This window comes from Rhinopithecus roxellana, chromosome 21 (assembly GCF_007565055.1).
Source record: "Rhinopithecus roxellana isolate Shanxi Qingling chromosome 21, ASM756505v1, whole genome shotgun sequence".
NCBI lineage: Eukaryota > Metazoa > Chordata > Mammalia > Primates > Cercopithecidae > Rhinopithecus > Rhinopithecus roxellana.
The window spans coordinates 59,136,911-59,713,626 of NC_044569.1; the positions used below are offsets into that span (position 1 = coordinate 59,136,911).

The window sequence follows — 576,716 nt, forward strand, 5'->3', positions numbered from 1 at the left end:
ACAGTATCCCTCACAAGTAACACCCCCACAGGTCACATAACGAACCCAGTCACAAGTCATGAATTTTGACTTTCTGATACAAACCTGGTGGTAACAATTTCATTTCTAGCCATTTACTTAAAACCCTGAAAAGGGCTCCAATCATCACAGCACTGGACCATGTATTTTTCTGAAAAAGGGTTCCCTCCCCAAGTCTGTGCACTGTCACACATTGGCACTCTGCTTTCTTGATGGCCTTTCTTTCTCAAAATACGGGTGAAGAATGTGCCAGAGGCTGCAACACTGGGGAGTTTCACATCCTCTGTAAAATGATCGAGAGTAAGCAAATGGAGAGCTTGAATTGGGGCTTCCTTAGCTATCCAGGCAGGCTTGCCTCTTGTGCTCCTTTCTCACCCCTTCTGTGGGGAGCCCCACTCCCTCTATCATCCTGTGAAGCCGTCAAATGTGGACCAGATGCAGAAAAGCATCCTTACCGACCTCCTAGCTTTACCTGAAAAATTACACCCACATATGATTCTCCTTCGCTCCAGCCCTGCTTCAGTCATCTTGCAAGTCATGAAGTGATGGTTTAGGCCAGAGCCTGATGTCTTCCATCACTTCATTTCCTGACTTCTTCAAAGCCTTGCACCTGTGTTCTGTCCACACAGGAGGTTTAAATTAATAGCAGCCTCACAGAGGACGGGTTGGCCTCCCGGGTTTTTTAAAATGAATTTTTAAATTGTAAGACTTTAAATTGTAACATACTGTCCGCGAAATGGTCTGTTCCCCAGCACATCTGAAAATATGCTAAATGGAAAACAACAGTTTTATCTGTGTTCCGTTTTTAAAGAAAACAAAGGATGTGACTTATAGGCTTGAGTATTTGGAGTTGGACATTCGAGAAAAAGAGGTTTATTTCCTAGGAATTCTTAAAGAGAGTGGCTTATTTCTAAATGGCTCAAACCTAGACAGATTTCATGGATGTGTCAGAGAAACAAAACACCCAAGTATGTAACAAACATTTATAATAATATGGCACTGTAACAACAGTTTTACTTTTATAAAAATCACTGTTACAGGTAAAAGTCTGGAAATGAAAAAACCATGGAAAAAGTTGTGTTTTGTGGACCACCCAGTTCAATATACTACATTCTTGTGGGCTTTATTTTTTCCCTTCTTCAATAGACATTTAATGGGCATCTTTATGTGCTAGGTGTGGGGATTCAAAGATCAATCAGAAACAGTCTCTGCTTTTATGGTATGTACAGTAAGGGTTACAGTTTCTTCTTGTAACAGGAAAGCTGCAAAAGCCTCAGGAATCTCCTCTGAACCCTGCATGTTACAGATGGGGAGATCAAGACTGAGAAAATGTAAGACACAGATAAGCACACACAGGTCCAAATTTTCAATCTCCTACATTCTGATTTGGATATTTCTAGACAGCCCAGTTGTGCTCACCAAAGACATGGGTGGGTAAAGTGGAAAAAGTACAGAGAGGAATGAGGGGCCCCAGTGTTCACCCACTTCAGCCATGAAGCTGGTGCATGCAAGGAACCCAGTCAGTCTTTCCTCCCCAGTGATACAGATTCCCTACAGGGTTTTTGGAGACGCTCAGCTAGACCTTTCCCCTGGAAATGCTGACTTAGTAGGTCTGGATTGAAGCCTAGACTTCCAGTGAGGCTTATCTTTAAGGAGCTTGCAGAAACACTGAACCAGATAAGCTCTAATCTTCTAGCTATAAAAGTATTTCAAAATAAAGCAAAATCAAAGAAGATGTGGCAAGACAAATATTTGTGTATAGCAAGGTTCTTGCTTCTAAAGCATGAAAGCTTCTACCAAGCTCTGATTCTATGATCAATATTCTTTGCCTGTTGTTGTGCTCAGCTTCCTCTGGTCTTCTGAGGAAAACCATTCACAACTACCTACATGAAGGACTCCTAAAATGCAAAGAAACTTCCAGCTACTGGCAGGCCACAGCCTATTATAGAATGATGTTACTCCATGTAAACACATGTCTATATGGGCATGTGGAAGAAACATATTTATACCTTTGTGTCTCAGTAGAGAGACAGATATATTCCACCAAATTCTGGAAATTTTACCTGGCATACTAAATAGGCTTTTAGGAATTTTGTTGTCATTGCCATTGAACCTGAAATAAAAAAGTAAAAATTGTACTCACATCTTCTACTTACTTTCTAAGGTGAATGGTTAGTGTTTGTATACATTATTTTGAAATGTCTAATGTGCCTAACAAAAATGGGTAGAAGCCATCAGTTAAAAGACATTGGATTGAAATTAGAAATGTCAACACAGGGACAAATTTGTGAGCACATCTAGTTCACAGACTTTGGACTAACTAATTATTTTGCATTTTGCCAATGTAGAAATCACAGGTTGAGGGTTTTGCTCTGTGCTCTGGTCCCAGCACTCCCTCCATGAGAAAGTCAGAGACACGTACACACCAGATGGGGAACATTTGATCATCATGCTAGAAAAATTTATAAGCAATTAAAATACTTTTGTTCTGTTTTATATTCTCTACCATTTCTTTGAGTTGCAGAATTAAAGACACCGATTTCAGGTATGAAAGAAGAACTGACTGATGATGTTATTCTGGAAATGTTCGGGCCTGAAATATCTGACAAAGCCAGGTGATGGGCTAGACAGGACAACCAGAGAGAGAAAAGAGACTCGAATAATTCAAGCAAAATCAGATTGTTAATGCCTAAGAATGTGTGTGTGTGTATACGTCATTCTTCTTAATTTTTCATCTAGTTTATATGGATCTAATTGTTTATTCTCCTAACAGATAATCATTGACCTCATCCTCTATGCTAAGGCACAGTGCCAGACAGTGTTGGAATCCTGAGAAGATGGAATAAAAAGGTAGTCCCTGCTCATAAAGAGGTAGCATCCTATTCTTTACTTACATTTTATCATCTGTAAAATGGGCATGGGGGTGAAAGAGAGGTGGAACGAGCAAGAATCAGGAACCAGTTCTATTCCCAGTGTGGCCACTCTCTAATTGTGTAAATCCGCCCTCGATTTTCATCCTTAAAATAGATAAAGTTTCTCTTTCAATACCAAGAGTCGATGATCTCATGCAATACAGAGGATGTTGTGAAGAACAGTTTAAGGATCTCAAAGATATAGGAAAATATGGTCAATACCGTTACTTTCTTGGGACAACTTTACACTGTCATTTTGCCTGGGCAGAATGGGATACTTGTGTTGTTAGAGATGGGCTTTTTTTTCCCTTTGCTTTGCTTCTCTTTCTTTCCTTCCTTCCTTCCTTCCTTCCTTCCTTCCTTCCTTTCTTCCTTCCTTCCTTCCTTCCTTCCTTCCTTCCTTCCTTCCTTCCTTCCTTCCTTCTTCCTTCCTTCCTTCCTTCCTTCTTTCCTTCCTTCCTCCCTCCCTCCCTCCCTCCCTTCCTTCCTTCCTTCTTTCCTTCCTTCCTCCCTTCCTTCCTTCCTTCCTTCTTTCCTTCCTCCCTCCCTCCCTTCCTTCCTTCCTCCTCCCTCCCTCCCTTCCTCCCTTCCTCCCTTTCTTCCTTCCTTCCTTCCTTCCTCCCTTCCTTCCTTCCTCCCTTCCTTCCTTCCTTCTTTCCTTCCCTCTTTCCTTCCTTCTTCTTCCTTTGTTTCTTCTCCTTCTTTCTATTTTTTCTTCCCTTCCTTTTTTCTTTCACTCTTTTTTTTTTTTTTTAAAGGAAATAGAAGAAAATTAATCCTTGTCTCATCTCTGTGATTGTTTTGGAAGAAGTTCTCTGGCCCCTTGTTCTGGTGATTACGGTTGTTACATTGCAAGTCCCCTATCAGTCTCCCAACAGGTAACAGAGCTGAGGGAAGACCAGCCTCCAGAAGCCAATTTTACAATTTAAACCCCAAGCAGAAGTGGTAGATTTAAAATTCTGAGCCCAGCACAAACCTCTTCATTTTCAAGTTCATTTACCCTTGGCAACATGCAACCTCCTGTTACTAGGAGGGGAAAAAAAGCTTTAAAAGGCTCATTTAAAAGGCTGAGGAGCCTTTTGGGATCTCCACAAGCTCTTTAAAAACATATTTTGATGATACAAGTGTAAACAAATCAAAAGCATATGGATTGAATTTCCCTTAAATTACACAGGATTTTAAAAATGATGGGAGGGTGGAAATGTGTTTGGAAAAAATATGTTTTTGGTTTTACTGACTCAGAAACATGCGAATGAGCTGAAACTTTGACAGACCCAAAATGACGGCAGGTTTGTCCATCATCTGTCTTTGGGGTTCTTTAGTTTTTCACAAGGCTTCTCTGGTTTTATACCCAAGGAATACAGATTTCTGTTACTGCAGCCACACACACACACACACACACACACACACACACACACACACACACAGGGAGAGAGAGGAGAGAGGAATGAGTAGGAGAGGAGAGAGGAATGAGGAGAGAGGAGAGAGGAGAGAGGGGAGAGGGGAAAGAGGAGACAGGAGAGAGAGACCAAACCACGCATGGTGAATTCTACTTTTCCCTTGAGCTAAAGAGCCCTATTTCACAGGATTAGGCAATGTGGGCTCTTCTTGTACCAGTCAAAAGGATTAGTGTTCATTTTATAAAACATAAGTCTCTACAGGGCTGTACAACCTGGACCCAGGCTGTACAACCTGGACCCAGGTGCTAATGTCAGCATCCAGGCTGACTTTCTGCAGCCTGCAAGCTGGTGTCACCCCAAAGGCTTTGCCTGAGGTTCCTCAAAGTCCTCTGGAGAGTCATGTTGTCATCATTACACTCCCTTTATCTTTCAACCACAACCCACGTCTAGCCAGAATGATGAGTGTCAATAACCTGGGCCACTGCCTCTGAAGACTTGCTAATGCCAGCATTTCGGAATGAGGGGACAAGGGCCAAAAATAAGAAGACAGAGAGAAGGGTGGTGGTGTTATTATGAACACCAAAGATTCATCCACAAAGCAAAATGTTGGGACCTGTGATTTAGATGCATCTGTCCAGTCCTGAAGGAAAATATGTTAAAATTCTAGACCCTTGTGTTTTCTTTGTTTGCATATATATCATCCAAGAGTTGCAGCAATCCCAGAGAACTGCCAGAAGATTCCTGAAGATGCAAGGTGGGCTTGGAGGACCAGGATCCTCTGAAGATGCTTTCAGCCATCCCGTTCAAGGTCAAGTGAGCCATCAGAATTACTTAGAGACAAAAAGAGCTCTGTGTTTCCGTCTTCACAGAACTAGCTAGGAAGAATAGATCAGGCTGCTCTGAAGAACCTTCGGTTTGGAAAGTTTAGTTGCAAATGTGTGATCCCATGAGAGCTCAACTTACCTAAGGTAAAAAGAAACTTCGCATCATTTTTCTTTTTGAGAAAAAAATCTACAAATGTGTCTCTCTTTTGATACACGTTCAGCTAGAGGAGTTCACGTCAACCACACTCTTCTTTACTTTTTACTTCAGAGGAGTGATGTGAGAATTTAGTTTGGAAAAATAAAAGGCTCTTCAGTAAAAATAGCTGCTACCCCATTTGTGTGGGTAGCTCTAGTCCTACAGACTCTGCCCCATTGCTATGATGGTGAATGTCTAACCGGAGCATAATTTTAACAGCACAATTTGCATCGCCTCGGCAGCTGTCTGCCACACCAACTCTATGAAATCCACCCACGGCATTTGACTCAATTACCTCCTGCAGCTGTGAATTCCACAGGTCGACCACACTCTACATGGGAAAGTATTTCTTTGTATTCAGTCCAAATTTATTATCCATTTGAACCATTCCTTTGAGTGACTTGTATATTTTTAAGTGTTCATATAACACCATTTTAGGCCCCAGTCCCATTGGCCTGTATTTCATATGCAGCTCAGAATATTAGAGTATGGTCTTCAAAGGATCTATATAAAAGCAGACCTGGTGTGCTGACCCCTGCTTTGTTTAAAGGTCTCTAGTCATAGACTTCCTGCCAGTCTCCCAGCCCCACAAATCCACGATCACAAGCATACACCAGAAAAGTATTTGAAGGACCTAGAATGGAACAGTTCAAAACTTCTTCCATGTTAGAAACATGAGTTGGGGGCATACCTGATACAAAAGGACATCTCTACAGGAGAGGAGAATATTCTTTTACAGATAAAGAAATTGAGTGGAAGAGAAGTGAGGTCACATCCCATAAGTCACAGAGGTAGTATACAACAGGCACCCAATCTACAAACTAGGGATCCTGAGGACAAGGCCAAGGTTCTTGCCTAAATTACAGAAGGCTCTATGTAAGAAGGTAAGAGCAAGATTCATGGATAAAGAAGTTGATGTTCGCATGGGCCAGCTGGAATGGATACTCAGGTTTCCCTGCAGTTAGGCTCCCTGGTCACCATGTGACTTGCTTCTCTCCCTGACAGGTGCCTGAGAATGCTCTATAGAGAATCCTAGGAGTTCCCCTCTACTAGACTAGGAACAGGCTTCAGAACAAATCCACAAACATGGAGTTCCAGCATTTTCACTTGTTTGAAAAGTGACATTTCTCAGCCACTTCAAAGTTTTTTGCCTCCCCATCATCAGCCTCCAGGTGAGACTGCGTGGATGTCTCACCCTCACCCCCGACCTCAGGTAATCTCGTGTTGGGTAGTTCCTTAACTTCCGTCACTACAGTTTCTCTTGTAAACTGAATGGGTGCATAGGATAGGCTGCAAGCTTTCACATGCAGTGGAGAGTACTCCAGCTTTGTAGTCAGAGCTTTGCAATTCCACCTTTCCTGCTTCCCAACTGTGACTACAGGCAAGTTCCTGAACCTCTCAGAGCTGCACTTCCTCTGTTCCAGCACGGTGGAGAAGATGCCTAACTTGCTTTGCGCTTCCATCAGTGATAGTGTAGCCAGCATGCTCAGCCTTGTGGTCCACCCATGACAGATAGATAAACAGATGATGGATGGATAGATAGATAGATAGATAGATAGATAGATAGATAGATAGATAATTGATAGATACCTTTCACAACTTTATGTTATAGTTTAATAAATGGTGCTAGAGGATGCTAAAGGTACAACATGCTGTCACATCCTACTGCTTCAAAGGAGTGGTCCAGCTTATTTAACAGCCCCATCGTAAAAGCACATGTAGCAGAGACAACACCCTGAACTTAGGTCTATAGCTTAAACCTTTATTCACAATTAATGCATGACCCAACTTTAACTGTTCATAGCATATACAAAAACAGGGTTGTTTGATTAACAGAAAGAAAAGCTTTGTGCCAAGACACCACCCTCCCACAAAAAGAGAAGAAGATGCCACTTGGAAGTGAATTTAAAAACGATATGTTAAGTTGGGCACATCTGCTTCCATTCCATGTCAAGAAATTACAGTCCGCACTTGCATTCAGCAATTTATTCTTTTCCTAAAAGTTTCTTTGCTGTCATGTACAGACTATGTTTAGGGTTTAGTGTTTCAAGATGGTTTTACTATATAGGAAATGAAAACAACTATGGGATATAGAGAATCTATTAATCTTTTGCATTTCTAGGACTGGAATTTCCTTTGCTCTTTTTGAATAATACAATTGTTTTAACCACTTTTTTCACAAATTCTGAATCAGGGTATTGTTTTCTGAGCTAAGTTAAAAACCTGTTGTCAGCACTTCAGAAAATATTTGAAACATCCCCCAGTAACGTGGTGTCAAAGCACTATACCTTAAAAAGGTCTTTGGCCTTTTTTTCCAACAGCAGCTCAGTGCCCCAGTTGGCTTTGGGCAAGACACTGAACCACATTCTGCCTTAGATTGATTGTCTACCACAAGAGAAACTTGGGGCTCCATCCATGCTATCTAGCCTAGTGTTGACATTCTACTCTCTATAGTATGTGATTCATAAAGGAGCCAAAGTTTTGCAACTTCTTTTTTTCTGACCATTAAAAAATCTAATCATTTTACTTAGTTTGGCTCTGTGTCCCCACCCAAATCTCACCTTGAATTTTAGTTCCCAAATCCCCACGTGTCATGGGAGGGACCTGGTGGGAGGAAATTTAATCATGGGGACCATTACCCTCATGCTGTTCTTGTGATAATGAGTTAGTTCTCACAAGATCTGATGGTTTTATAAGGGACTTTTCCCCCTTTTGCTCAGCCTTTTCCTTCCTGACACCATGTGAAGGACATGTTTTCTCCCCCTTAGGCCATAATTGTAACTTTGCTGAGCCCTCCATAGCCCTACATAACTGTGAGTCAATTAAATAATTTTCCTTTATAAATTACCCAATCTCAGACAGTTCTTTGTAGCAGTGTGAGAATGGACTAATACATAATTTAATATATTTTGTCAAAGCATTCTTAACCTAGGTTTATAGCTGTTTACCACTATGGAATTGAGTTTATGACATTCTACTAGAAACAATAGAAACAAGTCTATGTAGTTGTAGATTTGAATTTAAATTTGAATACCAACTTTGGCCAAGTATGCATTGAAAGTAGGCCAAAGGAAAATGCCTACCCAATCTGTCTCAAAAATGATGCAATTTGAGTCAGACCTGAATTTTTTTTTTTTTTTTTTTTTTTTTTTTTTTTTTTTTTTTTTTTGAGCATCTATGTGCTCAGCTTTGAACAAGCCTCGACCCCTTCACTAGTTGCATCAGCTTGAACAAGCTTCTTAGGCTTTCTGCAAATCCATTTTTTTTCTGAAAAAGAAAAAGAGAAAACAAAAAAAAAGTTATTAAGATATAATTAGTATAACACACAATTCATCCACTTAAGTGTTAAGTCAATGTTTTTTAGAATATTCACAGGATTATGCAAACATTACCACAATCAATTTTAAAACATTTTTATCCCCTCTGAAAGAAATCCTGTACACATGAGCTACTTGCATTTCCGCAAATCCTCCTCCCTAGGCCCCAGAAACCACTAATCTACTTTCTGTCTCTATAGATTTATCTATCCTGAGAATTTCATATAAGTGGAATCATACGATATATGGCATTTTATAAGTGGCTTATTTCACTTAACGTAACGTTTTTAAGGTGCATCTATGTCCTAGCATGCATCAGTACTTCATTCCATTTTATGGCTGAATTGATGGACATTTGAGTTGTTTCCACTTTTTGACTTTTACGAATAGTGCTGCTATGAACATTCGTGAACAAATCGGCACATCCATTTCTGCAACTACAAAATTGTTTTTCTCACATGGCTATTTTGATTATTGGTTGATTTATGTAAAAACACCAGACGAATTATTTGTAAGACAAATTCATCACTCCATTTGTCACTCCACACCCCAATCTCCCATATCATCACTTGCTTTTCTGTACTTCCTTGATGATTCCACCTTTGCTCTAGAATCTCAGGAATTTTCCATCTTTGAATTGTCCCTTCATTTTGCACTCTACACTCAATCGGTTTCTGATTTCTTTTAATATCTGGTACATATCTTGAAGCCATGCTTTCTTTTCTTTCTTCATGGTTGTCTCTTAAATTCAAAGCCTCATTTCTGGCCAGATGTGGTGGCATGCATCTATAATCCCAGTACTTTGGAAGGCTGAGGCAGGAGGATCACTTAAGACTAGGAGTTCAAGACCAGCCTGGGCAACATAGCAAGACCCTGTCACTACAAAATTAGATTTTAAAAACTAGCCAGACATGGTGGCACATGCCTATAGTCCTAGCTACTCAGGGAGCTGAGGCCAGAGGACCATTAGAGCCCAGGTGTTCGAGGCTGTAGTGAGATATGATTCCACCACTATACTCCAACCTGGGAGACACAGTGAGATCCTGTATCTAGATAAATAAATAAACAAAACATCATTTTTTCTCACTGAATATTGAGTCACTCCACTCCCCAAGCTCCCTTTCTTTTTTTTTGTTTTTTTGTTTTTTTTTTGTTTGTTTGTTTGTTTTACCGCAAATCTTTAGTCCTGCTTATCAAGTATGTTAAATCTTAGTGACTCCTTTGCCCAAACTAAAAGGTTCACTCTACTAAATCTTTTGCCAAGTGCAAAATTTGCAAGCCACAAACTTAGGTATATAAAACCTATAAATTTGATGATTTTTCTATTAATGAGCTTAAATTATCTTTTAAGCCACCATTTAGTCTACTGACAAAATCTAGCTATACCCAGGTACATTCAGACACCATGGTAATGTCTCAGTCCTTTCGGCTTTGAAGTCAATGTCTTGAGGTTTGGCCTCTCCTCACCTTTCCTCTTGGCTGGCAGAGACTTACATGGCATTCAGTGAGGACGGGACCATATCCAGTCCACAGGCAATCTCTATGTCTACAGCCCTACTAAGATGTCTCCTGTACCATATGCTCTCAGCCACTTCCACACCCATCTTTTAGCCCTTTCTGCTTAGAACTGGTGGCTGTCAGTCCTCTAAGCCCACAACCCATATTGTCGTGAAAGGCTTCTCTAAAAGGCCTGTTGCCCTTTCAAGTCTCAAGGCAGTGAGTCACCTGACCATTTGTCTGAGATTTCTATTGTCCAGACCCCACCTCCTCCTCAGGTTAGTGGGAAGTGCACGCTAGGACATAGATGCACCTTAAAAACATTACGTTAAGTGAAATAAGCCACTTATAAAATGCCATATATCGTATGATTCCACTTATATGAAATTCTCAGGATAGATAAATCTATATTTAGTGGGAACCCTTTCACAGGGAAGAGGCCACATTTTAGCTGCCTTTGCTGTCTCCTTAGCTCCTCCTCTACCAGCTCTGTCAACCTTTGTTGGGTCTATGCAGACAGGCCATTGAACCTTTTACCAATTTTCCTTTCTCTAAGTTTGTCTTCTATCATCAATTGAAGGCTCCTATTCTTTCAGGTGTTTTGTTTTGAAAAACACCAAGCTCTTGAGAATTCAGAGCTGTGGATCTTGAGGCTTTTCTATGAGTCTCAATAGCCCTCTTTGGACTCCCATCCAAGTACTAACCAGGCCCCAACCTGCTTACCTTCCGAAATTGGGTACATTCAGGCTGGTAGGTCGGTAGACACCAGGAGCCCTTTTGGAATGGCTAGTTCTCAGGCCCACTTCATTCCAAAGCCTGTGCTCCTAACCATTATGGTAAGCTATCTCCTGCGTTCTGGAGGGTGTCAAGAGCTGAAACCCAACAGCCAACACTGTAGGACTCTCCAGAACCTGTTGGGGTGCAGGAGAAGCAGGAGGGAACTCCTGGTCAAAGTAGCTCCTCCAGTTACATAAAAGTCACTATCTTATTATATTTAGAGCCATTGGTACTCTGACCCTGCCTTGACAGGGTGTCTGATTCGAAGAGCCTTTACTGATCTCTGATTTGGCTTTTTCTCTGCGGTAAACCCTTTGGAAGGTTAGCAAGGACTCCAAAGAGGACTGTCATATCTTAGAACACTCCAGCCCTAGGTCAGCCTCTCCTGGTGCCTCTAAGAGCTGAGCAAGTGTCTTGGAGACCAGATCCCTGATGGTTAACCCAGGAAAGTGAAAGCACGGGGTGTGTAGTCCATTCTCAGGAAAGACATGTAGCAAAAACTCATTGTAAATATTGAAATTTGAAGATAAAAAGAAGTTATCACAAGAAGACCCCCATTGTTTTCACTGAGACAAAAGTAAACAAAAGTTGAATCCAAGTTCGCTATCTGTCCTCTGAAGAGAGAGCTAAATAAGTAGAAAGCAAAAGGACATGGTAGTCAATTCCATAAAGAGGAAATAAGAAAGCCATGTAAGATTTTTGTTTTTGTTTTTTTTTTTTAACTGGCTACTTTATGCTATTAATGGAAAAAAATAAAGGCTATAATTGCCTATAATCATCATTGTGAATTCAGAAACTCAAGCTTCTGGTGAAGTTGGGTTTCTGAATATTCAAGTTCTTGCTGCTGTCTTAAAATGGGAAGGATCTGAACTGATTGGAGCAAGCACAGAAAAAATTTGAAAATGTTTTTTTTCCCCTCTGTGTGTCCTTCTAACTTCTAACATAATTAAAAGGATGAATTTATTTGGCAAGAAGTGCTGCTCAAATTTAGCTTTGGTTCTCTCAAAGAAAGAGACCAAAATTGATTTTTTTCCCCAGAGTTAGAGAAAAATGAAGCACAAAGATGATATATTTTGCATATTTATTTGCAAAAGATACAATATTCTTATGCATATATATATATTTTTGTCTTGAATATGGGTCGTTGTAAAAGGAAAGTCATCTTGCAGGATTACTTTATTTGGTTGTATCCCTTTAAAGACTTAAGAGCAACTTTTTATCCATATTATCTTGTGATAAATCCCCTGAAATTCCCTGCTAAAACAAGCCCCACTAGTAGCAGATCAACAGGCTCAGTCTTCTTAAGTTTTATTTCGATTAATCTCTAATTCATTTTAATGACAGAGTCCTTTATTCCTTCTGATGCTGGAATTTCTTATCATCTTAATATGCTTACATCTTAATCCGCCCATTTCTTCCTTGGTTGCACGGTTTCTGGAAGCTTCTTTTATTCTCCATCAGCTCACTACCTGCTCAACATACCCTTGGAGAATTTGCTTTGGCTTAATATTATGGGCACTGAGCTTCAATGTCTGTGGTTTCTAGTTTGAAGAAATCTCTTTATTGGGCTTTTTTTTTAATTTTAGTTTTTAGTTATTTTAAACATTTTATATGCTCATTCCTGCATTTGTGTTTAATTGTCCTTTTCCTAAGGGACCATGTTTCTACCCAGTAAATGTCTAATGGCCTATTTTCAGGGGCATCTGCACCACAGAGGCAGCAGATGATTTAGACTACACCAGAATTTTCTCAGCAGGAACTTCCATTGACCTAAGCATCCCTTTCACAACACTGTCCCAACACAGCTACAAGCCAGTGTCCATCCGGGCCTTCAGCCTCCTTGCTTTAATGAGCTGCTACTTATAATTATTTTAAACATAATTTTAATTGCTTGAAGCCATTAAAACATACACTCAGCATTTGTGCATTTTGAAAGAATTGCCAGAGTCTCCTCAGACCAACATTTCCACTGACACAATATGACTTAGAGGGAACATCAAAGGCTTGTAAACAAGACCACTGAAAAAGCATTCTTGTTTCTCCACCCATCAGGGTTCGACATTGTCTACAAACAATGTGATGTCCAGAAATTGCTGGCTAACTGCAGATCTTGCGAACTTTGGCAAAGTTGGCTAGTGCAAAGTCTGAGGAATTGGGGGCTTGCTACTTTTAGGGAAGAAAACCATGGGGCCCCTTTGCTGAGATGTTGGCCTCATATTACATTAACAAAAGAGGCAATAGAGTTGTGATCCAAAATCTATACTTAAAGCATTGGGTTCAGTCTCTAAGGCTTTGAAGGAATTTAAATGTGTCTCTAAGAGAAATGCATGAAATTCTAGTATGACTAGCTTGGAGCTGATTTTGAATTTGGAAAATAGGATACAATATGCAAGTACACCTTCTGGAAGGTTCCAAATCTTCACAGAAATTTCAGCTTGACATAGCTAATTGTGGGAAGAAGGATTATGAAGGAACCATTTTGTATGCCTAGCATGTAACTCAATACTCGGCAATAAGTAGTAGTTAAATGGGTAAACGAATAAATGATTGAGCTAAAGTGTGCAGTATCTTAGTGCAAACTGAAAATCAAACTAGTTGTGAATTTATCAACATGCCTATGTTTTCTTGCTTTCCTCCCTTATTTGGAGTAGTAGTAGACCTCTCCCTACCCACAATTTAGCCCTCTACCAATAACCTGGACCCTATCCACCCCTACTAGATCAAAGCCTTACTCTAAGAATGAATCTTTTCCCCCTGCATCTTCAATAGCTCCCTCTCTCATGTTCACATTCTATGAAGTCTACTCCCTTAATTTCTCTCACTGCTACTGCCTTCTTTGGGGCTTCCTCATCTGTCCATTTCAACTATTTCAATGTCTCCTAAATAAGCAGCAGCCCTGAGACTGTAACCAGGATCTGGTTTCTTTCTCTGTCCTTGTCAGCTCTGCCTCTTTGGTGTTGGTTTCATTCTTCACAGGCTCTTCCCTTAGAGTCGCAAGTGGCTGCCAGCAGATGTCCAGGCACTTCGGTCCTTATCCCATCTAGAAGGAAAAAGAAAGCATTCTCCCCAGTATCTCCAGGAAAATATGGACAGGTTTTTCTTTCACAGATGTTACATCAAATACTTTCCCTTGTCTCTATCTCTTTTCTGCTCATTCTTTAATACCTTAACAATTAAACTTATTGGTTTGAGTCAATCAGGCCTTAAAAGTAGAGCTAGGGACAACAGTGAGCAAACTCACACAGAGAAGAGGGGACAGGCAAATTCTCCAACAGGAAAAAAGGTTTTGTGGGTGGGAGAAGAAGGAGGGATGCTTGGGATGCGAACAAAATTATCTAGCGCAGGCATTGGCAGGATAGGATCAATGGTAGGGTTTAAGACCAGAAATTTGTTTAGACAGAAATGGCAGGAAAGAAGCCACAGCCAGAAGAGTTAGTAAAGGTAGAAACAGCAGTGAGAGTCTATTAGCCAGAGCATGAAATAAGTCAAGTTGCTGTGTGGATAATGGGTTAACCTGAAATGGTGAGTGGAGCCATGCAGGGATCCTTGGCTGGAACAGTTGGCCAAGGAGGAAAAGTATTGGTCCAGTTGGCTGTACCTCCTGCCCTCTGATGGGAATGTGAGAAGCAGTCAGGCACTTGATTTCCTCTCCAATGGGAAAACAAGAGCAGCAAGTTATCGAGCAACTTTCAAATGATCATGCACAGTGGGCTGGCAGCTAAGGCAAGTCCAGCATGACTGCTTCTTATCTCCCAGGTAAATGGACTTAACTTCTTTGTCTGAAGGAAGTGAATTCAGAGCTTTTCAAAAAACATGCAATGTGATCCGTTATTTTTCAAACATGTTCATGTTTTAGATTTCATATATATCTAAACTGTGTTATATAATAATTATTTAATAACTGATCTGTATGTAAACTTTCACTAAGGAACTAAAACATTTAATAAGATAATTTGTCACTTATTTCCTCTTCTGCTAAATAGGGCCCTATTTATATTTATATTTATATTTATATTTATATTAAAAAATGAAAATGCTGAAAATACTCAGAGGTGGAAGAAAGATCTGGATTGGTACTCTCTTCATCAACACTAGTAACTGAAATCAGTCCAATATGTATTTACTTCCTATCAACTTTAACGATCCTTCTAGCCCTAATAAAAGGCAAAGGAAAGATTCAGGAACCTGAAGTCTTGGAGGAGACTTGGCTGTTTGAAATGAACAAGAGGAATGAAAATGGTAAAAAATAGACTAGAACGACCTAATTCTTTCCTACCCACCGCAACCTACAGCATTAGTCTAGGTGGGGTGAGGTGGGAGCCTGCGAAATAACACAGCTCCTACTTCGGGTCTCAGCATGTGCTCCCAGTCCAAAATCCTCCAAAAAGAATCTGATTCCATGCTGATGGGTGAAAGATGAGAAACACGGTAGCTTTCTGGTGGATTTTCTTATGTGTCTGTTCCCAAGCCAATTGTTTGAAGATTTTTCTTTTTCCTTTAATGTTCAGTACGTCTTCTTTAGGCTTCTTGCCTTCCATGGAGAGGAATACACCCAAAGATGGTCCAAGTGGCTGGGCACTTAACTTTTCATTCTACCGAGTCCTTTGTTTCATTTTAGCCAAAGATCAGCATTGATCTAGGTTGTTCCCAGCTGTGCAACAGCTGTGCAATTCAAGAAAACCACACTGGGCTCAGAAGGCTGAGCAACTTTATTAAATTAGGGGGAGAAGGGGGGCAGGTTGGGGTTTCCTGTCTCCCTTTCAACATTTCCCAAATAATTCTGCCCATTATTGATTACATCATATAGGTAGAACTCAGGTTTCACACCTCTGCAGGATTTAATGAAAGAGTTTCATTTCTATTAAGATAAAGAAGCTATATAGATGAAAACTTGCTCACGCTGTTTTAGAAATGGGGTGGGGATGGGAAAAAAGTTTTCATCTGTTCCAGCATGCAGGCAAACTCTCAGCAGACAATCTCTTTTCTCCCCAAAGTCAGAGACTAGATGGGCCTCTTTAAAGAAGTGAATTTAGGGATTGAAAGAGTGCCCTTCAACTTGCTAAGACTTCATGGTAGTCAGACTACCTTAGTGCCCTAGTAAAATGCTCCTTTCTGGGTCCAAAATACATGGGAAAGTTTTAGAAAGGGCCTTTCTAATGTACTTGATTAATAAACCCACTAGGGCCCAGGAGTGGTAGCTAACATCTGTAATCCCAGCACTTTGGGACACCAAGTCAGGCAGATCACTTGAGGCCAGGAGTTCAAGACCTGCCTAGGCAAAATGGAGAAACTCCACCTCTACAAAAAATACAAAAAACAGCTGGTTGTGGTGGTGCATGCTTTTAGTCCCAACTACTTGGGAGGCTAAAGTAGGAGAATCGAGCCCAGGGAGGTCGAGGCTGCAGTGAGCCATGATCACACCACTGCACTCCAGTCTGGGTGACAGAGTGAGACTCTGTCTCAAACAAAATAAAAAATAAAAATAAACACACTAGGAGATGTCTAAAGTGGATTTATGCTTTATTTGCAATCGGCTATATATAAGGTTGACACATGAAGGATATATTTGTACCCATTTCTATTAACCTAAAATGAAATAAAATATCTAACCTATAAATTTATTACAAAGTAGTCATTCCTCAAAATGTAGATACTCAGCTGAATTTTTGACTTTGATAATGCTATTATAGCCAGTATAATAAACAAGATTTTTCACACTTGAACTTCACCTGAAGTGAGAAGTACAGAGCAGACATGGTTCACAGCCTTCAAGCTATGTTGCCATCTCTGAGACCTTGGCCTACGTTTTCACATTAGCATTGGCACGTTAAAATTGTTTCTTACTTGGCAATGTCAAACACGAACACTTGAAAATCACATGGAATATGAAATGCAATATTTTCTCGGCAAAATCTCCCTTCCAATAAACTTTTGAATGAGATCATTGGAAGCTTAGGGGGTTAAGTAGAATTACTGATTATTTTCTAGGAAACAAAAATGCCATCTTTTCCATGTGAAGGCACCATCAGGGGTAGGATGCAACCTATGAGATATTTAACTAGAAGAGAGGATGGATTTGGTTCTCAAACCAACTGAAATTTGACTGGTGCTATGTGCATTGCAAGGTGGACAGCTGGATTGGGGGTGCAGCCTGTGGCTGTGGAGGAAAGGTTTTGACTGGCCCTTATAGGAAATAAGCTTGTTGCTTGGGACTAATTAATACTCATTTGTTAATCAGTCTATGCATCTATTCTTTTTTAAAGGAAACAGCCATCTTGCTTTGAGAATCCATGACTATTTTATAAGAGAGATGTGTATAGGGTGAATCACAGCTCCTAGTTCATTTTACATTTACCACAATGATAAAGTCATATCTCTTTCTTGTTTTGACAAGTGAAATTTCTGGTGGACAGAGGGAAAATGGTAGTGAATATCTATGTTTTCAGCCCGACTTGCAGGCTGGAGGCCATTTCAAACTTACTCTAATGTATGCATCTCTCTTTCCAAGAGTTTTCTAAAAGAGAATCCTTCAGCAATTCTTAACATTAAAAATGCTTTCCTTAAGTTCCCCAGTCAACACTTATCTTTTTATTGAATGTTACTTTATTTAATTGCCAAAAAATGTATTACTTAATGTAATGATATGCAGTCAACAGAGACTGGGTTCAACTGTATGATGATCCCAGCTTCTGCCATAAATGACCAGTCACATACACTTTAATCATGGTTTCAGAGTGATTATTGCTTGGTCCTTTGGGTGGTCTATGGATACGTAATGAACATGTGGGCCAGTCTTAAAATCCAGATGGAAGTTGCCTCTGAACTCTCACCCACATCTTGTACACCACTTCTGAACGACTCCTACACACCTTACGATTTTTGACAGCTGTGTTTTCCAGGCCTACAGATGTTCGGCATTCCTGATTCATTCATCTGAGTAAAATAAAATAAGTCAGGATCTCACCTACTATACTTGACCCTGCTCTTTGTTTCTTGTAGCAAGTATATTGCATCTGTGGATTCAAGGTGCCCCGATGTTTCTTGAGGGTAAACTAAGGGCCAGACTGAGTGAGCTGACAATCAAGGGAAAAGCTACAGGGTGGTATTCTGGACAAAACTAGAAGAGAAAGTCTAGACTCAGTGATTTTCCAGTCGCTAGGCAATTAGGGGGAAAAAAAAAAAACATGCTCAGGTAAGAAAGAAATCTAGAAGGAAGGGCTCTTGGAAAGGAACTAATTGTCTTGTTTAATAGGGCTTTCTGGTTTAAGGTCTGGTTGGGTCAAGCTGATGTCCAAGAAACTAACCAGAACTGATGAAAAAAAATCTGATTTGGTAATAACTGTCCCATGAAGGAAACACATAGGAGTGGCTCAGAGACAAAAAAGAAAAAAACCCACAAACAGAGCAGTCCACTATGTTTTGCTTATTTAAGAGGCCATGAGCCAACTTCAGTGGCTCTTCGCATTAGGGTTTCCTGATCCAGGGCTCCAGAGCCCCTAAATAAAGGTGGATATAAGCACCCCAGCATCAGGGAGGACAGAAACAACATTGTCAATGCATCTGGATTAAACAACCTTTGTGACCAGAGCTAGAATTCTACCTTACAAAGAGACTTGCTGATGGTCCCATTCTGCTACACTGGAGCCAGGTGTGTTTGCTAGGTTTACAGGAGAAGGCAAGGGTTCGGGATGAGGATAAGAGATGTCCTGGCCTTCCTAAGGTTGGAAAGGCTTATTACCTCGTCTAGCAGAGAGTTTACTTGTTTTTTCAAGTGATGAGCGATAGGAGGAAGTTGATTTTTATTTGTTTATAGTTGGTAAAATACTTTGTCAGCTGATCTAGTTATTACCTGTACATTTCCTTCTTCCCACCACAATACAAGCAAGGCATGGAATGATTACTGCTCAGTGCTTTGGGTAGTCTGTGGCTAGGTAATGAGCATGTAGATCAATGCAAAACCCCTGATGGACATTGCCAATGAACTCCCATGAGGAGTGAGCCACTCAAAGACTTACAAAGCAGAAGACTTCATTGTCTTCTTTGGAAGTTCCCCTATAAGCTTAGCTCAGTAAAGCTTAGCTTAGTCTTCTTTAGAAAACTCTCCTATGAATTAGTCTGGTCCTGGACTTTTTTCGGTTGGTAGGCTATTAATTATTGCCACAATTTCAGAGCCCGTAACTGATCTATTCAGGGATTCGACTTCTTCCTGGTTTAGTCTTGGGAGGGTGTATGTGTCCAGGAATTTATCCATTTTTTTCCAAGATTTTCTAGTTTATTTGCGTAGAGGTGTTTATAGTATTCTCTGATGGTAGTTTGTATTTCTGTGGGATCGGTGGTGATATCCCCGTTATCATTTTTTATTGGATCTATTGATTCTTCTCTCTTTTCTTCTTTATTAGTCTTGCTAGTGGTCCATCAATTTTGTTGATCTTTTCAAAAAACCAGCTCCTGGATTCATTGATTTTTTGAAGGGTTTTTTGTGTCTCTATCTCCTTCAGTTCTGCTCTGATCTTAATTATTTCTTGCCTTCTGCTAGTTTTTGAATGTGTTTGGGCTTGCCTCTCTAGTTCTTTTAATTGTGATGTTAGGGTGTCAATTTTAGATCTTTCCTGCTTTCTCTTGTGGGCATTTAGTGCTATAAATTTCCCTCTACACACTGCTTTAAATGTGTCCCAGAGATTCTGCCAGAGGCACAAAGAGGAGCTGTTACCATTCCTTCTGAAACTATTCCAATCAATAGAGAAAGAGGGAATCCTCCCTAACTCATTTTATGAGGCCAGCATCATCCTGATACCAAAGCCTGGCAGAGACACAACAGAAAAAGATAATTTTAGACCAATATCCCTGATGAACAGCAGTGCAAAAATTCTCAATAAAATACTAGCAAACCGAATCCAGCAGCACATCAAAAAGTTTATCCAGCACGATCAAGTTGGCTGCATCCCTGGGATGCAAGGCTGGTTCAACATATGCAAATCAATAAACGTAATCCACCACATAAACAGAACCAAAGACAAAAACCATATGATTATCTCAATAGATGCAGAAAAGGCCTTGGACAAAATTCAACAGCCCTTCATGCTTAAAACTCTCAATAAACTAGGTATTGATGGGATGTATCTCAAAATAATAACAGCTATTTATGACAAACCCACAGTCAATATCATCCTGAATGGGCAAAAACTGGAAGCATTCCCTTTGAAAACTGGCACAAGACAGGGATGCCCTCTCTCACCACTCCTATTAAACATAGAGTTGGAAGTTCTGGCCAGGGCAATCAGGCAGGAGAAAGAAATACAGGGTATTGAATTAGGAAAAGAGGAAGTCAAGTTATCCCTGTTTGCAGATGACATGATTGTATATTTAGATAACCCCATTGTCTCAGCCCAAAATCTCCTTAAGCTGGTAAGCAACTTCAGCAAAGTCTCAGGATACAAAATCAATGTGCAAAAATCACAAGCATTCCTCTGCACCAATAATAGACAAACAGAGAGCCAAATCATGAGTGAACTCCCATTCACAATTGCTTCAAAGAGAACAAAATGCCTAGGAATCCAACTTAAAAGGGATGTGAAGGACCTCTTCAAGGAGAACTACAAACCACTGCTCAATGAAATAAAAGAGGACACAAACAAATGGGAGAACATTCCATGCTCATGGATAGCAAGAATCAGTATTGTGAAAATGGACATACTGCCCAATGTTATTTATAGATTCAATGCCATCCCCATCAAGCTACCAATGACTTTCTTCACAGAATTGGAAAAAAACTACTTTAAAGTTCCTGTGGGACCAAAATGAGCCCACACTGCCAAGACAATCCTAAGCTGAAAGAACAAAGCTGCAGGCATTATACCACCTGACTTCAAACTATACTACAAGTCTACAATAACCAAAACAGCATGGTACTGGTACCAAAACAGAGATATAGACCAATGGAATAGAACAGAGCCCACAGAAATAATACCACACATCTACAACCATCTGATCTTTGACAAACCTGACAAAAACAATAAATGGGGAAAGGATTCCCTATTTAATAAATGGTGCTGGGAAAACTGGCTAGCCATATGTAGAAAGCTGAAACTGGATCCCTTCCTTACATCTTATACAAAAATTAATTCAAGATGGATTAAAGACTTAAATGTTAGACCTAAAACCATAAAAACTCTAGAAGAAAACCTAGGTAGTACCATTCAGGACATAGGCATGGGCAAGGACTTCATGTCTAAAACACCAAAAAGCAATGGCAACAAAAGCCAAAATTGACAAATGGGATCTAATTAAACTAAAGAGCTTCTGCACAGCAAAAGAAACTACCATCAGAGTGAACAGGTAACCTACAGAATGGGAGAAAATTTTTACAATCTACCCATCTGACAAAGGGCCAATATCCAGAATCTACAAAGAACTTAAACATGTTTACAAGAAAAAATCAAACAACCCCATCAAAAAGTAGGCAAAGTATATGAACAGATAATTCTCAAAAGAAGACATTTATGTAGCCCACAGACACATGAAAAAATGCTCATCGTCACTGGCCATCAGAGAAATGCAAATCAAAACCACAATGAGATACCATCTCACACCAGTTAGAATGGCAATCATTAAAAAGTCAGGAAACAACAGGTGCTGGAGAAGATGTGGAGAAATAGGAACCCTTTTACACTGTTGGTGGGACTGTAAACTAGTTCAACCATTGTGGAAGACAGTGTGGCAGCTGCTCAAGAATCTAGAACTAGAAATACCATTTGACCCAGCCATCCCATTACTGGGTATATACCCAAAGGATTATAAATCATGCTGCTATAAAGACACATGCACAGATATGTTTATTGTGGCACTATTCACAATAGCAAAGACTTGGAACCAACCCAAATGTCCATCAATGATAGACTGGATTAAGAAAATGTGTCACATATACACCATCGAATACTATGTAGCCATAAAAAAGGAGGAGTTCATGTCCTTTGTAGGGACATGGATGAAGCTGGAAACCATCATTCTGAGCCCACTATCGCAAGGACACAAAACCAAACACATGCATGTTCTCACTCACAGGTGGGAATTGAACAATGAGAACACTTGGACACAGGGTGGGGAATATCACATACTGGGGCCTGTTGTGGGGTAGGGGGAGAGGGGAGGGATAGCATTAGGAGATATACCTAATGTAAATGATGAGTTAATGGGTGCAGCACACCAACATGACACATGTATACATATGTAACAAATCTGCACCTTGTGCACATGTACTCTACAACTTAAAGTATAATAAAAAAAAATTTTAAAAAGAAAGCAAACCCCCTCTTCTCCTCTGAAGCTTCTTCTCTTGCCCTATTATTTAGTGTGTGTGTGTGTGTGTGTGTGTGTGTGTGAGAGAGAGAGAGAGAGAGAGAGAGAGAGAGAGAGAGAGAGAGAGAGAGGGGCTGGGGTAATAAATATGTGGTCAATGATATCAATTCAGACCATCTTCTCTATTTGCCTAATCTCCACCTTACCTGAGTCATTTCCCAAAATGATTTGAATCAAGGAAAATTAAACTCATGCAACCCACACATACAGGCAGGCGTATCTCTTCCTCCCTCAGCCTCCACCAGTGCTCTTGAACACCTCAGTGCTTTGCAAGGACATGATGCCTGCAGACGCAACAACTCTCGATGTGGTCTAATCTATTCCTTGTGCGAAAACTATGGGGGATACAGATAGTCCTAGACTTCTAAAGGTTCAGGGGCTGCCATGCTGTCCTTGACTTTCCTATAATCTGCATTTTGAACATTTGACCATTAAACACAGACATACTTGAGCTTTCTCCAGCCAAATGCAATCTTTCAGTGTCAGTGGACATAGGGGGATTGTAGCTCACGGCCACACTGCTCCTCAGAGCCCTGATTGCTGTGGGAGTGGGGAGTCCAAGAGGGAGGCTGAGAACCTCACTTTCCACCTTCCAAACCCCCTTCCCCCTAAACCACACACAGTCTCTCAGCCCTCAGCTGCCTCAGGCAGAATTTCACTCACTCCACAGTCCTGCCCAGTGAACCTTCACTAAAGCTCTGGACTGGCTAAATGTGAAGTCTATTATATCAGGTCACAGTTAGGACAGGGTCCTCTTTTAGCCAGGGTGCCCCTTCCCAAAGCAGTGCCTGAGACTGGGGCTTGTCAGACGGTTCATTTGGGACGTGTCCTCAGGGAGCAACCATGAGCAGTGGAAGAGGGAAAGACAGAAGGATAGAAAGACACAGCAAGCTTGCCCTGGGGGGTGGGCCCACTGCAGACCTCATCACTCCATGTGGGGCTCCTGAAAAGCCCCGTGAAGTGAGTCTCAGAACCAGCCACTTAACTGATACAAAAGAGAAGCATTTGTCTGGAAGCTTCTGTCTCCCATTGGCAAAGGGTTGCTTCGTGGGGTTTCAACTCCTGTCACTTTGATTATTCTTGTATGAGAGCTAAACCCACAGGTACCTCATGCACCCTGGTGTCACAGGAGCTCCGGGATCATCAGACAGGCATGGGGCAGGCTTGACATGAGGTGCTGAGAGCTCAGAGTAGGTTGGAGCCTACAGGGAACTGATGCCACAGAGGGAACCAGGGAAGATGCCAAGAGGATGGGAGGCGGTGCACAACAGTCTTGGAAGAGACAGCCCGCCCCCCATCTCACCCCTCTGCCCTCCTCTCACCTTGTGCCTTTCACCCCTCACCATGATTCTGAGGCCTTCCCAGCCATGTGGAACTGTAAGTCCAATTAAACCTTTTTTTGTTTCCAGTTTCAAGTATGTCTTTATCAGCCAGCATGAAAACGAACTAATACAATAAATTGGTACCAGCAGAGTGGGCCATTGCTAAAATAATACCAAAAAATGTGGAAGCAACTTTGAAACTGGGTAACAGGCAGAGGCTGGAACAGTTTGGAGGGCTCAGAAGGCAGGAAAATGTGGGAAAGTTTGGAACGTCCTACAGACTTGTTGAATGGCTTTGACAAAAATGCTATAGTGATATGAACAATAAGGTCCAGGCTGAGGTGGTCTCAGATGGAGATGAGGAACTTGCTGGGAACTGGAGCAAAGGTGACCCTTGTTATGTTTCAGCAAAGAGACTAGTGGCATTTTGCCCCTGCCCTAGAGATTTGTGGAATTTTGAACTTGAGAGAGATGATTTAGGGTATCTGGCGGAAGAAATTTCTAAGCAGCAAAGCATTTGAAATGTGACTTGGGTTCTGTTAAAAGCATTCCATTTTAAAAGGGAAACAGAGCATAAAAGTTCAGAAAATTTGCCGCCTGACGATGCAGTAGAAAAGAAAAACCCATTTTTTGAGGAGAAATTCAAGCCAGCTGCAGAAATTTGCATAAGTAGCATGGAGCCTAATGTTAATCCCCAAGACCATGGGGAAAATGTCTCCAGGCCATGTCAGCACAGGCTCTGAGGCCCAGGAGGAAAGAGTGGTTTCGTGCAGCCTAGGGACTTGGTGCCCTGTGTCCCAGCCACCCCAGCCATGGATGAAAGGGGCCAACATAGAGCTCGGGCTCTGGCTTCAGAGGGTGGAAGCCTCAAGCCTTAGCAGCTTCCACCTGGTGTTGAGCATGCAGGTGCACAGAAGTCAAGAACTGAGGTTTGGAAACCTCTGCCTAGATTTCAGAAGATGTGTGGAAACGCCTGGATACCCAGGCAAAAGTTTGTTGCAGGGGCAAGGGCCTCATGAAGAACCTCTGCTAGGGTAGTGTAGAAGGGAAATGTGGGGTCAGAGCCCTCATACAGAGTCCCTACTAGAGCACTGCCTATTGGAGCTGTGAGAAGACGGCCACCATGTTCCAGATCCCAGAACGGTAAATCCACCGACAGCTTGCAATGTATACCTGGGAAAGCTGCAGACACTCAATGCCAGCCAGTGAAATCAGCCAGGAGGGAGGCTGTACCCTGCAAAGCCACAGGGATGGAGCTGCCCAAGACCATGAGAACCCACATCACTGTGACCTGGATGTGAGACCTGGAGTCAAAGAAGATCATTTTGGAGCTTTAAAATATGACTGCCCTGCTGGATTTCAGACTTGCTTGGGCCCTGTAGCCCCTTTGTTTTGGCCAATTTCTTCTATTTAGTATGGCTGAATTTACTCAAAACCTATACCCGCATTGTATCTAGGAAGTAACTAGCTTGCTTTTGATTTTACAGGCTCGTAGGCAGAAGGGACTTGCCTTGTCTCAGATAAGATTTTGAACTGTGCACCTTTGGGTTAATGCTGAAATAAGACTTTGGGGGACTGTCGGGAAGGCATGATTGGTTTTGAAATGTGAAGGCATGAGATTTGGAGGGGCCAGTGGCAGAATGATATGGTTTGGCTATGTCCCCACCCAAATCTCAACTTGAATTGTATCTCCCAGAATTCCCACGTGTTGTGAGAGGGGTCCAGGGGGAGGTAATTGAATCATGGCGGCTGGTCTTTCCCATCCTATTCTCATGACAGTGAATAAGTCTCACGAGATCTGATGGGTTTATCAGGGGTTTCTGCTTTTGTTTCTTCATTTTTGTCCTGCCACTGCTGTACAGCAAGTGCCTTTCTCCTCCCACCATGATTTTGAGGCCTCCCCAACCACGTGGAACTGTAAGCCCAATTAAACTTTGTTTTGTTGAAAATGAACTAATACACCCTGTCTCAAAAAAAAAAAAAAAAACAAGTGTTCAAGTTGCTTGAATAGAAAAGTATAGTAATCCACTAATATTAAATAAATATAATTTGGGATGCTCCACTAAAATATTGACATGATAGTCAATTCAGGACCCCAAAGCAATGTTTTACTAAGCAGGTTTCAGTAGCTGGGAAGTAGCTGAGGCTGGAGAAGAACTCCATATTACCATGCCATGTGGAGTGTTGGCACATTGCAAATGAAAGATCTGGCTTGACAAGGACTTAGGAAGCCTGCCCTCTCATCCTAACACTGTCCTTGACAAATTGTGCCTTTCAGGAAGTTATTTAGTGTTTCTGGCCTTATCTACTCATCTAGAAGATAAAGAGTTTGGACTACTTTATCTCTAAGTCCCTTTGACCGCCCATATCCCACAATCCACAATCCTCTCTGTTCACACAACATAGGGACATGACAGGGATATTAATCAATTATAGTTACTGGCCATACAAGAAACCTCAAAACAGGTTTGAAGAAAGGCAATGTTAACCAATGTTCCGAGTGTGTTCATGATAAAGGAATACACTCAGACTATCAGCTACCCTGACACATTGGCTTAAGAGATGTGTTATATCTGGGATTTGCTAACTTAAGTCAGCAAAGACTTTCTATTTCCTGGAAAAGACTTCCTGCAGTCATTTTTCACAAAGTTCCAACTTTCTAAGATGTTCCGCCATAAATGCTTTAGCTGTCAGGAGGCATGGAGCCTGCCAAGGTTGGCCTCCCTAGGACATTCCACTGGTTCTCCCCCACTCCCGGGAAGTTGAGCACCAAGTATGTTCCCACCCTTTGGGAAATACAAGCCATTCTCTCTCCTGCTTTGTTCATACACTATGAGTATCATGATCGGTCCCAGTGCTCTCGAGCAGTGCTTGGCAGGGCTAGGCACACTCTCCACATAATCTTGTCTGGAGACACAGGAAGTTGCTAAACCAACAACCCTGACGATTGTTGAAAAATCAATATCCATGAAATAGAAAACAGATCTGTTATGATGAACAACAGAAGAGGGGGAGAAGTGCAGAGTAATGACAGATGTCATTATTGGAGACGTTGCAATCACAGAGCATATGAAAAGCAAGCCTTCATCAGGTGCCCCAAAATGTTTTGACCGTTTACTCGTTCATATACACCCTTTCATGTGCTGTATTTTTCAGCATCATTACATTTTAAAGCCCCTGTTTTAAAGACAAATTTGTTAAACCAGTCAGAGTGAGAAATAATCAGCTGGTCCAAAAGATGAGAAAAGCCCAAACACATATTATTGATGGAACATGGGAAAGGACGGGGAAAATTGAACTTTACATGGCTGTAGAAAACAATTGAACAAAAGACCCATTTGGCTTCTAGATTGGAGAGATTATCATATATATTTCCTAGGGATTGATTACCAAGGCTAGCTTTGTTTCAATGCTGAGGATCTTGGTAAACAAAAACAAACATGCTGAAATTACTCTGCATCCCACTTGGTCTGAGGTGGAACATATTTGCTTATCTTTTATTTTGTAATAGTAAATAAATAAATGGGAGACTGAGGCTAATTCTGTCTGTGTCCCCAGTGCTAAGTGCAATATCTGTTAATGACCATAGAGTAAATGAATGAATGAAAGAATGAATCGGGTACAAAAATTAGTCCTCTGTCAGTTGCAGGGACTCACGCCTGTAATCCCAACACTTTGGGAGGCCAAGGTGGGAGGGCTGGTTGAGCTCAGGAGTTCAACACCAGCTGGAGCAACATAGCAAGACCTTGTCTCTACTATAAAAATAAAAAGATAGCCAGGTGTGATGGTGCATACCTGTAGTCCTAGCTTCTTGGGAGGCTGAGGTGGGAGGATTGTTTGAGCCTGGGAGATCGAGGCTGCAGTGAGCTTGATCGTGCCACTGCACTCCAGCCTGGGTGACAAGGAAGACCCTGTCTCAAAATAAAATAAAAAATAAGACTTCTAGCCCCATCATTCTTTACACTCCAGCACAATATTTCCCCTCATGTTTTCATTTCTGACCTGCTGTTATAAGCAGATAATCACGTTGGATGAAGTAATACTAATGGTGAATTCCTATGTGCAGAGGGCTCATGGCTCCATCTCTCTTACCATACATTTGTTAGGCATCTTCCACGCATCTTTAGTTCTATCTGCCTTTGAAGCCAATAACTTGCGTGTGGAACATGGCTGCTGCCTGTAAACTACAGCCTCAGTATCACTATGCTTGCCCTAATTGGGCTAAGCCCTTGACATCTAATCACTCACAACATCTTGTGATTTACCCAAGCAAATGTCTCTGCTATGCAACACCTTGGTGTTTTCTCTAGTGCCGTTGTTATCAGAAACCACCAGACAAGATTATACACTCTTATCTCTTAGACAGTCAGCCATAGCTGTAGCTCTATCTGGCACTTACGTTTGCATGATGGTTAGTGGACAATGCATCCATTTTACATACCAAATCTAAGTTTTCTGCAGAAAGGGATAACTCCTCTTCACATCTTTCAATTATCCCCTGGCCCCAGCAGCAAACCATAGCACAGCATCTTTGTCAAATAGACACTCAATAAACACCTACTGAGTTGAAGAACGAGACAATGTTGCTAAACCCACGCATTGTCCCTTCAAAATGCAGTTTGAGCACTGACTTTGCCTGGCCTTAAGCCTGTTCCTTGGTGCTCTGCAGGTCTGCAGAGCTATGTTTCAGAGAAGGTGCCATCTGCTACTGTGAATTTACAGTCTCTTTCAGCAAATAGGGAAAGCAGGAACAAAATTTCTCCAACTGAAAAACTGACACAGCACAAATGTTCTCCAAAGAAATATTTTCCAATGATGTGCCCAGTCTTAGGTGGAATAATTCCAGGTACACCTTGTTTCACTCTGATGTCTACCTTCTGAAAGAAATCCATGTGAAAATATAGCTTTTCAACTGACCTCTGGTTTCCTGGAGTCATTCTACATTCCTTGATCATTCCGCTGAGTGAAATGGAGGAAATTCAGTTTGAGTCTTAGCCACTCATTCCATGGGTCCATGGAGAAACTGCTAAGGTTCCCGTGCATAAATTTATTACATTATTAGCTAGTCTATGGACTGCTTAGGGAATATCAAGGATGCTTGTACACACATAAAGTACCTATAAAGTACATTTTGAAAATAACGCCATGTTCTGAGAATGAATCTCTCTCAATTAACTTGTCCCAACCACAGCTTCCTGGTGGCTTCAAGTCAGTATTAGGTCAATAATGTCAAATATTGAATCTAAGATTTAAAAATTGACTAAGACTATCCTTCTCTCTGGGAATATATATTTGTGAATTCTCTACAGTGTCCAAGGGCATGTTCTCTGGAGTCAGGCCCATTGAATTCAAATACTTTTTCAACAACTTAATCCTAGTGACTTCTTGGTGAAGGTACTTGAGTTCAAGCTTCCATGTCACGATCTGTGAAATGTTGTTATTAATAGTCCCAACCTCACTGAATTTTTGAGAAGTTTGCACTGAGCAATTGCATGTAAAGGACTTAGCATATACTCAGTATAGTTAAGTCTGTACTTTTAAACAATTATTCTTATTAATAAAAGCACGCAATTTTAAGTATCTACATATGATTTTTATGATTTTTAGTAAAGCCTCCTATCCTAAATAATGGTTGTCTTAATCTAGCATCCTGTGACTTAGAGACATACCACTGTTTCTTAGATTTGCAAAGTACTCAGAGGCCACAGGAAAGTGCTTTCTATGTTTATCATTTATCTGTGCATTTTGGAGCTAATATTGGGTCTCCTAGATCTCCACAACACTCAACTATGTGTGAAGAAACCCAGATGGAAAAAATATTCCTGACCTATTGAAAGGTATGGTTCATTTGAACTTGGCCAGCAAATGATAGAGCTATCTGACCTACGACATCTGCCGAATTTCTGTCTCATCTCATGTAATTCCTCTCATTCAGAAATAACAGGCAACTTCAAGCACAGGTGCAAAAAATCATGTCAGTCTCAAAAACCTAAACTGACATGTTTGCATCTGCTTTCTTCCAGAGGCATCTTCTAGATAGTGGGAGCAGATGTCACTTGGGAACCTTTTGAAGATTATCTCAGACTCATTTTCCTTTTGAATATCTTGTTATCACCACAAAGAACCTCACAGTGTAAATGATTTCCAACAGCCTTTGTAGAAAATGACACAGGCTATCCTGAGAGCTGTTCATGGAATTACTGTACCTTGTGAGTACGGGTTGAGTTTGGTTGATACTTAAAAGCAGCAGAGGCTCAGGGTTCTCAGATTTGTACATTTGGTTCCTCGGAAGGTAGTAAGAGATTTTTCTCACTTTTCCTTTTGCTTTTTTGGCTTCTCTTTTTTTGCCCTTTTTCCCAATTTCTTTTTTAAACAATCAAGAACACAAGTAATTGTCACCTTGGTATTTAAATTCAGAGATCTAGAAGGCTCTTTATTCTGGGAAACACGTAGGCTGAGCATTCCTGAAATGGAATCAACAAAACCTGTGCACTCCCAGGTGTGAAGAGGTAATTGCAGGTGCAAATCGGCAATGGCCTGAACAACAGGCAAGTGAATGTAATAAGCAAGCTGCATCCAGACGCCTTGATGCTGCTTTTTGGAACTCGTCTTTTTACTTGAATTCATTTGCATGACTTCAGCATAAGATGCACATAAAGAAACACTCTTTATATATTCCACCAGGCTCGTCAGTCTATGACAGAAATTTTGCCTTCAGCTAGTCCACGTAACTCATAGGTGTGTGTGTGTGTGTGTGTGTGTGTGTGTGTGTGTATGTGTGCGCACCCGTGCCTTGAACAGCAAAGATGAGAGGTGGAACATATGGTATCAATGCTCTGGCTTGGATCTTTTAACATAAGAACTACTTGTTTGAAAACTCAGTCAAAATGCAAAAGTCTGAATGATTTCCAGAACTCTCGGGCCACACATGGATTTTAAAAGTGAAAGTCAGGAGGGTGTAGGGGAGGTGGAGTGAGACTGACCCTGACGCCTCGCCTGGGCTGATAAGCATGGCACTGCTCTCCACAGCATTTCCTCTGTCTTGCTTTTCTCCCACGCACCACGCTTCCTTCTCCTGCTTTTCTCACTTTCTGTTTTCTCAAAGAAAATTAGAAGGGATTAGTCCAGTTTATAAAGACACAGACGACAAAAAGGAATTGAGAAATTATCCAATGTCCATTTTGTCTCCAGCTCAAAGTCTGAGCAAAGTAAAATACTTCCTATGATGTTAACGATAAAAACAATGGGGCTCTGTCCTGTAATTCCAGCACTTTGGGAACCTGAGGTGGAAGGATCTCTTAAAGCCATGAGTTCAAGACCAGCCTGGGCAACATAGCGAAACCCTGTCTCTATGAAAAAACAAAAAAATTAACTGGGCATGGTGATGCATACCTGTAGTACCAACTACTTGGGAAGCTGAGACAGGAGGATCACTTGAGCCCAGGAGGTAAAGGCTGCAGTGAGCTGTGATTGCACCACTGCACTCCAGCCTGAGTGACAGAGAAGACTCTGTTTCTTTAAATAAATAAATAAATAAATAAATAAATAAATAAATAAATAAATAAATAAATGAAAATGACAGGACACTGTCCTTTCAACTCCTTCTCAGAAGAATCGATCATAACCCCATGGACTTGCCTCCACTGTGACATAGCCTGCTAGAGGTTGGGGATACCAAAACAAGCCCAGCAGCTTTTTCTCACCAGAATTGGAAAGTACATCTTATGTCCAGTAGATAACAGAAAATAATTGCACCGGAACCCCATGTAAAGATATTCTAAAAGGATATGTTAGTTTCCTTTTGCTGCTGTAACAAATTACCACCAATTTGATGACAAAACACACAGATGTATTACTGTTCAGATCTGGAAGTCAGAAGCCCAGCAGGGGTCTCACTGGATGAAATCAAGGTGTTGGCAGGGTTGTGTGCCTTCTGGAGGCTCTGGGGAAGAGCCTGTTTCCTTGCCTTTTCCATCTTCTGGAGGTCACCTGCATCCTTGTGCACATAGCCACTTCCTTCATCTCCAAATATTTCTGACTCTGATCCTCTTCTGCCTCCCTCTTCTAGTTTAAAGGATGCTTGTGACTATATTGTGCCCACCCAGATAATCCACAATAAGCCCCCCCCCAACTTAAGATCAGCTGATAAGCAAACAGTTCTACATATGAACTTAATACCCCTTTTCCTTGTATCCACAGCTTTTGAGAATTAGGACATGAACATCCACATATCCAACATATCCACAGTTTCTGAGAACTAAGACATCATGAACATCTTTGGGGGCCTCTTTATTCTGATTACCACAAACTATAGAATAACTCAGAACTGCAAACTTACAGAAAATTGAGACATGCCAAAAAATATGGCCATGAAGCAGAGATAAGTCACAACCTAGTATTTCAACACAAGCTAACGGACATTAAGAAAACAATAGAAGGAATGAAAGAGAAACATAAATTAGAATTAGAAAAATATTAGAAATGATATGACTAAGTGACAGTGAGACACTTTTTAAAAATGCTAGCAGAGCTCAAGAACAAATGAGAAAGAAAACAAAATGCAAAGGAATGAAAAGGAAGTTTCAGAAATTAAAAGGCCTCCCTAGCCAGTGTTGCTAGAAAGAAAAGTTTAGCTTTGCCAGGGGATGCTAAGACATGGGAAGCTGAAATCAGCCCATCATACGCACTCTGCCTAATTAGTACACTTCTCCACCTGCTCCTTCATTACATTTCTCCATCAAGATCTCATCACAACCTCTTTGTCCGTGATGTGGTTTGACTGTGTCCTCACCCGAATCTCATCTTGAATTGTAGTTCCCATAATCTTCACATGTCATGGGAGGGAACTGGTGGAGAGTAATTGAATCATGGGGTCATGATACCTCCATGCTGTTCTCATGATATGACTGAGTTCTTATGAAATCTGATAGTTTTATAAGAGCCTTCCCCATCCTTCTCTCTGCACTTCTCCTTTCTGCCATCATGGGAAGAAGGACATGTTTGCTTCCCCTTCTGCTATGATTGTAAGTTTCCCGAGGCCTCCCCACCATGCTGAACTGTGAGTCAATTAAAATTCTTCCTTTTATAAATTACCCAGTCTCAATTATGTCTTTATTAGCAGCATGAGAACAGTCTAATACAGAAAATTGGTACTTCAGAGAGTGGAGTGCTGCTGTAAAGATACCTGAAAATGTGGAAATGACTTTGGAACTGGATAATAGGCAGAGGTTGGGACAGTTTGGAGGGCTCAGAAGAAAATAGGAAAAGGTGGGAAACTTTGAAACTTCCTAGAGACTTGTTGAATGGCTTTGAGCAAAATGCTGATAGTGATATGGACAATAAAGTCCAGGCTGAGGTGGTCTCAGATGGCGATGAGGAACTTTTGGAAACTGGAGTAAAGATCACTCTTGCTATGCAAAGAGACTGGCAGCATTTTGTCCCTGCTTTAGAGATCTGTGGAACTTTGAACTTAAGAGAAATGATTTAGGGTATCTGGCGGAAGAAATTTCTAAGTGGCGATAATGTTCAAGAGCAAGCAGAGCATAAAAGTCTGGGAAATTTGCAGCCTGCCAATACAATAGAAAAGAAAAAACCATTTTCTGGGGAGAAGTTCAAGCCAGTTGTAGAAATTTGCATAAGTAGTGAGGAGCTGAATGTTAATCACCAGGACAGTGGGGAAAATGTCTCCAGGGCATGTCAGGTACCTTCATGATAGTCCCTCTCATCACAGGCCCTGTGGCCTAGGATGGAAAAGTGGTTTCCTGGGCCAGGTCCTGGGGCCTCTTGCTATGTGCAGCCTTGGAACTTTGTGCCCTGCATCCCAGCCACTCCAGCTGGGGCTAAAAGGGGCCAATGTATAGCTCAGGCTATTTCTTCAGAGGGTGCAAGCCCGAAACCTTGGTAGCTTCCACGTGGTGTTGGGCCTGTGGGTGCGTGGAAGTCAATAATTGAGGTTTGGGGACCTCTGCCTAGATTTAATAGCATAAATGGAAACAGCCTGTGTCCAGGTAGAAGTTTGCTGCAGTGGTGGAGCCTTCATGGAGGACCTCTGCTAGGGCAGTGCAGCAGGGAAATGTGGGGTCGGAGCCCCCACACAGAGTCCCCACTGGGGCACTGCCTAGTAGAGCTGTGAGAAGAGGGCCACCACCCTCCAGACCCCAGAGTGGTAGATCCACTGACAGCTTGCACTGTGTGCCTGGAAAAGCTGCAGATACTCAATGCCAACTTGTGAAAGCAGCCAGGAGGTGTGTCGTACCCTGCAAAGCCACAGAGGTGGAGCTGTCCAAGGTCATGGGTGCCCACTGCTTGCATCTATGGTACCTGGATGTGAGACACAGAGTCAAGAAAGATCATTTTGGAACGTTAATGTTTAATGACATCCCTATAGGGTTTTGGACTTGCATGGGATCTGTGGTCCCTTTGTTTTGACCAATTTCTCCCATTTGAAATGGATGTATTTACCAAATGCCTGTACTCTCATTGTATGTAAGAAGTAACTAACTTGCTTTTGACTTTACAGGCTCATAGACAGAGGGGACTTGTCTTGTCTCAGATGAGACTTTGGACTTGGACTTTTGAGTTAATGCTGGAATCAGTTAAGACTTTGGGGGGACTGTTGGAAGGGCATGATTATGTTTTAAAATGTGAGGACATGCGATTTGGGAGAGGTCAGGGGCAGAATTTTATGGTTTGGCTCTGTGTCCTCACCCAAATCTCATCTTGAATTGTATTTCCCATAATCCCCATGTCTCATGGGAGAGACTCAGTGAGAGATAATTGAATCATGGGGGCAGTTATCTCCATGCTGTACTCCTGATAATAAGTGAATATTCACAGTATCTGATGGTTTTATAAGGGCTTTCCGCCCCACTTCACTCTGCACTTTTCCTTCCTGCCATCACGTGAAGAAGGACATGTTTACTTCCCCTTCTGCCATGGTTGTAAGTTTCCTGAGGCCTCCTCAGCCATGCTGAACTGTGAGTCAATTAAACCTCTTTCCTTTATAAATTACCCAATCTCAGATATGTCTTTACTCGCAGCATAAGAACAGACTAATACAGTGAGTAGTTAAGAAACTTGGGGAGGCAGGAGAAAGGAGTATGAATATTGTGTTCATTGCTCTCCTGGGATAGCCCTGCTCTGTGCTGCCAGGGATGTCTGGTTAGTGGTTTCTCCCCCATGCACCTGTATGACTTTTAGCTTTGGTTTTCACAATCTGACATAGTATTTTACTCACTCTTCTGCTATACCTTTGAGGAAAGAAGTATTTTCAGCCAAATGAGAAGAGAGACTTTGCCTCACTCATCAGTGTGACTTCAGGAGCTATTAGAATGCACTGTACACATTATGTTGCATGCACTGCACACACAACTACAATGCGGTTTCATTAAACAAGTATTTTAATGAAAGGGCATTATCAGCATGTAAACTAGACTGGAAATCCAACAACTCAACAATAAACTGCCTTTTAGGTAGCCTGAGATCTGGCTTCTGAGAACAGCAGTGACCACCTTGGTGCTGGCACTTCCTGGAATGCATTGCTGCATTACACATTAAAGGTGTATGCTCAGGGAGTAAAGGAATCAGAGCTTAATGAAAAATACCTCTATCAAGGCCAAGCCAAGAGATAGGTCAGGTCTATATCCATACAGCTAGTCTAAGGATGAATCTCAGTTTCTCAGTATACAGTCATCAACCAGTAGGATCAGGCTGCACTCCAAAGTGGCCCTAGGCTCTCAGCTTCCTGCCTCACTTTTCCACTCTCCTTGGACAGTATATGCCTGCCTAAAAGATTCTAAAAGAGGTTAATAATTGAAGCAGGGTACAGAGGTCACTTCTCAGGCTGCCTAGATTTTACCTCATAAGTAGCTGCCTTCAACCATCCACTAAGGTTTAGACTAAGGCATTACATTGTAAACTAAGAGGGAAAGCTCATCAGTCAAGCATTCACTGAGCACCTACTGTGTACAAATTCCTGTTCTAGGCCACAAGGGCAAGCAAAAAATAAATCCTTAAATAGCAAGGTAAGATTGAGGTGAGGAGGGCAAGGTAAGGCAGACATTCTTCCTTAGTACTGTTTAGGCCAGGTCAACATTTTCTGGACAAAGAAATTGGCAAGTGCATTAGAAGATTTTTCCAATTGTAAAATTTGGATGTAATGATTTCAATTTTAGGACTGTGTCCCACTGAAATAAATTGACAGATGAAGGTTTGTAAATAAAGATGGTCATTGCAGCATCATTTTACAATATTGAAAAATAGAGATTACCTAATCAAGTAGCACATTAAGAATAGGCAAAATTCTGGAAAATTCATATATAAAATATCTGTAGACTTTAAACCATATTTTTTAAAAAAGCAAAATGGTATAGTAAAATAAATCAAATGAAGAAAGCAAAAAACTTTTAAACACATTATAATCTAAGTTTTAGTTTTAAATATATTTTGTAGAAAAAGCTGCAATATGTTGAAATTATAATACTCATTATCTCAAAAGTATGGAATTATAGATAATATTTTCTTTGTTTCTCTCTCTCTCTCTCTTCTTTTTATCTGTTTTATATATTTTCCTTTATGGGCATGAGTTGATTTTATAACCAAGGGGGAAAATGAAGGGATAATTTCCATGTTAAGATGATGACTAGAACATTCTTTCGCTCCTTTAATAGCTAAAGACATAAATAAAATTATTTTAAAAAACAACAAAAATCTGACAACTGCAACCAAGCAAGGAGTAACATAATATGTTGAACTTTAAAACTGATGGCCTAAGAAAGAAACAGTGTATTTGAGAGTAGGGATTCAGGAAGTTTGTCCTAATGTCACCCCACTTCCCACCCCCAAAGTCATATTATTTCCCTGATTTAAAAAAATCATAGAGAAAGATATTGAATCATAGCCTAATCTTTCCCCGCTTCTGACTAGTGGAAGGGGGAGAAGGGAACTAAAGAACTAAAGAAAAGGAAAAAGTGGGGCTGTCTCTCCGTGTGAGAAGTGAAATTCTCTAGGACTCACGTTGAACTGAGAAAGAACTTAAAACCTGAGAATATTCCCTTGTGTGAGCAGGATGAGCAACAAATTTAGGTAGAATAAACTTCTGTATGATACTTTAAGACTATCTCAGAGAAGAAAGGAAATTCAGATTTTTTTTTAAATGCCTGCCTCGACACTGCCATGTGCCCAAGCTACACAAATGTGAAAAGTGAGACATACCCAACTCTCAGCTTGTGTCTTAGAATGAAGAAGGAGAGAGAAGAGAGAGGGGAAATAGAGTTAAGAAGTGAGTCACACAGTAATGGAATTAATCGAAGATCAGGAGAGAGCTGCCCAAGCATGAGAAATATAGAGAAAAACAGCAAGTTATACAGAGAAAAACAGCATAAAAACTACAAAAAGAATACATGATGCAAAGTGTGCATAAAGATCACAACCTAGAAGAAGAGGCAAGTCAAAAATAATTAAATATACTTAAAATTGCTTAGTAACAACTAAGACAATTTAATATCAACACAAAATTGACAAAACAAGAGCTCGAAGACAAGATGTTAAACAGAAGAATGAGAAGAAAAGACAGACTTTAGAGCTAAGGAAATCAACTGAAGATTAAAAGAATACCATAACAGATATGGGAAATAAGAAACAGCAAGAAACTGAATATTACAGAAAAATCTATCAATAACATTAAAAAATGTTAAGATTAGAGATATTGGATTATAAAATTATAGATGAACATACATTAAAAATAACTAGTATCTCTAAAGGATGAAAGCCAAAAACTAGAAGGCAAGATACATTAATAAACACAATATAAGAAAATTACCTTAACAAAGAGCACATATCATGTTATCAGAAAATCTGATAAGTAACATCCAGCACTGCAATCTATCCTAGTTAAGCTATTGAAAATCAAGAATAAAGAATGATTGCTTCAGGTATTCAGATAGAAAAAGAAAATAACTGATAAGGGAAAAGTATCAGACTTATTTGAAGCTTCTGCAACAAATGCCAGGAGACAATGGCATAAAGTTCTAGGCCAAGACTGACCCAAGAATATTGAAACTAGATTATAGATCATCTAATTTTACTGGAAACCAGAAAAGCTTTCAAAAATGAAACAAACCACAAGCCTTTCTCAAAAATAAATTTTATCTTCAGTATATTTACATTTTATAAAATTCAATTAAAATTAATTTCAATATTTTAAATAACTATGACTTCTGTATCATTCATTTTAAATGTGTTTTATATTTCTACCTATATGTATTTATCAAAAAAGATTGAAATCAGGTTTATTGATAAATATATAGCTGGAAGGATCAAAAATAGGGAAAGAAAGAGAAGACACAAATTACCACTATCAGAAATGAAAAAGGGAGTCATCACCACAGACCCTACAGATATTACAAAACTAATAAGAGAATATTATAAAAACCTACATGCCATTAAGTTAAACAACTTAGATGAAATAAGCAAATTCCTTAAAAAACAAAAACTACCAAATCTGATATAAAAAGAAATTTAGTAATCAAATAGCCCTATATATATTAAGTAAATTCATTTAATTATCTTAAAAATTCCTACTAAGAAAATTCCATGACCAGATGGCTTCTCTGGTGAAATCAATCTGATAATTAAGGAAGTAATAATACCAATCCTACCTAATATTTGTCAGAAAATAGAGAAGGAACACTTCTCATCACATTTTATAAATTAACACTACCTTGATATGAAAACCAGATATTACAGGTGAGCTTCAGAACAATATCCCTCACAAACACACATATGTAAATTATTAACATTAGCAATTTTAAATCCAGTAATGGATAACAAGGATAATGCATTGTGATATTGATCCCAAGAATGCAAAGTTGTTTTAACGTTCAAAAAATCAATGTAATTCAGTACATTAACATGTTAGAGAAATAATATGATCACTTCAATAGATCCAAGGAAATCATGTGACAAATTTAATATTCATTTATAGTAAAAATGCTCAACAGACTACGAAGAAGAGAAAATATCCCAAATCTCATAAAGAGCATCTATAAGAAACGTAGAGCTAACAGCATACTTAATAATGAAAGACTCACTGTTTCTTCCCTAAGATTGAGAAAGGCAAAAAAATTGGTATTGACCCCTTCTATTATTATTGCTTTGGAAGTCCTAGCTGGTTCAATAAGGCAAGGAAATGAGATAAAAGGCATACAGATTGGAGAAGAGCAAGTAAAATGTTTTTTATTTGCTGAAGATAATAAGGTGTATATAGAAAATCCTTTCAAATCCATTTTTAAAGTGACTAGCAAGCACTAATAAATGTATTTGGCAAGTTTGCAGGACACAACATCAATATACATGAATTAATTGCATTTTATATTTCTACTTAATACTAACAATAATCAATTGGGAAATAAAATTCTTAAAAGCTACTACTTAAAATATATCCCCAAAACAAAATGTTCAGGGTTACATTTAATAAAAAAAATGTAAAACTATACTAAAAACTATAAAATATGGCACTGAAAAAAATTTCTAAGACCTAAATAAATAGAGAGATATACCATGTGTATTAATCCACTTTCACACTGCTATAAAAAACTACATGAGACTCGATAATTTATGAAGAAAAGAAGTTCAATTGACTCACAGTTCCATAGGCTTAACAGAAAGTATGACTGGGAGGCCTCAGGAAACTTACAGTCATGGCAGAAGGTGAAGGGGAAGCAAGGACCTTCTTCACATGGTGACAGGAGAGAGAGCGTGGAGGGGGAAGTGCCACACCTTTTTCAACCATCAGATCTTACGAGAACTTACTATCCCTATGACAGCAAGGGGGAAATTCACCCCCATGATTTAATCACCCCTCACCAGGCCCCTCTTCCAATTTAACATGAGATTTGGATGTGGACACATGTTAATGGATCAGAAGACATCATTTTAAAAAACTTTTTAGTTTTAAAATAACTTTAGATTTGCAGAAAAGTGGCAAGATTTGTAGAAAGAATTATCATATGTGCTTCACCTAGCTTCTCCTAATGTGAATATCTTACATGACTAAAACACATGTATCAAAACTAAATGAATCAATATAGATACAATAGTAATTGTATCCATGTTGTAGTACAACACTATTAACTACAATAGTACTACAATACTATTAACTAAAGTGTAGGCTTCACTTGGATTTCACCAATATTTCCACTAATGTCCTTTTTCTGTTCCAGAATCCAATCAAGGATACCACATTGCATTTAGTAGTCAAGTCTCCTTTGTCATCTCCAATCCATGAAAGTTTCTACATTTTTGTTTTTCATGATGTTTTAAGTAATAATTTTCAGGTGCTTGGCATAATATCCTTTAATTTGATTTTTCTAATGTTTTCTCTTAAGTAGACAGAGCTATGGATTTCAGAGAAGAATGTCACAAAGATGATGGGCCATTTTTATCACTTCGTATCAGTAATACCTAATGCCAACATGATTTACTACTGGTGGTGTTAAACTAGATTATATGGTAAAATGATGTCTAGAACAATTGGATTTTCATATGTATATATTAGAAGAACTTTAAACATTACCTCATATCATGCACACAATTTAACTCAAAATGGATTATAAACCTAATAAAACTATAAAACTTTTAGATAAACACATAGAAGAAAATTTTCCAAACTAAAGTAGGCAAAAAAAATTTCTTAGGACACACACACTCAAGAGTAAGAGAGAGAGAGAAAATAACTAGAAGAAAAAAATTGATGGTAGACTTCTTCAAAAAACTTCTACTCATCAAAATTCACCTGTAAGATAATAAAAGGGCAAACCAAAGATGGAAAAAATACTTGCCCTACATATATTTAACAAATGACTTCTAGAATAGAAAGGAAAAGAAACACCTTTTACCACTCAGTAAAAAGATTTTTAAAAACGTTTTAACAGACAAAAGATTTCAACAATCATTGCCAAAAGAAAATCTTTAAATGGCCAATAAGTACAGAACAGATGCTCAACATCATTAGTCATCACAAATTAAAAATGCAACTAGCTCCTACTACATACTCAACAAAATAGCTAAATTTCAGAAGACTGACAATACTACATGTTGGCAAGGATGAGAATTACCAGGAAGTTTCATGCATTTCAGGTGAAAATGTAAAACAGTTTGGCAGCTTCTTAAAAAGTTAAACATATGCTTATTTTACAACTTATCAATTCACACTTAGGTATTTACCCAAGAGAAATGAAAACACATATCATAGTAAGACTTGTTATAGCAGTTTTATTTATAATTGCCCCAAACTAGAAACAGCCCAAATCCATCAAAAGTTGGATAGACACAAACTACTAAGATGTAGCTACATAATAGAATTCTACTCAAAATAAATAGGAACAAACTCAAAAACTTGTTACTGAGTGAAAGAAGTCAGACAAAAAGAACACATGCTATGTGATTCCAATGATATAAAATTCTAAAAATAACACATCTAATCTATAGTGACAGAAAGCAGAGCAGTGGACACCTAGAGCCTGGGTGAGAGAGTGGGGTTGACTACAAGAAGCATAAAGAACATTTTATAGTTATGGAAATGCAATATATATAAATCAAGATGAAGGTTACATGGGTTTGCATACTTGTCAAAACCCATCATATTCGCACTTGAAATGACTGCAAATAAAGTTGAGTTTTAAAAATGCTATTTGTTCCATAATATACATTTTATGAAACAAGAATTGGGTTTTTTTCAACAATACATCTCATATAATCACTTAATATTATTGGAATGTTGGAAACCAGCCATATAAGCCAAGGCCTTGTATATCTTGTGCATCAATAAGAGCAGATAGCACATCTCTGGCACATCTTTTACATCATGTCTAAGCCTTACTCTATAATTGTGTTTTCTGACCCATTTGTTCTCAGAATAGTCAACTCTACCAGCCATACCCCTGGATTGATTGTACACACCCTACTGTCAGAAAGTGACCTTGAAGCTGAGAAATGTGTTTCAATGTGATTTGGGTTGAAGCTACAACATAGAGAAAAATCCCCCTTTTTTCCCCACTATACTTTCTATTATTAAAGTTATTTTTATGACAGACAAAACCAGGAAATAACTCTTTTTTTTTAACTGTCATGGAAGATTAAATCTGAAAAACCAGAATGGTACTATGAAGAAAGAAATCTCAACCTATGAATAAACTCTGGAACAATTGTGAACTATGGAACAACCATGAATAAACTATGGAACAACCATGAAATTCTCTGCATTATTAAAATTAATGAGGAAGGACTGGGTGCATTGGCTCATGCCTGTAATCCCAATACTTTGGGAGGCCAAGGGCGACAGATCACCTGAGGTCAGTAGTTCGAGTGACATAGTGAAAACCCATCTCCACCAAAAATACAAAAAAAAAAAAAAATTGCTGGGCATGGTGGCATGCGCCTGTAGTCTCAGATACTTGGGAGGTTGAGGCACAAGAATCACTTGAAACCAGGAGGCAGAAGTTGCAGTGAGCCAAGATCATGCCACTGCACTCCAGCCTGGGCGAGGGAGCAGATTCTGTCTCCAAAAATAATCATAATAATAATATTAATGAAGAAGATCTCCATTAACTGATTTGGAACTATTTCTAGAATATATTGATAGGTGGAAAAGTAAGTTACAAAGGACTGCGTGGTGTGTTTTTGTGTAAGAAAGGAGGAGAAATTATACATGTATACATTAAAGTTTGCAAAAAGAGACACAAGAAAAACAAAGTGCAAACTAATCAAAATAGTTAACAAGAAAGTGGTTAGAAATGGGGTGGAAGTTTTGGGTATACAAGTGAAGCCACTGACTATAATTTTTAATATAGAGTTCATACACTTGAACCCTTTAACCCTGTACATATTTAATAGACTCAAAATAAATTTAAAATTTCAAAGATGTGAAAAGCCATCTCTACAATTGCACACAAGCAGAAACAGATATACTTAACTGTACATCAAATTGGTGTAAACAATGGTAATCAGAAACCAAGATCTGAGTTTAGGCTTCTCACTACTACTGTGTGCTATGTGTACAAGCACACAGGAAAAGATAAATTAATTCCTATACTTTTGAACATAGTAACTTGATCATAAACCTTAGTGGAATGCATGCTAGTGACAAGAAGATTTTCAAAGAAATATAAAAATACTGAACCTTATTTAATAATTTGGTTGTTGGTAATGATATCAAAAGAAGATTTCAAAACTGTGTTCTGTGTATTCTAAGTAGAATAGATAAGCATACATACTGACATGTTTGGGAACAGAGCTTCTGCCTCTGGGAGAAGGGAGAGATAATATAAAATAAATAAAAATAATTTTTAAACCCTGTGGAATTTTTTTTATATTGGAGGTAATTTAAATACACACACTCACAGACACACACACACACACACACACACACACACACAAGTTCTGCTTACCAAAATTACCTGCAGGCAATGGACTTCAGTAGCAGTGAGACACTTAAAATTCAGATCTTGGTTTCTAATTACCATTCTTTATTAAAAGGATAATGTATCAGTGAGAAAATGGCAGATAATAGGTCAGGGGTAGAAAAAGTACAAGGTCACCCCAGAAATCTGATATTATAAATCAAAGACTGTCTCAAAATCGGATAGGACAGGTCAAAAATGGTCAAGATCCAGCTTGAAGAAGCTCTCATTGACTAAATGTGGAAAAAACTGAGCATAAAAAGGTAATTGTGGTAAAAAGTTATAGTATCTTGAATAAAGAAAGGAGTTACAGATTTACAATGATGCTATAAAAGGGATTGAAATAGCAGCTAAAAACGCAATGTAGTCAATGGAATAATTAAGTCTGCCAGGGATCATTGGTGGATAAAGACATCAGATGAAAAGCTGTAGGAGAATGGGTTATACAAATAATTTCAAAATATCACCCCAGAGTTGAATTATTGTTTCTAAAGAGGAAGAAGTGCCTTTTAAATGGAAAAATCAGGTAAATACCATCATAATCAAGTATTCAAATTTAGTATAACTGATAAGGGACAAACTGAGATGAGGTGCCTCCTTAAGGGAGGCAGTGGGAGTTACACAACAACCCTCATGTAGTTCACCTGCCCAAGTTGCTTGACCTGTATCTAATCATAAATGCTGGGAGATATCCTACCAAAAAGAAGGGGGTCCTGGAATCTTCAAATGTCTTGATTTCATGAAGATTAAAGGAGTTTAAAGAACCATGACAACTAAATGTAATGTGTGATTCTAGATTGGATCAAAAATAAAACCATATTAAAAATCATTACCAAAAATGAATGTTTCACTGTGAACTATACTAAATGCTGTTATTACATCAATATTCCAATTCTTGGTTTGATAATGACATTTTTGTTTTATAAGAAAACGCTGAAGCATTTACAAGTAGACAATCAGGATTTCAGCGAAAGTTTCTTGGTGTAGGTATGACCCTTGGGTTAGTAAATCAGATAGAAGAAGCTATCCTGGAAAATGTAGAAAATGTATTTCATGAATGCTGCACCACTGAGTGTCTAATTATCTGGAGAGATACCAATGAAATAAAGAAGGCTTCTGCTCTTGATAAACTAACCAAAAAGGAAATGACAAACAAACTAATGTTTAAGAGCATAAAGGGAAACACAAACATCATCAATGAGCAGTTATTACACCCTTCTTTCACCCATTACTGTGATAAATTCTTAAAAGAATAAAGCATGGAGAGTGACTGTGAAGAGTTTAAAAGTCCAGTTGGCAAGACATAACTTGCATGTACACATGAAACAATTTAAAAGCAATGCAAGACACCATGTTCTCAAATGCCAAATTCTGTGGTTTCAACTAAAAATGTAATAGGAATTCGTGGAAGGAAGATATCAATGTCAGATGAAGTTGCTGGCAATCGGGGCTTGTGACACATTAAAGCAAGTGCAGAACTTGATTTTAGTGCAAGAGCCACTCACATGTGTGCTGAGGAAATTCACTAATGGAGAGTGTGTGATTAAATCCAGATTTTATTCATCAGAAGATCTTCTACAGAAGGAGAATTTTAAGCAAAATTTGAAGGAGAGATGGATATTATAGGAATCGCTAAATATATGTTAGAGACGAAGTAACCTCAGGGATCACCTTTTCAGTTTTATATTTTTATGACAAAAAAACCTCAGGCCCAGAGGAAGTCTATAGTTTGTAAGAGAGAAAGGGGAGATTGGGTCAATGTCAGGAGATCAGATGGGGAATACAGAGACCTGTTAAACTTTGGCAAAACATTCAGCATTTCTAAACCTTTTGGTATGTGGCATTTTGCCAACACAACAACACAACTTTGGCAAAACATTCAGCAACCCTTTATCTTTGGGCTGTCTTCCATAAGGATAAAGTGTCTAATCCCCTTCCTTTGAATCGGGGCTCCCTTACTGACTTGCTTGATCCACTGAATGCAGTAGAAATGACATTGTTGAACTTCTGAAGCTGGATCATTGAAAGACTCATCCTTGGAACCCTGAGCTTTCATGTAAAAAGTCTAACTGCTCAGAGGCCACCTTGCTGCGAGAAGCTCAAACTCCACTGAGGGGTCTTGGAGGATAAGAAGCATTACAGGAAGAAAGAGAAAAGTCAAGGGTCCCCAAGGCACCAGACACATGATTGAGGAAGCCGTTTTGGAAGTGGCTTCTTTAGGCACTACCACAACTGTTGTTATGTGGATTGGAGTTGAACCATCGATCCAAATCTATCCTGAATCTGTGGCCTACATCTCTGAATAAAATAAAATGGTTCCTTTGAACGACTAAGCTTTGGGAAAGTTGACTATAAAGCAACAGATAATCAAAAAACTCGTTTCTAGTATTCCTTACAACTCTACATTTCTTTGCTTTTATACATTTCCACAAGAAAAAAAAAGGTTTGCAAATGTTTGGTTAAATGTGTAAGCAAATAGAGAGTAACAAGTTGGTTGGGCAGGGTAGTAGTTTGTAGCAGAAATAATGGGAAGTGTGTGGGAAATAAGGAGATGCCAAAACTTCTATAGCACTTTTGAAGGATATGGAACCTTATTTCTCATCAGCAAAAATACCCTTACTTCCCTTCCATCCGTGTAATTGACAGTCCTTCCTTTCTGGGTCTAATTTTCCTTTTACAGAATAACTGAAAAATGACATTTGTTCTCCCCACCTCAAAGAGTAGTTGTGATAGCATAATATACCTATCATCAATGCTCAATAATTTCTAGCTTTCTACTTTCCAGGCATATGGTGAGTTTGCACCACCTGTCCGTTTATGATGAGTAGGGTCATGTGATTAGTTGTAACCAAGGAGTTGTGAGCAGAACTAACAGGGGCCACATCCAAACCAGAGCATTGAATTGTCAGTTCTAGACCTCCCAGAGCTCTCTTTCCCTCTGGCACATTATTCAACAATCAAGATAGTGCTGGCTCCATCATCCTGGATTCCTGAGTAAATCTGATGATCGCAGAGCTCTGCCAAGTTATAATGGACATGTAACAGGAATGAAAAATGGACATTTGTTAATTTCAGTCATAAAGATTTTTGAGATTGCCTGTTACTGCAACATAATACAGGCTTTTCTGACTGATGCACCAAAGGAGATTGAAAATGCTCAGGGAAATAGCAAGCAATACAAAGTGTGAGATACTGTTGTTACAAAGGACAGCCTTTAGCAGGGAAGCAACCCAAGTGATCCATGCGGCTATCTGTTACAAGTTTTTGTAACTCCACCATATTTAACAAGTCATCCAGTTTTTCTGAGTCTAACTTCTCTGTGTAGATGATGATGATGATGATGATGATGATGATAAAGATGATAATGATGACGACAATAGCAAAAGTATCCACCATTGGTTGAATGCCTCTTGTGTGACTAGAAATCATTGTATTTATGATTTCTAGCAGAGCATATCTGCAGAATGGGTATAACCATCCCTGTCTTTACAGATGTAGAAACTGAGGCTAAAGAGAGTCAATATGATGTTCTTTTTATTTCCTTCCAATTTTTAAAATCCCTAGCTAGAAAAGGAAGTCTAGTGCTGTGGTAAAGAAAAGTGAGGGTCTTCTCTGTTAAATTCATATAGAATGTGACAAAAGTTCTGAACAATTATATGCTTGCTTTCACTGGGGTTTTAAAGGGAAGCTAAAACCAGCCAAGACAGCTCTGTGTCCAAGTCATCTGGTGCCCATGTGTATCGATGTGCGTGATTCCCTGTGTCCTCCGAGGATGGCACAAATATTAGTTGCTTAATATGAAAGAGGCAGGAGCTGGGAATAATAATTCTCAGTTCCAAGCTAACTTGACTTCACCTTCATGGGCCCCAGCCCAGTGCCACCCAGGGCCTCTTGGAGCTTTAAAATCACCAACAGAGGCTTTGGCCTCACTCAGGAAATATGGGGGATGGCATCGAGGCCACAACACCAACCTGATTAAGTACATATGGTAAACTTGAACAAAGAAGACATTCAAAATACCTCTGGCCCCACCCCAAATCTGGGTGGCCCCAAACACCAAACCCAGCCTGGAACTTGAATTTGTATGCACAGGTCTTAAGTTAGGGTATGTCAAATTCATTTCAGAGTGTTTCAGGCTGGTCTAGGACATGAAGACATTTGAAAAAGTTCGGGGAGAGGACAAGAGAGGCTCATACTGATGGTTCCTGATGGAATGGCATGGATCTAAGCCAAACTTTGCTGACTTATTCTTTCGCCTTCTCCCTGAGACCCCAGCACAAGCATTCCTTCTTCCTTGATAATCAACTCCCTACTCCCGCATCTTCTGTCAAGTCTCACCCTAAGTTTCAAATGTCTTCCTCTCCTTCGTCCTTTCTCCTATGCCTCTGAAATCCCTTGTTCTACTCTAAGACATCTCAAGGAAATAAAGTCTCCCTCTCCATATGTCTGATCTGAGTTCAGAACTTCTGTATTTCCACTTCAGGTCTTCCTTCCCATAGTCATTCTCCAGAGGTATGTGTATTACATCCCATAACTTACTTTGGCTTCCTGAACACAAACAGACATATTGCTCATTTACTCATTTAATTAACATTAAATGATGGCCAGTGATGGTCACCTAATGTGCAAGGCACTGAACTTGGCATTGGCATAGCCATGAATTATGGAGATACCATCCTTGTATTTATGGAGCTTGCATTATAGCAATGCCTTATTTTCCTCATCCTCTCCAAACCCTCCCACTCTCCATTCCCCAAGTAATCCTCCCTTTAGTTAGGTGTCAGCCTCTCCTGGGGGAAATCCTATAAACCTCCATCAGTTTCTTTCAGCTCATATCTTCTCTTTTAAAAAGGAACTACATCCATTGAGTGTGTTATATACATAGTATAAAATACACAGGCAAAAAGTTCACAGGCAATGCAGAAGGGAAAGAGAGAATTTGACTCCAAGCAAGGAGTCCAAACTTCTAATCAGTCAGAATCAATATCTCTCTCTCTTTCTCTCCCTCTCTCTCTCTCACTGCCTGGCACTATTGTAAGTGCTAAGGATACAAACAAGAAGATAAGGCACTTGTTCTCAAAGAGCTTAAGTCCTCATAAGGGGTCTGTTTGATTGTGGCTTCAATTTTTTACATTACTTTCACCTGTGCCCTTTGGTAGTGCTCTTCCACACTGACTCAGAGTTTGGTCTTGGGATTTGTCTTAGCTATTAGGCTGTGGCGGAGGTAGTAGTGACAGTAGGACAGTTCTGAGTCTAACCTTCAAAAGGCCTTACACACTTCTATGCCATCTCTCAGATTCTGTCACTGTCATTTTAAAAAGCCCATGGCAGGCGGGGCGCGGTGGCTCAAGCCTGTAATCCCAGCACTTTGGGAGGCCGAGACGGGCGGATCACGAGGTCAGGAGATCGTAGACCATCCTGGCTAACACGGTGAAACCCCGTCTCTACTAAAAAAAAAAAATACAAAAACTAGCCGGGCGAGGTGGCGGGCGCCTGTAGTCCCAGCTCCTCGGAGGCTGAGGCAGGAGAATGGCGTAAACCCGGGAGGTGGAGCTTGCAGTGAGCTGAGATCCGGCCACTGCACTCCAGTCCGGGCGACAGAGTGAGACTCCGCCTCAAAAAAAAAAAAAAAAAAAAAAAAAAAAAAAAAGCCCATGGCAGCCTACTGGAGGATGACAGAAGACACAGGGGAGAGGCAAAGTACCCCAGAGGAGAGCCAGAAAACCTTCTGAAGCTGACAGATGAGTGAGCTCAGCCACAACCAGAAGAAATACTCTGATAAACCGTAGACTTATGAATAAGAAGCAATATATTATAAGAAATGTATACTGTTGTAAGCCATTGAGCACTGGGGTAACTTGTTATATAGCAATAGCTAGCTGATACAAGGAGGAAACATACAAAACATGTAAACAAGTTAACAAATCATATATATTCCAGCATAAGATAAAAATGAAGGCAAATTTTTTAAAAATTGCATAAATGGCCAGGCATGGTGGCTCATGTGTATAATCCCAGCCAGCACTTTGGAAGGCTATAATGGGAGGATTGCTTGTGGCCAGGAGTTTAAGACCAGCCTGTGAAACATAGTGAGACCCCATCTCTACAAATAATAAAAATTTTAAAAATTATCTGGGCATAGTGGCTCACACTTATAGTCCCAGCTACTTGGGAGGCTGAGGTGGGAGGATGACTTTAGCCCAGGAGTTCGAGGCTGCAGTGAGCTATGATTGTGCCACTGTACTCAAGCCTGGACAACAGACTGAGACTGTACCTCAAAAATATATATATAGTATTTTATATATATAGTATTATATATATAGTATATATATAGTATAACAGTAAAGTATATATAGTATATTGTGTGTGTATATATATGTGTGTATATGATGAAGTAATGGAGAATGATTGCCAGGGGCTATGAAGGAGTAATAACTTAATTAGAATGGTCAGAGAAAGCCTTATTGAGGAAATGGCATTTATGTTGAGATTTAACTGATAAGAAGGAGACAATCATGCCTCTGTTTGAAGGGAATTTATTCCAAACAGAAGGGACAGTGAAATGGGTAGATATCCTACTTGAGATGTTGAATAGGCATCTGAAGCTCAGGGGAGAGAACCAGGCTGGAGACATAAATGTGGAGTCATAGGACAACCTGGGACCACCTGGAAATAAATTGCTGATAGTGAGGAAAAAAGTCTGAAGACAATGCCCTGGAGGCACTCCAGCATTTGGAGGCTTGGGGGAAGACGAGGAGCTGGCAAAGTGATTGAGAGTAACAAGCCCATGAAATATAGAAGAAAACTTTAAGTGCAAGTTGCCAAAAAAAAAAAAAAAAAGCTTCAGGAAGGAAACAGTGGCCATTCGTGTCAATTGCCATCGAGAATTCAGATAGTATGAGGATGGAGAGTTGGCTTTGCAAGATGTAGGTGACCTAAATAAGTGACAGCAATTGCTGGGGATTGTTAGAGACAAAAAGCCTTATTAAATTAGTTGATGAAAGAAAGAGAGGTAAGGAAGTAGGGCAGAAGTTCTGGGAGGATTGTAGAAGGATTTGGAAGATAGTCAAATAGTCAGATTTATTGGGTTATTTAAAAAGGGGATCATCAGATACTTAATCATATGGTGATGAATAATAAAGTTGATTAAGGAGTCTGAAGATATGAGGTATATTGAGACTGTTGCTGGACAACTGAAAACTGAAAGAACAGGAAAGTGAAGCTTTAGAGCATTTAGCTTTGCCTGCACCTGGAGATGTGATATGGTTTGGCTGTGTCCCACCCAAATCTCATTTTGAGTTGTAGCTTCCATAATCCCCACATGTCTTGGGAGGGACCAGATGGGAAGTGATTGAATCAAGGGGGCAGGGTTTTCCCATGCTGTTCTTATGATGGTGAATAAGTCTCACAAGGTCTGATGGTTTTATAAAGGGCAGTTCCCCTGCACACACTCTCCTGCCTGCTGCCAAGTAAGATGTGCCTTTGCTCTTCCTTTGCCTTCCACCATAATTGTGAGGCATCCCCAGCCATGTGGAACTGTGAGTCCATTAAACCTCTTTTTCTTTAGAAATTGCCTAGTCTCAGGTATTTCTTCATAGCAGTATAAAAATGGATTAATATAAGACGTTATGGCAGCAGGTAGCTTGCTGAGATTAAAGGCCCTAGTATAGCCCGTCACACCCCTGAGGGAAAGGGCTGACTCACGGGCACGAGTCGGTGCTGCAGATGAAGACTTTGAGGTGGTTGGCGGCATCACTGCTGAACTATCTCATTACCCAGCCATGTGGCTTTCAATAAATCCTTAAATTTTCTCCCTCTGTAAAATTAATACTTTTTCTCCAATGGCTAGTATTCTTTAAGCTGCATGGGAAGAAAACATCTCTAATTTGTTTAGGTAAGGAGAAAATTTATTGGCTCAAGTAAAGTTCAGGGGTTGCTCTGATTTATAAGGGGATCTCAAAAGATATGACAAGTCTCTCTCTCTCTCTCTCTCTCTCTCTCTCTCTCTCTCTCTCTCTTTCTTTGTCTTAACTTCTCTCTTTTTCTGATACAGAAAAATTATTATATACAGAAGAATTATATATTATTATATGTGTATACATATATAATCTTACACATTTAGTAACTTTATTCTTGAAATAATTTTCTCTATTGGGGTTCAGAGAAGCTCTAACATAAGTTATCCTTACAGTTAGTATTGTCAGAGGTAAAAGAGATTTTCTTTCCCTATGATGCAAATTCAACTTCTGGGGTTGGATATTATTGGTTGGTTTGGATCGTGTCTAACCTTGATTTATAGACAACATTTAGGAGGATAGAATATACTGATTGGCTAGACCTAAGTCCTGTGTTCACGTTTTACTGTTTGTTTGTTTGTTTTTTAATTGTAGAATTGTTTATAAGCATGGTCGGATTGACCCCAGGGTCTGGATTTCAAAATCAGTTGGCCTTGGAGTGTTCTTTCTCTGTCCAGACTGAAGGCTGATTGAAAACCTGTGTTTCACACATTCAATAAATTATAGCAGAAAGAATTCTGTGTTATTTGCCAAATGTTTTCATGAGAGTTTTATCTAATTAACTCAATATCATAAAACTGTTAAGTAATTTATGTGTGTTTTAATTTTACAGCCTGAATAACATATCTGTGGAAGGGAGAACATAACAGATCAATGGCTTGCAGATTCGTGCAAAGAAGATGTGAGGAAAAAAATATTTGCTTAAAAGACTATGGATTAGCCCCTCTCTTAAGCTTTTCCTTCTATTTATCCTGCCCTAGATAGAAAAATTATCAGTCCTACTGTCAAATTCATAGATATCTTTTAGAAGCCAGGAAGAGGACCAACCACTAAAGCTATTTGGAACATGTCTACCACAGTGCCCCAACCCCAAAAGGTCAACCCAGCTTACTGACAATGACTGGCTGGTTGATGGAAAATAACAAGAACAGAGTCATTCTGACCTATTTCATCTGACCGAATCCTTTGGCCTTCTCTGAACTTCAGGCTTGGGCTAATTTACAGTGTGATAAGAAGAATCAGAAGACATGCCTGGGAATGGGTGACAGTGGGTCCAAACAGGACAGAAGGGACCAGAACTGGAAATCCCAATGCTGAGTCTATGTGGGAGTGCTTCAGACAGAGGGTAGGAGAAAAGGAAGGAAGGGATACAATCACTGGAGCAATCACTGTATGCTGGGTACTGTGTGAGGTGCTAAGAATTGCCTGATTCCTGCCTTCAAGAAGCTGAGAAGGGATGGATAAGAATGATGTGGCAAGGAGACCAAAGGCAAATCAGAAAGCATGCTTAGATGTCCAAGGCAGCACTTAGAAGAGTACCTAATCAGATCAGAAAGCTATATGGAGGGAGAAATGTGCTTCAAGGCTGTGCTGAGATCAAAAGCGGTGGGGAGAGATGCCAGGCAGATGGCACAGCCTGAAGGGAAGCATGGTGCCATGAAACAGCTAAATGCACTCAGACAACAGTCATTAATTAGAATGGCTTAAGAACTTTCTTCATTCATCCTCAGTGTTCCCAAACCTACTAAGAATCCCCTAAAACAGGGCCAATGCTTGTATAGCTTTAAAAGTTGTGATAGATAACTGTCATGCAAACTCCTTACTAAGAACATTTGCTTAAGTAAGCTGCAGTGTTGACTGGAGCAGGAAAGTGGTTGCAGATGTGGTCTGAGATGAGAGTCGAGAAATCTCGGCAATGACTTTGTGTGCTCCCCTAAATGATTTGAAGTTTTTCCTAAAAGCAATGAAGAAGCATGAATGGATTTTAATTAAAACATCCTGGGATCAGATACACATTTCCCGAAGATTGCTCTGGCAGACTGGGGAAGAATGAGTGTGATGGTGAGAATTGAAAAGGAACAAAGAAAAGGCGTCACAGAGTTCTGGAAGGTTATTTCAGTGAAGCAGGCAGGAGGTTGTGAGGAGAGCCAGAAAGAAGTGGCATCAATGGGACTTAGCCCTTCCTTGGATGTAAATGGAGAAAGAGAATCTGGAATGACTTCGATAAGGTTGCAATTGAGAAGAAACAATTTAGGTGGAAATAAGACTTCCCCTTGTTGCTGGTGACAAGTTGCCATATACTTACTGGCTACTACCATCAACAACACAAATGTTATTCATGTTCTTGAGGTCAGGAGTACAAAATGGATCATTTCAGAGGCAAAGAGAAGAACAGACATTCTGCAAAGGGCACTGACAAGAAATAGCCAAACTTAGGAAGAAACCCAAAAACTGAGGGAAGGAAGAGGGGTAACTATCAGGAGGAAAGGAAAAGGGAATGACATCAGTATCAAACATCAGATAGGCCAAGTGAGACAGTAGCAGAAATGCACCCATGGGCTAACAGCAACTCAGAAGCCACAGGCGACCTGAAGAGAATTAGGAGAGGAAACCAGATTGCATGAGGGTAGCAGATAAAAGAGCCGTGAGCAAGGAACCTAGAGACAGAAATAAACATAGCAGATTCCTCCATAAAATTTTCCATGAAATATTTTAAACATAAGAAAAGTATAGAAAAGAACTTAAGAAGTACCTATTTACCGGCTTTTTCAAAGCTTGACATTTTGCTAGATTTGTTTCAGATGTATTAAAGACAACCAAACACTACAGATGCAGCTGAAACTTGCTACATGCCCTTGTTTTATCCCATTCTCCTTTCTCCTTACTCCCGTGCAGCCACCATCTTGAGAGTTTGATACTGATCGTTTTGTGCATGATTATGAAACTACATATGTGCATAATAATATATGTAATATTGTTTTGAATATTTTCAAATTTTATATAAGTGGTGTCCTAATGTGTATATCATTGGTCAATTTGTTATTAATTCAGTATCACATTTTTGAAATGTAATTATTGAGATATATGTCACTAGTGCTCTCATTTTAATTGCTATGTAGTATTCTAGTATCGCTATAATACAGTCAGGAGTTCAAGACCAGTTTGGCCAACATAAGTAGACCCTGTCTCTACAGAAACTTTTTAGAAATTAGCCAGTCATGGTGGCATGTGCCTGTAGTCCCAGCTACTCAGGAAACTGAGGCAGGAGGCTTGCTTGAGCCTTGGAGTTCGAGGCCGCAGAGAGCAGTGTTCGTGCCATTGTACTCCAGACTAGGTGACAGAAGGAGACTCTGCTAAAAAAAACGAAATTTTTTTAATCCAAACAGTTTCTGTAGGTTGATCTTGTAACATAGAAACTTGCAGAACCCTCTCAACAGTTGAACTCTCTTAACAGTTGAATGGCATATAAAATCTATTAGATTTTATATGTAGAATATTGTATCATCTGGAACAAAATAAAATCTTTGTTCTATTCAAATCTTCACTACCAAATGCTATGCTTATTTCTTTGGTTTGTTTTGTTTCTTTCATTGCTTTGTCTAAGACCTTTGTCACATTATTAAGCTGAAGAAGTGGCAATGCTTATGCCTGCCCTGTCCTTGACATTTATGGGTGTGCCTCTGAAGTTTCACCATAAGAGCCACTTATCCAGTTATTGTTTTGATAGATACAACTTATTCTGGAAGTACTGAGAATTTTTCTCAAATCAAGCAATCTATGCTAAATACATTTTAATTTTTTTTGCATCTGAGATTATAATTGTCCCTTCAATCTCCAAATTATGTGCATTACATTAATACTTTTTTTTTTTTTCTTTGAGAAGAAGCCTCGCTCTGTCATCCAGGCTGGAGTGCAGTGGTGCAATCTTGGCTCACTGCAACCTCTGCCTCCCGGGTTCACGCCATTCTCCTGCCTCAGCCTCCCAAGTAGCTGGGACTACAGGCGCACACCACCACACCCAGATAATTTTTTGTATTTTTAGTAGAGACAGGGTTTCACTGTGTTAGCCAGGATTGTCTCGATCTCCTGACCTCGTGATCTGCCGGCCTCAGCCTCCCAAAGTGCTGAGATTACAAGCGTGAGCCACCGTGCCCGGCTTACATTTTTTAACATATACAAACATCCTTGCATTTCAGAGATAACTCTACTTGGTTGTGATGTATTTTTTAAAATACTTTCAAATTTATTTTGTATCACTCTTTTTAAGATATTGTTACCCCTGCCTCCCCACAAAAAAACGGGATTCATTTGCCTGCCAAGTAACAAACAACTCTCCATGAGAATGCAGGTTTTGATCGAGGCATTTTATTGCAGTATTCTCTAAAGCAAGTGTCCCCTCCAGGGAGAGTGACAGGAGGGTTTTATGGGATGATGGAGAGGGGAGAGTGTGTATCTTCACATGTAGAGGAGGAATCCCAATGGTGCAGAAGCAGTGAGTCTTAATAGCAGCCCAAAGGTGGTGTGTTATGGTAATGAGAATATAGCTCCTCCCAGGGTGGAGATTTCAGCATGATAATTAGGAAAAGTTCACTGGGGTTCATCTGTAAGTTGCTGGCATCTCTCAGGAGCTGGTTCCATCACACTAGGTGGCTGCATTCCACACAGGGTTTAGGAAAAACCATGTGCACAGCAGGAGGCTGTAAAACAGGCTGATTGCTTGAGTTGATTAAATTCCTATAGTCCCTGCAAACCCTCCCTGTCTGCTTACAACAGTTTATTCTAATTTTTTAATGAGTGTCCTATAATGGTCTTTTCCATTTTGGTGATAAGGTCATATTAGCCTCATAAAATGAATAGGGTTGTTGTGTCCTCCTTTTCTCCAATTGAGTAGTTGCCTCTTAAACTATGTATAATCTGCAGTTTAATTTCTTTTGTTGAGGTGTTCTTTAACAATTTCATTTTCTATGTTTTTCACTTCCAGTATCTCATGCTCTTTTTGTATCCACCTATTTTTGTTTCATTTTCACTTGTTTTAGTTTCATAATTTCTATTTTTGTTTTAATAGATGTTATGCTTTTGTATTTTGTGTGTGTGTGTGTGTGTGTGTGTGTGTGAGAGAGAGAGAGAGAGAGAGAGAAGAGAGAGAGAGAGAGAGAGAGAAAGAGAGAGAGAGAGACAGGGTCTTTCTCCAGTTGCCCAGGCTGGAGTGCAGTGGCACAATCACAGTTCACTGCAGCCTCAACTTCCCAGGCTTAGGTGATTTGCCTCCCTTATAGCTGGGTCCACAGGCACATGCCCCCATGCCCAGCTAATTTTTGTATTTTTTTGTAGAGATAAGGTTTCTCCATGTTGCCCAGACTGGTCTCAAACTCTTAAGCTCAAACCATCTGCCTGTCTTGGCCTCCAAAGTGCTGGGATTATAGGCATGAGCCACCATGTCTGGCCTGTATCTTTTTATTTTAATTTCATCTGACTTGAATTCTGGATCAACTTGATTTTAGTTCTTTATTGTTTTATAGTTTTGGTCTGCAGAATCATTCTGAGTGAGAGGTGTGTTTATGATTCTCTCTTATGTTGCCTCTTTGTCTTTCTATGTTGCTACCACCTAGACCCCAGGTTCAGAGTCAGACTTAGACACTGTAATGACATTTCGTGAGGTGTCTCCTACCTTGCTTCAAGCAGCAAGACTGACACTGCCCTGCATCAAGCCCCTTGCACCCCCACTATCCCTCTCAGAAGTCAAACTCCCTACTGTTGCTACCTGCTTCTAGAACCCAGAACAGAACAGAACTGTGGCTTCAGTTCAGCCCTGCTCTCACCGCTTAATGTTTCTGTTCTTTCTGATACATGGAGAATTTTATTCTGTTCTGAACCCTAGTAATAGTTTTAACTTTACATTTAATATTTTATTTATCATTATGTTTTGAGCTGAGAGACTACATCAAATTATGAACTTCCTGCGTTGCTTTGAGTGGAAGTCAACAATCACTTTTCAAGAATCACAAAGGGAAGAGAATTGAGATGCCAGTAAATAGAAAGGGATGAGAGGGTGGGCTTTTATATGTTTTTTTGTTTTTGTTTGCTTTTTTGTTTTTCGGTTTTTTTAGTGGGGAAAACTTTGGTAGCACATATATTAAAATGGTAGAGAATTGAACACGCTGTAAACTGAGCAGCTTCTTAGACTTTAATGCATATGCATCACCTGAAAGTTCTTGGTAAAATGTAGACTCTGATTTAGAAGGTCAGGGATAGGGCTTGAGATTAGATTTTTTTTTTTTCTTTTTTCTTTCTTTTTCTTTTTTAAGAGTTGGAGTCTAGTTCTGTCGCCCAGACTGGAGCCCAGTGATGCAATCACAGCTCACTGGCCTCAAGCGACTCTCCCCCCTCAGCCTCCCAAGTCACTGGGATTGCAGGCATGAGCCAGCCATCACACTCGGCAGATTAGACACTTCCTTTATTTATTTGTTTATTTATTTATTTATTTATTTATTTATTTATTTATTGAGACAGAGTCTCGCTTGTAGCCCAGGCTACTGTGCAGTGGCAGGATCTCGGCTCACTGCAACCTCCGCCTCCTGGGTTCAAGTCATTCTCCTCCCTCAGCCTCTCAAGTAGCTGGGACCACAGGGGCCCGCCACCATGTCAGGCTAATTTTCGTATTTTTAGGAGAGATGGGGTTTCACCATGTTGGCCAGGCTGGTCTCAAGCTCCTGACCTCAAATGATCCACCCACCTTAGCCTCCCACAGTGCTGGGATTACAGGTGTGAGCCACCACGCCAGGCCAGATTAAACATTTTCAGCAAGCTCTCAAGTGACACTGATGACACTGCTCCCTGCACCTCACTTTGGATAACAAGGGCTTAGAGCAAAGATTAAGTAGAGAGAGAAAGGCTGGAGATACAGGGAAGCTAGGGAAAGGTTAATAAAGCAGAATCACCGATGAGACAAATAGGTGAAGCTGAATGTGAAGTATTTGCAGCCAGTCAGAGGATCAGAGTGTGCCGCTTTAGGAGGGCTGAACACAGAACCTGTGTGCCACTCTTGCTTGGTGCTGCCTCTTGGCTGTTGACTAGAGGGATCACAATGTTAACTAAAGCCTGAAGGAGATTAAAGTGACTGAGGGAGAATTTTGCAGAGATAGTGGAGCTGTATCTCCACAAATGCATTCAAATCCTGGTGTTTCAAGCTGGCTGTTTGTTTCAAGAGGTCTTACTGATCTTGACCTGGTGAGAACTGTGGAAGGAGAAGCAGTGCTTGCCAAGGTCCTAAAACCTCCCCTTTCAAGTGATCAGTAGTTCAGCAGGAAAAAGGTCAACATGAGTTACACCATTTAGGGGAGTTCAGATGTGGCCTTTAAAAAAAGGAAAGCGATTTTTATCTCCTCCTTTTTTTTTTAAAAGCAGCTGGGAGAAGCCAGAATTTATAATAAGGGATCAGGATATTTTAGGCAATTTGTATTCATGATTGTAAATGTTTTGAGATTCAATAAATTACACTGTTTTCTTCCCATCACAAATTTGAAACCAACAGAGAAGTAGAAGTAAGACAGATAAAGATAAAACTTCCCTTTTATCAATATTAAAAACTAGGATGGAGAAATGAAATTTTATGCTCACGCAAAAACTTGCAAAGGAGCAATCACAGCAGCTTCATTCAAAATAGTAAAAACTTGGAAATAACTCATATATCCCTCAATAGGTAAACGTTTAAACAAACTGTAGCCCATACACGTCATAGCATACTACTCAGCAAGGAGAAGGAGCAAACTATTGACACACGCAGAAACTTGGATGGACCTTGAAGAAATTGTGCTAAGAAGAAAAAAAAAGAGCTAATCTCAAAAGATTGCATGCTATATGATTCCATTAAATAACATTCTTGAGATGACAAAATTATAGAGGTAGAAAACAAATTAGTAGTTGCCAGGGGATAGTGGGTATTGCTAAAGGGGGTAGAAAGAGGGCCTCTTGTGGTGATGAAGCAGTTCTGGATATGGATTTTGGTGACGTTTACATATTCTATGTGATCAAATTGCATAGAATTATACATGCACAAACAGGAGTGCATGGAATACGGTAAAATCCAAGCTCTGTGGACACTGTACCAATGTCAGTTTCTTGGTTTTGCTATGGAACAATAGTTGTTCAAGATGTTACCACTGGGGAGGCTGGTAAAGGGCACACAGGGCTTCCCTGTACATATATATATATAGGTATAAATATATACATATATGTATTCAATATAAATATTTAATTTCACATGAGTCTACAATTTTTTCAAAATAAGTTAAGCTTAAACTTTACATTAAAAATTGCACACGTAACCAAAAGGAAAACAACCAAATAGGAAAATATTTGTAATAAATACAGTCAAAAATCTTTTAATATAAAAAGAGCTCCTACAAATCATTTAGAATACCCCAATCCCTCTACCCACCTACTGTGGAAATATGAGTTAAATATGTAACTAGGGAATTCACAAAACAAAATAATAACAATAAATTACCTAGAGACCTTCAAAAATCTTTAATTTTACAAATAACTTAAAGAACCATCAAGGAAAAGATCAACGTATCACTTGTAACCTACAAAATAAGATACCATTTTTTAATGTTTATTAAAAAGCAACAAATTCTTTGTTTCCACTTTTATTAATATTTAGGTACAGTGTTAGCATCAAAATGTGCATATGCTCATAATAGCGATGTAAATGGGTACAAACTTTCAAGAAAGCATCTTGGAAGATACTCAAAAGATGCTTCAAATTTTCCTTTTTTTTAAAAAAGAGGCTGAGTGTGGTGACTCACGCCTATAATCCCAGCACTTTGGGAGGCCAAGGCGGGCAGATCACAAGGTCAGGAGATTGAGACCATCCTGGCTAACACGCTGAAACCCCGTCTCTACTGAAAATACAAAATATTAGCCATCTGTGGTGGCGGGCACCTGTCGTCCCAGCTACTCGGGAGGCTGAGGCAGGAGAATGGCGCGAACCCGGGAGGTGGAGCTTGCAGTGAGCCAAGATCGCGCCACTGCACTCCAGCCTGGGCGACAAAAAAATAAAATAAAATAAATAATAAAGTAGCTAGGATGGATGGCATTGCTTAGAGCAATGGTTTTCAAAGTATGGGGTCCCTGGATCAGCAACTCAGCATCATCTGAATACTTGTTAAAATCCAGACTCTTGGTCCACATTCCATAGCAACTGAATCAGGCTGTCTGAGATTGGGTTTCGTAATCTATCATTTAACAAATCCTCCAGGTGATTCCATGTATGCTCAAATTGGTGAGTCACTGGCATAAAGTAAGAAGTACAACAATAGGACTGAATGCTCTAGAGTAAATCCTTCAGTGTAGATAAAGGAGGATGAGAGATAAGTGTTGTCTCCAACAGTGACCTCTGAGAAGTTTCTTAATGCAGAACAAATCCCCAGTTATGAATCTATCATTGCACCAGTGCACCAGTGCAACATAAATGTAGTGTTACGGGGAAACCTAGCTCACTCTTTCACTTTTTTTTTTTTTTTTTTTTTTTTTTTTTAAGAGAGAGTCTCCCTCTGTCATCCAGGCTGGAGTGCAATGGCACGATCTTAGTTCACTGCAGCCTCTGCCTCCCGGGTTCCAGCAATTCTCCTGCCTCAGACTCCCGGGTAGCTGGGATTCCAGGCATGCGGCACCTCGCCCAGCTAATTATTTTGTACTTTTAGTAGAGATGGGGTTTCATCATGTTGGCCAGGCTGGTCTCAAACTCCTGACCTCAGGTCATCTGTCAGCCTTGACCCCCCAAAGTGCTGGGATTATAGGCGTGAGCCACTGCACCTGGCCCCAGCTCACTCTTTAATCCCATCTTGAACTTCTGGAGAAGCCTCTTCTAATTCCCCCAGGGAACTGTTTATGTCCTTTCTCTTTAAGTTAAAATCTTTGTTTCCACCTCTATTATCAATTGCCTCGTATTTGTTTATTTACATATCTGTTTCTTCATTAGACAATAAATGCCTACCTTTATTTTTGAATCCTATTTACAGCTGTGCTTGAAAAAATCGCAGATAAATATTTGTTGAATTAATGAATACATGTGAAAAGTAGCAATTACTTCTGACTGCAAAAAATAAGGGGAGGCTTCCGAGAGCATTATACTTTGAGATGATCTTAATAATTTTTGTTATTACAAAACTTACAAATCCCAGCATTTTGGCCATCCAAGATAAGAGCATCACATTAGCCCAGGAGTTTGAGACCTACCTGGGCACATAATGAGACCCCATCTCTACAAAAAAAATATTAAAAATAAAAATTATCTGGGCATGATGGTGCACAGATCTGTAGTACTAGCTACTCAGGAGGCTAAGGTGGGATGATCGATCACTTAAGTCTAGGAGTTCAAGACCACAGGATCGTGATACTGCACTCCAGCCTGGGCAATAAGTGAGACCCTGTCTCAAGAAAAAAAAAAAAAATACAGTCTTTTGGGGGAAATAATAATTGTACATGTGAAACAATAAACATAAAAACTGATGTATGTGTTTAGGGGAGCTTAATTTGAAATGCATCAAAACTGTGATAGATGAGAGATATGTAGAGGAATGGATGAATATATGATAAAAACAAGTATGGTAAAATTAGTAACATTAATGGTACAGTCTAGGTTGCAGGTCAGGACATGCTTGTTTTATAAATAAAGTTTTATTAGAACACACCCATATGCCAACTCATTTATATACGGTCTATGGTGCATTTGCGCTATACTGCTGCGTAGCTGCAACAGAGACCGTATGTCGAGCAAAGCCTAAAAGATTTACTATTCAACCCTTTACAGAAAAAGTTTTCTCATATCTGTCCTAAGCAATGGGTATAAGCTGTATAATTCTTTTCACCTTTCTGTATGTCTGAAAATTTTAATAATAAAATGTTAGGGGGAACATTTTTAGAACAATTTAAGGCAGAACATTATTGAAAAGCAAATTGAACATAAGTAAATGCCAAAGGGCATTTGGACAAGATTAGTAGATACTGAAGTTAATATTGATCATCTTATGAAAGAGGTGACATGGGAAGGATTGAGTATTAGTAGAATTAGAGAGAAGTGGGAGGTTTTCCAAGAGCAATGAATAATATAAGTATCACAGGATACACTGGGTGGATACTTGCTAGTGTTGACTCCACCCAACCCCAACCCCCATTCATTCTACCCATGCTCTCATCTAGACAGCACCATGCAACACAAACACACCCCATCAGTGTGTCAGTAGATTTCCAGTCATCTACATAGGAGATGTGGTTTTTGTGAGAGGTGAGAAAAGTTCTAGAGAGGAAAGAAACTAAGAAGGGGAGAAAAGTAGTTTGGGCCTGATATTGTCTGTACCCCTTATTTCCTTGGGCGGGTTTTGAGCCCCCCAGGAAGATGGAGTTTGAGAAGCATAAGTTGCTTTACTGGGTGTGGTGACAGAGTGTTGTACAATTTAGGGAGGAAGCCTGCCTGTATCATCCATTCTGGGAAAATGAGCATTTGAAGCTTTTTGGAGCATCTTAATCCAGCACATAGAATCAATATTGAGGTTCTCAGGAAGAAAGTGGCTGTAGTGAAGATTTTCCAAGTGTGTGGTGGGCAGAAGTGATAGACAAATCAGTGCTCATGAGAAACAAAACTATCTGTCATGGACAGCCTAGACACAGAAGAGAAACCATCTCTTACTGTGTACAATAATGTGACTTTCTCTCTCTCCGTCTTCATTACTGTGGCTTTATTTTTCCAGGGGTCTCCTGCCTGGGCAAATAGTTTGATTGTTCATTAAGAACTTCCTAAAGGGGTCCTGAAAGACCCTTCAACTCTTCAATGAAAAGTATCATCAGACCACTTACATCCTAAGATTCTTTGAATCCTATGCCTCAAACTCTTCAGCCTGCTGTTCCCATCAGAGCCCAGTCGGTTGTATCTTGATCTTTCCCCATTGCTAATTAAGAGCAATGTGAAAGACCCACCTGAAACCAAACTTCTAATTCCCAAGAAAATTCCAACCTTCCCTTTCGCCTTTGAATATGCTACCAAAGCTTTATAAGGCAGAGTTCTCCCTTTCCATGGTAAGCAATCAACTCAGCTTTGTCTTATCAGCAGGTTATGTTAGTATATTTGGGAAACCAGCTTTCAACTCCAGAGAGAGAATATGAGCAATACAGAGGAGATACCATTGCTGTAGCTAATGAGTTTATGGGTATTCACAACTTGGTAATTCCCAGGAATGATGGGAGTCAATTTGGGGATGGGGATAAGACCCCTACTCACAGTTTATGCAGCTATGAAGTTTAGAACTCTCAGTGTAATTTGTGGTCCTCTTACATGAGGATCTTCATTGCCATTAGTATAAATTTCCAACTCTTTAGCATGTTTTACTACTCCTACAAAACGTGGCCCTGCTCTCCTCTCAGCTATAATGCTTACATGGCCTTCTCCCAGTTTTAACACGTAAAGTCTCATGTGCCAGAAAATCCCTATATCCAGGCAAACTAGGACAGTTGGTCAGCTTATTTCTTGTAATCTTGCCATGATTATACACCAAAAGGGAGCTCTAGATTCTGACAGCTCATGTTTGGGATCCTCCACCTGCCAACAGGGTGACTTTGGGTATGTCACTGTACTCATCCTTCCAGTGCTTTAGTTTACTAATTTGTAAAGTGACACTAGGAAAAGCAACTGTTTCGTGTGGCTGTTGTGAGAATGAAATGAGATACTACAGGTGAAGAGCTTTGAATGCTTGGCACATAGCAAATACTTGATAAATATTAGTTCAAAGAATACTTGGCTAATAATACTTAGAACAATTGTGTCTTGTTCATAACTTTGTTTTCTGGCCTAGCACCAGGCCAGGCACAGAATAAACTTTAAAATATACCTTTAAATAAATGAATAGGCTGGGTGCAGTAGCTTACACCTATAATCCCAGCACTTTTGGAGGCCAAGGCAGGTGGCTCATTTAAGGTCGGGAGTTTGAGACCAGCCTGGTCAGCATGGTGAAACTCCACCTCTACTTAAAATACAAAAACTAGCCAGGCATGGTGGCGGGTGCCTGTAATCTCAGCTGCTCGGGAGGCTAAGTCAGGAGAATTGCTTGAACCCAGGAAGTGGAGGTTGCAGTGAGCCTAGATCGCACCACTGCACTCCAGCCTGGGTGACAGAGCAAGACTTCATCTAATTAACTAAATAAATAAATGGCAAAATAAAATAAATGAATAATGATTATTATCTTTTTTACTTTAGTTCCTCAAACATGCACTCTGTCACCTGAGAGCCTGCGCATTCTGCAGTGTAGTCTCCTCAGTCTGGAGCACCCTCCCCTATTCAATGCCCAACCTTCTTTCCCTGCACTTGACTTTTGGCCTATCTGCCTGGCTAATGCTTGCTAAAGTTACAGGTTTCAAATTGAGCATCACTTCTTCTAGGAAGCTTTCCTTGAGAATCACCTATGCCCAGACTGAGCGAGGTGATGCTACGGCCACCTGCCCCCTTCATTTCTCATGGCAGCATAAACCACCCTTTATGGAGTGTTTAATATTAGGTCACCCCATAGATATTAAACTGCAAGAGGGCAGCAACCAAATGGGTCCTTTCACAATTTCTTTCCCAGTGCCTTGCACATTTTGGCACTCAAATACATATACTTCACGAAAAGGAAAGGAGGAAATGCATTCAGTGAATTATATTTAATTACATTCTCCCAGCTTTGTTGGACAGTTTAACAAGTTACTACACTACCTGCCTCTCACTGCAAAACAAGGCTAGCTCTCATCTCAGGGAATTCATTTTCCAGTTCTCAGACAAAACATGGGAAGCAGGAGAGCAGAGACTTGCAATAATTTCTCTATTTTATTTAAAGTAAGTTTATTTTAAAAGGCATCTAATTTGTAGAATGATTTTTCATTTTTGGAATTTGGTTCTAAACCTTTCTAGTCTAGCATTATACATATCGATTTTTCCTGGCGACATCACACTGAAATCTGATTAGCACCAGATTACAGTATGGCCCAGTTTTTTTAAGAGCCTTGCAAACCAAATCCTAGGCAATGGTTCAACTGATCTAAGTGGGCCTCTTCAAGGAAGCCAGTGAGCAGGGACGCTGGAGTGGCAAGCAGAGGAGTTAACTTGTGATAATACTTGCCCAAGCCTTGAAAGTTGAGCATCTGCTTCTTGGCCTCAAAAGTGAAACAATCCAATAATTACAGTCCTTGGTGCTTTTTTTTTTTTTTTTTTTCCTACCTCAGGAAACATTTTGCAACTAACTAGCAATTTCCAAAAATACGGCTCAAGCAACACATCTCCTTATCTCCTCGTGTAGGAGAGGGTGTGAGCTGTGACGAGACAGGGGCTTGTTATCTTAGGGGGCTCTGGCAAGGTGCTCTGGAGGACAGCTTTTAATTGGGTAAGCGTGTGATATCTAGGTCTGGGGCTTTGAAACTGTCTTGCAGGATAGATAGCCAAAGCCCCATTTCTAAGTCTTCTAGTTAGTACAAATTGCAATGGCAAGCCAGGTGGGCAGGGAGAAGGATGAGTGGGGAAGGAAGGCTAGTAAATAGCTTGGCATTTTCATACCCCTCTCTGGGGGCTGAGAGTTTGCTTTCAGTTTTTCAGAGATCCCAGGTTTTTGGAACCTGTTCAGGAAGGAAGACAAGAATTCCAGGTGATCAGCCCACTCGTCACTATAAGTAGCAGGTGGCCAGGTGTAGGGACTATAAATGCTGCCACCAGTCATGGCACCCAGTGATTGCACGATGGTGGGACACTACCAACAAGGCAGGCATCCTCTCTACTTAAACCAAAGAGAAATAAACATTGCAATTGAATTGGATTAACTTCTGCCTTGGTGTCAGTCCCGAAATGACTTACAAGTACCCACTTTCAAAGCCACATGAAATATGGATCCTTCTATAGTGACAGCCGACCTGCCTTCTGTTTTGATTTCAAGACCTTGTATCCATAGCAGTAATTCTCACATTTCAGTGAGCATAAAAATCACCCATGAGCTTTTGAAAACTTAGATTTCCAGATTCAGCTTTGCAGTTGCCTCTTTCAGGCAGTCTTCCCTGATTTCTGAGGCTTCTCTTTTGGGCTCTCATAATACGCCAGGAAAATCAAAAACAAGGAAACTTGTCTATCTTCTCATATTTGTCTTTAGAGCACTGCCTCTGGCAAATATTAGCCAGCAGACACATTTGTCCCAAGATTTGTTAGACATACTCCACAAATTTACTAAGGTACATAAAAACTTTCCAGGGGGCATGCATGCAGGGATAGTTAAAGGAGGTGATTTCCAAATCCTTAACTTTCCTGGGTGCCCAGGTCCATTTCTCCCAAGTCACAAAGGAAAATGAAATGAACCATTTGCCCATGCCAAATCTCACTGTGGTGTGTAACCCCAGAGTGTAAAAATCTGCAGGGCATGAAACAAAGAGGGGACAAGTGGAGAATGCAGGCCCCCGAGATGGAGTGTTTTATGAGGGCAAACAAGGGGAGTGTCGGAAATAAATATTGAAGGCTCATAGCAAGACTTTGTGACTTGTCTTTCTTTTGAGAATTAAAATTCACGAGAAAGACGGTTGTTTGGGGAATACTTATGTGAACTGATAAGTGAAATCAAATTTTTTCTGAAAGTGGATTTGATTTGGCTGATGAGATTTTGCAATAAATGTGGGCTTTATTAGCTTACATGGTGGATATTCTCTGTTGTTTTTTGAGCTATATCTGAAGCCTTGGTGAAAAGATACTTGAAGCACTTTAAAAATAAGAGCATTTTTTAATCAACAAGATTGTATTGGCTTAGGTGTATTGAAATTAACAGTATTTCAATTTTCTCAACTTGTTCTGAAAGATGCCTAAGTGACAGAATATCAGGTGTAATTACTAAGAGTTGTTCGATCAGACTTGGTAAAACCTTTTTGGTATATTTCCCAGAAACTAGAAAAATAAATGATTCTAATGACTAGGTAAGGAACTCTTTTACAAGTCAGGTGGTTTCCAATTCTATGCTTTCATCACCACTGAAGAAGATTTAATCGAATTGTCAGCTGAGAGATCATTAGATGTAATTTTTGATGATAGATCCCTACACAATTTCAAAGGAATTCAGAGAATTGAGGGATGCTACTGTAGCAAAACTCTTCCCATTCCCACCTACCTATTTATGTGAGCAAGTTTTCTCAGTGCATATGATATAAAAAGAAGAGTAGGAATTGGTTATGAATACTCAATTATTAAAGCAATAGGCAATATCCATCCATGGACATGAGAAAATTGGGAAAAAAGAGAAACTTCTGCATATCTTGTTAGACATGTTTTCCCCGTGGATTTGGTTTTTACCATTTACATATTAAAATTATTAATATTTATACTGTATATATATATTTTGTTCAGTTGTATACTAGTAACAATTCCAATAATAGCTCAATCCAGCATAATTTCATTAAGCTATTAGGGCCTATTTGTGACAATGAAATAAAAATAAACTTCAATTTTCTACACATTTTTGATGTGCATGTGTTTGATGAGTAAAGACTTTTAAATATGAAAATATTTAAAAATAGAGAAAAATATCTATCAGAATTTGAGGGGAAATAAGAATTTAAGGAGAAAAGGTAGGATGTAGAACTACTTTTGGTTCAATAAGAGTTTTTTGACTGTGTTTTAAAGGAATAGTGGTGGATATTAAAATGCTGTCATGTTTAAATTCCATTTGATATGTTTAAAAGAATGAATAAATTGCTTTACTTGAAAATATCTGTATTTCTAATAAGTCAGAAATGTCAATGTCTTGAACTATTTTAAATTTATAATGCAAAATTATAAATGTCACCTTAAAAGTGTGCAAGAAAACTGTCTCAGTTATTATTTCCTGCATAACAAACCTTCCCAAATCTTTGTGGCTTAAAACAACAATCATTTTGTTTGTTCCTTACTCTGTGGATCAGGACTCTAGGCTGGGTTCAGCTGGCAGGTTGTTCTGCTGGTCTTATTGGGGATCACACATGCAGTGCAATTATCTAGCTGTGATACAGTCTAAGATGGCCTCACATCATCAACCTCTGAAAGTTGATGATGGTTTTTGGCCACTCCAAGTGGCCCGTCATTGTCCAGTATTTCAGATTGTACATCTTTATCTGGCCTTTTTATCCAGGAGGCCACAGACCTCCTGAAATCTGGCTCAGTCTTCCACATTTTTACTTCTTTTCATTCTAATTGTTAAATCAAGTCAAAAACCAGATGAGAGTCAATGGATGAGGAAATAAACTGTAGCTTATGAGAGGAGATACTGAAATCACATGGCAGAGGAGTGGTAGCACAGGGATGAGAGGAGTTACTTGGCCATCTTTGCAAAACGTCTACACTAGGGACATTATCTTCCAAACTTCTTTTAGGGGCTCTATAAACAAAAATGTTTGAAGGCCACAAGCCAGATTCATTAGTGATAAAAAAGTGAGAAGTTGTCTTTCCAAAACCCAATAGAGTTTTCAGGGACTGTGTCTATGACCTAATAACTGTGATCTTGGAATTTAGTTTCCTCATCTACCATGTGAGGCTAACATTAAGACCTATCTAATTGGGTTGATGTAGAAATTAAATTAATGAATAAAAGAAAATTGCTTAGAACCATGGTATATGTTAAAAGCTCAAGAAATCTTAGCTGCTAATATCATTAATATCACCATCATGATTGCCATCATCATCGTTTATTTTGTTCAACCTATTTCTAGGCAAACTCAAAAATTCATATGCTAGGGAATGAATGCTTTCTTTGTGATTTATATTTTAATTTCTGGCTGAATAGAAGGCTTGGGTAAATTATATTCCTGACCCCAGGATAGAATAGTAGAATGTTTGAAATCAGGGTAGTTTCAAAAAAGCTGAACTTAACCCAATAAAGACATTTACTGCTCACCTGCTTAACAGTTTAATATTGGAGTTCAGTGAGAGCTTTTTTCCACATGTGGATTTGAGGCCTCAAGCTCCTTCCATCTGTGGGTCTGCCATGCCAGCCAGCAGAAGGGGAAGGAGAGAGTGAGGAAACGTCAATGCTTTGGCTCAGGATTGATGCCAATTACATTTGCTCACATTACATAGGCAAAACTCATCAAATAGCCACAACTGGATGCAAGGAGCATTTGGAAAATGTAGTCCCTGAATGGGAGCTCATTTGAAACAGTAAGTGTACGTTATTAAAGGAGAAGCATGAATTTTGGTAACAAGCTAGGAATCTCTGCCCCAAATATACTGCTCCACACTCTTGGCCATTTTCAATAAATTACTGTCTTGAAATGTAAAGTGTCATCTCTATGAAAAGCAGTGGCAGGCATGGACCCATATCCACATGACCTTTGCTCCAAGTTGTCAGTTTCAGAGATAGGGACGTTCTTGGGTCATTCCGCCTCCTCACTCTTTCCTTGGATGAGTGTGTTCCGTCTGCCATAACAAAGCACTGCAGACTAGGTGCATGGCTTAAACAATAGGTATTTACTTCCTGCCATTCTGGAGCCTGGAAGTCCAAGATCAGGGTGTTGGCAAAGTCAGTTTCTGGTAGGGACCCTCTTTTTGGTTTGCAGATGGCCACCTCCACTATGTGCTCACATAACCTTTTCTTTATGCAAGCAGAGAGAGAGAGAGAGTTCTATGGTGTCTTTTTTTTTTTTTTTTTTTTTTTTTTTTTTTTTTTGAGATGGAGTCTCGCTCTGTCGCCCAGGCTGGAGTGCAGTGGCCAGATCTCAGCTCACTGCAAGCTCTGCCTCACGGGTTCACGCCATTCTCCTGCCTCAGCCTCCTGAGCAGCTGGGACTACAGGTGCCCTCCACCTCGCCCAGCTAGTTTTTTGTATTTTTTAGTAGAGATGGGGTTTCAGCGTGTTAGCCAGGCTGGTCTCAATCTCCTGACCTCGTGATCCGCCCGTCTCGGCCTCTCAAAGTGCTGGGATTACAGGCTTGAGCCACCATGCACAGCCCTGGTGTCTCGTTTTATAAAGACACTAACCTATTGGATCAGTCTCCTAACCTTATGACTTTATTTAACCTTAATTACTTCCTTAGAGGTCCCGTCTTCAAATATAGCCACACTTGGGGGTTAGGTCTTCAACATACAAATTTTGGGAGGACTCAAATTTTCAGTCTGTAACATCCCTGATATCACTTGTGAAAGAGATCACCATTTGGGGGCAAGAGCTGACTGGAGCCACAAGACTTCAAGGGACCCATCTAACTAACAAGCCTTGTGACCTTGGGCAAAGCATCAACTTACTCTTTTATGAAATGCACCAGACCAGCAGTTGGCTAACTTTTTCTGTAGACAAGCAGATAGCAAATATTTATGGCTTTGGGAGCCATGCAGTCTCTGTCACAACTTCTGTTGTAGTGCACTGTCACTGTAGCTTGAAAGCAGCTGTAAACAATACAGTCAGTCCTCCATATCTGCAGGTTTGTGGGTACTGAATTAGTCTGTTTTCATACTGCTACAAATATATACCTGAGATTGGATAATTTATAAAAGAAAGAAGTTTAATTGACTCACAGTTCCACATGGCTGGGGAGGCCTCAGGAAACTTACAATCACAACGGAAGTCAACAAAGAAGTAAGAACATCCTTCTTAAGGCAGCAGGAAAGAGAACCTATGAAGGAGGAACTGTCAAACTCTTATAAAACCATCAGATGTCATGAGAACTCACTCACTATCATGAGAACGGCATGGGGGAAACTGCCTTTGTGAGCCAATCACATCCTTCCCCATAACACATGGAGATTATATGGCTCTCCCTTTATACATAAGGATTACAATTTGAGATGAGATTTGGGTGGGGACACAGAGCCAAACATATCAGTGATGAATGACTTTTGAAATGAAGGCTAATTTTCCTAGCCTTGAAGCACTGTATGGCCATTTGACTAAGTTTTGGCCAATTCTATATAAACAGAAGGGTTATGTGGATGCTTCTAGGATCCTTTAAGAGAGCCAGTGCCAACCCTTGGCTTCTTGCTCCAGTCACTCCTCTTTTCTGCTGGCCAGAATGTAGACTTGCTGGGCTGAGCCCCAGAAGTCATGTGATGACCTGGAGGTAGACAGCAGGTACAATGGGACATCAAAGTAGAATACTTAGGATCCCCTACATGGAGGCTCAATCCTACTAACCCAGCATTTCCCATTCTGGACTCCATGAATGTAAGAGAGAAGGAAATTTTCATTTTTTCCAAGCTACTATTATTTTGTGACTCATGCTGCTGTCTCAGAACTCCCTGCCCTCTTTGAAGAGAGCAATTCTCTATTGATGAGTTCTTGGAGGCTGCTTAGTTAAGCATTGCCCTTCACCTCTCCCCATCATCAGGTTGTGAATGTGGTTATTAGCTACTCGGAGACCTAGATTTCCTTCTGTTCATCCATCTGACTTCCTGCTTAGTCTGGCATCAGTACCTTCCCTGTTTCCTTCCACCTGGTTGTAGTGCTGGTCAGCACAAAAAAGGTCTGTGGGTGCTGCATGACTTATAATAGCAGCTATCAACCCTGACTACAGATTAGAATCAACCCAGGGATTCCTTTTTTTTTTTTTTTTTTTTTTTTTTTTTTTTTTTTTTTTTTTGAGAGAGGGTCTCACTTTGTGGACCAGGCTAGAGTGTGCAGTGCCGTGATCTTGGCTCACTGCAATCTCATCTTCCCAGGTTCAAGCGTTTATCATGCCTCAGCCTCCAGAGTAGCTGGGACTACAGACGTGTGCCACCACACTTGGCTAATTTTTTTTGTAATTTTAGTAGAGACAGAGTTTTGCCATATTGGCAAGGCTAGTCTAGAACTTCTGGCCTCAAATGATCTGCCTGCCTCGACCTCCCAAAGTGCTGGGATTACAGGCGTGAGTCACCGCACCTGGCTCAACACAGGGACTTTTAACACATACTTGCCCCAGCCCCATCCAAGACAAATGAAATCAGAAGGAAGTGGGGAAAAGGAGCAAGAGCACTATTTTTTTTTTCTTTTTTACTTTTTCTTTTTTTTAGTCTTTCCAAGTGGTTATAACGTGAAGCCCAGCATAAGGCCATTGTCTTAAAGGGAAGACAAGGTCAACTTGTGTCACTCAACACATTTCCAGAAGAGACTCACAATGGCACAGAATAGGTACCTATTTACTAATCACCTGCTTTTGAGAAAGGCCTCATGTGAAGAATATCTTGGCATCATAACACACCCTCCTGTTAGACTTGTATTAGCGTTCTGGGCTTCCATACCAATAACCACAAACTTGGTGGCTTCATACAGAGAAATACGTTCTTGCACTGTTCCAGTGGCCAGAATTCTGCAATCAAGGTGTTAGCAGGGCCACACGCCCTCTGAAGGCCGTAGGGGAGAACACTTCTGAAAGAATTAGTTTTATGTGACAACTTGTCTAGGCTACACTACCAAATTATTTAACCAAACATGCATTTAGGTGTGGCTTTGAAGTTATCTTGGAGATATGGTTGATATCTTCCACTGGTTGTCTTTAAGTAAAAGAGATTACCCTTGTTAATACGGACAGGCCTCATTCAATCAGTTCCAACAGTCCTAAGAGCAAACACTGAGGTTCCCTGGAGAAGAGATTCTTAATTCAGCTTGCAGCATCAACTTCTTGCCTGAATTCATAGCCTGCTGCCTTGCCCTATAGATTTTCAATTTGCTAGGCCCCACAATCACATGAGCCAGTTTCTTAGATCTCTCTCTCTCTTTCTGTCTCTCTCTGTGTGGTGTGTGTGTGTGTGTGTGTGTGTGTGTGTGTGTGTGTGTATGTGTGTGTGTGTGTATCTTATGGGTTATGATTATCTGGAACATAACCCATAAGATCCAGAATGATATCATATCTAGATCCTTAATTACATCCACAAAGACCCCTTTCCCAAACTGTTTTCATTTACAGGTTCTGAGGATTAGGACTTAGACATATTGTCTCAGGGGTAACCATTCAACACACTCCAACCCTTTTGTAAAACCTTTATTTAAAATCTGATTTTCCTTTTCTCTTGTCCCACTCCAATTCCCCAGCTGTGGATGTTCTTCCAAGATTAGTTTCCAGGCTACTGAAGATGACTCATATAGAGTATATGAGGAAGATAATGATCTCAACTTTAGTAGACACTGGGAAGAAAAGAAGCAAGGCAGGTTTGTGGCGGTCCTATTTTAGTGGCCCTGGCATGATCTTTGGGCAATAGATGGAAAGGGCAGCAGCTGGAAAGAGGGAATTCAGCTGCAAGTCAGAGGACAGCTCTGATGGAGTCATCTTCAAGATGACTCCTAGACCCAGTGTGGCCTTCACAAAAAGACACTCAAAGGATTCTCATGAATAAATGGAGACAGCTAGCTAGCTAGATTAAAAGAAAACTCTAACTGCATATATTGTTAGTTACCTATCCAAAAATTAGCCCTGACACCCACTTTTTTATCCTACAAGTAGATAGTGAAAGCCTCTAAGAGACGCCCAGCTTCATCTCTACTTTCTAGAAATAAATTTTGGCTGGCCTAGTAATTCTATTCCCTATGCCAGTGATTGGTTCAAAAATGTGCATATGAGAGCATTCCACCCAACGAAATGTAAGGGAAAGTCTTCTGTGGTAAGGCTGTTTTTTGTTTTGTTTTTGTTGTTTTTCAGTTTTCACAAATGTCAAAAAAAAAAAAAAAAAAAAAAAAAAAGATGTCCTCTTGGTACATTTACTGTTCAAAAATAAATAATAATTCAAACACTCAGGCAACCATCAACCAAGTGAAAAAATGGCATTAAACAAGTACTCCAAGAGTCACCTGTGTCCTGTCCCAGTCTCTTTCCCTTCCTCCCAGAGAACACCACTCTATTATTCCATTTTCATGCTGCTGATAAAGACGTCCCTGAGACTGGGTAATTTATACAGGAAAAAGGGTTTAATGGACTTACAGTTCAACATGGCTGGGGAGGCCTCACAATCATGGCAGAAGGCAAGGAGGAACAAGTCACGTCTTACATGGATGGCAGCAGAGGGAGGTAGCTTGTGCAGGGAAACTCCCCTTTTTAAAACCGTCAGACCTTCTGAGACTTATTCACTATCATGAGAACAGCACAGGAAAGACTTGCCCCCATGATTCAATTACCTCCCACCAGGTCCCTCCCACAACAGGTGGGAATTCAGGATAAGATCTGGGTGGGGACCCCGCCAAACCATATCAACCACTGTTCTGTTTCTTGTGATAATCTTCCCTACATGTTTCCATTAGTGTGCCATTTTCTGAATGCATTCCCAAACACTGTGGTTTAGTTTTGTTTGGTCTTTGAATCACATATGGATAGCTTCATACTTATGTGTTTGTTTACATGTGTTTTGCTTAACATTTTTGTGAGATTCATCCATTTTGCTGTATAGGATTCCGTTGTATCAGAATTGGGCAAAGTAACGCTCATGCCCCCCCCCTTTTTTTAAATAAAGTTTTATTATAACATAGCCACACTCAGGTGTTTACAGATCATCTATGGCTGCCTCCAAGCTACAGTGGAAGAGACCAGAAATGGTAGTTACAACAGAGACTGTGTGATCTCAAAGCCTAAACTGTTTACTGTCTGGCCTTTGATAGAAAAAGTATGCCTAGTCCTCCATTTCTGACCATTCCACAACTTATTTATGTATATTACTGTTAATGGACATTCAGAATATTTCAATGTTAGGCTCTTTGGTACTACAGCTGTGGTCAGTTTTGTATAAGTCTCCCAATGTACATCACCAAGAGTTTCTGTGGCACATACTTAGGGATTGAATTACTGGTTAATACACTGACTTAGAAGAATACATTCAACTTTACTGGGTAACATCAAATTGTTTTCCAGAGTGTGGTATCAGTTTATACCACGTATCAACAATGTACTAGAATTTCTGTTACTCCTGTTCTAACCAATGTGTTCTATCATTGTACTTTTCAGTTATGTTCATCTGGTGAGTGTGCAGTGATTTCTCATTGTAATACCACCTTCACGTAGCATTTTGGTCTGTGAGTTGCTTCCTTTCTTTTCCACTCATCCGTGCATTTAAGAAGGGTATTTTTTTTTAAGCCACTTATCCAAGATTTTTAGTTGCTTAAGGAAGAACATAAATTTAGATATCCAACCTAACATATCAACAGATATAGAAAATTATTGTTCTTAACTTGTTTGGTATTTTGTAACCTGTGGCCAGAGTCATCTCAATTGATATACTCAGCCAGTCTATACATCCCCCTGAGAACACAACAAAAGCCTGGTTCATGCCAAAAGTCTGAATTGGAGTCTATGGGTCAATCATCTAGAAAGGATTCAAACACTGACTGTCACAAATCCTCAAAGTTTTAGGCATTTCCGGGATCTGCTGGTGATGGTGGTCAAGCCTGTTGTCCCCCCCCCCCCCCACCGCGAGGTGGGGACCAATAGCCGCCCCCTCTCCCCCCCTCGGCTATTGGGAGCCACCTGGCAGGGGGGTGCCCTCACCCCCCGTGAGGTGGGGACCAATAGCCACCCCCTCTCCCCCCCTCGGCTATTGGGAGTTACAGAGAGTTACAGAAAAGTAAACACTGAAAGTGAATGTATTAATCTGTTCTCACACTGCTAATAAAGATATACCTGAGACTGGGTACTATAAAGGAAAAGAGGTTTAATGGACTCACACAGTTCCACATGGCGGGGGAGGCCTCACAGTTATGGCAGAAGGCAAAAGAGGAGCAAAGGCACATCTTACATGGCAGCAGGCAAGAGAGAGAGGAGAATCAAGTGAAAGGGGTTTCCCCTTATAAAACCATCAGATGTTGTGAGACTTGTTCACTACCATGAGAACAATATGGGGAAACTGCCCCCATGATTCAATTATCTCCCACCAGGTCCCTCCCACAACATATGGGAATTATGGGAGCTTGAATTTTCAAGATGAGATTTGGGTGGGGACACAGCCAAACCACATCAGTGAGTACAAAGGTTCCACCAGCAGAGCAGTCACCATCTGTCCCCTTTGTGGCACCTCATGGTGGTGAAATTGTCCTTGGTGAAGCAAGCAATGACATGCACCTCATGCCCAAAGGTCACTCACTTGTCTTGACACTGCTGCTATTTATTCTCAGCACTTGACAATGTTGAGGACTCTTTCCACAAAATGATCTTATCTCCTGGTTTTATGACGCCTTTTTCTAGTTCTTTTTAGTCTTAGGGTGTTTCTTGTTATTTGCTATATTTTTATTTAAATGTTGAAAAGCAAGTGACCAGAAATGACTGACTTATACTTCCCACTTCACTGTCCACTACTATCAGCCACTTGTCTTCTATTTTATTATTTTTTCTTTTTTCTCCATTTCTCCTCTCCACCATTCCCCACCCAGCTCCCAGACTAAAGTATTTATACTATTCCCATAAATACATGTGCATTTTTGAAAGTCATTTAACTTGTCATTTTTTATACTATTCCACGTGCTTAAACTATTTTAAAAGAGATGCAAAGGATGAGAATAATAACAAATAATTAATAATGTACTATAAATAGCAGGGTGCAATAGACATCTCAAACTTTCTTCTGCCTCATTCTTCCTTCTGTTCCACATCACTTTACCTAGTTAATATGTTTTAAGAGCTTGTTAGGTCCTAGACAATGGGCTGAGCACTGGTCAACAAGATGAATGGGCCCTGTTCTCACAGAGCTAACAGTTTGATGAGGAAGATAATCATTTAATAACTGACTACACAAATAGCAAAAGAATTAGAGTTGTGATAAGTGCTGTATGAAGGTTTAAATATGAAACAGAAGACACCAACACAGGTGGCTAGGCAAGCGTTGCCTATGGCAGGGGTAACGGTCTCTAAGCTGCAATTTTAAAAGGGAAAAAATGCTGTCTTAGAGGAAGACAGAATTCCAGGGTAGAGCATCAGGGGTGACTGTTGAGGAATGAAATGCATATGTTGAAGTCCTAACCCCCAATGTAACTATATTTGGAGATGATGCCTTAAGGGAGATAATAAAGATTAAGTGAGGCCATATGATGGGACCTTAATCAGGCAGGTCTGGTGTCCTTATAAGAAGAGGAAGAAGGCTGGGCGCGGTGGCTCATGCCTGTAATCCCAGCACTTTGCGAGGCTGAGGCAGGCGGATCACAAGGTCAGGAGTTCAAGACCACCCTGGCCAATATGGTGAAACCCCATCTCTACTGAAAATTAAAAAATTAGCTGGGCGCAGTGGCTCATGCCTGTAGGCCCAGCTACTTGGGAGGCTGAGGCAGAAGAATCACTTGAACCTGGGAGGCAGAGGTTTCAGTGAGTTGAGATCATGCCACTGCACTCCAGCCTGGGCAACAGAGTGAGACTCTGTCTCAAAAAAATAAAAATAAAAAATAAAAAAAGAAGAAGAAGAAGCAGCAGCAGCACCGGAGGCAATCTCTCTGTTCATGCATACAGAGCATACAGAGGAGAGGCCGTGTGAGCACACAGTGAGACAGCAGTCATCTGCAAGCCAGGAAGAGAGCCCTCACCAGAAACCAACCCTCATGCCACCTTGATCTTGGACTTTCAGCCTTCAGAACTGAAAGAAAATAAATTTCTGCTGTTTAAGCTACCAGTCTGTGGTGTTTTGTTATGGCAACCTGAGAAGACTAATGCAAAAACGTACTTAGAATCTGAAAGAAACTAGACCTTTTAAAGTGAAGCATTAGCTGCAGCCTGCCCTTGGTCTTTGCTTATTTTATGTACTTACCAAGTGCAGCTGACCTAGTACTACAGCAGCAGTCCTCATATTTTTGGCAGAATTCCTTTACCCTGTTAAATGTACTGAGGACCCCGAAGAGCTTTCATTTATGTGGATTATAACCTTTAATATTTACCATATTAGAAATTAAAACAGAAAAAAATTTAAATCTTTATATATTAATTTAAAAAATAATAATAAACCCATTATATTTTTTAAATGAGCCAATTTTTAAATGAAAAATAACATTTTGCAAAACAATAACATAGGAAGAATGGCATTATTTTACAGCTTTATAAATCTCTTTAATATTTTACTTAATAGAAGACAACTGGATTTTCACGTCTGCTTCTTATTTCAATCTGTTGCAGTATGTTGCTTTGATTAAAAATTTGAAGGAAATCCAGTCTCACACAGATACATAGCTGAAAAGGGAGAAATATTTCATAGCATTTTCAGATCATTGTGGGTGTCCTATTTTGATACTACACCAAAACTTGACAAGTGATAGTTTCTTAAAAGTTAGTTGCAATATAGATTCTGAAACTATATCAATGAACTTTATACTCCGTTATATTTAAATCCATTGGTCTATCTTGAATATCCAATAAATCTTTTAACCATACATGAATAGGTAGCATCATACATTAGTCCATTTGAGAAACTGCATTGCTGAGCTATGCTGAACTTCCAAATATTGACACATTTTATTTTACCACTCACAAAAATCACATTTGTTAATATCAACACTGAATTCATCAGCAAAGTTTTTAAGTATTGGGAAGCCGTCAAGCTCACAGCAATAGATACAAGTTTTCCAACATTTCAAGTGTTATTTCACAGTATTATTTTGGGTTTCCAGGAATTAGTACCAGGTCAGAGCCAGTGTCCAGTAATCCCAGAAAAGTGTGATTATTTCTCCTTCCTCAGTGCCTGGTCACCCTGGTAAATGGACACGAATCCTTTTGGGGATGTCTGAGAGGAAGATTAATAGTATAAATTAAATTTTGGCAGTGTGGCAAGGTCTTTCCTCTGGCCTTCTCTTCACTCAGAGAACTCTGGGTCATTATACGGTATCAAATCTGGGAACTGAGTGGCTGTGACTGTTTTAATGATTCAAGTCAGACTTCAGTTCTCTGGACTTGGAACATTTCCATTTACACAGATTAGGTAAGAATCTAGCAGATTTCCCATTGATTTCTCCTCTAGGGACACCATCAGTCATGGTGTTCAGCCAACTAGACAACACCATGGGTCTCTGTAAATCAGACTGTTCTGATGACTGCTTTGACTCCCCTATCCATTATGGTAACATCGCCCTCCTTGCCTTTGGCAATTAAGTGTTGCCTTCTGCCTCTTGTCACCTTTGGATTCTGTCCTCCCCATGTTGGCGATGCTGGGACTTCTCTCAGGAATTTATTTCTCAAAACTGTGGTGAAGGTTGTCACATCCTCTGGACCCTCCGCAAGTGGATGAACAGATTTTACATGACAAATCCACTCTAGCATTTCAATTTCCTTAAGCCTATGAATACTTTCCTCTGTAGGATACCAAGGAAGTTCTGGCATTTCCACTTCATTTAGTGCAGACCAACTTTGAGTCCATGTTTTGGTCAAACAACCAAGCAAATAATTAGAACCATTCCTAGCCACTGGAGCTACAAAACATTCTATTTGTATTGTCTGCTTAGTGAGTCCATATCCATTTATTCGGCCGGATCCAATTCCATATTTCTTCCTCCTGGATTCCACATCCTTAAAATTGTTCCCATGCATATTCCCCAGATTTCCTTCAATATAATTTGGCAAAATCATCTAATTATTTTGGTGTACATTGCATCTCCTCACCCTTTGGAATCTACTGGGGCTTGAGCTTGCTTGTAATAACTCTAAAAGCAAAAAAGGATGGTGGGGGCAGGTTCTGAGATCAGCAGTGCCTTGCTTGCAAGACAACTTTCTTAAGTAGGCCATTGTAAGGTCTTCAAGCAAGAAAACACTAACCTCCCGAGGCAGGAGTGGAAGCACTGCTTCTACTGCCAAGGAAGCTTGTTGGGGACATTTGAGGGAGTTCAGGAGCTCCATGCATCTAGCTCCATCAGAATGTCCCCATCCCAATTTTCAAAATGCCATTTTTTCCCAATCATGCATGCCCTGACTTTTTAAAAAAAGACTCCCTGCCTAGAGGCTGGAAATTTGATTTGCTTTGCAGTTCAGCTACCTGTAGGATTAGGCTTTCTTCTGGTTGTCAAATGAAGTGCTGCAGGGGAAAAGGTTTCTTTCAGGGAGGCAGAGGAGCTTTCAGATCCCTTATACAGACATTGAACTGTGAATTTAAAGCCCTGAGTTCATCCTTTTCTTTTCTCCAACTTCTCTAGCACAGTTAGAAACAGTCAACCAACCCCATTATATTTCTTATTTTGATTAAAATGTTTTATGCCATGAAATATTAATACTTAGTCCACCAGAATCTTGACTTTCATCAGCACTTAGTTACCAGGTATCTACACGGAATAATTTGTGTAATTGTTTCGCCATTACATGCCATCAGATATGATCCACTGGAAACAGGATCATTAATGCCTTTGCATCTAATGAGGTCAGATAATTGATTCCAGAAAACTCAGAACCAATTGAGAAAATTCCTTATTAATATTCAGCTTCTCCAGAGTACTCTCAGGACAGCCGGTTAAGCCATTCTCCGTAAGGCTTACTGTCTTTGAACCTGAAGCCTCCAGTCCACAGCTCAGAGCAAGGGCAGCTGGAATCCACAATCATAAGCTACAGAGCAGAATAGGCTGAACCAGGTCAGCTCTTGTCTCTGGCCTTGATGGTGTGGGTGCCCTGCCATCAGCCTCCCCACTGAGCACAGCTCACCTGCGGGGAGAGGGAGCTTCTTAAATGCAAATCGCATTAGATCACTTCTCTGCTTAAACTCTTCAGCAGCTCCCAGTGCCCACAGGACAATCCAGACTCCTTACTGGTATCAGGATCCCTCCTCCTCCCATTTCTCCTTCCATTGACACCAGGCTCCCTACTGTTATGAAATATAAGTTGTGAAAAATAAGTTGCTTATTAATTCTAGTATGCATTTCATGCAGCAAAAATTTGGGTCCATTGACTGATTTTAGGTTCAGGAGTCAGATGGCTTAGACTCCACTCTTATCCGTCCCTGCCATTTACCTAACAATTCCTCTAAGCCTCAACTTTTTCATAGGTGGTATGGGAATAAAAATAATATCTAGCCAATAAAATTATGTGGTTTAAATAAAACAATACACCAACTGAGTTTAGAAGAGGAAAAATGTTATCTTTTATTACTGTTCTTTTTTAGAGATGGGGGGGTCTCACTATGTTGACCAGGCTGGATTTGAACTTCTGGGCTTAAGCGATCCTCCCACCTCAGCAGGTGTCCCCACCTAGCTGGGACTACAAGCATGCACCACCATACCTGGCTTATTTTCATGATTTAGTTCATTGAGATGGACATTTTTAAATGCATGTTACAATAAAAAAATAAGCATTCAGAGATTCCAGTGGTTCCTCTTTTCATTAAGCTGTTTGCCTGTTTTATAGCTGCAAGAGATTTAAGTTTCTTTTGGTAACAAGTTTGCTTTCTTCCCAGTACCCACTACAGTGGTTTTGATCCATCATCTAAGGTTCCCAGATGTTATTGCACTGGTTTCTTGTTTTGTTTCTCTGAGTTGATGGGACTATCATAGGCAGAATCCAGATGATGGAAAAGATGTGTTTGAATTAAAGAGAAAGAGGAAAACCCTGGTATGTGTGAAGGTTCTGGGAGAGACAGGCTATGGGGTGCTGGATAATCTGATCAGAAAGAAGCCTACAGAAGTTGCGTTGCAGAGAAAGAACAGCATCAGGGAGGGAGGTGGCAGGCCTGCAGTCCCACAAGCGGAGCCATATTCTGGATGAGAAAGGGCATTAGACATATTTTAATCTAAGCCAATGAATCCACCCTCTAAACTCCAGACAACTCCAGCAGATTTGGGATCATGAAATGTCTACTGGCTTTAACATCGACAGACCTGAATTTGCCTCTGGATCACTTTGCCCTGGTCACCTGCACTGACCACAGCCCTCAGAGACTCGCTTGCTCTCTTTCTAAGGTGTGGAGGAAAACACTGATTGCTTAGATTTGCAGCGAGGCTTGACGGAATCATGTTTGTGGAAGTGCCATCATTGTGGAAACAGAGCTTTCATGAGGTTGAGATTGCTTGAACATGTTCTCTTATAAGAGAGCTCCTTCTGTTTTCAGATTTTTCTAACACTAGGTAGGTGTGAGTTTCATTAAATGCAGGAGAAAACGGGAAATCACAGTAGAATCTGGGAAGATGCACAGCTCGATCCAGATGACTTCCCGCCTTTGAGGACAGAATTGGGAGTTGGGGTGGGGGCCAGGGAAGATGTTGCAAATAGAGGTCATTGCTGCAGTCCCATGATTAGGGCATGCATGTGTAAATATTCACACATCATACAGTCTCTATGTGGTGCACTGACACTTTCTCTGTGTCAACATGGATGGAACACAAGACATGCCTTATAATATGTACTCAGAGATGTAGGTGCTATTATCCACATTTCACAGCTGAAGGTAATGGGTCTGTGGAGTAGCTTGTTCAAAAGCATATATCTTGTATGGTATTAGATGGTCTCAAGGCCCTGTGTGAATGTAAGTTTATACCTGTGATATGAAAAATACAGGAAAGTGTCTACTGCTGTTAATAATTATCAGTGTGATTTTAAGTGTCTTTTGGAACAAAGCTTGGTAAAAATTAAGTAAATGGCATTGCCTCCTCCCACTGGATGTTTTTCTTCAGGCATCCTTTCCTTACTAAACTCTGCAGATCCACTTTTCACACCTGCCTAACTCAGAGGCCTATGCCTGTCTTATCTAAGTGCCCTCCACATTTCACCACTTCTTTCTTTTGTCTTTCTTTTTGAGATGGAGTCTCACTCTGTCACCCAGGCTGGAGTGCAGTGGCATGATCTCGGCTCACCACAACCTCTGCCTCCTGGGTTCAAGTGATCCTCCCGCTTCAGCCTCCTGAGTAGCTGGGATTAGGGACACAGCCACCATGCCTGACTAATTTTTGCATTTTTTGTAGAGATGGGGTTTCGCCATGTTAACCAGGCTGGTCTAAAACTCCTGACCTCAGGTGATCCACCCACCTTGCCCTCCCAAAGTGCTGGGATTACAGGCATGAGCCTCTGCGCCTGGCCTCCCACCACCTCTTATCCATAACCACCAGCTTCTCCCCTCCTTCATGGAAATTTCCATACTGAAACCTCTCCCTCGTCCTGGCTACCATGCTCTGTAGGATACCCCAGCAATCTTCCTAGTATCAATTACTCCCTGCCCAGTTCTTCACTGTTCCCCTATAGCCCCCATCACTTCCATTTGCTATTTTAGTTGCTTACACATACTCTTGGGTTGTAGACATCTGGAGGGCTAAAGTATCACTTTATTGACATAATGGTATGTTGCAAACGGTTCGTGGATAGGGGATCAGGCAACCAGAGTTCCTTTTAGGGCTTGGGCATGAACTTGAGGGAACTGTGCAGATCCAGCTAAGTTCTCAAGGCCTCACTTGCCTTCCCTTTGAAATGGCCTAGATTTTCCTACACATCCTCAGAATAATCAATAATACAATGTGGATATTTCTTTTCTTTCCTTTTTTAAAATTTTTGAAACAAGGTCTCACTCTGCTGCCCAGGCTGGAGTGCAGTGGCGTGATCATGGCTCATTGCTGCCTCAACCTCCTGGGCTCAAGCTATCTTCCTGCCTTAGCCTTCTGAGTAGCTGGGACCACAAGCACAGGCCAATACACCTGGCTATTTTTTTTTTTTTAATTTTAAATTTTATTTTTAGAGACAGGGGTCTCACTTTGCTGCCCAGGCTGTTCTTGAACTCCTGGGCCTCAAGTGATCTCCCACCTTGGCTTCCCAAAGTGCTGGGATTACAGGTGTGAGCGAGTGTGCTCAGCTAGGATGCAGATTCTGTACACGCAAGCCTTGAATAACTCTGTAAACCCCGAAGGTCAGCCAAGGGTTTCCAGTTATTATTGCTTGGGTGGCAGGAAGGTGATGAAAATGAGAAAAAAATGTATAGTCATCATTTAAGCTATCATAATTGTCTTCCTACAAGTCTACTTCTTTACAGTGCAGAAACACTTGCCATTGTTTTAGATCCATTATCTTTTCTGCCTGCCAAAATACTTCTCACAGCTGAAGGTCACTTTTACAAATATCCCATCTTTTCTGGAAGCAGCCGCAGTGTCTCTTTCCACCACTCCCCAGCAGTTTGTTCCTGCCTTCAGGTAATTATTGTGTTGGTCATATAGATGCATCTATTGCCTTCCAACTGGACAGGTAGGGATTGTTGCCTTTTAACTCCCCCAGTGCTTTTGACTTGATCCGCACTCAATAATAAGTCAATTGATAAATGGATGATGTGATTATTTAAATTTTTCAGGTTATGGGTGCTGTTGGGTCTCCTCTTGCTCCTTTTCCATTCCATCTTCTCCTTACTGCTGCAATACCTTTTATGAAAGAGGAATGGATTTTTGAGAGATGGTAATAAATAGGAGGATCTGTAAAAGGGAAGTCAATTGATTTTCTACTATAGTTCCTTTGGGTGGTGTGTGGATGTGATTTGATAAGACCCTGAGATCACGGGATACTGTGCAGACTTGAATTGTGCTGCCCATGGTAGCAATGAAAATCTAAGTGGGCCAGACTAATGGCAGTGTGGGCTCCTGGATTGGAGTTCAGAACAGAAAAAAAGGATTATTAGTGGAGAAACTGGTGAAATTCGAATAAAGGACCATTGCTAATGTCTTAGTTTTGACAAATGTACCATGGTTATACGATGTTTTACCTTCAGGGGAAACTGGGTGAAGGGTACATGGAAATGTTATGTATTATTTTTGCAACTATTCTATAAATCTAAAATTATTCCAAAGGACAAAGTTTATTTTTAAAAAAGTGGGTGGGACAGAGTGAAAATTTTGAGTTTGGCTAGCAGACTCTTGCTGCGTGAATATTCTCACATCTAGTTATATCCCAACAATTTGTAGAACAGGTTAAAAAAGAGAACTGCAGGGAAGTTTAAAAAGTCTCCTGTAAAAGATTCACGAAAAGGCATCAGAAAAAAATAAAAGCAAAACAAACAAAAAGTGAGACTGTGGGCAGCTGGTTGGGGAGGCCTAATATTAAAGGTGGGAAGCCAAGTGGCTGTTCAAGAGGTGGGTCAATGCAGTGACCCTGGGCTCACCATAAGGATACTGGCTACTTATTTTAGCCCCAAGCACTTGAGTACATCACTTTGCCTACATTTGCCCATCTTTGAAATGATCTCACTGAGACTCACAAATAAAGATGTGTAAAATAAAATAATTCCTTACAAAAATCAAGTTTTCCTATTCTCCAAAATTTTGTCCTTTTTTGCTCAAGAACAAAAGAGTTCCTCACTTGTGGGCTAGTTATGGTCAAAAACCTCAAAACAGCAAGTCTCATTCTGCATGAGCATTTTCACTTTGCACTTGGCAAGTTTCAGCTTCCTCTTAGAAGAATGTTCATGCCAATGCTAAAGCCATTTGACTTCTAAATATAGTGTAACAGATGTTAATAGGAACTGTATTATTTTCTGTTACACAAAGGGTCTTTCTGTACAAGCCAGACACCAGTCCAGTTCTGGTTAGGCTCAACCATTTCAATCAAGGTAAATAGGATTTTTTCCCCCCCTTTCTCAAGTATTGAAGATTTTGGTATCTTACACCAGATTTTCTTAACTTGCCCCATGAACAAGTATCCATGCCTAGATACTAGAGAGATTTGTCAAGGCCAGGCACAGTGGCTCATGCCTACAATCCCAGCACTGTGGGAGGCCAAGTTGGGAGGGTCCCTGGAGTTCAGTTCAAGACTAGCTCAGGCAAAATGGCAGGACTCTGTCTGTAGGAAAAATTTTAAAAAAATTGCTGAGCATGGTGGCACACGCTTGTTGTCTCAGCTACTCAGGAAGCTGAGGCAGGAGGATCATTGAGCCCAGGACGCTGAAGCTGCATTGATATGATTGTAGCCACTGCACTTCAGCTTGGTTGGCAGATGGAGAACCTATCTCTTAAAAAAAAAAAGTTGAATGTGACGTTTCATACATATATCCCTTTTCTCCCCTCTATCGAGTGGTTTCATTCACCTTCCGAGGGTCCAAAACTCAAAAAATGGCAAGAAACACTTTTACATACACACCACTCCATCGCAAAAAGCCTAAACTATACTTGTTATATTTAGGTTCGGATTCAGTAATCTTAAGGTCTAACATTGCAAATACCCAGATACTGGCTGCCTGGTTGATTTCACTTTTTGACCCCACAGCACCCAGCAACTCTGTAGGGCTGCACCTCAATGCACATTGGCTTGTAACTATTGCTTTCTAGTAGCTGTGGCATTGTCTTCGTTTCCTGAAAACGTGGATTTTCACTTGAGGCACCTTTGTTCATCAAACCTTACCAATTTAAATGATCTCTCAAGAATACCAAAGTGACTCTGGCTCTTCTTGCCCTTCTAGTCCTTTAAAGACTGGCCATGTTTCTTTATAACACAGGCTGTGACCAGTGAGAATGTGGACTTGTAACCCATTTGAATGAGAATGCCTTATGGAACAAGTGATCTTCTGGCTGGCGGAGCATGAAGCGTCCCAAATGCAATTTAAATGTGCGATCCTGGTGTGATTTCAATGTCTCCCTTAAAGAGGCTTAAGCATGAAATTTCTTGGGCTGTTCCTCAAGAGAAAGGTGCTCTACAAATGAAGCCGAGAATATAAATTTCACTTGGTTTCAGATGAATGGACCAAATTATGAGGCTAAAAATGATTCCCTATTTCAACCCCTTTGGATACTCCTCCCTTCTTCATTTCTAAAATTACTGTGATCTTAACTTCTGGATAATACTTTAGGTTCTCCAGCAATTTAACTTCCCCTTGAAAATGCACCAAAATCTAAGATTAATGTACCCTTTAATGTGGTTCTCTAACAAAGAACAATGTTAATAGACACTACACAAGAGATATGTAGGGGCGCCCAGGCACATTCCCCCCTCCCTTTTTCAGTAGTAGTTATATGATCAAATATAATACTAAAAGACTAAATGCTTGCGGCTCTTTTATATATATTTAAAACACACAGTAAGAACATAAGAACATCTCAAGTCATTTAGAAGGTAAAAGGGAGTTATCAACCAAAATCTTTGGAAATTTCATAAAATTTAAATATCTGCACAGTCCAACCAAAAACCAAAAAAAAAAAAACAAACAAACAAACAAACAAAAAAAACCCCAACATTTGGCTATGGAGGGCACTTCACATGTGAACCAAATGGCATTATAACATTTTCCTTCAACTAGTCACTAAACCCAATTAGTAAGAATACAAGAGCAATATTGGAGACATCCCCAAATACCACGTACTTGATTAGAACATTCTGTTATGAAGTGCTCAGCTACCGCAGGCTTTCCTTTACATTGCATACATTACTTTACATTTCTACAGTGCAATGTTGAAATAGCCTCCAAATTTTGCAAAGTAGTTTGATGTTCATTCTACAAAAATATTAACTTACAGTACATAACACTGAATAATTTTAATCTGTACATTTTTTTCCTTCCATAATAGTTGACACACGTCAGTTTGTACAAGTTAGAAAAAACATCTGGTTGTTTACATCTGGATTAATAGTCAACAGAGGCAACCAGAAGTGGTGGGGCGGGTGTAGTTTGAGAAAGTATAAATACAGTGTTAATATTAACTGTGGTTAACAATATTCAGCTTTTAACAAAGCGATACAAAATAAATCATCTTAGATTTTTGACTGAAAAGATCTAGCTGAGACTGTTCTGCCAAACAGCCGACCAACTGATGCAAAAGGTTAAGGCTGACTTGACTTAGCAACCTGCAGCACAACCGAAAACACTGGTGCAGTTCAGAGCTCTTCAAATGCATAGCTTCAGTGTTACACACACATTAATTATATTCCTTCAATTAGTTAATCCTCTAGACAGTTTTCTTTTTGTTTTGCATGCATCCCGTTCCATTTTCATTAAGGGCATCTCTTCCTTGATCAATCATGTGCTTTGCTTTTCAATTTGTTTTGTGATTTTTTTTGTATGTTTTGTTTGTTAAGCTGTCAATACCTCCAACACTTGGAAAATGAAATATAGATGCGTTTTACTCACAGAAGAGAATCATAGCTATATGGACAATGCAAAATGAAATGAAACAAGTGTCAGAAACAGTTTATAAAAATGGCACATTTATTGCTACAGAACGGTCATGTACATGACTTCATCGAATAACTACAGATGGGAAACAGGTAATGGCCTTGACCAAGCTGGGTTTGTTTTTGTCTTGAAGGAACTCCAGCACACAACCTGTTTGGACACTTCTACAAATCAGAAATACACCAAAAACATGAAAAAATCGAGGCACTCAGCCACACATTGAAAACAAGGTGTAACTGTTCATCTTTTTTTTTGAAATGTTTTCCCTTTTTTTCTTTTTTTTTAACAATTTTTTTTAAGTTTTTAATGCTGCAGCTATGTGTACAGTCGCAAAAAATTTCCCCGCTGCGACCTACAACTAAAAAAACAAAAACAAAAACAAAACAAAAAACAAACAAAAAAGCTACCCATACAATTTCATCTTGGTAACACATGGTAAAATAACATCTTTTAAATAGTAAAATAAAGTAACAAACTTTTACTCATAATGATTCCAAAAATCTACAAAGAAGAAATATTCAGAATCTGACAATTTTTTTTTTTGTAATATTCATGGTATAAAAGGATTGCTCCTGCGAAAAATAAGCCAAATATATTTTTTATTTTTAAATTTAGTTTTTTTTTTTCCTACTAGGGTGTACTACAGTCTATTTTATAGCAAAAGAGCACTAGACAAACAAAGCTTTATAACAAAAAGCCAGGCACTGATACATGGTAAATCTCTGCTTTTTTTTTTTTTTTTTTCTTATCTTCACTTAATTGCATCACAAGTAACAAGAATGAAAAAGGCCACAGTTCATATATTTTCACCATTACATATGTCTATAATACTTGAAATGAGTATGGCAAAACCAGCACTGCACAAAGATGAGTCCACTTCAAGTCCCATGAGAAAGAGCATGTCTCTAAAGAAAAACAAACAAAACCAAAGCAAAATAAAAAGAGAGGCCTAAAGGCCTTGGTGCCCCATTGTGTTGGAATTCATCATATTCCATCTTGACTTTTTTGCTTCCAGTCAGCCAGCAGACTAAATTTTTGTGCTTGTTTATGCTGAAATTGATTCATTCCTGACTCAAGTTCACTTTTGGACACAGATCATATTCTGCCTGTTGGATGCAAAAGATGAAAATCCTCTTAACTCCAAGTCTTGGTTCGACTCCCTCCCCACTCCCCAACCCCTCATCAAAATCAAGATCACAAAAACAAACAAAACAAAACAAAACAAAACAAAAACAAAAACAAAAAACCTCAGAAATAGGAAAAAGTGAAAAACAAAAAGGAATCGGAAGACTGAATCAGAACCAGTTGCACCACTGGGTGGACTGACAGTTGTATAAACATTAGTGTTCCTTGCAGTTACACAGAAGACAAATGGTAAAAATTTCTAGATGAACAGATCCCTATTCTGCATATTCATAAATTACTTGAATGTGGAGGTGGATCAACTGTTCCAAGTTGCTTTTAAAGTCCGAGTTTCTGAAAGAGATCCCCAGCCTAAGTGTTGTCATATAGAGAGTGTAGTATGGACCCTTCTGAAATGTTTGTATAGTACTTTAATCTTAACTGTCTTCCGCTGAATTTCATTTGAAAATCCAGTGCAGGATACCAATATCTTACCTGGGTTTGATAATTACAAAACAACAACAATAAAAAACACACTAAAAAGGCCACATTCCCTTTTTTCTTTTTCAATGGGGATATAACCCAATTAATATGGGTAGGTGCAGATTATGTTTCTCCAACAAGCAAAACCTAGCGAGCAGCTTCTGGTGGCCATTAGAATTTTCACTTATTTCCAAAGGGAATTCAACAATAGAGGTATTGCATTACTGAGTAATGAATACATCAAAGCTGGTGAACAATAAATTGCAGCTTTTACTCTGAGTGAGAACAAAATATAAAGCACCAATTTAAAAAATAATCAAATGACTACAATTTACTTTTTTGCTTTGTTTACAGATTTGAAAAACTTTAATTCCGCTCTATTAAGCACCTTTATGATAACATGTATCAAAAGTGCCATTCTTAAAATGTACATCAATGCAGGGAGTGTTTCCAGTTCCCTAAAGAGTAAACACCATATTTTCTTCTGTACACGTATCCTGAATGTGATCAGAGTATACCTGCTTCCTATATAATATTGTTCCTAGGGATACCCGCCTTGGTAGACTATACAGAATGAGTGCAGAATGTACCACTAAAAGGAAATCTTTAACATAACAGAGGGAACAAGTACACATGGTTTTCATTATTCAGGGAGGAGGGGAGAGTATACATTATTGTCTTCCATGCCCTTCTCTGAGCCTCTTTGTTCATACATTTCACAGGAAAGTCCCAAAATAACTTTTCATGAAGTTTGATTTCTGCTATTCTCCTAAGGTTTTAATCCACCTCCACATTTTAGGAACTTATCAACAAATCAAAGTTATTTTAGTTTTATCGCTACTGAACATATTTACAGTTTTTCAACACACACACAGCTAATCAAAATGTTTATGGGTTTGTAAAAGATGACCACGTGGTAACTATCTTATTTGTTCTTACATTTTCAGAAATGAACATAAAATTCTGATTCTTGTAGCTCACTATTTCATTTAAATGAGACTTTTTAAACCACACAGTTAAAAAAAAACAAAAACTGATACAATGTATTAAAACACATAATAACAAGAGTCTACATGTAAAAATATAACTTTTACATACACAATTTCAAAATAATGATACGTTTGCCATTTGTTGCATAAAATTTACAAATGTATTTCATTACTATATAACTGGCAAAACAGGAGAACAGATGGAACATTTAGACCATTTCAATGGATTTATGGCATTTACTCAGTGCTGATAAGTGGAAAAACTACTTGAACAGGGATTTTTTTTTTCTTAATACATGCCAAGAATTGTGTGGCTGTAAAAATAGAAACGAGTTAGAGACAAAAGGATGCTGACAAATACTTAACTAGGAGCACTATTTGTTTACTGCACTATACACCAAAGTCAATCATTATAAAGATTCACGATGGAAGTTGGTTCAATTGTGCCCAGACGTCAAAGCTAGCTATCTGATGAGTCGCTGTGCCATAGCTTGATCTATGTTTCTATCAAATATGGTAAGTATAAACTTCATTCGTACTGGCCAGAGAAATACTGCACTACCCCTCCTCAAAAAAGTGCAACTTAATGCTTTAGGACTTATAAGGCTTGTTATAATGCTGCATGATGATTGAATATTGGCATTTTTCAGATGAAGGAGGAGGCAGTTAAGTCATCTACATTTTAGTAAACCCATTTTGAAAAAAAAAATCAAGAAAGCAACAAAATCAATCAGCTCTGTCACACTACTTGCAATTTTCTCATTTGACGGTTTTTGAACTTTACTTGTTTTTTTTGTTTTTGTTTTTTTCCAAAAATCTGACCATGTATTCAGAAACGCCTCACTGCACACTACTTCGGCTACACAGGTAGGTAACACTTTAATCATTTTGTTAAATCACAGCCACTTTGATTATGTTATGTTTCCGATGATATAAACATTGGAAGGCACAGTGGTAACATTGTAGCATTCTAACCTTGTACCTCTGAAAATCCCAGAATAGGGTCACAAATGCAACATTACAATTCAGACAAACTCTTTTTGCCATGTCTTGGTAATGCTGCTTGTAATATCTACACATGATGTGACTTTTAAGTCCTGTGTTCCCAAAAGACTGGAGAAACAACTTTCTACTTATTTATGAATGAGAAGCAACATCAGGGTCAGCATTTCATCCTGCACTACCCCTCTGGAAGCAGAGTTGGCACTACAGGTTACTATAACAAACCAGGGAAAGGGACAGAAATAAGACAAAAAAAATCCATATTTACAGTAAAATCTTTCTTTTAAAAAAGTTAATCAGTACTATTTTTTTACAGGAGAAAAAAGTCTGAAACAAATGAACAAAAGCTTACCATAGTCACTAAATTTTTAATATATATTTATATATATATTTATATATATATTTGTCATAGGTCTATAAGATCCATCTGTTCCTCCTACCCTAAGGAATGGCTAATGTCATCACTTCGTTGTCATCAGGACGTTTGCTGGTTTTGTTACTAGGGCAGCCGAGCTTCCCCTAATTCAATATCCAGTAATTATAAACACTAGCTGACTTGAATACCAACAAAAACGTTCATGTAGTTTTCTTCAGAAGTACACTTTTTCATTATTGCAAGTTTACAATTTTTTTTTAAATTAAATATTTTTTTTTCAGACTTACAAATTAATTATATTTTTTTTTTTTCCAAAAGAAGTTTAGGCACAAATGCATTGTTCCACAGTGTGGAAAGATTGCCGTTCAGTCTCTGGGCTGTGTCTCAGCCTGTACATACTGCTTTGCACATTCTGAATGATATGTTAAAGAAAGTCGTCCCTCAAGTTGCACTTTTTTCTTTCTTTTTTTTGTTTTTCTGTTTTTTGATAATTGGGAATGCTGAAACCTCTTGCGTCTGCGATTCATAACTACTCAGACTTGTCTTATATTACAAAAAAGGGGGTTAAGGAGAAGTGTTTATGTGGGTTTAAGATAATACAGCTGTTAAGGAAGTGGTCTCTTGTTTTAATGAAGCAATGTGGCAACTTGGACCTGAGAAAGGAAAAAAGAGAAAAAAAATTCATTAATATATTTGTAACAGAGGAAGTGTGCTTCTTCTTCTTCTTTTTTTTTTTTTTTTTTTTTTTTTAATTCTTTTTCCATGAAAGAAAGTATCTGTCAATTTGGGTAAAATTCACTTTTATAGCTGATACACTGGTGACAGTTACGAATGATCGATTTCAGAAATGTTGAAAACAAACTTGCCCTTTTACATCTGTCCCATGTGATTCGATGCGTCTCCCATTCCAGGGTGCGGGCCGGCCAAGGAGAGTGGGGGAGGCTCTGAGGACACCTTCTCTTCCTCCCTTCTTTTCAGACACGCAGCTTTCGGATTCAGATTCCTTTCTGTGGAGGATTAAAGCACAGGATCTTTGTTTAATGCTGAGGCTTCTGGCAGAGGGCAGCAATGCACTCTTCTTGCGTGTCTGGACCTTTTTCTCAGTGTTTATATTATAGAACAAAAGGAACAGTTACTACGTACTGTGGTGATCCATTTGGTCAGTCACTAGTAAAAGCTGAACTGCATGTGAGTGTGTACAGCCACTTTACAGTAAGCAAAGGTTGGTAAAGCAAATAAACTAAGCTCCAATTACTGAAAGGATATAGGGAAAGTTGCAATATAATCTTAGTTATAAGAGAATCCTACAACTTAATTACAGGAGAAAGGGATGCTGCCTTACTTAAGGATTTAGAGACAGTCTGCAATGGAAACAATTCTTTGGAAGGATGCTTGAAAGTCTACTGTGTGCCACTGCTCAAGGCTGGCATGCCCATCTCAGCTTGTGCCTGCCACAAGCTCCTCACGAGTTCTGCAAGGAGGCCGGCCGGCACTGACCTCGGACTTGCTGCTCCAGACTGAGGATGACCGCCACCGCCTGGTGGAGGATCAGGAGCTTGGTCTGGGGCTTGTCACTCTTGAGGTGGAGCTGCACCATGCGGCCGAGCTCTTTGAAAGCCTCGTTGATGTCACGGACCCGCAGGCGCTCTCGGGCATTGTTAGCCATTCTCCGCTCCTTCTCACGCTCCGCCTTCTGCTCCGGTGTCAGGTCCTCATCGTCATTATTGCTGTGGGACAAAAGGGATGCAACATTTTCTAATGGTGTGGGGATAAAGAAGGTGTCTACATTGTTTTCTTCCAGAGTTTTCAGGGAACTTTTCCATCTTATGCCATGTCTTTGGCAGAATTTTTATATCCACTGAACCTTGCGACTTGGCTGTGACAGTTTACAATATACAAGATACTTGGTTTTCTCGCAGACATTAAACCCAAACCAAACAGGTGAGAGTGACGTAGATTAAAGTTAGAGTGCGAAGTGTGCCCATACTGTTAAGGGGGGCAGAAAGGAGAAACGAAGCTTTTTTTATTCAGTGGGGTTACACTCTACAAAGCAGCCGTTCACCAACTTACGCTTAGCACATGCTGCATAACCATGCTTCAAAAAGACTTTATGTTTATACTTCATTTTTCTAATACAGAGAAAACCTTTCATACCATGACATCTGAAACCTAGGGGAAACAAGTAATTGAAAAATGATTTTGATAGGTCAAAAAAATACAAGACAGCTTAACAGGAGTAAGAAGAAAGGCCTATATGTAAGACACCAGAGCAGTGGGAGTGAAGACAGGGAGGCTTTTATCCAGGTATCCCCATTACCTTGCTTTGAAGGCCTGGTCAACCCACTATGTAAGTCTCATTTTCTCTATGTATGAAATAAAAGATTAGGAAAACATGACTTCCATGGTCTTTAATCTTATAGATGTTTATGATCCCCAGAACAAGTTTGGGAAACCTGAATTGGTATCAGCCATGCAAAACGATTAAAAAAACAAACACCTACAGCTTATGAATGATGATGACCTCATTGTGAGTCAAAAATGAAGCCAGAAAGCTGGGTGCAGTGGCTCATGCCTATAACCCCAGCCTGGACAATATAGTGAGACCTCATCTCTATAAAAAATAAAAAAAATTAGCTGGGCACAGCGATGCACACCTGTAGTCTCAGCTACTCAGGAGGCTGAGGTGGGAGGCTCACTTGAATCTAGTAGGTGGAGGCTGCAGTGAGCTGTGATAAGGCCACTGCACTCCAGCCTGGGCAACAGAGCCAGACTCTGTCTCTTACAAAAAAAAAAAAAAAAAAAAAAAAAAGCCAAAAGCTAATTTCCGACTGTGAAAACGAAAATATTCCATGATTCATAACAAAGACATGGCTGGGCCCAGAATAGTCTGAAAAGATAAGATTGGTTCTGTCCATTTCTGGGTGTCACAGTGACAAATTGGAAACTTCTGAATGGAAGGCAAAGAGGATGATGAGCCACCTGGAAAGCATATCATATGAAGAAACCTTCATGGCAGCAGGGCTCAAATATTCCAAGAGCTACCATGTAAAAAAGAGAGATGTGCACGATGTCTTGTCTCAAGAAGGCAGAACGGCATGTGCTACAAAGCTCTGAATGACTATTATGAATAAACATAAGTGAGGATTTTCGGGGGGCTTATGAGAGATACAAAAAATGAAACAAACTTCACTGAACATCAGTAGACTTCCCATCACAAGAAACTCCATGGAAGTGACTAACAACCTACAGGGTAATTTCACACATCAGAAATGTTCACAGAATAAAGATGATTAATCACAACATTTTGGAGTTGGAAGATGTGGGAAATTATCTAGTCAACTCAATGTATACTTAATGAATGCTGGTTTAAAATTTATGACTCTGGTCTTCCATTCTGGAGAATCTCTGGGTAACTTCCAAGTGGCAATAAGGACCAAGTACACTTGAGAAGCTCCAATCAATCAAAAGTGGGAGTGGTATTCTTGGGTTGCAAGTACACATTACACATAAAGATGATGCACACTGAGTCAAGAACACTTGGGTGAAGGAGAAAAGTTAGGGGCAAGGAGGATGACACCACAGAAGGATGCTGTAAGACCAGGCTCGTCTCTCTCCACAGCATAAGTGCCTTTCCAGAAGGCACTGTCTGCCTCAGGTGTGTATGGTAAACAGGCAACTCAACTGAGTCCACTGGAAAAGGCCCTCTTTCTCTGCCTTCTACCGATCCCTCCTCTGCCCTCATCCCTGACTGCTGCCAGTGCCAAGGAAATCAAGTAACAATTAATTCACTCTTATATTCTACTATGCAAATAGGCTGTAAAAAGCAAAAGAAAACAGTCTCTGCCAGGCCTGTCCGGAAGCTAAGCATTTGGGTGATATTTTTATACATCCAACATGTGCCACACCTTACACAAAGGAGACTGGAAAATGGGAACTTTTCTTCCAAATGTTTTCAGGTCAATAACCAATTAGAATTGGTTATTCACTTATAAATAAACTGGTTATGCAAATAAAACTGCCTAGATTTGAAAGGCACTGCCTTGTAATACAGTTTTGGAGGCATACAGAAGTAAATGTCATAAGAGTGACCTTTTTAAATAAGAAGGTTCTCAACAGCGAGTGAAAATGTTGTTCTGAAACATCAAAGAATCCATTAACATGCATAAGTTTGGCCACAGTAAGTTAAATTATCAAGAACTGACTGGTCTAACACAGAAGTTATTAAAGGTATGAAATTCCCTCCTTGGGATTTCTTGCCAAAGTGGCCAAGAATCAGAAAACGACGAGGAAGGAAAGGGGTTATCTAGAAGCATTTGGCATTTTTAAACTTCTGGCAGAACATGGAATTTATCTCAATAATTACGAGGCTAACGTGAAGAGGCAGCACGTTCTTAATTCACAAAAGATTCCAAATAGAACCTTGAGAACCACAGCCTTTAGATGGAAAGTTGTAGTCTTAGGACAATTGGTTGAATTTGTGAATAAAAACAACCCAAGGGAATTGAGGTAAAGTACATGGGTGCTGGTATTCAAAAACCATCTGATTACCAGATTCAAGTTCAAGGAGATACAGATTCGAATTTAAAGATAGCAGATATTTAAGAAAACCAGACAGAAGCTATTTTCCTGCAGTTGTGTTTTCTGCAGAAAAGAGTGTCCAGGAGGAAAAACCATTAGCAATTTAGGTATTACTCATATACATCTGCATGTTTAGGATAAATCTAGGAAATCAGTATTTTCTCACTTTAGAGGTAAGAAAAGAGCTATAGTTGGCACATACATCAATTGAGTTTTTAACACGGCTACAATCTCTTTTTAGAAATATTATAGACACAACATTTCTGACCAAATTTGTAGAATAAGTATAGTTTTAAAAACAAACTGTACTTGAATCAGATACAAATTGTTTTCACTGTGTGTCATTAGCACTGGGTCCAGATTCATAAATGCCAAAACATTTTAGGCTCCACTAGAGTACAGGTATCTTAAACGATACTTTTAGTACTTCTAGAGTAGGCCTTTAATTTTCTTTTCAGCTGTAAATTTACCTGCCAGGAAAAAACTGAATAGTTTCTTCCCATTCTGTTCACTTCATCAAAGTCCAATAAAGGAATTAAATGAAGCGACAGTATTATATACTGTTACCTAGATCTTGACCTAGTAATTGATTTGATATCCTTCTTGTCGTCATCTAATTTCTTGTCCTCCGAGGATTTCGTGTCTTGCAGGTTCTCATCGCCCTCGTCGTCGGATTTGATCTCAGAGCTGCCAGAGGACACACTCTGCCCCTGTAGTCCTGGTGGCATGCCTACAGAAAAAGAGAAATCAGGTGATATGTACACCAAAATCTCACTGCCTGCACACCAGATTGCAAGGCTGCCAGCAGACAATTCATACTGCTGAACTGTGATCCTTCTGTCACTTTTTTTTTTCCTGCTATCTGTTGAAGTTTCAAAAAATGCACCTGCAGAAACAAGTTTTCCCTGCATTGGCTCTAAGGTTAAATTCTATTTTGCAATCTTTTGGAGTAGATGGTAATTTCACTGTCTACAAAACATCAACTTAATTGCAATGAAAATCATAATCATGAAAATCACACAGCCAATGTTCTGATTAAGAACCCAAGTAAATATCAGCTATTATATTGAGTTTCTTCCATATGCATTGATTTAATAGGAAAATGTCCTTAAAATATAATTCCCAGGGAGTATGCTAAATATGTGCAGTCAAGACTTCAATAGGTACCCTAATGATATTCTGAAATTAAGCTTCTCTTATTCTCAAGGAGTAATCAGCATTTTAAAATGGTACATATGGAAGGCAGTTTTCTACTCATTTTAGAAATTTCTAGCTTTATCATTGCTCAACTTTCCAAGTCACACTGCATTTTAAAACACGATCCTAATGTAATAATTTTTTTAAAGGCAGAACTGTATCTGTCAAGTATTCCCCCTTATTTATAATCTGTGTATTCTAGAACCTTGCCACTCAAACTTTGGTCCATGCGGCCTCATCACCTGTGAGCCCATTAGAAATGGACAATCCCAGACCTACTGACGCAGAATCTGCATTTTAACAAGATCCTCAGGTCGTACTTATGTGCAGTCTGAGAAGTACAGATTTTGGACAAAGAGGACAAAACCCAAAGGCTCTTGGTAAGAAAGGTCCTGGCCAGGTGCAGTGGCTCACGCCTGTAATCCCAGCACTTCGGGAGGCTGAGGCACGTATATCACTTGAGGTCAGGAGTTCAAGACCAGCCTGGCCAACATGGTGAAACACTGTCTCTACTAAAAATATGAAAAATAGCCAGGCATGGTGATGCATGTCTGTAATCCAAGCTACCTGGGAAGCTGAGGCAGAACTGCTTGAACCTGGGAGGTGGAGGTTGCAGTGAGCTGAGATCGCACCACTGTACTCCTGCCTGGGCAACAGAGTGAGGCTCTGTCTCAAAAAAAAAAAAAAAAAAAAAAAAAAAAAAAAGTCCATAAAATCATTACTATTTATATAAAAATGGGCAGACATACCCATACGTAAAATTGACACTCAGATCTGTACAATGTTGAACAGTTGAAAAAATGCCCACATGTATTCCTGTGGCAATGTTATCATTTTTATATTAAACGTGAAAGAACTAGAAGATGTTATCTAAGTGACTCCTAGTCAGCTGGCCAATAATAGCCCAACTTCCTGGGGTCATGAAAAGCTGCTCGCAGTCACTGCTATGAGGCAATCATTAGAGGGCTAGATGACTCAAGAGCGAAAATCATGCAACTGCAACCAAGCTCCATTTTTTAAATGCACCTATATTTCCTTCCATCTGAAACAACAACAACAACAATTTCCTTCCTTCCTATTCATTTGGAAATATCATTTTCAGGCCACAACTAACCACATTAGAGGACCTGAATGAGAAAAATGTGGAAATAGCTAAAATAAAATTTCCTCTCATCAGTCTGTGGCCTCATTCCTGGATGATATAGGACCAGGATTTCAGAGGATGTTTGAGGAAAACAGTCCTTGGAGAAACACGATTAGCAGGCGAAGTTCTAAATACTTTCCCATTTCCTTACCATTTTTGTGCCCAATTTGATTCTTGGGTTTCTGCCAGTGCTTCTTGAGGGATGAACACCAAGAGGCTGGGTATCAATACTGGGCCTATTGTGAAAGTGAGGTCAGAAGTGCCCTGGTGAGGGCAACCTACCTCTGTAAGGGTCCTGGGGTGGGTTCAGGTCAGGGGAAGTCGCAGACTGGACAGGAAGCTGTGGGACCGGAACCTGGTTTGGCAGAAGAGAGTGGCTGCCTCTCAGGGCCACACCATCTTCACGATGGGTCCCCACCTGAAAGGGGCAAGAGGAACCAGACAGGTGAGCAGGAACCAGAGGTGTGACTGCTATTTCCAGAGGCCACAAGGACCTGATGAAGGCAGGCTGGCTTTTCAAAAACCATACTCCCAAACGCATTTCACTAGAGGGCGCTGAAGGACCGCACATGTACCTATAGTTCCCGGCGAAAACACTTAACACTCAGTAAGACGCCGTGCTGTACATTCAGTGACAAATATGGCAGAGTAGCTCAGGCAGGTAAAACGTCAAATTGTCTCCCAGGGTGCTGCAGTGGAGCGCACTGATTCGTACCCATCTGTCTTCTATCATGTCCGCCAACAGATCTGACAATTATCTTAATGCCCATATGCTTAATTGTGGGCTTCTCAATTCCCCCATTGCTATCGGAAATCCTACAGGAATTTCAATTTGGCATTCGACTTTCATTTCAGGGGATAAGATTCTCAGGCCTGCCATTTTTTTTTTTTTTTCCATAATGCCAGCTAAGCCTCTGACAGCGGAAGCTACAGCAGTATGGGACACAGCCTCTGCTTGGTACAAATATAATAAAATGTCACCTGGCTTTCCAAAACTGGCAGCCCATTCCAAATTAATGTTTACTGTATTTCATCAGCTGCTGAGTTTCAAATCCAAAGGGGGATGGTTTCTGCCAACGCCACCACACCGGAAAATGTACCAATAAAGGTTTTATTAAACACACCAGTAATGCCATCATTGCCATGCAAGGATGTTTGGACATTTTTCCATTTTTTCCCTCACTATTCTGATCCTAGAAAGACACCATATTGTAAATACTCTCGATGCTTCCAAAAATAAAATTATAGAGTACAGCATGATTATTTGATTAAAAAAACACTGCTGAGCTTTTTTATTAACTACTACTATCTACTCTAGGGTCCAGAGACACTGAACTTGTGGCACTGAGACAGCAACTGCCTACTTTATAGCATATGCCTTCAAGCAAAAACATTAAGCATTTATAAACTAAGAGGACAATGAGTAGTTCACATTTTCTATTTCCAAGTACTTTCTTAGCCTATGGTTAAGTAAGCATTCACACAGGACGGTGGGTCTAAAACACAAAAAATTAACCATACATTTATACTGCTATGAATCAGGTTTATTTTTTTCCAGTCAAAAACATGAAACCAGAAAGGAGAATCTTCACTCTTTTGTTACCAAAATATGTTAAAAGGGTATTTCCAAAGAATGCATCAATAATAAGAATCTGAACCAACAACAATCAAATTCACAGGACCTAATAAGCACATGCTATTTAAAGGCAGGTATGTATTGTAAGTATCGCCTACAATATTTTGCTTTTTACTGAAAATATATTTAAGTAATTGATCCTGAAATATGCCATTTTTATATTCATGTGTGCGTGCGTGTGGTGTGTGTGTGTGTATGCACTCCAAAATATTTTTTTAAATTTTGGGTGGAGAGGATCATATAAATCATAAATCATATTGTTTGGATTCAAAATACAGCAAGAATAGGAAAAGACTTGAGGCTTATGAGCATCAGGAAGTATCAGTAAGTGTTTCAGCAGAGAGAGGTGGGAAGTCCAGCACTGCTGCCCGGTGCCTGTGTCGCAATACAGAACTTTCTGAATGGTGGTTATGTGGCCTCTATGGGGTGCTTCAAGTGTACTGAGACTGGTATCTCCCAAAGCAGCCCATTCCATTTTTACCACAAATTGGCCTCTTTGTAGATTTCACTCACTGATCCTAGAGCTCTATGGCATTAAGTACAGACCTTTTTTTTAAAAAAAAAATTCAACCCTGTTGCCTGTCACACCACTCCTTTTCTCTGTGACTGAAGTCCGCTCTTTTATAGGCAGACCACGCCCACCTGCTCCTGCAACCATTTGTAACTGACTCTCCTATATATTTTAATTTTTATTCAGAAGAGTGATAGCTATTTTCCATTGAGGTTTTGATTTGCTGTTTTTATATTCATGCATTAGAAAATGGATTCAATCAATGATTATCCTTTCAATCTAAGATGTCAACTTGTAAGCATGAATTTTTACAGGCCTTGATCAAATGGTGGCTCTTTATGTCTGTCAATCAATATAAAACCAAATAATTCTTTGTGCTGATTCATATTTATTTGTGTTCTCAATGGATGTAATTTCTTGAATTTCCACAAAGGATGACTGTAAGTCAAAAATCACTGAAGGTAACCACAGATTTGAGCATAGAGGAGAAGTATACTCCTATTTCAGAATCATTAACACTCTCAAGACTTATTTGCAAGCATCTGCGACATATCTTAAGGTTAATGTTTTGCTTTTTACTTAAAATATATTCAGTTATTGATCTTGAAATTGTTTTCCTCTAGATCACATTGAGGTAAGTTCTTAAAAGAGGAAAAGAGAACCCACACAATCATACATGACAACTGGTATATAACAGGTACATAATAACTGCAGACAGAATCGTGTGTTTTGACTGAAAATACCTGCATGTTATATAGAAAGAATAGCCCGTGTAGTTCAAGAACCCTCAAAACTCAGGCTATCTTCACTTACGGTGATCTTTGTCTCTGTTTTGTTAAAATCTATTTAATTTTAAATCTTTCTCCTATACAATGACTGTAAACTCTTAAATATTATAAATATATTTGAGGATATAGTTGTTCCAACTACCTTTTTGTTTGGATTTTAGGCCCATATGTTACCTAACTCCATCTATTTTCTATAGATCATGTTAGATCATCTCAAATAATATCAATCATTTTCCACAAAGAATGATAAGAGACAAAGTTGTTCTGATGCTTTTGTTTTTTAAAATTAAATTTTTTTTTTTTTTTTTTTTTTTTTTTTTTTTTTTTTTTTTGAGACAGTCTCGCTCTGTCATCCAGGCTGGAGCCTCTGCCTCCCAGGTTCAAGTGATTCTCCTGCCTTAGCCTCCCAAATAACTGGAATTACAGGTGCCCACCACCACACCCGGCTAATTTGTCGTGATGTTTTAAGAATTCCCTTGTAACTGTGTCTATTCCAGGTCATGTGAATGACCTCGGATAGGTCCAGAGCCATGTAATAATGAGCTTGATTCTCCAGGATAGGATCAATTCCATTGCCCGTGGCTGTGGAATAGTATTCCAATTTGAAGAATTGGCTTGGCTTTGCTTGTTTCCTTGGCCACAGATGGCATGTTCTAACCCTATTTACTTCTCTTTCAGAAACATTATTTCTGGTCACATGAGAGACAAAGGAAGAAACACGGTGGATGGTCAGCACAAATCCATCACTAGAATAACACATAAATAGATGGAGAAACCCACACTGTTCTCTGTACATACAAGGGTCAGGGATTTGTCCACTGGCATTAAGGTGGTCCATTCATAGGATAACCCATGTCTGCTTCAAATTGAGCTGGGCCATCCAATGATCTTGGCATTCTGAACTTAAATACGTCACAATGTGACTAGGAAAAAGGAGAGTCCTGCAAATCAATTCTAAGAATGACATTTGGTCCCTATTTTTAGAAAATCCGTACTTCGTTAAAGCCCTATTTTGATAACCTTTTCATAGAGATAACAGTAGTCTAAAGTTAAAAGCCAGCTTATGAAAAGTTAATTAATACTCATTGTAAATGTGAATCTTCCCATAGTCACATATAATGCAGTTTTAGTGATAGCTATGCTAAAAGTAAAAGAAGTGAAATTTAAAAATTATTCAATGATTATTCATTGATTGATCAGAGCATGCATTTACTAATTCAACAAACATTTTCTAATCTAGCCCATGCCTGGCACTTTGTGAGATACTGGGGACAGAATGAGAAATAACTCAGATGTGGTCCTGGTTTTTGTGGAACTCATAATGATTCTTGGGCGGATTTTTGTACACTGATCAATTTAGTGGGGCAGTTTTAATAGTAAGGAAGAGAAACCTATTTGAGATTGTTCAAATGAAAGGAGATTTATCATAAAGAGTTTTCTGTAGCTTAGGTTCGGGACTCAGAGAGCTCTTGGGAACCGAATGCCACTCCTTGCCTCTGCTGGGCTATTCAGCCTCTCTCCTCTCTCTGGGGGCACCACTGCTTCTCTTTGGCTTCTGCTCTCTCATGAGGACATACTGGACTCATTCTTCATGATACCTCTTGGTGCATTCCTTCTGGCTCTGTACCTGCTGCTAATTTCCTCTTTGTCTTCGTATTTCTAAGCTTATAATGCCAAGATCATTGGATGGCCCAGCTCACTCTGAAGCAGACACAGGTCATCCTATGAATGGGCCACCTTAATGACAGGCATTTTCCTGGTCCAGAGAGCTACAAAGGAGGAAGGGGAGACAAGATCATGTAGTCCAAACACAGCCAGCTTGGCCTGTCCCGTCCACATTTTCATGTAGGTGTAAATATCTGAGCTACATTGTATATTAGGTCAAATTATACTCAAATTCCAACACATCTATTTAAATTCTCCTGTTTGAATTTGTCATTGGATATAATTAAATGTCATTAGATATACAATAATTATTTTGAATCACATAAGCACCATATAATTTTAAATAACCTTAGTTTCCAAGAAAGGGCTTGATAAACTGATAGAAGCACTTTTAAATCATAGAACTTAGACATCAAGGGCTTAGAGGACCTTCGTTATATATCATTTAGGTCAGACTCTTCATTTTACAAAGAAAGCTAAGGTCAAGAATGGTGAAGTGACTTAAGATCTAACTTTAGATGTTTAGTTAGAGATCTAAAACAGATTTTGAACTCAGAAAACTTATAACACTGAACAATTATATAGGAGAGGGGAGCAGAGTTAGGGGGCAAGAGGGGTTTATTTCCCAGAGTTTTTGTTTTAAAACAGCGTGTGTGTGTGTGTGTGTGTGTGTGTGTGTGTGTGTGTATGTCCATACATGCACATACACACCTAGGTACAAGCATATGACATACATATATATACATACATATGTAGATATAGGAAAATCATTTCCATTTTCTTTATTGTAGGGGGGAAATCATAGTTCATTAACTCAGGCCAAGGCCAAGATGTCTAACTAAATTATAAAATTTAATATTTGCCACGATCCCTCCAACATAAACAGATTTAAAAGACATGCAGATTCAAATTAGGTGGTTGTTGGCAAGGCTGTTTTTATATGGAGATGCATTCAGCATTGTGGTAAATATCCTTGTCCTTATCCTCTAGCTAACAACAAACACCACAAACAAAAAAGACATTCAATATTTTTGCTCTCTTTGTTTCCAGGCAGTATTGTGAAAGTAATTATTCTGTTGTATTTAAGAGGCCTATTTCATGGATGGGAAAATGTATTAAATTTCATTTGGCAGTTATTCAATCCTAGTTAATGTTATCTCCAGAGATAACTGCTTCAAAACAGGCTTTCAGACCTCAGTCACTTCTATTCTACCATAATCCTTCTAAAAGAGTATAGAATGGGAACTTTAGGAAACTTGTCACAGTTTCTAGACCAAGTGATAATGACACAAAACTGGATATACTATTATAAACATTTTGGTACATCAAAATTAAAGTTTGCTGTTAATGGCATCTGGTTTCCAATCTTGGACATACGTTTTTTTGTTTGTTTGTTTTTAGAAAGAAGAACAACAAAATGGGACAAAGACAGAAGTCCTGGTAACTGTGACTTACTGTTACTTTTCACTCTTGTTTTTCCATTAACACAAAAGAAAAGCTGATGTGTTTTCACTGTAATTAGAAACCCATTGATACAGAAAACAGTTTTGGTGTCTGAACTGTAATCTCCCCATGAAATATCAATTATACATGACAGTTGTAGAGTACTAGATTTCAGTTTCAATTATCTTGCCAGACCTCTGTCATATTTGAGGAAAGCAAACTTACTTTCTCAAAAGTGCAAAACACCATTTAGTACAAAAGTGTATCTTTTAAAGAGGTGGGAGGCGGCCATGCAAACTTCTTTAATGGCTCACAGATGGGAACCTGGAAGTTCATGGAATGGCAGCAGTAGACAGATACTGTGAGGAACAACACTAGAGGCACAGAGGCTCTGCAGGAAACAAGACCTACCTCTAATAACCACCTGTTGTGGGAGAAAGAGCTCACATCTGGGACACTCCAACCACAAACATAATTTCCATATTTCTCAGCTTAAAAAATTATCAGATTATTTTTCTTTAGTACACGTGATTAAACCTTTAAGAGACTTTTCATTAACATCAGATCTGGATTCAATTCTTTTGTTTGGATTTTTATTTGATTCTTAACATGTTTGTTGGGAGAAGATTTCATAACTGTCTTGAGAACACCTACATTGTTTTCCAGAAACATCACAGCTTCACTTATGTTCTGTATGAAATATAAGGTAATTCCTTATTGTGTAATTCTTGGAGATTTATTTAGTATTTATTCTCCAGATAATAAAATAATTTTCAAGAGGATTTAAACATGATCTAAATGCAGTGCTTGCCTATCATGCGATCAGCTGGGCTGAAACTCCCCTGGATGTTCACCAAAATGGTTAAATGAATGATTCTGTGATATAGTCCAAGAAATGCAAATGGATGTGAGCCGACCTCAGTTCATCTTTCTTGTAGTAACTCATACGTTCCATCTATTAAAACTGTTTCATTTATCTTTTCTGTATCTCCACCCCACACCCTCAATTCTCAACATCATTTTCCTATAGTGGAAACCATAACTGGATGGAGCTCACCTAGGGGGACAGTGGCAGGAGATTAACAGAGCCCATTCCTCTATCTCTTCCTTGCTCCACGTAGCAGGCTAGTAAGTAGGTGGTATGGAACTAAAGTTCATCCATCCTAGTGAACCAAACATATCTAGCACAGAGAGTATGGTGAAGTCTAGCAATTATGTGTAAACAGCTTCTGTTTAAAGGAAAAGACAACTGGACACTTGATTTACACTTGGAATTCTGAATGCCTGAAGTGCACGCGTACCTGTGAGAGTGCACAGTCATGCTGCTCACCTCCACACACTTTTTAGCCAGTCCAGGTGACCCATACCTAAGGATCCCTAGGGATTTACCATTACCAACTGGCCTTTATTTTTTAAATGCTTTTCTTGTTATTAAAGTAACACATGCTTATTGTAATATATTTGGAAAGAGAGCAGAAGTGTAAAGAAGTTCACCTAACTAATGAACCATTTCTTCCCCATCACTTTCTAAATACTCATCTTTTAAATGCAATATTCTCTCTCCATCTGTTGATCCCTTGCAATATTAAGGCTTCAGCCTGGCTCTTGCCTGCTGCATGGATTCAGTCTAAGAGGTCCACCTTGTGCCAATGCATCCTTCACCTAGACTCCCAGGACCAATGCAGTTCCCTCCTATTTTTAAATTCCTCACTATCAATGTTCAATTACCTACACATGGCCTCTCATCTGCCAGGTTGATGCCCATATCACTAAGGCTTGAGCAAAGCCCTCCCTGCTCTGTCTGCTGGGCTGGTTTTTTTCCCAACTCACCAACTGCTTCTCTTTTATTAAAGCTCCACAGATCCCCCTACTCTCTGACCCTTCAGTGCTGAGTGGTTCTCCAGAAATCTCTACTTTCTTGTCACCTCACTGAGCTCCCTATGCATTACAGACACCACCCTTAAAACACATTCAAGGTCATTGTTGAATGGTGCAGGGCATAAACTTCAATACGTTTGTTTTGCTGCCATTCGTGAAGCCTCTACTTGTCTCCACTTGTGAGCATCCCATCTTAAGGACAGGAACTGCACAGGTCACTGCACAGGAGTGTAATAGTACAATGTGCAATTAGATGCTTAGTAAATGATGACACAAATTTTATGGATCTGTGAGACTATGCCTGAAATCTAAGGCCTTTGATATTGTCAAATATACATTTAGCATGTTTCTATCAAATAATAAACATTTCACTTAATTTGACAAGCACCTTATGAAAGTGCTTGCCATGCAAGACACTACATGGGCATTTGCAGGGAAAAATAATAAAAGACAGACACGTCTATGACTTTGCAGGCACTGATTTTTTTTTTTTTTTCTTTTTTAAGATGGAGTCTTGCTCTGTCGCCCAGAAAGGAGTGCAGTGGCATGATCTTGGCTCACTGCAACCTCCGCCTCCTGGGTTCAAGAGATTCTCCTGCCTCAGCCTCCCCAGTAGCTGGGATTCCAGGCATGCACCATCACGCCCAGCTAATTTTTGTATTTTTAGTAGAGACAGGGTTTCACCATGTTGGCCAGGCTGGTCTCAAACTCCTGAACTTGTGATCCTCCTACCTCGGCCTCCCAAAGTGCTGGGATTATAGGCGTGAACCACTGCGCCTGGCCCAGACACTGAAATTTTAATGGTGGGATAATATAATTACCATACAAGGCAAAATATAATGAATGTCATAAAAGAGTACAAGGTCATGCAGGGTTTTAAAAAATGAAGTCATATCCATTTGGGAAGCCAGGGACTACTTAAAGAAGAACATGGTATTTTATTTTAGGCAGGTTTTGAGTAGATGGGTAGAATTTTGATACAGATTATCCAAATACATTTTTTAAGAGCTGATGCTTAACACAATTAAATAACATCCCAACCTTAAGTGAAAATTTCATTTTACATCAGTAAGTGGCATGATTTAGATACTAGGTATGTGTGAAGAAGCAAGCAGCTATGGACTGTGTGTTGACATGTGTTTTCATATTGTCAGACCACATATTTCTGACAAAAAGCAGATTTTTGTAAAGCCCTTTGTAAAGCTCAATGGCTTTGCTACAAAGTGAACAACACAGGGCATTTTGGACACAAATGATACCTCACTGTATGTGTGTATTATTGGCCCAAATGATTCACTCTTATTTAATTGCCGTGAAGTCTTTCATCTCGCAGCTATACAATAATAGTCTCCATATGACTAGTGGCTCTGCTATAAATAAGATCAAAAGCAGAAGAAAGGATTTAATAAAAGAAAATGACACTAAGAGCAGCATTAAATCAGGGGAAATACCAATATTCAACTTTTTTTTTTTTCTTTTGGGAATAAAGCACCCAGAGTACTAAGCAGCTTCCCCAATATCTCATGAAAGGTCTTTTTACAAGCAGCAGGTATATGCAGAGCCCATCGTGTGCACGTTAGAGTGGCAATGATTAAGTTGTGAGGGTGTGTGAGAGGCAGAAGGCAGAGTGTCCCATTCAGAGTCAGGTTGGAGAACAGGTAATAGACCAAACGGCTAATTTCACACGGTAAAGAATACAACTGCAATGTGTCAATGGCAAACGTCCACCCATTTCTCTGTCCTTTTCTGTTCTATTTGATGGAGAAAGACTTTTTGGTAATCCAGAGTTTCTCAGAGAATCATAACATTGCTCAATGCCTGTACATGAGTTCTGAGAAAGGAAGTTTTTTTTGGCAAGGCACAGTGACTTGATATGAAAAGCCAACTTCCCAAACAAATTTTCTTCTAGTTCTTAAAAAAAAATACAATGTTAATCTCTATTCCCGACTGGATACACAGCTGCTAATAACCTCCGGCTCCCAGGGGAGGAGGCTTATTTCCTTTCATCTTCAGACTGGTGGATACCTGACGTGCACTGGCCTTTAGTGGTTCCACATGCTTTTTGCTTTGCTTTTTTTCCAAACTGCTTCGGTATGGGTCTTGCCAAGTCGGGTCTCTTTTCCCCCTTTCCCTTCGATTGCATCCAAAACCTCGGAAGATATAGTCAGTTATGGTACTGCTTATTTGAAATAGTAGTTCTTTTACTGTTGGTGTGTTTAAAGAGGAAATTCAAACACTTATAATCTCCCAAGGAGACTAGAGCCTTGGGCTCTTGTATCTTGAAGCCCTGTGAGAAAAATGACCATTTTAGTTCCTTTCATACTGAGCTAATTATTCATTTGAGGGCTGGCTATGTTCAAAACTACTCAATTTCTAGTAGTATTGCTTGTGCACTTACTTATAATACTTATAGCTGTGTCCTAAATAAAGGAGCAAACTTCAACACTTTTTCTTCTAATAGGAAGTGCCCTGCAGAAGATTCCAGAGCCAGCCGGCCCCTGGAGTCTTTCTCACTTGCTCTTAAGCACCTGCTTTAATGGTGACCTCAGTTCTATATCTCAAGATTTAGACATTTTGCAAAACAGCTTTTTAAACAAAAACCAGCTGTTTCCCATCTAGACTACAGGGGGAAACTTTTGGGCAGCTTACAGAAACATTACCCAGAGACTACCATTCTCCAATAACTTTCACACACTTCCAGCTCCAAAAGAGACCTGTCCGTGTGCAGAAGCCAGAGAGAAGGCAAATGTGAAATTAAAATGTGGAAACTCAATACCGTGGTTTTTGACAATGTGTCCAATTAACTGCTTTAAAATGAATGTGGCTATTGTATCAGGACAATGTTCCCCCAAAGATGTCATTTAACTAATATTGGACAGATCTTTTGGTTAAACTCAACTTTATAGTTCTAAGATGATTTATGGATATAGAGGAAGCTATAATTATGCACAACTGTGAATGTCAACCAATTAGGTAGAACCCTCACATTACAGAACATGTAATGCTACAGCTTTTTTTCAGTTCTCACTCCTAAAGCTGCTTTGCCTAAACCCTCTTCTTACTATGAACCCATTTTCAACTTCTGTTTTCTAAGCAATTAAGATACTTTTGATTTGAAAAATTTACAGCCACAATAAAAGTTAAAATAACACAACGGCCATGGAATGTGAAAAAATATAAAATGGCCAAGGCCTAATCTTGGCTTTTAAACGGTGCCAAGTTGCTCCAGTATTTTCTGTTTTGGTATGAATGACATAACTGAATTACTTCATGAGTTGCTACTTTAATTCCTAAGGGTGGAAAATTCCATGAGTTAACTTAATTTGGATGTAAAAAATATACATGAAAGCTCGCTCTTCCTGTGGACTCTCATGTGAAATATTCGAGCCAATTGCTGGAGCTGCCGTGCTGTGGAGGGGCTTTTCCCCCAGTGCAGCCCTGGCTGGCAAGCTGCAAGGGCTGGTATTATCAGGCAATTTTCTTATCTCCATTTGGGTGCATGGGCCTTTATTTTCTGTTTTTGTTTTTAAATCATGTTTATTATATGGCTCTGCGACGCCTTTTCTATCCTGTCTCTAAGTGTTGAAATTCTATGTGGACTTGAATATGAGCTCAATGGCATCTTCTCCGGGAAGCATTTCCTAGCCGTCTGAATCACTTCTTAGGTCATTTCATAATTATACCTTGCATTATAGTTAGACCCATATTTGTATTATCACCCTACCAGGATAAAAGGCCTGTAAGATCAGATACTTTCTTTTACATGTTTAGGAATCCCCAAAAGCATCTGAGGCACAGCAGATGCAGAAGGGCTGAATGAACATATGTGTATTTTCTAATATTTTCTAATATATACAATATATACTTTTCCCTCCAGAAAATCTGCTTTCTTGAGAAAATAAGGGTAATATTACATTTTTTTTAAATGCACAGTTGTGCCTATTCCAAATTATGGATAGTTTAAGATTATGTCCTTGTAACAGTTCATTTAAAAAATGATGATTACTGTGCTATTAAAAGTGTCTGCCTGCTTTTTCCTCCAAAATTTAAGAAGAAAACCATGTAAGGATTTAAGAATATCATGAGGTTATAGGGTCAATTTTAAATATACGTGTGTGTGTGTCCTTTATATTATAAAACTGGGAAAGACAATAAGGTTTCTGTTTTTGATTTATTTAAAATTCATGGCTCCAAGATGCAAAACACTAGAGAATTAGGATTTGTTTGTCCTAGGTGCAGAGAAAGCAGGGTTTTGAGGTAAACATTCAATGCCAGACTGTCTGTTTCAACATCATAGGGTCTGAATTTGAGTAAAATATGTATTGATGTGGAAAGAAGGGGAAATACCTAAGGTGACCAGCTGCATTTCACATATGGGCATGCACAGTGTCCTAATCACTTTTCTTAGGGCTTGCTGAATAGAGCTTAAAGGATCTCACCTCTATTGCTGTATTCAGAATCTTTTGACTTTTCTTTAAATTAATATAGAAATATCAAATGGTGAGCTCAAGGATTCTGCAGCTGTTATCACTAATCCATGGTTAAAAGAATTTCTTCAAGTTCTTTTCCCCTTCTGTCCTTTTTCCCTTTTCAGTTTTTTTAAAATAAAGTATGATATTGATAAAGATCAAAACTTTCAGTTTAGCTTGCTAATCTGCTCTCCGAAATACTTGACAGTTGTGGAGATTAGGAGAGATGATAGAACACCAGAGAAGGCAAATATCCTAATTTAAAGAAAAACAAGATAGTAGCTATTGAAAGATGATGTTGACCACCAATAGCTTGGGTATAGCTTGGGTGAAATTCTGTAACAGGCTATTTAGAAAATAGTTTTGAAAGCGCTCTGAAAGAGAGGAATGGCCTCTCAAACTCAGTCTGTTTCCACCAGAGCAAGGCCTTCTGGACAAGACTCATTTCCTGCTTCACAGTGAGTGCTGCACGCCTGGCTTCTGGGACAACGCTACAGACACAATGAGAAAAGGTGGGCCACACAGTGTATAAGGAGGGAGACAGGACCAGCTGAGATTAAACTAAGGATAGAAGACAGCATACGTGTAGAAAGAATGTCTGTAACACTGAGCCTCATGACCTTCTGGTCAATTCCCTCCCCTGAAAATATTTTTATTGGTGGCTTTGACGTGGGCATTAGTCAAACCCATTACATCTGCCAGCAACAGAGATGGCAGAGTATGTGACTGAATGAGGACTTCAGGGAAACCATTAAACAGGAATCAGACTGAGGCTACAATATAACATTCAATGAGGTTCCATGAAGTTTTGTACGAACACAACAAAAAGTACACAATGAGACTGGGGAGATATGTGGCTTATGGACTTCAGCTGATTACAAATTGAACGTATGTCAGCAGGGCAATGAAAGCATCAAACACAGCAAAACAGAATTTTGTTAGGTGGCCTTAATGAAGATACAAGGTACTGAATGGGGGAGGAGACAGATCCATCCTAGTCCACTTCATCCTTCCTTAAGCACTGTGTTCAGTTTGCGATTCCACACACTTTAAAAGGTTCTTGTGGAGAAACAGGCATCCTTGCTAAACTAGGGAGAATGCACTGGGAAGTGATGGAGTTCACGACAGGGAGTCTGAACTTTTTTTCAGGTTAAACATTTAAAGATACCGATGTTTCGTCTAGAGGAAAAAAAACACTGAGTAGATTGTCTTCAAATAACTGAGCTTCTCAAGCGCTTGTTGGACTTGACTTGCAGGCAATTCTATTGGGCAGAAACATAAGGACTGCAGAAAAAAGCAAATTTGGGCTGGACCTAGGAAGAACTTTCAAACATTTGACGAAAATGGACTTTGGGGGCATTTGGAGCACCCTTGAAGGAAGGAGGTTGATGAAGGCTTGTTGACTGCTGGGCAGGGAATCTGTAGGAGGATTTCAGTAGAGATAATCTCTTAAATTCCCTGAGAGTCCATGGGAATAACTGCTTAGAAATGAAGTATGCACTCAAATAGACACAGAACTTTATGGAATCAAAACCTGTGAAAGGCCAAAAGGAGCAAGACTGAAGATGCTGATGCCTCTGTTGATCATCTCTTTGTTGAAGAGGTCCACATAGAAACAATTTTCTGAATCCTGCTGCTCCCATGACTATATCCCAGTAAATGCCACATCACATCAATGCCCACTACCCTCTCTTTTTGCCAAAGAGCAACTCGTTGCAGGCAGCCTAGGGCCAACTAAAGAGTTTTCCTGGATTTCATTAGTTAAGTCAGAGTAACAGAATGGTTTCCCATATCTACCACTCACAGTTGTGAAATGGTTATGATATTAGGGTAAAGAGGAAGTCGGTTGAGCAGTGTAGGATATAGCACAAGGAGTGCTGGTCTGCTTGCTGTTTTGTCTGGTTTCTTTTTGTGTGTACGGCCAGGTCTCACTCTGTTGTCCAGGCTGGAGTGCAGTGGCACAATCTTGGTTCACTGCAACCTCTGCCTCCAGGGTTCAAGCAGTTCTCCTGCCTCAGCCTCCTGAGCAGCAGGGATTACAGGTGTGCACCACCATGCCTGGCTAATTTTTATATTTTTGGTAGAGACGGGTTTTTGCATGTTGGCCAGGCTGGTCTCGAACTCCTGACCTCAAGTGATCCACCTCCCTCGGCCTCCTAAAGTGCTGGGATTATAGGCGTGAGCCACGTGTCCAGCCTCTTTTGTCTGGTTTCTAATCCTACTAGTGAGTACCCATGGTTTGGTCACTTCCCCTTCCTAGGCCTCAGTCTTCAAAAGAAGGGCAATGGGTTAAGTGATTTCCAGGGCACTTTTAGAATCTAAAATTCAGTGGTCTGAGCTCTTAACTGTACAAGGAAAACTACTTGAAGTTGTTTGTCCTATGAAGCCCTGAGAGGTAAAAGCTCTCATGTATTTAATGTCAGTTAAATAAAAAGATACTACCTTGCCTAAGGAATGCTCTTTTGAGAGGCTGCATTTAATCCAAAGTAAAACGAAAATTGTTACTGAAAAGAGGAAAACTGGGCTAAGATCTACTTTTATTGATGGTTTCTGAAATGGGTTCCATACCCTCCACCTGCAGGACTCTGGAGGATGCTGTGGAGGACAGGTGTGTGGGGTGAGTTGCACATGACTCCCCCATCCCTAAGTCAACTGGAAGAGTTTCTCATAGGAGATGACCACTCTTCTACCAAACAACCATGTGATCTTTCACTACTGGATAGGAGTCGGGCCCCTGGTCTTTTAGAGGGCATAGCAGACAGGCAGGGAGCACTCTGCTTAAACACACATCTTTTCCTACTCGTCTGTGAATTCCTTGACAGCACAGAGCCTACACTTGGTAACCATGGATAAATGTTATTGGAATGAATAAACAGACTTTAAACAAAAAGGACCTGAGAGCTACACTAATGCAATATATGAATAGTAGAGGGGATTTTTAGCTCAATGATCCCATCATTGGTGACTCTATCAACAAATAAACAGGAACACACAGAGTCACATAAAGACAAGTTTGATGTGGGTTTCGTTCTTATTCAGTTAAAAAAGAGGTTAGGTCATTTGAAAGGCTTCTTTTCAGGTTTCATCTGTGGATCTGAATACTGAATGAATAACAGAGAGAATTACATCTGGAAAATTGCCCTTTCCATAATTTATAAGAAATCTAATCATTTAATATCAGGATTAATCATGCAGGTCTCTGAGGCAGAGAGGGAATCATACTTGGTAAGAGTTTCTAACTAGGGTATTGAAGACCTGGCTAGTTCCTTATTCTCCCACATTCAGAGTTTCTGCTTTAATTTTGGAAGAAAAGTGGGCAGTTATAGTAAGAAAAATAATTTGATAACTTAAAATTTGCTACCTCAAGGACCCTGGTAGGGAGAGTTCACACCTCTGAGGCACTCAGCACAAACATGTTGGTTTAAGAATAAGTGGAGAGACAATGTGAGTTTTAATCCAAGCATGCCACCACATTGGAGGGAAAGTTCTCTGTCTATACATTTGGGAAGAAAGCTGCTCTGGGAACCCAGCCATGGAATACCTGGAAACTTCTTTTGCCAACCAACACTTATCAAGGTTTGAAAATCACAAGCTCTTAGCATTTAAAATAAGTTCTGAAAAGGTGTTCTTATAGATAATCTCTGGAGACTATGCCTGGTAGTAAAAAAGAGCATTGAATTTGGAGTTGATGTGTTTGAGTTTAACTCCAGCTGCATGACTTGAGACTAACTGCTCAAACTTCTAAGGCTCACTTTACCAACACCTGAAATGGCCACTATTATCACCCTGACTGGGCTGTTGTGAAGACTGCCTAAGACAACGCATGCAGAGCGCCTAGCAGAGGGGCTGCCAACTCACACTCAGAAAATGTTAGTTTCCTAGTTTCTTTTCTCCAGTTTCTATGGATGATCTATTTACGGGGGTCGGGGGGAGAGAGACAAAATATAATATGTGGGACTCGAGGAATTTACAACAGTTGGTAAGGCAGAGTCATATCTATAAAAGATGCACAGCTATGTGGAGCTGGGTAGGATAAATATCTAGAAATGGTATGATTCATAGGGCTGTAAGAATAGAGAAAAAAATGGCTAGCATGGGTGGGGGAGCAAGGGAAGGCTTCCTGGAAGAAGAATGATTTGAGTCAGTGCTTTGAGAATGGGTGGGTATTAGGTGTACAGAGATAAGCAGTTAGGGCTGGACAAGACAGACAGATACAAAAGTACGAAAGGAGAACATACGGGGTGAATTCTGGTAATATGCCCAGCCTGGTCTTGCTGGAAGACTTGTTGCAGATTGGAAGAGCTCAACATAAGGCTTTCGGTAAATGGTAATGGGCTTCAAACACTGAGCTAAGGAATTGGTCTTTATCTTGTAGATAATGGAAACGCAGCGAAGGTTTTTGAGCAGGAAAGAAGCATAGCTCAATAATATCATCCAGAAAGCTTGCAAGTATACAAACATTCACTTTCGTGTTATAAGCCATGCCGCTGTGAAAAAAAAAAAATCCCTTTCATTATACTAATACTTGGTAAATCACCGAAGACCTACTTCAGAACTCCAAGGAAAACATTTTATGAATCAAAAGCTAAGGACAATATGTTAGCAATTAAATGAGATAACATAACAGCCGAGGCAGAACCACAGTTTTCCCCACCACGATTTCAAGCTGCTGCAGAAAGAAATGCTTATATCACCTTCCAAGTTATCAAGCCATTTTGTTTTGATTTTTGGAAGGCGGGGGAGAGAGGAAACGAGAAGCGTACAGAGGTCGAGAGGATTCAAAGCTGTCTATTCTTTAATCAGAAGGAATTACTAAGGAGAATTAGAAAGGTGATGTGCTCAAAATAAAACCGGGACTGGGATGAGTATCAAGTTACTGCAACTCGCTTCCGCCCAGAACAACAAACGAAGGTGTGTAGTTGGGAATGAGACTCTCACCAGTGCTCTCTGCTGAAGTTTCCGGTGCATACCTCCCACGGCTACTTTATTTACTGCAGCTGGCCAAAGTTTTATAGCCTGTTTCATGTATTAAAATTCAAATGTGGAAAACATTACCAGTATCCTCCTTGAATTTTTTTGTTGTTGGGGGTAAGGGGGGTGAGGTGTTTTTTTTTTTCCTTCCCCTTAAACTTCCTTTTTATTGTGGAATGTATCAAATGGTCAAAGGCTAACTTCAGACTGATTAAATTCAAAACTATTTCCTTTGTTCTATGTTTTTGTTTTAAAATTCATACCAGTTTGCACCGGAAAGATAGGCCAAACCAATCCTTTTCACACACATTAGTGTTTCAGGCTGAGGAGCTCAGATTGTGGGGACACACTTAATGGTTTTCAAGAAGAAAGGAGAGAGACTGTAAAACCCCATTTGGTTCAAAGGGCAGCAGGGTGATGACATGCCATATCTTTGGAGTTACACTATGATCTGGTTGGCTCTGTGGCTGTCCTTGATTGAATATTAAATGTCTTCAGAGGAGAAAACAGGAACTTTTCCTTATCAGCAAAACTGGCAGCTTTATTGCTTGTGTGTGTGTGTGTGTGTGTATGTCAAGATCAAATTAAAGGGGTGTCTATGTAATACTGGCTAATTATTTCCTTTTTTCTACCGTTCTATTCCATCTTCTCACTTTCCCTTCTACTGAGGTCAGTCCAACTTCCTATCTCCAAAAATAATTCTATTCTTTTCCTCCCATCCCACCTCTGAATCTGACTCAAAAAGGAGGCAATTCAAAGGTCAAATAGTCCCAAAAAGCATTTATGTATAGTTTAATATTTAAAAGAACCACTTAACCTACATCTGGTATTTAAGAAAAACTTTACATATTTATGGAAAAGACTGACTCTCTGAAGCAATGCCCTGGTGCATGTTACATCCGTTTAACATATGCAAAAGGAACACAGCTACAGAAATTAAACTATTTTTCTCTTGATTGAGAGCAGATATACAGAAATGGTTGTAAGTCACAGATCTGGCTTTTAATAAAGCCAGATTTCTTAATTAAAAGCAGTATTGTTTAAACATTGTAGTTACAAAAAAAGAGCTGTACAAACGAAAATCTCATATTATATGCATCCCAAGTGTATTTAACACATTACCTGAGGCCAAGCTAAATTAAAATCTAGACTTTTCTTTTGTAAACTCTAAGCAACTGCCATGAACATATAAACAATTTTTACTCAATGATGAATTTTTAGGGCAGAGGTCAAGGAAAAGAAACAAAGATTTCTCTTTGGCATTCAAAAATATCTTTCCACATTTTAGATGTGAGTTCATTGCTTCTATTTATAAGCCAGTATTTTTGGTTTCAAATTGGTTGCAGATTTCAGTACTACACTGTTCAGAATGGTACTCTTAATCTTAGCCTTTTATTAAGAGAAACTGAAAGATGGACAGGAGAATACTACTGAGTAAGAACTTAAAAGAACCTCATAATAATTAGTACGTATTTTGCATTTCCTTTTGGGACCATGCTTAAATGAGAAATGCTACAGTGATAATGGAAAATATACCTTCATCCAAGCAACTTTTAGCGAGCCTGTAACGGACAAAACAGGATACTAAGGTGCTCAGAGACCAGGTAGAGCTTGTGAGGAGCAGAACTACAGGGAATCACTGGTCCAGTTACATTCTCCACCACTCTGGTCACCTTATTAATTGCCATCACTTAATATTCTATTAAGAAGAGTCTCTGAATCTTCATAATCATCCCCAAAAGAATTATCTCCAAAATCCTTTCAAAAGTAATGAGGAAAAAAAAAATCACAATTGTAATATGGACAAATCTGCCTAAATATAATTCAAATAAAGACTTATTCTAAATAGGTAGTGATAAATCTACTCCATTAAATTACAGAGCCACACACAATGTATTTATACAAACAAACATACCATATATTTCTATCTCCCAGACTCAGAACTGACAGACACTATTTTGGCTTCTTAAATTAAAAAAAAAAAAAAAAAAACACTAATATTTGAATGACTAGCAATGTCATATTATAATATGAACTCAAATTGTACACTCTGGCCAGGGTCACCAAAATGAATAATTTCAAACACCAACAATGACCCAGTAATTCACTCTAAAAGGGAAACATGTGTCTGCACAAAAACTTAAACATGACTATTTACAGAAGCATTATTCATCATAGCCAAGGAATTGGAACAACCCAAATGTGTAATGTGGTATGTCCATACAGTGAAATACTACTTGACAATAAAAATGAATGAAGCTCTAATATGCAGCAAACTATGGAAAAACTGCAACAGTCATACTAAGTAAAAGAAGCCAAGTCAAAAAAGACCACCACATGTTGTATGATTCCATATACTCAAAATATCCAGAATAGGTAAATCTATAGACACAGAAAGTAGATGAGTGGTTGCCAAGGGCTGGAAGTGGAGGGATGGGGAATGACTGCTTAATGGGCACCAGGGGTTCTTTTCTTTTTGCAGGGGGCAAAAATATTCAAACCCTAGACTATGGTGATGGTTGCACAATCTTGTGAATACACTAAAACACTTGAAATGTACACCTGAAATGGGCTCATTGTATGTTAAGTGAAATATATAATTCAAATAAATTATATATTGAGATATATCTATATCTCAATAAAGCTGATTTTAAAAAAAAAAAAACAGCAACAATAGTATCTATACCTGACATTCTAACTCTATATAACTATAGAGTCTATAAATTTCATCACTTACCATGAGTGAATGTCTGTTGGCTGAAAGAAGGCCGGTTCCATACCCTGAGCCCAGACCACCCATGGCTCCATTATGAGAAGGTCCAATGATTCCATGCATGTCCCCATGACCACCAGGCATAGCTGTGGATGGGCCCACTGCATGGTTCCGGAGAACATGAATAGCATCATCCAGTCTTTCTAAACGATCTTCAATTCGGCTTTGCTGTTGGTCAACAAATAATGTAAAATTAGATTTAGTTCAAAAGGGTGCCTAAATTACGTAAGTAAAACTTCAGTTGACAAAAAACACACTGCGGGTTTTTCCTTAAAACAATGTTAATACAAACAGTGTTGTTTCCAGAAAACTGGTAGAACATGTTAATGTTAAAATTATAGAGTTATTTTTTCATGAACAAACTATATTCAATAATTATTCCAGGACATTATAACGTTCATGTGCTACATACGGTACTGCCTTTTGAAAGACAATTTAGATTTGTAAGAGAAAAATGTTCACTGAATTTAAGGAACTTTCTGGCAGGTATTAAGTTAAAGAGTTTTAAACAATTATCACTGGAAAGACGACCTATTTATAGTTTCTTAATTAAATTATTCTCCTGAAGGTATATTTCTTTGGTCTTCCCTATGGTATAAGACACAGTGCTAAGTACCCAAATCAGAGACAGGGAAAAGCAAATGGATGGTAATTTCTTGTTGAGTTTTTACAGGGTGTTTCTGGCTTCCTATCTGTCATCAAAACCAGTGGGTGTGTGGTGGTATGTGTGTAAGGGCTTCAAAATGGTTACAGAAAAAAATTATATAAATTCTGTCAACTGAAGTAGTATAAGATTTTAAGACTGAAGAATCACAAACACTTGAATCAATTGTTCACTGGGGGCATCTAACTGAGTTCAAAGCCCCAATCACAGTATAGAATTCACGACTTTAAACCATTAAAAACCAACCAACCTTTGTTCATCCTTGCCATTACGATACTAGTTTTAGACACGACTAGACAATACCTATAGTTTTTAGTGAAGAAAAAGTGTGTATTCATTTTAAAAATATGTATTCATTTTAAAAACTGTGATCAATAATGGTATCAAATACCACTGTCCAGTGTACACTATTTAAAATATACCATCTCACTGATCCTCATTTCACGTGTGTACGGGCAGGCAGGGAAGACATTATGATCCCTTCCATACAGACATGAAAATGAGGCTCAAAGACATGAAGTGAATTAATTCCATAGCGTCACACTGCTAGGAAATGGTAAAGTCTGAGTTTGAATCTACGGCTTTTTATTTTAAATCTAGTGACTCTTTGTACTAGATTATGCTACAATTGACTTTGATTTGAATGGGCTGTGCAAACACGTGTACCAGCTCTACGGCATGAGAAAAAACATTTCTAATTATTCTATACTGACAGGAAGAATGTGTGTCTAATATAGTAGTCTATGGTACAGAACATTTTGATTTGGTGGGTTTGGGAGTTAAACTACCTTCCCTAGACTGCTAGCTTTGCTACGTACTTGGCCTTGGAAAAGTTACTAAACCTCTTAGCGTGTATGCTTTTTAATTTATAAATATGGGAATGATAATACACACTTACTTCTGAGTGTAAATATATGCAGGAAAAGAAATCATACATGTGTCTATCACAGTTTCTGGCTCACAGCTTCCTGGTAGGGAGAGCAGTTTCTGCTTGTGAATCTCTTCTTCAGTGTTCAGAATTCAAACAGAATGGAAGCTGTGGTCCATAACTATACACCTCATCTTTACAGTTCTATAGTTGGATGAAGCCTGGTTTTGATGAATAGGACCCAGAGAATAACTGATGAAGGAAAACACTAAAATGACTAATTATTTGGATGTGGTCCACAGATTAATTGGACTGGGTAGTGCATATATGTTTCACTGTCCGGTTTCCTTTATTGGTTAAAATGCATAGCTGAATGGTTCATACACTATAGCAAGGAAGAACACAACAAAGGAGGGAAATCCACCTTTGCTTTGCTTTTCAGATTTTCCTTAAGATTAAGCTGAAAGGGAAGTATATAAGACAACACTAAGGCAGACAGATAAATCTATGTCTTCTTCCATGTGTCATCTCAGGATATGAGGGAGAAAAGAAAATCTCAACCCCGAGGAACTAAAAGGCTCCTCTCCCTCACTGCTATTCCTTCCCACTAGATTCATGTACTGCCTAAATGCTGCACAACCAGCATTGTTTCATGCATATTTCTGGCCCCCACCATCATGAGGAAAGAAAGACTGAAGTGTCAGACACTGAATCATCATGTGAGTATTTACAATAATTAATTTCATCCATGGAAATTTTCAGCAATTCCCTCCTGGAAGAGTAGGCATTTCTCTACCACGAAGGATACCAGTGGGTTTCTATGAGAAGGAAATCTCCTGTAAACTTGTTATTCTGGAAAGTAAAGCCGAGGTAGATGAAATCAAACGTTCCAGGTATAGGACATAGCTGGAGTTCCAGCACTCTGATAGCAGAAAAGTGATTTAATCATCAACAGGGATCTTTCTTAGAGATGGGGAGGAGACCATTGCCCTTCCAGGATTTTATCTGGTACTTAGATATTTACAGCCCTGGGGCTTCCATTACAGTAGTATCTGGGGTCCCATTTCCAAACAGGAACAAGCATAGCCTAATGACTCTGGCTCCAGCAAACTTGTGCACTTAACACTGACTTAAAGTTACTAACAGGGAAAATCAGAATCTTGGAGAGTGAAGGAGACTGAACAAGAAAGAACATGACCTGGAAATGGGTGGAACAGAGACTGGCAAGTGAGACATACCAAAGAGTGTAAGGGTCCTTCATAATTAGGAGACGATGAGGCCTGTCCTCCATTTCTAGACCAAACAGCTGTGCCTGCTGATATTAAAATGGGAATTTCAATCAGATCTAGACACACGTACAAAGATGCTTGCCAATATTTTAAACAGTCCTTTTGGAGACGGCAATGACGATTTTCATTTAAACAATAAGGTAAATGCATGTAAACTTCCCATATGAGAATTTTGGGACAAGAAAAACATTTTAAATGTAAAATACGTAGACTTTACATAGACTCACAATTCCCCCAGGCTGGCTGTCTCCTAAAAGAGAACATTTAATTGATTCTGAATTTTGGTTAGAAGGGTTCCTGTGGAAGAAAAACTATCACTATGGAGTCAAGGTACTTTTAAGGGTACAAAAATGGGATTTTGTTAGACCTTCATGCAAGGCCAGTTTATGTTAAACCAAAATTCTTGCACCAATGGAAAACAGCTTTGCTACTTGTTTTTAAAACAATCTTTAGAAAAAGATAAATCTTGAAAAACTTTTTAAGGGAATAAGATTAGTTATCAGTGATCCACTAAGCCAGAAATTTGAAGTCAATATACAGCAACAACTATAAGTTTCTTCTGAAGAAAGTAATTTTTTTTATGATTCACTAAACTTGAAGGCCAAAAAAAGACTGCTGTTAGAATACATATTACATGTCTAACCTACAAAATAAAAAACACTTTAAATTTAAAATAATACACATTCACTGTAGAAAACTTGGAAAATACATAATTCAAAAAAGGAAAAAATAATAGCTATGATCTCACTGAAATCTCATGCCCCGACACTGTTAGCACTTTTAAAATCCACTCTTCCTGTCTTTTCTGGGTGTGCATGTATATTTTTATGCTAAATAAAAATAGAATATTTTGTTCAATTACTTTTCTTGACAGAATTTGGACAGAGCCGTCGGTGTGAAAATAGCAATCTGTCCCCATATTTGCATCTTCATAAAAGTTCTTTCTTCCTAACATGTGGTCTTCCATGATGCATTACCAAGACTCAAAAAGTGGCATCTCTAGCCTTGTTTCTGTGCCTTTCACTGAGAGCATGCTACTCAGGTCGAGGGAATTCGTGATGTTTTCCGGACTGTCTGTGCATCCCAATTTTTCTTTCCCACCGTTAATCTAGAAATGGACGGCAGAACTGTGAGCACCAGATTTTTGTCCAAGCTCTGCTATTACTACTGGTATAAACTAAACAACTCAACTCCCTTTCTGGGACTCAGTATTCTCATCTGTAAAATCAGGGTATCAGACTACATTAGTTGTTCTCAAACATTATGATACCACAGAACATTTTCTTTTTTCTAAATTAGAAAATGAATAAAATGAAAGCTACTTTGTTTGAAATGTGGAAACTGGAGTTCCACCTGCTCAGATTTCTCTATTTCTTGTTGTCTCGAAAGGGGGATACTGACACTTGAAATCATTTTTCAGAGTGTAAGAATCTGGTACAGAACCCGAGCAGGACAACAATACTGAACTCTACTTCCTATTTCCACCAGGGGGAATGTTTCATTACCCTCTTAAAATCACCTCAATTGCATCTCAGTTTCAACGTGGTCTCTCTGGATATACAGACTTCAAAATCCAACTGCTCTCTCTGTTCTGTGATCTTCCCATACCACGGAGGCTTGGAAGAGGCTGACATTAAATCCCAGCTAAGCCATGGCCATCATTTCTGAAAGTTTTGTGGCAACGTGAAACCTCCTGTCCTCAGCCAAGGAGCCGAGTTTACACTGGGCCATGGGAGCTGCATGCAGGAAATATATAGGCAAGTGACTCCACTATAAATTACAGTAAGCTAAGGTTTCCATCAGGTACGGATGTGATTTAGGTTTCGTTGTTGTTGTTGTTGTTGTGTTTTTTTAATAAACCACCTGGGGAAGGCTTTCTGGAAGCATTTTATATTGGAAAGACAATGAGTCTCTTAAACAGAACTCTGGTAAGTGAAATCATTTACTGACATAATTCTACAAATTACAGTTATTCAATTTGAAGCCACAGGTCATATGCATGTGCTATACTTTGAAGTCAAACATCCCTTCTACTCCACACAATTACTTCACAATGTATTTACAAAATTATAGTTTCCTCCAAACATCCCAATGGCATGAACTTTAAAGAGGGAATTTGGAAAGCCTAAAATTTCTGCAGGAAATGATCCATTTAAATAGTCTATATTTGATGACTCTATAGTCTATATTCATATTCATGACTATATTAACTGAGTTTTTTTCATCTGAGACGTTTTACTGGAATACATTATTCTGCTGTTGGGTGTCTTCTGTGGAGCTAAGAAAAGTGTAAGAAATACATTTTCCATATGCCTGTATATTTTAAAAAGATAATCTAATGTTTAAGAAAAGGTTTGGATGTAAATGACGAAACTGTTACCTGGCAATTTGTCTCTCCCACCCTTTGTATTTGTCTGTTATAGGAATGTCAAGCTTTGGGATTTGGGGGGAAGTGAGTTTCTACCTATAAAATCAGGAAGTATAAGGGGGGAATCATTCTTATAAACTGTTGTATGATGAAATGGGATTTGAAACACACTACCTGAGAGAGACGGAGGAGAGCCAACAGGAGTTGAAGGGTTTGATGAAAAGCTGTTGTTAGTGTGATCTGGAGAATAGATCTTAAAACATAGGGAGAAAAAAAAAAACACCCTCATTCATTAAAATAATTCACATTTTTCTAAACTACAAAGTTGTCAATGCAATTCATTTAAAACTTACCAGTTACAAAATACATGTAACAATCAACTACATTACCAATATTGTCAAATGAAGAACTTAATAATTATTTTAATTTTTCAAAACAAGAATTACTGATGTGGTATGGGTTGGTGGGAAAAGAGCCAGGCTGGGGTCAGCAGACTTCAATTCAACTCTTCGTTCCTACTGGCTGTGTGGCTATGGGCAAGCCAGGGAGATACTCTGAACTTTCCTTTCCTCATTTACAAAATGAGGATCATTTCTAAGATATTTTGTCACTCGTTTGCCAGATTTAGGCATTTGATTCCATAGCATCAGAAGGCCCAGATGAAACAAAAACTTTTACTTAGGGCACAATGCTAATATAGTGTGAACTTTTTTAATGCTCCCAATGGTAAAAGCCAACTGAAGAGACAAAATCTTAGAGAAACAAATCTTCACTTACATTTATTTATTTATGAGATGGAGTCTTGCTCTGTCACCCAGGTTGGAGGGCAGTGGCATGATCTCAGCTCACTGCAACCTCTACCTCTCAGGTTCAAGAAATTCCCCTGCCTCAGCCTCCAGAGTAGCTGGGATTACAGGCATGCGCCACCCATGCCCAGCTAATATTTGTGTTTTTAGTAGTGATGGGGTTTCATCGTGCTGGTCAGGCTAGTCCTGAACTCCTGACCTCAAGTGATCCTCCCACCTTGGCCTCCCAAAGTGCTAGGATTACAGGTGTGAGCCACCATGCCCGGCCCTCCACTTACATTTCTAAATGACCATGTTTAGCTTTTGACTAAAATACCAGATATACTCTCTGAGACAATGAAGGTATGCCATTTTCTCATCAGGGAACATGCAAGAAATGTTCAATTTTAGCTTTCTGGCAGTAGCTGGGCAAAGCAGAGAATCTGAGTCTCCCAGGTGCCAATTATGTGACAATTCTTCATGGACCTCAGTTATTGTCATTTTTTTTTTTTTTTCAAATGCCTCTTTCAAAGTCCAAAATAGTTTTTTAGAACTATTCCTTGCTAAGACAGTCTTAGTTGGTCAATGTGCAACATTACTACATTAGAGTAAAATACGACATCAGTATAAAAAACCGATAAACCAAAGGCCAGGAGAATATTCCCAAATCCATAATTGAGTGAGGCTCAGTACCATTGCGAGGATGAGAGAAAGAGACTATCTATATACTGGAAGCTTCAGAGCCTTCTCAAATTTTCCAGTGACTGTTATGCACGAAAGCTAGCATTTTCCAAAAATCAAAGCTATTTGCCATTCATTTTCTAAAATTCCAAATGTCCACTTCTGATTAAAGTTCACTCTTTACAATGGTACGTATGGAGTCCAAAGTCAATATTTCCTCACCGAAGCAAGTGCTTTCCCCAGAGCATCTCCAGTCTGGGAGCTGCCGGCTGCCCCACTTCCTCTATTTGCTGCAAAAACAAAAGGCAGAATATGAAAACCAGGCAGTGAGACGTCTAACAATTTTCTATTCCTGGTCCATTTACTCACAATTTAATTGCATTTTTAATGCTAATTACAACACATTAATCTTTAATTAGTATTAATTTGTTTGCTGAGGTAGATGTCAAATATATTCATGTTATTTTTTTTACAGATAAAATATAAACCTGACACCTTGGTTTAAAGATAAAGTGGTTTCCTTGCTATGACTTTCCCCCCTTGCTGTTGATGAGCTGGCGAATGTAGCAAGCTATGTGATGGTCATTGCTGACAAGTATATAGTACTTTCAGGTCCCTGGAGTCCTCAGAGTCTGGCTTTTCTTTATATTATTTTATAGTAAATGGAATTATCTTCACAAATAACTTCCACCTGTTTTCAAATAAATAGAAATTTGATACATAGCAAAATGGCGTATTCGTCTCATAGTTCCACAGTACACCAAACAAACAACAAAAATTTCCACAACAGGTCTGGCTAACAAGGAGAGAAAATATGTTTAATGTTTTAAATAACATATATTCTCCACATATTTAAAAGTCTGTATTCACACTAAAAAAAGTGAACTGGTATGCTACTAAAAGTCAATATGGTCTCAAATTCCAGAGATGAAGTAAGTCTACATATTCATGAAGCTTATCTCTACTGCCTTAAACACTGGTATTTTTATCTATAGAAGAGAAGAACAAAGAGTATTGTGAATAATAAAAGACATATATTCCAGTATATAACTCAAAGCCAGCTTTCTTTAACATGTATCGTTTGAAGGTATCTTGCCTTTAGAACTAAGTGATAAAATGGGATTTCCAGGATTCCTGTGAAATCTTCAGTATTAACAGAATGCCTAGAACTTGGGGTATGTTGTATTTATTAAAGCCTCAACATTAGCAAATAGACATAGTATCTAAATAAAACCTATTAACGCTCTGGAGGAAAGTTTTTTTTTCACTATTTTGTGAAATAAGAAAAGAAAAGCTTAAATCACCCAATGAATCCAAGCAAAATTTCATTAAACAGGTATATAATTTAAAAGACTTGCCAGCTCCATTCTTGAACTAAGAGAGCCTTCTCAAATGTGTTGTCATCACCTTCCACACCTTTAAAATGCAGTAGTGGGGTCAGATCTTCAATGGTCCAATTCTATGGCTTTTCCAGGTCATAATTTAATTCTCCTGACCTCTGCTTAGCATAGCTAATTTATGCTTGTTATTTTCATATATTTATATTTTCGGTGTCTCAGTTAGATAATTTTTTTTTTTTTTTTTTTTTTTTTTTTTTTTTTTTTTTGAGACGGAGTCTTGTTCTGTTGCCCAGGCTGGAGTGCAGTGGCACAATCTCGGCTCACAGCAACCTCCACCTTCCGAGTTCAAGCGATTCCCCTGCCTCAGCCTCCTGAGTATCAGCTGCGATTACAGGCGCATGCCACCACGCTGGCTAATTTTTGTATTTTTAGTAGAGACAGGGTTTCACCATGTTGGTCAAGCTGGTCTCGAACTCCTGACCTCGTGATCCACCCGCCTTGGCCTCCCAAAGTGCTGGGATTACAGGAGTGAGCCAAGGCACCCACCCGATAATGTTTTGATATATGCTTTATTTGGTTTACAAAACCCACTCCCATATTTATTTGTTAATTGCTAAAATGCTGAAAGAAAACTGGCACATGATAAAAAGAACACAACTAGCTTGTGATAAAACAAACTTCTTTTCCATATCACAAAGTTATGATATTAAAATACATGAGTCATTAGCACTCATGATAGGTATTGTATAAGCAAGTTCTTAGAAATGAGGGTCTGACATCATACAATTGGACCAGTGAGAGCAACTCAGATATCAATAGTACTAAAAATATTTAATATAAGATAAAATACAACAAATTATATCTAGTGTGAAAACGAGAAGAATTTCTGTATTAAGGAGTCCTTTAAAAACTAAAAACAGGGATTGCAGGCATGCACCACTATGCCTGGCTAACGCAGGAGAATCGCTTGAACCCGGGAGATTGAGATCGTGCCATTGCACTCCAGCCTGGGCAACAGGAGCAAAACTCTGCCTCAAACAACAAGAACAAACAAACCTAGAAACCATTATAAAGAGAAAATAATAATGATGTGAAATATAGGTGACACTAACCTTTTTTCAGTATGCATTACCATGGTATTTGGGGGTACTTATCTTTTTTTTTTTCCTAGGAGCAATATTTCTTATCATTATTATATACCTAAAAATTAGATCTACCAGCCAAAATAATTTGTGATATTTGCTTGATCTGAATATAGATTTTCACACAAAGTCCAGAGCTACATTGGAAAAATCACATTATCTAACAAAGAACCTAAGCCAAAAAAGAACAAGATATTGCTTCATTACAGATAATATCTGCTACAGTAGTGGCTTTCAAAAGATTAATTCTTCCTTTAAACAACTTTAAAATGAAGATTATAAATAATATACATATATTTATGAAACTAAACAAAATATTGAACACCAATAAAAATGTTTTAGGAGCATTTAAAAACTAAATATGTATGTCCCCAAAATCACACATTAGAAGAGGCAAGATATTATGATCATTCTGATTTCTTTAGAACTAAGCCTTTCTAACTAAACTTTCTATCAGTGCCTGTTTTATGCAGGGAGATACTATGACTCAGGAAATAGAATTAAAAATAGAATCAACTGCTTACCTCATCGTGTCATGAAAATATTTCAGAAAACTACAAAGGTTACTCATGGAAATCACTGATAAGAACAGACTATTTTTTAACTTGAAGCCATTTTACCTTGCAACAGCTGGAGTGCCAAACCCAAGGGCTTAAATTTCAAAGCAGTTTACTGGGGCCAGTTTGCCCTTTCACTTGGAATGCCTTTTGCTCTGGGCCAGGAAACACTGGAGAAGCTACATTTTCTAGATTCCCTGAACATGTTAAGCTACTTGGGTCTTTCTCTTACAGATTTCTCTTTTTATTTGTGTGACTGATATAACAAAGGGTATAACTGGAAAGTAAATATATTTTAATTCTCAAGTGGCAGAATTTTTTTTTTTTTTTTTTTGCATTGAAAAGTGGGCCATGTTTAGCAAGATACATCAAACCCGCATTTTCAGCTGTAATGTAACAGGACTTGATTACTCTTTGAGGCCCAAGATTTTTGTCAATTCATATTAGAGATGATCAAAATGTTCATGTAACAGAAATAAAGATGAAAACCAATGCATTTGCTTGGTAAAGACTTTATCGATTTCTACTTTTGGCTCTAATCAATTTATCTTGCCCAAGAGAAATATAATCAGTCCCTAAGTAGAGCTGTAACATACAAATGTGAATGGAAGATGAGCAGTTATTAAGAGGAACTGTAATTTTTGTAGGAGGCTTCGACACTGCCTGCCACCCAAGTATTGTTCAGATGGCTTGAACACAGGTGGTGCTGCTGGCTAGAAGATGAAGCAGAAAGAAGGGTTTTGTATCTTGGGCTACATGCTAGACCACCCTCTGTCTCAGTCTCAGCTTTGGGGAAATGTTCATTCCCATTAGAACACACCCTCAACAAAACACTGGGATGAGTGGTGCCTTGGGATCAACTACTACAAATCAGAATTTGGAAAATGTGTTGCCCCTTTAACGCACACCCATCATCTAAGGCTGGGAACATCATGAAGGCATCAAAGGAATAAGAAGCACAATTCACACTGTGTTTGCTTGAGAGACGGCTGCTTTCAAAGTAGGGTTTTCTAAACAGTGTCCGAGTGACCCTCATGTTATGAAACCATTAGAAACAGCATAACAATACCATGTGCTTATCCATAAAGATGACAAAAAGAGGGAGCATTTCCAGCACTCCTACTACAACCATTTCAAAATAAAAACTCAAGTATGTAGACTACAATGTACTAATTTTTAACAAGAGGGATTCCTAGGAATTCAGGGGGAAGTTGGGCTTCCTAATTGTGCACAGGAAATAGAGGAGATTTAAATCAAACTAGTTTATTGTTCTCTGTTAGTGATCTTGGTAACTAAGATGCCTTGACATTGCTGGATAAAATTCATATTACTCTTATGCTCTGTGCTTGTTCATCACCCGACTATTTCAAGGCTCAATATTCTTGTAAAATATAAAGTGAACATTATGCGACTACTCTAATAATAAAATTACTGTGAAACCAAGTCCTCAAGGGGAAAAGGACATAATGTTTCTACTAGACAAGCCACATACTAACATGTCATTCAAACATGTCATTAGAAATGAAAGTTCCAAGCCAGATTAATTCACGAACCAAATAGATATTCCAGGGTAATCTTTAGCATATGGTGTATTAAATCAATCTTGGTAGTCTCTTCCTTCAACACTGTTTGGTTTGAGGTTTAAAAACATGGAAAAGACCATGTATTAGAAAGCAGGCCAGTTAAAGACTAATAAAACAATAATAGTTATTATAACCATTATGTTAGTTATATGACCAGTTCTCTCTGAGGGCAAGGGAGTGTGTGTAGCCTCAAACCACAAAGGGTCACACCCTGTGAATGTACAAAGATGGTATGTCCCAATGGGGAGATGAAGCATTCTCATCCTTGAGCAGTCTCAGTGGTCTGTGCTATGGTAGGAGGTCCTCTTACTTCTTTCCATCAGGAAGGGCTACTGGATATTATTGCAAATAGGAAGGAAATATGTCGCTAACCAAATATGTATGGTTACTATCCTGTAGACATCCCTATTCGCTATAGCTGGTATCTAATAACGTACTACACTTCCTCCTCCGTATGTATGCTCAGATGCAGAGGCACTGAACTGCACTGCTTCTGAGAATGCCCAGTGGCATAACATTGAAAGAGTCTGAAGAACTGAGTAGAAGGTGCTGATGCTGGTAACTCCCAAAGACCCCTGACAGCTTCTCTCCTTAACTGGGTGTGCCGCCAGCTGAACTACTGTGAATCCATACTTGTGTCCCATACATTATATTCCTCTAACTGTAGGGCTAATTAGATGACCCTTTCAATTCAGAAAGGTCTAATATGATCTCCAGAGTGTGCCAGTGAGGCTTGAGAAAAGTAGTGGACTGTATGCGATGAATAAAATACCTTGTTCTACAATTCTCTTGAAAATGCATGGATGAATGTGTCATAAAACACACACACACACACACACACACACACACACACACACACACACACCTCATTAATGTAATCCAAGTAAGCTTTATCATTCTTAAGGATTTCTCAAAAAAATGATATTGGGTATTACAGGGCAAAAGAAAACAAAGCAAGAAACACGCGGTCATTCCCCCAAGCCAAACAAATAGTAAACCTCAGTGGATATCTTCCATCTTTGAGATGCAGAGGACAGAAGAAGAAGAATAAGAAGAAAGGGAATGTGGTTACAGAGAGGTTCCTTTCTGAGAGTTCTAGAGCTTGTATCTCACCCCACATGCACTGCGTTGTTCTCGTGTCAGTTCAGGACGACTGCTGACCACCAGAAAGACATAACATGACACTGAGATGAAGGGCAGCAGCCCTCTTCTAAACTGAAAAAGCAGCTTCCTAAGATATCAACACCCTGTATGAAAAGACTGCACTGTCTTGCAACTTTTTACCAAGAAAACGTGAAAAATGTGATGTCCATGTGTTAGTGCTTGAACCCCATTCTTAAGGCATTAGTATTGCTTACAGTCATTTTCTACAGAATCGTGTGTAATCTCAAACATGTGTCAGGCTATGTGTTCCCTATTTGCCAATTATTTAATTAGCTCTGTTTGTTCTTTGAGATACAGGCAACGTAATATTTCTTTACTTCCTGCATTTCAGAATGACTGAGTATATGCCAAATATTTTCAAAAGTCTGCAGATGTATCCTATTAATCCATACTGTTTGTTAGGGAAGTATCACTAACATCGGAAGAGAAAGCTTCTCTTCTTGTTATACAGACACACGGCCATCACTGACTTCTACCACACTCGAAAAATCAAATCAAAGCCTAAGAGAACTTAAATGTGAAAACAAACTAATGACAATGACCAGCTAAAACCAAGCAAAACTCATTCCCACTGAGAGTTGTGGCTAAGCTGTCTACAGCTCATGGAGATAACCACCCCATTTCCTGATATGTCCTTTCCAAGTCATAGTGCCTCTCTCTCAAGAGGACTGTTTTGCAAATCAATCAGAAAAACTTTTTTTCAAATAGCGCCTAAATATGTTTTCCTCAACTCAAGGTTCTTCTCCACCTTCATACCTTCCTAAAAAAGAAAATTACTCAAACCACAAGTAGACAGGAAATCTGTCATGTAAAAGGATGAATGACCGGTCATCCTTCTTCATAACCAGACCTCATGACTGCAGAAAGGGGCTTTCCATTTGTCAAACCACACTGAAGTGAAATATGCTTTTCTCACTCTTTCAGTTCTGCACTGCTTTCTTTCTTCTTGTTTTTCAAATCTGCCAAAACTGCATTGATAGCTAACAAACTTCCCCATGTGACCTCTGTCTGTAGCTCTCCAAGGTCAAACTGATGCAACATATTTGTAGAAGCTTGGTTAGGAAAAGTTAAAAAAAATGGAAACTCTCTCCTCAACTTGCTTCTTAGACACGATAGTGGAGTGGAGAGGTTTCGAGATGGCTCATCTCAAGTGTGAAATATATTATTGAATAAGCAGGGAGGGCATTATTGAGGCAGAAATTATATTTCCAACGTTTCAAAACACATCTCTCCTCCTTCATGAAAAACGTTCCTACATAAATGATTCACGGCACTTCCCCAAATTCTACACACTCTCTAAAGAAAACAAGTACAAAGAGCTAAGAGGACTCAACAGCAGCATTATTCTGTTGCGCAATCTTCTCTCAAAGGCATACACTGAGTATTCTCCCCATTGACCCTCTAAGAGTGACAGTCAGGCCAAGAAAGGAGTTAGTTTGAGCTACAACCACAGAAAGTGACCACCTGAGAAGTCTGAGGTTTTAATAAGACCCTGGTGCACTAAGCTTGCTGCTCATCTGAACAACAAGGTGTCAAAGCTGGTTCAGAAGCAGGCAGCTATCTCCCCACCAACTCCACCTCTACCCTCCAGGGGCAGCTGGACATCCAGTCCAGTTCATTCCTCGAAGTGGGAATGCTGATCGGGGAACCACCTGTCCTGTGGAAAAGACCACAGTGAACATCACGATAAATGAGAGTATGATGGCTCACTTCATGGGGGCAGCATTCTTCTTGAATCTTAACTTATTGGTAAATGTCCTTGGTAAAAATAAATAAATTAATTCATTAAAAGCAGCAACAAATAATTTCTGGCCAACTGATACCCAGGCATCTCCTCTCTCATAAGTGAACAAATACTTCTTCCCCTCTGAGGGACTCCACAGTGTCACATTCTCCAGAAGATTAACCTCATGGAGTTATTATCAGTCACCTGAGAATTTCACATTAACCAGTCCTAGGAAGACATGGCACACCATGGATAAAAGCCTAGCACAATGACTGGATTTTTGGGAAGTGGTTGATAACTACCATTAAGAGTTATTCTGCTTTGTAGCTCCTAGTCTCACTAGGCTCGTCTTACGACTTTGTTCACTCTTTTTGAATGTGAAGAACAAGATAGTTTTGGTCTGTTTGAATCCTTGTTCAATCTAATGACTTGCGACGGAGAACGTAGTTAAATTTCAGTGTCTTGTGACCAAAAATATGGTTATGCTCAAGCCAGTGATTTTACTTCTGATTGGTTCATTTGTGTGTTCATTCTGTTATGTGACTGATATTTATTGCCTAATTGCTATTCAGTTATGAAAGGGAAAAAGAGGTCCTTGATGATTAAACCCTGACTCCGATTGTCGGTATCAGAATTGGCATTTCTGTGACTCACCCATTATACTGTCTGTCCCGTTGGCAGGAGGCGTACAGGAAGAGGTGCTGTAATGGTTTGTGCCACTACGATGGAAAGTGGACATCGGAGGAAGACTGGAATTGATGTCTGCTGAGGAGTGTGATGGATAGCTCTATAGCAAGAAGCAGAAAAAGGTGGCCATATTTAATCATAAGGTATTCAGTGAGTCATTTTCAAATACTTTTCTCACAATTCTCTATTTTACAATGGAGACAGCTTTTAGAATTTCAAAATAGCCAAGAATATATCCTGCTTAGATCTGACAGCTTTCATTTTTCAAATAAGAAGTTATACAGAAACATAGTTAGCTTGGGTTTGCATCAACTGTGGAGGAATATAATGGCAATGAGGGGCACTGAGAAATGATCACTATCTTGAAATCTGCAGATTACTGTTTAAAATCATCTCCAGGGTTTCAGCGGCATAAAAGACCACTCTACTATTAATTTTTTTATGTGGCCTGCTGATCAAGTGGTAAAGATTCCACTATATAATGAATAAAACAACATTATGATCCACAGGGCTTATATTACATTTCATCCTGACCTTCTTGAAACTAAATGTCAAAGACTAACCAGTTTCCAATCTTCTTCTTCCCAAATTAAATTATTTTTTTTTGAATCCCAGCAACAATAAAATTTAGTAAATAAAAAATTTAAAAAGCACTAATGGTTAAATATCTCTCTTACTCATCAATATGTAATCATTGACTATACTGAATTAAATTAGGACCACATGACTGATTTTGGTTTGAGTCCTTTCTTTACATGCCCCACCTACAAGCAATCCTCATATAGCTGGCAATGAAAGAACAACATCTTTACAGAATCATTTGGTTTAAGACTCTGCTTTGAGTTAATTATTACATTAGTTTTCCAAATAAGCTGCCTTTCCTGGGTATGCCACAGTGCCTGTAAGGTGGCAAATTAGTTGCAATCCACCCATCTGCTTGGGAATGAACAGATCACTAAAATGGACACAGTAATTTACAAAAACGTGCTGAGCTATTTTGATAAAAAGCAGCTTCAAAAGTTATTCTCATAGGTATCTGAATATGTTATGTAAAGTATTAAAGCTAAAATATACTTTTTCTTCATATGCAATATATTAATGGACTATGAGTCTTTATTGTATCATTATTGGAAATGCTCTTAAAATTGTTTATTTCAAAATTAGAGATTGAATATGATGCTGATAGTCACGAGTATTTAAAACCCAAGCATTTGCTCACGAGGAATGAAATGATAGTCTCTTGAGTGTTGTCCTATTTACTCTGTGAGATCCATCTTGAATTCTACCTCTTTCTTGAAGAGTCCCTAACTACCTCCAACTCTTCCACCACCATCTCTTCTCTCTGGGTCCCTAATGCACTTACATTCTGCACTATGCTCTTTAACACTTAATTATATTTTACTTTTCATTTCTTGCTCTTTCTAATGTATTTTCACCTATATTGTTAACTATTTAAAGGCACAGAGCTTATAGTTCTGCATCCCACAACCTGCGGCTAACTACTGAACACATAATTATACCATATGCTCAATGAACAATTGGTTAACAGTTAGAATGTAATAAACAGTGGATTGAAGTATAACTTATTTGAGAGCCAACTAGTCTAAGGAAATGAATCTATGTATTAGAGGTAGGATTTTCAATGATGCATGAATGTTTTTGAAAATATTACCTCTGGAAAACAAAAACAGCCCAACTTAAAGGACGTCAGTAAAAAAGTTGAGATGATGCCTTTACATCTTTCCAAGTTCCTGAGAATGCCTTTCAAATTTTTAAATTCCACGGACCTCTTTCTTTCCTTGACCCCAAAATTCCTTAGGCTACCTGTTAAACTCATTTCTACTTGCCATTTAATGAATGCCCAAGGTAGTCCATGGAATTTTCTCCAATGAAAAATATAGTGGGCCCATTCCATAGTACAGCTAATCTGAAAGCTTAGCAGGGATAGAGCTATTTCTGCTATAGAGGTAAACACTATAAAAAAAATGGAGGAAAAGAAACAGAATGTGGAAAAAAGAACAAAAAAACAGATGACGGGCCGGGCGCGGTGGCTCACGCCTGTAATCTCAGCAATTTGGGAGGCCGAGGCAGGCAGATCACGAGGTCAGGAGATCAAGACCACGGTGAAACCCCGTCTCTACCAAAAATACAAAAAATTAGCTAGGCTCAGTGGCGGGCGCCTATAGTCCTAACTACTTGGGAGGCTGAGGCAGGAGAACGGTGTGAACCTGGAAGGTGGAGTTTGCAGTGAGCCGAGATTACGCCACTGCACTCCAGCCTGGGCGACAGAGCAAGACTCCATCTCAAACAACAACAACAACAACAACAACAACAACAACAACAAAGAGATGACTAAGTTTAACTTCACTTCTACACAGTCCTATTCCATGTGGAATTTCTGAAGAACAGATGAACTACAAATCAGTCCGAAATGTACAAAAATCAAAAAAAGAGGAAAAGAATTATAAATATTTAACTAACTATAATAATCAGAAGATGAAACAAAACAAAACAGATAATCACATTGGTGAGAATCTTTGGGCCCTTTTAACTTTATGTAAAATGGGCAGTAATTTGGGATTTGATGAAGGGTTAATGCTGAGTTCACAGAATAAAAGGAAAAATTAATCCCCATAGATTATAAAGATGGAAACCGATGGAATCCATGTAAATCAGTTATATTTAGAGATTCATAGAAAATTAGATGCTGAAATAAACTAATGAGATTTATAACTAGATTATTTTACACTAAAAACTATCTAAAGAAAACTACTGTCATTCAGAGATGTAATAAATACACCAGAGAATAATGTCTCTTTTAGAGGATTTGGGGATCAACTATAAGAGGTCCTCTTAGTCTCTCAATCCAGCTATTACTGTCCTTCCTGCTTGCTACAAAGGACATGAGGACTGTGACAAAGTGTGAGGCTTTACATGCCTACTATTCGTTCATTTTAACGTGTGATGCCCAAGAGTAGTGTATTTTGTGTCTATTAACAAAGTAACTGTTGGAAATGTTTCCATTAGTGATATACTGGTTGATAATTCAAAGATTAGAAAAATATAATAACTGGTACATATAAATAAGAATAAAATCATGCTTTGGGTTTGGGCAGGATTTCGCAACCTTGGCACTACTGATCTTTTGTGCCAGGTAATTCTTTGCTGTGGAAGCTCTCCCGTATATGATGTCATGTTTACCAGCACCCCTAGCCTCTACGCACTGGATTCCAGTAGCATCTAGTCCCTAGTTGTAACAGTGAAAATGTCCCCAGACATTGCCAAACGTTCCCCAAAGGGAAAAACTGCCATCAGTTGAGAATTACTGAAGTAAGGGTTTATGTTACAAAAAAATAGAAGACAACAGAACTTCCTTTAAAGGAATGTTCCAGATTCCTAGGACTGTTTCGCCCTGTAGTGCAAAGACCATGCCTAAATCATGCCAGACAGTGAGGACTCTATCCTGTTCTTAAAAAGAACCCTGCCAAGTCATTCCAAACGTAAAATCATCTACAACAACCCATTCCAAAGCTTAACCGCAAACTCCATTCATCTGAGTGATTTTGTGTGGGTATCTGTAACACAGTAATGATTAGCTGTGGGATTCTGTTGGACAGGCTAAAACTGTAAAGGGGATTTAAAGATTAAACATCAGTAACTCGACAGTTGCTACTGAAGTATGTGGATCTGAAGCTTTATAATTACACATTCTGTTATAACATGGCCTAAAGTGATGAAGGCAATGATGTTTTTAAAATGTTTTATCTTTAGAGAGAGTATCAACTTGGCCAAATTATCCCCCAAATAATCCAGGAACAGCACTTAGCTTTTTCTTAAACTATCCCTTTGTTTAGTATGGGGCTAGCCAGATGCTAAGAATAAAATTATAAGGAACTACCATTATTTTCAACTGAAAGGACACCAACTGCTACTGTATATTCAAAGTGTCAGATTCTTCCAAGCCACTTCAGTAAAAGATTTTCAGAGGGTTAAATACTGCAAGTACAATGATAGCTAGATACAATAATTCAATAGTTTCACTAACAGTGGGAAAATTCATTAGTATACATTACAAGATAGCTTATTCATGTCCCCTTTAAAACAAAAATTCTATTCTCTGAAATCTGTTAACTGATCAGATGAAAAATGAAAATCCTGTGTTTTGTGATAGGTAAATGGCATTGCAAATATAGCTTCTGATATAGCCTATTGGGTTACTACTTCAAAATGCTATTTTCTCTCTGGTTGATAATATTGTTTTGGTTCTGTTAGACTTTTTCTAAAAGGAATATAGTTGGTTTCCATTTTGAAATTACACTCTTTGTGCATGGAAGCACATTTTAAAGCCGCTTCCCAAGCAGCGAACTGGACTAGGATAAAATCAAATCGCCTAACTCAAGACTCTCGAGCATGACAGGAAAAGAAAGAAACACAGAAGGGAAGAAAAATTAACGTCAAATGGGCAACTCTCAAAAGAACTGAAATTCCAACATGCTGGTATAGTGCCTAAAACTTTTATTTGTAATCAAAACTTTCCTTGCTCATAGGACACATATAGTTTTGACGATGAGTTCCCAGAGAAGTGGAAAATGATGGTGGAGAAATGAAAATTTTAGCCAAAACGAATTCTAGCATAATAATAGTTGATACAGTTGCTATTTCTCTAAGCTTTCACTCTAATATCTCCAAATAGGAGGTGGGTGAAGAGAAAATTTGAAAACAAGTCATCTGCTATTTACTGGAAATGTGCTGAAATGTGAGATAGTTTGTGATTTACACATTCGGTCTTGGGAGATGATACAAAAAGGCCCATTCCATTTCCATTGTTTGCCTCTCAGGAATGTACGGGCTAATTGACTACTAAGGCATCTCCACCACTAGGAACAACTAAATATGGATTTTCAAGGATATCAGAAATCTTAACTTCTGGAATTTTTTTGATTATTGGAGTAAGATATCAGATCCTATTTCTTATATGTACTGGTTAAGCAAAAGAGAGCAAAGACCACGTGAATCCAGAATGACTTCCTTTATCAGAAGAGAGAAAGAAAACTACGTGTGGATATGAGAAGAAGAAAAAGGGACAAATGCAAGATGAAGAGTAGTGGTGTAAGTATCACCTAGGATCACTGGATTTCCCATATGTTTTCGCATTTGTAGGATTTGAGGTTCACATATTAAGCTATGTTCTTGCACAAGGGATTCAAATTTCATCTTATCTGCATCCCAAATCTCACTCAAGATCTAGGCTCTTTCCTCCCTTTAACGACAGACTTAAGTTCAACAGTGGATTCTGGGCTGTGGTGATATTTAAGGCTAGAAGAAAGTCAGTTGAGTTGTTTTCTTCAGGATAAAGAGACATACTATAATAGATGAATGTAGGTGATAGACAGAGTGCAAACGTTTAGTAATGAAAGACTTAACATTCTAGAGCCCAGCAGTTTTCACCTGGAGTGAGGCAAAACACAGTATGAGTGGCAGGCTAGGATGGGAATTAAAATACTGAAAAATGGGAATCTGGTCTATGTAGAAACCTCATGGTTTCTCTTACTGATGGAAGTCTACAGAAAATATAAACTCCTTCTTTTGGATACATCACAACAGGCCAAAGCTGACATAAGCCAGTCAAGGGGAAATTAAATGCTCCTGGGTGATGCATATAACCTACTGACCATCACTCTGCCCTCTGCAGTACATCCTTTGAAACCACAGATAGCAAAAAAATGACCAGGAACCACCATGTTAAGATTCTGCAACTTAAATAAGTATCTATTTATGTACTCAAGGAAGCTGACATTGTGATAAAGAAGGCACAGAGCAAAACACAATAAACAAAAGAACAATGCCAGAGAGAATCTGGAAAGATTTACAAAGGTGATCTGATCCTGTTATGTCTCTGATCACAGAAAGGATACAACTTAAGAACAATGGGTGTGTGCCATTTTTGCACTTATTTGCAGAGTCCTTGTGTACATGCACGGAAAGACAGAGGATGAGGTATAATAAACTAGCTGTGATATTCCCATTATCGTGTATGTCTGCCTTACCAAACGTTCATGTGGATGCAGGCTACAGTAGCTGCTGGACTGTGGAATATGAGAAGAGTTGCCCAACATTCCTGCATAGCCAGGCTGATTCATCCCACTGGAGGAGCTCCAAGGGTCACTGCTGTGATGGCCATCTGTAAAGGACAAAGAGAACCATGACTTTCTGAGGCATTCAGCCTTGCCTTATAGAATAGGGTTTTTTCATATACTTGAAAATGACTGCCTGTTGTGTTATTCATCTTTGTGTTTGTTAGCTGATTACATCAGAAGACAGTCATCATTTCTTCCCAAGTGGCTCTATATTGTCAAACAAATATAAACACTTAACAAAGTCAAAGTGTTCTTGGTAAAAATTCAACTGTAAATGAACAACAGAGCATACTTCTACCACGAATTATGTCAAGTCAGCAAAGTAATTACTGCTGCTAAAGGAAACATTTCTTAGAAGTCTTCTAACCCTTTTTTCTTTGAAAACCAACTAAAAAGTTAAATTGTTCCTAAACTTTGGGGTGAAAAGTATTTGAGAAATTACAAAGTTGACAAGTTTTAAAAGCACATAAAGAAGTATTAATTTTAAAAAATCTTAGGTTGAAAATGTTTAATTTCATTTTTAACATACGCAATAGAATTAAAGTTGGAATTTTAATTATATTATGGCATATAGAGAAGATGAATCTCAAATATATAGTTCTTAGGATATTTTATTTGTATTTTTTGGTGTACAGGTATATAGCTATCTTAAACCTTCAGTAGCAATCCAAAGGGTACACACATGCACTAGGTGGCTATTATAATACAGATAACTCAAAGAGAGTTTCTGGATTTTATAAAATGATTTATGAATTATAGAGGTTTAAAATTATATAAAGTATGTTTCAATATGAGGTTAACCTTTTGTTAACACCATTATTAAAAACATCCCTACAGATTTTTTCATTCTCTGGGCCTGTTGGCCTACAGGTTATTATTAATAATTGCTATTGTTTAGGTTTGGTTTCCCAAGCTTAAGGGAAAAGAAGATCTCTATTACTGCTAAATTCATTCATTTTTTTCTTTTTTTCAATACTTTAACAAAAAGCATTGAGTACTAGGTATATACCAGGCCATCAGCTGGCTGTTAAATGTATAGCAGATATTGCTTCCTTGAAAATAAGATTATTTTTACCATAACATTTTATTTAATAAAGGTCTATTAAAAAGTTAGGAAATAGAAAAGTTAAATCTGACACTGTATTTCATGAAGCTCTTTTTCACTGAGTTCTTAAATCCAGAAGTTAGAATTTTGGAACTGGACTCATTTCAGATTGGGGGGTACAGTTTGTAGATTCCTCTCTTTAAGAACCATGCAAGCAAAATCATGTCTGTGATTTTGACAACTTCAGAGTTTTAACTAGAAGATGGAAATAGAAGTTAAAAATAAGAGGCCACAGTAGTGAGTTTACAATATGCCCCAGACAGTTTCTGAATATCTTTCACCTTAATTGCATATTCCTTCAAATATTGAATTCTCAGGGCACCAAGTATCCCTCTACTGAAGGGAAGCTGATATGGGACAGGACCGTGATGCAACTGCTTCTGTGGCCACGATGTGAAAACACAGGATTTTTAAAAAGTTATCATTCATGTACTTGAGCTTTTGTCCTTAGATTACGAAGGTTTAAATATCACCTTAAATTCAAATATGAAGTTCAAGACCACTAACATTCTAAATAGATGGCACATATGACAAATAAATTGAAAACATATATCACTGAACAAAAGTCTCCTGACAATGTGATACACTGGGTGGCAATGCATTTAGGACTGTTAACACAGAATACTCTGCTTGATGCAGACTTATAGAAATACATATTTTACATAAATTATGCTTTTCACAGTAAATTAATATTTATCACATCCCATGATCTTGCTATAATGTTGTTTTGAAAGAATAGAATTAGACGTGTGCAAATTAATTGTGCTCATCATAAATGTCAACTCAATTTTTTTTTTTTTTTTTTGCTTTTCGGGTGTGCATATGCAGAGAAACAAATTTGTTCCCCATATTTTGGGTGGTCTGCTAGGGAAAGGAGCCTACCGATTTAATCTACCTGGCCTACCCAGCAATGTGCACCCTTTGAGAAAGTCACTTTCCTGGGCAGATAGAAGAAACGTATCCTTCCACCAATTTTTTCAATTGAAATCTGTTTTGTATAATGGATCCTTGAGCTGCCAATCTCTGTAAACACCTGTAGGACAATATCTCCCACTGCTCACAAAAGAGGGGACTGAAGCTGAGGTAGCTACTGTTTACAGCTGAAGATGATAAGCTTTTCGTCATGGCACAAAACGCACCCAGGTGACATAGCCTGCTGTGTCCCTTTGAGAGTTACACCTAGGATGGGTCACAAAGATAAAGGACTTCTGACACATGAGCTCTATTATGTGTGGAACAAATTCTCTCTATTCCTAAGAGAGCCATTCCACCCAATTTTATAAATTTCCGTGGAATTTCACATGTGAACTAACAAACTAAAAGAGCTAACACACTGAAGGGAAGGAAGATTAGTATCTTTTAATGAGAATGACTTTGAGTGTGTCCACTATAATCAGGCTGCTTCCCTGGTACTCTCTGCCCCAAATGTGCTCCCCTTCCTGTGACATGGCCCTTCCTAGAGGTGCATAAAGAAAGAAAACCCATGGCCCGTAGACAAGGCTTAAACAAATAAGGTTTTCATACCTGGGCAAAAAGAGTTAAATTTTTGCACACAGGGGTTCTGGGTAAATTCCTCATCTAAATTCAGGGCATTAACTTGGTAACAAGATAATTACATTAGAAATAAGTGCCACACACATATCAGGATGGAGTCCTTAGGAGCATCCTCCAAGTGGTTCATTCTTGAAGTAGCTGCTGTCATTTCAAACATCTTGGTCTTTTAAAAAATTTATTTATTTATTTATTTATTTATTTATTTATTTATTTATTTTTTGAGACGGAATCTCGCTCTGTTGCCCAGGCTGGAGTACAGTGGTGCAATCTCGGCTCACTGCAAGCTCTGCCTCCCAGGTTCACGCCATTCTCCTGCCTCAGCCTCCTGAGTAGCTGGGACTACAGGCGCACACCACTACACCCAGATAATTTTTTGTATTTTTAGTAGAGACAGGGTTTCACCATATTGGCTAGGATAGTCTCAATATCCCGACCTTGTGATCTACCCGCCTTGGCCTCCCAAAGTGTTGGGATTACAGGCATGAGCCACTGCACTCGGTCACATCTTGGTCTTTTTTGAGCAGCAGAAAGGTATACGCTATCCGTGGCAAGACTAAAAGCTCAGGGTAGGGACACACATCCATGTATTTAAACATACTGGACAATTCCGTATTTTCTATATTTGTCTTCTCCCCCAAAAGTTGGGTCTTTTATCCTAAACCAGTTACTATGTTGGGACAGAACTTTCACCATGTAATATTCCAGTCTGTGGTAGGTTACTTCATCTTGGAGCCTTGTTCTTACCTACGAATTAGTAAGTGGATGAAAATTTTACATAAGGTTATACATTAGGCCAACTTGCTCCCAGCTGGCTAAATCCAGGATGTTCTAAACATACATGGAGATGAACCACTTCTAAACTAACAGCTACATCGTCTTGGGGATGGTAAATATGCTGAAATGGTTGGTCATGTGCGGAAGACCAGCAAGAGCATCGGCTCTAAGTGAAGCAGATCAGTCTAATCTTAACCCATTACTGCTCAAAGGGGTTTAATTGAAAAGAAAGGCCTAGTACAGTTTTAATTAATAATCCATTTTTAAGGAATTAAATTCCTAAGAAGAGTATGACTTCAAAAATTCTACATGTGTCTACTATTCCACTTCTTTTGCCCTATCTGTGACATTAAGTGACCCAGGAAAATGCTACCCTGTGGCCTTTCCCTCAGAAGCAGCAGCATCTTACCTTGCATGAAGAAGGAGCTAGGGAAAGTGCTGGTTGCTGGTTTGGAGGAAGGATAGCCTGGTGAGTCCCTATTGTAGTCGGCAGTGCTTGCTGATGGAGCATAGACCTGAGGAGAAAGAACCAACTGAGTTTTGCTTTTTGCATTGACCAAAGCATCTCAAGCTTCACTCTTTTATAAAAAGTAGGCAGAAAGTGCTACCTTTCTACCCTTTCCAGTTTAAATCTGAACAAACCCTAGAAAAAGTGCCCTTTCTGAACACGCTAAAATAAAAACAAAGCAAAACAAAACAAAACAAAACAAAAGCTCAGTGTATTTGTGTGAATAGAAAATAACCAGGTGTGTTATATTCCAGTCCATGTAAACCATGTCTAGCTGTAAATACGCTGTATAATGCCCATAGGGTAATTCTGTGAGTCTAAGCACTTCTTTCTTTTTCTTCTAAACACAGATGGCCCATAAGCATGTAAAAAAGGTAAAAACAGAAAGCCATGCATCAAACCTCTTCAAATGGTAGAGTAAAAACTCTACCTTTCAATTAAAATTTTTACTTTTACAGAGAGGAGGTAGGCAGGGGAGCGGGGAGCAGACAGAAAGAGAGAGAGAGAGAGAGAGAGAGAGAGAGAGAGAGAGAGAGAGACAGAGGGAAAGACAGAGAACACAAATGAACTATTCAAACCACGGAAAATGATAAATATATCTTAGAATATTAAATTCCCACAGTGTCAGCTTTTTGCAGAGATGCATGAAAAAGGCCATTAAAAGCCTGGATCTACATAAGACCACCAACAATCAGTGTGTGCAAAGGAAGCGGGAGGAAGGAGCCCTCCTTTTTTGTGCTTATTATATTTGTGTGTACAATAAACTTAAAAAGTGTGCCAAAAACCTAATTTACTTACATTCATTTACTAATACTCATGAGACTTGGGAAACCAATTCTTTATAAAAATAGCCTGTGTATTTTCTTGTTTATGTTTTCTTTAAACAGGACAGCATATTAGAAAAGCACAAATTCATAAGGTATAGTTTAACTTCAATTGGTTTTCCCCTTTGCCTTTTCTGCTAAATACAATTTTTTTTAATCCCCATTTTCTTTTGCTCTCAAAGTTCCTCTCTCCAGATGGTCAGAAAGACTGGAACACTGTCATCCTCTTGATGAAAATGGATACCTTCCTGCCTCCATTTTGAAGCAGGCAGCAGCTCACAAAATTGGCAGTGAGCCTACAGTGATATTCACAGGTCACAGTAAAAGGAAAAGAAATTCATCAATAAAAAGGCAAGTGCAGGGTTACCAAAAAATAACTCTCATTTTTTTTTACAGTGCACATCGAATAAACACCCCAAGAAAAATTATATAATTGCTCTCAGAACACCATGAATCATCAACTAAGCATTAATACAAGGTTTAGGATTTCACAAAGCATAGGTCCACAGAGACAGATGTTGGAAAATATGCATCTACATCCATACATCAAATAAACGCTACACATGCCCCAAAGTGCCCTTGAAAATTGGGAGGTCCTGGAGCTTTAAAAAAAACAAAAACAAACCAGAAAAGCCCACTCACACTTTAGAAAACAGGGATTTTTCTTAAGGCACTAATGGATATAAGCCCTATATTTCATTGGACTTTATTTTGTGATTTTCATCACATTTTAAATGTATAAATGGTGATTTGCTTCTATTTCCAGAGGACTTACAGTAAGGAAAAAAACTTTTTTTGAGTATTTTTAAGAAACAAAGAATACAACTTTGGCTAGGAATCCAAAAACAAACAAACAATCTAAGTTCTGTCAACCAAATCTCAGAATTTTCTTGAGAACTATTAACTAACAAACAGTTTGTGAATTACTACTAAAGGTATTTAGAGAAGGTCTTGAGAGTAAGCTAACAAGATGAAAGAAACATCATGGGAAAGGGGGAAATTGAAAACTGACAGAATGATTGTAGTGTGACTATAATATATCTACATGCTATTAGGCTGACAGCAATCTGGCCTCAGTATTAACATAAGCATAAGCTAAGTGTACTATGGAATATCCCCAAATTTCAGAAATCAATATATTTATTATTAAACTAAAAAGAATCTGTGACCCACATTATTAAATCGCCTTATGTTTTAAAACAATTAAAATCAATTTTTTTCACATATACTGTACTTTTAATTGCATATTCTATTACATTATCCTTAAACATATATATCATTATGTCAACACCATTTGATGACACCTAATTTTTTTTTTTTTTTCCAATTTGGATAGAATCACTTGGCATTGCTTTTGGAAGATAAGGAAAAATCTTTGGTTAATTTTGGTTATTTACAAGGAGGCCACCTTGACTATGAATTATAATCAAGCTCAAATATCTAAGAGTAGGTCACTTACTCCAAGTTCATAAATATTGGCTGCATGGAGAAGAGCATCTATGGGCTTGAAATGTTTTTAGGTTATATTATACTATGCAATTTCTATTTTTCTGCTATTGTAGCCAATTCAAGACTTTTTAGATAAGATGAAACTCTTGGTTAATAGGCAACGGACCACTGTTTATAGTTTTTTGTATAGACAATTTCTACATATTTTATACATTTTCTTTATATAATAATTTACAAATCAGGTACAATTTTATTCATCTTCCATTTAGATACTTTATCATTCTTATCTCAAAAGTTATTTTCAAGGGAAGAGCTCTATATTTTTATTTATATAAATACATAAATATCACATATAACTATAACTTTTTAGAGAAGGGAACCAACGAATTTTAGTTCAACCTCCCACATTTCAAATATAAGAAAACTCAATAATGAAATGGTCAAAGAAACATTACTCTTATTTTTCACCGTTTGACAGGGTACTTTTATTTAGAATGGTGGCAGAGACATAGATGGTATTTATGAAAACACCGTGATCATAATGTTCACAGTTCAGTTTATCTCTAATGGTTTAATCTTTCATAACCTGGATGACCAGTGAACTGCTTCATTATTTGTACTTCAGTTAACTCTTTTACCAATTTCTCAATCAAGCTTTCAAAGTATGGGTTTCAATAAGGTATTTGATATTGACATTAAATTCAATAAGAAAAGCTCATATCCATTCAGTTTTTGGTATTATTATTCTAAGTATATAGAAAGTTTAACAACACAATTGTTAAATGAAATAGCTTCATTTAATCAACAGAATAACAACAAACATCCCAGATCTCTTCAAGGAGTTGAAATTATTTTTGATGACTAACACCAGAAAATGAGTCCAATCTAACATGAAATAAAAATTCCAAATTCTAGTACCATGTATTGGAGTGACCCCAATGATGAAATATGAGGAAAATCTAATGAGAAACAAATACCTATCCTTGAATTTTTCTCCAATAATATGCTTAGATCAAGGTGATCGCTGGCATTCTGATTTCTCCCACAAGAGTAACTAAAGAAGTGTGAAACTTTTGTTGTCAAAACTGGAAATGGAAAGACTTGGTGAAACTCACAGGTCACAGCCCTTTTAGTAAATTATTTGCTGAGTAAAAGCTTCATGAAAAACTAGTAACATAATATATTTAATATGCAAAGTTAGCACCATTATCTCTTCTCTTCTAATCCTGAATTTAGCAGACAATCATACATATAGAAATCCTGAGTTTAACAAAACTCTCTAGATAACACAACTTTGAACTGACAAAAGTAAAAAAATGTTTTCATTTTACAGATTTAATTTTTTTTTTTTTTTGGTAATCTGAGAAGTATTACAATGGTACATTAGCTGTTCCATTCAATGTTTCCAACTATTCTTTCTGCACTCATCAAAGAAATAATAATTTAATTTTTTCTAAATGAAACCTGTGCCTAACAGAAAAGAACAACAAGCAAGCACAGAAACCAACAAACAAAATGAAACAAAGGTATGCCTCCTACTCTTTTCCTTATGAGGCTCTCATTTTTACTGGTCTAGGCATATCAGTTTCACTTATGGACATTTTAAAGTAATAATGATTACTCATTTGTTTAGGGCCTCTTGTGGAACAACTTTGGTGGCAGGAGTTCCACACACATTATATCTAACCTTCAAAATGATCACACAAGGCAGATATTATTAATAGTATCTTTCCTATTTCACAAGGCTGACGTATCATAAGAAGGTCAAGTGTACTGCCCCAAACCAGCTTGGGTCTGACTGCGAGTTCCACCATTTATTAACTAGGCAATTTTGGACCAGTTACTTTTAACTCTGGTCTTCAGGTTCCTTCCTGTAAAGTAGAAATGACAATGCCTGCTATGCAAAGTTCTTGTGAGAATGACATGGTATAATGTGTGTAAAGAAACTGGAATGGAACCTGGCACAGATTAATCATACAAAAAACATCAGACATTACACATTAGTACTGAAGTCTTGTTGCCATTGTTTTTATTTGGACAAATGTGACTTAGGAATGTTAAGCTATCTTTCCAGGTTACACATTTTTCCAGGGGTAAAGCAAGGATGTGAACTGATCATCAAAGTCTCTGTTCTTTCCATTAAAAAATAATTCCTCGCTTTTAAAGGGCAAAAAAGGTAAAGAAAATCTATTTTAAGCTACTAACATGAGGCTATACTTGGGTCATAGTTTATAGAAATAGTCTTGTGGGGTCTGATAATGACCTTTTAAGAAAACAAAATGTCAGCCAGGTGTGGTGGCTTACGTGTGTAATCCCAGCATTTTGGGAGGTTGAGGTGGGCGGATCATGAGGTCAGGAGTTCGAGACCAGCCTGGCCAACATGGTGAAACCCCATCTCTACTAAAGATACAAAAAAATATTAGCCAGGTGTGGTGGCGGGCACCTCTAATCCCAGCTATTCGGGAGACTGAGGCAGGAGAACTGCTTGAACCTGGGAGACGGAGGTGCAGTGAGCTGAGATCGTGCCATTGCACTCCAGCCTGGGCAAAAGGGCGAGATTCCGTCTCAAAAAAAAAAAGAAAAAAAGAAAAAAGAAAATAAAATGTCATAATGCATGTTATGGTGAAATCAAGTACATGTTAAGTAACCTGCTGCTTCCTAAAGGGGAAACCTTAACTCCGAGGGAATAAAGAAAAGCGGCTTCATATCACATCACCGTATGTGGTTGGGTGGTAGCCAACTGATTGTCCAGTAGACCTTTACTACTTCTCCACGTTACTACCCCTTCGTGACTCTGCCAGTACCATCTGAATATATAATTTCCAAAGAAAAATCAGTTCAGAATCACTTAAACATTGTAATTGAGGCTTTCAGACCCTTCAAGAGAGCTACTGTATGTTCCATGGAAAGCAGGAAACAGCAAAGCAGAATTGTGCCACAGACGCCAAAGTACTAGCTAGGCTCAATCAGTAACTCAGGCCTTGGGAGAGTTCACAAATATTCCCAACTGCGACAGTTAAACACTCAAATGCCAAGAGTTTACTGTGTGCCACTGATGTCCACAGAACTACCCATATGCTTTGATGCTTCTCTCAGCATCTACTGGGAAAATATACTTGTAGTGATTAGCTTACTATTCAAGAAACTGGGTTGGACCCTCAACTCTTAATATTTTTTGAAGGACATAGGTCTCAGTAAGAAAAATGAATGGGTCCAGTGCAGTGACATGTCCATATTCAGAAGAGTTAAGATGGACCCTGTAATTGTCCTATGTGACCAAGATAAAGACATTGCTAGCTAACCCATAAACAAGGAGAAGATGTACTCAGAAGAGACAGCCTCCAGACAGTACATATACAGATTTGGCAGGAAACTAGAAATCACCCAGCTCTGGAGTCTGACCGATTAGGTTCAAATTCCAGCTCTCACAATTCCTTGCAAGGACATAACAAAGCAATTTATCTCTCAGAACCTCAGTTATCTTATTTGTCAAATGAACCATTGTTGTGAGGATTAGGGATAATATATGTCAAGCATAATTCCTAATCTGTCATGGGCACTCAATAAATAGGATTATTAATTCTATCTCGTAAGAGGTACTCGTTGCTTATAATTATTTTTAACAATGGGTCTAGAAAGCTGCTGTCCAATTGGCAGTCATTAGTAATATGTAGTTATTTGAATTAAACTCAACCAAAGTTAAGTAAAATTAAATGTTTTGTTCCTCAGTCACAGTAGCCATATTTCAAGTTCTCAACAGCACATGCAGTCACTGGTTACCATACTGAACATCACCAACATAGGACTTTCCCATCACCACAAAAAGGTGTACTGGGGAGTCCCAGTGTAGAGTCATGTTCATCCAAGAGGAAGGCACTGGGCCATGTTTGCCACTCGCTGTCAGGACAGCTATCACAGTAAGCCTAACTCATGTAAGACTTGCTGTTCTTTTAGGCTGGGAAAGCAGGAACTCTTCTGGAGTGCTAGTGGGAGAGGCAAGTTCTAGGTATCCCTGCTAGGCATGTAACTGCTGTTCAATAAATGTTGACTATAATGAATGGCAGGATACTGAGATCTTAGCTTTATTTATTATATTTAGAGTCCTTCATACTATTGCATATTTCTTAAAGTCTTTTTTTCTAACTATCTGCCAAAATACTTGCAAGTTGTGCCAAACAACACACCATGGAAGAGTATCTATGACCCCAGGTTTCTGGATATGCAAGAAGTAAAAGGAAGAAACTCTTAATCTGCAATTTAGACCTAGCCTCTACTGTTTTTGACAAAGGAATTACAGTTAGACATGGTGTGATCACTTTTTATGGATAATAAAAGCTGAATATATTTTTAGCTTTTTTTTTGCTGTAGTGTTTACAATACTGATAATTGTAATTATCAGTATAATTGGGTCTCTTTATTCCATATTCTTTCTTTGTTTTTAGTACTATTAGTCAAAATCTTTTTCTAGCTTTTTTTTTCTCAGATGTTCCTTTCTCTTTCATGTTACTTTCACATCTGCTGCCCTCTGTCTTGCCTCTTGGCATCATCTTTTTAAAGCTCAAATGAGTTCAACTTCGTTTTGTAAAGGAGTCAAAGGAAGAGGTGAAAGGACTTACCCCAGGGCCTGGACAGAGCCCAGGTTCCTGACTTCTCTGCCAGTTTTCCTGGCATTCTCCTTCCTAAAATCTTTCCTAAGTCGCTAACTTAAAGACTCCAATGGGCAGTCAAACGATATGAAAGATTAGTCAAGAAATGCAAGAAGTAGAGTTGTGTAATGGCAGTTAATCATACTCAAAGGCACAGGACAGTGCAGGTGAACAGTCCAATACTGCAAACAACCAAAAACCAAACCAAACCACAGGATTTAAGCTTATTCACCTCCCATATGTTCAGTATTATCAAGTCAAGGAATATTTACTAACGGAGGAAGAAGAATCCTCCTTCACGCCCAAGTGATGGTTAAAGGGCGATTTCTATTATCAAATAAACAGGAAATGTGCTTAGAAACAACACATACATGTCTTAAGTATGTTGACAAATAGGAGGGTATTTCTTATAAATGGAAACATTTCACCAGTACAAGCAGTTAAAATTGTGACACTTTTACTCCATCTAAATCAGTTGGAGTATTTAAAAGAATTAACCAAGTAGTTCTAAGTGCCCCAAAATAATTCATGGTAAGAAGAGTTTTACTCCTCAAATTCTCTTTATTGGTAGTCTGAAAAAAAGAGTATTTCACAACTATCAAAAAGTGTAAAATGTACCATTTATATGTATGATTTTCATATTTTATTTTTACTGAGCAATGACCCATCTCCCCTCTACCAGGACGCACCACAAAAACCTACGAAAAAGAATATATATATTTCCCCAAAAAGAAATTCCCTGAGCATCTTACTATATTTACAACACAAATCACTTCAAATATACATCCATATCTATACACCCCATCACAAAAATCATATAATTTTCTCAGCTTCTAAATATCAGCTGAGTCATTATTCATTCATGAGTACATTAAACCTGAGGCTAAATCCTGTAAGTGAATTTCAGCCAGGAGGTGTTTTTCCCTTCTCATCCACCAAATTTCCTTTCCCGTTTTAGGAAGTCACAAAACGGTAAGAATTTCAAGCCCCTTCCTTGTTTGTAACTATCAATCAAATTACAGAACGGAAAAATATCAAGAGGATCCAGGAGACGGCACCAGGAAGCAGCAGGGACCTGGGCGATCCACAAAGGAGCAGGAAAGGCCTGAGCAGGCAGGGATGGCCAGAACACAGCCCTGCATTTCTCTACCAGTGCACTCAGCCTGCAGCAAGCTCAGCAAAGGCACAGTAAAAAAAAGAGTGAGCTGTGCCGATTTAAGTATGTGCCTTCTGTGTGCAAAGCACGAAACCCTGGTGTTCTTCGTGGCTAGGCAGCTCTGCCTCGTAATTTCTTCTCTCCCATCAAAAGTCAACAATATTCTCTCATGTTTTTCATATAGCTGGCTGCAGTATATTTTTCAAATTGAATTTCAAACTCTAAATAAAAATGAGCCGGTAGCCTTTGACATGTATAGAAATTTACAAGGGGGAAAAAAACACTGCTTCAATTAAAACAAAAGAATTTAAGACAGAACCACTAATAATTAGAAAGAATAATATTACAAATTAAATCTGCAGAGTGGCTCATTATTTTGGAAGTATTTTCAGTGAGTTATTATTCTAACTCTGAGGCAGCAAAACTGCCAGGAGAGATGTGAGTGGGCTCACTCTGCTATGACGTCATAGTGATGTTATAGCTATAGAACATTTGAGATTTAAGCTATTTTCCCCATTATCCTACTGAATTCCTGCAGCCATCCCAGTGACATATGCAGGGATCACCAACGAGAAAAACAGAAAATAAGTCATTTTCAGAAAAGAAGTCATTATTTATATCTGTTTACACCCATCAGCTCTATTGCAGCCAAACTGTACATACACTCATTTTGCTTACATACAGACCCTTTTGTTTCATTATCATCCCAATTTTATGGCTAAGGGATCTGAGGCACAGAGAGCTTAAGCAACTTGCTTAAAGTCAGGCAGCTAATAAACTGGCAAAACTGAGATTCAAAACCATGTAGTCTTGTTTTGGAGTCTGAGTTTTTAACTACTACAACAGTATTTCCTGGTAACTAAGAATTCTCTCCATGGTGCTCACGGACTCCTACCACAACCCAGCTTTGTAGAGTCCTAGGTCCCCTACACTGCCTGGCCATTTAGCAGCCTAGAAATGTTTTGCCCATAGAGAAGAACACAAGGTCATCTCAGTCAGGGCAGCACAAAGGAGGTTCTTGTGTGTTACTGCAAGAAGCAGGACCATTCATCTGTCTTCCAGACATGAAGTTGAGCTCAGATGCAGCAGGTATTAAAACACTTGTTGAATACTACTAGAGATGGAGAGAGGTGAAGTAATTGGCTAAGAGTTACACTAGGGTTTAGTGGTGAAACCAAACCCACGACTAGATACCAGCACACTAAACTCAACTGATTAAAAACCACCAGATTGTTATCTGAAGTATTAAAGTGAAGTATGAATACAGTCTTGTCTATGTGTACTAGCCTCTGGCTCCAAACACTTCTTTTTATTTTTACACCTGCATTTCTCTTGCTCTTGGCAATAACTGAGCAGACATTCTGTGTTTCCTATTACTTTCAACATGGTGTATCAGAGGAATGCCCACTGCCAACATTATGAGTACCTTGGCCCTAGCTGAGAGTGCCTTAAACTGATTAAGTTACACCTGGCTAAAGATCGCTTGAAACACTTAATTGCTTAAAATTTGGTCCAGGTGAAACCCTGACTTCTTCCTGGTTACACTTCTTATGTTACTTATTCATGTGGGAGTTGGCTTCATTACCAGGCTCAGGGTTGGCACAGATAAAAGACTGTGGATGCTGAGCACATCACAACTCTAATATGTTCTAAACACCTAACCAAGTTGTTTCCAAACTTTTATTTACCAAATGCACTGATGTGCATGTGAAGAAATTCAAGGTAATGTTAAGGAGAACCTGATAGATTATTTCAATTAACCATTATTGCTTCTGGTTATCTGAAATCTTAAACAGATGTGACTAAATTATTTTTATCTCTGTTTACACCTATCATATCAAATTCATGATTGTCAATTATGTCTAATAGAGCATCTCCCAACTCAACACTTTCTCCTCCTTTAGCAACCAATTGCTTTTTGTTTTAGATGACGACTACTGCTTCATTAGGAGGTGTTGGAACATCAAAATAGGTTTGGTTATATCTGCCAAAAAATAGCTTTGTGACCTCTGAAAGCACTGTTTTATCCATTAAATGAGGGCAGCACATCTTCCAGATGAAAACAAATTCTATGACTTTACAATAAAGACAGAAATTAATTTTAGGTTTACACCAATGTTGATTGTTATTTCTTCTATACCCTATTGTACACTAAGAAGGCCTGCTAAGGATAGCCAGTCGCAGAAACAATAAGGTAAAAACAGCATTACCAAAAAAAAAAAACAACGTGCAGGTGTGCTTGGGCAAATGTGTATGTGCATGTCATGCCTGGCACAGAATAGGTTCAAAACTTTACTAAGTGCATGCATGCATGAATGAATAAACACACCACACACGAGATACACGTCAAACTAAGAATAACATCATAACACAGAGAAAGATAAACATTCATTGGTTCTGCCAAAATAGACTTTAGTGCATTCCACTTCTCTAACATGTTTAGGGCTGAGCTTTCTTTAGAAAATGGAATTACCTATAATGGTCCTAAAGATTTTAAGAGCACCATTCCCCAACCTTTCTCTTTGAACTCTAGTCCACAGATTGATGCCTGAAGCCTAAAGCTGACATGCTTAAGAAAGGACTTAAGCTCAAATAAATTTAGATGCGATTGGAGTGAACAAGTTAATTTCATTGCTGCAGACTTTTGTCAAGGTATATTACCAAGAGGGGTAAAAGCCTACATCCCTGGAAGAGTTTCTACAGTCACAAATCCACTTTTCATCACATCTCCAATCACTCCCTGTCTTTGGGAAATGCTGTCACAGTTTGTTAGCAGTAATTACACTTCAGTTCAATGAAGTCTCAGATCTTTTCCCAATAATCAATTTTTAGAAAGCATTTTTGGAAAGCAGAGAAGGTATGAGGGTACTGAGAGGGTGTTAAAAGAAGGGAAAGCAGTACAAAGAAAAATGCTAACTACATTATAGTTTGACCTTTTGCACACAACCCTAAAGGCGCTCTTCTTATTTCTGCAGTTCCAAATGTCTTTAGTGCTGTGTTTGTACCTAATAAGCATAGACAGCTAAAAAGCCATCATTTCTGAGTACTTACTCCTTCCCAGGAAGCAAGAGCAGTCAGGAAGAAAGTTGCATCAGACACAAGCAGAAAGTCACACTTTGAAGAGTCGACATTCAAGCAATGAAAAGACAGTGAGGCCAAGATTTTAACAGACATAAAATGATAATAATAATATTCAAAGAAACATTTCACAAAAGAAAATACATAGGTACTTCTCTAGATATAGTCCTTGATCTTGAATTTAATTACGTAAAGGAAATTTGACAAAATTCTACCATTAGTCATTATTAAAAGTTCCTATCTTCATAGTATTTTAAATCAAAACAACTTTTCTCATCCATTATCTTCTTTAATCCTCATTTTGAGATGGATTATCTATCCAAGTCGTCAACCACGCTACCCATCTTATACATTCAGGAACATAAGCTTGGAGTGGATTAAGTGCTTTCCTTTTGCCATGAGTCACATGACAGAGTAAGGGCAGGAATGGGGTTATAACCTAGGTCTTTTCACTCGAAATCCTCAGTCAGAAGTTAGCACTTGATCAGAATATCCTTCCAAATCACCTGCCGTCTAAGGAATCTGGTGGACAACTTCTCATATTTGTTAAAGATATCTCATAGTGCTAGGCAGAGTTATAAATGAATGCTGCTGTGCTTTGAAGCATCAAACTTAACTCTGGGTGCTTTAAACAGATGCCTTCATCTTCTGCTTACCAAGAGAATTGTTAAGAACAGTGAGTTTCCAATCTGGTAAAGTTTTGAATAGGAATCACTGCCATGGTACACTGTAAAATTGTTACCCCATCTTCCCTTTCATAAAGCTGAAAAAAAGTATGAATTATCCTTTTTCTGTCAAAACATATGGCCCTAACTACTTTCAACTGAAAACAAAAGCATGAAATAATTACCAAATGTATGACTCTGTGGCACAGATTGAAATGAAAAAAGTAAGTATGCAAGTTGTCAACATCCACGTCCAATCAGATGCTTCTCTGTCTGTTACCCATTCAAATGCCCACCCTCTTCCCTCATGCCCAGGGCAAACTTTTAGGTGAAATCAACCAGCAATATTTCACTAATTTAACTCAGAGCAGAGCTTTTAGCTAGCACAAGGCTAGGTGCTTTGGTAAATTACATACAAAAAATTAGAAGGGCAGAATTTTCACTAGGAACTAGTTAGGAGATTTATGATGTACAACGAGCAACTAGAAAATGTGATAAAGTGAGTAGTCTTTTGTACAAACCATATGTGCTAAAGGAATGTAAAGGAAGTTATCCTATAGGGTTATTCAAAAATACTTCTTAAAGGAGGCGAAAGATTAATTAAGAAGGGCAATAATATTCCTGAAATAGGACCAGAAGAATAAATGATCAACAATAATTAGTTCATGACTTCAGGCATATTTAAAACATAATTGAGTTGGGTTTCTCTAAAATTTTAGGTATGTTTTCATTTGATCTAATTTTTTCTTGCTACCTCAAATATTCTTCCGGAATGAGGAGGGCATAAATAAATGTGAACAACAGTAATTTCTTTAACAATAAAAATTATAGTAAGAATGACCCTTTAGTAATTCTTTCCAAGAAATGTAAACTTTGTTAATTAAATTACTTTGTTCAATAATTTTGGATTTTCTAAAACAGAAATGTAAAACCCAGATGACTGCTTAAAATTAAGAGAAGCAGTTTAAAATTCTCAGTGTTGATGAAATTAATGAGAAAATGTCTTTACAAGAAGAGCAGCAGTTTTACACAACAAAAGGCTCCGAATTGGTTTCTGTCTTCTTTGTCTTCCTTGATAAATTAGCATCTAGTGAGAATTTAAGAGAAATATACAGAAAGGTTAAAAGAAGCAAGGAATGTTTCCTATTTTTCTTTTTCCTGGCAGAGAAACATTCATTAAAATAGATAGTTCTTTGTTTACATAATTAGGAAATATTAGGTCCTATGTCTGGAACTTCCTAATCTATAAACAGACATAAATGAATATGTGTGTGTGTATACACACACAAATATGTATGTATAAGTGCGTATATATGTATATGTATATACACATATATGTATACATACATGTATATACACATACACACATCCGTTTATGCACATTATGCATCTATATTTACACATTATTTACACACATTATACATACATACAATGTGTGTGTATTTTTAGCATGTATGTGTGTGTATGCCTGTGTGTGTATATAACATCAAAATTAAAGGTTTATAAAGCATAGAAGTAGGGGGATGGGAAGGAACTGCTTAATGGGTACAGTTTCCTTCTGGGCTGAGGAAAATGTTTTGGAACGAGACAGATGTAGTGATTGCTCAACATTGTGAATGTACTAGATATTACAGAATGGTTTACTTCAAAATGGTTAGTTTTACATTATGTGACTTTCACCTCAATTAAAAAAAACAAAATAACACATAGTAGCAGGCCCTTAACTTACATGTTGTCCTTCAGAAAAAAATATCAGCAAGGGCCCATCTGTAGGGAGATGGAATTCTAGTAAAGAGGACAAGATGATGGCCAAATCTCTTAAGCAGTAAGTCTTGTTATCAGTTGCTACATGGAACATTTAGGTAAATAACGTAGCTATTCTTAGGAAAGCGGGCTGCCTTTCCGCTGAAATAAAAACGCTCTCTTAGCAAAGTCACTCATGTTCTCTTTGTTAGCAAACTCAATGTTCTTCATTCTACCGAGAAAATGAACCTATGATTTTTCCCTCATTGCCAAAATGTCTTAAGAGAGTCAACTGGCTATAAATAATGATCCCTAATGTGCTCTACAGAGCAGGAGACATCTTTCTAGATTTGGTTCTATCATTAATAGATGGAGGTCTCTTAACTTCTTTCTCAATCTTCAATATTCATTTGAAAAATGTAGTTCATAGCATCTGCCACTGCAACAAGACACTGAGAAAACTGAAATAGTAGGGGCCCTACGGTATTTAATTTGTAGAGCATGTCCAGCACCTTAATGATGCTGAAAATATTTTTTGATGTTGATGAACCTCAGTGTTCTTAAACTGAAAATTTCTTCACATATGGATAAGCTATTCAGCTCTTTTTTCCAGTAAGTCCAAACAGGATTGTGTACTAACAGTATAATATGGAGAGGAATACAGAACAAATATTAGGGAAGAATGAGCTCAGTTTTCATTAAATGTATTTCATCTTCTAAACTTTCCAATGACTTTTTTTTTTTTTTTAAAGAAATTCATATCTTGGCCAGGTGTAGTGGTTCACGCCTATAATCCCAGAACTTTGGGAGGCCGAGGTGAGCGGATCACTTGAGGTCAGGAGTTCAACACCAGCCTGGCCAACATGGTGAAACTCCATCTCTACTAAAAATACAAAAATTAGCTGAGTGTTGTTGTGGTGGGCGCCTGTAATCCCAGCTACTCGGGGGCTGAGGCATTAGGATTGCTTGATCCCAGGAGACGGAGGTTGCAGTGAGCCGAGATTGCACCACTGCACTCCAGCCTGGGCGACAGAGTGAGAATCTGTCTCAAAGAAAAAAAAAAGAAAAAAAAAAAGAAAGAAATTCATATCTTATGTGAATTATCCAGGTCATATCCCCCGATAAATACTATGGGCTCCTTAGGAGCAAAGATTGTGGTTTAGAGCACCTCCAACACAATGGGTTGCCCAAAGCAGGTACCCAATAAATAGGAAACAAGGAAGACAGCCAAAGCAGAAGAGAACCAGTCCTTTCCTTCACTTACAAAGTTCATGCAGCAGAACTTTAGGGTTGAAGGAAAGTATACATCATGTACCCTTTTTCAGAAAAACTGTCCTCTGAATCATGAGTGGTTTCCATAGGTGTCGTGCATGGGGTGAAATTCTGGCCTTGTACCAGGAAGAAGATATCATATGGAGATGACCCAGATGTGAAAGGTATCATGCCGCAATTCCACAGCTGTCCAGCATTGGATGTGCAGAATTTCTCAAGAAGTTCATCCATGTAGAATTTACCAATATCTTGGAGTTGCTATATTTGTGATATCTGTACCTCACTTTCTGTGTCCAGATTTTATTTTTATTTTACTTTTATTATTGTAGGGACAGGGTCTCACTATGTTGCCCAGCCTGGTCTCAAACTGCTGGCCTCAGAGAATCCTCCTGCCTTGGCCTGTGTCCAGATTTTTAAAATAGCAGTTGCAAGAAATTATAACAAACCAAGAATCAGTTTATGACTTTAATCTTCTTCCCAAAATTCAGAAACGTAATCAGAAGTCAGAGGCAAGTAAAGACTATGCATCATCTTTGATGGTGCTTCCTACTTCCGTTGGATGGAGCCTCAAAAACAGGTTGGACTGACTTATAAGGAGGCACAACACAGAATGCAAACCTCAACCTGCACTGACTGCTTGAAAAACTCTTCCATTTCACCTGCCCCCTAATTCTTCCTGTTCTTCATCCCATTGGCCTACACTGCTCATTTTGCCCTTTGCATGTGGTGTACTGTGTGTTGCTGTCTTCTGTTTTATATTTATGATCTGTTTTCTGAAATCTCCCAGGCTGCAGGTATGTCATTCTTTACCTGGTCACTCTCTATGTCTGGTAGATAAGATACTTGATGCTCATTTTCCGGTGATGAGGACGAGGATGATGACAATGATGACAGAAAATTATCTTGCAATGCCTGTTCTCCACTTCTTTAGCTTCATTCCACATCCACTACTTCCATGAAACTGCTCAAGACCTCCTGGATGCTGCAGCCAAATGTCACTTTTATCTCTCAGCAACATCTGACACTGTTGACAATTTCCTCCTTCTGGTTAGATCTGCTTCCCTTGGCTTCTCTGACTCTAAGTTTTCCAGGTCCTCCTATCCCTCTGGACTTTTAAATTCAATTACTTCTCAGGCATACCCATTTGAAAGGCTCCTCATCACATTCATGATCGAATCTCAACTCCTTAATAGGGCTCACAAGTCGCTTTTTGATCAGGCCACTATTTTATCTTTTCAGTCTCACCTTTTACTGTTACCCTTTTGTACCATAAGCTCCAGGCATTCTGAACTACTTCTGGGTCAGTGGATATGCCATGTTCACCCCTGCTTCCAGTTATAACCTTTGCATTTTGCCAGCTTAATTCCCATTCATCCTTGCACTTCACTTCCTCTAAGGCCAAATGCGGGCTAGTTGTCCTTCGTGTATCTACCTTCAGGAGCCTGTACTCCCCAATCCATGCATTATCAGTCTAGGTTATAATAGTCTGTTTGCCTATCTCATGCTTGTCTTTTTCAGAGGTATAGTCTAACACCTCACTCATAGTAGGCATTTGATAAATATTAGCTGAATTACTTTATTCTGTCAAACCTCTTGCCACCATCTGAGTAAAGGAGTTAGGAAAAGTTCGTTAAAGTGGTTTTTTTTTTTTTTTCTTTTTTTAAACAACCAAAATAACTTCTCCTGAAATAGGAAAGAAGAAATCTACTGCCTCTCTGTAACTCTCTAAAACTGATCATCTCAGGTGATGGTGCTAGTCCAAAGAACAGATATAGGATTTCATCCAAGCGCGTGTCAATGACTTACCATCAGTGGAACAAGCCTGAAGCTCTGGCTATTTTTGTTCCTTAAATTCCCTCTGTTCTGCTCCTGTACTTAAAGCCAGATGCAGAGGAATTCCAGGACTTAGAATCCCTCATGTTAGCTCTCTTGAGTGCAATGTGGGAGAGAGAATGAAAACTTCCACTGCTTAGAAGTCCACAGAGCTCAGGGGTAAAAATGAGCAGGAACTTGAGTCATGGTGTAAGGGTGAGAGTCTACGATCGGGCTTCCACTATATGGCTAAGGGAGGGCATCCTTCATCTTCATCATGTTTTATCTGCAGTGGTTTTTGACTTCAATTTAATAGCAATATTGTCTTTGGAGCCAGTTTCTTAACAATGATACTTTTCTTCTGTTATATGCCAGCCACACCAAAGACAGCCACATCAGTGTGACTGCTCCTAAGGTGAAATGATCTGTGGTGTTTTCTAAAATGGTCTGAGGTGAACAAAGCAGGTAAGAAAATGCTAAGATTTGCATTTCCTTGAAATGCAATGTTATTTTTGAGCTCCTAATTGAAAAAATTTAAACTGCATGTAATTAAGTGTGGGGGAGTGCACCAAGGTGGCTCACATTTAGGCACATGGTAAACTGATTTGCCGTTGAACTAGAAGGCTAATATTAGGAATGGGAGAGCCAAGCCATCCTTTGTGTTTGTTCAATGTCTCATACTATTTTTCAAATGTCATGGGCTCAGCAAAACCCAAAACACATTTTCTTAGCACTTCTCTCTATTTTTCAACCCATATGTATTTTGAGAGAAGTTTAATTCATATGTTTCTGATTTATTTACATGCAAGTCATCAGAATGCTGTTTTGTAGGAACTATTTGATGTCCAGAAAGCCTGCTGAGTCTTTTCTTTGAGGTTTTTTTTTTTTTTTTTTTTCTTCCCCTTAGGATTGGGAAGCCATGATTTCCAAATAGGAAAAAAAAAAAAAAAGCAAGCAAGCAAGCAAACTAGCCAGCTCATCAGAATCCCCAATATTTTTTCCTCAAAGGTTCAAATTTTGTTTAACAGTTAGAGCACATAAAGTCTGAGTACAATTCTTTCATTGGCAGGCTTGTATCGTACTGTATTTTCCTGCTCCTCATTGACACTGCCCTTCTTGAAGTCAGTAATGTCTTCCTTGTGGATATAAAAGTACATATTTGCAATGTATGAATAGCAAGAATAGATCTTATTTTTTTTTTTTTTTTTTTTTTTTTTGAGACGGAGTCTCGCTCTGCCGCCCAGGCTGGAGTGCAGTGGCCGGATCTCAGCTCATTGCAAGCTCCGCCTCCCGGGTTCACGCCATTCTCCTGCCTCAGCCTCCCGAGTAGCTGGGACTACAGGCGCCTGCCACCTTGCCCGGCTAGTTTTTTGTATTTTTTAGTAGAGACGGGGTTTCACCGTGTTAGCCAGGATGGTCTCGATCTCCTGACCTCGTGATCCGCCCGTCTCGGCCTCCCAAAGTGCTGGGATTACAGGCTTGAGCCACCGCGCCCGGCCAAGAATAGATCTTAAAGGGAGGTGGTGAGCTCTTCAAACACTAAGTGAATGCATTCTGTAACATGCTGTCAGGGCCGAGGGAGGGGGTCTGGGTATTAAGAGAAAGGAAAGTAGTTAGCTCCTTTCCAGGAGAGTCCTATGAAAATAAGCACAATTTTTCACTCCATTAGGCATTGTGCTGGCATACTCTTTCCTCAATTTACAAATGTAACTCTCTGATTCAAGTGTGGTCTGATAGTTGTTTGTGTGCATTACAAATTATAATATAATTTTATAAATATTTCTCCACTTGCAAATAACTACAAACAAAAAACAAAAACAAACCAAAAAAGAAGAGAACACTAGCAATTTTTAGGACTTCCAAGGACGGTTGGTTTGAGTATCCCTACATTGAGATTTTGGCAAAAGCGGTATCTTTTTTTAAAGAAATAAGGTTTAAGACGTTATATATTACATGTAGGAGGGCTTTTATCTTTTAACATTATTGATGTCTACCTAAATTTGATCATTTGTAAGTTATATTGAATGTAGTAATATTTTAGAAGACTGGATTTTAATAGTAGTGGACACTTTTTTTTTTTTAAAGGTGCTGTATATAAAAAAGATTGGCTCCTCTGCAAGCTTTCCTAAATTTCAATTTGCAAACCAAATTAATATTGGGCACGAAGCATCTAGCCGGTATCTAACACTATCTCATGCCTCTGTAGTGTGTCTCTACAAATATAAACCCACATTTCCCAGCAGACTCTTTGTCCTCTGTGAGGGGAGCCAGATTAGGAATGCTGGTTAATCTGAGTGAGAACTGAAAGATTTCTACCTATGCTTCCTTTCAAGGCTGAGATATCTCTATTCCCTAAAACTCTTTTCCATTTTCCCATTTCAAAACGAGAATGGTGTTGGGGCTGAGAAGATTCAAAAAAGTCTTCTCAAATCAAATATCTCTCCAGCACAGCTGCTGTTAAGTGACCCACCATGTTTGAAGACAGGCTCACAACCTATATACTATGGTGTTTTTGCTATGAGCCCCCTATACTATATATTTCAGGAAAGCAATGTTTTTAGAAAAAAAACCCAGCAAATTAAACTTCTCAGTACATCACTCTTCAAACACAGTTAACAGTGGCATGAGCAGGAAACAGAAATGTTATCTTAAGCTATCACACTGAATGATGATTTAAGGTTATATATGTGTGCATTAAAATATCAGGCAAATGACCAAATAGCTACCATTAAAACATGCGACTACAGCAAATCAATTAATTGCCAGTTGCTCTGAATTCAAACATATCTCTGAAAACACTTACCCCACTGTATAAAGATCATGAAATAGCAAAATATAGTTGTCATCAAAACTCTTTAAAAAATGATTTAATACATCAATCTCTACATCATAAGGGGAAAGCTTGAACAAAGGTAAAACAATCTAGCCTTATGAAGATACACATTCAGTAACCATTGTAAAGATATGGTCGGTTTTCTCTCTAGAGTCGATCAAATAGACATTTCCCTACAATTTAGGTCAATAATTTAAGTTTTTAGTTTTCACTACCTTTTGATAAAGATCAGCTCTAATATAAAAATAAATATGAAGAAGCATGTCAAACAGTGTGATTAGGTTTCAATAGCTGCCTGTCAGAAGTAATAATTCATCTCACATTTAAAAAATTTTCTTGGCCAGGTGCGGTGGCTCACGCCTGTAATCCTAGCACTTTGGGAGGCCGAGGTGGGTGGATCACTTGAGGTCAGGAGTTTGAAACCAGCCTGGTCAACATGGTAAAACCTCGTCTCTACTAAAAACACAAAAAATGAGCCGGGTGTGGTGATGTACACCTGTAATCCCAGCTAAGCGGGAGGCTGAGACAGGAGAATCTCTTGAACCTGGGAGGTGGAGGCTGCAGTGAGCCAAGATCACGCCATTGCACTCCAGCCTGGGCAACAGAGCGAGACTCCATCTCAAAAAAAAAAAACCTTTTGGGGGGCATGTTTCTGCTTTTTTTTTTTTTGGTTCTGGTTTGCTGGTTTTCAGTTTAAAAGAAGGGAGATGTTGATGGCAGCATTTACTCATGAGATACCACATTATTGTTTCAAACTGTATAAATTCCTAATTGTGAGTAATATTTTGAAATGCAATAGCCGAAGTGAAAAAACTCAAAACCTCACAGGCTACCCATCTTAGAACAGATTATGAGACAGGTAAATTTGAAAGCATTATAGAAAGATGTTACTTTGAAACAAACAAAAAAAAATGTTGCTGGGTAACATTCAAAGTGTCTACAATGTTCTTTTCTCCTCTTTGCCTTTCTCCATTCCCCAGTAGTAGACCCTGCCTTGGCATATTCACAGATGCAATCCCTGCTGAGCCACAGTAATGAGGAGTACCCCCTACCATCACAAATTTAGTAAGAGAGAAGTCACTGGGTATGGGAGATGAGTCTCCAACATCTTCCTTCTGAAGGGAAATGCTCATAGAGACACACATGCCTCACTTGCTTTTCCATCGTCTTATGGCCTGGGATGTATGGAAAGATGGAACCTCAAAGAACTCCTAACCATCATCATCTTCCTGTCCCTACTCAGCAGATGCACAGATTCCAAGAGACGTCTTCAATGAAATACACACACACACACACACACACCCCCCACATTAATTTCTATTGCTGCTATTTTTCAGCATCATTTCAACGTTTAACAATCTGAACTAATAGCCATTTTAAAACATGTCCCAAGCTTCTGGTGGGAATCTGCCACCTGTGCCAACCATTTGTTTCTTAACTGCGGTATACTTCTGACCATCTTGATGGACTGACCTGCTCTGGGATTGAACAGAAGAGTGGACAATTTTTTGTTTTAATTGAAGGTCCTTAATGCAGGCCACATGTTCCTGGCGGTCATTTGGAAGGCAGGGGCAAGGAATGCAAAGTGGCAGGGAGTTGGGGGATGGGGGAGGGGTGAGTGGGAAGGGACTGGATGATGAAACGACCAGTTCCACAAGTGAAGCACATTAGCAACCCAGAGTGGAAAGGGCCGGAAGGAAAACCCACCCACCTCACCCCTGCATTCATTCTATCAACCTGCAATTGCTGCAATCAAAACCATATGTCGGTTCTTCCAGATCTTTCTCACAGGACAAACATGCGAAGGGCCTCAGGCCTGGCGTTGCCATCAAATGGTAATTGATACCATATGAGCCACAAAATAGAAAAGCACATGCAAACAGCAACCACTCTCGCGGCACCCTCCTCCCTCCCACCTTCCAATCCCCTGCTTGGCCCCTTGAGAGGGATGAAATTGCAGGTCTTGCCGGGCTGCTAAGTGCACAGTGCACCATGAAAAACAAGTGTACGTGGCTCCAGTAACCACCTGTATATCAGAGAGAAAGGAGGGTCCACTAGCCAAGAGCTTGTCCCAGAGAACAGGCGAAGGCAAAAGGTCACTCTGGGTTAATACAAGGTCATCGATCATGGGGGAAAACGAGCACAGGTGTGAAGCAGATCACAGGCCTGGAGCAGGGAAGGCCCCCACTGGTCCCTTAGCACATCCGGCCTGGAGAAAGCTCGTTACCGCTAAGCCACATCTGTCTTCCTCCCCTCCCACCACTGAGATAGTGGGAAAGTGGAAACCACTCCCCAATTACAAGGCAATTAGAAGAAAAGTGACCCCAATCCCATATCTGCTGCTCTCCTTTTCTGAAGCTATTTTGCATCCCATTGTTCTCACAGCAGAAAAAAAAAAGTCAAGAAAACCCGCTGAGCTGGGGGTTCTGCCAATTGCTGGTTGAATGTAATACAGTAGGTAAAATCCGTCTCTTATTTCCACCAACACTGACAGAAGTACAAGTAGCATACGGCTCTCGCCTCTGCATGTATATATTTTCTTATTAACTCGATCGGGCAGAAATTTGCAGAGATTTGTTTGGATTTAGAAGTCACAACAGAATGTCAGTTTCACAAACCAAGGCTCATTCTGTGGTGAAATGTACAGCTCTGGACCCAACCGTTCACCGCACACAGCTATTTGTTCCAATTCCTCCAGCAGCCGCTTCTGAACAAACAACTAACTTATTCTAAACACACGCAACGGCTCTAATTTTTCTTCCTTCTCCCTATCCCATTATATGTGATATTTTAGTCTTATAGATCTTATGAAGTTTAAATATTTTCCAGATGGGTTTAGGGAGCACAGAACCGTGTAAACACTTTAAATTATAAAAGGGCCAACTAAACACTTAAAACAGAAGAGGATGATGATGAGATTCTCCTTTTGCAAACAGTAATCTAGTGAGCTAACACCAAAAACTGTAAAAAAACACAACAAAAAACAGGGGAAGGGGCTGGGGTGGGGGACAGATATCAATTCCCTTTTTTCTCCCCAAAACTCTTGGAAGATGAGCTGATTCATCCTCATTTAGGTTGTATCTATTTATATCTTTTCTAAGTAAACCGTTTTTTAAAAAAAAAAAAGATGATTTAAGCTCAATTTACAATTCAATACCTCACAATGGTAAGAAACAAAACTGTGATTGTAACCGAATGATAAATTCCACTGTCCTGCAGAGGGAAAATTAATATGGCCTATTAACTCCATCCATTTGCCCTGATCCTCAGCAGTCCTCTACTCCTAAAAGTCTGCCCACAAAAGACCTGAACAAGGTGGCACTTGCCAAGGACCTTCGGCCTCGAGGCAATCCAGGAACATTCCTAATGACAGTTAGCACCAATCCAAGAGAAAAGGATGTGAACAGATGAAGGTGGTAAAGTAACCCGGGCAGAGCGAATTAAAATGAAAGTCCTGGTGAATGCCAGGGAAGACAGAAGTAGTGCAAAGCAAATGGGTAACATACAAGTCAAAGCAGCACAGTGCAGCCCAAGAGGTGTCAAGTCAGGCAGGCTCGGGATAGACCACTTTGGGGAGACTCTGACCTTACCTCTGCTTTCCCTTCGTGGTCCAGGCAACATAGCCCTGTATCTGAGCATCTGCATTGTTTAAATTTCATCCTGTGGTGTTGTTTGCTGATTGGTCAGACATGGCTGACAGCATCAGAACTTCAATCTGACACACAAGGAGCAAGCAGGACCACAGCCCAGAATTCATAATGGGAGGGAGAGAGGGAACTTCATGCTGGATATATGAAACTCAGACCCGCAGATGTCTGCTGCGAGGCCTGTGGCTGGCCTAGGGGTGGGAGGGCCTAGGATCAGACTGGGAGGAGGGCATGAAGTAGGGGAGGTGGGACAAGCCCAGCCACCCAAATGACCAGGCATGAGGCATCCCCTGGATAGAGCTGCATCTGGAGCCTGTTTAGTAGCTTCCTTCTTGCCACTCCCAATTCCTGTGACCTCCTGGGAATAGAGGAGGCCTCCTTCCTTGAATGCCTTTATTTTACAGAATAAAAGTGGTAGTGTTTTCAGTTTGGGGCAATGCATTTATTTCTCAAAGTATCTGACATTTTCCCAAGGAGAGAAGAGCTACTAAAGAGACCCCAGTTGTCAAAAGCATCCCATCCAGATTTCTGTGTAAGTAAACTTGCCATATAAATAATGAAAACAGACAGAAAAGAAAGAAAATAGCTCGCAAGTGGGAGAGGAAAGAACCAGTACTACCGAGTTACAGGCTAGGTCTTTATTCTGATTCAAGTGCCTATTCTTTTCCAGGCCATGAGGAGCTACCCGAGACTCACTGAATGCAATGGTGGCTGGCCACAGATCACCCCCTTCTCTTCCCACTTCCAACCTGGCTCCCAGTGTACACACACACACACACACACACACACACACACACACACACACACCCCTGACCCAGCTACTGGCAACGGGTGCAACTGAGTTTACCTGATGTAAAATGCAGGATCGCTTCCCCTCCTGAAAGTTTATATGTAGGATTAACACCTCCAATTAAGGATCAGTGTTAGTCTATTTGAACTCTTGCCTTTGTGTCCCTACTACATAGAATCATGACTGCACAACTCTGGGGGGAAATCAGTCGAATATAAAAATCCAAGCAGACTTCCCTAGGGCTCAGCAAAGAACATTACTTGCAGATTTTCTCTTTCCCAATTTCTCCTTTTCCAGCATTCTTTGTTACAATTTTGGGGAAGGTATCATGGATTCCGCAATAATTACAGAAGAAGAAAAGATAAAAGGTGAAGTAAAGACAACAGTGCAATAAAAAAAGAGATGGATAAAAGTGGCAGGATTTGAAGATAAAATAATGACTGGAGAGATCGGGTTATTAAAACAAGTGAGATGGACATAAAAAAGGAACAAGACCCTTCGACTGAGGGGAAGGAAAAGGTTAACAGAACATGAAAATCAATATTTAATAAAAATTAACCCTTGAAAACACCATCACTGATTTAAAATCAATTTGAAATAGTGAAATAGCAAACCAGGACAAAAAAATCCATCTGGTTTAAAATAAAAGAAAAACTCTACCACAACCTTCTCACCTCTCCACCTCCAAAAAAGAAAAAAACAATCCCATTTTCCTTTCTATTGTGTAAACATTAGTTATATGGCCTAATTTTCTAAATAAAGCTGGACAGACAAACCACTGAAATCCAAAGAGTCAAGGAAAGGATATTAGCATAAAGGAAATATATGTGAAAATTACAGCAACAAAGCAGCAGGAGCAACAAATATAAGTAAAAAAGGGTCAGTGTGAATGGGGGAAGTTGTGAGTAGGAAAAGAAGCCGAGAAGGAAAGAAGTTCCCAAGGTGGTCTGCATTTCATTCAGTGAAGAACACAGTGTGAAAGAAACATACTAGGCAAGCAAACAGAAATGACTGAACACCAGAAAACATAAACAAGAATATAGGAATTTGATGGGAGAGTAAGACGAATAAACCTAATGTAACAGAGATCAAATAGAAATTGGAAAACAGAATGCAGTTTGTCAGAAGCATTTAAAAAGTGCCTTAAGATATGCAGAATTATAAATATAATTTTGTTAAAGGTATGCTAAATAGCACACCTTTACAACCACTATAGACTGAGGAGATTATATGAAAACAATATCATGTATTTCTTGAATCTACTTCCTAATTTTAAAAAAATTGTCCCAACTTCCAAGATCCATTTACAATTGCATAAGACAACAATGAACATATCACACAAGGGCAGAATTCCTTGTCAGGAATGAACCAAAGTAATGCAAATGGTAGTTTTTGGGGGCACACTTCATTATCCAAGACATTCAAGGTATTAAAGGAATATTCATGCAAGCACCTCACCCAAGACCAAAGGAAATCTTTGGTCCTTATTCAAAACGTTCAATCTACTCATGAACTAGATATGGGAAGGATCAGTCAAGAAAATGTGGTTTAAGAAGAGAACATTTGTAGTGTTAGCTCTGAAAGCCTGAACAGCCTTTCAAGCTCCTGGCATAGTTTTTAACTCAGAAGAGGATCAACTTTGTTTCAATGATAAACCAATAATTGCATATTTGGTGGAAAAGTCTACAGCTCTGTCAAGCAGCAAAGGAAGCAGGGTGACAGCAGTTTCAGGTGCCGGGACACAATAAAAACAATGAGGAAAGAAAATGTTTGCTTTTTCTGTCAACTGAGATGTCAGTACCCATTAATAAATCTATCTGCTAAATCTACTCTTATTCATGTGGGACATCACCAATTTAAAGTAAAATAAATTATCTTTAATTAAATGGAATTGTCGTCTTCCTCCCACTATCATCCCCAATTATTACATCCTAATCAGCCCTTTAGGGAGAAGGCAAGAGAGAATGCTGAAAGGCACATTGACTATAAACAATTTCTCTTTCTGCCAACTGGTAAAATTTTTAATTTTAATTATTGATTATAACTATAATTTTTCGATCTAAGTAATGAAAACCACAAAAATTCTGTCACTTACAGGGGGAACACTGTACACGGTCACTTCCAAATTTCCTTTAACTCTTTCTCTGTGAAAATTTCCAAAATCAGAAGAAATCACTATGAACTAAGCAAATTATCTATTTAAACCTAATCTATTACTTTTATTTCCAGTACAAAAGTACCAGTTTTAATTAATACTCCAGAATGCATAGCACTAACTGAATGCCAGCTATGATGTATGTTTTGGGTTAAGCTTTCACAAACTAGGATTATGGAATGGTATCAATTTATGTTTAGACAAGAATGGTATATACACTTTAAATACTAAGACATGTAACTGGATAAATGGAGGTGGGTGATCTTATTACCAATGCTTACGACTTCATCTGCCCCAGTTTTCAGCTTCTCCAATTCTCTTTTTTTGTAACTTCACCCAAATTCTAACAAAAGCGATGTGTATTTTTAACCAAGTGATTCATATGAATTACATGCTATTATCAGTTTCCATATTGATGGGACACGCCCTTGAAAATAAATGATGAAGTCAACAAGTAAATAAAGCAGTGTGTCACTCCCACTCCAAAGACACAGAGGTGAACTATTTTCCCAAGAGTGACAAAGAATGAATTTAGGACAACTGGGCACATCTTCATTTACGGTGCCCCTTCTGACTCTACTCCCAACAACCAGGTTGAATTTTGTTTGCTTCACTTTTTGTTATCACTGTAAATTTTGCAAGGGAGGGTGAGGAGTTTTCTTTTCACTTTCCATGTAACAACAAAATCAACCACTGAAATTGGGAAATGAATTATTAATTATTTGTTCTACACAGAAGATAAATGTATCTAGAATAAACAGGTAAGGGTGTTGACTGTTTTCTGACTGCTTAGTGTTACTTTTAAAAATGTAATTTTTTCAGGGTGTAGTACTGTTTTCATTTAGCATGCCTTTGAATTGCCGCCTACAGAAGTAAAAAAAGAAACCACAGCTATACAAGCCTGCTGACTTTCTTATAAAAGAACCAGTTTTAAACTTGTTTATACTACTGATTCCAAATGAATTCAAGATGGTGGCTAGTTAAAGAAAGCGAGCCCATGCCAGGGAGTTTGATCAAAGAACTTCAATTCAGCAATGTTCAGTTTTAATTGACCACTAATTAAGCTACATTAGTCTAAGAAAGGTCTGTATCACTTTGAGTAATAAAGAAAAGAATTAATTTAACCCTGTGTCAGTCAGCTTTAGTAAATTCATCTGAAAGCAACTTCTCAAACGACAGCCATGAAAGAGGTGTCTAGTGTTAAATGCCAAATGTGGTCTACAGAATTCAGAGAAGACCAGGAACTCCGTTTTCAAGGGTATTTGTTACTTTGCTAGTGATGTCACCTTGCAGGTATAATTATCTTCATTACAGATACAAAGATGTCAGCTTTACTCCCTGGGTTGCAAAGGGTTGCTTTAAAATTGGATTCAAAACATGGCATCACACCAGCCACAGTTTTAACTTTCCTGTATTCTAGACAAAAATAGAGTGGATTTGCAAAATCATGAGAATTTTCAAAGGCTTGGAACTCTCCTTCTGGGAAAAGTGAGTTGAAGACTGGGTGGGGGGCAGGGGGAATAAAACAACTGCAATAACACCACCAAAAAAGCTCATTATAATTAGGAACCACAAGCTATGACAACCATGACAGCAGCATTAAAAGTCCATGTGTTAAAACAGTTCATTTCTGAAAATCCAGTTGCAAAATTTTTATTTTCCCACACATTGTACCTCAAAAATTTTTTATCCACAATTCTGATAAAAAAAAAAAGCTTTTAGGAAGAGGAAAAAAATTATAAAGCAGCAACAAACTCCATCTCAGGATTTAACATCAAAACATAAGATATAAGAAAACACTGCTTTACAACTTGGGTGTTTATGACTGGTAAAGTCCTTCGCCTTAACTCAGAGGTAAATGACCTATGGTCTTATGACAAAAGCCAAACAGTAAAAATATGCTTAAATTTTAAAGGTAAACCCAAATGTCAATGGTACACTGGCTTCTATTTTATATTAATTACCTCTGTCCTCCAAGCCTGAATGAAGAGCACTGGCTGTTATATCACTGAAAGCCATAAGGGTCAAATACTCTTGAGGTGCACCCTGTGGCCTCAACACACATTATATTTCGTCTTGATAGTATCTGGCAACCAACGACTGCATTTTCTACAATAGTATTTAATAAATAACATTTTGAAATCATTCTGCCAGTACTCATTAAAATGCACTTGTTTGTGAAATGCAATAGTTAGCTCTATGAAACCAAAATATTAATGCAAATTAGAATTTCTAAGTTTAAAGTGGTATTTGCATAACAGGAACTAAACGTGGCACAAGCTGAAAGAGTGCACAGCACACAAATGCTTCTCAACACCATAATTATTACCAATAAAATGATGGCTTATATATACCATTAGAAGCCCAAGGCATCTGCCAGTCTGTGTCACCATAGGCTTCCAGTGCTCCCAATGTCTAGACTGTACCAATGAGAGGATGATGGGGAAAGCTCTGGAATTGTCTTACCTGTTAAAGTAGCACAGGTACAAGGCACCAACAATCTCATTCACAGTGCTTAATAATAGCCTAGGGCTAGCCCATTCATCTATTGCCACCTATGGTTATTTCTGAAAACTAATTAATACGATTTTGAGTGCATGTATGAATGAACATGGTCTTCAGCACCATCAATGCTAACTGGGCACATTTGTCCAACTTGGTGATGCAGGGAATGGAAAGATACTATATATGTAGGTATATACTTACTTAAGTAAACTACGAATAATGTCCCACAAAACTATTTTAGACAGGAGTAACCTTAAGAAATGTAACATTAAAAAAACATTCAATACTTATGGGCTCTATCCACAAATATTACCCCTAAATGCATACTGTTGTGCTAATCTTTGAGGGGAGGATAAAGGGAGCTTGTTGGGAAGATGTGACACAATTTTATAACAACACAAAGTCAGGTTAGGGACTAAACGACTGCTAAGGACAAGATGGACAGACGCTTTCATTTACTATGAAGAAATACTTGGATTATGTGAGTAAATACATATTTTTTAAAAATTTTAGATTCGGCCGGGCGCGGTGGCTCAAGCCTGTAATCCCAGCACTTTGGGAGGCCGAGACGGGCGGATCACGAGGTCAGGAGATCGAGACCATCCTGGCTAACACGGTGAAACCCCGTCTCTACTAAAAAATACAAAAAACTAGCCGGGCGAGGTGGCGGGCGCCTGTAGTCCCAGCTACTCGGGAGGTTGAGGCAGGAGAATGGCGTAAACCCAGGAGGCGGAGCTTGCAGTGAGCTGAGATCCGGCCACTGCACTCCAGCCTGGGCGACAGAGCGAGACTCTGTCTCCAAAAAAAAAAAAAAAAAAAAAAAATTTAGATTCAAGGGGTACACGTGCTTGTTGTTACATGGTATACTGCATGCTACTGGGGACTGGGTTTCTAATGTACCCATTACCCAAATGGTGAATATTGAACCCAATTTAACTTTTGATAAAAATACTACTTTTTGCTAAAACAGCAAGAGCAGAGGCATGAGCTCCGTAAAATTTGGCAGAGGCCAGCTCTCTCAGGAGCATTCTACCCAAAGGTCTTGTCTAACGTAGTATGGACTTATGCCCATATGGTGGATGTGATACATTCATTTGGCTGCATAAACATTTCATGGTTGTCAGCGATATGCCAAAAAGTCTACAAAGATGCATTAAGACATGGTCCCTTCTGCTTCTGCAGGGTCTCACTGGCTGGAGAGTCAAGGTCCCCACTGTGTGCAGACAGGCAAAGGGCTACATCCTTTGAAAAGTCTGTGTAACTCGAGCTCCAAATTTAAATTCAGTTGAGATAAGCATTCAGTAAACTGCTACAAGGTAGCACTGAAATGTCAATTCTTACATCAGATATTTGACAATAAAGCTAAGAAAAATGTAAATATATCCTATTGGAATATATAGCAGCAATGACTCTATTCTGTCATGACCTACATGATCTTGAGCAAGTTATTTAATCCCTCAATGCTTCCATTTCCCAGGCCAGCACCTCCCCATGGAACTTTCTACAATGACACAAATATTCTATATCTGTGCTAATATAGTAGCCACTGATCACACATGAAAACTGAGTAACTGAAACTTGGCTAGTGCAACCAAGGAAGTGAGATTTTATAAGTTTTATTTAATTCTCATTGACTGACATTATTTATTTATTTATTATTTATTTATTTATTATTATTATTTTTAATTTTAGAGACAGGGTCTTGCTCTGCTGCCCAGGCTGGAGCACAGTGGCATGACCATGGCTCGCTGCAGCCTCAGCCTCCTGGGCTCAGTGATGCTCCTGCCTCAGTCTCCTAAGTAGTTGGGACTACAGATGTGTGCCACCATGCCTGGCTGATTGTTTTTTTTTTTTTTTAACTTTTTGTAGAGACAGGGTATCCCAATGTTGATCATGCTGATCTTGAACTCCTGGGCTCAGGCGATCCTCCCGCTTCAGCTTCCCAAAGTGCTGGTATTACAGGCATAAGCCACTGTGCCTGGCCTTCGTTTAAATGTTAGTAGCGACATGGGGCCAGTGGCTACCTCACTGGACAGGCCAGGCTTTGCCTGTGAAATGGGATGATGACTCCTGCATTACCTATCTTACTGGGGTGTAGTAACGATCAAATTAGAACTGGATTGATTTTACTGGATATTAATTATTGCTACAATATTTTCTGTAAGCTTTAACTGTAAGCCACTTTCCTAATAATTAAAAGTCACAGTAAGATTGGTTTTATACTCCATAAATGTCTGAGTTAAATACCACACAGGCAAGCTTCCTGAAGCATATTCTAAAAACACTGTGTAAGCAAGTTATTGTTCTAAAATTATTCAGAGGGACATATGGACTATAAGAGAAAAACTGAGAATGCAACACAGATAATCAATGATTGATCAAAAATAGGTCAATACTCCCTCAAATAGTTTCACTTACAGTAAACTCATGATTTGAAAAAATTACCATCTTCCAGAAACAGAAATACTCAAATCAAAAAAAATTATCATAAAAAATAGTAATCTTTATTACTTGTCTGGCACACAAAAAAATGTTAAAACTTTCTTTTCAGTTGCTCACTTTGAGTACAGACAATGCTGTACAATAAAAGGTGGAAGACAGTTCAAAATAAATGCCAGTTTAGGGCAAACTTATAAGATGGTTAGAGATGTGATGTACAAAGTAAACCTAAACATGTAAGTCTGATTTTACTAGAATGTGTTGTACCAAGCTGGACAGGGAAACAGGAAGAGTGAAGGGCAGAGTCTGAGAATGCCTGTGGGAAGGAACTGAAATTCCATTAGCTAATGGGCTAAGCAATAAATGAAAGCATATCTGTACGCCAAAGATATACTGCAAATCAGAGCCGCCATTCCTTTGCCCGGCCTCCATCTCTACTCTCAATAAACCTTGGAGAACTTTGTATATCATGGGGAGGAAACTGAAGAGTGGTACAAGTTACTGTGAGGCTTGGCAACTAGCTCCAAAATGTGGCACGTAAGGAGTGAGGTCTAGAAGTTGGCGGGTGTAAGACTCAGTCACCAGATCATGCCACCTTCCTCCACAGGGTGCTAGGGAAGGAAACTGAGGTTTCAAAATCACTTCCGTATCATGGCCAAGAATTATCCACATTGAGGGGACGTACAGCGGTGGCAACGAGAGAGGTCCCCAGTTGTGAGGAGGTAAAGGAGTTGCATTACTGGGAAAGCTGAAAAGAACGTCTTCAGTGTTGGCTTTAAATTTTAATGTTTTCTTGATAACAGACAATATGATGTTATGATGTTAATGATGATGTAAACAATATCCATAACGCCAAAAAACTTAAAACATAATTATTAATTAGTTTATTTATGCTAATTTCTTTTTTCTACTTTATGTCCTGTAGGGTAAAAATGGTAATACACTTCTTCATTTAGGATGATTCAAGACAAACCAACAGTTACACTGATAGAGGGTTCTAAACATTTTAAAAGGTAAGACATAAATATATGTTTAGGGTATGCAGACATGTGCATTACTGACTCAACATATTCTAACAGCTGCTTTGAAGCCATTCCAGTTGGTTCACAAATAATGTACAATATTTGGTACACTATAAAATCTCACGTTTTCATGGTAAAAGGTAGAAATACCTGGGCAATGCTATAGTGTGCTACGCCAAAAAAAAAAAAAGTTTTAGAAACAAAAGAAAAAAGGAAAGAAAAGAAAAGGAAAAGGAAAAGGGAAATAGGGAAAGAAAACAACAGACAAAGTTATCCACTATAAATGCCTCCCAATGCCAAGATTTAATTACGGAACTTATTATGACATTATTTAATTCTTAAGGTCCAGATATATTACTTTGCAAGCAGGACTTCCCAACCTCAGCACTTCTGAGGGTCTGTCTTGTGCACTGTTAAGATGTTTAGCAGCATCCCCGGCCTCCAGCCCTAGATGCCAGTAGCAAGCCCCTGCCTGACCCCCACAGTTGTGACAATCAAAATTGCTTCCAGATGTTGCCATATGTCCCCTGGGGAACACCCCTGTTCTAAAAATATGTTTGTAATCTTAGTCTGTCAGCAACAAATATCCACTTCGATTTTCTTAAATCTTCATATAAACAACGTCCATCTCTAGCGGTATTTTCTTTCACCTAAACAAGGAAATAGCCACTGACACCCATGATCACTGAATATGTGATAGTCTGACTTTGTGATCTTATGGCGCTCCACAGTCTTAGTCTCTAACTTTGAAACAGGTAATCTATGTTCACTCTGGAACTTTTAGAACCAACTCTATAGCAGTCTTGATTATGTGATAGCAAATATTTTATCATTTTCAACTAATAGTTCTGAACTACATGCAATAATCAAAGTAATACTCTGTATAAAAATTTTTGATGAATAAACAAGTTTGAGTAATAAATAATTGGCATTATCTATTACTGTCTAGTAACGAAATCTATCCATCTATCTACCCACCCAACCATACTTTCTCCAATCCAGCCATATATTCATCATCATAAAACCTGTCATGCTTTCAGTTCTGATTGAGTTACACAGGTAAAAAGCTTAGGACCAGCCAAAGAGTTTAATCTACATAGCTCCCTATTGGCAATGCATCTGTGAAGACATTGTTATCTATAAATAATTCCACATCAGGCCAGGTATATGTTTTATACACTACATCATCTAACTCAAAACAGCAAAATATCTTAATGTATAAATGTGTTTATGTTTTCTTAAATTGGTTAGTTTGTCAAATACAGGTAATCTACTGATGGATGCGAGATTCTAATACGGATTATACTGAGAAGGTAAACATCTAAATAGACCAACTGAACCCAGGAATCACCATCTAACTTTAAAACAGGTTCAATGGATCTTCAACGTGAAGATCAAAAATGTATTAAAGATTCCAAAAACAAGTGCTAGCCTAAAACTACTTAGCCATGATCTATTTGTCCTTTTTCATCTGTTTTTCCTTTTTCATCATCTAAAGACAATGGAGGAAAAGGACCATAAAACCAAAACTTCCTTCATAAGAAACAATTCAGTATGGTTTTGCATTTTTCAATGTCATATCTGAAAGGTAAAGCAGCTTCTCTAGTCTAGAGGTTAGGATATCATAATGATTCATGTAAGTCATCTTTCTTGGGGTTAATTAAGGAAACTGAATCCTAAATGATTTTATCAGCAAAAGTGACACTGCGAAGTTGGGCCAAGAGGATCTGCTATTACAGGAATCCTTTAAAATGTAAACGCATTTAACAATCATGCATCTATTTCTAGCAGTTTTAGCTCATTCCCTGGAAGCATGGAAGAGGTGTGCTGCACTTTGCAACCTCTGGGAAGTAGGATTACCAGATTCACATCAACACATCTAATTTTACAGTTACCTTATTTAAGTTTTTAATATGGCACAGGTCTTTTTCTCAGGTGTTAATAGAAAAATCAATTTTAAGTCATAACAGCTGTGATCATTTTAAATATCACAGCTGTCATGAGTTGAAAATAACCAATTTGAGCATACAAGTTTCTGCTGCAAATGTAACAAAATGGAACTGTGATGGAATTTTATCTTTTACTCCCTCTGAAGCTGAATGTCTAATACGATAGTAGAGTAATAACTTATTCGCTTTAAAATAAAATCAGATTCCCATTTCTTTACTGACCTAGCCAAAAGATGGCTCAAAAGAACAGAGAAGAATATCATTTTTAAGATACACTCCTATGGCAACTGTGGAACATGTTTAATTATGGAAGTAGTATTAACTCAGGAAAGAGTGAATTAAATAGTTAATATCAAAATTGAGAGTTCATTTATGTAAACGTTTTGCTGTGAAGCCGGGGGGAGATTAAGTGGGATCCATGCTACATATTAAGTGTTATTAAAATCTAGGAATTTAAATTATTACACAGGACAAAGTCTACACTGATATGAAAACAGTGTTAAGTAGTATCTCGCAGAAAATAATGGCATTGTATCCATTTCTTTGCAAATTCAAACTAGCCATTAGATGGCATGAAATAAAAGTTCCTCTCCCTCCCCCTTCAATCCAAATCTAATGTCATTATGTTTCAAAGACTACAATGACATACCTAAAGAACTCAAAATTTAAAAAGAAAAGGAAAGGACAGAGAAGGCATTATTTATTCTACTGGCTGAAGAAAGTTTAGATTTCTCTGTGTGAAATGAATTACGGGCAATGAACACCCAAGAAATTCTAGAATTATAATAACAAACAATTATTGTCACCTATGCTCCAGGGCAGAACCAGGCTCAAGTATTTGAGAAATGATATTGCATGGTTAATACAAGGAAGAACTCAACCAGAAGAAAAGTATAATCTTACACCAAAGCCTTGGTAATGTTACACAACTTTTCCACAATGTTTTCAAGGTCTCCTAACATCCTGATATATAAGTAGAAAATAAAAAATTGAAAGTATTTTCATCTCAGATCTTCACTCCTACGTCAATGAGTTTGACATTTCCCTCCCCCTCCCTTACAAATTCAGAGTAGAGATTAAAAGTTGGCGATGTTTGCAACTAAAAAACTTGTATGAAAAAAGTTGACACCAATCCCCACCCCATTTGGCTTTGGGAAGTTTAGTGCAGCAGGTAGAGGGAAGCCCTAACATCCCCTATTATTTGCATATTAATTTCAAAGCTACATGAAAAACACTGTAGTCTTTTAATCACATCAACACACAAAAAGGCACTACAAAGTGAAAGTACACTTGTTACACATTTATCCCAACCCCCACATCACACAAAGGAAGCCTAAGAAAACAGCATCCCTCCAGCTCCTTTAATGCTGAGCCTCCACTTCTGTAATAACAGGTGCAGAAATAATAATGTGCTGGCCAATCGACTTTTTCCTCTGATTCGTCAGTTTAGCTTAATAATGCCACTAGGAATGTAAACATTTCTGCAATTTATACTTAAAAGTCAATAAAATAATGGGGTGCAGAATTTATCCTTTTTAATTTTTTAAGTAATACATTTGATTATTTTAATCACGTCAGTACTTAACTGGATAGGGTTTAAATATGCATGTAACATCAATTTAATTTGTTTTATTTGTTAGAAAAGCTATTGAGTCATACAGTATTTATTCTCCTTTAAAAAACAAAACAAAACAAAACAAAAAACAACCACACATTCTAGGAGAAAGGGAGTACAGAGCACTTGTATCTTGCTTCCCTTCTTGGAGATGGGATTCTGGTGCCTTCCAAATGTCTTTCAGTAGGAGCATTTTAAAATGTAACCAAAGAGGTGAAGATCCAATACACATTCACTAGATGGCTGACAATAAAAAAAAGAAAGAAAAAAAAAGAATGTTTCCATACTGTGGATAAACTTTATTGGGCTACAGTAATAGTACTGTGGTTGGTAAATGCATTAAGTATTTTTAAAATGGTGTGAGAGTTTTTCCCAACATAGCAATTCCCACTTAAACAGGATCATTATTGGTGCAGTCATTCAGTACTCTATAATTCTCACCCTTAGGTTTGTGGAGGTGAAAAAGCCAAGTCAAATGTTAGCCTCCACTGTTAACATCCCCTATTCATTTTCAGGTCAGCTACAATGGAAGCAGCTGGAATTCAACTCTCCCCACTCTCTCCTACCAATTACCTCAACGTGCCCTCTCTCAAGATGAGTGTAATTTGGTCTCTAGGAAAGCACAGAGCTAGGTCCCTGGAGGATACCAGCCAAAGCCTTCATTTTTTCGGTTGAGCCTGAAATTAGACCATCATCTACATTGCTCCCACCTCTGACTTCTCAGGTGTTCAAACCCACTCTTTAGCCCCCTGTTTTTCAGGTGGGGAGAAGAGTTTAAAGTAGTATACTCTCCTAAACAGAATGTTACAGGCATAGTGTCTCTTTTTTGCTGGATTAAATACCTCAATGAATATGTGCAGATTTCTTTAAGAAATTAGGAAGACTAGGAAGAAAACTAGGTAAACAGGAGGAACACAGCATTTAGAGACAGAAATATCAGAAATGTGACCTATTAAGTTCTAATCAGAATGTGGTACTGTGCCATAAATACATCTGCAAATATAAGGTTGTAGTTTGGAACCAAGTCATGGATCTTCAGCACTGCAAAAAGGAAAGTCTCCCAAAGTTTAAGTGCAGTTCATGTATAATTCTCAAACCACTTTCAAGCTCAAAACCAATAAATTTCACCTTAAGAAGTGTTCTTCAGAAGAAAAAAAATTGTTTTGCTTAATAAAATGCCATGGTATCTATATATCTAAAACGATACGATAATGTGCCAAATAGTTTATTATAGAATTTGAAATGTTATAAAGCCTACAACTATGGACATTTTCTGAAAATTCCAAGTAAAACTTTCAGTAGATCACTTCACATTAAAGGAGACAATTTTATACTCGTATCTTTTCCACTTTTGTCACTATTGATCTCTTTTTCATGGTATACAAACAACTGCTTTTTATTTTTTTTTAGGACTATGAGAATTTCCTAAATAGATTATAAATATTTTATGAATATACAGATATCCCTTTTTTAGTAATCAATAATGTTTATCATATATAACTTTAGCCTGTGTCATCTTAGAGTTATGTTTGAAGTATTAAGGGCTAATAAAGTGCAATTAAATATATAAAAACTTGAAAAGCCTTAAAACTAAAATTACTTTTAAATTATATTGACTGTGAAAAATTAGTTATTTTGTAACTCTGATAATATTGGAGGGGGAAAAAAGGCCCAGTAATCTTTTGTGTCGGCATACTGAAATTCTCACAGGTGCAAGGCATGCATTTAGGTCAGCTGTGCACAGCAAATATATGTTTCCACTGTATTATCTTCTTAAGGCAAAAGTAAATCTGAATTCAAACAACTTCTACAATTGCCAGAACCACATCTAAAATCTCTAAATTTTCTGAATGAGAAAACGAGAGATTCATTTAATAGATCCCTGATGGCAGCACGTAGACCATGTATTTGACCTACAATAGTGATTCTAAAGAACTTAGACTGCAGCATTGTTTTCCTTAGTGGCAGAGCACTAAGAGAAGTTTCAAGTAGGCTTGGAAACACACACATACAAAATTCATAATAATGAAATATGACAGTGTCTAAAGTCCAACTATGATCAAGCCATTAAAAGATAAGTTATAAAGGAAGACATCACTTATTCTCAAACCTCCATCGTGGTACTGTAATTTAGTAGAAACAAAACAACAACAACAAAAAGCCGAATAGGGGATGTAATGCAAACCACATTTATAGTGGAATAGGAAACAAATGATTCTTCAGCACAATTTCCTGTAGATCAGTTGGAAAGGTATTTAAAAGACTGCATCAGCTATTAGATCTTTTTTCCTGACCACTTTTCTCCCCAACCCTCCTTCCCCTATCCCAATGTCCTTCCTCCTAATTCTGCCTGAAACAATGCCATCACCTAGCGACAGAAGGATGCTTATCCATTACCAACACGATATTTAAAATGCTTAGAGACCTAGCAGAAATTAGGAATTAAATAAAATTAACCAAAGAGGTAACTGATCCATATTTTTTTCCCTGAGAAATTAGCCTCACAGAAATGTTCAAACTGGTATCTGTGAATCTCATGCAGGGATTCTGAAAATTTAATCAGAGGCAGGAAGACAAGATGTAGCCACAATGTCAAGATTGTCTGGTGAATTTTTTCAGCTTATACGTAAAGCACAAAATCAACATAATTTTGTTTTAAAGCAATGAAGCATAAAAGAAAAAAATGAAAATTTCATTGTTATTTTTAAATGAGTAAATTGCCAACTATATAAAAAAAAAGCTCACAAAAAAGAAGTTTGTCCTACATGCTTTCTCTTTGATATGTTTTATTTTATTGAACCAGTGGGGAATTTTAAAATCCGATTACTTTGTGACCTAAGCAAATTTTTGCTGTGTAATAGCAAGTAAACAGCAATTTTAAAAAATAAAGCATTTATACTGTCTGCTTTCAATTATAATCATGGTTCTGAAAAGAGTAAGTATATGAAATATATTTTTAAAATGCCAAATGTAATTTGCATAGCTGACACACTACTGGAAACTTTAAAACCCAGTGGCTACCTATGTCCTATGTGTGGCTGCTCCAACCAACTATGAGGTTTGGGGGATGGAAAAAAAGCCATATGTAAAATGTACTGAAAAATGTTATTAGTGGTGTTATTTAAATATTAATCTTTTTATGTTAGCACTTCCTGTGATAAATGAGAAAAAGCTAAATTCTTCATACTCCAATTTTTAGCTTTAAAAAATTTAGGTTGCTGACTGATATTGTCACTTATCTACAGGAAAACTTTCTTCTAAGAATACATTTCCCAAATGAGAGATTCTGATATTCAAATATTCCTAATTTTTCACCTTAAGCAGGACTCATAACATTATTTTATTCTTTGGCTTTGATATCAGAAATCATTAACATCCAGTTTCATCTCTGAACTTTATGGACTTGAAAAGCTGCATAATATGACCAACAATCAGAATATAAACATAAAAAGCTCATTACCATTTACTTTCCGAGATTTGATGATTTGACAAATAACTATTTCAAAACAACTACTTTGAAACATGGTTTGAAGCTTGTTAGTATAAAGCAAAAAGAGCAATTACAATAATTATAGGTTTCTCTATACGGTTTAACACATGCACATGCTGGCGAGAGCTGATGATGTGATCTTAAATTACCATTACGAGGAAATTTTGCCACTTTTGTTTTCAATTTTATTTGCCATAATTTTATCTTTGTGGATATGCTATATTATTAGATATGTGAAATTTGACCAAATAATCACTTATTAAAATTCTTATTCAATGAACATGTAAGAAATTATAAAAATCAAAATTTAGAGCTAGAACTACACTTATTGTAGAGCAGGTAGTGCCTAATACTTCTCATAGCCTGAATGAGGACAGACACATTGGCACACTTTGATATAAGCTCGTATTTCCAACACAAAGTAAGTTACTGATTTTCTCTGCAAAAAAAAAATCTGTTCCGTAGTTCAGAAGTGGTGCTTTAATTTTTTTTAAGCTGAGATTGGGATTCATTTGTATTTAAACCTCTAATGCATAGAGGAAAAAAGATCACAAAAATTATTTGGTCAAGTTCATTAAACTCTCACTTGAGGAGAAACTGATTTTTAAAAATACATTCTGGTTTATATCCAAAATTTATTCTTTGATAGCTCTTGGGTTATGATTTTTTGTTAAGCATTTGTTTCAGAGTCCACACTTCTGGACAGGTACAGTTGTTCACAGAAACAAGGAAAAAATTTCTTGTGGGATATAGACATGGAAACACTTCATAACTTAACACAGTAAAAAAAAAATCACGTTTTCTTTTGTTTGTCCTAAAATATTTATATTTCTGCTAGAAAGTTAGAGGACAACTGATTTTACAAACCCTATAGTTGCCAGTTCATAAAAGAAGAAACCATAATTGTTGTAATGTTTAATTATATTCTTCCCACAAGCTAAAATCACTGTGTTTTGGAATGATTTTCCATTTTTCTTCTTTTGTTTATTCACAGGGAAAACCTGCTTCCTCTGGCCTCTCTCAGTTCAGGGAGTTCAAACTGAATTTAAACAAGTAATTGACTTGTCACTGGTAAAAAAGAAGGAATTCAGTGCTGTGTTCTCTTCAGAGGAAAACTTGTGCAACAAATAGCTAACCACACTTAATTCAGGTTCACACACACATTGGTTAGACATGCACATACACACAAAAACGCACAGATATTCAACTTCCAAACGATAAGTGAAACTCAAGAAATGTAAAGTCTCTTCGATAGGCATTTTGAACAATTAACGCATGGTATATACAATCTCCACAACATGTCTGGCACCAAATCAAAAGCTGTTCAATGCAGAATTAGAGCCAGCAGAATACACACTGTAGAATAAACAAAAATCTGCTTCCTCAATGTATGCATGAGGGCATTTTAAAAAATGGTATAGAATTGGCCCCTTCCTTGGGACACACACAACTGGACTTTGCTGTCTGTTTCACGAAGTTAAGATGGACAACTGGTAGCCATCCGCAGTTTCAAAAGCTTTCTGCTGGTGTTCCAAATGGCTATTTTTTTCTAACTATAATGTATGTACAATTTGCCTCTTTCTAGTGTTTGAATCAATAGAGATACACATCACCAGATTTGTTTTTAATAAACGCCTTAAAACAGTTCCTATAAATACATTTCCTGTGACAGAGCGATCTTGATTTTATGAGTACCATCCTCTCAAAAAAAAAAAAAAAAAAAAAATCTAACAACCAAAATATTTGGCAACTGAGAGGGCATATTAGTGATATGATGTCATATTCAGCATTTTCTTACGGTGGAGGCAACTGGCAAGCTGTGGGAGTGGAACACATATTTTTGAAAATTCCTTTTGGCTAAAAAGGAGTTAAAAGATACAAAACCTAAATTAAAATTTTGTCAGTTCAGATATTTAAGATGCAAAATTAACAATTAACATGTAAAAGTCACATAACTTGTAATCCTGAAAGATAAAAACCATGGAAACATATTCTTTTATAATGTAAGTCTTTCATAATGGATAAGGGCTATCTAATCCCTGAATCTGTTTTATTGCTTCAGAGACACTTTTGCTTACTGACTAAGATGGCATCCTTCACATAATTTTCATTAAAAGTGCTTTAAAATGAAAGGTGCTGAATATGTTATGTATGAGAACATCTAAAAGATAATAGGCAAAAGTCTTAGCTATATATGAGTAACTACCAATTGCAAATCATGTACTTGTTAAAAAAAAAAGATGTTACATAATCCCAATATTTATGTTTACAGATTTAAACACTTTGATCAAATCACAGTGAAAACCGTTTGTTTTAAAATTATATTTCCCTTACCACACTTATTTTAATTACACCGTGTTCTTTTTTAAAAAAGATAAAAATAGGATGGCACTATTAACTTTTGATGATTTACTTGTACTTTTCAAAATAAAAGTAAACGATATTATTTCAAGTTGCCCATTCATAAAACTGGCTTTTTAAATGAAATTATTAATCTTCTGAAACTGCACCTTCAAACAGTTGTGTATATGTATGTATTACAGAATATGCTCAGCTAGGAATAACCGTTATCCATGCATCTGTATGTCTATACACTCACAGGCATATAGCAGCACATACACATGTTTAATTCGTTTGCACCAATTGCTACAGCTGAACTGGGCCTTCCTGAAAGCTCTGCTCTGTCCCCTTTGGCCTAACTATCCCTGATTAAGATCAATCCAAATGGAAGTTCAAAGTACACAAAGAGAACAGTTTATAAAAGGCTGTTTTTCACTTTTCTCTCATTCTTCTTTTCTATTTTAAAATAATAAATTTTTGCTCCTCTATCACCCAACAACTCTTCCCAAGAGCCCCGCATACCGATTTGAAAATACTGAAATCCTTTTCCTTCAGTGGGCCCAGACGAAGGAAAAAAAAAAATAAACCTCCAGATGGCAAGTATAAACCTTCTGCTGGGGTTATGCACAAAATACCAGACACATTTTTTTCTTAAATAAAGCGTTTCTGTTGGAAGGGGGGAAAAACTGAGGGAAGAAGCCACACAGCACAAATAACTTATGACAATACTGTTATATGCATGAATGAACCCGTTTATTTCTCCTTCCCCATTTCGGCTTTAAATATACATATAAGCTTATATAATCTACTCCTTAATTTGATCTCTCAGTTTTATGTGTTTGCTCTATTTTAACCTTTCAGGTTCTCTCCACTCTATCCACTGCACTCAAGCTTCCAACTTAGTAAGACTTTAGATATCACAACACCTCAATTCAGGGAGAAACTTACCCCAAATTTCCCCTCAGCCTAACTTGGGCTGTCTCAATTCTGCTTCTCGTATCTGCTCTTCCTTTCTAACAGTCATTTGGAAGGAATAAGAATTTTCCAAAACTCTCTTTAAAAAAAAAAAAAAAAATCATACCACCTCTCAACTTTACCTGACTGCAAACTTTCGCTCTAGGATCCACTCTCTAAAGCTCTGAAAGCATCTATTTTTCTACTCTGGGGGAGGAGGGTGGGGGAAAAAGACGATGAAGTAGGCAAGAAGATCTTAGGATTGGCAAATGATAAATATTTCACGGCACCCGGGAAGGTGCGGCAGTCCTGCACAACTTTGCAAACAATGATCACCACCTAGGATGCTCATCCCTGCGACAATAAAACTTGTCAAAAATCCCCCTCGCAGCCCGCATTCGCTTACCGCTTTCCCATTATAGTAGTACATCAAAGAGTTGCCGCCCATGCCCGGGATTGTGTATGCGCAGTACATGGTCTCGGATTCTTTTTTCTCCTCAGTACCACTCTAACAACTTTTATTTCAAACTCGCTGTCCCTTTTTTCACAACAATTCCTTCAGTTGCATTTTCCCATATGGCCGGGCCAAGCGTGGTGAATATGCAAAGCAGGAAGAGACCATTCCTGGCGGGCGGGGGAGGCCGCGGCGCTGCTGTCAGACGCTCAACTTTGCGCAGCGGAGCTGGAAGGCAGCCCGGCCCTGATGGAGCTCGAAATCCTAATGCATACGCGAGATCGATTCAACTTTTCCGAGGGGTTTTTATTAGTTCCTCAAATAATGCCGATTCTTACAAATTTCTGCAGTCTTCACTTTTTTCTTTTTCTTTCTTTTTCTTTTCTTTCTTTTTTTTTTTTTCTTTTTTCCTTTTTTGTTTTGTTTTGTTCTAGGCACCCTTTTCTTCTCTAAAATTTCCACTCAACTGCCTTAGGGTAAAAGTGGAACAGGGTCCATTATTGAGCAGAATACAAATGCAGTTAATTGACTCCCCCTCTCTCTCTCTCCCTCTCTTTCTTTTTTGTTTTAATTTGATTAAAAAGCGAGTGGCAGGAAGGGAATCGTATGATGCACATCTAATAACTCTGCCATCTGTCTCTGCTGCTGGCTAGCTCCCAGCATTGTACGCAGCTGCCTGAGAACTCGACTCGGAGAAAGGGGAGGGAAAGGGGAGGGAAGAGAGAGAGAGAGAGAAAAAAAAAAAAAACACCACGTCTCTGACCTCGCTCAAAAGGAGAGAGGGGGCACTGTTTTCTGACTGCTTGGTCAACAACCTACAAAACGGGGTTGCGGAATGAAACAGAGTAGCAGTACGGCCCGCCCCGGGCTCCGCGGGGCCCGGGCCTCCCCGGTGCTGGTGGGAAGCGCAGCCGCCCATGAACTTCACCTCGCCCCGCCGCAGACGGCCGCATGGGCCCAGAGACTACGGAGGGGCTGGGGCGCTGCTCCCCTCACTGGCGCTGGGCGCCCCAAAGGCGCACGTTTTCCACTCTGGAGTTGGGTGCTTTCACTGTGTCTTTGGACAATCTACCGCCAACTTCACGCTATTTGTGTGCTGGGCTCAGAAGCAAGTTTATTGGTACCTTCGAACCGACGAATATCTTACAAGCTGTCAATTTCCCCAAAGGCACCACTGAGACCACATTTTCAGAGTTTTGCAGCATCCCCGCAGCCCAATATCTGTATAAATATTTTAACAAACATCTCATGCACATTTTTACTAAACTTCGATTTTGCTAAACTTTAAGAACGTGAAAACCTTCGTTGACCTTTATTGATCACAACTGAACAATAGAATCCTTATAGATGGCACGGTTTCTAACAAGCAACTTGATGTATTTATTTATTGTCTTTTAAAAATATTATACCAATCAACAAAAAATGTGGGGGGAGGTACAAAAAAAGGAAAGAAAGAAAGAGAGGGATGCGGGGAGAGGATATGGGCTGACTTGAGCTTGCCAAATTCAGAGCATCACAGGAAAGGAGGGCCTCTGGGAATTGATCCCAAATGAAACTAAATCATTTGCATATGCCGAAGCAAATGCCACCCGGGTATATATCTATTCTCAAGAATCAACTTTAATAATTCAAAGCATCTATTTCCTTACAACTCAATATGGTAACAAAACACATACAGTATTAATAAACAAGGAGGAATAGTGGTGTTGGTTCTGAGGAGCAAACCTCGGGCTAATGGTGGAAAGTTTCCCCACTCTCTAAAATAAACACACACACACCGCACATCCACACACACGTATCGAAGGCCCAGAGGTTTGTCTAACTCACTTGCTCTGCATTTATTCGGAAGGTCCCCAGAGGTTTGTGTAAACAGTACTTGAATTATAATCACACATTTCATTCAAATTTCATGCTTTGAGGATTTTTTCCTCATTAGAACAGTTAGTTGTCAATCTGACAGGATCACATTTGTAACCTTTAAACCACCCTCAGTGCTTAATACACAAGGCCAGGGTACCCACCTACCAGAGGACAGTATGTAAAAACCACCACTTAGAAAACAGCCTGGAATTTAAAGAGATAAGTTGGGGGGCTTCCTGGTTGTTGTTTCTTTGTTGTTTCTTCCCTTATTTAGAAAGCTTTTCTAGATGCTAACTTTCCGTGGGCAGACTGCTAGAAAGATCTCTAAACTCTTTTGATAAATAATCATTCTGCTTCATCTACGTTAAATACCTTTTCTTACCTATTTTGCAAACATATAAATGCTTTTCTATTAATTATGTAAATATAAACAAAATTGTCATGGCTTAATGAGCTACAATTCCTATTTTTAAAATTGAAGCTCTCATTTCTTTTAATATATTGTTAACATGTGCATAAATAAATATTTTTAATCTGATGAGGTGAAATCGATTTTTAAACCCTGACAATTCAGCACATGAGACTGAAAAAATTAAAATGAGACTAGAACATTAAGCTTCTGGGCTTCATTGCCTAATGGAAACGAGTCTAAGATTTCAAAAGCACAAATTTACAACGATTAATAAAGATATACTGCTTTGAAAGGTGATCTATGAATTATAGCCAGTTCGACACTGAACGTATTATCATCCAGTGATGTTTGGTTTTGGTTTGCTGACCTTGGAGTACATTTCAATCGCAGAACTCAAGTCAGTGGCTTGTCAACTGAGACATTTCTGCGATCTCAGCCTTTGAAGTTTTCTTTGTGACAGAAATATCATCCATGATAAATTTTTAGTGTGATGCGTGGGGAGTTAGAACAGAAGTATAAGAACAACTGAAGCTATATGCATAAATTCACGTGTTTCAGAATAATTTTAAAGAAGTCTTAATCTTAAGCAGACAATTTTTACAGGACCCTAAACTGGTCTACTGCTTGTTTCACAGACACAGTTTTCACATTAGTGTATAACTGGACAAGCTACCCAACCAGCAGTAGGTAACTTGGTTACCTACTTGGTACCACCCCTGCCCCCCCACACCCGGCCTTGTTATCACTGAAATGATGAGGAATGATGGTTAGCCACACTACACAGAAAGCCACCATCCCTCTCTGGTGCTTAGACAAAGCACTATCGAGGACACTGGGGGTAGGCAATGAACCCAGTTGTTTTTTCTGCCACTTTTGGGGAAAAAAATTCTTACCAGCAAAACTGTCTAGAAGTGTTGACCACTTAAATGAAACTCACATGATTCTTATTGTCTTCTAGAATCTAAAGTTTACAGTTCTTTCGTAATTTTCCAAAAAGTCTTTGACAGATGTATTTGAAGTGAAGCAGAATCGACAACACACATCTACAGTTGTGTTGTTATAAGAAACTGGGAAATATTCGACCTAAAATCCCCAATGCACTGGTCTAGTATTACCTACAAGGTAGATGTTCAATAAAAACTTGCTGAATGAATAAGTGCATTAAAGAACAAGTAAATATTTGGAATCTACATCACTTGAATGAAGAGCTATATTCAACCATGTCATGAACAATTATTTAGTGATTCCCAACTTTGGGTTAAGCTCCATTTGGTGACATGCACAGGGTTCAGAGACATGTCAATTTTCTTCCTGCCGTTGAATTTGACCACATGGCTGAAGCGAGAAAATATGACTAAAGAATAATGTTTTAATTGTGAAATAGGGGCAATCGCACATACATTAAACAATTAAATAACAAACTATTACAGGATAAAGAGCTGAACTATCCACCCGACCACAGAGCTCATTAGAGTTTATTTCTGAATAATGACTATATTACATGGTTACTGCAAAGTCCAAATAAACCTAATAAACACCTACACACACACAAACTGCCCTGCATATTGCAGTATAAGGCAGGGAACTCAACAAATAGAAGCTGAATAAATGAATGAATGAATAATGGTCATATGGAAAGAATTCCCATTTTTCTCCCCCCAAATATAACTTGGTAGAACTTGAACAATTCCATGTTTCTGTTTAAGTCACTGAACACCAAAAGTTGTTTTTTGTTGTTGTTTTGTTGTTGTCTTTTTTTTTTCAGCATAACACCTGTTTATTTCTACAATGCTGATCTTTTTTGCCTAGCATGGCTAAATTAGCTAAACATCACACCCTAAGGAAAATAGTGATATTCATTAATATACAATGATTACATAACATCATGTGAACAAGCCAGCCTATAAATTAAATAACCACCTCAGGTAAACATCTACCCATCAAAAATATATTTGCTAATAAAACAACACTTAATACATCCACAGTACAGTGATACACAATTTAAAGAACATATAATAATTGCCTTCACTTATTTAATCTCCATAACTAGTACTCTGTGACAAGTATTATCATTCCCACTTTAAAGACAAAGAATTAAGGCTCAAAGATCCTTAGATGACATTTTATAGATCAAAAGCTACTAAGACACTGGAATCAGGGTGTGAGTAAAGTTATTAAATCAGAGTGCTTAAACTTGAGGGTCAGACACATCTTGATGAGTAACTTTGCTAGTCCCCAGCAGTGTGACTCTGGCCAAGCTATCTCACAGGTTTTGAGTGTTAGTTCCTTCATCTAGTTAATAACACAGCTTCTTTTGAGGCTTAAATAAGAAGACACCTAGTTCACAGTATCAGCAGCATGTTATAAAGGAGAGTGCATTTCCTTGTGTCTCCTCTGCTGTTTCCTCTATGCAAGAGTGCCTTAAAGAGCAGCAGCAAAAAAAAAAAAAAAAAAAAAAAAAAAAAAATCTCCACCTAAAATAGACTTAGGTAACAGAAGTCTGCTAAAATGGATAAAAGAATTATAAAAATACAGCACCATGCTAAACTCTTTCCAATGGAGCAAAGATACTCAATCACAAATCTTTTTGGAGCACCCAACACGACTGGCCTGAGAATTATGTATGTACTTAAAAATATAATTTCTGCCGATGTGTTAGTATTCAAATCTATGTTCTCATCTTTAAACTTACAGGAATAGTAAATGTTGCCAAGCCAAGGAATAGGAGGTTACCCTTGTCCATTGAAAAAAGGAGTATAGTTTATTTAGAAGCTAAACTAATTGGTATTTTTGGCTCTCCAGTAGGAGTCACTATTAACAAAAAATTTAATTCAGAAGCTAAATTAAGGCTGATGTTTAGTTAGTAGATGAATATATATGGAATGTTATAAAAATTGTAACAAACGGTGATAGCTTAGACCCAACAAAGGATTAATGTTTCATATTCAACTTAAACTGCAATGACAAAAATCCCTAATAGGCATGAGTACAACTTCATAAAAGATCTAATTAACAGGAGGACACACACACACACACACACACACACACACACACACAAATTTATTCTGATGACCATAACTTGAGACAGCCTTGCAATTTAATAATGAACACCAACAAACCTCTTACATGTATATTCCCATATTTCTTTGTATTGAAATCTTAAGACTATGAAATAACTGTTTTCTTATTAAGCAATTAAGATTTTTACTTTTTCAATTGGGATCCTAACTATTTTAAACTTTTTTTCAATACACACACATCTGGAGAAAATATTTATCAGATAAACATACTTACTGGAAAAGTAGTAAATATACTTATCTGAAGTAAATCCATATTACACGAAGAAGTCAGATAAAGCACAAATCATCTCAATCTTTATAGTGGCATGAACTTATTTTCTTGGCATCATTTAGATATTAGCAGGCAAAACAGTTTTAACTCTTTATATGGTTCAAATATGGAAACATTTACTTTGGAAGATGCTTTTATCACAGAAAAGTATCAAAACATCAGCATAAACTGTGAAATCTAATTTTATTCGTGTCTTTATTAGTGGTTTCCTACATTATCTTGAATTGGTTATTTTTATATGGCCTGGGTTCATATGTAGACATTCAAATGGTTTATCACATGATCAAATATTTATTTTCTGAGTGACTAGTCAGATAGCTTGCAGTCATATTGATTATAAAGTAATTCACATTGATTACTAAGGTAAGCAATGGGTTATTTTTTAACTAGATTTTTGATCTGTAAGTAAATATTTGACTTCTACCTTTCTGTGGCACTATTTCCCTTTAGAAGAAAGAAGAGACTTCTCACTTTGCTTTATGTGGCATTATAAAAACTCACACAGACATATATGGTTTGGAGACATAGCAGCATGCAAAACAGATGCAAAAACCAGGTTCTCAAATTTCAGTATACAGTGAAATCTGATCAGATTCATTTCCCCACTTTTCCACATATTTTCACACGCCTGAGGTAAAGAATTCAAAGAGTATGCCATTATCTACATGAACATAACATCTTCTACAAAATTCAACAAACCAGAGAGATAAAACGGCATTACCCTGCAAATAAGGTAAAATGTAGCTAATAGCATCATGTGATATGGTAAAGTGTAATACCAAAGTAGCATAGACCAGAATATATAGATTTTTAGGTTTAATTACACTGGAACTTACACACTTGACTCAAAGTGAAATTCACTTCTTCCTCAAATTTTTGCAAAGTAACTGCAAAAGTCATAAATTTACTACTAAATCTCTCAAATATTAAATGAAATTAGACAAAGATAGTATAATTGACACATCTGAACACTAGATGTGATTTTTATTTAAGGAGAAAAGACTTCATTATGCCTCTTATTTTTCCCCAGGTCGTCAATCTCTTTCCCTTGGGATAAGTGGAATGTTCTTTAAAAAAAAAAAAAAAAAAAAAAAACCAAAAACCCTTACACTAACCCAGTGTAATCCATAGCCAGTCTCCAAGTTTGATACAAAAACAAACCATTTCTATTTTGGTACAATGAGGAAGCATCACACTGGACAATGTAAAAACAGAGATGGAGGAAGTTGACTCAGATTGCTGCACTTCCTAGATGAAGTCAGTTAGCGAACTTACCACAATCACCTGAGTCAAATGAAATTCAAGGACAATTGTTTTTTTCCGTCAAATTGGTACACGTGTAAAGGAATTCCCAAAAAGTTAGAGGGGAAATCCTGGTTATGTTTATTTGTCTGGATGAAGGATGACAGTTGAGAAACTTTTAACAAAAAATGGATTGATGAAGCTGACTGGAATCTCAGCACAGGATGTTCTCAATTTTAAAAAATTAGTGAATAAATATCAGGCTTCCCAATGCATTGCTCAGTAATCAGAGTGGAAATGTGATATCACAATGAAAATTATTTTCACTCTAAACGAACTAATTATCTAGGGTTTATTAAACCTCTTTGGGGGTGAAGATTCCAGCAATTTACTGAGGTTTCTAACTGTTGATCACCTTTGTTGTTTGACATGATGGAGCAATAGAACAACTTGCTAGGCACAGAACAAACAATTGTCAAATACTTTAATGGCCATCTCTGACAAACGGAATGAAAAGAGTAGGTATAAAGGAAAAACGAAACATAAATTTTAAAGATGCAAGTGAATGACCATACAGTGAGAGCATCCAACGTACATCCACCATTGAAGTGCCTTTTCAAGTTCATGTTTAGCAGATCTAAGTTCCCTCAAGGCCAATCGATAGCCTATAGCTTAAGCAGGTCAATGGTCCATTCCTAAGCTAAATATGGTGTTCTTTAACTCAAAATAAACTTGAATTTTAACTACTGAGTTTTCAAAATAAGCACTCTCTTCATTCTGTTAATCAAAAGCATTTACCTACCCCACACATAAACACAGACAAGACCAGGAAGGAACAGGTGAGACAAGTTTTGCATCATCTTCTATTAAAAGACAAGCGCTTAGAGTAAATCCCATGAGTAATCTAAAATAAATTGTTTTAAAGAGATAACTTGCAATTTTAAAAAACTCTGGGTTTTCATTAAATACAGTGAAAGAAATTCACAAGCTTTCATTGAGCATAAACAGTACTAAAATAAGAATGATTTGGGAAAAAATGATACTGATAAATTTTGGCTTTCAACATTAACAAAGCTGAATCAGGTATGGGTAATGAGTGTGAAAAAGTACTGTGGCAGTATTGGTCTTATTTCCTTCATTTATGGTTGGGCCAAAAATTGACATAAAAGTCATCAACTAGCTTTACTGACAGCAGTGCCAAAGGCCAAATTATGGTGCCTACCAACCAAAGACATGAAAATTGTCTCTATTTGTTTGACAGGGGTATTTGTTTTCAACAATATCAGCACTTTGACCTCTTCAGGCATGACTATCAAATGCATTCTGAACATAAAACAACTTCAGCATTTCTAAATATTAGTCAAAATGACAAACAGGTCAACTCTCACCTTTCCCTCCTGTTGAAGATATCCTTTACTGCCAAGTGGGGCGTGTTCTCTAACATCTGTTCAGGAACTGAATGCCATGTTCTTTATGGGGTCTGGACCTCTACCTACTTAGTGCCATCATATAGTAACTATGTTGCGTATAAGGAAATGGTACAGAACATATGATAAAGACAAGAGTTCTTCAAGATATACCCATTTTGTACATGGGCTGTGACCTTCAAACTTGCCAGCAATGTTGAATTTTTTTTTTTTTTTTTTTTGAGATGGAGTCTTACTCTGTTGCCAGACTGGAGTGCAGTGGTGCGATCTTGGCTCACTGCAACCTCTGCCTCATGGGTTCAAGCAATTCTCCTGCCTCAGCCTCCCGAGTAACTGGGACTACAGGTGTGTGCCACCATGCCCAGCTAATTTTTGTATTTTTAGTAGAGATGGGGTTTCGCTATGTTGGCCAGGATGGTCTCGATCTCTTGACCTCGTGATCTGCCCGCCTCAGCCTCCCAAAGTGCTGGGATTATAGGCATGAGCGGTGCACCGCGCCTGACCTGTTGGATATCTTTAATTAACTGCTCATATGTTCTGCAATAAACATATGTGTACTTTATTAAAAATCTAAATGTATTGTGTCCATTACATTTTCCTCTTTTTTTTTTTCCTTTTTTCTCTTTTCTTTTTTCTTGAGACCAAGTCTTGCTCTGTCACCAGGCTGGAGTGCCGTGGTATGATCTTGGCTCACTGCAACCTCCATCTCCTGGGTTCAAGCAATTCTCTTGCCTCAGCCTCCTGAGTAGCTGGGATTACTGGCATGTGCCATCACGCCTGGCTAATTTTTGTATTTTGTATTCACATGTTGGCCAGGATGGTCTCGAACTCCTGACCTCATGATCCGCCCGCCTCGGCCTCCCAAGGTGCTAGAATTACAGGCGTGAGCAACCACGCCCGGCCGTCCATTACATTTTCTATGAGTTAAATATTTCTGGATTGAGTCATTATTAGTAGTACAATTATTAAACAAATGATTATACATTTTATGACAATCATTAAACATGAGAAACTTTTAAACATTAAACTATCTTTCTTTAAAGACTTACAATAGAGCTAAAGTTTCTGGTTTTCCAACATAGCATGTGGGGATAAGAACCAATCCCACCTCTCCTCTTGACCTCACCAGATAAGCAGTATAATGTGGAGGCCACAAATCAAGATGTTGGTTTAAGTTTCAGCTTCATTTCTAACTAGCTCTTTAAACCTGAGTAAGCTCTAGCTTTGTCTAAATCTGTTTCTTTATAAACCAATAATTTTCAAATAACTGTGTTAAATTGTGATCATATAAACTTTGTTCCAATCCCTAAATTCTGTGTTTATGTTTTTATCATAATGTAATATCTCTGGCAAATCAATCTCTGAGAAACGTAAAAACAATCAAAAGTTGTTTCTCTAGTTGACCAAGCAAAAGCTCCACACAGTCCCTGTGATTTTCAGGGAAGAGACAGACAGAAGCTGCTAGACAGAAGCTCAGTGGAGTATCTGTGGCCACTGTCTTAATCATGCCAGATCTGCAGCTCTCTGTCATCCAGAACCACGTTGTGTAGTCACTTCCAGATAAGGACTATATTCTAGAATATAAGATTCTCCAGCAAAGTTCAGTGTCTTGTTAAATAAACGAGTCATCTACCTTGCTGCTCCCAAACACCTTAAAGTCCTAAACAAAGATGGTAATTTAGCTTTCTTTGCCCTGTGCTCCAACAATACAATCTGCACACAATAGGAGCTCAATCACATTTTGCTCATCGAGTGAATGAGGAACAAAAAGAGATTTATTTCCTTCCTTTCCACAACAACAGAAATCATCATGTCCACAGAGAAAAGAGTTTGTCAGAAAAACACATGATAGCCAGCTGTAACTTCCATTTGAGAATAAGTCTTCATGAAATGGGAAAATGAGCATATTACTAGACAACAATTTTCTTTTTTTTTTTTTTTTTTTTTTTTTTTTTTTTTTTTTTTGAGGCGGAGTCTCGCTCTGTCGCCCGGATTGGAGTGCAGTGGCCAGATCTCAGCTCACTGCAAGCTCCGCCTCCCGGGTTTCCGCCATTCTCCTGCCTCAGCCTCCCGAGTAGCTGGGACTACAGGCGCCCGCCACCTCGCCCGGCTAGTTTTTTTTGTATTTTTAGTAGAGACGGGGTTTCACCGTGTTAGCCAGGATGGTCTCGATCTCCTGACCTCGTGATCCGCCCGTCTCGGCCTCCCAAAGTGCTGGGATTACAGGCTTGAGCCACCGCGCCCGGCGACAACAATTTTCAATAGAGTTATATCTACTTTACACTGATAAAATGTGCACACAATTATGAGGAGATGTTCCCCTAGTTTCCAAATGTTCTAAATATTATTTTTGATTTCATGACCCTGGTCTGTACTTTGCCTAGATTATAATCTGCTGAAGATCAGGGGTGAACCAAATTTTATTTGCTATCCTGGCAGAGAGTGTATTCAAAAACATACAAAATTCACAGAAGAAGGGGGCGTGAGGGATCTAATTTACCTTCCTTTCTCTTGTATAGTGTGGCTACTCTCTCAATATAATAACTAATAATGCCAATAACATGCTAAAGGCATAAAGATGGACACATCTATTGTCACTTTTGAGAGGTGATACTGTCACGCCACTTATTATGTCTGTGCAGACTTTTGCTTGTTTCACGTGTTCTTTAATTTTTTTTGGCAAGTCACCTTTACTTATTTAATCTATATTCTACTTTGAACATTCAATTATAAATATTTTCTTAGAGGGACACCATATTCTATGGTTAAATATTATTTCCTAATGACGTGGAAGAAAACAAAGGGAAGAAACCGGTGCTTTCCATGTCATTTCCACATGTTTAACTTTTTATCTGTTGTCCTTTCCAACACATTCCATTTATCTAGATTTGAGGCACTACAGAAAAAAAAAAAAAAAAAAAAAAACAACTTTAAAAAATTATTTTGTTGCATTGTTAACAGAAATGTATGTTCATAACAAAGGACCTCAACAACAATTACAGTAAGCCAGGTGGCTGATTCCATCTTTATATCATATATTACACTGTTACCATGGACTACATGCTTACATAATTTAGGATGTACTTGTTATCACCGTATTTTTAAGAGTCATATAAGCTCTGTGTTTATTAGTCTGCAAGGAGAACCAGTGATACCAGACCCTTATAAAGCATTACAAAATGAACTCTGATTTGTACAACTACTTGTGGCCATACACACTTTGGTGCAAATCTTCCCAATGGCAGAAACATTGGCCATTGCTGTCCACCTTCCAGGAGGCCTGGCACTTAGTAGGTGTGCTATAAATATTTGTGAATTTTTCAGCCTCATACTTGAACTTTAAGCTGACTCAGTGCCAAGTGAGTACACCTACAACTTCTGACTGACGTCAGGGTTTCTTTCCCTTTGAGGAGATAGAGACTCCATTTGACAATATGGGAGGAATTACACTCTGTATCACCAGTTACTTCTGTGATGTATATATTTGATGAACAGAATTTTGTTGACTAGAATTCTAAGAGAAAGGCACTAAAATTTTATAAAGGCCAATTTGAAATAAACTTAAGATCTAAATACACAGAAGCCCATATCTTTTATGAAACAAGCCTAATAGGTCAAGTCTACCAAAAATTTACTAAATATATATGAACAATTAAATAAAACCTTTCAACATTCTTAATAAAGAAATATTTTGCCTGAAAGCATATATTAAAATAAGTTATCACTCTGGATGTTTTAACCTTTTTTTAAAGTTTCCTAACTCACTGATATCAAAGAGACACCTGGTAGCAATGCTATAGTTAAGTATTTGTCTGGGTTTCCTTCATAATTCCTAATTTTCAGATACTTGGAAGGAAATTGCCAGAATCTTAAATGTGCTATACAGAGTTGTCTGTAAAGATGCAAATATAATTTCCTATTCTCCTTAATATTCTTTTCTTTCTATAAAATTTCAAAACTGCTCAGTCATTTTGAATCATACAGTGCATAAAAATAGACTTTTAATACTTGAGATATTTTATCTCTATTGTCTATGGTATTTTCTCCCACCAGAACAAAACAAAACAAAAAACAGAAAAACAAATAACCCCTCAACTCACCTCTGCATTCCCCAATATACCTTAACTTCTTTGAATAAAATGCAGGTGCTTCATTTCAAATGGGGTCCAATGACTGACATGTAAAGCTAACATCTTAATAAGTGGCTATGATGCTTAACATGTTGGCATTCACAGCACTTCCACTTGCCCCATGTAAATAAAATTGGGCCATACCACCCTATTGTATATTACATCTAATCTGGATTCTGTAATCTCAATTGTGATTACCCCTTTTGTTGTTTTCAGGGCTGCAAGTTCACAGTGAAGTTGAAAGGCAAGCCGACATTTATTTTATAGTGAATATTGTTTTTGCTTTCTGTTGTTGAGTTTGAAGCACAGCTGTGCAAAGTAGTTTCAATGAACCAAGGGATGGTCCCAGAACAACCAGCTAAGAACTTTGCCCTGAGTTCACAAACTGTGGGCTACATGATAATTACATAAACTCCTCCAGAACTACGACCCCTTTCATGAATTTTTAGCTGGATCTGTGTCAAGTAGTATTGATTTATATTGATCTCAAGGGTATTTTTTTTTCTCTGATTTTTACCCAATTTACACAGCAAGGAACAAGGACTCAGCCTAATTTCATTTTCTATGCAGTAACTAGTGTGTTATTTGCATTCCATAAATGAAATGGATGTAGGGACAGGGACTAAACTGCTAATTCAAATAAAACCATAATATTAAGAGCATTATCTTCTTATAAAAGAAACGCAGTTTTATTTAGTAAAAGCATTATTCTTAATAGTAAAAACATAAAACATCCTAAGCCATACTCTACATTGTCTTAAAATACCCTGAAATAACTTTTATAAATAACATGTAAGTCTTGTATTTATTAAATGTTCACAGTAACTGCACTCTTTAGGTATAGTCCAATAAATTACAGGAGAAAAAATTCTGCCATAGTTTCTCATCAAAATCTCCAATTGCATGATTCCAAGATAAAAATGAACCTTAATTTAAAGCATTAAAAACTCTAAGCTAAGAACCCCCAGCTCAGAAAAGACATTCCTTTCAAAAAAAAAAACAGCATAACCTCTTACCTACTTAAAATTAATTCTAAATAGAAGTCAGTGCCTTCACCTTTCTAGAAATGAGAGTATATGCTTCAAAATAATAATCTGAAAATAAAATAAGTGATAGCAGTAATTTGGGTTGTCAAGTTGAATTAATAAATTATTACTGGGCCAACCTGGAACCAAAATTATCAATCATTCAAAATAATTCATAGTCTGTTCTAGGAAATATCTTAATCCTTGCTTACAGAAAAGTCACTACTCAGTAACACCTTTCTTCAGTAACTAAGAAGCTCAGAGGCACTCAGTTTCCACTGTCAAAGATACCCATTTAAATGGCTTAATATGCAAACATACCCTGACAAATTATTCAGATCTTACTTTTCAACTGTGAGAGCAAAGGAAAAGTTTGGCAAATTGGTACTGCGTTTTAAATTTAATCATGAAATCAATTCCTGGGAATTGCAAATAACATCTTAGAAGTCAGTTGAGGACCAGATTTGGCCACTGAATGCTCTGTGACGCTCTTGCTGAAAGACAAGAACAGAACACACACATTCAAGCAGAAAGTGTGCCGGCCACAATCATGGGACTCACACCCAGGGAAACCTGTCCTTAATTTATCCCGTCGTGTGTAGATTTGGCAAGGATCTCCAGATATCATTTACATACCATATGCCCTGAATTACCTAGGCACAATGGTTGTAGATAAATATGTTTCAGGTCTGACTGTTTGCTTCCTTTTATAAGTTTTGCAGCTTTCATTTCATTTTTCACACTGCTAAATAATTTAATGTAATAGTGTGTGTTGTAAAAGAATGTTTTGCTAAATCAATAAATAGTTCATTGTGCCCTGTGATAAGAAAATAAATGCTCCTGAGGTAGGTGACCAGGAGATATTATTTCTCCTATGAAAGAATCAAAGAGAGGAAATCAGCTGTTCATGCTTTCAACTCATTTTAACCTTTGTCTTTTCACTAGGCATATCAATGCAGGCATTCAAAAATAAAGAAGACAGAAATCATACATTGTGACTTCTGTGAAACATACAGAACTGGTCAGCAAGTTTTCATGTCTAAAAAAGACCCCTGAAAATCTATTCTTGGTCATTCCTCTATTTGTTCTTCTTACAGTTTACAGACATTATAATTACTCAATGCCTTAGTTTCCCTTTCTTCCCAACAATGGTATTAATAAAAAATGTAGTCACATTTGTGTAGATTTTCAAATGACACTTAGATTAATAAAAATGTATACTTAAACTAAAAAGATCAAAAGCCTAAAAAAAGGCTTGGAGCAGAACTACATACATATTTTTTGTTGTGTACTATAAATTTGACTATATAAACTTCCAATTAAAAATGACATTCACACCATCATTTTTGATAGAATTTTGCACAGTAGGAATACTCATTAATGCAGGGTAATAATGTGATAAGCAGCTTGGACATCAAAATAGTAAAAAGGAAAAAAAAAAGCCAATTGGTCTACTTTTTACATGAGTAAGATAAAACTTAAAATATTAAATGCCCGAAGAAATTTAAGGAAACATATTGGCATTTTAAAATTATGTAAAATTAAGAGCATCTATTCTCTTGTCAGTTTCAACTTCAGAGTTCTCAGTTCTAATAAAAAAATCACATTTCCATCCAATGTTTGATCATGATACATTAAATGCACTTCAATATTCAAAATGAAATTAAATACAATTTAAATACTTTTACCTATCCTACAATTACCCTCCTAAATAGAGTATATGTTTGTGTATACACTTTTTTTTTTTACTACTTATATGAAGTATCTGAAATATTTCAATTTTCTTCAGCATTGGTAAAAGAAAGGCAAAAGCCCATCAGCTACAAAGCATGTGCACATGGGTCATTTTATGATCTTTAACTAGAAAATACAAAACGATCATATAATTATGTGTTGTATGTTAAAATAAATGGCAAACGAGGTGTGTCCATATACTAGAAGAGAAATAAATAAAAGGCAATCGAGTAATTTCGGAATATTATCAAACAATTTTGCTTTCTTTAGGGGGCAAGAAAAAGAAAGCTACCATTTGAAGGCCAGCAATGAAAGGGTTAACAGACATATGCTGTATAATTAGGAGATGCATTAATGATTATGAATAGTAAATGATTTGGTGCAAAGAAAAAAATTTTAGTCAAAGGGACATGTACCTATCTTACATGTTTATTAGTAACTGTATATAACTGGAAAACTCTGCTATTAAGAATCTTGCATTATTGGTGTAAATACTTCCAAGGGTACATCAAATTGTAATCTTTCATACGACATCCATCAAACCAGGCTGGAGATTTTGACAAACATTAAACACAGTAAGGAGGCAATTATGTATGCATGATTTAATCTGCAACTAATTAATATGCAAATTTATTCATATGTTAGTTACTAAATTAAAAATGCAAAGAAGCCCTTATGGTGATTCTCGAAATTTTGCACAAACAGAACATTTAAAATGTAAGAAAAATGAAGTTTTTTAGAAAACTATAACACACTTTTAGTGTCTCCAGAACCTGTTGCATTAAGAAGACTCAAAAATATGTGTTTAAATACTAGATAATAATTTAAAAGGTGTGCTAATTTTATGTGAGAATGTGGGAACAGAAAGGTTAATCAGAATTCTCTCTCTCGAACTCTTAGGAGATATACTCTAATTACCAGACAAATGGTATTCTATTTCTAAGCTTCCTTCCCTGCTTTTGGGCTGTCAGAAGTTGGTCATCTTGCTGATATCTTACATAAATGGTTAGGAGTTTTGAGGGGAATAAATAGTATTTGAAAGCAACCAGATATAATGAAAATTTAGGGTAACTTTGAGACCATTTGGTGTTCACTAAACACACAATTCGCTCAAGATGGCAACTCACTCTTTTCGCCTTTGGGGAACAGCTCTTTGCAAACAGAGAAATGGGAGGAAAATCTTGAGAGAGGCTAGAAATTCTCCCAAACTCTCTTCCAAACGAATCTTCGAAGAAAATAATGTGGCTAACCAAAAAGCAACAACCTCCCAAAAAAGCAGAAGGTAATTTTATCTGAATTCAATCTGGCTATTTTAGTCCTACATTTTCCAGACAGTCCAAAATTGATTTGAATCTTTTATGTGAGATGAGGGGTGTGGAGTGGTGATAATTTAAAAATATCTTTGGGTGTCTGTATACAAGGGAGTATCCATTCAAGTGCACTACATATTATTCTTTGGTATTATTGCCTTATGCAAGAACCTGATTCCTCTGTGACTGCCTAGTGATCAGCAGTGAGATTCTGTACGGATCACCTCTCATCTGATTACCTTTTTCATCCAATGTCCGATGGCCATGTACATATGCACAAAGCTCCTGGAGCTGGCTCTTGGAACAGCTGTACTGGCCTCAAGAAATCAACACAAGTCAACTGTATGAGGAAGGACAATAACAGCGTCTACGGCTCTTCCTAGGGCACTGAACTCTCACCCATGTTAAAAAAAAAAAAAAAAAAAAAAGCACCATCGGTCTCGCTGCTGCCAAGTGACACACAAAAAGGAAGTTAACCATTGGCTGTGACTTGCATTCACAGTCTGACTCTGATTTCCCTGCTTCCCTTAGCCCATTCTGATGCCAAGCGGACTACAGCTTGCCCATTTCATTTCGACCACGGCAGCCAAAAAAAGCACTGCCCCACCGTGCGACGACAAGCAGTCTGTTTTGATATTAGTACCTCAGTATGTGATATAAGAGAGTCAGATGTCCTCAAACTACGTGCCCTCCCCCAAGGGACTCTGTCCTGGCCCTCCTTGGCCAGAGAGATGGCAAGTGTGCCACAAATCCTTAGCTTTGAAAGCACAGGGGACGGAGAGGCACTATCCTCAGGCTCAGACAGAAATGGCCATGAGTGCCTCTTCTTCCGGGGAGAGGATTCAGGCCCTCCAATTCCACACTCGAGTCTAACTGGAAATATTAATTCAGATTCTATTCACTCCCTGCCAGCATACAGAGCACAAACTGAATTACATAAGAAAGAGAGTCATTTTCTTATACAATTAAATTGTAGTAAATGCTAGTAAGTAAACATCAGGTTTCCTTCTTTTTCTTTCATGAAAGACGGGAATATATGGGGTTCCCGAAAATTGATTTTTTCATTGATTCTTAGGGAGGAAGATGAGAGTGAAGTATTCTCCCCCGCAAAACAAATTCTGATTTATTTGCTAAATGTACGGAATCTGACTCTAACCTGGTTTAACCTCTGAATGTGCCTTGTAATGTTCTAGTTCTCTCCAGCACTAATAGATCATGCTTTTTATAATTCCAACGAGGCATCGTCAGGCGAGGACTGCAACTGCTGGGCATTTCAAAAGTCTGAGAGTACCCCAGGCATCTTTAATTTTTACAGGTGACTCAATTTTTGTTGTGACCAGAACTGAACATAAAGCTTTTAAAAGCTTAAATGTACACATTTATGCATTCATTACACAGTGTTAAATCTAATTTGTTCTTTTTACTGTCACAGGAAGCACATGTTTAAAGCAATCTGTTTCCTCATGTGAATGCTTTCCTGTCTGTTTAAAAAAAATTGCGACACACTTTACCCTGAGTAACCAAGAGGTGATCATAAATATCCCTAAATAGCATTAAACAGATATGAAAGACATTAACACTTTCAGAATGCCAAAGTAGTATTAAAAAAAATTCTAACAGATGCTCCTAGGTCAAAAAGTGAAATGTGTGTTTCCTGAAAAAACACTCTCATCAGAATCATAAATGAACTGTGAGTGGAGAAGTGAGGTGTTGCTGAACAAACCAGGATCCTTTTGGTGAGGAACACGGCAATCCACTGCCAACGTGTACTTGCCATAAAAAGCCAAATCGAAATGGAAGTTTGATGAAAACCAATATCCTTTGCAATCCACAAGGTGGCAATGACTACAAATGAGGGGTGGCTAAATCGGATCTATCTGCTTTCCCGAGAAAGACTATCTGTGAACTGAAGCATCAGTCCCTGTTCAGGGTGGGGGTGGGGAGGTACCCAGAAGAAGCTCAGGGCTCACCAGCCAACAGGGACCTTTCCCGAGGAATCTAACTCGGTGCCTGGTTTTTCTGCAAATTAAAATTGGCTGGGAAAAGACATTCATTGTGGAATGTGGAGACCATGCTTCCGCTCACACCTCCCCTCCCTACTTTCAGCAGATGTTTTTTTCTTTAAATGCAAGAAGAGTTAACTAAATCAGCCTTTATAAAAAAAAAAAAAATGTCTTAAGTTTCTCATAGCCAATTATCAAAAATACCTTTTCTTTTGTGAATTCAACAGGGGCAGTGAGAAAAGATACATTATAATGTGTCAAAGGCTAGAATCCAGCCATTCTTTGTCTTTACCTTAAAATATTTGTACAAATATTCCTGCTTAATGTTAGAAATCTACCTAAGCAGTCCTAAACAAACTGAACTCTGTTTACTTTATGAGATAAACAGACTGCCATACAGGTCTACCTAGTCCACACGTCTTCATCTTGCCAGGCAAAGTTAATCCTTAGGCCTAACCTTCAGTTTTGTGGGGGAAACTATAGCCAGCCCCACCAAGAGGCTGTGCATCACTCAGGCAGACCCGTTCCCGGCCCATTATAGAATACCACTGACACAAAACAAAAGAAAGCATGTATCTCCTTATCACTTAGAGGCAAGGCTGATTTAGGCATAAACAAATTATTGGCCAAGGGAACCACATTATAAGCAGCTCCAGGCATCATAGCTGATGTACCAGTTCAAAAGAGAAAAGATAGAGAAAATATTTCCAACATAAACTTTGCAGAGCACTATGTCTAATGATTAAAAGGGCTGACTACGTGTCTTGGTTTGATAAAGATGGGTTTGCAGAGCCTACGCAACACAGGGAGACCCTGTCTCTACCAAAAAAAAAAAAAAAAAATTTAGCCGGGTGTGGTGGTGTGAACCTCAGCTACTCAGGAGCCTGAGGTGGGAGGACCGCTTGAGCCTGGGAGTTTGAGGCTGCAGTGAACTATGCATCACTTCCAGCCTGGGTGACAGAGCAAGACCCCATTGCAAAAAAACAAAAAACAAAAAACAGCAATATTACATAATTTCAGAAAAAGCAAGGGACCTCTGTTAGGTAAAATTATTTTGCACATAGTTGAAACCCTGGTCTTAGTTTCTATCTACTGCTAACTACTCCTAAGTAGGCTGCCATGTTAGATTTGTTTCTCAAATGCCAAAAGAAAGGTAGTTACCTTGTTACTGATAACAGCATAACAGTGCTTTTTATTATATGTAACAATAGAATGTAACATTCAAAGATATTACATAAATGCATTAAAACCCCAATGAGTACTTATTTTACAAATAGGAAGTGACATAGCCCCCTAAAAACCCAGTTGATCAGATTTCATACTCTAACCACTACATTATACTGTCTTTGTTTACACAAATGCTATCCTGGACTGCCTGGCATACTGATTTGCTTGGGCAGAAGTTATAGGATATGACTATATAGAGATACTGATGATTATTCTACAGTGAAATGAAACTTCTTAATATTAATTTATTGTAAATAGTCAAACACTTGCTAAGTTAACGATGACCTTGCTGAAGAGAGCTTTTTGGTCTACAGAGTGTCTGAAACGCTATAGGCAGCATAGACAGCATTATGGTTAAGAACCCTGAAACTTTAGAGACAGACTGCCTAGGTCTCACTCCCAGCTCTGCCACTTACTATGTGTGACCGCAGACATGTTTCTTCACCTCTCTGGGTCTCATTTTTAAGTCTCTTGAATAAACAGTAGTACCCATCTCACAGGATTTTTATAGGAATAAATGATTTAATAGATGCAAATGATTTAATAGTATACCACTCAGAACATGGAGTAAGTACATGGAATAACTACTCTGGCATGGAATAAGTACTTTGATAAAGGTTTATTATTAGTATATTGACACCATCTTATTATGCAGACACTATTTATACCTGTTTTGTAGACAGAGAAACAGGTTTGTGACCTAACCAAGGCCACTGAGGAAGTAGAGGCTGTCAGACATTAAATTAGAAAGGTCTTTTTATGTCCAGTGCAGTGTTTATTCTAACCTACTACACCACTTTTACTACTATAATCATTCACTGGAAACATATTTCAGGGTAATACACAAAAGTAAAGCAGTGAGTCTGGCTTCTATAGGACAAAAAAGATGTATCTCAAACATGTCCCTCACCCGCTTCAAGTTGGTGACAAGCTAGTGAGTGAGGGCAATCCGCTTAAGGGACAAAAGTCCATGTGTTATACTGTGTGGGTTATTTTATTTTTCAAATGCATGACTTTCTTAAAAGGCTACATGGTACACTCTTTAAAATGCTAAGGTTATTCCTACAAATTGTGATGCAAGTGACACAAGACTGCAAACTTCATTAAACGTGAAGAATCTTAGTTGTAAAGCTCCACGATTTAAATAAGAATACACAGAAGAGAAAGACATGTTCCATGTTACATGGTGTGTCTAGTTTTTAGCTGCAATGAAAAATACGCTTTGAATAAGTATAAATGGAGAAAGGAATGAATGAATTAATGAACCTGCTTTTTTCCCCTTCTACCTGGGCACTCCCAGCTTGTTACTGTCGGGTTTCACTTATATCAACACTGGGTGAAGTTACTGATATACTTACTAAAGGGAAAATGAAATGCATTTATTTGTAAAATAATTACTGACTGCAGTTTGAATTTTGTAATCCCAACTATATCTGTTCATAATAAATATGTTTAATTCCGTTTTCTTTGCCGTTATCAATTAAGCCACAGATTATATATGCCAACGTCTTATATATCTCTAAAAATAAAATGCATATTAACACACTATATTAGGGAACCCAAGGTTCTTGCAATGCAATTTCACTCCTGAATCATATGCCTGAGTATTAAATGGCAGAATTTCGAATTTATTTTATATAACAATACTTTCAAATCATACAATAGATACAGAAAAGTGCTTTTCTACTTGACCAAATGGTTTAAAAAATTTAAACTCAACAAGTCTAAATCATCAGGCCATAAACATTCTCCTAATAAATCTCAGCTTTAGCACAGTAATACAAAATGACCTAAACACTGCTGCCTCCTTAGACAATTGTTTTTCTCATCCTTTAATGTCTTGAGTTATTAAACTTTCTTAAGCTAGAGCCCGTTTTTATACTCCACTTATTATTGAATTATTTTGTACTTCAAGTTCGTTTCATAGAAAGCAAGCCAGAAAATATTATTGTACCGTGTGAACATGCCTGAGCACCTGTGAAACAACCCAATTCTCGAAACAGGGTTACTGGAAAACATTAATGCTAAGAATCTGCCACCTACTTGAAACTGCTTTCTCACAGCAGCTAATGATATAATGATATACTGTGCCAATCGGTAGAATGAAAGCCATTACAATATTATTATAAGCAGAATTCAGGAGGCATATTTAGAATGATATGGGCTGTGGAGGGAGGAGGCTCCTGTAGACACTTAGGTATTCTTTCTCAGATGTCATCAAAATAATTGTTCCAAAGTAGCATTTTCCTAAACTCCCTAATGGTAACAGCAAGTGGTAACAGTGACACTTTTTGTATGTGTGTGTGAGGAATGATACCAGTTTTCATGATTAAATGTACTTGCAAAGGTCATTTTTATGAGAAAATAAAAGTCCTTCTAATATGGCTCCATGTTTCACAAAGGAAATGCCCTTTAATCACTGCCAACATATGGCAACACACTGAGAAATTTTCTTTACAGTTTGCTATGAAGAGAGCTTCACTACGGAATGTTCCTATTTCCTGCTCTACGGAATAATCAAAATAAATTTAGTGAAATTTGACACACACACAGTTCCTCTTCTTATTACTCTGGAAGTAAGCACTTATATATCAAGTTTCATCCCTAATGGCTTATTTATGATTAATTCCTCAGATGACAAAGTCAGACAACAGTGGGTGTCACTAAATCACATAAGTAGAATTCTTAAAATGTTCCTTCCAAAATATAACTTGAGCATTCTTTCAGAGGTAAAATCTATCCATCTCACCAAATCATAAAGCATCTTTCTTTTCAACCCTGAAATTTTACAAAATGCGGAAACTTCTGCACTACCTTAACTTCTCTGAAGAGGGAGTATATGCTCAAGTAAAGCATCAAACTCCTCAAATAGCCTTACACCTATGCAGCAGCTGCAACTTAAAAAAGAATCACTCACGTGTTGCTGTTTTCAGATAAAAAAATAATTAAGTATTTAAAACCACAAGTTTTGCACCACATTTTATAAAAGCTCCTATTCTTTTAAAAGAAGCGCATTCATACACATGGGTGCACACACAAACGTGCACACATACATCCTGGGATAGTCGAAATTGATCAAGGCTGAAAATCCTGTGCTATTGCTTTGAGATGCAATTTTATGTTCAGTTTAATAATTCAGTGCAATTTATGTAAAAATTCAAACAAAAACCAAGACAAAGCAGGTGTCTGTCAACAGCCTGACCAAGTATGGATTTTGCCTTAAGAAAATACAACTTTGCCAATTCTCGAAGAGACTCCTTATTCTTTTAGGATTACTGCCACATCTTCTAAGAGAATCTTATTTAGCCCTCCAATTCCTGGTTCATTACTTTCAATGAAAAACTTTAGAATTATTCGAAACCAATAAAACATAGAAAATGCAGAAATTGTCAGTGATCTGGAAAAAAGGAGAACATTTTGCTATGTTAGCAAATAAAACTTTCAATCAATTAAATTTTAAAAGTTAAAAAATGGTATTCAATCAAATTATCAAGGCATCTGTCTATATTATTTCGTAAATATAAATTTACAGTTAAGCTGGATACTACAGAAAAAGGTTTTATTTTCAAAATACATGCAAGCCCTGTTATAATTCTCTCTGGGTTAAGCAGCCCTGCAGTGGTTTCCTACATTTCTCAGTAATTTAAACCACTCTCGAGTCCAAAACTTCACACCAAAATATACTCTTCAGTGAAAATGATAAAGTTCAAAATAGCAGTTCCCAGAAATGTATTTCTCTTTTCTCAACAAGTCCAGTTTTACACTAAATACTATTATTCCAGCTGCTAACATCGTAACGAAAGTCCTGATAAATCTTAGCATGCAAAATAGTATTTTGAATACTTGATTAAAAATAAAAACTCATTGGGGAGCAGGAAGATACATCAGGCACCACTCCTCAGAAGAGCTCACTGAGTAGAAAAATGAGGCCCTGCTGGCCAGGAAGGCCTCTTTCTTGTGGAAGGAAAGAACTGGTGGTGTTTCGTTTGAGTGTTTGGGGCATGTAGCGTTTTCGTTTGTAAAGATAAAACAAGAACAGCTCAAAAATACACAAACTTTTCATCCACAGTTAACTTTGGTACTTGTCTTCTCCTTTATGTTTCTTCTCTCTTTCTATCTAAAATACGCACACCAGTAGCCTTCTTTTTTAAAGGGCACAGGATTGGGCTTCAAGGCAGAGAAGAGGAGGATAGTGGATGAAGGAGCTCATTATTCCAAAATTCCAAACAGAAATTCAGAAATCCTTGAGCAAACTTCTGGGATATTAGAATGCCTAATGGTATGTACATTGAGTATTTGCAAGCGTCTTGTGTGCTTTCTAAAAATTTTTTAATGGAGTAAGAGCCTCCAATGAAAACAAATAAAGAGAGTCTCCTATATTTTTTCATATACCAGCAATTCATAAAAATCATAACCTCTATACTCTCAATGTGCAATAGAGAAGATTGGTTTTCACGAAAAAAAAACAAAACAAAACAAAACAAAACAAAAAACGCACATGCTGAACTAGAAGTCTTTGGTTTAGCAAACTCAGCATTAACTGCACACACACAAAAATACTTTCTTTGTCATGAATATTTTCTCAGCTTTCACTGTTGCCCATTGTCATGTTATACATGCCGTGTAAATTGTGTGAATAGTTTTGTCCTATTTGAGATGGCTTAATTGTGCCACTCTTAACCTCCTTCTTGCCTAAACATTAATTAATAAGCACAATTTTAATATCCAAACCTCACATTCCAATATCTTTAATTAGAAAATGGGCACACTAAGTGTAAAAGTGAATACTAAGAGCTATCTTAATATTTTAAACACTTGCAGTTATACTTCTTCACAAAGTATCTATCTCTGCAGGGATGAACCTTGAAGAGCTTCCTCCTTTTACATCTTATCACACAATCAGCTACTTCTAGACTTTCCTAAAAAGGATAGAGCCCAGATGGCTGATATTTAGTTCCCTTGTGATAGATATTATATTTCAATAAAACTTTCATCTTAAAGAAAATTGTATTATTACTTGTTAAAATTTGTTGACATGAAAAAGCATTGTTCTGATTTCCCTATGATCAGTTTCAAAAGTGATGTAGGAATTTATATATTTCTGAGTTCAGTACTGATTTTTAAAATCATACATAATTTCCAGGCCACTGATAAGGAAAAAACAATTTACCAATATCTCTTTTAAATTGTTTGTGATTTCTTCAAGCACCTGGGAAAAAGGGGGTTTTCCCTAAATAGCTCAAGATATGGATTCAACATCATGTTTGAAATCTTCAAATATGAAAGTTTTTATATAACACAAAATACGTAGGACATTTAAGGCCATTAGCATTACTCATTTTTCTTGATACCCCTAATAATCACTTCTGTAAAGGAAACTCTAATCCAGACTTAAATATTTCATTTTATTTAAGAATTCTTTCCTTATGAAAATTGGTGAACCTAGTATCCAATACACATTGTTTTTATTTTTCAAACCCACCTATCGATTAACTTATGTCACAAATATTCTTGAAGCGTCCAAATCTTATTTTAGAATCTTTATAATAGCAGAAATTATTTATCTTAGGATCCATGTGTCCCAAATCATCTCTGACCACTTAAAGTTTGCCAGGTCTTCCTAAGTTTTAAAACAAAAAACACACACAAAACCCCTCTGTAATTTAACGTGGAAAAAAGACTTTACTGAAAAGTACAGTTTTAGGAAAGATCACCAGAGAGGAGAGGTCATAAACTATTTCTAAGGATAAAACATTCTGTTTCCAGAAAAATCTGATGTTCAGGAGATTCCAACTGGGGTCATGGTGAGACCATCATTAAAGTTTCAAATCAGATTACAAGTGGAGACAAATTCCACCAAAGTTTGAAGTAGAAAGTTTGTAGTTGTTAACAGTTTCTGATAAAATGTATATAATTCTGAAATACTTCAAATTCTAAGATAAAAGTTTTACACGTTTACATGTTGATGGGCAGAATAAAGTTTCCAAAAGATAATGCCTTTGTTTTGTGTGTTTGATGAAAGTATCTTAAAACAGCACAATGTAAAATTGTTTGCTACTTTCTAGATTTTAGTACTTTCATGTCAATTTCTTTCAAGAATCATGAATCCTTTTTTTCCAAAACTTTAATTTACTATAGTCCTTTTTTCTTTGTACGAATTCATGATTAAATGTGTATGATTATCAGGCTATATAAAACAAATTTATTGAAATGAGCAGTAAAGTTGCAAAATATTGAGTTTAAGATGAAATATGGTTTGAAACGGAAAACCAAAATGTAGAAATCTAGCAAAACAAGATGTTCTCATGTAGATTCAAGAGCTTAGACATGCAAAATAAATTCTGACATCAACAAAGACAACACTTCATTACTAAGGTCTTCGCAAAAAATGAGGGCTACGAGAAATTGGGATGTGACTAAAAAGAGCAACATACTAAAATATGAACCGAAAAGATAAAAATGTACTGCGGTAATAAGCAGAGCTCTCGTGGGCAATTAGATAGCTGTCTTTCACACAGGCTTTCCTTTAAAAAAAATAATCTCCCTAGCAAGTACTGGTCTATGTGCACTAGAGGGACAGTCTTCCCCCCTACACACTGTGCTTGTCCTGTAGACCCTGCCTGGTGGGTCTTCTGTTATCCCATCATCGTGTCATCCTTCCACAGTGATGTAAGGTCTCTAGATGCAGCACACAGTACAAACACACATTCGTGGATCCTGCCAGATCCATGGCATGATGTCGGGCCAGGCCTATGTTTTCTCTCTCCCACAGATGCTGCAGTGCTTTCAAAACAGGGCCAGGCAATCCCCTCTCTCTCTTGATAGCCTGGGAGGAAGAGCCAGCCTAATGGGAGCAGAAGAAGTCCAGTCTCCGTACCACAGGCGTGTCACAAATAATACCTGATGATGCAGTGTCACCATTTAAGTTTTCTTCCTTTTATCATAAGGGAAAGAGAGGGCCCATTTCAAAATGGGGGGGAAAGTGAGTTGCCACAACAGATTGTGACAGATTTATTACTATTTGTCATGGTAAATATGTATCAAAGAAAACATATAAGTGTCTTTATGTAGTCATAATCACTCCAAAGGAAAACTTTTATTATCTCTAATCTTTTAGTATCTGTTATACAAATACTCATACATACTGAAACAAATTTAAGAAGTATCTCTTATCAAATAGTCATAATTTTATTTGAGCTTTAAAAAAAAAAGCGTGGTAGAGGTCTAAAAATATAGAAATACAGATCTGCTAGGGGAAAGGTCTGACCGTGTCTACTGCAGACCTTTTTTGGAATCAAGTTAAAATAAATATTTTGTGTGGTGGTAAGCCATGTGGATCTTGCTGTAAGTAATAAGCAATTGATATTTACAACAAAGCTTACATAAACTAAGTTAAATTGCCATGAAAATAGAGCTGATTTTTTTTAGGTAATGAGTAAATGGATGATTAAATTATAAAATTACCTAAACATGTTCTTCTTGCTCAAAAATTAGGGTTAAAAATGTCATTTTTAATTGTATTTTCTTCCTCATATTTCAGAAAAAAAGGCTATTCATCAAAATGTTTCATAAGGACCATGAAAACATTTAGTCAAGATAAAACTCTTAAGAAGAGTAAATCCTAAACTGACCAATAAAAACCAAAAATTAAATAGAATAAAACTAAATTCCTAATTCCCAAGTTTTGTTTATTGGGAAATAAAGGAAAAATATTTTTATATTTCTGAACGTATCACAACCTAGCAGCAACACCTAAACTGTCTTAACAGCAAAGAAAACACTCTACCAGTAAAATTTTCTAAAGGGGCCAGTTAGCTATAGGGAAATACTTAAAAATTTACAACGAATTATGAAAATTGCTGTTGACAATGATTAAGCATATACATGCCATCCGATGCCACACCAATGCACTCCTTAGAAATTGTCTAGATTTCTGCCTAATCTTAGCATTGGATAAAACAAGTTAATTTTAATACGAGGTATAAAGAGGGTAGGATAGCTTTAAGTCTTTTATGGCTTTTATAGGATAGTTATTCCATTGTGTCAGAACATTCAAAGGTCCACTAAATGCATTTAATATTGTCCATATTAAGTTCAGGCATGTTTAAAATGTAAACAGCTGTTAGGACTATATCATTTGAAGTTGTCATAAAACCTATTAAAAGCTAAAGTTTCATCAACATTAAATCCACCCCTGACTTCAAGCTTAAAATATGCGATAAAATCCTTTGGGTATATTAGTCAATTTCAATACAACACAGAAATTCAAAGAATAAACAACTGAGTACAATTTTAAGTGACTTATTGATAGTTGAAAGTGACTATACACCATTGGCAATCTTATTTACACAATATTTTTCTATATTTATGAATAATTTTGTGATGCTTCTTCAACATCACCAACACTATGATAATCAGCACACAAAATTTACTCTTTTTCCTGATAAGACTTATTCTGATACATTCATTTAATAATTGTTCAGATGAGCTGAACTGAAATCAAGTCAAATACACAGGTGTTTGGGTTAATCTAATCTTAGCACACTTGCAAAACCTATTATTCTTCTAATACATCAAAAAGGAAATGAAACTAATATGCAAGCATTGATTGGTAATATACTTTAAGAAATCTAAATATGATTTTATATTAAAGTATAAAAACATAATAAAGTTCATTAGCATTCTTTTCAAAGAATACTAGTACTCTACAGAATTAAATCAAAACTTTGTATCACAGGAAGGAAGAATGAAAAAAAGGAGGAAGGATAAAGAAACAGAGAAAGAAGAGAGGAAACTATGTTTTCATTTTATGTAAGGAGAAAATTACCAGAAATGGACTAGTCCTAAACAAAATTAAATACAATTATCTAGGAACGTAAGAATTCAAAATATGATATCATGTATTAAGTTGTGATCACAACCAGCTTTTGCTGTGCTGGGGAGCTGGGGGCGGGTGGGGGGTATTAGCAACTTCTGCATAGAGCTCCAGCTATTAAAAAGACCCAGAATGCTCTTGGTTACAGCTGACTTCTTCTAGTTGTCACCTGGTAGTAAAGACACAAATGGCTACTGATGCAGCTACCTTTGCAGCCTTTATTCAGCAACCTCTCCAGAAAATAGAGACATTCTTCCTGCACTCTGGGCTGAAACCCATGTAAATTTTTCCTAAATCCTCTCCACAAATCTCCTTTCGCATGCAAATCCATAAATCATCATAATACTGACAAAGAATTTAACCAACACATGAAACTAATACTCATTCTCTTGAAAGCCCTGTACAGGTAAAACTCCTCAAACTTCAGGCACCTTTTCAAGGCTCTCTTTAGAGCTTAACCTGCTGAATATCAACATAACCACCCAGTCTTCCAGGAGGAGAAATTAATCACTCCAATGTGGGTCAGGTGGCTGGATGTGCAGGTCATTTCTACCTCATCCACCTTCTAGATAAACGTGCTGCTCTGGGCGCATGGAAACTCATTTACCTCTATCTCCTTCCCATCGATACAAAACAGAACAAAATAAGCAATATACAAAGCAGAAACAAGCAGTACTTACTGAAGATGGCAAACCTGGAGGAACTTTTCGAACTTTCTTTGTCTGTACCTCTGAAAGAAAATGAAGATGCTGTCAGCTCCCAAATGCCCATTTTCCTAACTAAGATAGATTAAACCACAAAGACTTCTAGATGATACCACATTTCCTTAAATCATTACCTTAGCAAACTGTAGTTACCATGATCACATCTGATACTAGCAGAAATCAAATGCTGCCTTGTTCTTAAAAATGAAGACATTTAACTTTTTGCCACTTTGATCTTTTAAAAGCTTCCTTATGGGTGCAGCCAAGAGAAAACTAGAAATAAGCAGACACCAAAAAAGTTCTGCTACCATAAGTTGTTAACGTTGACCTACTCAGTGTACTGGGGCGAAGTCTCCAGGATGACAACTGAGCCAGATTTTATGGTTTTTTTTTGGGGTGGGAGGTAGGATGAGGGGGCGATATTTTAAAGAAAGAAAGAAAAAAAGAAAAAGGCATAATCATCCCTCAGGCATTCAAACAAAGGAACACCTTACCCATGGCACTACTGTGAAGAGGCCTCCTTCGGGGATTATTGCTAGAATACTGATAGTACTGGGAACCAGGTTTGGTGGGCGACAGGGTTCCTGGGTTGCCCATATCCATGTCACCTCCAAGGAGACTCTGCTAAAAGGTTAAAAAGGGAAAACAACCATATAAGTTTAATTTTTTACTTTCACCACCTCCCAACTGATTGTTAGCACTTAAACCAATGTAATAAAGCAAACGGCATCTGCTAAGCTGAGACAATTAAAACAAAACAAAAACTCAAAAGAAAGGCAGTCTAAGAAGCTATCACAGTTTGCGAATTTTTAATTCTTTACTTTAAGAAGGAACGTAGATGATTCCCTTTAAACAATATTTTTTTAAGTCTTTTAAGATGACTCACGTTTTAATTTCACAAAACAAATGGCATTTATATAAGACTAATGTTTCCTTTCTCTAGACTTAGGCTCATATCTGGGAACTATTCATCCCCTTCCTTAACAAGAAGAATCTCATTTTGTGAACGCACACAACTTCCCCCGGCTGCACGCACTGGGAGTGAGTGTAGCCTATGAACTCGACTGAGAACCCTGCCTCTCTGTACCGCATATCATGATTCTCCACGAACTGTCATAGCACCCACAGAAGAGAAAATGCCAACTGAAACAAGAGGAAATTCAAATCCTCACACTAACTCTCAAAATTACAGAAATAGCAGATATTCCATGCTAACAGCCACAAAAGACTTCAGAATGCCCTCTTGAGGTCTATCGGAAACTAAGACACATCCCACAGATTAAACATTTACCTGAACACTAGAAAACTTCCACAATAACCTATCAGTGTGACAATTATTAAACTTTGAAAAATGATGACATCAGAAAGATTATATATAATATTACATTTTCTAAAAACTACATAGAAACTTACCCATAATATATAAATCGTCTGATTATACTCTGCATTGAACACATGGTTCTTTTAATTATTCTGATATGCAATAAAACAAGAGTAGATAGTACCATTTATATTAAGAACAAATTCACTGTTTAATAAAGAAATTTTAAAATTAAGTACTAAAAATCTAACTTTATCGTTACTTGTAATCAACTTTTACTGACTGAACTAATTACTGTCCTTGATAAAGTACAGAATGTGTTTTCCCTAATCTAAATTCTAATCACCATGTCACTCACAACAGACTTAGGGATGCTTCACTAACACACTATTCACATGCAAAATACTCTAAATAGGCCAATTATGACTCTGCCCCTGTTCCCTGGTTAACCCGCTGAGAACTGAAAAATTTCACAAGGCAGTCACCAACTAAAACAAAGCGTCCTTGTTTTAAATTAAGACAGTCTTTTTGATTCCTAAATAGCTCAACAAAGTGGCATGTCTTCTAGTGAAAGCAGTTGGTCAAATATGACCCATAAGCTGGAAAATCAAAAATTCAAACCTCCCCTTTCTACCGCCATATAGCTAAATATCATAAAGAGAACCTCTCTATTCCAAGGGGTTTTTCTGAGTGTTGGATGAGTCATATATAAAGGACTAATCAGCTACTGACAAGCTCGCCTTTACTGATTCCAGCTTAAGACTTTTTCAAGAGATATGTAATAAACATTACTTCAAAATACAACTTCAAGGATGAGATTTCAGATTGAAAGCACATTTTGAGTAATAAACTCGTTGCTAGTATCTTAGCGTTTACCACATAAATACCTGATAAAACCAGATTTATCAGATAAAAATCTGACATCTGTATGCTCAACAATTGCCTCTTTTGAACCTAAGAGACATATTAAAACACTACACAATGCAAACTAAAACATAAGGCTTATGATAATAAAGTTTTGTATAAATCAGAAATCTAGTGACAAAGAATTTATCATTTAGGAGTGGCATTCAAAAATGTTTGAATCTCAACCTAAATTTCACTCTTGGCATTTCTCATTAACAAAGAAAGTTATAGTGAAGTCTGTGTCCAAGTTTTCTTTGAAATTTCCATCAATAAAGTTGTGAATGATTTGAAATCACAACCTCCTTACAGTTTGGTAAATCCACGAATGAGTCTTCATTTCATTGGAAAGGAGTTTGAAAATAACTTCATATTCTAGACACAAATCACCCCTATTTCTTCATTTTCCTTTTTCTAGAAGTATATAAAATATTCAGAAAAGGGCTGAGCAAATACGTTGAAATGCTTGCTTGTGTTTTTAAATGAGTTTAACCACTGGTTAATTCTTCTTGGTCCTGGTAGCAAAGGTTTTCACTCTCAAGAAATTAAATGCATTCAAGGGGTCAACCTAAAAACACATACTTGCTACACTGTCTTTTAGCAGCATTCACAATAGAGCTGTGAAAAATATAAAATGATAACTACAAAACAGCTACAGGCTGTGGTTGACCTTACTGTTGTTAATTTAAAAGAATATAATTTCATGGGCTAGTCATAATACATCACACATCTAACTCTTATATATGCAGGTGCAAGGGCTATGTGCAGTAAGACAGTACTAGGACCAGATAGCACTTACAAACCTTTAGTGGTTCCTGTTAATCTTTATTTTTTTCACAAAGCACATTCCTGTTTCTTTCTCCTTAGACCTGTTTGTTCCTATTTCTTTCTCCCTTGGACAATAGAATCATTCTTCTAAAGCAACAAAATAAACATTTCCTCACATTTAAGGGGGCCCTAAACACCTCCTTAGGGAAAATGAAGATAAAAATATATGTGTTCTTATTATAGAGTATACTTATAAAGTGAACAATGACCATTTACTATTGTTTGGCCTTTGCGTCACATACTTAACTCTCTGTAGCAATGAGAAAGATAAATTTTCCACTGGCTGAAAAATCTGAGTTTACAAATTTTAAAAAGTGAACAGCATGTGATTTAAAGTAAATTAAATTTTGCACAAAATGAATAAGGTATTCGTTTATATTATGAATTTACCTGCATATATATATACATATATATGTATATGTGTATGTGTGTGTGTGTGTGTGTGTGTGTGTATATATATATATATATATAGCTCTAAAGACAAGTTTATGCTTCATAAAAGTTAAGCCTGAAAACTATGTCTGCTTTCAAATGGGCAAATTCATCCTGGCCTTAAACAGGATTATAATGGTTTTAGGTTTTTCACATTGTGCAAGCTCATGTTCTGCGGTTATGCTGGGTCCCAGTAGTAGGCTGCCCGAATCTGCCAGGAAACACTGGAGGCAGATGTGGCATCTGGCAGAGCTAACCTGTAAATCTTAAACCCATAGTTTAGCATTTTACTTAACTGTTCACAGTGTGATGAGACAAGCCCTTCCCCCTTACTCGCTCCTATTTTTCTTCCCAAAAGACTTACAATACCATAACCAACGAATAAAACACACTGACTTTGTCAACCAGGTTGCAATGTTTTGGGGTTCACCCTCTGCAGCCAATTCCCCTGCAAACGGCCATTCCTAACTTGGCCATTCAAATCCCCAAATACAGCACTCTGTAAGTGTCTTTTTCAATTAAAATTTGGTTGTTTGTTTTACATCAGATTTGTTTGTTTTACATCAGATATGGGTCTCAGAATGTCTTTCAAACACATTCTCAACTCTGCCCCCATTCTGTTTCGGGGGAGCTTCTTAACAACCTTGATCAACCACTGAACTTTGCTTATACAACTGAGAAAGCAAACCATGAATTAAACTTGAGTAACAGAAAAGCAGCATATATCTCAAATTAGATTTATAACTGAATGGTAATCAAAAATAGAACTCACTGCTTGAAGCTTAAATTATCAACTTTTTTCTTGTTAAACTAAAATCATCTTGCTCTGAACTATTATTTCATTTCAGTCAGCACTTTAAATGTAATGGGTGGGTGGTACATTTCTAAAAGGGAAGATTATATTTACACTTAATTATAGATATGACTGAGATCACAGTACGACAAATACTGCTTTTTTGGCTTATAATTAATGCATCTAATAGGTGAATGACCTTGAATTTCAGAGTTGGAACCTGGGAGAGGGAAAAAAGAAGTAGGAGAAGGAAAATCTCTGGAGAAAAGCAAATGTGCCCCTGGTTTCTCAGGGCTTTCTCGATTCTGCGTCACTCCCATTACGTTGTGATCTGCTATCAGACACAACATCTTGGGGGGATGCTGCAGAACAGAGAAAAGCAGTCTCAGATGAAACCAGATTAAGCTCTTTTTCTGAACTATTGCCAAATGCTTGTGAGTCTAATTCATGTTTGGGTATTCTAGTACTCACACAGCTGCAATTCTATTCTTTCATCACAAACCTAAGTGATGTATAGTGGCTTTGTATGGTGAACTGACTCTATAAAGCCAGGATTTTTTTAAATTTTAATACGGAAAAAAAATTCTGAACCACTGTAAAACTTATGAATGCAAAATACATGTGAGGTATCTACCAGACTTTGTGGCATTAAATGCAAAACACACATTGAGTGAAATTACAAATTAGATTTGTTTAAAATACCTTTTATCACAACTGAGGTCATTTCTACATAGTTAATTCTGCACAGAATCGGGTTTTCAAACACACTGCTGAATAAGATTCCTAACAGCCATGGGGAAGTTTCTGTAAATCCCTGTCGAATAGTTGCTGCTGAATTTGCCATTCTGACCACAGAAGGGCCATTGCTGACTTACTACAGTAGCAGGAGGAGGGCGATAATTTTGCTGCTGTTGGCACATACTCTGCAACCTAGAATATATCTCGCACCAAAGGGCAATGAAGAACACAATATTTCCACCTGTCCACTTTTGAACTTCAAAGCTCAAAATTGAAGGTCAGTCTTTGGACAGTCTTCATTCCTGATCCCAAGAGTATACCTTTATAATTTATTTTTATTTCTGTCCTATGCTTGGTTTCAACAAAACAGGACTTGGGCAACTTACAAAGAGTAAGATATCTTGCAAATCAGGAACCTAAAAGACCGTTGTGCTGTAGAGAAATGCAAATTATTGAAATTATTATTTAGCAAATATTTTTAAAGGCTTTTTGTCAGTGTTTTTTATTTCTACATTAAACATGTAATGCACACTGTGTCTGTAACAAGTCAGAAGTAGAATTCAAATCTATTAAGGAAAGAGGGAGGACTTTAAGGTCACACCAATCTGGTTGAACCTTAGCTCAAAGAAATACAGACAATGTAATTGGGGGTTAGTTATGCAACTGCTCTAAACTGTATTTTCTTCCTCTGTAAAAAGGGACTAATAAGAGCTCTATCATAGCATTATCAGGAATAGATGAAACAACATATGTAAAATGTTCTGCAGAGCCAGAGTCCAGCACAGAGCTTACCTCTTCCTTATGTCCCACACAAAATAGTCCCATATTACAATCCACAGATTATTACTGAAAAGATGCATCAAAAGTTATGAGTGATCATTAGATTATCTATTTTCAGATAAAAAAGTACAAGCTGTGACAATAATTTGGAAAAGTTACTATAAATTTTGGAAAAGCTACTAATGAGTTATATATGGGAGTCTACATAACAACGAGGACAGCCTCATGGCCTAGAGCTATACTGGCAACAAGAAATGACTAGGTTTTTTTCCATATTTAATAAAGAAATCGCCCAACAATCTCCATAATTAAATTTAAGTGGCCATTTTCCTGAAACTGCCACAAGGATGAGTTCAGTGGCTCCTTTAATTTTGCTTTTGCACGCGTAAGCAAATTGCTACTGTTAATTCAACTATAGGTATGATCAAAACTAGTTACAGTTAGCCAACTAGACATACAAAAATAAGAAATGTATTACATGGGATAGAATTTCATAAATCTTGTGATGTTACATTTGAACTCTTGCTAAAGTATTAGTCACTGATAAATAACCTCAAATATCTTTCAATTTTGTGTTTTGCCACTTACAAGGGTAATTACAGGCATTTAATGAACTTTTATGTGATACTTATCAAATGCTGTTTTAAAAACATATATTTTACTTCTCCACGACATCACAAAAAAATAAAAATAAATGAACACACTCCATAGGTTTGGTTGGAAATGTACGTAATTCCCAAAGAATTCAATTGCCTTACACAAAATTATTTATTTTAGTAGTGATTGTATTTCACCAAACATTCAAAAATTCAAATACATTGTCTTTCCTCATAAGGAAACACAACACCTTATATTTAAATGTTATAATGTGATGCAAAGGTTGCCATGGTAACTAGTACTTAATGTATAATAGAGTAATAGTCAAGTAAAGACTCATGCATTTTGGTATGGAAATTATAACTGCCCAAGGGTTGGCAAGATTTATGCATATACCTATTTGACTCTCATATTTTTTAAAAAAGAATGTATTATTTATTGTATACACTAAAGCGAGGAGGTTTTCTGATGGTTTCTGAAAATCCATTCTGGAATCCCAGGTCATCTATTACATATTAAAAGGGGGATTATATTTGTTGGTGGGAAGGTAGAAATTTAGCAAAAAGAAAACATTGAGGCAATCAGTAACCTATAATAAAAAATGGATTTGAAGAAATCTTATGTAAACAATACAAAATTTAAGATAACTATCTTCTTTGTCAGTTTAAGCTCCTTCTCAGTTCAGGAAGTTCATTTAATATATAATTCACTATGTAGTGAGTCGATATGCTATAATCACTACTTGCCTTAAAAATGTTTCCTTCAGCAATTCTGTGCCAAAGTAAAAATAGAACAATTTGAATACGACCTGTTATTATACTAGGGAATTAGCAACACTTTTGCTATAAATATAAACATGTAGCTATAATAAATGTGCTGAAAAATATATTTGGCCAGGTTGCTATTTTAGCAAAATAAAGGCATATCAAACTGTCACAAGTCAGTCTTCATCATATTGTGTGGAAGTTCCATTTCAAGGTTGTTGTAAATATCTGCCCCTCTGAGCAATATGGCAGCCATTTTTATGTAATTGGCCTCCCTGGAGACAGGGACCAGGGTCATGTGGCCTACTCAGCACCCCACACAGAAGCTCAATTATAGCCTAATGCCCAACTCTGTAAGATATCACTAAAACAAAGTATCCCGCTAACAATCTGCACTTGTAAATAAGGCGACACATCCATCACATGATGGGCAGAAACTGAGATTATCTGGAGAAGCAGTAAATGCTCAATGTAATCTTTAACTCATCCTGAAATTATTTAAGTCCTGACCTTCCTTCCAAAGCTATGCACAGCTTCAAGTCAGTCAGAACTTGATGAGCACTAACTTTTTATCTCCCAAGATTCTTTCCTGAATATCTGACCAAGGGTGTATGGCGCAAAGGTCAAACTAGTGGATATGGCAGCTAAAAGAGGAAATGACTTCTTCATGTTTTAACATCCTACACCTGCGCCTGGCACAGAGCCCTGCCATGGCAAATGCTCACTAAATATTGAAGTAAATGCAGAACTAATGCTATTGGTCAAATTGAGGGCTTAAATAACTACTGTGCTTCTGTTTTTTAGCATATATCTTATCTTTGAGTCATTCCAACTACTACTGCTGCTAATAATAACCACCATACTATTAGCATAGGTAGTAATAGCAGTATGAGGAGGAGGATGGATGTGAATATAAGAAGAGTGGCAGGGATGGTAGGTGTAGTAGGAGCAGCAGCAGCTACAAGTCACAGTGTCCACTAAGTGCCAGGCACAGGTGCAGATCCTTTGCATGCTAACAAGGCAGATGATACAAACCCCAATGTACAGATAGGGATGTTCAGAGTGGTTATGTGACCTGACAAATGTCATGTGGCTGGCAAGCAGTGGAGCCAAGCTGGGAATTCAGTTATGTTTGACTTCAAAGCCTATGCTAGTTCTCTGCTCCACACTCCCCAGCTATCTTCTGTGTACTTGGTTTTTCTCCCCCTCCCTCAACCAGTAGAGGCTCTTTTTTTTTTTTTTTTTTTTTTGAGACAGAGTCTCGCTCTGTTGCCCAGGCTGGAGTGCAGCTTCCGGATCTCAGCTCACTGCAAGCTCCGCCTCCCGGGTTTACGCCGTTCTCCTGCCTCAGCCTCCCGAGTAGCTGGGATTACAGGCGCCCGCCACCTTGCCCGGCTAGTTTTTTGATTTTTTTAGTAAAGACGGGGTTTCACCGTGTTAGCCAGGATGGTCTCGATCTCCTGACCTCGTGATCCGCCCGTCTCAGCCTCCCAAAGTGCTGGGATTACAGGCTTGAGCCACCGCGCCCAGCCAGAAGGCTCATTTTTAAGTCAAGAGCTTGTCCTAAAATTTACTCCATAGGAGCCCATCTAATTAAGTATGGTCAGACAAGCCATGGTGTGAGTGCAACTTACCCCCTGGATAATCCTGGACAATCTGTCTAACCTTGGTGGGCAAAGCTCCTTGTCTGAGAAATGTTGTATAAGAATGTCTACCCATGGTAAGAAGTCAGTTAGATAATACAAAGTGCTTAGCAAAGTTCCTAGCACTTACTGAGGCTTAATTGTAAGGAGTATTTTTAAAAATATTGTATATTTAAAAATCTTACTATATACTAATACAGAATGTGTTATAAGTTTGGATGAAATGATACGATGTATGATATATAAGTCATGCATAGAAAGATTATATAAGTTTCCAATAGGCCCAAGACACACGAGACTGTAAAACAGCATGCCCGCTTGGACAACTGAAATCTCAGTTCTTCAATCTGATCCTCCTACTACCTCCGCCTCTGCTCTCCACAGCTGTCTGCCACTCATCTCTAATCTTGATCTCCACAATGAGGTCAATAATATTCTCTAAAAAGGTTCAAATTCTTTTTCTTTTTCTTCATTATTATTTCTTTTCCCCCAGTCTTCTTCCATTTCAATCCTCTTCCTTCTAGACGTTTCCTTTCACTTCATCTGAAAAATTCATCTGTTGTAACATTTATAGCATTCTATGGAAAGTAACTCTTTTTTCTCCTTTCTAATCTGTGGGATCCTCAAGGGCAGAAAGCGAACTCCGATCATCTTTGTATTCCTGGCATCCAACAGAATGGGTCCCGGTACACAGTATACCCTCAGTACAGGCCAACTGGATAAGATAATTTATTAGCTATGGGAGATGCTTGCATGATTTCAACCATCACTAGTGTAAACATGCCTTCTCCATCTCTACCCCAACAGACACGTAATTCCTCCATCTCTATGTTTAGCCTTGTCCTCCGCGTTCCTCCTGTGCCTCTGGAGTGGTTTTTAAGAACATCACCTCATGAATGCTTCATACAAAACGTAAAATTTGATCCTTAATATGCAAAAGGCTCAATGCATCTTTTCCACAAAACTTCTGCTGATTCCTAATTACACTTTCAGTCCTTTAAAGTACATTTGAAGAGTAAGAACTTGTAATGTCTGTGAGGAAATCAGTTGTTTTTCTAGACACATGATGGCTTACTTTTGTTCTTATCTATGATAGGTTTGGTTGAAAATGGTGAAATTTCTACAATACATAGGGCTATTAAATGGTTCATCATTCACCCAAAGGGCCTGGTTCTAAAAAGAATTTGGAACAGTTGGGATAATGCAGGCACTGCTCAGGAGAAACAGATTCAGTAGTGCCATATAATTCAGTAGAAGAAACACAGAAGGAGAGAGGACAAATAAACAGCAAGAGAAGGGAATGGTTACTGTGGGAACACAGCATATGAAATAGGTTAGGAGAACTTAAAACGGCTGGCTAAAAATATGACTCCCCTTAGCAGGTAGCAAGGAAGTCTTAACATGATATTGAGCACTTGGATTCTACCTCCTTAACTACTGACAATAGGCTGGGTCAGCTAGGGTCAAAGCCACAAAAATAGCCATCGGAGACTAGAGATAGAACTTAGATAATTAAGACAACAACGTAAGAACTGAATAAAAATTTCGGTGTATTTCTTCATAGGAAGTGATATGGCCCAATTTTTCTTAGACTATGCGTGCATCAATTTGTCTGAACTCTTCCAACAATGTCAACTTTTCCAGAATGGCACAATTAAACACCTAAAAACAATCTTCTAAGACCGAGGTCACAAAACATTTTTTTAAAGGACCAGATAGAAAATATTTTAGTCTTTGCTGGCTATATGGTCTCTGTTGCAAACTCCCAACTCTGCCATTGTCACACTAAATCAACTGTGTATAATATGTAAATAAACAGGTCAGACAGTGTTCCAGTAAAACTTTATTTATAAAAAGAGGCTGTTGGTTGGATTTAGCCTTAAGTCATAATTTGCTAACTGCCCTCCCCCTCTTTCTTTTTGAGAGAAGTCTCTCTGCCACCAGGCTGGAGTGCAGTGGCGCGATCTTGGCTCACTGCAACCTCCGACTCCCAGGCTCAAGCGATTCTCCTGCCTCAGCTTCCTGAGTAGCTGGCACTACAGGCGCACACCACCATGCCCAGTTAATTTTTGTTATTTTTAGTAGAGGTGGAGTTTCACCATGTTGGCCAGGATGGTTTCAATCTCTTGACCTCATGATCCACGTATGTTGGCCTCCCAAAATGCTGGGATTACAGGTGTGAGCCACCACACCTGGCCTGCTAACCCCTTTTCTAAAAGAAAGGTATAGGACATATTCTCAATGTTCAATTACACTGCTGGGGTAGAAATGTCATGAGATTTATGGATGCTATCTTCAGACTTCTCTCTCTCCATCATCCAGCCTCACCTAGAACACTGGTGCACTGTGGACAGAATTGGCCTCCCAAAATTCAGAGCTGCTCCTGTTCCATCAAGCAGACAAAACTTCAGAACTCGAAAATGCTGAGCCCCCAGCTCTACTCATGGCCAATCTAGTAGGAATCTACCTCCCAGCCCTCTCTTTCCTTTCACACATTTCTCCACTAAGATGCACTGAACACCTACTATGAGCCAGGCACTGTTCTAGGCACTGGGAAGACAGTCCTCATCTGTCTCTTCCCATCCCTGCAGCCTACCTATAGTCAGAGTCATATGGAATTGCTCACAGTTTCCTAATTACTCTCTAGCTCAGACAAACGTTTCTCTGCACTTTTACAAAGGCTAACCTCTCTTCCTGGAAGACCCTTTCTTCCCATTCCACGGCAGAGAAGCCACTTCCAAACAACCCTGAGGACTGGTCAGCTGTTATCTCCTTGAGACTCCTTCCCCAACATAGCTGGGGAGGTCAGCTTCCCTACCCCGGGCTTCAGGCCACTCCCTTATCACAAGGCCTTGGCATTACAGGCAGATGTGGGAGGGAATGTCCTCATTGTTGAGTCTCAAGCGCCAGCACACACATGCCACTCAGTAAATGGCAGCAGTCATACAAATAACAGCAAATATCTATACAGTGCTTGGTATGTTTCAGGCTGTTGGCTATGCAACTTATTTAATATTAATAACCCCCAAAGGAGGGGATTCTACTAAGACTGCTTTACAAATAAGGTGGCCTGAGGCAGAAATAAGTGAAGTATCCACCCAAGATTATTTGAAAAATATTTGAAGATGCATGAATAACCAAACTGTGTGAACTCCACTCATCTTTCTTACATCTTCTGGACTCACACTGTTCCTGGAAATCTCACATCTGAAATTTTCAGTAATCAACTCATGCTTATCCTGAAATCACATGCTTGGAGCCTCCCAACTGCCTTTTCCTGTCTTATCTCCAATGACTGCCAGTTTCAGAATTTTAACTCTAGTTCAAAGAAAATGGCCAGGTATGGTGGCTCATGCCTGTAATCCCAGCATTTTCAGAGACCAAGGTGGGAGGATCACTTCAGCTCAAGAGTTCAGGAGTTGGAGGCTGCAGTGAGTTATGATGCCACCACTGCACTCCAGCCTGGGCAAGAGAATGAGACTTTGTCTCCAGAAAAAAAAAGAAGAAGAAGAAGGAAGAAGGAAGAAGGGAGGGAGGGAGGGAGGAAAGGGGAGGGAAGGAACGGAAGGAAGAAGGGAAGGAAGAAGGGAAGGAAGAAGGGAAGGAGAAGGGAAGGAGAAGGGAAGGAGAAGGGAAGGAGAAGGGAAGGAGAAGGGAAGGAGAAGGGAAGGAGAAGGGAAGGGAAGGGAAGGGAAGGGAAGGGAAGGGAAGGGAAGGGAAGGGAAGGGAAGGGAAGGGAAGGGAAGGGAAGGGAAGGGAAGGGAAGGGAAGGGAAGGGAAGGGAAAGGTAGGAGGGAGGAGAAGGAGGAAGAGAAGAAGAAAGGAAAAAGAAAAGAAGAAAACGTGTATCTGACCTTGACTTTTGGGCTCCAATGTCCCTTTTTTGAAATCCATTCCAAACTTGCTTATTCCATAAAATCTTTGTAAAAATAACTGGCCTCCAATCATTCGGTTTACTCGATATTCACACACATAACATTATAACCAGCCTTAAATGTTTATGAGAAAGATGCTATTAAAATAACAAACAAGCAAATAACTTTACAGAGTTAGAACAGGACTGTGATCTTTAAGTTTCCTTAGAGTAATTGTAGAGCATTTGCATTTATAAATATTCTATTTTCTCTCCACGGATATAAGACAGAAATATTCTTATTATGTTTTCTTATATTTCTCATTATAAATATATTTAGATATTCAGCATATGACACTGACTTGCTGAACTAGTTCACAAGCCAGTTTAACAAAAATCATGAAAGGATTCAGCAGTATAAACACTTTTAAAAGACTGAAATAATCTTGTATATCAATTTTTAAAAGAAAATCTTTTCACACAAAGATTTCCCAGGAAAGTACTTGCATAAATGTGATTGGATGACTCAAAATTAAAGGAGACTTTAATGCAAATTCAAACAAATTCCAAAGACAGAAAAATGAATAGGGTAGAGAAGACGCAAATTCTAAAGTTTATCTGGAATATTAATGTATGATAACAGTTAAGACAATTTTTACAAAGATGTAAGTTGAGAATATATACATTTTAAACAAAGTAAATTAAAGCGATGTGTTGCTGCTGCCTGATCAGGAAATATTACAGAGAGATTTATGGCAAAGTTGTCATTGCAAAAAAAAATCAATGAGAAAATGATAAATTATTCAATAAATGGTAACTAAAGTTTGTTTAGCATGTAAGGGGGAAATTTACATTTTTGCTTCATACTTTATACTAAAATACATTTAAATGCAAAGGTTAAAACATGAAAGCCTGAGAATAAAATATAAGCAATTAAATAGAGATGGCCTTTGTTAGCTATGATATTAGAGCTAGAAAAATGAGAACATATTGGGACCCAGAGTACATACTTGTTTTTCAAAACATTACCCAGCTGGGCGCGGTAGCTCATGCCTGTAATCTCAGCACTTTGGGAGGCCGAGGTGGGTGGATCACTTGAGGTCAGGAGTTCAAGACCAGCCTGGACAACATGGCGAAACCCCATGTCTCTACTAAAAGTACAAAAATTAGCCAGTCGTGGTGGTGCATGCCTTTAATCCCAGCTACTCGAGAGGCTGAGGTAGGAGAATTGCCTGAACCCAGGAGGCGAAGTTTGCAGTGAGCCAAGATCGTGCCACTGTACTCCAGCCTAGACAGAGCGAGACTCTGTCTCTAAATAAATAAATAAATAAAAATAAAAGCATTATCCAATCCACACAAAGAAAAGTTGAACAAAAATATTTTTAACAAATATTTAATGAAAAGATAAATACTCTTAATAAATAAAAAGCTCTTACATTGTAATAAGAATAAAACTAAACAGACTGGGGAGGAACATGAACCACTCCTTTATAAAAGGAATGAATTTGAAATTTGGCAATAAATATATGACAAGCTATTTGGCAAATTTAAAATAAAACAAATTTTTCAACTGTCAGTGAGGAAGTTCACTTTCATATATAGCTAATGGGAATGTAATCTGGTATAGACTTCCTGGAAGGCAAGTTAAAATGTACTGCAAAATATTAAAAGCATATGCCTCTGACTTAGAATTTTCAAATTAAAAATTTTAACTCTATGGATAATACTGGACAAGTGTACAAAAATATGTGTGCACAGATGCCTATGGTAACATTATGTCTGTGAAAATTTAGAAAAGCCTAGCAGTAGTTTTATTAAATTAATGAAGATATATAAAATAATGTGGCAAATTTACGTTTAATGAAAAAGCATGTTTTTAAAAGTAGCATCTGTAGCATATGACCTGTTTTCCTACAAAGTATCTTCAAGTTTAACCATTCTCTACAATTCCTCCATCCTCAGTCAAATCATGATGTTCATCAGAATATTTCTCATTTCGGCAAATTCTGTGGTTTCTATTTGTTATAAAAAACATAACCTGAGTAACTTCACAGAGTCCCGCAAGGTAATGCAAGGTAACTTTAGGTAGTAGCGAAAAACAGAACGAAGAATATCTTCATTTCGGAAACCTCTCTTGAACTTTGTTTACTGCAGGATAAAGACTAAGTTGATTATGTCTGTGCAAGCACACACCAGGTGAAAGCTGCCAGGGGAGTCTATCAGATACTCAAGAGCCTTCTATAGAATGTACTGAAATCTTTCAAAGTCTATATATATGAGACAAGACCACCTGACCAATTTTTAAAAATCTGTAAGCTAAGTTGATTTTCATTTTCCACATGGAGACTGTCATTATTTATAATTTACTAATGTACATTAAAAATACGTAAGGACTGGGCACGGTGGTTCATGCCTGTAATCCTAGCACTTTGGGAATTGAGACGGGCAGATCACAAGGTCAGGAGATCGCGACCATCCTGGCTAATACGGTGAAACCCTGTCTCTACTAAAAATACAAAAAATTAGCCAGGCGTGGTGGCACGCACCTGTAGTCCCAGCTACTCAAGAGGCTGAGGCAGGAGAATCGCCTAAACTCGGGAGGTGGAGGTTGCAGTGAGCCGAGATCATGCCACTGCACTCCAGCCTGGGACTCCATCTCCTATATATATATATATATATATATATATATATATATATATATATAATGACTGGGCTTAGCAGATGTGTAGATTCTCCTCTTGCTGGGTCCCACTTTTCTGTTAAGGCTTACTTCCTTACTGCTTTTGTCCAAATTATTTCTTGCAGAAGCACTGGATAAATGCCTGCATTGCCATGGAGTGAGAACAACTTCGGAGTGGGTCAATTCCGCAAAGCAGAGTGGCACAAAGCAGTAATCATGCTGTTTTCTTTGTCTGCCAAAAGTCAGCTCCCTAATGCTCTCCCCCAACCAACAATGGACCTTACAGTGAGTCCATCAGCCTTTCAACTAATAGGCTTTGAGGGACAAACGAAACAAATCTGAAGTTTTGGTTGGGCACAGTGGCTCACGCCTATGATCCCAGCACTTTGGGAGGCCAAGGTGAGTGGATCACCTGAGGTCAGGAGTTCAAGACCAGCCTGGCCAACATGGTGAAACCCCACCTTTTCTAAAAATACAAAAAAAAAAAAAAAAAAAAGATGCACGCCTGTTATTCCAGCTCTCAGGAGGATGAGGCAGGAAAATCGCTTGAATCTGGAAGGCAGAGGTTGCACTGAGCTGAAATCGCGCCACTGCACTCTAGCCTGGGCAGTAAGAGCAAAACTCCATCTCAAAAAATAAAATAAAAAAAAATAAAAAATAAAAATCTAATGTATGGGAGGAACTAATTGTAAAATTGTTTATACACACACACACGCACGCACACACACATATATACACACATACACACACACACACACACATATATATATATTGACTATGTGGATAGGCCTTCTTTATTTTGTATTTCTAAATCTTCTATGAACTGAAAGAAGGAAGACATTCATTTGAGGGATTTAAAAACCTTTATGAAAAGTGATTCTTATTTATTTGTTACTTGGTTTTTGTTTTTCTTCAGAAAAGGTAGATATTTATTTATTTGTTCATTTGAAGGTTCACAATCTCTCGCCCTCAACTATAAAATTCCAGAAGGTTTGAAAGCTGCAGTTTGTGATAAAACCTGAACTAATGTGAGAATATCTACATATCCACAGTTTTTGTTTTTGTCTTACTAGGTGTATCTATTCATGTTTTGCTATAGAAATAATCTACATATACACTGTGGCTGTTTCAGACTTCACTGGGGAGTTACACAGGGCATGTTGTATACACCATATTAACTTCATAAAATGCAAATGATTCTTAAATTCTGAAATACCTATGGCCCCAAGGGTTCTAAATAAGAGACGGTGGCATGTAATAGTCTTTTTCCTACAATGTGCTTAAAGGTGTGGCTTAAAAGAAAATATACTATGTCAATCATCTTTTAATTACTTTTAGAGATAATGTCAACACCTAAACCTATTTAAACAAAAAAGTGTCTTTCAATTGCCTTAGAATATTCACACCTAGCCTGTTCAATTTTGGCACATGTATTTGAGCACAGCCAGTTTGTCCAAACCGAGTGGGTCCTCTACAGGAAGACAGTGTAGCATTTTACTTTATGGTTTGCCATAGGGTCATTTTTTTTCATTGCTGGGGAGCATTTTCGTATGTTTGCTCTATGGTCATTTTTGGCTTTACTGAAGAGCATGCTTACATACAAATGTCCATATTTCCATATGCATATACATTTCAATATGTATATAAGCATGATCATAACTATTAACAATTTTGGTTGTTTTGATTTGAAAATTACTTACCTGGACATTTAATTTTAAGTGTTATTTGAAGGAAGTTTGATATACCCAAAATAATTTACGGGTCAACCACCCAGGTTTTACTCATGTGGTAGAGATGAAAATCATCTCCCTTAGGGCCAAGGCGATCTTTGCTCCGCAATACGTCTTGCACATTCAAAACCAAAAAATTTCTCAGCACACAGCTCTAAAATTGTCAGGGCAATCTGGTGTAGACCAGCTGTGTACATGTGTTCACGGGTGTGATTAATTATGTGTGCCTATGTGTATGTGAGTGTATGTGTAATAAACACACAAAAACAACTGATATTAATTGGTTTATTTGTATACTTCCTCCATCCCAACGCACACAAACCTATCTGCCATCCTCCCTCCTTCTGCAAACATACAGTGCAGTCTTGGAACTCCTATTCCTTTGCCTGAATGGCCAATACTGGGTAAAGGGGTTGAGGAAATTATAACATATCAAGAACATTTTTGGCTGGGTGCAGTGGCTCACCCCTGTAATTCCAGCACTTTGGGAGGCCGAGGCGGGCGGATCACGAGGTCAGGAGATCGAAACCATCCTGGCTAACGTGGTGAAACCCCGTCTCTACTAAAAAGACAAAAAATTAGCCGGGCGGCCGGGCGCGGTGGCTCAAGCCTGTAATCCCAGCACTTTGGGAGGCCGAGACGGGCGGATCACGAGGTCAGGAGATCGAGACCATCCTGGCTAATACGGTGAAACCCCGTCTCTACTTAAAAATACAAAAAACTAGCCGGGCGACAAGGCGGGCGCCTGTAGTCCCAGCTACTCGGGAGGCTGAGGCAGGAGAATGGCGTAAACCCGGGAGGCGGAGCTTGCAGTGAGCTGAGATCCGGCCACTGCACTCCAGCCTGGGTGGCAGAGCAAGACTCCGTCTCAAAAAAAAAAAAAAAAAAAAAAAAAAAAAAAAAAAAAAAAAAAAATTAGCCGGGCATGGTGGTGGGCGCCTGTAGTCCCAGTTACTCAGGAGGTTGAGGCAGGAGAATGGCGTGAACCCAGGAGGTGGAGTGAACCCGGGAGGTGGAGCTTGCAGTGAGCCGAGATCGTGCCACTGCTCTCCAGCCTGGGCGACAGAGCAATACTCCGTCTCAAAAAAAAAAAAAAAAAAAAAGAACATTTTCATAGTTCAACCAAGTTTCAGGATTCTGCTGTTTGGTGGCCCCTTCACCAATGCAATGTAGGAGTGTATATGATGTCTTTAGAGGACATGTACAATCCATAAGGTAATTTCTTCCATAAACATTCTTGTCACATTTCAGCAACTATTCTAAGCACTGAAGATAACTGACAAATCAACGTCCTCCTCATTTATGAATGTGCAGGAAAACATGAACAAGGAAATAAATTATTAGTAGAGTAGGATTTAAACACTTGCCTCTTCTAGTGAAATGAGTGAAGTTTGCAAGGCATTCTATATATTCAAACAGAAGATAGTATGTAAAATACCCCCAAAAAGCTGTAAAATATGCAAAATGAATGATTAACAGATAGTCAAACTCTAGATTAGATTTAGAAAAGAGAATAAGCTTCATTAAATCAATTTACTTATGGCTATTTTGTAACTGCCAATGAAATAATCATTAATAGATCCTAAAACAAACAGGTGAAAGACAATGTAAAACTCTGTATTAGGGAGATCTGGTGGGCAGCACATGAACTCACTGAACAATCTAAGCATTGTGAGAAATGAACAGCCACATACTATCTCTTGAGTGAAGCAAATAACATATCCAAGATTACCCATGAAAAAACCTCATAGTGTTTTCAACCGCACGCGGTGGCTCATGCCTGTAATCCCAGCACTGGGGAGGCCGAGGCAGGGGGATCACCTGAGGTCAGGAGTTCGAGACCAGCCTGGCCAATAGAAAAGAAACCCCATCTCTACTAAAAATACAAAAATTAGCAGGGCATAGTGTCATATGCCTATAATCCCAGTTACTTGGGAGGCTGAGTCAGGAGAATCACTTGAACTCAGGAGATGGAGATTGCAGTGAGCTGAGATCATGCCACTGCACTCCAGCCTGGGTGAGAGAGGGAGACTCCATCTCCAAAAACAAAACAAACAACAACAACAACCACAGAAAGTCATGACATTTATAGATGTTATGTTAGTCTCACTCTCCCCATTAACCCATCCTCACCTAGAACATTCACACACTGCAAACAGAATTGGTCTTTTAAAAACAAAACAAAACAAACAACACAAAAAAAGCCCATAGTGTTTTAAGAACGTTTTCAAATTTGTGTTGGGCCACATGCGTCCTGTGGGCCACGGGTTAGACAAGCTTGCCCTAATTGCAAGTATCAGCTTATAGGAAGTACGGAGAACAGATGAACATGGTGTATGACACCACAAAGAAGCAATCAGCCAAATCCATAATGTGGGCTTTCTACAGGAAAATGAACCCACTTTTAATATTTAAAAAGAGGGAGACTGGCCATGTTGTAGATTTTAAGACTTCAAAGTCATGATAATCACATGCAATGTGTGAACCTGGTTTGGATTCTGATTCAAACACGCCAGTTGTAAAAAGGCATTTGTGAGACAACTGAGGAACGTCTCAGTATGCTATTAAGAATTCCTGATAGTCTTGCTAGCTGCAATATGGCACCATGGCTATGTAAAACAAAGGAGGGGGCTCATTTGTTAGAGATGCTCCCAAATTACTTGTAGGTGAAATAATATGCTGTCGAGGCTTTGCCTTAAAATATTTCAGGAACATAAAGTGAATGGGATGCTATATAACAAAAGACTAGGAAAATGGTGTCATCTGTTGAAACTGGATAATGAATACAGTAGCACATCTTATAATACTCTATTTTTGTGTGTATTGAAACCTTCCATAATGAAAAAGTACAAAAAGTTTGACATGTCAATAATGTAAGTTCTACACGTTTTGACACTTAAGGAGAGAGATTGAGACTCAAACTCTCTCCTCAACACCAGTAGTGGAGTTAAAAATCTACTGATTTCTTTAAGATTTATATTTTGTCTCTTTCTCAGTGTAACAGAATTTTTTAAACTGCCAGCGAGACATGCTCCTTGGAGACACCAGACTGAAGGTCAAGCAGATGGTCAGGGAAAGAAACAGAAGTCCCACTTGATTTGAGGACAGGCTACAAATGTGTCCCTTTGGCCCCTGTGCCACAATGCTGGTTTCCTTTTCAAGTCAAGGTGAAAGTGGCTGAGGTCCATGAAAGAGGATCAGGTGGCACGTGACATTCCTTACAAAGAAATACACATTCCCCACAAGCACATCAAGATAACCAACATCATACATTCTCCCTGTGAATTCACGCTGCCCTCACACCTGCACAGGTGCTCACCAGGAAATTTTAAAATATTTAAATATTCTAATTTTGGCATTAAGACAAAAAAAGCTGTCGGGGGGTAGTGGGGCAGATATCAGCAGCTGTATTTTTTAAGCTGACAAATAAAAATGTATTCATTAAATGTTTATAAATGTCAAAATTCAGCAGTTTACTAAACTGGGTTATTTGGCTACTGCTCAAACATCAGCTTGTCAATCTGCAGAAAAGAGCTGTGCATTTTTAGCTTTCAATTAAAAAGTGAAAATCAAAGTTTTATTTGTTTGTGTTTGTGGGTGTGTGTGTGTTTTAAAATGTATTCTGCAATGGATCAAAGGGAAGCTGCCGGTGCCTCCAACATTGGGTTCAGGTCCCAGTCCTGGCCATCCCATCATGGAGGACAGGCCTTCAGAGTTGGAGTGCTGCAGTAACTTTACCCACAACCAGTACAGTCTGACACCCAGTATCAACATTATGTTAAAAAGAGAAGTCTGGGCACAATGGCTCATGCCTGTAATCCCAGCACTTTGTGGGGCTGAGGCAGGAGGATTGCTTGAGCCCAGGAGTTTGAAACCAGCCTAAGCAACACAGCAAGACTCGGTCTCTACAGAAAATAAAATAGAAAAAGAAAATTTAGCCAAGTATGGTGGTGCACACCTGTGGTCTCAGCTACTTGAGAGGCTGAGGTGAGAGGATCACCTGAGTCTGGGAGGTCAAGGGGACGGTGAGGTGTGATTGCACCAATGCTCCAGCCTGGGCTCAATACATAGACAGGTAGGTAGGTAGGTAGGTAGGTAGGTAGGTAGGTAGGCAGAGAGACAGACAGACAGACAGATAGATACAACATAGAAACACTCAACCAACTGAACAAAACTGCAAAGAGCTTAAGTGAACACCTTAGCCAGTCCTCCTAGTTCGAAATGGGCCACTCACCACAAGGATGCTTTTCTCAAAACAAGAATTTTAGGATACTCAGACTGTACATATAGTGCAAATGACAACTCTCCCCCCACAAAATTAGAGTGCAGTGATCTAATGATGCCTCAAAGCACGAAAAAAGGGATGAAAGTGTCTCCTTAGATAGGAATAAAATCAATTTACACAAAAAAGAGACCAACAAAAAGGTGTGGGGCTGAGACCATGAAAATATTAACTAAGAGCCAGTTACCAAGTAGGGAAATAATGAACAGAGAACAGGGGAGGGAGGAGAAGGAAGTGAAGTAGGTGTGAGTTAAACTGTAAAATGTGTTTCCTTTACAAAGTTTTTGAGAATGTTTTGTACTATGCTATGTACTTGCTTGGGGGGGAATGTTACTTTTTTAATAACTTTTGCATGGAATTGAGACCTTCCGAGTGACCTGCCCTGATTCAAACCTGAATGTCTAATATAATTAATTCCAAACGAACATGTCACGTAGAAAGGCTGTATCAAAGCTTAGACATACATGGGGTGACCAGCTATTTTGGTATTATTGAGGTCTCTGGAGGTATTTTTATTCCTCCTCCACTCTGGCCATTGTATGCTTCTTAATACCTCCTCCAGGAGGCAGCCAGTTACACCTCTTCATTAGTTTGTGGTACTTGGTCTTAGTAGAAATATGTTCAGAGGGCAGGAAAGAGTTTGAAAAAAGAGGCTAAAATAACCTGGATGAGGGGGCCATAGGGCCAGCAAGAGTCTTGCCTGTAAGGAGTCAGAGGAACCTGGGATCCAAGCCTCCTCAGACAAGACACTTAACTCCCCGCAGCCTTGGCCTCTTCCTTTGTGGACAGGAGACGCTCACTGTACCTACTCATAGAGATGCTTGGAGAAATAAAGAAATCATGCCTGTGGAGACTATCACATGTGTTAGAACAAAAGTAGTGCTTTCATGAGAGCCAAGGAAGCTTTGTTTGTTTATTCACTTATTTTTTTTTTTTAAGTGCCAACCAGGGACCAGGCACTTTACTAGATACCAAGAGCATAGCAGTCAACTCATGTCTACATTTACAGCGTGGATTTTAATCAACGACAACACTTCCGCCGGGAAACACTCTTCAACACTTCCACTGGGAAGTCTGACATAGAGACGCCTCTCCTTAGGTTCCTCTGCACCTAGCACATGTCTCAAACATGCACGGAGCTGAAGTCCACCCTACACTGAAATTATCGTCACAAGTCTCTATTGTTACCCACTTGCTTCCATTCTCAGCTGTGAGGTCCTGGAAGCTGGGGTTTTGTGTCCCTGGCACTGAGGGCTGCTTATACATAGCAGACAACCAATACAAATTTAGCCAATGGATTAATGGAGAAATAAATGAAAGAATAAATAAAATGCCTTATAACCTCTCAGTTTTCTAATTTATAAAAGGAGAATAATAGCATCTCCTTCCTTATAAGGTACTGTATTTGAAAGCACTTAGAATGTATAAAGTTCCATGTAAAGGGGTTGGCTTGGGATGGTAGATTAAACATAAGCTTCTACTTTTCCTCTAACCTCATATGTCATAAATGATACTGGGTGTATGTGTATGTGTATGTGTGTGTGTGAAGTTAGAAGACATATGCATGCCAAATAGTGCCAGAAAATAAGGAAGAGTACCTTTGGTGGACCAACAATTTCGAATTATTCTTAAAGATAAAAGTGATGGATTTGCTCTATAGAGGAAAAATAAATAAATCATGAGCCAAAAAGCAGCAGACAATCAAGAAGATTGCAAGGAAACAGAGCTAAATCCAGGATGCTGCAATCCCAGGGTCAACACATACATGGAGCTGGAGTGGGGTCTGATGCTATAATCCGGGTGATTAATTGGGGTACTATATTTAGAGCTGCAAGGCAAGCCAGAACAAAACTGTGACAGAAAAAGGGGATACAAGGCTTTAAAACTCAAATTTTTTATGTAGCCAAACTTGCATTCAAAAAGGTGAGCTAAATAACTACGGGCAATTTAGAAAATGTAAAGACTCTGAAAATTTATACCCCCACATTTCTGAAAAAATTACATAAGGATATAGAACTGCATGACAAATAAACCCCAAAAAAGAGAACAACATGGTCCACAAAAATTAGCAAGATGGGGCAAGGAAACGCTAGCAGAATCTATGTGATGTTGATACAATTTAAAAAGTCAAAAAGGAAACATATCAACCTCAACATGAGAGGTAAAGGGAGGAACACAGGGAGAAACTGAGTAATTAAAAATATGCTAAGACTCTCCGTCGTCTTTTTTAGGAAAGATAGAGACACCGAACAACTTTAGACTTAATAGAGATATATAACTTGAAATATGTGAGTCAGAAATGCAAGAATAACTTTCACAAGAAATAAGATGTATAATTCCTGTACCATTAGAAAAAAAAAAAAGTAAAGACTTTTTATTTTAAAGCAGCAAAAAATATAAAACAAACGAATTGTGATCAAGCCAAGGAAAAAAAGAAAATTAAACTATGTTTATTTGGATATTATCTTCCTCAATTAAGTTACAGTGGCTGTCACATTAGGCTAGAAAAATATAAAGCTAAATGCTGTGTATAACAAACCATCAAAAATAAAACAGACAATATGAAAAATAAAAAGATATAAAATATATGTAATATAAAATCTACAAAAAGAAAGCATGTAGAGAACGTTACTATACATTGAAAGCCAATCTAAGGCAAAAATGTAAAAAAAGAAAAAAGTTGGATATTTCATATTGATGAAACTTAGAGTCCACCAAAAATACAAAATATTTATGAACTTCCAATCATTTATGATATAGCTTTGAGGTATATTTTTTAAAATACAAATACTCTGAGCAGTTGGTAAATTCATAAACAAAGTAGAAGACTAGAACAAATATCTCTCAGAAATTTAAATCAATTAGAATGAAAATAAGTAATAAAAGGTTGAATGTATTAAAATAGGGAAAATAGGCCGGGTGCAGTGGCTCATGCCTGTAATCCAGCAGTTTGGGAGGCTCAGGCAGGCAGATCAGTTGAGGTCAGGAATTCGAGACGAGGCTGGCCAAAATGATGGAACTCCAACTCTACTTAAAAAAGCAAAGTTAGCCGGGTTCGTGGTGCACGCTTGTGACCCCAGCTACTTGGGAGGCTGAGATGGGAAGACTGCTTGAAACCGGGAGCCAGAGGTTGTAGTGAGCTGAGATCACGCCACTACACTCCAGCCTGAGTGACAGAGTGAGACTCCATCTCAAAAAAATAAAAAAAATAAAAAAAAATAGAGAAATAGTATTCATTATTTTCAAATGCATACAAAATGCTTTAAAAAAAAACTAAGCATTTTTTAAAATCCGACTAGATTACCCCCAAAGTAGGAAATATCAGTGCCATTTCCCCACTCAGAATGCAATAAAATAAAATGGTAAAAACAAAATCACATTAGCACTGCCGACATGAAAAACATTTTACTAAAGCGGAAATGTAAAAACAGTGTTTTAAGTAACTCTTGAACTAAACAAGAATGCAAAAATAACATTTAAAACAATACACAAATAAATGACAGTGATAGCCGTATATAAGAAAATGTAAGGGATGCAGCCAAAGCTGTAACCAATGAAAAATAATGGCCTTAAATTGCAAGATGTAAAAATAAAAATTAAATGAACAAAACATACAATATAAAAGGCTAGAAAAAGTGCAAAATAAATATCATGAATTAATAAAATTTAAAATGTATTAAATTTAGATAAAACAAAATGTAGATTATCAATGAAACCAAAAGAAAGTACTTGAAAAAAACAAAGAAAACAGACAAACCTCTGGCAAGTGTAAGGAAAAACAAAAAGAGAAAAAACAGAAATCAACATAATTACAAAATATATTTGCTAAATAGATAAGGAATTTTTTTAAAACAAGACAAAGTATGTATAATTTTATGCAGTAAATTTTAAAGTCTGGAAAACGGATGTTTTCTAGGATAATAAAAAACTATCAAAACTGAAACACAAAGAAATAGAAATCGAAAAGTTAGTAAAAAAATCCAGTTCTAAAGCACCAGTCTTGCCAGGCGCGGTGGCTTACATTTGCAATCCCAGCACTTTGGGAGGCTGAGGTGGGCAAATGGCTAAGTTCAGGAGTTCAAGACCAGCATGAGCAACATGGCGAAACCCCGCCTTCACAAAAAATACAAAAATCAGTGGGAGTGGTGACATGTGCCTATAGTCTCAGCTACTCAGGAGGTAGAGACTGCAATGAGCCATGATCACACCACTGCACTCCACTCCAGTTTTGGGGATAGAGTGAGGCCCTGTCTCAAAAAAAAGAAAAAAGAAAAGAAAAAAAAAAAAAGAAAAAAGAACAAGCCCCAAGCAATCTTCCCCAAATATCAAAGATATTTGGTATTTCTTACAGAAAGAAGAAAGAAAATTTCCCAATGCATTCAATAGGAGCAGCACATAAAGCCAAAATGTCAACTAGACAAAGCAGCACACAAAAAAGAAAATGACAGGCTACTCTCAAGGTAGAAACTTGAAACAAACAACATCCCTAGATAAGATGGGATACAAGGAATTTAGCCACAAAATTTCTGAGATAAACCCTGTTTCCATTTTATATTAAACCCCGCTTGGCCATTTCATGCAAAATTTTAAATAAAATATATAAATATAAAAATTTAAATAAAATATAAAATTCCACATAAAACAACAAAATAGATTTTTACTTCAGGAACTTTGAGAGGATGACTTAAAGTTTATACACACATGCACACAAACACACACATATATTTCTCTCTCTATATATATATCTTTAGTTTGAACACACATACTCATTTTAAAAAGTGGTGGATCATAAGAAAGTTTTCTTAAAATCAATTAGATACCTATAGAAAACTTATTTAATGATGAAACACTAGAAGATTCTTTGCTCAAGCCAAGAAAATGCAAAGCTGACCTGTATTCCACTATTCTCTTAACACTCTCCTGGAAGTCTTTGCCAGCCTACTAGCACAAGGAAAATAAAACAGACACTGTAAGAGACAACACTCCCAATATTTGCCAATGATTTTCTTCCTAGAAAATCTTAACCAACTAAAAAAACTATCAGAGGCTAGTAAGAAAGTTCTGGAGTTACGGGTTATAAGATTAACGTACAATAAAAAAGACAACTTTCCTATACCTCAGCTAACAACTGAAAAAATTATAACGGAACAAAAATACTGTTTAGGGGCCGGGAGCGGTGGCTCAAGCCTGTAATCCCAGCACTTTGGGAGGCCGAGACGGGCGGATCACGAGGTCAGGAGTTCGAGACCATCCTGGCTAACATGGTGAAACCCCGTCTCTACTAAAAATACAAAAAAAAACTAGCCGGGCGAGGTGGCGGGCGCCTGTAGTCCCAGCTACTCGGGAGGCTGAGGCAGGAGAATGGCGTAAACCGGGGAGGCGGAGCTTGCAGTGAGCTGAGGTCTGGCCACTGCACTCCAGTCCGGGCGACAGAGCGAGACTCCGCCTCAAAAAAAAAAAAAAAAAAAAAAAAAAAATACTGTTTAGGAAAAAAATACTAAGAATAAAATTAACAAAAACATTTAAAAGTATGAAACTTGACTGAAATCACAAAAGAAAATCTTTACAAACAGGGAGTAGGAGAGACAGAAATTCTAAGTAGAAAGGTTCTATTTTATAACTAAGGCAATGACCTCCAAATTAAGTCCTTTTATATTTTACTCAACTTTATTGTATATGTATTATTTTTATTATAGTTTCTTTTCTTTACTTTTTTTTTTGAGACAGGGTTTCACTCTGTCACCCAGTCTTGAATGCAGTGGCGGGATCTCAGTTCACTGCAACCTCCACCCCCAGGGCTCAAGGGATCCTCCCACTTCAGCCTCCTGAGTAGCTGGGACCACAGGCATGCATCACCACAATGGGCTCTTTTTTTTTCTTTCTTTCTTTTTTTTTTTTTTTTTTTTTTTTTTTTTGGTATTTTTAGTAGAGACAGGGTCTCACCATGTTGCCCAGGCTGGTCTTGAACTCCTGGGCTGAAGAGATCTGCCTGCCTCGGCCTCCCAAAGTGCTGGGACTACAGGTGTGAGCCACCGTGCCTGGCCAACAATATTTCTTAGAACATGAAAATAAGGAAAAGAAAATGCTATGCAGTTTTATCACAGTGCATTTTGAGGTCTGCAAGAAGGGGTGGCTCATTGGGCTGCTGTGGAGTGCCTGCAACTAGGCTAAAATGCTAGTGAACTCAGATTCAGGTTTAGAATCTCCAGTCTGACCTCCAACCCAATTCTTCTTTTCATAACATGACTTGAGTCACTTCTTTGTTTCCTGCTCAAACCTAAGTATGCAAAGAGGAGTGTGCCATTTCTTAACTATCACACACTCACAACAGGGGCTTTCCAAATGACTCTTCATAGTTTCAGTTCTCTTCTATTTGCACATATAACATCCGACTTTTCCAGACTTTACACTGGCATGCCAATGTCCCACATTCTGATTGCACAGTCCGGTTAACCTGTGTGAACACCTATTTGATGGCTGTAGGAAAACTATCCCTAAGAACCTCAATATGTTCCTGCTGTTTATCCCGAAACACAGCATATAGTTTTCACCAATAAAATAATTAATCAAGCCTTTTTTATAGATGGTAGGGAAACCATTCCTTCAAAACACCATTTAAAAGCTTAGCTTTTCTGTGAAAATTTCAGCAGGAACTTGCTATCTCCACCCTTTCATTACCATGGCCAGTAGGAAAGGCACAGCACACTTGAGTAATAGCTGAGGCATTAAACAATGGGTGTCATTAAACTGTAAAACAGGGCCCCACACTTTCAGAGCAATTGCCTACCTACCAGTTCTTCCCAGATCCCATCTTATCCATATTTTCCAACTAAGTGACTCTACATCAACATGTTATGACTGAGTCAAAGCATCTGATTTACTTGGTGAGTTTAATGAGGTAAAATGTAGATAAAGGTGCCCAATGGAAAGCAAAAGGTTTAAGAACCTTCTCTGGCCGGATGGCTTGAGCCCCGGAGTTCAAGACCAGCCTGGGCAACATAGCTGGCAACTCGTTTCAGTGTAAGAACATATTACCATCACCCCCACCAGTCTACATCTCCCTTTTCCTTATAATAAATATGACAGGTACAAAACAAGCCACTCTTGGAGATAATTTCTAAGAACTTCCTCTACCTAATGGACACGTTTTTCTTGGAATATGGAATCAAATGATTCATTTTATCCTGTTATTATCAAGAAAAATATAGACCCAGACTCAAGTACAAGTGGGAAGAAATGTTATTTTAAGTAGTTGTACTTACATTTAACTGACACAAATAGCCACTTGGCCTACCCTAGAAAGTTTTCAAAAAGCTTAATGAAGCACCATAGTCTTTATGCAGATTAATCTGGCTGTTTCAAGAAGGACTTTAAACCTCATCGGGTTACCACTGTCCAGGGACCCAACGATGGGTCGGCCACATCTATCATCCTTTTAAAAAGAAAACTTCATTTTACTTGTGGCATTGAACATCTACAAAAATAATCCAATAAATGCTGTTACCATTTGAAATCAAAGGCAATTCCATACTGTGTTGAACTTGTATTACTTTGTGAAACAAGACACATTGCCAGAGAGTGAATCTTTGCCACCATTAGCTACTTTGTAGCTCTAGAGAAGTTACTCATTTCCTCCTTTCACGCTATAGAATAAAAAGACAATGTAACATTTTATTAATGTTACTGTGCTATTTTGTAACTTTTTATTAATGTTACTGTGCTTTTTTCTTTTAATAAGCTAAAAGAAATATGTAGTTTTGGTATGTTGTTTTCTTTTAATATAAAATTAGGCTTTGAAAACTTAAAAAAAAAAAGGAAGGCTACCTTCTCTTCTCAGCAGGAAATTGCAGAGACTAATGTCACTAAAGTTACGAGCTCGACCAAAATGAAAAGTTTCCCTAAGAGTACCTGACCCACAGATTTAGAAACAACGACCTCTTCAAAGATACTGCCCACTCTTGTGCACCCAAAGTTGAAGATATGTTATAGCTTGGCTAATAATCATCAGTTTAAAAATAATATTAGACAACATTTACTGAGCACAGTCTGTAATTCAACACACTCTTATAAGTGTCTTACATACATTATATTATTTAATCCTCACAAAATCATATGAAAAATGTGCTAATATTAATGAAGGTGCTCATATTATTTAAGACACTCTTCTAAGTGTCTTACATACATTAAATTATTCAATCCTTACAAAACCCTATGAAGAAGGTGCTCGTATTAATGCCAATTAACAGATGAGGAGACTTAGGTATATAGCAAGTTTAAATACCTGCCCCAGGCTAGCCATGTGACTAGTGCAGCTAAGAAGTCTGATTGAAAGGCTACATCCTTCTCCTCTACCCAAGGCATTCATTTACTGTGACTTTGGTCTCCATATAGTGGGATAGAGCAATCAAATTATAGATTATCTAACATAAAGTCAGACCTTTTCTCTTCTCTTACACATGGTACACAGAAAACTATACTACTTATCCGCTCGAGAAAAAAGCCAAAACTGTTTTGACTGGGAAGAAGATTTAAAACGAATCTTTGCTTTCCACACTTGGACGCACTAGCAAGAACAGGTTAATGCAAAGAAGAAAGTTTTCAAAGAGAAGACATAGGGAACTTGGTCTTTTCAATAGAGGCTAGTTTGAGAACCACAAAAGTTGATTGTGAACAAAGGTGTCAAATAAGATGTCTCTTACAAAACTAGCCTAGCATGAAAATCATCTCAACATTCTGTTTACTAAAGATGTCACACTCTCAGTTGTGTGACATTTGCAGACATACTTCACTTCTATTCATTAGATGACACTTCCTCTTTCAAAGAACATATTTAATCTAATTGTGATGAAGTATACCAGTAGCAGTGATTTACATCGAAACACAAATGTGGAAAAGTGTGAAGAACTTATTTCTTTTCTTTAAAAGGTAGCATCTTAGCGGGGGTCAGGAAGGTGGAGGGTGGGAAAGGAAGGCTGAAAATGAAGCAAAACATCTAAATCCACATAATACAGAACACAGAGTAGTCTATTAACTCAACAAGCCTGTTGAGCAGGTTGTACACTGGACAATGAGTCTGCACAGATGAATAAGAAATAGTTCACTGAAGCCTCGGAAGTGTAGGGAGGAGCTGAACTCTCAGGTAAGAATTACATCTCAGGGTAGCAGAGATGGAGGGGCTCCAGAAGCCCTGAGAAGGGAGTGTGTCCCTGGGAAGCAAAGGAGGCCTCCACATCAGAAAGCCTGATTGGGAAAAGTCAGGGGATTCACCAGGAAGAAGAGGAGGAAGGAAGGTGACCAGCTTCCAAGTGCATAGCCATTCCCCAAGAACCAGGAGCATTCCAATTTTTTTTTTTTTTTTTTGTGGAATAGTTAATTCAGTTAATTTACTCAACTTTACAATCATTCTCAACACTCTCATTCCAGAATTCTAAAACATAGGACTTAAAATATATAATTAATGATGTCTAAGTCAATTTAGCTGCTGTAACAAAACACCAAAGACTGGGTAGCCTAAACAACAAGCATTTACTTCTAACAGTTCTGGAGGCTAGAAGTCTAAGATCAGGACCAGAATGGCTGAATTCCAGACAAGATCCTCTTTCTGGAGGGGGTGGGGAGAGAGGAGGTCTCAGTCTATTGCCCAGGCTGGAGTACAGCGGCAAGATCATGGCTCACTGCAGCCTTGACTTCCCGGGGCTCAGTTGTTCCTCTCACCTTAGCCTCCTGGGTCACTAGGACTACAGAGGTATGTGCCACCACATCCGGCTAATTTTTTTTTTTTTTTTTTTTTTTTTTAAGTAGAGACAGGGTTTCATCATGTTGCCCAGGCTGGTCTTGAAACACCTGGGCTCAATGAGCCTCCTACCTCAGCCTCCCAAAGCGCTGGGATTACAGGTGTGAGCCACCACGAGGGTCCTCTTTCTGATTTACAGATAACCATCTTCTCATGGTATCTTCACATGGAGGAGAGAAAGAAAGCTACCTCTCTTCCTTTTCTTTTTTCTTTTTTATTATACTTTAAAGTTCTGGGATACATGTGCAGAATGTGCAGGTTTGTTACATGGTGTACACATGCCATGGTGGTTTGCTGCACCCATCAACCCGTCGTCTACATTAGGTATTTCTCCTAATGCTATTCCTCCCCTGGTCCCCCACCTCTGACAGGCTCCAGTGTGTCTTCCTCTTCTTATAAAGACATTAATTCCTTCATCGGAGCTCCACCCTCATCACCCAATCACCTCCCAAAGGCCTCACTTCCTAACACCATCCCATTGGGAATTAAGGTTTCAACATACGAATCTGGGGAGAGGAGGTGGAACACCAACACACAGCCCAAAACGATAAATAAAAGAGTAACGGAAATGTCAGGTATGTAATAAATGTCAGTTCTGTATCCTGCAGTGTTGTGCTCACGCCCCACCGTGAGCGGGGACGCTCATTCACATGGTGAAAATACTCCCACTTTGGCCAATCTCAAGCTACCAATGGTTTAACAAACAGCCCACGCAATGCCTAAATATTTAAACTATTAAAATCTGTCCTTCATACCACAGATTGTGAGTCAGTCTTAGGTCTTAAAAAACTAAATTGCTTAAGGAGCTGGTGGGAAAGTAGCATTTCAGAGCTATTCACTTAATATTAACCCCAGTTTTCTGTGCAATCTAGAGGATACTTTCCAACCATCTTGCCCTCATTTTTCAGTTTTAAAATTAAGTTAGCATTATGTTATTCTTGACATCTTTTCTAATTAGGGGGTCTAACAGAAAACATATCTTGTTTTTTTAAAATCACGTTAATTAACTAAAAAATAATAATTAAGATTCAACTCTTCTCACCCCATCAGTTTCAAAGCAAAGAATAGCATGAAATGTCTTGGGAAATCATTATTAAATCTAAAAATGTTATTTATAACAGTATTTAATAATAAATGAATATGTATTAAATTTACATTCTTATTGCATTCACATTAACTAGCTTAAAGATTTCACTGTTTTGTTGTTGTTAAAGAAAAAGCTAAATCCAGATTCACATTTCAAAGGTGAAAACACCCAGGTTTGGAGAAATATCGCAACCAGGCCAAGGTCTCAGTAAGCCACTGTGACATTAGCTGCACTGACAACTTTCAAGCTAAGCTTGCTAAATCAGTAGAGGCCTATGCTGCAATCTCTGAGACTGCTGCTTTGGCATTCTCAACAACCACAGAGTTCACTAAATATGACCAAATGGTGCTACTGCAGCATAAAATGTGGCATATATTAAACCACATGTGACAAGCTGAGCTTCTGTGCCTTGTGAAATCACCTATGAATTTAAAAGTGTAGTAGGCAGAAGACAAGTGTAGCATTCAGAAATACAAAGCAAACGGAAACCACCTATGTACACTCACAGAAATTCAAATTTCTCCCTCAGAAATATCAACAAAAGATGTACAAAGTATTTGTTTTATACTCAATCCCTTTCATTACATTGTATGGAGTTTAGTAGCAAGAATGGGAGCGTCGGGCTACCCAGGTTCTATCTAGTTCCTAACTGAACCCTGAACAAGTGACTTATGTCCTCTCTTTACTCATTTGTGAAATAAGGAGCTGGATTTGATGATCTCTAAGGAATCAACAAACTCTAAAAGTATTTTTTTAAAAAGAGGAAATTCTAAGTGATTTATTGACCACTTTAACTAGTACTGGACTAGGTGAGAATAGTTCTGGCTTAGAAAATGGCAAACTCCCTTGACCTTCCTTGAAAAAGACATCTGACATTTTGGACACAATGAAACAAAAATAATTCTACAGAGAAAAATGTGATAAGCTCAGGAGTGGAAGTTACTGAGCAAGAATATTTCTTCTATATTGTGGTATATATTTGCATGCATTTCTCTCCTTCCTCAGTGGGCATTAAGTGTGGAGTTCTGGGAGGGTGAGCTCTGTGCATGAATTGTCTTCCTACAGCAATTTGATCTTTCAAAGTGATTTAAAAGGACATTGCCCCAGTGTGTGACTGTTCCCCTTCCCGAGTCCAAGTTTCCTCATTGTTCAGTTCCAACCTATGAGTGAGAACATGCGGTGTTTGGTTTTCTCTTCTTGTGATAGTTTGCTAAGAATGATGGTTTCCAGCTGCATCCATGTCCCTACAAAGGACACAAACTCATCCTTTTTTATGGCTGCATAGTATTCCATGGTGTATATGTGCCACATTTTCTTCATCCAGTCTGTCACAGATGGACATTTGGGTTGATTCCAAGTCTTTGCTATTGTGAATAGTGCCGCAATAAACATACGTGTGCATGTGTCTTTGTAGTAGAATAATTTATAATCCTTTGGGTATATACCCAGTAGTGGGATGGCTGGGTCATATGGTACATCTAGTTCTAGATCCTTGAGGAATTGCCATACTGTTTTCCATAATGGTTGAACTAGTTTACAATCCCACCAACAGTGTAAAAGTGTTCCTATTTCTCCACATCCTCTCCAACACCTGTTGTTTCCTGATTTTTTAATGATTGCCATTCTAACTGGTGTGAGATGGTATCTCATTGTGGTTTTGATTTGCATTTCTCTGATGGCGAGTGATGATGAGCATTTTTTCATGTGTCTGTTGGCTGTATGAATGTCTTCTTTTGAGAAATGTCTGTTCATATCCTTTGCCCACTTTTTGATGGGGTTGTTTGTTTTTTTCTTGTATATTTGTTTGAGTTCTTTGTAGATTCTGGATATTAGCCCTTTGTCATGGGGGGGGGGATTGCATTGGGGAGTTATACATGATATAAATGATGACTTGATGGGTGCTGACGAGTTGATGGGTGCAGCACACCAACATGGCACAAGTATACATATGTAACAAACCTGCACGTTATGCACATGTACCCTAGAACTTAAAGTATAATAAAAAAAAAAAAAAAGAAAGAGAATAGAAAAAAAAAAAAAAAGGACATCGCAGCTTTAGTCAGCACTGAAACAAAGAAGTCACCTAATCACTTAGCCTCAGTTAAAAAAATAAATAAATAAATAAATAAATAAAATAAAAAAAATAAAAAACTTGCTTCCTGCCCTCAGAATTATATTTCATCACCTATAAGATATCACTGAATGTCAAAAACATCATTATCTATTTACTACCAAGAGGGGAAAAAAGTTGCCAATTGAATTGGCATATCATACATTTCTGAGATGTTGAAAAGTGAAAAAACAAGTCTTACAATTAATTAAATATGGAAGTGTATGACTTTATCCATAGTTTTCCCAGAATGCTACCCAAAACCATCTTCCAAGGGGAATCATAAGCACGCCGGTGAGTCATGTGTCTCACCTGACCCAATCCTCTTGCTATGCCGATCACCTGCATTTAATACTAAAAATAAAGGAAGGCATTTATCATCTTATAATAAACAGAAATTGAGAAAAAAAGTTAATAGAAATTAAATATGAACTTCTCAAATGCTTTCTGTATTTATTATTCCCTTTAAGCACAAAAGAGTTTCTGTATTGCATATGCTATTCTTGGAGTATGTCAAATATTTGTGATATGGCTAAAGGCTACTAGGGCATAGTCTCCTTCCATATTCCCTATTCTGATAGTTACAAAACCCTGAAGCTAGACGGAATCTCATACACTATATAGGCCAAGCCTTCATTCTGCAGAGGTAGAAACAGAGTTTTAAGAAACAGCTACTTAGGATTCAAGTCAGGACAAGAACTCAGTTATCTGACCTAGTCTTGGAGGTCAGAACATTGTGCTGAATTCATCTATCATAATCTGTGAGCAACAACTTGGGAAAGGAGTCTTTCCTATCTACTTCCCTGAAATTTCTCCAACCAGTTTAACGATGCTACCTTTCTCCAATACTATCCCACAAATGAGCCCACATCTGTAAAACGCTAAAGTAGAAACAGTCTGAAACAAATTACTCAAGGCTTCTCAGGTCTTCTTTTTCACCCAGGTTCAATGATGAAGGTTTGTTAAGTTGCAAATTGTCAGAGGGGAGAACAATGCAAAGCAAAGAAAGAGTAAAAGCAATTTATCCAATATCCACATACTGTCCCTCTCTAAATCCAAGGTTTAAATAAATACAATGATGTACTTTCCTCCCAATAAATTTAGGATACCACTAAATCACTTCCAAATGTAGCAAGCACCCCCATCCTGCAAACACAGGTGACTCGACCCAGACAAAGCCAGCTTGTCCGCATGTTGTTCCAACCCCAGTAGATGCTCACATAAATACAGCTTCATTTGAAGGCACTACAACAAGGCAAATCATTAAACATTCACATTCCCAAGCTGATATTTATATAATAATCTCCTCATCACAAAGTCTACCTTGGTATCTCTGGTTTATGGGAAATGTCCCAAAGAGGCAGTCCACCTTACTACAGGGTTAGCCATACCTTCCATGCTACTGCATGAGAGATTCTGGAATCTTACACTAAAAGGGCAGTGTCGGGCTTGGCTGTAAAAGGAAAAGAGTAACCTTGATCCAAACCACACACATCCCAAGCACTACTGTCGTTACACAAGCCAAACTGGACATTAACGATGTAACCCAGGATTCAGGCTTCAGTGTAACCTCACCATGAAACACTGGGTCTACCTTGAAAATGAACTTCTCATCCTCTTCCAAGTGCTCAGATGAACTGAAACCCCACGAGCAATCACTACCAAGAAATTGCACATCCTACTGGCCTGACTCATTCTGACAGAGAATCCCATGTCTTCCTCTAGCAAGAAAGACTAGTAGTCACCTTAAAAAGTGACTTTTTGGTCATTACACCTCAGCCCAAGATGGTCAATGGGTTAACATCCTTTTCTGATCTCTTTCATTATGCTGCCTTCTGAGTCTGAGGGTTGGCAGGCAGGGCAACCCTGTCAGAGCTGCAGAGAGCTCTGCAGATGTCTCTGTTGTGTTCAGTCAAACTGAAAAGGAGAAAAGATGGCCCTCTGACAACAGACAGCTGTCGATTAGATGGCACACTCGCACTCAGTAGGCCAATGAGCAGCAGTGGAGGTGACAAGTGCTTGGCTAATCAGTGTGCCTATAAAATCACAGCCCTTCCCTGTGCTACTCACACCAGCACATGAAGTGACAACTTGTGTCGTCTTCAACCACTCCTCTTCTCCCCTCCCCCAGTGTCATCAGTACTGTGAGAAGGCTCAGGTCAATGCAATATGCCTAGAAACAAAAAACAGACCAACAAAAACTGGCATAGGGAAAGAAATCCCTGCAGCAAAATGACCCAAAAAGGGAAATACATTGATACGCTAACCTGTTCAGAGCTGGTTCACACTAATACTGAAAGAAGACAACCCATTTGATGCTGTTACCAAAAATACTATCAGAAAAGAATTGGCAAAGTTATCCACCTGACCTTTTTCCCATCCTCCATCTTGTCTTTTTCTCCTCTAGCCACCAGGGGGCACTTTGGGGCTAGCTCCTTGAGAACACTGGAGATTCTGAGCTTTCACAAGTACCTCAATATTGGCAGTGGGGTCAGTGGATGGGGGTGGAATGAATCAGAAAGTAGAACTAAAGGAGAAACCTGGGGGTTCTATAGAGCAGAAAGGTGAGTTCCCAAAATCTTCAGCTCAAATATACCCCTCTAAGCTAATCATTAAATGCTGAATTCACTAAGAAACTACCTGAGCCAGACAGATTTTTACTCACTAATGACAAAAACAACCTCTCTTTCTCCCTCCCGCTTACCCCCTTTCTCTCATCCTCTGCCCCCACCCCCTGTCTCACTTCTCTATTGGTTTCTAAAAGAGCAGCTGATTGGAAGTAGAGAAATCAGGAAGAAAAACAAGGGGTGGCGGGGGGATAACTGGTTAACTAGAGAGTCAAATTTGTGGCTGTCCACCTGCAGCACAAAGACAAAACAGCATCAGCCTGTTTTAGATAAAGATTAATTTGAACAAAATACAAATACATTTAAACTTGACCCTGATTTAGTTGGGACCTTCCATGGCCATTCTATGGCCCAACTACTTTTATTCAACTCTTCTTCTTCCACTATGCCAAATCAGAGGCCAATCTGCCTGCCATACCCAAAAGAAAACCCCCAAATGCTTTTTATAAAATAACTTTGTTATACGGTTTCTCTCTTTTTGCCCAGGTTGGACTGCAATGGCATGATCTTGGCTCACTTCAGCCTCTGCCTCCCGGGTTCAAGTGATTCTCCTGCCTCAGCATCCCGGGTAGCTAGGATTATAAGCATGAGCCACCACACCCAGCTAATTTTGTATTTTTAGTAGAGATGGGGTTTCACCATGTTGGCCAGGCTGGTCTTGAACTCCTGACCTCAGGTGATCTGCCACCTAGGCCTCCCAAAGTTCTAGGATTACAGGCATGAGCCACCGTGCCCAGGCAAAATTACTTTGAAAACACCACTGAAGACTAAAAAGGTCAAGTGGAAAGGTAGATATCAGGGATAAGAGTCCTTCATCTTTTGGGAGTCAAAGAAAGAATTCACAGCAAAGTTCTGCTCCAAGGCTTGTCCAGCCCTGCTCGAGTTCTCAGGGCCCTAGAGGCTCCCACAGTTTCAAGGCAATCAGACCATCGCTACTGGGTGCCAACGCTGCACAATGTCCACATGGCCGCAGCCATCAGCTCATTCCTGGAAGACAAAGCTGTCTTTCTTCAAGGGAAATGTAAGAAGCCATTCAATCCCAATCTGCATTCATGACCAACAAGCAGGAGCAGTGCCAGAACAGAGCCTGAGACTGGCCACCAACTCTCCAACATCAACACCTACACCACATTAGTCAAACCAGCACAGCAGGCCTACTCCTAGCGCCTGCAGGTACCTCCAAGAAGCAGGCTGGGTCCCCATCCAGGGAGTCCCCATGGCTGCTTTGAATGGCTACATTGCCAGAATGCCACGCCAATCTGTTGAGTTCATTAGGGTTTGGGACACACCTGTTCCCTCCTCTGCCATGACTCTTTCAAAGCTATAATACCATCCACTTAGAACCAAGGACAGCAAAACATGCCAATATCACACAGCCATGGACATTCATACTATTTTACATTCGTTACCACCATTCCAGCTAACACTAGAATGGGTATCTTCTGAATGAAAGCTTTTCCCCTCTTGTGGACTCTTTCCTAAGCATAAAAATCCAAGGAGCACCATCATAATTTCTTGGTCAAATGCCAATTTACAATCTATAGTTTTGTAGTTTTCCCCAAATCTCATCAAGTACTAGTTCTAATATTGACTACAACCGTTTATTTTTAATTAAGAAAACAATTACCACAAAAAAATACAATAAAATTCAAACAATACAGGAGCACGTCAAGGAACAAGAAACACGTTTCAATATATGAAAGGTAAGGAGGTCATTCCAAGCAGCCCTACTCTTCCCCATGCACAGCTTCATAGCAGAGGTAAGAGCAGCTCCCGGAGCGCTAGGCTACTCTGCTATCTCCTTAACCATCAGGATTTCTCTTTCACCAGCTGAAAAACCAGGAGGGCTCAACCCTCTGTCACTGAGTCTCCACTGTTCATGAGCATTTCTGGGAAGACTGGAATATAACAGGTGCTTCAGTTGAGTAGTAACAGCAGCCACATCACAGAGCCAAAGGAGGCACTGGTTTGCCAATGTGTCCATTTCCTCTTAAAGACTCAGATACACAAAGGCAACATTTTTACACTAGAACAGAAAAAACAGGGAGATGATCATTTCTACAGAGGAGGAAGTTATTATTAACAAAAAGCCTGGGCTATAGAGTATTAGGACTGTGGAAAGGTCTGACCATCCATCCACCCTTTGAAAGTCAAAGTGTAGTTCATGGAATCCTCCCATTCACAGCTCCAAAGTTTTTAATCTCTAAGTTCATTCCACATTTTCTCCATGGAACATGATATAGGTGTGGGCTCATGCTTCTGGCAAATGGGCCTTCTGAGAATCACATCTACTGAAAATATAGCATTGCCTGCCCTACTAGCCTGACTCAGAGTTTGCGTCTAATCAGAACAAGGGAGGCCTTATCAGTCCTCTGGGGGCTGAATATAGTCAAGGCTCTCTCTAGTTTCATCGGGGACGACTGACACCCTATCTTACACACTCGCTTCTTAGTTATTGCAAAGCTTTTACATATTTAGGGAGCTTTTCCATCAAAATATTCTGGAATGGCTAGAGGCTCAGACATACTAATGATATCTGTACGCATGTGCTTTTTATCCAAGTTTACAGCTCCTGGTCACTGAGGGTAAACAGTGTTATCAGTGATTATTATGGATTTAGTCAAGTATATTTTATTCCTGTCATTTATGAGCACTTGTGTTGGCTGGTATTTACAACGTCGAGATTCTGTCACTTTGGCAACCTTCAGAGACAACATTTTTCCAATGTTACAGTGACATTTCAAAAACTCAGTATTTACAAGCAAACGACACCCTCTGGCTCTGTGACAGTATGATTCAATGGTAGCTTAACAAAGGGACAATCGTCTAGAAATTTCCTCAGGATGTGTTTCCGGCTACTACTGCCTATAACTTCATGGTCTAAGTGACCTTTTGCTCTTTGGAAGAAAGCGGGTACAAAAACATCAAAGGAAAACTTCCATGTTACAGGGTAGGAATTTTACTTGTATTGTGTGGCTGTGTCTGAGCAAGGTCTGCTTGCTGTGTGATGACGACCAACCTCAACATCTCTGAGCAAGTTTTCCACTTGCTACAAAACAGCACTGGGTGCCAGATGATGTCTAGGTCCTTTCTGACTCTAACGTTCTATCTTTAAGGATTTCAGTGTTATAAATAAATGCTAAGTCCACTGTCATCATTCATTTTTTATGTCCTACAACAAGGTTACAAAATTAAAATCACAAGAAGGAAACAGGAAGAGGAAAAACATGATCTACTCAATGTATCCACTTCTTCCCAGTTCTCCCCATCCTCTGCCAAGATGTACCAGGGAGAGTGAAGGAGAATGAAACTTGGGGGATGAGATGTGGCTGGTGTTGTACTTCTCCCCTGAGCTTCAGCACCAGAAATTTCCAGGAGGACCGTGGTCCCTTTCACCACAACCAGAGAGTAAAGGTACCACTGATGGACAATAGATAGCATGGGTGGTATGCACCATGCTATTGCAATTGGTATTTACTTACAGGAAACATTCAAAATATTCTTTTGGGGCTATGTAAAGACAATGCTCCTGATATACAGATTGCTAGATTCTTCATATCCTCTTTAGAAATGCGCATTTTTTCTTATTGGCAGACAGAGGTCCCAGCCTGGTAACTAGGTAAGTGCCTCCATGAACGATCCCTAAGTTAATAATGAATAGAGAGCTAATAATGAATGAGAAGACTCTGTGGGCTATTTGCTATGACACAAACCTACAACAACTTTATCCAGGGATAAAGAAGTGACAGAAAACGGCAAATCTGGAACCAAAGGAGTCTGTTCCCCAGTCCCATCTCTGCCTTAAGAGTGAAAAAAACCTCTCTAAATCTCAGTTTCTTTATCAATAAAACTGAATTAAAAATAATTTCAGCCTCAGGGGTCACGGGCATGGTTAATTTAAGTCAAGAAATTTGCATGGAAGTGTTTAAATAAAGTAAGTTACACGCTCACATACAATTTGTTACTATTGCTAATTCATTCATTCACTCACCCATCCTGTGACTCTGGAACAAGCACTTCCTGAGTGCCCCTCTTAGACACTGCAGTAGAGATGACAAGCCTAGCCCTCGCTCCTAACCCTTGCCCCTCTCTGGCTGTAGACAGTGTGATGACTGTGAGGAAAGAGAAGAGGCTTCCTGAGCAAAGAGGAGAGACAGCTCGTTCTGCCCTGGTTATAACATCCAGGTTCCCTGAATCTTGAACAAAGCAGGAGAGTTAGCTGGTAGAGCAGATGTAAGGCAAGGAGAAGGGGAGGCAGGGCAAAGGTATTTCAGGTCCTTGTAAAGACAGAGAGAACCGTGAAAGAATTCTTGAGGGAACTGCAAACAGCTCAGCAGGGCTGGAACATGAGATGTGAATGGTGAGTACGAAGGCCGAGGCTGGAGGCAGAAACACGGGCCAGGCTACCACCATGCTAAGGACAGGCCCCCAAAGCCAAGGAACAATGTTTTGTGGAGACTGTCACTCCAGCAGCAGTGAGCAGGAGGCATGTGAGGGAGAAGGTAGATAGAGGATTCAGAGCAGCACAGGCAGCCGTGGTGGTAACTGGGGTTCTAGAAGGCAGCAGCAGATGTACTGGTATCTTGCAAGCAGAATTGATGAGATCTGGAAACTGAGGACATTTGGAGATGAAGGAGACCGAGCAGTCTCAGATGGTGGCTCAGAGTCAGTCACCACACCAAGGGACACAGATGGAAGAACTAATCCTGCCGGATTGAAATCCAAGCAGTGGAATTCAAATTCAAAAGCACAATACCAAAGGTGAATTATCTATTTTTCCGCACTCACAGTTTGGTAGTTGACAAATTTTTACTCTGGCTGCTTGAAAAATAAATCCAAACACATATATAAGAATACGAATCTGGAAAGTGATAAATACGTCTGGACGTGGTGGCTCACACCTATAATCCCAGCACTTCGGGAGGCCGAGGTGGGAGGATCACTGTGGCCAGGAGTTCAAGACCAGCCTGGGCAACATAGCAAGACCTTGTCTCTTAAAAAAAAAAAAAAAAAAGAAAAAGAAAAAAGAAATGAAAGAAAAGTCATAAATACTAAGGCCTCATGGTTACTATACTATTAATTGAATCCATCTACCTACAGAGCATGTCAGACTCCTCAGTGGGACACAGGGTGAGTTTCCTAATAAATATCTATTGAACACACAGAGTCAGAGTTTGGTAGAATGTGTTACTGCTGAATGTTCTAAATGGTCTGATTGCTGGTTAAGGCTCTATAGAGCTGATTTAGGATAACTGCATTTTATTTCTAGAGCTATATGTGTAACTATCTAGAGCAAAGAAAATTATTTGCACCAACTGGCAAAGGAAGATATATTAGATGGAATTCCATAGGAGCCTCTGATCTTGGCATCTATGAGCTTCTGAAAGGTACATTATAAAATTTTAGAGGCCAGTACAATTATCTAAATCATAATAAGATAAAAACCTGCTTCATAATGAAATATGGATGGAGACAGTCTGGAGTCCAAAAACTGATAGGGTGTGTGTATTACCTGCAAAAGGAAATTGAGGACAAGTTCTCCTGAAATAAATCAAAGAATAATCCCTCCCCCTATACAAAAAACCCCAAACTTAAATGTTCTTTCCAGTGACAAATGGCATCCAGGACTTGCACCCTCAGAAAAGACTCAAGCAAGTCTTACGTGGTCACTAGTTGTGAGTAGTATTCTCGGGAAGAAGTTCACGTTAGTGCCTTCCTTTGGCTGAGACAGTTACATGGCAGAGATGCAGCAAGACTCCTTGAGGGACGATGTCATAGCAGTAGCAGCTGTTGACATTCTTCTTTGCCACGTCATTGTCCATACAAATCTTTTACCACCACTGATGTTGTGTTGTACCAGTCACTCTACACATGACAGTTCTGAGTTGCTGAGCTCAGCGTGACAAACAGACTTCACAGTTCAAATGTAATAGACGATATATATTTCCACAGGAGTGAACCACATCCCAGGGAACAAAGTTCAGCTGATGGGACTTCAAAGCAGTGGCAGGGACCAAGTTTAGGTGTATTCCCCAACTTTCATGAGTTTTCATCAAAAAGTTTGTTTACAATTCGTAATATATATTTTTTAAATTTTCAATATTTTTCTATATGAGAAAGCTGAAACCCTTCTAAGACTTTAAATTCTGATTCCCTTAGGGTTTGATATTTTAGTTGTAAGCAACAACCCTCTTTAGGACTCAGTCCTCCATTCCATGAAACCTGGCATCTCTGTGAACCAGGAGTGGGGCACAAAATACCCTGGGAGAACACAGAGTGAGCAGAGTCTCCTGGGCCCAGGTAAGTCCAAGTGGAATGAAACGACCACTCGCTGACTTTAATCAACATTCCTATCAAAAAAAGAACATTCTGCCAGGCGCAGCAGCTCACGCCTGTAATCCCAGCACTATGGGAGGCCAAGGCGGGTGGATCACTTGAGGTCAGGAGTTTGAGATCAGCCTGGCCAACATGGTGAAACCCCGTCTCTACAAAAATACAAAAAACATTAGCCAGGTCTGGTGGTGCATGCTTGTAATCCCAGCTACTCGGGAGGCTGAAATAGGAGCATCACTAGAATCCAGGAGGCAGAGGTTGCAGTGAGCAGAGATCGTGCCACTGCACTTCAGCCTGGGTGACAGAGTGAGACTCTGTCTTAATTTTTTTTTTTTTTTTTTTTTTTTTTTTTTTTTTTTTTTGAGATGAAGTCTCGCTCTGTCACCCAGGCTGCAGTGCAGTGGTGTGATCTGGGCTCACTGCAACCTCCACCTCCCGATTCAAGCAATTCTTGTGCCTCAGCCTCCTAAGTAGCTGGGATTACAGGCACGCACAACCACACCTAGCTAACTTCTTGTATTTTTAGTAGAGACAGGGATTCACCATGTTGGTCAGGCTGGTCTCGAACTCCTGACCTCAAGTGATCCACCTGCCTCGGCCTCCCAAAGTGCTGGGAATACAGGCGTGAGTGACCGTGCCCGGCCCAAAAAAGGAAATTCTTTATTTAAACATGTAACTATTTTCTATCCTGACTGGTTGTCAATACTGCTACTACAAGCCAGGCATGGTGGTACGTACCTACAGTCCCAGCTACTCAAGAGGGCTGAGGTGGGAGGACTGATTCAGCCCAGGAGTTTGAGCCCCACCTGGAAAACACTGAGAGACCCAATCCCCAGCAACACCACAAAAAAAAAAAAAAAAAAAAAAAAAAAGAATATCACTGCTTGATTTTCTACCTTCTCTATAGCAGTCATCACCTCATATTTATCTGTGACTTGATCCTATGAAATCATCTACTTTCTGATTTTCAACGGAGAATCTTTTCTCTGACTCTATGTTCACTGTGGCAACAGCATTCACCTCTAACCACTCCCTCAGTCCAGTAATACACAGTTTATTTCAATAGCACAAAATGTTGTTTTGGGTTTTTTTTTTTTTTCACTAAGAAACTATGGATAAGGAACCTGCTTATTGTCTTATAACAGTGTGTGTGTATTTCATATATACAGACATGTAATTCAGACATATACTGACATATATGATATACATACATATATGTTTCCCATATAGTGGGCAACTTGTGTTTTTGGATTTTTTCTATGAAAATATAAAACAAATGTAAAAAAAAATTCTTCTTCATTAAATCACTATATATTGGCATGATTAACTCACATAAAGACCTATACAGATACCTTACATAACTTAAAATAAGTTTATGCTCACATTTTTATATCGCTAAATATTTTACTCTTATTCCTTCTTTGGATAAAAAACTATTTTGCAGACATCTATTACGGACCCAATCTTCAACAAGTATTAAGAATGTTGGCTGGGTGCAGTGACTCATGCCTATAATCACAGCATTTTGGAAAGTCTAGGTAGAAGGACGGCTTGAAGTCAGGAATTTGAGACAGCCTGGACAACAACACGAGACTCTGTCTCTACAAAAAATAAAAAAGTTAGCCAGGCATGGTGGTATATGCCTGCAGTCCTAGCTACGCTGAGGAGGGAGGATCGCTTGAGCCCAGGAGTTCAAGGTTGCAGTGAGCTATGACTGCACCACTGCACTCCAGCCTGGGTGACAGAGTGAGATCTTATATCTATCTTTTTTTAAGAGTAAGTGTTAAGGTATTTAATCCAATAGGAATCCATCTGCATATGCTTTGTATGGCCTACTAACTCGTTTCCTCTTCATATTACTTCCTATTCTACCATTATGATGATCAAATGGATCTCAAAGAAGCTTGTAAAAATCACAAGCCACAACATGAGTTATAAATTTGATCCCAATTTTGTAACCTTTGTATGTATTTATTTAATAATCACTTCAAAGTTAAAGCTGCATGTTAGGGTCCTTTCCCTTTGATTTTATTCTGGTCAGATTCTCAAAATGTTTGCTTCATGCAATTTGCAGAATTTTTTTAATATGTAAAGATGTAAAGATGTAAAGATGTAAAGATGTTAATATGTAAAGATGAGGAAAACAAAAGTGAGAACGGATGAAAATAACTTACCATCAAAGTATGAGGAAAGTTAGCTACTCAGCTAAATAAAAATAACATGTTTAGTGATTTGTAATATAAGAATAAAATGAACTCACTTGGGTCTCAAGAGGTCTGCAACATGATCTTTGCAAAAGGTAGCTTGCCAATTTAATTGAGGCGGGAGTTATTTAATTTTTTTACAGGTATAGTTTTCAATAAAACTACATATGCCTATAATACTGCAATGGCAGATGTGTCTCGATTATTAGAGGTGGGCTCGAGGGAATATATACAATGGATCTTGAAATATGTAAGCAGCTGTTTGCAGGGGTCTGAAATGATGGGGAGGGCATTGTACCACACACACATGTTCTTTAAGTGCACCAATGTTTTGTTATTTTACTGCAGGTGTATTACAGAGATGAAATTTAATAACTTACTGTATACAATGCCAATAAAACTGAAAAGATTCAGTGCCCTGCTGTTCATTATCATGGTACAAATGAGCTCAGAATATTCTGTGTGCTTGCACAGTAAAACCCCAACACACAGAAACCCCCCACGTATAGAACTCTAGAGGGTGGGTACTGCCTAAAAACCTCAATGATACTCCTACGTAATTATTCCAAAGCATGGAATTGTTATTGTCGCAAATGCACAAAAATATGGCTTTGAGGTAGCTTGAAAATAACATATATCTGGTATTTAAGTCATAGAAATTGTTCACCGGAAGATGTCTTCTGAAAGGAGAGGAAAATGGAAATAAAGGATATGTAGGTTTCATTAAGAAACCTAAGAATGTTAACAGTGATAATATATTCTATTCAACGAGATCTGGTGAAGTGCCGGGCGAAAGTCGCTCTCCCACCAAAATGTGACTTTGCCCTTTGTTAAGTACAAGAAATGTCTAACGGAAGTAAGTGCCATACTATGAAAAAAGCAACATTTGCGTATTGGAAATGCTAAGGCAAATGCAAAGAAGTATTCTTGCCGGTTTCGGTTTTCTCCTCCCCATGAAACTACTTCTATGAGATTAAAAAACAACACACTGAACACGAAAAGTCCATGCTTTAGGAAATTCAGGTGATCTGTTAGTGAAAGCACATGTAAACAAACCCACGTCAATATCCAAAGCGCGCAAACAATTTTTCAAAGAATGAGGTGCTTCAATTCTAAGCAGGTTACCACTATCAGGCACGGCAGCAGACTCAACAATATATGCTTCTTTTCTAAAGTCTTTTTTTCTGAAGTCCTTAATAAGTCCGTCAATTCAGATTACAGGCTTCTGTTGCTATCTTTCAGTGTTGCCAATATTTTAATTTGAGGGTTCAGTTTTAAAGAGTTTCAGTTCCTATATCAAGCATGACCTTCAATAAAGAAATATTTCTGTCATTTCACATTGAAACACTGTCTTGATGTTGAATTTTGAGTATACTGCCTTTCTTACAGAAGGATACTACAGAGTGACACTGATATCTACATGATATGTAGATACGTTTCAACATTAAATTATATCAGATACACCTCAGCATTAAATCAATTATTTCTTCGGTCATTAACTGACTTTCCCCTTTGTCTTTACACCTATCAGAAATATAAAGATGAAGAACTGTAGTCCTAATTGTTAGAAGCTATTTAAAAAACACTTAATGGTTTTCATAAGAAAGGGGAAGTTAATCCCACAATCCTGGTGAAATTTCAATTTGGATACTAGGAGTCCATTTCTTTGGTGTCTCATAAATCATCTCAAAGCAATTACAATGGCTTTTTATGCACTAACTGCCTGAACTGTTGTATGAAACTTGCCTATGCTCCTAGCACATATTCTGTTGTTTCATATATTTTACTTGAGGGCTAAATGCCATAATCAAAAAATTATTGGGTCATATTTAAGAACTTGCTAAAGGTATTGTTTTAGAATCTCATTGTATGTAGCTCTTGTGTTTTTGGAACAATAATGTGATCTATAATGAATCCAAATTTATATAATAGCAAACCATATTCTGCCTACATTGCACAAAAAGCAAAGCCAAAACATAATCTATACATTTTTTAAGAAAGTGTTCATGCTGTTGCTAAAATGTGAATTGGCATATTCCACCCCAGCCTTTTCACAGGAAATCCTCATTGGTTTTAAGGAAATTGCACATGCTAATTCTGAGGATGTTACTGAATAGATTATTCATATAATCTTTTTTCCCCCCCTTAAGGCTGGGCAGTCAGGAACGATGCAATCTGCCCTCCGCTATGCCTTTCCCTACCGACTGTTCAGAGTTCTAGCTAACCCTGAACAGAGCTGAGTGCAGCTACTCTGTTGTAGGCACTGTGTCCAGGCCCAGATCCTCCAGTGGGCTTGGAATTGACCAGACAGGGTTTCCTAGATGAGAACTAATATGGACTTCTGAGCCTAAAAACTCCATCATGGGCTTAAGTAGCAGGGAACCCAAGTTGGAAAGCACTGGCTTTAAAACAAAACATCTTAGAGTTCAGAGTCTGGCTCTGAAACTTACTTGAAGCAAATGATTTGAGGTCTACTTGCTTTACTTCTCTGAGCACCCCTTTCTTAATTATTAAGGGACGATAATAATAACCAACTCAGAGATTTATATCAGTACCTAATACTAGTTAGATTAAGCCCAAACTATCTTTTAGAAATTCACTCATTTTGACATTCACTATCAACCATGTCTGGGTTGTGAAAGGACTGAGGCAGGGATTATCAGCTGATCCCTGATAGCGCAGCTTCACAGAGCATCACAGGAACCCCTTCGAGTCGGCCAGTCAGCTACTGATGATCAACCCTGTGAGATGTTTACAAGCAATTATAGAGTGGCAATATGAGAATCGGAGAAACACAGCTAGGGGCACAGAGGTTGTTGCAAGGTTCCAAATTTCACCAAAGGAATACTGAACTTTAGTTTACAAGGAAACATGCCTGTAATTACCTCCCTCCTCTTACAATTAAAGCCTCTCTGACCATCAGCCTGAGCCATAACTACTTTTCTTCTCAATATACCTTAAGAGATTTCAAGAATACTTTAATGATTCCAACATCCTCCAGGTAAGGAAACATATTAAAAACAATAATTGTTATGACACTTATATAAAATATGAAACATGAAACTGACAGTGTTAAAATGAATGATGAAAGAAACTGCCTCTTTATAGAAGAACACTAGCTATAAATGTGGAAGGAATGACGGAATTTTAAAAGAATCACCAGTTTGAAGTCCTCAGTTGAAGTAAATGATTCAGGCAAGGGTCATCAAGGTGTGCTAAAACCATTAGGTCAAAAGCTGTTGGGAAAAGGGGGTATCTGTCCATTGCTAAAGTATCAATACAAAGATTATTTGTTAATCGCAGATGGGGAAAGGTTCCTTTACAATGGAACAATCCAGTGGTCACCACTTTTGCCAAGTGATTGAAGTTAGCATTACCAACAGCGGCATAGCTCAATATTCTGTTGGAATGTAATTTGACGCACACAGCACCCTCAATGAAGTATTCCAGCCAAAAATGTTTAACCTGAACCTGCATAAACCTTCAGACCTAATTTTAAATTTGTAGGCAAAACAAGTGATGAACAAAATTAAACAGCACCACAAAGAAAGGAAATCTATTAATTCTAGAAAGGGGAATGTTTTATAGGACAGTCGGCCTGGTCTCTTTAAAGTCACTACCATTCAAACAAATCAACAAAAAAATTACTCGGGAAAATCCCTTAAGCCCAGAAGCTTGAGTCCAGCCTTGGCAACACAGCGATACCCCATCTCTAAAAAATAAATTATACAATTTAAAAAAGAATAAAAATGGAGGAACAGCTCTAGTTTACAGAAATTATAAAGAGATATAGGAATCAAATGCCATGCGTAAATGGCATTTTCGTAGCCTTTTTTTAAAAAGCTACTGAAGACATTTGCATGAAGACAACTGAAGAAGCCTGAATATGGATTGAGATTAAGAAACTATTGTCAATTTCTTCAGGGATAATAATAGTATGTCAGGCAAATGTCTGATTTTTAAGAGATACATACTGAAAAATCTACGGGTGCATTCTTATTACATATGCAACTTAAAAAGGTTGGTTCACTGAAAAATATGTATTCTTATACATATTATACACACACACACACAAATACTGTATAACAAATACAAACAACTGTTTAACCTAAATAGGTATGCAGCATTCATTTTATTATTTTTTCAACTGTTCCGGATGCTCAAAAATTTATGCTACATAAGGTTAAAAATAAAAATAAATAAATAGAGCTCGATTTTTTCCTGTTAGTAACCAGGAAGCTGCTGGTGGGGATAAAGGGAAGGTATACAAGATCGCTTTGTTTTTCTCCTGAGTATCTAACACATCACTACAGGGTCAATGAATATTTCTTAACCAATGCAATGAAAGAATGGACCCATTCTCCTCTTTGATAAGTACTGGCTGACTTTTGAAAGAAGGGTATACCCATAGCAATCCCCCAAAATGAATGAGCTGCTGCCCGAAAAATACCGCTCGGGGACACAGCTGCGATGACATATAGACTGCAAACTCAGGCCCTGTGATGTCTGAAACGGTCACAATTTAAAATATCCTGTCCTACTGTTCACACTGCTACATTTCAATGTTCGGACCAGGATGCTGACCTTTGGTTCCAACAACACCTCTGCCAGAACCACAGACCATCTCTAATTCCCTCGTTCAGCTCTTTCCAGATATACAGGCCTAGAATGGTGAAGCCACCAGGTGAGTGAGACGACTCAACCCCCCAAAAGTCAGAGTGGGTGTCTCTCCACGGTATGACTTTGGTGTCCTTCCAGAGCCTGCACAGCATGTTAGAAGGAGGAGCTTCCAAAGGACTTTTTTTTGGGAGAGGGCAGTTTTCTGGTTTTCGTAGGCATGAAAAAGATGCTCACAATATGGTTCGTGTACATTGCTATTCAGACTTTACTCCCTCAAAATGGCTTCCAAAAGTGATGCTGAGGAAAGAAACACTAGGTCATTGCAATTTTTGCCCTGCTAGGCACATGGTACACATGCAAGATAAAGCAGATATGGTCCCTGCCCTCCAGGAGTTTACAGAATCCTGTGGAAATCAGCATGCAACAAACACATAAAAATGATGGCAAATTTAAAAGGTGCTAAGGCCCTGCAAAGGAGAGCTCCCCAGGAAGGATGCATAAGACCTCGAGGGATGTGCTGAACACTCAGAATAAACACTTAGGCATCGCAGCAAATTAAAAAGTGATGTGTATTTCTGCTTGCGTAAGGCCTAAATTGCCAATTTCGTAATAAACAAAATAATTTTGTGCTGTTTTCGCTTACATCCTATTTTGACTTAAGAAAAACTGAAAGAAGCCAAAAGTTTTAGAATTAAGTTGTTTGTAATACCTATTGAATAAAAAGTAAAAATAATAAGACAAAAAAATCAATGCTGAAATGTGAAATTCATTTTGGAATCAACTACATGCTTAATTTCGATGAACCAAAAATGAGCAACCTATGGGCAAACTAAGTCACATATAAAGAAAATCCGTTTCCTCCCTGGTCTCCAAGTTTATGGAAATTAACAACAATCTCCTAGATCAGGTCTAATTCCTATATTCCATTAGTCATTTTAAGATCTAAACATCAAATAACTGTAACAACAAAGTCCTATTTGATTACTTGCTGAGGAAGAAAAAGAATTTGGATGAGGCTAAAGGCTTGGACTTCACTAGAGAAAACAAGATATGGGCTGGGACACTCAGTTGTGGAATTCTACATAAAGATTTCAAGATTTTCACTATATCACTAATTTTCACCACCTTTTAAATGAAGTTCACATGCAATGTATTTCCATGCCTTGAATAATCAAATTAATGCAAAGAGCCTAAAAGTATTTTCAAGGTCAGTAGTAATGCCATATGTTGAACACCAGTCATTAATACAGAGTATATTTCTACAGAACATTCTAGGAAATGATAAAACCTAGCTGCACATTAGAATAACCTGGGGAGTTGTCAGAAAAGCACAGGCCCAGCTCACAAGATTCTAATTTGATTGGTCTCAGATAGGCAGCTTTCTCTCTCTCTCTTTCACACACACACACACACACACACACACACACACACACACACACACACAAATACTAATAATGAAACCATGGCTTTAGACATGGGCTATATCCCAGAAAGAAAATACAAACAATTCCTGATAATAAACACTAAACTTCCATTTGAGGGGAGAACTAATAACAATTATTTGTTTTCATGTCATCATCTCGTTAAAAAAAAAATAGATTTCAGCAAAATTTAAAAGTTTGCAAGTCACCAAACATTCTATTCAAAGCAGCAAAAGAAGCCAAAGAAGCCAAAAACAAATGACATTTTTTCCCTTCTGGCATTTGCAATGATGCCCATTAAGTATTAGTTATTGTCTATTATAGTATTAAGGTTGGACTATCTTGCAAAAAACTTTATTCCCACTCATTTTCGTTTCTGTCAGATAATCCATTATAAATTTTATTTTCTCTGCCAGTTAAAAGGAATATGAGGTTGCAATTTGGCAAGAACATGTTAAGCTGGGTGTGATTTCTGCACCCCAATTTGATGTAAATTAGCTTTGTCATATTTAGTAAGAACTCAAAAAAGTTCATTTGGTTACTTTTGCTTATCTATTGGTTCATTTTCTACACCATTTTAAAAATTTCAAAAAGTCACCATGTTTATTTCTGATAATGTCACGTGGAAATGCATTAATGAAATAATATTATCCCATTACTATTTTTAATGAAAACAACTTAATTACTAGTAAAGAACCTGCCGGCTTTCGTTCTTCTGCTAAAATATATCCATTTAAAAAAGCGCCATATGTCCATTAGTATTAGTGTTAAATCCTTAAGATAAATCTAAAATATGTATCTATTTTTTAACTTGATATATTTCTGAAACAATACACATCTCACAATAATAATGTATTCCTCCAGGACAGCGCTGTACTACCTGTTGCTTACCACCACTCTGTCTCTACACCAAACAAAAGGCTATTGGGACTGGAAGAAGCATGTTTCCATATAGCACTGCTCACCCCTTTAAGTCCATAGGATACACTGTTATAATATGATAAAGTAGCTTTTGGAGCTCCTTAGGGCACACCATCTAAAGGTTTCCTATTCCGTATCTCAATCATGTAGTAAACAGAAGAAAACAAAAGCCTCCCCTCCACGAGTCACTCACCTTGTCACACAGTAGGGAATCATTTCAGCTGTGATCTGCTATTTAGCCTTGAAGCCCAAGATACTGAGATTTTGCCTTTCTCTTTGGTTTGCATAGCTGGTGTTGCAGACAGGGATTCAAACAACAATACAGCACAAGAGAAACTAATTCACTAGAAGACACACTATGGTCTGTTCTATTCTCAAATTTCACAGAAAGCAGAAATTCATACTCTGTACATTTTTCATCTTCAGTCCCTATTTCCCTCTATCAGCGAATTTCCAAAATTTCACTTTTATTTATCTCTAAGTAATCACACTGTTTATGGAGATTGCTGCGACCACGCTAAGCACAGAGATAGCAGACTCTTGCAAGACTCACAACCAAGAAGCACAAATTAAGAATGAAGGAATCTCCACACTCCACGGCTACATTATGAAGCCTTTTAAGAAAAGCATATGCAGTCATAGTGCTACATACAAAAGAATTTTCCTGGACATTAATGCCTCAAAATGAACCTCCCAAGGCCCAAAAATTCAGCCATCACATGCCAATCCATCTACTTCTCTTCCACCCTCTGCCCCTTTCCACTTCTCACCTTGTTTGAAAAAAAAAAAAAAAAAAAATTAACTTCAGTTTCACCCGAGGGAAGTATTTCCCACAAACGGAGAAAGGAGGGTCTGTGTTCTGCACATACACAGACAGACTCACACGGTCTGGATGATGCTTTCACAAGTTAAGGGGCCTCACGCTTACTCAGCAGAGGAAATCTTTGTGTCTGTGAGGAATCACGCCAATTCCTATTAGTAAGAAAGGATACAGGGGCGAGGAAGCCTATTTTCTCAATGACCAGAAAAAGGGGCCCAGCGAAAACAGAGACCTCTGCCATGACCATCTGCAGAAAGGAAGGATGTTGTCAACTTTCTTCTCCCCAAAACTCTAATGACCTCCGCCTTGACCCTCAGAAACCAGACCCACAGGAACACGCTCTTCTGCAGGAACTGAGAGCTTTACACCAGAGACACAGCACTCAGAGGCTTGTCGCCCAGGCTATCTAGCTCGAACATTTGCACTCACATTCCAAAGATGTTTCCGTTGCGCTGGAATGGCTGTAAATTTCTTTCCTGCAGAATTCTTTCCAAACAAACTGCCATGAACTGCACTCCGGCAGGAGCTCTTAACCAAGCACTGTTCACCTCAATGCAACAAATCTTTCAGATGCTGAATATGACTGAATTGGTGGCTGGGCCAAGGGAGTAAACTTTAAAAATGCAAATATATACAGGGAAAAAACAAACACACCAACCCACCAGAAGTCGTACCTTCCTGTCTGATACGTAAAGGAAATTTTCCTCATAGGCTCGATTTAATTACGAAAACAAAACCTTGCTTACATTTTTCAGGGGTATATTAAATGGGCTGTTTAAAAAAAAAAATCAAAATAGATTCTTCCCCCATCAAGAACATGAGAGGGTGAGAGAGTTTAAGAGAGTAAGCATCCCCTTTCTAGCATTTAAAAAAAAAAAAGTACATTTTGTTTGGGTAAATAATAAAAACAGTAGAGCGCTCTGAATATTGAAGAGGATTATTAAATTCCATCAAGAGTTTTCCAAAGAAACCAATGCACTAATAAAAAGGAAGTATAAATTTTTTAAAAAGATTTTAAATACATGATTAATACTGATATTGAACTGAAAAAGAAAGCATCTATAAAAACTCAATTGTCTTGAAACAAAGCTTACACTTTTAGCCATTGATAGTATTTTTAGAAATAGCCTCTCTCTGGAGAGTTTAAAGTATACAAATGCAGAGTGCTCAGAGACACAAACACACACATGCTATACCTTTGTATTACACTGGCATTTTATTATTTAATTAAAGTACTCTTATTTTTCTAGCTCACGCATGCTTCCCTTGAGACGGCTTTACTGTTAGCCTGCTGGCCTTGACTTCCAGCCAAAAACAATTCAGAAACAAAAAGGGACAACAAATCATATTTTCACAGACATTTTTATCCCTCAATACAACCCTGTTTTCACACAACCTCATACAGCCCCTGTGAAAACTATAATTTAGGGCAATAGCCACCCGAAACCCAGGGTCTGACACATGACTCCGTGAAGTCTTTCCTGCGTAAGAAATTCTCAAGTTCTTAATTGCAAATAAACTCTTTTGATAGAACCACTTTCACCGACATTGCTGGTTTGCAAACAGTGCCACTGGTACTGGCTGATGGATTAAAAAATAAAAACAAGCCCATGAACATAGTTCTGATACAGCAGCGATCTAAAGATGAGGTGTTTATTAGTTCTGAGCTCTGTGTTATTTCATCACTTAAAGAGAGAGCCATCATCTGACTTGCCAGTGCATCTTTGGTGTCACAGTTTAAAATGCATCATCTAATTTAGCAAACAAACTGATTTACCAGGTTAATCCTCTCAACCCTTCTGCAACGGAGATTCTCACTTACCTGGTGGCAACCCTGTAAGTTTGATTCTCTCCCATAAGATGAGTATGAGCCCCTTTCTGTTTTACCTGCCAAGAGAAACAACAAAAAAGTGTAAATTGTGTTTTTCCTTAAAAAAAAATCTCCTCCAGGTAACAGACATCTACTGCTCTTCCCCGATGTTTACATACGTAAAGTAGGCACTACTGGCAATGTATGCAAGCAAGAGAGGGAATAACACTTCCTCACTCTGGCTATGATAAACTGGAAAAAAATATCCTTCATTCCTATTCTTAGCCAAACTGCTCCACACTTCCAAAAACTGTCATTTCAATGGCCTCCACTTTCTCTAACAAACAAATCGTAACTCCTTATTTTCACTTTCTCTTGCACAAAATTTAAACAATTTCATTTTTATTTACACAGCAGGCAAATTATCTATGTAATGACCCTAGCCTAGTAATTCCCATTGATTATATTGACACTTAATGGTGAGGCTAAAACTAATCAATCAAAGGCTCTCCAGATGGTGAATTTAGCAAAGAAACTATTCAAAATTCTGAGTCTCTCTCTCTCATTTTCAAAAACTCCCTTTCCCAGGAGTGAGTCCCATCATGATCAAGATGATGATGGAATTTACATTTGGGAAACGGGGCTTTTGAAAAGTTGCCTACTCTGAACCCAAGTTCAGATTCCACCAATACACCCAGCAGCACAAGGGATTGTGGAATGTGAATGTCTGGTTCCAATTCTAACAACCCGATTTTTATCTGCAGACTACTCTACAGAGATCTATGGACCCTTCGATGCCATTTGGCCACACCTAAGAATAAAATCAAGGGTGTTCATTTGTTTCTTTTTAAAGTTTAACCCCAATAATCATTAGGGAGATAATGAAATCACATTACAAGAGATCTAAGCAGCAGAGTCCAGATAGCGACATGTGAAGAATAATTGTAGAAATCTGTCCATACCAGAACATTACAAGGAGCTAAAAGAGGCAGGTAGGTGCAGGTGCCTAAGACCCCACCCCATTCAAGTCTAAAGAATACTTCTTTCATCAAGACTGGAGCTTTACAGTAACTGTATGTGATACATAGGACTACACTATTCTTTTATCCAATGGGAAAACTCTAAACTTGTATTTTGAGAGGCTGAATAGATTTCCTTCTGAAGTTTACAACCCCCAAGTTTTCCCCTCTCAACTCAACAGGAATGCTAAAAGTAACAGTAGCCTTTTTATCTTTTAGGTCAATGGCAATAGCAATGTTATTAGACTATGCCTTCCTGACACCACACAAAGAATGTATCTTTGATACATTTATATCCATAAATTTTCTATCTGGTCAAAAGGGTACCCTGTATCCAAGTCATTACATATAGAAAATGGATAGCAGTTTTCAAAGAAAGCCAAACCTAAGTCTTAAAATTAACCCCCTGTTTCCCAGTATTAACTTTTCTACTGATTTTAATGAATCTTAAAGTTGGGAAAACACCTCCGCCCCATTTCTGGTCTAGCACTCAGTGCAAAGTATAAAATCAATGCCCATATCAGTTTCAATTTCAGTGAAACAAGACACCATCGCACAGATTGTCAGTCGTAGAAGATGAAACAGAATAACTTCCATTGCATGAGGATTTTACATTGAAGAAAAGATACATTTATACTTGTATCAGCAGTGGGAATGGTCACAAAGACATATTTACTCATCTGTGTACCTCAAATTTAAGCTACTTACACCCTTTAACTTCTCTCTGTAAATGTTACTAACAGAGAAGGCTCGACCTTCATGAGCTATCAAAGGACGTGTGTCCTTCCTTAAGCTTTTGCATCTAAGAATGCTTCAATATCACCATTACATCACTTACTTTGACATAATATTCACTTGTTTAACAGGCAGATAGGCAGGCAGGAAGCTGGGCAGGTAAGAAGGCAGGCAGAAAGACAGAAAGATGGATAAAGTAGAATCTGCTCTGACTTCCTAAGACACTGAACATCTAGTGTCCTGTTTTGGTCATTTCTAAAAATCTAAATTGTAAAATACAGTTTAAGGAAGAAAAAATATCTATTTTTTTTCTCTAGAAGGAATTCCTGAAGCTATCCCCTGTAGAATTTCACTACTCAGCATTATTTCCCAACTCGACTCCAACACATAGAACTGGAGGGAGGAATTTTTCTGCCAGGATTTGCCTCACTTATAGATATAAGTTGGGCTACCCCTTCCATTATTTTAAAGATAAAAGGGCAGGATTTTAAAAGGAAAGAGAGAATAAGTAGGAGAAAAAGAGAGGAAGAGTGGAATGCAAAGAGCAAGGGGTAGGAAAAGAAAGAGGGAGGAGGGAAAGAGGAGGAGAAGAATATGAATTCACGCTACAGAGTCCCCAAAGTACTCTTGGCTACATGGAACCCAGCATTCTTTACTATCATATCAGATACAGACTGCTTAATCTTAATTTTGCTTGTTAAAAAATATTTATCCAGATACAAAAATAAACCCACTGCAAATTACAAGTTGTCAGGGTTAAAAATCTACTCCTGTTTGTGTGGGGGAGGATAAGAGACCAGCATAGACATGAATCATTCTCAGTAATTTGAGTGTTTCCATGACATCAATGGGCACCCGTCCAGGGCTCTGTCGAAGTCTGCGAGGTACCAAAGAGGCAACACAGCCAGCAGGAGGCTGGGAGGTGGACTTTTTTTTTCTTTTCTTTTTTTTTTTTTTTTAAGGATTATGCTCCTTGTAAAGATTTCATCTGTAGCATCCACTTTTACCATCAAATAGATCGGTCCAGAGATCATGAGCGAACACATTTCATTCTGATAGTGTAAGCCTTTAACTTTATTACATCTTTTTGTTCCCAAATTCAACTATAAATCTGCCCTCAGAGCCAAAACCCCTGTTTCGGAGCAAAATAATCAGGCACTGTGGATAAAGCCCAAGCACCTTCTCAAACATAAAATCGCGATTCCTATCATTTTTTTTTTTAAAGATAAAAAGCAGCCATTTTAAAAGGGCACCTCAGTTTCTAGAAAAGAAACTATCTTTTGTGTAAATTACCCATTAAAAATTAGCTGTGGTCTTGATGTTGATTTTCTGCTTAAAATTCACTTGGAACATTTGTTTCAGACAACAAAATTTTCAAGAGCGCTGATAACACGTTTGAGTAGGATCCTTAAGTAACTATTTGTGCTCATGAACACAAAAAAGCTCCTAAATATCTGTGTTTACTCTATGTCAGGCATGGATTTTTGTCACTTATACCAACTGGCTGGCGCGGACAGTCTCTTTCCTCCTTTCTTCATTCTTCACCACCCGCCTCCCCCCATCCCCACAACCACAACGGGGCTTTGAAAGAGCTGAAGATTCTATTTTTCCAATATTTAAAAGAGATAGCAGTGATGAACAAACCCGGCGCGTTCACTGCGGAATTTTCGAGACAACCCTCCGGTACTAGAATGCGACAGCCGCTGCGGATATTTTTTGGCACAAAGACAATGGTGGCAGTGCCAAGCCCCATGGCTAAAACTACTCAAAAGAGGCATAAGGGTAGCATTAATCGCTCAAGTCTTTTACTGCGTGGAGTACTGTTGTCCATATTTTTAAAACTAAAAGTACCCGTTAGTAACATTTGTTGTATGCCCATAAAGATGGGGTTGGTGGGGGGAGGGGGGAGATTCTGAAATATACACCAGAAACAAATCTTGTCAGGCATTTGATTCATTTTTATACCTAAAAGGACCAAATGTTAAATTTTGCTGCTGGTGACGATTTGCCGTGCATGAAATGAATATGACCTAATGGAGTACACGAAGGGCTGAATGAAAGCTATAGAGAGGATTTCATAAACTAAGTCGACATATTGGCTAAACAACTTTCTTCTGCAAAAATGATGTATACAAGGGAACATGTAATACTATGTCACAATTTTTAAAATTAAACAAGGAAAACGCTGTAAATGAGCAGACACAACATCCGTCAATCAATCCTTCTGGAGACAAAGGAGATCAACATGCAGCCCCGTCTACAGAACAAGTCGGCTTCTCCAGTGAGCAAACAGTTCAGGAAGTCAACATGTGTTCTGTCCAAATCGAACCCGTCCACTGCTAAAGCCTATATTTAAATTTGATTATTAAAAATGGCACCAAATGACAATCAATAAAGGATTCACTTGCTTCCCCTGCCCGGGAAAAACTAATATGAGCAGGAAAGGCAAGCAACTTCCAATCTTTTTTTTTTTTTTTTAAGTCAATGTTTTGCTGATCTATTCAACAATCTTTTTATCTTGCTGTCCCAAGAAGGAGCAGGAAAATTTGCTTTTTATTTGAGGGTGATATGGTTAACAAATGTCTACAGATTTTCAAATTGAATATTTTTATATTCTTGTATTATCAGCCATTTGACTTCCAATTTTTTTTCCAATATATCCGTGGTATCCTATTGTAAGGGGATGGGGTGACAATGAAAATATTACATAAAGGGAAAAAAATTATCTCATAAATCCATTCCACTCATAGGGATACTTCTAAGAAGGATCACCTTTGGTAGATTACTGCCCCTGGATACACATGACACTTCCTAAGCCACCTAGAAAGAACTAGAGACAGACTAGCAACTTATCAATACAATGATTTCTAGAGATAAGCTCTAACAGAGACGATCCCTCTTGTGGTTGACCAGTAGGAGAATAACAGGGTCATGTTTGGTTGGGTATCCTTTCATTTTAAAATGCCACTTTTAAAATTATACATAAACGACAGGTGTTTCACCCACTACTAAAATAGATGCATCTATATGGGAGAATATATCATCCCATGAAAAGCCTTGATGAAAAATTATCTGATGCTGCACGACAATACCAGGCAAGGCTGTTTCACTGCTAATCCTCATTCTGGGAACTGAAGAATGAGCCTTTTGTTCCCTGGCATCGGACTAGGGAACTCATCATAAACATGTTTGACTCAGAATAAATTTCTGTCCCCATCCTCAGACTCATCCCATCTCTGATTACCCTATGACTTTCTTTATATATATGTAGAAAGGATTAGTTCATTAAACAACGACTGAAATTTTTAGTAGTTCTGAACATACACATGAGGTTATTATTCACAGTCCTTCATCATTTCCACGCCTGCCTTTTCCTTCCCTATCCAAATAAGAATTGCTGTGTCCTTACCATGTATTAACCACTGCTCAAAGCTCTATATAAAATGATTCATTCAATCTGCACAACAACCCCATAAGGCAGGTAATACAAACACCATTTTGCAGATGAGGAAACTGAGATATAGAAAGTCGCCCACAGCCACACAGGTACAAGTGACAGAGCGAGGATTCAAACCCTGGCAGTTTGTTTGCCCAGACTGTGCTCTTAGCACTATGCTATGCTGCTGGTGTTTAAACTCTGCGGAAAAAAAAAAAAAAAAAAAAAAAAAGTATAAATAAACTAGAGGCCCGACACTGAAGACTCTCAAATCCCACAGCTCAAAACACTCATGAATTTGATATGAAATTAATGAAAGTGTCTTATAGGCGATGATAATTTACATTTACATGGTGTTTTATTCCTAAAAGGTCTCTAGGTACTTTATAGCTGCACAAATGATACACAATGGATTCTGTGACGTCTTACAATAAACTGCCACCATCTCCACACGTTAACGCAAAGCAACTAATTAACAAAAACATGGCAGAAAACTGCATTTCTATACCTTCTCTATGTGAAGACTATGTCTTTGTATTAAGATATACAGAAGAGTAAAAGTAAAAATATAATTATAATACAGGACAACCCAGCATCACTCAGCATCATTTACAGAATAGTGGTCCCACAACATGCTCCAAAAACCAAAAGGGAGACTAATTAAAAGAATCTAAGAACTGTTACAAGCTATTCCCCACCCCTCAACAGATTTACATTGTATCTAGCATGTTAAAGGCTCTGAGAAGTACTGCAGTTGAGACATTTAATTCAGGGTTTTCTTTTTTTTTAAGGAGATGGGGTCTCACTATGTTGCCCAAGGTTCTCTCAAAGTCCTGGGCTCAAGGATTCTTCTGCACTGGACTCCAGAGGAGCAGGGATCACAGGCATGAGACACTGTACTTGGCTTTCAATTTAGTTTTATACAATGTTTCCTAAACTGACTTGAGCATACATGCCTGTCCTCATCATTTTTGTGTCTATTAATACAAGAGCTGATGGCCTTTAAGAACTACTATTATTTAAAACTTAACACTAAGAATATATCAGGTTACTATATATTTGTAGTTTTCTATCAGATAAATTATGTAGGTTCAATAATTAAATTTTTATTTTATTTAAATTGATATGAAAACATTTTAACTATTTAATTTGCTGGTTTCCATTGGCTTATATTTCTTATGGTAATCTGTGGCTATGCAGGTGTAGCTTCATTGTTCTGACTAGCTAGTCAACTTTACTCCTGATCCCAGTTTGGAGGTGAGACTCTGGGTTTACAAAAAAGCAGAAGGTGACATTATTCTTTCGATTTCAAAAATTTCAGAGAAGAGCACTGGTTCTCTCCTACAGAATCTTACGATACAGGGACAACTCTGCCTTCATCCACAGTCATTTAAAAATACACATGTAAAATAAATTTGTGCTAAAAGAATTACAACTCCATTACAGCAAATAAACTAGTCATCCAACAACCTAGGAAATCCTATAAAGACAAATAGGGGAAAAGGTAACTAACCAGGCACATAGTTTGTATGTATCAAGTGATAATGAAAAATGGGCAGTAAACCATTTTTTTCCGGAAAAGACTGGCATTAACCCTCTCTTTCACTGATGTTCTTTTAGCCCTAAAAACAGAATACTCAGTAATGGTCTATAGCTCTGGAAACTGTGAAATCCCACTGGAAATTGTGAGTTTTGGCTGCATTTCATCACTGATTCACTGATTCACCTCATCTCATCTAGGCACTGTGCTGCCTTTAACACAGTATGAGTACTGAAATCCCAGGTCGTATCTTAAGGTGCCACCAAAAGTCTTCACTTTAGGGCTCTGCTAAGTGAAGAATTTCAGATTCTATATTCAATTCTCCATAAAGCACTTATATTTGTAATGCACTATCTCACATGCAAATTTAACTTACATTATTTAAGACAACACACCCTAAAACTCATTAAATGGACATTTTAGTCCATGTTTTTATAATGAAGTAACTCAAATTAAGGGTAACCAGCTCATATAGTTAAAAAGGCTGCACAGATATGAAGTAGCGAAGTTAGCACACAGACCTCCAGTTTCAGTATCAAGACTTTCCCACAATACGACACCTCTGTTTGGAGTTTTCTAGATGTATTATTATCACTGCCTACTGTAGCAACAACCATTGCCTTCTCACTACTGTAATCCTCTCCCCAAATAATTTAAACTCAACTCATAAAGTCAAAGAGTTCTCAAGTTCCTTGATGGATAAAAATGTCCGAATCGATAAGCATTTTGAGTGAACATCCTCCAGTCCATCAAAAACTACCTTTTCAGTGCAGAATAAAAATATTGTCCTAGATGATTTCACATGGCCCAGACAACAATAGCCAAAATCAGCCCCTCACTTGGCATCCTGCTTAGGAGAAGTACACACATTATCAAATTAAAGCACATGAGTTTTATGCTTGATTTTCCGAACGCAGGAAAATCTTTCATTGAAAATAACACTAATTCCACAGAGTGTGCAATTAATCAACATAATCATGGGGATAACTTAGCTGTTTGGGGAGGTGTGTCAAATAACTCTTTAAGGCCACTAAAGTACCACTTGAACCACCAAAGTAATGATTTTCTGAATCAGCAATTTGTACAAGGGTCCCCTAGAGACCTGAAGGACTAAGGGCAACCCTGAAATCACTCAACTTACTTCTAATGAGTAACTTACCATTGGTTTTATGTGAATAATATCTTCACAGTGATGCCTACCCTATCTTATATTTTTACTGCAGTTTGAGTCTATGATAATTGGATATAACCAAGGCAATTAAGGACTTGTGTGGTCTTGGAAAAAACAGCATATGCATTTGAAAGTTTATTTTTTATTCAAAAGAACATAATAGTTTTTCATATAAAAATGAAAAAAAGCTCATCTTGCAATACATGCTAAAGGTGTCAAAAGCAAGCAGAAATAAAATATTTTCACTGTATTTTTAGGCAGAAGGAAGACTCACGGTGAGCTGGTGAGTGTGGAGAAAAGCAATTGCCTCAAATTCAATTCATGGCTAAGAAACCTTGCTGATCAGGAGAATTATCAGCAAGACTTTGCCTAAAAACAGATTCCTGGGTTCTCTTCTCCATGGTATGTGAATTCAGCAGAGCATGGCATTCTCTTTTTTTTTTTTTTTTTTTTTCTTTTTGAGACAGAGTCTCGCTCTGTTGCCCAGGCTGGAGTGCAGTGGTGTGATCTCAGCTCACTGCAACCTCCACCTCCTGGATTCAAGCGATTCTCCTGCCTCAGCCTCCCAAGTAGCTCGGACTACAGGCATATGCCACCACCCTGGCTAATTTTTGTATTTTTAGTAGAGATGGGGTTTCACCATGTTGGTCAGGCTGGTCTTGAACTCCTGACCTCAAGTATCTACCTGCTTCAGCCTCCCAAACTGCCAGGATTACAGGCATGAGTCACCGTGGCCAGCAGAATTTTTTTTTCTTGTAAATAAAATTCCACTGGTTATTCTGACCAGCTAGGGAGACAAGCAACCAATGTAAGTGATAGGCACAGCTCTATAGGTTACATTAGCTAACACTCCAATAAACCTGGTAACATGATGGATAACAAAAAGTAGATTACTACTAGAAACAAACTATTTAAGCAGAGTTTTTTTAAAAGACAAGGAATTGTTGATCCCCAAGGTCATTTCAAACAGATACATTTCATGGGTTTCAGAAACCTTTCTCCAGCAGCATGCTAGGCCTTCAAATGTGCTCATCTCCAATAATGAAGGCTGTTTTTTTTTTAAAGAAATCAGTTTTACATTGCCAAATTGATTCCTCTAATAAACAACAGTATCCCAAATATGAGAATCCTGGAGTTTTGTTAAGGTTGCTTCTCATTGATCAGATCCATTGGCCTACTGCTCTGAAAGTATCTCTCTTCTATCTCAAGAGTGGAAGTCACCTTTAGAATACAGGATCCAACTCTAGTGAACCTCACCTGGTTCATTCATTTAAAAGGGCCCTTCTGCCCCTTCTCTGACTGTCCATGTTCCGTGGAGGCATGACAAGTCCACAGTGAGGGAGAGAATTCAGTCCTTTCCCTTTCATTGGAGGAGATGGGTGACATTTCTGGCCGAATGTAATAGAGACAACATCATCTGGGCAAGACTTTGTTCCCTGGCTAAATATTTTGGAATTTATCGGCAAATCTGAAGGAAATCAGCAGCCACATTTCACCACACAAATCACTTTTAATCATAAATTATTTGCTGCTTATTTAACTGAATGTTCCACTAGAGTCTTAGCAACAGTAAATGTAGAAGATAAAAATGATAAAACTCTAAATAAGCCACAGTGGGATGGAAAAAAGAGGAAAAGGTTTAGTATTTTATTTGTTATAGAGTAGTCTACATAGGCACTTAGTTGTCTATATAGAAAAATTGTGTATTTAAGGACCACGGTACATAGGTGATGGCCTTAATTTTCAAGCTAAGTTTACAATGAACACGAATGTAACAGTGTTCATCTCTTAAACCACACACATTGGATATGATACTCAAAACTACATCAAAAGAATGGGGGGGCATGACAATGTTATATATGGTATATAGATAGATATAATACATACATATATACACACATATATAAGTGACATTTTTTAACCCCAGACCGAAGATAATCCAGCTGCCATTTCGATAGCTATCTGTAATATATTAAATGACCATTTCTCTAGCCTTAGCACTGAATACAATTGACCTATATCCCCTAAACATGAACTACTGAGAGAACCTGGAGGGGAGTGGGAGTAACAGCCCAGAATTCAAAACACATTCCAAGAAGACAAAGAGTAGGAAGATTGCTAACCATAAGAATGATGTTTTCCAGCCAAGCCTGCTCTTCAAGATCAACTTCAAGAGAATGGGCCCATAATAATAACCAAACTGCCAGATATGCAGGGCCACACTCTCCAGAGTCCAACCAGCCTGCAGCACTAGTTATTGCTCAAGGAAGGGGAAGGTTGGTAGACGAATGGTCCCACACTGAGATGTTTAAGAGAAGCCTCCCAATGACTGAATCTAGGAGCATGACTCAATCAAGACAGGAAAGTGAGGAGGACAGGAAGGAAGAGGAGAGGCAGAGGGAAGGATGAGAGGGAGGAGAAAGAGAAAAGAGAAAGCAGACAAGGAGTAGCCAGAAGAATGATCTCATCCTATAAAAAGTATGCAAGAAAATAAAATGCACTACATATAATATGTTTACAGACTACAATTTTTAATCCTGAAACTTGCAAAAACTGTCATCTGAATAGTGGTGAATGAGGCCTAAAAAACATAATATAGGGAAATTAATATTTGTTGGGTACTTCCTGTGTACCATGTGCTGGATGCAAGAGAGTCAACAATGGGCATTATTCTCAAGGAGGTAAGAGTTTAGATGACGAAAATACCAGGAGTAACACAATGCTATCCATCAGTAAGGGATATAATGGGAACCCAGAGAAGCATCAAGAAAGAGCATCCAATACAACCTCATTGAAGACAAGGTGGTAACAGGAGAGACATGTATGTGAGATTTCATGCAAGTTGACATTCTAACGGAGGTAATAAGGACTTAATATTTGTTAGAATGCAATTCTTAGTTATTTGACAATGTTAAATCAAAATAAGTAAACACTAATAAGTAAAAGTTTATATAATTTATCCAAAACAAATTTTTAAGGTAACTGGAACCTAAAATTAGAGGAAAAACTGGAAGAAAAAATGTTTTAAAAAAACCTGTAGATGACACTTCTGCCCTTCCACAGCTCTAAGTTCTCTGTTCACTCCATGGCTGGTTTGGAAGTTTTTATGGCTTTTGCTTACAAATTAGAGAAATTTGCAATATAAGACAAAAGAACTATAAAAATCTAAACTGCCTTCTCTGTACAACAAATACCAAACTGACTCAACCAAGTCATTTAATTTCAGAGATACACAGAAATCACCTACACAAATTAAATTATTATAAAGACTTTGATGGAGCCTTGTCAACAAAAATTGTTGCCATTTTTGTTTTTTGTTTTTGGGACGGAGTCTCGCTCTGTGGCCCAGGCTGGAATGCAGTAGTGCAATCTAGGCTCACTGCAAGCTCCGCCTCCCAGGTTCACACCATTCTCCTGCCTCAGCCTCCTTAGTAGCTGGGACTACAGGTGCCCGCCACCGTGCCTGGCTAATTTTTGCATTTTTAGTAGAAACGGGGTTTCACGTGTTAGCCAGGATGGTCTCGATCTCCTGACCTCGTGATCTGCCAGTGTAGGCCTCCAAAAGTGCTGGGATTACAGGCGTGAGCCACCCACCGCGCCCGGCCTAATTGTTGCCATTTTTAAAAGACATACTCGTTACCCAGAGCCCTGGCCGTCACTACCAGGACCCAAGGATGCTCTCCACCCAGGCGATGGCAGAGGGGCTGGCACTCTTCCTCTGTAATTGCCCTTGTATAGTTTATTCCTGTGTCCTGGGAGTAAAGAGACCATCAGTGATTTGTTCCTTTAACATCTCATACTCTATAAACAACAACTGCAAAAGCAAAACAAAACAAAAAAGATTTTACTCAAACTGCCATTCTCAATGTCTGCAAGTGAGCATAGCTTAATATGGTTTGCAAGGAAACCAAAAATGCCTTTATAAAGCATTATGATGTAAACGTACTCATTTTCCTCGGCGAAGCAAGTGAAAACTATCGACCAACTAAAACAGGAATTTTTCTACTAGGGACTACCTACCACATCCATTACAGACAAATAGTCATATTTCAGAATTTCAATGGCTTATCTATCCCCTTTTAAGTTCTATTCCCAACTTAGTCCAACAAGAATACTCTCAAATATAATCAAGCCAAGGGGAATATGAAAGCAGTGAAAATATGGTTAATTGTGATATGCAAGCAACCACTTCAAAAACTCAAGACTATTACAAACGTTGCATGTTATTTGAACTATCAGGACTATCTATTTAGCAAAAACACACCCAAAACAAAACCTCACCTTTATTTCCAAATAAAAACAAATTAACTGCCATGCTCAGTATTAAGCTAAAACTTTATAATCATGGTAAATATCTGATCAGTTATATAAAAATAAAATGAAACAAAACAAAAAACAAAAAAAACCCAACCTTGAAAAGTAAAGTTAAGAACCTCACACACCAGTCAGTTTCTATCTGAGGAGCCAGCAGAGGGCGCACATGCCCCAACAAGAGCCGCCTATGGCCTGGCACTCCCCAAACTTATTTAGTACTAAGTCTCACCAAATCTGTATGGGGGAGGAGCGGTACAGTTGGCCAATCAGTGGCATTGATAAAACTAACGTGCTCAATTTAGGATCGGTAAGAAATATACACAAGTACACTTTAGTATTAAATACTGACTTTAACAGACGTTTCTTAGCTGCTCCATGGAAAGTTGTTCATTAAAAAGATTTGTACAGAAGTGAGCTTCTGTCAGTTTTCAAGGTCACAGTAGTTTTTATTGCCCCATCTGACCTGTATGAGGACTTATTTGTAATGCATGAATTTATAGAAGTAAATTAAATATTAAATTTCTAACATAACACATATTTTTGTAAGTATACTGAATTACCCTTAGCACAGTCTCTTTTAGCGTGTATATATTTCTGTGTGTCTTATACAAATCTATGAATTAACTTTTGTAACCCTAGAGCAATCAAATATGTAGCATTTAATGGATACATTGAGATATGTGAGTTCTTTATTTTCCCTCTGGTTTGTGTTTGATTGTTTACTTGCGAATTGTCTCTTCTGTGTCTCTGTATCACAGTATTTGCTTTGGGGTTACAGCAGTTATACCAGAAGAGTACCCCACAGCTATGTATGTGCACACACATACAGGTAGGGCACTGTTTATTGTTTTAAAGAAGTTTTCCTATAAATGCAAAAGTCTCAAATTGTTCCTAGTACTTTCTAAGCTTGTTGAAACAATAGCACAAATTGAAAAAAAAAAAAAAAATAGTTCATAAAAGCACCAAATTAAAATGAACAAAGACGATATTATTTACTTTTACAGATAACAATTAAATAATCCACAACATATTCGATCTCTAATTTCAAATAGGTTAGAATGAATGGAAGGCCTGCCCCTAAGTTTCAAGCTAGAAAGCCTGGTAGGATAATTAGCTGCCACTGTCCCTCCACCTAAATGATCTTAGCCAAAAAGCTAAGAAGCGATTCCTAAATGATTATTTCAACCTCACCTCTCTATTCACCAAACAAAAACAAACAAGCCAAGTAACATATCTATCTATCTATCTATCTATCTATCTATCTATCTATCTATCTATCTATCCATCTATCTATATTTTAGCATTCTTCATAAACTTGAGAGAACTTAATTTATAGACTCTAAAAACCAGGTGGCCTATGTTACACATAGGTCACAATAAATAATATGCCTCCTTTGGCCAGTGTGGCTAACACCATTTCTGCCTAAGTTAAAATGACGATGTTTCATTATTCCTAAGCTCTCAGTTCTGAAATGTTTGCACAATCTGTTAAGTCCAGGGAAATTTAAATGATTTTGACATGCAGCCTGCTAAGGCCAGTGACGGGGATAATGCCTCTTTACGTGGGCAAAATTTTGTGGCATATAGGTCACTCTCTTAAGGGGAATCAACTGTGTGTCTCTTCTTTGCATTTCCACCACAATCCTTCATCCTGCAGCCTGGAGCTGAGAGTGAAATGCAAGAAAGGAGCTGAGTGCTCAAAGCAAAAATCTGCTTCCAGGACAATCCATTATATCTGACAAGTTAAATGTTCCATGGTAGGCCATATGGCATCAGAGCAGGCCCGACGATGGAAGAGGGGAACTCAGCAAATGCATCACAATTAAGGAGTTTGGCTACAGACTTTACTTTGAATTACTTATTTTGTTTTATCAAAGTTTAAATGCAGTCCCCCACATTTTCAACTGAATTCCTTTGATGAGACCATTTTTCAAGAAGCATCACAATTTCTTTTCTCATCCCATTACTGTGAGCCCTTAAATCTATCTATAGGTGAAGGTAGACATGGCCATTTTTACCAAATGGAGTTTCAAAGAAGAGGACCTGTAGCTGCATTTTTTAAATGTCTTCAAGACAAATACTATGTAAGCCCTATCTGCTCACTAGATTAGGATATGTAAATGAAAGTGATCATTGGATTGGGGCATTTAAATGAAACTGATAGAACATTAAGTGAAACCAGTTTTCAATATTAAGTCTAAAAAATCTTAAAAGAACTGACATATTCCTGTTTCTTCTGTGGTTTACTTATTATCTATCAAATGAATGAATGGACTGGACTGATTCTGTTGAATTTATCTCCTCCTAGCATGGCACCAAAAAGGAACTCTGTACATCCTGCTAATACCATGTCCCAGAGACAAGTTTTATAAGCTCCCTAAGACACTCTGATGATTAAAACTAAGTTGCCTAAAATAATATTTGTCATTAGGGACAATGTAATGTAAAGATTGGTACTGAATCAAGATATGCATTTATTACATTAAGGCAGGGGAAGATAAAATTGATAAAATCATTGAAATAGTTAATATTACGCTACAGCATGTTACTCTTCTTTTAAATTAAAAACAAATGTTTTTATTTCTCCCAAAGAATTCTCAGGGGAGATCTGCACCTATAATAAAAACTGAAACAGCATTCAGTAGAAGTATCCAAACTCATCTGCTCCAAAGGTAATTTTATCAACTCCTTTACTTCCTGAGGATGATTTTCTTGAGCAAATTTTTGTGTATATGTGTATGTGTGTGTGTGTGTGTGTGTGTGTGTGTGTGTGTGTGTGTAGTAATAGGTAGATTCTAAACAATAATGATTATCGTTAAGGAATTCACACTGGTTTGCAAACATGAAATTCATAATGATTAAGAGAAACATGCACGCATTTTTCCAAAAGAGAAAATGTTAAGACTCGTTTCCCTAAACTATTTTCACTCTCTATTTCTCCAGAGGGTCACTATTTCCCTCAAATGCACCCGCTTCTGCCTTAATTAAGGATAACATTGTTTCAATGAGCCTGTATATACTTTATAAGAATGAGTCATTTTGCTTTATGTTGAAACTTATGAACACATTTTTTTCTGGTGGTCTTAAAGTTATCATTTGTTAATCTAATGTAATGTTATAGTTGCATCTCCCTTATTTTTAAATATGAGATGATTTACTGAATTATAAAAGACGGTATGTGGGATATGAATTGGTCGTTTGCATCCTGTATCAACAATCAATTGTTAAGAACTGTTATGATGCCTTATATTTTATTAAGTGCTTTTCAACATACATGCTCAAATGAGCTTCCTCATAATCCTGTTAGGTAGATATAACAATTATCATTTATACTTTCATTCTGGATGTGAGAAAAAAGGGATAGTTGGTGGTTAATTTATTTGCCTTAGAGTACACAGCTATGAAAGAGAAGAGTCCCATCTTTTGCCCAGGCCTACCTAAATGTCGGCATTATATTTTATCATGCCATACGTGAGGAAGCAGGGCCATTAAAAAGATGCAGTTTTACTTACATGTAAGTTCACAGATTGCACATTTTTACTTTTTATCTAAGAAAAGTAGTCAAATGTTTTGGTGTGTGTTAGTGCCCAGTTTGAAAAAGGACACACCCGGCACATAATTACACTTGCCCACACACAAACATACATACACGTTTATAAAATGTAGCCACATACACCTCAGCACCAACAGAGTGCATTGGGCCATTGTGTACTGTAGATCCTATTTCTGTGTATCCAGGTCCACACTTTTATTACTAATTAAAATGTCCAGATGGTCAAATAACACCTGATCCGAGGGGCTTTTAAGTACAGTAATTGTCAATGCTCAACTCCTACCTTGTTAACAAATTGGAAAATTTGGCCTACACTGAGTTTTACACATACTGTTTCCAAACCATCAGTAAAATGTGGTTAAAACTTTAATAACGTGGACAGAAAATGCCTAAACTCTTTTGCAAGAAAAAAAAAAAAAAGTAAGATCTGACATTCAAATCATTACCACGGTAAGAAAGCTTATGGAATCCAACAGAAGGAATGTCATATCATAGCAATACAATTGGGTTTTATCAACAAGAAACCTATAGTAGAGGGTAAGAATGATGTTAGAGCTATTCAACATCCAACCATTTCATGAGGCCCTTTCTTTACATTTTTTGTTTTGCAGGTTCACTAAATGATAAACAATTCTTAAAATATATTTTGTCTTGTCAAGTGTTTTTTCATTTGAATATATGGATACAGATCTTAATCATAAAGCAAAACCTTTATTATCTTATAGAGTTTTTAAAGATATAGATTCCAGAGCGACCCCTGAAATTCAGGTTAGGCAGTGGCTCATGAGTAATATACTTAGGGAAATCACAAATGCTTTAAAAATGTTTAAGCAGTTACTTCCTAATCCTAAGTGGATTCTTTTTTCTCAAGCAAACATTTTTGCAAATATTTAGGTTGCTTTGATACGCAAATGTTCTCCCAAACATTTCCACCAGCCAGCCACTGAAATCTCTCCACAGACCCCAACCAATGGGAAAGTTTGCAAGGGAAATATGAGAAGCGACTGAACGGGAATACTGGCAGGAACACTGGCTTCCCTGCCCACAAACAAATGTTGATTTTGTTGCAATACCTGAAACACAACCTCTGGGTGTCTTAGTGGAACCCCTCCTTTAAAATTCTCAGTCATGGGGTTGTAATTCTCATTGACTGAAGCAGTATCTTCTAGGGAAGGTAAAACTGGTCACCCACAGGTTTCCTATTTCAGAGTTCAATAACTCCAGTAAATGTGGTTTGCTGCTGGACAGTGAAAATCCCATCACTTTAAAAAGAAAATGCCCACAAGAATTAACATGTGCAAAACAGGAAATGGAAAAAGCAACAAACAATGCCATGACAAAGGTCCCAAAAAGCCTTACAGGTACAATAAAGGACAACACTTTCAAAAATGTTCCCCTAAAGGAATACGCCAGTGCAGAAGATGTCTCTAAAGTCATCTTTATCATCAGCTCAAGAAATAATTCATGAAAATGAAGGTTTTCTAGAAATAAAAACAAGAAGGTGGCACATTCAAAACTAACTTGTCAACACAGCATCATTGCAATTATTATGTGTAAAAACAATCTCCAATACTCCCTTTCCCTTCCACACACTACTCCAAAAACATCTTCTAAACCTGCTTTTGGAAATAATGGGATTCCCTGATCACAGGACAACGAATCACCCTGAAGTTTTTCTCCAGTTTACTCTGTCACATAAGCCACCAGGGCTAACCACACTGACAATAAAAGCAAGTCCCAGGATTCTGGTGGCTAATACCACGCCAGGCATTACTTGGGAAGTTATGAGTTGGTATACAACTCATAACTTGAATTTGGTGAGAGGAGAAAACTAATAGCGAATTTATCAAAGTGGAACATTCAGCATTATAAAATTACAAGGATCTGCTTCTCGGCGACTAACCTGCTTTTTCACTTCTGCCATCACTTCCTCATTTACACATATTAGAAGTTGGTCAATGATTTCATCAGATGTGGTTTTGACAATAACAGCAAAGTGCCTAAAGCCACAGATTTTAAATGAGCCCCAAATTCAGATTTGAGGGGAAAAAGAACCAATCACAGCACGAAGCGCTTTAAAAGAAAAAAAAAAGAGAGACATTATCTTCAGCAGTTATTCTGCACTTAGTTGTACTGTGTGAAAAGAAAATAAAAAAGCTCTATAAAATGTCAGAATTAACCTATCGTTTCAGACTGCTTACAGGTGAAATTCTACCATCTGGATGGGCAGTTTGCCCACACACAAAAAAGAAATAAACTAAAAGGAAAAAAAAAAGTAAAACCCTCTTTTGCCTGCTATTTCACCACAATAGATTTTACAGGAGAGAGGACAGAGCCACCATAATTTTCAGACATGGACACACACACATTTACACACATGCCTGTGTACACACACACATGTTCATGTAGAAACTGTGACAAAATAAAAGTTGGAAGAAGCAAGGGATTGAAATAAAATTCTGTTTCTTGGAGCTCCAAGAGTTTAATAAGAAGTGAAAACCTAGTCATTCTTAATCACATAAAAGGGAAAGGAGATTTATTTTAAATTTTTCATTACATAACTGATGATTCTTTCTGTTTTACCGAAATACTCTAAAAAATAAAGCCCCGATATCAAAGTTTCTCTCTTCCCTTAACAAGGCGTATTTATAATCTTTTATTTATGCTGGGCTAGCAACTTTGGGAATTACAATTTAACTTTAAATAAACAGGAAACTGCATCTTAGGAACTCCCAGAAGTCATTTTATTCATCTGAGAGTGAAAATGCCTATAAACGTTATAATTTGTAAAGAATACACTTCTATTTTCCATTTTTCTTAATCATTATACAAACCTTTTACTAAAACACCTGCCTCAGCAAAAAGACCCGTTTTAATAATCATCATTTTTTAACCTAAATATCAAACAGAAAATGAAGTCAGAACTCTGTTTAAGTTTTTCTTTCTAACCTTGAGGGCCAGATAGAACTTTCAGTTTAACTTCAGGCTTGTCTGTCAAACATGGTACCAGGTTGGTATCAAGTGTTTATTTGCCAACCTAAAGTTCCACATTTTGAAAGCAACACACAGATGCTTTCCTAAATTAATAGCTCTCTGTGTTAAATATTTGTCGATATCTCTAGTGTGGGGTTTCTGGGTTTCCATTTTGATTGTAGAGTGTCTCCTAAAATTACATTTGAAGAACAACAGTAAACCAGAAGTGTTGAGTGAGAGAATTATGGGCACATTCTCAAACTCTGACACTAAACCACAAAGGGAACAGATTAAAAAGAAAAAGCACACACACACACACAAAAACGCACTATCATCCAAAAAAAAAAACCCACCCTGAATAGAGAAATCGAATACTTGCTTTTCTTTCGACCTTATGGGTAGCACGCCGAGGGAGGCACCAGAAGATCTAAGCCCAAATACGTGACGAAGAGTCGCCAAAAAGCATGTGGATGAATAAACTGTTGTGGCGTGAATCTGCCAGCCAGAGGACAGAACACAACATGCTGGGGCTTGGCTGTCCTAACATGTTTTACTATGTACATTTAAATAGTCTTGAAAGGGAAAAAGAAAGAAGGGAAAAGGTGGAGGGTTTGGGTTTTTTTTTAATATTAAAAAAAAGTTTGCCAGAAATTCTCATACTTGGGTCACAAATAAAAGTACTTTCCTATTATTAAAAAAAAAGAGAGAGAATCTAGTTCTTAGGCTAACACTCATCACATGTTTCCTATGATGGAAATTTAGGGGGGTGGTTTAAAGAGTTAAAGACTCCCTACCATTAATTTGCATCTGGTGCTTTTAGTGTGTGTGTGTGTTTTTTTCTTCCCTGAAAAGTTGGCAGAGCCGCCGATTTTCCATAATGCAAGCATTTGGGAATTGTGAGCGGAATGAAACCGATCCAATCTCCTGACTGCGACATGAATTTTCATTAATTACAACCTTGTCAGCAAAAGCATTATCAAAGCTGAATATGAAAATGCTAATGAGTCCTCATTTGCATATTTTTCTTTGTTGGAATGTCATTAATTATTACATTTTATGATGATGAATGCAGCTGTCGAAGCTCTCCGATGCATAATTAGCCATCAGAATGCCAGGAGCGGATCAGCATTTTTGGGTGGAAAAAAAACAAATTTCACTTCCACTCTCCCCCATCCCAACACCACCAAACACACACACACACGCGCGCATGCACACACACGCACACACCGACTCAAGAGCCCTGATGATGACAGTCCTGAGGCCGGACTTTGGGGGAAGTTGAAAAGAGCTAGGTTAAAGCAAATTTATTTTTGCCTTAAAATTATTTTGTTTTTAGCCGATAACAGTCTTATACAATAGAAGCAGTTCTTAATAAAAAAAAAATCATTATTCCAGCTTAATTAATGCCACGCTTAATTATAACACCATGATGTCAGCGGTTTTAATTAAGTATTGGCTCCGTTACAAAAAAAACTCCTCACTGCAGTAAGAGTCACAATACACAGAGTTGTGCAAATCATTTCTGTGATATTTTGGTCTTTTGTGGTTCACGAACTATTCAGATATTAACAGGCAGCATTGAAACTCCACGCACACACGCGTGCGGAGGAGAGGCACGCGCGTGCACACACACACACACACACACACACACACACACACAAAATCAAGCAAAGGGGAAAAACTGTACTTTCCTCCTACATTACTTGGATAGACTTTAGAGCTTACCTACTTGACCACTTTTTTGAGCTAAAGTGTAAGTGAAGATGACAAAACATAGCTCATCCTCTCTCAGCCTCTGGGAACGGTGTTTATAAGTAAAAAAAGAAAAACAACACAGAGCAGATGGGACCATTACACATGACCAAACCAATCAATCACAGATGAAGGGCCCAGGTGCAGCGCAGCCGTGCAACAACGCACCATTTCACAGTCTGTCAGACACACACACACAGTCGTCCATGAGTGACCCTCCTCAGCTCCCCCCGGACCTCATCTGGGGCACTGCGCCCCTCTCGCCTGCCTACACTCCAACTGACATCTTCATAATCGCCCTGTCTTTCTATCTGCTTTGGCTCCTGTAAAGAGAGGAGGATGGAAGGGGTGGTGACTGGGAGGAAGGGGGGATGGGAGGGGAGATGAGGACAGGGGCTCACATCATTGTCACTTATGAGGAGTCCAGTCTTCCTCCTTCTGCCATCCCCATGGACCCTCCCTCCCCAACCACCATCAGAATCGCTTCTCTAACCATCATTATGCTCATTAATTTTTAAGGGTGACTGCTTGGCTGCGGCACCCCAACTGTCTGCCATTAGAAATAGAAATTTTGTTTGTGAGTTTCTTGCCTGTGAGGAAACAAGATGTGTGTCACTCGACAAAGTCATGATTAGACGGAAATGTTAGAAATTAATTAATTGGAAGTGGGTAGGAAGACTTTTCTTAGCCCCCTCCAAATTAGTTAAAATGAGACTCTAGTTACCCACAAGCTTCCAAGGAACCAGCTCTGTCTCAAGATTTTGTGTCTTAAATAAATTCCACAGCCTTTGGCATCCTATGTCACAAACTCATCCAGGAATCACTGAACCCAAATGAAACTGTACATTTGCAAGGGTCACAAGCTTACACTGGCAACATAACTGAAACACCAACTTAAACACAAAGTTAGGGACAGGCTTCCTGCTTTAAACTCAGAATTCCTAACTCACAGCCTAACTTTCTATGGCTTTCAGCTTTCCTTTCTTTAAAACAAAACAAACACAAAGCACAAAAATACCAAACAACAACTGAGGGGGGAGCGGAGAAAGACAGTAACCAACAGAATCAGAATGACAATATACAGCACTGAGGCCCACCTACTCCATTTGGAAAAAAAACCTCATCACACCACATCAGAAAAAAATAGATTGGTTTTATTGATCCAATGAATTATTTAATCATGTCTTCTTTCTTAAGTCTAGGTAATTTATAACAGTTTTTGAGATCTTTTGATACAGTACAAATATTATAAAACGATCAGCTCTATTTACTCAAAATACTGAATATGGACACTTTCTGCAGCTTTAGGAGATGCCTGCTCATTCGAAGAGTGATTGAATCCTCTCGACAATTTAGAATTTATTTTGCCTATTTGGAGATGAGAAGGAGGTTAGGAAAGCACTCAAACCCTCCAAAGAACAACTATATGGCCGCAAAATAGCTTAAAGGATTTATGTTCCAAAATGCTCATGACGTTTTAGGAATTACTGAAAATTTACACTAAGAACAAGAAAAAGTTTAATCAAAATAGACCACACAATCCAGCCACTTTAAGGATTAAGTCAAGTTGTCATTTATGTGAAGCTTCATGTAAATGGTAGAAAAATTGAAATAGAGTACAGGCTAAGTTGGGTAAGAAAGTGTCCTACCTAAAATCTGCATGCCATTCCATATACAGGCAAAGGCAATTTTACAGAACACTAGGCAGACTGGATTGGTTGAAATGGAAGCTTTGTCTCTTAGCATGGGCCCTACCATCAATTCAAACATGTTCTCAAAATGGTTTGATGATGCACTTGTTTTTGGCTTTTCTTTTCTTTTGAGCATTCAGGATGCTTCCCCCATCTCTTCACCAATGAATTTGTCCTTTGGAAACTTCTAAGTATTGAATGAATCTTTCCGTTCCCCCGTGGATCCTATAATTTTTATGCTTAGTCCTTGTTAGCAAGGAACCTCATATCTGAAGTCAAGAAAAAAAAAACAAAAACAAAAAACAGAAAACATATTAACGTCTTCCATAGCTATGTGGGAAAGGATCACCTTGTGTTCTGAATGTGTATATCTTTTCTTCACGAAACAGACTCTACACATTTGCATTAATAAATTTCTATTTTCAAGCTCAACAGAAATTGCAGTACAAAAAGCAGATGTGTACGTTGGGCTCTTTCAAATTAAATTTCCAAAAGCAGAGCCTATTCTAGCTCAAGATCAAAGGAACTAAAACACGATCTCCTCCCCCTTCCAATATAATTACAGAGATTTCACTTCTTTTGTTACAATGAGCACAACAGGTAAATCTTAAACCTGAAGGATAATGATCAGGTGCTACAGCTCAGCTTTGCTGGGTTGCTGAATCGCTCTGCTCAGTGCCCCTGCTGTTTAAACTATCACTCTACAGGAAGATGGGAAATGCCTAGTGCTCTACTTTATTCTTGGAGATTTGTTTCCTTTTCCACATCAAGACTACACAGAATAGTTCTGAGATGAATACAACCCATTTTTGAGCAGACTTTAAAGAAGGGACATGTCCATCCTAAAACACACACCAAGGGGGAAAAAAAACAAAACATACACACACACACACACACACACACACACACATATTTTCATATATATGTTTTATTGGTAGGCTACCTAAAAACCCTTTTGGAAGGATATGGGGTATAAATAATAAATAAGTGAGAACTGACATGATTGTGAAATGTCATATCCTGGCAGTCCTATAAAAGGACAAGACCTTAGGGAGGCAGAAGAAAGAGATGCAGTCACAGATCATCCAAAACTGAGGTTCGAAAGAAAATCTGTTCCACTTTGGAATGATTAGTATCATCTACTTCTTTGGGGAAGACAGGTAAAGAGAGAACCAAATTTAAGTCAACGCCCAAAAAAAGAGTGAACTTTGGGCAAGCACCCCCTCTAGGCTTAAACATCCTTGAGAGCAACTGCATTCTACATTTGTATTTCCATCTCCCTTTTAAAATTCTTGGTACCTCATTTCATCCTTTGCTGCCCATAGGCATCTGTTCCCCTCTATCTGCCATTTAGAAAAACTCTGCTTAAATTCCTTGTGCATCTGTCCCTTGCTTAGTGTATATTTGTGATGTTTAAATATGGTGCTTGATATTAGAGCAGCCTTGCATGTAAATACAAACACTTTTCTAACCCAGAAAAATATTTCAATGCCCTCTCCCCTAAAGACAATACACAAAGTAAATTAAATACTACCAATATTTTATAAAATAAATATATACTTCTATATATATCATACTAACATACAAACATATACAAACACAGACACACAAAGACACATACACACTCCTCAAAGCTTCTAGTGTGTCTACCAACCAGTGTCATCACAGTATAAATTCCAGTAACAATGTTCTTTCCCAGAATACAGTCTTTTACTTTTAAGGAGCTAGGGTTTCCTAGCTGCTGAATTATTTTTTGGTCATAGATGAAATAAAACACGATTTTGCATAAAGATACCATTTCAAGGATATCTACTCTTGCGAATATAAGGGGCAAAAAAGCTTTAAAAACCACAGTTCAATAGCATCAAAAACCCCAAATCCAACAGGTTTAATTTTTTCCTATATCTCCTCTACACACCCTTCCTTCTCCTTGCCCATTCCTTCATTCTTCCAGCTTCTTTTCCCTTTTCCATACTGCCTTCCTTAAAGAAGAGGTACTGGATGAGGAGAAAACATTGGAGGGGGAACCTGGAAATGTGGCTTCCAAATTTCAGTTCTGCCAATACCTAGCTGTATGAATATCTGTTTTCTCATCTGAATTAGAGTGATTCCTCAGCTCCCTTGAGAAATAGTTACTATTAACTATATTAATAATAAGAATAATGATTTTCCCCATGCCAAACACTTTGCAGTGTAGTCAGATGATTAGCAACATGGATCTGAGAGTCAAACCACCTGGGTTTGAATTCCTCATCCCTGCTCCCAATGAACTAATAACCCTGGCAAGTTACTGAATATCTTGATGCCTCCATCTTCTCAATGAAATAGGACTAGGAATAACATCTACATCATGCTATTGCTGTGAGGAACAAATAAGTGAAGACATTGAATGCCCTCAGCATTTGTATTCATTCTTTCTGATCTGTCTCCACCCACAATGAAAGTTTGCAGAAAAGGGAGTATCTTATGTTCACCACTATATTCACATAACCTAAAATAGTACTTGCTATTTGTATGGAATTGGTAAATAAAAAACTGTTCAGTGAATGAATGAATACATGAACAGATCAAGAAACGTGTTTTGTTCATCATGAGAACCAATCATTCTAAGACTAAACTATTAAATACTTAACTAGATGTAATTTACATGGGATTTTGCATGACCTCTGTCTTCAGGAAACTGATAATTTATTATGTGAATGAAAAGTGCAAACAACTATAGTTATAAACATAGAGAAAAATCACATTAGAAGTACATAAAATAAATACTTTGCCAAGTCAGATGAAAGCCAACTCAACTCTGAGGGATGGAAAGTCAGTTCCTATTCCATGATTCCACCAAGAAAACTCTCTGAAAATGTCAACAGTGACCACTAAAGTAGTTAAAGCCAACAGACACTGTTGAGTAGTCATCTTCCTTGATGACCAAAAAAGACAAATCTATCCCCTGCTTCTTAAAAAACTATGCTTGGCATAGCTTCTACAACATCACATTTCCCTTCTCTCCTAGTCCCTGGCATGCTCTTTTGTTCTCAATTGAATGTCTTTAAATCTTGAAAATCCTTCAACTGCTAGGCCTAAGGTCCACCTGTTACTCAAGACTCCATAAGCAATTTCATACCATCAACTGGCATCTCTACAAACAGCTCTTCAATTGCAGACTCTCCAATCAGACATCTCTGATCTGTATACCCTTAAATTCAACTGTCTACTTGATCTCTTCACTTGACTGGTTAAAGGTACCTCAAAATTAACACACCAAACTCATGATCTTCTCCTTTCAACCTAGACATTTTCTAACATTCCTGGGTTTTACAGAAACTAAAGAAGAAATAAGATTATATTACATTTGTTAAGAATCTCCTATTTCTTAGCTCCCATGCTAGATGTGCACTTCTTAAGTTTCATTACTATGCTCTGAGATATCATTATCTTCATTTTTAAGAGTAGTAAAGCTCAGATAAACCACCTCCATTTCATCACAGAGCATGGATTTCAGGCTACATAGCTCAAAATTAAGAGGATACACAATGTTTGGTGTCAAAAAACAATCTTAATCCCTTAGTTGGAGCCTTATTGCCTTGAGGGGGTTGTCACATAGTAAGCCTCCCGATTCATACTGGAGAGGGATTTTGGTGAACTGAAGAGAGGTCTACTCAGGAGAAGGAGGAGAAGATAGACAACATCTTAATAGAGCAAAACAGACAATAAAAAAGAGAAAAGTTACAGAAAATAAATGTAAGTGTGGAAAAAACTGATTAAACAAAACTATAAAAACCTAGGATATTAAATATATTTTGTCAATGAAAAGCTACAATGATGCAAAATTTTTAAATGCATAAATATATCCATAGCAAACACAGGAAACAAGAACCATCAAAGGCCCACAGATGGGGCATATACGTGAAATGAATCCTTAGCAGGGTTGTCGAAAGTGAAACAACTTCACCTAGTGGCATAATCTCTCTGGCCAGGGCCCTGGGCCATCCACACAACACCAGGACCAGAAATTTCATGGAGTCTTCTCCTCCATTTTCCTGTGGGTCCCTGCAGAAGTTGCAAGTTCTGCCACTTGAATTCATGTTGCCCAACATGAATGACTACACTTCACACCTGGCTTAGGACAAAACATGTTCCCTTCCCTCGCACTAGGTGAAATCAGACTCTGGGATTGCTCTCACTCAAGAAGAAACTTCCATCTCTTCCATGAGAACACTTAAAAAGCCCATTTGGTCAGTTCATCAGTGAGTCCTCATCAATCCAGGTGACTTGCTCCCTACCTCCAAATCCTGAAGATTCCACTATTTAGGTCTTGACATCATCTATCAGAAACTATCACAGTGTGGCTTACTCAGCTACTCACAGACACGTAATGGTTGCCTGTCTCCCTGGAGTGACGACCTCTGTGATGGGAATTCCTCTTTTTGCATATGGACGACTGGGGGTTACCAGACAGAGGAAACTAGACATGTTGACGTTAAATGTTACATGGTATATTTTTAAATATAATATTAATATTAGAACATTCATCTCTCTGTATCCACAGCTTCAGACCTTTGACGTCTCCAGCTGTCAGGGAAAAATACTTTTCTAGCAGAGGAAAAAGTAGATCAGCACTCTTATCTCTATCAATCACAAACACATCCCGTTACATTTTCTGGCTCACTGGAGAGAATTTCTCCCTTCCAGTACTTGCCATGCCAAACTAACCACGATTTGTTACAGGAAAGGACCCTGAGTTGGTGGGGGGGAGCAGAATGGATAAAAGGCAGTTCACCTTTTAGCTTTCATCCAGAGGCCACAACCCTGGCGAAGTCAATAATTTCCAAGTTTTCCACCAGCAAACTGGAAGAGGCAGATTCTTAGCACACAAACAATTATATTTGGGCTCCCAATTTAAAAATGACACTTGCAAGCCACGCAAACCTCCAAAGCAGATGCCCTACTGAAGATACACGGGTGGCCCAAGATCACACAGCTACTGAGCAATGACATTAGGGAATCAAACCCTACTAGGACTCCAGATTCCCAGCTCTTCCCATGCCTACACTTACGAAGACAGAAGCAGAAAGTAGAAAAAAAAAAAAAAAAGTAGTGAGCGAAACAGAAGGCAAGTTAGACGTTTTTAACATTGTGGATGTTGAGGGAGACAGGTTTTAAAAGACAAAACGAACAGGGCTAGAAAAAAATCATGGAATTTGCTGTGCCACTCTAGGAGATGCCAAACTGCCTTGGAAACTAAGTAGTTTTTTGGGAAAGTTGCTGGAATATATCAGACTGAGGTATTGACACATAGGCCTGAAGTGGGTCCCAACTTTCACATCATCCCAGGAGATTTGAAGTAAGTGATCACATTTCACCGAGAAACCACACTTTGATAATCACTGCCAGAGAAGAGAGGATCCATTTGCACATTTTGAAGCAAAGGGAAAAGGAGTCAGGGGAAAGACAGATGATGAAAGAAAATAGAGTTATGAAAAGAAAGGTCCCAGGAGACGCAAGTTAGAAGAAGCTGAAAGATGCAAATGCAAAAAAGGGTTGTCAACAGAATAAAAATGAAGCCCATTTTCTGCTAAGACATGGGGGAAGAAGGAGCCAGTTGGAGTTCAGTTGCAGCTCTTCTAAGATCACCTACCTCAAATCAAGGAACACATCTGAGAAACCTGACAGCTCTTCTAAATTTCTGGAACGCTTACATCCCTTTGATTCCACTTTCTTTCTTGCTTTTTTTTCAGACGGAGTTTTGCTCTTGTCGCCAGGCTAGCGTGCAATGGCACGATCTCCGCTCACTGCAACCTCCGCCTCTGGGGTTCGAGCGATTCTCTTGCCTCAGGCTCCCAAGTAGTTGGGATTACAGGCGACTGCCACCACGCCCGGCTAATGTTTGTATTTTTAGTAGAGACGGGGTTTCACCACATTGGCCAAGCTGGTCTTGAACTCCTGACCTCAGGTGATCCACCCGTCTCGGCCTCCCAAAGTGCTGGGATTACAGATGTGAGCCACCACGGCTGGCCTCCACTTTCTTTATGTCTCTCCTTCTCTGAGGACTACCTGACCCATGTAGGGTCTTGTATTTCTGACTGAATGGTGAAGACTTGGAGCAAACAGGATGGCAGCAGGCGGTGATGAGAAAGAAAGATGACTTGGACCCAGGTCACCTCTCCGGCAGTCTAAGGAGATACAGCATTAGTTTGCAGGTCCTGGTGGTATCTCTCATGATCCAGTGTTTCTTCTATTTCAATAAATTTTACTGTGGCACAAACAGGGCTTCAAAATCACTCATGGAAAATGAGACAACTAACGTCAGGGGGATCTTCCAAAGAAATGGCAACTAGAGCCAGGCGCGGTGGCTCACACCTGTAATCCCAGCACTTTGGGAGGCCGAGACGGGCGGATCACGAGGTCAGGAGATCGGGACCATCCTGGCTAACATGGGGAAACCCCGTCTCTAGTAAAAATACAACAAAAATTAGCCGGGCGAGGTGGCGGGCGCCTGTAGTCCCAGCTACTCAGGAGGCTGAGGCAGGAGAATGGCGAGAACCCGGGAGGCGGAGCTTGCAGTGAGCTGAGATCGCGCCACTGCACTCCAGCCTGGGCTACTGAGCCAGACTCTTGTCTCAAAAAAAAAAAAAAAAAAAAAAAAAGGAAGTCATGGTGGCTGGCTCACGCCTGTAATCCCAGCACTTTGGGAGGCCAAGGCAGGCAATCACGAGGTCAGGAGATCAAGACCATCCTGGCTAACACGGTGAAACCCCGTCCCTACTAAAAAAAAATACAAAAAATTAGCCGGGCGAGGTGGCGGGCGCCTGTAGTCCCAACGACTGGGGAGGCTGAGGCAGGAGAATGGGGTGAACCCAGGAGGCGGAGCTTGCAGTGAGCCGAGATCGCACCACTGAACTCCAGCCCGGGTGTCACAGCGAGACTCCATCTCAGGAAAAGAAAAAAAAGAAAGAAAGAAATGGCAACTAGAGAAGCAAGAGGACATAGGGAGCTACCAAAAGGTGGTGCAGGGATATCTCTGAAAGTCAACTCTGTGAAAGTAATAGCACAGTGCAATGGGAGATTTAGGTTTTCAGCATTTAAAAATGATAATCTGGGCTGGGTGAGGTGGCTCACGCCTGTAATCCCAGCACTCTGGGAGGCCAACGTAGGTGGAACACTCGAAGTCAGGAGTTTGAGACCAGCCTGGTAAACATGACGAAACCCTGTCACTACTAAAAAATACAAAAATTAGCTGGGCCTGGTGGCACACGCCTGTAGTTCCAGCTACTTGGGTGGCTGAGGCAGCAGAATCACTTGAACTCAGGAGGCAGAGGCTGCAGTGGGCCAAGATCGCGCCACTGCATTCCAGCCTGAGCAACAGAGCGAGACTCCGTCTCAAAAATGAATAAATAAATATGATAATCTTCCTTTGCAGGCTGAACTGAGATTTGTACTTATTCATCCTCTTCATGAGGTAAGGTAAGTAGCAGGGAGGAAGGAGAAAACTGAGCCCTACTGAAGACTTAATACGTTTCAAATCTTACACTGGGCGCTTTACCCTATACAACCTTGTGAGGTTGGCCTTGTTACCTTCATCCCACACACACAAAAAGGGAGACTGGGGAGTTTAAGCGCTTGAGCCAGGATGTAAACTCACATGTCAGTGAGTGTGGAAACAGGGTCTCCCAAAAAGTAAACAAACTAGATTAATCATCTGTCAGAGAAACCCACTCCTCTACTCGCTCCTCTTCACTGAACATACGTGCTACACTGATTCTACTTTAATTCTGATTCTCTAAATTGCTTCTAAGTGCTTTCCCACTATTTTGCTCATTTTTGTGAAAGATTGTAGACTACTATGGGTGTAAACACTGACCTGAATTCCACAGAGGAGTCTAATTTCAGGCCAGCAGTGTACTTGGCAAATACAAGTCCTCACCAGATGTACATATTTCTATTAATAAAGCAACAGGTCTATACTCATCAGCCTCACTTATCACTTATTAAAAAATAATGATGACAATATTTTCCCTTGATTTTGTGACCTGTAATCCTGCTTCTTGGAAGGTCTTTTTAAAAAGATTCTTGCTGTGGTTTAGCAGTGTGCTGAAATACATGTTTTTAAAAAAGAAAAGTAAAAAGTGCAGTAGTGAATTTGGTAGTCATAGCATCTCGATAACTTACATTTACATCTAATACTTCTAACCTGTCACATCTACCTGTGTTGCCCACCAGGGAAATAAAGTCTGCTGGTTAAGAAAACACATTGCAGAGTCTGGCAGAACTGTGTGCTAAGCCCAAAACATACCAGGAACCAAGAGTTGGTCCTCTATCTGGATTCTTTTAACCTCTCTGTCCCTCCTACCTTCCTTATGGGTGAAACGCAGATAACAAATACTCCTCACAAAGAGTTGCTATTAGATCAAATTTGCAAATAGCAGCACAGTGTTTGGCACATAGGTAACTAGCAGCTACGGTTCCCAGATTCGAAATAATATCAATAAACATGTATGGGCTTTAGCAATAAACATTACAGACACTGTTGGACAAAATTGACTATCACTATTTACAATTTAGCGTTAATGGATCACGGATTTACTTTGCTCTTATGTGGACAAGAAAGCTTTATATTGGTACCACAGATACAAAGACCAGACATTGATCTGGACTGTTTTGAAAATACATGCCTCTGGTGATACGGACTAAGAGACCAGAGAGCCAGGAGATTAAATGCCTCGCCAAATATACCCAACTGCGTGTGCTGTTGATGACAGCAATGTCTATGCAAGAGGTGGCACACGTTTTCAACTTTACGTGTTTGCATTATGTTACGACGGAAACTGTATCACATTAGTGGCTCCCCAGGCTTTTCACTTTTGCTATTCTATTTTAGTTCCAAGCAAGCCTCCTTGGTTTTATGAGCCCTTCCCTCTGCACCTTTCTCCCTGCTTGTCCCTTATGTGCCCAATCATCCATGTGCACGATGCTGACAGAGCCATTTCCTCCTCAGCTGTTACCCTTGAGTAGTTTTCCAGTCCTTTGCAGGCTAACACTTCAAGGCATAATTCCTACCCACTTGCAACTTTTATTCTAAAGGAAATAAAACAAATCAGCCTAAGACTGCCAGAGTGAAATAATGTTTTCAAATGCTTGTCATACACAAAATAGTCTCATTCAATGGTCTTAACGTATAGAGCAAATAAATGAAAGCAAATCTTCTCTATTCACTATGCTCAACTGTATTTCTCCTTTTGCTTCTATGCACTGACTTCTAGTATCCTCTTCTCTTTATTAATTCTGCCAAAAAAGTGTTCATTGTAATAAAAACTCCTTACTTACAATAATTCACCTTGAGTGACAAGCAAATGTCTACTTCAATCACTATGTAGAATTTTTTTGTTTGCTTGTTTGCATGATAAAATCTTGAGATTTTTCTGTTATTGTGATATTGTTCAAAACTTCAAAGAAGAATTCTGGTTCTGGTAATGTGTTTTCAAACAGGAATACAGGACATTCTAATCACCTCTCAAGAGTGTGTGTGTGTGTGTGTGTGTGTGTGTGTGTATGTGTTAATTTTGGTAGGTACACAGTAGGTATATATGAGGTATATGAGGTATTTTCATATAGGTTTATAATGTGTAATCATATATGGGTAAATGGAGTACCCATCAACTCAAGCATCTGTCCTTTATGTTACAAACAATACAATTACACTCTTTCAGTTACTTTTAAATGTACAACTAAATTATTATTGCTTATAATCACCCTGTTGTGCCATCAAATACTAGATCTTATTCATTCTTCCAACTCTTTTTTGGTGGCCATTAAGGTCAAGTATTCTTATTTAACAAATAAACCTTCTACTCTTAAGTTCTACTCTGGTGAATTGAAATACTGATTGCATTAAACTGTAGTTCCTTCTCTCAAATGTGGTTTGCTTGCTTGCTTAACCCAATGCCTAATGCAGTGTGAGTGAGAAATAAATATAAATTATAGGTAACCTTCAACTTTACCTGTAAATATGCTGAGTTAGGAATAAGTCTATCTGTAGTTATCAGCTGAGGACTGCAAATGATTGCAAAGTTATTTTTATTAAATAGTCTTAAATTTGGCTCCATGATATTGGCAAATGCTGAGTCTGTAACCGTTTGGATTACACATACTTCTGGCCCATTTTCAAAACCACTAGCACCATGTTTACTGTTTGTCTCTTCCCCACTTGAATAAAAGCTCCACAAGGGCAGGCATTATTTTCTGCCTTGTTTCCTGATGCCAAGTGCCTGACATATAGTGCTGAGTATATATTTGCAGAATGAATGATAAACACTGAACATGGCTTGTACAGTCCTTCATGAGCTGGCTCTCATGTTCATGTAGAGCCTACTCCTCATACCTTTCCTCTTCCAGTGATGGGAAGGAGACGCACAGTCCTCTCTCTACTTCTAGCCTTCTTTAGATCTGGCTGCTCATGACTCAAACACGCCTCCATCCATTCCCATGTCAGCTCCCTTTGGCTGGCTGTTTTCCTGATCACTCAGATCTGAACTTAAATGTCAACTTCCCCGACTTTCTCTGTGCTATGTGCCTCCCTGTTACGAGCACCCACAGGACCCTGTATTTCTCTTGGCCTGTTTACTACATCCTGTGTCTTACGGCAGACAAAACGTAACTTCAAGTATGTGGTGATAAGGGGTGTATCTCCAACACCAAGCCATGCAAGTATGTGATACAAATCTAATGCTCAATAAGCATCTGAGGAATAGACTTAATGAATGACTTAATACTATTTATGAAAGAACCATAAGAAGCAGCTATCTACATCCAGAAAAACTGATAGTAATCAGTACATGATAAAAGTCAAATAAGCTTACAAACAACAGAACTTAAAATCCAATTATGCAATATGTTTTGAGTCTTTCCAAAAGTTATGGATATTCTTGAACCATTAATAGTGGAATATGCCTTCAAATAAACCTTCACCAATCAAGATTCTGTATTAGAAAAAAGTTCCTGAGTAAAGAAATGGTTATTAACATCCAGAGAAATAATTTTATATGATTAATAATTTAACTACTTTATTCATTAAAATAAAACTGCTTTAATTCTCCGTAAAGGTTACATTTTCAACTTCCCAAAAATTCTCAATAAAAGCAGGCTTTAATAATGTCAATGGTAAAATGGTATTCTACTATGACGTAAGAAAACAAGTAAATGAAATTTCTAAATACATTTTCTTTCTGTTTGGGCCACGTATTACACGACGTAGAGGAGACATTAACTGATTTTCTCTCTGTATCTTAATTTTCTTAAATTAAATATACAGAATTCAACAGAAGCACAAAAGAAGTGAAATAAAAGATACACGAAATCTAAGAGGTGAAGGTCTACCGCCACGGCCAAAATGTTAGCCGGGGACCTCATATGAGCCTATGAAACTGCAGCACTGAGCAGCCTGAAGTCAGGTCTGTATCCAGAATGTGAACAAAACATTCACCTGTATGTGAAGAACCCACACAGACAAAAACAGTTTTATTATTCCAAAGGTCACTAGACATATAACTAAATATCCTTATTATCTACATCACTATTTTACAGACTGAACAGCAACAACAACAAAAAAAACTCATAAATTCAAACAACTTGGAGTTTGTATTTCTTTTACAGAACAGCCTTAAAAAGTCTTTGACTGCATAAAATAAGTCCTAGAAGATAGCAGAGATAATATTAGAAAGTGTAACAAAATCACCCAAGTCCCTGAGAAAAACATTCATGCCTACAACCAATTTTGAGGCTAATTTCTTAGCATCCTTAGCTATTTCCCTAACCATTCTGCACAAGGCAAAGTTTCCCACTTCACTGTCAGTCTTAGCTACACATTACAAAATATAATGAATGGGGGTTCTTTTTGAAATATTTATAATGCTGACTTTCCTCTAATTTGGCTTTCCTTTTTTTCTAAATTGGTAAAAATCTGCTAACCCCTTTTCCTTTAATACAAGAAAAATCATTCCTACCACATACGTATGATGCTGAATTGTGAATCTACAGCAATGACAGTTTCATTCACAACATTATTATAGAAGCAAATCTTTAGGGCCAGTAGACTAAATCTATCAATTTGATGAATGATTAAAATATAAAAGAGGGATCATTTCAGCCCATTCTCTCTCTCAATGGAAATATGCACAATTTTAACATATTAGAAGTTACCCATTTTCTTTGATCTAAAAATTATTAATTTATTGCATACAAACATCTTAGTGGTAAATAATTAGGTGCTAAGTAGGTGATGATTCACTTTTCCTAAGTGAAAAAAAAAGGATTTAAAAATATTGAGTTCAAGAAAAAATAACAATTTTGAAAACAAAAATGACAATTTTTTGAAGCAATGTGTAGGTGAGAAATTCCTGTTTAAATAACAAAAGCCTAGATCCCAGCCCAGGCCTCTAAACACAGAATCTCACAGATGGAGCCCAGGCATCTGCACTGTATGAATGGGCTACAGGTTACTCAGATGCACAGTAAGGCTGAGGAACCACAAGGTGCAATCTTATTTCCTCATTGGGTTCAGGAGTCCTGGGCAAACATCTCAAGAATGTCACTCATCAGATACATGTCAGATATATAAGGCATCAAGAAATGGTGGACTATAGTGAAATTCAAAGTAAATATAGGTTTAGGCCAGGCACAGTAGCTCACGCCTCTAATCCCAGCAGTTTCGGAGGCCAAGGCGGGCGGATCCCTCGAGCTCAGGAGTTTGAGACCAGCCTGGCCAACATGGTGAAACGCTGTTTCTACTAAAAATACAAAAATTAGCTGGGCGTGGTGGTGTACGCCTGTAATCCGAGCTACTCGGGAGGCTGAGACAGGAGAACTGCTTGAACCTGGGAGGTGGAGGTTGCAGGGAGCAGAGATCATAACACTGAACTCCAGCCTGGGTGACAGAGTGAGACTTCCTCTCAAAAAAAAAAAAAAAAAAAAAAAAAAGCAAATAGGCTAAGATTGACGACAGCTGCTTTCTCAAGGCCTCTGCTCAGCCCCTCACTCTCTCCTCTCATTAGTCACTCAGCCATTGCAGGTGGGGTTGGTATTGCTATGATTATAGTTGTCTCGCACATGTTAGTATTCCCCTCAATAAGATGGCAAACTCGCCCAGGGCAGGGACCAAGTCTGACAGTCCCCAAAAGAGTGATCTAGTCCTAGAAAAAAAGCCAACCAAACTGCAACTCACTCTACATTACAAAAAACGCAAATGTGAAAAAAGAAAGTGATGTAGCTCAACGGACCCTTCTCCACTGGATGAAGTATAGCAGCTTTCACAGACACCTGAATGTGGAACATTACATACAAGAATCCAGGGTGAATGTGGAACATTACATACGAGAATCCAGGGTCCACGGGAGTCTGTTTCAACCAAAAGTCACCACCTGCGGTCCTGGTAGGAAAGGTAGCACTGGAGATTAATTTTACCAGGAAGACTTTTGGCCATGGGAACAAGGACTACAGGACAAAACTGTGCACTGGACGAAAGTTTCTTCAGCCCTCTCCTACACGCTCAGAAGCATTCTCTGAAACATTCAATACTCCATTCCCAGGCAGCTGTTACAACAGTAGTATCTGAAGGTGAGAAGGGACTGCAGTGAAGCTCCCTCCTCACAACAGTGTTTGCATTAATGAGTATCTTAAAGTATTCTTTGAACACTAAGCAAAGACAGATTAATGCTGAGAACAGAAATTGAAAGGTGTTTTTAGTCAGCCCAGTTTTGCCGGGCCCTAAAATTGACAGAGGCCAAGAGGAGGGGGATGGGTGGTTCAAATAGAGAGGGGAGTTATCAGCCTGGGACGGAGGTGTGTGCACCAGGGCGGGGCAGGGGTTGAAAGGCAGGGGGTGGGACAATGAAGAAAGGAAAAAGTACTTTTGGAAGTATAGCCTCTTTCTTGCTCAGGTCAAGAACTTCATGAATTCCAAAACAGTAGGAGTTTGAGGGGTTTGTAAATTCCTTCGTGGCCACTGGTGGGGAGAAACAAACAAGGAGTTTTGTTTGCAGCACAGGGGACAGAGAAGAGCTTGGGAAGAGAGGGATCCACATCTGAGGATGAGGGCAAAAAGTAGGCACCACGCTGAGGACAGCACAGGACATAGAGCGAGCAACAAAGGGGACTGCCCCTCTCCAGATCTTTGCCCGTCAAGTAGCTGGTTAAAAACAAGACCAGTAATGATGAACACACTGAAATCAATGCCTGGCATGAGGTGGGGCTGCTTATATGAGTGAGGAAGAAGTGACTTCAAAGACCCTCAGGAAGTATCTATCTTTTCCAGCCCTGTAGTCCAGAATCTAGCACACTCCCTGGCACTAAGAAGCATCTATCCAGCAAATACTGGCCCAATCAAGGACTCAGTGATCACCTTGGACACAAAAATCATCCTTAATAAGCACAGTAAACATTAAACCCTCAACATAATGGGAAACTATAAAAGAACTTAGCAGGAAAGATGTCTTGGTTATTCAAGGCTGCTTATATGATCATTTTTTTTTTTTTCTTTTTTTTTTGAGAGTCTTGCTCTGTCACCGAAGCTGGAGTGTAACAGCACGATCTCGGATCACTGCAAACTCCACCTCCCGGGTTCAAGCAACTCTCCTGCCTCAGCCTCCCGAGTAGCTGGGACTATAGGCACGTGCCACAACACCCGGCTAATTTTTTGTATTTTTAGTAGAGATGGGGTTTCACTACGTTAGCCAGGTTGGTCTCAAACTCCTGGCCTCAAATGATCCCCCCGCCTCAGCCTCCCAAAGAGCTGGGATTACAGGCATGAGCCACCACGCCCAGCCACGATCATTATTCTTTAAGTATACTATCTTACTTCCTTTAAGGACAAGTTTCAAAAGGGCTAGTCTAACAAATTAACTAGGTCAAAACACACACACAAGAAAATACTTCCAGCCTTTCTAAGTGATGCAGAAATGTTTTTCCTCTTCTTGTTAGCTTCTTTGTTCCCACTTCTTGAAGATTTTTAGGTGACTACTGGTAAGCTTTGGGATTTTATTTGTTTTTTTGCTACTCACCCCTTGATCACCTGTTTTAGCACGATCCTGATTTCTTTTGTATTTCTTCATTCTCCCCTGGGAAATTTGTGTCTGTGTCTGGCATCTGTCCCCACCACCTCCTCCTTTGTGAACACTGGGGTGAAAATTTCATTTATTTTTTAGCAGTATCTCTATCGTCCGTCAATATATTACCCTTTCTCTGTCTTCCAGGCTTGACAAACCACTTTTCAGGCCCCTCCTTCAGGTGCTTTGAGAAACAGCTCATTATTATTTATCATGATCTCATTGGTAATCTTTCTTCTTTCTGGCACTCTTAATTTGGGGATGTTTTCTGATATTCTCAACATCTTCCTGTAATCATGCCAGTCTCCTCTATAACACTTGATGTCAACTGTGCCTCTTTCTTCATAAGTAATTGCTCTGTGCTCTCCAGTTTTCCATCCTGTTAGCCTGATAGCTGGAAATTTCTTACAGCGTGTCTATTCTTACACAGCATAACTTTGGGGTGTCTGTTTATTGGATTTATCTCTGAATACGCATGCCTGTTTCCACTCTGGGTGCTTTCTCCTTCACTACTTGCTCCTTTTTTTTTTTTTTTTTTCTTTCTTTTTCTTCTTTATAAGGTCTAACCATCAAGGCCACCTTTTACATTTTGTTTTGAGGGATAAAAAGGCTGCGGTTCTGCCTACACATGGCCTGCGTTTCTCAGTGTTTGAATTAATGGCTCAGATAATATTTGCTATGAAAAGCATCATTTGATGACCAAATCCAGTGCAACAATCCATTAGGTCCAAACTCCTACACGTGCTCCAAATTTGCATAACCAAATCAAGCTTCCCTGCTCTTTCTTTCTGTTCTCTAGTTTGACCACAGACTTGCTGAAGCTTCTAGCTGGATTATCACATGCTCTTAAAATACTCTCCCATTTTCCACTTCCAATCATATCCTTTGTTTCAGATAAAACTTAATCAACAGGGGTTTTGTGTAGGTTTCCATTTGTACATAATGATAAATAGCTTAAACTATATTCAGTACATTCACGATCACTATTTTACTTTCTTTAACATACACAGATAAATCACATTCTATCCATCCCATTATTTCCCATGATTATGTCCATGTCCTGGCGGTTTTTACTATCTGAGAGACAGAATTTAACTCCTCTCCCACTTTTTAATTATTAGCCAATATTAGCTTTTCTCAAAATTAAACAATACAAAATAGAGCAGCTTGAGCTAGATGGTAGATGCCATGCAATAAATTTATTATTTTCATTATAATGAATAAAAATAGTAAAATAAGTACTACTATATATTATATATGGAGAAAGTAATATATGTATTATGTAATCATATAATAAGTAAAATACAGAAGGATTTTGCCCCTTCCATGTGGATTAGACTAAGGGTGCTACAAAGCAATATTGAGTAATATAGTCACAAATCAGTGGAAACTCTTCAGCAGGCCACAACATAGTGTGCATTTGTGTGCTGCCCTATTCTCCAAAAAGAATGCTGTCATACCCATTTTAAAAAATGGGAAATCAACAGAAACTGACTTCTCTGGGATCACTAAGAAATCGTGGCAATCCAGTCCCAAGCGCTAATTGGTAATGCTTTTAAGCACCACATTTAACTGGATTTTCTTATAGCACTAATGTTCCTCCACCGACACAACTTAGCAGGCAATGTATTTACAAAACTGTAACAGCCTGAAAAGAATTAACAATGAACAATGTGCAAAATAGTCAATTACAAGCTTAAACTTTAAACAAGCACTTACAATGAAGATTTAAAAAAAAAAAAAAAAAAAAAACTATCTTGGCTATTGGGTCATTTTCCAGGCTACTAACTGCTAAACCATGTGCAGAACGTGCTTCCAATTTAACCATCCAGATTTTCTAAAAAGGCAGATAGCTTTGCTCTGCAGGCAGAATCAAGTTGGTCTTCAATTTGATTTTCAAAACAAAGCAGTTCTACAGAAAACCACTAAGCTTTTGCTACAAATGATCAGAAAAAGAAAAGGGGAAGTAGGTTTTATTTTAAAGACCCCAATTTGTCCATCCATGTAAACGAAAAATATAACTTTATTTTCAAAAAGGGTGATAGAGGAATAAATTCTACAGCCCCATCAGTTTCTAAGGATTATTGGCCACAAGTCTCAGCTCTTCTGAGACATAGCATTGGCAATGGGTGCCAATGCAAAAAATAACACATAGGAAGTCAGGATGATTTTTAAAAGCTACAGAGAAAATCTGAAATTCTTCCTAACTAATAAAGCACCTCTCAGGTCTTATAAATAATTGGATACAATGAAATCTGAGATCTCAGAATGGGTAGCTTCCCTCTTCCAATAACACCAGATCAAAACCATATACAAGGAAATGACCGGAACAGAAGCCAGGTGCATAGAAGAACTTTTGCATTTCCACAAATGTGCAAAGAACTTTATCACAGTACAGAATGAACACATGAAGCTCTGCACCCTTCTGCAGCTCTAGGTTGTAACCAGCCCAGAGTCTACAGAAATCCTACATACTGGTATAATGAACCAAGATGGGCTAGCTTTTTAAATATACCATTCGTACGTACTTCTTGTGGGTGTGACCAAACAGAGGAAGCTGAAAATGGTTTGTCCAGAGGGAAGTCTGTAACTGCAAACAGTGTGCTGATGACCCTGCTGACTTGTCACCATTGCGATGTTTCCTATAAAAACAAGTCAGGTTGATCTAACCTTGGTTCTAGTCAACCTAGACCTTGTATGGGGTCCCATTGCTTGGTTTTAAAACAGGTTGTTGGATACTAATCTATGCCCTCCCTCTGAGTATGCCTAGCTATCCAACAACAGAAACCTGTTCTCAAAACTCCCCTGTGAGCTCACACATCACCCTCCAGAGATCTTGTTTATCACAAGAACCATGTTCCTGAAAATTTGCCATGAGTCTAATTTTCATAGTCTTAACATGGGCATCCCCTGGCAAGCAGTCTGTAAAGCAAATAGTTACCTCTCAATCTATCATTAGTGTTAACCCAAATTTTCACATAACCTTCAGCACCTGTATTGAGTAGCTGGCTTACCTTGGAATTTTCTGCCTTAACATTAAATGTAGGTAAAGAAACATCTAAGACTTTTGTTCAGGCAATTTTAAGCTTTTGTTGTTGTTGTTCTTGTTTGTTTTAGTTCTTTTCTCAAGAGACCCAACAAGGTAGCTGGTTAACTATCAGTCAATGGCAAATTTAGTAATCATCATATTCTATCTATTGCCTGGTAAATTTGGGTTCATTACACAACTCAAAATCAAGAACCACACTTCATTCTTCCATTTGTCATAGATGAACCATTTGGCTTAAACTTTGTCTCCAGAAAGAATACTGAAAGTAGAGAAAAGGATCCACAATCATAAAAATAGCACCCTTAACTGCTCATATGCCCTACAATAGTAATGGTGAAAAGTTACACAGTGTTGATGATGTTCTGGGGATTCCTCTATGCATTATACATGCATTATCTCATTTATTTCACCCAGCAATCCCAACAGATGGATTTTATAATATCTTCAACACAGAGATGAGGAAATTGTGACTCAGAGAAAGCAACTTAGATGTCACCCAGGTCGTAAAGGGCGGGCAGAGCCAGGATATAAACCCAAGAGTTTGCATTCCTAAGCATCACACCATCTCACTTCCTATATCAACAGAGTGAAAGGACAGAATTATTGCACATTTGCAGACCAAAGCCAACACGAAGAAATCAGATGAGGATACGTATTAAGTCCCATTATACACAAAGACATGGAAGCCTTGGTTGGAAAGCAATTAATGTTAAAAACACTTAATGATTTTAGTGGACCACAAGCTCCATTTTCAGTCAATGCTAAAATATGAATGTATAAACAGAATCTTAGACTGCATTAACACTAAAAACGAGAGCAGATCCACTATTGATCAAACCAGATCTGGAATACTAGGGTAAGACTTGGATTCACCACTTGGAGGGAAAAAGAGACAAACTAGAACACAGCAGAGGATGGTGACTGGAAATACAAGGTGTGGTTAAACCATGTTCTATGATGTGTTGCAAGTTTTCCAATTGCGCTTTTGAAGGAAGCCAAGATTATCATCCTTGAAAACAGTGGAAAGAGAGACAATACACAATATTAGTTAGCTTCAGAGGGAAAAATGAGTATTTCAGTCTGACAGCTACAGAATTGAGAACTTTCTGAAAGTTAGAGCTGTCACAACGCAATAAATTGCCTTGTTGGTGGTGGCTCATGTCTCTCTCTGGGGAACTTATTTATTCCCATGACTTCAATTATGAAATATTAATACTGCATGCCAAATCTGCAATCCCAACCCGGAATCACAAATCTGTCCACCCACAGACATGTCAAAAATTCATTATTTCCAAAACTGAAATGACCGCTTTAATCCCCCATGACTTCCTTCTCCTCAAATATTCTACATCTTAACAAATGGCACTGCCATCCACCAGGTGGCCCAAGCCAGACACCAAGAAGCCAAGGATGACCCCTGCCTTACCCATCAGTTACCAAGTCCAACCATTTCCATCACTTTAATATCACTCAAATCCATCCTCCTTTTCATCCTCACTGTTCCCAGTTCAGCTCAATCTCATCATTTCCTCTTGGAATTGCCTTAATCACCTCCTGAGTAATCTCCTTGCCCTCAAGTTGCCTACTATTCACAGCTGCTTGAGTGTCCTAAATCATAAATCATATCATGATATCTCACTATTTAAAATCAATCCTGGAGTAGTTTACCACATGCTTCATTGAAAATTAGACATCTTCCCCTTCTAAACACAACAGACCCTTCATTTTTCTGGGGCCAGGATTCTATTCCAGCTTCACTTGTGTATTAGAGCATTTTTATACTGCTATGAAGAAATACCTGAGATGGTATAATTTATAAAGATTTTAATTATAACTTATAATAATTATAATTTATAAAGAAAAAGGGGTTTAATGAACTCACAGTTTCACATGACTGGGGAAGCCTCACAATCATGGTGGAAGGTGAAGAAGCAGCAAAAGTATGTCTTACATGGTGGGAGGCAAGATAGCATGTGCAAGGGAACTGGCCTTTATAAAACCATCACATCTCCTGAGATGTATTCACTATCACAAGAACAGCATGGGAAAAACCCACCCCCTGTGATTCAACTGCCACCCACCAGGTCCCTCCCACAACATGTGGGGATTATGAGAGCTACAATTCAAGATGAGATTTGGGTGCGGACACAGCCAAACCATATCAACCTGTCATCCCTTCCTCTGTGGAACTACATCTCATAGTCATCTCATAGAATGACTTCAGTTCCAGTATTCCTGTTACGTCTTCCAGCTCCCAAGTCTCTGCTCAAGTATCTCTACCAACTGGTAATTTTCTTTCCACCAGGATAGTTCTAACTCACTTTTAAGATGAAGCTCAGGCATTACCACGTATATTATTAAGAAAATTCATGTTAATCCATACAATAGCCATTCCTAACTCCCTCCTCCCTTGCCTGTCTCTTGAGTCAGAGACCCAACCATGGCTCTAAGAGTTCACATTCCAAGCTTCCCTTGCAGCTATGGATAGATGTCTGCTAGAGATTTAGCCAATAAGTTGTTAGCAGAATCCTGCTCAAGACCACCAGATTCTGGTAATGTTTTTCCCCCTTCCTGGATGGAACAGGATATCTGTAAGGATAAATGCTACCCTAATCTCTTCCTCCCCTGCCTCCTTTAGGGGACTCTAATGTTGTGTGTGAGGCTCAAGAGCCAGCCTGCAAGAAAGAAATGCAAGAGGAGTGGAAAAAGCTGAAGAATGAAAATCAGCATGCTGAGGAGGGCAGAATGGGAAGACAGAAACATTGATTTTGCTGAAACTCACATAGGCAGCCTCCTGCCTCCAGACACCTGAAATGAAAGGGAAAAACCCCTTTGTTTTACTAGCCTACTATTGTTATCAGGCATTCTATTAGTTGCAGCTGAACACATGTTTAGCTGCTATTCCACCTCTGGGAATTCTTTCTAAATTCTCTACAAAGGAGGCAATGCAGTGGTGGCTAAGGACAAAGGCTTTAGAGTTCAGCAGATCTCGCTTCAAATCTGGGTTCTGCCACTTACCAGCTACGCAACACTGGGCAAGAAACCTAATCTCTCTGATCCTCAATTGCCTCCTTTGTAAAATGGTAATGACAATGCCTAACAAAGAAGTTTATTATAAGGAGTAGGCAGGATAATATGTGTAAAGTACTTAGCAAGTGCTTGGTACACAGTGAGTACTCAAAAATCTTAGCCAAGCTGGGCACAGTGGCTCACACTTGTAATCTCTGGGAGGGCAAGGCAGGATGACTGCTTGAGGCTAGAGGTTCCAGAGTAGCCTGTGCAACAGAGTGAGACCTTGTCTCTACAAAAAATAAAAATAGAAAAAATTAGCCAGGTGTGGTAGCACATGCCCGTAGTCCCTGCTACCAGGAGGCCGAGGAGGGAAGATCTTAAGCCCAGAGGTTTGAAGCAGCAGTAAGCTATGACTGCAACCCTGTACTCCAGCCTGAAGGACGGGGTGAGACCCTGTCTCCAAAAAAAAAAAAAAATAGACGTTATTATGAGGAAGCTGATGGTGAAGTATCCCTGATATGTATGCAACAACACCCTGGGAACACAAGGATTATTTCCCCAACTCCCTGAATTGTAATTATCTGATAACTACCTGATTCTTTTATTAGGATGTGGGCCAAGTTGAAAGCAAGAAAAGCGGCCTGCCACTATCTAGTACCTAACATAGGGCTTGCAGATACTAGCTTTCCAAAAGTACTTGCTGGGTGAATGACTGTACGAACCAAAGACTCATTTGAGTGCTGAGGTTTGTCACTTTGGGCAGCTTCTAGAATAAATGGAATTTATATAGATGGCTTAAAAAAATACATATACTGAGGACCATATGATTGCAGACATATCGATAACATGTTAATTTTATTTATCAAGCAGCCAATGAAACTTTTAAAGCAGTAAGATAGTCTGCTTTGCTTTCACAAATTTGCCCTTTCCCTCACTGCTGTAAAGGAGCACTTCCTCTATGTCTGAAAATGAAGACAGCTAAGATATGAAGTGTAAAAACCGCTTATGATACAACCAAAGCCAAAAACTGAACTTGGGATCTATGTTTCATCTTCTCTACCCCTTCCAACGTAGCCACTAGAAAAGGCTTTCGCTCTGAGTATTTACTTGTGATGAACTTATCAAATGAACAACCCTATTGTTTTGTGGGGGGGGGGAAGTGGGGGGTAGGTGGATTTTTTGACAAGTAAACTGTATCTGACTATTAGAATGCACTAAAATATTGTTTCTATGCAGTGTTTTGCCACCTACAGGCAAACCCCTACAAAATACTATTGTCTAGGAATACTCTTTAAATGTGACTGCTAAAATGTCACCTAATCACAGTGACCATGGAAAATAATATCTGTTATAAAAACCAGTCCTCCTTTCATCATAAAGGTTTTTCCCGTGTAATGGGAGCACTTTATTTTTCTACAGGCAGGAATATTCCCTCGCAGTAAGGAAAGGTGATCTGCTCTGATAAAACTTCAACAGGTGCTGAAATTTATATATTCTATTATAGCCTTACAAGCCTACACTAATTATTAATTATCCGCCTAAATGTATACTACTTTACACATCCTGCTCCTTAACCAGAACACTCAGAAAACCCATTGTACGCTGCCTAACAGACCATGTCTTGAACGGCTAAATGGCCTAGCAAATGCAAAGATTTTCCCATATGTACACTTTACAGTGTTAATGTAGACCCACTGCCTACACAAACCAACTGCATTTCCACAACCGCATTCCACCTTGAGGAACACAGGTGACTTATGGGAGTCATCTATCTGTGGACAATATCAGCAGATTAGAGTCAATTTATAGAGCAGCTTCCCTAAAGTGCTTGCAAGCAACATTACCGTGTAGTTATTACAATTGTAGAGATAGTGAGTACTCTCTCTTATTCTGCTCTGTGAATATTTTAAAGAAGTCACATAGAGGCTTTTTATGCCAGAGCAGGTGTGAACTCAATTCCACTCTTAAACTAGTATCAGCTCAGCTGAGAGAACAGCCGTAAATTTTTATTTCAGAACCAAATGAAACTCATGAGAGTAAGGGGCAAAATCTCATTAACTATTAAAATGCCTTGAAAAGATGGGGAGAAGGTGGCTTGCTTTTATTTTCAATTGGTGTTCAAACTATACCTAGGGATTTGTGAAAAACAGAAAATGTAATCACACAAAAGTATGTATATTTAGAATTGTTTTATTTCAGGAGAAACAAAAAAATTCAGAGAGCTCGCCCCCCCTCCCCTGGCCACATCTCCATGAGTTAGGTCAGTAACAGAAATAAGGAAACTGAGATTAAAATGAAAACCAGCTTGTTCAAAATCACACAAAGATCATTTTGTAAACTATTGTTTACCAGGTTGGGTTTTTTTTTTTTCCTGGTTTTTCTCTAGCTAACAGGGATCATCCACAGCTACTGAGGCGGTCTGCCAAGATATTTAAAAGATCTGTGCTCACTGCATCTCAATTTCCAAATAATATTAGTAAGACCATCAATAAATAAGGAAAAAAATTTATGCATGAAAAAAACACACACACCATATAAAGTATGAATTTAATCCTGTCAGTAGACCAATTGTTAAAGCTTTCAAAAACACGGATATTAGGCTCATTTCCAATTACTCTGAAAGTTCTGAAGGAGACAGGGTTACTAATACATTTTCTTCCATGATTTGGCATTGCCCAATTAAGTGCAATCAGTTACACATAAAGAGTTTATGCTTATATCCGAGGCATTCAGATTTGGCTACTGAGCTGTTAAGAGTACAGCTTGGTCTGACCAGCCAAGGTGAGGAAAAGTCATGACCAATTAGTAACCTAGTAATTTCGAGACTCAGAAAGCCAAGCCAATGCTAATAATACAAGGCTAGAAAATCTTACTTTGCGATCTATCGCTCTAAAATTAGCTTTATATGTGTCTCCTTTTCTCTTATCCTTCACTTTTTCTGTCTCCCCCTTCTCCACCAAATGTTATCAGATATTACACATTTTCTATTTTCATTCAGCTTTAGTATGGCCCACGAGGGGGTGGCATTTAATTAATCACTTCCACATTCTGCCAGAATTCATTACATGATGCTCAAGTTTGCATATCACTTTTGCCAAGCTGATCGGACCCGATGAACAGAAAAACAGAGTAGATAACATAATAGTAGGTGTAGTAATAATTTGCATTAACTGAATTTTAGGGCCAGGTGGCTTTATGTTATTTTATTTAAACACAGGGCAACTTACTTAGATGAGACATTTCATCACAGTGCTAAAGAAACTTGCCCAAGGTCACAGAACTGGAGAGTGGTGATCTGGTGCTCACAGCAATGCCCAGCTGACAACAGTGCCCTGCTAGGTCCACCATCCACCACTTCCCCCATGTTAGTTCTCTTGTGGCATTTTCAATCTACATGAAAGCTTTAAATGTTTTATCTTAAACATAAACAATATAACCAGCTGTATTTTATACCACTTTCAAATGATGCTTCCTTATAATTTTTCCTATTAATGTGTCAAGGAATTAAGAAGTGATTAATAAGCAATCATCAAGAAGACGAAAAATGTTTGAGCTGTGTCTATTAACCACTTAGAAATAAATTTAATTTAATCTCAATCTATGCTCCATATATTTTGCAATTGTTGGTTCCTAGGCCTGATATTCTGCAAAAGAAAAGAAAATGAGATCCACTGAATACCTCCTTTTACTCAAAACAAAATGTGCTTCCTTTGGATTCAAAAACTCTTAAGAGTAAGGGGAATTGGAGAATAATCCAATACAGAGGCAACATTCTAAATCTGTGAAGTAAGGGGAATGAGAGAATAATCCCATATACAGAGGCAACAGTCTATACCAAGCATCTGTGAAGAAGAAAGAAATGAAGTGGAATAGGACTGCCTCCAAAACATTCCTGAGCACATGGAAGGTATTTGTAAAACTATCTCCTTGATGAAAACCATCATACCTTGTAGTGACTTAATTATTCAGATGACCTACAACACAAGCAAAGATATCTGCATTTGTCCATGGGTTCTCCCTAGACTCACCACTCGAACACCACACCAGGGCGTTCTTCGCCTTGTGTTTAAAGATGAAACTTGAGAACATTAAAAATGGAGAGAAACATGGCTGAAGGCAAATATTTCACAAAAGGGAGCATCTGAATCCAACACAGCTGTCCCCAAAGAAGTACTTATTTTATGGGATTACTGTTTTGTGGACTGGCTAAAAAAGACGCCTTTTCATTTTGGTCTTGATGTTTACAGAACTGAACATTCTATACTACCTCCACCTGCTCCTGCCTTCTGTTCCAATCTCCTTAGAAGGTATAGGTATTTTAAAACTGCTACCACCCAAAACCCCAAAGTCTATAGATTTTTCCATTCATTACCCAGACAAAAATGACAGATGACCAGTGTGTAGCCTCGCAATGCCCTAACAGTCACACAGCAGAGCACAATGGTTACAAAGTGTATCACGTCACCTCACCTTTCACAGTGAGCCTGGGAGGGGTGGGCCAGGCTGGCATCCCTGTCCTCACCTGGGAAACCAGAAAATGAGGGCTCAGAAGAAATTTGCCCAATGTCCCATCACCCATCACTAGGAAGTGAAAAGCCAAGAATTATGCTGAAGTGACCCCTGAAGACCTAGAATCCACTGTCCCATGAAAACCTGTAAGACGTGCAGTGCTCAACACAGCTCCTTCGCTTCTCTGGTTCTAAGAATGTATAATGTGAACAAAGAAAGCAGTCTTATTTTTATTGAGGATGAATACAGCACTTAAGAAGGACGCATAACTTTCAAGGATGTGAGGTTCACTATAACTATACTGATGTTCTTTTCCTGGAGCCATGGAGTAGTGAGAGGTTTGAGAAATGCAAAGTATTTAATTGCACCCCCCGCCGCCCAAGATCCAGTCAAGAAGTAGGGTACTGGTTAATACTGTCACAGACACATTTTAAGTAGAGGGCTTACGCAAAATTCAAATAAAGCATTTTCCCAAGGAAAGACTTAAGAGAATTGGCCGGGCTCAGTGGCTCACACTTGTAATCCCAGAACTTTGGGAGGCTAAAGCAGGAGGATCACTTGAGCCTAGGTGTTTGAAGATGCAGTGAGCTATAATCATGTCACTGTACTCCAGCCTGGGTGACAGAGTGAGACTCTGTGTCTAAAAAGAAAGTAAGTAAATAAAAACATGAAAATAAATAAAAATAAAAAACCTAGAGAAAAACTTTTTCTACTAAATAAAAGCAGCACTGTTTATTTCACATCCTGGTTACCTTTAATGATAGATGGTCCTTCCCCTGCCTCTGTTTCAATGTGTCTGATTCATGGCATGAGACTGTTCAATAGAGTTGGGAAACCTCTGGACAAAAGATGGATCCAACTCTCACAATTTCATCCAGTCGTGGCATGTTGTCTAAAACTAAATGTCTTTTGGCTGCACCTAATCCTCACATTAAAAATCAACAACTGCAATTGTGTACATAGTAAAAGAAAGGAGAGGGTTTTCTCCCCCAGGCAGTAGGTATCCTTGTCTGAGTGTTTCACGGTGACATGGCAGGTTGCTGGAGGTAAGTTCCCTGGAAACTGTTTGGGCAATGGTCCAGGAAAAAGATCTCTGTCTGCCGCTTGTAGCAGCATGTCCCAGGGACATGCTCCAGGGTACCAGGTCTGCTCTGGATAGGTGCCGTAGGAGGCATTCGGAGTAAAACCTGGCCTTGGGCTCTGCCAAAGACCACCCAGGGGACTGGAGAAAAGGGTGGTGACTGGAGCTACAGGCCTATTGCGTAACAAGGGTGCCCTGGACAGGCTGGCAGGAAGTCAAGCCGGAGACCTAAAAGAGAAGGTTCTGGGGCAATCAGAGGTAAGGAGAGCTGGCTCTGGCTGTTTGCTGCCTTGCTCAAGGGCTTAGGACAATGAAGGCACAGGCCTTGAAGGTGAGATGCAAATAGCAGGCCTCACACTCCTTCCCATGCAAGACGTCATGCCTGGACTTTCTCCACCTTCCTCTCTACAGTATCTTTTTTCCTACTCCATCTTCCTCTCTAATTTGCTGACTGGAAATTACAGTTGAGACATCTTTTTATATGTTTTTTATTACGTGAAAGTTAGTGCCTTGTTCTTAATTTTCAAAATTATTAAGTAGAAAATTATGTATTTTTCTCTTAAAAAAATTAAAGTGTGAATTGAACACTGCAAGTTAGTAGTCCCAGTATGAATCCCTGACTCCCTTCTCTCCTGTCTATTTTCCAGGTTGCATTCCCAGCCCTGCTCCAACCTCTGCAACTGGAGATGGCCTGTGTTATGGGGAAGCAGTGTGGTTGGGAGACACTGCTCAACTCACCCTTCCCCTTCTGTCTGCATCAAACCTGAAGACACCAGAAGCTGTGACCCCCATCTTGAGACAATGAGGGAAAGGACAAAAGAATCACAGAGCCATCAGCCCTGACATCACTGAGCTGCAAACCACTTCCAGCAGGGGCCTACCACCAGACTTCTAGAATGAGAAAAATTATTCTTAAGCCACCATTAGTCACATTTTCCATTACTTCGAAGCAAAAGCATTCCTACCTGATACAAATTGCTTTTTACTTTTATGTGAAGCTTAAATGATTTATCTTCCGTTTGGGTCAATAACTTTCTAAGTGAGAAATCTTCCCCGGGTATTTAGAAGGTCTATACATCTCTGTTGGCCATAGTTTTCAAGTAATATTTTTCTGGTTAGAAATTCTTCTAAATGTTATAAGACTTGGTTTAGTAAACCAAGTTTGACTCTAAAAGTGTTTGAGGATCACAGCATTAACCGTGCTATATCACAGAGTAGGCTAGAAAGGAAACAAGACCAATGAGAAAAGGATGGAAATGTTCTCCAACTGGACAACAGGAAATCAGTTATCTTAGCTGAATACCAGAAACACAACTTTTTTCAATGGCTTTTCTAATTATTTATTATAATTATAATAATTATTATTATTATTAGCAATGAGGCCTCCCTCTGTCACCCAGGCTGGAGTATAGTGGCACAATCTCAGCTCACTCTGGTGATCTCAACCTCCCAGGCTCCAGCAGTCCTTCCACCTCAGCCTCCTCAATGGCTGGGACCACTAGTGCATAAAACCATGCCCGGCTAATTTTTTTATTATCTGTAGAGACAGGATCTTGCTATATTGCCCAGGCTGGTTTCAAACACTTGGGTTCAAGCAGTCCTTCCATCTTGGCCTCCCAAAGTGCTGGGATTACAGGCATGAGCCACTGTGCTCTACCTAAAATATTATTGATTTTACTTATTTCTGCTTATACATAAAATAATCTGTGGTGTACAGAAAACTGAAATAGGCCACATTGTAATATGGTCCGTTTCCTATTTTGGCAGAATATTTTGTCCAGTCAAGGATATAGTCCTATAGAATAAAACATGGATTTCTATATGACTGGCTCTGGTTTAGGGTCTTCTTCCTGGTACAGTAAGGTATAGGCCTAACTTTAATGTATGGGCTTTTCATTCATCGTTTAAACCCTATCTATCTAATTCCCTGATTCACTCGACAGTCATTTATTGAGGTCCTACAACCTCTATGCCAAATACTGATCTATGCACAGCACTTTTCTCCCGATGACTCAACTTAATGAGTTATTATTTTATTTATCCCTAACTAATCCAATTCCTTAGCTATAGATCTGGAATCAGCTGAGCTATAAAAGGAATATCTATTTTAGTTAGGCTTTAAAGAATTACATTTGGAAAACACATCACTGGCAAAGTCACTTGAAGGGATTCATAAAATAGAGACGAATGGATTAGAAAGAACAATAAAACATCTCCAAAGAGAAAATATAGTACAAGGATAAAATGGCGCATCCGAAAGATCAATGGACCATTAGATGATAAAACTACCTCAGCGATCACCTAAAGAGCTGTTCCTCCCTCAATCTAAAGATGTGAAAACGACCTGACCAGAGGACCCACAGGGAGCTGTAGCAAAACAGAATAGAAAACTCAATTCTTGACTGGGCATGGTGGCTCATGCCTGTAATCCCAGCACTTTGGGAGACTGAAGCAGGCAGATCACGTCAGGTCAGGAGTTCAAGACCAGCCTAGCCAACATGGTAAAACCCCATCCCTACTAAAAATACAAAAAATAGCCAGATGTGGTGGTGCACAGCTGTAGTCCCAGCTGCTCAGGAGGCTAAGGTGGAAGGCTCACCTGAGCCCAGAAAGTTGAGGCTTCAGAGATCATCCTACTGAACTCCAGCCTGGGCAACAGAGAGAGACTATCTCAAAAAAAGAAAAAAAGAAAGAAAGAAAAAGAAGGAGAAGAATAGAAGAAGTAGAAGAAAAAACCTCAGTTCTCCTGACTCCTGACTACCAGCCTTAGCTCAACAATCAGGATTGCTAATAACACCAAGGATGAGGCTCAAACGAGTCATACTTGTTAATATTTCAGGAGGACATTTTAAATTTAACATTTAAAAAATCAAAATTCCCAAAGTAAAATCAAATAAGACCACAATTAATAATTTCTTCTCTCAGAAATTACTTGTGCCACATTATAAGTCTAATACCTAAGAGCTGATACCGAGATAACCTCAAGCTGAAAAGTGTCATTAAAAAAAAAAAAAAAGACCAAGATGTCCCTAACTAATGAAGTAGTAAAGAGGCCTGCTCGTATCACTACCTGATGTTGCTGCATTTGAAAAGCAAACTAACATTTCTAGAGCTGACATCTATATTCACAGTTCCATTCTTATGAACTTACTAAAGATTATTTGACCTTTGGAACTTTCAAACATCAAATGATTGCCATTATTTTACAGGTTTTGCTATTTTCTAATACTCACACTTCTGCACAGAACAAAATATCTGACCACGAAGTTAGGTGACATCTCATTCATGCTTTGAAAATTTATGTTTCTTTGTAGTCATGCTTTTCCTTTGTACATTAAGGCTTCCAAAAACAGTTTTCCTAGTAAAAGCTGATTCATTGCTTATTCTCTGTTTTACAGTGAAGAGTAAAACTCCCTGTATTAGCATGTACTCACATTTGCTGTTTTACAAGAAGACTGTGGCATCCGCTTCTGCCACTGGGATTTGAAAACACTCACCACACTTCACCTTTATGCTGGGCTAAACTCAGGGTAGCCATAAACACTCTGAAGTAATACAAACCTAAATATTCCTGCTAGGCAAACGGAGCAGTGGAACCGAATTATAATGAGCTAGCAGCTGTCACAATATGACCACAGTAACCAAATCAAAATATCAACTGCTAACCCAGATGAGATTCAAAGGTCATCCTGTAAGCCAGCAGCTTTCTTCAGTTCTGCCTGAAACCTCAATCTAATCCAGCAGTAAAATGTTCCACTGAGCTAGGTTAGAAACCATTTACTCTATGGTGGTAAATTATTTAATGCTCTGAGAAAGTACCATGAGTAGGACTAGTACCAAATACTACACTAAGGAAACTGAACCATTCAAAATGGGCCATGTGAAAGCATAGCCCCTGATGCTGAACTAAGCTGTAGCCAAGTGTACAAAAGTATCACTTTTCACACCCTTCAGTCACAAATACCATGTATGTAATTTTATGGGGCAACTTGCTCACTTATCCTCAGTTTTCAATCGATGCTCTGGAATAATAAAAGGAAAATGGAATGCTTAGCTCCTTCCTTGGATCAAATAGTTTTAGCTAGAAAATATATTGTCTACCATTGTAAAAATATCTGGACAATTACCTGCAGGAGTTTAGTGCTTGACAAAGGGGAAAAAAAGTTTTCTTTTCTTAAGTGCATATTCTTTCTATATACTTCTTGCCAGGATTTTCAAACTATTCTATAGCATATAAATAACCCTCTTAAAAAACAGAGGAGTTAGACTCATGGACCCTTTCTACCATTAGCATACTCTGAAAACTATCCAACTGACCACCTAGGAAGGTTTCATCACATTGTTTAAGAACTGCAATGAACGAGTTTCCAATAGGTCCAGTGTACATTACAATCATTAATAATGATAGGCAGTCACAAGGAAGAAATAATTTATTTTCTCCAGATATAAAACAATGCATGGAATTTCAACTAAGGCAAAATGTAACCTGGCATGTATCTACACAGTGAAAGTAATGAGTGAGTTCTTAGTAAATGTCAGGTAAAAGTATATGAATTGGTCAATGCAGACAGTCAGTACTCACATCTCTAAGCCCTGCCAACATCAAAACAAACAGAAAGGCTATTCACACCTATTTTTTAAAAATTTAGGAGCTTGCTTTCTGTTTCTGTTAGTTAGGCTTTTCTTTAAAAGACTTACAAATATCAACCACTAAAACCCTGTATGACAAGTATAACCACAGACAGGAACACAGAACAATCTTATAAACCAAGAAATGTCATTAATTCTTCTAGCACGATACATACATTGGGTGTGTGGGTGTACATGTGTGTCCATGCATGTATAACCACACATGGGTGTTTTGGTTATTTTACTTTAGGGATTCTATCTATCAAATAGTGCTATTTTTCCACACACATTAGCTTATTTCTAACAGAATAAATTAACACAAGCATTTTATTACTTTTGAGATGGGATCTCACTCTGTTGCCCAGGTTGGGGTGCAATGGCATGATGTCAGCCCACTGCAACCTCCACCCCCTGAGCTTAAGAGATCCTCCTTCCTTGGCCTCCCAAGTAGTTGGGACCACAGATGCGTGCCACCACGCCTGGCTAAGTTTTTGTATTTTTGGTAGAGATGAGGTTGCATCATGTTGCCTAGGCTAAAACACTTTATTACTCTTATAACTTACATCGCACTTTGCATAAATTTGAAATAGAGACACAAATGAACTGAGTTTTGGAATTTCAGTGCCAAATAGAAGTATTATGTTTAAAAATCTGTAAAATGCAAAACCATTCATGTGAAATCAAGAAGTTCAGAGTCGTAATAATGGGTTTTGTTACCATAAAAGAGCTTACAAACAAATATACTAGCAATGCCTGTTACCATTTCTCTAAAATTGTATACTGCCATAAAGAACAAAAAATATAATTAATAACAATCCACTCTCAAAGGGAAAGAGTAGTCCAGTACTTTTTTCTTTCTTTGCAATAAAATAAAACCTTACTAAATGAACAGTTTACCAAAAAGAAAAAAGAAAAAAAATCAGGTCATCTGCAGTTAATAACTCTTTCCTGTAAAATTAGTGTCACTTATTTCTGTAGCAGACGCCTAATTCAGTCACAGGCTTGATTGATTTGACAATAGAGAATCTGCTGCAATAAAGTGGCTGATTTATTTCTGATGCTATAGCTTTTACCCTGATGCGACATCACGGTAGAATTAAGTCTTTGAAACAGAAAGAAATACTTTGCACTTTTAACGGAAACCAGTTAAAGATTCTGAAAGTGGAGACTGGAGTGTTGTCCAACACTTATACTGAAGTCTACTACCTTCTTTTGGTAGAAAGAAAATGTCCACAAAGGTCATAACATGGGCTCTGGGTCTGGACACAAAGTGCAGTTTAGAACACAGCATATATGCTATGAGTTCAAACTGTCCCCTACACCAATAGATCTTACTTTGTTTTTATTACCATTTGTAAATTAATTGTCCTTAATTTCTTGAAAATGATCTATCTTTCCTTTGTAAAGCTGTAACATAACACCAAATATGGCTCATCTGAAAAGTGGTTTCATTTTAAACAAACAGCAGCTTGGGCAAAATCAATGAGAATCTTTGTTCCCTGAATCTAGCCTTCAGATACGCAAGCCAATCAAGAAGGCGTCTGGGATGTGAGAAATTATAGCGATGGGAAGAGTTTTTAATGCAGCATCAGAGTGAATTCTCTTAAAAAAAAAATTGTTCTTCTCTAAATAAAACTAAGGTATTTCATACTTGCTTCAATGTCTTTTTCTCCCTTTTCCATTTTTTTTCGCATACCGCGCAATGCCCTCTCGCTCTGAGGGCGACTTCCCTGACCCCAGTCTGACACTGCGCCGTTAATGTCAGATAAACCATTTAGCCCAAGCACAATTCTTTTCTGTGCAAAAATCTGCTTGAGGTGGAAAATGTAGCAGTTTGTAAACAATGAAGAGCCATGTTTCAAACCAGACAGCTTATCTAACAGAGAAGTCCTTTCATTGGGAACAGTGGGTGGGGGCCTCGTGGACATAGTAGCATTTCCTATCACAATGCAGGAGACTGTCTTGGTCTCCATATTTAAGAGTTTAATGGGAAGGAGGGCAGACGGGATAAAAGAGCAAGGCTGACATGGATTTGCAGCCTAAACAACAACCAAGTGAAAAGAATCAGCTCTCTCCGCTCTAGACTGTCGGGCCACTTATATTTTAAATACTATTTGGATTGAAAAACTAATTTGATTTGTAAAGCGGTTGCCCATGAGGAAACATGAACAGAACAATCATTTAATCTGTTTGTACTGCTTGGTGTATTCTGTAATATTAATTTATCAAGTTGTTTTTTAGAGTTAAAACTTTTTTCACATAGATAACATAAACTTCTCATTATGAGTATTTATTTATTCATTTTTCTCACTGTAGCTCATTAGAGGATCATTTTAGGATCCAAGGAAGTTAGTATATTATTTAAGTGCTACTTCTCAAGACTCTATTTTCAAATAAATCTTTTATTCTAAGCGGTTGTGTGAAGATGAATAGAAAAGCAAAGGTGCTGGAAATAAAATCATAACTACTGACACTGAAGAGTCAAAAGCTGCCTTTTAAAATCTGATTTGATAAATGTATCTAGTCACCTGTATCTACATATCCTGAGAACAAGAAACAATGCACCTTGCTATCAACAACTGATAAAGGACTGGGATTCCTGTTTTAGTTACAATGTTAAAACATACATATGAAATTTACTACTTTGAAGGCAAAAATAACACAAAAATAAGAACATCCTATGACCAAAACCAACCTTGTGGTTCTCAAAGTTGGTAAGACACTCAAAGGCATGCACATATGATGTCACCCATTAACTACACGTTGCTAGTATTTATCTGCTTTGACTATTTTGTGTTACATATCTGAAATCCATTTAGATGGATTTGACAGTGATTTTTCAAAGAATGCGAGATTCAAGGACCGGAAGTAACTGGTATAGCTTCCAAAGCTTAAAATCATGACATTCTTTAGAAGCATTTGCAGTTATGGTCTCAGAAAAACATAATTACCGTTGTGTGTTTTCCTTGGAGTGTTGTCCAACAGCTTGTACCAAGAAATGTAACTTCACTTATTGACAGATTCTCAAGAGAATCTGGCCAGGTTGAGAGATTTACCAATATTGTTAAAAACTCATGTTTACTAGAACAAAGATCATTTTTTCAATCAAAACTAAAGTAGCCAGCTATTGGACCTTTTAAACCATTAGGAATCATCTTTTCATTGCTCAAGTTACTGCTGTTAAACAAACATCCCTACAGGGTAGCCAAAAGCAGAAAAACATGCTGAGGATGCCAGGATGAACGGCATGCTGGAGATTCACAGACAGCTCAAACAGGTAACTTGCTTTAGTAAAGCAGGATGCGATCTGCCTAGGCCATTAGCTCTCAAGTTCACGCCTTGATAAATACACAACCAGATTTTACAATTCAACTTGAACGCACTATTCTGATTTAAGCACACTAAGCCCATTAACACCATTTATTTTCATAAACCCTTTAGCAGAAATCACAGTTAACACTGACTATATATCATTGCCAATCAACAAGCCTAGTGATATTTTTATTCTAAATGTTCACCACTTTGACTTCATCTACCTTAACTCAGGAAACTACTTATGCAACATTGAAACTGTGGTCCATGCTTTAGGTCTAAGGAAACCAAAATTTCCACATAGATTCAGTATCACTAAAAGCATTTCATTCCATATGGTTGTAAAACTTAATCTTTGATATACTATTACCAAACACAGATTGCCAATACTTCTCTGCAATTTAAGATTATTACAAGTGAACTGACTAAATATCCACATTTCTAAAAGCAGAACCTCTGTCTAGGACATGGTTTTACCTTCTATAGTAAAACATAAGCATTTAAAAAGTGTAAGTTAATTTAAAATGAGTCTTACTTTGTATTCTGGAATTGACAAAAGGTGGAGAGAGATTGTCATGTGACCCAAGGTCCCTGCTGGTCATGTGGTCATAGGGAGTCCCATCTCCATAGTTCTGTAAATAAAGTAACAGTGTAAGTTGTTATTTTATATGAATAAACAGCACATAAACATGGCCCCACTACCGAAACTTCTCCCATCCTAAAAAAACTGGAGTCCACTATTTCCTCCCTGGAACTTCACTAGAAGGAATCTGCACCTTCACAGGTATAGTGGCTAAAAGAAAACTCTAGAGTCTACGAAGTCCAACTTCTCCTCATAATAGCTGAGAAATCTTAGAAATAATAATGGTATCAACTGCATGGGGTTGTTGACATGATTAAATAAAATCGTGTATGTAAAACATCAGACACCTATAAAGTATATTGCGTATGTTAAAAATTATTATTTTAGTAAGGCCACATTAAAGCAAAATAGTGCCACAAGGGAAAATTAGGCATATAGCATGCAATGAATTGCTTTTTAAAGACCAAGATAGAGCCATTCAAACGATAACATTTGGTGTTAGGATACTGAAGTTTCAATGTTTTATTATAGGATACTGAAGTTTCAATGTTTTATTATAGTTACTATTGTGGTTGTAAGATAACTAGATTGTCACATAAGTAATTAACATACAAGAAAGTTAAGAATATTAGGATTTAACTATGATATGAACATCAAAACATTAGCATAAATTAGCATTTCTGAGGTTGGACAAAGTATGTCACAAAAAAAAACCAGTTGTAAAGAAGACAAATTTTGACAGAAATATTTCATTATTACAATCAGTTTATTGTTTTAAGGGGAATTTAAAATTAAAACAATGTTTTTAAGCTGTCCAGTTACTTAATTTTAATGGGGAAAGTTGATTACATGGTAGAAAAAAGTTAAAATCATCTATACTACATGGTTCAACTTTCAGTCTACTAAAGTGCATAAAGTGACCAAAGAAGGGGAGAAAAGTCATTCTGCTCAGCTGGTGGAACTGCCCATAAAGTCTAAGTCAAATTTACTCAGAGGTATCGGTTACATGTGAGTCAAAGGGCAGAATCTGCCCACACAAAAAAAAGAGGGCTGCTGCATGAACTAGGAAAAGACACATCCCCTCAACCTTAAGGAAAACAACCCCCGTTCTCAGTCACCTTTCCTCATGTGTAACAACTAACTTGACTGATACTATAATCTAATTCTGCCAACATGTCGATCTATAAAAAGAGGCTACATTGTAAATACCCATCATAGTACACTCACTCATTCTATACCAGGCATTGCATAATGCTAATTATCACTTATTAAGTGTCCTCATCCTAGATAGTGTACTAAAAGCTTAATATATATTATCTAATTTAATCCTCAAAACAGTGCTGGAAGGTAGACACTCTCTCCATGTTAAGATGAAAAAAGAGAGACCTTGAAAGTCTGCCTGGATATAAATCTGCCACAAATGATTTGTCTCATGCAAACTTCTGGATTTAGAAAATATAAATTACACTAAACTGGCTTGAAATTATTCACCAATATATTCGTGAGAAAAATGGCAGGACAGCTAACAAAAACCAAAAGCTAGTTAGTTTTAATACTAAATTAAGATGATTCTAAACAGACCTTGTTTTCTGAAACACAATTAAAAGTACCATGTGTACTGAATGGAGAAATCATAAGAAATTGTGAAAATCTAGATGAACTAAACAATTGAGGGGAGTTCTATGATCTCCACTTGCTGTGAAGGGGAATGGATTTATTTCTGCAAGTGCAGACTGTAACATGAGGAGGAGGAAAGATTTCCTCAACCCATCCATATAAAGCATTAGAATGTCAAGCACGACAGCTGGTGTAAGGGCTCACAAAGTTACTGGTAAGCTTAGAGATCCTGCTGTACCCTGAACACTAGACTAAGGATCACAATGCCAAGGACAGGTGGAAATGTCTAACTCTGACTTGCTGAAATGTCCTCATTTTGACAGCTTGATTACCTTCCCTGCCTCTTATGCCAAAATGGAACCTTCCCCCAACCCAAATTTGTGTGAACATTTACAGTAAAATGTTACCCTCCCTGCAGAATGCTTCATCTATATATAGCTGGTTGGGAGAGGAAGAGATGCTGGTTTTACGATGTACACTAAGTGTACTTTTAATCTGGGGCATTATATGTATATCATAAAAGCTGACATGGATTTTAGAGGGCCTAGCAATGATCCAGTTAAAGAAATTTCATACAAAATCATGAATATTTAAATTGGAAGAAACATAGATGATCCTCTGGCTCTACTTCCTCATTTTGCAAAATAGGAAAATGAGGATGCAAGAGATGAAATGACATGCCCAAGATCATATACATACAAAAATACATAGTGCCTAACCACCCACCCATCTCTTATTCCATGGTCTTCCTATTACACCCCAAGAAACAACCAATGTATGTAGGAAAACTGTGGAAAAGAATAGCAAAAAATTGAGAGCAAATAAATGAATGATCCAACTAGCGACCAAAGTCCCTACTGGTGGAATGATAACATGTCTACAAAGTGAAATCAACTCAGATTCAGTACGTAGATCATACTGCTAGGACAGAACCTCATACTGTATCTTTGGGATTATTCCGTAGTCTGTTCACACCAATACATTATAGGGATATTAGGAATTTTTTTAAAGTTTTTCCATCTACAACAAATAGCAATGTGTAATATGGATCAACAACTGACAAAAGAAAGACCAAATATGTAATGAAGGAGTTTTCTTCTGGTTAGCAGAAGTGGAACAGGTGTCAAATTGAGTAACAGCATTCAATAAGAAAATGGGAAAAAAATTCCAAAGTCAAGCTGATCCTCATTAAACTTAGTATGCACATATATGTGTGTTTGTATGCACGTGCATGCCCATGCCTGTGTGTGTGTGTATGTGTGTGTGTGTGTGTGTGTGTGTGTGCGCGTGCGAGAAAGAGAGAGACAGAGAGAAACAGAGAGAAACACATCTTCTGTTTGTCAATTTACATATGTGGGATGTCTGGTTGTGGGAGAAAAGATTAGATATACTTACCCTGGACGGGCTTGGATGTCCTCCATTCCCCCAGGACCCTGAGCTACTTCTGTCTTCTACATCTAGGGACAAGAGAAAAGTTCTTTAGGCTTTCTTGCAGTAATTTTTTCTTTTTGTATATGCACTTTTAAATTAATGTTTCAAATTAATCTCCTGTTGCCTTTAATTAAGAACCAGGCACAGGGCTACCATGATGATAGTGGCTTCTGACCCATCTACTTAAATTAACTCATTTAAATTCACAGCAGAAATGAACTGGACCCTCAGGAACCAGAGGTATGAACATAAAAATTACTTCTATCCTTCACAGTGTTAGATAGCCTCAGTTTTTATAGATGTGAAACTGTACTTAAAGTTTTATTACAATCTTTTGGATAAAATAAGTTTTAAAATACACTAACACAGCTTTAATCCAAAAAAAGTTAAATTAAGGTAAATATCCACACTAACACCTTTAGCATCCTCGCCATAATGCTCTTGGATCCTTTTTGTTCCACAGCCCAGGCTTATCACAGGAGACACCAGACATGCAACAGAAAATGAGACTGAGAAAGTATTCAGTAGTCTATTTCTACCAGCACATTACAGGGATATTAGGACTTAAAGTAAAAACTGTTTTTAGGTTAAGACAATACTGTCTCTGTCTTTCAATTTTTTTTTTTTTTAAACTAGACATACCACTTGGCCTGCAATCCTTAATCTGGGCTTTGATATGTGGAAATGAATGTGGTTATTCCATTATAAAGCAATGTTTTGTTTTGATAGATGACGGTGAAAAGACCTACATGAACCGTCGAAAAGTTGGAATTCTAAACTCGATACCAGCGAAGTTTCAATGCTGAGTAGATTACGAAATGTTCCATCCATGCTCCAAATGGCAAATACGCACGATGGAAAGTCTAACAGCTAAGTTACCATATTAATTGCTTAAAACATAAAAGTGTTTTAAAGATCAGTCGCTCTATATTTAGAAATGGCTGTGAGATTTTTGATGAAAGGGCCTTTATAAAAGTATAAAAAGTTTCACTGTTACATTATTTTGATCACGGCTGATAACAGACGGCCATCACAAACACCCTCTGACAGAAGTGGAGGAGGAAGTGTGAAACTATGGTTCAGGAGATACAATCCCATTTATTGTGTTTCCTAACATTTCAGTGATACTGTTTATTCTCTTAATGCTCTACTGTCATTCCTTTGACTATTACTGCTATTTTATTATCAGCAGAAGTAATCATAGTATAATTAATTGATTTATTTTGGGATACAGTAGAGTACATGGTGTTTCAGAATATCTTAAGAGACAGAAGAGCAACAACAACTAAGTTATTACCACTAAATTAACTTCTCTCTCTCTTTTTTTTTTAATGACAAATAATATTTCACTTCCTTTTAGTTGGTGCTTCAGAAGATAACACAAACTGCAAACAGATGTCCCCTATGGACAGTTAAAATCAGTGCACTGTGAGCTTCAAGGCATGTCAAGAAAGCTCTCGGGACTGCATCAAGCCTAGAGAAAAGGTGTAAAACCTTCCCCAGATCTGCTGTTTAACAACTCAACATGCTGGCCTATCCTGTATATGTTGAACTGAAGCACACAAAGAAGCTACTTACAACCCTCTGGGATTCGCACATAAATAAATTTTGTAGCCTACATGGTTCTCTTAATTCTTAAACAAAAACCAAATATTTTCAGCCAAAATAAAAAGTGTATAAATAACAAAATCTCTCAACCACTGCAAGCTTTCAAAAGTCTGGCGCATCTTGACTTTCTTTTCACCTATAACAGCCAGCTTGGATTCATTTGAGAGATTTCTCCTCTTGAATTTGGCCAAAAAGTAATGGAGGAACAGATTTGAATCCCTATAAAGTACCATAAGATTTCAAATTGTTTGGACTCATTTTATCTTTTCAATTTTAAAAGAGGATTTTAAACATGAAAAGTAGGCAGAGACTTGGAGGAAAGAGGACACTATGGCCAGGCCAGTGGGGCTTCTGCATCCCAAATGACATTTGGCAAAGCCACTCAGGAGACATTTTTGGTTGTCACAACTTGGGTGGTGCTAGTGGCACTGATCACACAGGGGCCAAGAGTTGCTACTAAGTATCTCATAAATGCACAAAACAGCTCTCCACAGTAACAAATACCCTGTGCAGGGCACAGCAGCTCATACTTGTGATACCAGCACGTTGGGAGGCTGAAGCAGAAGGATTGCTTGAGGCCAGGAGTTTGAGACCAGTCTGGAAAACATAGCAAGATTTTGTCTCTACAAAAATTTTTAAAATTAGCCAAGTGTGGTGGAACATGCCTGTAGTCCTAACTAATTGCAGGGGCCGACGCAGGAGGATGGATCCCTTGAGCCCAGGAGTTCAAGGCTACAGTGAACTACGATTGTGCCACTGCACTCCAACCTAGGCAACTGAGACCCTGTCTCTAAAAAATATATATATTTTTAGTGTTCTGACCCCAAACAAAAATTGTGTTGAGATTGAGAAGCCCTGTGCTACAGCAAAAGGAATCAAGTTGGAGAAAAGATGTACTAAAATTTGTTTATAATTTAGTAAGAACTCTTACTAAATATACAGCTTTACTTATGCACTTTAACCCAGACTTGAGCTGGAATGTACCAAGAGACCTTCATATGCATCTTCTGTCCACAGAAAAAAGGAAAAGTAATGGTCAACCAAGCAGCCTCCTAATTAGCAGGCAGATAAAACACATCAAAACTTGAGTATTCCCAACTGGGCAATTTCAAAAGCGAGCAATCCACTAATTAAAAATGCTGGAAGTCTAGCTTTTTCAAAGCAGGTTAAATACTGGCTGGATTCCTTCACAAATACATTCCTGACCAATCGGATCTGACTGCTCTTTTCCCAGCCTTTCCCATTTCCATCTTTCCCACTTCCTGACCTCACACTGCTGCACCTTTCTTTCTCTGATTGCTCTCTGTTGAACAGGCTTCCCCTTCCCTTGGTCTCCTGCTGGATCTCGAGGATGAGGACAAATCACTAGCTCTCCCAAACCTAACAAATAGAATAATCATATGAATTCTAATTATAGTTTATCTTTGAAAAAAATCTATAGGTGCTCATTTATTCATATGCACAGAAGACACAAAGCTATAGCATGCGCAATGGTAATTCATAATGAATGTAAACATGTTGCTTTGAAGTCATTTTCTTCCATCTTCCCTATCCTTGAACTTTGTCAGGCCTGCCCCTTACTTAGCATTTCCTCAGTAACTATTCCAGTGCACCACCAAGTGCATTTCAAAGTGCATCCGCCACCTGAATCACCTGTATGCCCATTTTTAAATTGGCTTCTTAGGGTCCATCTCACATCTACTCAGTCTGGAACTCTAGTGGTGGGACTGAGAAAACTGTTTTTAACAGGTCCCCAGGTAACTTTTATGCACACAGTAGTTTGAAAGCCACAGGACTACTCTACTGTAACACAAATGAATGCCCCACACCATCAACAGCAGCCTCTCTCACTCCCTATCTTAAAATTCCTGTCTGGGTTGCTGGCTTCAGCAGCATTCAGTATACACCTCCATTATATAAGCATCCCAGAAGCTCTTGTCCAGACTCATTTTCATATAAACCTTGCATGTGGCCTACACCTGGCCATTCCTTACCCCTGCTAGTGTACCAGGACACTGCACGCTCTTCTATACCACCATGGTTTTGTAACTGCTATTCCCTCTGTCTAAACTATTCCTCACCTCTCAAAGAAGTGAGGTGAATGTATGACTTGAATGTATGTCAGACACTGCGCTAAACTCTCAAATGCCTTAATAGTATTCCAGTTTTATATATCAGAAAACTGAGGCTCAGATGGGTTAGAAAATTTGACCAAGGGATCAGGAAATGGCAGAGCTTGGACACAAAAGGAGGCTGAAGCTCTGCTCACTGCTGTAAAGGCTCCCCAGTAAGAATTTCACATCTCTCTCTAACCAGCTGAATGTTCCCTCCTGTCACTTCTCCCCACGCAGAGTGAATATATTTATTTGGGAGTTTATACCCACTCTTGTGTCCACAAAAGATTACAGAAACACATACAACACAAAAGATATGAAATCAATATTTGAAGGAATCAAGCGCCTGGAAAATAAAAGTAGGAGAACAATAAGGCCAGAGGTATGAGTTTATCAAAATGCACACAGTGAAGGACCGGCTATTTGCGAGAGGTGGGTCAAAATTTTAGAAGCTATTAAGTAGACAAAGCAGAGAGGGAAACAAGATTGGCAATAACCATCAGATAAATACACACAAAGTGTTCAGGAGAAACATACCTAATCCTGGTATTAAGCCAGACAGAAAATATCTGTGAGCTCCCAACACAGAGGACAGAATGTCCCATAGCAGCCCATAGTATCAACAGTAGGCAAAATAAAACTTGTATGGCTGGCTCTATACGATAGTTCAGCAAGTACGTAGAATTTATTATCCAAATAACCATGTGAATATATATATATATACAGCTATAGAGCTACATATTTATATCATACCCAACTGTGACATACATTTATTATAGGAAAGAAGCATGCTTGACACAAATAACATCTTGTGTGGTTCTGTACAATGGTGGGCTCATTAGTTCTTTATTGAAATGAATTAAAACAGCAGAAAGTGAAAAGTAAGACAATATTGTGGTATGAGAAGTGTTTACCTCTGGAGGTGAGACTAAACAATATACAGGAAAAAGATGTGTGAAATCCATTAAGGCAACAGAGAGACAAATGAAAAACTGCCTGGGATGAAGCTGCTGAATCTATTTAGTTCTCGCCCCTCCCTTGTTCTGTTGCCACCCTTTTTCCAAGATGGGAGAAGACAGAGAAAGATAATACTCCGGGCAAAAGGAAAGAAAGCAAGCAGACGATAGAAATTCCTGTTCCAAAAGACTAAAATGGGCTCCGTTGTTCAAGATTTTTCTAATTTCTTATTTTACTCTAAACTAAGATAGATTTAGTAACTCTTTCATGGGATTGCTGGCTGCTTTAGGAGGCAATCTGAAAATCCACAAATTTTCATCGTATATGATTCATTCTGCATGAGCCCCCTCCACAGTGTCTGACATATTGGCCGAGTGCAATGGCTCACGCTTGTCATCCCAGCACTTTGAGATGCCGAGGCAGGCAGATCAGTTGAGGTTAGGAGTTTGAGGCCAGCCTGGCCAAAACAGTGAGACCCCGTCTCTACTAAAATAGAAAAATTAGCCGGGCCTGGTGGTAGGTCGCTGGTAATCTCACCTACCCAGGAGGCTGAGGCAGGAGAACTGCTTGAACCCGGGAGGTGGAGGTTGCAGTGAGCCAAGATTGAGCCACTGTACTCCAGCGTGGGTGACAGAGCGAGACTCTCTCTCCAAAAAATAATAAATAAAGTATTTGACGGATCAGTGCCAAAACACAACAGTTTTGGGCAGAACTATGACCAAACACTCTATTTAGGGGAAAGATGATCAGACGTAATTCTTACCTTCTGCGATTTCCTATCCACATTCATTAAACTTGTAATCTGATTACTCAAGGCGCCACTTTGCTCTTGTGGACAGCAAGACCAAAACTGTCAGACTAGACAAACTTTAGAAAACACAGCACTGGAAGTTGGGATAAAGAGCTGGATTTCAGCAGGGACTCTGCATTGACCAGTTCTCTGGTCTGAGCAAGTCACTGGCCTCTCCGTATTCATTTTTGTGAACTACAAAATAAGCAAGTTTGATTTCCATTCTTGGAAATAGGGCAGGCTAGTATATTTGGACAACTCTCCCACAGAAAACTAAAAATGATGGATAACAGTTTTTTGAAAAATTTTAAAATACTGAGCAGACAAGATAACAAGGAATCATTGAGCCAAAATCAAAGTGAAGGCTGGAACCCAGGGAAGAAGAAAACACATTTTTTGCCCTGGGGACATTTGCCAACATCGAAAATATAATGGGCTCTTGGGTCAATGAGAACAGAAGTGAAAACCCAAGACGTACTCCAAAATCAGTATTCTAACAGAAGATAAGGGGATGATAGTATTTGTAAGATTAAGGAGTTATTGTTAAAGTAACTGAATTAACTAACATTTGTTAAACACTTAGGAAAGTACTTGATCTGTAGTAAATACCTACCATGGTCACCAATATTGATCATAAGTGGCTAATTTAATAATCCCTCCAATATCTAAGAAAACCTGAGCCTTACATTTTTATAACTCCTTGTTCTGCTAAACAGGTCAGTGATTTTTAAATACTCTCCTGGATCTAAGAAACACCCAAAACATTTAGGTTAAACAATCCTACCTTCTCCGTGAACCTGTATAACACCATCAGAGTGAGAATTCAGTAAGCATTACATTTATTCAGTGGCTTGGTTTACCATTACAGTATTCTCTTTATATCTCGGTGTATTTCTGTGTGTAATATACAAATGACATGTTGTCAAAAGTTATGTATGCTGATCAGAGTCCCAAGCTAAGAACGCAGACTAAATACCATGTAACTTTAAGCTTGATTTGAAATAAACAGGTATGAGAGTTACCTAGATTGATTTGACGTAGAGCTGTGTAGCTGTCTTTTCTATACTCTGAGCCTACAACATGCCAATCACCCGGGACCCTAGAGTTTGACGAAATCAGAAAAATGCCTAAAATGGTATTTTGCATTGCTCTAAGTCTACAGATTCCTGCTCTTGTCGAAATATACTGATTTCTTAATAAAAATTTCAGCACATTCAGAATGCATTCAGAGATAGAATGTTAAGTTCTTCCAGGAACGATAATCATTCTGAAACACAATGAAGTCTACACTGCCTCAAAACCTTCTCCCTGCAACAACAGACACTATTAAATATCCTCCACACCATTATGGAGACTCACAGACTGCGTACATCTGTGGCTCCTACTAATTTCCTAGTCCAGGAAGAACCCTTGGCTGAGCCCTCACACAAACTGAGATGGCATATGCTCTCCGTCAGTGCCAGATGAATTTAAGAGTTCAAAATATTTCATCAGCAAAGAGCGTGTTAAGGATGTGCACATTTTCATTAGCACCCAGTATAATAAGAGCTCTAAGTAGAGTAATTTGAAGTAAAATTTGAGTGCTATTACGGACGTAGGAAGAGTTGGGGAGATTCAAATATTGACAGATGATGTCCACACGAGCATGATTGTTTCTGTTTTCTATTAGACATAAGATATGGTGCTTCAGAATGAGTGATCTGGGCACTAACAAGAAACTTGACAAGAAGCTTCCAGCACTTCCCAAATCTGACTAAGCAAAGGATGAGGGTTATGTCAATGCTTCCCACACAAATGTTAAGATATGTCAGGCCAGGTGCAATGGCTCACGCCTATAATCCCAGCACTTTAGGAAGCCAAGGCAGGTGGACTATGATTTCATTACTCAAAGCTCCACTTTGCTTATGTGGACAGCAATCAAAACTATCAGACTAGAAAAACGTGAGGCCAAGAGTTCGAGATCAGCCTGGGCAACACGGCAAAACACGTCTCTACTAAAAATACAAAAATTAGCTGGGCATGGTAGTGCACAACTGTAGTCCCAGCTACTCGGGAGGCTGAGGCACTAGAATCATGTGAACCCAGGAGGCGGAGGCTGCAGTGAGCCGAGATTGTGCCACTGCACTCCAGCCTGGATGACTAACCGAGACACTGTCTCAAAAAAAAAAAAAAAAATGATATGTCAAATATAAAGAATACAGACCTGGGCTTTCCATTTTCAGATGACTGCTGTCAACTCTGGCTTTCTCAGAGCTAATGGATTTCCTAACCAAATAAATTTGAAACTCAAAGGTCAAGCATGAGATCATCTTATAGTATTTCTCATATGATAAGAAAAGTTAAAGTGTAGATATGCTGGTGAGAAAGTATAGTAGGAAAAATTTGTTTGCAGACTGCAATATTTTAGCCTTAATTAACCTCCAACTTAAACTTCCATTAATAAGTCCTTTAAAACAGTATTATTTTCCTTAAGTTAAAAATACACTGTTTTTCAAAAATGAACACTAAATTTCTGCTGCTTAAGACATGGAGTTAATTCCACTGTGTGCTGTTATAAACAGGGAAAGCATCTTCCTATAACATAAAATTCAGATAATGAGAAAGTAACAAAATGAAGTGCGTAACTATTATGTTACAAATACATCAGTGGTGTTCCTTATATTGAAACTCAGAAATCTTTTTGAAACTCAAGGTGGTAAACAGTTAAATTATGAAACTGAACCAAATGTAACACTGAAGGCTTTATACTAATTTCTGTATTTGGAAGTGTCAACGATCATCTATCTTGAATGATACCCTAGCTTGAATATATAATGTGAAATGCTGAGAGATGAGTGCCATTTAGCAACCTTTCAAATGTATGGCACTGGCTAGTTGGGGTCTTCCTCTTGAAGAGAAGTTAGTCATTTGGGGACCCTACCTTTTTAAGCAATATCTTACAAATAAGAGCCATGAATAACTCAAGCAAGAGTATAACGTGAACTATATATACCTTCTTTGACTTTTTGAAATGTGACCAATGTAAAAGCACTTAAAAAAAAACAGTCTTAACTAAGACAGTTTTCTTGGAGCATAAACATTTCGAATCAGGTGAGAATAACAATCAGAAGTAAGTTACCATAACTGAAGAAAAAAAAAAAATCAAAGTACCACCTAACTTCAACATTACACAGATAAGTTTCAAAGTACTTAAATGTGAAAATATTACAAGGAAGTTTTTAACTAGGTGTCTGGTACCTCCTAAGGACATATCACCTTCTAAAGATACATCCCAAAGTGCAAGAAATAAAAGGTAGATACTTTAGAAAACGAAGCATTAAACAACTAAGGAATACATTTAAGAATATGCTTCATTTCCTAATAAAACTGAATATATACCTCTGACAACATCTACAGGTAATTATATGTGTATTTTTCAAACCATACATGTAATATTTATAATGCAAAATCCATAATATTATAATGACTTCAGATATACAGATTGGTATTTAAAATGCCTATTTGGTAAATAATTTACTGAATTTATTCTTGGGAGAGGTTAGCCAACATGAAACATGGAACCGTTTCCTTTTTTCTTCCCTGATACCTCTTTTCTCCCGAGGGTGCCATTTGTGAGGTTCTGAGAAGGGGAGGCTGGCTTAATTGAAATATTTGTAGGCTGTAATTGCTCTGCCTAACCACAATGGTCTACTTCTCCCAAACAGCATTCTTTCCTCTTGCTTTCTCCTTTTTCTTCTATTTCCTTTTATACTTTAACAAAATCTACTTCTCCTGTTTCTTTTATTGTCATTTCCTATTCCAGATGCTTGACTAATATTGGTGAAGTCAATAGTTTTACATATTCAAAACTCTTCCCTAAAATCTAGTTTTCCAGCACAACTCCTTTTGCTTAAAATAATCAGTCCCATAAACTGATTTTCCTTTTACCCTTTCAACATGGCAATCCTTCCACCTATGTTTAACACTGCAGCCTATGACCTGGCAATGACAACTCATCAATCTTACATGCTATCTTCAGGGGTCATGTCTTAGTTTTAGGCCAATTTTCTCTGTATTTAGGCTCAAATGTGCAAATCACACTATATTACTCTGCAAAACATCAATGAGAAGGCTTAATTAAGTAACACTGACAGATAAATCCATTTCTTTCACAGTAATCAAATCAAAGCAGGTTGACATAACACAGGAACTTAATACAGTTATTCCCTTGTAATTGGAAAAAGGCCCTTTACTTCTCATTAAAGCAATCTTCTGGGTACTGGCATAATAAGGAGGCTCAGAGCTTTAATACTGCCCTATAAAAGTCTCAAGATACAGACCCCTTAAGCAAACAAGCCAGATTATCTAATTCCTTGATCACAGCAGAACATGCAGTTCCTACTGTTTTAAACTACTAATTCTTTATCTCTCCTACAATTAAAAAGAGGTAAATTAGTATCAAACACATATAATGAAAATCTGTAAAAACGCATAAACTGTTTACAGTTGTATAAATCTACCTCCACATGTATTTGAAGGGAAGCAGTCTATTAAAAATGAATTTGAAACAATTTACACATGTGAAATTGTAATAGCTTGGATCACGGGAAAATCTATTTTACTCTATGGGCTCAATAGGACATGTATTGCCTAAATTTACAGTGTGATACTTAACCATACAGTACAACCTTGTTCATCAGAATTGTAAGAGAATGGAAGTTTTAGTAAAGCATTTAATTTTTGTGGTATGAAATAAATATTAGTCATCCGGTCAACTGTAGGCTGCTCTTCCTCTTCTAAACCCCAGAAAAAGTGTGACAATATTATACCATGTTCAGATCACCAAACTAAATAAAATAAAATTTCACCCTTTCAACTCCAATTTTGAGGGCGTTTCTATTACTTATTTATTGGCACCTGACCAATCTCGAAATGATTCCAGCAACTCTTTCTGAAAGGATAATTTATAATCTAGGCACTACATGGTGATCTCCAAATGGTGGCTGACCACCCAAATACCCCAAGGAACCTCATAAAAAACATAGATATCCTAGCCTCACCTGGGAACTGATCAAGAAAAGATCAAGGGTTGAAGTCATTTTTTCATTCTTCCCATGTTTTACATTTTTTTTTTTTTTTTAAGTTTTGGGGTTTTTATCTATTTGTTTTTGAGACAGGGTCTCATTCTGTCACCCAGGCTGGAGTCCAGTGGCACAAACACAGCTCACTGCAGCCGCAACCCTCCCAGGCTTAGGAGATCCTCCCAATTCAGCCTCTCAAGTAGCTGGGACCACCACATCAGGCTAATTTTAAAAGTTTTAAATTATAGTGCAGTTAGAATTATGAGTAATATGTTGCTTCTGAACCATTTGTAAGTTGCACCACTTATATCCTTTTATCCCTTAGTATTTCTGTGTGTGCTTCCTAAGAACAAAAACAGTACTATTATCAAAATCAGAAAATACACTGTGGGTACTTTGATCCAATCCATAATCCATATTCCAATAGGGCACTTCCTCCATCTCTGGCAGAAGACCAAGTCCAGGATCATGCCCTGTACTTAACTGTCTGTTTTATCCATTTGAATCAGACATAATTCCTCAGTCTTTTCTTTCTGTGATATTAGAATTTTGGAAGAATACAGGCCAGTTATTTTATGGAAATGTTTCTCAATCTGGGAGGATCAGATGCTTCCTCATGATTATATTCCAGTGGATATAATACTACAAGAGTGGCCTGGTGTCCTTCCTAGGACATCACGTCCACAGCCCCTTGATGGCATGTTGGTCTGTCCCTCAGTGTTATGCCAATTTTGATCACCAGGTCAAAGTGGTATGCAAATTCTGCAATGTATGATTATAATTTTTCCCTGTTGAACTAATCAGTCATCTGCGGAAAGATTCCTTAAGAACATTCGAACTAATTTTTAAGTATGTGCTTATTGAAAAAATATAAAATACAAAAATGTATAAGGTAAAAAGTGACAATGCTCTCAAGCCTCACTTGCACCACTCTTAGATGAGGGATAACCCATCACAGCTTCCTATTTCTTTACATATCCTCACGTCTGTGATCAACTGGTTTTGACAGTCGCAGAAATGTAGGGCAATAAATGCTTGACTGAAGTTTCTGTTCTATTTGAATTGGTAAGAAATATTCTTCAATCGTTGATCATCCAGTGGCATTTCAATTCAGACAATGGTTAGTTGTAGCCCCGTGACCTAGGTGGGAGGGGGGAGGGCAGGAACAAGAATATATTGAGGCATAATTTACTATGAACTTGGAAGGGATTTGGCCTAGATGAAGACAAGATGGACTGACCCACTTATAAAGTAATGCAACGTATAAAGGCAAGTTAAAGAATCAGTTTTGGAGCCAAGCCATCCTAACAGGCTATTTGGTGCCTCCTCCCACCACGTTCTGTAAACCATTGTGTGAAAAGGAGACCTGCCATTGCAGAGGGACTTCCCAATTAAAAAAAAATTCAAATGCAGAGACAAGCACACTCATGACACAGAAAAATTTAGTGTGGTTTCCATGGGCTGACGTACAAAAAAATTGGAAACATCTAAAATATTTTAGAAGGGGGAGATAAGTTGCCACTTTTAAAAGAATATAGTCCCACATTCAGAGAGCAAGTATGCAAATGAACTAGCCCCACCCGCCCACAAAGTGAGGAGTGAAGACTGACCCCAAAAAAGACTGTGAGAGGAACTTTGCCATTCGATAGAGCATAAGCATAATCGTACAATATTGAGTTAACTTGTTATAATCAATATAAGGTAGAAACAGTCCCTTTAACCTTTAAATGAAGCCCTCGTTGTTTTTTTGTTTTGTTTTGTTTTGTTTTGTTTGAGATGGGGTCTCGTTCTTAATCTAGGGTGTATGTAGTGCAGCGGTGCAATCAGGGCTCCCTGCAGCCTCAAACTCCCAGGCTCAAGCAATCCTCCCATGTCAGCCTCCCGAGCAGCTGGGACCACAGGCACACACCACCATACCCAGTGAATTTTTTGTAGAGACAGCATCTCGCTATGTTGCTCAGGTTGATCTCCAACTCCTGGGCTCAGGCAATGCTTCCAGCCTCCCAAAGTGCTGGGATTACGGTGTGAGCCACCATGCCCAGCCTACAGCCCTTGTCATTTTATAAACTGAACAGTGCTAACATATTTCAACTGCGATTTATAAAGGCTGAGAAAATGTTCCTCACAATTCCACTTCAGCCAAATGCCTGGCAGACATTGGCAAAGGTTTCTCTTACTTGGGTTTATAAATGTGTGTGTGCGTATGTGTGCATGTGCGTGTGTGCGTAAAATCAGCATATACACACACACGATACACAAACTTGCATTTCCTAATAGTTTCTTGATATTAATCATGGTGTTTAAAACAGTTCCCATATGTTACAACTTGTTCAAATGATACCTCCTTATTTTTTATCAAATTGGTCAGAGAAGTCTGACTGGCCATTTTATCTCACGATAAGGTAACCACAATTTTCAATTATGCTTTTGGCTTCCTATTTTTTATATACTCATCTCATTTAAAATGATGTACCAGGGATCATTCAAAGCATAAAACCGGGATCAAGAGAAGTTACATACCTAAACACGAGCAGACTAAAATCATTTTTCAAAAGGGGAAAAACAAAAATCACAAGAAAATTGGTAGATGTCCTACATAAAAGAGGCTATTTTGCATAAGACATACTTTCACCCTTTCATGCTGTTATGATTACCCGTTTAATTCTAACAGAGAATAGAATACTTGCTAATGTTCACAAGGATACTTGCTGAAAGAAGAAAGGTGTACAGTGTTACAACGACTGAGTTTTCACAGCTAGCAATGTACATTTTTAAACCATGTCAGCAATGAAAACAAAACCATGAGTCTCTCCTCCGTGGGTCCTTTTTCACAGGGCAGTGCCAGGCCCACTGCAATACCATTTCACTACCAGGGCACACGCAGTTGCCATCATTTTGAGAAAGGCCCAGGACTTTGCTAGCAGGACAGGTCTATGAGGGAAACGTGGACCAAGGTTTCCTCCAAACCATGCTGCCTCCCTTACTTTCACTTTCAGGTTCTATAAAACATGTTCACTACTCAAGTAGTGAAAATACATCTGCCTTACTTTGCTAGTCCAGCTGTTGGGGGCAGGACCTGAAACAGATGAGAACGCATCAATGGATAATTTCTTAGGTTTAATCACATCAAATTCCTGGGAATAAGCATTTTTGGTTCTAGTAGGTCTGCAACTTCGATGCACCCTGCCTTTTGCCCATCTGATAACTAGTGGAATACCAGTCAGAAAGAGATGAGCTGCTCTGAGGTACTGGTCTTACCACTTCAGTAAGTGGAATGGTAAAAAGCTGTAACTCTTCCTCAGGAATGGAAGAAATGTCATTAGGAGATAGAGGCAAAGACCTGAAGAATGACAATAACCAGGCATCTTAAGAGAAAACAAGAAGCAGGGAAGGGGTCTTGGGAAAGCCCGAGCTGTCAGTACAGAATAATGATTTATCTGATGAGATTAGCAGACAGTTTGATTAGAAAAGATGCCTTTTTAACACAGCAAAGATTGCAATGTTACTTGAAGATTTTGTTGTAGGAAAAAGCCGTGCCTGCCAAATGTGGTCTGTAACAGCACAGGCTAGCCATGAATGATACAGTGGGAAAATAGCCACTAAGCCAGATTTTATTTGATTTGTACTGATGATTTTTATTAGAATACATGGATCATTGCTTCAACCTTTCCATGTAAAACCAAATCAAATTCAAAAACTCACACATCAGTCACCTAACCTTATGTCATTCCTTCTGCTTTACTCAAGTTGAGCCACATTTCAGCTGATCTGTCCTCGAGAAATTGTTCAGCTACTCAAAACTGTTGGGCCAAATTCTGGGAGGCAAGTGGTATACAAAAGAAACCGCGAAATCTGCAATTACAAGTAAGAAACTAGAGAAAAGAAATACTGCAAGCTTCCGAAACGCAGAATGAATTCAAAACAATATACAGTCATGCAAAGCAAGATAAAATGAATTATCTTTATTGTACCAAATGAGTTGTAATTTGTTTGTAAAAGGCCCCCACCTCCCCCAGCTTTTTTTCACTTAAACCCTTTTCAATTCAAGGAACTGTAGAGAATTTTGCAACCAGAGAAAGTCCACAGTTCTGTGGCATAAGGAGATTTAAACTGCAATAAACAGTTTTACAAATTAAAAATGTTCAACATTTAAGGTGAAAATTATAAATGTTAAATATTACATTGGTCGGAAATCTCTGATTATTTAGAAGAATTGCTTCATTAAAAGGAATGAAGTTTAATCACATGAAATATGGCAATGGGTATCCAAAGAAAAAGTGCCAATAACCTACTTCCCACCATTTCTTTACCTTTTCTGTTTTTGCATTAACATTTTCCCTTTCTTCCTCAAACATTGCAAGTTTCATTTTAAACCTGTAACCAATACTTATTATTTGGATGTCCATTTCTAGTTAACAAATCAGTTCCATCTTCATGATTTCCTTTAGTGTCCCAAACAACTCTGAAATGCAAGTTATTATTTTCTCTTCAGAGAAGGTAAATAACTTTCCCAGTGACAGGCCATCAGCAATCCAATGAAGACATGAAGACCCAATGAAGACATTGGGCATATGTGGCTCATGCTCAACCTCTGGAAGACACTGGATTGTATCAAATACCTAATACCTCTGGGTACCTTAACAAACACCCAATATCTCTGAAAACTAGTGGTCACCAAACTTGCAGACCTCTGGTGTTTTCACCAATCCCCATCTCTTTCTGCCCCTGACCACCTAGGAATCTGAAATTCCCCATCCTCCTTTGCAGTCACGGGATCATATGACTAGGATGTGGCCAATAAAATGTGAGCAGAAGTAATACTTGCCTTGTCCAGGCCTGGCCCTTAAAATTTCCCATGTAATCGTCTATGCACTCTCCTTTTCCTCTTTGATCAGCCTGATACCAATATCTAGTGAACTCCAAGGTCCTAGGGGATAGCAGACCGGAACCATGGAAGAAGCCAGGCTAGGACCAGAGCCCACCCACATTGCTCTGTGACACCAGAGAGTAATAACTCTCTGCAGTGTTAAGCTACTGAAGTTTGGGGATTGTTTGTTCCAGCAATTAGCATACCCTGACTAATGCATCTTCCAAAACAGACTTCCGTGAATTCTGGCGCTATGATTCTATCTTCCAAGTAAAGCAAACATACGCAGTTAGAGCTGGCACCAGTCAGAATTGTGAAGCAGGGGAAACTGGTCTTTGAACTATCCTTCTTTCCCTTTCAGACTTGTTTTCCCCTCTTAGCATTTCCTCCCTCTGAGCACCAAATGTTCTCAGGCTGCTCAGTCTCGTCTGTCTCAAGAAAATAGACTCAAGATATTCATTATCCATTCTTTCTCTTAACCATTACCTTTTGAATACCACCCATGGTGGTGTGGTGAGCTGCTTGCTACCTGGGCAATTTTGAAGAAAGTCTTTAACATCTCACATTGAATGCATCCTCATCTGTAAAATGGGAATGAGTGTATCCACCCTCTAGTACTGTCGTGATGATTACAGATAACAAGGAAAATGTTACCACAGAACCTGAAACACAGTAGGAACTCAAAAAAAAAAAAAGTAGGGGGACGAGGGGGATTACTATGTGTATTACACTTATTGCTATGGTCACAGCATGATATTTGACATCAAAAGGATACAAAATGTACATCAAATAGGATGCTTTCTCTCTGAAATACATAATCTAGACTGGGAAGAAAATCTTACGAAAATAAAATACAGTATTTAATTACTAACACAAACATAGCAGAATTTTTGAGAAAGGTGAGTTATAGGGGCTAGAACCAACACTTGCAAAGAACTGGTGATTTAGGACAGAGTGATGTTAAATTTCAGAGAGGCCTAACAGAAAGGCTCATGATTAACCTAAGGGAATAAACTGCTACACCTCAACATTTTTCATGTCACATTGTGTAAGGTGGTGCCCTGTTCCTGGTCTCTTTATTGATTCAGTTATTAATTCTGTGTCAACCCTGATACAGATGTCACTAAAATCAAACAAACCCTAGTATAACAGGGGTGGGGGACAAGGATTGATTTTGCTTTGTAAAAAATCTGGCATAGGCCAGGCGTGGTGGCTCACAGGCCGGGTGAGGTGGCTCACACCTGTAATCCCAACACTTTGGGAGGCCGGGGCGGGTGTATCACTTGAGGCCAGGAGTATGAGACCAGCCTGGGCAATATGGTAAAACCCTGTCTCTACTAAAATCACAAAAAATTGCTGAGTGTGGTGGCAGGTGCCTGTAATCCCAGCTACTTGGGAGGCTGAGGCAGGAGAATCACTTGAACATGGAAGGCGGAGGCTGCAGTGAGCCAAGACTGTGCCACTGCACTGTAGCCTGGGCAACAGAGCAAGACTCCATCTCAAAAAAAAAAAAAAAAATCTGGGATGTATCTAATTTGGAAAGAAGGAAAGCAGTGGCATCTTGGAGAGCTCTTTGGCATTGTATGTGTATTTCTCCAACTCCATGTTTCATTTTGTAACACACTGGTAACTCGGAACTGGCAAAATGTTGGGAGTATTTACACCATGGAAATTGGCAAACATGATAAATAATGCTTTTTTTCTTTGAAAAAGAGGTCATTAAATATTTACCACCACATCAGTGAAAACAATCATTCATTGTGAGGTATTTGTACTCAAATTGCTTCATTTAACTTTCACAGCCATTACTCAGGTAGACTTTTATCCACATTTTACAGATGAAAAATCAGGCCTCACAATGGTAAGTGATTGGCAAGAAATCCTGTTGTCGGTGCTCCCTGGACTAAAAACCAGGTTGCTTACAAAAGTGAAGAACACCTGAATTTCTTTTTCTCAGCATATCAAAAAGATATTCCCATGAAGACAGAAAGCTATACTTTAAAAACATCTAAATTCAGGCAGTACTCCTCCCAAAACCTTTAATTTTCTACTCGGCTTCATTTTGCTTCTCTACTCATCTAACTCTCCGCTTAATCAATATATACTTCGTTTTTACCACCCTGACTTCTAGACGTCCAATTCAACATTTTGGACCTATGTCCTTCCAAGAATTACCCCTTACAATGTCTCAAGAAATAGACTTGTGCCTAATGACTGGGATATGTTATGAACAATCTTTAAATCAGTGATTCTTCATACACCTGTTCTCACCAAGGTAGTCTAATCCATCTTGGTCTGAGCTACAGTTACAATGAGTAAGTCTGGGTTTAGAAAGAGCTGAGAGACTCCTTGAATTCAGATGAGGTTTCTGACATTTATTCAATAATGACTGTTGTCAACAGCTAGCATCAGGATTGGAAAAGGGCCTAGGGGTGAGAAAAGCCAGGAAACTTCAACAGGTATCAGGTGCAGTCTGAGATCCAGGGGATCTACCATATTAGCAAGGACAAAAAGTTCTTTGTACCCCTCACCTCTGACACCTCCATGTCAACTTCACCCTAACGCAGGCTTCTCTCAGGGTCATGGGATTCCAGATCTACTTGCTTCCTCATTGACTTTCAATGGGAGCAAGTTCAGTCTATAAAAGAGCAAAATTCCTGCTGAACGTTGTCCTGATTGGGACCATGATGGAACAATCCCTAAAGCCAAAAAATACCATGCATGGATTTGCTTAGACCTGGATGACTCAAATTAATCATCGTGATGACAGGGATAGGATTACCTTGATTGTTTTAGTCCAGTCACAGTAGTCCATAAGGGATGTAGTGATCCCACACAAATCACAGAGATAGCACACACTAGGGAAGGAGTAGAGTATATAGTAGTGAGACAACCACAGTTGGAGACAGCACCCCAAGAACCACCAGCATATTAATAGTGTATAGTGTATCGCTTAAGAGGTCTTTGTGAATAGACATGCAAACTCCCTCCTTCAGATACTTGAGTCTTCCTATTGATGTCAGGATTGGAGCAACATTCTTAATCGTGAACATCAAGGTCATCCTGATAACATACCCTCACGCCCTCGTGTTCCCTCTTCCAGCTACCTTGATTGCCTTTGACAACACTCAAGTACTTCACTGGCCCTTCTGCTGCAGAACTTGAACACGTGGTTCCTCAAATACAGTACTTTCCTCCCAACTCCCACCACTCCACTTTCCTGCTGTGACTATTTCACTCCTGTATCAACTCCACTGAATCATAATTTCCTTACGTCAGCTTTCCTTGTCCCCCCTGACTAGCAATAAATGTCCTCCTCAATGAAGTATCTTGCCCTTCTCCTTCACTAGACTTGTCACAGATGTAATTTTACATTTTTAGGATTCTCAGGTAATTTCTTGCCCACTAAAGAATAAGCTGCATAAACACAAGGGCTGCATCTGGTTTGCCTTCCATCCCACCCTCAGTACCCAGTACAGGGTAGGGGTAATAAGGCACCCTCGGCGACTCTTGGTGAAATGGATGGCTGTGTCTTTAGCCCCTCAAAGGGGCCGTCCATACAAAATATATCCAAAATGCCAGCTGAATTCATAAAGTTACGAACCATTCTGCAGTACTCCTGTGACTTTGAGAATACCTAACATGATGAAAATGTATAATGAGTTTTCACCTTGTCCACTGTTGGCTAGAGAAATCACAGGTATGCTATAAAGGTTAGCATGGCACAATACATCTTTTCTCCATAATTTAAATACTCGTTTGTTTCACAAATATGCAAGTACACATTAAGATTCAGCAAGAAATATGCAGATCAGTCCTCTTAACACATTGAAACACTTCACTTGCCAGTCACATGACCAGACGGAGTTAATGTACAAGTCTCAAGCTCAGTGATTTCTATAGTAAAAATGCAGTGAAACAGTCAGACTTCATGTATGTCTTATCCCCTGACAGAAATAATCTCTTATATGGTCATTGTAAAGGGAAATATTTGCCTCTTTATGCTCACTTTGATATGCACCCTAGTGATTTGATACATATTATATAATCATTGGCCTCAGGACAGAGGAGAAAACAATTGTTACCTCTACAGTGAAACAGCTTTCTGTGATCAGGTAATAGCAATATAGAAAGTGAGTTAGGCATTCTGCGTCACTTACTTGGATGGCAGTTACAGCTCGGCATTTTTTGGAAAACCTTTCCCCTGTAACTTCCCCACTGATGAACAAAAATATCATTAATATTTAATGTTCTGCTTCATTTATAACAACCAGAACCACCATGCTAACAATAAATATCCTAGAGCAGTTTACTGCTTTCGATTTTCAAAGCACTTTCATGCATAGTATTTCATCTTCCTTTACAACTTTGTACATCAGAGAAAGTCAGGGCTTGGTCCAAGTACTCAAGGCAAGTTATTGGAAAAGCTGGGAGGAGAACCTATAATTTCTCCTTTCAACCTCTTTCCAAACTGCCTCTTACCCATTTTCTTATGTTATGAGAGAGAAGTGACATCTGCAGAAACTGGAACTCCAAATTTGGATGAAAGACATTCTCTGTAGAAAAAGTTATCTTTCCTCTTTCAAATTAATTATTCAGAATCCCAATTTCCTAATTATAAGGGCTTTTCTTTTGGGTTAAATATGCCCCACAGAAAATCACAACAGTTTAAATTAACACTGACTCTGACAAGCATTTTAAATTCATTTTCATGTACTTTTTCCCTCTTCCTCTACCCAGAAACTTAGAGAATATGTTTAAATTAAAGATGCATTTGAGAGATGACAATTCGTATCACTTTGTAAGTCTTACCTGAAAATTCTCCAAGGCAAGAATAAGTAATCAAACCTATTAACAATTCACCTGTGAAGAAAAGTGCTGCTGTAAATAATGAGTTTAGGCAAAGTCGATAGTTCAGTCCAAGTTGCTAAAATCTTGCCTTTCTCTTAATTGTGCATGGCAGTAGGGCCCATAAGTAAACTGAGTGGGGGCCATGGAAACCAGTCCTTGTGTGGACAGAACATCTATTATAAAAGCTCACTCACATGGACTTAAGCATATGAGTGTACCCCATGTGTTGTGGTAGAGAAAATAACATAGATTTAGATAACTTTTAAAAATAAAAACATGACTTCCTTTTTTATTCAGAACATGAGTTTATCAGAAGATACAATGACACTGTTAGTTCTGTTGGTCCAATATCTATTTTCCCCTTCTTCCTCCTTAGTAGAACCCGCAGCAGTTTTGGTATAATTGCCATCTGTTCACATAGCCACCACTCCTCCTAGTGGATCAGGAACAGGTGACATCATTTCTAGTTCCAGAGGGAAACCCCCAAGTCCTGCAGCCAATCACACCCCTTGCCATCCCCAGGCCAGGTACCAGTTTCAAAATGAGCACTAAGACACAAAGCTGCAGCCTCCACTGGGTTCTGGGAAACATCTCCCTACTCCAGGAAAAGAGACACAACAGTAGATGACCTCTTATCCTCTTTGATGATTTTTCTGTTTGGATGTGATGCCCAGAACCAAAGCAGGAATTTCCTTATCATTCCTAGGATGAAAGCAGTACACAGAGGAGGGAAACCACCAGAGATTTTGGAATAGGTATCATAATGTAATACATTTCTCTATGTTTAAGTCCATTTGAGTCAGGGTTTTCTTTTGTTGCAGCTGAAAACATACTACAATAAAAAGTAGATCTCCCCCTCCACCAGCACCCCAGTAGGTTTATGAACTTACTTGCTCACTGAGGTTCTTCAACAAGAAATACCAACTCTGGATAAATCTAGACTTCATTTAACCAACAGCAATCCTCTCCTGGCCACTCATTTTTGTTTAAGCCCACAGAAACATCATTTTCAGAAAATGTATAAGTTACATGCTGCATAATTTCCTATTTAATCCTTCTCTGATCTGTGCATGCATCTTTGCTCTCACCTCTCCTGGTCCCTGTGGCCCTCACATGAATAGAATCAGACAGCAAATATCTAATGAGCACTTAACACAGGTAACATTAATGGCTACAAAAGGTACCTAAAAAGCATTTTTCTTTTGGATTTACCAATATCACACCTACACACATGCTACATACACAGCCTAAGCACTGCAGAATTTTCCTCATGTATTTAGCTATATGCATTTTTCTGGGAAGAGAGTCTATAGCTTGCGTTGGATTTTCAAAGCAGTCCCTGACTTGATGAAGGTTAAGAACCTCACTCTGGATCAGCTAGCATTTGGCAAACCACACTGTCTGGATGTGTCACACACACAGAATGTGTTCCCCAGAGCTTCATATTTCTTGCTTGAGGCAAACCATCTTTAAGTATTAATAATACTGAAGTTTTGCGATATTTTGGACTAAATAAAATTTTGTGGGCTCTCCTGGAGCCTCAAAGGCCATTTATATTTTCATTTCAATAGAAGGAAAAATAAATCCTACTACTTAGAAATATGGGACAGGACCTAACTTTCTGTTTGTGCCTCTCCAAAGAAATTATGAATCCTGAGCTCGAAATTTAGTTGAAGAGAAGAAAAGTGTCTTTGAAAAATAACTAATACGAGGAAAAAGTTTTAAGTTTAGGCTACAAATGGTAAATAAACACCAAGGGATTGTTACTGAAATAGTTTTTGAAAAGGAGACGGAAGTTTCCTTGAAGCAGGACTCTTAAGGCAAGAAGGAAAGTCGGGCACGGTGGCTCATGTTGCCTGTAATCCCAGCACTTTGGGAGGCTGAGGCAGGCGGATGGCTTGAGGCCAGGAGTTGAGATCCGCCTGGCCAACATGGTGAAATTCCACCTCTACTAAAAATACAAAAATTAGTTGGGCGTGGTGGCACACACCTGTAATCCCAGACACTCAGGAGGCTGAGGCAAGAACCCGGGAGGCGAAGGTTGCAACGAGCCAACATCATGCCACTGCATTCCAGCCTGGGTGACAGAGTGAGACTCTTGTATCAAAAACAACAAAAAACAACCACAACAATAAAAGAAGACAAGAAGGAAATCAAATATTGGAGAGCACAAAGAAGTGAATTCCAAAGTGTGGCCAGAGAACGGTGAAATCGTAGAGCCCAAGTAGCAAAGGGTAACGCTTTAACTCAAGACACACGGAAAAATCAAGACCAGTCTTATTTCACTGAAGAGTAAGTCTAACAGTCATGAAAGGTAAGAAGATCTGGAACTTCTCCATAGGAATGCTTCAAAACATTTCACTTGACCTCACTCAATGTAACTAACTACAGCCTTTGCCAACCCCCTCCCCTTCTTTCCTCTTTTAACTATCACTTCTCATAATAAGGACCTGAAAACAGATTCCCTAACTTCAGCAAAAGTGCCCGCTCCAATCTATTATGAGCCACTGACAACTGTCACTTCTCCATACAAAAATCTTTAGTGGCTCCTGATTGCTTTGGGTATAAATGTAAAATTCCTTAGGCTAGCATTTAAGGTGCTCAAGATCTTGTGTACCTTCTTCTCATGTTATTTTGCATTGGCACTTCCTTCTGTGCCTCAATCACACCAGACTCCTCACGGTTACCTAATATATCCCTGGCTGTCGAGTCTCGTGTCTTTCCTCAACCTGGAAAACATTCTTTCCCACACAACAAATGCATGAAGAATGAATAAATAAACGTATAATGCCACCGAGGAAACACTCACACACAGACATCAATCAATTACATGCATACATATACATATATTTATATTTGTTGGTTGGTATCCTTATTTATCCCCACCAGGATGCAAGCTTCAGAAGGACAGGAACTCTGGGCACCTATGAACCAGGGTTGACACCAATGCCTTGCTAAGAGCTCAATGAACATTTGTCATGTGAAGAAGTGCATTTATGACACATGAAAATATTCAGAATCTTTTGTCACAAAAAGAAAACAGAACCAAATTCGTAGAATTTGACAAAATAATCATCAGTAACTAACAGAATGTTTTTAAATGGTGATAGAAACATATTATTACAAGATACAATATAATAAATAAGAAAGCATTTTTTCCCAGCAAGAGCTTCCATTGTATGTTTTATTTCTCTAAAACACTGAGTGAGGGGATCAATAAAAAAAATAGACGAGGATGGGATAACAACTTGATTTGAAGCATAAAAATTTCTATGAGATGAAATTCACAAATTATTACCCCTTTACAATGTAAAACAGATTTGAAATGGCATGACTTGACTACCTGATATATAGTTTATTACTGGTTCACCCAAGGGATTGTATATAAACCTCTCCATTTTCTTAAAAAAAAAAAAAAGTAGAACCAGCTGGCAGATAAATACAGTGCCCTTCAAAAGCCCCTGTTAAAGCCACAAATAATTGCAAAACTTGTTCAAATCAAATGGACAATTTATTTTATGTATGATTTTGCAAAGCCTTTACAAACATCCATGGATGGCTTTGCACCCCATTTGAAAGGATTTGCTATAAAACTGCACTGGCATAAACAAACAAAACTATTCTCAATATTTATACTTACAACAAAAACCTATGAGGTTCTATATTCAGTTGTAGTCATGAAAATCCTTACTCCCTGAGTTTTCATTGGCTACAGTCTAATATACAAAACAAACAGGGTTTTCCGTTTAAATGTGACACACATATACTCTGTTTTGGTGTCCGTGTTTCAAGCATTTTTCAAAAATTCAGTCACAAGGGAGAAAAGCAAAGAAATAAACGTATACATTTTAAAACACACCATAGCCTTCTGTAATATAGAAACGATTACATAAACAGGAGTGAAATTGGTTTTTTTAAAAGTCCTTCCTCCAAGTTTTTGGCCCCAGAAGAGGTTGAGAATTAGGAGATGGAGAAGAGAGAAAAAAAAAGGAGTATTGGCCAGTAAAATGCCAAACAAAGCAACTGAGCTAGGATAAAAATTGAAAGGTGCTTGCCAAGACAAAAGCACAACTTAAGCTGCAGCTCTGTCCTCCCAGAGACTATACAGGGCAGGGAGCCTGATGCTACTAACCTAGGGTTTCTAATGATTCCAATCCTGCATCCTCATGTCAGAGGACAGGAAGGACAAAGCAAAGGGCTGTTCAAACATAGTCATCACCAAGTAAAACAAGGGACACTCCCCTGGCTCCTGCAGCTTAGGTATGCCTCAGGAGTCTTTTGTTGTTATTGTTCTCTTTTTTTCCCTCTGTCCCTCTCTTTTTAATTCAGAAATCCCAGCACTTTGGGAGGCCGAGACGGGTGGATCGCGAGGTCAGGAGATCGAGACCAACCTAGCTAACACGGCGAAACCCCGTCTCTACTAAAAAATACAAAAAACTAGCCGGGCGAGTTGGCGGGCGCCTGTAGTCCCAGCTACTTGGGAGGCTGAGGCAGGAGAATGGCGTAAACCCGGGAGGCGGAGCTTGCAGTGAGCTGAGATCCGGCCACTGCACTCCAGCCTGGGTCACAGAGCGAGACTCCGTCTCAAAAAAAAAAAAAAAAAAAAAAAAAAAAAAAAAAAAAAAAAGAAGAGAAGTCAAAGGGAGAAAAGACTCTCTTTACAAAACAAGCTTTCCAAACACACCTGTCCCCTATTTTGAGGATTGTGTGTACCTGTACTGATACTAGAAGCATGATTTGTAATCCTCTAATTTACCCCACAATTTCCTGTCACCTAGAATCTCTGTGGCAGTTCATTCTCCAAAGTTTGTACAAATACAAATCCCAAGAGTGTGGTGGGGGACACATGACCAAGGCTGGTCCAGGGCCACCACTCCCAACGCAGCCCAGGAATCTGCAGTTACAAAACACATCTAGCATATTAGGATGTGGGGGCACCCACTTTGAGAAGTATTGGGGCATCAGTTAGAGCCAGTTTTCCTAATTCCAACTGTCCCTCGGATCTGGAGCACTGTTAACAATACATATTCCTGGGTAGCTCCAAGACATACTGAAGCAGATTCTTCTAGATGGGGCCTAAAAGTCTGAAATTCACCAAGCCTCTCCCCTGCCCGCCGCTTGACCTCCCCACATACTGTCTGATGGCAGGAAGTGAGCTGTAGTCTCTTCCAGGCTCTTTGGGAAGCACGTTGCCTACAAGGGCCACGAGCTGCAGTCGAAGAGAAGATAATGAAGTTCAGAGCCTCAAATACCAGGTGAGTACCAGGGTAGATGTTAATCATCGCCCCAAAGAAGAAAAGTGGACCCAGAGTGCACCAAGAACTCCAGAGAAACGAGCGGTATAAATGATGAAAGTACTGATAATCAGAACTCAGGAAGGGCGACTACCAAAAAATAGCTGAAGACCAAACAAACAAAAAACAAAAGAAACCTTTTATGAGGGAAAATGATTTGCCATTTTCCACAAGGCAATCTGCATCCTGAACACAAATAAATGCACCACACAAGAGGACGTAATTTTGAAACAGACCTAGAAATCCTCAAGGTTCCTTTCAAATCTCCCCCACAGGACTCAGCAACACTCAATGAGAGTCTGTTCTTAAACAACCTGAAACCACGAACACCTAAGCACATGTGAAATATCAAAACAAAACATTTCCCCCACATCCCAATCCCAGCTCGGTGATGAAAAGCAGTCGTCATCTGATTCAATCAGACCACATTCAAAGCAGGTGGTTCCGAGCATTATTTGAGCACACAGTGCCAGCTCCTTCTCCACACGCACCAAAATATATACGGATACTTTTTTAATGACACATGAAGAATTAGAAAGAACGGTTTCAAATCTTTTTGTGGGTAAAATTTAATCCCCACATTTTTAGTCAAAAAGCATAAAGAATATCTTACTGAGAAAATGTGCCTCAGAAGAGCAGCAAAGCATAAGGAAATACCAAGAAATTAAAATAAGAGTTGTGTGAAGTCTTCATATCAAAGCCAGTCAAAATGGGATTTCTGCGGTTATTTTGCCTCTCTTTGGCAGGCTCCTTTAAAAAGGCAGATTCAAGTTTTTTTTTTTTTTATTTAGATATATTTATTTATATTTGCAAATTAGATTGCAAAACAGCAACAAATGTGGGCTAGAGAGGCACATATTTCTGAAATCTAATCCCTTTCTATTTATTAACTATATGGCAGGAGTAATACACTTAATCTTATATCTCAGTGTGCTCATCTGTGAAATGGGAATAATATTTATTGTTTGACAAATTAAATGAGATTACCGATGTACTATACTTAGCAGAGCATCATACACATTGATAGAATGAGATTACCGATGTACTATACTTAGCAGAGCATCATACACATTGATAGAATGAGATTACTGATGTACTATACTTAGCAGAGCATCATACACATTGATAGAATGAGATTACTGATGTACTATACTTAGCAGAGCATCATACACATTGATAGAATGAGATTACCGATGTACTATACTTAGCAGAGCATCATACACATTGATAGGTATGTGTTGATTCAAACTGATAGGAGTTTATTATCAATAACTGCTGAAATTAGCCTTTATTTGACAAAAAAAATTTAGATAGTTTGATTTAGAATGGAGCAAAAAAAAAAAAAAACTGAATAATCACATAAAGTATGACTTAATAACTTATTGTGTAGTTCAGGCACGTTAACAACCTCATTAAAGGCAGACACCGTTTCCTCCGCTTTCTCCATAAGGCCAGAGAAAGGAATATGGAGATGACCTGACCATTCCACATAAGTGAGTGCTTAACAAATTCTTGAATTTAAAAATAAATCCCATTTGGACTGCACCAGTATTTCTACAAACATCTTCAGTGAGGTATAGAAATGTTGACATAGAAAAGGAATGACTGAGAATGCTATTTAGTTGAGAGAGATTAGAGAAGATATTGGAACAGTATTAATGGAAAGGTTAAGAAAAAGCAAGGAGAAAAAAGGAAGTCTTTCAAAAGATGAATTTCCATTAAACTTCAGTTGATTATGGGGGGAAAAAAATCCAGGCTATTAGTCTGCAGTGTTGGTTAATAGTTTTCCTTATTTTGAGAAAACAATGAAAACTAATGAGTTACATCCAGCAGCTTTAAAAAATGAATTCTGTGCATAATTCGTAAGCCCTTCACCACATGCCTCTATGCAGTCCTTCTTTTAGTTAAGGTTTCAAATTAAGGTTATTATTTATGAGAAAAAGTTGGAGAGACATTAAGAGCTATAACAATTCCCCCAGACCATCATGGGGGCGGGAAGGCGGTGGTTCCATTCACAATGAATGGAAGATATACTCCAGGCCAAATATTTAAAGAGGGGTGCAAAGGATACACACACAGCAATCCGCAGGCACCTGTCACTGCAAAATTCAACACTCACACAATCGAAAGGGCATTTGTGTTCACAAATCAAGTAATTATATCCCTAACTATCCATCTGCATATGCAATTACCCAGTCTGTTGCACAGAGAAGCAGATTTTTGCAGGTGTTTCCTTACCATCTTTCCTTCAAAATCCAGTTGCCCTTTATGTCCCCAAATCTGGGCACATACCAGTTCTCTAATTGAATCTTCGTGGCACTGTGGTGAGGATCAAGTGTTATGTTTTCACATACCGCGCTCACACACAGAAGATTTTGTAATCTAATCAGGCTCTTGCTCCCGATCACCACTTAACTAATGGTTTAATGGGCTCCGTTTACACCTTGATGTTAAAGCATGTGCAATGTGCCTCATGACTCCTCTGATGAATCTGTTCCTAGGTTCTCTGACACATTCCAATTTTGCATATGTACTTTAAAATCTCAGCGTTACAACTCTGGTATGCCAAGCAAAGTTAAATAAACAGAATGACAAAGCAGTAGACAGAGAAAATGAGCATGTGTGGTTGAGGGCAGTGCATTTAATCAAAAAGGAGCTTTTTTGAATTTTGGAATCATAGAAATTCAAATTGCAAAGTGTTTTCTATACTCAGGACTTGTTAAACATTTTGTTCCGATTGGTGCAAATTGTGCGTCTGTGCAGTCCTATTATACTTGAGAAATCAATAACTTCTCAGCCCTGAGGACATCTAGGGACCAGTTCCCCTTTATGTCAAGCTCAGACCTAAGTTAATCTCAGACCCAGCTTCATAGAATCTGGTGCTGAACAGGACATCAGATGGTATCAAATCCAATAATCATCACAGAAATAGAAACCAAGGTCCAAGTAAGTGCAAAGATATCCCATGTCTCAGACTGTGCTTAAAGGATTGATTCTAGAACCTTCATATGTTTGAGAGTATTTCTAACTTTAATTTCTTCACTGTTTGAATTTAATGTTCATGTTCTGCTACACAATCATTTATATGCATGCTTCTTTAATTTCCTAGATTTTCCTGGATGTACGGTTAAACAACAAAGTCTATTTAAAATAGCAGCAATTTGCAGTTCTAGAAAAGAGAAAAGTTGGGGGGTCAAATTTCTTTCTTCCTTACAGAAGCTTCTAAAAACATAATTAATATGTTCTTTTTAATAAATATCCTACAGTACCATTAAAGCATTGTTATTTAGATCTGAACAAGACACAGATTATTTTCTACTTGCTGTAAATTAGGCAAGTCTGCCAGGGCAGGGAGGCAACCAAACCTACAGCTCAAGTCTCCTGACTTCTCATCTTCATACCAAGGGTGAGATATTGCTGGTCCTGAGATAGATCTTACTTGCCCTGCACAGGATTCTTGGAGATGCTGACTGAATTAACGAGGGGGCACGCTTGCCCCAGTTACCCTAAACTCACCTCTCCTTAGCATCTGCTTCACTCATTCATACTATCCGGCTGGAGCCCAAAGTCAGGTGCATTGTCAAGGCTCTGCTCTATACTCACTGGTCACCACTGTGACCAAACTGTTAAGAGGGTAAGAGGAGGAGACACATACACATATCCACCAACACCTCCACCCACAAAGATAGTCTTGGAGAATGGACAAAAGCCATTGATAGAAGTCAATTTCACATCTCCATTGACATAGCTACCAATATCTGAGAAGATACAGCTATTATTTGGTATTAAAATATTCGGGTAGAAGACCTCCATATCTGTTCACATGTCACAAATAGTATTTTTCAAGAGGACAGGACAGTTAGCATGAGTGGCACAGCAACCCTAGGAAACTGTCCTAAACAAAGTCTATTTAAAAAAACAAGAAACTAAATACCACTACCAACTTGAAAGGCCTTAATTTAAAAAAGCTTTTGGGCTAAGTTAGCATTTCACAAAACTGTCTTCTGCAGAATGTTCCACATGGGAGGTATTTCATGAAAAATGGAGTTCTCTGGTCAAAGCAACTTGGGAATCATTACAAATAATATCACTCTCTAGGGGTGTTTTACAATATTTAATGCAGAATATACTGAAAATAAAATTTCTATTAACACGTCTTGAAACAAGATTTTTTTAATGCTAGTCTACATTATTCTTTCAGAAGGCTCAATAGGAAAAGGGGAGTAATGTAAATGATAAATTACTGTTTTGTGAATTATATGAAATACATTAAAAGCTAATAAATGGAATATAGTATAGGCTTCAATATTTACACATCTCCTTGATAATTCCTGAACACAGAAAAATGTGGGAAAATTAATTTATAAATTATTTGATGAATCTTATTAATATATTCTTTACTTAAATTTGTGTAAATTAATACACAATTACACAAATACACAAAATACATATCCCAGGTAAAATATCCAAAGACCACAATGTCTTTGTCTCTCTGCAAAAGATGTGACAGTAGGTTCTTACCTTCAGTGTCTGTAGTCTACAGTTTCTGCAGACCAGTTAAGCTAGTCCCTAATCCAACTTTATTTCCCCAGATCAAAGATCCTGCACCTGTACCATCAACCCAAATATAAACAGCAAGATATATTCCACATACATTGAAACAATGTGAATTTGTGAAAACAAGAGGCTTAAAAGATTGAAAAATATTGGACTTGAGGTCAGGCTTGATTTTGTAAATATTTTCCTCATTTTTATATTACTTTGCATTTACTCCCCTATTTAAATATCATAGTCTTAAATAACTACTCCAGTCAGCATTGAGAGCTAGATTTTTACTTCTCTGACCAAAACATAGCAAATTTGTTTGAAATATTATGGACACACACACACACGGATTACTCAGGCATGTACAAACAGGAAGAAAAAGAAGTAATTTTAGTCAATATATGCTCTTCTCCAACTAATAAAGTAACCACAAACTGTACATATATTCTATTTGAGAAAAAAAAAAAGAAATGAAAAACTGTGGAATCACATGAAAGGTGGTTTGCATGCACACAGAGGAAAAATGGCCAGTGAGAATAAAGGGACTTCTCAGCTAAATAGTCTTTTAAGATTAGTATTATGATTTAAGTCTACTTCAAAATGGTTTCAGCCTTATTAAAATTACATTAAAACTAGCCCTGATGCATTTGCATTTAAAGGGTTGCCTCACACTACTTAGCAGGCGCTGAATTCAGTCCCCATTGATTTATAGCATTAGGGCACTACAATCACAGACATTTTTCAGGATAAAGGACAATAATACCCTGACCAAAAGGGTTTAAGGATGCAAGTCATCAGTAATGTGAATAAGAGAACTACGTTTATTTGCACAGCAGAACACATTCACTTGCAACATTAAAACAACCCAGAGAATGCTAGACAGGGGAATTACTATTCTATTACATAGGATCCTTACCAGTAGGACCACATTCAATCAGGAACCTTGTACCCTTGTAAGAACATAAATCTTGAAAAGGAAAGAGATAATAAACTATTATGTTATTTTAAAGTGTCTCAGTTAAAGTTACTAACTTTGATCCTTTCAATCCTATACTAATAGAAAGAGTATCTTATTGCAACATCTATGAAGATCTGAAACAGAAAATGAAGCCTTTCTTTAAAAAAAAAAAAAATAAAGAAATCTACACAAAGCAACACAGCTCAAAGAAGTGGCAGCCTTTCTTTTAAAAGACTATAAATGCATTCTTAGGTCTGGTTCTTTAATCATCAAGAGCTCAACCACAGGGTTACTGGTTTATTATTTTAACCAATTCACAACCTGTTTGATTCAGACTGTTGACTCATTTAAGCCAACAGATAAGCTGTTTCAGTGTTTTGCACCAAGTGACTTATCGAAAACCTGCAGTAACACAAGAGAATCAGAATTCATAACTACAGTTCCCATTTCTGTCACACTTAGGCAGCCCACAAAGTCGGTGGAGAATGTAAGGAGGTATTTGGAAAAAAGAAAAAAGGAAGGTATTTGAGGTACAAAAGCTGGATAATTGGCCACTTATTTCTACTCCAAATGTAGAATAATTTAGTTTTTAAATCTTGTCCTAAACATACGTAGATGTGAAAGAACTTTAGAAGTTCAAAGTGTCACACAAAATCGTTATGATCATTTAATTATGAGCGTTGTTCAGCAAGTACAAGGTTTTATGAGAGCTAATTCTGTTCTACAGTTTAGTCATTAAAAGAAAAATGTGAATCTAAAAATTCTTGGGCTGCAAATAAATATATTTTTTAAGGACAAATGTTTTTAGGAACAACCAAATCAGTTTTTGGAGATGTCACACTTTGTACATTAGTTTCAACATCAATGCAGAAAAATACACATTTAACAGGCATGACAAAAAAGGACAACAAATAAGATTGATGTTGTAGAAAACAACAACATCAAAAAATTGTATACTAGGCAGCAATTCCTTTAACACTAATATAATCTAGGTCTAAGAAAAGAGCCATTTTACACTGCTCTTTCATTATGAAAAGGAATGTATGTTCATTTTTTTAAATGTTGATTTCTGAATTGTTTGAATAATTCAGGATATGTCCTTTATATGGAGGTAAATAGCGAGGTCGTTTTAATTGAGGCAAGAATCATTTCCAAGAGGCATCTGAGTTCTTCCCCATTTTTCCCTTTCCTAGCTTTGGGCATCAGGAGGTATCTTCAGGTCCTCTCTTCGTCTGCTTCCTAGTGTATAACCACAAGCCTACTATACTGTGATACATAAAACCCGGAGATGTGGCAAATGAAAATGGGAGCAACAAAACCACTACAGCATAAGCCTTTAATGCAAGGCAGAGGAAGGAAAGTAAATGCTTGAAGTTTTCATACAGCTTACTCTGTTGATGGTTGCCAAGTAAAGAACCTAAATTCAAGGGCTTTATAATTGTTACAAATTGTGCCAAAGTACAGCGTGTTACAATAAATTATGAAGCTTATCTAAATTATAAAAGTAATTAAACTTTCCTCAGATACTCATAATTCTGCCCTCCATAAATTTTCTGTTCATTGCATATTCAATACCTATATGTTCCAGTAAAACAAAAAAACTAAAAAAAAAAAAAACACACACACACACACACACAGAAGAAAGAAAAGAACAATCTCCTAAGAACGATGATGCACAAATAGGCATAGAGCATAATCTAAATTGCAGAAATGCATGAACAATTACTCTCAAGATCTTCAACCATAACAAATGTTAATAAAAATATTTATACTAGAAACAATTTTCAGAGCTTTCTGGAAGTTTTGTTTTCCTCTTATTATTACAGACATTTGTTTTAACATGAGTTTTCTCCTCTATCCCAACATCTCCTACTGCTTCATGATGCCATAAATCTTTGTTAGTATATTACTGTACAATCTGTCACAATAATAACAAAAATAATGAAAGCCATAGTAACCCAGTTATATGGTCCTTGCCATTTGCAAGAGTCCCAACTTCTTTATATATGCTAAATAGTAAAATATACAGGATCCATCAACGGCTGAAACACAGCAGTCTACAATGGAATACAGCTGCTGCTGAGAATCAAACTGAACAAGAGCTGTCAAATTACAAGAAAAAAAAAGTTCACGGCCATGAGATATATGGAGGATACATTTCCAAGTTTAAATTTAAAGAAAGACCAAAAATGCCATCTTCATACTCGGAAGGCAAAAAACATCCTTCTTTCTTAAGGTTCAACCATATCTCCACCGGGAGAAAATCAGCCAAGCAGGTGTGTTAGTGATGAAGGAAACCCTTGTTCTATTAGAAGTATCTTCAATAGTCAGCAAACATGATGAACAAATTTTTTAAATGCATATAGGTTATAGAACAAGTTTGTCAAAAGGTTCCCAGAATTTTGTTTGATTTTTGTTTGGGTACCTGGTTTCTCGATCCTAAATTAGGCCCTTCTATTTCAGTATATATTCCAATTTAACAAAAACATTTATTTTATAAACAGAAAAGGAAATGAGCTTGAAGATACATTTATGCAATTACCATATCTAATAGTCAATTACATGTCCTTACATGAACAGATAAATAATATAGGCACATACATTTATCAATCTCATCTATGAGGGAAAGGAGAGAGAAGAAATTAAAAGAAGAGCAAACTATTATATACGGCATGCAGTTTTCATTATTTCATATTTGCATAAGGGGATGCAATATTTGTCTTCAATAAGGCTACAAATTACAAATGATTAGTTCAGATCTTTTTAAACCAAACTAAAATATACAAGTTATTAAGTATATCACTCAACCTAGCAGTTATATTTGTTATAACTATTTACCTTAGTTTCCTTATTTTATAAATGAAAAGCAGGAGGAATGTTTGAGGTCATGTAAAGCTATTAAAACATTAATTATTTAAAGATCAAGTTAAATATGTTTTAAAAACAGAATACCTCACAATATCCAGTGGGGGGAAAATTATGAGAAGTGAATGAGAGAATAGAATCAGATCAGATGTACTGTACTTTAAAGTATCCATTAACTAAAGCTACATGAAATTGGAAGGGAAAAAAAGAAAAAAAAAACCTCTGACATCCACATGAATACCAAATTAATTCATTATGATCAGTGCTACTACAATGAACGCAAAATTAATTCATCACAGTGGAATACACAAAGCACTACCCACTTGTTATACCTAGTGACAAAAAATAATAGGACGATTATCCTCCACCAGGGTGACACACGTGGCCATGGGCACTGCCGGCTTGTCAGTCACACAAGTGTTTCCTTCCCTGGGAGTCTACACCAAGATATTTTTACAAGGAGGCTCTTTATCAACCACATTAAATGAAGCATAAGATGTGAAGACCTAAATTATCAATGGTTTTCCCTCCTGCTGTTGCTCCCTGCCAGGGCTGGGTCCTGGGTTAAGCAAGTAAAGCACCTGGGGGCAATATTTAAGGCGGTGCTCACACACTCAGACTTCTGCAAGTCATGGCCCATGCCTTACACAACCCTGACAGTGAGTCCCACAGCCCTACACATCGGTAAGCCTAGACTGTAAAGCATAATCACCTCCCTTATTCGGGGGCCCAGGGTTCCTGCCATACCAGAGTAGACTTGCCAGTCCTAACACCTTCCAGTGTCATGATCATGGTCAGCAGTCTTCTCTAAGGCAAGCGCTCTGGATGTCAGTCTCTTGAGAAAGCCTTATGTAAACTTACAAGAGTGAGACTAACCATCAGGGTGCTGGGGTCTACCACAAGACTTTGCCATAAGATACGGAAAAATCAAGATGACTTCGTGAATCCCTCCCTTTTTACCTCCTCAGAGTCTCTAGTGAAGAGAAATGGCTGCTGACTTTTGTTTCCCAAGCCATCAGAGATAAAGGACCTGGCACCCGAACCTCAAGGGCTCCGTCTACTTCCACTTCTAGCACCAACAGCTTAGTGTCGTAAGAGTGTCTTTGCTCAGTCACTTCAAGGGGACTTAGGAGGTGGAAAGTCACACGTAAGACAGGAGAGAACCCTTTCCTAGAGAGGATGAGGTTCTCCTTGGTAACGGGAATGTGATGTAATGTATCTTCTTCCTTTCATTTGTAAGTACCCCTTAAAGTACCCCTGAAATCCCTGTGGGCAGCTAGGATGTAGAGTTTTCACATACCATCTATAATACAAGATTATGCTTATGGAAATCTTTCCTCTTTCCCTTGACATGGCGAAAGTTTTTGTTTTTTAGATCTTCAGCAATGGGTTCATCTCAGACCCTTTTCCAGAACGGGTCCAAGAAATGCAAATGTCAGCCAATGTAATGAAAGGCACCCATTTAATATCACAACTTGCTAAAGAAGAAACTTGTTTATTCAGAATTTGTCTTGGAGTATACAGGGACTCAAAAGATGGATGCTCCTTCCTTTGCTAAACTGCAATTTTGTTCTTCATCCTTATTACTTAGCCTTTGTGGGGTGCTCACGCTATACCAACACATCTGCACATCACAGATGTAGTACTCAGGTAGGAAGAAACAGGAATCTGATACATCGTGAGAGCCTAGCAACTATTCCACCTGAGAACAGGGTACCAATAAATGTGAAAGCCTTAGTAGAGGCAATACATTTAAGCTCTGTGTGTGTGGTTAGGGAGGCACAGTAACGGAGTTTTAGCACAGGGTAAAGTATATTCTAAAAGAAAACTAGACTTTTTCAGCTAAACTTAGCTCCATCTGTTTATGTAGGACAGAAGTACTCTAACTTGACTGTACAGTAGAATCACCTGGGGAGGTTTTAACTCCCCCCCACCCAATTTAATTGGGGGTGGGGTCAAACATCAGTAGTGCTTCTCCAACCTCCCCAGGTGACTCTAATTTGCAGCCAGGTCTGCAAACCACTGATATCGAGGGCAGATGGCCATATATCCTGTACCTGGGGAAAGAGCATTTTTACTATGAGGGGACACAAATCAGTGAGTAGTTTCCAAGTCCGGCTGGCTATCTGAATCCTATTGGGAGCTTTTATTAAAATACGGACTACCGGGCCTTGCCTCTAGACCTGCTGAATGGGAAGCCCAAAAAAATGAGGTTCAGCAATGTCTGCATATTTTAAAAATACGGCCAGGCACAGTGGCTCACGCTTGTAATCCCAGCACTTTGGGAGGCTGAGGTGGGCAGATCACACAAGGTCAGGAGTTTGAGACCAGCCTGGCCAACATGGTGAAGCCCCATCTCTACTAAAAATACAAAAATTAGCCAGGCATGGTGGTACACACCTGTAATCCCAGCTACTCGGAGGCTGAGGCAGGAGAATCGCTTGAACCTGGGAGGCGGAGGCTGCAGTGAGCCAAGATTGTGCCATTGCACTCCAGCCTGGGCAATAGACGGAGACTCTGTCTCAAAAAAAAAAAAAAAAAATCTTCAAATACTTTTTGATTGTCATCTGGGATTAGGACCACTGACCTGGATGAAAGTCAGATGCTCTTACCCCTAACTCGATTTCCAACAGAATGCTTCATGTTTGGAAGAGTGATCTTAGCCTGCCAAAGAATTAGGAATAGCACGGGAAAGGATGGAGGAGGGGAGAAGTGTTTAAGCAAAAAATAAAGAGAAAAGAAATTTAAGTGTCCTCTAAGCACCCACAAGTCTGCTTCTTAAAGTGCTGATAATGAGCAGTGTGTGCTGAAAAGACCAATGGAACTAAATTCTGAACCAGTTCATTTCGGCACATCCTGTTTATACGACTATTTAATGAGTCATTCAGCCAGGATGATTTTCTGTCTGAATATGTTAATTGCCATTTTTTTCATAGCTCTCTATTAAACAGTACAGATAAAATAGACATGCTCATGTTTTTAAGCGCTATCAGCCTCTCACCCTCAAGAGAGTGGGCAACAGGAGTAAATAAGGGAAAACTTTCTCTTTTTTAAAGTGCTTAATTCTTTTACCATATATTGGCATTTGGGACCCCACTTCAATTCAAAAGCATATGTTAGAGTTAGCATTAAAGTGAAAATGAAATGAGGTGGTTCTCCCCCATATGCCACTGGCTTCATTATATCACAAAGAATTAGCTCAAATAACAGGCAACAATGTGAATTTTCTTGCTGATAAATTCTTCTACGTTTAGGTCAATGTGGATATTTGGGGAAGGACAAGTGATAAAGAAACAGAAGCATTCTGACTCACTCTGATACTCCTTTATAAATCAATGTATAATGATTATGATTACTGAGGACCCTCGAAGATCTAGGAAATGGGTGAAAGATCTAGTTAGAGATTATGTTTAATGAGTGATTAAAAGAATTCATTTTTATATTTCATTTATCCCCAGAGGATGCAGACTTTAGAAATGAAATTCCAAAACAACATCAATGCGAAAAGTGAAGCCATAAACATCAGGGCAAAAAAGCCATATTTTCATGCACATTATCACTTAATAAATCAGGCCACTCTTAATATTCATTTTAGCATTTATGCAGTTTCCAGTGCCTTAATTTTAAAGAATTTACATTAAACAAATTACATATCATTATACTGCATTCGGAAGGGAAAAAAAAAACCAACCTTAAGGCCATAACAACATATTTTATTCTTAACGGCTTTGTTTACAAATATTAAATGGTCAAATTAATAGTGTTCTCAATGGCTTTTTGACAACTCACATTTTTCATAAATGAAAATAAAGCAACCGAAAAGATGAAACTCCAGTGGCAAAGGTTTATTGGTCTTTGTGCCTCATTAAAAGGACTTTTATAAATCACGTTTGTTCTTTTGAGTAGCAACTAACACAGCTGAAAAGGACAGGTTGGGTTTTAAAAGAGACAGATATGACCTAAAGGGAACACATTTTACTGTAGTGAAATAAACTGAGGACACAGTTCGCAGATTAAAAACCCCTTGAAAGGAAGCATCATCTTTGGGAGAAAAAAAAAAGAAAAAAGAAAAAAAAAAACCTTCGCTGAGGAAAACAGCTGGAAACAGGAAGCTTTTGGGCTTTCATCCTGCCTGCTTTGATTCCACCGCATCCCCATATCATGAAAAGGCAAAGAGACTGATTTCAGCTGTGTCTTCTTTCAACAGAAGGGGGAAAAGGCTTTGTGGAGTATGAGCAACCCCATCCAGAAGACCCCCGCCCACCCCAATCATACAAACACTAACAATGAAGTGGAAAAAGAGAAATGGTGATAGATAAGTAGCAACTCACAAATAGCATTTTACAGGCTGTAACAATGAAAGGAGAGTATTTGCTCTAACTTAATTGTTTCTCTCAGCAATTCTCATATGAATTTGCAATCCTCTAAGTGAAAAACACTAACCAAGGTAGATACACCATGACAGGTTTTCTTCTCTCTATTCTTTCATGCCTTTCTAACTTGGTATTTCCAGGAATGTATGATGATGAAAAGTTTCTATTTCTGATATCCACTGCATTGCTGTGGCCATTTTTTTTTTTTTTTTTTTCATTAGAGAGAAAAGGAGTTAGATGTTACAACCCCTTATGGTCTTAAATCTAAAGTCACTGAATTCTGGTTTTCACTATATTTAGATATCTAAAGTCACTCCATTTAGAGATCCAAAGACCAATAAACCTTTGCTCACTGCAGTTTCATATGAGATGTCCTTTTGGTCATCTCATCTAGATTGTTCCCCACTGCTACCTTGAAAATATTTGTATTCTCATGACATTTAAAGGACAATGCAGCACAGTAAAGGAAAGCTTGGATGAGAAGCTTACATCATCCTTGGTAACTAAATAACAAAGCAGCTCAATAAACAAGATCATACAAATCTAATACACCCAAGGTACAATTTATTCTTCTGTTGCTATTTTGGGATGCCTTTTAAAGTGGGGATTACAAAGCTAGACAATATAGGGGCCCATATATGTAAAACTCTGACTTTGAAAATGCAACCAACGTCAACATAAAATAGGAGGTATATCTCATGCTTTTCACAAAGGAGAACTGATTTTCATACAAGTTAAGGAAAGGAACTTACATTCAAGTTACATACAAGTTAAGGAATTAGCTAATTCATTTTTCTAAAACTATTCTTAATAGACAGGAAAATTTCACAGCATAAGAGGTTTCAAGCAGGATATGTAAAATGAATATCAACTTCATCTTAACAGACGGCTTAAAGTAGGTATCTTCAGATATTCAACCTTACAGTGTAATACTTTGATTCCATGGTAACACTTCAATTTCTAAAATGTCTACATTTGACACTTGGTATGTGCCACCTCCTTACCAATGGATACGAATTACTTTTGATTTATCCTTATTCATTCTAAATGTCTTTTTTATGGAACTGCCTTAGTTATTAGTGAAACATAGTGTAACTTTGAGAATCCTCATGTAAGGTTATTTTAACAGGCTACACCGCTAAAATAAAAGTGATCCTCACTAACAAAACAAAATAATTTAGTTATTTGTGTCAAACTTTGAAGGTCTACAGTAACAATGCAGTAGATATCAGAAATAACAATTTTTTTTATCATCATGCATTCCTGAAAATTTGAAGTTAGAAAGCCAAAAATTCAGTCTGGACTCTTCATATTTTGGGCATCATCAATTTCATCATCATCATCCTCATCATCATCATCATCATCACTAGCCATCTTCTACACTTATGAACAGAATTTCCACATATTATTCCATTCATTCTCAAAAGCAACCTAAGAGAAAGGCCAAACAGGTATACTCCTCCTCACAGAAGAGACAAATAAACTGGGCCCAAGAGGGTAAACAGAGATTCTAGTGATAGCATCCAGATCTCTGACAGAAGTCCTTGTGTTATCCATGAATGAGTACCTAACTCTGACTCATAAATTCCACCAATACCTAGAAAAATAACCAGCTCAAGAACCACCATTTTCAGGTCAAAGTACAGAATTGTTGTTATTCCTAACACATTCTTGGGGAACTCCGTTTCTTTAGGCAATGGTACTAATATGGCCCTGTAGACTTAACAACACACAGGAGGGAGCAGAGAATGACATAGTCAACTTTTCTTTGCAATCTATTCTAATGCCTGGGCACTGTGGCTCATGCCTATAATCCCAGCACTTTGGGAGGCCAAGGTGGGCGGATCGCCTGAGGCCAGGAGTTTGAAACCAGTCTGGCCAACATGGTGAAACCCGGTCTCTATCAAAAATATAAAAATTAGCCACGCATGGTGGCACATGCCTGTAATCCAGCTACTGGGGAGGCTGAGGCACAAGAATCACTTGAACCCAGGAGGCAGAAGTTGCAGTGAGATGGATCCACCTCACTCTACCCTTGGCGACAGACTTTGTCTCAAAAAAAAAAAAGGAATCTATTCTAATTGCCCTAATGTACTCCTATCTCTGCTGCTCTTATAAATATGTATTCATTCTGTAACTTACTGATCATCTATCAGGTAGCAAGGCCATTGTCAACAATGTAAGTCTGAATCCATAAATGCCACTCCCATGAAGTCTACAAAAAGATAAGAAATGTACACATGGGAGAAAACAGAACTCACATCTGTTGAGCATCTATGAAGACGAAACCATTTCCCAGCTCCTTCCTTGAATCCTCACGACAATTATATGAAGATGAAAACTGAAGAGTACTAGTTACCAGTCATTTTTGTGGCACTAGGCTCTTCTACGAAAATTAGAAATCCTACTAATATTTGAGTAAAACTAGCTAACGTTTCAATCACTAAAGTTAACACATGCTAATAAGTAGAGACACTATAATTCTTCAATGCTTTAGAGAAATATATGATTATACCATTAACAATTTAATCTTTTCCTTGTCATTTTAATCTGCCAAGGCTTTGATTTAGAAACAAAATAGACGAGGCAAATCACTGTATTGCCGAACATTGGTATCAATACCAAAAATAAACTGAGGCACACATACAAAAACTGACAGAGCTATAACATTCTCGCTCATGCATATTCGCTGGCTCTCTCTGAGTCTGTCCCACCATACACAGTGTGCCCACACTGCCTCTAATTTGTGTTGTCTTTTGGCAAAATGGACTGTAATGCCAACTTTAAAAACCAATTGAAGTATTAAAACAAAACAGATATCCTCTCCCATATTTGGCAGAAAAAAACCCTAATTCAAATGTTCCAAGCCTCCCCCAAGAACAAGCAATTATAAGGTGCAGAAAGACAATAGCTTTAAAACAACATGCTAATCCTAATATTAGTACCTTGAAAAAGGAAAGCTGCCAAGATGTTGGAATAGTGCCCAGTTATCCGTCTTACCTACAGCAAAAAAAACTGTCCTATAAACGTGAACAGGACAGTAAGGATACATTTTGGGGTTAGGTTATTGGCATTTTTTTCCACCTTGCCATTCCCTAGGAGAATAAGCCTGACCTACGGAAGCAAAACACAGCAGATGGTAACTCAGTCCAGTACCAAGAGTACTTAGTCAATCCAAATAATTCACACAAAAATGAAGCAAGATGTTCAATGATTTATGGTGCTAATTTCACAAGAAAATTATGGAATCCTTCTCTTCAACAGAGCCACCTTTTTATTGTCATATGCTGGATAGCTAACTAAAGTGTCTAAAAAGCAATATATTATTATATTACTATCAACAATACATAATAATTACATAATCATTAATAACATAATAATTATTATAGTTAACACTTATGCTGAGTACTCACATCCTCAGTATAATTCTATGAAATAACTACCGCCACTGTACAGATAAGAAAACTGAGAAAACAGCAACTAGAACAAATAACTATGACATGGAGAACCAACTTTCAAATCTGGGAAACATACACCCTGTCCATGTGCCTGACTACTCCAACAGTATAGGAGTGGGTTTAATCTAAAGATTACTGCAAAAATGAAGAATAAAATATATTTGCATGGAAATAACACTAGACCTGGATTCAGCTGACCTGACTTGTTCCCTGTGAAACCTCAACAGAGACACCTCTCTGAGAAATGGTTTCTTCATCTCTGAAATGGAGTGAATTCAAAGCTGGAAAGCTTGTGCTTCCAGTTTTAAAGATCAGATTCTAAGGATAAACCCTTAAATCCGAGTTTTACTTAAAGACCAGATCACTTTTTATCATTGTTCTAGATCAAGAAATACTGATGACTTCCAGTGGAAATCAAACAGCAGCAGTTTCTCTCTGGTTCAATGACCCTCATCCCACGTGATGCTATCATAAAACTGTACTTCCTCTCTTTGCAGAGAGGATTAGGCTACTTGCTAGTAACTCCAATAAACCTAGGAGGACCTGAGGCTGCTACTTCCCAGTTCCCAAGTCAGGCTTTTGATAATATATTTTATTTATATACACACATACATTCAGATGGAATCCTCCAATCACCTTCCTGATTCTAAAACTGCATTTTCTTTCTACAAAATGAAGCCAAATGTCCAAAGGAAAACCATCAGCTATGATAATATACACACATTAAAATGTCCACATGCAACAAACACACACATGCATATACACACCCCACACATAAAAATATTTCCACAAGCAAGCATGCATTCATTTATTTAAACATAATCACAGTACTCACTCTGAGAGAGGGATAGGTTTTAAGATCTCCAGTGGATGCCTGAAACCTCAGATAGCACAAAATTCTATATACACTATGATTTTTCCTATGTATACATACCTATGATAAAGTTTAGTTCACAAATCAGGCACAGTGAGAGACTGACAACAATAACTAAGAGTAACAGAACAATTATAATATACTGCAACCTCAGCATACGATATTTTTTCTTTTTTCCTTTTTTTTTTGAGATGGAGGTTCGCTCAGTCACCCAGGCTGGAGTGCAGTGGCCCAATCTCGGCTCATTGCAACCTCCGGCCCCCGGGCTCAAGCAATTCTCCTGCCTCAGCCTCCCAAGTAGCTGGGATTACAGGCATCCGCCACCACGCTCGGCTAATTTTTGTATTTTTAGTAGAGACGGGGTTTCACCATGTTGGCCAGGCTGGTCTCGATCTCTTGACCTCAGGTTATCCACCCACCTTGGCCTCCCAAAGTGCTGGTATTACAGGCATGAGCCACCAGGCCCGGCCTTTTCTTAAGTGGGGAACTCCTCCCTTGTAACTTACAGGACACACTCTATGGCTTTCTTTTGGCATATCTGAATTGCCAGATTCGCTACTTTTATGCTTTGGGGCCATAGTTAAGTCAAATAAGGGTGACTTGAACCTGAGCACTGCCACAGTAACAGTCAATCTGAAAACCTAGAGGTGATTTAGAGGCAGGGAGTGTCTAGCGTGTGGATCTGCTGGACAAAGTAAGGATTCACATCCCTGATGAGACGGCAAAGGACAGCGCAAGATTTCATCACATGATGCAAAATGGCAAGCAATTTAGAACTTAGGAGTTATTTCTGGAATTTTCCATTTAATATTTTTGGACCACAGTTGATGGACAGTAACTAAAACTAGAGAAAATGAAACCACAGATAAGACGGGTGGGGGTACTACTGTATTTTAATTATCTTTTTTGCCTACCAAAGGGTTACATACTTCAATGCAGTTTAGTTGGATATTAGGCAACTACACATGGGTAAAGAAATGAACACCTTTGCACCTGAACAGCAACAGCTAAGGGGCAGACACAGAGGGAACCACTGAATTCTAACTTTGGCTGAAACTTAGTTGGGTGGGGATCAGGGAGAAGATTTCTGGGTGTATTGTGTGTGCTGGGCGCAATCTATCAAGTATTGATTGGGTTCAAGTGTTGGTGCTGAGGAGTTACCCTTAGCTTCTCCATTCCCCCAAAAATTCTCTAGGTTGAACTAGCCCTTCTAGGCATTCACTCAAGTAAGGTGGAGAAACTGACCCATGTAACCTGGAAATGACTATGACCAGGAGGAGACGCTGAGGCTAATGTGTTGCCTATAAAGTCTCATCCTCAAGTTGATGCTACCCAGGAACAAGTAACAGAACTAGTGGGGGACAGGGAGGCTTCCTGACCAGAGGACCAGCAACAGTGGAAAAAGGTGACAGGGGAAATGTACCCCCAACACACGCAATACACCCCAAAACTTTCCCCCACCCCCCCAGCAACAAAATGCCTCAGGCAAATAACACCTTATTATTTTATATGTGCAACTGTAAACTCATTCTTATTTAAAGTAAAACTAGAAGCATCTTTAGAAAACCCTGCTGCTTTAAATTGATCTATAACCTACTCCAGGTCCACCCGCCCTTTCTTTTAACCAGGCTGTCATTCCTAAATTTTCCTCCGTTATAGCAATTCTACCACCACCACTTCTGAAAATGGGTTTTGAATGTTAATATTGTGTTGAATTTTCAAATGCAATGATTATTTCTAACAAGAACTGAGAAACTGCTCAATTATATTTCTCCTCTCTCAATTTGATCATGCTAATAGCTTAAAAATACTCTCTGAGCAGTTACTACGGGCTGAACACTGTTCTCAATGCTTTAGATGCATTAACTCATTTAATTCCCATAGCCCAGTGAAGCAGGGACTTGGGACTTCTATTATCCTCATTTTACAGAGAAATTAAATAACTGTTGCCCCAGGTTACAGGTAGTAAGTGGTCAAGCTGAGATTTAAAGCCAGAATCCATGCTTTCCAGCCCACCCTCCCCAGCTCACACTTGCTCTTTAATTATAAAATACCAGAAATCGGCACAGTAAACATTGTTGCTGTGCACATCCTTTTATTCCTAGGAACACTTAATAACAAACTGCAAATAACAAAACCGCAATACATGCTAAATGCTACAAGGTTTCATTTCACCATCCCTACAAGAAATTTGCTTACTTTTAGAAATTGTGCTGACTTTAAAAAATCCAAACAAAATGTAAATCGTATTTTTATTAACTGTTAAACAGATTATCTGAAACATTAGAGTAAATCTCCTCTCAAAAATCATAGCAAGACTCCTGTATGTTATTAAATCTCTTCATACTTTAAACAGGAAAAAAACTCCATTTCTGAGTCTGATATAAGTTGTTAGCCCTTCAATAATCCTCACTAAAAAAATCAGATTAATTGGAATTTAAATATATCTGCGTGTGTCTTATTTCTGTAAGTCCTTAAGGAACATTATTGTCCACTATTATCTCCAAGTCTTGCGGACTTCGTAAAGGAGTACTAGACACAGGGCAGGTTTATTAAACCATTACATAAAAAAACTTTGATATAATCTAAGTTATTCTCTTCTCTGGTAAAACTAGTTACCTAAAAGCAAGTAGGCACAGCAACATAAAACACTCAGACAGACACACACACACAAACACCACCTCCACATACTCAGTTAAGATGTTGGTAATATCACTACTTGTTTTTTCAGTTTTAATTCACTATGTCGAAAACTACTCAGAAGATATTTGAGGTCTCTCTTGATAGTACAGCATGCAGAGGCAGCCCCCAGAATTATAAATCAAATTGCATTTAAAAAAGAATGAATTGCTGAAAGAATGATCCCCACTAAACATACAGTTTAAAGGCAACTAAGGTCATCAAGAGTAAAATGGCTAGTGGCTTAATGTGACATCCAAAATGATTCCCCCAAATCTCATCCCCTTTATACTAAAACAATAGAGGGGTGCCTCTAATAAGTTAATATCATTCCTCAAAATCTTTATTGAGAATCACCTTTAGACCCTCAAATCTGCCTCCCAGAGGAATTCCATCAATCCAGACATTACTGAAGTTCTGAGCCAAAAATAAAGGGACAGGGGGTGTGGGGAATCACAGGAAGTTAAACTGTTAGGACTCCAGCCAGGGAAATTCCTTTGATAATCAAGCCCTACCTTCACCCTGAAGTGTATCTTTCAAGAGTTGAAATAATAACTTTCTTTGGAATTCTTTATATATGAAAATGTCTGGGAAAATGATCTAAAGCAATAATCCTAAGAAATAATTAAGAGAAATGAAAGCAAAACCAAAGATTTTTAACACTGGTCTTCCACTTTCTGACACTGCTTTTCATGTTTGTCTCCTTTAAATTTCTACTAAACCAAGGCCAAGTCTCCCCCTGATGTTCTATGCAGCACCTCTTAATGAGTAAGGCCGACAGTAACCACATTCTCTGACTCAAGCTTAAAGGTGCACATTCATAACGTAAAACTCCAGATATAGCGCTCAGTCTGCCCCTTAGACTGACTGAGTCACAGCAGAGGATCCAGAACGGTTTCCATTCCTCTATTTCTCCGTCTAAAGAGTCATGATATTTTCAGGCATTTTGATAGAGATAGAAAAAAAAAAAGTTAGAGCTTAAAAAAGCAGAAATGTTTATAATATTCCACATTACTTTCTCATTTATATGTGTCCAACTTGACAGAAATTTGAAACCAAAATCCTGAACCACGCATTCCAACCCAGAAGGCTTTGTAAAAAGTCTCAGTCAAAAATGTCCAGCAATTCAAACTTCTAAGGATTCAGAAGTCGATAGATCAAACATTTTAATCAAGACTAAGCTTTTAAAATACAAGTTACATAAATATTTACCTCCGCTGTCCTCTTCCATATGAATAGGAAGTAATAAATTCCCCCAATATATCTGGTGATTAAAATTCTAAAATACTACTTCGTGAACTTTTAAAGTTTGTGAACTGAGACCTCCACTTCAAAAGGCTTTTCTTTTAGGGGGCCTTCCTTGTTACTCTCCTATGCTCCATGGAAACAGAACATGAGTTAAACGATGACCATAGATTTTTATTTATTTGTATACATCAGTCAGTAGAAGGGGAAATGATATTGGCTTTGTGTTTATGAGCTACATTCGAAATTTAAACAATAGCAGACCTTTACTGAAACAAAAATAAAATATGAATCAACAAGATCTTTGCCAAACAGAGGTCTCAGGTCAGCCTTGTTCAGTCTTCTGGGAATCCCACTGCAACAAGCACAATAAAAGCAGGACGTGCCTCATTTCCTTCAACCGTTCAACATGCCTCTCTTGGAGATGTTTGTAAATTTCCTTCCTTTACGCATCAAGCTGGCAAACTGTCGTCATTTCTTTGGGGTAATAATATCCTGTTGATGTCTGAGTAGATCTGTTTTGATTGTTTCTTCCACATAACACATACACTTTTAATATCATTTTCAACACACAATGCATGGAATTATTTTTCAACATATTCGAACATAGTTCAGCAAAGTATGACTGGAAGCAATGAAGGGCAGAAAATGTTAATAAAATCCTAGTTCTATTTTTGGATTTACAACTTAGATGTAGGTAACAGAGTAATTCCAAAAGTGAAAAAAAGCATTCTCTGCTGTTTAGGAAGCTGAAAATACTTACCTCTACGATTTTAATAAGGTATATGTTTTCATTCAATTCCTATACTGGAGTGTGGGGAATTTCACATAGCAAAAGTACCAAATCAGCATTAAAACACTGACTTGTAAAAATGGCAACCTTTATTCTACTGGACATACAAATTATACCAAAGTACTTTAACAACAGAGTTCTAAATTCATTCCAAAAGTAAATTATGCTTCAAATCCAGTCAAATACTCTGAGTGATTACAAATTTTTATCTAAATAAATTTTTTTTTCAAAACTTAAAATTTATTTGGAACTGACAGTATATTTCTTGGACAAAGTAGTTTTACCTAAGCGAAATTATTCCTGATTGAATTGCATTTCTCAATAAAGTTACATGACATAAAGGGAGAAAATTATACAGAGTGACAATTTTTAAAAATAATACTCAAAAAGTAAAATAAGACCAACTCTCAACTAATGTAACTTGCACTTAGGCAGACATTCTGGGTTCAAAAACAGCAAAAACTGATTTGTGAAATACTAAAAATAATTAATCATTGCTGCAAAGCACTAGATTTGGAGCTAAACTAAATGGCATGTACCATTCACTGCAATTCCAGATAACACCTTATTTTACACATGCAATAAGAATCATGAACATGAAAAATGTTCAGTGTCATTAATCCAGAAAATGCCAATTTCTAAAAGAACACAACCAGATACTATTTCGACTACCATGTTAATAAGATAAAAATAATACAAATTGGCACAGCCTTCCTAGATAGCAATTTGGCAAGATACATAAAGAGCCTTTCACCTATAATTCCCTAGGAAACTATCCTAATAACATCCTTGCAAATGCAGACAAGTGTTTATGTGCAAGGAGTTTAAGATGTGGTCGACAGTTGCAAACTGTTAAAATAAATTATGGAAGATCCATGTGATGGAATATTACAGTGCCTTTAGAAATCACACTTTCAAAACATTCAAGGACATTGGAAAATATTCATGGTAAAATATGAAGTTCAAAAGCAATAAACAAATTTCATGTTATGTTTTTAAAAACCAAAGGAAGACAGAACTACACAGTAATCAAAATATTAACATTGGCTATCTCCACAATGAGGATACGTTACATTTTAATAAAAAATAAAATAAAGGAGTAGGTGTGTGTGTCTACATATATCTGTGTGTATGCATATATATCTGTATATATATGTGTATGGTGTCTATACAGAGACAGATATTTATATTATAGTTTCAAACTTGAAAGATCTCAGTCTATTACAAAGAATTTATCAAAATCGAGTGGGAGTGGTATATACAGATGACCTAAGAATGGCAGAATGCTGGTAATTATTGAAACTGTATGACGACAACATAGAAAATTATTCTACTATTGTGTATACACTGCATATGTTTAAAATTTTTTCAAAATAAACAGTTAAAAAATAATTAAAAGGCAAGAAAAAATACAGTAGCATCATAAGATCAACCCTGAAAGAAATACCGGTACTTCTGAATGAATATCTAGTAAGATTTCAATAGGCAAAGTAAGTACTTAAGGGTGGCAGGCAGGATACTGAGCAAATAATACTGAAGAAAGGCAATGACCTTGAGGATCAGGCCAGTGAATAACTGATCACAAACTCATGGAATCTTACTACTCCTTCTAGTATTAGATGAAATCCCCTGATAGAAGATAAAGGGGCACCATCTTATGGATTTCAATCAAGATGTAATTCTCCTAAAAAGTGGGCATTTCACCTATGCAAATCTTCACCTGGCATGAAGACGATAAAACAGCATCACTGACTAGTGCAGACTTCAGGTCCCACCCTTGGTCACTGAAGGAAAACTATTCCTTTCACTGGACAGTGATTCCTGCATAATTCTCATGGGTTCTTTATTCTCACTGGACAAAACCTCTCTGAGATCTAGGCATGATGAAGAGTGGAAAACAAAGAGCTCATTTTTAAAACCCTCTACTCATGCCTTATCATTCCTAGCCCTCAGCTTTTTTTTTTTTTTTACATCAATAGCCCATCTCCATATAAATGTCTAATTTTGCAACACTTTAGGTGCCACAATGACTGTGTGAATGAGTCAGAATATGCATTACCAAAGAGTGAAAGAGTGTAGTTTTCCTAACCAATATCTATTTTTGAAAACATTTTTTAAAAGCACATTGCTTCTTATAATTTTTCCATAAATATCTAACTACTCTCAAAGCTACCATTTAGACTACAAATACATCCTTCAGTTTGTTAAAGAAAATTTCCATCACTTGCAACTATAAATTTGGAAAACGCAGTAACCTTTAATGGCATACAAGATATGATTTTGCTTTCTCATATTTTAAAAAAGAGCTGCTTATTCCTGAAGTAATTTTTCAGAACATATATGGTTTTATAATTTTAAAGCTGATCCCCAATGTTTGATAATTCTCTATCTCTTCTTTCTCTGTATTTCAATCCCAAAATCTTTTAGTTATCTTTGAAAATACATATGCATTCAAGTTTGAGGCCAGACAGCCAGCATATACTGGTAGTCCCTGTTAAGGCTAATTGAGTTATCATAAACATGTAAATCCCTTTGTATAGAGAAGCGTGGCTTTTCCTTGCCATCTAAGACGAAACTATAAAGATAAGCAAGATCTATGTTCTTGATTTGCTTTGCATGTAAATTCTTTCACATAGATAAGCTCTTGATATGTATTCCTCTTCTGAAAGATCAAAGATCATTCTTCAAAAGCCAGGTTTCTCTCCTATCTTCCATCTCTTCTCAGATTTCTACTGTATCTTTTCCCCATGGCTAATGTTCTCTGAAGAGAACCAAATTAATGAACACTGACATTCTTCATAACTATTTTAATGGCATCCTGTGGTGACAATGCAATAACAGGACTATTGTGGCATTGAGCAACATGGTCTCCATGCTTACTTCCTGACAGTGACTCAAACACTGAGCATGTGTTTGAAATATTATGCATTCATGCATTCACATCCATGAGCATACACACACACCTATCCATGCGCGCACGCGCGCGCGCACACACACACACACACACACACACACACACACACATACACATATACCCCCGAATCATACCTACCACCATGCTGGTCAGCACCCACAGCTAAGGAAAAGTAAAGGACCTAAAAACTAATCTAGAAGACGTAAACCTGGTAACCGTTAATTCAATTAAATCATTAAATATAAAAATTTAAAGAAATACACAGCTGCTGATTATCTCAATTCTTAAACTTGGTTCTTACAGGTTCATTACAATTAAAGCCTCTTCCAAAGTGAACTCTGCTCAGGGCAGCCTTAGCATTCGACTTTTTTTGGACAGAAGCTTTTGGTAAGTAAAAAGCAAACAATAAACAGAGGAAAAACATACGATTTAATAAAAGGAGCACACGTAAAAATATATGGATGCACAAAGCAATTGATATATATTATTTACTTTTTTTACAATATTTATAGAATAGTACAATTTTTATATAATGCAGACATCATCTGAGTATGAATAATATATATGTAATATATGGTTTATTACTATTAAAATTATTACCATATAATGGTAATTGAATTTGTGCCAGGCATAATGCTAAGCAATTAATAAACATGCTCATTTGATCCTGCCCCACTCTATAAAGAACTATAATATTACTTTCTTAAGGATGAAAATAACTTCAGCAAGATTAAGAAACCTGCCTAATTTCAGAGGAAAGCACGTAAACATAAAGCCATAAAGACAGTTACCTGTTCTTGTTCAGTCCTGTATCACCAAAACTTAATGTAAAGATGGAGAAACAAATTAAAGTTAAAAGATCTAAGAAGTCAGGCAAGTAGATGAGAGGGAAAAAAGTCAGAGAATGCAAGGTAGGAAAAGAACCCAGAGTAAAACTCATGGAAAAAAATGGCCTCACCAAGTTGAGTACATTCACACTCATCTGTTCATTCATCAGGCATGTACTGAGTGTTGACTATGTTCTGGTTACTGAGCTACGTACAGGAACATGGCTGGGGTGCAAGCTCTGAAGACATGATCCTGACCACTCCAGTAACTACAGTTCCATCAGGAAGACTAAGTGCCTCAGCAGGTGTGATTGCTGGCCTATGCCCCAGCAGACATGAGGACAAGCTGGAGGGACAATCAGATCAGTCTTCTGGGTTAAGAAAAACTCCCATGAAGTGGTAGACGTGAGCTGAGTTTTGAAAGAGTAGGAGGTATAGAAGAAGGCTGTGTTCCAAAGTCCAATGCTTCAAAGAGATAAAGCAGTAGAAAGGCCAAAGCCAATCAGACATGACGACGTTTTGAGGTGGAATCTGCAGAGAGTGCTGCGGAAAGAAACCAGATCATGGCACATTATATACAGAATGCCGTGTGAGAAAACTTGGCTTGAAAAGGACAGAACAAAATGAGGAGAAAAGTTAGTCTCAAAATTTGGAGGGGGGTAGGTGTATTTAAATCCATCTTTAAATTTAAAAAGCCATCTTTAATTTTGAAAGATAGGAGAAATTGGCATATTAAAATGCTGAGGAGTCAGGAGAGAAGAGGAGGTTGGTGATTCCAGAGAAAGAGGGAGAAAGACTCCTGGCGAACATGCCCTCAGATGTAAGAGGATGAAAGTAACAGCTATTGAGACTAGCAAATACAGACGTGATTACACAATCAGATTGGGTTTAAAAGAAGTTTCCAGAAAATGGTGGTGGTGGTGTGTATATGATAAAAGACCAATTCCAAAGGTGTGTGTAACAGCGATCATTCAGTGATGAATTATGGAGACAGGGCTGTAGATGGAGAAGATGACTGGACATGAGTTTGGGAGTCTTTTTTATTTTCTAATTATTACCTTGAACAAGTCATTTAACCTCAACCTCAGTATCCCTAACTCTTAAACAGGGATGACAGTCCACTTAACTTTTTTTTATGACATATCTCAAAGCACAGCAATTGGTTCATGGAAAATGCTCACTAAATCTGAGGCTAGTCTTATCTAAATCTAAAATAATACACTGTTGGGTTTTTGGGGGGTCTTTTTAAAAAAAAAATGGTTTATAAGCAAAGTGAAGCAAAAGCAACAGTTTTCCATTAGGTGAACCCAACCAGAAGACTGAGAGAAAGAGAGAAAGGCAGTCTGATTATGCAACTGTAGAAGGTTAGCCTCTTGAGACACAGAGCAGAATGGAGAGTGATCTGGAAGCCTTGATGGAGAAAAACTAAGTAGGAAACACGATGGTGAACATTAGAAGAGGAAATGGCTGTAATCTTTAAGAGTGTGGTCAGGGAAGGCTTTCTGATATGGCATTTGAGGGAAGAGAGAGAGATGAAGGTCCCAACTATGGAGAACCTGAGTCAAGTGTTCCTAACAGAAAGGATAACAAATGTGAAGACCCTGAGGTGGGAGCTTGCATGGTGCATTTGCAGAACACCAAGAAAGAGGTGTGGCTGGGGCAGAGTGGGAGAGAAAGCAGATGGTATCACAGAGGTACCAGGGAAGCCACATACCATTTTAAGGTCTTTGACTTTAACTAAATAAGGTGGGAGGTCAGTGAAGTGTTCTGAGAAGAGGAGAAATAACATCCAAATTATGTTTTAAAGATCACTGCTCCATTAAAAAACAGACTAACTAAGGTCAAGGGCTAAAGCCGGCAGTCCAGTTAGCAGACTATTACCAGAGTGCTACAAAGTCCTAGAAATAGAGGTTAGGAAAAGTGGTTGAATTCTTAAAAGTCAGAACCTTGTGGGAAATGGTTATAATAAAAGCTCCTAATGAATAACACCACCCTTCACCCATGCTTTTGTGGAGTTTCTGACCACCCTGACACTGGACTATGCCATGTGACATGCTTTGGCCAATGGAGTATCTGCAAGCATGATGTAAGCAGAGACTTAAAAAGTGCTTGCTCATTGGATCTTGCTCTTTTGTGGGGCTGGCTGATTTTCCACCATGATGTGAAGAACCCTGAGCCAGCCTCTGGATGCCTAAACCATGTGGAACAGAAGTGAGCCAATTCAGTTGATGCCTCCCTAAACCAACCAGGCCCTCCTGTCCACCTGCCATCAGACTGTATCCTCATGAGTGAGTGACCTCCACAAGAGAACCAACTGGCTGAGCTCAGTCCAAACAGGTGAACTACATACAGATTTGTATGCCAATAAAATGGTTATTGTTTAAAATCACTAAGTTTGGGGAATGTTTGCTATGCAGCAATAGATAATAACTATAAGCTAACAACATTTATGAAGACTTTAAATGTACAATATAAGAGAAAATGAAGATATGAATAATTCCCTAGAAGTTAAGTCTGAGAAATGGGAAAACTATAGGTGTCTTCAAATGAGATGGGAAGGCTGAGAAAGATAGTAAATCAAGTGTAAAACCCAGAGGGTTTATAAACATCCTCAGTGCAAGCAAAGCTACATATAATTCTGTTTAGGTATAAACAGTAAAGCAATGGTGACTCCTCAGACACACACAGCAGCTCCAATCAGGGAAGTGTGAGAGTCCAGGCCCTTGCTGGTTAGAGCTTTCTCCATCTCTCTTCTGTTTGACCTTGGATTTCAATTTTTGCCATGAGTAATAAATTGAAAGTAACAAAAATTACAATAATCATTTATGTAAGTTTTCATATATCCATTATTCTCCAAATAATACTTTTTGCACAGTAACTTTTCTGCCCATCATTTATCCTAAGTGATTACATGAATTAATGGCCCACCATTAAGTATTTATTGAAACACCTTGAATGCCTGCTTCAAGATTTAGATCTTGAAACAGACAGTGGTCTTTATATGCAAAATCTCTAATGACTTCTAGAATGCATGGAGCTTATCTTCCTTACATTACCAGCAATATGATGATTTGCTGTCTGTTATATAAAATGTTTAAATGTTTACAGCTAATATGAATTCATCAGGTACAGTTAAGTAGAGCAAATTTAATTCTCCAAAACTTTACATAATTTCACAGAAACAAAATATCAAAGACTCTATCAAGGAGCTATAAAAACTGCGTATTAGAAAATAGAAGCAAAAATGAAAAAATGTGTGCAAAGATATGGAAATAACCAAAATCACCAAATATGTAGGAGAGACTTAAGTAAATGATGGTAAGTCTAACAGTTTAACACTAGTCATTAAAAAATTCAGAATGTAAACTATTGGAAAACATATTCTATATATGAAAAAATGACATAGAAAAAGAACACAAAAGTATGTAAGCACTGAATAAGTATGTTTTAATTGCTTTTGATTGTCCAACAAAAATTTTTTTAACTGTCAGATAACAGATGTGAAGCAAGGATGAATAACCCAGAAAAATGAAAACTGTGTGAATACATATGAAGGGACACAGACAAAAATCAAAGTTTATCAGTAACATAATAGTATTTTTAAAAAGTCATTGGAGGATTTTTTGCTGTAAATCTGTTTAAGTGTATAAAATCTGAAAAAGAATAAAGAAGTGTGACAGGGTCCTTGTATTTTTTTGTGTTTTTTCTCACAATTATCCAACATTTTAACAAGCAGAGGTGTCACAATAGCATCTTGAAAATTAAGATTTAGTTCCCTATATTCTTACATATTTATACATATCCAAGCCTGCCATACAAAAAAGAACATTCAACCCAAACTCACCAGACTATTATCTGAATGACACTAATCAATGCTCTTCAATAATCTTCAGCACAAAGAGGGAAAATAGGTGGAAACAGGATATTATGAAAGTAAATTACATGAGCAACATTAGCAACAACATGAGGCTCCCAACAGGATCATGAATCTTAAAAAGTTAAGACATGCTCTGGCCAGGTGTGATGGCTCATGCCTTAATCCCAAAACTTTGGGAGGCCCAAGGCAGGCAGATCACTTGAGCCTGGGAGTTTGAGACCAGCCTGGATAACATAGTGAAACCCCGTCTCTACAAAAAAATACAAAAATTAGCCATGCATGGTGGCCCACGCCTGTATTCCCAGCTACTCAGGAGGCTGAGGTAGGAGGACTGCTTGAGCCAAGCAGGTCAAGGCTGCAGTGAGCCCTGATGGTACCACTGCACTTCAGCATGGGCAACAGAGTAAGACCCTGTCTCAAAAAAAAAAAAAAAAACCAAAGATGGGTTCTAATGTTGAGAAACCACTGTACCAACTGTCCCCATTTCCTCAGCTGTCAAACAGATGGGATCTGAATCTCTCCCAGAGGTACTCTGGCAAATTTGAGAAATATAATAAAAATAATTATTATTTCAGAGCCTAAAATAAAGCCTATGTAAATTCGTAATATGGAGCATTGACCAGCCGTAAGACAGGATGGTGCTACTGTGTACATGATTCACTTACATGCTGAACTGAGATACTCTAGGACCTTCACATTCTTCTTGCATTTCCCTGCTTAGTATATGTGTAACTTCATCTATGCTTAATTAGCAGTAGTCTTCATTGATGTCATGAATAAAGAACCCAAGAAAATCAGGTAAGTGTCATTTCCCAACTGCAAAAGCAAGTTGTTGAAAGTACTCCATAAAAAATATAAAGTATGAACTGTGGTTGCTAAACGATTCTAAAAAGAAGAAAATGAAGGGGCTTCACTTCTTTCTTCACTTTACCAGTGAATTGAAAATTCAGTTTAGTGCTATAAGAATCTTCTTATCCCTCCACCTTCCCATCCCCTGAAGACCTCCCCACACCCAATGAACAAATACACTCATCAACAACTGAAAGCAATGCCATAAATTAATAATTCAAATTGATTAAGCTACCTAACGTGAATTTTTATTTCCATGGAGGAATAATAATTTTCCTAGAAATTCTCTGTTCAATATAAGGCCAATGATAGCCTAAGAATGTCTCTAGGAAACAATTTATTCTGTCAAATTTTAACCTTTAGAAGACCAAATCAAAGCAGTGTCTTATCATCTCGGCATTGATAAAGTACTGTAAAATAAAGCTTGTCTATAAACGCATTGAGTCACTTAAATAAAAAGCAATATGTTTCACTTCTTCAGCTATATAAATATAGATATGTATATATAAAAACAAGTATCATCCCACATCCACATATATATGGCATGTGCACATGGGAAGGATCGATGATGTTTATAGATGTCTATATGTATTTATATAGAGATATACATAGGCTCCCAAGCAAAATGTTCGTTGTTTTTAAATTCTCTGATTTTTGTTGGTAACAGTTATTTCTTGTTAACCACATAGTAAATATGAGACTATCACATTATGTAAACCATGCAAAGCTGATTGAGTTATATTTTTCCCTGAAACACATATTCTGTGAATTTATAAATGAAGATGCAACTTTTGAACAGGAACACACGGCTTTATTTATGAGCAAAGAACTGGTAAAAGAAAATGTGATCACACAGAACGAGCAATGGTCAGGTTAAGGAGAAAATACCAGGGGAAAGCCTGCCATTCATTAGGCAGGAATCATAACATAATTGTCTGACATTGCTCCACAGTTTTATTCCTATTACTAGTTAACCATAAAATTTATGTAGAAAGATTTCACTGTGAAATCAGTGCTCCTTAAGCCACTATAGGCTCGTGACATTTTTTCTTTCAGCCTATTCATCACAATTCAGAGTCTAATTATCCAGTTTGTGAAATACCTAGACTTTGGTATCTTTTCCTTTTCTCAAATTTCTTATTTGGCTTCTGCACTATGTCTTTGTGACAAGGCAGAGGGGCTCAGAAAAATGGTGACATTCCTATCAACCAGCACTGCTACTTACTAGGAATTCTGGAAGTGAGTTTATTTGGAAAGACTGGAACAGCTGTCTAACAATTTTCCTCAAGAAACGAAAATAAATAGAATTACCGTTTCCTAACATTATACATCATGCAAAAATTATGATAAATCGGATTCAAGTAGGAGGAGTATTTTTAGCATGAAAATAACTTTCTTCAAATAGTTATAGTAATAAAAAATAATGAACTGAACTCATTACCTTAAAAGCATGTTACGTAAATGTTATCTTCTAGCTTCTAATAAAGAATAACACTTTGATTTACTTTTCATGCACTGCAATGACCTTAAATAGAGATGTCAATAAGTCTCTTTACTGCTTTATAACACCAAAAGCAAACTGTACACATTAAGTCAAATCTCATAATGCAAAACTTCCTTTCTCCCATGTGTTTCCTACCTACGTTATACGTTATCCTCCCAAGAAAATCACACCAGAACTGTCAGCTTACTCTCACCTCTACTTTATTTCTCCGGCTTCCCCACAGTGAGTTGACTGATAAAGGCCACATGCCTTCTGCAGGGTCATCCACCATTGCTCTAAAAAGTGCAGGTTACTTTAATAACCCTTTTACTTTTGATAGAGTATGACATCCACAGCACTTATGAGAGGCAATCGGGTTTATAATAAACATCTAGATAGAAAATTTTCTTAAGACATGAGTCCTCAGGATTTGTCATCCTCTTTCTAAAGTCTCATTTTTAAAGGGAGTTTTTAGAAGGCTAACTATTGGAAGACTATTGCCTTCCTGAACCAGTATGGTTGGATGTGTGGCTTAAACAACATATATTTACAGTCCTCTGGCTTTAGACTTGAGAAGCAGCACCCATGAACGGTCGGATGGAAACAGCTACCATCCCCAGGGCTGGGGAAACACAGGGAAGTGGTTGGGTTTTCAGAGTCTGTAAGCTCAGAGAGACGTGATGAGAAAGAGACACCAGCAGACTGGGTCTGTTATCTCCAAGGAGGTTAATTTTAGGAATGTAGACAAAAGTAAAAACTGGAAAAGACTAATGTTACCAGAGTGATGATTACAAGAACAGGAAAGGAAAAGTTCTTCCTCCTCTAGCCTTCTACTCTCCCTCCAGCACCTCCTACTGGTAGAGGCTGACATGGAGACCAGCATACCTTTTTACAAAATACATGTAGTTAGCCTCAATATCACAGAATATATTAAGAAAGGCAGACTCGGCGCGTCCTAGGCTCAGCCTGTATCCCATCACTTTGGGAGGACCGAGCGGTGAATCACGAGGTCAGGAGATCGAGACCATCCTGGCTAACACAGTGAACCCCGTCTTATAAAAATACAAAAAACTAGCCGGCGAGGTGGCGTCGCCTGTTAGTCCCAGCTACTCGGGAGGCTAGGCAGGGAGAATGGCGTGACCCGGGGCGGAGCTTGCAGTGAGCTGAGATCCGGCCACTGCACTCCAGTCCGGGCGACAGAGCGAGACTCCGCCTCAAAAAAAAAAAAAAAAAAAAAAAAAAAAAAAAAAAAAAAAAAAAAAAAAAAAAAAAAAAGAAAGGCAGACTCGGAGCGTCCTAAAGTTCAACGTGTTAAAAACTGTGTAGTGAGAAAAAAATCTGCACAATAAAATATAGGGGAATATGTACTCATAATTTAGAGGGAAATTACAGTTGAAAAACATTTTCACCCTATAAAAAATACAAGTGGAGTCTAGAAAACATCACATTTGACAGTTATATAAAATAGAATATCTCTATAAAATAGGTGTCAACACAAAAGATTTGTGAAGAGATGTAAAAGCAGATGGATGTAATAGGAAATATTGTAAAAAAACAAAAAATGCATTAACAAAATTAAAATTTGCATAAAGTTGTAGAAAAATTGTCAGTGATGTAGAGACAAACTTGAAAAGTTCTCTTAGAATAATACATGGAAAAGAAGAGATAATAATAAAAGAGGGAGTACTGAAGATCAAAGATGAAAATATCTACCATAAACACACAGTCATCACAAATCGCTTATGCATGAGGAACGGCAAGTATTATTTTGTGGAACCGTTTAACACATCTTTCTAGGTTCAAAAGAGATCTAGTTAAGAAAAAAACTTTAAAAACTGAAAAGCAAATTAAAACGTACACTACAGAAAATAAGCCACATTTTCAACTATTACAAATATAAAAATAAATCTCATCTGAAATACCGACAAATTCCTAAAATATTTATTAGGACACAAAGAGTATAAGAAATTTTAAGACACAGAAACTACACCGTTTCTTTACTGGCCACACTGCAATAAAACTAGAAAGCAGTTATGAAAATTTTAAAAGCAAAAGTTGATAATCTCTTTGAAATTTAAATGAGAGTTCAAGGTAGCTATTGTATTAAAAGGAAAAAACTACCAAAAAAACTTCAAAAACTAATAACACAGAGAATATTACATTATCAACAAAACTTATGGAATGTAGCCAAATTTATACATGATACAAATTCTTGATCTGGAACATAAGAGTGAAATAATTTAACTCAACAGTCAATATAAGGAAAATGACTTCTATAAAACTGACCCACAAAAACAATGGAATAACAAATGCTTAATATGAATTAATAAATTAGCAAACAGAAAAACCACAGTAGTTAAATAAATTCAGGAAACACCACAACACACATATCCCTGGCAGGTCTTATCGGTTTTTTAAAAATGCAAATACAAAAAAATAAAAACAAAAACATATAACAATAAATATGAGTTTATTTAAATAATCTAAAATTGCATACATAAATTGTATGTATATGTGTATATATGTATATACATGTGTGTATGTGTGTGTGTGTGTAGGGAGTACAATCAACTGTTATAGTACTTAACTAATAAGAAAGAATTTTTGACTTTCCCTTTTTATTTTTTCACTATTTGCTAAATGTTCTGCAATATACAGTATCGCCTTTACAATTTAAAAAAGAAACAATAGCTTGAGGGGAAAGGATTTTTCTGTGAAGTTCATACCAGACACACAAGAAAATTTTAGTTCACATAGATTTAAAATGAAAAATACCACCAAATTTCCAACTGTTGTAGTACCAAAACTAAAAGTCAGTCATTTTCATGAAACTATCTGAAAACTTACACTTAAATATTCACTGAAAATTTAGAAGGTATCACTGAAATCAATCTTTCCAACATGCAGATTTAATAATTTTTAATATTTACACAGAAAAGGTCAGGCATGTTATTTTGCTGCCTCTACAGTGTGGATAGATCTAAATGAGGTTTCCTGATGATATCGGATTGAGTATATAGAAGACAAATGATTAGTTCTCTTTATAAAATATGTAGAACAGGCAACTCTTCTACTAGATCATGATCTGTTGGTCAAGATGTTTTTCTGCAAGACTCAGATATATCATTACTATATGGTATTCATTAATAACCACCTTATTAATCAAATCTTACATTTGTGCTGAGTGTAATATTCTTCAAGATGCTTTCATACACATTATCTAATTCAATTTAAAATAAACAACTATGAGTTAACTAGGTCAGAAGTAGAATAAAAATAATCTTCAAACATTATGCTTATAATGGTATTTCATGAAAAACCAAAGATGTCTTGTTAATCATTTGCAGATATTCTTCAAGTGATCTTTCTTTAAATGAGCCTTTCATGGTCAAGAAGACCTGTTATTGGTTACAGTAAATCTGATAAATCTGTATAAAAATATAATGGCAGGCCGGGCGCGGTGGCTCAAGCCTGTAATCCCAGCACTTTGGGAGGCCGAGACGGGCGGATCACAAGGTCAGGAGATCGAGATCATCCTGGCTAACACGGTGAAACCCCGTCTCTATTAAAAAATATAAAAAACTAGCCGGGTGAGGTGGCGGGCGCTTGTAGTCCCAGCTACTCGGGAGGCTGAGGCAGGAGAATGGCGTAAACCCGGGAGGCGGAGCTTGCAGTGAGCTGAGATCTGGCCACTGCACTCCAGCCTGGGCGACAGAGCGAGACTCCGTCTCAAAAAAAAAAAAAAAAAAAAAAAAAAAATATATATATATATATATTTTATATATATATATATATATATATATATATATATATATAATGGCAGGCCCCTTCATCATTACAAAATAAAAATCTATTGATGAAGGACTATCCCAAGAAGTATGCTAACCACCCCTTAGGCTAGTTCTGCCACTCAGCTGGATTTTACACATCCCAAGCACTACCGTGGTGGTCATTTGGCAACTAAAGGCCAGAGAATAATTTCCCATCTGGTGTGCTGCTCTGAGTATCCCATTCAAGGACTAGTCTCTAGAAGTTTAAGAATAAAAAGTAACCAAAGAACTGGGAACAATGGTCAATTATCTAATTAGCATTTCAAAAGCCAGTGATAAAAAGGAATAATACTCTGAGGCCCACAACTCAAATGAACAGCTGTGTGTGACAAGATCAGTTCATTAAGGCTTCAGAAGTTTTCCAAGCCCATCCTAGGTCTTCCTCTATCTCTGGCTTCCTACTTTTAGGCAGGTGTATGTCTTTCCTCTAGATACCCACCATATCCCCTTTCCCCTCTCTCTCCTCTCTTACTCTCATCACCCCCCTTTGATTTCCTATAAAGCTAGCTTTCTCAACTATTATATCAGATTTAGGTACAGTTTTAAATGTCTCCTGTTTTTTTTTTTTTTTCACATGCTCCAATCAATTCTAAATCAAATGAGTTTACATTTTAAATCCAATCTCAATTAGATGATATTGCTTCTTCATTCCATGTAACCTTTGATTGATTTCTTTTTTCCTGAAGGTCAACGACTCTCTATAAAGAAAAATACTCTTCTACCCATAATAAAGAAATATCACATTCTAAATCAAAGACCAGGTAGAGAGACTCCTGTTTCCTCAATGTTATTTTGTTGCTTAGTAGTAGAGAAAAGTAAATTCAAGGGCCTTATTTGTGGTAGAAATATGAAATGTACTATCATCGTCTCCAGTACAATCCTACAAAATACATACAATTAACCTCATTTTATAGATTTGAAAATGGGACACAGTAAAGTTAAATAATTCATTAAAAAATGAGTTTCAAACTCAGCTGTCTTTGGCACAAGAGGCAAAAGAGGTCCCTCAACTGTGCTACCTTCCTATTAAAATACACAATTAAAAAGGCTATCACTAGTTAGATTAACAGTGAGCCCAATTTCCACACCTCTGGCCCAAAACTTGCACAAGTAGCAAATGACGCCGATTTACACAGAAATGGAATAACTCAATTCATTTCCACCTTGCCCTCAGCTGGAACCTAGGTGCTGGATATCCATGTGAGCTTCTCTCTATAATGAGACTTACCTCAGTTTCATGGAGGAAGAAAGAGAAATGAGGCAAAAGAAAATAAGGTGATACTCATTATTACTGGTAATAATTCTCAGGAAACACACTTTCTTGAACATACAATAAAATTACCATCAACACCCTTGAGCTGCCAGTCTCTATTCTCAGTGATTGTGTGCTTTACAGATATCAGCATTGACATCAGGCATCAGGTAGCCGTCTGTAACATTACAGGCATCCTTATCAACTTACAATATTTGTGTGTGTCATCAGTAGCTATGTGCCATCTTTGAAGTTCCACTGGACTCAATAATATATTTACAGAACCACAAAGGGGACAGAAATGTGTCCCACTTCAGGAAACAAAAACAAAAAAATGTACTTTACCGCACACATCACACTTGCCTATCTAACAAGCGATCTAGCAGAGGTTACTTCAGTAAAGGTTTCCACTCTGGCTTCTCGTGATTGGCACTTATTTTACCTCTGACACCATATGGGGCCAGATTAGTTTCGGGAAATTCTTTGCCTATGGAAGGCTCAAGGATTGATCCCAGGAAATGTTCTGTTCCACAGACAGCAGAGGGATTTTTTTTTTTTTTTTTTTTTTTTTGAGACAGACTCTCGCTCTGTAGCCCAGGCTGAGTGCAGTGGCCGGATCTCAGCTCACTGCAAGCTCCGCCTCCCGGGTTTTACGCCATTCTCCTGCCTCAGCCTCCCGAGTAGCTGGGGCTACAGGCGCCCGCCACCTCACCCAGCTAGTTTTTTGTATTTTTTTAATAGAGATGAGGTTTCACCGTGTTAGCCAGGATGGTCTCGATGGTCTCGATCTCCTGACCTTGTGATCCGCCCGTCTCGGCCTCCCAGAGTGCTGGAATTACAGGCGTGAGCCACTGCGCCCGGCCAGCAGAGGGATTTTTAATCCAGAATCCTTGCAGCAATCCTGAGAAAAGGCACTGCCCCTGGGCCCCTTTCATTACTCTGAGATGCTTTAAGGCTTTCAGATTATTTACCAACATCAGGCAAAGTCTATGGCCAGATCTAACACTCAACTGGATCCTAATTGATTTTTCCAGGCAGTTTGCCTTAACCTTTGCTGGGTCACAAAATCCTCTTGCTACCCAGATAAGCTCCAGAGGTGCTTTCTCCCAAACATAAAGGGGTATATATACATTTACGGACACCTCTCTCCATGAACTCTAAGTCAAAACTCCTGCTCCAGGCTCAATCCACCAAGATGTTAGAACCAACCTATCCCAGGGAGTCTCAACAGGTATTTTTCACTCTAGAAGCGCAGGCAAGGCAAAATTGTGCACCACTTAGACAAGTGTTCCTCTAAACAATAAAGGAGGAGATAGGTGAAAAAGTAACTGACCTCATGCATCTGTGCTTCCCTCTGCCAAGGAGGCTGCAAAGCGCACTACAAAGGTCCCCTCACTCTACCCTGCATCCTTAGGGCGACACTGACCCCATAACAAACACCGCCTTCACATACATGTCTACAAAACTGCAATGGCAGACTTACCACCATCGTGGTGGGTCAAAGAGAGGTTCATCTAAATCAGGTGAGCAGAGCGAAGGACTCTAACAGCTATCTGGAAGAGTCTCTGTGATAAAATCCACCCATTACTGTTTTCTCTCCAGAAAGAAAAATAGTAAGGAATTGTTTATATGAATACAAATGCGTTCCTCAATGAATAGGAAATACTGAGGAAGCAGACCAAAACTTCACATCCCTGGTTCTTCTAAGGCCTTGTAACTACCATAGATCATTGGAATTCATCATTTACCTGGTGCAGATTCAACGAGGTGATATGTCAAACACACAGAGACAAAATGCATGAGGTATTATTTTTTCTCTAAATATTCCAGGTACCAGCAATTAAAAAAACATAACACCAACGTGCATGATAAGCACTCAATAAATACAGGCTGAATGAATGAGATATCAAAGTTATTGCAAAAGAGAGTTCTTTTTAGGAAACCAGTGTATATCTAACTTGAAAATCCAAGAATTTTTTTCAGATTGGCCTTCCCCAAGATTTTCAATTGCCAAGATAAAATTAAAACTGGTAAACAACAATAGGAAGGAGTCATGAAAAGCGGTCAAAAATGTATTTTCTGTTATAAAAAAAAATGTTAAGTGTAGACACACCCTAGGAGCAAAGCAACTGCACTGAGCCTGAACTAATTAAGCTCCTACAGTCCACAGCCAATTTGGGAGAAAAAGAAGCCAGAGCTAAGATATTTGTACCTACCTGAATGTAACCTTGAAATTCTTTTGCTGAATCTTTAGAAAAAATTTGTTACACACAAAAAAACCAAAAGTGTATGACCATATGATTCTAATTAGCAGAGAGCAAAAGGGTTAAAGTTGAAAAATCTGTCATATAAGACTGATATTTCTCCTACCACTGCAACTTCAAGAGCACAGAACTGGTTTCTCCATGATCTGGAAGCTGCATGATATTCTCTGGATATTTAAAGAACAAATAATTTAGAGGATGATGATTGAGATCTTAGGTATCTAATGTTTGGTAAGTAATTTGGTAGGGGTAAGAAAATCGACTTCATTTAATAAAAATGAAGTTTAGAACTTCACCCTTCACACGTTCAGAAACATCACCATAATCTGATCCACCAATATCCAGTGCATAACCCAGAGGCCTCTATAATATACTGTGGGCGTGTACAGCCTTATCTGGAAATACTCTTTAATTGAACCTTTGTTCATTCATAACCAATAACAGTTCTTACATTATTGGTGATTTCTAAAATCTTCTCAAGTCTAAGATAGAATATTCTAAGAGTACATTTTTGACAAGATGTAAAAGCAAAAATATATTGAAGCCACAGACTTGGATCTGTGTATATCTAATGTTCAGAATCCACAGAAATTGGACAACAGCAAAAATACTACATATAAGTGACAACAGCACCAGTGTCATTAAAGGAAAACTGACCCTAAGGTACGCTTCTCCAAAGAATTTATGTCTCTTCATTATTGACTATTTGAAATTCCGAAAAGAATCTGAATGAGTAATATAGGTTGTTGTCATTTTCAGTGTCTTTCCCATTTTTTACATTTCTTTTCATTCTGATGTCCTTGCTTCAGTAAAATCTCATTCTTAAATATCACAACAACAGAAAAAAGACCTCAGCCAGGCGCACTGGCTCATGCCTGTAATCCCAGTACTCTGGGAGGCCCAGGCAGGTGGGCCACCTGAGGTCAGTAGTTCGAGACCAGCCTGGCCAACATGGTGAAACCCCCATCTCCACTAAAAATACAAAAATTAGCCAGGCATGGTGCCAGGTGCCTGTAATCTCAGCTACTCGGGAGGCTGAGGCAGGAAAATTACTAGAACCCGGGAGGCAGAGGTTGCAGTGAGCTGAGATCACGCCATTGCACTTCAGCCCAGGTGACAACAGTGAGACTCTGTCTCAAAAAACAAAAACAAAACAAAACACCTTATTCTTTAAATACTTTTGATTTTGATACCAAACTCTATTTAACTCCTAAACTCTAGGAAAGCTACAGTTTAGATTTTTTTTAGCATCTCATGAGTAAACAGTTCTACCTTTCATTTCTACTACAGTATTTCATCCTTAAAAAATATAGCGTGAATCATTTCAATCTCCGACTTTTATTTTTCTATAGGCAAAGAGGCAGTGAGAGAGAGAACGAGAGAATGTATGAATGACTGGGGTCTTAGCCATGATTCTTAGATCTCGTCAGTCACAATCAAGTTAGTTGTGCCTCCAATTTTTTTTAAATACAAAGGAATGATACAGTTAGCATTTATTGCTTTAGATCAATTTTCAAGGCAATCTTACCTAGATTTACTTCCTGCTGAGCTAAAATCTCTGCAGGGAATCTGTGAGTAAAATTATCACTGACATTAGGAAGGAAAAACACTGGCAACTCCACGATGGCTACAGTAACACATTTCTAAAGGGAAGTAAATTGCCAGTGTTTACTCTTGACCAGGGAGAAAGGAGCCTGTCACTAACACACCATGCTAGGACGAGGACACCAACATTTTAAATATCTAGAACATTACAAAGCCCTCCCCGTGGCCATTTCTGCAGGTGATTCTGTTAACACTCCTTTCGTGGCACAAGTCCTAGAACTCAGACTTAGAAAAGGACCTAAGGCAGTTTTGTGTTGCCAAGCACACAAGCAGAGACTGCTGTTTCTGAGATAATACGTTAATTTCCAAAGAACAAAAGGTTCAAACCTGACTACTCCAAAATAGCAACCACTAGGCTGCACAAGACTGTGTAACTGATTAGGGCAAAACAGTCTGCCAGTAAGAGGCAAAAACTTTGTCATGAAGATATTAAATAACTTTGCATCCACTTTCATACAAAAATTGAACGGTAATTGTGGATCTCTACAAACAAGTCAAGCAACAAAAAATGGGGAATAAAACAGGTGATGGGAAGGAGAAAGTCTATTCTGAATCAAAACTATGCTATGCATCTTGGCTCCGTGCACTTTAGGTTTATTTGCACACTCTTTTTAGAAAGAGTAGGGGGTTGGGATTCAAAGCGGATGAAAGAGTTATTTATGAACAGACGGGACACCAGGATGGGGTGGTAAGAAAGCTATGGAGGAGTGTCTGGACTTGTGGATAAAGGAAGAAGCAGACATATGGGGAAATCTATATAGAAGAAACAGAGAGAGTGAAGAAGAGGCTAAAACAGGCAGATGGCTGGACGGTAAAGGAATAGCATTATGCGGGGGCTCTGAAGGAGGGGAGGTGGCCCTGGAAGGGGGGGAAACAGCTAAGGCGGAAAAAGAGGGTCAGGAGGTGACTGCTTAGAAAGTTTTTTTGAAAGTTGCAAAAATTAGACATGGATAAAAATATTTTAAATATATATTTAAAAGCCAGGAGGAAAGAAACCAAATGAAAAAGGTATCTACTTAAAAAAAATATTCACATGAAAATCAGTGTTCAGAATTAACAGCAAACATTTCTGACAGAAGTGTGAAGAAATTATAACTAATAAAAACTACAGATCTATACAGAAGGGTCCTCTTGAAACAGACATTCTATGAAACTACTGCTAGATTGCAAATGACACTCCAGTACACCTTTCTGAACTGCATTCCTGAAACACAGTAGGCATTTTCTGGGCTATCAGAGCATTTTCTTTTTGCTTTTTTTTCTTTTCTTTTTTTTAAATTGAGACTTCTTCTCACTTAAACTCTCGTTTAATTGAGAGTTTCGTTCTGTCACCCAGGCTGGAGTGTAGTGGCACAATCTCGGCTCGGTGCAACTTCCGCCTCCCAGGTCCAAGCGATTCTCCTGCCTCAGCCTCCCGAGTAGCTGGGATTACAGGTGCCCACCACCATATCCAGCTAATGCTTTTGTATTTTTAGTAGAGATGAGGTTTCACCATGTTAGCAAGGCTGGTCTCAAACTCCTGACCTCAAGTGATCCATCCACCTCAGCCTCCCAAATTGCTGGGATTATAGGCATGAACCACCACACCCAGCCTACCAGAGCATTTTCTATACCATCTCTCGTAACACTCATCATGCTGAATAATAAGTATTTGCTTCCAGCTTTGAGGGTAGGTACTGTGACTTATTAATCTTTATATTCCCAGTGTTTACCACTATGACTGGCATAAAGAAAGGATCACTAAGTAGAGAATGGAGGAAGGAGAATAATTAAAAGTTACTTTATAAGTCCCAACAAAGATAGCAAAATGGAAATATAGAGATATAGATGTATACTATGTATATATATAAACACACGCATACATATAAATCATGCATGGACACGTGAGTATAATTTTGCTACTACTATGGCTACTACTATTTTGTAGAGGAACAGTATTTCACTGCCAATATTCATCAACCTGCTAAATGTGATCAATATTCAGCAGATTAATAAATGGTATCTGTGTCCTTCTATCATGTGAATGACTCCAGTCCTCACTGGATGGTCGGAATATCAATAAAGCCTAGAAAAGTTATAAATTGTGCTTGGGTATGTTTCATGTTCCAAGACTTATTATGCAATTCATTAGTGTTTAAGAATAAAGACCCTCTTGAGACAACTAATACAGACACACTTTGCTTAGTCTGATAAACATCGGCCATGACCAATCAACACTATACTCAATATGGTGAATATAATATGGCATATCTGTTTAGAAATTTTTATTTCATCTCCTTGCTTAAATACAAAAACAGCTGTCAAAAATACAAAGCTTGCATAGGATGCAAATGTACCAAATTTGTATTTCATTGAATAGCTAGGGTTTGCCGCCACGAATGACTTTAAAGTCTGATTTACTCCCATAACTAAATTCAAAGAAATAAGAAGGTAATTAAGAGTAAGCACAGAGAAGTGGGTTATTTTAAGACACATAAGGTCCATGTATCTTAGGTCCACAGTGTTATTTTCAAAAAGGAATCACCTAGCTTGTACTTCATGAAGTGAATCTTCAATGAACAATCGTCAATTCTGGTGATATGATTAAATATGGATTAAGGAGCTAATAGTCATTGCCATCCTCATCAGCATCATAAACACGCCACGGCTATATTTCCAATCCCAAACCTCAGGTGCCATCTGCCAAGTCACAGCAACTTCTAAGGAGCTGTTTTAGTGAGCCCTTGGTGGCTCTTCCAAACCAACCGCTTCCAAATTAAAGTGAGGACACAAGGGAGCTCATTTCTTTTGGATGGCTGGTACCAAGGAAAGCTGAAAAGCCACCAAAGGAAGATAGAAAACCATAATATGACCACTTCTGGTAAGTACTGTCAAACCTAAGCATATAAAGATGTGTCCCATTCTCTCACTAGTCTGATAGATTTGGAATATAAACAGCAGAGCTGTCTAAGCATAGCCAGGTCATGCACGCTGCAAACCTGAAGAGGCAGTTCCAGCTTAAAGGATGGTCCCATTACAGGCCCTTCTAATCCTAAAGTTCTATAATTCCATTGATGTGCACTGAGTTGTACTCTGAAAAGGTAATTCCTGTCCCTTTACTCTTTAAAGAGTTCGCAGAAATGACATGACTGCCTGGGACTGGTCTCCTATCTAGTAATAAGAGCTCTGAATTCTAAGTTAGGTTCCATCCACATAACCGGCAAGCACGTCTCCCAATTCCACATTCCTTAACTTACCTCTCTGTGAAATGGAGGCACAATAGCTGCCTTCTTAATAGGGGTGTAAAGGGGTATAAAACATGGAAAAACACAAAAAATCACCAACACCATATAGTGCTATGACATAAGTGTTACTATTTCTGCTCCCCATATGTTTCCATTCTGCCCTCCTTTCTGTCAAATGGCACAATGGAACAAAATGTGGTTCAAAACAAAACAAAACACCAGCAGGACTACATGTTTAACTATCCTTAATATACTTTATGTTCAAAAATAAAACAAGAAACACCCCTGATTAAAGTATGCCAATCAACAACCCCAATAAAACCAGCCTCCCAGGGAGCATAGGGCTGTAGGGCATGCGACCCACCTTCCCCCATTATTAAAGGCAGGCTCAGGTAAAGCACTCTGGCTTCTATCAAAGGACACATCAAAGAGCAAATATGTACCCTCACATGTTTAGAATTGCTATAAAACCTGAAAATGCAAGATCAATGCAACAGACCACGGGGACCCATAAAGCCCAGAGGAAGCCAGGCAGGGCAGGGTCTACCTGGTTAATGTTATCCTGAGAGGATGGGCTCTCCGGGCACACAGCTGGACCCCATTAGAGCCTCCCCAGCTGCTCTCAAGATCACCTCATAGCCTCAGCCCCCAAAAGCTGCAAGTCTGAAGTAGAAATTCACAAGACTGTATCTTCCAAGATAAGTTTTCCTAGACCTTCTCCAACCTTTCCTGACTTTTTTTCACAAGGAAACATTTAGTGAAAATGTAACTGTGAATTTCCATGTAACAATGTCTAGCCTCCTTCCAATACATAAAAACAGTACAACACAAGTTTCTTAAATGACCAGTAATAAAATCCCTTCAGTACCTATCATTTTCTGGGGCTCAAATAAGGTATCAGACTGTTCTTTTCATCACCATGTTTCTGTGTTCTTCTTCCCTGTACCTCCACTTCTCAGCATCTCATCTACCTTTCCTTTGTTCTTTCTTTTAAGAAAATACTTGCTGAGCATCCACCCTGTGCCAGGCACTGAGGATGCTGTACAGGTTAAGTATCGCTTATCTCAAAGGCTTAGGATCAGAGGTGTTTTGGATGTCTAATTTTGGGGGATTTTGGAATATTTGCATATACATGAGGCAACTTTGGGATGAGACCCAAGTTTCAACATGAAATGTATTTACGTTTCATATGCAGCTTCATGTATACCTTACACACACGGGCTAAAGGTAATTCTACAAAATATTTTTGATAATTTTGTGCATGAAACAGTTTGTGTACATGGGAACAACAGAAAAAGCAAAGGTGTCACGATCTCATGTCAGTGTTAAAAGGTTTTGGAATTTGGAGCATTTCAGATTAGGGATGCTCAACCTGTAATGCTTAAGGCTGGGCCTTCATGGAACTTCATTGGGTAGTGAAAGGGAAAGCAATGCAGAGACACACAGTAAATGAATGCACAAACAGGTCCCATAGATCAGTAAGCTCCATGAAGAAAAATACAGCAAGGAAGGGCACTGGGGGTGCTTTACTGAGGAGGAGACACATAACTGAGGGATGGTAGACTTGGGAAGGGGCTCCAAGCCCCTCTATGCCCTCGTCAGTTGCTCCCTCCCCTGTCTGCACTCATCAAAAGACAAAGCTTAGGTTTCTGACCACTAGAATGTGAACCCAGACTTCCTCACTGTTTGAGAGAATAAGACACAGCAGAGTAGTGACTGGGACTTAAAAGGAGTTGCCTTCTTTCTTCCTCTGCAACCCTACTACTCTTTGTACAAGCAAATCAGGACTCTTCTTAAGTGAAACTGAAAATTCAGCTTAAAAATCCCCTTTTCAAGACTGTGAAATCTACCACATCGGTAGCTTTTAAAATATCATGATGTAACTTTATATTCCGCTACATGCCTGTGAGCATGTCAACAGAATGACACAGTGGTGAATGAATGAAAAATATCACGATGTAACTTCATTTCCCACTACATGACTGTGAGCATGCCAACAGAATGACACAGTAGTGAATGAATGAAAAAAACTAACAGTGAGCACCTACTATGTGTCCAATCTATTCTATCTCACCCTTTCTCACAACAACAAATGTGCACAGGGAATTCTTATCATCACCATTTAGACTGAGAAAACTGAAGTTCTGTTTCCATTCCTTGTGCCCTTTCACGATTCTTTATAAAGGCATTTCACCATAGCCAACACATCCTCGTTAAACTACAGGATTATAATCTGCATTAAGGTTACCAGTAACACCACGTGAGACACTGTGTTTCAATAGTCAGCTAAGAACACTCTTAAATCATTTCAGGGTCGGTGCTCTGTTTGTTTGAACTCCAATGTGATCTCTACTGGTGTGTTAAAGTCATGAGTTAGCAAACTCTTACCAGCAGACTCAGCCTGTGAAGATATAAGGGTGTGCCACAGATTGTTAAGGTGGGAAAACATTAGCAGTCTTTGAAGAATTCAAATTCTGTACTAAAATGAGAAAAAACCTGCAGCAACCATTTTTGTTTTACTTAAGTATAAACAGCAGTAAAGGGAAGGAAAATGTGTAAGCCTAGATTTTCAGAACTGCTATATTAGAAACAAAAGTTACACAAAGTCTTTTTCTGATTATTATAAGGAAGAAAATTATAGCACTACCAAGCTTTAAAAATTAGTTTTCTTACTCTCTTCACTGTCTGTGAACTCTACTAGATCAATTGAGAAAATGTGGCAATAAAATATATTTTTTCTTGGAGGCAAATCCTAAAACAAAAAGCAAAATCATCTCCTTTTTGCCAAAGGCACACACTAATTGAAACAGAAATAAAACATGAAATGGAAAAGAGATAAAGATACAAAGTTATTTCTTGGTCCAATTAGTAGGTAGAGACTTAAACAAATTATCAGTTCAAGGCATTCTATGAGTTTCAGCATTAAAAATCAGCAGTAAAATGGCTGTAAAACAACATGCACCTGGTCTTGATAGTGGACTCGACAGCAATTTCAAAAAAGTAATATTTTACATCTGGAAACAGTCTGATGACAAATGAGAACAAACCAGTAAATTCATAAAAGGATCTTACTGAAGATTTTTTTTTTTAAAGAACAGTGTTTCCACATTCTCAATCTGAGATATATTTTAATAAAACTGTACTTCATACTCTTCAGCAGACTAGCCTGGACCCAATATAAAATAACTAAAGTTGTGGCATTTTTCACAATTCATGTTTCAAACAATCCCCTAGATTTCAAAGTTACGGTGCTCTCATTGGCAAATACATAGAAAGAACATCCATGCTAATTTTTTTAAGTTTTTCAGATGATGATCTTCAAGCATTCCAGAGAACATCTTAACTATTAATAAATCAACATTTTCCTACTATAAATTACAGGAAACAATTACTCTTGAAAGTTCTACAAGCAAAATTCCTCCAATAGTCAAATGCATGTTCATTTTTAACAACAGTAAGGGTGGGAAGAGGAACTGTGATGACCTCTTTAAACCTCTTTCAGCTTCAGACCATGAAACCATAGCTCTATAGGAACAAATCTACAAAAGAACAGAATTATAGTTAATACAAATACAATAACCTAGTGCCATCCTAAAAGCATACTTTCAAAACCTGATGATTCTGCAAAAACATACTTACAATCAACACAAAGAATTATTCAGAAAAACGTATCAGAAGATAAAACGTATAGTTATTAGAATGTTGCCCCAACATATAAGACATATGACAATGCTGTATTCAAACCATATTATTAGAACTATCACAAGACAGATTTCCAAAGACTGTGGATAGAAACAATAAATACATTCAACAAACAAACGTTTTAAAATTTCTAGGGAGTCAACATTATGAGTTTAATTGCTGGTAAAACTGAATAAATTTGCACAAAGAACAAATTTTGTATGTAAGTATGTTACAAAGTATGTATCCTCCAACATACTTTTAAAAGTACTTCCAGTTTCCAACTGGAAAGGCTTTATGAAAAAGCCAACTATTATTTCACCAATGTTTGCAAAAACTAAAAACAAGCATTCTAATGTTCTGGCCTTAGAACCTTCCTTTCTCAATCAGTTCCTTCCCTTTTCCATCTAGCTTTTAAAATGATGCACTGTTGGCCAGGCACAGTGGCTCATGCCTGTAATCCGAGACCAAGGTGGGCAGAGTGCTTGAGCTCAGGAGTTCAAGAACAGCCTGGGCAACATCTCTACAAAAAACATATCTCTACAAAACACACAAAAACTAGCAAGGCGTGGTGGCATGTGCCTGTGATCCCAACTACTCAAAACACTGAAGTGAGAGGATCACTTGAGTCCAGGAGCGGGTCAAGGCTGCAGTGAGCCATGGTCACGCCACTGCACTCCAGACTGAGTGACAGAGTGAGACCCAGTCTCAAACAAAATAATAACAATTAAAAAATTACGCACTGCTAAAGATTCTCATTCCTACAAAACAGAATAAAATGTGCGTATATGTGTGTGTGTATAAGTTTGTTGCGGAGTGTGCCTTTACATTAGTTGCAGTGGTCAAGGATTTTAAGAATTAAAAAAGGTTCTCATATTTCAGAAGCTATCTGTGGCAAGGCTGGTGGGCATTATTGTCATTCAAAGGGACAGGCTATTGAGGTCTAAGCCCCTCCTATACAAAGAGTTCCACTTCTCCTCCCAGCCTTCTATGGGACTTATGCAGCCAGGAAGGATAAATAGATTTTTAGTTCACGAGAGAATGCACTGCTTCTATCGTACATGGTGAGTGACCCAAGTATGACGGTATGAAGGTTATCCTGTCATTGGCCCTTGTTTGCTAGTCTGGACTTAGAGAGTACACACACATACATATATATACACACACACACACACACACACACACACACACACACACGGCATCAGTTCAAATCAAGAGAAAAAGGGCAAAGGTGTCAGGAGTGATTGTGTTGCCACTAGCTCATTTGATTTGAATTACTGGTAAATGAGTATGCTATCATTTGCCTCTGCTTTGCTTGACAGATGTCTATAATAAAATCAATGTGAAATGTATTCTTGAGGGTTTTTTAGTACCACCACAGTAATACTGAATGTAACTCTGAAAGTATAATCCACCAGTAGTCCCTAAAAGACAAACTATATAAAATAAGTCTTGATCATGCTCCTAGACTTTCTCACTGGCTGAGGACATTTTTCCTAGGTAAAAAGACTAGGATCCTTTTAAGGCTCTCTTTCTAGACAGATTAATGTTTATCTGTACTATTTAAATATATTTAAAACTTTGTTCTAACAAAGAAGTCTGAATATAAGACTGTAGTTGGGGCCTGAGCCAGAAGACTGCACAGTAGGAAAGTTTAATTTAAAGGATTTCTTCAGTCTCTGGAAGGGATCCAAGACTAAGGTGATAATCCAGGTCTACCCAAGACAGAGGTTTCCCAGGATACTGGACTTTCAGTGTTGGTCATCCTACTGACATATAAGTGCCTTACCCTAAATATTCAATTCAAAGAGAAACGGAACAATTATAGCATTGTTAGACGTATCTTAGCTAGCAATCCTTCAGCAAACAGCAGACACAAAGATGAACACCAAATCACTTTTCTGTGTTTCCTCTGGATGGCTGTATATATATCTTTAAAAAAAAAATTGTAAGATTTAGAGATGAAAATAAAAGAATGAAGGTTCAGTATTTCTGACACATTTTTCAGGTTCACAAGCCCATTTCATATTTAATATTACACTCAGAAAAAGAAAGCAAATACCCACATACTAATTGATTTTAGAAATGAGAGGGGATTTCTAGTCTCAGCAATATGATGGTTCAAATAATGCACTTCTCCAAACACACTCTCATACACATGTGTGCACATACACACCAAAAAAAAAAAAAAAAAAAAAAAAAAACCTGGATAAAACATGATGAGAAAAAAAAAGTTAAATACATACCCAAACTCAAAAGAAATGGAATTCTGAGAGAGAATTTATAGCCAGAACAAAAAACACAAAACTGGAAACATTAGCAGATCTATGGGCCCTAAGGGATAGGGGCTGGAGTTTTTAAACCCACAGAGGGATAGGTCCTAACACCCCTGCACAAATCCAGAGATTTGGAAAGGCTACTGATTCTTACGTCACTGATTCAGGGAAATGTCCAGAAAACATGGTCTGGCAAGGGCTTTGGTGGGCAAAGAAAGAGTTGCCTATGAGTAATCAAACCCCTAAAACTTTTCCATATACAGCTGCAGAATCTAAATTTATACTATTTGCTTAGTTTGGGAACCACAGGCCATAAAATTAATGTAAAAACTAATGCCAAACCAATGAAATTCCTGAGAAATTGGCAGAAACTAACATAAAACCACTTTGTAAGAACTGTCCCATAACCCAGAGCACAAACTTCCACAGGAGACAAACATCCCAGACGAAGATGAGCTCACAAACAAAAATTAGAAACACACACAAACTTATCCACTGTGGACAAGTCAGCAGACACACAAAGGAGGATTAGGGCCTCCAAGATCTTGTCAAATAGAGTAATTTGAAAGAGATTCTTTAAATGACTGTATTTAAAATGTTAATGCAGACAATAAAAATAACATAAATCACAATGAAAAGACAAGTCTGAATTGGAACCAAATAGAACACCAATAATTAAAAATATAGCCATTGAAACACAGAGCTTGAATTATACAATACACAAGACCAATGAAAGCTAGGTAAAGTGAAAAATAGATCAGAAGAAATTATACACAAATCATTCATTTATTTAAAAAAATGCGGCAGGGCGCGGTGGCTCAAGCTTGTAATCCCAGCACTTTGGGAGGCCGAGACGGGCGGATCACGAGGTCAGGAGATCAAGACCATCCTGGCTAACACCGTGAAACCCCGTCTCTACTAAAAAATACAAAAAAAAAAACCTAGCCGGGTATGGTGGCGGGCGCCTGTAGTCCCAGCTACTCAGAGGCTGAGGCAAGAGAATGGCGTAAACCCGGGAGGCGGAGCTTGCAGTGAGCCGAGATCCGGCCACTGCACTCCAGCCTGGGCGACAGAGCGAGACTGCCGTCTCAAAAAAAAAATGCTTCCACTGTGCACTGAACATCCATTCTGAGTCACTCTTACAAATGTTCAATATATATCATTATTGAACAGAACAAAGACTTTGGTCCTCAGAGAGCTTATATTCTAGTGAATGAAACAGAGAAGCAAAAAAAAAAAAAAAAAAAAAAGAGAGAGAGACTATATTAAATAGTCGTAATATAGAATGAGAATTGTCCAAAACCTTCTAAGAGGAGTTTCATTTAAAAAAAAAAAAAAAAAAAAAAAAAAACAGAAGGAGTAAGGAAGAGGCAATATACAAAATACCAGTTGAGAAGATTTCAGAATTTTTGCAAGGTATGAAGTCACCACATTGAAGAAGCGGACTAAATAAATAAAAATAGATGCAGACATATCACAGGAAATCTGCAGAACCCCCAAAACAAAGGGAATATCTCAAAACAAAGAACAGAATATTGTTTTCACTAATTATGATATTTTGTCTAATAGAGTAAATGAATGTTCACTATCTGCCCAAAACAAATTTAACACATGAACTTGATGACATCTACTTTGACTGCTTACAAACATCTTTACTTATTTGCAGGTCTTCATTACAGCGAAATATAATTAATGTTTTTTGGCATGTTGTATAGTCTGATACTCCTCCCACAGTTTGCCTGATCAAGAGTTAATCATAATTGCTGAGGAATTACAAAAAACATTATTTATTATTACATATTTGCAAAAAATAAGAGAAATTCCTGGCATATAAATTTACTATTCTTCATAAAAGCAGGCAGTTGTATACAGTCAACAAATATTAAGTCCCTATTCCACAAGCATTAACACTGAGACACATAAATGTCACATAAGCTGAGAAAGCAAAGGGTATAACTTTTATTTCACAAACATCTATTTTGTGAATAAACTATTGTTTTTGGTATTTCAGGATTTCATCTTTATCCACAGGCCTTCATTCATCCTTTCCACTTCAAAAATTCAGTCACTGACTATTATTTTGAAAAGGATAGTCCCATACTTATTTTGTTTAAATTATTTTATGTTAGAGAAAAATATACAACAAAACAAAGAATATATTTTAAGAATAAGACCTCAGCCATCGCTAAGGTAATTGTGTGTTTGTGCCCATGTAAAAAATTTATCTCTTTCATACAGCGAGTTCCATGGTATACAATTTGAAGACCACTGAATTAGAAAATACTACCATGTACATAATAATGACAATGTAAAGGTCTCTCTTGCCTTCTATGCCCATAAAGTGATACATTCCTGTTAAATGCTCTTTTCTTGATTTCATTATACACATTATTATCTTTAACATCATTTAACCTTTATATGGCATTTGATATTGCAAATTGCATTTTTAATGTAGTAATCACAATTGCAGAAGGATTCCCTTTTTACACTATTTATGTTATCCTAGTTCAGCTAGTTTTAAATAATCACAATCACTACAAATTAGGAGATCATGATCTCATTTTGATGAGGTATCCATAAAACATTTAAAAACACGGATACCAATAATAACTGTACTTTATAGGATAAGGTTTTCTTATTCTGTATGTGAACTGAAAACTCTAAACAACATCAAATTCTCTTTTCTTAATAAAAATCATGTTGATGCTACAACATTAAATTTGGGCCCATAATTAAATCTGTCCTTTAAATTCTTACACATACATATTCTAAGCATATTTCTCTGATACAAAAGTACATGTTTCAGAGAACGCAGTTATATAACTTACAATAAAAATTTAGATATAAAAGATCAAGAAAGACAATCTTATCTACCAGAACTTTTGCTAGAAAACTCACAGTATCCTCACTTACAAAATAATGCAGTTGTGAAATATTCATCTGCTTATTGGATCAAGGTAGATCATAACATGTTCATCCCTGATTATGAAGCCACACTCATCCCTTCTGTACTTATTTGTCTCTTCAGCTGATGCAACATGGCAAAGGAAGGGAGAATATGACATTATTTAACACAGTTAGAAAAATCATTAGATAATGACACCCATATACTGTTCCTCTCATGCTTGACTAAGAACAACTAATACCACTGTGAAGGTAGATTTTTATTTACTACCACAGCAGCAATGGAGAAACTCGGAATTTATTTGGATGAATGTGCTGATAGCTGGTACAAGATTCTATAAGCTTTTATATTTGAACACAAGGAAAGAGTAAAAGTCCAGTAATTGTGCACATCTATACATGTGAATGTGTAAAATTAGGTTTAAAACTGTGAACACAAAACTATATGATTTTATAGTATTCTTTACTTCAAAAGAGACTTAGGAAAGAAATACTAAAGTATGTGAATATAGTGGCAAATAAAAGTTTCTTTGTTTCTGAGTTTCCATGAGTATAGTTCCCATAAAGGCCATCAATTGAATGCTGAAATACTAACAAATTCGTACATCCACATAGAATCTTAAAAGTTAATTTTCTTGACTCATTTAAAACACAGATCTTCATATGGCAAGGGGGTTGGAGTAATAGAATCTCTGTATCTTAGGTACCGAATTCTAACTTTTCTTTTACTTTGCAGATTTTAGGAGAAGAATCTACAAACTGGCATCCAAAATGTACTGTAAAAGATACAAATGAGTCAACCAAGAAGACATGTTTCATATTCACTACATGGATTAAACACTTTGCAAAATACTTACCAGTAATGACATTCTTTTACAGAGACAACATAATTCAAAAATTAACCAACATTTTCTTCTGATTTTATTTGCCCACCATTTAGATTTTTACCCTCCTACTGATAAAACAATGACCAACACACACACATATGTATGTACACACAATCTGCCATGCATTAGCAGTGCTATTATGTCCACACTAACTAAATATATTTTCATACATTGATGAAGGCAAAATCCAATGGAAAACACAACATTTTAAGAAAGTATATCACCATCTAATCTGTAAAATACATTTAGAAAAATTCAACAGATATCATTTTAAATTTGCAGGCACAATTAATGAGTCTATTAATTAAACATATCCTAAAACTCTTAACTTAGAATCAGTTGGGAACACACATTTGTCTGTTGATGATGTGGAAACCAAATCTCCCAGGCACTCCCCATTTACCATCAAGCACTAAGCAAAGAGGTTTGCACATAACTTCTTTCATGATCACAGTGAACTGACCCCATTTTACAGAGGCTCAAAGAAGTTAAATTTTTTTGGACACAACCATTCTAAATTAAATGGAATGAAACTAGTATCTTTGTAACAATGGAGACAATTAGATTTTACATTTATATTTACATCATCATCACAACCCTACTGGGATAATGAAATAAAGAGAAAGAACCTAGTCTGCAAGCCAGAGCCTACTGGCTTGCACTCTGGATCCTACTTTGCAGCTATATACCCTGAGGCAAGTTATTCAAATTCTCTGAGCCTCATTTTTCTTAGATGTAAAATGGGGATAACGTTATCTATAAGGTTGGGGAGGATTAAATGAGATTAAATGAGATAATATACTGCCTTGGCTAATGCCTGGTACAAGGCAAGTGCTCAACAAAGATAAGCCTTCTCCTTATCTTCCCTAACAAAAATTTGCTTTGACAATACACCAAGAAAGTAAAACGCTCTTCTTTTCCATGAGAAAGCAGCAGAAATCAGTCATAGTCTGCATTCATCAAACTTGTCAAGCTGTTCAACGTCCATTATTCCTTTTCATTATATTTAAGGCACTTAAAATAATCTCCCAGTGATTTATTCTCCTTTTAACTAGATGCAGTAATTAGAATATCTTTTATGATACGGCAGAGTTTTCATTTCAGTCAAGGTGTGACTGTTTTAGAAAGCCACCGTTCACTGAAGAATATTACAACCCAGAAACTAACTGCTTTTATTCTCATCTTGAATAGAAGCGCAAACACAAAATGAAGAGGATACATAGTGTATTTCTATAGCTGAAAGACGAAAACGCTCAAGCATACATGAGCCAATAATTCCCAAAATACCTTTCATGAACTGAAAAACAGATATGTATGTTGCCATGGCATTCGGCAAAATTAATACATTTGAAATTTGGATTATGTATGGAAGAAAAGTCTGGTAAGTTTTTTTTTTTTTTTCCTTTCCCATAATGTTGGCATATAACCACATTTTTTAAAAGAATCACCCAATATATAGTTCCCAGAAGAAAAAATAAAGAACAGCAAGAAGTTCAGTATATATTCAGCATCCCAAGTAAATACGGCGATTATGTATTATTACTTGTCAAATAGAGGATTGCTTTACAGTAATTCTGTTGAATACTGCAAGAGTGCTGACGACATGTATGTCAAGATTCCAGCCCTGGCTCAGTCATTAGCTAGCTGGATTAACCTTCAGTAAGTAATTTAATTTCTCTGGGATTCAATTTCCTCAATTGTAAAATGATAATTTCAATGATAATATTTGTTATGCACTTCCTGTGTGCAAGAGCTGTTTTAAGTACTCCATGTATGTTTATTCCCTCATTCAATCCTCACAACATACGAGGGAGTTGAGTATTATTATCATTCCATTTTTGAAGAAAGGTACACAAATCACAGAGAAGTTAAATAACACACTAGAGTGGACTTCTCTGCTCCTTAAGGATTTTGCTAAGTTCTCTCCCCAATACTTTGAGATAAGATCATTTCTAACATCCCTCACAGGAGTAAAATTCCAAGATTCCATCCTTTCTCTTTTGAGGACCATTCTTCATTCTGACTTCTCAAAATTATGTTTGTCTCTGTGGCCTCATTGTAAGGATCTTGGGGTCAGATAGTAACTATTATACATTACAATACCACAAATGACAAAACTCTGTAAGAATATAATAAGCAAACTTGATGGTTTGTAAGCAAATTCCTAAAAACAGTAGCTGAATACTTATGAGGCAGAAATTAACCACCTGCTGCCCTATGGTTCACAATCTAACACTTCAAAGAAACCAACACGCCCATCTGCAAGTGAACTCAAAAGACTGGCGTCATCAAGCAAAAAATGACCAGATCAGCACTCAGAGAGCTGATACAGGGGTTTCCTTGATAACATGTGAACTTACCAGTGTTTCTAGAGTACTACCACAGCAAGTACATGAAGTATCTACCTGTAGGTATACAACACGCACAGCCAGGTGTTACATACAAGTGTGCACGTGATACACTGCTAGAGGTAGAGAGTAGTGATTGCACACCGAAACTCTAGAAAGAGACTAAGTGCTGACATTCAAATCCTGGCTCAGACAAAAATTCTAGGACTTTGGAAAAGTAAACCTAACCTATGTATGCCTCAGTTTCCTCATCTGAAAAAACAGGGATCTGCTACTTCACAAAACAGTTGTGAAGACTGAGTTACAATATGGAATATGCACGGAAATGAATCTGTCACATGAAAAATGCCACTTAGTATTCTGTGTGTATGCATACATAGAATTCTCCTCCACATTCATCTATGTAAACATTTTTTGGATCATTTATGACAGATTTGTCTTCTAGTCAAGCAACAGGTACCAAGGAGATGAACCTTTGCTCTTAAACTCAGCACCGAGCTATCCCATTCACTTGTTTTTGTTGTTGTGGTTTGGTTTTTGGTTTTTGTTGTTGTTTTGAGACAGTGTCTCACTGTGTTACTCAAGCTGGAGTGCAGTGGCTGGATCTCAGCTCACTGCAACCTCTGCCTCCCAGGTTCAAGCAATTCTCCTGCCTCAGCCTCCTGAGTAGCTGGGATTACAGGCACCCACCACCACACCCAGCTAATTTTTGTATTTTTCAGTAAACACGGGGTTTTGCCATGTTGCCCAAGCTGGTCCTGAACTCCTGACCTCAGGTAATCTGCCCGCCTCGGCCTCCCAAAGTGCCAGGACTACAGGCCTGGTGCCATTCACTTTTTTATTCACCCATTTAATGTATTAAATACTCTGTGCCAGACAATATGCCGGGAACAAGGGATTCAGCAAAGATTACAGAAGATGTGGTCCCTGTCTCTAAAAAACCTGTCCAACAGCAAGATGAGATTTTTAAAAATAATTTCACTCATAGGTTCTGGTATTTTTTTTCCCCCATAACTTAAGAGTTTCATTCAGGGCTGCACCCTGCTTCCTATCAATTTCTGTTGGCTTTTAAAATCCAACATGACCTCCTAGATATAAAGACATTTAACATTTGAAAATACAGATGTATGTGCAGGGTGCAGTGGCTCATGCCGGTAAATCTCAGCACTTTAGGAGGCCGAGGCAGGAGAATGATTTGAGCCCAGGAGTACGAGACCAGCCTGGGTAACAAAGTGAGACCTCGTCTCCACAAAAAAAAAGTTTTAAATCAGCTGGCCATGGTGGCACTGGCCTGTCGTCCCAGCGACTCAGGGGGCTGAGGTGGGAGGATGGCTTGAACCAGGAAATTTGAGGCTTCAGTGAGCTATGATGGTGCCTCTGCACTCCAGTCTGAGCAACAGAGAGAGACCTTGTCTTTAAAAGTAAATAAAAACAAATAAAAATGAAAATACAGATGTAGAAACAAGAATAATTATGAGTTAAATATTTAAAAATAAAAAAGAATCATAATGAAGTTTCAACAAACAATATTATTTTTACTGTATTTGCAAAATCAATGATAAATCAGCGTTTCCAAAAATATCTTCATTATAAGCATTAATGAGAGTGACCCCGAAAACCAGAAGCACCGAAGTTGTAGAGAATTGTATTTCTATTTGTTTTTCAATAACAAAAGAGGGCCTGGAGAAGACATAAAGAAGGATAAAGTTTAACTTTTGAAAATCTACAAATAAGTTCCCCCAAATTAACCAGACGCACAGCATGTTCCTATGATCAAGTATCAGCAACCAAAAGTAGGTGAGAAAAATAATAAATTTTCAGCTTTGAAGGCTGTAATAATATCACCATTATAATTCATCCCAATATATCAACACAGGCTTTACATTAACAGACTTACTTTCAAAAATAGACATAGCACCACCATAACATTTCATACTCTCGGTGTTTGGAAAGAATGTCAGGGAAAGCTCCCAGCACGTGTTTCCATCAATCAGAGTAAGTGAAGGGGAGAAAAATGGAGAAAAAGGAACAGGGACAGAAAACCACAGATCCTGCATTGTGTGGGCTGAGGAAGAGTTGAGTTCCAGCTCCCGAGGAGAAAACATTCTCCAAAGTTCTGCGCCGATTCCAGACAGATTCCCCACAGCTGTTGAGTCACCAGTACTTTAAAACAGACAGAGCTTTACTACAAATCCACTTAAGCAGTTTTTAAACTTCAAACACCTGATTTGCTGAAGCAAGGCAGACTTCCCCTCCCATCTAAAACTGCACTTCAGTGTCACTGCACTATTTCTATTCAATGTTATCACAGTCTTTTTCAAATATGATGGCATAAAATAGTATTGTATGACAGGATTCCTAAAAGCCTGTGACTGGATGCATTTTGAAATCATACTATAAATTATTCTGGGAAGACAATTTCTGTCAAACTGACAGCCATGCTTATATTCACAATAAAACATTCTGATGGGTTAGATGGAACTGGTCACTTGTTTGAAAACATTTATTAAAATTTCTAGTTGTTTTGACAGCCTGAAGATCTAATCAATACAGAGCTCTGTAGCTCGCCACCTACAACTATGACTGGTGTCTATTTACACTCACTGTGTGAAGAGTGTAAGGATCAGGAAAACTACTTGAAAGGCTATTAAAATAAATAAGTCAATAAATAAACAGGTGCACACTTTCCTAACAAAGCCTTGTCTACATTTACATTTTGTAAAACATTTAATATTTCCTAGGCCATCTTTTTGATGCATCATTTGAAACAGTTGTAAGAAAACTTTTGCCCTGGGAAATTCAGCTCAGCCAAATAGGCTGACTGACAACATTATAAAATGCTCGCTTTGTGACCTGCTGCTCTGGTCCCAGGCCTCTTTAGAAAACAAATTGCCATTTTCGCAGTGATTCTGTGATATATAAAAACAAAGATGAGGCCATAAAATAACAACCCTGTTTTATCAATTTAGACCAGAACTTGAATTCCCATCTAATGTCATAGCACTCATATTCTTTGCCATACAACCAGGGAGCTGAAAAGAGGTTTTGTGACCTCACCAACCCCATCCTCCTTATTTCAAGAACCCAGCCAGCTTCTGTGTGTTCAGATGAAACTCTTACTCCACTCAGTAATCTAAACAAGTCTGAGTGATGCTTTAAAATGTGAATATGTAAAATTTAGGTTAAGATTTGAATCCCAATTCCTTGAAATAGAAAATGTGTGAAATGATTTGCTGGGCACATTGCACTTCGTTTATTTTAATGATTAACATGTGGACTTACTGCTTTGTTTTCTGACAATTCTGAAAGGGAATCCCAGGGAGGAATCACACTCCATCTAGGTGGTAATCTTCACTTAGGTGGTAATCTCCTAGCTGTGGTCAGCAACTTAAATGATCTGCAAAATAATTACGTTCCGTAGCCACACAGATCTTGCCAAGAATGGAGTCAGAATAATTCATTCCTTCTGGTTCCTGGTGGCAAGCTAGCATATGCTGAATAAATTTTGACCCCAAATGCCTACACTGTCCCCTGACTTTGATTCCTCTCACTAATCTCAAGGGTATCTTTTTTTTTTTCCTCAATCTAAAACTACCAAACCAATGGTTTACATTCTGCCCCTTGCAATAAATTAGTTTTGTGTTACTTAACGATGTGGATCCATTCTGAGAAACGCATTAGGTGATTTCATCATTGTGAGAACATTATAGAGTGTACCTACACAAACGTAGATGGTGTAGCCTACTACACACCTAGGTTACATGGCAAAGCTATTACTCCGAGGCTGCAAACCTGCACAACATGTTACTGTACTAAATAGCCACAGGCAAGGGTATCACAATGGTATTTGTGTATCTGAGCATATCCAAACATTCAAAAGGGTACATTTAAAATATAGTACAAAAGATAAAAGATTGTACACCTATATATATAGGTGCCCTATATGTGTGAATGGAGCTTGTAGGACTATTAGTTGCTTTGGGTGAGTCATGAGTGAATGGTGAGTAAATGTAAAGGCCTAGGACATTCTTGTACACTACCATAGACTTTATCAACATTGTACATTAAGGATACATTGAATTCTTTTTAAATTTTCTTTCTTTGGACAGGCATGGTGGCTCATACCTGTAATCCCAGCACTTTAGGAGGCCAAGGCAGGCGGATCACTGGAGCTCAGGAATCTAACACCAGTCTGAGTAACATGGCAAAACTCCATCACCACAAAATGCAAAAATTAGCTGCACGTGATGGGACGCACTTGTGGTTCCAGCTACTCAGGAGGCTGAGGTAGGAGGATCACCTGAGCCCAAGAGGTGGAGGGTGCAGTGAGCCAAGATCGCACTACTGCACTCCAGCCTGGATGACAGAGTGACCCTGTCTTAAAAACAGAAAAAAGATTTTTCTTCAACAAAAAAAATTGACCTTAGCTTACTCTTTTTTACCTTATAAGCTTCTTAACTTCTTTTAAATTTTTTGACTCTTTTGTAATAACACTTAGCTGAAAACAAAACATACTGTATAGCTGTACAAAACATTTTTCTTTACTTCCTTATTTTATAAGCTTTTTTAACTATTTTTTAAATTTTTTATTTTTTAAACCTTTTGTCGCAAAGATGCAAATGCATACATTAGTCTAGGCCTACATAGGGTTAGAGTCATCAGTATCAGTCTTCCACACCTTGTCTCACTGGGCAACACCAGTGTGGTGCTGTCATCTCCTATAACAAAGCCTTCTTCTGGAATCCCTCCTGAAGGACCCGCCTGAGGCGGTTTACAGTTGACTTTTTTTTTTCCTGGAAGTGGAATGAATACACTCTAAATAATGATAAGAAATATAGACAGGAGTTTTTCAGCTCCATTATAGTCTTATGGGACCAAAGCGGTACCTGCAGTCCACCGCTGACCGAAACGTCATTATGCGGTCCATGGCCTTATTAGCTTACTCCTGGTCCAGATGACTGTTTTGAAAAGCAAGAACTATATACAGATAACATCAAGTCCAATAAATCATGCCCTTGTCTAGCATAGTCAATACAGTAACTGTGGATATATCTCCTGGATTCCAGAGGTAAATACTATTCATTAAAGGACCACTAATGTAGGAACTTTTAACGAAACACTTACAGAAAACTATAAACTATCCAAGTTATATATCTAGTGATTTCTAGAAATCTTACTCTAACTTCTCTTACACACACATCAAGAGAATCACTCCTTTCTGATTTGTGTTTCTAAAAGTGAACAGAATGAACTAAGTGCTACAAGCAAAAAACTGCTTACAATAATTATTTTAATAGTTTCCTTTTACATACTAGCATGCAAAACTGGTTGCTACTTTAATGTTAATATTCACAAACTTGTTTTTCCGGACTCCTCAAAGTCAGTGACTTTATATTATATTTAGAATAACATTTACCATCCCAGCACTATTTATTCTAGTTCCTGGCCCCTTATTTCACTGCCAACAATGCGTTCCTCCAATCCCTGTTGCTGACTGGCATCACATGGACTCCCTAACGGTGAGTTACCAAGCTGCAGTGAATTTAGTAGGTACAAATATCTCAGTTACAGTCTCTTCTATGGTAAAGTTACACTGGGCAGAAATTTGGTCTTGTGTGCATGTAGTACAGCGCCACATATAAGGACTGCGTTATATAAATAATGAAAATTAAATTACAGGATTTTAGGGACACATTCCAAACAATCCATTTTCCTGCCAACTACACTGGGCGCGTGACCAGCTGTGGAGAAAAGAATGTCCTCCTCTTCTTAAATCTTTATGTAGTCCTTTACATTGATTGCGATAAAAAAAGGATTGAATCGGCTGCTATGCCCAACCCTCTAAAATATCCATATCAAAATCATTACGCTTATCCCCAAAAACCTCTCTGTTTAACGTTTAGGGCTGCATGGTTCTGAAACAAATGTCCATTCCCTTCCTGCTTCAATGTGACCAGAATGCCAACACCAAAAACATCCTTATGTTATTTTTTTTTTTTTTTCTGAGACGAAGTCTCACTCTGTAGACCAGGCTGGAGTGCAGTGGCACAATCTTGGCTCACTACAACCTCCGTCTCCAGGGTTCAAGCAATTCTCCTGCCTCAGCCTCCCGAGTAGCTGGGATTACAGGCACCCACCACCAAGCCCGGCTAATTTTTGTACTTTTAGTAAAGATGGCGTTTTCACCATGTTGTCCAGACTGGTCTCCAACTCCTGGCCTCAAGTGATCTGCCCACTTCAGCCTCCCAAAGTGCTGGGATTACAGGCATGAGTCACCTCACCCAGCCCTCTTTACATATTATTCTTCAAACACCACAAAAATCATTCTCCTGTTGCATGCCATGGCTCCTACAGTCAATCACAGCTAATACTTCTGGTGATTTCTGTATGCATCACTGCAGTCAGCACTTCACATGGATTGGTTTATTTACTCCTTACAAATCCATGAAGTGGACACTCCTGCCATTTTACAGATGAGCAAACTGAGACTCAGAGAGGCAGGTAAGCTTTTCCAAGGTCACAGTGTTAGCGAATGGCAGAGCCAGGCTTCAAACTCGCCGGCCTGACTCCGGAACCAAGCCTCTCCAGCACCAGCCAGGACTCCTCCAACCTGTCCCAAGCACAGTCAAGTTCTCAGATTTCCATCTCCACGAGAAACTTCCAGTGTTCCTTCTGACTCTCCATGGCTCTGTACCTCTGAGTAATCTTTCACCATCTCTCCTGCACATGGATTATTCCTGCACCTCATACTTGCCAACTTACATTCCTCAATTTATTTCAAATACGCTTCAGAATATCTCCTCCTCCTCAAAAGCCTAGTGGAAAATAAGATGAAGGAAACAGGATTTTTTTTCCTCCTCCTGCTCAACTATGAGGGAAATAAGATTTAAAAGAGCACAAGGAAAAGAGAGAAAAACAAACTCCTGGCTTCTACTTCTTCTGGTAAAACAGGAAAAACTATTTTCAATGCTGAATTAGGCCCTAGAATGGGAGACTAAAAAATGTCAAATGACAACGACAATCACCATTTTTCAGTCAGCTCCCAGGAAGTCCACAGTGACATATAAATACCTAAAGTTCAAAGGTTAACTCTTGAACACACTTTCTTTCAACTTCATTTACTGAGGGTTCTCTAAGTGCAAAGCAATGCTCTATTCAGCTCATTTAAATATCCCATTCCATCTAGGATTGCTCTTGGTCTATACGTCTCCAACTACAGTGTATGCTTCAGGAGGTCAGGCACTAGTTCATGCCTATCTCTTCATTCCTTATAGAAACTAGAAGTTCACACTCAGAAATGATGGCTGAAATGGAACTAAATTGATTTCTGTTATACTTACAGTAGTTCATGAATAAAATTAAGGTCATTAATATATTATACATAATTTAAGTTTAATCTTGACATGTATGACATGGGAAAGACTTTACACTCATCTTTTAAAATTAGCTACTACACTGCTTTGTCAGTCCCAGGATGAACTTACTCTAAAATGAATTAATTACTGGCTTGTGACCAATTTTTTCAATGCTAAGAAGACATTTTTTGAGTGACTTCATTCATGCTTAAGCAACACCACCTTAAACCACTGGGGTTTTATTTTTTTAATTGCCAAGAGGAGAAAAGGCCAGGCTACGGGACACACCAGTGCTGACTGTGAAAACGCCACAGAAATGAAATTTAACTGTACCAGGAATACTGTTTTTATACATCACTTAATGGGCAAAATGCCACTGAACGCATGGCTGCAGTTCAATTGACATGTTCTGCCATCACCAACAGCTGCAGAACCCCCGGACTGAACCGCAGCCTCCCCATTAAAGCTCGTTTCATCCATTGTTACTCATAATATGATCTAAAGGAACATTTACAGGATCTCATAGAAAGTTTAAATGTTGTTTGATGAGAGTCATTAGACATTTAAATCAGAAATGAATGGCACAGCAAGAGAAGCAATCACAGTACACCTAAAGTAAAGCACAAAACTTGCAGGGTATTCTTTCTACTCGTTCACTGCTCATATTTGCACTCTTGTACATTACACGAAGAACAGAAACCACAGAGGGAGAAAAAACACTTAAGTGTCAAATACTGTTTCAGGTATATATTCCCACTGCTCAGGAGCCCAATGGAAGCACATCCTATGATATCACACACACAGATCATTTTTGTAAGAGTGACTTAGAGACAAACAGCAAAATTCCACATTTGCAATCAACCAAAGCAGTTAGATAATTCTGAAGAAAATACATTACATATACATACATAGCAGTCACTTCATGTCCTCTTTTGGTGGTTTTGTTCACTAGACTTCATTTAGGTAACAATGTTTGCTTCCAATAAATCTTCAACATCAAGACTCTCAGGGTACTTGACAGAAAAGAAGGCAAGGGAATATGGAACAAATGATGACTGAGACTTTGCAAATACACCCTTCAATACCCAAGAGCATTGCTTTAAAATTGGGATTTCCATCTGGGTATACAGAAGTGGTGCCCTAGAATACATAATGATACAGGATAAACATCAAACATACGTCATCCTGAGTTTCAAGTTCATGGACATTCTTTGTTCCAGCATGCAAATAAATTTCAAGCTTTGGGTGGCAATTTTCAGCCAAGTCCCCAACTCCCTGTGTTTATATATTTACTCTCTGTCTTTAGTTTGGGTGGAAAAGTTTACTAAGCTCAGCAGTCTGTCTTGTACACAGCAGATCAGTAAATATCCAGCATGAGTAGTACAATATATCATAACATTCAAGGATTTGGGTGTGGTGAAGGAGCATATTTAGGAGATCTAAGCATATTTAGGAGATCAAAGACTTAAAAACTGTATTAAATATGCAAGTCCTAAAATAAGATTCACAGAATATTAGGATGTTTTAACCCTAGACAGCATCAAGACCAATCCAATGAATCCAATTTTTCCACTTACTTAATTTTAAGAGAAAGAGAGAGATATGTAAGAGATGACAGTCTAAAGAAAAAGAAAAAAACAAGCAAGCATCTATCCTGGTCCCAAAGCATATTGCAATCATATTTATTATTAAATTTTTGAAAATACATAAAGAAAAATTAGTTAGATGGTAGTGATAAAATTAACTAAAACAAAACATAAAGTCGCTCAGAATTTTTTAAAAACGATTAACAGAACAGATTTAATGACTAAAAGAAAACTCAAAGTCAGTATAGTATATTGAGATGACAGAACCCTAATTCTACTTTTAAAGGATTATAAACATTACACATTAGACTCTTATGGGTAATGCCATTCCATTCTGTGCTTAACTATCTCAATAAAATTAAGAAATGTATTTCCTATTTTAATTTTAGGGTGAAATAGGAGGAGGGGAGAAAATAAAGCATCTATCGAGAAAACAGAAAAAAATTTGAAAAACTGTAATTTATTAATAAAACATCAGTTTTATTAATAGGTAAACACTGAATTCTAACTTCCCTCTATATTCTTCCCCGGTTTACAGTGAATGGAAGTAGCAGTTTATTTCTTTGTAATCCATTTGAAATTCTTATTTTTTTTATTTTCTGCCTTATATTCATGTGTACTCCTCTGAACATGACTTCTCAGAAATAATCAAATTATTTCTGAGGATTTAAAAGTATTAAAAATGTGTTTGTGGAGGCACTCTGAAAGTTCAACAGAAAGCATGGATATTGTCACACTCTGAAGGAAGCAAACAGCTGCCATGTGCAATGTGCATGTACAAGCCCAGGGGGTGCCATGCAGTGGCCCTGGCATCACCTGGAATTTAAACATCTTCCCCAGGGGCCAGAACAGATCTTCATACACATTTATTTCTCCATAAAGGTTTGTGCAACCAAAGTGAATTCTGTAACTTCACAGTTTTAAAAAGGAAGCTAAATGAAAACGTTAATATAAAACATTAATAGAACAAATAGCAGACGCCAACTGTTAATACAAAAACATGAATGACAGGGATCAATAGCAGGCTTTTTCCTTCCCTTTCTTTATTCAATTCAAAAAATACTTTGGCTTGATATCTTAACTGCAGATGATTTTTTTTCCTGACGCATACTCATACTTAGATTATATGTTTAAATAATTCACAAAGAAAAGATGTTTTGAAAAGCCTAGCTCTCATTCATATTTCTTTTCCAAAAATTTTTTGTCCTTCCACTGAACTCTGGAGGCAAGTGCCTGACTATATCAATCAGCATACGTTCTTGGGTTAACAATAATTCGTCACAGCTAGATACTCAACTCACAAAATGCAGCCTGTAAAAATGTGAAAATCTCATACTACAAATTCAAACAATGCGAATACTAAAAAGAAAGCTGCCTACCCAGGCAGGGAAAGCCATCAGTTTGACTACCTGAGCTAGATGTGACTCTCCAACAGACTGAGAAGTTTTCAAATTAATTTGGTCACTACTGTAACCATATATCCAGGGCACAAAACACTGTAATTCAGCTTAGAGGGGGCCAAACCATAAAATGGTAACATTTTCAGAAATTTGACTTTTAGATCTAACAGAAAAATATTTAGGGTGAATAGTTGATCTGATAGTACTGCTGGTGCAGATTTTCAAAAACTATGAACATAAATACACTGTACATAATACATTCCCTCAACAATCTGCCCACTGAATATTTTATGCATATTGTGTGCATTCTCATAAAAACTGTTGTTATCCAATTCCTACAACTGCCAGAATTAAAGCTATAAAACTCTCAGTTAAAAGTGAGGTAGAGAACTCTCTAATCCTTCCTTCTCAATATGTTATATCAAATGTCTTTTAGTAACTGCATTAGAAAGCAATTACAGCTTAATAGCTGTCTAAATCCATTATCGGTGTACATTTAACCTTTCAATATTTAAAGATAATATTTAATTTGAGCAAATTAATGGACTGCCTGTGAGACCAAATACATCTATTTAGTCTTTCTGGTTTCCTATCAATGATATTTCTCTTTAGAGACTGGGTCTTGTGACAAGAAGTCTGGTAAAAATGGAGTTCTTTCTATTTGTAGTTTAAACAGATATTAATAAAGAAGAAGCCAATCTAAGCCCAAATGAGAAGTAATGTCCTTATTAACTGCATGTGTCTTCTGCCATTAAAAAAGCTGCTTTTAATTCTTTGCAGATTAATTTGTACCATTAATAGTTAAGTGAGCTTATATACCTTTATCTTTCAATGTGATTTTTTTTTTCAAATTCCAAATTGTTTAATCTCTTCGACTTTAAAAGGACTGACTGGTTTTCCAGAATAGCATTTTTTTCCACAAAGCTCTGTAGCTCACATCCCCTGTTCAAGAGTAATAGTGTTTAAGAACTACGATAATGGCTTCCACATCTCAGTTATATTTTATGAGACTAGATCAAACAGTAAAAATGCCACTGTAAAAAAAATAGAGCCTAATTTCTCAATAGTATTATATTCATAAATGCAAACAAATAAGATATTAAATTAACAATAGTAGATATTCAGCTATTAATAAGCAAATGCAAACTCTCCAAGTGAACAGTTTCATGATTTAAGGCCTGTTGCACTGAGACTTTCTTTCTTTCTTTCTTTTTAAAATAGAGATGGGGTTTCACCACGTCACCCAGGCTGGTCTCGAACTCCTGGGTTCAAGCCATCCACCTGCCTTGGCCTCCCAAAGTACTGGGATTACAGGCATGAGCCACCACACCAAACCACATTGAGAATTTCAAAGGGAACTTTTCCAATCGTATAATAAATACACACATGCATAGTACCTTTATTTTCTTAAATAAAGGTTAAAGTTACTCATGTTGCTAATTAAAATAAAATTACTGAATCATCACACCTCATTACTGTTATTCAGTTCAGTTCATGAGCATTTAGCATCTACAAATCTGTAAAACTTAAGAGAATTCTGTTGACATTTTAGTCACATTGACAAGTTAATATAATCTAAACAGAGTAAAGACTTTAAGAGTAATTTAAAATTTAGCTTGTCCCCATCACTTACTTCTCCCATTCCCAACTTTATGTTAGTCTCTGGGAATCTAGGAATAACCCCCTATTTATCACTCATCATCCAAAAACACCTCTGCCTTTGCTATACCCATCTCCTAAAAATGTATCTTCCATCTCAAAGGACCATTGGATCGACTACTCATAAGTGCATGTGTAATTTCTGTACAACGATTTTCTTCCATGAAGTATGGCATCAGTTAGATTTTCAATACTGCTTCTTTATCCAAATCTACGCTTAAGAGCATCTAGTGTGTTTCAGTTGCCCATAAACTAATGCAAACACACAGACACACAGATGCGCGCACACACACAACAGGGAGCAGCAGTGTACACCTGTAATGTCAGCTACTCAGGAAGCTGACGCAAGAGGATCACTGGAGCCCCAGAGCTGGAGTCCAGCCTGGGTAATATAGGGAGATGCCATCTCTAAATGACAAAAACAAACACACAAAAAGCCACACTAATAGAAATTACTAATAGGAATGGAACGATGATTGCATTTATTTATTTCACTTATTTTATGATTAAAATTCTGAAGAAAACAATCCCAAAGGTATTTAAAATGCAACTTATATCAAGGAGGAAAATGAAAAAAAAGAAAAAAAAATGTTTGTAGCTGCCATCAATTTTTTTCTTGTTCAAAAACAAATCCAAATATATTTAGAGAAAATACACTCACATGGTTCAAGAGTCAAACTAATACAGAAAGTTATATATTTGGAAGTCTCATCCCCGCTACACTATTTTTTACTACCACCCCTACTCAGGTAACCACTTTGTTTCTTGTGGGGTTTTTTGTTCGTTTGTTTGTTTTGAGACAGAGTCTCGCTCTGCCGCCCGCTGCTGGAGTGCAGTGGCACGATCTCGGTTCACTGCAAGCTCCGCCTCCCAGGTTCGCGCCATTCTCCTGCCTCAGCCTCCCAAGTAGCTGGGACTACACAAGCCCGCCACCTCGCCTGGCTAATTTTTTTATATTTTTAGTAGAGACGGGGCTTCACCGTGTTAGCTGGGATGGTCTCGATCTCCTGACCTCGTGATCCGCCCCTCTCGGCCTCCCAAAGTGCTGGGATTACAGGCGTGAGCCACCGCGCCCGGCCGTTTCTTGTGTTTTTTTAAATGCAGATGCAACAAAATATAAGCATATATTCCTATTTTCCCCATTTTTACATGAAAGACAAACTGACATGCAAACTGAAAATGATAGTTCAGTATGACATGTCCAGACTGAGCTAATCACATGGAGTGAGAATATTTAAAAATTACATGAGCTGGGCTGAGTTCTTTAATGCCAGAACTTGGGAAGACCAAGGTGGGAGGATCACTTGAGGCCAGGAGTTCCAGACCAGCCCGGGCCACTGTAGTTTGATTCCATTTCTACAAAAATTTTAAAAATGAAAAACTAGCTGGGCATGGTAGCACACACCTGTATTCCCAGCTACTCAAGAGGCCAAAGTAGGAGGATCACTTGAGCCCAGGAGTTTGTGAGCTAGGATCGTACTATTATACTCCAGCCTGGCAACAGGGTGAGACTCTCTCTTTAAAAAAATTAAAAACTAAAAGAAAAAAATTTTGAGTCAGTAGAAACTTGCATCTCCAACCAAAATGTAGAGGTTGCATATAAATTACATATAAATTTTATGGTGCTATATCATCCAAATCTGAGTATGTAGGAAAATCATCATTAATCCAGCAAAAAGTAAGCCAACCTAGTAAGAAGTCTAAACTGGAATACTTCCACTGTCATTTTCCCATTGGAATCTTATTAATTTTAATCAGCAATTATGAAACTAAAAAATAAGTAACAACAATAGACCTCCCTAGTAAAATGTCTATAAAATCAACAAAATAATTTTGAATTACTTATGCCCATACAAAACCTAAGTATTTCTCAAAGAGAAAATTAATGACACTAGAGTCACACATCCTGAGGTTATAAAAGTATATGGACAAGCTTGAAAGATGCCCTTTAATTTCCTAATAAATTATATTAGGCCAATCAAAACAAGAATTAAAAATCAACTCATTAAAATCCAGATTCTGTTTGTTATTGTTGTTTTTAGGTATATTTTCCATGAGGCATTTCCCTTTGAAAGGATGTGATATACTTATTTAGGTCACTCTTCAATGGCACAACGAGGCTTTATTCTAATTATCAATAAAGAAAGTAACCTTAATGCATTCTAGTACTCATTTTCCTAGATGGGGAGATTAGTTGCCTGTGTGACTCTTAATGGCAGGTAGGAAGAGACAGGGCTAAAGAAAAAGCATACATTTTGAGAAATATGGCAGTAAAGTCATTGAATAGACTATTTCTGGATAAATACAGATTTCTGGATAAATAAAAAGTATGGTTTGTACATATCTCCCCCCTTAAAAAAAAAAAAAAAATCAGTCCGATAAAGGCAACCATCAATACGTACCACCCACCAGGCATTCCACCATGAGACTGTCAACATCAAAGCCAACTAGAACACGTTCCCCAAAGCAAAAAAAAAAAGTAATTGTAAGTTAAGACTTCCGCTTGTGGCTATCAGAAATGTTATTTTAATTTGGCCTTAATGACCTATAATCACTTTTAGCATATGCCTTTTAAGACTGCTATTATTCAGCTTGATCTATGATATAATGGAACAGAACAGAACTGGAGGTATAATTAAAATAAGTTCCTGTAAAAGTGGAATATGTAGTACGTTGCTAATGTGTAAATGACTAAATAACGTAATTAGGTGAAATGAAGTGCACTTATAAACACGGATACTTAAACCGAATCATGATAATGTTGTGTACATGAATATATTCTTTAAAAAAGGTTTATTAACCAAACAGTAGGGCAAGAAATACAAAGAAACTAGGACCTATAAAATTAACACCAGTTAACACTGGCTTCTGAATATAAACTGATAAAACACAAATTACTTCTAGCTGTCAAAAATGTTAAAAATTATCATAGGGTTTTTTTCTTTTAAAAAAAACTTATTTTGATAGAAATCAAATTTATAAGTGATATAGTGCCTTGATTTGGGCTCCAAAGTGTTATGCTTGGCACTAAAGGGTGGTTTTGCAAAATCAATAAATAAATAAATATTTTTTTTTCTATTCCATATATGTAAATAAGCCTGCCATATAATTAAACAGAAGCACCTTTCTGGTTGTACCAGGAAAAACACGAATGTTAACATTCACCCAAAAAGGCTGCTTCCTGAAGCAAGAAAAAGCAGCAGAGAAGCCCACTGGGTGTGTGGGGAGTATAAAGTGCACATGTGGGGCCTTGATTCAAAACACAGCTACTGGATCTAACTGGCCTTGCCATTGTCTCTTAACAAGGAAAATTTCCCACTGAATATTAGAAGCTGTAAAATAAAAGCACATAATAATATTCATTAGTTAACTTATCTACACCATTGCTGTTTTATATAAGAAATATGTAATGTAACCCATCACAGAGAAGAAATTAACCAGGGCTGTGCAGGGCATTTCCGTAAAGGAAGTTTTATTCCAAACAAATGACCCCTGAAGATCCAGAAATACATGGACATACATGTAGTGCATAATCCAAGACTAACTCACATGTTCAATAAAAGAATTCAAGTATTTGTGAACACTGCATATATGAACATACATGAATGAAATTACCAACTTTTCATAATTCTAATGAGGGTATTAACTGCTAACATTTATTGAACTCTTACTATGTGCTAAATTTAGGGCTCGGTGCTGTCGTTGGAAGAGTTAATTCAATCCTTACCACTCTAATAAGTAGGCAGGTCCTTTGAGGAGCACCGTCTTACAAATGAGGAAATTCTATCAGAAGCCATGCAATTTCTCCAGCATTTAGACAACTGACATGTGGACATCTACTGGTAAGAAGGCTTCTCTGGCCGGGCGCGGTGGCTCAAGCCTGTAATCCCTGCACTTTGGGAGGCCGAGACGGGCGGATCACGAGGTCAGGAGATCGAGACCATCCTGGCTAATACGGTGAAACCCCGTCTCTACCAAAAAATATAAAATACTAGCCGGGCGAGGTGGCAGGCGCCTGTAGTCCCAGCTACTCGGGAGGCTGAGGCAGGAGAATGGCGTAAACCCGGGAGGCGGAGCTTGCGGTGAGCTGAGATCCGGCCACTGCAATCCAGCCTGGGCGACAAAGCAAGACTCCATCTCAAAAAAAAAAAAAAAAAAAAAAAAAAAAAAAGAAGCCTTCTCTGACCATGCCTAGCACTCTTTGAGGAAATTATAAGTAACGGTATAGCACAATCTCATATACTCCCAGGCCCTTAAGTAATAAAGTCGCAATAAACTTCACATAAGTGCATCCAGAGCATTCGCTGCCACCATCAAGCAGGATGATGAAGTATGTGTCTATCTGTGAACTCCTTTTTTTATTTCAGAAGGGAACCATATAAAAAGTCTGTACTGTTCATAAGGTGATCACTACATCCTTATTTCCAAAAGTGTAAGCAAAATATTGAAATTTTTATGTAAGATGATTTTTCTATAGAAATGTTTCATATCTTTCATTAGATTCCCAAAGCATTCCATGGTTCCAAATATGTTCAAATTCCCTGGCCTTCACTGCCTGGCCCTGGCCAGACTTTGAGAATCCCATCCTTCACCTGTCTTCATGACTCCAGTTATAATCTTAAGAGAACTACCTATGATTTCTAAAGTTCACAATTGCACAGACATTTCCTTCAGCTCAAGCTGCCTTTCAATCTTCTTTTGTCTAAGAATCCCCACCCATCCTTCAAGGCCCAAGTGCTCAAACTCTGTGCAGGTCTCCTGCCTAGCTTCCCTCTACTCCAGTGATTTAGATTTCCCAGTGGTACCCTATACATACATGCTTCTAATTGAGAACTTATCACACAGTAGGATAATATTTTATATACATGTTTATCTCCTTCAATGTGAGCTCCTTGAGATCCAAAACTATTTTATTTCTCATTTTCTCTATCTCCAGCATTCAACACAGACCTCCATACATCTCCATAGATGGCTCAATACATTGGCAAAATTAATAAGTGAATGTGTAAACAAATACTACAAAAATAATCAGTTAAGGACTCTAACACAGTGCTATATGATGCAAAATTCCTAAGAAACAATCTTTGTCCATAACGATCTTCCTACTTAATATTTACTTAGTGATTTATTTATACCCATCCTGGTTCCATAAAGAATCTAATCTATTCCTTATAAAATTTATTTCACATACATGATACTTTTCTCACAACAATCTTCCTCTTTTAGTTTGTGTTTCAATTGTTAGATAGCTTGTCTGTTAACAAGAGTGAGACACACTCACTCCAGTATATTAAACACATTAAAAATATGAAGAAAACAAAAATTCCTCATATGAGAAAACTGTCCTCATTCATTGTTTAATATTTCTCATCTATAAATTCAAGGACCTCAAAGTGATGTTCAGAGCAATAAAAAATTAGCTGAATGAAAAGCTTGATCTAAAATAAAATGTCAATTTTTCAAGTGAATAAATTCACTAAGACTTAAAGTACATCATCCAAGATCACATCACTGAGGATGGAGAGGGCTGAGAGGGGAGGCCCTAAGATACATTTCTTTCATCTGGGCGTCTACAAACGACAGCCCCCTGGACAAAATATAACTACTGTCTGTTTTGTAAATAAAGTTTTATTGAAATACAGTAATGCTCTTTCGTTTCCTTGCTGTCTGTAACTGGTTTCATGCTACAACAGCAGAATTTAGTAGTTGCAATAGAGAGTCTGTGGTTACAAAGTCAAAAAGATTTACTGTTTGGCCACTTTCAGAGAAAGTTTGCCGACCCCTGCTCTAGTCCCTCATTCTACTTTCAGAAACATGTCTATTCTCTAGTTCTTTAGTGAGGAAGGATGATTTTCATTTTTAAAAAATGTCCTCTATGGATGCCTATATAGCTAAGAGGTAAAATGGTAACATTCATAACATAAGAGACTGAATATTAGCATGAGGTTTTTTTAGCTTTATAAAATCAAAAAGTGGAAATGTATATTTGAACCAGAGTGCCCTGCCAGTAACCAAAATATTTAGCAAAGGAGGCAAGAGCCAGGGAAGGCCCTAGGAAAGTTCTGGACAAGAAGTTAGTTCCCTCGCACTCCCTCTCTACCTCCCCAGCAGTGTGTCCCCCTGGCTTCCTTGTACCCTCCGGCCTTCTTTGGTTTGGCCAACGGCACAGCCTACCAGTCCAATAAAACCAACTCACCCAATCACGTTTTCTATATTTATTTCACCTTCTTGATTTTTGCCATAACTAAGTACTAAATGTACTTGTAAATAGTTCATATTTTTCTTTATAAATAATTAACTTAAAAAAATAAACAACTTAGCCTTCTACCATAAATAACATCTGTAAGTCCAGGCCTAGTTGTACTAGTTACATTTTTTCTAAAACATATTTAACCAGATATAGGTAGACAGACAGTCAGATACATAGATACATAAATTACCCAAACATAGATAGAAAGAAAACAGACTGACACAACTATTGGAATAAAAAATGCTTTGGACCAGACACAGTAGCTCACGCCTGTAATCCCAACACTCTGGGAGGCTGAAGCAGGATCACTTGAGACTACGAGTTACAGACCAGCCTGGGCAACATGGCAAAATCCTGTCTTTACAATAATACAAAAATTAGCCATGTATGGTGGTGTGCTCCTGTGGTTCCAGTTACTTGAGAGGTTGACGTGGGAGGATCACCTGAGCCCAGGAGATTTAGGTCACAGTGAGCTGTGATCACACCACTGCACTCCATCCTGGGTAACACAGTGAGACCCTGTCTCCAAAAAAAAAAAAGTCTGTGTTTTTTCCTTCTCCGGCTAATAAAAAATACCCATCAACAATTTAATATTCCATTGTGTAACTTCACAGAGAGTCCACTTAATCACTGATTGTTTAATTTTTCTCATCCGTAAATTCAAGGACCTCAAAGGGATGCTCAGAGCAATAAAAATTTACTGAATGAAAAGCTTGATCCAAAATAAAATGTCAAAAATGCCCTGCCCTCTCTAGAATTTGACAAACATATTACAAGTAATACACATGAAAGAAGTTTGTGAACTTAAGGAGTTTGCTTAGAGAAGAAATAAGGTGGAAGATATGGAGGAAAGAGCTCTCTCCTTAGAGTTCAAACTCCTGGACTAAACTTAGGCTGTGCCCTCCAGTAGGTATGGCCTTGGCCAACTCAGGGGAATCTCTGAATCTCAACGCCTCTTCAGTGACTCGGGGATAACTAGATTTCAGGGCCTAACATATGATATTAAGGTAAGTAAGGGAACCTGACATATGGTGCTCAGTGAATGTCAGTTCTCCAACCCCTGATTTGGGCCAATCTTTAATCTGGTAATAAATACTATGCAAAGTGTATTTGCAAATGCAAAAATTGTAATACCATCAGAAATTTTTATGACCTTGAAAATTCATTAAATGAACAGAAAAGACATGTAGTGGTTTCCAATGGCACTATGACTCTAAATTTAAAATGAGCATGATCTCATAGAAGTATCATTCCTACTAATCAGCAGATTCTATTCAAATATGTATGTTAATGGAATCATTTATTAAGCAAATTCAGCACGTACTGAACCAAAGAGTTTTGATTAAACTAGGAAATAAAAGAAAGCCACTGTGAGAAAGTGGCATTTCAGAGAGCTCTGAATGGAATCAGCCACGCAGAGTGAGAGGAGACGTGTTCCACAACATGTGCAAAGGCCCTGAATCAAGAAAAAGCTTGGCAAAGTCCAAAGCCTAGAAGAATCCCAATGTAGCCAAACAGTATACAGCAACAGGAGAAGGAAACTAAATGAGGTTGTAGAGGTACCTCAAGTCCATATTAAGGAGAACAGAAGTTATTCTAGGCACTATGAGAAAAACATTGAAGTTGGGAGAAAGCGTGCTCTGTTTGACTTTCTTACTTAAAAAATCACTCTGGTTGCTGTGAAATATGGATTCAACAGGGAAGGAGTGAAAGTGCAGAAAGTACTTAGGAGGCTACTAGAGTAGACCAGGCAAGAAAATGATGGTGTCTTGAACTCGACTGGTGAAAGCAGATGTGGAGAGCAGAACTCACAATTACCAAGTGAGACAGTAACACAAAGGATAAGGTCAAAGTGTCCAGAACTGGTTTAATCATCTAGGTGCATGGCAGTGCCATTTCTCATATGCAGAAGCCTAAGGAAGGTATACATTAAGGAGACAGGAGAAAATCAAATATAACAGACAGATGGCTCTAGAAACTGACTCTGAGACACACAGATCATACTGGAGCAATATATATGTGAGCTGTCATCTTGGAAACAAGAGATGACTTAAGAAGAAAATGTAACAGAGAATAAAAGTAGACATGTACTGGATGCCTACTATGTGTTAGACATGGGCTTAGAGCATGGCAAGTATTATTTTAATGAATTCTGCCAACAACCCTATTTCTATCCATTTTACAATGAGAAAACAAGGTCATATTGCTAATAACCAGATGATAACAACTCAGTCTGATTCCAGATTGAGGCACTGCACCAAACTGCCTCTCAACAGAAAATGAAAGCCCAGGTAAGATCCCCAACATTTCCTCTTCCAATAAAAGAGAGGCAGAAAGAACAACACTAAGAGAGGACACTGTGATGTAGAGAATCTAGAAGCATAGAATTTCCATTTTTTAAAAAAGAACATTTTCTCTAAAGTTGCTGAGAAGAATGGGAGTTATAGGTAATCTTAGCAAAACTAGTTTCAATGGAATAAATGGTGACAGAAGTCAGACTGAAAAGGGTTAAAAAGTAAAGCAGAATTCTGCTTCCAAAAGTAGAGCAATACACCCAAAGCCTCTCACACTACAAAACAACCAATGTTCAACATTAAAAAAAGAAATTCTCCAAAAGTATAAATGCAAGAAATAAGGAAATTTTGAAAGTACCAAAACATAAAACAAAATAAAACTTGAGTTTTCAATACTGAAAGGTAGGCACAAGACGCAGGGATGCTCTGAGGGCAAATGTCAATATCAGCACTGTGATAAGAAGACTAGCCACTGGACCACTGGCCACATGGGAGATCTAACTAAACAAGGGACTCCCAGAGTAGGAAAGAGATGGTGAGGCAAAAGCAATTCCTCTCTGGAGAAAGTATTTTCACTTTAGACTACCAGATTTTTACAGATTCAGTACCCACCAGATGTGAATTCATAAGCATCCCACAAAAGCAAAACAAAGTAGCTTAAGTGGGGTTTATTAGAAATAACAAGACTACCTCAAGCCCATGGAATTTAGGCATTGGATTTGTTAGAAAATATCTATAAAATTGTATAGTCTAGTTTACAATTATTAAAGAAAATGTGGTATATACACACAATGGACTATTATGCAGCCAAAAAAACAATAATTTCTTTTGTAGTAACATGGATGAAACTGGAGGTCACTATCTTAAGTGAAACAAACCAGACACAGAAAGGCAAATATTACATGTTCTCTCTCATAAGTAGGTACTAAAATATGTACAGACATGGATGTAGTCTATCAATTGGCTGACAGACAATGGAGACCCAGAAAGGTAAAAGGGCAGGAGGCAGGTGGCTAAGAAATTACTTAATGGGTACAACGTAGCCCTGACTTGACCAGTACACAATCCATGCATGTCATGTTTTGTACTTGTACACTATAAATTTGTACACATAAATATATATAATACAAAAACATAAATACAAGAAAAACTTAAAGACAGAATCACAAAAATGAACAAGAAATAAAAAAGTATTTAAAAATTAGTAGGCATAATTCAGAGAGAACCAAATGGAACTTTTAGAAATGAAAAAAGTAAGCAATGAAATAAAAAAAAAAAAAAATCATCGCATTAGACAACACGTTAGAGAAAGCTCAAGGGAGAATCTGTAAACTGAAAGATGGGTCTAAAGAAATTACCCAGAATGCAGCAGACACAAGGGGACTGAAAATATGAGAGAAAAGTTAAGAGAACGAAGGACAGAAAAGAAGGTCAAGCACATATGTAATCAGAATCCCCAAAGAAGAGAACAGAATGAATAAAGGAGTCAGAATATTCAAAGAAATAAAAGCTGACAATTTTTCTTAATTGGAGGAAGACATAAAGCCACAGATGCATGAAGAACAATGTAGACCAAATAGAATTTTAAAATTCACAAATAGATACATTACAGTAAAACTGCTAAATACCAAAAAAAAAAAGTCAGGGAAAAGGGTAGATCTGTTAGAAAAGAATGGCAATTTGAAAGATACCAAACTTCAATCCCAGCACTTTGGGAGGCCGAGACGGGCGGATCACAAGGTCAGGAGATCGAGACCATCCTGGCTAACACGGTGAAACCCTGTCTCTACTAAAAATACAAAAAAATCAGCCGGGCATAGTGGCGGGTGCCTGTAGTCCCAGCTACTTGGGAGGCTGAGGCAGGAGAATGGCATGAACCCGGGAGACGGAGCTTGCAGTGAGTCGAAATCACGCCACCACACTCCAGCCTGGGCGACTGAGCAAGACTCCATCTCCAAAAAAATAAAAAAAAGAAAGAAAGATACCAAACTTCTTATGAGTCACAAGAAAGAAGAAATTCAGAACACAGTAGAATAAAACCATCAGAATATTGAGAGAAATAAAATGCCACTCTGCATACTTAAAACATAGCAACATGGAATAACTGAAAACAAAAAGTCAAAAAACAGATATATAGACAAATACTAGCCAAAAGAGAAGTGCAATAAGTATACTAATATCAGAGTTTAAGATAAAAGGGCAGAAAGAGAATAGCCACATACAAACTGAATAAAGGGTTCAGTTAACCAGGAAAATATAGTAATTCTTAAAATGAATGCATATAATAATAAAATTTCAATATGTATAAAGTGAAAACAGAAATACAGGGAAATATTTATAAAGTCATCATCATAGCAAATTATTTCAATCTACTTTTCTCAACAAATATGTCAGGCAGATTTTGAATATTACCAAATGTATAGATGACTTTAAGACACAATCAACAGAGGTGGGCGGTTCACTTGAGGTCAGGAGTTCAAGACCAGCCTGGCCAACATGATGAAACCCCGTCTCTACTAAAAATACAAAAATTAGCTGGGTGTGTTGGCACACGCCTGTAATCCCAGCTACTTGGGAGGCTGAGGAAGGAGAATTGCATGAACGCAGGAGGCTGAGGTTGCAGTGAGCCGAGATCGTGCCACTGCACTCCAGCCTGGGAGACAGAGTGAGACTCCATCTCAAAAAAAAAAAAAAAAAAGAAAAAGAAAAAGGTTTAATTTCAACAAGTTTTAATTTCTGGACACATATAGATCCCTCAACTCATAGAATACACATTCTTCTGAAGCACACAACGGAACTTTTACAACTGATTAACAAAATCGGCAACAAAGCAAGTCTCGACGAATATCAAGGAACTGTTGCCATACAGAATAGTTCTCTGACAACAATTATATTGTAATAGAAGTCAATAATAAAAAGATAATACATTCATTTGTAAAATTTTGAAGGCATCAAAAATATTGCAAGTATCAAAGCAGAAATTATACTGGAAGTATTAAAATATTTATAAGATGATGAAAATGTAATAAATTAAAATCTATGTAATACAGACACCATAGTCATCAGAGGGTATTCTATTACCTTAAATTCTTATAAAAAGAAATAATGATAAATTAGTGCAATAAGTAGTCAACTCAGTTTAGGAAAAAAAAAACAACAGAATAAGCCTAAGTACATAGAAAGCAGGAAATAAAGATTAAAAATTAATGAAGTAGAAAACAAACACACAAGAAAAATAATCCACAAAGCCAAAAGTTCGTTTGAAAAGAGTAGTAAGAAAAACTTCAGATTAGCTTGATCATGAAAAAAGAAGGAATATGGCCGGGCGCGGTGGCTCAAGCCTGTAATCCCAGCACTTTGGGAGGCCGAGACGGGCGGATCATGAGGTCAGGAGATCGAGACCATCCTGGCTAACACGGTGAAACCCCGTCTCTACTAAAAAATACAAAAAAAAAAAAACTAGCCGGGCGACGAGGCGGGCGCCTGTAGTCCCAGCTACTCGGGAGGCTGAGACAGGAGAATGGCGTGAACCCGGGAGGCGGAGCTTGCAGTGAGCTGAGAGCCGGCCACTGCACCCCAGCCTGGGCGGCAGAGCAAGACTCCGTCTCAAAAAAAAAAAAAAAAAAAGAAAAAAGAAGGAATATATAAATAAAATTACGAATGAAAAATGAAAATTATGGAGTCAGCAGAGATTAAAAAGCTAAGAGAACACCATATATAACTTTATGGTAATAAATTTTAAAATTTAAATGAAATAGAAAACTGGCATATATTACATATATATGTATACACACACACACATACACCTATACACACATGCATACACTTAAGTTTATATATATATTTAATTGTTAAAGCATCTGCAGAAAAACTAAAGCTCTCACTCTCAATATTATTATATTTAAAAATTATATCAGTGGCTTAAAATCTTCTTATACTAGGACCAATTATAAAGATAAGTTTGACCTAATTTCAAAGAACAGATTGTTTCACCCTTATTTAGACTATTCCAAAGAATACAGAGTGAAAAGACTTCCTTATTCTAACTTTGTAGACAAAACTAGACTTGGAAAGTAGGAGAAAAAAATATTATATGCCAATCATACTTTTAAACATAGATGTAAAAATACTGAAGAAAATATTTGAAATTGAGTCCAGGACAATACTTTTAAAAGAGTAATGAAGCTACATCATTAATTTTATCCCAAAAATGCAAAGGTGGCTTACCACAGGAAAATATACAAATGTTACTCACAACATTAACAGATTAAAGGAAATAAAGAAGTCATCATTTAATTGTATGTAGAAAAAGCATTTGATAAAATTCAATACCTGTTCATGATAAAAACTCTTCATGAAATATGAATAGAATTAAACTTTCTTAATCAAGTATCTATCAATATCAACATCACTATTCATGGTGAAAATCAGGAATAAGACAAGATAATCAGTATTGCCATTCCTATTTAACAGTGTACTTAAGGTCATATATAGCACAGTAAAGACAAAAAAAAAAAAAAAAAAAAAGGCCAAGTATTGGGGTTTGAAAGGAAAAAACAATAAAATTGTCTTGAGTCACACATGATGTGAGATGTGACAAATCTACAGAAAAAACTCTAAGGAAAACACAAAGACATTTTCAGAATTAATAACAGAGCTCAGCAACATGGCTGAATATGAAAATATACAAAAATCAATTGAATGCCAGGTGTGGTGACAGGTGCCTGTAGTCCCAACTAGTTGGGAGGCTGAGGCAGGAGATTCACTTGAACCCGGGAGGCAGAGGTTGCAGTGAGCCAAGATTGTGCCACTGTACTCCATCCAGCCCAGGCAACAGAGTGAGATTCCATCTCTAAAAATAAAAAATAAATAAAAATTTTTTAAAAAAGACTTTCTGTATATAAGCAATAAATAATTTTAATAATTTAAAAGAAAATACTGGTAATAATAGAAGCAGAAAAATAAGGTACTGAAGCATAAATCATCAGAAAATGTAAAATTGCATGCAGAAAATTATAAAACTATAATTATGAAATTACAGCTAAAAAATTATAAAGAATTGTTTTGAGATATCAGAGACCTAAAAAAGTGGAGATATAAATGAGTAAAGATAATCATTAAATGCATAATAATTCTCCCAAAATTGATCTTTGGTTTCCACGCAACTTCAATAAAAATGCCTCAAAGGGTTCTCAAAGACTTTGACAAGCTGAATTTTAAATTCATGTAGAAGAACTCAGGCTCCACAATAGCCCAAAGTCAAATGTGTACATATGGGACAGGAAAACGGGGGAGGAAGGCCTTTACCTAACAAATAACAAAATATAATTGTAACATGTATCATAATGTGGTGCTGAGGCAAAGTAGCCAAACTAACCAAGTAGAATAAAAGGCCCAAAAGGAAAGACCTCACAAATACAGGAACTAAAATTATCACAGAAATAGTATTGTGAATGACTGGGGAGAGGACGGACTTTTCAGTACATGATTCTAGAACAAATGGGTATCTAGACATTTATGGAAAAGTGAAATCGGAGGCATACTTCCCATTCCACACAAAATCAATCCCAACTATATGGAAAACTTAAATGTGATAGGGAAAATCATCAAATCCTTTTCAGAGGAAACATATAAGAGAATATATGTACAACCTTTGGGTAGAGAAGGCTTTTCCAACCCTTCAAAATAATTACGTGACTATCTTAAATTTAAGGACTTTATCAAAAGGTACCATAGAGAGCGTAAAAGTCACAAAATAAGGGAAGGTATCTGCAGCTTGTATAACTAATAATTATCATCCAAAACTATATGAAGCACACCTAGAAATCAATAAGAAAAAACAACCCAATAGAAAATGGGGGCAGGTGTACATTCCACAGACCGGACATGAATGATCTGAAATAAATATATACAAAGCAGTTTAACCAAATTATCAAGGAAACGCAAACTAAGACCACAATGCAGTCCTATGTGGTGGCTCACACCTATAATCTCAGCACTTTGGGAAGCCAAGGAAGGTGAATTGCTTGAGCTCAGAAGTTCAAGACCAGCCTGGGCAACGCGGTGAAACACCTTCTCTACAAAAAACACGAAAATTATCTGGGTGAGGCGCATGTGCCTGTGGTCCCAGCTCCCCGGGAGGCTGGGGCAAGAGGATCACTTGAGCCCAGGAAGTCGAGACTACAGTGAGTTGAGGTTGCATCACTGCCCTCCAGCCTGAGCAACAGAGTGACATGTGAGACTCTACCTCAAAAAAAAAGAAGACTATAATGGGATACATTTTCTATTTTATACATAGTAGACTGCACCAATAGTAATCCTTTATGCTACAGGTGGGAGCGCAGATTAGTAAGAATCTTTAAAAAACAATTGGACACTATCCTGTCATGCTGGACTTTCATATAACTCTACAAACCAGCAATTCTACTCATAGATATCTACTGAGATAGGTATCTACCGTACAGAGAAAGTCTTACACGTGTGTATCGAGAGAAACACACAAGAAAGTTTGGAGTTCCAAAAAAGAGGAATCAACACAAAGGTTCATCCGCTGGAACATGCATAAATAAACTACAACCTGCAGAGAAAATGAACGTACACCACATGCAACAACATGCACAATCACATACCAAGTGAAAAAGCAAGTAGCACAAAACAATCTATCAGTTTTGTAATCCTCCAAAACAAGCAAAACCAAACAACATACAGTATTGTTTAGGGATACATATGCCAGTCACAATACTACTTTAAAAAAGGGCATGAGAATGTTTCTCTCTGGCAGGAAAGATAGGGGAAGGTGGACAGGGAACAAACTCATAGGCCAGCCAATGGATCTGACATTGTTCCAGTACTTAGGTTGGGTGGTGGGTTCATAGGTGTTCACTCCATTATTAAGATTCACAACTTATATCTGCTACACAGATGATTCTGTAGGCATCAAATATTGTAAGATAAAATATGTTTTCTAATATTTGCTTGGGGTTAAATTTTAAAGCACGCAGTCGCAGCCTGTGTAGAAAACACTGAACAAAAGTCTTGCTAGGAAGGAAATTAAGAAAGAGGCTATGGCCAGAGGGGAATGTGAATGAGAGGCAGAGGGTGGTTTTTTTTGTTGTTGTCGTTATTGTATGTTTTGTTTTGAATTATGAAATAATTCAAGCATAAAGAAAACACGCATCATAATTCAGCCTCCAACCCATCCTCAGCTCTGTCAACCTTAATGTTTATCATACTTTTCAAAAAAAAAAAAAAGGCATTGCAGATACTGTTGAAACTCTCTGTGTCCCTCCCAAAAGAAAGGTAATTAATTATAGTTCATTTTGTTTTAACTAAGAGTTACTAAAGCATGCCTGGATGCTGAGAGGAACTCTCTAGGAGGCAGAAACAGGACCTAGCACTGCCCCCTTCTCTCCACGCTCTGCTACCAATTCACCTGCAGTGGGCACGTGCTTTCAAGAGTCTTTTGCTTGGTGTAGACCGTTCTATGCCCCTCTTGTTTCAGCACCCTTGTATGAAGGACACGAAGAGCTCTACGGTCATGGAACCAACTCTCACTAACTGACACAGATATCAGGATCCAACCCATGCCCACAGTATTACCCCAAGGCTCTAACTAGCTGGTGTAACCAAAAATGGAAAGGAAAAAAAAAGTAGCATTTTGTTTTTCAACTTCAACAGAAAATAACAGTGAAAGAATGGTGATAGTTTTCCTAAAAGGGACTAACAACTATCCTGATTTGGGAGGTGACTTCCAGTAGTAAACAATAAAATAGTTGAGAAAATGGAGTGAGGAGGAAGGGGGGAGAGAGACATGGTCAACAGAAGAGAGCCAAATGGAATATTAGCCAGGATTTGTAAAAAGGGGAAGCTTCATTTTGTTCCTAATCAAGAGTTACCAGGTAATTTCCTCCCTGTGACAAAATGCAATCTAACAATAATGCTGCAATCCCAGACAGAATATCACATAAATTAAACCACCTTCCCAATGTCCACCAACAAAGACATTCACTAACTTCTGTGGCTGTGCTGATACCTGACCACAGGCAGGAGAAGTGAATTCAATTCAACAGGTCTAACAAAACCATCATAATGTTTACTGCTCATAAGAACATAAGCTATAAAAAGCCTAAATAGGGCCAGGCACAGTGGCTCACGCCTGTAATCCTAGCATTTTGGGAGGCCGAGTTGGGTGGATCACCTGAGGTCCAGGAGTTCGAGACCAGCCTGACCAACATGGAGAAACCCCGTCTCTACTAAAACTACAAAATCAGCCAGGCGTGGTGGCACATGCCTGTAATTTCAGCTACTCAGGAGCCTGAGGCAGGAGAATCGCCTGAACTCAGGAGGCAGAGTTTACGGTGAGCTGAGATCGCGTCATTGTACTCCAGCCTGGGCAACGAGAGTGAAACTCTATCTCAAAAAAAAAAAAAGCCTAAATAGTACTTAAGTCCATTCAATAAGACCCACTTCCACCCCTGTACCCTTGCAGAATTGCAAAATCAATCTAACACTTTTCTCAGAAAATAAAAGAGCACTTCTCTAGTTAGTGCTTGGTTGCTAAAAAGGTAGTGGCTATCACACAGTAGCTGAATTAGGTCTCACAATTACTGTCGGAATGTATAACATATGGTAGATTTTCAATTATTAGAAAGTTATAGGAAGTTTCACCAAAAACACAACCAAACAAAACAAAAAAAAAACACAAAACCAAGTAGCCACTATGAATGCTCCCCAATGACGTAAAGGTACAGATTTCAAATAAAGTCTACAGAGTTAATTCTCCAACTTCATCACCCACACTGTAGACCCAACAACCCTGTCTCTCACCTAAACTTCTGCAAAATCCTCACAACTGGTATAGACCACCCACACTGACTCCCCTTGGGTCCATGTCCCAGACACAAATCTGATTAGCAGCACACTGTCATGGCTCCCTGTGGCTCAGTCTTGCAGGATCTGACGCTGGAATCATGCCCTACCTGTCAGCCAAGCAAACTCCACCCACTTAACTCCCCCTCATCTAAAGACCACAGTTCACCTGGGCTGATCTCTGAGTCTTTCCTGACTGTTCCGCTTGGTCAGATATTCCTATTGGAAACTCTTCTCAGGCCACACACCTTCAAATGTAGTATTTGACCTTCTTTGGCTGATTATCCATTAAGATCTGTGTCCTCCATGTAGGCCACACCAGAAACATACCTGTCTTGCTCATCATTTTATTTAGAGCAGTCAGAGTATTACCTGACATGTGTAGATGCTAAATAATCATGTACTTAATTTTAAGAGAATATTTTACTGTTGTCAATTTAAAACAAATATTAACATAATTCAAGTGTGGGGTAAAAAAGATAAACATGTATATCTAGTGTCCTAGAAGTAAATGACTACCATCTACACATCCAAAATTTTAATTTCTGCTCAAAAAGGATGAATGGAATGTAATTCTCACTGCCTCCCAGACAACCTCTGACACGAAATTTCGGAGTACATTCCTAACACTACACTTCAAGGGCCAATTTCTACAAGCATTCGAATCCATTCTCCTTCCTTTATATTCACATAGAACATGGACACATATATACAGATTTTAGAATTTCTGTTTCAGTTAGAAATGTGAAGTCTGCACTTGGTTATATTTGAAAAGTGTCTTTGGAAAAAGTCTACTTGCATATTTCAACTTATTTAATTTTATTTTATTTTACTTTATTTTATTTTTGAGACAGAGTCTTGCTCTGTTGCCCATACTGGAGTGCAGTGGCGCAATTTCGGCTCACCACAAACTTCGCCTCCTGGGTTCAAGCCATTCTCCTGCCTCAGCTTCCCGACCCATTCTCCTGCCTCAGCCTCCCGACTAGGTGAGATTACAGGTGCCTGCCACCACGCCCAGCTAATTTTTGTATTTTTAGTAGAGACGGGTTTTCTATTAAATAATTAAATCATGTTGGCCAGGCTGGTCTCAAACTCCCGACTTCAAATGATCCGCCTGCCTCGGCCTCCCAAAGTGCTGCGATTACAGGCATGAGCCACCCCGCCTGGCCAATATCATTTATTTTAAAAGTACCTTATTTGAATTATTGTAGAACTTTTATTTAACAACTGCAACATCACGTCCCAATGCCGAAGCTGAAATTTGTTGTTCTTTGTAGCACCATAATTTCTAGCACTGTAACTTGTATCTTGATTCTCAAAAAACAAACTTTTACTGAATGAATGAATGAATGAATGAATGGACGAATGAATGTGCAAATAAGTAAATTAAAGGTAACAATTCCTAAAAATTCTATCGTTACTCCAGTGAAATACACTCACACTGAAAAAATAATAACATGGCATGCATTCATCCACTTTCACTTTTCTGAAGCTTTCCACTTCCTTTAAACAATCAAGCCTCAAACAGTTATGGACTATCTCTCATCTTATTCAACTCTACCAAAATTACTAAGGATTAAAGTGTAGAATTCCCTTACAAGTGGGACACTACAAACGTACACCCCATATAAAAGAGAAATCATTCCCAATGAGCCGGAAAAAGAATAATATGATGTTAATAAAATCAGGGGAAAATTAGATGTCAGAAGAAAATTAATCTTGCAGTTAGAAGTAACTAGATTGAAGAATCACAGTGGCCATAAGAGAACAGAAAAGCATTCAATGGTTTGGGGCATCAGTTACTGGACAATGATGTACAAGAGGGCACATAACAAAGAACAATTATTCAAACAAGCATTAAAACTGACATCGTTTTATCTCTTTTCAAACTTACAAACTGGATTATGCATGAAATTGTATAGTCAACCTGGAAATATTATTACCACCTGCTTACCAAAGCTTTGCGTTTCAGGTTGCAGGGTTGCAAAATATTTCCAATATAAATCCCTTACTTTTTGAAAAGTGAAGACAAAGGTTGAGGAATTCATAGGTTCTTAATTGTAATCTTTCACACGAGTCTAGAATATCCTCTTTGTCTTAAAAAAGTTTTTTTTACTCTATACCAAACACAGTTATTCATTAATAAATTCTTCCTAAGCCAATATCAACTACCAATTGAATTTTTGGCTTCACTATGGAAATTAGACACACATGCTACATTAAAATTGCAGGTCACAGAGAGAAAGACACTTTAATCTGAACTCAACAATATTTGGGGGAAGGGATGGTATACATATACACACACACATGTATTTTTCTATTTGTGATGTACTTCTGGTCAGTTTCATTCAAAGGTATACCTGGCCACTCCACAATGTTTTTACAAATATTACATTAGTTTTTGCTAAGATCACAATATCTCCAGAAAAGTTTTAAACACATTTCTCAATATATAATATGGCAACAATAACTATCACATTTCCCTTCCAGCTTTTGACCAAACAATGTGACACTGGTCATGGTGATGCCAGTGATGATAATAAAAATTATAATGATGAATTTTTGCAATCGTAAAATGTTTTAAATACAGCAGTATTCCTTTTTTAAAAAATGTGAAAACCCCTCTTGAATTGTACTGGTGAGTTTCGATTTTGTTTAGTTTTAAGATGCAGGCTTTAAGGTCCTACCACTTCCTCAATATGAAACAGCTACTTACCAGCAAACATTGCAAAAGAATCTAGATTTCCAGAATTTGGCTACATGAACAATTTTCTCCAAAGCAGCCTCATTTGGCTCAAGAAAGTTTCCATTGCTGAGTGATAGAGTAGGAAGAATTTTGGGAACTGGGGACACAAAAACTTCGATTTCTACCCCGACACTACCATTAAAAACATATACTTTTGGATGGAACTGGATTATAATCTGTAACACCCCCCAATGAAATGCAAACTCAGTAAAGAAAATAAACAGTAACCAAGACAGGAGTTTTTGCCAGGAAATCATCCCATGTGTCTAGACCAGAGCTGACTCCACTACAGAGTCAAGAAACTTCTCTCTGGGAGATCTCTTTAATCTACCCTTTCCAGTTTCTTTCATCTGTGCTTGGTTTGCAGTGATCCTGATATGCATGCTCAGTCTCACTACCTACTTGTCAAAATTCTACCATTCCTTTAAGGATTAGAATTGAGTTTTCCTTGAACCCTTGGTTATTAATTTCGCCATGAAAGAAGTAAGTTTTCATTTCTCTAAACTCCCACATTATTGTGTCTTCTCAATGCTAGATGTTAATTACATTCTCACTTTTCTATTTTCTCCTGTTAGAAGAAGCTTGTCCAACCCACAGTCTAACACAAATTCGTAAACTTTCTTAAAACATGAGGGTTTTTTGCAAATTTTTTTCCAGCTCATCAACTATCATTAGTGTATTTTTTGTGTGTCCCAAGACAATTCTTCTTCTTCTAACGTAGCCCAGGGAAGCCAAAAGATTGGACACTCCTGTGTTAGAGTATATGCCCTCTGAGAGAAGATGTCTCTTCCATAAAGCCCTCTATGTCCTCTAATTGCTAACATAGAGATATGAGCATACCAGGTACTAAAAAATATATGTATTAGATGATCCATCAATCAGAATTAGACTAGATAGATAAAAAGCTGGCTAGCTAGACGCAAACAACATCCCATCTCCATTCCCAACATATTAAAACCCGAGGGACAAACTGAAGCTATGCTACCAGTCTCCAGAAAATAACATAAATAAAGATACTTTTCTAACCATTCATTATCAATTTTTACTCATCTTAAGTGAGTATCAAAGCAATCACTGACAAGGTATGCCAATTTGCATGTTTTTTATGGCTTGCTCTTCAGCATTTTACACCCCGTACGAAAACTGGATTGTCCAGAGTTTCAATATGCTGCATAGATGCTAGGTCTTTTTGCACTTTACCAGTCCTGTAAAGACCCTGTACTTAAGTCTTCACATGGGAAATTTGAGATTAAAAACCTTCCATTTGGATGCCTTGAAATTCAGCTAAGTACCCCTCAAAAGAATGTTTAAATGAATGGAAGATTAAAGCACAGCAGAGCATTCTAAGGGGTATACTGTAATGGGGCTTTGTCAGCACCTTCTCTGTTTTTATTGAGCAAGTGGTCTTTTCCCAAGGAGCAGAAAGTTTATATGCCAATCATCAGTCCAGTTTAACTATTTGAAGTTTAAAATGTCAGAGAAAAAAAGTTTGTAATGGAAATGCTGACAGGCCATGAAGTAAAGAGGCACCAGCAGGTGCTGCTGTAACCCAGGGTCATAATTCAATCAAGCTAGATTTTGACGTCATCTGTTACAGAAAAAAGCCAAATGGTTTATGAACAGCACCAGAACCCCCAAGATTAAATTACAGCCCTGATATTTAATCATGGGTCTTACTTTGTTATTTTTAATAACACAATACATTTTAACAGTTATTTGTCAACTGCCTTGGCCAAATTAGAACACGTGATGACAAGTGGGCTGGATGACAACTTCCATCTTTCACAATCTCAGTTTTTAATAATTTTTTTCAGAAATGGTAGATTATACACATTTTCCCCTTCTTAAGAAATATACAGTTGGTACCATCGAATTGAGTCCAAGCCTTAATTAAAAGCAGCATGAGGTCTTTGACCAGAGGGTCAGGACATGTGTATTTGTGTCCTATTACAGCCAATAACCAACTGCATGATTTGGGCAAAAGACTTTTAACCCTCCCAAGCCTTTGCTACTTACCTAAAAAATAACAGAGCATCTCTAAAGTATCTTGTAAATGTAAATTTCCATAAATTATTCACTTGAAAAACAAAACTGTGTCATTACTTTGGGATTCCCTGAGAATTTGAATGCGAACTTTTTATAGCAGAAAAGTTGATGGATTTTGTATTTCAGCTAAAATTACTCGGATCAAAGAGGCATTCTAGCACAGGAGAATTTATAAACTAACATTTTTAGAGGCAATGTCAGCATCAGCAAGTGAAACAGGTTCTTTAAAAAGTAACGTACAAATACGGCTGCACAAATACTGCTGCACGTGTGAAGGGGTGTTTGCAAAACAAATCAATAAAGGCACATCCAACAATGGATTGCAGTTAATAAATTACATATAGTAATTACCACCAGTGCCAGTCTAGAAAGTCATTCATTAAATGTTAATTGTCACACAAAAGTACAAAAGCATCCATTTGAACAATCAATCGTGTGGCTGCACCTTTAAATAAAATACTTTCTTACAGCCCTGAAATTCATCCACATAAAACTGATTTTAAACACACCTGGGTATTTGATATGCTGATTAACTGGGCCCTTATTTATCTTTGAAATGAAAGTACACATGACAACCTTTTCAACATTTTCACTATTCCTGAAAGTCTAATATAAATATATATATTTAACTATATATAACTTATAAAAAAGTGTTAATCTTCTCCAAAGATTAAATTATTATTTCTCTTACATCTCTCTCCTAAGCATTGGGAGAGATATGGGTCAAAAGTATCCACACAAAACCCAGGCACATACCTTATTCCTAGTCAACTGGCTCACGAATGTACAAAATGGATAGCTCACATATAAGCTAATAAACCTGGTGGTCAGTTGTGAAAATTTTATCCAGAGTAATAACAAACCAGTAACAAAAATAACATTTTAAAAAACCTATAACCTATTTTACATTTTCTAATACTTAGCACTATCTAATTAACTTGGAAGAACACCTGGCCATAAAAAATAGCTCATAAAATACAAAAAAATAATAATAATAAAGAAAGGGCAGATTTTTCTGTTCCAACTTAGCTTCATTTTCATGCTATGTCTGTATAAAATCTGACTTATTCAACATACATATAGATTCTAAAGATTTGGCCAAGAACATTTTGGTTTCAGACTTGTAAACTGAAGAACATTTCAAAACACACCATGTTCCTTATTAGGCAACTTAAGATCTGTTATCTTGGCTTATGGGAACAGATCTAAATAGCATCATAATACTAAACGTTGAAAATCACAGGCCTGGGGCCACCAGGACTCAACTCTATGACTTGGACGAGGTTGCAAACTTCCAATATAAAATGTAGTTTACCATTAGGAGTAAATGTTTGATCTTTAAAGCTTACAAAATTACTTTGTTTATCATAGCAGATGAAAGCAAAAAGGAATAATTTTAAGCTCAAAACAAAACTGTTTATATGACAGTCTTTACTGCTCCATGATTCTAAGCATTTAAGACAGATTCGAGCAATTAACAGCATAAACTTTCATTACATAGTTCTATTATATATGTTTATGTGACTTGGCTGTTCATCTGTTATTTAAGTGATTTCCTCATTACAATAGTAGGGCAAGGATAATTTGCTGATGCTGTCAAAAATGTTAAGCATTTCAGTTTCAACAGTTCTTGGATCCCCACGCTTGTTTAATGCATTTTATTTACTTAAGTCAGTGTCAAATAGAGTACTGCTTCTGCCTTCTGAATTTAGAAAATGTAACATTTTAAGCACATGTCTGGTAACAGACATATCAAACCTTCAAAACTGCTTATTTTCGTGATGCAGATAGAATTTAGGTTATTGTTCTTGAATATTAGGTTTCAAAGCTCTAACAACAAACTGCAAAACTTTTTTATATTTAAAGACAAGAGATCCTTATTTTTTACATATTAATACATCAGGCTTGGTTACCTCAAATTCTGAATTGATTAGTTACATAAAAACATGTTTTCATTGGCATCCATGTAGACTATCAACTTACAATAGAATGAAAGCACAACTTTTTAAATATCTACTGTATTTTCTTGGTAAAACTAATAAAGATAGGTGAAAGACATATTTAGTCACATTGAAATCTGTCATAAATTAGAAGGGTAGCTTATTTGGATACAAAGGCAAGAAAAACAATGGGTATGGTTTACATCATTACATTAAGTATGTTTTTTAAAATGCTATCTACCCTACAGATCATGGATAGTATTTCATGCCAAACCTCAATATCACATTGTTTGCCTATATAATCTTGAAAAAATGAGCTGTCTGATGTGTGTGTGTGTGTGTGTGTGTGTAGAAGTCAGGACTTTGAGCTAGACAAACCTAATTTCATTATTGGCTACCTTAAAATCAAGTTGTTTAACATCTCTCCGTTTCCTCAGCTATGAATAGAGAATAGTAGTAATCCTTGGATCTCACTAGGTTCTTGTGAGGATTTAAAAAATACAACAGGTATAAGGTACACAGCACACCTCTCCAACACACTGAGAAGCACTATGACATGCTCACCCACACTATTATTTTACCCAACATCATGCAAAACAGTCACAGGGAAGACCAGGCAAAAGAGAATGATCAATAATCCAAAATTCAGCTCCAAACCTAAAGAAGTTTTCAGAAAGCACATGCACGTACAGAAGCATTTATATGCACAACTATCAGCACACTAATCCTCATGCCCCATTACGCAGTACAAATGACAGAAAGACAGCAGTGAGACCACGATTATTTCCAATAAAGGATTTGCAGGGCTATAGAGAATTAGCAAATAAAAACTTGTTTTTTAAAATAACAAATAAAAAAGCACAGTTTGGAACTCCTTATCTTGGGCCTCAGTTTTCTTTGCCTGTAATAATGAAGGCACTGGGCAACATTTCTAAAGGGTTTCTATGCCCAAAATTCTATGATTCTAACATAATGGGTTTAATGCCACTGTACTTCTTTTAACCTGTTAAATTACTCTGCCCTTTTCAAAAAGCCACAGCTCCCTTATGAATCATACCATTTACGATTAAGGGTGTTTTCACTCACTTATATACACACACACAATATTAAGCAGCTCTCAACAAATACCTTTAAGGGGAAACCAATTTTTTTTCATGCCATCACTATGAACTCAAATTTCAGGATGTGACCATGTGAATTTTCTGTATCATACAAAACTACCCACCGGATTGATTTTTTTCCACCTCAATGAATTCACTAAATTGGCATATCATTTTTGTGTCATTTGGATATAGGTTAGTTAACTTACGTAAATTTCAGGCAATACTTTTCTCTTCCAAAAATGACCCACTACAGAGATGTGGTGTGTTTTAATGCTGCGCTGGTTCAAACACTCGTTCATTTGACAATCTTTTCACAATACCTGAACACCTCAGTAAAACTAAACAATTACAGGGGAAAAAGCTCAACTTTTAAACTAAAGGAGAAAGATGTAGTATCTGTCATAGACCCCCAGTAAATACATGCAACAGATGTGACCAGGCCTGATCTAACAAGTTCTTTAGAATACATCATTTTAGTGGCCCAACTTTAAAATGACTGTTTCAAAAGATGCCAAAGCTAGTATGTTTATCTTTTCCTCACAGGAGTCAAAGGTAACCAAATAAACTGCCCTTTTGCTGTATCAGAAAATTAAGCCCATACTCATCAATAACTTATAGACTGTTTACATGATTTTCTTTTTTTGGTAACTTAGGCATCCTACTTTTCAATGAGAATAACTTTCCAATCATCCAAGCATGTGGATGCTTTTAGTTTGTTTTAAGATCAATGATATAACGGATATTAAATCCCTTTGTTTAAGTTACCATATGGGTTACAACTATTTCTTAAAAATAATTCCAGAGCCCACCAATTTTCCCTGTTAAGGTCATCGAAGCTCTGAACCATCATGGCTGAATTGTTTTAGTGCTTTCTGCTGAACACCTGCAAACATCAAACAAAAACTGCTAGTCCTTTCCTGGGTTGACAAAAGCCTTTCATGTGAAAAATGCTCCCTGGGAATGTCAGGCTGTAGCTCAGGTTACATTCCATTCTCCCTAGCAGCCTCACCATTTCTTAAGGTGGTAGGAAAAACCATGTTTGTGAAATGAAAGATTAAAGGGAATATGGCCACACTTTATTTTTATTCTCACGTTGCAAATCACTATGGAGCATCCTGTATTAATGGAATCAAAAGCTACTGGGAACTCTAAGCATGAATTATTGCCATGCCTCACTTTGAAAAACTATAACTGATTTTTCAAATAGGAACAGTTTACTTAGAGTTGAGATCTTTTTTTTCCTAAATCCAAGTTTCAAAGCAACCCATGAAAGGGACATCTGAGTCCACTCAAGACAATGGATATTAACTTGAAGTGAATTCAGAAAATTATTTCTCTCTCCAAAGTTTCCTAGTTGATCCTACCAATTAAAGGGCAAAATGCAGTTTTCATGATTTTTAAAATGTGTTACACTTTTTAAAAAGATTTAAGTCTTTTAAGTGGAAATACAACCTGTTTTCTTAACTAATAGCCCTGTGTTCAAATATATCTTGATAGAAGAAAACTGAACCCTCCAATCTGTACCCTATATATTATAATCACCATCATACTACATGAAATTAATACCCTGCATTCTCAATCAGACAGCCAGAATAAAAGAGACTACATTTTTTACCCTTACAAGTAAACATTTGGTACTGAAAACACCACTTCTGGTACAACGTAACTTAAAGTTCCACACCTTCAAAATAATCACTGTGTATGCATTAGAAGTAGCATAACATAACTTACTAAGAGTGAAGTCTCTCTCCAGGTTTGCATGCATGAACGTGTGTGTGTGTGTGTGTGTGTGTGTGTGTGTGTGTGTGTGAGAGACTGTCTTAAGAACTGTATAAGTGTTGATACATGATCACTTACCAAAATGTACTAATACATATTCAACTTATAGAGCCTGTACTCTCTATAAACATTTAAACATCACAACAAGAACTTTATTTAAATGTGAACACAGAAAATGGATCAGACATACAGTTGTCTTTTTTAATGTAACACAATCTCATATTTCTACACACCTTACTTTATTAAATGATATCTAAAGTAACATACTTATTATAAATGCATGTTTTCACAACACTGCAAACTAGTTTTTTAGCACTGACTTTAAAAGTAGTCTATCTCTGTGCCTGACATAAGCTACTTTTAGATTTAAACTGAATACACATTTTTAAGTTGTCATAAAAAAATACTGTCAAAGATAGTTACAGTTTTGATCTTGTCTAACATGAAAAATTAATTTGCCCACAAAAGATACTTGTCCTTACCTTTACGTCAAACATGCATATTCATATTTTCCATCTTAAAAGCTGCACAGAGGATACTACACAGAAATTTAAAGATATAATACTAATATAAAAACTGTCCCAAGTCCCTAAGTGGAAAACATAACAAGGTCCAGGATAGTAAAACACAAACATATTGTCTGTCAATGGTCCTTTTAATCAATGTGTATCAAAAAACTAAAATAAAAATACAACAGGCATCTCACATTTCTTAAAACAAGTTACAGACACACAAATTCCCTAAACTTAGGCGGGCAACAGAAGGGGTAGGAACTTATCTGGAAATGAACAACTTTTAAAAGTCATTAGTTTTATAAAAATATAACAATTACACAAATCACATAAGCAAACAAACTTCTTTCATTACTATAGCACCAAACAAATATTAAGAGATGTTAAATTATATTCATAGTTGACAGACAATTCCACTGGCATCTCACAGCTAAAAGACGTCAACATTTACCAGTCTGACTTAAGAACAGTACTCGGCCTAATGTACTGTTATATACCATTGCCAGAACTCCTAAAATACTACAGCTGTTTAACAAGCATAAATGGATTAAAGCCTCGGACTTACAGGACAGCAGGCAATGATGTATAACTTTTTCTTATTTGAAATTCATTGGATTAAAAAAATACATTTTAAATGAATATTTTTCACTCTGCACTTTTAATAAGAGATATTCAAATAGCCCTGTAATAAACCCCTCCTTAGATGCCAGATAATCACTGTGCACACAGATTCCTTTGTGAATAGTGCTAGCGTCTTTTTTAAGCATCACCCAAAGATCTTTCATTTATAAAATGTAAAAGTCCTTCCAGATTTGCAACTTTAAATACAGTAAAAATTCATTGCACAAGTAAATCATTAGGAAAAAGAAACAGCTAAAGCATCAATAAGGGCATCTTAAATATAAGTGAATTCATATTTAGCCTCTAAGATTAGCAAGAGGCTATTTACAGCTATGGTTTACTACATAGCATTTATTTGCAGAATTAAGTGTTCATTTCTTTAAAAGGTTTAATTGTGTACAGTACCTAATAAATGATATTATTTACAAGGGATTTTCCCATTTTATGAATGTTAGAGATTTTTTTCCCCTTATTTTCAAATAGGAAACATTAATTTATTCCCCATGTTAACACTGGTCTTATCTTCATGTGTTTGATTACAACTGCATTAGAAAATTGCTTTTAAATTAAGTGATGGAATTTTGAGAGAGTTTCCTTGACTTAAAAAAAAAGACCTAATTTTAATTGCACAAGATAACATTTTGTGTAAGATATACCACTGATGGGTAATGCAATAACCATATGATTATAGGCTAAAATTCAATGACTTTTTCAGAACACTTCAACAGAGCCAGAAACATATAACTGAGTAAATAAACAGCCAAAAACATTTAACTTCACACTAAGAAAAGAATTTACATACTTGAGCCAGTAAAATGTCCACTTGCCAAAGAAGTTGGTCCATTTTTCCCACTGCTTACAGGAGGTGAAAACATCTAAAAGAAACGAAGAAATATTACAGTTGAAAATAAGACATTTGTGCCTTCAGAGCTCCTCAAAGATCTTTCATACTGTTACCAGCTTAGAGTTTATGCTAAGGGTTTATTTAGTAAAATACATCACCATCCAACTTAAAACTAAAAGAGAAACAACGTTCCGAATCCCACCCCCAGCCCCCATTATCACTCTGTTCTTTCTTTTTCCTCAGGTTCATTAGATGGCCAAGCAGAACTACTACATTGGGAACAGAGTCCCCATAATGTTATCAAGATTCAGGTTGGAGGCCAGCAGCCTCTCTAGAAAAACACTAGTTTCACCAAGGAGAAGAAAAAAGTTGTTTGTTTTATATTGGAAACCTTGGCCATAAACGTGGCAATGTCCATTTCCATCTCGTACAGAATTTGCCTGTCATACGTGAACCCAAATAAAAATAAAAGTGCCACCTGCACTAAATTCTCATTTCGTCTCTAACAGGAGAGCAATTGGAAGCAAGACTCTCTCTCTCTCTCTCTCACTCTCACTCTCTCTTTCACTCCCTCTCTCTCCAGCATTTATTTCGACCCTAATTGGTTTCCCTCTTCTTCGACGTATCTAGTGGATAATGCACACCTTCCCTGAGTCAGAGCCTGCAAAAAGCAAAGGAACGAATGGAGAAAGTGCAACAAGCAGAAAGGGGGCTGCAAAGCTGCCTGCCTAGGGCTACGTTTCCTGGCAAAACTTCCGAAAGCCATTTCTCCAAAAGAAGGTCTAGAAGAGGAGGAGGAGGAGGAGGAGAAGGAGGAGGAGGAGGAGCAGCAGCAGCAGCAGCAGCAGCAGCAGCAGCAGCAGCAGGAAAGAGCCCCACTTGGAAGGCGGTTTGGATTTTGTGTGTTTTGTGGATTCTTTTTATTTTGCTTTACAAATGCATCTTACACCAAACTCATCTAGCATTAAAAATGAATTCATTCTTCTGACATGTCTGGGACTTGGTTTAGGAAAGGGAAGCAGAGGGATGGAGAAGGACCAAGTACAGCAGTAAAACTCCACAAGTGTGTTAAGTTCCGCTTTGTGCTGATGCCACGACTACGAAATTTACCAAAACAGTCCAAAAGGTTCTAAAGAATGTATGCTCAGCATATCCACACTAGTTTTAAGAATCCTAGGAAAAGATGTAACTAGAAGGTAAGATGTAACTAACAGGTCCTACTAATCCAAAGCATCATCAGCTTAAAACTTTAAAGAGACAACTGGGTCTCCTATTTTCTATTTGCCATTTCCAAAAACAATAAATAAAAGGAAGAGTAGTGTGCAAAGTATCAGTAGTCTCAATGTTCAGACATGGCCAAGTTTTAGGGGTGGTTTACAGTTTTAGGGGTGTCTATTTTTGCTTTCCACTGGGGTGAGATTCCATTATTTGGGGTAATTAGTGGGTAGGGAATTGAAGGCCAGTAATAAAACTCAAAAAAACAAAAAGCCTGAATCTTCCATCACACCCCAAAATTATAGTTAAAAACTTGTCAAAAAGACCTTCATATTTACCAAGGGTTCAGCCAATTAAAAATTATTACTGTCCTTTGCATTCCTACTGGTTTCTAGCTGAAGTGTTTGGGTTTTTGTTTTGTTTTTTTTCACAGCTGTTGTTAGTTTCCACCGTTCTTTCTTACCGCACTGAAATCCAGTAAATCACTCAGCTCTTTGTCCGTCCCTAAGGCAGCCATTCGCTGTTGGTGATGCATTTTAGCAAAATCACACAAACCTAGAAACATGGAAATAACCGCAATCAGAAAATCCAGTCCCAATCCTTGGAGAAAACACAATCGGATTTTTGGAGACTGGGGGGTTGGGGGTAGGGACGTGGGGGCGGGTGGGATTAAGGTGGAAAGGAGGAAGGGATGGGAGACTTGTTGTTGGGTTGGGTTTGGTTTTGTTTTTTTAAGATGGAATAGGCAGCAACAGCAAAAAAAAAAAAAAAAAAAAAAAAAAAAAAAAAAAAAAGCGATATTGTATTTCCAAAGAGACGATCAAACTGGTAACATTCACTGTAAAACCAAATCCGGGAAAGAAAAAAAAAAAAAAAGCCGCTCTTCAGCGCATCATTTTATGCAACAGGAGGTAGAGCGAGAAATGAATGGATCACAGAGAAAAGAGAAACTACTGAGAACGATCCGGTCTCAACTTTCCCCCCACCCTGCACCCCACCCCCCTCGCACACTCACACTCGCACACGCACACACACTCGCACACACCACTCCCCTCCGCTTTTCAAAGTAGCTATCAAGAAATTAAAGATGAGCGTCTCTGGAGTGAAAACACGTCCAAAGGGGGAGGGGTGGGGTGACAGGGTGGGGAGGAGTGGAGTGGAGGGTCGGGTCCTGTAATTGTCCAGCACCCTAATTTGTGAAAGAAAGGGGTTATAAAAATTAAAGTCAGGCCCCTGGCAAAGTCCTCGGTCCCTCCGAGGGGGCATCGCGGGGAGGGGCGGGGGGGCCGGCGGCGAGGGGGAGGGAAGCGGCGGGAGGGGAAGGGGTGTCTCTTCTGGGAGCGCCGGGCGCCGGGAGCCCGCGGCGCTGGAAGCGCGGAGCCGCGTGCGGGGCCGCCGAGCCCGAACCCCGCGCCGCCGGGCGCCTCCGCCCCGCCGAGCCCCGCCGGCGCCGGTACCTACCGCCCGCGCGCGAGAAGGGGCTCTCCGTGCACCGCCGGCGCCGAGGCGGCGTTCATGTCTAACCGCCGCCGCCACCGCCGCCGCCTGCTCCTGCGCCCGCTCCCGCGCCTGCTGCCTCCCCGCCGCCGCCGCTGCCGCCGCCGCCACTACAGATCCGCAGACACACAGCCAAGATCCCTGACTCTTAACACCAACTCTCTTCTCCGGGGAGGGGAGGGGACGGAGGGAAGGGGGGAGGGGGAAACACGCCGAGGCGCACGGAATTGCAAGTTCAGCAAAGAAATGGGTGGGGGGACTCCGGCGGGGAGACGCGACTTGCTCCGGGTCGGGCAGGCTAGGATGCATCCCCCTCGCACCCACCCCAAGGGAAAAAAAAAAAATCTCAACACCTCCCCCGCCTCGCCAAAAAATACAAACGAAAATTCATCGAGCACCTCATTTTTCCTCAGATCGTCAGTTACAATCTGAAGCCTGAACAGTTCAGTTTTTGCCCGTTGCATCCCTCGGAGGCACTTTGAAATTTATTCGAGTTTACATCCCTTCACTTCTTTCTTTCTCTTACTCTCGTTCCCTCTCACTCACACATCCACACACGGCAAAGCAAGTTTATACTAGGCTGCAAATACACGTGATGCAAAAAGACTTTGCCAAGAGGAACAATATTTTTCTTTTTCGTCTATAAATCAAGCCACATTTTCCTGGGGAGATTTTCGTTTCGGTAGTTTTGCGTTGGGGGCGAAATCTGAATTGCACACTTTCTTTCCCCTCCCTTTTAAGTCATAGAATAGTATAACTGCAAACTTCGAGAAAAAAAAAGGACAATTTTTGGGGGTGGATGTTGTTTTGTTTTTGCACTTGAGTTCCTAGGCACGCTAAGTCCCTGTTCGCCAACACTGTAAGTTTTTAATTCAACATTTACCATTATAGGCCCTGCATGCTCTTAAAACATACTTTTTCACATCACTTTTTAGGATAAAATTTAAGCTTCATAATTCTATCGTTTCGTAATAACAAGCGTGCTTTATCCGGTATATGCAACGTACGCTATTTTAACGTGTGTTTGGAAAAAAAAAAAAAAAAAAAAAAAAACACATTCTACAAACCCTGGTATTGCTAGATGTGCGAGTACATACACAAAATGCATGCACACACTTTTTCCCATTGGCAATTATTTAATAGGTTGTCCCTTTTGTTTTAATAAAACATCGGGATCGACATTTTAAAAATTAAATTCAATTACAAACAGTTTACTCTGACGGCAAATTGAAACGTTACCTTAAATGGCCACAAATATTCTCACAATATTCCAAGGAAAGAGACTTTAAAAAGATAGACAAAAATCTTCTGCAAGTACTTAGTATCTCACATGTGTATCCCCAAAAAGTATTTTAACTGGTACTCAGTCCTGCTCCAGGGATATCCACAGATTACAAGATTATGCACCTGGCTCTGGTTTTTGCATTTTCCACCATAAAACTGCAACAAAATTCCCTCCCCCAAAAAAGAAATCATTAAAAAAAATCCAACAACTTTTTCTTATTGTTTATAAAAAACAAAAATCAACACAGGATAGTTATAATTTTTCCTCAAACAAATCTTGTTGGTGATTTTTTTCTTCTTCTCTCAAGTATTAAACTTGTTCCAAGTTTAGAGGTGTCTCATCATCATCATCCTCCTCCTCATCATCATCACCATGGACTCCCCCGTGGAGTCACATTGATAATAATAGGTTTCCCTGAAAGATACATTGTAATCCATTCACATCCGGGAACTGCGGGCTTATAAAGAGAAGGAGCTGCGGCCGCGGCTGCTCCTCCAGACAATGACTGGGAAGGGGCGGGGCGGGAGCGGGCGACCATAGAGTGGTAAACAGAGCTCCTAGAAAGGCGTCCAAGATGGCGGTGCGCGTCGACCACGCCTCCTCCAGGAGCGGAGGCGGGTGGCGGTCCTCGAGTGGGCGTCGCGCGTGGGGCGGAGCTGCGGGAGTTCCCGAGGCCGAGGTCGTTCGCAGGCCCCATTTCCCTGCGCTCTTATTCGTGTTGCCGCTTCTTGGCCGTCCTTGCTCTTTGACACAAAAGTGTAGTTTCGGCATAAATTTACAAATTAAACTCCACAGATTTCTGCAGGGAAGTGAGACTCCCCGAGTTCTCCCTGAGGAAGGCTCGGGAAAGACTGGGCCGACCTCCCTCACAGCAAGCCGACCCTATTTCTCAGGGAGCCTTGGGTGGCATGGGAAAAGGCCTCTGAGCCAAGTTGGTCCTAGGCTGAAAGAGGGATGTGGATCCTCTCCTCCAACTACCCCACCCTATCTTCTTACAGGTCCATGGAAGTGTGAGGATTTTACAAGTCCAGAAAGTCTTCACTTGGAGAAAACCTTCATCTGTTGCTTTGTAGACTCAAGTGTAGTTTGTACCATTAGCCACGACTGACTCAACTTCCATTTCTGGCCAAGCAGTTACCTTCTCTAGCCTGTTTTCTGGTCTGTGAAAAGCAAATAATGCCCACTTTATGAATTTTGTAGTGGATACAGATAAAGATGAAGCCACCGCGAAAGAAGTAATTCCTTTCCATGTCTAATTGGTTACTAAATCAACTGAAACCTCTAACCTAGCCAATGGAATTTTAAATGGAAATTTCCCTACTCCAGAAGAATAACTTTCAGTCCTTGCAACAGAAAAGCAAGTAACAATAATGACAGGTAACACATGTAATATGTTTATTATATGCCAAACACTGTTCTTATAATTTCACAAATATTGGTTACTTTAAGCCTAAGAATAACCCTATGGAGTGTGTGTAACTACCCTATTTTGTATATTGGGCAACAGAAGCAAGTAAAATTGGGTAGCTTGACCCAGGGAAGAAGTTTTCTAAGTGGTACACACTTGCCTAACTGTCGCACAACTATACTGAGTGACAGAGCCCACCGTTGAAACCAGTCTGTGATCATAGTCCACATTCAACCATATTCCTATACCATCTGGCAGTGGGAACATCCTAATCTCCATTTTCTGATAAAAGTTTGTGGCAATAACAGAGTTCAGATCGATTTCGGGGATCTTTTATTTACATGTAAGTTTTTACAGAACAAGAATAAAGGCATTTATTGGTGGTTTCCTGTACATTCATACATGGTGAAGATTCCTGTCTTCCATCCCGATTCCGTGTTCCCATCTTAGAATCATATCTTACATTTAGACATTACTTTATACTGCATTATCACAAGCATCATCCCCAATTCTCAGAGTTAACCCCTACAGGCTCTGCTTAGATGATGTAATGAAAAGATCACAAACGTTGTGTTAGGAGAAATATTCCACTGACTCTACCTCTAGTCATTCTGTGACCTAAGGCCTATTGTCAATGTCTTTTGCTGTAAAATCCAGAGGTTAGATTAGATAAAACCCCTTCTAGCTTTTAGGTTTTTAAGACTCCTCATTCCGCTGAATTTCTTTTTTTGTTTTGTTTTATTTTGTTTTGAGACAGAGTGTCACTCTTGCTGTCCAGGCTGGAGTACAATGGCGCAATCTTGGCTCACCGTAATCTCCGCCTCCCAGGTTCAAGTGATTCTCCTGCCTCAGCCTCCCAAGTATCTGGGATTACAGGCATGCGCCACCCCGCTCAGCTAATTTTGTATTTTTTGTAGAGACGGGATTTCTCCATGTTGGTCAGGCTGGTCTCGAACTGCTGACCCCAGGTGATCCACCCACCTCAGCCTCCCAAAGTGCTGGAATTACAAGTGTAAGCCACTGCACCCAGCCACACTCTGCTGAATTTCAAGGGCAATAAATAATCCATCCAGAAACCAGTGATAGGATGAAGTTTGGGATCTAAAGGTATTTGATTGCTAGTCTAGTTGCTTGTTTGTTTTTTGACCCCACAATCAGAAAACAATGGAACCACCCTTCTTATTTTAAATTTCAGGGACAAATGTGGGTGTTTTGTCTTCTTTTTTTTTTTTTTTTTGGTTTTGTTTTTGTTTCTCCTTAATTGTCAGAGAATAACTACTTATTCTGTCAGAGAATTGTCAGAGAATAAGTTATACTTAGAAGATTGGAGGCACCTAAGAAAAGGAGAACCAAGACGATCCTGTGAAACTTAAATAAAAAAGGAGGGGTAGTAGGTATGTTTCGGGGTGTCTCTTCAATTTGCAAACTCCCTTGCCTAGGAACCTGTTCATAAATCCTCATATAGAGGTTTGTCTTAGTCAATTCAGACTGGCCAAAATACCATAGACTGGATGGCTTCAACAGCAGACATTTGTTTTTCACACCACTGGAGGCTACAAAGTCTGACATTAGGGTGCCGTCATGGTGAAGTTCTGGAGAGGGCTCTCTTCCTGGCTTGCAAATGATCACCTTCTCACTGAATTCTCACATGGTGGAGAAAGAGCGAACTTTGGTCTTTCTTCCTCTTCTTATGGGAGCACTAATGCCATCATGGAGGCTCCCCCGTCATGATCTCAGTTAACCCTAGTTATCTCCCAAAGACTCCACCTCCTAATACTAGCACATTGGGAATTAGGGTTTCAACTGAATTTTGGAGGGGACACAAATATTCAGTTCATAGCAAGGTAGAACTTGATGGGGGTGTCACATGACTCCTTCTTGCCCCATCCCCACCAGCCCCAGCAGATTGGACCCCAGGAACAAAAAGAGGAAGAGCTTGACCGTAGCCTATGGTGACTGATGGATCAGGCACATCTTGTAGTCAGCGGGCCAGACCTGGTCCCAGCAAGCTAAGCCATGTGAGAGCCATGGTTATAGGGAAACAAGAACCATGAGTAAGCAGAGGAAGCTGCTCTTCAGATAAGAGAGAGCAGTCTTGGGAGTTCCAAGAAAAGCAGACAAACAATTAAGTCCTAGGAAGAAACGCCTAGAGATTATTTCCCAGTTACTATGAGGAGTGCAGTATCCCCTGTCCATGAGATTGCTAATTCTTGCAATGTTCCCCTTCCCCAGGTGAGTTGACCTAAGTATGTTTCTGATCCTTACTACTAAAGAACTTCATACAAAAAAAGATTCTTTACCTTTCAACATTGTCAAAACTGTCATTAACATTTTTTTCTAAAGTAGTGACCGCTATTCTAGGGAGTAAACTAAAAAAATTTGCTTCACTCCCACATGATAGAGATCCTATCTGATTCATTGTGCCACCTATAATCAGAACAGCACAGACACGTGTCATTCATTCCCTTTTCTGTCTCTTTGTGACCTTGGGCAAATTTCACATTATGTCAGATGTAAATAAAAAAAATTTTTTTTAACTATCTTAAATACCTTCCATGACTGGTGAAAATCAAATGAGATAATGTAAATGAAAGTGCTTTGTAAATGACAAATTTCTGTCAAATATAAGGCATCATTATGGCATGAGCTGAGTTAATGCCTAAAGATAATGCTGCTTTCACAGTAGTATGGAAGGAGTGGCAAATATTTATACCCCATGGATTCGTAGACAGAAACAAATTATATGTTCAAGGGTACTTGGTCTAAAGCTCTCATTTGTAGTTGAGAATGTCAAGGCTCAAGTGGGATGACTGGGCCAAGGTCATGTCGTTAATGAGCAGCATAGCCAGGCAGCCCTCTGGTAATCCAGAATGCCCTACCATTCTCCTTCAAATTCCATCCAGTTTGTTCTCCCTGAGTCCCACCTATGTTAAAATAAACAAGCAAATAAAGCCACAAACAACAACAAAAATTAGCTGTCTGATGCTCTAATGAAATTCATCCAAAGATGCAGCAAGTAATTTTTGAGCATCTACCTTGTGTCAGCAGCCATTCTCTTAGGACCGGAGGCAAAAATGTAGGGAAAAAAAATCAGAATGAGATAAATGTCAAGGGCAGTCTTGATTGAATGGCTAAGTCACAGTAAGCAAGATACAGCCTGTGGCAAATGTGTAGAAAGGGAAGACTGTCCCAGCATATTTTTAGGTTGATATGTCAAATGGGTATAACCAGCTAGGACCTCAATCTGGAGCCCTACTCACACTGTAAGTCTGAGTCAGAAAGGCAGCTGACAAGAGGGATGGGGAGAGCTTCAGCCAGTTTGTGTGAAAGAAGTCCAGAGATTTATGAGACACAGAGTCCTCTACACACCCCGGGGCCTTTGCATATGCTGGCCTCTTAATTCTTTCTGTCACTGTTCACAAGGTTAACTCCACGTCATCCATCCTTCTGGTCTCAACTTAAACATCACCTCCTCCTAACTAGACCTTCCTAACTATTCTGTCTAAAGTAAGCACTCGATCGTGTTATTCTCTGCCATAAAATTAGCTTAGGGAATAATGCATTTCCTTTTACGTTGCCCATCATCAGACTGTAGACTCCACAATGCCAGAGTACATGAATCTTGTGCACTCCATGTCTCTGCAGTGCCTGGCACTTATAAAGTATTCAATAACTATTTGTTAAATAAATGAATGAATAATCTGTCTGTACTCTCAAGATGCACACTTTACCCTGAAGGGTACAACTTTTACAATTTTTCAAATCAGTTTTTCTTGGGGTTTCATTTTAGCTTGATTTCATTGTTAGTAAATGTTGCTGGTGAGTTTGATTTTCAGCAGGCTACTGACTCCTGTCACTTAAGTTCTAGACCCTAAAGATATAACTACGATAATTGCCTTACTTTACCAAGCCGTGGGGACAGTGTCTTCATTATTGTTAATACAATACAAGGTGCTGTCATCATACTGCTTAACTATTATAACATATTAACATTTTACAGAGGAGGAGACTGACGCAGCCGCATACAGCAGAGCTGAGATTTAAACATAGGTAGACCATGCTCCTCCTTACAGCTCAGTGACATATGCCATGGCTTTAGGTCATGGCCAATTGCAGGGAAGATCTGCATGTGCCAAACTTTAAACTTGCAGCACACACAAGGGAAGGCAGGACCACCCAGGTACAGACAAAATACTCTCTAGCTGACAACCTCATTTCTTCTCTGGATCTCCATTCCTGCCCTAGTCTCCCACTCTGCAAGTCCTCCAAAAAAAAAAAAAAAAATGACAAAACCCTTAAAATAGAACAGTCAAACTGCAACAGAGAAAACAGTTTTATGATTAGAAGGAGCCTTCTCTGAGGCTGCCACTAAATCTTTTGAGTCTTATTTAAATTAATGTAACTTCATGGACACTAAGAATGAAAGATTGTCAAAGATGCATTTTTCCCTTTTCCTTTCCCAAACCCCCAAAACACCTAAAAGTAGGAAAAATCAAAATTCTGCCTTGGCAGGATTATGATTCAATTCACTGTCTTTCCTCAACACCTTCTACCACTATTTCTACATGGGTCCCACTGTGCACAATTATTGGTTTATTATGTTCTCTGTTTTCAGTGCACGATCCCTCTTTAAAGGTGAAGAGCAGGTCTTTGTATCCTTAAGACCCAACACACTGCATAGTGCATAAGTATTCCTCCAGGAATGACCCAGAAAATTAAGCAATTTTGGAAATCAAGTCATACATAACAGATTGATGTTTAAGATAATAAACTTTCCTTAATAGACCTAGACACATACAGAGTAGAATTTAGATTTTGCCTGCTTTTAGATGGTTTGGGACTTTAGGAAAAGGAAAAAGAAAAAAATAAAATTTTAACAATCTTTCATTCTGAGTGTCCATGGAATTTTGGTAATTAAAAGAAGACTGAAAAAGATTTAGTACTAGCCTTCTAGAAGTTTCCTCCTAATCATAAAACTGTTTTTCTGTTGCAGCCTGAGTGTTCTATTTTAAGGGTTTTGTCTTTTTTTTTTTTTTTTTTTTTTTTTTTTTGGAGGACTTGCAGATTTCTAGGGCCAGAATAGAGATCCAGAGAAGAAATGAAGTTGTAGGCTAGAGAGCATTTTGTCTGTACCTCCGTGGTCTTATTTTCCCTTGCGTGTGCTGAAAGTTTAAAAATCAGCACATACAGGCCAGGCGCAGTGGCTCGCCCCTGTAATCCCAGCACTTTGAGAGGCCGAGGTGGGTGGATCAGTTGAGGTCAGGAGTTCGTGACCAGCCTGGCCAACATGGTGAAACCCCGTGTCTACTAAAAATATGAAAATTAGCCTGGAGTGATGGCACATGCCTATCCCAGGTACTCAGGAGGCTGAGACGGGAGAATAGCTTGAACCCGGGAGGTGGAGGTTGCAGTGAGCCGAGATCGTGCCACTGCACTCCAGTCTGGATGACAGAACAAGACTCCATCTCAAAAAAAAAAAAAAAAAAAAAAAAAAAAAAATCAGCACATGCAAATCTTCTCTGCATTGGCTGTCACATAAAGCTATGGCACATGTCACTGAGCTGTAACCAGAAGTTTGGTCTACTTTTGTTTAAATCTCAGCTCTGCCATATGCAGCTCTGTGACCTTGGACCTGTACCTCTAAGCCTCCCTTTTCTCATCTATTAAAAGGGTAAAATGCTCTGTCATAAAATTATTATATCAGATTAAATATAAAATACTAGCAAAAGCACTTAGCTCATTCAACAATTGTAACCCAGTAATTAGGATATATATATATGCTTTAATGCCACATTTTTCATATGTCGACTCAAGTGTTAAAACTCAGGAAGTTTGGATCCATTAGCTGTTTTTCACAATGCACGGAACCTTTAGAATCATGCATGTGACAGCAGTGATCAGATGTGCCTGAGAAGAACACATTTCTTTAATGGTCATGAAATTGATTTAGATCAACTTTTCGTTTTTTGTTTGTTTGAAGTGAAATTGCATAACAGAAAATACTAACATGCATCATAACAATTAAGAGTATTGCTGATTTACAAAAGTCTTGCTTCAGTTGTATAATATACAGTATAGTACATGCATACTGGGTTATCATAAAAAATGTTTATAGCCACTGCTCAAGTAGATGGGTGATATGGTTTGACTCTGTCTCCACCCAAATATCATGTCAAATTGTAATCCTCAGTGTTGGAGGAGGGGCCTGATAGGAGGTGATTGAATCATGGGGGCGGACTCCCCTTGCTGTTCTCATAATAGTGACTGACTTCTCACGAGATCTGGTTGTTGAAAAGTGTGTAGACCTCCTGCTTCGCTCTCTCTCTCCTGCTCTGCCATGTGAATATGTGCCTGCTTCCCCTTTGTCTCCCATGATTGTAAGTTTCCTGAGGCCTCACCAGCCATGCTTCCTGTACAGTCTGTGAACTGTGAGTCAATTAAACCTCTTTTCTTCATAAATTACCCAGCCTTAGCTAGTTTCTTATAGCAATGTGAGAACAGTCTAATGCAATGGGTCTCACTGCTTTGCTAGCAAGGGTATTCATGAAGCCTATTATGGGATCATATGGAGAGGAGAAAACAAAGCTAATCATCTTTGCGTTCTGTTTCTTCACAAATTGCTTGATATTTCAAACCCAAGAGCCACTTTCCCCCTTCCCTCTCCCCCAAAGAAAAGGAGATGGTTAAAAAGGCTGGATCATCTGAGGTCAGGAGTTTGAGACCAGCCTGGTCAACTTGGTGAAAGCCTGTCTTTACTAAAAAAAAATGCAAAAATTAGCTGGGTGTGGTGGTGTGTGCCTGCAATCCCAGCTACACGGGAGGCCAAGGCAGGAGAATCACTTGAACCTGGGAAGCGGAGGTTGCAGTGAGCCAAAATCGCACCACTGCACTCCAGCCTAGGGGACAGAGCAAGACTCTGTCTCAAAAAAATAAAATAAAATAAAATAAAATAATGAAGGTTTAAAAAGAGTAAACAATGTAGAAAGAATAAAAGACATTTTGGAAAACAGAGAATCTTTTGCCTATTCCCAAGTACAATAAAATAATTGCAGTTAATATATCTAATCTGGCTTTTAAAATCTTCCAAAAGCTGCCCTCCAACCCCACCCCCACCTAACTTCTCCAACTTTATTTCCATATCCTTCCCTAAAGGAAGTCTTTGCTCTTGCCAATTAAGCATAGGACTCATGATATTGAGGACACAAGGCATAGAGCAGTTTGTCTATGAAAAGCACTATGCAAGGGGCAATGAAGAATTCATTCAAGATGAAAAACTGGGGCCCTTAACCTTCCAGTCTTTACATGCTAATGGGTAGGCTAGACAAAAATAAATCTCCAAACCCCTGACAAACTATATAGAGAGTTATCAAGAGGTAAAATCATGCCATAACACTATAATGCAAGGAGTCTTTGCTATCAGCTGGAGAGATCTTAGAAACCTTCTTAGAAGAGATGAGACTAGAGTTGAATCTGGAAAGAAAAGTGGTACTCCCATGAAGCTGACAGAGAGAAGAATGTCCTGGGCTGAAGCATTAACTCTGGCAAAGTTGGGAAGGCCAGAGAGTAAGGATCTTGTTAGGGTTTGTGAGAAGAACCAAAGGACTAAACTGTTAAAACTCAGCAAATTTGGATCTATAGGCCTCTTTTCTATTTTCTGTTTTTTTATTATACTTTAAGTTCTGGGATACACGTGCAGAACGCACAGGTTTGTTACATAAGTATACATGGGCCATTGGCATTTTTTCACAAGGCATGGAACCATTAGGATGATCACATGGCAGCAGTTATAAGATATGCCTGAGCAGAACATTCTGGAAGCAACGTGGAGGATGAATAAAGGTAAGAAGAAACTGAAGGCAGAGACCAGTTAGAAAGCTACTGCAGTTCACTTAACTACTGCTTATGAGATTCTGAAATAGGGCTGTGGCTATGGCCATGAAAACGAGAAAACTCATTCAAGAAATGCTGTGTATAGGTTAGCAGAAAAGCCATCAGGGTTGTGAAGCACTAGAAAAATCAATTCAAACTGGCTTAAATGATAAAGGGCTTGCAAATCCAAAAGGCTTTAGAGCCATCAAGTACAGCTCCAGCTTCGTTTCTCTACTTTTCTCTCAGCTCAGCCCAATTTTAGGTCAGGCTAACTCCCTCATGATACCAAGATGGCTACCAGTAAAAACGGAAACACTCTGCTGTTTGCCTCTAGATGGAGATAGCTGTTGGTGCCCCCTGAACCTTGACACTGGTTAAGGTTAGACTGGACCACTTTAGGAATACACTTGCCTTTTACCCAAATCATGTCATGACTGGTTTACGTTCATCCCTAAGTAATTATGTTCCTAAGGCTCAAATCTGTCAAAGCCTACACTTGGAGCTGAGTGAAGACTATCCTACATAATGCCCAAAGCTTCTCAGCTGGTGGGGAGGGAAGATGAATGTTGAAGATGTTCCCAGCTTTCTGGGCATCTGTGCTACAATGCATTTGTTCTCACCTATTTCCTTCCACAATCCAACTTCCCTCTTGCAGTTGCCTTGCGCAGGTTCCAGCCTCCCATCAAATCCACTTCAATTCTTCCCTCCCCTCTGAAGTCTGCTCTGACTTCTTGACCTTCCACCATCAGTCAGTGCTCTGAACTCATTTACTTAACACAAAAACTTAACAAAAAGAACAAAACAAAAACAAACAAACAAAAAACTGCAGGCCGGGTGCAGTGGCTCATGCCTGTAATCCCAGCACTTTGGGAGGCCAAGGTGGGCAGATCACTTGAGGCCAGGAGTTCAAGACCAGCCTGGCCAACATGGTGAAACTCCATCTCTACTAAAAATACAAAAATTAGCTGGGTGTGGTGTTGGGCACCTGTAGTCCCAGCTACAAGGGAGTCTCAGGCAGGAGAATCACTTGAACCCAGGAGGCGGGGGTTGCAGTGAGCCGAGATCATGCCACTGCACTCCAGCCTGGGTGACACAGTGAGATTCTATTGCAAAACAAAAAACTGTGGTACAATATATGTATGATAAAAAGTGAAAAACTGTACAGCTCAATAAATTTTTATGTATATGTACATCAGTGTAACCACTATCCAGATCAAGATATTAAATATTTCCAACAACCCAGAAGGCTTCCTCCTTCTCCTTCATAGTCAATACCCATCCCATTGGACTTCTGTTGCCACTGATTAGTTTCATCTGTTCTTGAACTTGGAACATCATCCAGTGGAATATATTATCCAGTGTATATTCAAGTGCATCTGGCTTCTGTCACTCATCGTATCTGTGAGATTTGTCCATGTGGTTGCCTGTAGGAGAAGGTTGTTTTGCTTTTTATTGCTCTGTGATACTCCATTGTAGATACAACAATTTATCTACTCAATTTTCCCCAAAATTTAGGTTTTCCAAGTTTTGGCTACTATGACTAGAGCTGCCTTTAACATTCTATATATGTATTTTTGTGGATACAGTACTTGTTTCTTTTGAGTGTGTACCTAGGATACACCTATTATATGCCTAGAATTGCTAGGTCACAGATAGCACATTTTAGTTTTAGGAGACACCACCAAACTGTTTTCCAAAGTGGCTTTACCAATTTGCAATCATACCAGCAATGTATGAGATGAACACATTGCTTCTAATATAAACTATTATAATCTACAGACTTATATATTGCTGCTGCCTCCTCAATTAGACTCTAAACCTCTAAAGGGTCAGTACTCTCATAGAGAGCTTCATTGTTCCAATGTCTAATATTGTGTTCTGCACAGGGACGGTGGAGCCATACACATGGACTCCAATATTATCCACTTTGTCCATTCTCACAGGTGTGACCTCTGGGCGAAGGAAGGTTGTCCAAATGGACTTCCCACCTCAGCTATACCTGGACCAGAAGTGGTCACCCTCATGTACTCCTAGGCCACAGTATCCAGGCTTTGCCAACCAGATAGGTTCTTCTACCCTCTGGTGGCATTCCTCTTTGGGACCATTGGAGTGTAGTTGACTGTCCATATTTGTGGGTTCCACTTCTGTGGATTCAACCAGCCACAGATCAACAATATTATATTCAAAAAAATTCTGTATTGAATATATAAGACTATTTTTTGGCCATTATTTCCTACACAATAGAGTGTAACAAGTATTTACAAAGAATTTACATTGCATTAGGTATTACTAGTAATCTGGAGATGATTTAAAGTATATGGAGGACATATGGCAAGATGGCCGAATAGGAAGAGCTTTAGTCTCCCGCTCCCAGTGCGAGCGACACAGAAGACAGGTGATTTCTGCATTTTCAACTGAGGTACTGGGTTTATCTCACTAGGGAGTGCTGGACAATCGGTGCTGTTCAGCTGTTGCAGCCCGACCAGCCAGAGCTGAAGCAGGGCGAGGCATCGCCTCATCTGGGAAGCTCAAGGGGGAAGGGAATCCCTTTTCCTAGCCAGGGGAACTGAGACACATAACACCTGGAAAATCGGGTAACTCCCACCCCAATACTGCACTTTAAGCAAACGGGCACACCAGGAAATTATATCCCACACCTGGCCGGGAGGGTCCCACGCCCACGGAGCCTTCCTCATTGCCAGCACAGCATTCTGCGATCTAACTGCAAGGCAGCAGCGAGGCTGGGGGAGGGGCGCCCGCCATTGCTGAGGCTTAACTAGGTAAACAAAGCCCTGGGAACTGGGTGGAGTGCACAGCAGCTCAAGGAGGCCTGCCAGTCTCTGTAGACTCCACCTCTGGGAACAGGGCACAGCTAAACAACAACAACAACAACAACAACAACAAATCAGCAGAAACCTCTGCAGACACAAACGACTCTGTCTGACAGCTTTGAAGAGAGCAGTGGATCTCCTAACACGGAGGTTGAGATCTGAGAACGGACAGACTGCCTGCTCAAGTGGGTCCCTCACCCCTGAGTAGCCTAAGAAGGAGACATCCTCCACTAGGGGCAGACCGACACCGCACACCTCACATGGTGGAGTACACCCCTGAGACAAAGCTTCCAAAGCAAGAATCAGACAGGTACACTCGCTGTTCAGCAGTATTCTATCTTCTGCAGCCTCTGCTGCTGACACCCAGGCAAACAGGGTCTGGAGTGGACCTCAAGCAATCTCCAACAGACCTACAGCTGAGGGGCCTGACTGTTAGAAGGAAAACTAACAAACAGGAAGGACACCCACACCAAAACCCCATCAGTACGTCACCATCATCATCAACCACCAGAGGCAGATAAAACCACAAAAATGGGGAAAAAGCAGGGCAGAAAAGCTGGAAATTCAAAAAATAAGAGTGCATCTCCCCCTCCAAAGGAACGCAGCTCATCGCCAGCAACGGATCAAAGCTGGACGGAGAATGACTTTGACGAGATGAGAAAAGAAGGCTTCAGTCGATCAAACTTCTCAGAGCTAAAGGAGGAATTAATTACATACCCAGCGCAAAGAAACTAAAAATCTTGAGAAAAGAGTGGAAGAATTGAAAACTAGAATAATTAATGCAGAGAAGGCCATAAACGAAATGACAGAGATGAAAACCATGACACGAGAAATACGTGACAAATGCACAAGCTTCAGTAACTGACTCGATCAACTGGAAGAAAGAGTATCAGCGATTGAGGATCAAATGAATGAAATGAAGCGAGAAGAGAAATCTAAAGAAAAAAGAAGAAAAAGAAATGAACAAAGCCTGCAAGAAGTATGGGATTATGTAAAAAGATCAAATCTACGTCTGATTGAGGTGCCTGAAAGTGAGGGAGAAAATGGAAACAAGTTGGAAAACACTCTTCAGGATATCATCCAGGAGAACTTCCCCAACCTAGTAGGGCAGGCCAACATTCAAATTCAGGAAATACAGAGAACGCCACAAAGATACTCCTCAAGAAGAGCAACTCCAAGACACATAATTGCCAGATTCACCAAAGTTGAAATGAAGGAAAAAATCTTAAGGGCAACCAGAGAGAAAGGTCGGGTTACCCACAAAGGGAAGCCCATCAGACTAACAGCAGATCTCTCGGCAGAAACTCTACAAGCCAGAAGACAGTGGGGGCCAATATTCAACATTCTTAAAGAAAAGAATTTTCAACCCAGAATTTCATATCCAGCCAAACTAAGTTTCATAAGTGAAGGAGAAATAAAATCCTTTACAGATAAGCAAATGCTTAGACATTTTCTCACCACCAGGCCTGCCTTACGAGAGACCCTGAAGGAAGCCCTAAACATGGAAAGGAACAACCGGTACCAGCCATTGCAAAAACATGCCAAAATGTAAAGACCATCGAGGCTAGGAAGAAACTGCATCAACTAACGAGCAAAATAACCAGTTAATATCATAATGGCAGGATCAAGTTCACACATAACAATATTAACCTTAAATGTAAATGGACTAAATGCTCCAATTAAAAGACACAGACTGGCAAACTGCATAAAGAGTCAAGACCCATCAGTTTGCTGTATTCAGGAGACCCATCTCACATGCAGAGACATACATAGGCTCAAAATTAAGGGATGGGGGAAGATTTACCAAGCAAATGGAGAACAAAAAAAAGCAGGGGTTGCAATCCTAGTCTCTGATAAAACAGACTTTAAACCATCAAAGATCAAAAGAGACAAAGAAGGCCATTACATAATGGTAAAGGGATCAATTCAACAGGAAGAGCTAACTATCCTAAATATCTATGCACCCAATACAGGAGCACCCAGATTTATAAAGCAAGTCCTTAGAGACTTACAAAGAGACTTAGACTCCCATACAATAATAATGGGAGACTTCAACACCCCACTGTCAACATTAGACGGATCAACGAGACAGAAAGTTAACAAGGATATCTAGGAATTGAACTCATCTCTGCACCAAGCGGACCTAATAGACATCTACAGAACTCTCCACCCCAAATCAACAGATTATACATTCTTCTCAGCACCACATCACACTTATTCCAAAATTGACCACATAATTGGAAGTAAAGCACTCCTCAGCAAATGTACAAGAACAGAAATTATAACAAACTGTCTCTCAGACCACAGTGCAATCAAACTAGAACTCAGGACTAAGAAACGCAATCAAAACCGCTCAACTACATGGAAACTGAATAACCTGCTCCTGAATGACTACTGGGTACATAACGAAATGAAGGCAGAAATAAAGATGTTCTTTGAAACCAATGAGAACAAAGATACAACATACCAGAATCTCTGGGACGCATTTAAAGCAGTGTGTAGAGGGAAATTTATAGCACTAAATGCCCACAAGAGAAAGCAGGAAAGATCTAAAATTAACACTCTAGCATCACAATTAAAAGAACTAGAGAAGCAAGAGCAAACACATTCAAAAGCTAGCAGAAGGCAAGAAATAACTAAGATCAGAGCAGAACTGAAGGAGATAGAGACACAAAAAAACCCTCCAAAAAATCAATGAATCCAGGAGTTGGTTTTTTGAAAAGATCAACAAAATTGATAGACCGCTAGCAAGACTAATAAAGAAGAAAAGAGAGAAGAATCAAATAGACGCAATAAAAAATGATAAAGGGGATATCACCACTGACCCCACAGAAATACAAACTACCATCAGAGAATACTATAAACACCTCTACGCAAATCAACTAGAAAATCTAGAAGAAATGGATAATTTCCTGGACACTTACACTCTCCCAAGACTAAACCAGGAAGAAGCTGAATCCCTGAATAGACCAATAGCAGGCTCTGAAATTGAGGCAATAATTAATAGCCTACCAACCAAAAAAAGTCCAGGACCAGATGGATTCACAGCTGAATTCTACCAGAGGTACAAGGAGGAGCTGGTACCATTTCTTCTGAAACTATTCCAATCAATAGAAAAAGAGGGAATCCTCCCTAACTCATTTTATGAGGCCAACATCATCCTGATACCAAAGCCTGGCAGAGACACAACAAAAAAAAAAAAAAAAGAGAGAGAGAGAGAATTTTAGACCAATATCCCTGATGAACATCAATGCAAAAATCCTCAATAAAATACTGGCAAACCAGATCCAGCAGCACATCAAAAAGCTTATCCACCACGATCAAGTGGGCTTCATCCCTGGGATGCAAGGCTGGTTCAACATACACAAATCAATAAATGTAATCCAGCATATAAACAGAACCAAAGACAAAAACCACATGATTTTCTCAATAGATGCAGAAAAGGCCTTTGACAAAATTCAACAGCCCTTCATGCTAAAGACGCTCAATAAATTCGGTATTGATGGAACGTATCTCAAAATAATAAGAGCTATTTATGACAAACCCACAGCCAATATCATACTGAATGGGCAAAAACTGGAAAAATTCTCTTTGAAAACTGGCACAAGACAGGGATGCCCTCTCTCACCACTCCTATTCAACATAGTGTTGGAAGTTCTGGCTAGGGCAATCAGGCAAGACAAAGAAATAAAGTGTATTCAGTTAGGAAAAGAAGAAGTCAAATTGTCCCTGTTTGCAGATGACATAATTGTATATTTAGAAAACCCCATTGTCTCAGGCCAGAATCTCCTTAAGCTAATAAGAAACTTCAGCAAAGTCTCAGCATACAAAATTAATGTGCAAAAATCACAAGCGTTCTTATACACCAGTAACAGACAAACAGAGAGCCAAATCACAAATGAACTTCCATTCACAATTGCTTCAAAGAGAATAAAATACCTAGGAATCCAACTTACAAGGGATGTAAAGGACCTCTTCAAGGAGAACTACAAACCACTGCTCAGTGAAATCAAAGAGGACACAAACAAATGGAAGAACATACCATGCTCATGGATAGGAAGAATCAATATCGTGAAAATGGCCATACTGCCCAAGGTTATTTATAGATTCAATGCCATCCCCATCAAGCTACCAATGACTTTCTTCACAGAATTGGAAAAAACTGCTTTAAAGTTCATATGGAACCAAAAAAGAGCCCGCATTGCCAAGACAATCCTAAGTCAAAAGAACAAAGCTGGAGGCATCACACTACCTGACTTCAAACTATACTACAAGGCTACAGTCACCAAAACAGCATGGTACTGGTACCAAAACAGAGATATAGACCAATGGAACAGAACAGAGTCCTCAGAAATAATACCACACATCTACAGCCATCTGATCTTTGACAAACCTGAGAGAAACAAGAAATGGGGAAAGGATTCCCTATTTAATAAATGGTGCTGGGAAAATTGGCTAGCCATAAGTAGAAAGCTGAAACTGGATCCTTTCCTTACTCCTTATACGAAAATTAATTCAAGATGGATTAGAGACTTAAATGTTAGACCTAATACCATAAAAACCCTAGAAGAAAACCTAGGGAATACCATTCAGGACATAGGCATGGGCAAGGACTTCATGTCTAAAACACCAAAAGCAACAGCAACAAAAGTCAAAATTGACAAATGGGATCTAATTAAACTAAAGAGCTTCTGCACAGCAAAAGAAACTACCATCAAAGTGAACAGGCAACCTACAGAATGGGAGAAAATTCTTGAAATCTACACATCAGACAAAGGGCTAATATCCAGAGCCTACAAAGAACTCAATCAAATATACATGAAAAAAACAAACAACCCCATCAAAAAGTTGGCAAAGAATATGAACAGACATTTCTCAAAAGAAGACATTCATACAGCCAACAGACACCTGAAAAAATGCTCATCATCACTCGCCATCAGAGAAATGCAAATCAAAACCACAATGAGATACCATCTCACACCAGTTAGAATGGCAATCATTAAAAAGTCAGGAAACAACAGGTGCTGGAGAGGATGTGGAGAAATAGGAACACATTTACACTGTTGGTGGGATTGTAAACTAGTTCAACCATTATGGAAAACAGTATGGCGATTCCTCAAGGATCTAGAACTAGAAGTACCATATGACCCAGCCATCCCATTACTGGGTATATACCCAAAGGATTATAAATCATGCTGCTATAAAGATACATGCACACGTATGTTTATTGCGGCACTATTCACAATAGCAAAGACGTGGAATCAACCCATATGTCCATCAGTGACAGACTGGATTAAGAAAATGTGGCACATATACACCATGGAATACTATGCAGCCATAAAAAAGGATGAGTTTGTGTCCTTTGTAGGGACATGGATGCAGCTGGAAACCATCATTCTCAGCAAACTATTGCAAGAACAGAAAACCAAACACCGCATCATCTCACTCATAGGTGGGAACTGAACAGTGAGATCACTTGGACTCAGGAAGGGGAACATCACACACCGGGGCCTATCACGGGGAGGGGGGAGGGATTGCATTGGGAGTTATACTTGATACAAATGATGAGTTGATGGGTGCTGACGAGTTAATGGGTGCAGCACACCAACATGGCACAAGTATACATATGTAACAAACCTGCACGTTATGCACATGTACCCTAGAACTTAAAGTATAATAATAAATAAATAAATAAATAAATAAATAAAACAGAAAAAAAAGTTTAAAAATAAATAAATAAATAAAGTATATAGGGGGTGGCACTGGTTATATGCAGATACTATGCCATTTTATATCAGGGACTTGAGCATCTGTGGAGTCTGGTATCTGCAGGAAGGCCCAGAACAAATCACCCTCAGATGTATATTCTTGCCAATAGACCTCAGACATGACCATGTTAATACAGTAGACAGGTTCTAACCACATTACACACTCAAAAGAAACAAGTGCTATATCCACAAAAATACATGTATAGAATGTTCAAAGTAGCTGTGCTCATAATAGCCAAAACTTGGAAAACCTAAATTTGAGGGACGATTGAGTAGATAAATTGTATAATCTACAGTGGAGTATTATATAGTAACCAATAAGATAACTGTCCTTCCAGAGGGCTCCTTGAACCCCTGCACCATCTGCCCACCTCGTCCTAAGTGACCAGCTTCACATTCCAAAGGATCTTGGGAGAGGTGGCCTTTGAAGGAACTTAAAAGGTCTTTCTATGCCCTTTCCTTGAGGCCCAAGTGAGCTTCTGATTTTACATTCCATAACTGATTTAAAAAAAGAAAGTAAAGGAAAGTCTGATTCAAGCCAGGTGCGGTGGCTCACGCCTGTAGTCCCAGCACTTTGGGAGGCCAAGGCGGGCAGATCACTTGAGGTCGAGTTTAAGACCAGCCTGATCAACACGGTGAAACCCTGTCTCTACTAAAAATACAAAAATTAGCTGGGTGTGGTGGCAGGCACCTATAATCCCAACTACTTGGGAGGCTGAGGCAGGAGAATCACTTAAACCGGCAGGCAGAGTTTGCAGTGAGCCGAGATCACGCCACTGCACTCCAGTCTGGTCATCAGAGTGAGACTCTGTCTTGAAAAAGAAAAAAAGAATGTCTGCTTCAAGGTGACAAATATTCACCTACTCCCAAACCAGAAAGTGATTGTAAACTTCTCTCATGGAATAAAAAGGGTTCAAGTTCTTCCTCACTGTGCAACCTATAACTGACCTATCTAGTCATTAGGGATTTTTAAAATATAAATGCGCCAGTGTGATAATTATGGCTCTGTGATTTTCTTTCCTTTCTTTTTCTTTTTCTCACTTAACGGGAATGTCATGCCATGTTTTCACATCCCTATACATAGGTTTGCCAGATTCATGTTAATGCCTACAAAATATAGAAAATATATAGCACTATCACACTTATTATGTGCCAGGCACATTTTAAGATACATTTAGTTCTCAGCACCACCCTATATGGTAGGTATTATATACACTCCCATTTTGTAGTTGAGGAAACTGAGGCAGAGAGATATGAAGTAACTTGCTCAAGATCATAACATTAGTAAGCTGTCAGGGTCAGAACCCAGGCTGTCTGGCTCTGGTATCCATGCCCTCAACTCTCCTGCCCTTGGCTAGGAGATGCCTGTACCACAGCATTTTTAGCCATTCCTTTACTACTCTTGTTCCAATTTTTAATCTTTGTTGGCATCCCCCACAGACTAGCACATTCTTGGATGCCTCTCCTGCCTCACAGTGATGTGTATTTAGGGAATTAAAAATAACTGCTATAGTAGCTTACCTCAAAATTAAAGTGATTATTAGATAGATGACTCTCCTTTTAAAAAATGTTTCGTATTCCAAATCTCAATAAAAATGACTTTTGGATTATCAGCAGTGTTGGCAAGTTCACATTACATCCACAGGCCATTACCATCAATAATTGAGAATATACACACATGTTAATCAATCATTTACTCCTGTTTCCCATCTCTCTTACATGGTTCTAGATGTTGTCTATCTCAGTCTTAGAATTGGGAAACACAGTAAAATTTATCACACTTTGTAGTCCAAAAAATTGTAATTGCAGATACAGGAGAGTTGGATAAAGTTGCAAAGAGGTGGAAATTATGCTGAAAGATTTTCCAGAATCACTAGGAACGATTTTATATTATAGCAACATTTCATTGTCTACTAAAGGCAAAATTTCCACCCCTTCTGCAGAGCTCAGGAAAAGGGGAAACCAAAATGAACATAATGTAAAATGTAATAGACAATGCTTCCCCATTCAATTCAAGATGAAAGCTTTACAGTTGGGGGACATAGAAAAAAATACTGGGTTTAGAATAATAGACCTGGATTCAGATTTTACCAGCTTTGTGATCCTAGAGCAGCTTTTCTTATTCTTGGCACTATTAATATTTCAGGCTGGAAAATTCTTTGATGTGGAAGTCTATCCTGGTCATTACATATAGTATGTTTAACAGCATCCCTGGCTCCTACCCACTAAATGCCTGTAGTCACCCTCTATGCCCCTCAAGTTGAGACAACCAAAAATGCCCCCCGATGTTGCCAAATGTCCCTTAGTAATCAGTCACTCTGGTTGAGATCTAGGCAAACCTCTGAACTTCTCAGCAGTACAGTTTATCCATAACGATGAAGATCATTTTATTTGCTTCATAGAGTTGTTATAAAGAGCTCATGTATTCATACCAGTTTTATAAATTATGAATTGTTACTTAAAAATTAAGTGAGGTATTATTATTATTATTTATTGCACTCACTCTATTTTGAAGAGTGCCATATATGATCTGAAATATAGAACTATCAAATCCAGAATATATTTTGGTGCATACTTCTAAGAGAGATTATTAAAATAGTTAATAACAGGTGGAATAGGCAGACACTAAGTCCTCACCATTGTCCATAAACTAATAGTAAACATGACTCTATTTCAAAACCACAGGCTGCATCTCTGCTGCTGGTTAACCCATTTAAAAGAGAGCTGCTATCAACCCCAAGGGGAAACATGTACACAGAGTATATAGAATAGATGCTTACTGTCCGTATGAGCAGAGAGAAACACCACAGAGAGCATGTCTCACTGTCAGGAGGCCAGGAGATCATGGCACAGCAGGGGACCAATTCCTCCTGAGGAGAAAACAATTTCTCCGAGCTTGGGTTGAATAGCTGTACGGTCCTCCTATGGGGCTCATCATTCAGAACCGTGAACTGCTGTGACAGATCCTCAAGTCATCAATGTCATGTCTTTGATGACCCTCCCTACTTGACCCTCCTTGTGCCATTTTTCCCATAACCGTCACTGGCATATGGAACAGTCCTTGCTCAGAACAAGCATCGGACACATTTTTGTTGAATGACTGGGTAATTATTATTTTGCTATATCTTAACAACAATGATTTTTTAAAAGCAATAGATATAGATTCTGCACACAAATGTTTAGGGAAAGTTTTAACTCTGCCACTTCATCAGTTTTTTGGTTTTTTTTTTTTTTAAAAAAAAAGCAGATTCTTCCCTTTTTCTGCCATGCTTCCACCCCCACCCCAGAATCCTTGGAGAAATTGCTCCGTTGTGTGTCAAGGTCACACACTAGGAAGCTTTTGGTCGGGGTGGGGGCAAATTTCCTTCCTTTCCTCATCTTCCTCTTTTTTCTTCCTCTGGTGGGGGTGAGATGGGCCTTGCTGTGCCTTCTATTGGAAAGTTAAGGAAGGGTTAAGAAAGGAGGGAGTGCTAGAGGCCTGCTTGGAACTGGTTCTGGTTCAGCTTTTAACAGAGAGGACAAAGAGGATCTTTGCTTTTAGGGCATTGCCCACCCAGTTTCAAAGAGTGAAATATTGCAGGGATTCTGGATGGCGAGCAAAATGGCTGAGTGTGTGGCAAGACCGGATCTCACTAAGAAAGGGGACAAGGAAAACCTCCACATCTCAAGTAATGGATAGATGAAAAACCCACTTCTGTAAAGGATCAGCAGTATTCTCAGTTGCAGGAGCCCCATGCCATCACGTGGGAAAGCAGAGTGGAGCTATAAGAAGGTTGGTGGTCATTGTAATGGCTACTAGTTAGGGACAGCCTCCTACTTGCTGGGACTTTTCCAGTAGGAGCCAGGGGAATGGGAAGAAGTGGGGATGGTTGGCAAAATCACTAAAGGCAGGCCATTAAGCTGACATAAGCATTGAGGACCGATCTTGAAATAAAACAATTGAGATTCCAGCCCCTTTCCCTTTTTAGGTTATTAGAAGATTTCAGATGTACAACCACAGACCCAGTGAGAACAGCTGGAATACCTCACTGGGGTCCTGTTGAGGAGAACTGGGATTGCAGAATGGGCACCCTAAGTCACACAGGAGCACTCATCTCAAGAGAAGGGGGAGTCAAGACTGGTAACCCTGGCACCATAACATGGTCTGCAGGTTGGGCTGGGTAGCAGTGGGTGCTGGCATTAGCACAGCATGTGGCCTAGACTGAAAACCCATCATACCCAATTGCCCTGCACAGTGGCACATTTTAGGGAAATAACAGCCTATGAGTGTGAGCTCATAGAGCTGCAATCTTGGATCCTAAGTTTGGGGCACCACTATGGCCTGTAACGACATTTGGTCTGTCAAGAGCATTGTACAGATGAAAAATTCCATCCGATGGTGTGAGCTGAGTTTTCAATGGTGACATTGTGTGGTGGAGCAGAAATAAAGGTCAGTGGGCTGATTAGACTCCCAGGGTCTCTCTTCTAGAGTTGGAAGGTGGACTGGCTCTTCAAACTGAGTAAACTCCTGAGATATATGTTTTGGGGGAAGGAGGTGGTCTCAAGAGGCAGACATTGAACATCTATCTACACTGGACATGTGGAGGTAGGAATGATTAATTAGAAACATAAAAAAGATGGACTTGCATTAGTACTCCAAGTTGATGAAGGAAATCATACCAGTTGCATATGCATTTTTCATACACTTACATACAGATTTGGCTACAATCACGTATAGTTTCACACATACTCCAAAACCTGATGAGGCAGATATTAGTACTCTGCATTTTCCACATGAGCAAATAGGGGCAACGGAGGCAAATAACCTAAGAATCGGAGGAGCCACAGCTGAACCTGTTTTCACTTCTGCTGTGCTGCTTTCAAGAGCAGTGGTTCCCGAAAAGTGGTTCTCAGGCCAATTGTGTCAGTATCAGCTGTGAACTTATTAGAAATGCAAATCCTTGGGTCCCACCCATACCTCCTGATCAGAAACTCTGGGGTAGGCCCAGCAATCTATTTAACAAGTCCTCATGGTGCTTTTGATGAATGCTCAAGTTTGAAAATCACTGCTCTGAAATGTGAGATTATGCTTCTGCAGTTAGGGTCCTTCCCTATTCCAATCCCTAATACAGTATGAGATTTAATAACTATAATTACCCTCAAGCACTTACTATTTGAATAAGTAGTTGCTTGAGCGACACATTTCTACCCAAGGAGATGAGAGAAGATGAGAAAAAAATAACACACACTTTCTTCCTTTGTCTACATATTTGGTCTAAAGTTACTGGGAACATCTTCATCCCATTACTTTTGAGAGTGTGAAAATGTTATGATTGCTCCTTTACCCCTTTCTGTTCTTCTACTCTGGGAATATTAATAGAAATGTTTCCTCTCTTCTCTGTTCTGAGCCTAATTCACAGCCCAGAACCATAACTCACAGACATAATTTGAAGCTATCTACTTTCTTTCAAAGTGCCATTGTCATTTTATCCTGGACACAGGCTAGATTTTTGTGAAAGTAATAATATAGATTTATAACTCAGCAATGTTTTCATCTGTGGAATTATTTGGTCAACCCAAAGTTTGGGGCAGATAAAGGTAGAAATTTCATTTCAAACAATATCTATAACTTAAGCAGGTAATATCTATAACTTAAGCAGGGTAAACATATTTCCAGGCAAAACAAAACAAAACAACTAGATTAAAATAAACCAATAATCAGACTTGATCTGATGAAAATTGTATTTGTTCGGTGATACTTGTTCTTCTGGTGACAACTGAATGACAATTGAAATGATGGAGAATATTTCTTTACTGTAATGATTATATTAAATTAATTCATAATGTTTGCTCAATAACATTGTTTGCATATACTCCCATGGCTAGGAAAGTGCTACCTAATTCATTTTTCACATATCAAAATCTGGTAACTTGATATCATTATATTATCCTCCCTAGAGATGCTGATGGGGTCTGATCCCTCTCTCAGAGGGAAGAGGGAATGAGAACAGTGGGTGACACCAGGCACCATATGTTCGGCAATACCTACAGCACAGTAGGCACAATGGGCAGAGGTGACCGTGTTCATGCCACATCTCTTCATTGTTAGGGGATATAATAAATTTTATGTTCACCCATTTTACTTATTTTCCAAGTATTGTATTTTCTCATATGCTTTTCTAAAAAAAAAAAAAAAAAACTGTGGCACATTAGAACATACTCCCATCTTCTAGAGAAGCCTGCAAACCAATGGAAGTATTTTGGATTATCTGACAGTGTCTAACAAAACATCTGATAAAAGTGTGCTGTTCTTAAAAGTCAGTAGGTCAAACAATCAATTGAATTTGATGCCAAATTTTAAGATAAATTTTCCAACAAATTACAAGAAAAGGGTGTATGTAAGGTGGAGTGGAGATTTCTCCCATGTTACAAGGCCAGTGGATTCGAAAAATGACAATTTCTACTGTTAACCCTGCTCCTGGCTGCCTTTCTTCAGCAAATTTAATCTCCTAAGGGACCTGCCAAACAATCAACAGGAAAAAACTCAGGAGATGCTATTTCCTGGGAACTAAACAAAGATTTTGGAATGACATGCCTTGAGTCCTCACCCTAGGTCTGTCAAAGAGCTTCATATGCCACTGTTCACGTGTTCCATTTTCTAGTTTTTGAAAATCAGAATAACTATGTCATCGCCCATTCTCAGCACTCAATTAACAATGAAAATGTTATCACTCAAATGCTATCATTCCGTCAATAATGATAATCATAAGGATTTAAAATGCACTAATTCAATTTAAGGAATGAATTCAAGGGAAGAAAATGCCAAGATTTTTTCAATGTGAGTTAACAGCGGTGCAGACTGTATAATGCCACACTCAAAAGGTGTGGGCTGTGTTTATGCTTCAGTTACATTTTCACTAGACAAATACAATTTCCCTGCCCAGCTTTTCATTCAAGTGGTGACTCCTAACACCTGTGAACAAATGTGCTTTGCCCTGCTAATGCTGATAAAAACTACAAATCTGTCTCCTTCACCGTTGATCTACAAATGGAAGCTGAGTGCCACATGCTTCGTCTCACTGTAACCTTAAGGGAAAAGCAGCAGGGCTGTTAGCAGAATTTCCTAGACCACAGAAAGATAATATTAATTCAAGCACTTTAGGAAAATTTTCAAAATTTATTTTCTTCTTCTTGATAACATTATAGAAGATTTTGATATACTGATACTTTGAGGGGTTCAGGACTATGGCTTACTAGGAATGAAATTTATTAAACAGTCACGTTAAATGGTCAGCCATCTTACACTCCCACTCCCAGTAGCTTTAAAGATTTGCAATGCAGGGAGAAAATTAGACCAATCTAGCATCTTGCCACAGTATTTTTTTTTTTGCAATATGGGACTTTAGTTATCACAGGTCAAAATGCCATCTTGGAAATAAATGGACCTTGAGTATGTTTTAGAGGAAGGCATTGAGTTAAATACTCATCTCCATTCCAATTAGTCTGTATGAGCCATTTAAAGAATAAAAGAGATGAGCACATTTATTTTTGGTTCCACAAAATTCTGCTTTGTGACTTGTCTCAAGATTTGCATATTTTTATAGAGCATGTTAGGCAAAGAAAGCACTGTGCTATGGGCCGTGGGAATAATGGTGACTAAGACAGCATCCCGCCTTCAAAGAAGGTGTTATCCTTTTGAATATAAGCTCCCAAGGGCAGGAGTCTATTTGATTCATTGAGAGCCTATAATACACCCTCAATAAATAGTGTGAAACCAATGAATAAATGGTGGGGTGGAGTGGGCGGTAGGAGGTGTGGACACTAATGTATACAAATGCCAGCAGCTACATTGGAAAAAGGTGGGTACTTTGGACTAAATGTTTGTATCACCTCAAAATTCATGTGTTGAAGGCTAATCCCCAATGTGATGGCATTGGGAGGTGGGGCTTTTGTGAGGTAACGAGGTCAGGAAGGTAGAGCACTCAGGAATGGAATTAATGCCCTTATATAAAGAAGAAGAGACACAGGTTCTTTCTCTCTGTTCTCTGCTATATGAAGATACGACGAGAAGATAGTCACTTGCAAACCAAGAAGTGGGCTGAGCTCTTACCAGACATCAGATCTATCCACACCTTACTCTTGGACTTCCCAGCCTCCAGAACTGTGAGAAAAAGATGTTTGTTGTTTAAGCCAACTACTCTATAGACATTTTTTACAGCAGCCCAGGCTAAGATGGAGAAGGCTGTGCTAAGTATGAACTAAATATTCCAGTGGTCAGCCACATATTCTCAATGAAGCCACTGCTGCTGGGAAAACTCATACACTGGGGCAAGTTTTTCATGAAAATCCTTGAGGCAAAGTCTAGGAGTTTCCTTCACCACACCCATATTCAGAATTTGCTTTCTGAATGGCATTTGCTGGGTGCCTGATGAATTCAGAGAAGTGTAATGAAGAGAGATGCTGTTCCCACCAGGAGTTTTCAGGCTCTGAGCAAAGGTGAGGCAGGCTCAGAACTACAGAAATGGATGTGCATATGGTTTGTGTGTATAGAGGAACATGATAGCTGTAAGCACCAGAGTTGCAGTAAAACTTCTGAGTCTGAATTTTAAAACACAAACCAAAAAGGCAGGAGTATCATGACATGAATGTATCATAACCCTGAAGACACAGATGACATGTGAACTTCGATCACTCATTCTGTTCCAGCCACTTTAGACTCTGCATGTTCCCCAGCATAACAAGCATCCTTCCTCAGGGCCTTTGCACTTGCTGTTCACTCTGCTTGATGCACTTTTTCCCCAAATATCTGCAGGGCTGCTTCTCCTACCTCTGTTGGGCCTTTCTTCTAATGTTACCTTCCCAGAGAGGCTTCCCTAGTTACTTTGTTTGATATCACAACTTCCACACTCACCCCTTGTTTGCTTTCTTTTTCTCAATAGCACTTTTCACCATCTGTAGTACCATATGTTTTACTTATTTGCTTATTTATTTTTTTAGTCTTCTCTGCTAAAAATATAATCTCCATGAAGGCAGGGTTTTTGTCTGTTTCTTCACCTAGTAGCACCTAGACCTGTGCCTAGCCTAAAACAGGCACTGGCCAAATATTTTTGGAATGAGTGAATGAATAGAGCTTGGATCCAGAAAAGTACATTTTATAGGTCTTCATGCCAAACCCTGACAAATGTGTTCATAAAAACCCATCATGAACATGCAGATGAATGCATTTATATAGGTGCAGAGGTCAGAAAGAATATCCATTTCCCCGGCCTAATGTTGTTATGCAGAGGGACTTCTGCCAGGGTAACCCACCTTTTCCCTATGCCTTACTCCTGCAGGCTAATTTGGTTTGAGTTTGGTTGGCATTTCTGAGCATGTTCACTGCCTTTTCGGACTCCTTTGTCTTTGGAGGATGCCACAGGACATGGGGGCTCTGATTCTCTTGCTCCTGAAATGGAGTAGACCTTCGCTGTCCAGCTCTGTTGGTGACTGGGTGAGTGTTTCATTGATGAGTGAAGTATTAGGGAGATTTCTGGGCCTCTAATCAAAAGCCACATTCTCTCACCATCTGTCTGACTCCTGCATCTGTTTTTCCATTGATTCCAAATTCAGAAGATGATAAAAAGAGATGTTATATATTGACTAGTTAACAGCTCCAACAGGAAGATATCCATCAAGATGGAAAGATTACACCTAGGGAAGTGGTTCACATGGTAGCCCAAGAGATTGCAGAGGGAAGAGTCTGGGAGAGCACAATTGAACTGCAAGACTTGGCTCTGCCTTTTGTGACATTTGTTTTGCTTTGCAATTTCAACAGTATTTTACATGAGCTGGATTTAATATAAATGATGAAAATGTAACACTACCTACCATGTACTGAAATGCAGCAAGTTTGCCAGTACAATAGGTACTGATGCCCCTACCTATCTTATGGTGAAGAGTTAGCACAGTGGGCCCAAGGAAAGCTTCCAAGATTCGTTGATACTCACCAATTCCAAACAATGTGGCAGAACTCTAGCTGACTGATAAATAAGAACAGAAGAGACAGCACTATGGTGCACAGGAGTTTGGCATGAGGCAAGGCTTTGGGGAGATTGAGATTTTAATCCGCAGAGTCAAAAGCTGCAGCTGCTGCTCCAAATCTTGCTTTGGTAATAGTTGCACAGATAAGCAGCTGATTGGGTCCAGACAACTCTGGGCTGGCTCCATCTTACATGACTGCCACAAACAGCCACAGGAGCATGACAAATCACAACACTAGCGTTGTACCCCAAAATACATTTGTACCCTAAGGCACAAGAACTGGTTTGACTTACAAAACTGATCTTAGAGTTGGGATCAAAGCTTTTCTACCACTCTACTATGAGTTCATGATCAACTACACTCTTTTTCTTTCCTAATCACCATCTGCTACCCTGCCAAGGCCAATTTTTGTTCACTTTCACCACAAGATTCTATCTATGGCACCCTACCTAGAGCCTTCCACCCTCTTACAAAGCCAAAGCTATAGAGCACCATGATTATAACACAAGTTAATGATTTTCCGAAGTTGTCATAACAAAAAAACATAACATTGCTTTCCCCAGTAGGATTTAAATCAGTGCTTTCCAACAGAAATATAATTCAAGACATGTGTATAATTGAAAATTTTCTAGGAATTACATTCAAAAAGTAAAAATAAGCAAATAAAATTAATTTGACAATATATTTTATTGAACATAGTATATGCAAAATATTATTTCAACATAAAATCAATGTAAAAATATTTTTATTTATTTATTTATTTATTTATTGAGATGGAGTCTTGCTCTGTTACCCAGGCTGGAGTGCAGTGTGGCACAATCTTGGCTCACTGCAACCTCTGCCTCTCAGATTCAAGCGATTCTCTTGCCTCAGCCTCACAAGTAGCTGGTAATACAGGCACTCATCACCACGCCCAGCTCTTTTTTTGTACTTTTAATAGAGATGGGGTTTCACCATGTTGGCCAGGCTAGTTTCGAACTCAGGCAATCCACCCGCCTTGGCCTCCCAAAGTGTTGGGATTACAGGTGCGAGCCACTGCACCCGGCCAATGTAAAAATTATTTATGAGCTATTCACATCTTCAGAAACTGGGCTGTATCTTATACCATTTCTCATTTTGGATGAGCCACATTTCTATTGCTCAGTAGCACAGATGGCTAGAGGCTACTGCATTGGACAGGGCAGAGTGAGGTGTTACCTCACATTTTTGGGGGGACTGGGAATTGGGAATGATGGGCACTCTTAAATAGAGTGAGAGATGCTTAGGGATATGAGAGGGGAGGGTGATAAACCAGGATGGAAATGCTTGAGGACCAATGTAATGAAATGAGGTCTTTTATTTTATTTGCTTTTAAGGAATTCCATATCGTGTTTGTTGCCAAAGGTTATCTGACATTAGGCAAAGTAATATGTTGAGCCTCAGTTTTATCATGTATTATATGGTAACAATAATAATGTAAAACAATAATATGATAAAAATAATCATATGTAGCTCACTGTATTGTTGTAATGAAAAAATACATGGGAAAGTGAAACACTTCACACTTTAATAATTTATTTTGTGACATTTTGACTGTTTTGTTTTTTTAAATTGTATACATTTAGGAGGTACAAGTGCAATTGCCATACAAGAATATATTGTTAGCCGGGCCCGGTAATCCCAGCACTATGGGAAGCTGAGGCCAGCGGATCACCTGAGATGAAGAGTTCAAAACCAAACTGGCCAACATGGTGAAATCCCATGTCTACTAAAAATACAAAAATTACTTGGGCGTGGTGGTGGGTGCCTGTAATCCCAGCTACTCGGGAGGCTGAGGCAGGAGAATCGCTTGAACTCAGGAGGCAGAGGTTGCAGTGAGCTGAGATCATGCCACTGCGCTCCAGCCTGGGCAACAGAGCAAGACTCCGTCTCAAAAAATAAAAATAAAAAAAAAAAGATATATTTTTAGTACTGAAGTCTAGGTTTCAATGTCACCATCACCCCAATAGTGTACTTTGTACCAATTAAGTAATATCTCATTGCTCATGCCCATCCTTCCTTACTTCATATTCTTAAAAAGTAGCTCTATTGAGGTGTATAAATGTCAAATATATTTGACATTCAACAAACTGCACATATTTAAGTGCACAGTTTAATACAGTTTGATATATACATATGCCCATGAATAAGAAAATGCACATATCACCCCAAAAGCTTCCTCATGCCCCTATGTTATCTCTCCTTCCCAATCCTTCCTTCCACTTTCCTTGCCTCCCGTCTCAATCCCCAGGCAACCAACAGTCTGCTTTTTGCCACCATGAATAGTTGGGATTTCTTTTGGAATTTTATACACATGGAATCATACAGTGTATACTTTTTGTTTTATTCTTTTGGTCTGGCATTTTAAATGCAAAATAATTATGTTATGATTCATCCATGTTGTTTCAGGTATTGATAGTCCATTCCTTTTTATTGCTGAGTAGTATTTTCTGTATTAGTCGGTTCTCACACTGCTATAAAGAACTAAATGAGACTGGGTAATTTTTAAAGAAAAGAGGTTTAATTGACTCACAGTTCCACATGGCTGGGAGGCCTCAGGAAACTTACAGTTATGGCGGAAGGCGAAGGGGAAGCAAGTACCTTCTTCACATGGTCAGCAGGAGAGAGAGAGCAAAGGGGGAAGTGTTACACACTTCTAAACAACTAGATCTCATGAGAACTATCACCAGAACAGCAAGGCGAGAAATCTGCCCCATGATCCAGTCACCTCCCACCAGGTCTCTCCTACAACATTGCAAATTAAAATTCGACATGAGATTTGGGTGGGGATACAGAGTCAAACCATAGCATATTTCATTGTATGTATGCCACAATTTGTTTATCCATTCACCTGTTAATGGTCATTTGAGTTGTTTCCAGTTTGAGGCTATTATTTATTTACTTATTCAGGCTGTCACTCAGGCTGGAGAGCAGTGTCACGATCATAGCTCACAGTAGCCTGGGCTCAAGTAATCCTCTAGTCTCAGCCTCCCAAGCACATACCCCTGCATCCAGCTAATTTTTAATTTTTTTGTAGAGACGAGGGTCTCACTGTGTTGCCCAGACTGGTCTTGAACTCCTATTCTCAAGTAAGCCTCCCGCCTTGGCCTTCCAATGTGCTGGGATTACAAACATAAGCCACCACACCCAGTGTGGGACTATTACAAATAAAGCTGCTGTGAACATTTGTACACAAGTCTTTGTATGAATATATGCCTTCTTTTCACTTAGTTACATATTTAGGAGTGGAATGAGTGGTTTATATGGTTAGGTGTGTGTCTTAAGAAATTGCCTCACTGTTTTCCAAAGCAGTTGTGCCATTTAAAATTCCCACTGGCAGTGTAAGTAGTGTATAAGAGTTCTAATTCCTACACATCCCTGACCGCATAAGATGTGGATGATAGTTTTAATTTTAACAATTGTAATAGGTGTGTAGTAGTGTTTCACTGTGGTTTTAATTTGCATGTCCTCATTGACTAATATTGTTGGACCTTTTCATATGATTATTTAGCAGCAGTATATTTTCTTTGGTGAAAGGTCTGTTCAAATTATTTTCTCTTTTGAAATTGGGTTCTTAAATTGTTTTTTGAGTTTTAAAAGTACAGTATATATTCTGGACACAGTTCTTTTATAATACATACAATCTGGACGGATTTTCTAGCAGTCTGTGATTTATCTTTTTATTCTCTTAACCATATTCTTGAACAGCAGATTTTAATTTTGATGAAGTCCATTGTACTAATTTGTTCTTTTTTGGATCATGCTTTTGGTATTGTATCCAATAAATCTTTGCCTAATCAAAGGTCACAGAGATTTTCTCCTAGATATTTTGTAGATTTAGCTTTTCCACTTAAGTCTGTGACCCATTCTGAGTTAATTTTTATATATGTTCCAAAGTGTGTATCAAAATTATTATTATTATTATTTTGCTTAAGGATATCCATCATTGGTGGAAAAAGTGAGTTTTCTTTATGTGTATATCTATTTCTGGACCCCCAACTCTGTTCTTTTGATCTGTTTGCCTGTATTGTGGTCAATACCTCAGTGACTTGATAATAAATTAGAAGTATTTTGTCAATTTCTATATAGCTTTCTAAGATTTTCACTGGGAGTATGTTGAATGTATAGATTAATGTGGGGAGAATTGACATGTTAAGAGTATGGGTCTTTGATGAATGAACAGGCTATATCTCTTCATTTAATTAGATCTTTAATTTTTCTCAGCAATGTTTTCTAGTTTTCAGTGTACAACACTTGCACATTTTTGTTAGATATATCTATACATATAGACTTTATTAAATTTAAATTTCTAATTGTTCTTAGTATATAGAAATGTAACCAATTTTTACATAAGTTATTTTGTATCCTGAAACCTGGCTAAACTCAAACTTGCTTTTTTTTTTTTTTAAGATTCCACCAGATTTGCTACATAGGTCATTATGTCTTTAGAACAAAGCAGTTCTACTCCTTCATTTCCATTCTTGATGCCTTTCTTTCCTTTCCTTGCCTTCTTACATTGGCTATAACCTTAAATGCAATGTTGAATAAAAATATCAAGACCATCTTTACCTCTTTCCTGATTTTAGAGGGAAAGCATTCAGTCCTTCACTATTAAGTATGATGTTAGCTGTAGACTTTTCCATGAATACCCTTTAACAGATTGTGGAAGTCTTCTTCTATTTTTAGTTTGCTGGGAGTTTTAGTTAGGAAAAGATGTTGGAACTGTCAACATCAAATGAATTTTCTTTAAAATTTTGGTTTTAATATGGTGAATTATATTGACTTATTTTCAAATGATAAACCAGCCTTGAATTCCTGGAATTAACTCCACTGGATCAGGATATATTGTCCATTTTATGTAATGTTGAATTTGATATGCTAAAATTTTGTTTAGAACTTCTATATCTGTGTTCATGAAGCATATTTGTCTTTAGTTTTTTGTTGTTGTTGTTGTTGTGTTAAGAAAACTTCACATAAAACCTACCCTCTTAAATAAGTTTTTAAGTGTACATAGACTATTGTAAACTCTAAACCCAACGTTGTACAACAGATCTCCAGAACGTGTTCATCTTGCATAGCTGAAACTTTGTACCCACTGAGCATCAATTCCCCATTTCTTTCCTTCCCATACTCTGGCAACCATCATTCTACTCTCTGCTACTATGAATGTAATCATTTTAGATACTTTATATAAGTTGAGTCATGAAGTATGTGTCCTTCTGTGACTAGCTTATTTCACTTAGCATAATGTCCTCCAGGTTCATCCGTGTGGTCACACATGACAGGACTTTTTTTAAGGTTGAATAATATTCCATGGTGTATATACCACATTATCTGTTCATCGATTGATGGAGATTAAGGTTGTTTTGATGTGTTGGCTAATGTGAATAATGCTGCAATAAACATAGGAGACTGAATATCAATTTGAGATTCTGATTTCAATTCTTTGGGATATATGCCAGAAGTGGGATTACTGGATCATATGGTGGTTCTATTTTTAATTCTTTAAGGAGTCTATATACTGCTTTCCATAGCAGCTGCACCATCTTACAATCCCAACAACAGTGCACAAGGGTTCCAATTTCTTCACATCCTCACCAACATTTATCTTTTCTTTTTTTAATAATTGCCATCCTAACAGGTGTGAGGTGATATCTCATTTGCATTCTCTAGATGACTAGTCACATTGAGCATCTTTCATATACCTGTTGTCCATTTATATGTCTCTTTTTGAGAAATGTCTATCTAGTCTTTTGTCCATTAAAAGTACTTTTTCTTGCTATTGTGTTGCAGGAGTTCCCTATATACTTTTTATATTGACCTTCTATCAGATATATGGTTTGCAGACATTTTATACCATTCGGTAGGTTGCTTTTCCATTTTGCTGTTTTCTTAGCTGTGCAGAACTTTTTAGTTTTATGTAGTTCTACTTGTCTATTTTTGCTTTTGCTGCTTGTGTTTTGCTGTCATATCTAATAAATCATTGCTAAGACCAATATTATGAAGTTTTCCCCAACGTTTTCTTCTAGGCATTTTATAGTTTATGAATTTGTAAAATTTTAGGGGCTGAAAAATTACATTTAAATCTTAAATCAATTTTAATTGATTTTCCTGTGTAAGGCAATGGTCCAAAGTCATTCTTTTGCATGTATATATGCAGTTTTCCCAACATCATTTGCTGAAGAGATTGACCTTTCCCCACTGTGCTTTGTTGGCACCCTTGTTAAAGATCAGTTGACTGTATATGTATACCTTTATTTCCAGGCTTTCTGTTATATTGGTCTATAGATCTTTTTCATACCAGTACCATACTGTTTTAATTACTGTTGCTGGGCATCCTTTCTTAGTCCTAATCTTAGAGGAAAAGCTTTCAGTTATTCACCACTGAGTACAATGTTAGCTGTGGGCTTGTCATTTATGGCCTTTATTATGTTTTGGCAAATCCCCTCTATACTTAGCTTTTTGATAGTATAATTATTTAGTTATAGTATTCATTATATTACAAAAGTTTTGAATTTCATCAAATACTTTTTCTGCATCTATTGAAATGATCACATGATTTTAAAATTCATCATTCTGTTAGTGTGATCTATCATATTAATTGATTTGCATATGTTGAGCCATCCTTGCATCCCAGGGATAAATCTCATTTGGTCTTAGTGTGTGATCCTTACATTTCTAAGAATCTACCCCTTTCTTAAAGATTATCCAATTTGTTGATATATACTTGTTCATAACTGTCTTTTATGATTCTTCCTATCTCTTTGTATCAGTTGTAATGTCTCCTCTTTAATTTCTGACATTATTTGAGATTCCTCTGTTTTGCTAGTCTATCTAAGGGTTTGTCAATTTTATCTTGTTAAAACATCAACTCAGTTTCACTGGTATTTTTCTACAATTTTTCTTTTTCTTTTTTTCCTTTTTTTTTGTTTGTTTTCTTGAGGCAGGGTCTCTTTTTTTTTTTTTTTTTTTTTTTTTTAGGAAAAAACACAGAGCTTTATTATTTTCGACATCAATGGCAGCGGTCTTCATAGGACAGGAGAGTGAGTTCTGTCGATGGATAGGCAGCCCCTACTTGCCAGCAATGAGCGGGTTCTGCAGGACCACGACGACCGAGTCCTCGCGCAGGAACATCTTGGGAGATGTAGCGGTCTTTGTTGACTGGCTTGGATTTCTTCTTTCCCTTGCCGCTCTTAGGGACCTCAGTCCACATCTCCTTCACGTTCTGCAGCACCATGTTGCAGTGCCTATCGAAGGCCTTCACCCGGCCCAGGAGTTTCTTATTGTTGCGACAGTTGATGAGCACTTGGGTGTTGTTCTTGACTGACTGCGTGAGCACAGAGAGTGGACCCGTGTTAAATTCCTCCTCCTCTCGCTTCTGCAGCTCCTCTGGGGTCATCTCACTCTTGGGCTTGTTGAGGAGGCTCATGATGGTCACTAAGCTCTCCGTTCACTCCCGTTTCCTCCGCGTTGCTGCTGCCTGAGGAGGGGGCAGGGTCTCTCTCTCTGATCCAGGCTGGAGTGCAGTGGCACGAGCACAGCTCATTGCAGCCTTGACATCCTAGGCTGAAGTGATCTTCCCACCTCAGCCTCATAACTAGCTGGGACCACAGGCAGATGACACCATGCCTGGCTAATTACATTTTTTTTGTAGAAACAGAGTCTTGCCATGTTGCCCAGGCTGGTCTCAGACTCATGAGCTCAGGTTATCCTCCTGCCTCAACTTCCCAAAGTGCTGGGTTTACAGGTGTGAGTTGCCTTACCTGACCTCTATTCTTTATTGTGTTTAATTCTGGTCTAATCTTTAAGGTTTTCTTCCTTCTGCTAACTTTGGGTTTAGTTTGTTCTTTTTTTCTTGTAATGTCTTTGTCTGGCTTTGGTATCAGAGCAGTGCTGGATTCATGGAATATGATGGAGGTTATTCCTTCCTATAGAATTTAAATGTTTTGTAGAATTCACTAGCAAAACTATCTGGACCTGTGGTCCTGTGGTTTTGGATTTTTTGTTTTGGGTTGTTTTATGTTTGTTTGTTTTGGTGGTGAGGTTAGGGAGGTTTTAAAGTACAAATTCTCTTTCTTTAATACGTACAGGGATATTCAGATCATCTTATCTATTTCTTCTTAGGAAGCATTGGTCATTTGTAACTTTTGAGAAATCCTAACCCATTTCCTCTAACTTGCCAAAATTATTGGCATAAAACTGCTAATAATATTAGCTTATTTTCCTTTTGATATTTGTGGAATATGTGGTGCTGTCATTCTCTTATTCCTGATACTGGTAATTTGTGCCTTTTCTTCTTTCTTTGTATGCTCTATTTTGGATAGTTTCTATTGCAGTACATTCAAGGTCATAAATCTTTTCTCTTTTCTTTTACAATGCCTAATCTACCATTAATTTCAGACATTGTTGTTTTCAGCTCTAGTAGTTTGATTTGGTTCTTTGAAAATATATACATATCCCTTCTATGTCTTTGTCTAACTTTTAGAAGAAATGGGATATAGCTTTAAAAAAGTGTTTTAATGTCTTTGTATTATAATTCTATCATCTATGTCACTTCTGAATCAGTTTCAATTACTTAATTTTTTTGTTCCTAATTATTTGTTATATTTTCTTGCTTTTTGACATACCTAGTCATGTTTCTTCCAATTTCAGGCATCTTGAATTTTACTTAGCTGGGTGCTGGATGTTTTTGTATACCTATAGACCTTCGTAAGCTTTTTTCCTTCCCTGGGGTATGGTTACATCATTTGGAAACAGTTTGATCCTGGAGGACTCATATGGTTAGGCTTCGTGTCCCCACCTGAATCTCATCTTGAATTGTAATTCCCATAATCCCCACGTGCCAAGGGAGAGACCAGGTGAAAGCAATTGAACTGTGGGGTGGTTTCCTCCATGCTGTTCTCGTGACAGTAAGTGAGTTCTCATGAGATCTAATCATTTTATAAATGTTTGGTAGTTCTTCCTGCATTAATTCTTCTTCCTGCCACCTTGTGACGAAGGTGCTTTGCTTCCTCTTCACCTTCCACCATGATTGTAAGGTTCCTGAGGCCTCGCCAGCCATGCTGAACTGTGAGTCAATTAAACCTCTTTTCTTTATAAGTCACCCAATCTCGGGCAGTTCTTTATAGCAGTGTGAAATTCTCTAATACAGTGACTTAACTTTTAAAATTTGTTAAGTGGGACCAAATCTGTGCTTAATTGAGAGCTAATATTTCTGACTAACAACGCAAGACCCTTATTAATACTCTGCCCATCATCCTCTAAATTATGAGGTTTCCTTAGACTGGCTGGTGGTTATAGACACTATTTCTGGTCTTGTGAGAGTACTGACTAATGTTCCTTCTAATCCTTTCAAATGGTTCATTCCTGGGCCATAGGTTGTTTCATTACATGTGCTTCTCAGTACTTTGCTAAATATTCAAGAGTGTTCTACTGTAGTTCTCTATAGTACTTTTGGTCTGATTCTTTGTTCTGTGAATTCATGTGGCTTTGGTCTTCCCGATTTTCAATAACTCTGTCTCAACTCAGAGAGCCTACTGAGTTCTGCTTAGGTTTTTACCTTCCTGCACTGCAGACCTGAAACTCTCTTAAGCTATTAGGCTGGGCAATCATAGGACTCACCTTGCTTGTTTCTTATCTTTTAATGATCAGTATTCTTTGTTGTCCATTGTCCAGCAAAGTGAAACTATGATCTCATATGTTTTGTCCAGTTTTTTGTTTGTTTGTTTGTTGTTGTTGTTCTTATAGGTGGCTAGGTAAATCCAGCCCATACCCTTCCATCTTGGTTGGGAACAGGGGTTCTCCTTCCTTCTTGCAACAAACATCTATGTACCAAACAATGTGATTTTCCTTAGAACATTATAATATCACTTTTGCAGTGGTTGAAAGAAAAATATTATTGTTGATAGAGTGGGCCAATAGAATGCACAATCAGCTATTGTGATCTGGTAGTAATACCAAAAATGCTTTTAAAAATAAAGAAATCAGAGCTTAGTTATCTATAATATTGATTCTAAAAGGTTATGACTCTTCATGGAACATAACCCAGGCTCCATCTTATATTTCTTCATATACTAGCTGTGGGACAGTGTGTTACACTAGCTGTGGGACACAGGTCTCCAGGCCTTCATTTTTTCATCTAGAAAATGGGGATAATTATAGCAACTCCTCATAGGGTTCATAGGGATAAATGAAATAGCATCTGCAGTACTATTAGATTCAGGCCTAATGCAGAGTAAGTGCTCAAAAAGATTAGAAAATATTTAACATATCTTTTTCTTTTTAAGTAATAAAAAGTTACCTTCTTTAAACTTATGGCGTACTGCCTGGTATATGGGGTACTGCCTGATACACACACACACACATATGTATATATACTATTATTGAATGTCCAAAATGGTCTACATTCACTTTGTCTTTAGCCCTCACCCTTCAAGATTACACATACACACACACGCACACGCACACACCCTCTTCTTTTCTTTTATGTAGACTTAAGAGTAACTGTGGCTGGGCGTGGTAGACCACGCCTGTAATCTCAGCACTTTGGGAGGCCAAGGCGGGCAGATCAGGATGTCAGGAGATCGAGACCATCCTGGCCAACATGGTGAAACCCTGTCTCTACTAAAATATAAAAAATTAGCTGGGCGTGGTGGTGCATGCCTGTGGTCCCAGCTACTCAGGAGGCTGAGGCAGGAGAATTGCTTGAACCCAAGAGGCAGAGGCTGCAGTGAGCTGAGATCACACCACTGCACTCCAGCCTAGCAACAGAGCGAGACTCAATTAAAAAAAAAAAAAAAAGAGCAACTGCCTTGTTTAGTTTATCATAATAGTGATATTTTAGTTGTAGGCATCCAATTTCAGAGTTGGACATGCATTTAGTGACCATCTTATCTAATTACTGCTTTGAATGAAATTGCAATTTGGAGAAAGCAAGTGACCCGCCCAAAGTCATAGAGTTGGTTGCTGATGAAAGTGGGTCTCCAAATTTTCCATCCAGGTGCTCTTTCCACAAAACAGTGTTACCTCTCTTTCTCATTCTCTAGGCCTCTTTCAGTTCTGGCAAATACTTTGATTGACCAATAGGAATTTCACAGAATATTATACATGAATTTCTACGAAAGTTCTGTATCAGATTTAAAAACTTATTTCTCCTGTATGTGTGTGTGTGTGTGTGTGAGTGTGTGTGTGTGTGTGTGTGTGTTGTGGAGATGGTGGGAGTGGGAGAAATGGGAAAATCTAACCAGATGCAATGTGACCCAAATTAGTTGTTACAAAAGAAGACTGTAGACTGGCAGACATAAAAGATTCCCGAGTCCATCTCACTCATTTTATAGCTAATAAAATTGTGAATTTGGAAATTTAAGTGACTTGTCTTAGTTTGGAATTTGAGTAAGCTAAATTTTGGTCTGAAATACTTTCCATTAAACACACTGTCTGTTGTTTTTAAATAGTGTGTAACTTCTTCTCGGATAGTTAACATGGATGATTATAATAATGTGTGGTCACTATGTCAAAATTTCTATAATTTCTTAAAAGAAATTCTTTGAGAAGTTTAGATCACCACGTAACTTTAAATATTAACACTATTAGTTATTTACACTTTTTTCCCCTTTACATTTAACATACATCAAGAACAACAAAAATAGTTCTTAAGCTTAAGCTTTGTGATCGTAGTATCTACAGAAATAATAAACAGAAAATGTATCTAGAATTACATTTTGGCTTTAGGATATGTTTGTAAATAAGACACATTTTTTAAACTTTATATATGTTTTTACAACATTCAGATCATCTTGCAATAGAAGTATGAATTTTATTACATCACAAATGAATACGATGTGAATACAAAATTGGATGCTGTTTAATCTTAGACAGTCTGGTTTTTAGAATAATTATGTGACTGAAATTCCATGAGTAATGATAATTTGTTTGGTAGTGGATCGATTATTTTTTTTTGAAAATGAATCCATCATTTTCTTTACAGTGCCTGATTCTTGGATCCTTCGGTATAAATTTTTGGTACAGCACATGGGGATTTAGCTATGTGAGTCCCATTAATGTGAATAGGAGTTTTGCAGCTAGCTCCATGAGCTGAGCAGTTGCTTTTTAATGTTATTTTAATATTTAATGGTTATTGCAGGGCTGTCAAGCTGGGACTGTTTCAATGAGAGAGATTTCCAGAACTTATGAGAGAGATTTTAAACATCTATTCAGAGCATATTGCAATATCCTTTATTAGAAGAGGAAAATTCTTTAGAGAGAAACTTCCCAATTCAAAAGAGTATCTCTTTAATTGTGGCAAATTTGAGACTGAGGTAATACCTTTCTTATTTTTATTAGAATTATCCAAAGAATTTATTAAATTGCTTTCATCAGGTAAGTTAGATATTAATTTTGTGAAGTTTTAGTATTAGAGTGAGGAATAAAGGTGTTTTTATATTTGTGTTTTGTTAATGGTCATTGTTTTCATCATTAATTTTATATAATTTTTAAGTTAATTGGTACTCTTGGTTTTTCTTAAAATTCTGTAGGCAGAATTTTCACAGATTATTGTATTTGAAGAGACCTCCATGAAGAATCAGCAGTTTTTATTACAAGGTAGATTATTTAATCATTTCAGAGAAAGGTCTCATTATAATAAGGAACACAAGGCTGCCTTCCTCTCACTGGGCATCTCCCTAAATGCCTGGTGGCCCTCAGGAAGTCAGTGCATGTTTAAGTATTCTGGAAGAGTGGGAACATCTGGGCTTCAGTCCTTAAAGAAAATACCACATATTATTTTGATCAGTTCTAATAAACATGACTTCTTATGTCTGAGGTAGCCCAAGAAATCAGTCAAGGTCACCAGGGAGAAGTTGTGGAAAGACCCAGATCAAAAAAAAAAAAAAAAGAAAAAAAAAGAATACCCGTATGTATCCATCACTTACCCCTTTTCTCTCCTGAAGCTCAAACTTTCCTCCTCTTCTTTGACTCCACTTGTCCACCTGTGCAAGTTTCTACCTTCTGAAAACAAACCAACCAACTCTTTCTCCAGGCAGCTCTCCCTCTACCTATGTTCTTACCTTCCTTTCATTTACTACCCGACTCCTTGAGATAGCCTCTAAAACGCACTTTGTCCCTATGTCAGGTATACTAGGTATCAATCATACCATTTTGGCATTTATCTTTTTAAGTACCTCTCTGCAACATGCCACAAACTCTTCAGTGTCAAATGCCTGACCCTTCGTCATCCTAGTACCAGTCCTCACTCAATAATGTCTTGGAATGACTCCTATAAAAATAGCTGACATTTTTTGATACAAAGTACTACAGATTGTTCCTAGAAATTATGACCACAGAGATAAATATTTTCTTAAAAATCATGGCTTTTTATATTCAAAGTCTGATATTTTGGAGAATAAAGTATTGTTTTTTGAAAGTTGAAGGAATTTTCATAATAGTTTGGAGTATCAATTATTAAAAATCTTACACAAATATTTCATAATCTAAATACAGTTATACAAATGTTAATCTTCATTAATGTTTATTGTTGCTGCTCAAGCTACAACTGTTTTTTATTATTATTATTTTTGAGATGGGGTCTTGCTTTGTCACCCAGGCTGGAGTACGGTGGCGTGATTTTGGCTCACTGCAACCTCTGCCTCCTGGGTTCAAGTGATTCTCCTGCCTCAGCCTCCCGAGTAGCTGGGACTACAGGTGCACACCACCATGCCCGGCTAATTTTTGTATTTTTAGTAGAGATGGGGTTTCATCATGTTGGCCAGGATGGTCTCGATCTCATGACCTTCTGATCCACCCGCCTCAACCTCCCAAAGTGCTGGGATTACAGGCGTGAGCCACAGCGCCCAGCCAAGCTACAACTCTTAAAAGTACCGCGTTGTAAGTATTGCTATAAAACTGTTTTTAAAAGAAAGTTGTCTCACCATTGAGAGAATTTTAGTCCCAGTAATGTAAATTTATTTTACCTGCTGAAGAATGTATTTTATGGTATATTTTTGTAAATATTTTTGTCGATGATATGAACTCTTTTGTTTTTGTTATCATTGTTTTTGCAGTAAAATTCAAGTTTTCCTTGAACTCTATATTCCTATGATTTTTAAAAAATAGAAGAAAGGAAGTATTTTTTATTTCTTTTATTTGATACATCCATCCAAATACGATTTCTCGTTCCACCTTCATAAGATGTGTTCTTTCCACTGAATGTAATCCTGGAGATAGATTCAGGCAAGAGGACTGGCAGCCTTCCATAGTGGACTACTTTATGATAGAGAATAGTATTTCCGTCCCTTTCCTATTAATTTCTATCAAAAGCCTGCTTTACTTTCTTGTTTCCCAGTGGAACTATTTCTATTTGATTTCAATTAAAAATGAAATGTCAGCATTTCTGGATGTGTTGTACTATTTTACGGTGCACACTAGTCCAACTCATTAGGGAGAAGGCAGCATATTTGGAGGAAGCCCAGTTGGGATGGAAAAATTGATGTCTGTTTCACATTTTCATTAGAAATAGACATCAAAATGTATTTTATCACAACCTCTACTTAAAGGAAGAATCTTTGGCAATTGGTTTTCCAACTCCCATATAATTCACTCTCTTGAATTTACCTGGAGGTTTCCTTTATTAGATCATATTTTCCTTATTCCCCAGCTAAATTTATCTAGAAAAAAATGTCGCCTTGATTTCTTGTCTGTGAGTACTACATCCTGCTGAAAAAAAGTTCCTAGAGGTTGGTGAAGTAGTTAGGGTTGTTAACAAGTTGAGGACATCACAGGTGGAATTTCATATACATTTGGTGTTCCAGGAGCAAACTTCCATGCTTCAATTTTTGACAATCTGAGACTTGACATATACAAATTCAAGTGTGTATGAAACTTCAGGAAAGTTAGCATCACTCTGTTTCTTCTTAAAGAAGTGGGCATATGTAGGTAGTTAAGGAAATGCTTTGGTAGTGATGACAGCTTGACCAGGAGTGTAAAATGCACGACAACAGGATCACTTCTAAAAATTTCAACAAGCTATCTCTAATATTTCCTGAAGTACCAGCATCCATCTGGAAAATGAAATATCTTTCCACTTAAAGGCAAATAATATATTTTTTTCCAGTTTTCTTTTTTGTAAGAGAAAATGATAAAGGAATGTGCTGAGTGTATCATATTTGACAGTACAGAGCACATAAACTGGGAGAAGCACAAGTTGTGTAGCCAAATTTCACAGAAAATTAAAATCACTAAACACTGAAGTAATCTGGCACCAGCTTCTGTATATGGACAAAAGCTTGAACAAAAAATATACTGACCCTTTCTTTGATGCCAATGTTCAGCTAATCGATGTGATTACAGTGTGAAGGCTTGAAGTGCTGGGTGAATGATAACTGTTGCTGTTCAACTTTTGCAGCCCTGCCTCACATTGAGTCAGAGATTTTTTTTTTGCTCAAAATGAGTGGTTCTAGTTTGGTAAATCCAATGACTCCCTTTTCACAGTTATTTGCAGAGTGTACTGCTGCTAAAGACTGTGTTCGTTCTATGAACATGTCCAGAAGAATGTTTTTGTCAACAAACATAATGAGTATTGACTGAGTGCTAGATATTGTGTGGAGTGATAGAGAGAAAAGCCATAGAATTCCTGGGAACACAGGTTTTATGGTACAGTAGAAGAAACAGACAAGTATATACATACATGAAAAAGAGTCTCATAGATGTCCCAATAATGGTTTCTACAGGGTACAATGGCAATTCAGGAAGAGAGTGGCCACGTGTATTCAGAAGAGTCAAGAAAGGCTTCATAGGCTGGGCATGATGGCTCACACCTGTAATCTCAGCACTTTGGGAGGCCAAGGCAGGTGGATTACTTGAGATCAGGAGTTCGAAACTAGCCTGCCCATCATGGTGAAACCCCCCTCTTTACTGAAAATACAAAAATTTGCTGGGTGTGGTGGAGGGTGCCTGTAATCCTAGCTACTCGGAAGGCTGAGGCAGGACAATTGCTTGAACCCAGGAGGTGGAAGTTGCAGTGAGCCGAGATCATGCCACTGCATTCCAGCCTGGGTAACAGGGTGAGATTCCATCTCAAAAACAAAACAAAACAAAACAAAAAAACAAACAAAGAACGGCTTCATAGAGGACATTCAAGCCACTAGTTTTTGATGAGGGTCATTTCAAGGTTGATAACTACCTGGCTTCAGGACTCGGTGGTGATAGTGACCTTGACTTCCTCTCCTGCCCCATATTTTCAGAAGGAACACTAGCAAAACTTCTCTAGGAGCTGGATGACATCAAGAAGAAGGCTGAACTCTCATGTGTGCTTAAGAGAATTTGAGAGAGGCACTGCTTTCCTGGCATCTGGTTTGGCCACTAACATCAGAATGATGCATCTTCCAGTGAAAATCCTGCTGTTCTTATTTCTGTGTTCAAATTTCAGGCTGAATTTGACAGAATTTAATTCTTTTTTAAAAACTTTTAAAAATGTTTTTTAATTGACGTACTACTAATTCTTTTTAATAATCTGTTTTTCACTAATATAGAGTTAACTTATTTTTAAATGTTGTGTTTAATGGGACTCCTCTGTTTCATTATACACAGAAAAGCCTTGGAAAAAATTAAAATACCAGATAATGTCCATTAGTGACGGTCACTGGAAAACACATTCTGTAGGCTTGATGTTACATAAAATAAGTATGATCATGACCTAGGTTGATGTGAAAAATATTTTTCTGGGCCAGCTTAACCAAAATTTCACACCCTTGAAACAAGCTTTAAAGTATTTAGATCAATTTCTACAAAAGGACCATTCTTTTGTACGTCTGTGTTTTGTAAAAACAATCATCTGGTTTAAGACAGCAATTTGTATGTATTTGAGGCTGACAAATGGACATCAGTAGTTCTATGAAAAGAGTGCATATGTAGTAAAATGCCAGACTAGACAGAAACATGGAATAATCCTCTAGAAACAATAGACATAAGTCGACAGACTTCAAAAGAATTGAGAACACAATTGTTGCTAAATGTTTCTTTATACATTTATAAATAAGTAGTAAATAATTTCATAAATGCACAAAGTTCCCATGTAATAAACATTGTATGCAACATAAAATTTACAATCTTATTATATTTTACATAAAAATCTTAAAATAATATTTTTTGTGTGTGATATTTTCTCATTTCAATGTGAAAAACTTTCATGATTTTACAAATGTCTGGAAAATTCATGACAAGACCTGTTGATATATTTGGTATGCTGACAAGAAGTCATAAGATCACTATCAATTGAGACACTCTTACTGTCAAGTGGAAATGTAAAATTCATACCAATATTTATAGCTCTCTGGCAAAGCATTGGCTATTGTGCCTCCTGGATATACCAAATTAAAATATCTGAATGGTGATGACGAATGAAAGTTAACTAAATTTAGGGAGGTCTGCAGTGTAAATCATGCTGTAACAAGCCTAAAAACCTGGTGGCAAAGAATCATAAACATAATACCAGGAGATGTTTGAGAGCCTCTTCCTGAAAGTAAGGTATAAGATACTATGGTGCTTGGGTGCTAAAATACAACAAACTTATTTCATAAAAATGGCAAAGATGAGAAGATTGCTGAAACTCAGAACCTGGGTGAGTGAACATCTGTGTCCATCTGCTATAAAACTGGATGATTCTAACAGTTGGACAAGGTTGTGGAGCTATAGTATTGTGCTTGAAGCCAGCGTAGAAACTGCAAAGCTGTTTTTCGTAGAAGTACAGAAAAGACCAACAAAGGCATAGGAGTGAAATCTACCTAAAAACTTTTATGTAAAATCACTCTCTTAAACTAAAGTCAGGAACCATGCATAACTGAAATATAAGACAGAAGTCACTATTTTGGTTGCCATAATCTTAGACCACGGGGCTTTTGTAAAACAAATGATTTCTAAGTGTTTAAGGTCAAAGTGGGAATAAAAAAAGGCATTTTATCAAACGTATTCAAAGGGAGAAATATCCTCCAAGATGAATGTCATGTCCTTGGCTCATGTATCATCCACAGGGAATTCTTTGGGGCCTTTCTAAGATTTCACTGTGTGCTTACCACATCTGTGTAATTTAAACCATTTTGAGCGCCATCTGAAGACATTTGTGTCTTCAGCTAAAGTAAAGCAAAAGTTTGTTTTTTAAAAATTACCATATCATTAATTTAAAATATAAAGGGCTGGAAATAATGAACTAACATCTCTGAAATTTTACATAGAATAATAATGTGTTAGATAATTATAACATTTAATTACTTGAGAAGAGTGTGCTTTCAAAGTTGTATACTACTTAGGGACATTATTGAATTCATAAAATTTTACTACGTTAACTATAATGGCACTAAGTTCTTAATCATTATCATGAGTAATAAAAATGTGTTGGTTGCATACTATTTCAATGGCACTGTGCTAGACACTGGGAATTCGAAAACAACATAGAGGCCCCAGACCTTAATCAATAATATGCTGAGACTACCAGGCCCATGGCAGAAAAGAAAGGAAATAAGTCAGATGAATCACAAGTGTCAGAAGCCCACTGAAAGGGATAACCATTATAGGCTGATTTCTGCAAAGCTTGTTGAAATTCAATCAGCATTCAATATGGCTCATTTATTCATTCTAGAAAGAGCTATTACATGTTTATTGTGTGGCAGAAACTCTTGCTAGGAGCATAGGATGCTATGCCTCTTTTCTTTTGGAGTTTATAGCCCCAAAGAGGAGGCTTTACCAAATAATCCATGACACATTGTGTAAAAGAAATCTATCCGAGGCCATGAGACCATATAGATAGAGTGCTGACCTAGTCTGAGGGCAAGGAAGGCTTCTTGGAGGAATGTGACTTGTTTTCTGTAGGATGAGTAATGATTAAATGGGCAGAGTTGGGAAGAGGACTGATGCAGACAGGGAGCATCAGCACATACAAAGGCTTTGTCCTATTTGAAAATAGCAAAGGAGGCCAGAGTGGCCAGAAAACACAGAAAAGAAGGAGCGCAATGCAAGATGGCACTGGGTCAGTACATACAAGGCCTTGTTGGACATATGCAACATGTTTATGTTTATTGTAATTGCAATGGGAAGGGACTTAAATGAGAAACAATGTTCTTTTTTTTTTTTTTTTATAGATAGAATGTCAATCTGTCACCCAGGTTGCTGTGCAGTGGCATGATCTTGGCTCACTGCAACCTCTGCCTCCCGGGTTCAAGTGATTCTCCAGCCTCAGCCTCTCGAGTAGTTGGGACTACAGGCACATGCCACCACACCCAGCTAATTTTTATATTTTTAGTAGAGACAGGATTTCATCATGTTGGCCAGGCTGTCTCGAACACCTGACCTCAGGTGATCCACCTACCTAGGCCTCCCAAAGTGCTGGGATTGCAGGCGTGAGCCACCACGCCCATCCAAGAGATAATGTTCTTAGATTGGTGTTTAGAAAACATTCGCTGCAGGGTGGAGAAAAGATGGTGGACTTGTTAGAATGAAGGCAGGTAGACAAGTTAGAAGATGGTACTAGTAGTCTGGGGAAGAAATGATAATCTTTTGGGTTAGGGTAATTCACCATGGAGATGAAGAGAAGTGGACAGAAACTCTTGACAAATGACTAAGCTGGTGGAGGGAATCACTTCTATCCGCTGCAAATACATAGACATGCTTAAAATATATAGCTGAGCTGGAAAGCAAAAGGGAAATTGACACGTGTCAAAAACAAAGCCATTGTTGCAAGTTGAAGATTCAATCTATTGAGTTCTGAGAGTAGACGAGTGCCTTAGGAATGACATTTAATGCCTGTCTTGGTAGTGGAATTCATTCTGGTAGCAGCAGTTATTTCGATTTGCTGTTGTTCCAAAACTTGCATAACCAACCTCATTGTGTCCCTCAGAAACACTAGTACCAACAGACCAGCAGACTCTGCTCAAAGGTATTAATTTCAATTCTGCAGGGCCCTTCCTCCAAGTTTCTAAATGTTAGTAATTCTAACATCATCCTTTTATTCCCTTAACCCTAGTGGGGTAGCATCCTTCTGCAGTTCCTTCCATGCCTCAATGCCCTCTTTTTGCCCTTTACCTGATTAATAGTTCTTTAGGTTAATTTTTGTCTATTAAAATAACTGGAATGTCTGACTGGACCCAAACTGTTATAAAGGGAATAGTGACAACAATCAAAAGGCAATATTTAGGGAGACGATGGAGTTTTTTGAGAGTTGAAGAGCTATATGTCTTCAGATTGTAAAGATCACACCAAGTCTTAGGATGAATAAAAGAAAACCCAGCTTTAGGCTCAAGGTTATTCGGAAAACATCAAAGGCTATCAGAAGGAAAGATAGATTACCTTCAAAGAATGATGCTCTTACACAAGACTTCTCATGATCAGCAGATGCTTGAGACAATGAAACAGCATCTCTATAGTACTGCTGGAGGGTAACATCCTGATTTAAAAACTACATATTAGTTAATTTGACTGAAATTGATAATGGGTTGAATAAAGGGTGTGAAGGACAAAGAAGTATCACAGATGGCCAGAGTTGTAGTTTATGGATTAAGCTCATTATGCCATTAACTGGGATAGGGAATATTGGAGGAAGATCCTGTCTGAGGGAAAGAGACCAAAGTCTCACACATGTTGGGTTTTAGATGCCTTTGAGATCTCTAGGAACAGACGTGGAATAGGTTGTTATATATGAAGGTATGAGGTCATAGGAGAGGTCCAGGCTCTGGTTGTATTTTTGAGTCTTTGGTCAGTGGATGGTAAATGAAGAGTTTCTTATGTATTAGTTATCAATTGCTGTATAAGAAATTAAAATTAACCTGAAGCTAAGTGGCTTAGAACAACATTAAGTATTTATTATCCTCAGTTTCTGTGGGTCAGGTATTTGGAATGTGGCTTAGCCAGATAGTTCTGGCTTAAGGTCTGTTCTGAGGTTTGAGCCAAGATGTAGACTGGGCTTACAAGTCAGCAAGTTCCTCTAAAGGACTGACCAAGCCTGCAGTATCAGCTTCTAAGATGGCTCCCACATGCCTGGCAAGTTGGTGCTGGCTGTTGACAGGAGGCCTCAGCTCCTCTCCATGTGGGACTCCCCGCAGTCTGCTTGAGTGTCTTTATGATATGGGGGTTGGATTCTTCCAGAATTAGTGATCTCAAAAGAGCAAAGTGGAAGCCACAGTGCCCTTTATGACCTAGTCTAAGAAATCACACACTGACACCTCTGCCATATCCTACTTGTTGCAAGCAAGTCACGAATTCCAGCCTATATTCAAGGGATGGGGGCTCCACCTTTTGAAGTTAGTTTTGTTGGAGGATTTGTGGACATATTTTAAACCCAGGATACCTGGGGAGATATTATAGAGTGAGTAAAGAAAGAGAGGCTAGAGCAGGGGTGGGCAAACTTTTTCTGTGAAGGGCCAGATAGCAAAATTTTTAAGCATTGCAGGCCATATGGTCTCTGTCACAACTATTCACCTCTGCTGTTGTAGCATACTTAATGACAATATTTAAATGAATAGGTATGTCTGGGTTAAGCCCAAAGTAGGTCTGTAGGTTATAGTTTGTCAACCTTTGATATAGAGCATAGCCAGGAGAAACAGCCGTATACAAAGACTAAAAACCGAACCAAAACAAAAAAGGCACAAAACAACAACAGCAACAAAAATGTCCAGGTGCAGTAGGGAAGTTTAGGATCTGACAAAAAAAAACATAATACTATAATTTAGGCTGGGCGCGGTAGCTCACACCTGTAATCCCAGAACTTGGGGAGGCCGAGGCGGGCAGGTCACCTGAGGTCAGGAGTTCGAGCCCAACCTGGCCAATATGATGAAACCCTGTCTCTATTAAAAATACAAAAATCAGCCACACAGTGGTCAGGGGCCTGTAATCCCAGCTACTTGGGAGGCTGAGGCAGGGGAATGGCTTGGGCCCAGGAGTTGGAGGTTGCAGTGAGCCAAGATTGTGCCACTGCACTCCAGCCTGGGGCGACAGAGTGAGACTCCATCTCAAAACAAAACAAAACAAAACAAGAAAAAAAAAACCAAAAACTAGAATTTATACAAAACAGTTCTATTAACGATTAATGTCTGTTTTTTTTCACCTTTTATCTTTTACTAATACATAATATTTTACATATTTTTGTTGTTATTGTTGTGGAAACTGAGGCTCATATTGTTTTAGAAACTTATTCAAGTTACTAGTAGCCGATTGGAATTTAAAACCAAATCTGTCTGATTCAAAGTTTATGTTCTTTCCATTTCAAAAAGAAAAAATGTCCTATCTAGTGTGGAGGAATACATGCAAGCATGGTCAGAAAAATAGTTTGGGCCATACTGAAGGGCATTGGATACCAGGGGCTTTGCACTTTGGTGATGGGTTTTGAGCACTAAGTTGTAAGTCACATGATTGCAATTGTATCCTATATTAAACTGACAGTGGTGTATTGATGACCTTGTGATAGGGAGTAACAAAGTGAGGCATATTGAGCAAGAGGCTGATTCAATAATCCAGACAGGAAATTGTTACGATCTGAACTTGAAAGATGTTAATTACGTAGAAGTGATATTGTACAGAAAAGTCCAACTGAACGTTGGAAATAGATTGTTGAAGGAAGAACCAAAAATGATCCTGAAAATGGTAGCTACATTGATAAAAGAAGTCATAAGGGGGTGCTGTTTTATGCAGAAATTATGAGTTCCTTTTTCGATATATTGAATTTGAGATACCAGCATGACATCCAAATGGAGGTGTATTAGAGTAAAAACACATGAGAGTGGTTAGGGCTGGAGGTGTGGTTTTATAAATGTACATGCTGGCGGAGTTCTTGGAGAGAAAGAGGAACCATGGATTATGAATACTGAGAAGCAGCCAACTTTAGAATGTTGATGGGAAAGGAGACAGAGGAACAATGCAAAAGATTAGACAAGAGCCAACGCCTCATACAGTCTCAACAAGAATCTCAAGAAGGCAGGGCCGTGCACAAAGGCTCACGCCTGTAATCCCAGCACTTTGGGAGGCTAAGGTGGACAGATCACTTGAAGTCAGGAATTCAAGACCAGCTCGACCAACATGGCAAAACCCCGTCTCTACTAAAAATACAGAAATTAGCCGGGCGTGGTGGCACGTGCCTATAATCTCAGCTACTTGGGAGGCTGAGGCATGAGAATCTCTAGAACCCGGGAGGCAGAGGCTGCAGTGAGCCAAGATCGTGCCATTGCACTCCAGCCTGGGAGATAGAGCAAGACCCTGTCTCCAAAAAAAAAAAAAAAAAAAAAAAAAAAGAAAAGAAAAGAATCTCAAAATCTCAAGAGGGCAGACCAAGTGCTGTGGAGATGTCAGGGAGGGAGGTTGGAGAGCTAGAAACTACTGTTATGTTTGGCCATGGGAGATCATTTTTGGTTTTAGTTTCTACTAAGTTGCTAAAGTAGCCCAACTGCTGGTTCCTACCTCCAAGGGCCTCCTGAAGAAGCTAGAGTAGCAGTTCTCTACCCCGGCGCATGTTGCAATATCCTGAGAAGGTTTAAAAAATGATGCCTGGCTTTCAACCACAACCTCCAACTTCCAGTAATTTGTCAAAATGATGAAGATGAAGGGAAAGAGGAGAGGCACCTGTGGTATTTTCTCCAGCCTTTTAGAAAACATGGGGTTGTTCCTTTGGCCACATAAGTGCCAATCTACAAGGAAGTTGATACTGTAGACATCAAGAGAATGGGCACCGTTCAAAAAGGAATGCTGCACAAGTGTTACCATGGAAAAGCTGAAAGAGTCTACAGTGTAACCCAGCATGCTGTTGGCATTGTTGTAAACAAACAAGAGAAAGATTCTTGCCAAGAGAATTAATGTACATATTGAGCATATTAAGCACTCTAAGAGCCGAGAGAGCATCCTGAAATGTGAGAAGGAAAATGATCAGAAAAAGAAGGAAGCCAAAGAGAAAGGCATCTAGGTTCAACCAAAGGACCAGCCTGCTCTGCTCAGAGAAGCACATTTTCTGAGAACCAAAGAAAAGGAGCTCGAGCTGCTAGAATCTATTCCCCTTGAATTCATGGCATGATAGGTGCAAAATAAATAAATGAAGACCTTGGGATGGTTTAAAAAAAAAAAAAAAGAAAAGAAAAAAATGATGTTTCAGTCTCATCCTAAGAACTTCTAAATTAATTGGTCTAGGAGTGTGGCTTGGGCATTGGGATTTTTAAAAATCTCCCCAAATAATTCTAACACACAGCCAAGATTGAGACTCATGGCCATAGAGGAAAAATACCAAATTATGGAGAAAACTGTGGGAAGTTCCTGGGGTAATACTAGCTGTTTTGAAGGTGTGTGTGTGTGTGTGTGTGTGTGTGTGCGCGCGCGCGTGCGCCTTAGAGGGAGACATATCTGAGACCAGGGGCAGTGCAGCACTTCTGTGGGAGGTTAACATAGGAAGGGAATTTAGGAATTTTGCTCTTACTTCTCCCAACATTGCTTTGGGATGAATAATGCCCAACCTTCTACTTGAAGTGACTCTGATGCTTCAAACATGAGAGTAGGGCAGCATAAAAGTCTTGATCCTGTGAGATACTGAGAACAGGTGTAGATTCACTAACCTAGGATAACTTTTCTACCTCCTTTTTTCCATCTTAAAATTTGCAGATCTGGGAATTTACAGCATTGGAATGTCTCTTTTTTTTTTTGATGGAGTCTCCCTCTCTTACCTGGTCTGGAGTGCAGTGGCACGATCTCAGCTCACTGCAACCTCCACCTCCTGGGTTCAAGCAATTCTACCTCAGCATCCTGAGAAGCTGGGATTCAGGTACGTTCCTGTAATCCCAGAGATGGGATTTCACCATGTTGGTCAGGCTGGTCTCAAACTCCTGATCTTGTGACCTGCCCGCCTTGGCCTCCCAAAGTGCTAAGATTACAGGTGTGAGCCACTGCACCTGGCCGGAATGTCTCTTAGTATAGCATCCCAAGAAGGCAAACAGTAAAATCTTGACCAGAGCTGTTCTGTGGAATGAGGGATGATGAACTTTGGTTTTCTGGGGCCTCCATCAGAAAACTTTCCACACTAAGTCCCATTCATCCCACCCGTACCCCGTACTAAATACTCTGATGAGGGCTGAAATCTGGCTTCTCCCCATATACGCTGCCTGATGCCCTCATGGGGAGATGAGTTCACAGTTCAGACTAACAGGTCTTATCAGGAGCACAACTATTTCAAAGGAAAAACAAACACTGGATTCCATAGTTCATCAGAAGCAGCATTGTTAGAAAGACAAATGATTTAAAATTAGCCTAATAAAAATTCTAAGACATAAGTAAAAGAAACTAGTAGTAATATGAAATACGAATAAAAAACATACTCAAGCAGCTATATTAGGTAAAAAACATGATAGCTGAAATAAAACTGTAGTGAGATAAATGGCAGAATGAATACAACTGAAAAATTGAATTAGAATTGGAAGAAAGAATTGAGGAAATTTTCAGAAGGACGAAGCAAAGCACAAACAAATTACAATTTTTTTTTTAAAAAGCTACGAAGGAAAGAAATAATGGTTATAAGTTCTGGCTAATAAGAGTCCAGTAAAAGAGAGAGGTAATAATGAAGAGAAAACTTGGAAGGAATACATTTCCCACCATTTAAAATACAAGGAAGAAAGACTTCAAATTGAAAGAGCCCTTAGAATAATAGATAAAGAAAACCTACAAGGAAATATATTTCAATTGAATAGCTTCAAAGAAAAAGAGAGTTACATAAAAGCAGATTACATACAGAGGAACAGGATCAGACTGATATGATAGTTTTTGAAAAACAATTTAAGAAATAGTGATTTTTTTTTTTTTTTTTTGCCAGGCACTGTGGCGTATGCCTGTAGTCCTAGCTACTCAGAAGGTGGAGGTGGGTGGATCACTTGAACCTGGAGAGGTCCAAGCCACAGTGAGCCATTGAGTTGTAATAGTGCCCCTGTACTTCAGCTGCGGCGATAGAGTGAGACCCTGTCTCAATGTTAAAAAATGGTGATAGTAAAAATATTTAAGAAAAGGCCTGGCGCGGTGGCTCACGCCTGTAATCCCAGCACTCTGGGAGGCCGAGGCGGGCGGATCACGAGGTCAGGAGATCGAGACCATCCTGTCTAACAAGGTGAAACCCGTCTCTACCAAAAACACAAAAAATTAGCCGGGGGTGGTGGGCCCCTGTAGTCCCAGCTACTCGGGAGGCTGAGGCAGGAAAATGGCGTGAACCCGGGAGGTGGAGCTTGCAGTGAGCTGAGATCGCGCCACTGCACTCCAGCCTGGGCGACAGAGCGAGACTCCATCTCAAAACAAAACAAAACAAAAACAAAAACAAAAATTTAAGAAAAATAATTTTGACCTTGGAATTTTGTATCTAGCCAAACTGTCATTTAAATATGAGAGCTAGATAAGAATATAAGAATATTCTCTCATATGTAAGACCTCAGAAGGATCCCCACTCAAAGAGCATTATAGAGCATTATCAAAAAGAGTTTTGGATAAAGCACTTAAGGAAGTGAAGAGAAAACTTCAGGAGAAGCTGCAATAAATATATGATGTAAAAGTGATTTAATACTTTGGTAGCTTTTTGTTATCACTGCTATTGTCTTTAAAGCATTACTAAGATAGAAGAAAATAAAATATTATATCCATAATAATCTTAAAAAGTATGAAAATCTGGATAATGTCAACATAATGAGAGTTGAAGGGAAACTGAAGAATATGAAAATGTCATATAAACACTCAATTACAAAAACAATCCAGAGAATGGATTAAGAAGACACATAGATTATGGGAAATAAATTAAGTGGGCTGGGCATGGTGGCTCGTGCCTGTAGATCCAGCACATTGGGAAGTTGGGGTGGGCGGATCGTTTGAGCTCAAGAGTTTGAGACTAGCCTAGGCAACATGGTGAAACCCCATCTCTACAAAAATTACAAAAATTAGCCAGGCCTGGTGGTATGTGCCTGTAGTCCCAGCTACTCCAGAGACTGAGGTGGGAGAATCACTTGAGCATGGGAGGTCGAGGCTGCAGTGAGCTGTGATCATGCCATTGTACTCCAGCCTAGGTGATAGAGCAAGACCCTGTCTCAAAAATAAGTAGACAAACAAATAAATAAAGTGGGTAGACATGTTCAAAAAATTTAAAATTGTAGTAAATAGAAATGGACAAAAATGTAAATATTGACAGATCAGGGAAAAAGCATTTAAATTAGATAAAAATTAAATAGACTTAAAATTTTTTAAAAGAGCATTTTTAGGGATGGGAATAGTGCAAATTAATAAAAATGACCTCAAAATACATAAAGCAAAGTTGAAAGAGGCACCCCAATCTTTATGCTGGTATGATGTCAGAGGAGGGTGAGTAGGGAGCCTCGGTCTTTATTTCTGTTGGACAGTAATGAGGCCTTTTTCCTTGGTGGTGCCAGTAGAGATCACGTAGGGAGGCTGAATTTCCACCTCAACCTGGCAGTAATGATGTGCCCATCCCTTCTCTACTAGGGTGATACTAAGGAGGCCTAGTAGAGAGTTAGGTCTTCCAGCACCACCCATTAGAAATGAGGGCCCCACCATGGTGTCAGTGGAGGACATCAGAGAATCTTCAGTGAGGCACCCCTACTCCTCCCTGCCAGGCAGGTATCAGTGGAGGCCTCATGGGGAGCTGAACTTCCCACCCTTCCCTAGCAGTAATAAGGAGCCATTATCCCTCAGGTATCAATGGACATTTAAGAGAAACCTAGACGTCTACCCCCACCTGGCAGTAATACACACACACACACACACACACACACACACACACACACGCACACACACATTTGCTTGAGTGGTATGAGAAGAAGTTGGCAAAAAAAGAGGCTTAAATGCAATCCAGAGTCTCATAAAGTAAAATTGAAAATGACCGGGTTTCAAATTTTAAAATTGCTCATCAGATGAAGAACTAGGCAAATCGAATACTATTTTTTTAAATTAAAGGACAATTGGCCAGGCACAGTGGCTCATGTCTGTAATCCCAGCACTTTGGGAGGCTGATGTGGGCAAATCATGTGATGTCACAAGTTCAAGACTGGCCTGGTCAACATGGTGAAACCCTGCCTCTAATAGAAAAATAAAAATTAGCTGGGCATGGTGGCATGTGCCTGAAATCACAGCTACTTGGGAGACTGAGGGAGGAGAATCACTTGAACCCAGGAGGTGGAGGTTGCAGTGAGCCAAGATTGTGCCACTACACTCTAGCCTGGGTGACAGAGCACGACTCTGTTCCCCCTAACACCTGCCCCACCAAAAAAAAAAAGAAAAGAAAAGGACAATCAACTGATGCAAACATCAAAATAACAAAGATCTTTGAATTATCTAACAAAATTCTAAAGCAGCCGTCTAAGAGTTTTAGAATGCTTCAGTGAGAAACTATGAGCTCACTTGAAACTAATAAAATAATAGCCTCGACAAATAAATAGAAGATGTAAAGACGAACCAAATGAAAATTCTAACATTGCAAAATATAATAACTAAAATAAAAACTTAATGGATGGACTCAACACTAGAGTGGAGGAACAGAGAGGAATGAATCAGTGTACTGGGAGATGAAACAATCGTAATTATCCAATCAGAATAAAACAGAGAAAATAGTCTGGAAGAAAAGAAAGAAGAAAGGTGAACAAAGATGCAGGGATCTATGTAATTACAACAAAAGATCTAAGTGCATTTCATCAGAGTCTTGGAAAGAGAAGAAAGAGGATAGGGCTAAAAGAACTTAGAGAAATGATGACTGAAAACTTACAGACTTGGCAAAAGACATACACCTATGGATTTAAGAAGCTGAGCAAAGCCCAAACAAGATAACCGCCCCCCTCCCTAAAAAATGCACACCAAGAAACATTGTATTAGTTCGTTTTCACACTGCTGATAAAGACACACCGGAGACTGGGTAATTTATAAAGAAAAAGAGGCTTAATGGACTCACAGTTCCATGTGGCTGGGGAGGCCTCACAATCATGGTGGATGGCGAAAGGCATGTCTCACATGGTGGCAGACAAGAGAGAATGAGAGTCAAGCAAAAGGGAAAACCCTTATAAAAACATCAGATCTCATGAGACTTATTCACTACCAGGAGAACAGTATGGGGGAAACCACCCCCTCCCAGCAGGTCCCTCCCACAACATGTGGGAATTATGTGAGCTACAATTCAAGATGAGATTTGGGTGGGGCCACAGCCAAACCATATCATACATTATAGTCAAACTTCTAAAAACTAGACAAAGAAAAAATCTGCAAAGCAGCAATAAAGAAAGGACAACTTAACTATAGGAGAAAACAGTTGGAATGACAGCCGATTTCTCATTAGAAACCATAGAAGCCATAAGGAAGTAGCACAACATACTTCAAATGTTGAAAGAAAACAGCTGTTAACCCTGAATACAATATTCAGTGAAAATATCCTCTAGGAATGAAGAGGAAATCAGATAAGGGAAAATGAAGACATTTACCCTAAAAGAATGACTAAAAGAAGTTCTACAGACTGAATGAATATAATAAACCTTGGAACGTAGTAGGGGAGAAAAAACACAGTTAAGCAAAAACATGGGGTAAATATGAGACATTCCTTTTCTTGAGTTTTCTAAATTATGTTTGATAGCTGAAGCAAAAATTGTAACAATGTCTGGTGTGGTTCTACATGTATATAGAGAAAGTATTTAAGACAATCATGTAAATGGGGAGAGTAAAAGGACTTAACCTGGTGAAGTAACAACAACACTAGATTGTGATGTTATAATGACATATAATGAAATGCCTAGAGCAACCACTAAAAAAGCTGTACAAAGAGCTATACTCAAAAACACTATAAATAAATAAAATGAAAAATTTTAAATGTCCCTGTAAGCCATAGAAAGGAAAAGAAAACAGAGAAATGAAAAACAGAAAGGACAAACAGAAAATAAAAAATAAAATGGCCGATTTAAGCCCTAACTTATCAATTACACTAAATGTGAATGGTCAAAACATATCAATTACAAGTCATAGATTTGCTTAGAATGAATGATAAAATTGATCCAACAATGAGCTCTCTGCATGAAACTCACTTTAAGTATAATGATATAGGAGGTTTGAAAGTAAAATAATGTAAAGTAATATATCAGGCAAATATTAATCAGGAGAACATAGGAGTTGGCTATGTTAGTATCAGATAAAACAGACACATGCAATGAAAATGAACAGAAATAAAAAGGTAAATCCACCAAGAAGACATAGCAATCTTAAATGTGCATGCCTCAAACAACAGAGCTGAACAATATGTGATGCTGAAAAAGATGTGAAACAAAAACTGAAAGGAGAAATAGACAAAGCCAACAAAAATTATAGTTGGAAACTTCAATACCTTCCTCTCAACAATTAATAGGACTAGACAAATGTCAAGTGTATAGAATAACTCAACAACAGCATCAACCAACAGGATCTAATCAATATTTACAGAACCCTCCACTCAACAAAAGCTGAATACATACCCTTTTCAAAAGCCCACAAAATACATACCAATGTGGGCCATATCCTGGGCCATAAAATGAACCTCATCAAATTTAACATAACTGTTCTTTGAACTCACGATTTAAAGAGTAAGTCTTAAGAGAAATTTACCAAATATATTGAACTGAATGGAAACAAAGTGTCAACATATAAAAATTTGCCAGGGACAGCTAAAGCAGTGCTGATATGGAAATTTATAGTGCTAAATGCATATATTAGAAAAAGAATCTAAAATTAGTAATCTAAGTTCCAACCTCAATAGCTTAGAAAAAGAAGAGCAAAATAAATTCAAAAAATAATAAGAAATAAAATAATAAATATAAGAACAGAAATCAATGAAATAGAAAACAAAAAAATGATAGAGACAATCAATGAAACAAAGGGTTGGCTTTTTGAAAACAATAATAAAATTGACAAACCTATAGCATGAATGACAAAGAAAAAGAGTGAGAGAACACAAACTACTATTATCAGAAATTAAAGAGGGAATATCACTACAGACCCCTGCAGGCATCAAAAGGAGATAATAAGGGATATTATGAGCAACTCTATATACCTAAATTTAACAACTTAGATAAAATTCTCCAAAAATGCACCTGCCGTAAGTCCCCCAATATGAGACAGATAATACAAGTAACCCTGTAACTATTGAGAATATTGAATTTGTAATTAAAAGACTTCCTCACAAAGAAATCTCCAGGCCCAGGTAGTTTTATTGGAGAATTCTACCAAATGTTTAAGGAAGAATTAAGAATTATATACAAAATTTTACAAAAAAATAGGAGAGGAAGAGACACTTTCCAATTCATTTTATGAAGCTAGTATTATCCTGATATTCAAATAAGATAAAGACAGTTTGAACAAAACAAAAAAATTACAGAACAATAACCCCTAGGAATAAAGTTGCAAAAATCCTTAAGATAACAGAAAATAGAATTCAGCAATATACAAAAATATTTATGTATCATGATCAAATGAAGTTTATTCTAAGGATGCAAGGCAGTTTTAAAATTTGAAATGAGACAAGGATGTCCACATCACTACTTCTATTCAACATTTTATATGGAGGTCCTAGTCTGTGAAATAAAGCAAGAAAAAAATAAGATATCTCAAGGATTCGAACAAATAAAGTAAAGCTTTAATTGTTTGTGTAAAATGATTGCTAACATAGAAAATCTCAATTTACAAATTACTGGAAATAAATGGAGAATTTAGCAAGATTAACATACAGTTTTAGTTCTATAAACACACAGCAAACAACTAGAAAATTAAAGACAAGATACCGCATGCAGTGTTGTCAGAGAGAATCACATCTCTAGAAAAAAAATCTAACAAAACATGAGCAACATTTGTACGGGAATTATGAATTCTCATTGGCAGATATTGGCAGAAACCTACATAAATGAAGAGATGTATCATGTTTATCAAGAGGAAGAGTATTCTTGCAAAGATGCCGTTCTCTCCACATTGATTCAATGCAATTCCAATAAAGTTCTAAGATGGCTTTTTATGAAAAGTAACATCTTTCTAAAATTTATATGAAAGAATGAAAAGCCAAAGGTAACCATGGCACTCTTGAAGAACAAGCGGAGAGAGGGGAATGTGTCCTGCTAGGTGTTACTGGATTATTAGGAAATAATAGCAGATAAGACAGGATGGTCTCAGCAGTAGTGTACCTAAGTTAACAAGTACAAGAGTAGATGCCCAGAGGACACCTAACAATGGGACTTTGGAACTTGATATAAATGGCAAATGAGACAAGCAGAGAAAGGCAGGGATGCCTAATAAATGGACCTTGAAAGATTGTTATTCATTTGCAAAAAGGTACTTTATACAAAATAGCTTCAAATGAATTAACAACTTAAATTTAAAATTTATAAAATTGGAAACCTTAAGAGAAAAAAATAGGTGAATATCTTTTGTATCTTTAGATGAAAGATTAACCCATTTTGTGTTTGCTCCAAGAAATGAGGGCTGGAACAGGCTGCACTTTTTTTCTCTAAATGGGAAATAGGTTAGACAACACAGAAAATTGATTATAAAAGATAAATAACTTTCTGTAAATTAGAGATAAGAATTTTGTTCACTAAACATACTTTAGCGATAATGAACAGACAAGTTCAAATTGGGTGAAGATATTTGCAATACACACAACAAATAAGGATTTAATGTGAGGAATATGTAACTAAGATCTACAAATCAATAATACATTTAAAAGAATTGGTAGTAAAATGGGCAAAAAACATGAACAGACACTTTACTGAACACACTCATGTTCATTAAATATATGGAAAGACGTTCAACATAATTAGTGATCAGGGAAATGCAAATATCAACATCTTACTTAGATAACATTTTGTATCACTTTCATTGGCAAAGATAAGTCTGGCAATACCAAGTATTGGAGAGGATATGGAATCCTCTATTTACCATTGAAGGGAGTGCAAACTATTTTAACCACTTTAGAAAACAGGTTTGGTGGTTGCGCATGGTGGCTCACACCTGTAATCCCAGCACTTTGGGAGGCCGAGGTGGGCGGATCACAAGATCAAGAGCTCGATATTGCCCTGGCCATCGAGCCCTCCCTCTCCTAAAAATACAAAAAATTAGCTGGGCATGGTGGCACGCCCATAGTCTCAGCTACTCAGGAGGCTGAGGCAGGAGGATCGCTTGAACCCAGGAGGTGGAGGTTATAGTGAGCAGATACCGCGCCACTGCACTCCAGCCTGGTGACACAGCAAGACTCTGTCTCAAAAAAAATAAAAAAAAAAGAAGAGAACAGGTTTGGTGTTATTCCTTAAAGTTGGACATTTACATTCTTTGGGATACAACAGTTCCACTCCTGGTTATTTTTGGGGCCATATTCAAGAATAACTTTTGCACACATGCAATCAAAGATACATAGTGCACTCTTCAAACAGCAAAAATATGAAGACACTGCAATTGTCCGTTAACAGGAGAGTGGTTGAATGCACTGTGTTATATTTACAGAATGAAATATATTTTAGTTTATATAAATGAATTACAGTGACATGCAACCATATGGATGAATGCTAGCAATATAGTAAATGAAAAAGCTTACAAAGTATACTGTAAAAATGACTGAAAGTAAACTATGCTTTTAAGGAATGTATTTTGTTTTGAATTTTATACTGTGTGTATGTATTATCTATTTTAAAAAGTGAAAAGTGAAGAGATGCAGCTCCAATAAAACATTGCCGTAAAAGACTTTGTAAGAGCAGTATTTTGTTCTTTGGATCTCGAACACTGATATAGTAGAGTCTGTTTGTAAGGTAAAGGAGCCTGCAAGGAAGAAAGGATTGAATATACATATATGTACAATAAATGATGATGGGCGAGTTTAAGTATGTGAAAGGAACAGATATAATCAAGACTGAAGGGACAGAAGCACTGGCCAGCTGCAAGGACAGGAGTGGTGTTTCTTCAAAGTTTCTGGAAAATCCATAAGCATAAGTTTAAGGTTTTTGATTCTATGCTTTATTTTTTAAAATTTATTCTCTTGAGTCTTTTTGGTAATTACCAGAACAATGATATTTCTGTAGTGATTTGAAATACTTATCAATTAGGTTAGAATTTATTGTGTGTGAGCTTTGAAACATTTCAGAAATGAAATGATTTTAATATTTAATATTTAAATTTAGTATTTTTAGTGTGAATACTAATACTGAAAAACATGTCTGTTTTAATTTTTTCTGGCTTTGTTGTAGTTTTCTCTAATAACCTACCATAAAGAAGATGATGAGTTTAGTGGTTTTCTTTTGATATTTTTGCTGTTGTCATTTCCTGCTTAGTTATGTTTTGATAGATTCTGTAACTCTTATTTTTACTGAAGCATTTAAAATGTAGTGTCACTTTTGCTAAGGAGTTATGCCCACAGGCACATATATAGAGAATAAGTTAATTGCACACTCAAAAATAATGTAAATTATTGTACCATATATTGTTCATGGGTCATATGAGTTAAAATGCTGAGAGTAAAAATTATGGTCATGCTGGAAGTGGAAAATAATTTGCCTATTCCATTCAGTGTTGCTCCAGATATTAGAGTACGGAGTTTCGTTGACTTCAAGTTGCCTACCAAAAAGATGAAGTAAGTGGGAGGAGCACAGGAGCTTCAGGTTGACTTGTACTCCCCAGAGCACAGCCTAGAGCTACCTAGATCCTCCGTCCCATGGCCACTCTTCGTGTGGGACATATCTCTGGATAAGTCTTGCCAGAGAAGGGATGTCTGAACAAACTTGCAAGTAGAAAAATTTCATCTTCTTAACTTTTTGGCACCTATATTCTACCTCCTAAAGAAACATTCCCTGAAGAAAGAAAAAACAAAACCTCTTAAATCTAGGAAAATATAAATTTCAATAAGTTTAAATCATTTTCCCTCTTCCATGTGTCTGTGCATTTTGATACCTGCTATTATGGAATGAAAAACTTACCTCCCAGATAAAGTTATTCCAAGCAGCAGCCAGCCACAGCAGGTGGGAGAAATTTGGCAGGAAGAGGGGTTGGGGCGTAGGAGCTTGTATTGTATCCCATAAGCTGATACCACATGTATTATGTCATGGGTGTCTGGACTCTCACTTGTTTGGGCTCCAGACGCCTACATCTGGGATATAACTTTTTTCTTTTGGAGGAAGAGAGGGGCAAAAAGTGATATATTTAGTCTTTCCTCGGCTTTCAGAATGAAATCTAATTAGCCAAAATAGGAATTCTATAAGCAGCTTAAACCCAAATGGGAAAGCCACACAGAGTGGAAAGCTAGACCAGATGAGTACAAAAGATTAAAGAGACATAGTGATGTCCTTTGGGATAAAAATGGCAAAACCAGAAGATTTTACACTTAAGCTGAAAGATGAAATAAGAATAAGAAAAGGATAAAGGCAAATATCCTTTAAGCAGATTCAGATCAAGCAAAACACTCAATCAGAAGGTTGGCAATGAAAGTTACGAAGAGCAGTAGAATGTTTTCATCTACTGGACACATTTGAATATACAGACCCTGATGTTTCAGGGTAGAAGAGAACTCACTGAAGGAATCCCAGCATCACTATCTTTCTGAGCATTCTTTGCTTAGATAATTTATACTGCAAAAGTTAATGGAAGACCAACATAATACTTACATTTAAAAAGATATTGTTATGTAAATAGCAATTTGCATAAAAATATAACATTAAATTTAAACTGTTACTAATACTGCCATATTTCACATTTCCCCCAAAGACCTTCAATGGAGGAGAAATAGCCATATTATATATATATATATATAATAGCTATAGATATATAAAATTTAATAATATTCTGATATATGAGTAGAAAAATGAGTACTACCATGTTGAGTATCTTCTTTATAGAAATCTCTCTTCTCTGGTTTCTGTGTGTGTGTGCACCCATGGAAATACATGTTTACATCTTTTACTCTTTCATATATTAAACATATTACACATGCACACATAAATCTTTGGGAAGAGAATGAATGTAGTAAGGCAAATCGTTAGTAAGAAAAACATTGATCTGGAATCTTAAATTCAGCTAAGAAAAAACAAAAAACAAAAACCATTAGCCCTAATATTCTGCCACTCAGAAAGCTCAAAGATTTATGATGTACTTCAAGCAGAAGAAGAATAAGGCCACTAAGTGCCTTCAAAAGGTGACAGAAGTAAAATTGAACTGTAGTGGGTTTTGAGCTACAGACCAAGCAGATCTTTAACAATACCTATGCATAGGGCATAAGAATTGCACCTGCTAGGTCACATGTATCCTCCATGCACCTGGAACTACCACCTCTGATGGATGGACACTAGCACTCCCTTTGAAAAATGTGCATATACATTCCATTTTCCTTTTTTCTTCTCCTTATGGCCTACCCTGAATATTGGGATTCCCATTCACTGTTTTCCTGCCCCCACCTTTACCAGCCCTCCTGCTCCCCCACTTTCTGCTGAGAGCCAGTGGGGAGGGGAGATCTCATAAGAGATATGCACATTGTGGTCAGAGAGAAGTATCAGCACCCAGCAGCGCTCCTCCCTCCAATCCCCTCCCTCCAACTGCTGCCGCTGTCCTAGTCCGGAGCTGGTCTCACAGGTGCCATCACTCCTTCCTCTCGCCACCTGGTGCGCTCTTGTAGAGTCGAGTCATGAGTTTGGTTGCTCTTCTGAGATGTGGGAGAATCTCACACCAGTCTTTCCTGATCAGCCCGACGGTGTATATGCACAGTCTTTCTATCTCTCTGGGATCTCAGTAAAAAGAAATGAGGCAGGAAGGACAATGTCTTGAGAGCTATTCTCTCCCCTTGAATCACCCAGGGCTCAGTGCATGGGGCAGAAACTAACCCACCACAGGGTTACGGCTCCTCAGGCCACCACTAGTGCTAGGCTGGAAGCAAGAAGCCACCTCTTCATCTTCAATGGCCCTTCATACCTGGGAAGCTGGAGAGTGGCCCCCAACGTAGTGACATAGAAATTAGAAAGTATGGCAATATTGATGGCTTCCTTGCTCAATTTTTGTATTTCCCCACCTTCTTTGGTTGTGGGACTTTAAGCACCTTCCTGTGGAGTGAGTACACTTCCCTACCCAAATGGCATCAGGCTTGGCCATATAATTTCTTTTAGCCATTGAAATATGAGTGTAAATGGCAGTACAGGTTGAGCAACCCTAATCTGAAAATCCGAAATCCAAAATGTTCCAAAATCCAAACTTTTTGAGTGTTGATATGATATCACAAGTGGAAAACTCCATACCTGACACCTTTGCCTTATGGCGATTCAATGTACACAAACTAGTTCATGCAGAACACTATTTAAAATATTTTATAAAATTAAGCTCAGGCTATTGGTTTAGATATATATGAAACATAAATAAATTTCATGTTTAGATTTGGATCCCATTTCTAAGATATCTGATTACATATATTAAAATATTACAAAATCCAATAACATTCAAAATCTGAAGCACATCTGGTCTCAGGAATTTCAGATGAGGGAGGCCGAGTGCGGTGGCTCACACCTGTAATCCCAGCACTTTGGGAGGCCGAGGCGGGTGGATCACCAGGTCAGGAGATCGAGACCATCCTGGCTAACACAATGAAACCCCATCTCTACTAAAAATACAAAAAATTAGCCGGGCATGGTGGCGGGTGCCTGTAGTCCCAGCTACTTGGGAGGCTGAGGCAGGAGAATGGCGTGAACCTGGGAGGCGAAGCTTGTGGTGAGCCGAGATTGTGCCACTGCACTCCAGCCTGGGCAACAGAGCAAGACTCCATCTCAAAAAAAAAAAAAAAGAATTTCAGGTAAGGGATACTCAACCATGATGCCACACCCACACAGAAGTTTTAAGAGCATTACTTGCTTTAGCTCTTTGTCTTCATCCTCTGCCATGCCAGTTGCATGTCTAATAGTGGCTGTGTTTTAACCAGGTCCTGAAATGTAGGCAGGTAGGAAGGAACTGCAGTTCTGTACCCAGCCTACTCCTGACATGTGATGTGAACTAGAAATTAACCTTTATGGTTGTAAGCCACTAAATATTTGGGACTGTTTATTACTGAGGTTGCTTTTGGTACCTTGAGAGTGGGTCCTGGATGAAGTGGGTTGTATTTTTTTTTTTAAACTTTGGGGGAAATAATAGAAATTTAGAAAACTATTATTTCAAAACATAGTGTATTGTAAAAAGGGGAGAAATAAACACAACTTTTAAGAAGAGTATTTTTCTAATGATGATTTTCAAAGATTTTTGGTAGAATCTTTTACTCAAACAGAGACACTTGAGGACAAAAGGCATGTTCCTTCATGAAGAGGGTGGACTATTCTGCTGTCAATCATCCTTTAAAGAGTGAGATTCACTTTGGGAGGCCGAGACGGGCGGATCACGAGGTCAGGAGATCGAGACCATCCTGGCTAACATGGTGAAACCCCATCTCTACTAAAAATACAAAAAACTAGCCGGGCGACGTGGCGGGCGCCTGTAGTCCCAGCTACTTGGGAGGCTGAGGCAGGAGAATGGCGTGAACCCGGGAGGCGGAGCTTGCAGTGAGCTGAGATCGGGCCACTGCACTCCAGCCTGGGCGGCAGAGCGAGACTCCGTCTCAAAAAAAAAAAAAAAAAAAAAAAAAAGAGTGAGATTCTACAACAGGAAGTAAACGTTTGGAAGAACAATGATGAGAGGACTCCTTCTCTTTTGGCCTAGACTCTATGGAGTCTGGACATACTCAAGAATATTTCCAGTCTCATGAGTCATGCCAGCAGCCAGGCTGAGAGACAACTTGTAGCCTGGAGATCCTGTAAGGATGACCTGTGGGCTATGTGTTCTGAGAGTGATCAAAATGAGTGTGTGCAGTTCTCTTTTCTTTTCCTGAACTATTTAGCTAAGTCTTGTGAGCCTCATCTCACTGGTGTGGTGGAAGAAAATTAAGGGTAACAAAGCAAATGGAAGTTCTAAAAACGATGTGAGATGGGTGGAACAAGGTCTTGGGGAGGAATTTAGGTTGGCTGTGTGTTTCCAGGCATGTGGGAGGCATAGGCTGCATCCTGGACAGATGAAAGAGCACAGAAGATACCAACCACCTCTCATTCCAGGAAATTCTCTTTGACATACTGGAAGGAAGAAGGAACCTTGAAAGTAGATGGAGGGCTGCCTTTTGGGCAGGAGGGGTACTGTGTTGTTGAAATGTAGATGAGCAGATATTTTGATAAGTTCTTCCATTTGTATCTCCAAGTTGATGAAGGTTGAGGATGTGGTCGAATGAATTATTGGCCCTAGTACTTCACCCATGCCTCTATGTTTTGTCATATAAACATAGATGTCCTTCCCACAAAAGGTGTAGTGTATTTCTGCACCACTTGAATTTGGGCTTGGTCCTGTGACTTGCTTTGCCCCATGAGATGGTAATGCCAGTGACACAACAGGGGTTGGAATGTGCTTGGACAGCCGGGCTTGCCCTTTTGAATTTTTGTTGTCCCATGAAAGGAACATGCCTGGGCTGGCCTGTTGGTCTGAGGAGGAGGATGAGAGAGGCGTGGAGCAGGGCTACCACTGAATGAACAAGAAATAATAAGTACTTGTTGTTGATACCACTCAGATTTTGAGGTTGATTATTACGTAGCAATAGTTGACTAATACTGGCACATAATTGAATTATAATTCAAAAGTTCAGCAGTTGCTGAATGGATGGAGAGTGGGGTAAAGACAGGAAACTCTTCTTTTTCTCAATATACTGAAAGGTGAGACATCTCTGTGGGGAGTAATAGGTGGTTCAAGAGGAGAGGGATGAAGGCAGCCCACTCCCTGTCATAACCTTGAAGAACAGAAAGGCGGAAGTTTCCCCAGATTTTATACATCTTGGAGACTAGCGCCTTCATGTATGAAGTATCCTCACTGTAATTTTCAATGGATAAGTCAAGTCGAAGTGAACAAAACAGATTTGAAGGAGAAAAGGAAAGAATAAAGGCTGACAGGAGGAGAGCCACAGTCCTAATAATTTCCCTGCTATAGCCTTAAGACTGGAGAGGAAAGGTTTCTGGGCAGATAGAAACCTGGGGGAGGTTTCTCAAAATTCCCCCATCCCCCATATCCTTACATTTCCTTTCATCTGATAACCCATCCAATTGCAAAAATCATTTGCTACCTTGCTGAGTTTTTGCTCATTAACTATTATGTATTCTCTTAGAAGCAGATTGGGCATTCATATGAACCACACTGGGCAAATGGCATCGGGGTGGTTGGGGTAAGGGAGAAGCAGTGCTTTTCTATGATGTGGCCCTCTTTTTTTATTTTATTCTTCTTCTTTTTTTTTCCTGGAGCACAGTGGTAAGATCACAACTCACTACAACCTCTGCTCATTGCTGGGTTCAAGCAATCCTCCTCCGACTCCCCAGTAGCTGGGACTACAGTTGGGCACCACTACGCCTGGCTATTTTTTTCTCTTTTTTGTACAGACAGGGGCTTGCCATGTTGCCCATGTTGCTGGTCTCAAACTCCTGGACTCAAGCGATCCTCCCACCTCGGCCTCCCAAATTGCTGGGATTACAGGCATGAACCACTGTGTCCGGCCATGATAAGTCCCTCTTTGATTCTCTTATTGGTAAAGAAAAAAGCGCTTCGCTTGTTAAACACACACCTGAGGGATTCGTGTGAAGATCACAACAGACGAATGGTGGAGGGAGACCTCCCTTCTGCTCCCTGCTAAAGCTAAAGTATCGAAGTGAACAAAAGGGGTGATATGAAGCAAGTGAAACTCAAAGGTGAGTTCTAAGAACAGAAATAATTTGATGTTTTCTATAGACAAGGCCTAAGTGTTTTGAAAGCTGATGCCACTGTTGCCGAAAAAGAAATGAGCAACTGCTTTATTTCTCCAAATGAATTAATCCCAACTAAGATCACACACAAAGGTGTTGAGTGCAATATTAGACACCAAAAATTTCACACTCAAAAAATATGTATTCAGAGGGTTTTTGTAATAGATTTATTTCAAAGTATGATTTCGAATAAAATAAATGATTTTATTTGTTGTATAATATTCCAAATTGCTTGAGCAAGAAAAGGAAAAGAGAAATCTGAGATAATGAGATTTTTTTCTTAAAAAAGGGAGATGTGCCAGAATTTGTACATTAAAATGTATAATCTAGGGTATTTTCCAAAGTAATCTCTTAGGGAGGTTACACACTTATTTAGGTCAAACAACTTGACTCAAAATATTAAATACTATTCCCATGTAGAAATGCTTTCAGAACTTGCGGCTCATCGTTATGAATATCCTTAATGATGGCACATGTTTAATTTTAAGGATGAATTTCATTTCTGAAAGTAGCTATCAGTTATTTTGAGTCAAGCTTTTGGGTGACCCAAAATAAAAGTTTTAGACTGAGTTCCCTCATATGTTTAACATATTGTCTCAGATGCATCTGTGGGATGAGTGACTACTCCCAGGGAGACTGACTTCATATCTTGATATATTGGATAAAATGAAATGAGTCTCACTGTGTAGTCACACTTTGTATCTGAATCAAAGGAGATCAATGATCATTTACGTAGCTTTTCACTTTTGGGCTTTCATTTTTCTCCTTTGAGTTCAATATGATACATCATTGCCCATACTACCTTCAAGAAGGAAGCTAGTGATCAGGATGCAAGGTAAAAGGAGAGTGGGCTGATCATCTCTTGGTTGGTAGGAAAGGGAAGAAGCTGTCACTATGTGGACTAGGGGACTGGGAGAACTGACCTGGGAGTAGGCTTGACCCTGAATTATCTAGAATAGAGCCCAATTCTCATTTTCCAAAGGGACAGTAAATTAAGGCTTGGGTTCAGCAAGAATTGGTTTCCAAGGATAGTTTCAATGTGTTGGTGGGGTCAGGCAGTGAGGGGCAGACCATAGCAGAAAATCCATAAGAAAGCAGGGAGAAGTATAGGAAGGAGAATTCACCCCCCATAACTAGGCATTAGACTGACCTGCAGAGGAAACAGGCATATTGATTGGGTGGGGAAGCCAATGTGGAAGCGCCATGGAGAGTGGAACAATATGGCTGGAGGAGGAAGAAGGTTTGCCTTAAGGCCCAGGTTTCATCTGGGTCCATTTAATCCTGCGTCTTTGGCAGCTGAAGAACTTTCAGATTCGGCCATCACAGTTTTTTGAGCTCTCTTTATACACTAAACACTGTTCTCATCACTGAGGATACAAAAATGAGTGAGCCCCTAGACTAAAAATCTGTTACAAAGGGAGACAGTTAAGTAACTACTAACTAGACCATATTGCAATTCAGTGTTTTATTAGAGAGAAGAGCAGAGTAGAGGAGTCTCTCTCAGGCTGGGCATGCAGTTGAGGATGAGGGAAGAAGTCCCCGAAGCTATGAAAACTAACCAAAGTCCTGAAATACTGAAGAGGCGTTATCCAGGAAAAGAAGTAGGGGAGAGGTGTTTTAGACAGAGTACGTGCCAAAAATGGAAGGTGTGAGAACGTGGTGTATTCTCGGAATTCAATGCAAATAGTTCAGTATAATTTGAGGGTGGAATGAAGTGGGGAGTGATGCCGATGAACATCTTAACTAGTGCCCACCAAGAGGTTTGGAAGTTTTCAGCAGGCAGGTCTCAGCAGCCAGGGATCAGGCTCCCAATTTACTTCTCTGCCTGAGATTGGCTCGGCTTGATAGAACTGAACCTGTGGGCACAGGGTATAAGTGACTTCACCTGGGAGAGGATGGCTAGGCCTGAGGATGGAATTTGGTTTTATCTTAGCAACTACTGAGAATAGTATAGACCAAGTTACATTTCTCTATGAAGATTTCCATTTAAACAAAATAAGTGAGTTGTCTTGATTTAGTGTTTTGCTTATTTACTGTTTCAACACATTAACTTTCAACTGAATGTCTGCCAAGTTTATGTGTGATGGCTTCATCTACTTGTTGAGAGATTTGTAAAATTAAGAGAATATTTGAAACTTAGATGCTATTTAATGATATTTCAAAATTTCTATGAAGATTTTGTATCAGTTCCATTGCTTTCCAGCATGAGATTTATTAAAAAAAAAAAAACTTCAAAGTTAAAATTTTGCCACGTGGAGTTATTTGAGCTTTTTAATGTAGAGACAATTGGACTAGAGTTAATGAAATATTCCAAGTTCATTTTGTGATTGGTTGCTCCTTTACGGAATTTTAGCAATATAAGCAGGAGAAGCCAGTTAAGTTTGAAGGAGACTTGCCAAGGTCATTTCCAAGTTTATGTGCTCTGAGGTTGGGAATTGAGACTGGATATTTTGTTGAGGAAATGCCTTTTCTGTATGACAGCATAGCTATTGTTCTGTATATTAGGAGGGCTTATGTGTTCTGATAATGTTTTAATAACAAATCATTCTCGGTATTTCTAAAAGATTGTTTTTCCAAATAAACTTTAAAAATTATTTACTAACTTGTTACTTTGCCAGCTTTTCAATTTTCCATCATTAAAGAAATAAATGCAGACAACAGTAGCAAATTGCAGCAGCATAAAACCCCTTTGTCATACTACTTTCTACAAAGTTGAATGGAGAATTAAATAGAATGGGATATACTAGATAGAGCATAGTAAGTTGTAAGTATATTGAACATATTGAAACTTGCTTGGAAAATTAAAGAGTGACTCCCAAATGAAAGTATTTTAGTCTGCAAATTTTCTGAATAGTAAAAAACAAAACAAAACTGCAATACTAAAAGCATTCACAGCTAACATATGACTCAGATCAGTTCCACAGATTTTTAAGGCCTTTTTTGGTGACACTCCACCAAAGGAATAAGGTCCCCTTTCTTCCTGTTCTAGAATTTTCTCAGAGTAGAGGACAGTGGCAGATCTTCTCTTCCTGCTGACCCCTCATGACCTCAGAATCACTAATATGAAGAGGGTGGAGGATTCTAGGGGACTTCCTCAGACAAACTGACATAATGAGAGCAGTTTAAGTTATAATCAGGGTATTATTTGAAAATGTAAATGGCATGTAGAAAACTCCGTCCATCATTTTATATATTTAGTGAGAATGTCTCATTTAATTTCGAGGCCAACAATGCTAGTTCTAACACTACTCATCAATGCTTTTATTTGGACTGGCAATAGGATATTTTTCTGACCAGTAGAAGAAGGCAAAGGCAGTGTGGGAGGTCGTCAGTTTTCAGTAAGTAGCCTTTCACTTGTTCCCTCTATTTTTATCAAACTTCTTCAGCCATGGTGGAAGGTCAACCACATGTTCCCAAGTCCAGAATCTTTGGAGATTCTGGGTTAATAGGAAAGAAGCAGTTTCCCACACCGTGGTGTTTATGATGGAGAAAGTTTGAGGGGATCAGGGATTTTGGTGTTCCTTTGAACACATAGAGCTGCTTGTGTTTTCAGCAACTCCAATTCTCAGTTTTTCTTTGACTCAGGAGGGCTGATTGGCTCACTTCTTGTTTATTTCCCCTTCTACAGGTGCCTAGTTTTTAGCTTTCTCCTCTCTGCAAAGTAACTTGATACTTATCCTTCTGTTTTCAAGCCTCCAACATATTACTGACATCTCTTGGGCTACTGTCAGCTCTCTTCTTGGTTCATGATTGCTATGACTGCATTTCTGTTATTTTAAAAAAATTCTTTATTATCATTTTAATGGAGTATTGGAGGGAGCTGAAAGAAATGTGTTCAGTCTCTTATGTTTAACTAGAAATCTCAAAAACATTTTCTTTAAGAGACGGGGTCTTACTCTGTCACCCAGGCTGGAGTGCAGTGGTATGATCATAACTGCCAGCCTCAAACTCCTGGGCTCAAGTGATCTTTCCGCCTCAGCCTCCCAAGTAGCTGGGACTACAGGTGTATGCCACCGCTCCTGGCTAACTTTATTATTTATTTATTTTGCAGAGACAAGGTCTTGCTATGTTGCCCAGGCTGGTCTCAAACTCCTAGGTTCAAGCAATCCTCTCGTTTTGGCCTCCCAAAGGGCTGGGATTATAGGTGTGAGTCACGGAGACTGGTCTCTAAAGCATTTTCTAAATGTCAAGGTGACATGATGGTTATTCTCTCTTTTCACATCAGAATGCTGCAAGGGAGCTGGTTTGTACCGGAATGTGTTTTTCATCAATGTAGGATGCAATTGCTTGGGTATGTCCAGCAGAGAGTTGTGGTAGGCTATTTACATGATGTTCTGAGAGCCCTCCTGGGAAAGACGTCATCCAAAGGCCGTAACAAGCTGAGTAAAGTTGGCCCAGAAAGAAAGACTTAGATGCTGGAGGAAAGGGGGCTTCTGAATAGAGTGAGAATCTATCTTTTAAATTTGTTTTCTAGCCCAGCCATTTACAGACTGTTATGTGATTCTTATTGGGAGAAGAATAACTAGAAACTTAAATGGAAAGCATTAAACTCTGAGGAATATTTGGATAGCAGGAGTACTCCTTTGGGAGCCCCCATTAACCCAGTTCAGTAAGGAGACCAACATACACCCTCAACTTGGCCACTAGATTAGTGACATGCGCTTAGTGGTCTGGAATTGTGGGCTGTAAATTTTGGGGAAACAGACCATGTATCTCTTGTTTCCTGTTGTGTCCCCAGAGTCTAACACAGTGCCAGAGAATCAATAAATATTGGTTGAGTGACTGCTAGAACTGGTAGCCCACAAGTTCCTGTCATCAAAAGAAGTAGACTTCATGGTAGAGGCAGGAGAAGCACCCAGAAGTGCTAACTAGGAAGGGAATCAGCTGGGCCACTGGAGGTGAAAGGGATGTGCTTTTGCACAGCTTCCTATCAAGTGTTTGCAGGAAACCTCATGGAGTATGGTCAGGGAAAGAGAGAAAGGAACTGAGAAACCATCAATCACAGTGGGCAGATACTGTTTGCGAAAGGCCTCCTGGGATCTCCTAGAACTAGTCAAGTGATATTTATCATGAAGTTTCAGTTTATGCAAAAGCAGGAGGGAACTGGAGCCATTGAAATATGGGTTATTAACATGAATGTAACATAAACCACCACTGATGTAGCTGGGAAAGTCATGAGTTGCCCCGTAGTTTGAATTGTAATCAGGATCCAGGTTGTGGTAGCCAGATTTCAAGAAGGCCCTGATAATCCTTGCCTCCTGGTATTCATGTCCTTGGGTAGCCTCACAACCCAATTTGAATAGGGCTAACTTGTGTAACCACTGGGATACTGCGAAATCAGGGTCTGTGACTTCTAAGTCTAGGTCACACAAGGGAATGTGGCTTCCACTTTGCTCCCTCTTTTGGGTCAATTGCTATAGGGGAAGGCAGCTGCCATATTGTGAAGCAAGCAGCCCTATGGAGAGGCTCCCTTAGTATGACCTGAGATGACCTGCCAACAGCCAGAGAGGAACTGAGGCCTCCTGCTAACAGAGTCATCCAGTCTGTCGATCACTGGAGACCCAGTTGACATCCTGACTGCATCCTCATACAAGACAGTGAGCCCGAATCACCCAGCTAGGCCACTCCCAAATTCCTGACCGATAAAAACAATGAGAGAACACATGTTTATTGCTTTAAGTGCCTAAGTTTTAGATCAATTTTTAATACTGGCAGAGATAAATAATATACAGAGAAATACATATCTATGAAGGTGACCAGGTCCCATATGATGTAAATTCAACAGATAATGCAAGATTTCCTGGGGTAAAGACAGGAAACTCTTCTTTTTCTCAATAGACTGAAAGATGAGACATCTCTGTGGGGAGTAATAGGTGGTTCAAGAGGAGAGGGATGAAGGCAGCCCACTCCCTGTCATAAACTTGAAGAACAGAAAGGCAGAAGTTTCCCCAGATTTTATACATCTTACAGACTCTGAAATTACTGTGCCCTTACTAGATATAGCAGAGATTCTTGACTCAGCTTTTGGGCACCCCAATGTATGTCAAAGGCTGAATTTAAATTTGCTCAGATATATGAAATAAATGACTGCCTTGTGTTTTTGGATGAGGCAGTTGCAAAGAAAACCATGAATAAAGCAAATAACTTCACAACATGGCAAATATTAGCATTCTTTACTAGTGCAATATGAAGGTACAGGACATCAAGATGTTGTCCTTTTGTAAACAAGTACCACGGTGTATGTGTGTATTCAATACACATCTACTCATCTACTCGATATATTTAAAAATTGTTATGGTTTTATAAAGCTCACAAAGCACCATCACTCATTTGATTCTTAAAAATCTTTCCCATCAATCTGTGAGTTAAGCTAAAGAGAGCATTATTATCACCCATATATAAACAGCAGAAAACAGGCTCTGCCAGCAGCCTCAGCAATCCCACCTGGGGGGCTTAGATTTTGGACAACCCTCATTAATGGGACTTAGTGGTCTCAGCATAACTGTTGGAGACTGCCCTGACCCCGTATCTCTCTTGTGCCCAATTAGACATTGTACGCAGGGTCCTGGTATCTACTCCTTATATATGCTCTTTGCACTTCATTGACAGCCTGTTCACATTCCTTCTCATCTCATCATGTTCACTCTGTCCTTCCTCCTGAAGTTTAATCTGTTTTCCCTCCCTAGGACCGTAGCCTCCCTCATTTCCCCTTTCCCTTGCCTTCATATATACCTTCTTAATCGCTAAGACACTGAATTTTTCTCTGTTCAGTGTTTTTCTTCTCCATAGCCTTAAACGTAGAGGTTCTCTGTTGGACCACCTCTGAAATCTCTTCATCTACACTATTTTTGAGCATCCACCTCCTTCATGCTATACTGTGAAGGACTGAGTGGGATGACATAACACAAGATATGATTCTCATTGTCAAGGAAAGAATGTCCTGGAGGGAGAAAGGGTGTGTAATAACTAAGGCTGGGTGTAATAAGTGATAAAAGTGATGGGGTGGTCCAGGCAATATGGTGAAGGAGGAGTTGAGCATTTCCAGATGGGGAGATTAAGAAATGTCCCATGGAGGATGGGCACGGTCGCTCATGCCTGTAATCCTAGCACTTTGGGAGGCTGAGAGGGGCGGATCACTTGAGGTCAGGAGTTCAATACCTGTCTGGCCAACGTGGTGACACCCTGTCTCTAATAAAAATACAAAAATTAGCTGGGCATGGTGGCACATGCCTGTAATTCCAGCTACTCAGGAGGCTGAGGCACAAGAATCACTTGAGCCTGGGAGGTGGAGGTTGCAGTGAGCTAAGATCATGCCACTGCACTCCAGTCTGGGTGACAGAATGAGACTCTCTTCAAGAAAAAAAAAATGCACCATTGAGATGGTAACATCCACATCTGAACTGGGATTTGAAGAATGAGAAGGATTTTGTTAGATGAGAATGATGGTGTTGTGGGATAGTGCTGAGATAGATGAGAACAGCAAGGGAAAAAGCAAGTGTAAGCCAAGAGCTTGCAAATGCTGCTGCACAGCTGTGAAGAACCTCGGGACCAGACTTCAGTTCAGGGAGCATGGGATTTAGAAGAACAAGACCTGGGCTTGAATTTGATTCAGCCACTAAATGGCTGTGTGAGCTTCATTTCATCTGTAAAGTGAGCTGTGAAGGCAAGATGAGAATAAGGTGGGTGAAAGTATCAGGGAAGTATTGGCAGGAGGAAAATATTCAACCAATGTTAGTAAAATGCAGAAGAAAATTAGTTTGGAAAGACAGGCTGAGGTCATCTTATGGAAAGCCTTGCATGTTAGGCTGAGGAATCTTAGATAATGGGAAACTGTTGATAACCAAAATGAGAATTGGTGAGGATTTCAGTGGCATGCAAGATGGTTTGTGGGAGTAGACTTTAGAGCCAGGACTATTACTGAGGTGGTTGTAACAAATTCCTGGTGAAACTGTAACTACCTGAACTATTCTGGTGAAGGTGGGAAAGGAAAGAAGGGACGGATGCCCAAGGGAACTATAACAGAAAAGTCAGGAACACTTGGCAAGAGCCAGGATTCGTCCTACATTTGCTTTTGCACTTAGGCTTAGGCTGAGAAGTACAAATCAGGTTAAATTCTTGTAATAATGGCTGAAACACTAACAAACATTCGTTAAGCAACTACTCTGCGTCGGACACAGTTCTAAGCACCATCAGTGCACCATCCCACGGAATCCCTCACAATGGCCCCGGAAGTGGGTACTAGTGTGGCTACCAGTTTACAGATGAGGGTGCTAAGGCTTGCAGAAGTTAAAGATGTTGTCCAAAGTCGCATCCCTACACAACAGCAGAGTCAGGATTAAAATCCAGATCTGCTTGACTTTAAAGCCCATGCTCTTAACCATTACACTACCTCTAAGTGCAAAACCAGGGTAACTGCATGAGTACACATGCTTGCATTTACCCAATCCTGACTGATTTGCTTTCTGGGAAACTGATTTGCTTTCCAGGAAACTGATTTGCTTTCCAGGAAACTGATTTGCTTTCTAGGCTCACCAGGGCGAGTATTAAAGGACCAGCGAGTAGGCAAGGCTAGGAGCAAAACTGCAAATTTATTTTTTGGTCAGCCAGCTTTGTGGAGGAGGGGTGAGGTCCGTTGGTCTCCGGCAGGGGAGGCCAAGGGAGTCGCCCAGTGGAGCTCTCAGGCGAGGTTCCTAATGCAGTCCCGACAGGAGTGGGGGCTGAGGAAGTTCTCCCCTGGAGCCCCCCCTGAGCGGCTTTTATGTCCTGGGCCTGGGAGTGGGAGGGCAGTGGGCGGGACATAGGCGGGTGGGGGCCGGGCGGTAGGCGTGGCTAGGCGGGTTCCGGTTTTTCTCCGCCGGAGGTCGGGTTGCACCTGCGCAGTCGACCTGTGTCTTTCCCGGCATGGGAAAGTTGTCGGTGAAGAACCCGGAGCTGCGCCATCTTGCCTCCGTTCGTCCAAGCACTGACCTTGTGCTATCTGCTCTATCAATTGTTGGAAGTTTAGGGACGAAAGATGACCCTTCCTATACTTCCAGAGTTCAGGATGATAGGGGATACACAGAAGAATGACTATTCCTAGGCAGACAAAAATATTTACTTTTTAATGGGATGCAAGTGCCAAGTAATCCTCACAATATGCAGTGTCTGGTAAACCGAGGCCTCCTCTATTCTGTGTGAAATCTAAGCTTTCAGATACTCATGGAGGTTTGCCGTTAGGAAGAAATGGCTTGGCCAAGAAGGCTCAGTCCATTGATTCAGGCTTACAGTTTATCCATCCAGGAGGAGCAAGAGGAGTGACTGCCTGGCCACTGCTCCTTCAGCATTGGTGAGATACTGCTGAAGTGGGGTTAGGAGGACAAGCTTTGCTTTTTCACGCTGATCCATCAGACAGGCAGGGAAAAAAAGAGAGGGAGGAGCCCTTTCCTGTTTTTGAAGCACATTCAGGACTTCTGCAGGTGAGTTTGGCTAGACACATTTCTGATAGAAATCAAGGAGTGTTTTTTTGGGGGTCCATCACTGGGCACGGGGAGAAAGGTACAGGTTAAAAGTCTTTATCCAGGATTTGTATTATGTGCAACATACTGAGAACTCTACCTCCTTCTAGGACTCAGGACCCACCTAGACTTACATCAGAGAGCCAGTCTCCTCCCTCAGGAAGAAACAAACACTGGGGGCTTTTATTCATCTGTCATCCCTCACCCCCATGTTCCATGGACTCTTCTGCCTAGAAGCTTGACAAGAATTCTTCTAACACATATACTGTATTGTGTCTATTACTTCAACAATTCTGCCCGCAAGATATTTTTATGATCATCTCCATGACTTCATGGAGAAACTGAAGCTCAGAGAATTTAAGTGATTTGCCCAAGACACAGAGAAAGCACGTGGTAGAGCGGGAGTTCCAGCCCAGGTCCATACGGTTTCTAAGCTCACGCTCTTACCCCCACCCCTCTGTGCCTTCCATTAATAGCCGCCATGCAGGGAGCTGGACATTATGCTGAATGCTTTGTCTGTATTAGCGCCAAACTTCACAACAAGCTATATATATATGTTTGCATAATATATATATAGTATATAGTATAGTATAATTATACTATAAGATGGTAGTACCTTCCATGTTATACTCTTTCTATATATATACATATACACAAAATGAGAAAGATAGTACCATATTATACTATCATTCCCATTTTTTAGATGATGAAAACTGTTCATTGAGGATAAGTACTTTACTCAAAGATGGGCAGCTACAGAAGGATCAGAAGAATACAGCCAGAGTTGGAAAGTAAGTCTGTTAACCCCAGACCTGTGGATTTTCCACTTACTCATGTTTTGATTGACCTTCATGACCACTATAATAACGTTTTAGACATATTTGTAACATGCCTGAATTTTTTTTTTTTTAAGATCGGCACTTGCTTCATTGCCCAGGCTGGAGTGCAGTGGTACGATCTTGGCTCACTGCAACCTCTGCCTCTTGGATTCAAGCTATTCTTGTGCCTCAGCCTCCCAAGTAGCTGGGATTACAGGCATGCCACCATGCCTGGCTAATTTTTGTATTTTCAGTAGAGACGGGGTTTCACCATGTTGGCCAGGCTGGTCTTGAACTCCTGACCTCAAGCAATCCACTCACCTCAGCCTCCCAAAGTGCTGGGATTACAGATGTGTGTCACCATGCCCAGTCTTGTTTGTATGTTATGGGGTTTTTTGTTTGTTTGTTTTGTTTTGAGATAGGGTCTCGCTCTCTCACCCAGGGTGAAGTACAGTGGCATGAACATGGCTCACTGCAGACTTCACCTCCTGGGATGATTTGTATATCTACATATCTCCATATAGATTATCTATCTATCTATATCCCACTTTTAAATAATGTTAACATTTACTCTGTGACTTTTTGGTGGTGATTTGTGCAAAATACAGACAATCTCATTTTGTGCAAACTGTTTAGAAAAGATTGCAGCCTTCTACGTTAATTTTATAAGCTCTATTGCCATAGAATCATTATATGGGTAGGAGCCTTGAAATGACTATTGCTATATCCCCCTCACCCTGCGTACAATGCACTCAAACTAGTTCACAAAATTGCCTTTTCTGGGCAGAGACAGCTAAAAATACTGCAATGAGGACACATTATTTATACATTAAAACCTGTTAGTTGAGAGCAGACTACCTTAATATAGTTTAGTGGTTCAGCAAAATTTCACAAAGTATAGAGTTAAATAACCAAAATGATCTTCACAAATAAATGAAAACCTCTGTATACACTTGGTACTCGGTTTAACAACGAATGTATCCACTGACCTGATGATGGAGTCCCCACGACGAGGCATACTTAGGTAAATTCTACCAGAGCTTCCTTGCACTCATTTTTCTTTATGCCTCACACTTTTATGTCATCACAGCCTCGTTCTAACCATAACTCTTTGATTCTTGAAACATTTCCTTTGAGCAAGTGGGAATTACCATTTACAACAGCTTAAGTTAACTGAAAATTAAATTAACTTTATATGAGGTAAAGTAACTTCTGCAAGATTGTGTAGAGTAAACATAAGAAATCAGAGGTTTCTTGACACACAGGGAGATAAAAATTTCTTCCTGGTATATTTTATTTTATACGGTATTTATACTAAAAAGCCTGCATAACCTGAAGAAAGTACATGGTATAAAAGGGGAAAAAATAGTCATTATCAAGTGACATATCCCAAAAGAAATCTGCCAGATGATATAATTTCTTGTGATATCAGAAATGTTCCAGAAGACAATTCATTTATTGAAGCTGTTGTCTTTGTAAAATTATGATTATGGAGAAATAAATCTGTTGTCTCCCCATCACTCAAAAAAAAAAAAAAATTCTTAGTAGAAGTGAAGACTTTCTCTGTCTTTTCTTACCACTTACCCATATTCATTTGCCAGTGGCAAAGACCAAAGTGAGGAGGTCAGAAGGTCAAAGGTGACAAACTGGGTTCATAAAGATAAGCGTTCGGATACAATGAAGTGAGCAGTGACACCACACACATTCCATGGGGCAAAGTACAATAAAGGGTCTTGGGACACATGAGCACCCCCAGTCAGGCCTCTGCTTTCACAACTTTTCCTTCTGAAAGGTGGGACTCTTTGTCTTTCCGTCACGGTTAAGTATCTTTATCTCACATTAAGGACAAAGCATTTGGCACATTTTAAAATTAGACTGAAACTTTCAGTATGTCAGTGATCCTAACCTGGACTAGAAATCTGGAGCCTCCGTCAGCTCAATGGCAGTTTTCAGACAGAAGAAAGAGAACCTCGTAACACTGTGTAGGTTACAGGTGAGCCCAAGGCCAAGCACCAATTGGCTTAAGGTCTATTATTGACTTCACTGCCACTGAGCAGTTCTGTGCCCTTGGGGATGCCACTTTGAAGCAGGAGAATAGAGTCTGGAGTTAGGGAACCTAAGGCCAATTCACACTGACTTCCTAGAACTAAACCAAAAAGAAAGCCCCAACTTCCCAAGCCCATGTAACAGAAGGACCAGAGGCTATTCCCTTTGAACCTCCCCCTTTTCTGTGCAGCAGATGAAAACTTGAAAGTACCTCTGTTTTTTCCCCTCCTGCTCCTGTAACCAATCAGGCTGGTTGTGGGCCAAGTCTTCATTTTTATAGGAGTATAACTTTGTAACTTCACTTCAGCCTCTGATTGGTTACTTTCCACAACCAATCAGTTGATTGCATAGGGTATAACTTTGTAACTTCGTTTCAGCCTCTGATTGGCCCCCTCCAACAACTAATCAGACTGACCACAGACTGACCAATGACTTCATTTACATAGGGTGTACACCAAATAACCAATGGGAAACTTCTAGAAGATATTTAAGTCCCAGAAAATTCTGTAACCGGTCTCTGGAGCCACTTGCTCAGCCTGCTCCCACCCTGTGGAGTGTACTTTCGTTTTCAATAAATCTCTGCTTTTGTTGCTTTATTCTTTCCTTGCTTTGTTTGTGCCTTTTGTCCAATTCTTTGTGGAAGACTACAAGAACCTGGACACTCTCCACAGGTAACAGCTTTGTCTGCCTGCTCTTCATTTTCCACATGCATAAAGACAGACTAAGTGATTTCTAAGATATTTTAATCTCAATAAATTTGTAATTCTGGTTGTAACCCCCAGATATGAGTAACAATAATGTTAATGTAAAACACTATAAACGCACCTGAATGTGGGAGACAAATGACTTGTAGAATAATATGAGGAATTTTCCTTTCAGTCAAGAATAAGTAACTGGGACCAGACTTAACCATCCCACATGCAATAACTTGAAAACTAGAAAAAATAGACTGGGCGTGGTGGCTCATGCCTGTAATCCCAGCACTTTGGGAGGCCGAGGGTGGCAGATCACTTGAGGTCAAGAGTTTGAGACCAGCCTGGCCAACATAGTGAAACCCCATCTCTACTAAAAATACAAAAACTGGCCGGAAGTGGTAGTGCACGCTTGTAATCCCAGCTACTTGGGAGGCTGAGAGAATCACTTGAACACAGCAGGTGGAGGTTGTAGTGAGCTGAGATTGTGCCACTGCACTCCAGCCTGGGTGACAGAGCAAGACTCCGTCTCAAAAAAACAAACAAAACAAAACAACAACAACAAAACTAGACAAAATATGGAAAACAGTAATTTTGAACACATTAACTATATAATTGAGACAGCGCTCTATATACTATATAATGCTTTATATACTATATACTCTATATAATGAGACAGTGCTCTCTGAGTGTGTGGAACAAATGAGGTGAGGTGATTGCCTCAGTGTATTGCCTTGATATTGTCTGCAGGGCATGCTGCAGGCTGCAAGAGCCTGGGAGAGCCTGACTGTCTCCCTGAGTTCGGTGGATGGAGTTAAGAATCCAGGGAGGCCAATGTGACTGGACCCGAACACAGGACGGGGGAAAAAAAGGGAGGGAGACATTTGCAAATTTGCAGAAGGTCTTTCTTGAATCTTCAGCTGAGTACTGATCAGTTTGTGCATGCGAAGAAACTTATCTGAAGCTGAGGAAAGAACTACTGGATAAGAGTAAAGGGAACAATCTTCAGAGCTCATGTGGGGCTTGGTCTAGCATCTGTTCCCCCAAACCAGAGCGGACAACTTCATAATTCAGGGGGTCAGTACCCGGACAAAATCATCCTGAGACTAAATGTTGCTCTAATTACACCTAACTAAGCTCCAAAGGAAGACCCCAAGGTATTTAGCTTTTTAAGTAACTTAATCATATCTCAAAACAAAGCCCCTTCCCAATTTTTATAGAAATACAAAAATGCCCAGCACCCAACATGATTAAGTTTGTAATGAGTGGCATCTAAGAAAAATTACTAGGCATTCAACAAAACACACAGAAACACACACACACACACACACACACACACACACACACCCCAAAACAAAAAGTAGGTTGGTACTTTTTGTATTTTTTATTGAATTATTAACTACCAACAAATAATTTTTATGTTAGGAACAGAGTATAGTTTCTAGAATGGGATCACACATTTTGATCAATTAATTTTCTTAATATTTCAAAGGTAATGCAGTAAAGGAAGGATCGTCTTTTTAACAAATAGTGCCGGAACAACTAGATATCCATATGCAAAACAATTAACTTCATTCCATTTCTCACAGTGTAAACAAAAATTAACTCAAAATGGTCTTGATCACCTAGCCTCACGTGATCCTCCCATCTTGACCTCCCAGAGTACTGGGATTACAGGATCATAGAGTCAAAGTTAAAACATACCATCAAATTTAAAGCTATGAAACTTCTAGAAGAAAACATAGAAATTGTTTTGATCTTGGATTAGGCAAAAACATTGTCCATTGAAAAGAAAAGATAAATTAGGCGTCATCAAAATTCAGAACTTCTGCTGTTCAGAAGACACCATTAGAGAATGAAATGACAAGCCAAAAACTGGAAGAAAATATTTCTGAATTTTGTGTCTGATAAAGGCTTTGTATCCAGAATATATAATCAACTGTCAACTGTTATTGGTAATTAATAATGCAGTAAAAAACTGGCAAAATATTTGAATAGAAAATTTTCACCAAGGAATATATATAATGGTAATTATGCACTTGAAAAGATACTCAGCCTCATTAGTCATTAGGGAAATGCAAACTTAAACCCCAGGGAGATTCCATTATACAATTAGAGTGGCTAAAATTAAAAAGTCTGACCAAAACAAGTGTTGATGAGGATGTGGAGCAAATGGAACTCTCACGTACTGCTGGTGGGAAGGTAAAATGGTGCAATCACTTTGGAAAACACTTTGGAAGTTTCTTAAAAAGTTACACATAAATCTACCGTATGATCCGGAATTCTACTCCTAGATATTTACCCAAGAGAAATTACAGACTTGTAAACAAAGGTTCATAACAGCTTTATTTGTTAACCCAAAGCTGGAAACAATCCAAATATTCAAACTAATTGTGTTATATATATATGAGTATAATTGAAATCTTCTCAGCAATAAGAAGAAATGAACCATTAATATGTGCTTCAACATGAATGAATCTTAAAATAACTAAACGATTATTCCCGTTTTTCTCTTCTTGGATCCTCTTTTGTGTCAGGCATTGTGACGGTAAATTATATTATAAATTTTTTGTAGAAATATTAATGGTAAATATAATAATGCCCTTAAGATGTTTATAGCCATTGTTGAAGACAAACAAATTTTCCATTATAAAGTAGATAAAATATTTAAGAGCCTTTAATGATTTGACTTAAGAGCAGTTTTTAAATGCCTCAATAAATGGGTTTAATTGAATCTGTGTCCTAGGAAACTGAGTCCATAGCAGGTGATCCAGAAATATTTGTTGGTTGGCAGTGGATGAATGGATAAAGAAATTGTGGTGTATATACACAATGAAATATGATTAAACTTTAAAATATGATTAAAACTTTAAATTCTGTCATTTGTAAGACTGTGGATGAACCTTGAGATCATTATGCTGAGTGAAGTAAGCCAGATACAGAAAGCCAAATGCCACTCAATCTCATTTACATGTGGAATCTAAAAGTCAAACTCATAGAAATAGAGTGTAGCAAGGTGGTTACCAGAGGCTGATTGAAGGGGATGGGGAATGGGGAGATGTTGTGCAAAAGGTACCAAGTTTCAGTTACGCAGGAGGAATAAATTTTAGAGATTGATTGCATAGTATGGTGACTCTAGTTAATAATGCATTGTATACTTCAAAAATTGCTAGAAGAGTAGATTTTAAATGTAATAGTCCCTAAAATTTAAGTATGTAAAGGAGTTAATTGGCTTTATTTAATCATTCCACAATGTAAACCTATAAAGACATCACATTGTACCTCCTAAATTTATACAATTATTATTGGCAATTAAAAATAAAATTTAAAAAATGTGTTGATTGGAGAAGATTCCAGTCACATATATTGAGTCATATAAAACATATTGCAATGTATTATATTTGATCATTTATTTAATGAATATTTTTATCTGCTACACATAAAAGCTACAAACTTAATTGTCAGAGCCCTTACCTTTAAGTCTACATAGAAGATCACCAGTAACAAATAATAATAATATGATAGAATGTGTATACATGCTAAGATAGAAGTTCCCATGAAGGAAGGAGCAAAGAAGAGGATTAGAATGAGGATAAGTCAACATGGGAGATATCACTGCCTCATAGGAATTCAGGGTATAAGGCTGCAACTCACTCCTTATACAATTGCTGCACAAGCAGGAAGGTGACTTGCCAAAAGGCCCAAGGCAAGAACCCTGTTACCAGAATCAGGGGTGAAATAACAGGATCAGCAGCAGCTCTGAAGCCTTTGTCTCTAGCTCCTTAAATCTTCCTCTCTTCCTTCCCAACCAGAGACAACTCAATTGTTTCTAGAGTTTCAGGTGAAAGATTTTGGTCCCAGTTTTAGGTATTGGGAGTGAGATTCAACTACTACATCAATGGACTGACTCTAATTTTTGAGAAAACATAACTTCTTGTTTGCAGTGCCTCTATCAGAACAATATCAGGTGAGGTACAGTGAAGATACAAAGTAGAGGTCCGAAAGGGTGTGATGTGGTTTGGCTCTGTGTCCCCACCCAAATATCTTCTTGAATTGTAATCCCCAGATGTTGAGTGAGAGACCTGGTGGGAGATGATTGGATCGTGGGGGCAGTTTCCCCCATGCTATTTTCGTGATAGTGAGGGAGTTCTCACAAGATCCGATGGTTTTATAAATGGCAGTTGCCCCTGGGATTTGCATACTCTCTCTTGCCTGCTGCCGTATAAGACGTGACTCTTTCCCTTCTGCCATGATTCTAAGTTTCTTGAGGCCTCCCCGGCCACGTGGAACTGTGAGTCAATTAAACCTCTTTCCTTTATAAATTACCCAGTCTTGGGTATTTCTTTATAGCAGTGTGAGAACCGACTCTTTCCGTTATAAATTACCCAGTCTCGGGTATTTCTTTACAGCAGTGTGAGAATGGACTAACAGAGGGTGCTATGTGAGCATATCAATCAATGGCACTGGAGCCATCAATTTTGACTGCAGCCAGGGTCAGAAATGGTTTCAAAGATGAAGAAGTTCTGAGTTGCATCTTAAAAAGCAAATAAAATTTCAACATGGGAAAATGGTGTTCAGCCAGAGGGCTTATTACTTGTTGGAAGTTCAGGGTGCTCAAAGAAAAGGAGGTATGAAGAAACACAACCTGTTGGAGTAAGATGAACGTCTATGTGATACACGGAAGAGAATAAATGCTTTTGTTCAGCATTTTTAGTTAATATAATATTCTGCTTAATGAAATAGAGGATTGCTGTGTATTTCATTCATAGATTTCAAATTATAATATAATAAAACACATTTGTATCAGTTAGAATTCAGTTGTAAAAAATGAACTGCTCCATGGATCTTAAGCAGAAAACTGTTGGGAAGACTGGATTAGACTCCAGGTTGACCAGCCTGCTAGGTCAGCGGGTAAATGTAACACACCATAGCTTACATGCATTTTCATTTTATGATGCAGGAACTCTAGAATTTGTCAATGCCTCAGTTTGCCTAGAATTAACACATATGAGACACCCCAGAAATGTTGAATAAATGAATGAACATATGTGGAGGTCAACATTCCATAAAAGTACAGCCATAATCATTCATAGAAATTTCATTTCTTAATCTCCCAAGAGCCTTGCCCAATGACTTACACATAGTAGGCAACTCATCAATATTTGTTGAATGAATTTCAGAAGAAAGCAAATAATGTTGATATTTATTTCTGTGGTGATTTCAAATCAACTCCATTTTTGTCGCTCTTTAAAAAGGATGATGTATATCTAACCTTGCAATCATGTCAAACATGGTTTACAATATGATGCTGTTTACATAATAGTAATTCATGATAAAAGCAGAAGTCCTTGTTTTTTAAACCCAAAAGTGATGTCAAGGAAAAAGACTTTTAAGTCATTGAATGTTGCTGTCTGTTGGTTTAAGAAATGTGCCTAAATACATCTGATCTTACTCAGGTTGGGTGGCTGCCTCAACACATACCCAGAAATGGAGGAAAACACTTGGCTAATAACATCCTAACTCCCCTTAATGTTTTTGTTTACTCCAGCCTTGCATGACCAGCAGCAGGGTAATTGTGTTAAGTTTGGGTAAAATAGTTCTCATCACACAGACCCCCAGCAGGGCACAGGAAGTTAGTTTAACTAAACTGTATCTATTTTGGAACAGAAATACACAGGCTGAAATAAAAAGAGAGAAAATCTCTTTCACATTAAGGATATTAAAAAGCCAAATGGACTTGGCTGGTGGATCAGTTAATCTAAGGTGAATGTCACCACTTAAAACTTCTTATTATTTAGGAAATTTGAGAGTCATCTTTACATATGCATGACATATCTCATATATGATATGATAGTATATATAATGTGTGTGTATATATATCCATAAATCAAATATCAGCCTTTAAATATTTTTTGAAGTAATTATTTTGTAGCACTAGGAAAAAAGTTTCAAAGTCTATTTGGAGGAACATTATCTCTAAATACTCTAGAACAGTGTCAGAAACAGTCATTGAACTAGAAGTCAAAGCAAAACTACACCAAATGATGTACTTTGGCTTTTTCCCACTTCCCCGAGTGATTTCATCTCCTATTCTAAAAATAGGATAAAATGGAGATGGTTTCACGTGCTTCCACCTCCCACATATGTCCCAATCTTCTCCATTTGGATTAGGAAAAAGAAAAAAAAAACTCTGCTTGCAAATGAATCATTAATTCTATAAGAAGCCTTCTTCTGTTTTCCTGCACAGGTAACATTTTGTTTTGCAAGTAACACAGTCACTTCATATTTTGGGCTTGGCTTTTTTATATATATAATAAACCACATGGCTCATAAATATGGGCAACACTTTGGGTTGTTTGTTCCAATTTGTTTTCCTTTTTTGAATCAATGCACTTCACTCTTTGCTTATGTTGAAGAGCTGACAACCTGGCCCAATTAGGTGTCACTAAAGGTTCAGATTTTGATAACCTGTTCTGATTGTGTGTGTATTTAACTTCTAATAAGGCTCTGAATGAAGATAAGTTCTCTATGACTCTGTTAAAAATTAGATAAATTGGAATCAGATGATGTCAACAGAACTGCGTCTCTAATAAAGGAATTTGTAAACACCCCGTTCCTCTCTCCTCACTATAACCGAGGAATTCATGAGGGGAACTCACCAGCTTTTCCGGGAACCTCTGGGGCTTCAGTGTCACTCCTATCTTTCATAAAGGAAAGAGGCTATTATCTGTGCACTATTTTCATTAGGAATACAGTGCGAACATCTTTATTAGAAACAGAGCGTGTGCTTGATGTGCTCAGTTGTGATAATGAGGGGAAGGGTGTGAATGAGAAGATAAGAGGAGCAAGTATTTAACTGGAAGCATTCCACCTGGCTTCTGCTTCATTTTATTTAATTGGATGAGGAACATTTTCTGCCTGTGAAAACAGCCAAATGTCCCAGATTGGGAGTCGAGAAGCCAGGATTTGAGGACATCATCGATAGCAATACTTCATGTCCCTCTTCCTTCTCCCTAAGGGTGGCTTTCTAACCTTAACCTTTAAAAGAGCACATCACTACACACAGGACATTTGGGAATATAAGAACGATGCAGTTTAGGTGGAAAAAGCACGGTGGTCTTTTCACTGCCAGACATGAACAAAATTGTGAACTAGATAAATTCTATTTTCAAGCCTTATAAGGTTACCTTTCTGGATTTCTCTTCCACTTTTAGCACCTCTAGGCTTAATATCTGTGTATTTATATATATCTCTCTCCCTTATAAAAACTTAACTCTCCTGTGTCTGTCCTGCTCCTTCACATCTATGCTAAATAATGTTATAAATTAGTGGGATTATCAGATTTCGTACATATAAATAACTGGAAGCCTGGGTATATTTTCATATCAGATATACAACAAATAAAATTTTAATTTAAGTGTGTCCAATGCAATATTATTCCTTGTATATCTGATTCAAATTTTACCAGACGGTGCTCTGTATTGTATCTGACAATCCTAAAATCCTGTATTGTATCTGACAATCCTAAAAATAATTTTTCTTTTTGAAATTTTTTTATTTCTAATTTTTATGGGTACGTGATAGGTGTATATATTTATGGTATACATGAGATATTTTGATACAGGCATGCAATGTCTAATAAGCACATCAGGAAAAGTGGGGTATCCATCACCTCAAACATTTATCCTTTTCTGTGTTACAAACATTCTGCTAATACTTTCAGTTATTTAAAAATGTATAATAACTTTTAAAACTGTGATCACTCTGTTGTGCTATCAAATACTAGATCTTATTCATTCTAACTACATCTTTGTGCCCATTAACCACCCCCATTTCCCCTCCCCCCATTACCCTTCCCGGCCTCTAGTAAACATCATTCTACTGTCTATCTCCATGAGATCAATTGTTTTCATTTTTAGCTCCCACAAGTGAGTGAGAACATGTGAAGTTTGTCTTACTGTGCCTGGCTTATTTCACTTAATGTCCTCCAGTTCCATTCATGTTGTTGCAAATGAAAAGATCTCACTCTTTTTATGGCTAAATAGTATTATACGGTGTATATGTACTACATTTTCATTGTCCATTTGTCTGTTGATGGACTCTCAGGTTGCTTCCAAATCTTGGCTCTTGTGAATAGTGCTGAAGTAAACATGGAGTGCAGGTATCTCTTTGATATATTGATTTCTTTTCTTTTGAAAAGAAATCTTTTGAAAAGAATATACCTAGCAGTGGGATTGCTGGATCATATGGTAGTTCTATTTTCAGTTTTCTGAGAAACTTCCATACTATTCTCCATAGTGGCTGTACTCATTCACATTCCCACCAAGAGTGTGTGAGGGTTCCCTTTTCTCTACATCCTTGCCAGCAATCATTATTACCTATCTTTTGGATAAATGCTATTTAGTTGGGGAGAGATTATGTCTCATTGTAATTTTGATTTGCATTTCTCTGATGATGAATGATGGTGATCTTTTCATATAATTGTTTTCCATTTGTATGTCTTCTTTTGCAAATGGTCTATTCAGGTCTTTTGCCCATTTTTAATTGGATTATTACATTTTTTCCTATTGATTTGAGTTTCTTATATGCTCTGGTTATTAATCCCTTGTCAAATGGATAGTTGCAAATGTTTTCTCCCATTCTGTGGGTTGTCTCTTCACTTTGCTGATTGTTTTATTTGCTGTTCAGAAGCTTTTTAACTTGATGTGACACTATTTGTCCATTTTAGCTTTGGTTACCTGTGCAAAGATACTCAAGAAATCTTTGCCCAATCCAATGTCCTGGAGAGGTTCCCCAATGTTTTTTTTTTCAGTAGTTTCATAGTCTGAAGTCTTAGATTTAAGTTTTTAATCCATTTCGATTTGATTTTTGTATATAGTGAGAGATGGGGTCTAGTTTCATTCTTCTGCACGTGTATATCCAGTTTTTCTAGCACCATTTACTGAAAAAGCTGTCTTTTCCCCAATGTATGTTCCTTGGCACCTTTGTTGAAAATGAGTTCACTGTAGATATATGGATTTATTTCTGGATTCTCTATTCTGTTTTATTGGTCTATGTGTCTGTTTTTATGGCAGTACTGTGCTGTTTTGGTTACTCTAGCTCTGTAGTATAATTTGAAGTCAGGTTATATGATTCCTCCAGTTTTGTTCTTTTGCTCAGATGGCGTTGGCTGTTCTGGGTCTTTTGTAGTTCCATAAAAATTTTAGTACTATTTTTTCTATTTCTGTAAAGAATATCATTGGTATTTTGACAAGGATTGCATTGAATCTGTGGGTTGCTTTGGGTAGTATGGACTTTTTAACAATATTGATTATTCCAATTCATGGACATGGAATATCTTTCCATTTTTTGGTGTCCTGTTCAATTTATTGCATCAGTGTTTTATAGTTTTCATTGTAGAGATCTTTCATTTCTTTGGTTAAGTTTATTACTAGGTGTCTTATTTTATTAGCAGCTGTTGTAATTGGAATTTCTTTTTTCGTTTCTTTTTCAGATTGTTCATTGCTGGCATATAGAAACACTACTGATATTTTATGTTTATTTTGTATCCTGCAACTTTACTGAATTTGTTTATCAGTTCAAATAATTTTTTGGTGGAGTCTTTAGGTTTTTCCAAATATAAGATGATATCATCTGCAAACAAGAATAATTTGACTTCTTCCTTTCCAATTTGGATGTCATTTATTTCTTTCTCTTGTCTTTTTGCTTCAGCTAGGACCTCCAGTACTATGTTGAATAACAGTGATGAAAGGGGACATCCTTGTTGTATTCCCAATCTTAGAGGAAAGGCTTTCAGTTTTTTCCCATTCAGTATGATGCTAGCTGTGGTTGTCATATATGGCTTTTATTGTGTTGAGGTATGTTTCTTCTATACACAGTTTTTTGAGGGTTTTTATTTTATCATGAGGGGATGTTGAATTTTATCAAATGCGTTTTCATTGTTAATTGAAACAATTATATATTTTTTCCTTCATTCTGTTGATATGTTGTATCACATTGATTGATTTATGTATGTTGAATCATCCTGGCATCCCAGGGATAAATCCCACGTGGTCATGATGGATGCTCTTTTTAACATATTGTTGAATTTGGTTTGCTAATACTATGTTGAGGATTTTTGCATCAATATGCATCAGCGATATTGGCTTATAGTTTTCTTTTTTGATACGTCTTTGTCTACTTTTGGTATCAAGCTAGGCTTCATAGGACGAATTTGGAAGTATTCCCTCTTCCTCTATTTTTCAGAATTGTTTGAGTGGGATTGGTATTAGTTCTTCTTTAAGTGCTTGGTAAAATTCAGCAATGAAGCTGTAATAGTTCATTTTCATGCTGTTGATAAAGACATACCCAAGACTGGGCAATTTACAAAAGAAAGAAGTTTATCGGACTTACAGTTCCACATGGCTGGGGAGGCCTTACAATCGTGGCAGAAGGTGAAATCATGTCTCACATGGTGGCAGACAAGAGAAGAGAGCTTACGCAGGGAAACTCCCCTGTTTAAAACCGTCAGATCTTGTAAGACTTATTCGTTACCATGAGAACAGCATGGGAAAGACCTGCCCCCATGATTCAATTACTTCCCACTGGGTCCCTCCCACGACACATGGAAATTCAAGATGAGATTTGGGTGGGGACACAGCCAAATGATATCAGAAGCCATCAAGTTCTGAGCTTTTCTTGTCTGGGAGGCTTTTTATTATAGCTTCAATCTCATTTCTTGTAAAATAGTCTATTCAGATTTTGGGTTTCTTCATGTTTCAATGTTGGTAGGTTGTGTGTGTCTAGGAATTTATTATCCATTTCTTCTAGATTTTCCAATTTATTTTTTTTATTTTTATTTTTTTATTATACTTTAAGTTCTAGGGTACATGTGCATAACGTGCAGGTTTGTTACATATGTATACTTATGCCATGTTGGTGTGCTGCACCCATCAACTCGTCAGCACCCATCAATTCATCATTTATATCTTGTATAACTCCCCAATGCAAGCCCTCCCTCCTCCCCCCTCCCCCCTCCCCATGATAGGCCCCAGTGCGTGATGTTCCCCTTCCCGAGTCCAAGTGATCTCATTGTTCAGTTCCCACCTATGAGTGAGAACATGCGGTGTTTGGTTTTCTGTTCTTGTGATAGTTTGCTAAGAATGATGGTTTCCAGCTGCATCCATGTCCCTACAAAGGACGCAAACTCATCCTTTTTTATGGCTGCATAGTATTCCATGGTGTATATGTGCCACATTTTCTTAATCCAGTCTGTCACTGATGGACATTTGGGTTGATTCCAAGTCTTTGCTATTGTGAATAGTGCCGCAATAAACATACGTGTACATGTGTCTTTGTAGTAGAATAATTTATAATCCTTTGGGTATATACCCAGTAGTGGGATGGCTGGGTCATATGGTACATCTAGTTCTAGATCCTTGAGGAATTGCCATACTGTTTTCCATAATGGTTGAACTAGTTTACAATCCCACCAACAGTGTAAAAGTGTTCCTATTTCTCCACATCCTCTCCAACACCTGTTGTTTCCTGACTTCTTAATGATTGCCATTCTAACTGGTGTGAGATGGTATCTCATTCTGGTTTTGATTTGCATTTCTCTGATGGCGAGTGATGATGAGCATTTTTTCAGGTGTCTGTTGGCTGTATGAATATCTTCTTTTGAGAAATGTCTGTTCATATCCTTTCCCCACTTTTTGATGGGGTTGTTTGTTTTTTTTCTCGTATATTTGTTTGAGTTCTTTGTAGATTCTGGATATTAGCCCTTTGTCAGATGAGTAGGTTGCAAAAATTTTCTCCCATTCTGTAGGTTGCCTGTTCACTCTGATGGTAGTTTCTTTTGCTGTGCAAAAGCTCTTTAGTTTAATTAGATCCCATTTGTCAATTTTTGCTTTTGCTGCCGTTGCTTTTGGTGTTTTAGACATGAAGTCCTTGCCCATGCCTATGTCCTGAATGGTACTACCTAGATTTTCTTCTAGGGTTTTTATGGTATTAGGTCTAACATTTAAGTCTCTAATCCATCTTGAATTAATCTTCGTATAAGGGGTAAGGAAAGGATCCAGTTTCAGCTTTCTACTTATGGCTAGCCAATTTTCCCAGCACCATTTATTAAATAGGGAATCCTTTCCCCATTTCTTGTTTCTCTCAGGTTTGTCAAAGATCAGATGGCTGTAGATGTGTGGTATTATTTCTGAGGACTCTGTTCTGTTCCATTGGTCTATATCTCTGTTTTGGTACCAGTACCATGCTGTTTTGGTGACTGTAGCCTTGTAGTATAGTTTGAAGTCAGGTAGCGTGACACCTCCAGCTTTGTCCTTTTGACTTAGGATTGTCTTGGCAATGCGGGCCCTTTTTTGGTTCCATATGAACTTTAAAGCAGTTTTTTCCAATTCTGTGAAGAAACTCATTGGTAGCTTGATGGGGATGGCATTGAATCTATAAATAACCTTGGGGAGTATGGCCATTTTCACGATATTGATTCTTCCTATCCATGAGCATGGTATGTTCTTCCATTTGTTTGTGTCCTCTTTGATTTCACTGAGCAGTGGTTTGTAGTTCTCCTTGAAGAGGTCCTTTACATCCCTTGTAAGCTGGATTCCTAGGTATTTTATTCTCTTTGAAGCAATTGTGAATGGAAGTTCATTCCTGATTTGGCTCTCTGCTTGTCTGTTACTGGTGTATAAGAATGCTTGTGATTTTTGCACATTAATTTTGTATCCTGAGACTTTGCTGAAGTTGCTTATCAGCTTAAGGAGATTTTGGGCTGAGACGATGGGGTTTTCTAAATATACAATCATGTCATCTGCAAACAGGGACAATTTGACTTCTTCTTTTCCTAACTGGATACCCTTGATTTCTTTCTCTTGCCTGATTGCCCTAGCCAGAACTTCCAAGACTATGTTGAATAGGAGTGGTGAGAGAGGGCATCCCTGTCTTGTGCCAGTTTTCAAAGGGAATTTTTCCAGTTTTTGCCCATTCAGTATGATACTAGCTGTGGGTTTGTCATAAATAGCTCTTATTATTTTTAGGTACGTTCCATCAATACCGATTTTATTGAGCGTTTTTAGCATGAAGGGCTGTTGAATTTTGTCAAAAGCCTTTTCTGCATCTATTGAGACAATCATGTGGTTCTTGTCTTTGGTTCTGTTTATATGCTGGATTACGTTTATTGATTTGCGAATGTTGAACCAGCCTTGCATCCCAGGGATGAAGCCCACTTGATCATGGTGGATAAGCTTTTGGATGTGCTGCTGAATCCAGTTTGCCAGTATTTTATTGAGAATTTTTGCATCAATGTTCATCAGGGATATTGGTCTAAAATTCTCTTTTTTTGATGTGTCTCTGCCAGGCTTTGGTATCAGGATGATGTTGGCCTCATAAAATGAGTTAGGGAGGATTCCCTCTTTTTCTATTGATTGGAATAGTTTCAGAAGGAATGGTACCAGCTCCTCCTTGTACCTCTGGTAGAATTCAGCTGTGAATCCATCTGGTCCTGGACTTTTTTTGGTGGGTAGGCTATTAATTGTTGCCTCAATTTCAGAGCCTGCTATTGGTCTATTCAGGGATTCAACTTCTTCCTGGTTTAGCCTTGGGAGAGTGTAAGTGTCCAGGAAATTATCCATTTCTTCTAGATTTTCTAGTTGATTTGCGTAGAGGCGTTTATAGTATTCTCTGATGGTAGTTTGTATTTCTGTGGGGTCAGTGGTGATATCCCCTTTATCATTTTTTATTGCATCTATTTGATTCCTCTCTCTTTTCTTCTTTATTAGCCTTGCTAGCGGTCTGTCAATTTTGTTGATCTTTTCAAAAAACCAACTCCTGGATTCATTGATTTTTTGGAGGGTTTTTTGTGTCTCTATCTCCTTCAGTTCTGCTCTGATCTTAGTTATTTCTTGCCTTCTGCTAGCTTTTGAATGTGTTTGCTCTTGCCTCTCTAGTTCTTTTAATTGTGATGTTAGAGTGTCCATTTTAGATCTTTCCTGCTTTCTCTTGTGGGCATTTAGTGCTATAAATTTCCCTCTACACACTGCTTTAAATGTGTCCCAGAGATTCTGGTATGTTGTATCTTTGTTCTCATTGGTTTCAAAGAACATCTTTATTTCCGCTTTCATTTCGTTATGTACCCAGTAGTCATTCAGGAGCAGGTTGTTCAGTTTCCATGTACTTGAGCGGTTTTGATTGAGTTTCTTAGTCCTGAGTTCTAGTTTGATTGCACTGTGGTCTGAGAGACAGTTTGTTATAATTTCTGTTCTTTTACATTTGCTGAGGAGTGCTTTACTTCCAATTATGTGGTCAATTTTGGAATAAGTGCGATGTGGTGCTGAGAAGAATGTATATTCTGTTGATTTGGGGTGGAGAGTTCTATAGATGTCTATTAGGTCCGCTTGGTGCAGAGATGAGTTCAATTCCTGGATATCCTTGTTAACTTTCTGTCTCGTTGATCTGTCTAATGTTGACAGCGGAGTGTTGAAGTCTCCCATTATTATTGTATGGGAGTCTAAGTCTCTTTGTAAGTCTCTAAGGACTTGCTTTATGAATCTGGGTGCTCCTGTATTGGGTGCATATATATTTAGGAGAGTTAGCTCTTCCTGTTGAATTGATCCCTTTACCATTATGTAATGGCCTTCTTTGTCTCTTTTGATCTTTGATGGTTTAAAGTCTGTTTTATCAGAGATAAGGATTGCAACCCCTGCTTTTTTTTGTTCTCCATTTGCTTGGTAGATCTTCCTCCATCCCTTTATTTTGAGCCTATCTATGTCTCTGCATGTGAGATGGGTCTCCTGAATACAGCAGACTGATGGGTCTTGACTCTTTATCCAGTTTGCCAGTCTGTGTCTTTTAATTGGAGCATTTAGTCCATTAACATTTAAGGTTAATATGGTTATGTGTGAACTTGATCCTGCCATTATGATATTAACTGGTTATTTTGCTCGTTAGTCGATGCAGTTTCTTCCTAGCCTCGATGGTCTTTACATTTTGGCATGTTTTTGCGATGGCTGGTACCGGTTGTTCCTTTCCATGTTTAGGGCTTCCTTCAGGGTCTCTTGTAAGGCAGGCCTGGTGGTGACAAAATCTCTAAGCATTTGCTTATCTGTAAAGGATTTTATTTCTCCTTCACTTATGAAACTTAGTTTGGCTGGATATGAAATTCTGGGTTTAAAATTCTTTTCTTTAAGAACGTTGAATATTGGCCCCCACTCTCTTCTGGCTTGTAGAGTTTCTGCCGAGAGATCTGCTGTTAGTCTGATGGGCTTCCCTTTGTGGGTAACCCGACCTTTCTCTCTGGCTGCCCTTAAGATTTTTTCCTTCATTTCAACTTTGGTGAATCTGGCAATGATGTGTCTTGTAGTTGCTCTTCTGGAGGAGTATCTTTGTGGCGTTCTCTGTATTTCCTGAATTTGAATGTTGTCCTGCCCTACTAGGTTGGGGAAGTTCTCCTGGATGATATCCTGAAGAGTGTTTTCCAACTTGGTTCCATTTTCCCCCTCACTTTCCGGCACCCCAATCAGACGTAGATTTGGTCTTTTTACGTAATCCCATACTTCTTGCAGGCTTTGCTCATTTCTTTTTCTTCTTTTTTCTTTTGGTTTCTCTTCTCGCTTCATTTCATTCATTTGATCTTCAATCGCTGATACTCTTTCTTCCAGTTGATTGAGTCAGTTACTGAAGCTTGTGCATTTGTCACGTATTTCTCGTGTCATGGTTTTCATCTCTGTCATTTCGTTTATGATCTTCTCTGCATTAATTAGTCTAGCTGTCAATTCTTCCACTCTTTTTTCAAGATTTTTAGTTTCTTTGCGCTGGGTACGTAATTCCTCCTTTAGCTCTGAGAAGTTTGATGGACTGAAGCCTTCTTCTCTCCTCTCGTCCAAGTCATTCTCTGACCAGCTTTGATCCGTTGCTGGCGATGGGCTGCGCTCCTTCGCAGGGGGAGATGCGCTCTTATTTTTTGAATTTCCAGCTTTTCTGCCCTGCTTCTTCCCCATCTTTGTGGTTTTATCTGTCTCTGGTCTTTGATGGTGGTGACGTACTGATGGGGTTTTGGTATAGGTGTCCTTCCTGTTTGATAGTTTTCCTTCTGACAGTCAGAAGGACTGTCTGTTGGTCTGTTGGAGATTGCTTGAGGTCCACTCCAGACCCTGTTTGCCTGGGTATCAGCAGCAGAGGTTGCCGAAGATAGAATATTGCTGAACAGCGAGTGTACCTGTCTGATTCTTCCTTTGGAAATTTCCTCTCAGGGGTGTACTCCACCCTGTGAGGTGTGGGGTGTCAGACTGCCCCTAGTGGGGGATTTCTCCCAGCTAGGCTACTCAGGGGTCAGAGACACACCTGAGCAGGCAGTCTGTCCGTTCTCAGATCTCAACCTCCGCGTTGGGAGATCCACGGCTCTCCCCAAAGCTGTCAGACAGAGTCGTTCGCGTCTGCACCGGCTCCCGCTACTTCCCCTGTTGGTCTTCAGCTGTGCGCTGTCCCCAGAGGTGGAGTCTACAGAGACAGGCAGGTTTCCTTGAGCTGCTGTGAGCTCCACCCAGTTCGAGCTTCCCAGCGGCTTTGTTTACCTACTTAAGCCTCAGCAATGGCGGGCGCCCCTCCCCCCGCCTCGCTGCTGCCTTGCGGATAGATCGCTGCAGACTGCTGTGTTAGCAGTGAGGGAGGCTTCGTGGGCGTGGGACCCTCCCGGCCAGGATTGGGATATATTCTCCTGGTGTGCCTGTATGCTTACAGCGCAGTATTGGGGTGGGAGTTACCCGATTTTCCAGGTGTTGTGTGTCTCAGTTCCCCTGGCTAGGAAAACGGATCCCCTTCCCCCTTGCGCTTCCAGGTGAGGCGATGCCTCACCCTGCTTCAGCTCTCGCTGGTCAGGCTGCAGCAGCTGACCAGCACCGATTGTCTGGCACTCCCTAGTGAGATGACCCCAGTACCTCAGTTGAAAATGCAGAAATCACCGGTCTTCTGTGTCGCTCGCGCTGGGAGTTGGAGACTGGAGCTGTTCCTATTCGGCCATCTTGCTCCGCCCCTAGATTTTCCAATTTATTGACATCGTCACGCACTGTAGTTTCTAATGATCCTTTTAATTTCTGTGGTATCAGTATACATTTATATCTCTGAGAAATGTGGTGGTGGTGAGGGGTGGTTAATGGCTGCCACAGGGATAAGAGGGAGGTGAAGAGAATGAGGTGCTGGCTCCTCCTCCAGTGTTCAGGTGGAGAGACTCTGTTTTCATCTGAATATTGGCATTGGGCTTTTGATTTCATTTGAAGAAAGTCCTTTGATCCTAAGAAAAGAAGTCTAAAAATTGCTGGTTGGCTTGACTCTCTTATATGCCTCTCTAGATCCACTTCTGTCTCTCTTTACCCTGCTCTTGGCCCCTGGGGACAGACTATAGACTATAGGTCAGTGGGCTCTCTTGCCTTCTGTCTTCTAGAGAACTGGGAGGAGATTGAAGGTGAGCGGAGAGGAAGGTGAGGCCAGGGTTTTTATTCTTCTGGCTTTTTTCCTACAGAAAAAATTCAGGAATTTTTTTTTTTTTTTTTTTTTTTTCTTTGACGGAGTCTCTCTCTGCCACCCAGGCTGGAGTGTAGTGGTGCAATCTCAGCTCACAGCAACCTCTGCCTCCTGGGTTCAAGCAATTCTCATGCCTTAGCCTCCCAAGTAACTGGGAATACAGTGCGTGTGTGCCCCACACTTGGCTTTTTGTATTTTTTAGTAGAGATGGGCTTTCGCCATTTTGGCCAGGCTGGTCTTGAACTCGTGACCTCAAGGTGACCCACCGACCTTGGCTTCCCAAAGTGTTGGGATTACAGGCATGAGCCACCACACCCAGCCAAAAATTCAGGTCTTTTAAAATTTTGTGTCAAAAGGAATTCTCTTAGCTGCAGGTAAAGAAGATCCCAACTCACTTGGCTTATGCAAATAAAAATGTATTTTTCTCACATACTAAAACTCTGGAGGTAGGAGCGGCTGGCAGCATTTCAGTGGCTCAATGTCTGGCCAGCATCTCTGAGATCTCTGTGATATTTCCCTCATAGTTAAAAGATGGCTGCCCAAATTCCAAAAGCAAGTACATATTCAAGGCAGAAAGGAAGAAAGGAAAAAATCTGCAATATCCAATTCTTTACTAGGAAAGCAAAGGTTTCCTTTGAAGTTACCCTGTAGATTTCATTTACGTTTTATTGTTCAGATCTTTGTTATATGATGCCCTGGATGTAAAGGGTGCTGGGAGCTTAAGTGCTGCATTTAGTTTTATTAGACTCTAAAGAGTGCAAGAGAGAGGGGAGTTAGGAATGGTACTGGCTTACTCACTTAACAGTGTCCAGGAGGATTTTGTTCTTGACAAAGAAAATCTCAGAAGTCAATGTCTCAATCCTAAGGAATAGCTTTTTCATGGAATAAGTTACAGACATTCATGAAATGTTTAAAGTAAGGGTATTTCATCATGGTCCCTAAATTTATACCATGTACACGACTATATCTATTCTTTAACTTTGGTCAGAACTTGAAAGACAGAATAATCTCAGTGGATTAAGGCCTTGGTGAAATGACAAATGGCAAATCCATCCATACCCTCTTTACACTTCCAGTTTTTTTTTTTTTTTTGTCTGTTTATCTATTTCCTGAACATAAAGGCAAACTCAGGGTAATATAAACATAAAATCATGGAAAAAACATAAGTCTAGAAATTAACCCTATGAATCATCTTTTTTACCCTCCACATGGCCACAAAGTAACTATATGTTGAGATACTTTTGCCTTTCTGAACCCCTCTTCCTTATCTATAAAAGGAGGGTTATGCTGGACTAGTTGATCTTTTTGTTTGACAAATACTTATTGAGTATCTGCTATGAAACATACTGTCCAGGTACCAGGGATTGATAAGGTGGTGATGATACAGACAAGATCCTTGCTCTCATGGAGCTTACATTCTATTTGGCAGAGACTGACAACAAGAAAATAAACAAACAATAAAAGGTATCAAATGAGTGATCAGTGCTAGGCAGAGAAATGAAATACCAGTGATATGACACTCAATGCATAGGTACCTATCTCGGATAGTGTAGTCCCAGGAGGCCTCTCTGTGGAGGCAATATTTAGGCTGAGACCAGAAAGTCAAGAAAAAGTCAGATCCTGAATTACAGGGTTGAACAGTTCTAGGAAGAGGGAGCTACAATAAAAAGGCTCTAAGAGCAATCACAGTTGGCATGTTTAAGGAAGAAACAGAAAGCAAGGGAGATATTGAATTTAACCATCACTCTGTTTTTCATGACTATAATTCCCATCTTCTGGAAATGCAAATTTACAAATGAAAACATCAATAACATTCTTTTCTGGGATAATTGAGGATCTCTCTGCCACAGACTTAATGCTCCTGTGCATAAAGTGAATGTGAAGTTTGAGAATGTTGCCCTGGTTAAACCTGGTGGTGAGTTTCAAGTCTCTATGTAGCTGATGGAGTTTCATAGAGAGCCCATGGCTGCTTCTCCACCTTTTACAGTTCTATCATTCACATGTCTAACTGTTAAATCATTGAAGCCAGATGCAGTGGCTCATGCCTCTCATCCCAGCAATTTGTGAGGCCCAGGTGGGAGGATCACGTGAGCCCAGGAATTTGAGACCCACCTGAGCAACAAAGTAAGACCATATCTCTACAAAAAACTACAGAAAAATTAGTAGTCCCAGCTACTTGAAAGGCCGAGCCAGGAGGATTGCTTGAGTCCCCAGAAGTCAAGCCCGTAGTGAGCCAATATCACACCACTGCATTCCAGCCTGGGCAACAGAGTGAGATCATATATATACACACACATATGTATAAATATATACATATGTATATATATATGACATACATATATACATATATATGATGTACATATATACACATAGATATATGTAGATATGATCTACATGTATACACATACCTATTATCACTTCCTTCCTTTCATTTCTTCCCACTGATTGCCTTCAAAATATCTTGTATTACACACGGTTTCAGGTATGAAGATGAATGGGATAGAGCACACAATGACATAGATCTAAAAATATATATATACATAGATATATATGTAGATCATATGTATATATCTCATTGATCTCTAATACTGTAAAGAAAATTAATTCCATGAGTCCATTGTCTTTGTAGTGCTCATAAACTTACTCTCCACTACTTATTGTTGCTTCTATTTACCCTAAGCTTACTGCTCCCCTCTTTTTAATATCTTGGTAGTTGATGATCTAGGGCATTAACTACCTAATACCAGTTCCTGCAGGTCCCTGATGAAGTTTGTACTAGTCAGCAGCAAAATGGGAAACTGAGGCCAGTGAAATGATTTTTCATAAAGCTAAATTTATGTAACTTCAAAATATTAGCTCTCTCTGAAATGAGGTCCCATTTTTTCTGCATTTTAAGGGTTTTTGCCACAATGACATAATGTAAATGATATTTTTTTTTTGAGAAAAATAAACTATTTGTTACCTTATATCAGAAGCCCACTTTTCCCCCTAACAGAACTCATTGGGCCTTGAAATCCAAGGGCCTGAGCACCATGGAATTGGCCAAAGCCCATGCATGCATACCTACAGAGCCTTATATTGTGTCTCTTCTCAGGAACCCTGTGAATATTAACCTGTTCTTCCATGATCTGAGTGTTAATGGACTGGAATGTGTGTGTGGGAAGGAAAGTTGGTTTCAGTGCTTCAACTCTGTTATCTGTTCCATTTGCAAAAAGGCATCCCCATTGATAACTGTCATTTGTGTACTTTTGAGGGTTTGCTCCTCATAGCTATGCTTTCGTTATCTTCTAAAATGTATTTAATACTGAAATAAAATATAGCTGTAGTTTAGATGCATGATTCACTCTAACAAACATTGTGCGAGTTTTTATCCCCCTGAGCTTCTTGGCAGTGTTATTACATAAGATAGTGGCATGGATGTCATCTTACCTATGCTTGTCTGATAAATAAATGAAAAGATACATTATTTTTTCTTTTTTATCTCTGCTTTCTTTCTTCTGTCTCCTTATTCATCCATTTACTAAGTACCAGTTGAATGCTTAGTCCTGACATCAGGGCAGTCCAGATCCTTCTGAGGGATGCACACGCAAAACAAATGATCTACCTGAGAGGAAAGAGGTGCATCAGACACAGAGTGGGAAGATCCATTCCTTCTGCCTAGAGAAAGCCATAGAGAAGAAATGGGCAATCTGATAGACTTCCCATTCTCTATGTCCATTTTTGGGTGGGAGCTAGAATTCTCCCATCTGTTGTTGGCAGCAGAATTTGGGATTAATATCATGGAACTGTAAGTCTGAGAGATTGGGATTGGATTGCTGCTATCCAGTTGTGTGACCACTAAGATCAGGCCACTTCACATAAACACCATGGAATACTATGCAGCCATAAAAAAGGATGAGTTCATGTCCTTTGTAGGGACATGGATGAAGCTGGAAACCATCATTCTCAGCAAATTATCGCAAGGACAAAAAACCAAACCGCATGTTCTCACTCATAGGTGGGAACTGAACAATGAGAACACTTGGACACAGGAAGGGGAACATCACACACCGGGGCCTGTCACGGGATGGGGGGAGGGGGGAGGGATAGCATTAGGAGATATACCTAATGTAAATGATGAGTTAATGGGTGCAGCACACCAACATGGCACATGTATACATATGTAACAAACCTGCACATTGTGCACATGTACCCTAGAACTTAAAGTATAATAATAATAATAATAATAAAATATATATATATATATTATACATATAAATCAGGTCACTTAAGTTTTCTGTTTGTTTGTAAACCAGGGATAACATACCTATTATCACTTCCTTCCTTTCCTTATTTCTTTCCACTGATTCCTTCAAAAATATCTCGTATCACACACGGTGTCAGGTATGAAGATGAATGAGATAGAGCTTGCTATGCACACAGGGTGAGATAGATCTAAAAATAGAGAAATTACAACCTCTGAGTACCATTTTAGAGGAATGCCTGCCTCACAAAGTTGTGGGAAGGCAGCACGGAAATTCTTGTGAAAGTATTTTTGAAAATCAGGCATACAACATGGATGAGCTCATGGTGGTGGTAAAGGAGGAATTGGATTAAGGGTGAGATGAAGGGCTGAAGACCAGCATATAAAACTCTAGAATCCTACTGACCACCTGTAGGGACTTTAGGGAAAAATATGCTCATTGGGAGGTCAATGCATTACTCCTAGCTGGTTCCTAAAATTCTCAATTTTTATGTTAAGTTGGCACAGAGGAGTATTAGCTTTAAATGCTTAAAATGATTTATTTATTAGAGGCTGGGTACCGTGGCTCATGCCAATAATCTCAGCACTTTGGGAGGTGAGGCAGGTGGATCACTTCAGGTCAGGAGTTTGAGACCAGCCTTGTCAACATGGTGAAACCCTGTCTCTACCAAAAAATACACAAATTAACCAGATGTAGTGGTGTGTGCCTGTAGTCTCAACTACTCAAGAGGCTGAGGCACAAGAATTGCTTGAACCTGGGAGGCGGAGGTTGCAGTGAGCCAAGATCATCACTGCGCTCCAGCCTTGGTGACACAGCAAGACCCTGTCTCAAAAAAAAAAAAAAAAAAATTATTTATTAGAATCAAATCCAAAAAAGACTATCAGAAGGAATTTCAACAGTAAAGATATTTCTACATTTTCCCTTGGAAAGTTGCTCTTCCTTGAGTTTACAAAGATGTGATGCAGTCATACCTATATTTCCCTCTGGTCATCTCCAAGCTGACTTTAGCTTGAGCACATCTTCAAACAAACATGGTGATTGGTGTCATGGAATTTTCTCTAAGAACTATCACTACTCGTGATGAACGATTCTTTCTTTCTGGTTTGTTATATTATTATTATCAATCTGGTCCTAGTGGAATTTCCACCTGTCCACTCAAGTGGGGCCAAATCACAGGCACTGGAAATTCTTGGGTTAAATGTTTTTAGGCAGAATCCTCGTCCCACCAGCGCAGAGAAGGACAATTTGAAAGTAGACAGGGCGTGGTCCAGCTCCACCTATGTGCTCCCTTTGAGGATTTCCTAACTCTCTTCAGTTCTCAATACACCTGAGAACTTGCTAGAACACATCAGGAACTGAGAGGAAGGGATGCTACTGTCTTTCTCACGGGTCTCACCTCTTTTTGGACACCTAGCGACTTTATCTATTGCCAGTCTTTTCAGACTCTCAGCTCTCAGCCTCATTAGGGAGTCTCAGGAAATGTGTGGACAGAGACAGAGTCAGGAGGCCCTGTGTGGAGTCGGACTCTCCATCTTATTTTCTGTTTTAACTCAGGCACAGCTTTGAACTCTCCGAGCTTCATTTTCCTTAGCTGTCAGCAGACATCATATTATATGTCTTGTGTACTCACAGACGTGTTGTAAAGATCAAAATGAGATAATTTGTGGAGCAGCATGTTTGAAAAATATATAAAACATTATATAAACCTTCACATATAAATAGAGTGTTTAGTCACACTACTTCACGATCACATCCCGTATAATGCAGATGTACCCGCTGGCGTGCAGAAACTTGCCGTATCCACCCGTCTTAATGTAAATGGTAACAGGCATGGAGAGCACAAAGGTGTTTTCCTAAAGCAACAAGATGTCCTTAAGTCCTGGGAAGAAAACTAGGTTCTGTATCAAGGGCCGCATGCCCCCTTCAGTAAAGATAATGGGAAAAATGGTTGGTCTACTATCTCCCATTATCCTAGGTGGTCACCCAGTGTTAACTCATTTTCTGGTCTAGTTTAGCCAAGTAAGGCACAGAGATCAGAACAGAAGTAGAGAAGTGAACTTCTGTCTCCTGTCCTTCCGCCTCTCTTTGTGGGACTCCCATCACCCCATCCTTGATGAGCCCAGGTAAACATACTTTGAAAATCCAGGCCCAATACACAAAAATAGATGGTTAGTAGTTTCCCTTTCTAGCCCACGTGCTTTATATTACTGTAGTCATCATCCTACTAAACATCCACCTTTTGGGTCGGTGGCTCACACCGGTAATCCCAGCACTTTGGGAGGCCAAGGCAGGCGGATCACAAGGTCAGGAGTTTGAGACCAGCCTGGCCAACATGGTGAAACCCTGTCTCTACTAAAAATACAAAAATTAGCTGGGTGTGGTGGTAGGGAGCCTGTAATCCCAGGTACTCGGGAGGTGGAGGCAGGAGAATCATTTGAACCCGGAAGGCGGAGGTTGCAGTGAGCCCAGATCACGCCATCACACTCCACCCAGGATGACAGAGTGAGACTATGTCTCAAAAAATAAATAAATAAATAAATGTCCACCTTTCTTAAATGCTATTCTTTTTTGCTTCTCTGACAGCTGGGCATAACTTTGATTTAATATTTATTCCTGTAGACTCCAAGTTTTAAATATCTGATTAGCCTGACCGACTAATCTTCTTAAAGGTAAGGTCTGATTTGTATTTGTATCCTCCACACTTTGAAAGGATCTGGAAGGTTTCTCATTCATTGAACAAGAGGATGAATGAATGAATGAATGAATGAATCTAAATTATTCGAGTGGAGGGTTCATGTTTGATTTATGGGTCTTTTTTCCTTAACTTAGTTCATTTCCTTTCTTTGTTTCTCCCAACAGCAAACTGCTTCTAGCAGGCCCTCAATAAACATTTGTTTGGCTAACACATGAATCGTGTATTTTGCTGCATTTGGTAACAATGGGTAGTGTTATTCATCTGGTCTATTTCCATGTCTGCCAACACTGGGAATTATCTTCCTTCACTGTAAACTGATCCAGAGCTACCTGTACTCCTAAAGTGGCTGATAGTGCACTGACCTGAGTGAAGGTTTCAGGAACGTGGCTCCATTTTTAGCCATGACATTGAATCATGTCCTGGCCTTAAGCAATTGCTACCCCATTCATTAAATGAGGGTGGAGATGATCTCTCCCACTTTCTTAAAGATGTTATGAAGATTAATGAGGTAATGTCTGCCAAACACCCTGGAAGAAGGGTGCTAAATACTTAGTATTATGGTGACTTTGCTTTCAACTGTGTTACCCATTGGTGCTCATTCAGCAAGATGGAAAAGTAGGAGAAGGGCTGAAGCAGTGGAATTTGAGAGAGGGGTTCACGGCCCTGTTCTGAGCACTGCTGATTACTGATCCTGTGCGTCGGTCATCCTTCTGGTTCCAACTCTTCTGTCTATAAAAGGTTACCGTAACATAGCACTTACCCAGAGTCAAAAGCATGTGTGGAAAATTATCAAATTTGTTTTTGTCAAGTGGATGCGTCCTTGGATAAAAAGCTTTGTAAAGCCACAAGATATTATTTCAGTCCCAGGTTTCTGTATCACTGTCTCTCTTTCAAAAGGATATTCACTGAACTTATCATTTTCTCAGGATTTTTTAAAATTACCCTTAACTCAGTCTTTTATGTACGGCTGTTTGTTTCTATTGAACTGCTTTGTTTCCCTCCAGAGAGGTTTGAAATTTCTGTCATTTTTCTGTTTGTTTGCTTATAAACTAATAATCCAACAAACAGTCTTTGGACAATAGTGTCTTTTTTTTATTGAGGCATTATGTTTATAAGTCACAGTGCTTTTGAAATGTGTTTATTTGTTAATTTATAAATGCCTCTCATCACACATTGCACCTGTGTGACTTATATTAATTAGAATAATAATGCAATGAGACATGAATAGGCTGTTTGTACCTTTGATTTCAGTGGTGTTCCATTTAAACCCAATGCACAGTATTTGAGAATTGGATTGTCAACTACAACTCAGAAGAATACAGTAGAACAAGAGCAGTCTATGTTATCCTGTGTTTAGGAAGATTTTAGAATTTTACTAGATAAATGTCATTCAGAGTTTATATTAATTTTAAAATAAATAATATTAAGTCAATTATAATAAATAATACATAGGAGTAGTATATAATTCTTTGTACTACGTTTTTCTCCCTGCAAGTAAAGCATCCAATATGCAAGATCTGTCAATGCAACGGCATATTTAGAAATATACTAATTCAGAATTTTGAGTTTAAGCAATCAGAAATAGTTGAGTGCTTATTTTGTGCCTGGCACAATGAGTTAGTCTACTCACTATGACTTACCAGATAATTGCTGTATCTAGACTCCAGTGTTGCAATGGAAAGACAGAAACAATTGGACAGTTATCTGGATCAGGGCACTTATTAATTTGTAAGAAAATGAAAGGATTCATTTGTCTGAAATTGCCATCTTGAAGGTTTTCATTGATCAAAGATAAATTCTACCTCATTCATGCAGATTCAGACATGTTCTGAATTTAAAAGGAAAAGATTGCTATTTTTAAAGACAAAAATTATAAGGCTGGGAGTGGTGGCTCATGCCTGTAATCTCATGTAAACATTTGGAGACTGAGGAGAGATAATTGCTTGAGGCCAGGAGTTCATGATCAGCCTGGGCAACATCATGAGACCCCATCTCTACAAAAAATAAAAACTTGGCCGGACATGGTAGGCACTTGTAGTCCCAGCTACTTGGGAGGCTGAGTTGGGAGGATCGCTTGAGCCCAGGAGGTCAAGGTTGTAATGAAGTATGATCATGCCACTGTACTCCAGCCTGGGCCACAGAGCAAGACCCTATCTCTTAAAAAAAAGAAAAAATTATATTTCTAACCCCAAAGATATATCAATGTACTATTGATTAGCTAAAAGAAACACATAATTTTACAGAAAATTGAAATGCTGATATATCATGAAGTTAAGTGATTGCCAATGTCACATGATCAATTAGTAACAGAACTAGGACCTAAGTATCCTGTTTTCTGGTTAGTAGTAATACCAACTATACTGATTCAAATGGCAATATCCAGACAATAGCTCACATTCATGACTGCCTACTGCCTAATTCAGTAGGGAGACAGAGGCCAGGCACTGATTAAAGAGCAGATAAACTGGTTCCATCATGAAATAATTATCTTTAGGAATGTTCCCAACCTCTTCAGTTTTCTCATCTTTCATATTCAGAATTTTATTGGTTAATGTCTAACTACCCTTCTAATTCTGAGATTCTGATTTAATGAACAAAATTGAACCAGAAAATTGATATCACAGATGTGTTTGCATACAATCACATCCATTTACTGTCTACTAATATATCCTAAAAAATACAGTAGCTATTAAGTCTGATACAAGTCAAGTATGTAATGTCTCTTGAGCCGAATTCTCCTTCACAGAAGTACATAGTTTGCTTGTTTGTTTTGTTTTGTTTTTATTTTTGTTTTGAGACGGAGTCTAGCTCTGTTGCCCAGGCTGGAGTGCAGTGGTGCCATCTCAGCTCACTGCAGCCTCCGCCTCCCAGGAATACATAGTCTTTTGTTATGGAATTTGGTTATAAGGAGTACACCAGAAGTCATATTTACTACCTGTAGGAGTTTCCATAAGCTCATGCCCAATACTAATACCCAATACCCAATAACTTGTATGTCCCAGACACTCTGCTAGGTGCTGCTGGGCACCAGAGGTATTATAAAACTTCTGCATCTACCCATTTTGAGCAGATGCAATAACATGAACAGCCTTTTTCTGATCATTCCATCTTGAATCGTCTCACATCCTCAAGCCGTAGTATTTAGAACTAGAAAGACGTTAGTGGTTTTCCATTGCTCATCATTCATTTTACAGTTGAAGAAACTGAAGCCTTTTATCTGACAAGTCAGCTTTATCCCAGCAGAATGTATACAATATTTTTTAATATATAAAGATATATATTTCACAGTTACAGTGTTACACAGGTAGATAATCTTTTCCCTTCGTGGTCCCACACAACTCTATTTCATTGTAGACACATGTCTTTGCATTGGGTGTCTTCTTTCAGAGTGCTTGTTATATCCCATTGCTGACATTTTGATGAAAATCTTGGCTGACAGAGGAAAATATGTAGAGGTCACTAATCTATTTTGTTATAAGAAATCAAAGAAAATTATTTTCCTAACTTTTCATCAAATATCTTCCATAAACAAATAATGTTAAAAAATGTTGGTGATCTGATAAACATTTTGGTTTGTTGGAAGGGGTTTCTTATTTGGAATATTTAATTGGGTGCATGAACTACTTGGAGTATTCTTGTCTACCATAGTGGGGTCACAGATGTGCTCATACTGTACTTATATGTAGAAAGAAAATATAACTTCTATATTTTCAATAAAGTAAGCTGCTTTTTTCCTTAAGAAACCACACCTTGCTCAGTCTCAGGAAACTTACACTTATCAATTAAAAATAGGTCAATGTCTTCTGGTTTAAACAACCTCCTTTCAGTCCAATCAAAGTTCAACTCCCTTTGTTTCCATGGTCTCTTTATACTTGATCTGTGTAGGAAATCTGCCTCATTCATTATCTTTTCTGCAATTCAGCACTGGTAAGGAGGTCTGAGTGTTTGACTATATGCACCAGGTAACAGAGGAGTACATACTTACACTTCCTTGTTTGGGAGTGGCTGGACGGTTAACTAGTGAGCTGGCTTGAGCAGGCTCCTTGGGCATCTTCTGATGGTGGTGACGGTGGTCTCATTCATTTGCATCTGATGTCTGCATGCACTGCAGCCTCTTGTGCCCTCATTCCAAGCATCCCTGGGTCCTCTACTACCCTCTGCACCTCTGTGACCATCATGACAGCAAGGAGAACTTCTAAATTTTTGCATTCTCTGTGTCAAGGACATTTATCCAAGCCTCCTCTTACCATAACCTCCATGCTGAATGAAGTGTCCAGCCAAAAGCTTAGTACTTCCAGGAGCCCTAGGCATCCACCAATCCTGATGTTTTCAGACTTCTGACCCACCTTCATGTTTCCATGGTCATCTCCCCAGCTCAAGGTTTGGTCTTGAGGGATATAGGACAGCATTTCTTTTACTTTTCTGTCCTGGCATTTGATTTTTATTTGACTTTCCCTAAGGCATTGCTTTCTCCTTCTGATTTTATCCTCATGACTCAATCCTAAAAACTAGCTAGTATGCAGAGAGAGAAACCAGCATCCCAACCGAGGAACACAAATTATAGGGCATTTCCAAATCAACATGTCTGCTTCCTGTTTTATAGACCTATATAAAGCCTCCTCATCCTTCTCCTCCCTGTCCCACTCCCAAACAGTTCTTATCCCTTCATCTCTAATTTCTTTCCCCTTCCCTTTCTCCTTCTCCTCTTTTTTATTCCTTTACCTGCTTCTTTTTCTTTTTCTTCTCCTCCTCCTCTCACTCTCTTCCCCTTTCTCTCTTTCTTTCTGTCTCTGCTGGGAATATTTGTGAAAATCAGTTTACATTTTTCATCTTAGTTTCTCTACCTCTTAAGTAGGAAAAGTAAAACTTAGATCAATTTTGAATTTCTCTGGAATCATAAAGGAATAATTAGTTAGCAGTCATAGATTATCTTACAACTTGGATAAAATTAACAGCACAAGTATTATTAATATTGCTCGAAGTATCAGACTTTGAAGAGGTTGTAAGGGCAATGGATGGCCATATTACAAAGAATGCACTGAGAAGATGGATAGAGTGTCCCCTGACCTGGGTTTCTAAGACAAAAGAAGGCGGAGAGAAACTCAACAAGTATGCAAAATTATCCTTACCTAAGGAATATAAAAATATAATTATCTACTTTGTCTGAAAATATGTTTATCAGTTTGTGATAAACATATTTTATCTCTCTATATATTTAAATAGATTTATCTCTCTATTTTAAAATTTTTAAAATAAATCTAAAACATACATACAAATATGTACACATAAAATTTATAGCATAATAAATTATCTCACGTGGAACACATCTGTGTAACCAGCTCTCACTTCAAGAAATAAACATGACCAGGGCCACAGAAGTCCATTGTCTTCCCCATTCTAAGCACTACCACCTGAAGGGAACCATACCCTGGTTTCTAATGCCAAATATTAGTCTTGCCTGCTTTTAAACTTGATTTAGATAGAGCCATGCAATGTGTACCCTTTGGTGTTTACCTTTTGCTCAGCATCTTGTTTATGAGCTTCATTCATTTTCCTGTGAGTAATTGTGGTTCATCCGTTCTCATTGCTGCATAAAGTTGTTCTAGTTTTTTGCTCCTACTCATAGTATTGCTATACACATTCCTGTATGGAGCTTTTGGGGAACACATATGTTCTCATTTCCAAGTATACTTATATAGATTTGAAAGACAAAGTAGAGGTCTGTGCTGGGAATATAAATTTGGAATTTGTCATTGGAATAAAGATGATTAGAAAGGGATAGCTTGCAAAGGATTTAGGTCATAGCCGTGGCAAAATTTGAAAGTTAAGTCTTTGAGAAAATAGTTACTAGTAGATACAACTTCTCATTGCATTTCAAACACCAGAAGGATAGCATCTTTGAATGGCCATCTGATGTCTCTCTTTCCTTTTGCCTTCTCCCCAGTGACCCACCTTCAGGTTTATCCTCTTAGGTACTGCCAAGTTGCAAACTTTCCCCATCTCTGTAATTTGCCCCCACAGAAATATATCCTTTCCCAGTTAGTCCTCAGGCTCTGTTACTTGGTGTCTTTCAAAAAGTCAAAGATATCTCTGAAACTAATCTCTTCAAGTGAGAGATAGAGAAAAACCTACCTTACAGGGGACGTTCTCAGGTTATACAGGAGCATTTGGTATCTATCTATCTATCTATCCATCCATCTAATGTATCTATCTCATCTCATCTACCTATTTATCCACCATCCATCATTTTTGTTTAGCAGTATAACCTAAGCTGGTTATAATAATTCACACATTACAGAAATATATAATGTAGAAATTAAGGTTTCATGCAATTTCCTCAATACTCTCAAAACCACTGATGTGTATTTTTGTCATACTGTTTTCCATGTTGTTGCTGTTTCAGCAAAAATGGTCACCACACTACTTAAGCACTATTCTATAACTTGCTTTATTTGCTTACTGTAGCTGGGCTATCCTTCCTTTGTATATCTTTAATAATTACTTAAGGGATCTGGGTTTGATAAACCAGTCGTCATTAACTAATTCTAAATGGCAATTCTTATGGTTAGAATTTTGGAATAAGTAGCAAGGGAAAATACTACCCTTAGTAGTCCATGAAGTGGAAATTCTGAGGGTTGGAAGACCATTCATCCATTTTCTCTATGCTAAGCTGGAGGTAAGATATTAAACTCTATGGCTTTTTCCTTACCAAGCATTAGTTAGCACACAGCAAATTCACAAATTTTAATCTTCACTAAAAGTGACTGCTTTGCATGTTATATTTTCTATTGAATTTATTGAATTAATTAAGTTGGCTCATTGTTCTTGTTTTGGTCCTGTGGCCATTGGAGGTTATTATTATTTCTATATACTAGGTAATATGTCTTTGTCTATTTTGTGGTCAGATCTGTTAACGGAACCAAACCAGTAGTTAGTGCTTAGTCAGAAGGCCTAGGGTTGCATCACAGCTCCAACACATTCTAGTTTTGTGACCTTGTGGAAAGGACAGTGTTTTTTTTAACCTCAGTTTCTATATCTATAAAATTGGCACAACATATAACAGCATTTACCCTAAAATATGGTGGTTGTGGGAAAGGCTAAAAAATGAAGGCTATTTTCTTGTCTATTGGTAACTTTAATGGTAATCTTTAGCATTTTCAAATTCATTGGTCAGGAAGCATAGTCCATGAGCTATACAGAGTAGTCCATGAGGCAGGGCACTGCAGTGATAAGGAGGGCAGCCTCTGAAATCAGAATGCCTGGAATCCTCCTGAGTCTGCCAACTCCTTGCTTTGTGACCTTGAGGAAGTTCTTATTCCTCTTGTGCTTCCTTTTTCTTGTGTGTGAAATTGGGTAATCATTATTCCATCAGAAGATAACTGAGACAATTAAAAGATATAAGTCATGTGAATCATTTAGAATTGCATTGTCAACATGGAAGCCACTGGCCATATGTGGCTATTGAGTATTTGAACTGTGGCCAGTCCAAACGGAAATGTGCTATATGCGTAAATGACACACCAGATTTAGAACGCTCGGTAGAAAAAAGGATGTAACATACCTCATTAATAATTTTTTTATTGATTATGTATCACAAAGATAATGTTTTGGATAGACCATGTTAAAGAAAATAGCATGAAAATTAAATTTACTTCTTTCTTTTTTTTTAAAAAAAATGTGGCTACTAGTAAATTTGACATTCTCTTTATGGTTACCATTTATGACTTGTATTATATGTCTTTTGGACAGCTCCAGTCTAGCATATGGCAAACATTCAAAACTGATCAGCTATTGTTTTAAGGGACTTCTTCCAGGTAAACAGACAATTCTTGTTTTATATACCTCTTTGTGGTCTGGTCTTTACGCTGGCCCCATAGGAAAAATCATCATGATATCATAGCTGTAGTAAAGGTGAGAGTTTGATTTGGATTTGGGGAAAGGATTGTCCTGAATTTTGTTCACTGATAGAAATGCTTTTGGTGTGATCAAATCAAGGTTTTTCTCCAACAGTGGACTGAGTAATGATTGCAAACTAATTACAGCATACATATTGCACTTTGCTTTGCAGTAACAGCTTTCTACCAGCTGTTTCCTTTAGCAGTTGTTCATTTCAAGTAGGTACCAATGCTGTTGGAAGTGTGGGCTGCCAGAAAGCAGTTTCAATTCTTTGCTTCAAATTGAAATCTGTATTTTTTTTTTTTACATATTTTTTTCTTAAGGGCCCTTCAAAATCTACATAACTCTAAGGCTAATTTCATAGCACCCTTTCTGGTCTCTTTTTCAGAAAAAAAAAATCTTTTGAAGATTATACACAGAATGGTACAAAATCTCAAGTTTAATTAAGCTTTAGCAAAAATATCCTTTAACCACTACATTTGTTTCTCGCTTTATTCCCTCATAGCCTGCAACGCTTCTGAAGTATACTTTCAAGTAGAGATTCAATAGAGCCATTTAGAGTCGTCGTTACTGTAGATTAAATAACTATTCCCATCTGGCTCATGAAATATATAATCTGTATTCCTCTCTGGATAATAAATACAGTAAGTAACTACTTACCATCCCTTAGACCATCACTTTTGTCTGTTCCGGTGGGTTTTTCTTTATTATCTATCAATGATGTATTTTCATTAACACTTTCCTCACAAAGAAACATTCCCTATGAGCTTCTTTCTACAGAGAAAGACATTATCCTGGTTCTTCAGACCGCAGCAGGCTTCAGATGTCTAATGGTGGCAAGTAATGATTGGTATTTATTGAGCACCTACTGTGTAGTAGGCACAAAAACATAGGGACAATGCTAAATGATTTGTATTCATCATCTCATGCAAATCTTTCAAAAAACTATTTGTGGGGCATTATTGCGCTTTTAGAGTCTAGGAAACTGAGACTCAGAATCCCAAAGCCTGTAAGTAGCTAAACTGAGATTCTAATCTAGATTTGTTTGACTCTGTATTAGTTTTTTTCCTCATGCTGGTAATAGACATACTCGTGACTGGGTAATTTATAAAGAAAAGAGGTTTAATGGACTCATAGCTCCACATGGCTGAGGAGGCCTCACAACTTATGGCAGAAGGAGAAGGAAGAGCAAAGTTACATCTTACATGGCAGCAGGAAAGAGGGCTTGTGCAGGGAAACTTTCCTTTATAAAACCATCAGATGTTATGAGACTTTTTCACTATCATGAGAACAGCACGAGAAAAACTCACCCTCATGATTCAGTTACCACCCGCCAGGTCCCTCTCATGACACATAGGGATTATTACAATTCACACTGAGATTTGGGTGGGGACACAGAGCCAAACAATATCAGACTCCAAGTCCCATGATCTTCACTTCTAAGTCAGGGACTATAAATGGGACTGAGCATCACAGGGGTTAGATGATACATTGGGGTGTGAGAATAACACATGAGAACTTGTATTTCGATACATGTTTTCCTATCTTTTTGAAATTTCTATGCTTATGTATGTTTTACAATGTATAAGACAGATCAGTACAATATCGAGTATAAGAAATAGCTGCAAAAGCCCGGGTGCAGGTGGCTTATGCCTGTAATCCCAGCACTTTGGGAGGCCGAGGTGGGTGGATCGCAAGGTCAGAAGACCGAGACCATCCTGGCTAACATGGTGAAACCCCGTCTCTACCAAAAAAATACAAAAAATTAGCCAGGCTTGGTGGTGGGCGCCTGTAGTCTCAGCTACTCAGGAGGCTGAGGCAGGAGAATGGCGTGAACCCGGGAGGTAGAGCTTGCAGCGAGCTGAGATTGCGCCACTGCACTCCAGCCTGGGTGACAGAGTGAGACTCCATCTCAAAAAAAAAAAAAAAAAAAGAAAGAAAACGAAAAAAGAAATAGCTGCAAAAGTTTACAGGTGTTGGGAATGTACTCTCGATTTTTTTCTTTTCTGATAAGTTTTCATCTCTGCAAAATAAAGGTCTCACATTTTACCACAGCCTTGGAAGAACTAATGAGTATTGAACCATCCAAAACTGTAACGCATGAAATGTATGGTGATAATAAATATGATCCAACATTTAAAACTTTTAAAACTGATCTACATTCTTTGTCCTTTACTATAATGTAAACAAACATTCATATACAAGGGGGTACATTCCCTTGGGGTTAACTACATTTTTCTCACCTTCATTCCTAAGTAAATTGATGCTGTAGTCACTCCTAACCACTGCTGCCTGTTCCTACCACCTATTCTCAGCTCACCTTGGACCTCTCCTTGTTTTACTGCTTACTTCTGCTTCCTGGAATCTGACATGAATAATTGCCCATGTTGCAATGTTGCCACAATCCATGCTGGCCTCAACTAGGCAAAGAAGACTATGGTGCCTTTTATTGCCTTTGGGCTCTAGGTATCTTCATGCAACTAACACAGTTGGCTTTCTGTGCAACAGCCTTTATTAAAAGTTGGTGGCTGTGGAGAGAAGTAACTAAATAGGACCTAGCTCCAGAAACCAAGGGAAAGGGACAAGCTTTGCCTCCTTGCCTTAAGAATCTCAGTTTTCTTCTTTCTTGTCTTCCTCCTCCTTCTCCTTTTTTTGACTCAGAGATGCAGAGATAGAGAAAGATATATAGATATATATATATACACACATATATATATATACATATATATATGAAGAAAGTCCTCTCTCTCTCCATATATATGGAGAGAGAGTCCCTCATATATATATATGTATATGTGTGTGTATATATATTATATATATGTATGTATATATATATAGAAAAAGGTCTTTCTTCAGTATCTCTATCTCACAATGTAGCTTCCATTCCTCTTTAGGAAAATCTTATCTCTAGCCCACTGGCATGGTCTCACATCTTCCCACATCAGGATAATCCATGTGTATAATAATTCACAGTAGCAAAAGTCCACAGATGAGTCACTCAGTCTAGAATAAGGACTTGAACAGAACAGTCAGGGTGGGATTTACATTCCAACTGTGGTTCTTGAAAGCCTTTTCCACGAGCAGGAGGCAAAGATTTGTGCCTGCTCTTCGTCTAGTGTCATTTTGGTCTCCCATGGGGGACTCTTGGTGGGCACACGCATACGCACACACGCTTCTCCAAAGGACAAACAGTAATTCTCTAAGATGGTAGAATTTAAACCCACACTAAAGAGGATAATCATTTTTTGAAAACCACATTGCCTGAAAAGATTATCCTTGCCCTAATGTAGAGAGTATTTTGCATTTTGTTTTGTTTTGTTTTGTTTTTTGTGACAGAGCCTCGCTCTGTCACCAAGCTGGAGTGCAGTGGCGTGAACGTGGCTCAATGCAACCTTCAACTCCCTGGTTCAAGCATTCTCCTGCCTCAGCCTCCTGCGTAGCTGGGATTACAGGTATGTGCCACCACGCCCAGCTAATTTTTGAATTGTTAGTGGAGACGGGGTTTCACCATGTTGGCCAGAATGGTCTCGATCTCCTGACCTCATCATCCGCCCGCCTCGGCCTCCCAAAGTGCTGGGATTACAGGTGTGAGCAACCACATCCGGCCTATTTTGCAGTCCTTATTTTCTCATATGCCACACCCATTCTATCAATTTCACTTTTTATCAAATTTAACAATCACTTTTTTTTTTTTTTTTTTTGAGATGGAGTCTCACTCTGTCACCCAGGCTGGAGTGCAGTGGTGTGATCTCGGCTCACTACAACCTCTGTCTCCTGGTTTGAAGTGATTCTCCTGCCTCAGCCTCTTGACTAGCTGGGACTACAGGCACCACCACGCCTGGCTAATTTTTGTAATATTAATAGAGACAGAGTTTCGCCAGGCTGGTCTCAAACTCCTGACCTCAGATGATCCACCTGCCTTGGCCTCTCAAAGTGCTGGGATTATATAGGCATGAGCCACTTGACCTGGCCTACATCACTTTTTTGATACCTAGTTTGAGTCATGTACTGAGATACTGAGTTGATTTCAATAAACAGTGCTTATCCATAAGTATCTTACATACTCAAGCAGATAGACAGCCATACATAAGTTGCTAAAACACAGTGTGATTTGTTGCGTGCTTATGTGCAAAAGGCTTTGCAAATGTTGAAAAGAAGCAAGATATTTTTCTTGGGGGAGTAGAAAATGATTTATGGAAGAGAGAACAGTGGTGTCAAGGTTAAAAGAACATAATAGATTTCACTGGCAAGGGATGTAGGACAGAGCACTTAAAGTAAACCTTGCTCCTTGCTTGTCTGTCTCACGTTTAAAATATCCCATTTTCTATCCATTTGTCCAAAATTGGCCCATTTCAAGTATCATTTCTAAATTGGAGCTTTTTTTTTTTTTTTCTATGCTGGTTGATTGATGCCTTTACCATTCATTTGAAAGTTTTCCTATTCTACCTAGACTTCGTTTTTTTTAAGCTACATAGCCATCTTCTCCCCAAGAGAGATTATAGAGAAATGTACATAATCACATATACATTGACAAACGGCTCTAAGTCCCTA

The 576,716-nt window shown here is 38.4% G+C and overlaps 1 protein-coding gene, 1 long non-coding RNA gene and 1 pseudogene across 21 annotated transcripts; 1 reads left to right on the top strand and 2 right to left on the bottom strand.

The window, feature by feature from the left end:
• Positions 1-86,732: 86,732 nt before the first annotated feature.
• Positions 86,733-458,586, bottom strand: TCF4 (transcription factor 4). 19 transcript variants are annotated; one of them, XM_010375837.2, is made up of 20 exons: positions 458,044-458,586; positions 455,771-455,862; positions 454,051-454,123; positions 331,502-331,563; positions 328,442-328,538; positions 271,051-271,115; positions 216,443-216,572; positions 215,925-215,974; positions 143,712-143,817; positions 139,780-139,913; positions 133,700-133,832; positions 125,756-125,823; positions 124,242-124,320; positions 121,649-121,725; positions 118,843-119,046; positions 99,027-99,162; positions 96,971-97,133; positions 93,323-93,552; positions 92,692-92,832; positions 86,733-92,478 (listed from the first exon to the last, which is right to left on the bottom strand). In XM_010375837.2, the coding sequence occupies exons 2-19, from the start codon at positions 455,840-455,842 to the stop codon at positions 92,696-92,698; spliced, it is 2,016 nt and encodes a 671-aa protein (XP_010374139.1). In that variant the 5' UTR covers positions 455,843-455,862; positions 458,044-458,586; the 3' UTR covers positions 86,733-92,478; positions 92,692-92,695. The 19 variants fall into 19 exon arrangements, with proteins under 19 accessions (XP_010374139.1, XP_010374145.1, XP_010374133.1 ...); XM_010375843.2 differs by lacking the exon at positions 458,044-458,586 and adding an exon at positions 456,769-457,362 and having other exon boundaries at positions 96,983-97,133; XM_010375831.2 differs by lacking the exon at positions 458,044-458,586 and adding an exon at positions 457,203-457,350.
• LOC115895532 lies at positions 320,051-350,254 on the top strand. The gene is made up of 2 exons (XR_004055731.1): positions 320,051-320,223; positions 350,037-350,254. It is a non-coding gene; the product is annotated as an uncharacterized LOC115895532 (long non-coding RNA).
• Positions 458,587-493,053: 34,467 nt separating the features above from the next.
• Positions 493,054-493,466, bottom strand: LOC104672089 (annotated as a pseudogene). The gene has a single exon (XR_749357.2). The product of XR_749357.2 is annotated as a small nuclear ribonucleoprotein Sm D2 pseudogene (transcript).
• Positions 493,467-576,716: the final 83,250 nt, after the last annotated feature.

What these genes read in the sequence shown, in the direction of transcription:
- TCF4 (XM_010375837.2), bottom strand. Translation starts at nt 455,842, where the DNA reads ATGCATCACCAACAGCGAATGGCTGCCTTAGGGACGGACAAAGAGCTG. An exon ending in ATTTACTGGATTTCAGTGCG is followed by an intron (nt 454,124 to 455,770) that starts GTAAGAAAGAAC and finishes CGTTTCTTTTAG; the next exon opens with ATGTTTTCACCTCCTGTAAG. An exon ending in CGGGACAGACAGTATAATGG is followed by an intron (nt 125,824 to 133,699) that starts GTGAGTCACAGA and finishes TTGTTTTTGCAG; the next exon opens with CAAATAGAGGAAGTGGGGCA.